Source organism: Canis lupus, chromosome 1 (assembly GCF_048164855.1).
Source record: "Canis lupus baileyi chromosome 1, mCanLup2.hap1, whole genome shotgun sequence".
NCBI lineage: Eukaryota > Metazoa > Chordata > Mammalia > Carnivora > Canidae > Canis > Canis lupus.
Genome location: NC_132838.1, coordinates 113,510,524 through 114,069,228, shown reverse-complemented (window position 1 = coordinate 114,069,228; position 558,705 = coordinate 113,510,524). Strand labels below are relative to the sequence as shown.

General features: G+C 50.5%; 22 protein-coding genes, 7 long non-coding RNA genes and 1 other non-coding gene across 106 annotated transcripts; 12 read left to right on the top strand and 18 right to left on the bottom strand.

Moving 5' to 3' along the window:
- Window positions 1-11,503: 11,503 nt before the first annotated feature.
- On the top strand, window positions 11,504-20,834 carry PSMC4 (proteasome 26S subunit, ATPase 4). The gene is made up of 11 exons (XM_072777833.1): window positions 11,504-11,662; window positions 12,558-12,656; window positions 12,794-12,980; window positions 14,716-14,862; window positions 14,946-15,055; window positions 15,170-15,263; window positions 19,531-19,698; window positions 19,780-19,856; window positions 19,999-20,167; window positions 20,355-20,410; window positions 20,591-20,834. The coding sequence occupies exons 1-11, from the start codon at window positions 11,627-11,629 to the stop codon at window positions 20,702-20,704; spliced, it is 1,257 nt and encodes a 418-aa protein (XP_072633934.1). The 5' UTR covers window positions 11,504-11,626; the 3' UTR covers window positions 20,705-20,834.
- Window positions 20,835-23,684: 2,850 nt separating this feature from the next.
- On the bottom strand, window positions 23,685-27,779 carry LOC140605687 (uncharacterized). 2 transcript variants are annotated; one of them, XR_012008264.1, is made up of 3 exons: window positions 27,553-27,779; window positions 26,217-26,308; window positions 23,685-25,082 (listed from the first exon to the last, which is right to left on the bottom strand). It is a non-coding gene; the product is annotated as an uncharacterized lncRNA (long non-coding RNA). The 2 variants fall into 2 exon arrangements; XR_012008258.1 differs by having other exon boundaries at window positions 23,685-24,998.
- A 6,921-nt stretch (window positions 27,780-34,700) lies between these two features.
- LOC140608746 (U6 spliceosomal RNA) lies at window positions 34,701-34,809 on the bottom strand. Its single transcript, XR_012010721.1, has one exon. It is a non-coding gene; the product is annotated as a U6 spliceosomal RNA (small nuclear RNA).
- Window positions 34,810-41,006: 6,197 nt separating this feature from the next.
- Window positions 41,007-62,614, bottom strand: LOC140605621 (uncharacterized). Of its 15 annotated transcripts, none has more exons than XM_072777810.1 (7): window positions 62,283-62,614; window positions 61,734-61,805; window positions 59,395-59,577; window positions 57,102-57,156; window positions 56,699-56,808; window positions 54,400-54,498; window positions 41,007-44,233 (listed from the first exon to the last, which is right to left on the bottom strand). In XM_072777810.1, exons 5-7 carry the CDS (start codon window positions 56,730-56,732, stop codon window positions 41,376-41,378), a joined length of 2,991 nt encoding a protein of 996 aa, XP_072633911.1. In that variant the 5' UTR covers window positions 56,733-56,808; window positions 57,102-57,156; window positions 59,395-59,577; window positions 61,734-61,805; window positions 62,283-62,614; the 3' UTR covers window positions 41,007-41,375. The 15 variants fall into 15 exon arrangements, with proteins under 15 accessions (XP_072633911.1, XP_072633844.1, XP_072633837.1 ...); XM_072777743.1 differs by having other exon boundaries at window positions 56,699-56,825; window positions 61,898-62,612; XM_072777736.1 differs by having other exon boundaries at window positions 56,699-56,825; window positions 62,283-62,612.
- A 32,009-nt stretch (window positions 62,615-94,623) lies between these two features.
- Window positions 94,624-132,519, bottom strand: LOC140605610 (uncharacterized). 2 transcript variants are annotated; one of them, XR_012008228.1, is made up of 4 exons: window positions 132,288-132,519; window positions 118,839-118,943; window positions 97,750-97,835; window positions 94,624-94,949 (listed from the first exon to the last, which is right to left on the bottom strand). It is a non-coding gene; the product is annotated as an uncharacterized lncRNA (long non-coding RNA). The 2 variants fall into 2 exon arrangements; XR_012008229.1 differs by having other exon boundaries at window positions 97,791-97,835.
- Window positions 132,520-132,588: 69 nt separating this feature from the next.
- On the top strand, window positions 132,589-149,840 carry MAP3K10 (mitogen-activated protein kinase kinase kinase 10). 2 transcript variants are annotated; one of them, XM_072777628.1, is made up of 10 exons: window positions 132,589-133,835; window positions 137,521-137,701; window positions 140,842-140,990; window positions 141,425-141,600; window positions 142,387-142,633; window positions 144,258-144,374; window positions 146,189-146,360; window positions 146,454-146,566; window positions 146,929-147,576; window positions 149,429-149,840. In XM_072777628.1, exons 1-10 carry the CDS (start codon window positions 133,154-133,156, stop codon window positions 149,698-149,700), a joined length of 2,757 nt encoding a protein of 918 aa, XP_072633729.1. In that variant the 5' UTR covers window positions 132,589-133,153; the 3' UTR covers window positions 149,701-149,840. The 2 variants fall into 2 exon arrangements, with proteins under 2 accessions (XP_072633729.1, XP_072633725.1); XM_072777624.1 differs by lacking the exon at window positions 149,429-149,840 and adding an exon at window positions 148,334-148,938 and having other exon boundaries at window positions 132,591-133,835.
- TTC9B (tetratricopeptide repeat domain 9B) lies at window positions 149,120-151,577 on the bottom strand. Its single transcript, XM_072777716.1, has 3 exons — window positions 151,049-151,577; window positions 150,282-150,464; window positions 149,120-149,332 (listed from the first exon to the last, which is right to left on the bottom strand). The coding sequence occupies exons 1-3, from the start codon at window positions 151,461-151,463 to the stop codon at window positions 149,223-149,225; spliced, it is 708 nt and encodes a 235-aa protein (XP_072633817.1). The 5' UTR covers window positions 151,464-151,577; the 3' UTR covers window positions 149,120-149,222.
- A 129-nt stretch (window positions 151,578-151,706) lies between these two features.
- CCNP (cyclin P) lies at window positions 151,707-159,798 on the bottom strand. Of its 9 annotated transcripts, none has more exons than XM_072777713.1 (8): window positions 158,234-159,793; window positions 157,212-157,863; window positions 155,922-156,011; window positions 155,684-155,839; window positions 155,008-155,280; window positions 154,780-154,931; window positions 152,488-152,527; window positions 151,707-151,978 (listed from the first exon to the last, which is right to left on the bottom strand). In XM_072777713.1, exons 2-8 carry the CDS (start codon window positions 157,443-157,445, stop codon window positions 151,967-151,969), a joined length of 957 nt encoding a protein of 318 aa, XP_072633814.1. In that variant the 5' UTR covers window positions 157,446-157,863; window positions 158,234-159,793; the 3' UTR covers window positions 151,707-151,966. The 9 variants fall into 9 exon arrangements, with proteins under 9 accessions (XP_072633814.1, XP_072633806.1, XP_072633807.1 ...); XM_072777705.1 differs by lacking the exons at window positions 151,707-151,978; window positions 152,488-152,527 and adding an exon at window positions 153,918-154,203 and having other exon boundaries at window positions 157,212-157,638; window positions 157,726-157,863; window positions 158,234-159,796; XM_072777706.1 differs by lacking the exons at window positions 151,707-151,978; window positions 152,488-152,527 and adding an exon at window positions 153,918-154,203 and having other exon boundaries at window positions 157,212-157,696; window positions 158,234-159,798.
- A 1,744-nt stretch (window positions 159,799-161,542) lies between these two features.
- On the bottom strand, window positions 161,543-212,064 carry AKT2 (AKT serine/threonine kinase 2). Of its 7 annotated transcripts, XM_072777667.1 has the most exons (14): window positions 211,423-211,595; window positions 190,594-190,723; window positions 183,933-184,061; window positions 182,124-182,239; window positions 172,547-172,696; window positions 171,958-172,089; window positions 170,092-170,157; window positions 168,962-169,030; window positions 167,993-168,115; window positions 166,524-166,652; window positions 166,102-166,316; window positions 165,655-165,742; window positions 165,444-165,546; window positions 161,543-164,370 (listed from the first exon to the last, which is right to left on the bottom strand). In XM_072777667.1, exons 2-14 carry the CDS (start codon window positions 190,637-190,639, stop codon window positions 164,291-164,293), a joined length of 1,446 nt encoding a protein of 481 aa, XP_072633768.1. In that variant the 5' UTR covers window positions 190,640-190,723; window positions 211,423-211,595; the 3' UTR covers window positions 161,543-164,290. The 7 variants fall into 7 exon arrangements, with proteins under 7 accessions (XP_072633768.1, XP_072633749.1, XP_072633748.1 ...); XM_072777648.1 differs by lacking the exons at window positions 165,655-165,742; window positions 211,423-211,595 and adding an exon at window positions 211,926-212,064; XM_072777647.1 differs by lacking the exon at window positions 165,655-165,742 and having other exon boundaries at window positions 211,423-211,596.
- On the top strand, window positions 211,391-222,473 carry LOC140605600 (uncharacterized). The gene is made up of 3 exons (XR_012008227.1): window positions 211,391-211,765; window positions 216,990-217,114; window positions 219,917-222,473. It is a non-coding gene; the product is annotated as an uncharacterized lncRNA (long non-coding RNA).
- C1H19orf47 (chromosome 1 C19orf47 homolog) lies at window positions 222,214-245,754 on the bottom strand. 3 transcript variants are annotated; one of them, XM_072777700.1, is made up of 10 exons: window positions 245,487-245,754; window positions 243,355-243,406; window positions 239,705-239,792; window positions 239,457-239,571; window positions 237,779-237,860; window positions 233,665-233,802; window positions 231,111-231,263; window positions 229,457-229,527; window positions 227,479-227,827; window positions 222,214-226,853 (listed from the first exon to the last, which is right to left on the bottom strand). In XM_072777700.1, the coding sequence occupies exons 1-10, from the start codon at window positions 245,523-245,525 to the stop codon at window positions 226,756-226,758; spliced, it is 1,185 nt and encodes a 394-aa protein (XP_072633801.1). In that variant the 5' UTR covers window positions 245,526-245,754; the 3' UTR covers window positions 222,214-226,755. The 3 variants fall into 3 exon arrangements, with proteins under 3 accessions (XP_072633801.1, XP_072633803.1, XP_072633800.1); XM_072777702.1 differs by having other exon boundaries at window positions 231,111-231,260; window positions 245,487-245,743; XM_072777699.1 differs by having other exon boundaries at window positions 222,214-227,827; window positions 245,487-245,743.
- A 2,589-nt stretch (window positions 245,755-248,343) lies between these two features.
- Window positions 248,344-265,881, top strand: PLD3 (phospholipase D family member 3). Of its 8 annotated transcripts, none has more exons than XM_072777678.1 (13): window positions 248,366-248,489; window positions 257,400-257,432; window positions 258,343-258,434; window positions 258,536-258,610; window positions 258,700-258,842; window positions 259,290-259,473; window positions 260,839-260,959; window positions 261,038-261,165; window positions 262,256-262,456; window positions 263,893-264,032; window positions 264,492-264,657; window positions 265,199-265,298; window positions 265,383-265,881. In XM_072777678.1, the coding sequence occupies exons 3-13, from the start codon at window positions 258,408-258,410 to the stop codon at window positions 265,568-265,570; spliced, it is 1,473 nt and encodes a 490-aa protein (XP_072633779.1). In that variant the 5' UTR covers window positions 248,366-248,489; window positions 257,400-257,432; window positions 258,343-258,407; the 3' UTR covers window positions 265,571-265,881. The 8 variants fall into 8 exon arrangements, with proteins under 8 accessions (XP_072633796.1, XP_072633779.1, XP_072633773.1 ...); XM_072777672.1 differs by having other exon boundaries at window positions 258,302-258,434; XM_072777682.1 differs by having other exon boundaries at window positions 248,390-248,445; window positions 258,302-258,434.
- A 748-nt stretch (window positions 265,882-266,629) lies between these two features.
- Window positions 266,630-274,062, bottom strand: HIPK4 (homeodomain interacting protein kinase 4). Of its 2 annotated transcripts, none has more exons than XM_072777640.1 (4): window positions 273,309-274,062; window positions 269,380-269,736; window positions 267,807-268,661; window positions 266,630-267,107 (listed from the first exon to the last, which is right to left on the bottom strand). In XM_072777640.1, exons 1-4 carry the CDS (start codon window positions 273,771-273,773, stop codon window positions 266,928-266,930), a joined length of 1,857 nt encoding a protein of 618 aa, XP_072633741.1. In that variant the 5' UTR covers window positions 273,774-274,062; the 3' UTR covers window positions 266,630-266,927. The 2 variants fall into 2 exon arrangements, with proteins under 2 accessions (XP_072633741.1, XP_072633747.1); XM_072777646.1 differs by having other exon boundaries at window positions 267,816-268,661; window positions 273,309-274,060.
- Window positions 274,063-276,980: 2,918 nt separating this feature from the next.
- Window positions 276,981-292,874, bottom strand: PRX (periaxin). Of its 4 annotated transcripts, none has more exons than XM_072777599.1 (7): window positions 292,749-292,874; window positions 287,504-287,547; window positions 287,322-287,420; window positions 287,065-287,190; window positions 284,922-285,078; window positions 281,653-281,849; window positions 276,981-281,016 (listed from the first exon to the last, which is right to left on the bottom strand). In XM_072777599.1, exons 4-7 carry the CDS (start codon window positions 287,089-287,091, stop codon window positions 277,183-277,185), a joined length of 4,215 nt encoding a protein of 1,404 aa, XP_072633700.1. In that variant the 5' UTR covers window positions 287,092-287,190; window positions 287,322-287,420; window positions 287,504-287,547; window positions 292,749-292,874; the 3' UTR covers window positions 276,981-277,182. The 4 variants fall into 4 exon arrangements, with proteins under 4 accessions (XP_072633700.1, XP_072633715.1, XP_072633707.1 ...); XM_072777614.1 differs by lacking the exon at window positions 292,749-292,874 and adding an exon at window positions 290,992-291,071; XM_072777606.1 differs by lacking the exon at window positions 292,749-292,874 and adding an exon at window positions 290,992-291,059 and having other exon boundaries at window positions 287,322-287,416.
- Window positions 292,875-297,902: 5,028 nt separating this feature from the next.
- Window positions 297,903-300,803, bottom strand: SERTAD1 (SERTA domain containing 1). 2 transcript variants are annotated; one of them, XM_072777579.1, is made up of 2 exons: window positions 300,659-300,803; window positions 297,903-298,958 (listed from the first exon to the last, which is right to left on the bottom strand). In XM_072777579.1, exon 2 carries the CDS (start codon window positions 298,956-298,958, stop codon window positions 298,245-298,247), a length of 714 nt encoding a protein of 237 aa, XP_072633680.1. In that variant the 5' UTR covers window positions 300,659-300,803; the 3' UTR covers window positions 297,903-298,244. The 2 variants fall into 2 exon arrangements, with proteins under 2 accessions (XP_072633680.1, XP_072633685.1); XM_072777584.1 differs by lacking the exon at window positions 300,659-300,803 and adding an exon at window positions 300,052-300,368.
- Window positions 300,804-307,128: 6,325 nt separating this feature from the next.
- On the bottom strand, window positions 307,129-312,745 carry SERTAD3 (SERTA domain containing 3). Of its 6 annotated transcripts, none has more exons than XM_072777549.1 (3): window positions 312,595-312,741; window positions 308,614-308,723; window positions 307,129-308,403 (listed from the first exon to the last, which is right to left on the bottom strand). In XM_072777549.1, exon 3 carries the CDS (start codon window positions 308,395-308,397, stop codon window positions 307,804-307,806), a length of 594 nt encoding a protein of 197 aa, XP_072633650.1. In that variant the 5' UTR covers window positions 308,398-308,403; window positions 308,614-308,723; window positions 312,595-312,741; the 3' UTR covers window positions 307,129-307,803. The 6 variants fall into 6 exon arrangements, with proteins under 6 accessions (XP_072633650.1, XP_072633656.1, XP_072633644.1 ...); XM_072777555.1 differs by lacking the exon at window positions 312,595-312,741 and adding an exon at window positions 310,642-310,794; XM_072777543.1 differs by lacking the exon at window positions 312,595-312,741 and adding an exon at window positions 310,389-310,486.
- On the top strand, window positions 310,592-313,416 carry LOC140605309 (uncharacterized). The gene is made up of 2 exons (XR_012008024.1): window positions 310,592-310,788; window positions 311,022-313,416. It is a non-coding gene; the product is annotated as an uncharacterized lncRNA (long non-coding RNA).
- Window positions 312,849-326,849, bottom strand: BLVRB (biliverdin reductase B). Its single transcript, XM_072777535.1, has 5 exons — window positions 326,610-326,849; window positions 318,364-318,528; window positions 318,138-318,227; window positions 316,527-316,655; window positions 312,849-313,096 (listed from the first exon to the last, which is right to left on the bottom strand). The coding sequence occupies exons 1-5, from the start codon at window positions 326,686-326,688 to the stop codon at window positions 312,939-312,941; spliced, it is 621 nt and encodes a 206-aa protein (XP_072633636.1). The 5' UTR covers window positions 326,689-326,849; the 3' UTR covers window positions 312,849-312,938.
- A 1,367-nt stretch (window positions 326,850-328,216) lies between these two features.
- SPTBN4 (spectrin beta, non-erythrocytic 4) lies at window positions 328,217-404,473 on the top strand. 2 transcript variants are annotated; one of them, XM_072777449.1, is made up of 37 exons: window positions 328,226-328,324; window positions 329,150-329,255; window positions 330,334-330,520; window positions 345,451-345,602; window positions 346,584-346,757; window positions 350,167-350,258; window positions 351,240-351,320; window positions 352,720-352,835; window positions 355,003-355,115; window positions 355,212-355,399; window positions 355,474-355,591; window positions 355,866-356,024; window positions 356,623-356,925; window positions 357,271-357,421; window positions 360,858-361,806; window positions 363,008-363,145; window positions 366,146-366,896; window positions 368,333-368,535; window positions 372,100-372,190; window positions 375,682-375,828; window positions 377,057-377,320; window positions 387,370-387,594; window positions 388,584-388,673; window positions 391,000-391,278; window positions 391,370-391,500; window positions 392,316-392,520; window positions 392,937-393,317; window positions 394,136-394,380; window positions 396,764-396,902; window positions 396,997-397,081; window positions 397,473-397,669; window positions 398,216-398,847; window positions 399,844-399,913; window positions 400,462-400,754; window positions 401,890-402,063; window positions 402,210-402,252; window positions 403,412-404,473. In XM_072777449.1, the coding sequence occupies exons 3-37, from the start codon at window positions 330,349-330,351 to the stop codon at window positions 403,568-403,570; spliced, it is 7,710 nt and encodes a 2,569-aa protein (XP_072633550.1). In that variant the 5' UTR covers window positions 328,226-328,324; window positions 329,150-329,255; window positions 330,334-330,348; the 3' UTR covers window positions 403,571-404,473. The 2 variants fall into 2 exon arrangements, with proteins under 2 accessions (XP_072633556.1, XP_072633550.1); XM_072777455.1 differs by lacking the exons at window positions 402,210-402,252; window positions 403,412-404,473 and having other exon boundaries at window positions 328,217-328,324; window positions 401,735-402,033.
- LOC140605279 (uncharacterized) lies at window positions 395,523-397,667 on the bottom strand. Its single transcript, XR_012007979.1, has 2 exons — window positions 396,453-397,667; window positions 395,523-395,749 (listed from the first exon to the last, which is right to left on the bottom strand). It is a non-coding gene; the product is annotated as an uncharacterized lncRNA (long non-coding RNA).
- Window positions 404,474-404,831: 358 nt separating the features above from the next.
- On the top strand, window positions 404,832-416,530 carry SHKBP1 (SH3KBP1 binding protein 1). The gene is made up of 18 exons (XM_072777505.1): window positions 404,832-404,990; window positions 405,227-405,280; window positions 405,430-405,475; window positions 405,580-405,653; window positions 405,934-405,992; window positions 406,205-406,285; window positions 407,758-407,919; window positions 408,016-408,106; window positions 408,196-408,386; window positions 409,125-409,240; window positions 410,036-410,123; window positions 410,237-410,353; window positions 412,882-413,052; window positions 414,028-414,183; window positions 414,555-414,651; window positions 415,563-415,741; window positions 415,886-416,000; window positions 416,122-416,530. The coding sequence occupies exons 1-18, from the start codon at window positions 404,905-404,907 to the stop codon at window positions 416,345-416,347; spliced, it is 2,109 nt and encodes a 702-aa protein (XP_072633606.1). The 5' UTR covers window positions 404,832-404,904; the 3' UTR covers window positions 416,348-416,530.
- LOC140605269 (uncharacterized) lies at window positions 414,266-433,608 on the bottom strand. Of its 4 annotated transcripts, none has more exons than XR_012007978.1 (4): window positions 433,063-433,608; window positions 421,624-422,038; window positions 416,599-417,091; window positions 414,266-414,738 (listed from the first exon to the last, which is right to left on the bottom strand). It is a non-coding gene; the product is annotated as an uncharacterized lncRNA (long non-coding RNA). The 4 variants fall into 4 exon arrangements; XR_012007977.1 differs by having other exon boundaries at window positions 416,671-417,091; XR_012007975.1 differs by lacking the exon at window positions 414,266-414,738 and having other exon boundaries at window positions 416,529-417,091.
- On the top strand, window positions 418,527-446,703 carry LTBP4 (latent transforming growth factor beta binding protein 4). 5 transcript variants are annotated; one of them, XM_072777478.1, is made up of 33 exons: window positions 418,527-418,564; window positions 422,363-422,421; window positions 422,587-422,725; window positions 423,253-423,362; window positions 428,120-428,311; window positions 428,494-428,741; window positions 428,819-428,921; window positions 429,317-429,391; window positions 429,493-429,615; window positions 430,156-430,320; window positions 430,986-431,132; window positions 431,261-431,368; window positions 431,951-432,082; window positions 432,171-432,296; window positions 433,084-433,209; window positions 433,743-433,985; window positions 434,460-434,585; window positions 434,674-434,793; window positions 435,624-435,785; window positions 435,963-436,088; window positions 436,435-436,557; window positions 436,744-436,875; window positions 438,244-438,375; window positions 438,455-438,580; window positions 440,151-440,297; window positions 441,051-441,317; window positions 441,604-441,675; window positions 441,975-442,103; window positions 442,298-442,444; window positions 443,442-443,594; window positions 444,251-444,631; window positions 445,013-445,165; window positions 446,276-446,703. In XM_072777478.1, the coding sequence occupies exons 1-33, from the start codon at window positions 418,542-418,544 to the stop codon at window positions 446,428-446,430; spliced, it is 4,770 nt and encodes a 1,589-aa protein (XP_072633579.1). In that variant the 5' UTR covers window positions 418,527-418,541; the 3' UTR covers window positions 446,431-446,703. The 5 variants fall into 5 exon arrangements, with proteins under 5 accessions (XP_072633579.1, XP_072633570.1, XP_072633562.1 ...); XM_072777469.1 differs by lacking the exon at window positions 418,527-418,564 and adding an exon at window positions 420,351-420,517 and having other exon boundaries at window positions 435,657-435,785; XM_072777461.1 differs by lacking the exon at window positions 418,527-418,564 and adding an exon at window positions 420,351-420,517.
- A 10,251-nt stretch (window positions 446,704-456,954) lies between these two features.
- Window positions 456,955-479,229, top strand: LOC140605225 (uncharacterized). 3 transcript variants are annotated; one of them, XR_012007934.1, is made up of 5 exons: window positions 456,955-457,101; window positions 470,917-470,963; window positions 471,276-471,454; window positions 472,591-472,779; window positions 473,947-475,629. It is a non-coding gene; the product is annotated as an uncharacterized lncRNA (long non-coding RNA). The 3 variants fall into 3 exon arrangements; XR_012007929.1 differs by lacking the exon at window positions 473,947-475,629 and adding an exon at window positions 476,988-479,229 and having other exon boundaries at window positions 456,968-457,101; XR_012007933.1 differs by lacking the exons at window positions 456,955-457,101; window positions 473,947-475,629 and adding exons at window positions 465,913-466,151; window positions 476,988-479,229.
- On the bottom strand, window positions 467,814-494,011 carry NUMBL (NUMB like endocytic adaptor protein). Of its 4 annotated transcripts, XM_072777216.1 has the most exons (11): window positions 493,857-494,011; window positions 490,279-490,363; window positions 488,465-488,604; window positions 487,175-487,249; window positions 487,015-487,089; window positions 485,919-486,059; window positions 477,320-477,509; window positions 476,648-476,725; window positions 472,696-473,001; window positions 470,145-470,267; window positions 467,814-469,246 (listed from the first exon to the last, which is right to left on the bottom strand). In XM_072777216.1, the coding sequence occupies exons 1-11, from the start codon at window positions 493,878-493,880 to the stop codon at window positions 468,609-468,611; spliced, it is 1,875 nt and encodes a 624-aa protein (XP_072633317.1). In that variant the 5' UTR covers window positions 493,881-494,011; the 3' UTR covers window positions 467,814-468,608. The 4 variants fall into 4 exon arrangements, with proteins under 4 accessions (XP_072633317.1, XP_072633324.1, XP_072633334.1 ...); XM_072777223.1 differs by lacking the exon at window positions 476,648-476,725 and having other exon boundaries at window positions 493,857-494,010; XM_072777233.1 differs by lacking the exon at window positions 476,648-476,725 and having other exon boundaries at window positions 472,696-472,998; window positions 493,857-494,010.
- A 959-nt stretch (window positions 494,012-494,970) lies between these two features.
- COQ8B (coenzyme Q8B) lies at window positions 494,971-513,539 on the bottom strand. 5 transcript variants are annotated; one of them, XM_072777253.1, is made up of 15 exons: window positions 513,402-513,539; window positions 512,879-512,983; window positions 512,628-512,747; window positions 512,416-512,482; window positions 510,253-510,330; window positions 506,497-506,619; window positions 506,277-506,362; window positions 504,894-505,034; window positions 504,724-504,805; window positions 503,899-503,992; window positions 501,721-501,862; window positions 501,487-501,594; window positions 499,378-499,443; window positions 496,216-496,302; window positions 494,971-495,805 (listed from the first exon to the last, which is right to left on the bottom strand). In XM_072777253.1, exons 2-15 carry the CDS (start codon window positions 512,978-512,980, stop codon window positions 495,524-495,526), a joined length of 1,578 nt encoding a protein of 525 aa, XP_072633354.1. In that variant the 5' UTR covers window positions 512,981-512,983; window positions 513,402-513,539; the 3' UTR covers window positions 494,971-495,523. The 5 variants fall into 5 exon arrangements, with proteins under 5 accessions (XP_072633354.1, XP_072633364.1, XP_072633371.1 ...); XM_072777263.1 differs by having other exon boundaries at window positions 513,398-513,448; XM_072777270.1 differs by lacking the exon at window positions 513,402-513,539 and adding an exon at window positions 513,277-513,295.
- A 3,310-nt stretch (window positions 513,540-516,849) lies between these two features.
- Window positions 516,850-532,912, top strand: ITPKC (inositol-trisphosphate 3-kinase C). The gene is made up of 7 exons (XM_072777243.1): window positions 516,850-518,085; window positions 522,064-522,163; window positions 524,800-525,013; window positions 526,507-526,711; window positions 528,627-528,728; window positions 529,358-529,429; window positions 531,449-532,912. The coding sequence occupies exons 1-7, from the start codon at window positions 517,003-517,005 to the stop codon at window positions 531,650-531,652; spliced, it is 1,980 nt and encodes a 659-aa protein (XP_072633344.1). The 5' UTR covers window positions 516,850-517,002; the 3' UTR covers window positions 531,653-532,912.
- Window positions 532,913-533,318: 406 nt separating this feature from the next.
- On the bottom strand, window positions 533,319-540,123 carry ACTMAP (actin maturation protease). 8 transcript variants are annotated; one of them, XM_072777302.1, is made up of 6 exons: window positions 538,691-539,608; window positions 536,977-537,045; window positions 536,409-536,533; window positions 535,797-535,926; window positions 535,637-535,707; window positions 533,319-534,845 (listed from the first exon to the last, which is right to left on the bottom strand). In XM_072777302.1, exons 1-6 carry the CDS (start codon window positions 538,969-538,971, stop codon window positions 534,508-534,510), a joined length of 1,014 nt encoding a protein of 337 aa, XP_072633403.1. In that variant the 5' UTR covers window positions 538,972-539,608; the 3' UTR covers window positions 533,319-534,507. The 8 variants fall into 8 exon arrangements, with proteins under 8 accessions (XP_072633403.1, XP_072633440.1, XP_072633413.1 ...); XM_072777339.1 differs by having other exon boundaries at window positions 539,413-539,465; XM_072777312.1 differs by lacking the exon at window positions 536,977-537,045 and having other exon boundaries at window positions 538,691-539,556.
- Window positions 539,901-558,159, top strand: SNRPA (small nuclear ribonucleoprotein polypeptide A). Of its 3 annotated transcripts, XR_012007915.1 has the most exons (11): window positions 539,901-540,045; window positions 540,511-540,605; window positions 544,803-544,975; window positions 547,428-547,607; window positions 550,206-550,379; window positions 550,748-550,836; window positions 552,267-552,501; window positions 556,426-556,497; window positions 556,583-556,664; window positions 557,609-557,719; window positions 558,050-558,159. XR_012007915.1 is itself a non-coding variant. In XM_072777368.1 (7 exons), the coding sequence occupies exons 2-7, from the start codon at window positions 540,533-540,535 to the stop codon at window positions 552,424-552,426; spliced, it is 849 nt and encodes a 282-aa protein (XP_072633469.1). In that variant the 5' UTR covers window positions 539,901-540,045; window positions 540,511-540,532; the 3' UTR covers window positions 552,427-552,651. The 3 variants fall into 3 exon arrangements, 1 of the variants encoding a protein (XP_072633469.1); XR_012007916.1 differs by lacking the exon at window positions 556,426-556,497; XM_072777368.1 differs by lacking the exons at window positions 556,426-556,497; window positions 556,583-556,664; window positions 557,609-557,719; window positions 558,050-558,159 and having other exon boundaries at window positions 552,267-552,651.
- On the top strand, window positions 556,235-558,159 carry MIA (MIA SH3 domain containing). The gene is made up of 4 exons (XM_072777422.1): window positions 556,235-556,497; window positions 556,583-556,716; window positions 557,609-557,719; window positions 558,050-558,159. Exons 1-4 carry the CDS (start codon window positions 556,272-556,274, stop codon window positions 558,071-558,073), a joined length of 495 nt encoding a protein of 164 aa, XP_072633523.1. The 5' UTR covers window positions 556,235-556,271; the 3' UTR covers window positions 558,074-558,159.
- Window positions 558,160-558,705: the final 546 nt, after the last annotated feature.

Genomic DNA, 558,705 nt, shown 5'->3' with positions numbered 1-558,705 from the left:
TGTCTCCCACACATATACTCTCATTTGTCCTGCTTCTTCTTTTAGTCTGGAGTGCCCTTCTCCTTCTCTGATCCAACTAATTCCTGCTGTTCTTCAAATCTGTTTGGCTATAATCTCCTAGCTGGGCTAAGTGCCATTATTTTTATTTCTTTAGGAGCCCTGAACTCTTCCCCTATATTTACCCCTAGTAGAGTAGTTCTCAGAATGGATCTGCAGACCCCTGTGTATCCCTGACCTTTTTAGAGGGTCCCTGAGGTCAAAATTATTTTCATAATGAAACTAAGATGTTATTTAGATTTTTTTCATTGTGTTGAAATTTGCACTGATGGTACAAAAACAATGGTGGATAAAACTGCTGGCCCTTGTCCCAAATCAAGGTGGTGGCGCTAAACATCTAGAAATTGTTGTATTCTCCACAACTACTCATTCACAGAAAAAAAAATCAGTGACTGGGTGATGGGCACTGAGGGGGGCACTTGACGGGATGAGCACTGGATGTTATGCTATATGTTGGCAAATCGAACTCCAATAAAAATATATATACAAAAAAATTTTTTTAAATAAAACCAAAACAACAAAAACCAGTTTCACTTAAGAATGTCCCTGATGGGGCAACCCAGGTGGCTCAGCAGTTTAGTGCTGCCTTCAGCCCAGGGCATGATCCTGGAGACCCAGGATTGAGTCCCACGTCAGGCCCCCTGCATGGAGCCTGCTTCTCTCTCTGCCTGTGTCTCTGCCTCTCTCTCTCTCTCTCCCTCTCTCTGTGTCTCTCATGAATTAAAAAAAAAGTCCTTGATGCAGTAAAAATTATTGATTTCATTAAATCATTATTCTTGAACATATGTCATTTTAACATTCTGTGTAAAAAATGCAAGGTATATGTATAAAGCTGGAAAGCATTTGATTTTTTAAATTATGAACTGTACTAGTAATTTGCTTCATAGTATAATTTCTTTTTACAGAAAAAAATAATTTAAAAACTATAGTTATACAGATTTGAGTATCTGGCAGATATTTTCTAAAAAATGAACAGAGCCTGCCCCTTTAAGGAAAATAACTGATGAATTTGTTACAAATGATAAAATCTAACCTTTGGATTTTACCTCTCAGGGTGAAAAAAAACATAGCTTGATAGTGATCTAAATACTCACAGCCTTTCTGGTGAAATCAATATGGATATTTATGACTATGACTTTTTTTATATTATATAATAAAATATGTCAACATATGGAAAGCTGAATAACTCAGCAAACCAGTATTTTCCAAATGCCTGATGCATGATGTTGTAAGTAGGAATAGGTAAAAGATCTATTCAAAGTTCAAGGTAGACTGATGGATATTTAAGTTTGTTGATAGGGTTTCAGACTCTCATTGTAACTAATCTTTAAGAAACAAACATTTGTAGTTTTGGTATAGTATAAAAGATGTATCACATTTACCTGAAAAGATTGTTAAATACACTTCTCTATCTAAATTACTTCTGAGTAACCCTTTTGGGTCCCCTCCCTCTTTGGGAGCTTTGTACTGCCACTCAATAAATTTTGCAAAAAAAAAAAAAAAAAAAAAAAAAAATTACTTCTCTGTGTGAGGCTGGATTTTCTTCACGTACTTCCATCAAAACAACATATTATAATACATTGAATGCAGAAGCAGATATCAGAATCTAGTTTTCTATTAAGCTGGACATTTAAAGAGATTTACAAAAACTCAAAGCAATGTCACTCTTAACAAAAGAATTTTGTATGTGTGTACTTATGCTTCTCATTAAGATTGCTTAAGCCTACTGTAAGTAATCTCTCACTGATTACAACTAAAAGCTCTGGCCAGAATACATAAAGTAATTACCTGAGGTCACTGAAAAGTAATTGAGAATAGCCAGATAGTAGAGGGAAGTCAAAATTTGAAAGATGATTGATATGGTGGTGAAGTTTCTGTGGGTTTTTTTGCCTCCCATACCTCCCTACTTTAACCAGAGTGTGATCCAAATCCCAGACCTGGGCAGCAGATGCAGACAGAAACATTCTGAGAAATACTCACTTTCTGGTCAGAGAGCTGGGAGGAATCACATATAAACAAAAAGTATGAGGGGACAAAGCAAGGAGCCAATGGAAAGATTAAATGAAAAAATTTCAAATCCAAAAGAAGGCAGAAAGGGGAAAAGAGAAAAACAAAACACAGAGAGAAGAAACAAAACAATAAAATTATAGGCCTAAATCCAACTTGTCAATAATTATATCACATGTAAATGATCTAAGTATACCAAATAAAAGACAGAGATTGTCAGATTATAGTTAACATGCTGTCTACAAGAAACTCACTTTATTTTTTTTTTAAGATTTTATTTATTTATTTGAGAGAGAGAGAGTGTGTGAGCATGAGTGAGGGGAAGGAGCAGAAGCAGAGAAAGCAGACTCCCTGCTAAACAAGCAGGGCTGATCCCAGGAACCCCCCCACCCCAAGATCATGACCTGAGCTGAAGGCAGAGGTGCTTAACCAACTCAGCCAGGTTGTGATCCCAGGATCCTGGGATGGAGTCCTGAATTGAGCTCCTTGCAGGGAAGCCCCTGCCTATATCTCTGCCTCTCTCATGAATAAATAAATAAAATCTTAAAAAAAAAAAAGGATAACATTAAGAGAATGAAAAGGCAAGCTACACAACTGAGAAGGTATTTGTAAGTAACATATCTGATAAAGGACTTGTATAAGTCTTATGGACTGAGTGTGTCCCCCCAAAATTCATAAGTTGACATCCTAACCCCCACTATTATTGTATCTGGAGATAGGGCCTGTGTGAAGGTGGTAAAGGTTTAATGAGGTCCTAAGCATGAATCCTAATCTTATAGACATGGTACCCTTAATACAAGAGGAAGAGTAGAGCTCTCTGTCTCCATTATGTGAGGACATGAAAATGAAACCATCTATAAGCAAGGAAGAGAGCCCTCATCAAGATTCAAAACAGCCAGCACCCTGATCCTGAACTTCCCAGCCTCCAGAACTGTGAGAAATAAATTTTTTTTGTTTGAGCTACTCAGTCTGTGGTATTTTGTTATGGTGGCTCAAGCAGACTAAGGCACCAGGATATATAAATAACTGTCGAAACTCAACAATGAGAAAACAACACAATTAAAAATGGGCATCAGACTTAAACAGACACCCCACCCAAGAAAATATGTGGATGGTAAATAAGCACATGATAAAAGGCTCAACATTATTAGTCATTAGGTAAATTCAGTTTAAAATCACATCTATTAAAATGTCTGAAGTTGAAAGATTGATTTCAAAGTCTGGGAGTATTTGGTGAGGATGTGGAGCAACTAGAACTCTCATTTTGCTCATGGGGATGTGATATGGCAAAACTATGCTGGGAATTAGTGTAGAGGTTTTTTAAAAAGTTAAACATACAGCTACCACAGGACCCAGTCATTCCACACCTACCTTTGTTATCCGAGAGAAATAAAAGCTCATGTCCAACTTGTACATGCATAGCAATGGTACTTGTAATAGCTGAAGACTGTTAATCAACACAGTAGAGTACTCCACAATGCAAAGGAGTGAACTGTGACACACACAATAACATGGATAACTGAGAAAATTTATACTGAATGAAAGAGTTATGTACTGTCTGATTCCATTTACACAAAATTCTAAAAAATGCAAATGAATGAGAGTGTTCTGGGATGGAGGCAAGGGGAGTACAAAAGAACCTGAAAGAATGTTTGAGGGTAATTGGTGGGTTCGTTATCTTGATTGTGATGATGGTTTTGTATGTGTATACACACACCCAAACTTAGCAAGTTGTATACTTCAAATATGTGTGATTTATTATATATCAATTATACCTGTTTTTATAAAGATGCTATTTTAAACTGTTTGAAAAAATGAAATAGGTAAGGGCATACCTTGTTTTATTGCATTCGCTTTATTGTGGTTCGCAAATAGTGTGATTTTACAAATTGAAGGTTTTGAGCAACCCTGCACTGAACAAGCCTATTGGCACCGTTTTTCCAAAAACACTTGCTTACTTCATGTCTCTGTGCCGCATTTTGGTGATTCTTACAATATTTTAAAATTTTTCATTATTATATCTTTTATGGTGATCACCGATCAGAGACCTTTGATATTACTATTAAAATTGTTTGGGGTCACCATGAACCCTACTCACCCACCTAGGACAGCGAGCCATCCTATAATGGTCCCTAAATGTTCAGGTGAAAGGAAGGAAGCCATCCTACAATGGTCCCTAAATGTTCAGGTGAAAGGAAGAGTGTATGTATCTCTCACTTTAAATGAAAAGCTCGAAATAATTAAGCTTAGTGAGGAAGGCATGTCAAAAACCAACATAGGCCGAGAGCTCAGTCTCTTGTGCCAAATAGTTGTAAATACAAAGGAAAAGTTCATAAGGAAAATGAAAAGTGCTACTCCAGTGAACATATGAATGATAAGAAAGCAAAACTGTCTTATTGCTGATATGGAGGAATTTTTATTTTATTTTTTAAAGATTTCATTTATTTGTTCATGAGAGGCACTGAGAGAGAGAGAGGGAGAGAGAGAGAGAGGCAGAGACACAGGCAGAGGGAGAATCAGGCTCCATGCAGGGAGCCCAATGTGGGACTCGATCCCAGGTCTCCAGGATCACGCCCTGGGGCAAAGGCGGCCCTAAACCTCTGGGCTACCAGGGCTGCCCTGGAGGAAGTTTTAGTAGTCAGTTCTATGAAAGCTGAGATAGGTGGAGAAGCTGCAGAAGAAAAGTTTGAAGCTAGCAGAGGTTGGTTCACGAGGTGTAAGGAAAGAAGTCATCTCCATGACATAAAAGTACAAGATGAAACAGCAAGTGCTAACATAGCAGCTGCAGCAAATTATCCAGATCTAGCTAAAATAATTAATTAAACATATGGCTATTATAAACAAATTTTCAGTATAGACAAAACAGCCGTTTATTGGAAGAAGATGCCATCTAGGACTTCCATGGGTAGAAAGGAAAAGTCAATGTCTGGCTTTAAATATTCAAAGGACAAGCTGACTCTCTTGTTAGGGGTAGTGCAGCTTTAGGTTGAAGCCAGCACTCAAGGACCACTCTGAAGATCCTCTGGTCCTGAAGAATTATGCTGCAACTACTCTGCCCACACTCTATAAATGGAACAACAAAGCCTGGATGACAGCATATCTGTTTACAACATGGTCTACAGAATATTTTAAGCCCATGGTTGAGACCTACTGCTCAGAAAAAAAGATTCCTTTCAAAATACTACTGCTCACTGATGATGCACCCGGTCACCCAAGGGCTCTGATGGAGATGGTCAATGAGATTCATGTTGTTTTCTTTAAAAAAAAAAAAAAAAGATTTTATTTATTCATGAGAGACACAGAAAGAGAGGCAGAGACACAGGCAGAGGGAGGGAGAAGCAGGCTCCTCACGGGGAGCCTGATGAGGAACTCCATCCCAGGACCACGGGATCATGGCCTGAGTCAAAGGCAGACGCGCTCAACCGCTGAGTCACCCAGGCATCCCTCATGTTATTTTCCTTCTTTCTTTCTTTCTTTCTTTCTTTCTTTCTTTCTTTCTTTTCTTTCTTTTCTCCTCATGTTGTTTTCATGCTTGCTGACGCAACATCCATTCTGAGGCCCATGAATCAAGGAGTCATTTGTCTTTCAAGTCTTATTATTTAAGAAATAACATTTCATAAGGCTATAGCTGCCATAGACAGTGATTCTTCTGGTGGATCTGAGAAAAGCAAGTTGAAAACCTTCTGGAAAGGATTCACCATGTTAGATGTCATCAGGAACATTTGTGATTCCTGGGAAGATGTAAAAGCATCAACATGAACAGGAGTTGATTCCAACCCTTATGGATGAATTTGAGAGATCCAAGACTTCAGTGGAGCAAGTCCCTGCAGATGTGGTGGAAACCAAACTTACAATATCTCCAAGGTATGCCTGTATAAATCTGCGAAATATGTACAGAATCTGTATGCTGAGAAGGACAAAACACCAATGAAGGAAATCAAGGCACTAAATAAATGGAGAGATGTACTATATTCATGGATGGGAAGACTCAGTATTGTTAACATGTCAGTTCTATTCAAATTGATCTATAAATTTAATGCAATCCAAATAAAAATCCCAGTATAGGGATGCCTGGGTGGCTTAGCAGTTGAGTGTCTGCCTTTGGCTCAGGGCATGATCCCGGGATCCAGGATTGAGTCCTACATTGGGCTCCATGTGGGGAGCCTGCTTCTCCTTCTGCCTGTGTCTCTGCCTCTCTCTCTCTCTCTCATTAAAAAATAAATAAAGCTTAAAAAAATCCCAGTAGTAGTTTAAAAAATTATGTGTGTACACGTGTATATATGGCAAGATATATGCATAATATGTATGTGTATTATACACACACATATAAGAATACATATATAAGGAAAAAGACAATGATAAAGTATATGTTTAAAATGATCACATTTGAGGCATCTGGGCAAAGAGTTTCTATTTTTACCATTCTTTTAAGTTTTCTGTAACTGAAATATCAAAATAAAAATATTTTTAAAAAGGGTTTATACTTATTGCCTTGACATCTCTTTTTTCTTCTAGGTATTACATATTTTGTGAACACATGGCACATTGTTAAATATTCTACACAATTTTTAAAAACTGTGTTATAGGGATCCCTGGGTGGCGCAGCGGTTTGGTGCCTGCCTTTGGCCCAGGGCGCGATCCTGGAGACCCGGGATCGAATCCCACGTCAGGCTCCTGGTGCATGGAGACTGCTTCTCCCTCTGCCTGTGTCTCTGCCTCTCTCTCTCTCTCTCTCTCTCTCTCTCTGTGTGTGTGACTATCATAAATAAATTTAAAAAATTAAAAAAAAACTGTGTTATAGTCTATAATAAAAGGTTGTTCAGTTTATTTAACAAATCAGCTCTTGTTAGATATTTACATTTGTGTTTCCCTGAATTTCATCCTTATTCATCCTTTACCTCATATTCTTGCTGCCTTCTGAATGTTTCAGACCTCTCCGTCTACTTCCACCCTGGGACTGAGTAAAGCTTTTCATTCCTGGGCCTTTGATGGCAACACTGGGGACAGGATGAGCCGAGACCAGGGGCCTCTATTCATTTTATGAAGCCCACTTTGTTTGGCCTGCATGGTGTTTTGTTTTGTCTTGTTTTGTTTTAAGTAGGCTCCATATCCAGCATGAAGCCCAACGTGTGGCTTGAACTCAGGACTCTGAGATCAAGACCTGAGCTGAGGTCAAGAGTTGGACACTTAACTGACTGAGCCACCCAGGCGCCCTGTGGCATGGTGTTTTTGAGTGTTTGAATTTATTGCCATGCTTTAAAAATGAGAAGATTTCACTTGAAAATCTGAATTCTTGGCTTTCTTGAAACATCAGATCTGGCAACATGGGCCCACATTTTGGCATGGTTATCACGCGTGGAGTCCAGCTGCTCTCTGTAGATGAGGATTAGGTTCTCTGCCAGCCCAACTGTCTTTACTTACTTGTTTGCTCGCCCCTGTATGCATCCAACCTCATGCAGGGCTCTAAAGACCCAGATCTGGGAACGCCCTCACTGAACACAAGAGCTTGACTTGTGATAGAAGGCAGTATAGTTTAGAGGAAGAAAGTCCTGGACTTGAGCCAGGAGAGAGAAATTTTAGTCAGTTGGGCCGATGCAGGCTCTAATTTGCCCATCTGTTAAATGATCTAGATGGGTGATTCTTCACCAGAAGATGAGAAGAAGGGTCATAATGTTAAAATAAGTAAAGGTGGGTCTAGCTTTATTCCCTAAATGATCTGATGTCCTCCTGCTTGAGAATAGCTAGCTTACTTATTGAAATCATCTGCAAATTCAAATGATAACTATCATGTGAGGTTAAGAGCCCAGGTTCTGGATTTGAATACCAGCTCTTCCATTTCTGTGGTGTGTGAACTTGGCCAAGCAACTGTACCTCTCTGAGCCTAGTATCTTATGTCGGACCTGAGAAAGTAGGAAGTAAGACAACAGTTTCCATTTGAAATCCCACTTTAATATGACATTAAATCAGATGATGTGTATAAAACATTTATGATTCTGTGGCAGAAGGTAAAGATTCTGTATAAACATTGGTTACTTTTACTACCTGATTCGTAAAGTTGTTGTTAGGATTCAGTGAGATAATACAGTAAAGTGTTTTAGCGAAGAGCCATGTACACAGTGTTCAGGAAATGGTTACTTATAATTTATCCATAAAAACTCCAAACGATTCATTGATTTATCATTGTGGAAGATGGTAGAAAGAGCTCAGTGGTGGTTGACGGGGCTTAGGGAAGTAAAGTCAAAGCTCTCACATAGGTTTGAGTCTGAAGTCTGGAAACTAGGAAGCTAGGGAGCAAGGGGCAAAAGAAGGAGATGAGGAGGGCCTGTTTGACATGATAGATTCGAAGACTCGTAGAAATTGGGATGCCTTTTGGGGGAGACAGAGATGTTTAGACAGAACTAAAGGCTGTCAATGCAGAGGAAGATGGTTGGTTGTCATCATTGTTTCCCTTTTGTGTGGAAATAAAAGTCCTGGGATTTTATTTTATTATTTTTTAATATTTTATTTATTTATGAAAGACACACAGAGATAGAGGCAGAGACACAGGCAGAGGGAGAAGCAGGCTTCATGCCAGGAGCCAGATGTGGGACTCCGGGATCAGATGTGCCGCCTCCGAAGGCAGGCGCTAAACCTCTGAGCCACACAGGGATCCCCAAAGTCCTGGGACTTTTATTTTATTTTATTTTTTAAAGATTTTATTTATTTATTCATGAGAGACACAGAGAGAGAGAGAGGCAGAGACACAAGCAGAGGGAGAAGCAGGCTCCATGCAGGGAGCCCAACGCGGGACTTGATCCTGAGTCTCCAGGATCACACCCTGGGCTGAAGGCAGGCGCCAAACCACTGAGCCACCCGGGCTGCCCAAGTCCTGGGATTTTAAACAAAGAAGGCAGTGACCAGATCTGATTGATTTCTGGGTCCCCTACCTAGCACAGGGCTGGCACCGAACAGGAGCCACTAATTCTGTGGCTTAGTGGAAGTGACTTTCCCATCCAAGCCGGTCTCTTCATCTGTAAAATGAGGAAGAGCAAACCTACCTCTGAGGGTGTGGTAAGGATTCTGAGTTTGGCTAAAAGTAAGTGCACAAATGGTCTCTGGTGTGAAAACCCACAACATACCCCACCAGAATGGAAAAAAATATTTTTTAAAGATTTATTTATTTATTCATTCATGATAGACATAGAGAGAGAGAGGCAGAGACACAGGCAGAGGGAGAAGCAGGCTCCATGCAGGGAGCCCGACGTGGGACTCGATCCCGGGACTCCAGGATTGCACCCTGGGCCAAAGGCAGGCGCCAAACCGCTGAGCCACCCAGGGATCCCCAGAAAAAAATAATTTAAAAGAGATAGTATCAAGTGTGTGCACAAGTGGTAGGAATATGTTAGTATAGTTTGAGTGTCTACTAAAGCTAAACACACACCTGCCTTCTGACCACCAATTCCACTCTTTAGGATATATCCATACGTTTATCGAAGAAATACACAAGGATATTCATAACACCAGAATAACCTCAAGCTGGAAAATACCAGTTTGAGGTATAGTCACACAATGGAAAGCATACAGAAATGAAAACAATGATGTTAAGTAAAAAGAAGCCAAACACACAGTACGTGCTATGTGGGTTGAAACAGATAAAAATAATGTACACTGCTGGAAATCCAGATAAGTGAAACTTTCAGAGGGGATGGTGTGGCAGGAAAAGAACATGCAGGGGACACCTGGGGGATGGTGGTGGCTAATGTTTGGTCTCTTGAACTGAGTACTTGTTTTACTGGTGTGTTCACTTTGTGTCAAGTCATTGAACTGCACCCTAATGATTTGTGGACTTCTCTGTATTTATATTTCAATAAAACGTTTACTTAACAAACACTGAGCAGTGTATCCGTGGAGCCAGAAGCATGGGCTTTGGGGACAGACAGATCCGGGGCTCTAAACTCTGACCCTTGTGACAGACAAGTAGCTTCAGAGCTCTCAGTCTGCTTTCTTCTCTGTAAAAGGGAACATTTTGTCTATCAAGATGCAATGAGTTGAGGCCCCTGTGACTTAGGCAGGGCCTGGCACAGGTCTGCCGGTCTCCTGTGGGACCCAACTCCTGACACTGCTGCCTCATTTTCTCCAGCCCTGAGTGTGGTTTCTACCGGATTTGCTAACAAGTAAGGGGGCGGGGCTTGGGGACTCCTCACCCCCAATGGGAGACACAAAGGCCACACTTTGCTGGGGCTCGAATTCCCCAGGTGGAATTCCTGAGGCTTACAGATTGTAACATTCCTACAGCTCTCTCAAGGACTTCCTCTATTGCGTTACCACCATAGCTTTGCTCTTGTTGGTGTCACGTTCTCAGATAGCTACTAAACGCTCCCAAAGATGTATTTGCAATGACCTCCTGAGCATGAGGCCCAGTGATACACATCTGAAGGGCTTCAAGACCAATTTTTAAAAAGATTTTATTTATTGATTGATGAGAGACACAGAGACACAGGCAGAGGGAGAAGCAGGCCCCCTGCGGTGAGCTCTATGCCGGACTTGATTCCAGGACCCTAAGATCACGACCTGAGCCAGAGAGGCAGATGTTCAACCACTGAGCCACCCAGGTGCCCCTCAAAACTGATGTTTTACTAAGAATTAGTAAAAAACCTTATTTTAGCAGCACCTAGCCCCCTCAAGGTGTCTTGAAAGCTTTACTTCCAAATTCCTTAGAGACTTACTATCGTTAGCACCGCCCCCTCCCCAAACTAGAAGGTTTAATTTAATCAGACACTCCCCACAAACACAAGTGCAACATTTCCAGCCCACAGGTCCTGTCTCCCTGCTATAATAAAGCACCTTCTTCCATCAAAAACATCTCCAGAATTCTTTCTCCGGGGGCGGCTGGGTGGCTCAGTCAGTTAAGTGACTTCTGCTGGGGTCATGATCTTGGGGTCCTGGGATCCAGCCCGGGGAGGGCTCCCTGCTCTGCCCCTCCCCCCAGTTCGCGCGCGCTCTCTCTCTCTCAAATAAATAAATAAAATCTTATTTAAAAAAATTCTTTCTCCACCCCTCCTCCTGGCCCACAGCACATCCACCCGCAGGGTGGAGCCGGGTGCTTCCCGCCTCCACGCGGGAGACAATCCTCGGCGCATCCCACGTTTAGATCTCCTAAAGGAGCCCCCCCTGGGGAGCCCCGCCCAAAGTATCTCCGGCCCCGGCACTAAATGAGAGCCACCAGCGCTTGGCCACCAGGCTCTCCCGGAAGGATTTGCGAATTCCTTAACCGAAAAAGCAAAGAGGCAGCGCCGCTTACTGGCGAGAAAAACCGCGCGCGGACACCGCTCGAGGGGGGCACTACGCACTACTGCGCACGCGCACCGCCCCAAGCCCAGCTACGGAGAGCCCGCGTTCAGGCCTTGGGGGCGGAGCCCAGGACAAAGACTTCCCTTCCCGCCACCCTTTGCGGCCCATTCAGCCCGCTCTAGCGAAGCCTTGAACTACGTTTCCCAGAATCCGCGGAGGCCCTGGCCTTCCGGTAGCGTCGCCGGAAGCGGTGACTGGATCTGGCTGGGCCACAGAGGCCGGCTTGGTCACTATGGAGGAGATAGGCATCTTGGTGGAGAAAGCTCAGGTCCGGTGGGGCCAGGCTCGTGGGGAGAGGGCGAGGCCGACCGGAGTGGGGTGCTGAGGGACTGCGGGAATTCCGGCCCGGGTCCGGCTGGTTCTGGAGGCCTCGGTGGGGAGCTCTGTGTCGCCCCGAGGCCTGGCTCGGTGGCTGAAGGATGTTAGGGCAGAAAGGCTCAGAACGCGCCGCTGCAGGAATGAGTGACGTTACAGGTTCTTTGGCACGGAAGGATTTCGAGGGCTAGCTAGGAGTGCTTAATGACATCGGGGCCCGGCGGGGCTGCCGATGGGTCGGGGTGTGAGTGATAGATGGGGCTTGGGCCAAATGATGTCTCAGGTTGGGCCGGGGAGCTGACTGATGATCGGGGCTTGGCTGGTGTTGGGAGGCTCCGCAGTATCTGCTCTAGCCGAGTGGTGTTTGGGGCCTACATAGGGAACCGGATGACATAAAGACCTAATGTGAGTTTGGGTTGTGTGACATGAGGGATCTTTTGGGGAAAACTGGGTAATGTGAGAATGTTTGAGGTTGACTTTAACAGCCTATAATAAGACAGCCGTGTGATATTAGGAACCTGTTGGGGGGGAGGGGGGCATTGGGGTCCAGTAAGGAGTTGATGTGACCTTAGACCTTAGTTGGGAGTCAGGTGACATTGGGGTTATGTTACAAGTGGCATATGATAGTAAAACATCTGTTTGGGAGGCTAGTTGACCCTCTTAGGGCCTGGGTGACATCAGGAGCCTATTTAGGGGGCTGAGAGGCTTGCAGGATCTATTTAGAGGGGCTGAATGATGTCAGGAGCCTGTTGGGGGCTGAGAGGTTCATAGTGGAGTGGGGAGGATGCTATAGATTCTATCATGAGGGGACGCTCTTCTTCCAACCAGAGTTTTCTCCCTTGTTCTAGGATGAGATCCCAGCACTGTCTGTGTCACGGCCCCAGACTGGCCTTTCCTTCCTGGGGCCTGAGCCTGAGGACCTGGAGGACCTGTACAGCCGCTACAAGGTAGAGTCAACCCCAACCCGGACCTTGTACAGGGCCCAGCATGCCATACCCCACCCCCCACCCCCCGCCACCTTCTACAACCACCTGGCTCACCAGGGCCAAAGCCAACTCTCTACCTTTTGCCTCTCCGCTCACAGAAGCTGCAGCAAGAGCTGGAATTCCTGGAGGTGCAGGAGGAGTACATCAAGGATGAGCAGAAGAACCTGAAGAAGGAATTCCTCCATGCTCAGGAGGAGGTGAAGCGAATCCAGAGCATCCCACTGGTCATCGGGCAGTTTTTGGAGGCTGTGGATCAGAATACAGCCATTGTGGGCTCCACCACAGGTGTGTGGGTGCCTGGGTAGGGACCACCTCATTCACTCATCTGTTCATTCAACGTCTGTTAACTGTTTCCTCTCATGGACTGGGAAGTGTGTTGGGATCTTAGAAGAGCAAACAAGGCAGGGCAATGTAATGGTGTTTTTCTAACTCTAATAACAAAAGTAGACATATGTTTTACATACTCTCTCTACACGTGTGTATGTATTTTGTACGTGTTCGTGTATATGTACGAACCTACATGTACAGTTGAGTTTAAAGCAACACAGGTTTGAACTGTGTGGGTCTTCTTATACACAGATTTTTTTGGATGAATACAGTACAATACTTAAATGTATTTTCTCTTCCTTATGATTTGCTCAATGACATTGTCTTTTCCTAGCTTGCTTGATTGTAAGAATACAGTATATAACATGTAAAACATAGAAAACACATGTTAATTGACTGTTTATGGTATTGGTAAGGCTTCTGGTCACCGGTGGGCTATTAGTAGTTGAGTTTTTGGGGAGTCAAGTTATGTGTGGGTTTTTAGTTACATTGGGCGTTGGCACCACTAAACCCTGCGTTGTTTAAAGGTCAACTGCATACATATCCACATATACACTAAATATATATTGAAAGTTTCGTCAAATGATAGTTAGCCTTATTACGTGTGACAGATTCTGGTGTTTTCCATTCTGTTCTAGTCTGTTTTTGTTTTAAACAGTGTTCTGGATATGACCCTCTAAGTTGATTTCATGGCAGTTACTGGGTTGGGACCTGCAGTTTGAGTAAAGTGTGAAGAGACTAGGCTCTGGTAGGACTCCGTATATGGTAGCTGTTGTTAACATGGGTTCAGGCCTGTGCTCAGGATGGTTGTTGTCTCTGTGCATTATCTGTCATTTCCTGTTTCTGGCCTCTGTGACTGGGCCTAGAATTGGACTGATAGGCTGGAGGTGAGGTGGTGAAGGGAGGGAGATACTCAGGATGAGGCTTGTGTCTTTGACCTGTAGGACTTAGGGGGACAGTGGGACTATCCCTGAGATGCTGACATGGGGAGAAGACTAGGTTTGGAGGGAGACAGTAAGGGCAGTCTAGGACTTCACAGGGAGGGGTCTGGGTGGCTGCCAGACAGCCAGGTGTGAAGGTCAGGAGAGTAGAAGGCTTATAGGGGCAGGGAGCCTGGAGGCTGGGCGAGCAGGGAGGACTCTGGTGCAGAGACCTCGATGGGAGCGGAAGGGTGTATTAGGCTGGGTCTGTGGGGAGGAGAGGAGATTGGTTGGAGACATTCAGGAGGCAAGCTGGAAGAGCATAGTGACTGAGGGGCTGTGGCGTGGAGAGGAGGGGAGAAAGGTCCAGCATGAGGCTTGGGACTCTGGCTGGTGACTAGGGACCATGGGGCTCCCTAAGACAGGGCCCCAGGAGAAGCAGCACGATTTGAGAAAAGATACTGAGACCACACTGGGACAGTGAGTGAGAGAGACCCTGGGGACATGCCGGGGTAGGGGAGGCATTCCAGGAGGCTGCTGGTCACCTGGGGCTAGAGCTTGAGAGACAGGCCAGGCTAGAGACAGACAAGGGAGCTGTCGTCTTGAATGTGGGGGATGGACCAGAGGAGGCAAGACTAAAGGCCGAGGGCCGTTCAGGGTCTGAGTAAAAGGGACTGGTGGCCTAGAGTGTATGACTGTGAGGTTTGGGGGCAGAGACAGTTTGGAAGTTCTGGTACTTCTCACTTTCCCTGCTCCTTGGCTGTCTCCCAAAGGCTCCAACTACTACGTGCGCATCCTGAGCACCATTGACCGGGAGCTGCTCAAGCCGAACGCGTCTGTGGCCCTCCATAAGCACAGCAACGCTCTGGTGGATGTGCTGCCTCCTGAGGCCGACAGCAGTATCATGATGCTCACCTCAGGTGAGAGGGGAGCCCAGGGCCAGGGGGAGGCCTGAGGGGACCTGCAGTCCAGGCTAGGAGCCCCAGCTCTGCTCTCCCACCAGACCAGAAGCCAGATGTGATGTATGCAGACATCGGGGGCATGGACATCCAGAAGCAGGAGGTGCGGGAGGCCGTGGAGCTTCCACTTACACACTTCGAGCTCTATAAGCAGGTGAGGAGCTGAAAGTGGTACAGAAAGCAAAGCCGCCGCCCCCTCCGTGCCCACCCCTCGTGTTTCAAGTTGGTGAAAGGACTCCCTGCCTTATCCTTCACCTCTGCATTTCAGATCGGCATCGACCCTCCCCGAGGCGTCCTAATGTACGGCCCGCCTGGCTGCGGGAAGACCATGTTAGCAAAGGCTGTGGCTCATCACACGACAGGTGAGCCCTTGGTTCTTCCCTGGGGCTCTGACCTTCTGGGCTCTCATAACCTTGCTCCCTACTTTCTGATCTTGCCCCGGAAGTGGTGAGGTGAGATGATTAGAACAGGAGCCATGGTGTCAAAGCCCTGGTGTGCCTCTTACTGGTGGTGCCATCCTAGGGAGGTGGCTTCACTTCCTCCTGTCTCCATTCTCTGTCTAACAAGAAACTTGCTTCACAGTGGGTTGTCACCCATTAGTGTGAGTTCAAATTCATGGGTTGCAATCAGCATTTAAAGCAATGAAACAAAACATCAGTGTCCATCCCACGTAATAAGAGCTCTTAATGCCTTATTGCTTTGTGAAACTTGTTGCATGTACATATGCTTGTGGTTGTTTACACACATATTTCTTACTGTAGATTCCAGACAAAAACATCTGAAAGTCACTATATTACTGTTTGTAAAGCCTGAGGATCGGGCTCAGCACATCTTAAATCTCAGCATGTGTGAGGCAGGGAGCAGTAGAAGGCAGTGGTCAGACAGTGTTTTCTGGGCTGTGCTGACTAGGATTGAAATCTGGCTCCCCTACAACTGCTTACAGAAGTTAGTTTATGTAACCACTCAATAAGTTAGTCTCTCTGTGACTCCTGTTTCCTCTCTATCTGGGTTATTTTGGAGGATTAAATCAATATAAAGCTTCTAAAACCATACCTGGCACGTAGAGTGGACAATAAATGTTAGTCATGGTCATGAGCATTCATTTGCTTAGCGGTTCATGGACTTCTGCTCTGCCAGGCCCTGAGCTGCTCAGACATGTCTCCTGTGTTGGAGAATTTCCCAGTGTGGCTGGAGAAAAAAAAAAAAAAAACACTTAGAACTCAGTCATTGAGTTAATATTGAGTACCTAATGTGTGTCACACACATGTTCTGGAGACACAGCAATGAACAGAACAAAGTCTCTCCTTTCTTTGTGGAAGTGATGTCTTAGTTGGGGAAGTCCTTGAACAGGTAATAGATTATGTATCACGTGGTTCTAAATGTGTGTCGAGATGAAGCAGGGCAAGGGGATAGAGAATAGTGGGGGCTGCCACTTTTTATGGTAGAATGAGGGGTGGTCAGGGAAGGCTTTTAAGAGGTGACATTTACATAAAGACTTGAGGTACCGAGTCACATGGATGTCTGGAGGAGGAAGTATATTGGACTCAGAGACTGTCTGGTGAGGTGGGAATGCACCCCATGGTCCAGGAATAACAAGGAGGCTCCTGTAGCTGAAGTGAGTGAGCAAGGGGGCTCACAGAGGTAAGGTTGAGTGGGAGCAGCCTGCAAAGTAGCAAATGCCCCAGGGAAGCAGGAAGGATTGGGGGATCACCCTCACAAGAGGGCGTGCTGGTCCATTCTGCCTCCACCTCTCAGGTAGGTCTTCCCAGAAGAAGTGAGGTGTAAGCAATCTGTCAGGCACACAGTTGGGAGGGGACATCCAGGACATGGGGCACAGGTGCCAAGGCCCGGGGTAGGAAAGAACTTTTTATTTAGCGAATCATGAGTAGACCATGACGATATTATGTGAGGGTAGGGACCTTCCACATTTGTCCTTTGCTACCTTTCCACTGCCTGCCCAGTAACTGCACTGTGGTACTTTCTTAGCACATGTTGGGGGGCTGGCTGAAGGAGGGCTGTGCTTGGCAGGTTCAGGAGGTGAGGCTGAAGAACTCAGAAAGGCTGTGAATATAGTCTTAGCACTAATCTCAGGGATTTTGCACACTGCCCTGAGAGCAGGGTGGTTTTGGAAAGGCAGGGCTCACTAGAAATACAATGCAAGCCACATATATAATTCAAGAAGTTTAAGTACCCATTAAAAAAATAAGAGAATAAGTAGACGAACAATGTATTTAGCAAGTATACTCAAAATATATTGACATGTAACAGAAAATTACTCAAAATACTATTAACATGTAGCAAATAGAAAATTTGAGGTTTTTTCCCCCATTGTTTTGCTCTAGTAAAATATATGTAACAAAATTTATCGTTTTAACCAATTTTTAAGTACAATTCAGTGGCATTCAGAACATTCACAATGCTGTGCAACCTCCACCACTTTCCATTTCCAGAACTTGTTCATCATCCCATTAAGCGCTAACTCCATGTTTCTCCACACTCCCTCGCCCCCAAGCCCCCGATAACCTCTATTCTGCTTGCAGTGGCTATAAATTTGGCTATCATATAGAAGTATCTCAGATAAGTAGATGATCCTACATTTGACTGGCTTTTTCACTTAGGCAGTTGTCTTCAGGGCTCATCTATGTTGGAGCAGGTGTCAAAATATAATCCCATTTTCAGGCCAAATAATATTCCATTGTATGTATATACCATGTTTTACTTATCTGGGTGTTTATCGATGGACATTTATTGAGATATTCTACACTAGGGGATCCCTGGGTGGCTCAGCGGTTTGGTGCCTGCCTTTGGCGTAGGGCGTGGTCCTGGGATCCCGGGATTGAGTCCCATAGCGGGCTCCCTCTGCCTGTGTCTGTCTGTGTGTCTCTCTCTATGTGTGTCTCTCATGAATAAATGAATAAAGTCTTAAAAAAAAAGATTTTACACTTAATTTTACTAAGTTTCTGGAAGTCTGGTATTTCACAGTGACAGCCTATCTCATTTTGGACCAGTCACATTTCAGTTCCTCAGCAGCCACATGTGGCCAGTGGCCATCACATTAGAGAAGTAGTATGATGGAATTAGCCTTTTGAGATTTTTAAATTTTATTTTATTTTTACTTATTTGAGAGAGCATGAGCAGGGGGAGAAGGAGAAACAGAGTCCCCGCTGAGCAGGGAGCCCAACGTGGGGCTCTATTCCAGGACCCTAGGATCATGCCCTGAGCTGAAGGCAGACACTTAACCGACTGAGCCACCCAGGCATCCTTCAGATTAGCTTTTTGAAAGATTATTTTGGCAGCTAGAAATGAACTTGGAGGCAAGAGAAATCTGACAGCCAATTAGAAGACTTTGCACTGAGCCGGAGGACTGACAGTTATAGCCTTGGGCAGAGGCTTTGGCAGGGTGGGTCGGGGAGAGAAGGGTAGACTTGAGGCAGAAGTGACAGGATTTTTTTGCTAACTATAAGGTGTTGGCAAGTGGGAGGAGTCAGGAGCAACTTCCATTTTCTCACTTGGGCCAGATTAGGGGAAAACAGATTGGTGTGGGGGTAGATGGATTGAGTATGGGACATAACTAATTCAATGACCAGGAAGTGGAAGTCTTCACTGAAACACAGTATGAGAGACTAGGAGGACGGGGAAGGGGTTGGGGGGACAGAGCACCACAGCAGCAGAATGGGGAGGCAGACAGGAGCCAGAGTCAGATGGGAGGTTTCAGGGACTAGGATTTCATGGGTAATGGTTTGAACACCGGCAGAACAGCCCAGGGAACGTGTGGCCAAAGGCAACACTGAGATGTGTTTAGATACCCTGAGGTTTGGGGTTGAACAAGCCCCTAGGTGATGTACGTATCAGAGAGGAAGGACACCTTGAGCCAGGTGTTGGTTCTGGATTTTAGTGCTTGTCAGGGCAGGACTGCAACTTGCACAGCTCCTAGTTAGGATATAAGGTCTGCATAATGGACTGTGTCTCCCTTCTCAGTGGTAGCTAAAAGGAGGGTTCTGGAGGGTTGCTCCATGCAACACAAGGCCACATCTAGTTGTTAAAGAATAGGTTAGACTTAAAGAAGTAAGTTCAAAAGGAGAGGCCCAGAACAAGCCTTTCTTCAGCCACATTATCACTTGTTGATCACGTCAGAATATGTGCCTGTGGTCCCTGATCTTCCATGATGTTCAGAAGTGGATCCTTTTCCATCCTGAGCGGATGATGCCTCAGTGTATAGATAGCCTATCTTTTTTTCTCCTACTGATTTTTTTTCCAACACTCTGGAAATCCAGGGTTTTTGTTTTGTCTATGTTGGATTCCATGAATGTCTCTTGCTGTCCTCTATATGGGAATATTGAAGTACAGACCCATTTTTAAAAATAATGTCCTGATTTTTAAATGTTGGGCCAAGAACTGACACATTTGTTGTAGGATTCATGATTTGGGCTGCTGGGTTGTGGAGTACAGGCAGATGACTGGTCCTCCCAGCAGGATCTGAGACCCATCCCCAGGGCACGAGAGAATGACCTGGCTGCTTGGAGTGGGTGTTCAAAGATGTCTCCAGGGAATTCTCAGTTTCATTAAAGCAATATGGGCCTTCCTTATGGGAGGCCCTTCCTCATCTAACCCTTGTCATCCTGCCATCAGCTGCATTTATCCGGGTCGTGGGCTCAGAGTTTGTCCAGAAGTACCTGGGCGAGGGCCCTCGCATGGTCCGGGACGTGTTCCGCCTGGCCAAGGAGAATGCACCTGCTATCATCTTCATAGATGAGATCGATGCCATTGCCACCAAGAGATTTGATGCCCAGACAGGAGGTGAGTGATACCTAAGCAGGGCCTGGGGTCTTGGGCAGGCTTGTATGCAATGCCTTGGACTGACCATGTTGCACTCTGCAGCTGACAGGGAGGTTCAGAGAATCCTGCTGGAGCTACTGAATCAAATGGATGGATTTGACCAGAACGTTAATGTCAAGGTTCGGGGGTCAGGATGGCAAGGGGAAGTGTGGTGTGGGAGTCAGGGAAAGATGGAGGCTGGCATGAGAGGGAACACGTATTGTGACAGGAAGGAGGGTGTAGTGGGGACAGAGGTCTGAGCTGGCATGTCCCCAATGCCAGGTGATCATGGCCACAAACAGAGCAGACACATTGGATCCTGCCCTGCTGCGGCCCGGACGTCTTGATCGTAAAATTGAATTTCCGCTCCCTGACCGCCGCCAGAAGAGGTTAATTTTCTCCACTATCACCAGCAAGATGAACCTCTCGGAGGAGGTTGACTTGGAAGATTGTATCCTGCTCTGGAAGTGAGGGGAGGGTCCTGGTTGGGAATGTGGATTGGATTTTCATCTCCATCTCTGCCTTCATTGGGACCCAACTTGTAAGGTCGGGAGACTCCAGGGATGGGAGTGGTGATAAATATAGCTCAAGGATGACTTCTGGTTCTAGGCATTTATTTCCTTAATCACCTGCTGCAGATGTGGCCCGGCCAGATAAGATTTCAGGAGCTGATATCAACTCCATCTGTCAGGAGGTGAGTGAGGGAGGGTTTTTCTCTGGATCCAGGCAGGGGGTGCATGAAGACTCTTCCCCTTTGAGACCACTCTGCTGCACCCCTCATGTCCCACATTGCCTCCCTGGGGCTTGGGGCCAGGTCTCTTCCTCCACCATCACTAGGGCTTGGGAGTAGATTTTCATTCTCATCCCTCAACAGAGTGGAATGCTGGCCGTCCGTGAGAACCGCTACATTGTTCTGGCAAAGGACTTTGAAAAAGCATATAAGACTGTCATCAAGAAGGACGAGCAGGAGCATGAGTTTTATAAGTGACCCAGACCTTGTGGTGTGAGGGGAGAGGAGGGAAGGGGACTTCTCTCACCTCCCCAACCGCTGTCCCAAAACCTAGTGTTGTTTTTTCTTTACCCATGATTGGTTTACTCAATAAAGATAAAAGATTGAATCTGTTTAATTTCTTCCTAAAAGTTTAACTCCTTTGGAGGAAACTGGGCTGTGAATAGGATGGTCTGTCCCCTCCTGCTCTCCTGACAGATGAGTGGGTGACTTGCAGGGCCTGGGTTATGGTTTGAGAGCAAAGCAAAGAATTCATATCAAATGACTTTAGAAATTTGGGGAAAAGAACGGAAATTGAACCTCAAGTCGCAGCCCTTGACCACAAGATAAAGCCCCCACACATCTCCCCACCATTTGAGTCTTTGGTGATTCCTGCCTTCTTCACATGCAGAGAGAAGTTCAAGGACAAGGAGATAGCCCCGCAGAATCCCCAAGAGTAGGGATGAGGGTTGCAAGAAGTAGGTTGGATCGCTGGGTTTTGTGAATGTCTCTGGCTCTTCTCCATATGGTTTTGTGAATGTCTCTGGCTCTTCTCCATATGGTTTTGTTAGGGCACAAATGTGTTTGGTTGGACCCAATGCCATTCTCTCTTGAGGTCTCTGCTGAGACACCTTTCCATCTGGGGAGACTTCTCTGACGCCCCAAGTTGGGAAGGAACCCTTCTGTGCTCCACTGGAACCATGTGCGTGCTCTGCTTGGCACTTCTCATATCACCTTAGACATTCTCACATGCTTGCCGGTCACTCTTCTGAACTCAAGGGATTGCAGCTTTATCACAGTTCAAGTCCCAGTGCCTACACATGGTAGATATTCACATAATATTTCTTGAACAAACACAACAAATGTCCCTATATATTTGGAGGTGAGACAGGAAGAAATATAAGAAAAGTATAAGTACAGTCACAGGTCCTTGAGGAGAGGGTGATTCCTCTGCAGATGAGCATGGCTGGTTGAGTGGAGAGGTTAACCTTTCCTCCTCCCTGGAACCTCACTAAAATAATAGTAATGAGATAAGAGAATACTCACAAGGACACAGGAAGAGAGGATATAGTAGCAACACAGTTTTGGGGAGAGGCAGAAAACTGTTCATCAACCCAGCTGAGCCTGAACTAAAAGGGGAGCTCAGAACAGACTGGTACTTCAGAGATCACGGGTGCCATGTCCTAAAGGGGAGGGCTGGGAATGCAGACAAGCTGAAAGGCACCTGGGTGGCTCAGTTGACTAAGCATCTGACTCTTGATTTTTGGCTCAGGTCGTGATCTTGGTCACATGAAATCGAACCCCATGTTGGGCTTGGCGCTGGGCTGCCAGGCGTGGAGCCTGCTTAAGATTCTTTCCCTCTGTTCTCCACTTCCACCCTCTCTTAAAATTAATTAATTAATTAGTTAATGGTTATATATATGGTTTTATATATATAAGAATATATATAAATATATTAAAAAATATATATGGTTCTCCAATGTTCTCAAGCCGTTTTTACATATGCCCTGACCACTCATCCAACTTCAATTTCCTGGAGTATCTTTGAGAAGATGTAGAGAGATCCTGGAAAGTGGAAAACCATGTTTCTTCTTCATCAACATGATGCTTTACAGGGCCTCTCTCCATTTCATTTAGGTGAAATGACCCCAAACTACTTGTCAGAACTGACCTAGGTTAATATAATTCCTCCAGGGGTCCAAGGCCTCTTGAGCAGTGCTCTGTGTTTCAAAATTACTTTCTGCATTGTGAAAGTGAGCATGAGGGGATCCCTGGGAGGCTCAGCGGTTTAGCGCTTCAGGCCAGGGCATGATCCTGGAGGCCTGGGATCGAGTCCCCCATCGGGCTCCCTGTGTGGAGATTGTTTCTCCCTCTGCCTGTGTCTCTGCCTCTCTCTCTCTCTCTCTCTCTCTCTGTCTCTCATGAATAAATAAATAAATAAAATCTTAAAAAAAAAAAAAAAAGAAAAAGAAAAGAGAGCGTGGGCCAGACCACCAACAGCAAAAGCTGCCACAATTAACTGCATGTTTATTGCCAACGCCATCCAGCTAGAGTCCCCAAGGAACACACCCCATAGTTGAACAAGCTGGGTTTAGAACTCAGTACAAGGAAGAACATACAACATGGTGAACTGTGTAGTGCTTCAGGAAGAGGGTGTCAGAAAGGATTATAATATTTGGGCTTGTGGTGGGTGATTTGGGGGGAGGGTTTCAGGAAGCAGGGCTGTGCCCTGAATCGGATGCTGTCTGGATGCAAGAGGGAAGTTTATCATGATTAGACACTGTAATAAATGTCAGCTAGAGTGAAGGCAGACCAGAGCGAGGCAGAAGCTGTAACTGGTAAGAAGTAGCAGCCACTCATATTAGCAGGGAGAGGGATATTTGGTGTATTCTGTGGGCTGCCCAGTGACCTTGTTTTTGTCTGTGCTTAGACAAAATTATGAAGTGGTCTTTTTCATCTCTCATTATGGTCTCAGACTGATCTTGATGTGGGTGTTCTATGAGATTGTTTATGTTCAACGAGAGAATAACGTGGCCTAGCTGTGAGTGCCAGGCCAGCTTTCAATATCACTGAGGCCTACCTGGAAATGTCAGACTGTTTCTGGATGCCAGGAGTTGCTTTTTCCAGTCTGTTACATGCTACTGTGTTAAGAGGGAAAAAGGCTGGTACCAGCCTGGATACTCTATATCTTAGAAGTGGAGTTTTTTCTTTTTTTAGAGAGGGGGGGATAGCAGCAGCAGGAGAGGAAAAGAGAATCTCAAGCAGGTTCCTTGCTTGATGTGGAGCCTGATATGTGGCTCGATCTCATGACGCTGAGATCATGACATGAGCCAAAATTAAGAGTTGGATGCCTGACTGAGCCACCCAAGCATCCTAGAAGTGGAGTTTTTAAAACAAGTGTTTTCCTGCACACATCTCTTTACTCTGTTCCACTTTGCAAAGACAAACAAGGGGAAGAAAAAAGTTAAATATACGTAAACACTTTTGTTTATTTTTTATTTTTTTATAAGATTTTATTTGTTTATTCATGAGAGACACACAGAGAGAGGCAGAGACACAAGCAGAGAGAGAACCAGGCTCCACGCAGGGAGCCCGATGTGGGACTCGATCCTGAGTCTCCAGGATCATGCTCAGGGCTGAAGGTAGACACTCAACTGCTGAGCCACCCAGGTGTCCCTTGTTTGTTTTTATTTTTTTATTTTTATTTTTTAAAGATTTTATTTACTTATTTATTCATGAGAGACACACACACAGAGAGAGAGAGAGAGAGAGAGAGAGAGAGGCAGAGACACAGGCAGAGGGAGAAGCAGGCTCCATGCAGAGATCCCGACATGGGACTCGATTCAGCGTCTCCAGGATCACGCCCTGGGCTGCAGGTGGCGCTAAAATGCTGCGCCACCGGGGCTGCCCCCCTGTTTGTTTTTAATTGTAAAAAATAACACACTTGGGCAGTGTGAAACTGTAACCTGCTTCTTCCTCTGTCTGTGTCTCTGCCTCTCTCTCTGTGTGTGTGTCTCTCATGAATAAATAAATGAAATCTTTTTAAAAAATAACACACTTAAAAGTACTCACAATATAAATATATAATATAACAACTTATAAATATAACAACTTATAAATTCAGGATGTGTAAACACCATCTTGAAAAAGAAACTCCTACACAACTGATCACCTACAGGCAGCGATGGTACATTTTCTGAATACATCCTCCAGTTACAGCAATGGTAAGTGCACTCTGGCTTGATGCAGCAACACTTTGGATACCTGTCAATCATTTCCATCACTTCCGCAGGATTCATGGATTCTCTGGTAACATTTCCTTTGGGTACTACACAGAGTCAGTAAACATTCCAGATGAGATGACAGAGCGTGTACCACTAAGTTGTTAAAAATGACTCTTGCTTGTCACAGAGCACCAATGCAGCAACATGACAAACATCACCCCAGTAGGCACAGACCAGAAGCCATGTCCTGATGGCGTGGGTCACAGCACAGCCAACTCCGATGACTCAAACACTGTCTTCTATGTCAGCCGCAGGGCAAGAGGAGGATAATGAAGCATCAGGATAACTCATCCAGAAGAAAATGGTGCTTAACATCCTGATGACCACATCGTTTCTTGGACTTGCCCTCACAAATTATCCCTAAACATTACTTGGACATTTTGCCTTTTCATCAGGATCTTAAGGTGCATATACTGTGTAATGTGATAGGATAGGAGTTGCTCAGCACAGTGACTTCTCTTGCTGAAGCAGCAACAGAGCAGGCCAGGCAGATGCTGGAATCCAGAGCCCTACAAGGAGCAGCAGGGTGGTGCAATCCCCAGACGTGAATATGGCAACCTGAGCGGCCCAGCATCTGCTTATATTTTTTATATCTACCACATAGAAAATTGTAAGTTCAGACTATTACATCTAGTTAACCTAACATCACAAAGCCCATCTCATTTTCTCCCCTTTGATATGTGTGACTCCCTGATGTGACACAGGGAGAAGCTTGGCTCCCACTACCCTAGATGTGTTGACTGACTTGACAGTCTCTTCCCACCCCCTCCCCGCCCCCAGGCATAACAAACTCCCATCACTGCTCCTGCCCCCTGCTCCGTGTGGATGCTTTCCTCATCCTACCTGGACTGTGACACTCGCTACCTCCTACCTGACCCACATGAATGTCCCCAACACTCCTCCTATTTTAGGCCCAACACCCAAAGCTGGGCAGTATTAATATCCAGATGTCCTCTTTACTCTGCTTGGGCTTTGAAATCTCATGCCGACACCTCAGTCATCCTATGTGGACACCCTCCTTATCCTGCTCAGGCTGACACCCCCTGCTGGTGCATTCCACCCTTGGACTGCCACCACTTGGACTATCACCCTGTACCAAGCCACCCCCTGCATGAACACCCTCCTCATCCTACTCAGGCTATAGCTACAGATATAAGGTCGTAAAAGCAACCTTAAAAATCTAAAAAAAAAGTGTAATCCTGAAAGGCTTATTCGATAAATTGTGCCATAATAATTACCCTTAATTGTTTTATAAAACCCTAATAGGTATAAACACCTGGAAGGTATCAAACTAGAAAGGTTCACTGGCACTTTGGTCTTCTTCCTATATTCATGGAGGTATAAGAAACTTGTGGTCAGCTAGGATAACTTTTACTAAATAGGAGTTGGAGAGTCTCTGTGCCCTCTGAATATTCACTTAGTATAACTTCTATTCTGCAGAAATACATACACACATCACATATATATATACAAGTGCAAAGAAAAATTTTGCTAAAATATACATCCCCAAAATATTAATAGTGATATTGAGGCTGTTTTAATTTTCTTCTTTGTAATTTCCCCATGTGATGTAACTGAATAATTGCAAAAAGTGAACACTAATTCCATAATCTTAAGTATAAAATAAATCTATATCCAATTAAATTTTTTTTAAATCTTAGAAGAAGCAAACTGGTTTGATATATGTGGGAGCAGAAATCAATTTGACCATCATAAATAGAGCTTACCAGTTCTTGAACATTCTTCTTCAATAGGAGATCTTTTTACTGCTAAGATTCTTCTTTGAATAAACATAAATCAGGTGAAGGGCATCTGCAGACTGAATAGTAAAATCTGGTCAAAGAAGACAGAACGGTATATGATTCTCTCTCCTCCACTGAGTAACCAACGTTACTCAACGTTGGATATAATCCTTGTAAAATGTCTTTGAATCCCAAATTTTAGTAAAGGAGATTCATAAAAAAAATAAAATTGGGAGTTTTATTGTTCATCATTATGAATATTACTTTACTTATATGCACTTTCTTTTCTTATAACAAACTCTATAAGCATAAGTCTCAGTCCATTGATTCCTTGGAAAAACCTGTGCCTCTGATGACACAGATCTCAGACTTCCAATTACATTCCTGCTCCCAAAAGCCTTAAAAAGCAAACAACTATGTCATTCGTCACATCAGTCAAACTGCCATGAATATTGCCTTACTTTTAAAGTGAGGTTTTGGAGACTCATATGATTCAACCAACACATTAATCTTAATAAAGCAAAACTTTCACTAGACTGCAAAATGTGCATTTCTTACTATTACCAATAGTGAGTGCAGAGCAATGATTTGAAAAAGGAGGGGAGGGATCTCTCTGCCTGGCCCAGCATTCACCGCGAAGGCAGGCCTAGGATAGGCCATTGGACATTTAAGGAAAAGAAAAGCAAACGTTTCCATGCACTAAAAACAAACATGCATTTAGAACAAAGATGAAAACAAACTCAACGAATCTACACTTTCAGATGTGCTACAGTTTTTCCTCCTTCTCAAGATCCTTCTTTTGTAGAATAGCGGGACTGGGGAAGAAGGAAATCACGAGGCACCAGGCCCTTTTAAGAGCTATACAGACGGAGAAAATCCCCTCCAGGGCCACATCTGCCCTGATGTCACACACACTACCAACTGTGAGCAGGAGGCTGGAGCCAAGATTCTTAGGATCAGAGGTATGGGGACGCTGTGGTTCGGACAAACGTAGCTGCACCCACAGCGCCTGCAAGTAGGGTCTCTCCCACCATTTCCTCCAGGGCGTCCCTCTCAGGACACTGCTGGCTCTAAAAGTCCCACCCCAAGCCCAGGTCCGTGCCTTCCTGCTGGGAACCTTCAGCCTAGGGCTCAATACTGACTGTCCTCTTGGGGAAACGTGAGCACAGTGCTCTGCGCCGACACTCGGGGCTGCGAAGGGAGAGCGGGGAAAGCAGCAGGAAAGCGCGTCGGTGACACGCACCACAGAGCCGGGCGCGCGCGCACACACACACGCACGGCGAGTCACACTCGGTCGCACGACCCCTCCGCTGCTCCCCACCCGCGCAAGGGGCTGGGGCTCCGGCCCCACGAGCTCGGGGCTCTTCACTCTGGGCGGCAGCTCCATCCTCAGAGCCCGCCTCCGCCTCACCTAGCGCCGCCTTCTTCCCCTGACTGCTACTAACTCACCGGGGGCGCTGAGCCACCCCAACGCACACCCCGCCGCCCGGGAGTCCCCGCGACCACCACTCGCACCGGGCTGGTGCAAGACGCGCTCTGCGGTGGGCGCGCGGGGGCTCCGAAGGCGCAGGCGCAGGCGCAGGCGCAAGACCGGGGCGGGGGGTGCAGCCGGGTCCGCGACCTCGCTTTCGGCAGAGCCTGGCTCGCACGCACCCTGGGGCTGGCTGCTCGGTGGGAGCCTCGCCGCTCATCCAGGCGCTGGGTCCTCCAGCGTGTGGACCCTCGGCTGTCTCCTCTTCTCTTTAAAGATTTTATGTATTTATTCAGGAGAGACACACAGAGAGAGGCAGACACCTAGGCAGAGGGAGAAGCTCGCACCCTGCGGGGAGCCTGATGCCTGGACCAAAGGCAGAGGCTCTACCACTGAGCCACCCAGGCGACCCTCGGCTGACTCTTCTCATTAGCCAGTCCCAGCAGGATTATCTGGGTGTATTTTATAGAATGGGGCGCGTGGCCCTGCATACCTGGCCTTGTGAGCGCATGCGCCAGCGGCAGTCTGTCTGCCAGGGCTGCGGAACCCATTGCCCTCTCTGGCTGGAGGTGACTTGTTTCTACTACTATAAATCTGCCCTGCAAGATGTCGTTTGCATAATGGAGCTTTTAAAAGCTACTTGGACAGGGGAATTAGAATAGTGCAACAGCACCCCAAACGGACTTAAAGGTCAACTCGCTTTAAGCGTGTGCACTCCTTGCTTGTTGACCTAAGTCCCTTGATCTGTAGCAGAACTAGCCTACTCTCTTGGGGATTTGCAGAACATTGCCCTTGAGGAATGAAGAACCACACTTTCCCTGAGATAAGGCCTGACTACATTGGAAAACAGCTGTGATGGGGACACCTGGGTGGCTCAGCGGTTGAGTGTCTGCCTTTGGCTCAGGTTGTGATCCAGGGGTCCTGGAGTCGGGTCCCGCATTCCCGGCCGGGATCGTGCTTCTCCCTCTGCCTATCTCTACCTCTCTCGGTGTCACTCATGAATAAATAAATAAATAAATAAAATCTTTACAACAAAACAAAATCCCAACAGGCACTTCTGCAGAAATTGCTCCGTTGATTATAAATATGTGAAAATGCAAAGGACTTAGAACACTTCAAGATATTTTAAAAGAAGAACAAGGGGGGTAGTGTTGGTTCACACTACCTGAACTCAAGATTTACTGTGAAGCTAGAATCATCAAGTCAATGCAGTGTTGCTATAATAATAAATTGATAAGTGGAATAAAACAGAGGCTTGAGAAGTAGACTTACACTTGTACAGTCATTTCATTGTCCTAAAATCTTTAAGGCAGTTCAATGTGGGAAAGGACAGTTCTTTCAAAAAAGGGTGCTGGAACAACTGGATAAACTTGGGAAAATTAACCTTAACCTATATTTAACACCATACCCCCAAATTACATCAAGGTGGATCATAGATATAAACAACTATAAAGTTTCAAGAATGAAATATGGTGGAATATCGTCATGACCTTGGAGTACCCAAAGCACACCTGCTTGTGCTCTCTCTCTCTGTCAAATAAATAAATAAAATCTTTAAAAAACATATAAATTGAACTTCAATAAAACTAAAAAATTCTCATCAAAAGATACCATCAGGACAATGAAAATGAAGTTAGAGACTGGCATTAAGTATTCATGAAACATATCCAAAAAAGGGCTTTTATCTAGCATATCTAAAGAAATACAACTTAACAGGATGAAAGTCAAAAACAAAAAAAAAATGGGTGAAAGATGAAAACAGAGATTTCACAAAAGATATACAAACGTTCAATAAGCACCACAAAAACAAACAAAAGAGTCCACAGCATGAGTGTTTTAACCACATTACTTGGTTAAAAGTAATGTGAGGTATGGTGATGCAGATCCAGAGGACAAAGAGTTTTACAGTTTATTATACTCACAGTTCCCAGGGAGGAACACAGCATGACATATAGGGTCACTCTGGAGAAGTGCCAGGGTCATACACAAGGCTATGGGAGAGAAGAAAACCGTGGGCAATCATCTTTATTGTTGTTTCTGTGGAAAGGAATGAAGGAGGCAAGATAGGCAGGCTTAGGACTGCTACTTTGAATAATTTCAGCAGGCTCTGGGGAAGAGGGGCTGTCCCTGGTTGTCTGGTACCTGGTCCTGGGGCAATTAGGGCAAGTGTATAGTGTCTTGGAATGTGAATGCCCAATGAGAGAGTTAGTTAGGGTGTATGCTTAACCAGCAGCTCAAGAAGAGCAACTGATTGGCTTCTAGCCAGGGTCTAAAAACATTTGGAGATAATACAGCATTTGTAAAAACTATATTATGATGAGTCCTCAAGTCACCAAGAAAAACACAAAGCAATCACAACAGCAAGTACAACGTATCTACTATGTAAAAGATAGGCAACGTCAAATGTTAACAAGACTGTAGAGAAACTGCTACTGTCATGTATTGCTTATGAGAGTATAAACTGTACAACTTGTACAGCAATTTGGCATTTCTTATAAAAATTAAACATGGATCTACACTATGATCTAGTAGTTTTACTCCTGGGTATTTATGCAAGAGAATTAGAAATATATACCCACAGAAAACTTGTTTGGGAATGTTTATAGCAATTTTACACATAACCACAACTCAATAATAAAAAGACAACCCCTGCTCCCCACCCCATCCCTAGTCCTTGAAGCCATAAGCAACCATTAGTTTACTTTCTGTCTCTGGATTTCTCTATTCTGGAATTTCATCTGAATGTGATCATATAACATGTGGTCTCTTGTGACTAGGTTATATGCTTTTCACCTAGCATAATGTTTTTCAAGGTTCATCCCAGTTATAGTGTATATCACTACTTTATTCCTTTTATGGCTGCATGATAATTCCTTGTGTGGATATTCCACTATATTTGTTTGTGAGGACTGCCATGACAAAGTACCACAGAGTGGTGGCTTAAACAACAGAAATGTACTTTCTCATAGTTGTCCAGGCTAAATGTTCAACATAAATGTGTCAGTAGAGTTGTTTCTTCTCTTGGCCATCTTCTCCCTTTCTCTTCACATGGTCTTCCTTCTGTATGGACAAGCCTGTGTCCTAATCTCTTTTTTATAAAGACATTAATCATTGAATTAGGGCCTACCTTCATGACCTCACTAGATTTTAATTACCTCTTTGAATACCCTATCTCCAAATACCATCACATTCTGAAGTACTAGGTGCTAAGACTTCAATATATAAATTTTGGGGAGACAAATTCGTCTCACAACAGCCACATTTTGTTTATCCACCTGTTGATGGACAGTAAGTTGTTTCCACGTTTTGGCTATTGTGGATAATACTGTCATAAAGATCCATTTACAAGTTTTATTATTTTTTTTGACAGTACAAATTCTAGTTTTATTGGTCTGCTTGTTCACAGTTAAGTCTTCTGCTCAGAGAACCGAAGGGCCAGCTAATGATGAGGGAAGGCAGTGTCTGCAGCCTTCCAGAGTCATGGGTCTGCAGGGCTACCCCAGCCCAATGCAGTTCTCTGCCCTTGTGCCTAGGAGGAAAGAACAGAAGTTCTTTGGGTGGGTGGGTGGATGCGGCAGCTACAGGGTAATTTTAGTGTAGAGCCTGGGGTTTGTTCTTCACAGCAAGAGATGGTAATCACATAAAGTGTTATTACAAACTTACAAAAATTGAGAGAGTTATATATTATTCTCACTTGTTTGGATGTTTTCCTTCATTTTCTTTTTTACAAAACAAAACAAAACAAAAAACAGCAAGAAAGAAAAATATGGAAGGCAGATGAGTCAGACACCTGGGTTCAGATCAGAAGGGACCAGGGAGATGAGAATCAAGCTGTTACTGCTGGAGCAATAACACTATGGCTGGTCCTGGGACTCTTTTCAGGTACCTTGGGAGAAATGCAACAAGCCATAGAGAGACGATGTTTTTAGTGGGAAATTTTAACTTTACATACATGCCTATGATACCAAAAAGGAATTAAGATCTAAAATCATTTGGAAAAATTCACCAGTGAGGCTGTTTGGCCCTAAGCTTTTCTTTGTTGGAAGGTACTGGATTGCTGATTCAATCTCCTTTCTTAAGTATTTTTAGATTTTCTATTTCTTCATGACTCAGTCTTCGTAGGTTGTGTTTCTAGGAATTTGTCTGCTTTATCTAGACTATCCAGTTTGCTGGCACAAAATTGTTCATAATACTCTCTTTTGTAAAATTGATATTATCACTTCTTTCATTTATTTTTTTAATTTAAATTTTAGGTAGCTAACATACAGTGCAATATTGGTTTCTGGAATATAATTCAGTGATTCATAACTTATAATCAACACCCAGTGCTCATCATAACAAGTGCCCTCCTTAATACCCATCATCCATCTAGCCTATCCCCCATGCACCTCCCTTCATCAACCCTCAATTTGTTCTCTGTCATTAAAAGTCTCTTATGGCTTGTTTCCCTCTCTCCTTTTTCCCCCCCTCTCCTATTTATTCATCTGTTTTCTTTCTTAAGTTCCACATGAGTGAGATCATATGGTATTTGTCCTTCTCTGACTGACTTATTTCACTATGCATAATACATCTAGCTGTATCCATGTAGTTACAAGATTTCATTCTTTTTGATGGCTGAGTAATTATTCCATTGTATATATATACCCTATCTTCTTTGTCCATTCATCAGTCAATGGGCATTTGGGCTCTCTCCATAGTTTGGCTACTGATGCTGCTGCTATAAACATTGGGGTGCATGTATCCCTTTGAATATGTATTTTTGTATCCTTTGGGTAAATATCTAGTAGTGCAATTGCTGGATGGGTAGTTCTATTTTTAACATTTTGGGAAACCTCCATCTCTTTCATTTCTAGTGTAGTTATTTGAGTCTTCTCTCCTTTTAGTCTGCCTAGCTAATGATTTGTCAATGTGTTGATTTTTTTGGAGAAACAACTCTTGGTTTCATTAATTTCCTTTTCTATTTCAGTAATTGTCCCTACTATTTTTCTATCCTCTATTTTCTCTACTCTGATCTTTATTAGTTCTTTCCTTCTAGTACCTACAGGTTTAGTTTTTCTCTTCTAGTTCCTTAGGTGTAATGTTCAGTTGATTTGAAATCATTTTATTTATTTATTTTTATTTTAAGATTTAATTTATTTATTCATGAAAGACACACACAGAGAGAGAGGCAGAGACACAATCAGAGGGAGAAGCAGGCTCCATGCAGGGAGCCTGATGCAGGATTCGATCCCAGGACTCCAGGATAATGCCCTGGGTCGAAGGCAGAGGCTAAACCGCTGAGCCACTCAGGGATCCCCTGAAATCTTTTTAATATAGACATTTACTCCTATAAATTTTGCTCTCAGTACTGCTTCTGTTGCATCTCACAAATTTTGATAGTTTGTGTTTTTGTTTTCATTGGTCTCAAGATCTTTTCTAATTTCCCATGTGATTTCTTAACTCATTAGTTAAGAAGGTATTAATTTCCACATATTTGATTTTTTTTCTTTGTGCTACCGAATTCTAGTTTCAATATTTTAAAATTTATTAATACTTGTTGTATGGCTCAACATATGGTTTATCCTGAAGAATATTCCATGTGCTTTTGACAAAAACATATTCTATTGTTGGGTGGAATGTTCTGTATATCTGTTAGGTCCAATTACCTACAGTATTTCTCAAGTTCTCTATTTTCCTATTGATTGCCTGTTTGTTCTACGTATTATTGAAAGTAGAGTACTGGGCAGCCCAGGTGGCTCAGCGGTTTGACGCTGCCTTCAGCCCAGGGCGTGATCCTGGAGACCCAGGATCGAGTCCCACATCGGGCTCCCTGCATGGAGCCTGCTTCTCCCTCTGCTTGTGTCTCTGCCTCTCTCTGTGTCTCTCATGGATAAATAAAATTAAGAGAAAAAAAAAGTAAGGTACTGAAGTCTCTCCAATTCTGTCAACATTTGCTTCATATATTTCAGAGCTCTGATGTTTGCTACTTTTTTTTTTAAAAGATTTTATTTATTTATTCATGAGAAACACAGAAAGGAGGGGGGGGGGGCAGAGAAACAGGTAGAAGGAGAAGCAGGCTCCGTGCAGGGAGCCCGACGTGGGACTCAATCCCGGGTCTCCAGGATCACGCCCTGGGCTGAAGGCGGCGCTAAACCGCTGAGACACCCGGGCTGCCCAGATGTTTGCCACGTTTGTAATTGATGTATCTTCTTGCTATATTGACCTCATTCTCATTGTATTATATAATGTCCTTGTCTCTTGTAGCAATTTTTAATTTAGCTTATTTTGTGTATTAGGATAGCCCTTCCTGCTCTATCTTGGTATTTGCAATATTTTTCTCAATCATTTCATTTTCAACTTATGTGTCTTGGATCTTTTGTGTGTGTGTGTGTTTCTTGGATCTTAAGTGAATCTCTTGTAGACAGTATACAGTTGGATTCTGTTTTATATCCATTCTGCCAATTTACATCTTTTGGTTGAGTTTAATCACCTTGCATTTAAAGCAATTTCTGATAATGACTTACTTTTGACATTTTATCTTGTAGTTTTATTGTCCCTCATTTTCTCCATTATTGCTTTCCTTTGTGTTTAGTTGATTTTTCACAGTAGTACATTTTGATTCTCTCCTCACTCACTCACTACATTTTTCAAGTTTTGTATTTAAATTCCAGTTAACATAAAGTGTAATATTAGTTTCAGGTGTAGAATTGAGTGATTCAGGGATCCCTGAGTGGCTCAGCGGTTTAGCACCTGCCTTTGGCCCAGGGTGTGATCCTGGAGTCCCAAGATCGAGTCCCACATCAGGCTCCGTGCATGGGGCCTGCTTCTCCCTCTTGCCTGTGTCTCTGCCTCTCTATCTCTCATGAATAAATAAATAAAATCTTTTTAAAAAAAGGATTGATTCATCACTTACATACAATTCTTAGTGCTCAATCACAAATGCCCTATTAACCCATCACTTATTTAACCTAGCCCCACATCTACCTTCCCTCCAGAAACTCTTTGTTCTCTATAGTTTAAAAAATGTGGAATGCTTCATGAATTTTGTGTATTGTCCTTGCACAGGAGCCATGCTAATCTTCTCTGTATTGTTCCAATTTTAGAATATGTATTGCCAAAGTGAGCAATCATTCACTGTATTTAAAACTTATTTTTATTATTTTTATTTTTTATTTATTTATGATAGTCACACACACACACACAGAGAGAGAGAGGCAGAGACATAGGCAGAGGGAGAAGCAGGCTCCATACACCGGGAGCCCAACATGGGATTCGATCCTGGGTCTCCAGGATCGCGCCCTGGGCCAAAGGCAGGCGTTAAACCGCTGCGCCACCCAGGGATCCCTAAAAATTATTTTTAAATAGATTCTCTAAAACATACTATATACATCTTTTAAAAGATTTTTTTTAATTTTTATTTATTTGAGAGAGAGAGGAAAAAAAAAAGCAAGAGCAGAGGAGAGGAGCAGAGGGAGAGGGAGAAGCAGACTCCCTGCTGAGCAGAAAGCCTGATGCAGGGCTTGATCCCAGGACCCTAAGATCATAACCTGAGCTGAAGGCAGATGCTTAACCAACTAACCCACCCAGGCATCCCTACCATATACATACATCCTAATGTAGAATTGACTTCAGAGTTATAGCAACTTAATTCCAGTGACTTATATAAATGTTACTCCTATATAGTTTCATTCCACCCTCCCTCTTTCTGTGTTTAGTTTATGTAGATATGAATGTCTATATATGATACAAATCCTGAGATTAAAACCTCAAAGGTTGACCTTAAAAACTAGCCCTTCCTGAATTAAATTGGATCAGACTACTAAGAAATTTATGCCTCCAAGAAATTGTTGAAAACAGCAGAGCAATCAGCAAGAAATCAGTGGAGCACAATGAGCTGGAAATAATATCAAATGAGGCAGATTGCTTCACGGAGAGATCAGGCAAAAAGATAGTCAGTTGCTCCTGTCATCCTAGGTGACTGAGAACACACACAAGCATAACACTAAATGCTTCACACTACAAGGGGAAGTAGATTTCAGTAAAATAGCCTAGTTAAAACACAACACAAATAAGCAAACAACAACAACAACAACAAAAGCAAGTCTGGGGGTGGGAGGAGGCATTGAGATTCTGAATTGCTACAATATGTTACCTAATATATCCAGTTTTCAGTAAGAAAAAGGGACAAGAACAAAGGAAAGTATGAAGACAATATTTTATCAAGTAGAAAATATTAATAAAGAGATACATGTAATAAAAAGGACCAAATGGCAATTCTAGAGTTGAAGAATAGTGTAACTAGTATAAAAAAAAATTCATGAGAGGGACACCTGGGTGTCTCAGTGGTTGATCGTCTGCCTTTGGCTCAGGGTGTGATCCCAGGGTCCCAGGATCAAGTCTCACATCAGGCTCCCTGCAGGGAGCCTGTTTCTTCCTCTACCTGTCTCTGCCTCTCTCTGTCTCTCATGAGTAGATAAATAAAAACTTAAAGAAAAAAATGAGGAAAAATATTTAAAGAAATAATGGCTAAAACCATCCCCAATTTTTAAAAAAATATTTTATTTATTTATTCATTCATGAGAGACACAGAGAGAGGGGCAGAGACATAGGCAGAGGGAAAAGCAGGCTCCCTGCAGGAAGCCCAATGTGGGACTCGATCCTGGGACCCTGGGATTACGCCCCAAGCCAAACGCAGACACCCAACTGCTAAGACACCCAGGCATCCCCCATTCGCAATTTTAAAAAGGATTTTATTTATTTATGAGAGAAAGAAAGAGAGAATAGAGACAACAGACTCCACACTGAGCATGGAGCCCAACACCGGGCTTGAACTCTGGACCCCAAGACCATGACCTGAACCTAAACCAACAGCCAGATGCTTAACCAACTGAGCCACCTGGGTGCCCCAAACCATCTCCAATATTTTGATAAACATTAATCTATACCTACCAGAAGCTCAACAAACTCCCAGCAGGATGTGTGCAGGCACTCACAGATACATCCTGGTAAAAAATGCTGAAAGTCAAAGACAAGGAGAATATCTTGAAAGCAGCAAGAGGAAAACAATGTATCACTCACAGGGTACCTCAATAAGATTAACAGCATACTTCTCATCAGAAACAATAGAGGCCAGAAGGCAGTGGGATGACATTCAAATTGCTAAAAAGAAAAAAACCACCAACCAATCTTATAACCAGTAAAGTTATCTTTCAAAAATGATGGTAAGGGGGATCCCTGAGTGGCTCAGCAGTTTGGCGCCTGCCTTTGGCCCAGGGCGCGATCCTGGAGTCTCGGGATCGAGTCCTGCGTCGGGCTCCCGGCATGGAGCCTGCTTCTCCCTCTGCCTGTGTCTCTGCCTCTCTCTCTGTGTCTATCATAAATAAATAAATTTTTAAAAAATGATGGTAGGGACGCCATTTGGATCTAATAGATGTGGTAACTCTGGAAATCAGATTCTCTCTCTTCCCCAATTTGCTGGGGTTTTTTGGAGGTTGTTTGTTTAGTTTTGGTTTTTGTTTGTTTTTTTTTTTTAGAATTTATTTATTTATTCATGATAGACATAGAGAGAGAGAGAGGCAGAGACACAGGCAGAGGGAGAAGCAGGCTCCTTGCCGGGAGCCCGACGTAGGACTCGATCCAGGGACTACAGGATCATGCCCTGGGCCAAAGGCAGGCACCAAACTGCTGAGCCACCCAGGGATCCCTAGTTTTGGTTTTTGGTTTTAATTTTGGTTTTTGATTATTGTAGGCCATCTCTGTGCCAAGAATGTGTGAAGCTTATAGATCTTAAATCTTTTCTGACTTAAGGCCTTAGTTTCCACTTCTATATTATAGAACAAAAAGTTATCTCTGCAGACTCATTCCCAAGTAAAAGAAGTAAAGCTGAATGGGGCACTTGGGTGGTTCAGTTAGTTAAAGCATCTGCCTTTGGCTCAGGTTGTGATCCTGGGGTCCTGGGATCAAGCCCCACATCAGGCTCCCTGCCGAGCAGGGAGCTTGCTTCTCCCTCTGCTGCTCCCTGTTTGTGCTCACTCTCTCTCAAATAAATAAATAAAATCTTAAAAAAAAAAAAGAAGTAAAGCTGGAAAATAAAATTTAAAATCCCTGGGGTACCTTGGTGGCTTAGTCAGTTAAGCATCTTCCTTTGGCTCAAGTCATGATCTTAGGGTTTGGGATTGAGTCCCACATTGGGCTCCCTGCTCAGTGGGGGGCCTGATTCTCCCTCTGCCCCATCTCCTTACTTGTTTACAACATCAAAATCAAAAGGCATACAAAGAAATAGGAAAGTGTGGAGTATTTAAAGAAAATACAAATTTATCAACAGAAACTGTTCCTAAAAAAAGAACTGATGGCAAATATAGTAGACAAAGACTTTAAAACAACTGCCTTAAAAATGCTCAGAGGGACGCCTGGGTGGCTCAGTGGGTGAGTGCCTGCCTCTGGCTCAGGGCATGATCCCAGAATTCTTGCATCAGGTCCCGCATTGGGCTCCCTGCGGTGAGCTTGTTTCTCCCTCTCCCTGTGTCTCTCCCTATCTGTGTCTCTCATGAATAAATAAAATCTTTAAAAAAAAATTCTCAAAGAACTAAAGGAAAATGTGGATAAAGTCAGGAAAATAATGTGTAAACAAAATGGAAATATCAATAAAGAAATGAAAATCTAAAAAAGAAAATAAATAAGTAAAATCTAAAAAAGAAAAAAAAATTCTGGAAAAAGAAATTCTGAAAAGTACTGAAATGAAAACATCACTAGAGGGAGCCAAAGGCAGACTTGAGCAAGCAAAAGAAAGCCTCAGAGAACCTGAATATAGAACAATGAAAATTACTGAGTATGAGGAACACAAAGAAAAAAAAATTTTTTTTTTTAATTTATGATAGTCACACAGAGAGAGAGAGAGGCAGAGACACAGGCAGAGGGAGAAGCAGGCTCCATGCACCGGGAGCCCGACATGAGATTCGATCCCGGGTCTCCAGGATCGTGCCCTGGGCCAAAGGCAGGCGCCAAACCACTGCGCCACCCAGGGATCCCCACAAGAAAAATATTAAGGAAAAGCAAATAGCTTAAAGGACCTCTGGGATACCATCATAGGGACTAATATATGCATAATGGGAGTCCAAGAAAGAGAAAGGGGCAGGAGAAATGGCAGAAAAAAATTTCAAGAATTATTTGATGAAATAATGCTGAAAACTTCCCACATTCGATTAAAGACATACACATCCAAGAAGCAAAACAAACTCCATACAAAATGAAATAAAAAAGATCCATACCTATGCCAACTATACTTCAATTAAAAAAAAATTGATAGGGATCCCTGGGAGGCTCAGTGGTTTAGTGTCTGCCTTCGGCCCAGGGCATGATCCTAGAGTCCTGGGATTGAGTCCTGCATCAGCCTCCCTGCACAGAGCCTGCCTCTCTATGTCTCTTATGAATAAATAATTTTTTAAAAAAATAATTGATAAAAAGAGATCCACAAGACACATTACAAACTTTCAAAAAACAATCTTGAAGATGACAGAAGTAAATCATTACTACATACAATGAATATTCAATAAGATTATCAGATTTCTCAGCAGAAATTTTGGAGGCCAGAAGACAGTGGATCAATATATGCAAAATGCCAAAGGAAAAAAAAAAAAGCTTTCAACCAAAAATCCTATATCCAGCAAAACTGCCCTTGAACATGGACAGAGAAATTAAGACATTACCAGATCAACAAAAGCCAAAGGAGTTGGTGCTCACTAAATCTATCTTGCAAAAAAAAGTTCAAGGGAGTCTTGCAAGGTGAAATGAAGATAACAGACGGTAACACAAACCAGATAGAGAAATAAAAATCTCAAAAAAGTAAATACAGGAGCAATTAGACAAACTAGTAAACAATGGTTTGTAGTTGTACTTCTTGCTTTTTACATGATTTAAAAGATTAAACACCTGATAGACAATTTTCCTGGACTTCTCAAAAGTCAACATTATTTAATTTTTTTGTAAAAGTTGTTGTACTAGATCAGTGGCTCATTATAGTACACACTAAAATCCCCTGAGAGCTAGTAAAGATGGAGATTTAGTGGGTCTGGATCTTTGTATTTTTACCAAGATCCACAGATGATTCTGATACCCAAGAAAATGAGTCACTGTTCTAGACTAAAAAAGAATAAAGAGAGCTAACAACCAAATGCAGTACAGAATCTGGAATGCATTCTACTTAGAAGATGAACTTAGAAGATGAACTCCTGTAAATGGCATTTTAGAAGCCAATGAAGAAACTTGGTAAGATAGATATTATGAATTATGGAGAGTTTCCTTAAAAGCAATTATGGTACCACAGCTATATGTGACATTGTCTATGTTTGGGAGATATATACTGATGTAATAAAGGTCAAAGTATCATGATGTCTAAAACCTATTCTCAATGGTACAACATAGAATATACAGAAAAATAAATATGTCAAATTGTTAACTACTTTGAATCTACATATGGGTATACTGGTATTCATTCTTTCAACTTTTCATATGTGTAGCAATTTTCATGATAAAATTGAGTACATAAATGGATGCTATTATTTTGCTATTCTTTCATTAATATTGATCTTAACTTCTGGACAGAGAAATAAATTCTACATTTTCTGCCTGCTGATATTTTTATCACTTCAAAAACTCTCCCTGATTCTTCAACAGCTGTTTTTTCAACATCTCCTCACTCACTAAACCCATAGGGTTTCTTTCCAAAATTAACTTTTTGGTGTAACTTAAGGAATGAACTCTTATTTTTTTATTTATATGAGAGAGAGAGAGAGAGAGAGAGAGGCAGAAACATAGGCAGAGGGAGAAGCAGGCTCCATGCACCAGGAGCCCAATGTGGGATTCGATCCCGGGTCTCCAGGATTGCGCCCTGGGCCAAAGGCAGGCGCCAAACTGCTGTGCCACCCAGGGATCCCCAGAAATGAACTCTTAATGAAAATCCTCTCATATTCTTTACTTCCCATGAAAGTTTATACAAAACAAGTTATTTAAAATTTAATAATGAAGGAATGGATGAGGTTTTTCTAAATTATTCACAATAATACTATTTTCCCAACAACATTAATGAAACATAAAAGCTGCTCTTTAGGTGATCCCTAAGTGGCTCAGCAGTTTGGCGCCTGCCTTCGGCCCAGGGTGTGGTCCTGGAGTCCTGGGATCGAGTCTCGTGTCGGGCTCCCTGCATGGAGCCTGCTTCTCCCTCTGCCCGTGTCTCTGCCTCTCTCTGTCTCTCATGAATAAAATCTTAAAAAATAAAAAAAAAAAAAGCTGTTCTTTATGAGCACAAGTGCCAAATACTCTTTTAAGGATTTTCCATGTACTAGAACACATTTATTCCTGTAATTGCACTAGTATGTACTTAAATTGTTGCCATTTACAAATGATACACAGAGGTAGGCACCTAATGTCACACAGGTAATGAAATGGCAATGGTGATAAAGCATCTGCCTCAGGTAGACATTAACTTACATTTGTTCCAACAATTTTCCTCCAGTTGGGGTTTGAAGGCTTTTCTAAGTATGTGAAATTAACATACCTAGCAAAATCTTTCATAATTGTGAACATGAAGGCTACCCTATATTTCTTTACATTCAGAGACTTTCTCACCAGAATGTCCCCTCAACACTAAGGTGTTTGCTGTGACTGTAAATCTTTTCACGTTACTTCTATTCAGTTTCTCACCAGTAGGAATACTGTGCTGTTGAGCAAATCTGAGTCCATGATGAAAGGTCTTCCCACCTTTTTTTATATTCATAGGATTTCTTGCCACTATGAACTTTCTGATGTTGAGTAAGCTGTTCATATCCAGTGAAGGTTTGCCCACATTCCTTATATTCATAGGACTTCTGGTGAGTATGAATTTTCTGATGTCGAGTAAGCTGACCATTCACAGTAAAGGCTTTCCCACATTCTTTACATTCATAGGGCTTCAGACCTGTATGAATCCTTTGATGGGCAATAAAAACTGACCTAAGTCTAAAGGCCTTCCCACATTCCTTACATTCATAAGGTTTCTCGCCAGTATGAATCCTCTCATGTTGAATAAGGTTTGAGCTACAACTAAAGGTCTTTCCACATTCTTTACATTCATAGGGTTTCATACCTGTATGAATTCTCTGATGGGCAGTAAAAACTGAACTAAGTCTAAAAGTTTTCCCACATTCCTTACATTCATAAGGTTTCTCACCAGTATGAATTCTCTGGTGTACAGTAAGTTCATAATTATTGCTAAAGGCCTTTTCACATTCCTTACATTCAAAGGGCTTCTCACCAGTATGAATTTTAACATGTTGAATAAGGTTTGAGCTACGACTAAAGGCCTTCCCACACTCCTTACATTGATATGGTTTCTCACCAGTATGAATTCTCTGATGTACTCTAAGTTCACTACCACAAGTAAAGCATTTCCCACACTCCTTACATTCATAGGGGTTCTCACCAGTATGAATTCTGTAATGTCCAAGAAATTGATAGTGATGTCTAAAGGCCTTCCCACATTCCTTACATTCAAAGGGTTTCTCACCAGTGTGAATTCTCTGATGTACTCTAAGGTCTGTCCCACGATTAAAGCTCTTTCCACATTCCTTACATTCATAGGGTTTCACACCTATATGAATTCGCTGATGCTCAACAAGTTGGTACTGATGTCTGAAGGCTGTCCCACATTCCTTACATTCAAAAGGTTTCTCGCCAGTATGAGTTTTCTGATGTCGAGAAAGTTGTAGGTGAAGTCTAAAAGCCTTTCCACATTCCTTGCAACCATAGGGTTTCTCACCAGTATGAATACTCTGATGTTGAACTAGATTTGAGCCACGATTGAAGGCCTTGCCACATTCCTTACATTTAAATGGTTTCTCACCAGTATGAATGTTCTGATGTCGAGTAAGCTGTGTCAGAAGAGTAAAGGCCTTTCCACATTGCTTACATTCAAAGGGTTTCTCTCCAGTATGCATTCTATGGTGTTCAGTAAGTCGGTAATGATACCTAAAGGTCTTCCCACATTCCTTACATTCAAAGGGTTTCTCACTAGAATGGATTTTCTGATGCTGAACAAGATTTGAGCCACGATTAAAGCCTTTCCCACACTCTTTACATTCATATGGTTTCATGCCAGCATGAATACTCTGATGTTGAACAAGGTTTGAGACACGATTAAAAGACTTCCCGCATTCTTTACATTCAAATGGTCTCTCACCTGTATGAATATTCTCGTGGCGATTAAGCTGGGTGAGAATACTAAAGGCTTTCCCACATTTCTTACATTCAAAGGGCTTCTCACCAGTATGAAATTTCTGATGTCGAATAAGTTGTATATGGAGTCTAAAGGCCTTTCCACATTCCTTACATTCAAAAGGTTTCTTTCCAGTATGAACACTCCGATGTTGAATAAGATTTGAACCACGACGAAACAACTTCCCACATTCCTTACATTCATAGGGTTTCACACCTGTATGAATTCGTTGATGCTCAACAAGTTGGTACTGATACTGGAAGGCTGTCCCACATTCCTTACATTCAAAAGGTTTCTCGCCAGTATGAGTTTTCTGATGTCGAGAAAGTTGTAGGTAAAGTCTAAAAGCCTTTCCACATTCATTGCAACCATAGGGTTTCTCACCAGTATGAATACTCTGATGTTGAACAAGATTTGAGCCACGACTGAAGGCCTTGCCACATTCTTTACATTTAAATGGCTTCTCACCAGTATGAATGTTCTGATGTCGTGCAAGCTGTATCAAAAGACTAAATGCCTTCCCACATTCCTTACATTCAAAGGATTTCTCACCAGTATGAATTCGACAATGTTCAATAAATTGGTAATGATATTTAAAGGTCTTCCCACATTCCTTGCATTCAAAGGGTTTCTCACTAGAATGGATTTTCTGATGCTGAACAAGATTTGAGCCACGATTAAAGCCTTTCCCACATTCTTTACATCCATATGGCTTTGCACCTGTATGAATACTCTGATGTTGAACAAGGTTTGAGCTACGATTAAAGGACTTCCCACATTCCTTACACTCAAATGGTCTCTCACCTGTATGAATATTCTCATGGCGATTGAGCTGGGTGGGAAGACTAAAAGCTTTCCCACATTCCTTACACTTAAAGGGTTTCTCACCAGTATGAAATTTCTGATGTCGAGTAAGTTGGACAAGAAGTCTAAAGGTCTTCCCACATTCCTTACATTTATAGGGTTTCTCTCCAGTATGAATACTCTGATGCTGAATAAGATTTGAACCACGACTAAAGTACTTCCCACACTCCTTACATTGATATGGTGTATTTGTAGTGTGAATAAGAGACATACGATGAGAAGTATGCATTTTTTCATAGCTTATTATCTTTTGACTGATATACCCCTCTTGATGTTCCTGTTGTTCCCTAAATCTATTTCTGCATTTTGAGTCATTTCTCAAATTGGAGGTCTTGAGGCCAAGAGTTTTACTTATTTTCTTTATACTGTGTTTAGGCAAATTTATTTCACAAATATCATTTTCTGGAGATAACTTCTCAGCTCCATAATTTGACTCCAAATCTGAAAGAAAAGGAGAAAGCAAACACATTTTACCTTTCTGTACACATATATACAAAATCCATTAAAGAAATATACATATAAAAATATATAGGTATATAGAAAAAAATAACATATATATTGAAGTATATGTAATACATTTTCAGAGAATTTGAAAAAGGATAAGAGCTCCAAAAATGAAGAAAGTTTATGTTAGATGTTATGTTAAAGTTTATGTTAGATGGTGATGCTCATTATAGGGGAAGAGATTAACCTTGTAAAATTTAGGTGTTAAGCAAAATCCTCTGGTAGGCTTGTTACAAATACTGATATTCAAGCAACTCAGATGCATAGAATCAGAATTTTTAGGAATAAGTACTAAGATGCTGTATTTTTAATATCTCGAGCATTTTTAACATCTAATTCAAAGGCAGATCAAAGCTCAAAGATCCGTACTTAAAACTCTTTTGAATGGTTTGTACTTACGCTTATAATAAAATCCAAAACCTTTACCATGGATAACAAGACCACCTATGCAGCCACTGTCATCCGTTGGACCCCATCTCTACCATACTGTCTTCTCTTAGTGCTCTGAACATGATATAACCTTTCTTTAATATCTTTATGCTTTGGTCAGACTGTTTGATCACACAAGAATCCTGTGGCCTGAGCTGATTGTAACATTCTCATTTTTAAGGCCCAAAACAAATGTCTTCTCAGAATAGCTATACCTGCTAGGCCCACCTAATTATATCCCTCTCCTTTATTCTCTATTTAAGAGTCTCATTCGTTGCCTTCACAATTTTTTAATTGTATGTTCATTCATTCATTAGCTCATTTCTCATTGTGTATTTTCTTATTCCTAAATGTGCCTAAGAGCAGACACAATCCTGATAGCATTCACCACTGAATAATAAGACCATAGCACAGAATAGGTTTTAAGTAATTGGTAAAGCACTGATAATAAAGGTATATAATACAAAAGTGAGCCACTGGGAAAAGTTTATCACAATAATCATTCATTCAAAACTACTGAAATTGATAAATAGAATCGTCCTCATATTACTTGTTTCAAATGGGAACAAATGCACATCTGAGCCCTCAATTGGCCATGTATAGGTCACAATGGGAAAACAAACCACAGAAGGCAGGTAGAAACTTGAAGCTTGAGGGACGGTTGGTTGTGGCTGGGTGGTTCAACAGTTGAGCATCTGCCTTTGGCTCAGAACGTGATCCCGGAATCTGGGATCGAGTCCTACACTCTGGGCTCCTTGCATAGAGCCTGCTTCTCCCTCTGCTTAGGTCTCTGCCTCTCTCTCTCTCTCTCTTTCTGTGTCTCAAATAAATAAATAAATAAATAAATAAATAAATAAATAAATAAAATCTTTAAAAAAAAAGAAGCTTAAAGCTTGAGGCTTAACTAGGTTGATTACCTGCTGAAATACATCACCATGTTAAAGAAAATCAGCAGATGCCAACACTGAGATGACAGATGTTTGAATTACCTTACAAAGACTTTAAAACCATAATTATGCAAATGTTCTAATAAACAAACACAAATACTCTTGAAACAAATGGGAAAATGAAAAAATCTCAGTAAAAAATAGAAGATATAGGGAGAGTTCTGAAAAGATGCTGGAGTAGAAGGATCCTGCATTCACCTCCTTCCACAGACACAAGATAACAGCCATATCAGTGCAACTATGAAAATGACCTGAGAGTGGCAGAACAGACTTTCCATAGGTGATCAAGAGAGGAAGCCACATCAAAAAGGGTAAAAGAGGTGGAGACACAGCTGGGAACCAAACCCTCAGCGAGAATAACCACAAAAGGAGGGTCACCACAAGAAGAAAGAAGCAAGAGAATCAGACTCTACACCAGGTACCTCAGGCACACTGGAAAGATGAATCCCATTACATTTGGTTTTGAAAGGCAGTGGGACTTAACTTCACAAGTTTTTACAATCAGTGGGGCTTAACTATGGGTACTTTATTTTATTTTAAAGATTTTATTTATTCATAAGAGACACACACAGAGAGAGAAAGAGAGAGGCAGAGACACAGGCAGAGGGAGAAGCAGGCTCCATGCAGAGCGCATGATGTAGGACTCAATCCCAGGACTCTAAGATTGGGCTAAAGGCAGCCACTCAAACACTGAGCCACCCACGCGTCCCTATTCTGGGTACTTTAAAAATCAGTAGGCTTAGTTCCAGAGGAGCCAGAGGATGAAAGGAAACTTGAGTTGCCATCCTTAAAGAGCCAACATAACAAACAACCTGCTGAGATACAGCATAGAAGCAGCAGTTTGAAGAACTGTTTTTGTTTGTTTGTTTGTTTGTTTTTACTATTCATGAGAGACACACAGAGAGAGGCAGAGATATAGGCAGAGGGAGAAGCAGGCTGCCCCTGGGGAGACCAATGTGGGACTCGATTCCAGGACCCCAGGGTCACGACCTGCACTAAAGGCAGATGCTCAACCACTCAGCCACCCAGGAGTCCCAGAAGCAGCAGTTTGAAAAGCGCCTGGGGTATACATAAAGAACATTTATTTATTAATCTCAGAATGTGTGCTGGAGGGACGGGGATCTTTAGGAAACTTCCCCCAAGAACACAAGAGCTGGTGGGAACCATTCCCTGCCCACCCCCAACTGCCACCTAGATAGCTGAAGCTTTAGGGAACCAGTGCAAACACACATCACCTACCTTGCTAGCCCTGCATGTCCTACCTTCACATTCTCCTGAGGATCTGTCCCATCCAATCTACCCCACTCCAAATGGGCTCCAGCCCCAACACACCCTGCAAGCAGCCCCAGTCAGGACCAGTACCACCCCTAAAGTGACTCCTGCTTTGTAGGGAGGGGAAGGATAACCACACATTCCAGTGTGCCCACAGCTCCAGCAACCAAACCTTATAGCTAGCAGTACAGAGAATACCCTGTTGATGAAAGTGTGACATCAGCCCTAGCAGATGGACTAAGAGCAGGCAGTCTGATTGCCAACCCCGTCTACCAGTAAAAAAGGAAACTCGCCCCCTCTCGAGGGACAAGGCAGGGAGAATACCTTGCAAGCTGGTACAAATACAGACCCAACAAATAGGCTGAGAGCACGCATCTAGTCTGACTGATGACACCACTGAACTACAAGTCCCCAATGGTCCCTTAACAGCACAGTGACCAAACCTTGCCCAGAACTGACAAAGTGGGCCACTGCAGCCAATGGACTGAAGGCAAAAGAGGCTCTGCCACAACAGCTGAGCATAGGCAACCCACACAAGCAACATCTCTGAAGCACCTGGTTCTGGTAAACAATGGATTCTGCACTCCAGGATACCACAGAACCTCTTCTTCATAAGGCCACTACTTTCAAGATCAAAAGCTGTAACTGATTTTCCTAATACACAGAAACAAACACAAAGAGTTCTATAAAATGAGAAGACAAGAAAATGTCCCAAGTAAAAGAACAGGACAAAATCATGGCCAAAGAATGAAACGAAACAAAGATAAGCACTGTACCTGGTAAAGAATTCAAAGTAATGGTCATAAAGATACTCATTGGACTTGAGAAAAGAGTGGATGATCTTAGTGAGAATTTTGAAAACAAACAGTAAATATTAAAAAGAATTAATCAGAGATGAAGAACTCAATAACAAAAAATACACCAGAGGGAATCAATAGCAGATTAAAGGAAGCAGAAGAATGTATCAGCAACCTTGAAGGTAGGGTAATGAAAAGAAATCAAGCTGAATAGCAAAAATAAAAAGAATAATTAAAAATGAGGATAGATTAAGAAAACTTAGCAACATCAAATATAATAATATTTGCATTATATGGATCTCAGGAGAAGAGGGAGAAAAGGGGACAGAACATTTATTTGAAGAAATAATAGCTGAAAACTTCCCTATTTGGAGAAGGAAACAGACATCTAGATCCAGGAAGCACAGATAGCCCCCAATAAAATTAACCCAACAAGTTGCATACCAAGACACATAGTAATGAAAAATGGCAAAAGGTAATAATAGAGAATCGTAAAAGCATCAAGAGAAAAGAAAAGTTATATACAAGAGATGATCAGTAAGGCTATTCTGTTGATTTTTCAGCAGAAACATTGCAGGGCAAAGTGGAGTGGCATGACATATTCAGAATACTGGAAGGAAAACTTGCAACCAAGAATACTCTACCCAGCAAGGTTATCATTCAGAATAGGAGAGATAGTCTCTCATACAAACAGAAGTTAAAGGAGTTCATTACCACTTAACCTAGCTTTATAGGAAACATCAAAGGGAATTCTTTGAATGGAAAGAAAAAGGCCATAATCAGGAGTAAGAAAATTATGATAGTAGAAAATTTCACAGGTAAATGCAAACATATAATAAAAGTAAATTAATCACTTACAAAACCAACTTGGAGGTTAAAGCACAAAAGTAGTAAAATCAATTATATCTATAAAATTCAGCTAAGGGATTTACAAAATAAAATAATGTAAAGTATGACATCATATACATAAAATGGAATGGAGGGAGTAAAAACTTAGTTCTTTAGAATGGATTCCAATTTTAGCAACCATCTAATTAAAATTTTAGCAAATTTTAACAACTCAATATAGACCACTATATACCTAAGATGTTATACATGAACCTAATGGTAACCACAAATCAAAAACCTATAATAGATACACAAAAAAATAAAGAGAAAGGAATCCAAGCATAACACTAAAGAAAGCCATCAAACCACAAGGGAAGAAAGCAAGAGAAGAGAAGAAGAAAGGAAGCCTGGGTGGTTCAGCAGTCGAGCATCTGCCTTTGGCTCAGGGCATGATCCTGGAGTTCTGGGATCAAGTTCCGCGTCAGGCTTCCTGCATGGAGCCTGTGTCTCCCTCTGCCTGGGTCTCTCATGAATAAATAAATAAAATCTTTAAAAAAAAAAAAGTAACAGAGAACTACAAAGCAACCATAAGACAAGTAACAAAATGGCCCTAAGTACATACCCATCAATAATTATTTTAAATGTAAATGGACAAAATGCTATCAGAAGACTACAATGACTGAATGCATTAAAAAAGCAAGACCTCACATCAGGTATAAAGACACATGCAGCGCAGCCCGGGAAGCTCAGTGGTTTAGCGCTGCCTTCAGCCCAGGGCCTGACCCTGAAGACCCGGGATCGAGTCCCACGTGGGGGAGTCTGCTTCTCCCTCTGCCTGTGTCTCTACCTCTCTCTCTCTCTCTCTCTGTGTGTATCTCTCATGAATAAATAAATAAAATCTTAGGGATCCCTGGGTGGCACAGCGGTTTGGCGCCTGCCTTTGGCCCAGGGCGCGATCCTGGAGACCCAGGATCGAATCCCACATCGGGCTCCCGGTGCATGGAGCCAGCTTCTCCCTCTGCCTGTGTCTCTGCCTCTCTCTCTCTCTCTGTGACTATCATAAATAAATAAAAAAATTTAAAAAAATTAAAAAAAATAAGTTTACAAACATTAAAAAAAAAGACACATGCAGACAAAGTGAAACAATGGAAAAATATCTAGCATGCTAATGGAAATGAAAAGAACGCTATGGTAGCAATACTATATATTGGACAAAATACACTTTAACATAAAGGCTGTAACAAGAAACAAAGAATGACACTACATAACAGAGAAAGGGAACAATTCAACAAGATATAACAATTGTATATATTTATGCACCCAACATGGGAGCACCTAAATACATATAGCCACTATTAAGACATAAAGGAAGAAACTAACAGTAATACAATAACAGTAGGGGGCTTTAATACCCCTTATCTCAATGGATAAATCAATCAGGAAGAAAATCAATATGGAAACAGTGGCTTTGAATGACATATTGAACCAGATGGACCTAATAGATATATTCAGAACATTCCATCCAAAAATAGCAGAATACACATTCTTTTCAAGAGCATATGGAACATTCTCCAGAACAGATCGCATGTTAGGCCACAAAACAAGTCAACACAAAAAAACTAAAATTATATCATGCATCTTTTCCAACTGCAACAGTATAAAACTAGAAATCAAGTGCAAGAAAAAATCTGGAAAAAACACAAATACATGGATGCTAAACCACATGCTACTAAACAATGAATGGGTCAACCAAGAAATCAAAAAGGAAATAAAAAAATACATGGAGACAAATGAAACCACAATGGTCCAAAATCTTCGGGATGCAGCAAAAGCTGTTCTAAGAGGAAAGATTATAGCAACACAGGCCTTCCTCAGGAAATAAGAAAACTCCCAAATAAACAACCTACTTAAACCTAAAGGAGCTAGAAAAAGAAGAACCAACAAACCTAAAGCCAGTAGAAAGATGGAAATAATAAAGATTAGAACAGAAATAAATGAAATAGAGATTAAAAAAAAACAACAGATCAATGAAACCAGGAGCTGGTTCTTTGAAATAAAATTGATAAACCTTTAGCCAGACTTATCTAGAAAAAAAGGCAGGACTCAAATAAATAAAATCAGAAATGAAGGAAGAGACCTAACACCCAATACTACAGAAGTATAAAGAATTATAAAGAATACTATGAAAAATTGTATGCCAACAAATGGAAAACCTAGAAGAAATAAATTCCTAGAAACATATTTGCAAATGATATCTGATATGGGGTTAATATCCAAAATATACCAAAACCACAAATAATGCAATTAAAAAGTGGGCAGAGGACATGAAATAGACATTATTCCCAAGAAGACATACAGATGGCCAAGAGACACATGAAAAGATACTCAACATGACTCATCATCAGGAACATGTAAATCAAAATCACAATGACGTATCACCTTACACCTGTTATCAGGGCCAAAATCAAAAACACAAGAAACAAGAGTTGGCAAGGATGTGAACAAAGGCATACTTATGCACAAACTGGTGCAGCTACTGTGGAAAACAGTATGGAGGTTCCTCAAAAAATTAAAAATAGAATTACCATAGGATCCATTAATTCCACTACTGGGTATTTACCCAAAGAATACGAAAATACTAATTTGAAAAGATATATGCTCCCCTATGTTTACCATAGTGCTATGTACAATAGTCAAGACATGGAAACAACCCAAGTATCCATCCCCATGAAGGATTTGATCTCAGGACCCTGAGGTCATGACCTGAGCTGAAACCAAGCGTTAGTCACTTAGCCAACTGAGCCACCCAGGTGCCCCCAAAATGGGTCACCATTGAAGAGATGTAAGAAACTAACTCATGATTTAGAAAATTAGTAAACAAAGGAAAAGAATATTTATCTTTAGGGATGCCTGGGTAGCTCAGTGGTTGAGCTTCTGCCTTTGGCTCAGGGTGTGTTCCCGGAGTTCCGTGATTGAGTCCCACATCGGGCTCCCTGCATGGAGCCTGCTTCTTCCTCTGCCAATGTCTCTGCCTCAGTGTGTCTCTCATGAGTAAATGAATAAATATTAAAAAAAGAATATTCATCTTTAATTTTCTATATGATCTGTAAAACTGAGTAACCAAGTAGTAAATAAGGTGAAGTTTCTTTTTACAGAGGCATTCCAGCTAAGAAATAAATGACATAATTAGTATATCCACCAATTTATAACCTCTAATGAATTAAGGGACATAGTAACTGCCTGTCAGTGACTGCTGATATCACTAAAACGAAAAATCCAGACATCGCATGCCAATGAACTGAAGAATATCTCACCATCACCTACAAAAAAAAGAAAAAAAAATTTCCCAAGAGTTTGATTAAGCTTCTTAATCAACTATCATTTTACAGGAAATAGGAGAAAAAGGAACCTGTTCCTCCATCCCACCAAGATGCAATCAGCAAAATCCAGATGGTGTGAAGCTACAGGACAAATGATCTAATTTAATCAAGGTAGAACTGTTAACAAAAAAATCAAGAGGAACTTTTAATTTAAAAGAGACTTAAGGGACGCCTGGGTGGCTCAGCAGTTGAGCGTCTGCCTTCAGTCCAGGGCATGATCCTGGAGTCCTGGGATCGAGTCCCACATTGGGCTCCTGCATGGAGCCTGCTTCTCCCTCTGTCTATGTCTCTGCCTCTGTCTCTCATGAATAAATAAATAAAATATTTAAAAGAGAGAGAGAGAGAGAGAGAGAGACTTAAAAGACTTTTAAAAACAATACGTAAAACAAAATCAGACTGGAGATGTTCACTTGGACAATAAAGCTCTTGAGAAAACCTTTCCTGCAGGGAGGAGGTTTGTAAATGCAAAGAGATACACAACAGGCTTACAGGACAGCTGGCAAAATCCTAACTCATGACCTATGGTTACAAGTCTGTGGGTACCTTAAGATACTTAATCATGCAATTCTTGGGGATCCCTTGGTGGCTCAGTGGTTTAGCGCCTGCCTTTGGCCCAGGGCGTGATCCTGGAGTCCCGGGATCAAGTCTCACGTCATGCTCCTGCATGGAGCCTGCTTCTCCCTCTGCCTGTGTCTCTTGCCTCTCTCTCTCTGTGTCTCTCATGAATAAATAAGTAAAATCTTAAAAAAAAAAATCATGCAATTCTTTATATGGTCTTCTGTATTCTTGTCATACTTAGTTTGTTTAAAAACTAAAAAATGAGGAAAACTTTCCACATAGATCAGAACATGGCTCCAAGTAATTCCTGAAAAACATTCTATATTCTTCACAATGACAATCAGAACCTTGTATGATCTGGTCCTGGCCTAACTCCCAGACTTCCCTTCCCACCAACCCTTTGCCCCTCTGCTCTAACCTTCTTACTGCTCCCACAGAGACCATTTCTCTCTCAGAGCCTGTGTGTGTCTCCTGCTCAGACTAGAGTGCTGTTGCCCAGATTTGTGGCCTGACTCCTCTCTTCACGACTCTGTGCAAGCACACCCACTTTGAGACATGCTCCCCAACCACCCAAACCTGTCATTTTCACCCTATTGCTCCTATATACTTGTCTGCACAGCAGGATTCCTGACAGTACTGATTCACTCATCTGCTTGTTTGACCCAGGTCTTGCCAACTGCAAGTCAAGTGCATGAGAGCAGTGATTCTATCAGTCATGAGGAGTTGATGGCCTCTCTGGACCAGCCGACCAGACTGCGGTGATGTACCGCACCAAACCCACTCCCCAACAGAACCTGGTCCTGGGCTGGCTGAGAAGCTGGGCAGCTTGGTGGAAAATAAGGAGCAGTTGTTTAACCACAAGCAGGGTACCTATGGTGGCTACTTCCAAGACCAGAAGGATGGCTACCGGAAGAACGAGGGCTACATGCGTCGGGGCAGCTACTGCCAGCAGCAGTTTCAGACAGGCTACTGATGGCCTCGCTTTGTGCCTCAGTCATGTTCATTTCATATACAGAGCCAGCAGTGCTTTGCTTGGAGAGGACACTTGATAAATATTGGCTGAGTATATGAATACATTTCTTAGACACAGGAACACATACAGAAATTTAAATGCAGGGGCGCCTGGGTGGCTCAGTTGGTTGAGTGGCCAGCTCTCAGTTTCTGCTAGGGTCATGATCTCAAGGTCCTGGGATCGAGCCCTGTGTTGGGCTCTGCTCTCAGTGAGGAGTCTGCTTAAGGATCCTCTCTCTCTTTCTCGCTCTCAGTCTTTTTCTCTGCCCCTACCCCTGTTCTTAAAAAAATAAATCAATCTTAAAAAAAAAAAAGAAATTTAAATGTGAAAATTGGAAAGCAGCTGGATGCAAAATATATGCTAAAAGGTAACATGGGGGAGGGGAGGGAAGGCCCGCCAGGGTGGCTCAGTCAGTTAAGTGTCTGACCCTTGATTTTGGCTCAGGTCATGGTCTCAGGGTCACGAGATGGAGCCCTACGGCAAACTCCTCACTCAGCGTGGAAGTCTGCTTGGGATTCTCTCTCTCTCCCTCTGCCCCGGATTCTCTCTCTCTCCCTCTGCCCCTCGCTCCTACTCATGTGCTCTCTCTCTCTAATAAATAAATAAATAAATAATTTTTTTAAAAAGGTTACATTGGGAAAGAAAGAGGACACTCACTTCACTAAAAGAAGAAATAAGGGAATAAAAATTAGAGGTGATTAGCAAAAGATAGGAGTTCCTTTGAAAGCCCATGCTGTGATCTTTATTTCCTTCTTAGATCTCAGGCATTTTTATCCAGCAGGCCTTGGGTCTTTCAAGGAATTTTTCCAAACCACAACTCAGGGGTATGACCCCTCTCTGACCCCTCCTGATCCTCTCTGCTGGCTTCTCCCCTACTCACCTGGGTACCATCCACTTGTCTCTCTCCTCACAACCACCCAGAGCTCTTTCTCTTGCTCCAATAAGGTAATCACATTTGGCTTAGAGATGGAAATTCCTGCTAAAAAAAAAAAAAAGAAAGAAAAGAAAAAGAAATGAATGACACATGGTGTACAAAAACTTTTTTTTAATACACACAACCCTTCCCCCTAAAAAAACAAACCAAAAAACTTTGGTTGAGACCTGGTTAAATTTTTTTTTTTTTAAGATTTTATTTATTTTGGGCAGCCCAGGTGGCTCAACAGTTTAGCACCGCCTTCAGCCCAGGGCCTAATCCTGGGGACCTGGGATCAAGTCCCACGTTGGGCTCCCTGCATGGAGCCTGATTCTCTCTCTGCCTCTGCCTCTCTGTCTCTCATGAATAAATAAATAAAATCTTTAAAAAATATTTTATTTATTTATTCATGAGAGACATGGAAATAGAGAGGCAGAGACACAGGCAGAGGGAGAAGTAGGTTCCCCAAAAGAAGCCCAATGTGGGACTCAATCCCGGATCCCAGGATCACGCCCTGAGCCAAAATCAGATGCTCAAACGCTGAGCCACTCAGGTGTCCTAAGACCTGGTTAAATTTGAAATAATATTGTTTTTAGAGGGGACAAGAGAAGAAGGAGAGAGGAAATCTCAAGCAGGCTCCACACCCAGCATGCAGCCCAACACCAGGCTTGATCTCATGACCCTGAGATCATAATCTGAGCTGAAATCAAGAGTCAGACGCTTAACTAATTGAGCCACCCAGGTGCCCCTACCTTTGTAGTACTTTTTTTTTTAAGATTTATTTATTTATTCATGAGAGACAGAGAGAGAGAGAGGCAGAGACACAGGCACAGGGAGAAGCAGGCTCCATGCAGGGAACCCGACGTGGGACCTGATCCCAGGACTCCAGGATCACGCCCTGAGCCGAAGGCAGGCACTAAACCTCTGAGCCACCCAGGCATCCCCATTTGTAGTAATTTCAAAGTCAAAATGATATTGAGAAAAGACTTCAGAGAAGGGTGAGAGGATTGAATGAGAGCAGCAAGGTTAGAGAAAGGACTTATTTTATTTAAACTCATATAGACTCTGTCCTTTAAGAGGAAGTACAATTCAGTAGCTGAAAACATGAACCTTCAAGCCAGAGTGGCCAATGTAAACCCTGGTCTCTGCTATCCTGTAGCGATACGACCCCAAGTAAGCCCTTTAAACTCTGTCCATCAGTTTTCCCATCTCTAAAATGGGGATGATAATAATACCTACTTTATAGGGTTCATATTAAAATTGAATTAGTTAATGTATGTAAAACACTTCCAACATTGCCTAGCATATAGTACTACAAAGTTAACTAGCATTTTTATTGTTGTTATTTATTTTGTCTCCTTAGACATTTTGGTTCATTCTTAGTAAGTTCATTTCATGAAATATACACACTTCATGGCCTGAAACTTTCAACTATGAAACAGGTAAAGAATGTTTGTTGGGGTGCCTGGGTGGCTCAGTTGGTTAAGTGTCTGCCTTTGGCTCAGGTCATGATCCTGGGGCCCTAGGATTGAGCTCTACATCAGACTCCCTGCTTAGCGGGGAGTCTGCTTCTCCCTCTATCCCTGTTGCTCCCACTGCTTTTGCTCTCTCTGTGGAATAAATAAATACAATTAAAAAAGAAAAAACAAAAGGAATGTGTATTAAAGGAAATGGAATTTTAAATGAATTTGGGTGACTCAATCAATATATAAATCATAGAGGAGCTTTTGATAGAAAAACTCAGAACACTGTCTCCTTCCAAGTAGGTCAGAAAAAAAAAACCAAGACCCAGAACATTTAGAGTAAATCTGAGATCAAACACAATACAAAGCTGTTTTCTTAGACAATGATCATATAATGAATGTCTGAGAGTCCTAATTGTATCCCATGGTTATTAGGAAAGAGGCAGTTACAGAGAGGGCCAGTGTAAAGGAGAAAGTTCAGATACAGGTAGGTAAGACACAGGCACTTTGCGGACATGCCCGTTTTCAACCTGACGAATCCCAAACTATTTCTTTTGGGAACAAGAGAAACATCAGCTATTTCTTAACAGATGACCCTGAAACTCACTGAAAGGAAAGCTGATATTCCAGAAAAGAGACACTAACAATTTATTAAATTATTGGTTTAAATTATTTCAAATTAAGTTCTTCAATGAAATCATTAAAATTCAAATTAAATTATTAATTATACTCGCTCAATATCAATTTTATTATCATGTTAATTAATCTTTAGAACAAACTACTATTGGGGGAGACAGTCTTACCTAGTGAAACCAGGTTGCTGTAGGTCTCCAACATCACATCCCTGTACAAAGCCCTCTGAGCAGGGTCCAGGCACTCCCACTCCTCCTGGGAGAAGCTGATGGCCACGTCCCTGAATGACAGAGATCCCTGAAATCACACACACACACACATACACACACACACACGCATTACAGTGAAACCAAAGGAGATTATTGTAAGGTGAACAAAGAGGAGGCGAAGAACAGCACTGCGAGACAGGAGCAATGTAGAATTTCATAGGGTGCCTGCAAGTTCTTGAAGACTCTTGCTGCTGCAGAGCAAACTTCCTGTGTGCTGCGGGATAACCTACTGACCTCAGCATGGCTGGGAATGGCTAAAGAAATGTGAAGTCATCATATTTCAGGAAAACAAATACCAACTTACGTAGGCCATGTTTTTAGAACAACAAAATTGGTCCATCTTCCTCATGCTTCCCCTCCTAGAGAAAAAAAAAAAAAAAAAAGAAGAAAGGCTGAAGCCAAGCTGTGCCTTGGTGCTCTCTAGGTGCTTTAAATTAATACAACAATTTTTTTCTTCCATTTCTGTATCCCACCTACTCCCTAAGATGCCTCTTTTATCCCTCTCTGCTTCACACACTCTCCCTTTCCCTCTGATCCTCCAATCGCTCCCTCCCACCCCCCATACAAATTGGCATCAAACATGAGGAGTCTAGACAAAATTGAGCCCTCCCTCAAGTCCTGGGGAACATGCTGTCCTCCAAAATATCTCAGCATGAGGGACCCTACATTCCTGGGATAAATGACAAGACCTAGGGCTGGGCCCCATATCCTGCTCTGTGCAGATCTTCCTCCCTGTGTCCCACTTTTCAGGGCTGAAAACGGGTCATGTCATCCAAATTGGAACCTCTTTGTAAATTCAGGATTGGGAGAAGTAGGGCAAGGTAGAAAACTGGAAAGGATGTAGATGGAATTGCTCAGGCAGTGTTCAGCTTTCTAAGTCCAGCAAAGCCAACTAGTTAAGTATATAGCAGGGCATCCACGTAATGGAATACTATGTAGTCATTACATATTCAAGATACATGGTCAGCAGAAAAATCAGGTTACAAAATAGGATGCAGAATGATCCCATCTATAAAATATATATATATTTCAAATATAACTCTATAAATTCCAAGTTAATGCCACACAGTAGTTACAATTATGAAGCACCCTTAAGCAAAAAGTAGAGAATTGGGGCCACAGTGCAGTGATAAGAACTATTAATGTGACATACAGTTTTCTGGAATTTTTTCTGTCAATGTCTGTTAGTCTTAATATATATATATATATATAAATTCATTCCTATAAACTCTCAAAGTACGCTAGATGACTTTTTCTGATGGACTTGTCATATTCTGCTATACATTTATTCTTGTTCAGACTTCATCTGTGCTAGAGTAATAAGAAACCTAAAAGTGGTGGCTGTGTCCTCTCCATCATTATCACCATATCCAACATATTGCAGGTACCTGAGCATCTTACAATGAACACAAATCCCAATTCCAGGAATCTTCCATAGGAAACAGCTATGGAAGCACACATGATACACACACAAAGATGATTATTAGAGGATGCTCTATAATGACCCCAAATTAGAAACTTAAATTAAAAAAAAAAAAAAAAAAAAAGAAACTTAAATTTATCTAATAGTTGGCAGATGGTCCACTGTACGATGGCATACTATGCCATTATTTATTATAAAAATCCCTATTAATTGATGGGGGGAAAAATTCAAAGTCAAGTACTAAGTGAGGGTTTAAAAAGGGTTTAAAAAGGATACCAAATTTCAAGGACACTTGGGTAGCTCAGTTGGTTAAGCTGTCAACTCTTAATTTTGGCTCAGGTCATGATCTCAGAGTCCTGAGATCGAGCCTGGCATGGGTTCCACACTCATCGCAGAGTCTGCTTGAGATTCTCTCTCTCTCTACCTCTGCCCCTTCCCCTGCTTGCTCTCATTCTCTCTCCCTCTCTAATATATAAATGAATAAAATCTAAATAACTAAATGTGTACCTAATTTCAAATATAGTATCCTATCATTAATATTAACTCCTTAATCATTATTACTAAGGATAATAAAAATTATATTTGTTTGGTTTTTTTTAATTTATATATTCATGAGAGACATAGGCAGGAGGAGCAGGCTCCCTGTGGGAAGCCTGATTTAGGACCCTGGGATCAGACCTGAGCCAAAGGCAGATGTTTAAGCACTGAGCCATCCAGGTGCCCTGAAAATCGCATTTGTTAAAGAAACTTAATTCCAAAACAAAAAAAAGAAACTTAATTCCACTGTTTCCCTTTTTCTTGTGAGTGAGCCTGAAGCCTGCTTAAGATTCTCTCTCTCTCTCTGCCCCTCCCTCCCCCTGCTCATGCTCTCTCTCTCTAAAAAACAAAAAAACCTCACCACAATAAAGCTACTTCCAAATTAAACCATAAAAATAAAAACAGAACTATCAGGAACTGGGTACTTCCAGTCATTAAAGAACCGAGCTTGTGAGAGAGTCAACAAAGAAATCAATGTGACTGTAGCAACTAACCTGAACCAGTTCTAACATCCTTAACTGTATCTCAGCAATATAATTAGAAATTTTCATGATCAAGATTCTTCTCTGAAAGAACACAATGCAGGTAAGTAGCACCTGCAGACCAAATAAGAAAATGCACGGGATATACACAGTACCATGTTCGGTTCTCTTCTTCATTAAAAAACTGATGAAGGGGATCCCTGGGTGGCTCAGTGGTTTAGTGCCTGCCTTTGGCTCAGGGCGCAATCCTGGAGTCCCGGGATCAAGTCCCACGTCGGGCTCCCTGCATGGAGACTGCTTCTCCCTCTGCCTGTGTCTCTGCCTCTCTCTCTCTATGTCTATCATAAATAAATAAATAAATAAATAAATAAATAAATAAATAAATAAATAAATAAATAATCTTAAAAAAAAAACTGATGAAAACATCATTTTGGAGAGAATCCTTATAGAATGTCCTCACTTAGTAAATGTGATTTACATACAACATCTTCTTGGGTACTACTCTTCTAACATGAATACTGCTTAACATAAGATCAAATGTTTTCTCTTTTCATGATTATTTATCAATGTAGTTTTTTAAGTGCATGATACTCCATCACTAGATGGAGTATATAGTCTAGTGTGATTTGCTCAGTTTGTACAAGATCATTCTACATATCACTCCAAGTATCAGTCTTTTGATGTTAGACAGGGTTTCTCATCCTCAGCATTAATACCATATTGAGCCAGATAATTCTTTGCTGGGGGAAGAAGGGTGGTGCATTGTAGAATGTTTAGTAGCATTTTTGTCCTCCACTTATTGGATCCAAGTATCACTGTCCCCACACTACGGCAACCAAAGTTGCCTCTAAATATTACCAAATGTCCCCTGGAGAGCAAAATCACCCCGTTAATAATTACTTATCTATACTGAGTCCAAGCCTTTTAGGTCCTGCATACTTTGAATAATCTCATGAAATTATATACTTTCCCTGCAAACCCCACCATAACCCTTTGGTATACTATTTCAAGGGATTTGTGGTCCCCGGAGACCAGAAGTAGAATCACGGCAACTCAGGGTTAAGCACTTTTATTATTTTTTTTAAGAGTGGGAGAGATGGGGGGTGAGTGGGGCAGAGGAAGAGTAAGATAATCTTTAGTAGTTTCCACATCCAGTACGGAGCCCCACACAGGGCTTGATCCCACAACTCTGAGACCATGACCTGAACTGAAATCAGGAGTCAGATGCTTAACCAACTAACTGAGGCATCCAGGCTTTCCAAAAATTTTTTATTCTATACTGTTTGAGCATCTCACTCATTTTCTTAATATGCAGGCAGCAATAACCATGGATCACATATTGCTGATGCCCTCGTTGTATAGAAACTAAGAGGAATGAGTTAAAACACACATGAAGAACAGCTAAGACCTATCAAGCACTTACTGTATGGATGGGACCACTCTAAGGGGTTAATGAGTTAATACATATTAACTCATCTACCATTCATTACAAACCTGAGACAGCCAGGAAGAGAGAGCCAATATTCCAACCCAGATAGTCTGGATCCACAGCCCCTCCTCTCAATCACACTACACTGCTTCTCACAGCTCACACAAAAGGAAGCCAAACACACAACTGCCAAACTTCAAAGAGATGTGGCCAATAATACAAACTTCAGCTGATGGAATTCCCTGGAAAAATCCTAGCTCTTACTGATACCAGCTTCTGCTACTATCACGTTCCCATTTTTGAAAGCCTCACACTGACTAAAATCAGCTAGCCATCTCCACTCTTCTCTTGCTTTGTAAAGCAGGCCCTTGGGGCGCCTGGGTGGCTCAGGTCATGATCCTGGGGTCCTGGGATCAAGTCCCGCACTGGGCTCCCCAAGGGGAGCCTGCTTCTCCTTCTGCCTGTGTCTCTGCCTTTCTCTCTCTCATAAATAAATAATTTTTTTTTTTTTTTTTTTAAAGAAAAAGAGCGCAGCCTGGGGGGCTCAGCCGTTTAGCGCTGCCTTCAGCCCAGGGCATGATCCTGGAGACCCGAGATCGAGTCCCACGACAGGCTCCCTGCATGGAGAGCCTGCTTCTCCCTCTGCCTGCGTCTCTGCCTCTCTCTGTGTCTCATGACTAAATAAATAAAATCTTAAAAAAAAGAAGAGAGAAAGAAAAGAAAAGCAGGTCCTTAAAGAGCAAAAGGTACCCAGTGTGTGATTCCACCTAATTTTCTTCTTACCAAATCAGAGTCTAAAATAAAGCTTTAACATTAACTGCTGGTTTATTTCCTTGTTATCTCAGAAAAAGGGAGTGCTCAAGATGTGAACTATTTACGATACTGTTTTTGGTATTTACCAAGTTACTTACCCAGTGAATATTGTCAAGAGGTGAGGTGCCATGGGGGACCAAATGGTGGGGTATCAATTTGCACGTCTCCCTACATTTCCTGAAAACTCACAGGCACCTCTCTATTCTAGAAAACAAAAACGCATTTCTCAGGCAATACAAAGCACAAACTCACCCTTGACTTTAGACGTGCGGTAATAATAGTCTCCCATCCTTCTCGGAGTCCTTCTTTTGGGTAATGGTATGACTGAAGAGGGAGAAGGCGAGCATGAGACCCCAGGCTTTTCTGGGAACGCAGACTAAATTTAAAAGTACCCTCCAGGGCCACACGTCCCTTACTTCGCACAAAATGGGATGGGAGTAAAAGGAGGAATCGGTCCCCGCGTTCGAAGCTGGTTCCTGGGGACGCAACTCCGAGAATGCGGTGGTTCGCAACAGGTAGCTGCCCTCGTGGGGGGCCCAGACAGGCACTTCCAGGGCTTAAGTCCCCATCCCAAGGCCAGGCCCGGGCTTTCCGGAGGAAACCTTTCATTCTGGGCTCAGCGTCTGACCTCTCTACAGGGGCCACGGGCATGCTGCAGCCACGTGGCTGGGAGGGGAGGAAGCGGCGGGCCGCCGGTCCCGTGACTCACACTGACACGCACACACAGCCACGGCGAAGCACGCTCACCACACGCCCCCGCTCCCCGTCACCGCAGCACCACGCGCGCCCTCACGCACGCACCGCCACACTCCGCGGCCGCCCCTCGCGGTCGCACAGTCCCCCTCCTCGCTGCGCGCGCACACGCGCTCAGGCGCCCTCCCTCGGGTGCCTGTCAGCGCTCTGTCCTGAGCGCCTCTCTCTGCCCACACACGCTGGCGGGTCCCTCCGGCTGGGGTCCTGGTCAGCAGAGGCCTCTGGCAGCCACGAATTCTCTCCTCCGCCGGAGGGCCTCATCCCTCCAGGACAGGGACCCCCGGATGCCGGAAGTGGCGGCTAGTTGGGCGTGGAGGCCACTGGGAAATGAAGTCCCAAGCAGGGAATGCCTCAGAAGCCTGGAGCTCTCCGGCTCATATTGTTCCCGGCATGCAACTTGGACCCGCCCCTAGAGGTGCCGAGCCCAGGGATTTGTGGGAGTCCCAGCCGCCGGGAGCACGCAGGCGCAGGCTGCTGGTAACTCTGAGGATGCCTCTGGAAGGAACATTGCTTCTTCTTAGAGCCTCAGTGTAATTTACTTTTCTCATTAAGGAGAAAAATGCAAATGAATATAAAAAGAAGGCAGAGTCTTATATATAGAAAACCCTAAAGACTCCACCCAAAAACTCAGAATGAAGGATTCAGTAAAGTTATGGGATACAAAGTCAACATACAAAACTCAATTGTGTTTTTATACAGCAACAAAACAAATTAGGGAAACCATCTCATTCATAATAGCATCAAAAACAATACAAATTTAGGAACAAGTTTAACCAAGGAAGTGTATGAGTTCTACTAGAAAGAAATGGAAGAAGACAAAAATAAATGGAAGGATGTTTCATGTTCATGGATTGGAAGAATTAATATTGTTAAAATGTCTGTATTACCCAAAGTGATCTACAGATTTGATGTTATCCCTATCAATGTTCCAGGGCATTTTAGAAAAAAAAAATCCTAAAGTTCAGTTGGAAGGACAAAAGACTTTGAATAGCCAAAGCAATCTTGAGCAAGAACAATAAAGTTGGAGGCATCACACTTCCTGACTTCTAATTATATTATAAAGCCATTGTAGGGGGCATCTGGGTGGCTCAGTCGGTTAAGTGACCAACTTTTGATTTCAGATCAGGCCATGGTCCCAGGTTCCTGGGATAGAGCCCCAGGTTGGGCTCTGTGCTCAGTGGGGAGTCTGATTGAGGACTCTTTCTCTCTCCTTCTCCCTTTGCCCTCCCTCATTCTTCTCTAAAGTAAATCTAAAAATCTAAAAAAAAAAAAAGAAAAAAGAAAGAAAGAAAGCCACAGTAATCAAACAGCATGGTCTTGAAATAAAAACAGACACAGATCAATGGAACAGAATAGAGAGCCTAAAAATAAATCCATACATATACAGTCAAACAATCATCAACAAGGGTGCCAAAATATATAATGGAGAAGGATAGTTTCTTGGATAAATGGTGCAGGAAAAACAGGATATCCATATGCAAAAAAATGGGACCCTTATCTTATGCCATACACAAAAATCAACTAAAAATAGATTAAAATTACATAAGACCTAAAACCACAAAGCCCCTAGAAGAAAACAGAGAAAAAGCTCATTGATATTGGTCTTGGCAATGATTTCTTGGCTATGACACCAAAAGCACAAGCAACAAAAGCAAAAATAAATGAGCCTAATTCATAACAAAAGAAACAATATGAAAAGGCAAGATACAGGTGAAAAATATTTGTAAACCATATATACAATAAAGGGTTAATATCCAAAAAAAAGGAACTCCTATAATTCAATAGCTCAAATATATACATTTGATTTAAAAGTAGACAAAGGTCCAAAATACACATTTCTCAAAGAAGGAGTACAAATGACCAACAGGTATGTGAAAAGGTGCTCAACATCACTAATCATCAGGGAAATGCAAATCAAAATACAATGAGATATTACCTCACATCTGTCAGAAAGACTATTATTAAAGGGAAAAAAGGAAAGATAATAAGTGTTGGTGAAGATGTAAAGAAGAAGGAATCTTTGTGCACTGTTGGTGGAAATGTAATTGGTGCAGCCACTATAGAAAATAGTATGGAGGGATGTACAGTGTGGCACATGCATACAATGGAACATTATTGACCCTTTAAAAAGAAGGAAATCCTGCCATTTGTGACAACATGGATAAACCTGGAGGACATTATGCTAAGTGAAATAAGCCAGACAGAAGAAGACAAATACTCTCTTACTTATATGTGGAATCCAAAATAGTCAAGATCATAGATGCAGAGAGAAAATAGTGGTTGCCAAGGGCTTGGGGAGGAGGGTGGGGAACAGGTAGGTGATGGGTAAGAGGTACAAAGTTACAGTTATACAAGATAAATTATCAAGAATTAATATTGTTAAATATTATTGATAAAGATAATTCTGGAAATCGATGCATCATACTGCCTCTAACTAACAATACTTTGACGTATATTTAAAATTTGTGGGGATCCCTGCGTGGCTCAGTGGTTCGGCACCTGCCTTTGGCCCAGGGCATGATCCTGGAGTCCCAGAATCGAGTCCCACCCCCATGCAAGGAGCCTGCTTCTCCCTCTGCCTCTCTCTCTCTCTCTCTCTCTCTGCCTCTGTGTGTGTGTGTGTCTCATGAATAAATGAATAAAATCTTTAAAAAAATAAAAATAAAAAATAAAATGTGCTAAGAGTGTAGATCTTAAGTAATAATAACAGTAATAATAAGGCAGCAGGAAACTCTGGTAGGTGATGGATATGTCTATGACCTTGATGATAGTGATGGTTTCACAGGTGTATACTTATCCTCAAACTCATTGAGTTATATACATTAAATGTGTGCAGCTTTTTACACATCAATCATACCTCAATAAAGTTTTTAAAGTAATTGTATGAATTGACATGTTTATGGAAAGTGTAGAGGAGTTCCAATTGTTTTTCATCCACCTCAATACTTGGCATTTTCATTCTTTCTCAGCGTAGCTATTCTGATGCGTGGGTAGCAGTCTCTTTGATCAATTTTTCCCATGTGTACTGACCTGTAGAATATCCTCTTTAGTGAAATGGTTTACTACATTTTTTGCCCCTTTTTTCGCTTGAGATGTATTTTTCTTACTGATTTGAATTTTTCTGTACATTGTGAATATATATCCCATATCAGTTATATAGATATATTGAATATATAATATAATATGTAATATATATTCATAATTATAGATATAGATCTGTATCTGGATAAGATCTATTAAACATATATATGTGTATATATGTGTATATATATAAAATATCTTCTCTGATTCTGTGGGTTGATTTTTCACTCTCTTATTGTTGCCATTGCATGAAAAATGTTCTTGACTTTAATATATTACAACTTGCAATATTTTAATTCATGGTTAATGTTTCTTGTGTCCTGTTAAAAATATCTTTGTCTTGGGGCACCTGGGTGACTCAGTAAGTTGAACTTCTGCCTCTTGATTTCAGCTCAGGTCATGATCTCAGGGGCATGAGATCCAGCCCTGCATCCAGCTCCATGCTCAGTGGGAAGTCTGCTTGATATTCTCTCTCTCCCTCACCCTCTGCCCCTCTCCACTCTCTTTCAAAATAAATAATTTTTTTTAAATATTTTATTTATTTATTCATGAGAGACACAGAGAGACGGAGAGGCAGAGACACAGACAGACGGAGAAGCAGGCTCCATGCAGGGAGCCTGACGTGGGACTCGATCCCGGGTCTCCAGGATCACACCCCAGGCTGAAGGCAGCGCTAAATCGCTGGGCCACCAGGGCTGCCCCTCAAAATAAATAAATCTTAAAAAAATAACAGTTTTAGTCCTTCCTTTCTAATTTGCATGTATTTTCTAATTTCTAATTTGTATGTCTTTTAGTTATTTTTCTCCCTTTATTTCAATAGCTAGGACCTCCAGTACAATATCAAGTAGAGGTTAATAGCAGAGATCCTTAATAACAGTATATCCTTACTGTTAGGGGGAAGATTTTGACATTTTGATATTGAGTATGATGTTTGTTGTTGATTTGTTTAGGGGGGTGGATAAGATATCCCTCAATAGAAGTTGCCTCCTGGCTTCAGTTTTCTACATGCTTCATAATGAATGGGTTTTGCATTTTGTCAAATGTTCTTTACTTACTAATTTTTTATGTACCAAGATGATTGTATGGAGGTTTTTTCTTTATTAGCATGGTAAAATGCATTGAATGTTGAAAATATATTTCATTCCTGGAATAAACTCATTTTTTCATGATGTAATATCTTTTTATATACAACTGGATTTGATTTGCTAATATTTTGTTAACTATTTTTGCATCTGTGATTATGAGAGCTTGATCTATACTGTTTTCAGTAATATCCTCATGAGATTTTGCATTCAAATTTATTCTAGGCTCACAAAAATAGTTAGGCAGTGTTCTCTTTTTTATTCGTGATATTGTTCATTTGTATTTTCTCTCTTTTTGTCTTGGACTAACCAATTTCATAAATAGCAAGATTTTGATGCAGTTTTTCCCTATTGTACACTTGTTTCTATTTCATTGATTTCTGCCCTTTATTATTTATTTCCTTCTAATTTGTTTAGGCTTGATGTTATTATTTATTTCCTAGTTCTAATTCTAGTTTCATGAAATTTGGAAGCTGAATTCTAAGCAGGGAGGTTTTTGTTGCATATAGTTTTCAATAATAAAACTTGGTTCTTTGAGGTAATAGAATTGAAACCTGGCATAAGTTAGAAAATGAAAACTAGTTAGGAAGATACCACAATAATTCATGGCAAAAATAATGAGTTGCACAAACGTGGAAGCAATATACATAGAAAGGTAATATTTCATAAATAGAGCCAAAGGCACTTGTGAATAAGTTGGATTGTGAAAGAAAGGATCATCAAAATGTATGTTTTCCTGTGTCTCCCCAGATCTATTCTCTACCCACCTACATTGCTCTGTGCCTCCAAGGCTAATCATTATGGGCTCTATCAGTGGACTACACCAGTATAAGACTGGCGAGCAGGAAGAGAGTGAAATTAGACTACATATTTCCTAGACTCTCTTTCTACCTGATTAGTCAAGGTTGGCTTTGACCCTCCCCCACACACACACCATAGGTCTCATCACTTTTTGTTTGGTAAGCTCTGATTCTCTGTGTCCAGTAACTAACTGCTCTTTGCCTGGAGATACATATATATGTGTATCTCCAATATATATTGTAATGTGATATATACATTCCTATATATGTATATATATATATATGTATACACACACACACATATATATATATATATTCCTATATATAGCAATATTCCAGATATGTGTTACAAAGAACAAGATTACCTTTTCCAGGGGCAGCCCGGGTGACTCAGTGGTTTAGCGCTGCCTTCAGCCCAGGGCATGATCCTAGAGACCAGGGATCGAGTCCCATGTCGGGCTCCCTGCATGGAGCTTGCTTCTCCCTCTGCCTGTGTCTCTGCCTCTCTCTCTCTCTCTCTGACGAATAAATAAATAAAATCTTTTTTTAAAAAAGATTACATTTCCAAAAGGACATAGGAAGAAAACACTCATTCAGGAGACTTTAGGTTACAATCTCATTGTTTTCTCTGTCAGTTCAAAACCTTATTTTAATTTTTTCATGTGAGAGACATGACTTAAGATTCCCTTATATAAAATAGGAAGTTTAATGTCATTCAAGTAAACAAAATTTGTGAGGGATCTATGATATTTGGATCAGTATGGTAGGCAGAACAATGACCCCTGCCTATCACCAAATACATACATATGTGAATATGAATGTGAATATGAATATATAAATATATATAATTCTGTTATTTTAAGCCACTAAATTTGTGGTAATTTGTTATGGCAGTAATAGAAAACTACTAGTCAGTATGCGGCTGATAGTATTCCAAAGGTAAGTGGAATTTGGGGCAGAGTCTATCCCACAGTTGGTCCAAAAGGTTTGCACATTGAAACTGTGGTCATTTATCCCATTTCTTGATGCATGCTTGACAACAGCAGAATCCCCACATTTACTGCTTAATATGAAGAGTGAGTACCGTTATTGTAGGAGGATTCTTTGGAAAGCCCTTGGAAATTAATCTGCTGTTGCAATAGCAATTTGCAAGTGATACTGTGTATATGGCATTGCAAGGATAGTGCATCATCCAAATATAAAAGATGCAAATGTGGTGACTCTTATCATACCTCTCCTTACTTCACTTGTTTAGCTTGTGCTGAAAATGGATGGAGTTTGGACAATGACTGTAGCTTATCATTAAATCAATCAGTATTCCTAATTTCTCTTTGTTAGATGATGGCAGGTTAAACTCCTAGTGGATGCTAGTAGTATAGAGGTCTCAGCTATGTCACCCAAATGAAAGTCTTTGCTGCGTTTAGCAACTCCTTCTACTTAGAAGCACAGTGTTACAGGTGTGTGGGTGGTTCAGTCAGTTGAGTGTCCTGCTCTTGATTTTGGCTTGGGCCATGATCCCTGGGTCATGGGATCTAGCCCCGCCTCAGGCTCTGCACTGGGCATGGAGTCTGCTTGGGATTCCCTTTCTCCTTCTCCCTTTGCCCATCCCCAGCCCTCCAGCTCGATCTCTCTCTCTAAAAAAAAAAAAAGAAAAGAAAAAAGCACAATGTTTATTTGATTTCTTTACAGTTTAAAGGAAACATACATACCATTTGAATGTGCTGCTCTGATCCATTTTCTGAATGACTTATGAAATAGGTAGTATTTTTAAAAAGATTTTTTATCTATTTATGAGAGAGAGAGAGAGAGGCAGAGGGAGAAGCAGGCTCCTTTCACGGAGCCTGATGTGCGACTTGATCCCGGGTCTCCAGGATCAGGCCCTGGGCTGAAGATGGCACTAAACCGCTGAGCCACCCAGGCTGTCCTTTAAATATTTTTTTAAAGATTTTATTTTTAAGCAATCCCTACAATGAATGTGGGGCTCAAACTCACAACCCTGAGATCAAGAGCCAGCCAGATGCTCCTAGCAAGTCTTTTTTTTTTCTTTCAATTAGATATAATTGACATATAGCATTGTATTAGTTTTAGGTGTATACAACATAATGATTTGATATATGCAAGCATTGTGAAGTGACTAACCACTATAAATTTAGTTAACATTCATTGCCAAACATAGCTACACTTTTTTCTTGTGATAAGAACTTTTAATATCTACTATCTTAGCAATTTTCACATATATGATATGGTATTGTTAACTATAGTCACAATGCTGTATAATACAACCCCAGGGCTTCTTTATTTTAGAACTTTTGAAGTTTGTAACTTTTGACTCCCTTCACCCATTCCTTTTTTAAAAATACTTAATTTACTTATTCATGAGAAACAGAGAGAGAGAGGCAGAGACACAGGCAGAGGAAGAAGCAAGCTCCACCCAGGGAGCCCGACGTGGGACTCAATCCCAGGTCTCCAGGATCACACCCTGGGCTGAAGGCAGCGCTAAACCGCTGAGCCACCCGGGCTGCCCCTGGAAAATGTAATCTTGTTCTTTGTAAGAAATATCTGGAATATTGCTATATCGTTTTTCAGCTCTTAGTTCGGCTACACCAAATATCTTGGAAGGACATTGCTGGAAAAAAAGGAAATAGTAAATATCAAATGTCAATAATTATTGACATTCATTAAATAAAGTTACATTTAAATCAATGTAGTTCAAAAGTCACTATGTGAAGGTAGTTCATATTATCCACTTTATCTCTTGGATAAAATTCTTTTTTAAAAAAGATTTTATTTATTCATCTAAGAGAGCGCACAATGGGAGAGAGGGACAGAAGAAGAGGGAGAAGCAGACTCTGCTTAGCGGGGAGCCTGACTTGGGGCTGGGATCATGACCTGAGTGAAAGCAGACACTTAACCGCTTAACCAACAGAGATATGGAAATGCAATAGGGGTACATAAATGGTGCTTGGATAGTTGGGTGTCCACAAGAAAAAAGTCTTTGATGTCTATCTCACACCATCCACAACAATGAAACCATCCATGTTATATGCACAAATATGAAAGCATAAATGATAAAAAATTTTATTTATCATCTTTTAAAAGATACTTTATTTATTTGAGAGAGAGAGAGTGAGTATGAGCAAGGGGGAATGTCAGAGGGAGAAGCAGGCTCTCTATTAAGCAGGGAGTCCAGTGTGGGGCTTGATATGGGACACCATCCCAGGACCCCGATAACATGACCTGAACTGAAGGTGGATGCTTAACTGATTGAGTCACTCAAGCACCCCAAGGATAAAATTTTTAGATGGCAGCAGATAAGAATATGATCATGACCTTGGAGTCTGCAAAGATTTCCTCAACAGGAAATTGGTTAAAGGTACAAAGAAAAAAAACACAATGGACTACTTTAAAATTAAGAAATTCTGCCAAAACATCTACTCAGCTTCTTTCATTTGTATAATTCCTTCAAGTAAAGTAATTTGGTACCTCCCTCCAAAAAAAAAAATTCTATTTATAATATACATGAATAATAATGTGAAAAACCAAAGAATGGGAAAAGCATTGAGTATCTCCTACAATGGACTCATACTGAGAATATGTAAAGACCTCTCAACAATAAATAAGAAAAAGAAATATCAAAAAAAAAAGAAATATCAACAGAAAAACAAGGCAACATTTTGGTTTTTATTTTTAAATAATCTCTACACTGAATGTAGGGCTTGAACTCACCAAGATCAAGAGTCACATGTTCCACTGATTGAGCTAGCCAGGCACATCAAGGCAACATTTTTTAAAAAGATTTTTATTTATTTATTCATGAGAGACACACACAGAGAGGCAGAGACATAGGCAGAGGGAGAAGCAGGCTCCATGCAAGGAGCCCGATGTGGGATTCAATCCCAGGTCTCCAAGATCACGCCAAGGGCCGAAAGCAGGTGCTAAACTGCTGAGCCACCCAGGGATCCCCAAGGCAACATTTTGAAGGAGAATTCACAAACATACATAAAGATTCTTAACTTCAGTAGTCACAGGGGAATGAAAATTAAAATCACAGTGTGATATGACTATATACTCATCAGTATGGCTAAAGGGGGGGGTGGAGAATAGACAATATCAAATGTTGGGAGAATATTTAGAGCAACAGAATTCTCACACACTACTGGTAGAAATATCAATTCATTTGTACAACCACTTTGGAAAACTGTTTGGTATTGTCTGTGAAGACTAAAGTATGTCTACCAAGTGATCCAACAGTTTTCACTATATTCTCAGAAGAAATTCATGTATAAACATCTCAAAAGATATGTACAAACATATTTACAACAACACTATTCTAATACCCAAGTCTGGAAACAAGCCAAATGAACACGTACACAAAAGGACTAAAGGACACAGGACTGCCTTGTATTTACACAATGGAAGAATATACAGATATGAGAATAAAAGAATTCCAACTACAGAAGCACCTGGCTGGGTCAGTCAGTAGAGCATGCGACTCTTGATCTCAGAGCTGTGAGTTTTAGCCCGACATTTGGTGTAGAGATTACTTAAAAATTTAAAAATCTTAAAAACTTCAACTACATGCAATAATATGTGAGTTTCAGAATCATAATGTTGAGCCACAGAAGTCAGGTGCAATGTACATACTGCTTAACTCCATCTATACAGAGCTCAAATGCAGTCATACTAATGTACAGTGTTTGAAATATGGATAGTGGTTACCTTTGGGATTAGTGACTTCACTATGACATAAAAATCAATCCTAGGATTTTGATATTAGTCTCTCTTTTTTTTTATGATAGTCACACAGAGAGAGGGGCAGAGACACAGGCAGAGGGAGGAGCAGGCTCCATGCACCGGGAGCCCGACGTGGGATTTGATCCTGGGTCTCCAGGATCGCACCCTGGGCCAAAGGCAGGCGCCAAACCGCTGCACCACCCAGGGATCCATATTAGTCTCTTCTTAATCTTGATTTTGGTTTCATTAGAAACCAAATGCTAATTGTGAGAATGTCGGTTTGTGCATTTATGATCTGGGCCTCTTCCTTATGAATGTCATACTGCCATAAAATTTATGGTGGGAAAAAAAAGACATCAGGCTGAGTAAACAAGAGTCTGGAATTTTTATAAATCTCATCTGTGTCGGAAACTGGCACGGTAATAACAAGACAATAAAGACTTATGTTTGCCTGGGGAAAAGGAAAAAGGCAAATGCATTAAAATATATGCAAGTTTGCACAATGCTCACCACTTTAATCACACCACACCTGGATTATTGCTGTTTGCCTTCTAGTGTCCTTCTTTGATCTCTGAGCAAGAACTCAGGAGGAACATCATTGTATCAGTTAGGATTCAATCAGAGAAGTAGAACCACTGGGAAGGATGTGGAATACAAGGTTTTTTAAAAGGATTAGATCTTTCATAATTGTGGGAGCTGGTAAAGAAGTCTTTGGGATGCCACGCAGGTCCAGTGCTGGGCCTGAGGTCATTGTAGGTAGGCAGGCCACATAGTCAGGATATAAAAGCTGGATGTGAAATATGAGAGAGTGAAGACAAACTGGAACCTGTGTCAGTGTCTCAAAACCTCTACCTCCTACAATGTGGGTGACCTGCTGAAGTTGGCACCAAGTCATGGGCTGCACACACACCTGGCTCAGTGCTAGGAGAAGCTGAACAAGGTCACATGGCAGGAACTGGGGCATCGTGCCCACAGGTGAGTCAGCAGATGAGCAGCACCGTGGGGAGCTGTGGCAGCACCTGGAGTCCACATTGCCCTTCAGAGCATATGGCTGTTGCTTCTCTTCCAACTTCTAAATATGGCACAAACATCGCCTCCGCCAACCCTATCCTGAAATCATTTTGGAAGGGAGTTCTTGGAATTGATACAGTATAAAACCACCACCATCATTCTTTCAGAAAAATAAATTGGATCATGTCATTCATCTGTTCAAAAACCTCTAATGGCTCCCTATCTCTTTTAGGGTAAAAGTCAAAATAGTTACACTTTTAACTCCTCCTATTTGCTCATTCTCAAGTCTTCCAGCAGCCCCACTGGTCACCTTACTATTCCCTCAACAAACCAATAACTGTCCTTCCTCAATCTTTCCTCTACCTATCTCCTTCACCCTCTATCTTCTTGCCAAAGGCCAAATGCATTATTTCATCCCTCAAGTTCTTCTGGACTCTGCTCAAATATCACAGTCTCAGGAAGTATCTCCTGACCAAATTATTTAAAACTGAATCACCTAGGGGGTGCCTGGGTTGCTCAGTTAATCAAGCACCCAACTCTTGATTTCTGCTCAGATTATGATCTCAGAGTCATGAGATCAAGTTCTATGCTCAGGATAAGTCTGCTGAAGATTCCCTTTCCTTCTCCCTCCCCCTCTGCCCCTTTCTTCCATTCCTGGGCATGCACACACACACACAAACGCACACACACACACACACACTCTCTTCTCTCTCTCTTTCTCTCTCTCTCTCTTTTTCTTTCTCTCAAAGAAATAAATTTTTAAAATCTTTAAAAAAAAAACCCTGATCATGCAGAGTGTTCATTGTCCCACTCCTACTCATTACTTTTCAACAGAGCACTTAGCAGCAGCTGAAATACTATGGTGTTATCTATTTAACATTTCTGCCACTTGCAGTAGAATGGAAACTGGATAAGAACTACTATTTTTTCCTATCACATGTATTACTATATATTACTATATATAACATCACCTATAACAGTGACTGACATATGGTAAGGGAACATTGAATATTCTTGTTAAAATGAATTAATAAATGAATGAACGAAGTAGAAATGTATATCTACCTCCTCTATCTGATCTTTAAATGAAGTAAGCTGTTACTAAATTCTCAGGCCTATTCTTTCCACTCTCAAAATGCCCCTTCTCTTATTTCAACCCTACCCAAGTTCCTATTACCAATATATGTTGTTGACAGCCAAATGTGTATCTCCAAAGCAAATCTTCCATCTATCCCCTACTTGTATATATGTGTGTGATACATCACCAGACACATGCAAGACACAGATGCCTTAGAGACATAACACACTCTATGTGCTAAAAAGAATGTGTAGTATTTCCATACTCAAAGGACAGCTTCCCAATCTCTCAAGATCAATAAATACCACCACAATCCATACAGTTGCCCAAGTCTTAGAAGAATTGTGAGCCACAATTGTGTCCACACCAGCCTTAAATAACCATTTGTAAAATGATCACTAAGTTCAATGCATACTTCTTTCTTTTTAAAAAGATTTTATTTATTCATGAAAGATAGAGAGGCAGAGACATAGCAAAGGGAGAAGCAGGCTCCCCATAGGGAGCCTGATAAGGGACTCAATCCTGGGACCCCAGGATCATGATCTGAGCCAAAGGCAGATGCTCAACCACTGAGCCACCTACATGCCTCAATGCATACTTCTTTCTAAGGAAGTTTTTCTCAAGTCCATATGCTCTCCTCCTCATGTTGATTTTCATCATCTTTATCAGAAGCATTTTCCTCAAAAAAAAAAAAAAAAAGCATCGTCCTCTCTCACCTGGTTGACTTCAAATATCTCCTGTATCTTCTTCCCAAGTTCACTCTTGCTCAATCCAATAAACCATGCTCATAATTGTTATGCAAACTGGACATTTTTAAAAAGGCTTCTTTCTCCTTGAGAAAATCCTTAAATTTTCTGAAATTACTGTTGAGATTCATTGTACAAAGTCTTAACCTAATCTGTAAAACCTGGCAAATTGTCATGCCATCTTTCAGATCATGCTTAAGTCCTTGTTCCTGGCACACAGAGTACATGGGGTTTCTTTCATTTCTTTGTATGTTCTATGTTCTTTCCTACAAATGGTGTTCAAATGTGCTTTCCCATTTACCTAAAGCATCCACTATGGCTGGTAAACTTCTCCAAAATATTCAGGAAGTAGCCTAAACTGCAGGTAAAAGGGAAGCTTTCCATGATCCTTAAACATATTATCCTGAGTTCCTCATTGTGGCAATCTGTGCAACTGCAATTATATAATTGTTTGATATCTGGATTCCCCACAGACTTTATTGGAGCAGATACACTTACTGTTCACTACTGTGTCTAACACATCAGTAGTATAGAGAATATACTTCATATACTTCACTGTATGAGATCATTGGAAGAATGAATGTTGTACAAGGCTGTCGGTTGTTGGGTAAATTCCACAACTTCCTCATCAGGAATGGCATAGCCTAGAGACATGAGGGTCACTTTTTAAAAGCAAAAAGGGACTGAGGGTTGGAAAACAAGATGTTAGAAGCACAATAGTGTTTGCAAGCCAAAACTGTGGGTTGTCAAAAAGATAAGCATACATTTCAAAAACAGAAGAGAGAGAATGAAATATAACAAAAGTGCTCACAAGTATCAGGATGGCTTTTTTGGCTCTGCTCTCTGGGGATATTTGGGAGGTTTGCCTAGTGCTGTGAATGTATTGGACTTGCTGTTGGTGCCTGTGAAGGAAAAATATCATGGATCCACTGGACCATATCATGAGTCCCAAACAAATAACATCAATAGAGGTGAAAATAACTAAACATATTGATTCTGTAATTGTGTTAATAAATCTATGAGAGCAATACCCAAGATTTGATTTCACACTGATATTTCTGCTATTCTTTAGTCCAGTCACTCTCATGGGAACAATAATATTTATCAGCAAATGAAACATCCAACTCAGGATACATAGAGCATTAATGTACTTTGGGGATTTGAATTTGAGTTCTGCCCATCTATAGTTTGTGGGGTTAATACTTAAGGCCTGGAAAGCACTCAAAAGACAGGTGGTGCTAAGAGAATTTCCCCAGGCCACTCTGTAAAAATAAGAGACAAATTTACATGTGATATCATGTAGGAAGTATTTCAACTCAAAGGCTGCCATTGTCCCAGGGATTCCTCCCCAAAGAAGAATCAAAGTATTGGCTAAAGTAAGATGGTTGATTATTTGCCCAAATGGTCTCAATCTATGTCTCCTAAAATGAGAACAGACATAATGACAAAAGAGTAAAGCATTACCCACAGTACCTATTCCAATCTGAGCAAGGATGAGCATACCAAATGCCAAGTTAACAAGAATCATTGCTTAGGTGACTGAGGTATGATGATTTTGCTCAGATCCATAGCACCTGGAAAGAAACAGAAGGAACACAGGAATGTCTTCAAGTCAAGTGAATACAATTCTCACCAAGTTTCTTTAAAAACCTCTTTCGGGATGCCTGAGTGGCTCAGTGGTTGAGCGTCTGCCTTTGGCTTGGGGCGTGATCCAGGGGTCCCGGGATGGGGTCCCAGGATGGAGTCCCCAGCTGGGCTCCCTATGGGGAGCCTGCTTTTCCCTCTGCCTGTGTCTCTGCCTCTGTGTGTGTGTGTGTCTCTCATGAGTAAATAAATAAATCTTTAAAAAAAAAAAAAAACCTTCTTTCTAGGAATCCTATACTCTTCTTATGTGCAAAGATTCGATCCCTAAATATTTTTTTTCTCTTCATCCCCTACTATACCTCCTGTGGTACTTGTAACAACTGAAATTATCTTATTGGATTACCTTATTTCTATCAAAGGAAGACAATTTCCTCCAACAGAACTATGAGAGCCATAAAAGCGGGGGTCTTGTCTACCTGTTTTCAGTCTATATCCAAGGTCTAGAACAATCTGTTACTAGTAGGCAGCCAATAAATACCTATTACATGAATAAACAAATAATGAATGGAATCATTATTTTCATGCCAAAAGTTATTATTTCAATACATCTTTTACATTAACAGATTCTTAACACAGAATGAATATTCTCTACTTAATAGTTTAAAATAGTGCATTAAGTTCACTAATTGTGTTATTTGAAACTGCATGTTCTTGCTTGATTTGAGCATTTGCTTCGTTTCGTTTATGTAGAAGCTTAGCCTACTTGAGAGATAGGTATGCAAATGTCTTATGTTGCACTGCATCCTATCCAATACTCTGTCAAACATTATCTTTCTATAAACCAATGTGACTTTTTTTTTCCAATGTGACTTTTTAATACAACTCTTGAATCAAGGACCTAAACTGAATTGAGCAGTATATTATATCTTAATAATAATACAATATTAACAAAGATATATTCCAAGACTACCCATGATTAATATGACAATGAATATTAGAAGCAATCTCATTTCATGCGGAAGAAAGACTAACATAACCTCAGGCACACAATTATTCATTATTTCTCTGACTTGGTCAATAAAATAGCAGGAAAAAGTTATTAGTCTTTGAAAATTAGATCATTTTTATGTGTAACTTTTGAAGAACATACTGAAATATTTTTGAAGTAATAATAGTAATTTGCTCAAATGTTACAAAATATGCAAAAATTTAAAATATATTATGCATGAACACTTTTCAAATCTTAGAACCAAACTAGATCAGTAATGTACTGAAAATACAAAAGTAAAAAAAAAATTAAATAGCACAAAAAAAAGTCTTGAATGAGTGGAACTCATTCCATGTTCTTCTTGAATGAGATGACACAACACGTCAAGATTTGAAACTTCCTCAAATGTGTGGGTTCAATTCAATGTCAGTCAAAATAGCAAGGCAATTTGATGGGTGGGGGGACTGAGCAATTTGTCTCAAAATTTAGCTATAATTGCACAAGAAATCCAAGTCATTTTCCCCAACACTTTATTTTTTTTAGATTTTATTTATTTAAAAGAGATTTTATTTATTTATTCATGAGAGACACAGAGAGAGAGAGAGAGGCAGAGACACAGTCAGAGGGAGAAGCAGGGTCCATGCAGGGAGCCAGATGTGGGACTCTATCCCGGGTCTCCAGGATCATACCCTGGGCTGAAGGCAGGCACTAAACCCCATCCCAACACTTTATTATCAAAGTTTTCAAATATACAGAAATGGATTCTTTTTAAAAACTAATAATAATGACAATGGATTTCCCACATGATTTCCTAGAACTTTTACAGCAATTAAAGTGTGGGTACAAATGAAGAAAAGTCAAGCATATCAATGGGTCAGGATGAAGTGTCCAGAAAAAATTATAAATAGAAAATTCATCAAATTAGAAAATAGCCGCTTGGTATGAGGGACAAGAAAAGTTGGTGAATGATTTGAAAAATATAAAGTTGGATTGCCAAATCAAATTTTAACAGACAAATAAATTTCAGGGCAAAAAAAAAATCATTGGAAAGAGCAGGAATCAGACACACACATGCAGATAGAAATAGCAGAGGTGCAGCTGATGAAACGAGTACTGTAGCTGATGACGAATTCTGCACAGTCTCTGCGCTTGAGCAACAAAATGTGAAGATGCCTCCCTAAAGTCCATGTACTCTGAGGTTCAGTGAGATTTCACCAAATCCTTAAGCCCTTGTAAGCACTGACCCTATGCTAGCCACAGCCCTGATCTGTCATATTTATTTTCAGGACTTTTATGTCCCCTGGAACACACAGCAGAAGGTAGAATGTGCATCAGATTTCTGATTATAAGACCAATACCACATCTCAGAATCCTGGTCTTGCACCCAAGTATGCTAATGGGAATGAAGACCCAGCTGTGAGAATATTCACTGGTAAGCATGCCTTCCTACATAATTGGGTCTAGCATATATTCCAAGGTGTATTATTTTGATTTGAAGATCAGAATCTACAATAACATATAATTCCTTAGTGTACCTATCTAAGATGCAGACAATGTCTTAAAATTTTTCATGAAGTGCACACATAGCACTCTCCCATATAAATAAATTTCCCAAATTCAGTCACATCCAGACAAGGTCCAGTGGAAATAGAAGACATTAATATATTTAAGATATTCTATGCATCAGGCCTATAATTTTCTCTATTATATATTTAATTCATCTTGATCCTACGCTTAAGGAATATCAGACTAGGGTTTAACCAAAGAACAGAGTAAAAATTAGGACAGAACTAATGCAGGGAAAAAATTATGGGGATGTTATAGGCAAATGGGCAAGAGGAAGAGAATGTCCAAATGATTAGCGAACATCCCTTCTCAGTAAAGCAGGCTCTACCATGGATTCTTGTGTGTTCTCATGAAAAGGCATTATCCAAACATTGTATAGATTCCCACCTCTGAATATTCACCCCTTTTCTCTCCCAGACAGTTTCTAAATCTGAAATAAAACTCCACTCACCTGCGCAGCCTTTGTGAGAAGGTAGTAGGCCCAATGTTTATCAGATTTGTTGTAGGAGGGAAAAGCTGAACCCTCAGTTACAGGCTTGGTTTTACTGACCTCATCTCCTTAGAGCTGTGATTATTATGTTATTTCTAGCATCAATGACGGTGCCTCCAAGAAAAATCTCTAAACATTTTTTTCTCAGTACACTAATTATCCAAATTAATTATGAGTCTTTCAAGAGAATATCCCAAGATGCTGCCAGAAGGAACTGTAAGAAAATATTTTTCTGCACTCCCTACAGGGATGAGGTCAAATAATTGTGAGATCTAAACAGTGAGGTCTAAACAGTGATAGGCAGTGACTCTGCCTATCTTCTGAAAATCTCTGAGGGTTATATTTCCTAAGAGAGAATTTGTAGATCCCATAGGCCTAAATGACTTCCACCTATCAAAGATTTGGTAGGGAGACAAGAGGCCTTCCAAGGAAAGAGTGTGGGGGATATCTAAACAAGACAGAAGAAGGGCACCTGGCTGGCTCAGTTGGAAGACTGTGCGACTCTTGACCTTAGGGTCGTGAGTCTGAGCCCCATGTTGGGTGTAGAGGTGACTTAAGGCAAATACATGAAATTTTTAAAAAGCAAATAAGCAAGGCAGCAGTATTGACAGAGACTCATTATAAAAGATAAAATAAATGAGATAGGCAGTGTGATGAAAGGCTAATTTACTCTGCACTTGGTGCATGGGAGTGAGGAAATGGAGGGGAGTATGGATCACTCTATCAATAAATGTAACTGTAAAAGAGTAACCAGAACTTCACGGGGAAAAGAAAGTTTAAATATTGATGATTAATAGCTGGTAGATCAGGATCTGTTAGATTATGGTAAAGACATATTTAATATTAATTAGATCAAAGCCCATTACTAGGTGAAGAAGGAGAAGAGGAAGAGGAAGAAGAAGAAGAAGAAAGAAGAAGAAGAAGAAAGAAGAAGAAGAAGAAGAAGAAGAAGAAGAAGAAGAAGAAGAAGAAGAAAGAAGACAACAGAGGAAGAGGAGGAAGGGGAAGAGAAAGAGGAAGGAAAAGGAACAACACAGGATCCATTCATTAGCAAAAAATTAATCTTAGTCTTAAAGAGGAATACATTACCCATTTAACATAAGTTTGGGAAAAAAGAATGGGTATAGGGGCACCTGGCTGGCTCAATCAGAGGGGCCTGTGACTCTTGATCTTGGGGTCATGAGTTCAAGCCCCAGTGGGGTGTAGAGATTATTTTAAAAATAAAACTTTTAAAAAAGAATGAGTGTAAAGTGAGGATCATTCTGAATTGTGGAAGGAAAGATAGGGATTTCTCAACAGATAACTTCAACCTCTCTATGATGCAGGAGACAAGTATATCTTAAAAGAGAGAAGCATAAAGATCTGAGGATAATTGAGAATATTTGAAAGCCCAGTGGCAGATAATGGTAGAAAGAGTTGAAAGATGGAATAGAAGGGATCTGCCAGGCATTATCATAGAAGGAATTCAGGTTATTGCCTGAATATTTATGCTAACACCAATCTATCAAGTTGTGTATTCAACTGCACAAAATTGCCATGTGTAGCCACAAGGGGGAAATGGACACTAGATTCAATTAATGCTGAGGTTTTTCCAGGTCACAGTGATAAAATAAGAAAAGAATTAAGAATACTGGAATTAATAAAACACTGACCAGAAAATCACACTACAGAGAGAAAGAAAGAAATATTGGGATAAATTGACATGACAGAAAACTAATAATATGTGGGGTGCCTGGGTGGCTCAGTCGGTTAGGCATCTGCCTTTAGCTCAGGTCATTATCCCAGGGTCCTGGGATCAGGCCTGAGTCAGGCTCCTTGTTTAGCAAGGAGTCTGCTTGTCCCTTTCTCTCTTCCCCCCACCATGATCTCTCTCACTCTTGCTCTCTCTCAAACAAATAAAATCTTTTTAAAAAAAGGAAACTAAGAATATGTATGTAACAGGCTTGAGAGGCAATAAGTGAGAATAGGGAACTATGCAGAAAAAGAGCCTCGGAAATCTGCATGGGGCTCCCCTAAGTCTTTGCTGAACACTATGTTGTGCACGCATAGGGTAAAACTCCATCAGGTTGCACATATAAAAGACAGGTAACTATAAACTAAACATCTCCCAGAGCTCATTCAAAGCTGGAAGTTTTCAAGTAATGACCACCCAGAAAGAACAGTCCTCACTGATCACTTTGGGCATTAGTGGAGACACCAGAGGGGTCATGCCTTACTGGTTGAACTAAATGTCTCTACAAAGAATGTTATTCTCAACCCAGTTAACAAAGCTTGAGTGTAAGCTTTGAGAGAATCAAACTGAACCACAAATAAGTTAACTGTATATCAGAAGAAAGCCTAATACTTCTTCTCTTTTTTTAAAGATTTTATTTATTCGTGAGAGATACAGAGAGAAAAAGAGAAAGAGAGAGGGAGAGAGAGAGAGAGAGAGAGAGAGGCAGAGACACAGGCTGAGGGAAAAGCAGGCTCCATGCAGGGAGCCCGACACAGGACTCAATCCCAGGTCCCCAGGATCAGGCCCCAGACCGAAGGTGGCACTAAACCGCTGAGCCACTAGGGCTACCCAATACTTCTTTTCAAAAAGAAAATAAAACCAGGCACCTAACAAAGTAAAATTGACAACGTCTGTCATTCTATTAAAAATTATTAGGTATGCCAATAAACCAGAAAAATATGCCCCTAAACAGAAGGGGGGAAAAAAAACAATAAAACAGACCCATTTATATATTTTGTTTGTTTAGTCACTAGATGCAATTAACAATGGATTACACAAAGAAGATCAGTAAAAACTATCCAAAATGAAACAAAGGAGGAAAATAAAAGAGTGAATTTTTTAAAGATAGTAGAGCTCCATTTATGTGTGAGATAATATAAAGCAGGCTGGTATACACATAGTTAAAATCCTCAGAGAAAAGGGAGAAATACAGGGCACCTGGATGGCTCAGTCAATTAAGCATCTCTCTTCAGCTCAGGTCATGATCTTAGGGTCCTGGGATTGAGGCCCACAATGGGCTCCCTTCACAGCAGGGAGTCTGCTTGTCACTCTCCCTTTGCTCTTTTCCCCTGCTTGTGCTCACACTTTCTCTCTCAAGTAAATTAATAAAATATTTGTAAGAGGGGAGGGGAATACATATTTTGGAAGGAATAATGGAAAATAAATTCCTAAGTTTGATGAAAACTATAAACTCACAGATCCGAGAAACACACTTCATAAAAACTGAAGTCCTGAAAACTAGTTAAACATAAAGTCTTAAAAGCAGCCAAAGAAAAATACACTTTAGAAGAAGAATAGGGACACAAAAGTGGCTCAGTCGGTTTAAGAGTCTGCCTTCAGTTCAGGTCATGATCCCTGGGATCCCTGGGTCCTGGGATAGAGCCCCGGAGGCCAGTGTAGGGCTCCCTGCTCAGTGGGGAGTCTGCTTCTCTCTCTCCCTCTGCCCCTCCCCCTATGAATGCATGCTTTTGAGTGTGTGCTCTCTCTCTCTCAAATAAATAAATAAAATCATTTTAAAAAGAAGAGGAACAAAAATAGGAAACGTTAATAATTTCTTATCAGAAATTACACAGACCCTAAGATAATTGAATTATATTTTCATAGAGCTGAAAGGGAAAAAACTGTCCACCTAGAATTTTATATCCAAATAAAATATTTCTCTCAAGGGAATTTAAAATACTTTCCAAAAAATAAAAATGAAGGCTTTCTCTGATGAACAAAAACAGAGAATTTATCACCAACAGAACTTTACTGGAAGAAAAGTTAAAGGAAGTTCTTCAAATGGGGGAAAAATGATACCAGATGGAAACCTAGATTTACACAAATAAAAAATGTGTGCTGCAAATGGGAAATACATAGGTAAATGCAAAAGTTTTTTCATTGTTGATTTCTTTAAAATATTATTTTTAAAATAAAAATTATGAGGTTGTGAGGTTTAACATGGAAATAAAATCTGTCAATTGCATAAAGAATAAGTGGAGAGGGGATCCCTGAGTAGTTCTGAGGTTTAGCACCTGCCTTCGGCCTAGGGCGTAATCCTGGAGTCCCGGGATCGAGTCCCACATCAGGCTCCCTGCATGGAGCCTGCTTTTCCCTCTGCCTGTGTCTCTGCCTCTCTCTCTCTCTCTGTGTCTCTCATGAATAAATAAATAAAATCTTTAAAAAAAAAGAATAAGCAGAGAGATAGAAATATATTATTGTTATTATATTACATGTGAAGTGGTCCAATATTACTTGATGGTAGACTGATAAGTTGTCTATTATAAACCCTAGAGCAACAACAGTAAAACAAGATATACAGCTAATAAGCCAATAGACATAACAATCTAAAAACAAACAAAAAACCCTCAATTAATCCAAAAAGCAAAAAGGAGAACAAACAAAACAGGGTAAAATTAGAAAAATATCAAAAAAGCTAGATTTAAACTCAATGATATAAAAAAATAAACTCAATGATATGAATAATCGCATTATAAATGGTACAAATACTTCAACTAAAAGGCAGAAAATAGTAGGCTGGATAAAAAGGCAAGACCCGGGGTGCCTGGTTGGCTCAATCAGAGAGGCATGCAAGTCTTGATCTCGGGATCATGACTTTGAGTCCACATGGGGTATAGAGACTACTTAAACAAATAAAATTGAAAAAACAAAAAGGCAAGACCCAACCATTAGGTATCCATAAGAAATTCACCTTAAAAATTCACATAAAGACATACAGAACAACTCAACATCCATATGAAAAAAAGAGAGAGAGAGAAAACCTGGACCCGTACCTTATATCATACACAAACATTAACTCAAATTTTATCATAGAACTAAATATGAAAGTTAAAACTATAATGTACCAGAGGAAAATATTTGTTTCCCCAAAATAGAACACAAAAATTACAAGCCATAAGAGAAAAAACTGGATTTCATCAAAATTAAAGGCTTTTTATGTTCAAAAATTATAGTTAAGAACATAAAAAGGTAAACCATGGACTGGAAGGAAATATTTACAGCACTATCTCTAACTTGTATCCAGAATATATAAACAACTCTAGAAATCTATAAGAAGAATACAAACAACCCCATCTTTAAGTGAACGAAATATCAGTCATGGTATTTCTTTTCTTCCCAAAGAAGATATATAAATGGTCAGTGAGCACTTGAAAAAATGTTCAATATCATCAGACATGGGGGAAACACAAAACCACAGTGAGATACCACCATACAACTACTCAAGTTGTTAAAACTGAAAAGACTGGAGATCAGCAAACATTGGACTTCTCCTGTATTGCTGGCAGATATGAAATGTTAATACCCACTTTGGAAGACAGTTCAGCAATTTCTTATAAAGCTCAACCTATACTCACTATATGACTCAACAACTTCAGTTCTACGTATTTATCCAAAAGAAATGAAAAATACGTCCACACAAAGACTTATACATGATGTTCATAGCAGCTTCATTCATAATAGCTAAAAGTTGGGAAAATTCAGGGGCTAGATAAACAAATTATGGTATATTTGTAGAATGGGACACTGTTCAGCAATGAACAATGATATGATTGAACGGAATTCTGTTCAAGAATGGACAACTGATACAATTACAATAAAACTCAAAAAAACATTTTGCTTAACAGATCAGCCAGGCACAAGAGAGTACATATTGTATGATTCCATTTACATGAAATTCTAGAAAAGTCAAAACTAATCTGTAGTGACAGAAAGCACGTCAGTGGTTGCCTAGTTGCCCGTAGCTATGGAAGAAGGTGTAAATGACTGCAAAGGAACAGGACAGAACATTTTGGGATGGTGGAAATGTTTTCTATCTTGACCATAGTAGTGGTTACATTGATGTATACATCTGGCAAAACCCATTGACCTTATGATGGTCAACATGCTTATAATGGTGTATTTTCCTGTCTATAGATTATACTGCAATAAAGTTGACTTAAACAGAAAAAGACCTTCATGTCTGGGTGGGATGGAGTTGTTTGAACCAAACCAGTACTTCTGATCAGAACAACTAGAAAAACCAGATCAATTACTACAACCATATTTCAAAGTTATCAGAGAGCTGTGGAAACAATGAAGATCAAGGAGATAAAATCCCAGAGAAGGAAGACTCCTTTGGACAAATGCTGAGGATTGTCAAGTCTCTTTGGAGTTATTTGCAAACTCTGGGTATGGCCCAAAGACTGTATCCAACTTCCCCAGGCACAGGGTCACTGCGGAGCCACAGAGAAACCCAGAGAGCTTTTGGAAGTTGTGTGAGGGTAGAGGGGCCAACTAGAGAGTGGAGGAGCTTCAAAAAATTGAATCCTACTTATGACATTTGCTGAATTACAAAACTGGGCCAAGCAGAAGGCTAAATAACTACATCCAAACCCCACCCCCTCCAGAAAACCAGAGTTGAATTTCCCATGGTATCCAGGTACGCAGGAGACAAAGTCCCATTGGGGGAGGTCCTTGAGGACTGCTGGTGGGATCTGGAAGTTCTCTAGGGGGTGGCAAATTGCCACTGAGGATCTACAGTGACTTTCTCCCTTGGGTTATTTGCCAATCACAAAGAGAGAACTCAGACTTTACCCTGGGGGCAAAAGTCTACCGCTAGAATTAAAAAAAGAAATTTAAGTGGTTTCCTCCCTTGAGTTTCTATTTGAATCTTTTTTTGCTTGGCCAGAGTGCCAACTCAGGCATAGCATACTCTGGCGGAAGCTGACCTGAAAGCCTCCTGGGCCCAGGCATCATCAGGGCACAACACACATAAGAAGAACAGGCTCAGAGGGCACACCCTGGAAGGAGGTTTAGGGCATCCCAAGCAGGACACGCACTGATCAAGTAGGACAGGTTAACAGGGGACCCCAGGGTTGCCAGACCAGTCCAGATGGTTCAGTTCACTCTTTGCTTTCAGAGGGAATGCCCGAGACAGGCAGTTCTAAACACTTTTCTTTTTTTTCTTTTATTTATTTTTTTTTAAGATTTTATTTATTTATTCATGAGAGACAGAGAGAGAGATAGACAGAAGGAGATGCAGACTCTATGCAGGACCTGGATGTGGGACTCGATCCTGGGACACCAGGATCATGCCCTGAGCCAAAGGCAGATACTCAACTGCTGAGCCACCCAGATGTCCCTAAACACTTTACTTTTCTGTGACGCCAGTCGTCTGCCACCTGAGCATGAACAACATCTAAAGATGTTTGCTTGGAAACATGCAGGAGCCTGGGCTCCCTCCTGCCCCTGGTCAGTCATCAGATATGAGCTGAATACAGTCAGTTTGAATTTAAAGCAGATGCAGTAGTTTGGAAAACCAACAGAGGCATTTTTCTTTAGGAGGGGAAAGTTTCCAGGAGCATTTTTGAAAAACAAGAGATCATTAATGTCCTCCCTCATTCCCATGCTCCCCAGAGGCTAGAATGGATGTTTAAGGGCTTTTTTCCCCTCCGTCACTACAAAATTAGCATGTCCCACTCAACAATCACTACATTTGTTTCCTTCTCCCTTGCTCTCTCTCAGATCTTTCATCTGAAGGGATTGTTTGAAAGAGAAACAAAGGTATTTTCAGAGGAAAAAACCTTTTTTTTTTAATCTATCAAGCAGAAAGATGCACTATGTTCAGAAACTGATCAGGATGGAATCTTGAATTTTCAAGAATTTCAAAGTAGTTTCCATAATCTCCTACCCCTTTCGTCCTGATTCCCTTATCCAGTCAGTAGTCTAGAAGTGATTGATCCCTTTCTGGGAGAGCTGTATAGAATAATTAATACTACTTTCCAGAGGTACCTGTACCAGGAGAAAGGTAAGTGAAAAACAGTCAGGCTCTCAGTCCATGGCTACAAACTGAAACTAGTTGAAAAAAGTGAGCACAAGTTAAGAGAAACAAGACATACCCCAAGAGAGGGGTCAAGAGTCAGATCTGTTAGGAGTGGGTGAAGGGGTCACAGTACTCCAACCTGCAACGTTAAGACAGGAATCACAAGTTAGGAGGGCAGCTAGTCTGCATCAGAAATACAGAGCTGACTAGAAGCTCAATTTTAAATATCAGAGAATAAGTCCTTTCCTGTGGCACCTGTAAGTGACCCAGATGGTCCGGCCAGCATGCACAATGTTGTCACATAATTCTGGCCCCCACTGAGGGATGCCCTAAATCTGTGACAGTCCCAGAGTCTGAGTTCTATTTATTGAGCCTATACCTGTGTATTCAACACAGTTCAGATTGTGTTTTCACTGAGAGTCAGGACCAGGCAATTAGGAGCTGTTCATTCAGGAAATTTTCTTCAGCAGCAAAGCCATCGCAGGACCAGACAGCCATGTTCCAAGCTCAAGTGACAGGTAAAGGCCCTTTTTAGCTTGTCAAACTTAGAGTCCAGATTGATCCACTCAAATTGGATGCCTCAGGCCAGAAAATCCTCAGCCTCTACGGATTGTCATCAACCAACTGAATACTGCTCCTTAAAGCCACAGAAATAACCTCCAACTGGAGAATGCCTCTCTTTTTATGTTGTCTCCTTTTCTCCTGAGACTCTGACAGAAATCACGGTAAAAAAATAATCAGCTATGGACACTTGTTCTGTTTCCAATACTAAAGAAATTTCATTCTAATCCACCCACCAGTGGCACAAAGCAAGGAAATCATGTCCCACTAACGCTTTTTCTTTGCAGCCTTTTCTATAAGCTGATCCCTCCAGCACCTATGAAATTAAAAGCATTTAACATTTTTAAAAGATTTGTTTGTTTGTTTGTTTGTTTGTTTACTTGGGGGTCAAGGAGCAGACGGAGACAGAATCCTAAGCCGACTCCTCGCTCAGGGTAGAGCCCCATGCAGGGCTCCATCTCATGATTCTGATATCAGGACCCAAGCCAAAACCAAGAGTCCCATGCTTAACTGACTTCACCATCGAAGGCACCCAAGCATTTAACATTTTTAAATAAGATTTTATTTCTTTATTTGAGAGAGAGTGAGAGAGAGCACAAGCTAGGGGAGGAGCAGAGGAAGAGGGAGAAGCGGGCTCCCTGCTGAGCAGGAGCCCGAGGAAGGGCTCCATCCCAGAACCCTGGGATCATGTCCTGAGCTGAAGCCAGATGCTTAACCAACTGAGCCATCCAGGCAGCCAAGGATTTAACATTTTATACCAGTTTTTATCATACATCCATACACAAGAGTAACAAGATATGAAGCAATTAAAATATCCCTCCTTTTGTTCCCCATTGAAAATTTACTCAACCCTCTAGAAATAAATTTAGCATTTACAGGGTTAATATTATAACTTTCAGGAGAAATCCTGGCTGGAATGCAAGTGGGGAAGGAGAGAGGGAACTTAGGAGCCCTTTCTCCTCCTTTTGGAGGAGAAAACAAAAACTACAAGCATCACTCAGGATGTTTTCTCCCCCTCACTTTAGCCAGTAATGCTGAAAGTAGACAGAGCATCTATTGAGCCAACTGCCCTGGAGGTGATCCACAGCTGACCCTTGAAGAACACAGGCATTAGGGGCACCAACCTTCACGCCAGTCGAAATTTGTGTATAACTATTGACTCCCCCCAAATTTAACTACTAATAGCCTACTGTTGACTAGAAGCCTTACGGACAGCATAAGCAGTTGATTAACACATATTTTATATGTTTTATGTATTATATATTAAATTATATAATATATGCAACAAAGTAAGTTAGAGAAAAGAAAATTGTGTTAAGAAAATCATAACGAGGGGTGCCTGGGTGGCTCAGTTGATTGGGCATTTGACTTCGGCTCAGGTCATGATCTTGGGGTCCTGGGGTGGAGTCCCACTTCAGACATCTTGCTCAGTGAGGAGTCTACCTCTCCCACTCCCTCTGCCTTCCCCCACTACCCACCCCGCTGTGCTCTCTCTCTCTCAAATTAATAAGAAAACCACAAGGAAGAAAAGCACTATACTGTATCTATGGAAAAAATTTGCATGTAAGTGGACTCACCCAGCTCAAAACCCTGTTGTTGAAGGGTCAACTGTATTATTTTCATATTCCATTGGCAGCTTTACCTCTCCCAAGAGACTATAGCTCAGCACTGTTTCACACCATGAGTGACTCCACGGTCACCGAAGCAGCAAAGGTTCATTATACGCACCCCTTCATCTTCACTTCCTTTTCCCAAAACCACTCCTTCCAAATTTCAGTGAGGCAGGGATCCAGCAAATCCCAATTCCTACACCATCTGTATCAGAGGTTCCGAAGACCACCCTCCGCACCCCAGGTTCAATGATTCACTAAGAGGACCCAGAGGATCCTCTATTAATATTAATATTAATATTAATATTAATATTCTATTCCTTGCTTGGGTGATGGTTACCTGGGTGTGTTTGCTTTAGAAACTCATCAAGCTGTGCATTTATCAAGAGTGTATTCTTCTGTATGTTATGCTTCTATTTAAAAAGCTTATTAAAAAAAACATTTCACTCCTTTTTACTTTGCTATATTTTTTCATCATGCAACATTTTCTGATATATTAGTTATGAGTCTTTACTGTTATGAGAACGCTAATTTACCGTGCCTATTCATAAGTAAATAAATATGAAGACTATAGGTAGTTTCTTCTTTTAAAGATTTATTTCTTTAAAAGAAGAGAGAGAGAGAGCACATGAACTTCATTGGGGGGAGGGCAAAGGAAGAGGGAGAGAGAATTTCAAGCCAACTCCCCCCTGAGCACAAAACCCAACTCAGGGTTCAATCTCACAATTCTGACATCACGACCTGAGCTGAAACCAAGGGTCAGACACTTAACCAACTGAACCATCCAGATGCCTCCATAGTTTCTTTTATCAGACCTAACTCCTCCACCTCAGAGACCTGGAATAAGCTGTGACAAGTGTAAATAAGAGGAAGTTCTGGCATAATTCTAGGTCCTGTTGTTTATATCTTATGCTAGGATTTTTCTACCACCACTTGGATGTCTTTGTACACACCATCCATACACATACACATGTATACACACACATTTTGTCTTTGTTTTACAGTGCCACATATATCCATCTCTTGATACAGATATCCTCACAACACTACACAGTGATTATATCACTAGTTTGGCTTGTATTTAACTCATTCTTTTATCTACCTACATAGTAGATAGATGAACTGCATGTGCCACAATTTATTCAACCACTCACTACTGGGAATTATGATTGATGTAAGTTGCCTACTTCTACAAACTCCAATATAAGGAAAACCTCATATGACATCATTATGTAGTGAGACTTTTATTTCTATAGAGTAGACTCAAAGAATATTTCTGGATTGAAGGATATGAGTATTTTTAAAATTTATTTATTTATTTATTTATTTATTTATTTATTTATTTATTTGAGAGAGTACAAGTGGGGGAAGAGGGAGAGGGACAGAGACGATTCCAAGCAGACTCCACACTAAGCATGATGCCCAAAGCGGGGCTTGATCTTTCGATCCTGAGATCATGGCCTGAGCCAAAATCAAGAGCTGGATGCTCATCCAACTGAGCCACCCAGGTGCCCCTGTGTATTTTTCTTTAAGATTTTTTTTTTAATTTTTTTTATTTATTTATGATAGTCACAGAGAGATTGAGAGAGAGGCAGAGACACAGGCAGAGGGAGAAGCAGGCTCCATGCACCGGGAGCCCGATGTGGGATTCGATCCCGGGTCTCCGGGATCGCGCCCTGGGCCAAAGGCAGGCGCCAAACCGCTGCGCCACCCAGGGATCCCAAGATTTTATTTTTAAGTAATCTCTACACCCAATGTGGGGGCTCGAACTTACCACTCCAAGGTCAAAAGTCGCATGCTCCAACTGAGCCAACCAGGCATCCCTATGTATATATGTGTATTTTTTATTTCAATATGTAATGCCAGATTGGTTTTCAAAATTTCTGTAATGGATCACATTGCCACAGGCAAGATGTAAAAGGATCTTTTTCCCAGTATTCCCATCAACATTAGCTATATATCATTTTTTGCTTTTGCCAGTGAATGGTCATACAATGATGTCTCTTTGCTTTAAGTTCCATTTCCCTGGTTACTAAAGGCAAAACATCTTTTCATGTTTATTGGCTTCCTAGATTTTCAATTCTATAATTTGTCTGCTTATATCTTTTGCCCAATCTTCTACTTGCTTACTGTTCTGTTATTTGCATAACTATCTTTCATCTCCTTGTGTGCTATAATTCTGCCATTGCCTTGTTTATGACATCATCTGCTATATAATGTTTTTTTAGAGAGAGAGCGTGCAAGAGCAAGTTGGGGGAAGGGGCAGAGGGAGAGATAGAATGAGAATCCCAAGCAGGCTCCACCCCCAGCACAGAAGCTGACATGGAGCTCAATCGCACAACCCCAAGATCATGCATGACCTGAGCCAAAATCAAGAGCCAGACACCTAACCAACTGAGCCACCCAGGTGCCCCTGCCATATGATTTTTATATTGCCACATGGGATCCTGGTCATTACAAAATTGTACATAAAGCCTGTTCAAATTTCTTCTAATATTTTGCTGATTTTTTTTATCCTTAAGTATTTTATCCATTTGAAATTTGTTTCCTGTATGGCATGATAAGGGGATCATACTTTTTCTTCCAGTTATGCCAGCACCAGTTTTTAAATAAACCATTCTCCTCCTGCCAAACTCAAATACCACCTTACATGTAATAAAATCACATCTTTTCTAGGCTCTATTTCTAATGTTCCCTTTGTTCAGACCTTGTTTTATGTCCTCTGAAATTATTTTACAGAGTTCATTTCATTTAGGTCCTATAGCTTTCTTTTTTTTTTTAAAGATTTATTTATTTATGAGGCAGGGGAGAGAGAGGCAGAGACACAGGAGGAGGGAGAAGCAGGCTCCATGCCAGGAACCTGACATAGGACTCCAGATTTGTGCCCTGAGTCAAAGGCAGGCGCCAAACCGCTGAGCCACCCAGGGATCCCCCTATATCTTTCTTGTTTAACATATTGAATTTTAGTTATTTTGCTGGCCATCATTTCTTACAATGATATCTTACAATCATATCTTATTTTATATTCTTTCAATATAGGCTCACCACGAACAGAGAATGTAGAAATACTCTTCACCTTCACAAACTAGTATTGCTCTCATCATTTATACTACTCAGGATAGCCTCACATCTGCTGCAGTAATAAATGGCCCCCCAAAATCATGGGGCTTTAACATAATACAAGTATATTTATTGCTCATACTACATGTCCAATATGGATCGACAGAAAGCTATACTCATTCCAGCCACTAAAGGACCTAGTCTGATAGATATTCAACTCAAAATGTGTTTCCATGATCACTATAGCAATGGGAAAGAGAAAGAACAAATTAAACATTGTCACTTCTCATATTTCATCAACTAAAGCATGTTGTGTGGCTATGCTTAATAGGGTGTGAAGGAGGAGAAACTAGTTACAAACAGTCCAGGTGACTACCACAATGTTTTTCTGGAAGCCTACAAAATTCTCAATCTACTTTTATCACATAGGATAGGGACAAGGGTGCACAGAAATATTTCTATGCCATAAGAAAAATTATAGGGGTGGCATCAACATGAATGGTGGAGTAAGGACCACCAAAAATTTTTTTTCTCCTCCATAACATTAGTGAGAAAACTGGCCAAAAAAAAAAAATGTCCAGAATATAACTTTTTCGGGATTCTGGAAATTAATCAAAGGCTTCCAGCAACGTGAGAAGCATTCATTCAAGAAAAATGGCAGAAACTCAATAAGAACAGAGTTTTGTGGCATTTTAACTTATCCTTGTCCCATTCTCCAGCCCTTCAGCTTCACAGGAGCCTTGAAAGATAACAGCTCTCATTCAAGATGAAAAACAGCAGCCTTGCAGCCACCAGATGAAGTACAACAGGGCCAGAGCTCTCTCAAAGTCACGTTCGCAAAGAGTTGTCATTATTTGGGGATCCCTGGGTGGTGCAGCGGTTTAGCGTCTGCCTTTGGCCCAGGGCGCGATCCTGGAGACCCGGGATCGAGTCCCACGTCAAGCTCCCGGTGCATGGAGCCTGCTTCTCCCTCTGCCTGTGTCTCTGCCTCTCTCTGTCTCTCTCTCTGTGTGACTATCATAAATAAATAAAAATTAAAAAAAAAAAAGAGTTGTCATTATTTGACCTATGGATCTTTGGAAGGCCCCATTTGCAAGGCTGTCTGTATTTGACGTAGAGCTTTTCCCAGTGGAAATAGCCTGTTTACAGGTGGTGGCATCTGTTAAAAAAGATACAGGCAGTTGTTCAACCCCATGGCTGCCTGAAGTGGAGGATAACAGTACAGGCAAACAATAAACTAACGAAAGATTTAAAAGGGTGAGCTGGAGAATGAGATGTCTGAGAGCTGAGGGCAGCCGGGGCGGCTCAGCGGTTTAGCGCTGCCTTCAGCCCAGGACCTGATTCTGGAGACCTGGGATCGAGTCCCACGTTGGCCTCCCTGCATGGAGCTTGCTTCTCCCCCTTCCTGTGTCTCTGCCTCTCTCTGTGTTTGTGTCTCTCATGAATAAATAAATAAAATCTTTATAAGAGCTTTGAAAATCTCTGACATAGTCTGAAAATCTAGAAAGCCATACATGTTCATGGAGCTTTATGAATATGCCCAAGGTTGTGTTCATGCCAAGGAAAGACCTTAGAAAGTCCTATGCTTACACACTGTACTGACCTTGAAGCTCTGCACAAGCAAAAAGTGAACATGAATGCAGAGTTTTAAACTGCCAGGCTAAGTGTTGAAAGCATGTTCCAACATACAGACAGCAAAACCTGTGGAATTGGCTCTAAGCATCTCAAGAAATTTCTGTCCATCACTAGCTAATTCATAAGATAACAGAGCAGAGATTTCAGTCTCCACACACAAGAAAGGACACAGACTTTGCAGAATAGTTTATAAATATTAGAAAAGTCACTAAAATAATCACTAGAACAAATAGCAACAAAAACAAACTTTGGGAAGGGGAGTATATGATTTCTAGAGTTGCCATTATAACAGTCAAAATGTCCAGTTTCCAACAAAAAAAATATTATGAAGCATACAAAGAAACAAGAAAATATGGCCTGAGACAAATGCTAGGAAAACATTCAAAAATATAGATGTAAAGAAACAAGAAATTTTTTTTCTTTTTTTAATAATAAATTTATTTTTTATTTGTGTTCAGTTTGCCAACATACAGAATAACACCCAGTGCTCATCCCGTCAAGTGCCCCCCTCAGTGCCCGCCACCCAGTCACCCCCACCCCCACCCTCTTCCCCTTCCACCACCCCTAGTTCGTTTCCCAGAGTTAGGAGTCTTCATGTTCTGTCTCCCTTTCTGATATTTCCTACCCATTTCTTCGCCCTTCCCTTCTATTCCCTTTCACTATTATTTATATTCCCCAAATGAATGAGACCATATGTTTGTCCTTCTCTGTTTGACTTATTTCACTCAGCATAATACCCTCCAGTTCCATCCACGTCGAAGCAAATGGTGGGTATTTGTCATTTCTAATGGCTGAGGAATATTCCATTGTATACATAAACCACATCTTCTCTATCCATTCATCTTTCGATGGACACCGAGGCTCCTTCCACAGTTTGGCTATTGTGGACATTGCTGCTTTACATATCGGGGTGCAGGTGTCCCGGCGAAGAAACAAGGAAATTAAAACCACATGATCATTTCCATAGACGCGGAAAAAGATTTAAAAAAAAAAACCCACAATAACCTTAACAACATTAATTAATTTGCTTTTGTTTTTTGGGGTTTTTAAAAAGAATTTACTTATTTATTAATGAGAGACACAGAGAGAGACAGAGACATAGGTAGAGGGAGAAGCAGGCTCCCCGTAGGGAGCCCGACACAGGACTTGATCCCAGGACCCCAGGATCATGACCTGAGCCAAAGGCAGATGCTCAACCACTGAGCCACCCAGGTGCCCTGGTACATGTGTTTGTATACTACATTGACCACCCTCAGAATTCTCTCCAAAAAAAAGGATATTGAATTACATTCCCACCAACATTGTTTATGAGCCCATCACCTTCTACACACACTCGGCAGCACTTGTTAGCAATCAGCTTAAGTGTTGCTACTTCTGCTGTCTACTTTTCTTTGATTTGAAATTTCATTTGCATCCAGAGTCCACCTAGCCATGGAAAAGAAGCCCCTTTCCTAATTAAATGTTTGATCTGGACAAATTATACTACATCTTTGATCCTCCTCTTTGATCTTCTGTTCATCTTAAACTGGGGATAAGGGATGCCTGGGTGGCTCAGAAGTTGAGCGTCTGCCTCTGGCTCAGGGCATGATCCTGGAGTCCCCGGATCAAGTCCCACATCAGGCTCCCTGCATGGAGACTGCTTCTCCCTCCTCCTGTGTCTCTGCCTCTGTGTGTGTGTGTGTGTGTGTGTGTGTGTGTGTGTGTGTGTGTCTTTCATGAATAAATAAATAAAATCTTTAAAATAAAATTGGGGATAAAATTCTTCTTTTCATGTGTTTATAAAAATAGAAAGACTAAGGTTATCTGGAAGGCTTGGTCAGAAGAGCATGTGACTCTTGGTCTTGGGGTTGTGAGTTCAAGCCCCACGTTGGGTGTAAAGATTACTTAAAAACAAAAAATGGGGATCCCTGGGTGGCGCGGCGGTTTGGCGCCTGCCTTTGGCCCAGAGCGCGATCCTGGAGACCCGGGATCGAATCCCACGTCGGGCTCCCGGTGCATGGAGCCTGCTTCTCCCTCTGCCTGTGTCTCTGCCTCTCTCTCTCTCTCAATGTGTGCCTATCATGAATAAATAAAAATTAAAACAAAAAACAAAAAACAAAAAATGTTGGGGGCACCTGGGTGGCTCAGTGGTTGAACATCTGCCTTTGGCTCAGGTCATGATCCTGGGGTCCTGGGATTGGTCCTGCATCGGGCTCCCCGTGGGAAGCCGGCTTCTCCTTCTGCCTATGTCTCTGCCTCTCTCTCTGCCTCTCTCATGAGTGAATTAATTAAATATTTTTTAAAAATCTTGGAGTGCCTGGGTGGCTCAGTCAGTTAAGTGGCTGACTCTTGATTCCAGCTCAGGTCATGATCTCAGGGTCCTGGTATTGAGCTCCAAATTGGGCTCTACATTCAGCAGAGAGTCTGCTTCAGGATTCTTTCTCTCCCTACCCGCCCCCCTTGCTTTTTATCTCTCATAAATAAATAAATAAATAAATAAATAAATAAATAAATAAATAAATAAATATTTTTTAAAAATAGAACTATATACATGGGGCGCCTGGGTGGCTCAGTTGGTTGGGCATCTGCCTTAGGCTCAGGTCATGATCCTGGGGACCTGGAATTGAGCCCCACATCCAGCTCCCTGCTCAGCGGGGAGCCTGCTCTTCCCTCTTGCTTGTGCTCTATCTCTCTCTCTCTTTAAAATAAATAAATGAAATATTTTTTAAAGAAAAGACTCTACATAAAGCACTGCCACATAGTAGGAGTTCAATGACAGACAGCAGCCACAAGCATTACTAGAAATGGCATGCTGATGACAGCAGAGGAAGTTGCAGATCTCTGGTTTAATGGAGGACACAAGAAACAAAACTATGTGAAGTTGGGGTCTACATATTGCCAAATTACTCATATTTCCTGAGAATGGGGTTTGACTCATGGAATCTGAAATCACACATCTTAGACTCAAATCCTAGACCAACCACTCACTAGTTCTGTGGCACTGGGCAAGTGATATAATCTCTCTGTGCCTTGGTTTTCTCTGTCAAATGGGGATGAGAGTGATAATAACTACTACCTTATTAGGGGTAAACTAGTTAATGCAGAAAAACTAAGGTGCCTAAAGCAGTGCCTGGCACTCAGTAAGTGCTATATAAATGTTATTAATATCAGTGCTTCTCTCTCTCTGTTCTTTCCAACCTTGCACACGTATATCTCTTTAGGAGATGAGAGGAAGAAAAGACTACTTGTCTTTTGTCTTTAAAGTCAATTGAATGGATCATGATCTCATGGATTGTGGGTTCAAGCCCCACATCGGGCTCCATGCTCTGCCAGGAGTCTGCTTGAAGATTCTCTCCCTCTGCCCCTCCCCTCTCTAAAATGAATAAACAAATCTTAAAAAAAAAATAAGTCAATTGACTGTAAGAAACCAAAGACTTAGGACGCCTGGGTGGCTCAGCATTTGAGCATCTGCCTTCTGCTCAGGGTATGATCCCAGGGTCCTGGGATTGAGTCCCACATCAGACTCCCTGCGAGGAGCCTGCTTCTCCCTCTGTGTCTCTGCCTGTGTCTCTGCCTCTCTCTCTCTGTGTCTTTCATGAATAAATAGATAAATCTGAAAGAAAGAGAAAGAAAGAAAAAAGAAAGAAGGAGCCTCAGGTTGTAGTATCCCTGAGTGTGAGCACTCCTTGCTGGTGACCTAGAGCTTGGGCTTACCCTCTCTCAAAGTCAGAGCCCAGGTGGAGGGAGGAGTTTACCTCAGAGGTTCCACCATTCTTTTGTTTCTGACAGTTGCAGATGATCTGGGGGAAGAAAAAGAAAAAGAATCTTGTGTATCTACTACCTGGTGTCCCTAGACAGTGACTTTCCATCTCTTAACACCAGGCTCCTTTTGTAGGAAATGATCATAGCACCTGCTGGTTTGAGTTGTTAGAGCTTCTTCACAGATTATCAATTAGGGTACAAACAAGAGGAATAATCTGAATCAAATGGTTCAAACAACAAGTGGTTTATTTGGTTCCTCCACTTCTAAACAAGCCATATAAGGGGTAGGCACCATTGTTTATAGCCTAAACAGCTCCAGATGTTTTCTGTATCTCTTCCTTTCTGCACAGAGTGGGGGAAAGAAATACACAAAAATTAACCAGAGTTACTCACTCTCATCCCTTCATTAATTATGTAAACCAAGAAGTAAACATTTCCCCGATCCCAGTGCCTAGAGGTAATTACTGCTTAGAATTTGTGACATAGTTTTTCAGACATTTTTTTCTAGCCACATACAGACAACATCTGCAAGTGTTCCAGATAGAACAAATACCTTTTAACCAAAAGAAAATCGTTGCTATATATGCTGATTTTAAACTAGTTGGGGCTTATCTAGAGCAGTGATTAAACATTCATATGCATAATCCACAAAGACAGAAGCAGACTGGCAGTTATTGGGGCTGGGAGGAAGGAGAGTTGGCAGGGGTAGGGGACGATTCAATGCTTACAGGGTTTCCACTTAGAGTGGTAAGTTGTAGCAGTGACGGTTGCACAACACTGTAAGTGTACTTCATGCTACTGAGTTGTACACTTTTCAAGGGTTGAACTGGCAATTGGTAAATTTTTATGTGATATATACTTCACCACAATTTTTTGAATTAAAAAAAATCATATCCCTAAAGAGGACAGAGGAAAGGTAAGTGAGTGCAGACAGGTGTAGGACATTAAGCAGTGTTGGGAACTGGAGCAAATTGAAGAGGTCAGGCTGGTGATCTCTCCTCAGCTCAATCAACTGTCACCATGGAGGGATGTGTGCCCAGTGTTAACAGGTTTTAGGACTTTTCAAGATAAAACAGAAATGCGGATTTTATATGAAAACCACCAGTTCAGGTACGTGGCAGGTAAGTGAAGTTTATTTTTGTTATTTTTATTTTTTTAATAATAAATTTATTTTTTATTGGTGTTCAATTTGCCAACATACAGAATAACACCCAGTGCTCATCCCGTCAAGTGCCCCCCTCAGTGCCCGCCACCCAGTCACCCCCACCCCCTGCCCTCCTCCCTTCCACTACCCCTAGTTCGTTTCCCAGAGTTAGGAGTCTTCCATGTTCTGTCTCCCTTTCTGATATTTCCCACTTATTTTTTTCTCCTTTCCCCTTTATTCCCTTTCACTATTATTTATATTCCCCAAATAAATTAGAACATACACTGTTTGTCCTTCTCTGTTTGACTTATTTCACTCAGCATAATACCCTCCAGTTCCATCCACGTCGAAGCAGATGGTGGGTATTTGTCGTTTCTAATGGCTGAGGAATATTCCATTGTATACATAAACCACATCTTCTTTATCCATTCATCTTTCGATGGACACCGAGGCTCCTTCCACAGTTTGGCTATTGTGGACATTGCTGCTAGAAACATCGGGGTGCAGGTGTCCCGGCGTTTCACTGCATCTGTATCTTTGGGGTAAATCCCCAGCAGTGCAATTGCTGGGTCGTAGGGCAGGTCTATTTTTAACTCTTTGAGGAACCTCCACACAGTTTTCCAGAGTGGCTGCACCAGTTCACATTCCCACCAACAGTGTAAGAGGGTTCCCTTTTCTCCGCATCCTCTCCAACATTTGTGGTTTCCTGCCTTGTTAATTTTCCCCATTCTCACTGGTGTGAGGTGGGATCTCATTGTGGTTTTGATTTGTATTTCCCTGATGGCAAGTGATGCGGGGCATTTTCTCATGTGCATGTTGGCCGTGTCTATGTCTTCCTCTGTGAGATTTCTCTTCATGTTTTTTGCCCATTTCATGATTGGATTGTTTGTTTCTTTGCTGTTGAGTTTAATAAGTTCTTTATAGATCTTGGATACTAGCCCTTTATCTGATAATTCATTTGCAAATATCTTCTCCCATTCTGTAGGTTGTCTCTTAGTTTTGTTGACTGTATCCTTTGCTGTGCAAAAGCTTCTTATTTTGATGAAGTCCCAATAGTTCATTTTTGCTTTTGTTTCTTTTGCCTTCGTGGATGTATCTTGCAAGAAGTTACTATGGCCGAGTTCAAAAAGGGTGTTGCCTGTGTTCTCCTCTAGGATTTTGATGGAATCTTGTCTCACATTTAGATCTTTCATCCATCTTGAGTTTATCTTTGTGTATGGTGCAAGAGAGTGGCCTAGTTTCATTCTTCTGCATGCGGATGTCCAATTTTCCCAGCACCATTTATTGCAGAGACTGTCTTTCTTCCAGTGGATAGTCTTTCCTCCTTTGTCGAATATTAGTTGACCATAAAGTTGAGGTTCCACTTCTGGATTCTCTATTCTGTTCCATTGATCTGTGTGTCTGTTTTTGTGCCAGTACCACACTGTCTTGATGACCACAGCTTTGTAGTCAAACTCTCCCTCTTCGTCGATGACATGATACTCTACATAGAAAACCCAAAACACTCCACCCCAAGATTGCTAGGACTCATACAGCAATTTGGCAGTGTGGCAGGATACAAAATCAATGCCCAGAAGTCAGTGGCATTTCTATACACTAACAATGAAACTGAAGAAAGAGAAATTAAGGAGTCAATCCCATTTACAATTGCACCCAAAAGCATAAGATACCTAGGAATAAACCTAACCAAGGAGGTAAAGGATCTATACCCTAAAAACTACAGAACACTTCTGAAAGAAATTGAGGAAGACACAAAGAGATGGAAAAATATTCCGTGCTCATGGATTGGAAGAATTAATATTGTGAAAATGTCAATGTTACCCAGGGCAATTTACACGTTTAATGCAATCCCTATCAAAATACCATGGACTTTCTTCAGAGAGTTGAAACAAATTATTTTAAGATTTGTGTGGAATCAGAAAAGACCCCGAATAGCCAGGGGAATTTTAAAAAAGAAAACCATACCTGGGGGCATCACAATGCCAGATTTCAAGTGAAGTTTTTTTTTGAAACAGAGAGTGAGCTTGCAGGTCCCCAAATGACAACTTTGGCAGATCACCTTCGGGGTTCAGCCAGCCCACCCTAGGAATGCGGTACAAAGCGACAGGGGGCCAAGTGCAAGGAGGGGTCCTGTGTGGGCAACACTGTGCCAGGGATGCAAGCCAGCTCCCCCACACTTTAAAACTGAGGGGGGCACTTGACCGGATAAGCACTGGGTGTTATACTATATGTTGGCAAATCGAGCTCAAATAAATAAACAAATAAATAAATAAATAAATGGGAGCCGGGAACTGACTGCCTGAATCTCTGAGGATTGGATTAGGTTCAGCAAACATTGGCTCCTCCCCATTCCGCAGTGGGTTCCTCCTGGAACCTCCAGGAGGTGGTGGGCGTAGCCACATGCCTGACTTTGGTCAACGGAACGTTAGCAGACACTTCTGGGAACGGAGGTATCAAAGGTGCTGTGGCAGTTGGCTTGAGAAAATCAAGTCCTGGGTAGAAGCATGTTCCCTTCAGCCTGGCCCGAAGAATGAACACATACAGAACAAACCCCAAACCAGCCCACAGCCTGGAGCAAGCCCAGCCACCGAGGGGCCTGACGCAGTCACCCAATGTTTGCTGCAGCCGCTGAGTTTGTGGGTAGATCGTTTGTGGGTATCTGACTGCTATACATCACATCAGGAAGGAAACGATCTGTAAATCTTGCCCCAAACCACAGTCCCATGGTTTTCAAATATCTTTATATTCTTAAAAATTGTTGAGGACCCCAGTGAGCTCATATTTATGTGAGTTCTATCAGTACTTATTATATTAGAAGTTAATGAGGAGCCTGGGTGGCTCATCCGGTTAAGTGTCTGCTCGGCTCAGGTCATGATCTCAGGGTCCTGGATGGAGCCTGGCGTCTGGCTCCTTGCTCTGTGGAGAGTCTGCTTCTCCCTACTGTTCACACATGCATTCTCTTTCTCTCTCTCTCAAATAAATAAATAAAACCTTAAAAAAAAAGACATCCAGGAATGAAGTACTGATGCATGCTACAATGGATGTACCTCAATAACATTTTGCTAAGTGAAAGAAGTCAGTCACAAAAGACTACATACCGAAATAATTCCATTTGATATGAAATATTCAGAATAAGCAAATCTATATAGAAGAAAGTAGATTAGTCACTGCCAGGGGCCAGGGGTGGGGAAAGTGGGGGTAATTGCTCTTAGGTGATGGGTTTCTTGTTGGGGTGATGAAAACCTTCAGAAATTGATTGTAGCTATAGCTAACATAAGAACAGTCATTGGATCATATACTTCAAATGGGTAAGTTGTATGGGTGAATGTGAGTTATATCTCAATAAAACTGTTATTAAAACACACACACATGAGACACCTGGGTGGCTCAGTGGTTGAGCGTCTGCCTTTGGCTCAGGTTATGATCTTGGGGTCCTGGGATCAAGTCCTGCCTCAGGCTTCCCACAGGGAGCCTGCTTCACCCTCTGCCTATGTCTCTGCCTGTCTCCGTGTGTCTCTCATGAATAAATAAACAAAATCTTTAAACACACACACACACACACACACACACACACACACACAAATACCTGGGCACACATCCCATTAGCTCACAGAGCAGTGGTACCCTCAGACATGTAACCTCTGGAAGACTCTGCTGAGTCCTGGAGGGAGAATGACAGTGACAGGGGCAAAAAAAAAAAAATCATACTCATCTTTTTTTTAAAGATTTCATTTATTTATTCATGAGAGACACTGAAGGAGGCAGAGAGACAGGAAGAAGGAGAAGCAGGCTCCTCGCAGGGAGCCCAATGCAAGACTCGACCCCAGGACCCCAGGATCACAACCTGAGCCAAAGGCAGATGCTCAACCACTGAACCACCCAGGCACCTCTATATCATGCTCATCTTATAGAAATAGTACCAAAATGATCCCTGGCTCACACTCAGAACCACTGCCTCAGATGCTGGGGGATCAGGATTGAGGTCCACAGGGCATGTGTCTTTCAGGAACCCTGGGGCTAGGGCCCCCATCACTGCTCCTCCACAGTTACCAATTCTTTAGACCATTCTCAGTTTCTGCTCCATGGAGATAAGTGCCTCCAAGGGCACCTCATCACTTCCCCATCCCCTCAACCTTCCCGCCTACTAGGGAGTTAGCTATCAGGGAAGGTTGTTTGGAGTAGGGGCAACCAGTTTGGAGTGTCCATGGAGAGTTAGCCAGACACAGAAATGGAAAAGAGACTCCCTGGTGTAAGAACAATCTCCTCTGAATGGGGAGTGACTAGCTGTCCAGGACCCCCAAGAGGTATCCCACCTCTGAGCATGCAAAATTCTCTTCTTTCTCCCGCCTTGAACCCATTGACCCTTGTTCTTAACGAGACTGATTGTCAATACTGCTTCCAGTGTTGTGTGCTTCCCTGTATATACTCAGTCGGATTTCATCTTTACTGCAATTCTAGGGGGTAAGTGCTGGGTTGACCCCATTTTATGGCTGAAGAAACTGAGGCTCAAAGAAATGAGGTAATTCACTTAAGATCACACAGGGTAGGGGCTCCTGGGTGGCTCAGTCGGTTAAACATCAGATTCTTGATTTCGGCTCAGGTAACGATCTCAGGGTTCTAGGACTGAGCCCTGTGTTGAGTTCCATGCTGGGCGTAGAGTGTGCTTGGGGTCTCTCTCTCCCTCTCCCTTTCCCCTCCCTGCCCTAAAAAAGGTGGGGGGAATCACACAGGGTAGAGTGGACTTTCATAAATGTATTTTTGACCCCAAATCTCTGGTCTTTGCCATTGCTTCATATTTTATCTTATAGCCTTGAACACACACTCTTTGGGAGCAAGTCTCGCTTATTATTTGTTATTCTTTTTCACCCTATGCCTGAGACATTGAATTGGGACAAGTGGGTGCTCGGTTTTAAGTAGATGGTTTAAACTTCTCCCCCTGACTACATCAGACCTTCCTGGAAACAACCGTGGCAACTTGCAGCATTTTGCTGAGCATGTATTATGTGCAAGGCATGTCCTCAGTATTTCAAATGCACCAATGCATTCCATCTCCACTGCAACCCTAGGGGGTGGGTAACCTGCTTTACAGATGAAGAAACTGAGGTACAGCACAATGCTTTGCTCAGTACTGTGCACATCGAGCAAATGTCCAGGCCAGGGTCTGATTTTAGCCAGCTCTTGCTTTTAACCATACCATACTGTGTCTGGAGGATCTGAAGGAAGCACAAGAATGTACGACTTTTGCCAAGATGTTCACACTCAGAGGGGAACACTTGGGTGGCTCAGTTAAGCCTCCAATTCTTGATTTAATCTCAGGTCATGATCTCAAGGTCTGCATTTTGGGTCCTGCACTCAGAACAGAGACTGCTTAAGATTCTCTCTCTCTCTGCCCCTTCCCCCACTAGCTCATGAGCTCATGCACTCATTTTCTCTCTCTCTCTCCCTCTCCCCACCGCTCATTCTCTCTCTCAAAATCTTTTTAAAAAATACATCCACATACCAATAGTACAGATAAAATTAAAGAAGGAACAAATTCATTCTAAGGTAGTGGTAAGTGCTGTGTTCACTCTTGCATTCATTTAAATATATTTATTGAGCTCCTATTCTGTCCGGCACTGTTCTGATGCTGGGGTTTCAGCAAGAACACAAGGGAGAAAATTTATTCACTGCCCCTGTGTATCTTATGCAGTCTGATGGGGAGACAAATAACAAACAAAATGATGAGTAAATTACATAAGGTGGCAATTAATGCAATGGAGGGATTGTATACCAAGAAGACAAGGGGTCCTGAGGCAGAGCTATGAAATTAAAGGGGTGGCCACAGACATCCTCACTCAAAAGGCAACTGTTTAAAAAAAATTATTTACTTATTCATGAGAGACACAGAGAGACAGAGACACAGGCAGAGGGAGAAGCAGGCTTCCTGCCGGGAGCCCGATGTGGGACTCAATCCAAGGACCCTGGGATCACGACCTGAGACGAAGGCAGATGCTCAACCTCAACCACTGTGCCCCAGAAGGCAAATTTTGAGCAGAGGCCTGAGGGACGGGAGAAAAGGAGCCATGTGAATCCTGGGGAAGGAAATTCCAGACAGATTGAGTGAGCAAGGAGGGAAAGAGGAGATGAAGTCAGAGTTGATAGGGCCCAGGAGGGGATTGGGGGGCAATCATGCCAGGCCTTTTAGGCCTTTGAGGGGAATTTGGATTTTGCTCTTAGGGAAGCCACTGGCAGTAATAAGTAGAGAAAGGACATGATCCAGTTTGCATTTCAACAAGAGAATAATTTAGCCAGGCAGGAGTGGAAGGACAGAGCCCGGCTAGGGGGCAATTGTAAAAGCCCAGAGAAGAGATGATGTGTGTCTGGACACCTGGATGGCTCAGCGGTTGAGTGTCTGCCTTCAGCTCAGGGTGTGATCCCAGGATCTGGGATAGAGTCCCCACATCAGGCTCCCGGTAGGAAGCCTGCTTCTCCCTCTGCCTGTGTCTCTGCTTCTCTCTCTGTGTCTCTCATGAATCAATAAATAAAATATTAAAGAAGAGAGAGAGAGATGATGTGTGTCTTGGCCCAGGGTGTTCACATTTGGGATCTTTCACAAATAAAGTCAACAGGATTTGCTGACAGATCAGTCAGCGACATATGGAATAAAGAGAGGAGTCCATCAAAGACAATCCCAAAGATTTTGGCATAAGCACCAGAACTGATGGAGTTGTCAGTAACTGAGGCAGGGAAGCCTGTGGGATGAGCAGGTTTAGGAGAGAAGATCAGGAACTTGATCTTGGACACAAACAGGGGAAGAGTTGTCATCACACATCTAAGGGAAGAATCCAGGAGGTAGGTTTGCACCAGAGACAGAAAATTGGGATTGATGCTGGATGTGGAGATTCCCCTGCCCAGATCCTCTGCCCAGATCCCCCTCCAAGGTCAGGCTTGCCTCTCCAGCCACTGGGAGTGGTGTCAGATCTCTCAGGTGTACAGAACCACCTTGCCCAAAGGCAGGCCCTGCATGGATGGACATCCCCATCGGTGACTGAGGGAGTCAGGCATATAAGACCCAGGAATTTGAGCCACACAGGGGACAACTCTAATAGGCTCTGGGTCAAACAAGGGGCAACTGTAGTAGATTATCCATGCTCCAGAGTGCCTTGTAGGATCAGTCAAGGCCAGCCTCAGGCCTGGATCACAGTTCAAATTCCCCATCCACCCATTGCTGGTTCCACCTGCTTTAGGGAAAGCCAGTTGCCTGTCATGAGCACACTATGGAGAATTGAGGCCTACCAACAGCCAGCATTGTCTTCCACGAGTGTGACTGCGCCATCTTAGAAGGGGATCCCCCAGCCCCAGTCAAGCCTTCTGATGACGGCAGCCCTCCAAATGTCTTCACTGTCAGGGCTTCGAGCCAGAGCCATTCATCCAAGCCTCCCCAGTACCTGATCCACCGAAAGCTTTGAGCGGCTTAAGAGAAAATATTGCCGTTGTGCACAGTGGCCACCAGATGGCGTCTAGACTCCAAGGATGGAAACCAAGCTGCCACCAACATTATAAACAGATCAATTGCCCCTCAGTCTACAAATGTATCACAATCCTAATAAAAATGTCATCAGAGTTTCTTCCTAGACCCAAACAACTTGATTAGGAGGAGAAGGAAAAACCCAGAAAGTAGCTCTACCAGATATTAAAACCAATATAAAACAATGTTATTGGTGCACGAATAAGCATACAGAGCAAGGGGAAAATGACAAAATCCAGAAATAGAACCAATTGCTTATGTAAATGTATATGATACTATAATCGTTTTTAATTCAGGAAGGGACTTTGGGGAAGTTTTTAACGTACTAATAATGGAGCAATTAGACAACCAGGAGGAAAAGCTGGAACTCACTCCTCACATTAGATATCACGTTAAATCAAAGTGTATCAAAGATCTAAGTGAAAACATACAACCCTCAAATGATATAAGAAAACACTGCTGAGTTTCCCAATAATGCAGGAGCTGGGTAAATTTTCCAAACTATTCATCAGAATTTCTAAAAATTTGTCAAAAGAAGAAAGAAAAGAGAATCTTAGGGGTGCCTAGGTGGCTCAGCCGGTCAAGGTCAAGCATCTGCCTTCAGCTCAGGTCATGATCCCAGGTTCCTAAGATCGAATTCTACACATTGGGCTCCCTGCTTGGTGAGGGAGCTTCTCCCTCAGCCTCTCACCCTTGCTCGTGATGTCTCTCTCTCTCTCTCTCTCTCTCTCAAATAAATAAATAAAATCCTTTAAAAAGAGAGAGAATCTTGTTGAATGGCCAAACAAAAACGAAACCCTTTTGCAACTTCAAAACTTAAAACTACCCTGCACAAACTAAAAACTACAGATGACAAAATGAGAAAAATACTTACACTTTGTATCACAAAGCATTCATAACCCTAAAATATAAAAAAAAAATTATCTAGAAATTGAGGGGGGAAAAGACCAAGAAACCTTCTGAAAGGTGGCAAGATATACCAACAGAAAGTGCACCATATAAGGAAATGCCAATGTCTCCTAGGGATATAAAGATATGGTCTACCTCGCTCACAATTTTTAAAAACTGGGCCTAAGAGTTTGGGCCCCAGAAGTAGCAGCTGCAGGAAGCAGCTAGTGCCCCTAGAACGGGGGGAACAGAGCCACTCACGAGGGGGGCCCCCACCCACTGGTGCTGATGTTTGCGCTAAACCTGGCTTTGCAGGAGCTAGCAAACCACAGCCTGGCTTCGGGTGCTGGCACAGCAAAGAAGCACGGCTGGGCTAACGCGCTCAGGAACAGCAGGCAAGTTCCTTCTGCCTAGGGTGTCCAACCATCCCGCCAAGGGGTTCCTGGGCGGCAGAACTTTGAGTGCTGAAGCTGGGAAAGTCCTGGGCCAACCAGAACGAGTTAATCACCCAACTTCTGCAGTCTAACAACCCTATTGCCAGGATCTCACAGAGAACCATCTGGCAAAGCAGAAATGTGGTTTCCCAGCTCAGCATCACAACGCAAAGCAAAAGAGGAGGGTGGGTTTGGAGCTCAGCGAGAAGAGCTTCATCATTGATACTGACTCCTCATGGTCTTCCTGGTCCTCTGGGGTCCTCTGGACAGAGGCGAGGGGATGGAGAGGGTGACAGCAAGGACACTATACACATAGGTAAAACCCATCGTTTCAGACTCTTGCCAGAAACCTTTCAGTAGCTGCCGGTGACTTTGCGATTTATAGTGAGAAACATATGTTTGGTCTCTGTCTCCCTTCCTGACGCAGGGTCCCCCAAACCCTTGGATTTCCTTAAGTGGTAAGAGTGATAAAGTGAAAGGAGCATCTTTAGTTATTCATTACAAGCCCCTTTCAACCACGCCTGTGTTTTAGGTTAATGCAGTGACCTTTAGAAAGCCCCTAGGATGGGGGCTTTTTGCCAGAGAACCAACTTCTGAGAACTTTCAGCCTCATCCTCACTGACCTCCAAGAAGGGAAGAGAGGCTAGAGATTGAGTTAATGCCCAAAGGCCAATGATTTAAATTTTTATTTATTTATTTTAGAGGGAGTGTGTGCGCACGCAGGGGGTCTAGGGGCAGAACGAGAAGGAGAGTCTTCTTTTTTGTTGTTTTGTTTTAAAGATTTTATTTATTTATTCATGAGAGACATAGAGAGAGGGAGAGACAGGCAAAGGGAGAAGCAGGTTCCTTGCAGAGAGCCGGATGTGGGACTCGATCCCAAGATCTCAACCTGAGCCAAAGGCAGATGTTCAACCACTGAGCTGCCCAGGTGCCCCAGAGGGAGAGAGTCTTAATCAGATTCTGAGCTGAGCAAGGATCCCAATGAGGGGCTTGATCTCACGACCCCGAGATCATGATCTGGGCTGAAACCAAGGGTCAGATGATTAACTGATTGTACCTGGTGCCTAAGCAATGAGCCTCACTCAGAGCTTCCGAGAGCTTCCACGCTGGTGAACACAGGTTGGTGCTGGGAGGGTGACGTTCCTGGACAGCGTGTGGCAGCTCCATACCCCTCTCCCCACCCCCTGCCCTAGGCATCCCTTCCATCTGGCTGTCCCTAAGTTGTATCCTTTATAATAAACCAGTAGTCCAGTACGTAAACTGTCTTCCTCAGTTCTATGAGCTGTTCTAGCAAATTATGGACCCCCATGGAAGGGGTCACAGGAACCACAATTTGTAACCAAGTCAGACAGAAGTTGCAGGTAGCCTGCAGACCCAGTACTTGCAATCAGCATCTGGGGAGGGGCCAGTCTTGTAGGAATGAGACCTGGACCTGTGGAGTCTCATGTTAACTCCAGAGTCAGAAGTGAATTGAATTGTAAGACATCCAGTTGGTGTCCTCAGAGAACTGGAAAACTTCCAGCTATGGGACCCCCCCCCCCCTGCGCATTCAGTGACCAGTACTGAGAGTAGGGCCATGAGTGATAGAACTTTTCCTTTTCACTGCCTACTGGCCAATCACAGTAGAATTCCAACTTTTTTTTTTTTTTTTTTTTATGATAGTCACACAGAGAAAGAGAGAGAGGCAGAGACATAGGCAGAGGGAGAAGCAGGCTCCATGCACCGGGAGCCCGACGTGGGATTCGATCCCGGGTCTCCAGGATCGCGCCCTGGGCCAGAGGCAGGCGCCAAACCGCTGCGCCACCCAGGGATCCCGAATTCCAACTTTTTAAATAAAGACTTTATTAGGGTGCCTGGTTGGCTCAGTGGTTAAGCATCTGCCTTTGGCTCAGGGTGTGATCCTGGGGTCCTGGAATGCAGTCCCCTATCAGGCTCTCCGCAGGGAGCCTGCTTCTTCCTCTGCCTATGTCTCTGCCTCTCTCTGTCTGTCTCTCAGGAATAAATAATAAAATTAAAATATTTTATTTATTTATATTAGTGAGAGAGTGAGAAAAGGAGCAGATGGAACAGGAAAGAATCTCAAGCAGACTCCCTGCTGAGCATGAAGCCTGATGAGGGGTTCGATCTCACCACCCTGAGATCATGACTTGAGCCAAGACCAAGAGTTGGATGCCTAACAGATTGAGCCATTGGGGGACCCCTAAATTCCAGCTTTTTTATGAGGCATCAAAGGCTCTTCAGAATTATTTTTAAAAAATCAAAATAAACCAAAACAAATAACAAAGTTATTTGTAGTTACAGCCCAGCCTCATCCCCTTTCCTGAGCTTTATGTTCCAGAAATATATAAATCTTTGTTTCCTAAAGCAAATCATATTCCCAAGGTGCTATGCTTCAAATAGACTGTTCCGCATCTGGGTGAAAAACAAGTAAACCTCTTTTTTTTTTTTTTTTTTTGGAGAAAAACATCATATCAGAAGATGTGTTTCCCCCTTTAAGAATGGAAATTGGTTTTCAATCAATAAAGCATTAGCTGGATTTGAAGGCCAGAGAAAATCTCAAAGCAAATGTATTTTTGAATTCCACAGTATTTACTGTTCTTGAGCTTCTAACACCCAAGGAGAAAAAAGATGAGAAGACTCCCAGTGCTAATGAAACTTGCTAGGTTTTCTTTCCTGTTAAGGATATTTATACCTGAATTCTTTTTAAGGCCCCAAACACTTTTAGATGAATTCCATAAATGAAAAGCCATGGTTGGTTTGAAAATTAGAGGTGGTTTGTAAAATCATATCTGATAATATAAAAGATTCAACTGTAGTTTACTAAGCTTCTTGTTTTTGTTGCTTTTTTAGTAATGTCCATACTCAATCGGGGCTCAAACTCACAACCCCAAGATCAAGAGTTCCATGCTCTTCCCACTGAGCCAGCCAGGGACCCCTACTAAGCTTATTTTTAGACTCAAAAGCTACTAATAAAGCTCCTTGTAAGGTTATGTGATTAAGAGTGATTTTGCTCTTGGGACGCCTGGGTGGCTCAGTGGTTGGGTGCCTGCCTTTGGCTCAGGTCGTGATCCCGGGACCCGGGATCGAGTTCTGCATCGGGCTCCCTGCGAGGAGCCTGCTTCTCCCTCTGCCTATCTCTGCCTCTCTCTCACACAGTCTGTGTCTCTCATAAATAAATAATAAATAAATCTTTTTTTAAAAGTGACTTTGCTTTTCTTCTCTCTTTCTACTGCAATAATTTTTTTTTTAAGCAGGTGATTTCTGACCAGTTTTGTTTGGTTTTTCTCCAACATAAATTCATTTGTGAGGACTTTCAAGGCAAACCCAAGGCTCCTTATAAGATTTCACAGGATTCCACACCTTCGTCCGTTGAGCAGGATTGTAACTGCTTCATGGTATTTCTGCTATGCTGGTCCTCCTTTTGGGCAGGAACTGTGGGTTTTGGTCTCCAGACTGCATGTTATCTTTCCTTGGATGGACACAATATCTTTCTTAGGGTGGATGCTCATTAAACATTTGTTGAGTGAATGCAACAGCACTTTCGATACAATTGAGTTCCAAGGCAGCCCCAGATGATGATTACTTAACCTCGGGCAAGTTTATGGTTAGATGAGTGTCAACTGACTGGCGGGTGGAAGGTGGAGTGCAGGGGGTATGAGTGGGCGTCCCAGTGCCAGACTGCCCATCTCGGCAGCTGCTGAGATTTTTTTTTTTAAGATTTTATTTATTTATTCATGAGAGACACAGAGGCAGAGACACAGGCAGAGGGAGAAGCAGGCTCGCTGTGGAGAGCCTGATGTGGGACTTGATCCCAGGACCCCAGGATCATGACCTGAGCCAAAGGAAGATGCTCAAGCACTGACCCACCCAGGTGCCCCCCGGAACTTGAGATTTTTGATAAAACTTAAATGTTCACTGTTGAAGCTATTTTCTTTGAAATGTGGTCAGTGGTACTCAACTTCACAGTTTTAAGAACTAAAAGCAGTAATATGCTCCTTAATTAACAGTGATCTGACATACAGCAAGCACTTGCTCAGTAAATCCCTCACTTTGGACTCCTTCTGTCTCCTAGCTATTCTGGGGCAGTTCTGTCTCTCCTCCCACAACCCCAAAAATGCACCCCGCTGACCAGCTAGCTCAGCAACTTCTTCTGTATCCCCCAGAAAAAAAAAAAAGTTCTCCAAAGGAAGGACCCAGATAAGAACCACTCAGCCACACAACTCTCCATCTCTGACTCTTGCTGTGAAGTCATTTGAAAAACCAGAGTAACTTTCTTGGGCCTTGGGGTCACACCACATGGGGAAGAACTAATTAAGCGAGGTCAAGTGCTGGCCTCAGGTTTCATAACAGTAAATGCCACTCAAAGGAACAGCAAGGCAGAGTCGCCCCTGTGGGTTTCTAGCCAAATGCCCAGGCCCTGCTGGTTGCAGTGCTTCCTGCATGCATTTCCCCAAGCATGCTGCTGCAAGGCTGCCTGACTGCAAGGCCCTGCCCCAGCAGTGCAGCAGGTACCACCCTTGGCCGTGGCTAGGTCTTAGAGACCTAGCAGTAATAGAGACCACAGTGCCTTTGTAATAAAAGAGTCTTGCTGTCAGACCCTGCTCCAGTACCACCCTGGCAAGGACTGAGACTAAGAGAAGAAGGAGCTCTTCGTGGGTCACAGGGGGTGGGGGGAGGGGATGAGGTGGGTGGTCACCAGGCTGGCGACCACCGTTGGCAGATGTCACCTTGCTACAAATGTACCTAAGCCAGTGTATTAGCTCTCTGGGGCTGTCATAACAAAGTACCACGGACTGGGTGGCTCACACAACGGAAACATATTGCCTCTCAGTTCTGGAAGCTACAAGTCCAAAATCAAGGTGTCAGGAGGGTACCTTTGAGGGCTGAGAGGGAAGGATCTGTTCCAGAATCTTCTACCTGCCTCTTCACAACCTCTTCCCTCTGTGCGTGCCTGTGTCCATATTCTCCGATTCTTTTTTTTTTTTTTTTTTTCATATTCTCCGATTCTTATAAGGACACCAGCCCTATTGGGGTAGGGCCACCCTAATGACCTCATTCTAACTTGATACCTCTGTAAAGACCTGTCTTTCACATCCTGGAAGTCCTGGGGGATTAGGACTTCAAAACAGACATGGGGTGTGGCGGGAGGGAGGGCACAATTCATCCATCACAGCCAGCTTGGCCATTCACAGTCATTAGAGATATCAGTCACCCCATCATTGAGAGCGCCTCGTCTCCATCCCACAGCTCATCGCCATGGAGTGTGCTTCATCGAAACAAGGCTTGTCCAAGTGCTGTCACAGATATAAACACCAATTATCAGACTGACAATAAAACAGCCATACAACCTGTTCCGTAAAATCCGTGAGGCCCAGGTTCCACCACGTTAGGCACATCATATGAAAGGTCCTCTGGAAACAACTGAAACCATATGCTAGCCATATGTCAGCCAATCTCCTTAGGATCAGGAGGCAGCAACTCCCATAGCAGAGGGCACAGGATCCAAAAACTCCAGGGCTAAGGTGCCACTGGCTCACAGGACTGGAGCTGACACAATGTGTCTTCCCAATCTACGTTTTGACTATCCCTCATCTACTAAAGTGAAAGCAGTTCTAACATCTGTTATGCTAACTCAAGGACTCTCTGTGTTGCCTGGAGAGAAAGATCACTAAATGGCCCATAGTCGCCAGTCTGGAGTGTTGGCCCTGTGATTAGGGTCTTTCAAATGATAACGATCCCATGTGCAACTATGTAGATCCAAACAGAACACCCACATAACCATCACTCTGTCTCAACTATATTTTTTTTCTCTTCAGATTTTTAATAACTCTCTTGGCAATACTCTTTCTTTCAAAATAAAAAATATAAGGGTGGGATCCCTGGGTGGCGCAGCGGTTTGGCGCCTGCCTTTGGCCCAGGGCGCGATCCTGGAGACCCGGGATCGAGTCCCACGTCGGGCTCCCGGTGCATGGAGCCTGCTTCTCCCTCTGCCTGTGTCTCTGCCTCTCTCTCTCTCTGTGTGACTATCATAAATAAATAAAAATTAAAAAAAAATTAAAAAAATATAAGAGTGCCTGGGTGGCTCAGTCGGTTAAGCATCTGCCTTTGGCTTAAGTCATGATCTCGGGGTCCTGGGATCAAGTCCTGCATCAGGCTCCCTGCTCAGTGGGGAGCCTGCTTCTCCTTCTCCCTCTGCCCCTCCCCCTGCTCATGCTCTCTCTGTCAAATAAATAAAATCATAAATAAAATAAAATAAATAAAATAAAAATCATTAATTAATTAATTAACTAAATAAAAATATACAGGTGCCTGGCTGGCTCAGTCAGAAGAGCATGTGACTCTGGATCTTGGTGTACGTTTGAGCCCCACACTGGGTGTGGAGATTACTTAAAAATAAAACCTTTAAAAAATAAAAATGAATAAAATAAAAATATACTTACATAAAGTTTATAATGAAAATAATTCTCTACCCCATCCCACTCCCCACCCTACCCATCCTCAACCCCAGCTCTGCTCCTCAGAATGTATAGGAGTATCTTAAAGTCAATACAGACAATACAACAACTCTCACCTGCAAAGCTCACTCTTCCTGGACACCATATAGCCTGCATTTTACCATTAGGGGAAAAAAGGAGGTGGTGATGAAGCCTTTTTTTGTGAGTAGAATGAACTGCACATGCAGGTTCAGAGGTGATGTGATTCAGCAGATTCAAGGAATTGATGGAAACCCAATATGGCAAGCATATGGTTCAAAAACTTGAGATGTCACTCACATGCCATCAAATTCAACATTTTCAAGATATAAGTCAGTGGTTTTCAGCACACTGTGAATGATCACCCATGACCACAATATTTTCATCACACTAAAAAGAAATCCCACCCCAATTAGCAATCACTCCTTGTCCCCTTCTCCCCTCAGCCCCTGGCAACCACGAAACCCTCACTTTCTGTCTCTGTGGATATTTGTTTCTATTCTGGACAACTCATGTAAATAGAATAATAACAATATTTGTCCTCTTACATCTAATTTTGTTCAGCCAGCATAATGTTGTCAAGGTTCAGCCAGATCATAGCATGTCTCAGAACTTCACTCCTTTTTATGGCTGAATTATATTTCATTTTATGCTACATTTTGTTTATCCATTCATCAGTTGATGAGCATTTGGGTTGCTTCCAATTTTTTTTTTTTTAAGAGGGGTGGATTGTGCACAGAGAGGGAGAAGAAGAGAGATTATCTCAAGCAGGCTCCACACCCAGCCTCCCACTCCCCGATGTGATGCTCAATCTCACAATCCTGAGATCATGACCTGAGTTGAAATCAAGAGTTAGACACTTAACCAACCGAGTCACCCAGATGCTCGTGTTTCCACTTTCTGACCACTACAGATAATGCTGCTGTGAATGTTTACGCACAGGTTTCCATGTTTCCGTGTGAAAGTCTGTTCAATTCTCTTGAGCATTTACTTCAAAATGAAATTGCTGAGTTAAGTGCCAACTCAGTGTTTAACTTGCTCAAGGACAGGTGTGTAGTTCAAGGACAGCGCTGAGGACAGGTGAGAGCACAGCTTGTATTAGTTTCCGGTTTCTGTTGCCACAACAGACTGGGGAGCTTAGACAACAGATATTTATTGTCTCACAGGTTCTGGAGGCTGGAGGTCTAAGATCAAGGTGTCAGCAGGGTTGGTTTCTCCTGAAGCCTCTCTCCTTGGCTCCCAGATGACTTCACTGTGTCCTTACGTGGCCTTTTCCGGTTGTGTGCACATCCTTGGTGTCTTTTCCTCTTTGTACAAGGACCCCAGTCCCATGGGATTTGGACTCCACCCTTATGGCTTCATTTACCTTAATTACCCCCGTAAAGGGGGTCACATTGGGTCACATTCGGTCACACTGGGGATTGGACATCAACACACAGGTCTGGGGGTCGGGGGTGGACACAGCTCATTCCATCACCAGGTGATAAGGTAGGAGGTGAACAGGGACCAGAACCAGATCACAAGAGCCTTGGGAGACATGTTTGGGGTCATTCTTCTTCACCCACCTATGCCCAGAGGTCCCCAGGGAATTGACTCCATGGAGAGTCCCCTTTCTGTCCTTTACCTTCCAGGTAGGACTAAGCACTAAGCATAGTTCAACGGTGCATTTTTCAAGGTTGTCCAGGTTAAGAGTAAATCTGATGGGAACTAGCAGAGAGAAACTGCCTGAAGAGTAAATGCCTGGGAGGGATTATGCAAATTAGACACAAGTGACCTGGCCTCTTTAGGCGGCCTGGCCTTCGGTGGGTCAGCCACAGAAAAGAACCAAGCCTTCAATTCCTGCATTCAACAAATCTGAAGGCCTATTATGTCAGGGATTATTCTAGGCCGTGGGGCCCCTGGAGAGCTTTTTTTCTAGGCCTGTACCATCCAACATGGTAGTCACTGGCACAGTTGGCGATTAAGTACTGGCAATGTGGCCAGTCTGAAATGAAGTGTGCTAAAGCATAAAATAACCAGCTTTATATAAACTATATCATTAATAACTTTTATACTGGGAAAAAAAAATAAATAAATAACTTTTATACTGGATGCATCTGAAATGGTATTTTTGTTATACTTGATTCAATAAAAAGTATATCATTAAAATTAATTCCATTTATTTTTTATTTTTTTATGAGACTCCTAGAAATTTCAAAATTATACATGTGACTCACATTTGTGGCTCACATTTAATTTCTCCTGGACTGTGCTCTCCTAGACTGCAGGCTCTATCTGGAGACCCTGTCTGATTGAGCTCATTCCAGTGGATGGAATCAAAGGGGACCTTATCTTGGGCCACCATTCATAAGGATTGGGGGATTTGAGGGACATCTAGGTGGCTCAGGGGTTGAGCGTCTGCCTTCGGCTGGGGTCATGATCCCAGGGTCCGGGGATGGAGTCCTGCATCTGGCTCCCTGCGTGGAGCCTGCTTCTACCTCTGCCTACATCTCTGCCTCTCTCTGTGTGTCTCTCATGAATAAATAAATAAAATCTTAAAAAAAAAAAAAAAAGGATCAGGGGATATGCAGCAAATGCTTCTGGCTGATGATACCTGTTTTAACATGAGCTGTAGGGGCACCGGGGTTGCTCAGTGGGTTGAGCGTCTGGCTGTTGGTTTTGGCTCATATCATGACCTCATGGGTTGTGGAATCAAGTTCCAAGTCCATGCTTAGCAAGGAGTCTGCTTGATATTCTGTCTCTGCTTTTCCCCCTACTTGCACTTTCTCTCTCTCTCAAATAAATAAATAAATACATAAATACATAATTTTTTTAAAAAATGAACTGTAGGGCCAGAAATAAATGGGAAAAGAAAGGGAAAAATGATCAGATCAGCACAGTGCACAGAGACTGGGAGGAACATAGAGTCTCTGAGGCCTGAGAGCCAATTTCGAACTTGCCTTCTGTGGTAGGTAAAATTATGGCCCCCCCAAAAAATGCACATGTCCTAATCCCTGAAATCTGTCAATGTATTATCTTACATGGCAAAAGGAACCTTGTAGTGACAAAGTTAAGGATTTTGAGCTGAGGAGATTATCCTGGATTATCCAAGGTGGACCCAATGTAACCACCAGGGTCCTAAGTGAAAGAGGGAAGCAGGAGGGTCAGAAGGAGATGTGGAGGGAGAAGCCGAGGTCAGAGTGATGCCATTGCTAGCTCCGAAGGTGGAGAAATGGACCATGAGCCAAGGAATACAGGTGGTCTCTAAAAGCTAAAAAAGGCAAGGAAATGGGATCCCTGGGTGGCGCAGCGGTTTGGCACCTGCCTTTGGCCCAGGGCGCGATCCTGGAGACCCGGGATCGAATCCCACATCGGGCTCCCAGTGCATGGAGCCTGCTTCTCCCTCTGCCTGTGTCTCTGCCTCTCTCTCTCTCTCTGTGATTATCATAAATAAATTTTAAAAAATGTGTTAAAAAAAAAAAAAAGGCAAGGAAATGGATTCTCCCAAGCTTCCAGAAGGAACACAGCCAGCCCTGCAACACCTTGGTTTTAGGCCAGTGAGATGCATTTCAGATTTCTGACCTTCGAACTATAAGATAATAAATTTGTGTTGTTGTAAGCCTCTAAAGTTGTGGTGATTTGCTCAAGTATAGTAGGGAAAGCCCTTAATTGGGTCTTCAATCTGCCTAGAGTGTCTTTGGACAAGTCCCTTTCCCTCTCTGCTAAGAATGGGGGCAAAAAGATTGGGGGGAAAAAGGGGGGCATTCTTGTGGAGAAGAGTGACATATTTGTCTGCACTGGCCTCCAGCATAGACATCTTTACTAAAATTAGGACAAAACAATTGCCAAAAATCTGGATGGCTGTCCAGCATCTCCTTTAGTTCTGAGAACAGCCCCATGAGTCAGATAACCATTATTATCCCATTTTAGAGCTAAGGAAACCAAGGTCAGAGAGGTTGGGTAACTTGCCCATGGTCACTAAGTACAAGCGAAGAGTCATTCTTGGTTTACAGACTACTGAGAGGCACCCCTTGCTAATGGGAGAGATTTGACCAATAGCATGGATCCATAAGTTTCATTAATTCATTCATCCCACAGATAGTTGGTATTCAGGGTAGAGTGATGAACAACTCAAGCCAGATGAGTCTCATCTGGGGGAGGAACTGTGGGGCTGCTTTCAGAGCAATATGTGCTTCTGAGCCCAAGAGTCCATTGCTCTCCCAGGGGTATCATGACCAAATCCATCATGGTTCCCATCTTTGCTTTCCTTGGGAATCCCCCTAATAGAGGCTCCTCTCATCATCCCAGGTTCTCTCTCTCATCTCCATTGTTCTCTGTGTTGTCTTTTGCTCTGCCCATCTCCTGCCTCCCTCCATCCTTCCCAAACTCTTCCACAGTGACCCCTGCAAACCACTCCCTGAATATTCCCTCCAACTTTGACCTAACAAAAACCACTTTCTTCCCTGAAGATATACCCATGATCCTAACTGAAGTCTCTTTACTGCCCCCAACTCACCAGACAGCTCAAGGTCTAGAGGAGGAAAAGGGTGGTCAGCATGTGCCACAGAAACAAATGAGTCCAAATCCCAGTAGTTCACACAAAGGTAGAGACTCACTTGTGTCTCTTTGTTCAACACAGGTTGGCTGGGCTGTTTTCCACATCTTTGTCCATGGACCCAGTTTCTTCATTCACAGGCAGCCTCTGAAACATTGCCAACCCCCTGGCAGAGAGAAAATACAGGTGGACAGCCATGAACTGGCTCTTAAAGCTTCCCCTCAGAAAAGATTCACGTCACACGCGTTCGCGTTGGCTAAAGTGAGTCATATGGCCAAGCCTGATATCAACTGGGTATCCTTCAGGAGAGACAAGAAATATTGTGAACAATAATATAATGTGCTATCATATTGGCATCCTAATGCTGTTTCCAAATGTTATTACTCCTTCTCCATACTCCTATTTTTAAAAAAGATTTTATTTATTTATTTGAGAGAGGGAGCAAGCACTTGTGCACAAGCACGGGCGAGGAGCAGAGGGAGAGGGACAAGTAGACCCACTGCTGAGCACAGAGCCCAACTGGGGCCTTGATCCCAGGACCCTGAGATCATGACCTGAGCTGAAGGCCGGTGGCCCCATACTCCTATTTTTTTTTATCCTGCTTCCTGTTGACAGACCTCCTAGAGTGATGTCTAGACCCTCTTTCTTCTAGCTCTTCACAGTCTCTTGAGAAATCTGAGAGTCACAATTAGCTCTTCCCTCTCCTTCACCCCCATAAGATACTTTAGAATGTTCCAGTGGTTCTGTCACTTCTTTTCTTTTTTTTTAAGATTTTTATTTATTTTATTCATGAGAGAGAGAGAGAGAGAGAGGCAGAGACACAGGCAGAGGGAGAAGCAAGCTCCATGCAGGGAGCCTGACGCGGCATTCAATCCTGGGTCTCCAGGATCACGCCCTGGGCTGAAGGCAGCGCTAAACCCTGAGCCACCAGAGCTGCCCTCTGTCACTTCTTTAACTCCCCACAGGAGCTAACCTCCTCCAAGCCATCATCATTTCTTGCCTGAACAATGACCACAGCAGCTCTCACTCTACAATTAAGTCATCATCAACCCAACAAACAGGGTAGATCCAGTCACACTGCTTAAATCCTACCATAGTTTCCTATTGGCCTTTGAGGAGACTGTAAAATCCTTACCTTTTCCTAGAAAGCTCTTCCCGGTAGGTTCCTGCCTACTGCCTCAGACCCTGCCACTGTCCTGGTCACTCTGCTCTCCAGCCACTGGGCTTCTTTGGTATCATGCACTGACACTTTAATTGCTTTAGGGCTTTCACAACACGGGCCTCTTTGCCTAAAACTCTCCCCACCCACCCCCCTTCATCTCTCAGGTCTCAACTTCTGCACTGAGGCCTTCAGTTCCAGTATTCTTTCTGTGCAAGTGCTCCTGTAGTGCCCCCTATTACCCCTTCTGAAGCACTCAACACTCCCCATGGTGCTTGCTCAGTGCCCCTCTTGCCCACCCAGACTGAAGCGGCATGAAGGCAGGGGCTATCTCTGCCATACGTGGCAATACAACACTTGTGCTCAGTAAATATTTTTTCAGAGACAGAATGAATTTGTCATACATAGAGACCAAGGGAAGGAGATACTCAAGGTTAATAGATGCAGTTAGCTATGAGAAAATTAGCCTCCTGACTTAATCAAGAGAGGTAGAAAAGGCTGGGACACTTGTGCCACCTCTGGATCCCTTAGCCCTGAACTCACCATACACTGTTCCCTTCCTGCATTTCCCTCTATGTTTCTAGACCTCACAAAGTACCTTTCTCACTCACGCCCATCGAAAGAAATCTGATTCCATGACTGAGAGAGTGCTGCTTTCTCTCTTCACCCCTGCTGTTCTCACATCTCCCCCATTCCTTCCCAGTGCATCCGACAAGTCCTCCCAGCCAAGTCAGCTGGAAGAGTCCAGAGCTTCACCAAGATGTTGCCTGTCCTCAGATTCATTCCTGAGCAGAAGGACTTGAATGACACTCTGAAGAAAGAAACACCGTGATGCATCCGTGAGACACGTCCCAGGTCTGGGCTTGTTAAATCTCTCTGCCAAACCAGGCTGTGCTATGAGTGCCATGTGAATAGCTTTGAAAAGGCTTCCATGTCAAGGACTGGTTCCTCCTTCTAGGGCTAAGACAGTGTCTGAAATTATAGCATTGGAGACAGTATTAGTTTACCAGGGCTGCCATAACAAAGTACCACAGACCTAGTGGCTCAAACAACAATAGAAATCGACTTTCTCACAGTTCTGGAGGCTACCCATCCAAGATGGGTTTGGTTTCTTTTGAGGCCTCTCTCCCTGGCTTGCAGATTGTTCACATTATTGGTTCAATTTCTGTTTTTTTTTTTTATCAAAAGATAAATAAATAAGATAAATAAAATCTTTATAAAAACTGGGGAAATTAACACAAAAACAAAAGTTGGCTCTTCAAAATGCTTCAGGCAAAGCTGATGGAGAGAAAAAAGAAAGATGCCAAATCAGAACATAATTCATAGAGAAAAAGGAGAAAGAAATGCAGATATATTTTTAGAATAGTAAAACAAAAGTTCAAACATCATAAACCAATACTTTTTTTTTTTTTTTTTTTTTAGAGAGGGAAGGCACAAGTGGGGGCAGGGAGGAGCAGAGGGAGAGGGAGAGAGAGAATCTTTTTTTTTTTTTTTAAGATTTTATTTATTTATTCATGAGAGACATAGAGAGAGGCAGAGACACAGGCAGAGGGAGAAGCAGGCTCCATACAGGGACTTGATCCCGGGTCTCCAGGATCACCCCACCCACCCCCTGGGCCAAAGGCAGCGCTAAACCACTGAGCCACGGGGCTGCTTGGAGAAAGAATCTTAAGCAGACTACACTCAGCATGGAACCTGATGCAAGGCTCATCTCACAATCCCTAAATCGTGAGTCTGACACTTAACCAACTGAGCTACTCAGGTGCCCCTAAACCAATATATTTTAAAATGTTGACAAAATAGACAGATTCCAGTAAGATTAGAAAACACCAATACTACAAGAAGACACAGTAGAATCTTTAAGTAGACCAATTACCATGAAAGAACTGGAATTTTTAATTAAAAGAAGTCCCAGAAGGTTTACCAGAGGGGTTCTACCAAACTTGCAAAGAACAAATAACACCTACCATATATAAATTATTACAGGGAAAAGGAAAAGAAATTCATTTCATGCAGCTGGTACATCCTTGATTTCTCAAGTGAATAAGGACATTTTGGGAAAAGAGTCCCACTTTACTTTCTAAATACATGTACCATTCCTAAAGAAGATACCAGATAAGCAAATACAAATAATGTGCTAAAATAAAACCCATAGAGTAGGTTTTAGTAAACATTGGAAAGTTAACAATGTAATGCACTATATTATGGAACAAAAAACTTATAAAGTTCAGTACCTATTGATGATAAAAGCTCCCAGAAAACTAGGATAGAGAGGAACTTACATAATTTGATAAAGACTAATCTACCACAAACTTCACAATACAGAACTTTAAGCTCATTCCATTTAAGACCAGTAAGCAGACACAGCTGGCCTCCATCACCACCATTGTTCACTCCTGGGGGTCTTGGCCATTGGAACATATCATTATAAATACTATTGTGGATGTAGTCATTATAAATCTGTATATAAATATGTATATAAGGAAAGGGAGGAGGGATAACAAAATTGTCATTATTTGGATGTGATTTGGTATTCCATATAGAAACTCCAACTGTTGGGGCGCCTGGGAGCTCAGTGGGTTGGACATCTGCCCTCGCCTCAAGTCATGATCCCAGGGGTCCTGGGATTGAGCCCCATGTCAGGCTCCCTGCTCAGGGAGGAGGCTGCTTCTCCCTCTCATACTCCCCCTGCTTGTGTTCTTTCTCTCTCTCTCTCTCAAATAAATAAATAAAATCTTTAAAAAAAAAAAAAAAAACTCCAAACTTTTAAAACTAGTAAGAGATTCAGCAAAGTGACCAAAGAAAAGATCAAATTTGGAAAATGAATAGCATTCCTCTACATAATAGCAAACAACTAAAATCTCTAACAACAACAGCAACCAAATAATAAGATTCCACTCAGAATTGTAACAAAAGTTAAAAAGTTATGCAGGTACCTGGCTGGCTCAGTCATTGGAGAGGGCCAGAAAAAGTTAAAAAGCAATCTAGGTAACCACCCATCCATCCACAAGACATTTATGAAGAAAAAAATTTAATGTTATCAAAAGGACACAAAAGAAATCAAACAAATAAAGAGGTGAGCTATATTAGTGAATGTAACAATTAATATAATTAAGATGGCTCTTCTTCCTAAATCAATCTATAAGTCCAAGCAAGCCCAAATTCCAGAAACATTCTTTTTTTCTGAGAAACAATAAACAGATACAGAAATGCATGTGGAAGAATCAAGACCCACAAGTAGATAACAACGGCCAAAGTGGGGGGATAGGTGAGGATTTTTTGAATCAGATGAGATATACTAACAAGCCAGAGTTTGCAAAAGAAAACAAAGGTGGCATGGCATGTGAACAGATAAACTGATCAAAGGAACAGAACAGAGAGGCCAGAAATAGACAGTGTACCTAAAAGAACTTGCAATGTTTCCGATTAAGGATCCCAATCGGAAGGGAAGAGATGGATCGCAAATGGATACTGGGAAAACTTGCTCCTTATAAGAAAAGTGGGTTCCCCCTCACCTCTCACCATAATGCAAAGGTCAAATAAATGAATTAGAGACCTAAGTATTAAAAATAAATCTATAAAGCTAGTGTATTACTCTCCCAGAGCTGCCAGCACAAAGTACCAGAAACTGGGTGGCTTAACGTAATAAAAATCTATTGGGTCCCAGTTTTGGAGGCTAGAAGTCCAAAATCAAGGTGTCAGCAGGGCCATGCTCCCTCTGAAACCTATGGGGAACCCTACTTTGCCTCCTCTTTTGGTGGTGTGCTGGCAATCTCTGGAGTTCCTCTGCTTGCAGCTACATAACATCAATCTCTGCCTTTCTCCCTGTGTGTGTCTGTCTTCAAATGACTGTCATCTTATAAGGCACCAGTCATATTGGATTAGGGGCCTGCCCTACTCCACTATGACCTCATCTTAATTTAAGTAATTACATCTGCAACTACCCTATTTCCAAATTAGATCACATTCTAGTACTGAGGGTTAGGATTTCAATGTACTTGGGAGGGAGGGGTGGAAAGATTCATCCCATAAGAGCCACTGGAAAGATGTAAAATATCTTTATGACTTTGGAACAAATAAAGATTCTTAAGCCTAGAAAACCTAAGCTGTATAGTGAAAATTAGATGAACATGATTAAAATTAAAGATTTCTCTCAAAAAAGACATAACTAAAAATGTTAACTAATGAGTGAAAAACTGGGAGAAGATAATTTTGGCTTAAAAAAAAAAAAAGTGATTAGGGATCCCTGGATGGCTGAATGGCTTAATGCCTGCCTTTGGCCCAGGGCATGATCCTGGAGTCCCGGGATCGAGTCCCAATTTCCGCTCCCTGCATGGGGCCTGCTTCTCCCTCTGCCTGTGTCTCTGCCTCTGTCTCTGTCTCTCTCTCTTTGTGTGTCTCTCATGAATAAATAAATTTATTTTTAATTTTTTTTAAGTGATTAATTTCCAGAATAGGGTGGCTCAATCAAGCGTCTGCATGCTTTATGGGTAGCCTGCTTCTCCCTGTCCCCCTAATGAAAAAACAATCGAAAAAATGGGCAAAAAATAGAATAGACAACTAACACAAAAGAAAATCCAAATGGCTAACAAGTTTGAAGAGATGCTCAACCTCATTCATAATCAGTTAGGAAATTATAACATGTTAGTTTAAATCAATCAGAGCAGCCAAATTTAGAAACTCAGGAAAAAATAAAGTAAAATAAAATAGAAGCTCAGAAAGGAATAAATGTTAGTGAAGACATGTGGAATTTGGAACTATCATGCACCTCCAGTCGGTATAATTCAGTATGTATATTCCATGATCCAGCAATCCCAGTCTTAGGTGTATATTCCAGAAAAACTCTTGCATAAGTCCCAAAGGATACAAATACAAGACTGTTGATTGAAGTACTATTTGTAGTAGCAAAGAATTCAAAGCAATGTAGATCTTAGCAATGCACTTAGCTTCTCCGTGCCCAGTTTATTCCATAAGGTTAAAAGCTCTTACTTGGGGTATAGTAAAGATTAATGACTTAAGTCCTGTAACACCCTAAAAAACAATTTGGATAAGAACCGAAATGGAGGGATCCCTGGGTGGCGCAGCGGTTTGGCGCCTGCCTTTGGCCCGGGGCGCGATCCTGGAGACCCGGGATCGAATCCCACGTCGGGCTCCCTGCATGGAGCCTGCTTCTCCCTCTGCCTATGTCTCTGCCTCTCTCTCTCTCTCTCTGTGTGACTATCATAAAAAAAAAAAAAAAAAAAAAGAACCAAAATGGAGGGCAGCCCAGGTGGCTCAGCGGTTTAGGACCGCCTTCAGCTCGGGGCGTGGTCCTGGGAACCCGAGATCGGGATCGAATCCCACGTCAGGCTCCCAGCATGGAGCCTGCTTCTCCCTCTGCCTGTGTCTCTGCCTCTCTCTGTGTGTCTCTCATGAATAAATAAATAAAATCTTAAAAAAAAAAACTGAAATGGAAGCAGCTGTGACTATCATGAGCCACAGGTACCAATGGAGGGTTTCTTAACCTTTATTATGCTAGAAGAAAACACTGAGAAACACTGGGATTATTTTATTGTTTCCTAAGTGCTTTTCTTTTCAGATTGATTATAAGTTATGGAGAAACCTAATGGCAGTGAGCAATTAAAATAGTCAGTTTTAGGCATTTTAGTTTGGTGTAAACACAACTAGTATGTGTGAGTTGCAGTACTTATTTGCTCTGTGATTCTTTTATTTATTTAATCTCTGAGCTTTATCTGCCATTTAGAGGTAGGAAGACCTACTAGGCTTTTTTTTTTTTTTAAGATTTTGTTTATTTATTCATGAGACACACAGAGACAGAGACAGAGACAGGCAGAGGGAGAAGCAGGCTCCACGCAGGGAGCCCAACAGGGGACTCCATCCCAGGTCTCCAGGATCACACCCTGGGCTGAAGCAATAGGGAGGTTTGAAGAAATTATTTAGAAATGTTTGAAAACTATAAATCTTTGAAGTACTAGATACTTTACTATAGATGCTGGTGGAAGTTGTCTTCTATATGATAATGACTGAATGATATTGTCAGATGGATTTCTTAAATAGGTTATTGTAGTTATTAAGCAGAAGTGCCACAAAGAGATACTTTAGGATCAGTGAAAATTAGACCTGGAAAGGACCAAGTCTCTCAAATCGATTCTGTCACTTCAGAAATCTCTATTACTAGTGAGGAATACCAGCTCTGGAATGCTGGAATCATGGAGAGAATACTCAGGTAGAATTAGGAAACCTGACCCTCAGCATCCCTGGGCTATACTGAACTTCATCAGTAAACTCAGTCAGTTAGGTGTCCAACTCTTGATTTTGGCTAGAGTCAAGGGTCATGATATTGAGCCCCACCTCCAGCTCTATGCTCCGCAAGGAGTCTGCTTGAGATGCTCTCTCTACCTCTCTGGTTCTCCCCAAAGTGCACGCATATGCCCCTCCTAAAATAAATAAACCTTTATTATTTTTCAAAGATTTTATTTATTTATTCATGAGAGACACACAGAGAGAGGCAGAGACATAGGCAGAGGGAGAAGCAAACTCCCTGTGGGGAGCCTGATGTGGGACTCAGTCTCAGGACCCTGGGATCATGACCTAAGCCAACGGAAGACACTCAACCACTGAGCCACCCAGGCATCCCTAATAAATAAATCTTAAAAAAAATTGAGCAAAAAAAGCAAAAATTGAAATTCACTTAATACCATTGTTTGTAAATTAAAAACATATAAAGCATTATACATCTTTTAGGAATATAGGCATATTCCAAGAACCATAATTAAACACATTAGAAAGTGTTTCTGTGAAGTAGAGGAAGAGATAGAAGTGGGAAGGGAGATATAGGAGAAAAAAATGACATAAAAATAGTTTTACAGGGATCCCTGGGTGGCGCAGCGGTTTAGTGCCTGCCTTTGGCCCAGGGCGCGATCCTGGAGACCCGGGATCGAATCCCACGTCGGGCTCCTGGTGCATGGAGCCTGCTTCTCCCTCTGCCTATGTCTCTGCCTCTCTCTCTCTCTCTCTCTGTGACTATCATAAATAAATAAAAATTTAAAAAAAATAGTTTTACATAAATTAGTGCTAATAGTGTGTCAGAAATAAAACAGCATGGAAAAATCAGTTCTCAGAAAAAGAAAAAAATGAATGAATGAGAAATGTTAAGAAACAGAAGCAATACAAGCAAAAATAATAAGGAAGGACAACAAAGGATATTCATACTGATGAACAGAATTCACTGATGTCATGTTAATATAATAAATCCCCATGCACCTAACAACATAACTTCAAAATATATAAAGCAAAAACTGATACAGCTAAATGGAGAAAAGGACATATCCTCACTAATAATGGGAGAGTTTGTTATACCTTCTAGAAGCTAACAGATCAAACAGGAAAGAAAAAGTAAGGATACAGTGGATAAGAATTAGAGAATTAATAAACCTGTGTAGTCAGATCTCTGATCTCAACAATCAGAATGCACATCCTTTAAAAACATACAGAACACTTCCAAAACAAAACAAAACACCCACATACTAGGTCAAAAGGGAAATCTCAGCACATTCCTAAGAATTTATATCGTTTAGAACATGTTCATTGAATAAAATTAACAATCACAAAAAGATAATCAAGGAAAAATCCAGGTACTCAGATGTTCAAAAATATATTTCTAAATAATTTGGGGGTTAATCGGGGCACTTGGGTGGCTCAGTGGTTGAGCATCTGCCTTCAGCTCAGGATGTGATCCCAGAGTTGCGGGATCTAGTCCTGCATTGGGCTCCTGCATCGAGCCTGCTTCTCCTCCGTCTGCCTATGTCTCTCATGATTAAATAAATAAATTCTTTTTTTTAATTTACTTATTCATGAGAGACACACAGAGAGAGAGAGGCAGAGACACAGGCAGAGGGAGAAGCAGGCTCCATGCAGGGAGCCCCATGAGGGACACTATCCCAGAACCCCAGGATCACGCCCTGGGGCAAAGGCATGCACCAAACCGCTGAGCCAACCAGGCTTCCCAATAAATTCTTTTTTCAAAAAATTGGGGGGGAGGGTTAATCAGCATTACATTTTGGGGGAACCGAATGACAAAAAAAACACCACATATCAAAACCTGGAGTATACAGAATAAGAAAATAAACACTAAAATGGGAGGCAGAGGGTGTGGAGAATGAATCAACAAAGCAGAAATGGGGTACCTGCGTGGCTCAGTGGTTAAGCTCTGCCTTGGGCTCAGGTCATGATCCCAAGATCCTGGGATGAGGCCTGGAGTCAGGCTCCCTGCTCAATGCTTCTCCCTCTGTTCCTCCTCCTCCCTCTACTCCTACCCTACCCACCCACCCCTCCACACACACACACTGGCACTAGATCTCTGTGAAATAAATAAAATCTTTTTTTAAAAGGCAGAAATAAATGAAATAAAATCCCCTCTCCTGAGAAAAGAAGCAGGAGAGATTATCAGTAAACAAAAAACTGTTTTTTTCTTTTAAGACTGATAAAACTATAAAATTTGGGGCAACTTTAGGGAAAAAAAAGAGAGAAAGAACCAACAAATACCAGGAAAACCAAAGGAAATACAACTTCAGGTGCAAATGAATCATTAAAAAAAAAATAAATAACATGTATAAAGTTATGCCAATCTGAAATCCTAGATAAGATGGAGATTGTTCAAGGCAAATATACATTACAAAAATTTAGGGACACCAGGGTGGCTCAGGAGTTGAGCCTTTGGCTCAGGGCATGATCCTGGAGTCCCAGGATTGAGTCACATATCAGGCTCCCTGCGAGGAGCCTGCTTCTCCCTCTGCCTGTGTCTCTGTGTCTCTCATGAATAAATAAATAAAAATCTTTTAGAAATTACAAAAATTTATTCCAGGAGAAAGTAATAAATCTGAATAAACCAACATCCACAGAAGAAGTTGAAATTACAAAGACCTACCAAAAAGGCACCACACATGGATGACTTACAGTCAAGTTCCACCAAATGTTCAAAGAGCAGATAACTCCAATATATCACAAGCCATTCCAGATTGCAGAATAAGATAGATGGTTCCCTCAAATCATAGAACAGGGCTAACATTCCCCTAATGTCAAAACTGAGCAAGGACAGCAAAAGAAAGAAAACCTTGGGCCAATTCCTTGGGGCACCTGGATGGCTCAGTGGTCGAGCATCTGCCTTCGGCTCACGTCATGACCCCAGGGTCCTGGGATCAAGTCCTGCATCAGGCTCCCTGTAGGACTCTATGTCTCTATGTCTCTGCCTCTCTCTGTGTGTCCCTCATGAACAAATAAATAAAATCTAAGAAAGAAAGGAAATCATGGGCCAATTCCATTCTGAAAACAAAAGCAAAACAACCCTAAATTAAATATTATTAAAAGTCTGGAACAAGGGGCACCTGGGTGGCTCAGTGGTTAAGAATCTGCCTTTGGCTCAGGTCGTGATCCCAGGGTCCTAGGATCCAGTCCTGCATTGGGCTCCCCGCAGGGAGCCCGCTTCTCTCTCTGCCTGTGTCTCTGTCTCTCTCTGTCTCTCATGAATAAGTAAATAAAATCTTAAAAAAAAAAAAGTCTGGAACAAGACAAGGATTGTTCATTATTGTCGCTATGAGTAACATTGTATGGGAACTCTTAGCCAAAGAGGAAGGGGGGAGCAATGAGTTATAAAAGATTAGGAAGACTAAACTGTCATTTTGTTACCACAACAGGATCATCTAGCCAGGGAAGTATGGAGAATTAGCTGTCAAGCCTTTCTAAAACAAGTAAGAGTGAATTCAACAAGGTAGTCAGATCCAAGATTAGTAGTAAAAACACAACAGCAGTAACTGATTAGAAGAAAAAAAAATCCAAGTCATAAATAAATAAGTAAAAACAGCAGAGTCCCAGTGGGTGAACCAGAGAATATACAAGATATCCCAGGAGAAAATTATGCCTGTGTCCAAGATGGAAAACTCAAAATCATGAATTCTCCTCAAATTAATAATTTATTCGTTACAATCTCAACCAAAATCCAAAGTATTTGTTATGGAATTGACAAATTCCAGCACGCCTGGGTGGCTCAGTGGTTGAGCATCTGCCTTTGGCTCAGGTCATGATCCCAGGGTCCTGGGATCGAGTCCTGCCATGGGCTCCCTGCATGGAGCCTGCTTCTCCCTCTGCCTATGTCTCTGCGCCTCTCTGTGTGTCTCTCATGAATAAATAAATAAAATCTTAAAAAAAAAAAAAAAGAATTGACAAGCTCCATCCTACTCCCCATTACAACGGCAGCACCCACCAGGTTTAGAATTGAGACAGGTCCCCTTGCTCACCCAAGTCTAAGCATCCATTTGGAAACCACCTGTTCTGCTGCCCACCTGCCTCTCTCTGATTTGAATCAACTCAAAAGCAATTGATAAAGAGTAACAAAGTCAGCCTAACACAAGCATGTTGGTTTTAATATACCATTTTCTCCAGGAAGTTAATATTTTGAAGCCATCAGGGGCAAGCTTTCTCACAGTTAAAGGAGAAGCCTTAGTGATCAAAGAAGATCTTCACAAAAAGCTCCGAATCTGCAGAACTGTCTTCCTTTATATCCTCCGTGGAGCATTTTGGTGGTTTCAAAAGCCATAATGCTTGCTGCAATGTGATGGTATGTGGCAAAGCTGTGATTGCAGAGGAAGAAATTACAATATCTTCTCATATCAAATGACAGATGAATGAAGATGACACCTTAAATCAGATTTTTAATTTGGATGGAAATGGTCTCCATTAGTAATTAATATCTCCAAACCAGCATCTCTAAAGGGGAAGCCTAAGCCCCAGCCTTCCAGACTACAAAAATGGGAATGAAAGCGTTGCTAAGTGGGAATATATGTGGAAATTCAACTGTGCTGGTATGTCTATTAGAATCCTTGGGGGATCCCTGGGTGGCTCTGCGGTTTAGCGCCTGCCTTCAGCCCAGGGCGCAATCCTGGAGTCCCGGGACGGAGTCCCGCGTCGGGCTCCCGGTGCATGGAGCCTGCTTCTCCTTCTGCCTGTGTCTCTGCCTCTCTCTTTCTCTGTGTCTATCATGAATAAATAAATAAATCTTAAAAAAAAAAAAAAAAAAAGAATCCTTGGGGGATCCCTGGGTGGCTCTGCGGTTTGGCGCCTGGTGCCTGCCTTTGGCCCAGGGCGTGATTCTAGGGTCCCGGAATCGAGTTCCACATCGGGCTCCCTGCATGGAGCCTGCTTCTGTGTGTGTGTGTGTGTGTCTCTCTCATGAATAAATAATTAAAATCTAAAAAAAAAAAAAAAAAGAATCCTTATTGGTTTCATAGTGCTCTGATTATAAAGTAGCCTACGTTTTGAGTAATCTGTGCCTGGTTTTATAGCCTTGTTATTTTAGAACAATTGTTTTGTAGAACTCCAAGTTTTTTCAGGAATGCATGTATCACGGCTGAATCGCCTATACTCGGAATAAGGGGGGACTCTGTCTTCCAGCAAGCATTCTTAGGACATAGGTCCTAAGTTTCCCTGTCCTGTAGCCAGGAGACCAGGTACCCACTTCCCTCTCAGAGCAGAACCACCTCCCAGGAGCCAGGGTGGGGTTAAGGGTGGGGGGTTAGTTCTCTGGAGCCTGGAACCAGGGCCCATCATAGCTCCTCTCTTCTCTCCTCCTTCCAGACCTCTGGACCGCTCAGGAGAAACAGCGTGAAAAGGCCCAGAATTTTGCCGCTTCCAGGCTTTCAGATCTTGAACCAGTCACTGAACCTCTGCAGGACTCAGTTTCCTCATTCTTGAAATGGGAAGGCGGTGTTTTGTTTTGAAATCATGTTTAAGTTTAAAAATCTGCCTTTGACTCTTGCTTTGCCATTTATGTATCTGTGACCTTGGACCAGATGGACTTTGCTTCTCAAGGCGGCATCTGTAAAATGGGGTCTTTGCGAGAATTTAATGCCCCGCGTGCAAAGCACTTAGCACAAGATGTGCATCAAGCCCCAATAAATTGAAGTTCCTGTTCTGGGAGGGCGGGGAAATCTCAAGGGTACGAGTTTTGACCGCTGAGGCAGAAGAACCCAGTGCTGGTGGGGAAAGACATGGCTGTGATTTCCCGACCGACAGTAAGCACATCCTGCCAGCCGGGTCTGCCCCGCTGAGGCCTGGGCTTCAGCCGGACCCCCTAGCTTGCAAGAGCCCCCAGCCCGCTTCCACCGTTTGGGGCCGCCTCCCGCCGCGCGGGTCCGAGGACGGACTACATTTCCCGGCCTGCACCTCGGGTCGGAACCCCGAGGGGCCGGCCGGCTAAGGGGACCTGTCCTAGCCGCGCTGAGGCTGGAGGCAGTAACCACCACTCAGGCAGCTCCTATATTTCGCTTTGCGAAGCCAGTCAGCCACCGACAACCCCACCTTGAGCCGCGGACCCGCAGGGTCTGTGAGGAGCGCTTGGTCCCCTCTTTTCCTCCTCCAGGCGTCCGGCCCACCGGGTCCCAGGGTCCGAGGCCAGGCTTATCTCCCCGGGAGGAATCCTTCGGCCCCGCGGGGTCCTCACTGTGGCCCGAGGCTGGCAGCCGGGCCCCGAGGGCTAGGGGACAGCCTAGAGGCCGCGCAGCTGGAGACTACAACTCCCAGGCGGCACCGCGGCGGCGGCAGCGGCGGCGGCGGCGGCGGCGATCACGTCACTCAGGCACCGCCGGCGGCCCCGGGAAGCGGCGCGGGCGGGGGCAGGGCTGGGGCCGACCGGGAGGCCGGTGCTGAGGATGGGGGCTGCCCGGCCGCCCCGCGCGTGAGGAGGCCGAGGGGCGCGCCACCCCGTTCCGGGGCGGGCGCCCCCCGGGCCCTGCCACCCCCACCCCGCCCGGCTGTCGTGGCCCGGGATGCGGAGCCGGGGGCCGCCGGTGGAGCTGCGCGGGGTGAGAGGCGCGGGGAAGGGGGCTGCCTGCTTCCCTCACCCTCGTCCCCCACCGGCGGGCCCCGGCAGGAATTCGGGAGCCGCGCGGCCCGGCCCTCTTAGCGCCCTGACGTTTGGGGGGGACAGGTGAACCCGCCGCCCTACCCGCACCCCGCCCCCCCCGGGCAGCTGAATCAGAGGGGACGACCCTGCCCTCTTAAGGAGGCTTTTTGTTGCTCCTGCGGAGGGCCCCCCGAGCCATGGCCACCAGGAGCCCCCTAGAACCTGCAGGGACTGCCCCCCATCCTGGCCGCCGGGGCCCGCCCTCTGTATCCCGCGGGCAGCCAGTGTGAAGCGGCCTCCCGCAGCCCCCGGCCCCTCCCCCATGGAGGAGGAGGAGGGGGGGACGGCCAAGGAGTGGGGCACGACCCCCACGGGGCCCGTCTGGACCGCGGTGTTCGACTACGAGGCGGCGGGCGATGAGGAGCTGACCCTGCGGAGGGGCGACCGCGTCCAGGTGCTTTCCCAGGACTGTGCGGTGTCGGGCGACGAGGGCTGGTGGACCGGGCAGCTACCCAGCGGCCGTGTGGGCGTCTTCCCCAGCAACTACGTAGCCCCCGGCGCTCCCGCCGCGCCCGCGGGCCTCCAGCTGCCCCAGGAGATCCCCTTCCACGAGCTGCAGCTAGAGGAGATCATCGGTGTAGGGGGCTTTGGCAAGGTCTACCGGGCCCTATGGCGCGGCGAGGAGGTGGCTGTCAAGGCCGCCCGGCTGGACCCTGAGCGGGACCCGGCAGTGACAGCAGAGCAGGTGCGCCAGGAGGCCCGGCTCTTCGGAGCCCTGAAGCACCCCAACATCATTGCCCTCAGAGGCGCCTGCCTCAGCCCCCCACACCTCTGCCTGGTGATGGAGTATGCCAGGGGGGGCGCACTGAGCAGGGTGCTGGCAGGCCGCCGGGTGCCCCCTCATGTGCTGGTCAACTGGGCTGTGCAGGTGGCCCGGGGCATGAACTACCTACACAATGATGCCCCCGTGCCCATCATCCACCGGGACCTCAAGTCCATCAACAGTAAGTGGTGTCCTCCCCCCAAAAAATTTGCTTCCACAGAATCTTGTGAGGTCAGGCATAGGTGGCGGGAAATGGGGACACCAGAAGACTCTGTCTAGGGCAAGAAGGGGCAGCAGTATGCCTTCAGGCCAAGTGAGGCAGCCTTGCCCATTAAGGGAGGAAAAGGAGGCTCAGAAACGTTGAGGGACCACCTATCCCCCAGACTACAGAGTCATACTAGCTCAATAAATATGTACCCATAACACTGTGACAGGCTCTGCACTCCTAGCATGAACAGCACAGATGCAGTGCCTGCCTTCATCAGTCCCTGATGCCAGCGTCCACCAGGCAGAGTCAGAAAGAACCTAGCCTGGAGCAGGATTTCTCAGCCTTGGCACTATTTACATTTGGGTCCGGATGATCGTAGGAGGAGGCTGTCCTGTGTGGCTTCTACCGACCAGATGCGATTAGCATCTCCCACCTCCATCCCCAATTATAACCGAAACTTGTCTCCAGACATTGCCAAATGTCCTCTGGGTAGAGGGGGTAAAGCCGCCCCCACTTGAGAACCACTTCTTGGAGTCCTCCCAGGCCTCTCCTCCTGCTAGCTGAGGCAAAGTGGAGGTGAGAGAGGAGCAAAAGGGACTTGCTTTACGTAAAAATCTTCCAGGCTGCCTGGCTTACCACAGGCTCTCAAAAGTTGGTTGGCTGGTTGACTGGGAACTGGGGCCAGGTAGAAGGGAAAGGGTCCCCCAGGACCCACATCTAGATCAAGGAGCTTCTCATGATGTTAGCATATATTAATTGAGCACTTATTTGCCCTTACGGTACTCACAAATTAAAGATTTCATTCTTTCCCCCACGTATTTCCCTAGCGCCTGTTGTGTGCCACACTCTGTCCCAGGTCCTAACTATATAATATACAAGGGAAAAATCCTGGCTCTCCCCACCTCACTCCCTTTCATTTTTACATTTATGTATTCATTCTTTCTTTTATTATTTGGTGTTTCCTGGAGCAAGTCATATGGTAAGGAGAGAGATCAACAGTGAATGGGACCAGCACTTGCCCTCACCTGAAATTTAAGGATTTCCCCTTTGCCCTCACATTTGGTCTCTCACCTCTCATCTATTTCTGATTCCTGTCAATTCTGCATCTTGACATTTGTTGGAATCCATCCCGCTATCTTTGCAGTTTTGTTGCTCTGCTCCCACCACCGCCACCAACTACAAGCCCCTGGAGCAGACAGGTGAGCCTTCCTTACCTTCCAGGCCTTGCATTTGTACACTAACAGATCTGCCATGTGCTCAAGGTGTGCCAAGCGCTTTGCCAGGGCTGGAATTGAGCAAGAGGCACAGATGGTTCCTGCCTTCCCTCGTGCTCTGAAATGCTGGGCAAATGGAGGCAGGACAGGCAGCATGCTCCTTTGAGGGCTGAGGTGCCTTCCTGGCCCTTTCTCACCCCTGCTGATTCACAGCCTGAAGGTGGGGTAAAAAGCGTTACACACCATGCCCCTAGGTTTTCCTGCAGCCAGTGCCACCTGGACACAGGGTGGTTGGGGCTTTTTAGGCCAGAACTTCCTGTTCAGTCAATGGGGCAACCCTATGCCTGGGACAGGTCACAGGGCCCCCGCAGCACAGCTTCCTCCATCTTTCTCTAAGGAGCCCCTCACCTGGTGTCACTCATACACTGGCTCATTCAACCAATATTTCTTAAGCAGAATTAAGTAACTAAGGCCTTGTCTCAAGCTCTGGGATTACAGAAGTGAACCAGGCAAGATCTCCCCATATGGAAATTACAGTCTAGTAAACGAAAGTAGATGATTGATATTTAGATAGGTAGGTAGATAGATGACAGAGTTTCCAGAGAGTATTGGGGGCTCTGAAGGGAACAAAATAGATCAAAGATGAGGTGGAAGGAGCTTTTTCAATCAGATGGTCAGGGGAGGCAATACTGGAGCAGAGACTTGAACAAAGAGGACCCGGCCTTACAAAGGTTTGGACAGGGTGAAGGTCCTGAGGTAGGAATGAGCAGGCCTTGTTGAAGAAAAAGCGAGGAGACCAGAGGGGTTGTAAGAGGAGGAATGAGGCAGCAGTAGGAGATGAGGTCAGAAACATAGGCAGGGCCCAGATCATGGTGACCCTAGGGGCCATGATGAGGATTTGGGGTACCCCACAAACAGGAGAGGTGGGGACCCAAGAAGGGAGGCATGGAGTCACATGCTAGAGAGTCAGGGAAGGCCTCTGGGCTGTGATGATAGTAGCATCACCTCACTGTTATGACTGGAGAAGCAGCAGAAGGAATGGTCAAAGATCCAGGTGGCGAAGTAAGTGCCAGTTATGGCAACATTATACACCAATAATAATAGCTAACATTTTGTAAGGACGTACTGTTGCTTCTGGCCATAAATCCTTCCTACAGTCCTCTAAGGTAAATAATACTATCATCTCCATTTAACAGAGGAGAAATCTTAGTGATAAGAAGAATACATTAACGAGGCTATTCAGTTAATAAGTAAGTGGCAGAGCTGGGATTCAAACCAAGGCAGGACACTGTACACCTTGGAGCCTCTGATAGAAGCTGATAGAATATCAGCAGTTAAGACATTGGGCTCTCATGATGGATCTAGATCAGGTCTTTGCCCCACAGTTTTCTAGCTGCAGGATCTTGACCAAGGGACTTCTCTCTGAGCCTCAGTTTGTCCGTTGATAAAATAGGCTGCTTTCTAGTTAATTCATGTGAAGGGCTGAGCACGATGCTTGCCATTTAACAGGTTGCTGATAAACACCAGCCATGATTATAACTGTTGTTAGTAATAATCCCAGACAGCAAGTTGGGAGCACAATATGCTTGGGTGATATATCCGTCAGATTTGTCACAGTAATGCTGTGGAACAAGCCACCCCTAAAATGCAGTGTCTTAAAACTTGATGTCATTGATTATGGCTCACACACATACTGGAGGGTAAGCTGTTTTAGGCTGGGTCCAGCCAGAAAGGCTTTACTCCCAAGTATCTCCCCTCTACCTTGGACCAGCAGGCTAGCTCGAGTATGGTCTCCTGGTGGTGGCAGAAACACAAGAGAGCAGGTAGACATGTGAGGCCTCTTAAGGCCTTGGCTTGGAGCTGGCCTTCTGTCCCTTCTGCCTCATTCTGTTGTCTGTTGACCAAAGCAAGTCATATGGCCAACCCTAAGTAAAGGAGGGGGAAATACGCTCTGTCTCTTTCGAGGAAAGAAGTGCAAAGTCAAGTGGCAAAGAGTGTGATGATACAGAAAGGAATAGAACTGGGGCCCCAAATGCAGTTTGCCACGGGGTGACAAGGACAAAGGAGAGCCATATTCATACCTTGTGCTCGTGGTCAGTAGTCCCCACTGCTGGGGTGGCTGGGAAATCAAGCCTCTAGGAGAACCAAGGCTTTGGCTGCCAACCTTTCAGTGAGTTCCCCAGAGCCCAGGTTGGAGTCATGAGGGTAGCAAACGGAGGGGAGGCCCCTCCCCCTTCCTGGGGAGGGGGGTGGTCAGGGGCAAGGCAGGGATTAGACCACACGGAAGGATTCCTAGTGTATCAGACAAGGAAAGGAGCTGCTGCAGAGGGGGACACCTAGAGGTGGGGAAGAAAATAAGTAGGTTCCAGCTGAGCCAGGGGCCAGGACACTTGGGTCTGCAGCGTGGAAGGTCTGAGGTAACCCACCTTTCTTCCTCCCCACAGTCCTTATTCTGGAGGCCATCGAGAACCACAACCTCGCAGACACGGTGCTCAAGATCACAGACTTCGGCCTCGCCCGTGAGTGGCACAAGACCACCAAAATGAGCGCTGCGGGGACTTATGCCTGGATGGCTCCAGAGGTTATCCGTCTCTCCCTCTTCTCCAAAAGCAGTGACGTCTGGAGGTGCTGATGGGGGGAGTTGGGGAGTCCTGGACGTGGGGGAGGGGCGAAGGAGGGGGTCAGAGTAGAAGGGATGGCCTCCCACTAAAGCTAGGATCCGGGCCTGGCAAAGGGGCTCACTGGCAAGGTCAGGCTATCAAAGCACCAAAGCAGGTGTCTGCTCTGCTTGCTAAAGTGGCAGCTGAGAAGGACTTGGATCTGAATGGAAAATTCCAAAGATGTAGAGATAGAGTGTCAGCACCAGGGCCCTCAGACACCACCCAGCACACCGCCCCACTTGTCAGCAGGAAACTGAGGCGTTTGGAGGCAGCCATTCGGTCATCTATCTGTCCATCCATCCATCTGTCCATCCATCCATCCGGCCATCTGTCCATCCGTCCGTCTGCACTGGGTGCTAGGGATACAGCAGGAAATAAAAGTAAACACGTTTCCTGCCCACAGGGATAGTAAATCAGCAAACAGTGGAAAGCTGGGAAAATAGCTGGGTTTAAGTTAAAAAGTCATAGAACAATTTTCAAAAGATAGTGAGCTAATCCCCTGAGGGCAGGAGGATGACTTTAAGGAAGGCCTTTCTGGGAAGTGATACTTGAGCTAAGTTTTGGCTGACAGGAAGGAGCCCGCCGTGCAAAGTTTGCGGGGAGAACTTCCCACGCAGAGGGGATAGTGCCCACAAAGGAGGCACCAATGTGAGAATGAGTTTGGTCCGTTCCAGATACAACTCCAAGGCCCATGTGGCTGGAGCAGAGCAGGCCAAGGAGAAAGGTGGTAGGAAATGACAGAAGAGAGAGCCGGATGAGGGACCGGATCCCACGCTTTATTCTAAGTGCAGTGGAAACCCATTAGCCGCACTTACTACTGGCATGATCTGGTTGAGCGTTGCAAGGCTCCCCCGGCTGTAGGATGGAGAATGGATTGTAGGGGACAGGAGTGGGGGTGGGAAGCCAGTGAGGAGGCCGTTGCCATCACTAGTGAGGCTTGATGGTGGCCGCAGAAACTTCAACCCCCACCTCCTACTGGGAGAGAGCCAAACCCAGGTCAGGCCCCAGCTGAAGCTCCAGATGGACCAAGCAGCAGTCATGGCTTTGGGGCAGACAGCTCAGACAGGAAGTCTCCATTAGAGCAGCACAGCCCTTGGGGGAAAGTTCTGACTGGCTGTACATCAGGCATTCATTTGTGGCACCAAACATTTAACAGAGCCATAGCTCAGTGGCAAGGAGCAGAAAACCCCAAATGAAAACAAACTAAAGTTTCTGCTCTCATGTAAAGCCGAGGACTACTGTGATGGCCACAGTGACAGGAATTCAGGTTCCTATGTCAGGATTCCTCGACGGTGGTGTCCTTGACATCAGCCAAGATGTGTGGTACTGCCCTGTACTTCTCAGGGCACCATGGTCCCCAACCACCAAACATCATAGCACTCCCCAGTCATTGTGACAATCTCAACATCCCCAGAGGTCTCCATGATGGGGGGGGTGCGATGGGGAGTGGTTCACGCCATGTCCAAGTGAAAGCCACTATCATTTCCCTCCACCTTGTGTGGCCTCCATTCCCTAGTTCACTTCATCATTCCACATGGCTGCTTGAGCTCCAGCTTTTTAAAAAAATATTTTATTTATTTATTTGACAGAGAAAGAGCACACAAGCGGGGGGAGCAGCAGAGGGAGAGGGAGAAAGAAAAGCAGGCTCTCCACTGAGCAGGGAACCTGATGCCAGGCTCAATTCCAGGACCCAGGGATCATGACCAAGCTGAAAGCAGGCGCTTAACTGACTGAGCCCCCTAGGCGCCCCTTGAGCTCCAGCTTTTATGTTCACATCACAACCAGTTAGGAAGGAAAAAAAAGGAAAAGACACCCCTTCTCTCTAAGGATCACACCCTGGGCCGAAGGCAGGCGCTAACTTTCTGGAAGTTAGCTGCAGATTGCACATCCTCCTCCATCCCACTGGCCGAAACGATCGCCATATGGGCTTCCTTAGCTGCAAAGGAAGATGGGAAATTACTCCAGACAGCATGTGCTGCCCGGCTCAGATTCTCCAGTGCTGGCCCTGAGAAGGGAGGCCACCAGCTGTAGGAGAGCAGGGGTTGTGTCCATCTTGTTCTAGTGCCCAGAACGATGCCCGGCACACAGCAGATGTTTCTAAGTATATGTCAAATGGGTGCACGTGCAGATGTGGGGGCGCCCAGGGACCTGCTGCATGCCGGGCACTGCACAAAATGGTCGTTAGGCTCCCGAAGGAGTTCAGTTCACTGGAGAAGATGGACCCGCAGGTGACTGTAACAGAGTGGTGCACACCCAGGTTTTGTGTATCCAGGAAGGACACTGCCATGGGTGTCAAGCAGGCCTGAGTCCAAGTGTGGACTGAGGCCTGTCCACTAACTAGCTGTGTGACCTTCAGGTAGACAACTTAACCTCTCTGAGCCTGCACCTGCTCACCGGATAAAACGGGGGTCATACCAATGCCTTCTGCCTTGCAGGGCTGTTGTGAGGATTACTGAGAGCGCCTAGCACAGTGCTGGCCTGGAGTAAGTGCTTTATAAATGTTAAATAGTGTTAACTTGGTTTTAGAGGTAAGTGCTGAGGATTCGAGGATTCGGGGATTCGGGGAACACAGAGGAGGGGCCTCTAACTTAGCTTTGGAGGCTATGGAGTCAAGGAAAGCTTCCTGGCAGAGAGGGCACCTGAATTCTGACTTAAAGGACAGTTACGAACAGGGAAGAATGTTCTTGACAGAGGGAAGAGCATGTGTAAAGCTAGAGGTTAGGAAGAACAGGGCTAGTTTAACTTGTTCAGTGTGGCTCCAAGCTGAAGCCGGGCTTGGTAAGGGGGTGGCGAGAGCACTTAGAGGCAGGGTCATCGGAAGTCAGGGCTAAGGAAAGTGGCTTTGCCCCACGGGAGCAGGGGACACACCTAGGGTTTTCAGGCAGGGGTGAGAGAAGAGAGCAAAGGCAAGACGTCAGAGAGAGAAAACCAGCCCCACAACATTTGTGTGAGATCAGGCCAGCAGATGTCTTATCTATCACGTTCATTGGCCAGGGCAGGATGTTGGGGTGAGGGAGGCCCACCATGGGACCGGAGGCAGGGCTGGGGTGTAGGTGAGGATTGGGGTGGGCTGCAGCATCACCCCTCCCTCTTCCCCACCCGCAGCTTCGGGGTGCTGCTCTGGGAGCTGCTGACGGGTGAGGTCCCCTACCGTGAAATCGACGCCTTGGCCGTGGCATACGGCGTGGCTATGAACAAGCTGACGCTGCCCATCCCCTCTACGTGCCCCGAGCCCTTTGCCCGCCTACTGGAGGGTGAGCCAGGGCCCCGTGGAGATAGGCTCTGCTCGGGTGGCAGGGGCCCTCGGGCCAGACCTCATCCATCCCAGTGGGTCCCGGAGTGAGGGTCGGCAACCATCAGACCACAGTCCACCCCTCTACAACTGGTTCCATGGCCCCCAAACTTCTGTTCTGGCCCACAGCTCTTGGGGGCAACCTGCTAGCCTTCACTGACCCCAGGATTCCTCCCTGATTCTTGATTCTGCCACAAATGAGGGAGCAGTTCCCCAGGTTGGTCTCCCAGAGTTTCACTGAGTGAAATGTTGCCAGGGATTTGGTTTCGAATCCCTTCCCCTCAGCTCCATGGAAGTTGTTTGTCCACAGTCCCCTGAAATCCTGCCTTTCACAGAGCATGGCCCCTGACTTCTCCACTTCCACTGCTGTCCTCCCACCCCCACCCCCATCCCCAGAATGCTGGGACCCAGACCCCCACGGGCGGCCAGATTTCGGCAGCATCTTGAAGCAGCTTGAAGTCATCGAACAGTCAGCCCTGTTCCAGATGCCCCTGGAGTCCTTCCATTCGCTGCAGGAAGACTGGAAGCTGGAGATTCAGCACATGTTCGATGACCTCCGGACCAAAGAGAAGGTGAAGGCCAGCATGAAGCGAGATCCTGCTTGCTTTTTTTTTTTTTTTAATATTTTATTTATTTATTCATGAGAGACAGGGAGAGAGAGATTGAGAGAGAGGCAGAGACACAGGCAGAGGGAGAAGCAGGCTCCATGCAGGGAGTCTGATGTGGGACTCGATTCTGGAACCCCAGGATCACGCCCTGGGACTAAGGCAGGCCCTTTTTAAGAGATTTTAGAGATCCTGCTTTTTGATGTGCTTTCGCCTTCCCTGGGGCAGAGTCCCTTCGCCTGAGCTTTAGTCTTTGGGTTCCTGCAGGGTGGGGGCGGGGGCTTTTTTGCATTTTAAGAAAAGCCAGCATGTTGCTGGATGCAAAAGAAAAGGTACCCTGCACTGAGGTTCTTACCAGTGAACCTGAGGCTGGGAGTGGTTTTAAAATGTAACAGCAAAAGTGGTAGGGAGGGAGGAGAGAAGTTGCAGGAAAAAAGATCTGCAATGTGTAAATAGTTGAAGTTCGATGATGAGTGCACTGGGTGCACTGTTCTGTCTCTGCTTTTGTGGATGCTTGACGTTTTCTAAATTGGAGAGCCAAAAAAAAATTAAAAATCAGAGGGGAAAAATAAAGCCACCCCTTTGTGCTAAAACAAAACAGCCCCCTGTCCTGGCACCCAGCTTGGCTGGTAAGGAGGGAGTCAGACTGTGACCCCAGTTTGCCCCATCTCGGGCTGCGCTTGTGCTGTGCCTCCACCGGATCCACCCCCCGGGGTTCTGGCCCTCGCACCCAGCCGCCCATCTCCTCCCCAGGAGCTCCGGAGCCGGGAGGAGGAGCTGTTGCGGGCCGCCCAGGAGCAGCGCTTCCAGGAGGAGCAGCTGCGGCGGCGGGAGCAGGAGCTGGCGGAGCGCGAGATGGACATCGTGGAGCGGGAGCTGCACCTGCTCATGTGCCAGATGAGCCAGGAGAAGCCCAGGGTCCGCAAACGCAAGGGCAACTTCAAGCGTAGCCGCCTGCTCAAGCTGCGGGAAGGTGGCAGCCACATCAGCCTCCCCTCCGGTACCGCCCACATCCCTGGAGCACCGCACCGCCCCCCACCCCAGAGGCTGCTGGGAGCAGTCCTAACACAGGCTTTACCTCTTTCAGTTTTTAAACTTTTTTTCTTGCTACATATATCACACATGTGTAAAAGGACCAGAAAGCAATACAGCCTAATGAGTTTGTATAATCACCCCCATGAAAGCATAGAGATCCTACAGCCACCCCAAATGCCCTCCTCACAGTCCCTCTAGACACAACCCCCTGCCACACACTCAGCCCACAATGGCAAGAGTAACCTCTATTTTTGACTTTCAGGGCATTCACCTTTCTACTTTATTGCTTCTTCTTTTACCTATTTTCTTATCTTTTAGCCTGCTGCTTTCCCTCCTTGCCAATAATTTGTTGAGGAATTACATCATTTATTCTGCGGCATCTCCCGCAACAGGAGTGGATGTTGCTGCTCACATCCCCCTGGCATCGCCCCTCCATCCCTCTGAATTTCCTATAAATTGGAAAGTTAAGCCATGTGAAATTGCTAATGTTCAGCCCTTTCTGACCTACAGAAACAAGCTTCACGTGGGTCAACCCGCTAGGTAGATGTCAGGGCTAGGTAGATGTCAGATTCAGGTTCAGGTTTGGTCTCTGGTTTTCCCATAGCCGGCTTCCTAGGCGCTGTTACAGTGCTCACCTGCCATAAGGCACATAATGTCTGCTCGGACTCTCTCTGTGTGACATTACAAGCCATAGCACAACGCCCAGAACAGCACTGGCCAGCAGAAATCTAATGCAAGCCACACGGCTAATTTTTAAATCTCCTCGTAGCCACCTTAAAAATGAGAAAGAAACAGGTGAAATTGATTTTAACAGCATATTTTATTTAGCCCAGTATATCCAAAATGTTATGGTGTCACACATAATCAAAACAAGAAAAAATGGTTAGTGAGGGATTTTCACTTTTTTCACACTCAATCTTTGAAACCCAGTGTACATGGTACAGTTACAGCACATCACAGTCCAACCACTAAGTTTTTGTCAAAAATACTTGACCTGCTTTTGGATTTCATGAGATGTACTGTTGAGAAAGTTAGATTCACCAAAAAAGAGAAAGATTCACATACCCAAGTCGTTCTAAATGTAAATGTTTTCAATAACCAAACTGAGTATCTGTTTTTACGTTTAAATTTTGATTCATTGCAACCACACAGATAATGTTTAAACTCCCCAGTGCCTCAGCTATAGTGCCGCATGGCAAGTGCTCAGTGGCCACAGGTGGCTAATGGTCACCACGTTGGACACTTAGGTCTAGATCTGTAGTCAATCCTTAGTTATCTAGGGACCCAATTAGGATCTTTCCTCTCAACCTGGGCATATGCCAAAGGTCTCTGGAGGGCTCGTCACAGTTAGATGGCTGTGCTTCACTCTGGAGTGGCCAATTCAGAAGGCCAAAGAGTGAGCACTTCCCCTGCTCCCGCCTCTGCCCCAGAGGTCTCCAGGTGAAGAGTTTGAGAACCGCTGTGTTAAGGAATGCAGAACCATGGCGAGGCCCATCCTAGCATTCCTTCTAGCCTCCTACAACAGGAACTTCTCTTTGGTTACCCTCAGAGACATTTATTTGCTCAGGGAAGTTTCTTCCTTTTCACAGGCTTCGAGCATAAGATCACAGTCCAGGCCTCTCCAACCCTGGACAAGCGGAAAGGATCCGACGGGGCCAGCCCCCCCGCGAGCCCCAGCATCATCCCCCGGCTGAGGGCCATTCGCCGTGAGTACCTCCCCAGGCCCTGAGCGGTCAGTTGTCAACCACCTTCCCTGGGCACATGCCGTGCACTGAGCCAGAACAGCAGGGTCCCCTCCCTGATTCACAGGGGAAACGCAATAAACATGCAAACAAGTCAGTAAGCAGGACAATTTCCTATAGTGATAAGCACTATAAAGGAAAACAGGGAAGGGAATAAAAGAGCAAAATTGCTTTTACATCAGGAAGGCCTGTGTGGGGAGCTGGGGTTTGAGCAGGGGCCAGCGTGGTGAAGAGGGGTGAGGAGGGCCAACACCTGAGGGAAGTATGGCCCTGCCAGAGAGAACAGCAAGGGCCAAGGCCCGTGTGTCCGGCCTGGCGGCCAACTTGAATGGAATGAATGGGAGGGAGCAAGGTGTGGAGCAAGGGTTCCATGAGGGCCAGATCTTGCTGGGCCTTGAGAGCCAGGATAAGGAATTGGATTTGACTCTAAATGTGAAAGGGGCTATGAGCCCCAGAAGGCTGTGAGCCAGGCAGGAATGTGGTCAGACTTGCCTTGTCCTTCTGGCTGCTGGGAGGAGTATGGATTGTAGGAGGCAGGAATGATGGCTGAAGGTGGGGGTGACAATGGAGGCTGGACCCGAGTGGGGCCGTAGTCGGGAGATGGCTACTTTTGGGGCTACGTGCAGAGGTGTAGCCAGCGTGGTCTGTGGACGAGCGGGATCCAAGACCGAGTCCCTAAGCTCCTCTGCCCCCCTCACCCCTGGCTTCACCCCATGCCCCACCCCCTCATGTCTCTGTTAGGGCACCTGTTTGTACCAGCCCCAGAAGTCATTCTCCTGGGGACCCCCAGACAGTCTCCATACAGTGGTAGGCCATACTAGTGTCAGGCTACATTCAAAGCCTGGAAGATAGAGCAGCAGACTCTCCAGGGAACAAACTGCCAAAGCTTGAGGCTTGAAGCGCAAGCAGCCAAGCAGGCCAGAAAAGGGACTGAAGGGAACAGAGTACCAGGCGGGCGAAGGGAACAGCCTATGCAAAGGCATGGAGGAGTGAAGATACTCTCATAGGAACTGATAGACATGGGCTCCCAACCAAGGCACTCAGTGCCCTGTGCCTGCCCACCCGGACTCCATCTCCTTGCTCTCCTCCTTTCCTCCCTGCCTCCACACCAGCCCTACTGGCCCCCTGGCTGCTCTGAACAGTTCAGGCATGGCCCACCACAGGGCCTTGGCATATGCTATTCCCTCTGCCTGAAATGCTCTTCTCTCTTGGATCCACTTGACTTCCCACCTCCCCTCCTTCACATTATTGTCAAACGTGAGGCCTTCCCAAACTCTCAACCTCCTTTCCTGCTCTATCTTCCCTATAGCACCTTTCACCTTCTAATCCCTACACAAATTATTCATCTCATAGGATTCTTGCGGGTCATCTGTCTTCACACCTAAAATGTAAACTCCTGAGGGCAGGGGGTTCTATTGGCTTTACCCACTGCTGTCTCCTCAGCATGTCCCACAGGGCTTGCAGAGAGCAGGTACTCAGCAGACACATGGGACTGAATAGACAGTTGAAGGGCTTGGGTGAGGAGTGACGGGAACTGAGGCTGAGGGCAGGCAGGGAAGCACATGAAGAGCCTCGAATGCCAGGCTGAGGAGCTGGGACTTTGTCCTGACAGCAGTGGGGAGCTATGGGAGGACTTACTGCAGGGAAGGGTCATGTTGGAAGTAGAGTCCAGGGTCCCTTGGACTAGCTGGTGGAGGGTGGATCTAAGAGTGAGGTAGAGAGCCCGGCAGGGACAGACTGCCCAAGAGCCAGTAACCAAGTGGCTTCTCTTGGCCCAGTGACTCCTGTGGATGGTGGTGGCAGCAGCAGTGGCAGCAGCAGTGGCGGCAGTGGGACATGGGGCCGCAGCGGGCCCCCAAAGAAGGAAGAACTGGTTGGAGGCAAGAAGAAGGGCCGCACATGGGGACCCAGCTCCACCCTGCAAAAGGAGCGGGCTGGAGGGGAGGAGAGGTACTGGCCCTGGGAGCCCACCCCTGGCCCTGCACCTGACCCCAGGCCCTGGCAGCCAGAAGGCCTACCCCTCATCTCTGGTGCCCCCTGCAGGCTGAAGGCCCTGGGGGAAGGAAGCAAACAGTGGTCATCAAGCGCCCCCAACCTGGGCAAATCCCCCAAACACACACCGATAGCCCCAGGCTTCGCCAGCCTCAACGAGATGGGTAAGAGGGTGAGGGTGCCTTTAAAATGGAGAGGGTGGGGCATCGGGGGGAAACCGAACCCAAGACCAAGAGGTACCACCCTCCCCGGTTGGGAGGAGGAAGCCAATTTCACTAGACCAGTGCGTCGGCAACATTCCCGGAAAGGGGGGCAGCCCCTGGGTGTTGGGTCATCCCCCACCCCCGGAGAGGGGGTGGGCAAGAGCTTTGCGGGAGAAAGATTGGAGAACCATGTTTGGTGGGGCTTGGCGGCCTCACTGCCTGTAGGGTCTTTCGAGGCAGCCTCTGGCCACCAAGTCCCGGGGACAGGGGAGCATGGGGGTGGGGGGCGAGGGAGGCGAGTGACGGCCCTCTCCCGGTTGCAGAGGAGTTCGCGGAGGCTGACGGAGGCAGCGTGCCGCCCTCCCCCTACACCACCCCGTCCTACCTCACCGTGCCGCTGCCGCCCGAGCCCTCCCCGGGGGCGCCCACGCCCCTGTCCCGGCTGGGCCACGGCGGCCGGCGGCGCTGCGAGCTGGCTCTGCTGGGCTGCGCCACGCTGCTGGGCGCCGTGGGCCTGGGCGCCGACGTGGCCGAGGCGCGGGCGGCCGACGGCGAGGAGCAGCGGCGCTGGCTGGACGGCCTCTTCCCCCGCGCCGGCCGCTTCCCGCGGGGCCTCAGCCCGCCCGGCCGCTCGCCCGGCCGCCGCGACGACGCGGCCCCCGGCCCGGGCCTGGCGCCCTCGGCCACCCTCGTGTCGCTGTCGTCCGTGTCCGACTGCAACTCCACGCGTTCGCTGCTGCGCTCCGACAGCGACGAGGCCGCGCCGGCCGCGCCCTCCCCGCCGCCCTCCCCGCCCGGCACCAACCCCCTGGTGGACCTGGAGCTGGAGACCTTCAAGAAAGACCCCCGCCAGTCGCTCACACCCACCCACGTCACGGCCGCGCGAGCAGTGAGCCGCGGGCACCGGCGGACGCCGTCGGACGGGGCGCTGGGGCAGCGGGGGGCGCCCGAGCCCGCGGCTCCCCGCCCTGGTGAGTGAGGCGCCCCGCACCCAGGGTGCAGAAACCCCCCCTCCCCCCCTGCCCCCACCAGGCCCCAGCCCAGCGGCCACCCCCTAAGTTCCAGGGCGGCCTCCTGCTTAGCGGGGGAGGAAGGGTCCCCGGCCCTGCAGTCCTCACTCCCCGGGGCATTGTGGGTCCCCAGGTGACTGAGCCCTGGATACAGCAGAGGTGGCAAACCGCAGTGCCTCCGGGGCCCAGGAGGGTGACATTGGCGGCAACGGTAACAACTATAGGGAACACTCACGTGCTAGACGCTGTTCCCTGTGCATTTGTTACCAGAGACAAAGACCAGTAGGACAGGTGTTCACTACCTATTACCAGGCACTGTGCTACTTTTTCTTACAATTATTGTTTTGTTTAACTCTGGCCTGTGGAGTGAGCTGCCGTCCTGCCATTCAGAGGTAGTGCTGTGCCTCGGGGGTCTCCTTAGGCCTGTGTGCATGCACCCAGTCCCTCAGAGGGTTGTGAGGGATGAGGGCTTTATCTAGAGGGGCGATAAGGGGACAGGCTGATAAGGAGTATGCTTGGAGTCGCTCCAGGATGAGTGAGTGATTAGGAGTGGTGGGGGACCTGGGTAGAGGTCCTGCCCCTGCTGAAAAGTGGGCCCAACAAGATGAGCAGATATTTCACAAAAAGTCAGAAATTCCAATTCTCATGTAAAGGTCCTAGCTTTTAAATGCCACCCTCTGGCCCACCCCATTGACCTCATCTGATCCTCTCTTACCAGGCCCTCCTCGAGACCCCCTGGACTTTCCCCGCCTGCCCGACCCCCAGACCTTGTTCCCGACCCACCGTCGGCCCCCCGAGTTCCCTGGCCGCCCAACCACCCTGACTTTCGCCCCAAGACCCCGGCCGGCTGCCAGCCGCCCCCGCCTGGACCCCTGGAAACTGGTCTCCTTTGGCCGGACACTGAGCATCTCGCCTCCCAGCAGGCCGGACACCCCAGAGAGCCCTGGACCCCCCGGCATGCAGCCCACGCTGCTTGACATGGACATGGAGGGGCAGAGCCAGGACAGCACAGTGCCCCTGTGCGGGACCCATGGCTCCCGCTGAAGCCTGCCCTCCACCGCCCGCCTGGGCAGCCATGAATGTAGCGCCCCAGGCCCCGCCCCAGCCTGCCATGCCACAAGGCGGGGGAGGCCCTGGGCAGGATACTCACTATTTATTGGGGAAGGGGGGAGGGGGTCACTTAATTTATTCCTTTGTACCCCAGAGGGTGGGGCCCTGTGCCCATCCTGCAGTATGGGGGGAGGGTGGGCAGGGATACTCAGGGACAGGGCATCATAGGGATTTGGCACAAAATGCAGCATTAAAGGTAACCCCTGCCCCCTACCGCTCTTGGCTGTGTCTTTCCCCAGCCCAGGGCCCTGATCCTGGGCCATCCCCAGTAAGGCACTGACCGCCCCCCCCATCCTCCACCACCTCCCTGAACCTCTGGGTTTCTGAGATCCAGAGGGTGAAGCCCAGGCACACGTTCCCTCCGTAGTCCCCACAAGAACATCACACAAAGAGGTTATGGTCACCAGTGACAAGGGCTTTACCAGCAAACACATAAGTCAGGGGAAGTTACACGCTGAGGTGGGAGTAGGGGGAGGGAAAGTCCCCCTAGGTTGGCCTTAGCCAACGACATCTCGAGTCCCGGCCCCGGCCCGACTGTCTTCCTGCTGGAGGCTGCAACGGTGCATCTTCAGCTGAGTCAGCTGGATGTAGCGGAGGACATTGGTGTCTGTGGGGAAGGGGGGCATGGCATTATCTAAATTTATTTATTTAAATGCCACCCTCTGGCCCACCCCATTGACCTCATCTGATCCTCTCTTACCAGGCCCTCCTCGAGACCCCCTGGACTTTCCCCACCTGCCCGACCCCCAGACCAGGAGTCCTGGGGCAGCGGGCGACATCTGCACCACTTCAGCTCACACCTCGATGTACCCAGCCTTCAGCGGCTCCCCCGCGCAGCTGCTCTTCCCAAAGTCCCAGCCACCACAAGCAGAATGGGGGCATTTCACACCTCCATACTTTTGCTTTCGCTGTGCCCTCTGCCAGGAGTGCCTCTGCTCAGAGACTTCTGTCATCCTCCTGCCCACCTTCCAGTAACACCTGCAAGGAGTCTGCCCTCTCAACCTCTCACCAGGAAAACTAATGTGGTCTCTGCTCCCGAAGCCCTGTGTCCTGTACCTGTTGTACTCCCTTGTCATTGGTTCTCAATACAAGACTATTGTGTCTGCACCCCCACACACACACCCAGACTATGATGTCCTAGAGGGCAAGCAACAGGCCTCCCCCCACCCCTGCCCCTGCAAGTTTCTCAGCATTGTCCACCCTGGGGTCAGCCTCCCAGGAAGTGCTCAATAAGCCGTGGGTGGGTGAATGGGTTAGTGAGTGGATGAATGAGAATGGGGGAGGGGTGGAGATGGGGGGGGTGAGTGGGAGGCATCGTTGAGTCAATGACTAAATAGAGGGCAGGTGGTTGGGTGAATGTCAGAGGAACTTGGGTGAGGGGATGGGTGAATGAATGGCGGGTGAGTGCCTGAGTGGGCGTGTGAGGAGCAGGTGGTTGGAGAGGTAGGTGCTGGGGAGGAGGCACTGCACTCCGTTGAGGCAGCTCTGCCCTGATCCTCCCTTGTTTCCTGGTTTCCTCTGCTCTAGCCCCTTACCCTGCTTCCTCTGGCCCTCACCTGTGGGCTCCCGGCTGCGGGCCTCCTGCAGGTAGCGCAGCGCGCGAGCATAGTCGCCCAGGTGGTAGAAGGCAATGCCGGCGCGGTAGGTGGCCTTGAAGTTGCCCTGCTGCTTCTCCAGGACCTTGAGGCAATACTCGCGCACCCGCTCGTAGTTCACCAGCTCCGACTGCAGCAGGCAGGCTGCGGGGACACCGGACCGGTGCTCGCAGAGCCTGGCGCCACCCCCAGACCTCACCTGACTGCTGGGAGCCGGGCCTTAGCGCTGCAGGTACCCCCAACCCTTGCCCGTGGCTGAGCGGGGCTGAGCGGGGCTGAGCGGGGCTGAGCGGGGCTGAGCGGGGCTGGGGCACTGCCCAGGGCCGCCAATCTTCTGACGGATCAGGATAGGAGCCATCTGCGCCGCCGCTAGAGGGCGCGAAAACACAGACAAGCGCTCCCGGGAGGTTAGCTGGGAAGTTTCTGCCGGGGAGAGTACTAAAGGCAATCTCAGGTGAGGGATGGGGCGCTGAATCGCTAATCCAGGGTAAGATTTTTCTCACCTGGAGATTGCCAGGTGACAGCCCAAAGCCCATTTCTTGCATCCCAGCCCTCCCAGCCCTGTGTGCCTCTACACCCCCAACCCTTGATTAGCTCTGGGGTCTCCCTTCACAGACCCCAGGTCTGCTCCCTTCAAGCCTCCAGCCCCCCGCCCAAGGCTTCATGATTGCCCATCACCCCCCACCCCTCCGCGTATGCACCCTCTGCGCCCCCCGACGGCCCCATACCGGTGAGAGAGTCATAACATTCCACCTCCGTGTTCTCCACCAGGCGCCGCTGCTCCTCGCTGAGGCGGGCCGGCCCGGGGCTGCCGGCGGGCCCGGGGGCGGGGGCGGGCAGGCCTCCAGGGCGGGCCCCCTGAGCCGCCTTCAGCTGCAGCAGTGCCCGATGATACTTGCCGATGGCTTCCCGGAACTTCTTCTCTCGGTAGCAGCGCTGGCCCTCCGCCTTGAACGCCACGGCGGCCCGCAGGCTGCTGTCGAGCGCCGCGCCCAGGCCCCCCGACGGCTCTGGGGCAGGGCTGGGCCGGGCCGAGCCATGGCGGGGGCCCGGGCCCGGCGGGGAGAGGGCGGGAGGCGGGCGCGGCGGAGGCTCCGGGGCAGCGCTGAGCATCAGCACCGGGGACAGCGCGCCGCGCTGCATTGTGGGAAACTCCTGCGGCCGCCGCTGCAGCTACCGCATCGCCCCCCGCGGGGCCGGTCCCCACCCTTTCTCCGCCCCCGCACCTCCGGCAGCCGACTCCGCCTGCCCCCTATGGGTGTAGAGAAACCCCTCCGGACTTTCCCGTTCTATCCTCCAAATGGGCCCCGGCCCTAGCTCTCCACCCGGGCTCGCCCTCCTTCCCACTCCCCTACCTCCCACCCTCCTGCCTGCTCTCCTCCCCCATGCCAAAGCTCCCACAGCTTTCTGGAAGGAAAAGACAAGTCTGGGGGAAAGAGCCGGAAGATAGCGACCTCGTGGAAGGCTGGTTTGCAGACCCACGGGCGTTTCATATATTTAGATAAGAACACGGGGTACGGGGTCGGGCTGCCCAGACTCCATTCCCTGCGTCTATTACTCACTAGTTGTAGTACTTGGACACATCGCCCAGATTACCTGGAACTCTCGCCTCCTCAGTACCATAGTCAATGACAGCAACCGGAAACTCATCTGTTTACCTATACAGCAAATACTCACTGATATTTTTTTTCTGTGCCCAGCTCTGGCCGGGGTGATGACGGGAAAGGCAGGGACTGAGAGAGCCTCAGCCCCTAGTCCAGCGGGGAGACAGACCAGTGACCAGGCCGTGACAGCCCCGAGGGGGCCAGCCTGGGAAGCTCAGGCAAAGCGGCTGGGGTCGGTGGGGAAGGCACAGACAGTGGGGTCGAGCCCTGCATGGCGGAGGCGCAACAGGCTGTGGGGGCCCAGCGGAGGTGCCTGCCCTAGACTGGGGAGTGAAGACTTCCTGGAGGAGGGGATAACCGTAGGAACAAAAGAGATCTGCTTCTTGCCCTCACCGAGCTCACTGTCTGGGTAGGAGAAGCAGTGGGAAAGCGGACAAGCCACAGCCCAGAGTGAGCAGCACAATGATACAAGAGTGTACAGAAAAGGAAGCACGTTGAGAGGCTTTTAAGAGAAAAACAGGGTGAATGAGATGGTTGATCTTCGACCTTCCTTTGCCGCTTACCTGGGACCTTGGCCTCCACCTTGCCTTCCTCCTGTGTAACCTGGGGAGAACAATTGAGTCAACTTCGGAGAGATTATAGACACTGAACTACCTTATGCAGGTAAAGCAGTGAGCAACCAGCCGGCACAGGAATGGGAGTTTACAACCCCGATTCTTATCACCCTTGAGACCGTGAGGTATGTGATTATGTGATCATGTGATCGTAAGTGCCCGGCCCTAGTCCGCATCCATGTGTAGCTGTTGAATGAATGAGTGAATGAGTAAATGTATTCATTTCCATTTTGCCACCCTCCCCTACACCCTGCAGGGCCTGGCTTGGGCCTCAGCCCCAAGCACCAAGCTTACATTTCCACTCCCCCTTCCACCACAATCTCCCTTCTGGGGGCCACATGGTAGGTCCCACTCGACAGGTCCAAACCTGAACGCAGCACCTTCCATCCCAACACCAATATTTGCTTCTGTCTCTCTTTGAACTTTGCTGAATGAGTCGCCCCCTCTCTCTGGTCCTCCAGCTTTGAACATATCCAGGGCAAAAAGTTCGTCCTCTCTCGCACCTCCAAACCTAGGCTTGGTTAAGAGTCTAATATTCCTGTGGTTGAAATCCTGAGATCACTTCAGGCATGTTTTTAATTTAAAAACGTGGAGATGCATTGATTTGTAACAAAGATTTGCTGAGCACCTCCTAAATAGCTGGGTGCTGGGGGTTCAGTAGAAACGGGAGATGAGTGTACCTAGCATGCAGTCCTGTTAGGATGCAGTGCTAGCAATCCCATAACACCTACTCAGTGTCAGGCACTGTCCTAAAACTCTACATATGTATTAACTCACATCCTCCTCACACCTCTATGTGACTTCTACCCATTCACACCGTGGCACTCTAGGGGTTAAGTAAATCAGATCCCTTTTATAGAACACTTGCTATCAAAGACCCATACTATCACAAACTGACTCTCCCAGGCCAGCATATGTGATATGTTGGGCTTGTGCAACGTTTAAGAAATATTGAATTAATTGCTAACATACGGAAGTAGAGACACTTGTGGAATTGTAGAATTTCAGCTTCACTTGAACAAAATCTGCCAATCTGGCAACACCGAGGTAGCATTCCTTAGGACTGGGGCACGTAGTCTCAGCTCCCCCCCCCCCCGCCCCATCCCTCGTTTCTCCCCAACCCTGAGACCCAGAGCCCCTCAGGTTGCAGCATCTCCAGCTCTTTTACCTCCAGCTGGCGGTTGTGCTTGGCTTAGCCGCGCGTGCGGAAGTCCGCCAGCGCCCCCTGGCGGACGGGACCAGCATCTGCATCGTACCTCCCGGCCGCCATTAAGGGACTGGGTAAAGAACATCCAATCAGAAAGAGGAGAGGCCTGGAAGGCGACCAATCAGAAGCGAGAGGGCGGAATTCGACCAATGAGGACAGAGAGCGCTCCGGATTAAAAAAAACTCTTTTATTGAAGTGGGAGACGGACACACACGAACAGTCCTTTGATGCGGCCTCCGGGCTCAGCGAGGCGCGGGCTGGGGGCGGCGGAGCAGGCGGGCGGCGGCGAGGCTCGTGCCCTGGCGCTGGGGCCGCGCGTACTTGAGGAAGACGGCGGCGCGGCCGGGCGCGGGGCCTCGGAGCGCGGCGCGGGCCATGCACGGCTGGAGCGGGCGCAGCTCTGCGGGGCTGCGGCGGGGAGACGGAGAAACGGGGGCGGGGGCGGCGGCGAGGACGACCTGTGAAGGCGCGTTGGCCGGGGCCCCCGAGGACCAATCAGGGGTGCTCCAGCTTAGGCAGTGGCTGGAGGGCGCCGGGGACGGGCAGGCCGCCCCGGTTGTCCGCCTCCCCGTGCAGAGCGGGAACGGCGGGGAGGCACGGAGCGGGGCCGAGGATGGACGGACGTCCAGCTCCATCCCGGGGTGGGGGCGGGGGGCTGGGCTGGGCGACAAGGGAACTCGCCGGTGGCACGGTTAACGGGGAGGAGGGGCGCCCCTCAGGCAACTGGAGGGACACCGCATTTGCGGCTAGAGGGGAGCTGGGGGGCTCGAGGTTGTCAACCCCGGGCCGCAGTTAGCGGATCTTCCGGGCCTCGGAACACCCTATCTTCCACCCTGGGGCAAGGTTTAAGGGTCCCCAAATCGGGACAAACACCTCATCCTCTGACACCCCAAGGGTAGACATTTTCTCACACCCAGAGAAGTCTGGGTGCGCCCCCCGCTCCCCGGCCATTGTCGCCCATTCTCTGAGACGGAAAGGCGGGGACCAGGAAAGTAGGTTCCTGAAGCCACCGGGCCCCTCCCCGGGAGCCGTACCTGTAAAGCGAGGGCTCGAGGCCGGAGCCCGCCCCGTCGAGCAAGCGGTGCGCCAGGCTCAGCGCCGCGGCCGCGCGCCGAGCCGGCTCCCATCCTGCGGCCTCGGCCTCCAGCAGCGACAGCTCCAGAAAGTAGGTGGCGAGCAGCGTCACCTGGCCAGGCCCCGGAGGTCAGGCCCCGCCCCATCCCTGCGGCCCCGCCCTCGCCTCCGCCCCGCCCCCTCCGCACCTCGGGGCGGCTCCGGGCCAGCGCGGCGAGGAGCCCGAGGCAGAGCAGCGGGCCCGGGTGGTGCAGCCGGAACTCCAGGCGGCTCAGGATGCGGCGCTCGGCGCGCAGGAGCTCGGCCCGCGAGAAGGAGCCGGCGCCCAGGAAGCAGAGGGAAGCGGACTGCGGGTGGCGGGGAAAGAGGTGGGAGGGCCTTGGGCGGGGTGGGGGGCGGTGCTCCCTGCCCTGTCGCCCCGGGAGCGGCTCAGTCTCCGATCTGAACCTCGATTTCCCAGTCTGCAAAATGGGGCGGTTGATTTGTTGTCTGGAAGCCTTGGCTGAAGAATCAGACCTGGGTTCGAGTTCAGCCCCTACCAATTTCCCACCGCGTGACTGGGACATCACAAACTGAGACGGAGCTTCCTCGCCCGTAGAACGGAAACCCCGGGGAGCTCCCGTTAGGCACCGACTCCAGTGAAGCACTGCAACGACTAGAACTGTTCAAGCCTCGGTCCAAGCCCCAGCTGCTCTGGGCCTCAGTCTCCCCCTCTGTTACAGGGACGCGCTGGGAGCAGCCCCGGCCTCGCACACATGCCGGGATTCCGAGGGCCCGTAGCGCGCTAGCTCGGCGCGCCGTGGGCCTCCCACCTGTGCCGCGGCGAGCGCGGGTTCCACCCTCCCGGCCCCACCCCGGAAGTACCTCGGGCAGCACGCACTCTTCCACTTTGCAGGCCACGAACAGGCAGGCCACGCCCAGCAGCTGCAGGCGGTGGAGGCGCACTCGGCCCGCGCGCAGGTAGGAATCGAGCAGGTGCACCGCCAGGTAGAGCGTGTCCCCCGCCAGGCCCAGGTACTCCTGAGGAGGGGCGCGAGTGACGCCAGGGCTCCAGGCTGCGACGCGGACCCAGCTCTCCCGCCTGCCCCCGTCCCATACGTACGTGCACCTGGATCAGCCAGTCCACCACCAGCGCGCGCATCTCCGGGGTCACGGTCGGGGGCAGGGCGCTCCGGGGCAGCGCGCGGCACACCTGCGGTTGGGCACGGAGGGCCTCACTCCCCACACCTGGGCCTCGGCCCCTCGCCTGAGGCGGGGCCCCCAGGGCAGCAGCCTCCTCGCACCGCCGGAGGAAGGGTGAGCGCCGCGGTGAACCCGGCCTCCAACGTCTTCCCCGAATGCTTCTATTCCTCGTCCCCATCAGAGCTGGGACTTTGTTGTGGACGCCCCCCACCTCCCCGCCACCTCTCCAACCTGTACCCCATGGCCATGGCTCCTCCTGAGCATCTCCCCCGGGGTTTCCAGACCACTAGCGGTCACCAACCCTCAATCCATCGTCCTCCGAGCACCCAGAGGGTCTAAAATACAAAACTGGCCAAGGACCTCCCCAACTTCAAACCCTTCCACGGCTTCCAGCACCCTCGGGAGAAAGCCCTAATTGCGCTCTCAGGCACCGCCCCTGCGCCACCACCTCCTCTTGCCCCTCTCCACTCACAACCCACACTCCAGCTCCACCAGCCTTCTCTAGCCCTGCACTAGGACAGTCCCAGCCCTACCCCAGGGCCTTTGCACTTATGCACTGTTCCCTCGCCTGGAATGGTCCTTCCCCGGCTCTTTGCACTGTTGAAACCTCAGCTCAAACTCCCTGGACTTTTCCCAGACAGAATTCTCTCTGCACCCTGCACCCCGCCCCCCGTCCCCGGCTCCGGCTCCGGCTCCGCACTTCTTGTTCCTCGAGTGTTTTGATCTGAAGCTATCCGGCCTTTCCTTGTGCGTCTGTCTGCCTCCCCAGGCCGCTGGCCCCAAAGGGCAGGGATTTCTCTCTGGATCACACCTGTATCTCACTTCCCGACGGTCCTTGGCTGGGGAGGGACAACTCCCCGCTGCAGTTTCTTAACCAACTTCGGCCCCGCCGCGTTTATTCCGACAGGGCCTATCCTGCGCAGGTGTCTGCAGGTGACCCGGCCGCGCTTTGGCCTCCGTGGCCCTTGTGCTAATACCGCCTGCGTCGGCTTGTCCGCAAGAACAGGCCGGGGGTTCATCACAGCGTCCCCAGGGCCTAGAACAGGCTCAAAAACGTTGGCTGGCACATCGCCAAGTGCTCGGAAACGAATCCTTGCGAGGGACAAGTTGGTTACCAAGGGGCTGCAGGCAGGGCTTGCCGGGGCGGCCGCGAGCCGCCAGCTTTCTCGGGGCTAACCCCACCCGCTCTGCTGCCCCGGGGCGCGCTCACCATGACCTCGGTGAAGATGTCCCCGGCGTACTCGCGCTCCCCCTCCAGCCCCAGCGCGCTCAGCGCCTCCGCCAGCCCCGGCGGCGCGCACGGCCCGCGGGGCCCCTCCCGGCGTCCGGGAGACCCCCGCGGGCCGTCGGGGATGCGGTCGGGGGAGGCGGCGGGGCTCTGCAAGGGAGAGGGGCGGGGGTCAGCGCCGGAGAGGGCCGGGAGGCGGGACCCCGGCCGCCGCATCTCACCGGCATCCTCCACGCTGGCGTTGGGGGGCGGCGGTGGACCAGCCGAGCGCCCCTCTTCCTGCTGGAGCGAACGGCCGGCGGCGGGCGCTTTAAGTTGCGCCTGCACGCATGCGCGCTGAGCACGCCTCACCTGGGCAGGTGCAGAGGCGCTGGCGACGGCTACGCCGCTTGGCTCCGGCCCCTCAAACCTAAGGTCAGGCACCTGCAGTCAGAAACTCCGGCTACTCCGAGGCTCCCTTCCCTCAGCTGTAAGGTAAGGATTGTTTCAAACCTACTGCGACTCGGGACGCCCCCGGGGTGGCTCGGGGCGTGATCCCAGGATCCGGGATCGAGTCCACACAGGGCTCCCTGCATGGAGCCTGCTTCTCCCTCTGCCTGTGTCTCTGCTTCTCTGTCTCTCATAAAAAATAAATCTTAAAAAGAAAAAAAAATAATAAATAATAAAAATTAAAAAATAAAATAAAATCTTAAAAAAAAAATACTAGGACAAGCGGCCCGCGATGACTAGCGCCGCGACTCCTCACTGCTCCCCGGTCCCCCCCCCCGCCAGTCTGTCCCCCCCCCATGTAGCCAGAAGCGAGCCTGTGCACACCCAAGTCGGACCGCACTCGGCCTCCGTTCAGCACTCCATCGTGGCCCCCATCTCCCTCTGTTTGAAAGTTCGCGAGGTCCTTTATTATCCTCGCACCCAGCGCCACACACAGCTCATCCCCCCCCCCCCCGTGTCTCTCCTGCCACACCAGCCTCCTGGCTCATTCGCACCCACACCAGGCACGCTCCTACCTCAGGGCCTTTGCACTGGCGGTTTCCGCTGCTCTGCCCTCGGAGATCCCTCCCTGGAAGTATTTACTCAATGCTACCTTCTCCCTGAAAGCGGCTGCCCCGAGGATTCCCTATCACCATTCTTTGTACTACTCTCTCCGTAGCTCTTATGCCTGACCTCACCCACGGTCTCCCTCCTGACGAGAGTGTGAACCCCAGGGGGCAAGGCTTGTGTGGTGTTTCGATTGCTGTATTCCCAGTGCCTAGAATGGAGTTTGGCACATGGCAGGTACTCAAGAAGTACCTGTTGGATGAGTAAGCGGACAGGCTGGATAGAACTTAGAAACGGTGACCTGGGGACGCCCGGGTGGCTCAGCGGTTTAGCGCCTGCCTTTGGCCCAGGGCCCGATCCTGGAGACGTGGGATCAGGTCCCGCGTCAGGCTCCCTGCATGGAGCCTGCTTCTCCCTCTGCCTGTGTCCCTGCCTGCCTGTGTGTGTGTGTCTTTCATGAATAAATAAAATCTTTTTTAAAAGGGCCCCCTGGGGAAGTGATGCACAGTGAAACCTGAAAGGCAGGGAGCCAGGAATGCAAAGGAGGGGAGGAATCTTCCAAGCGGCAGAAACAGCATGAACAAAGGCACTGAGGTAGGACAGGGAAGGCTATGTTCAGGCACCGGGAGGTCAGCGAGGCTGAAAAAGTGAGCAGAGGAATGAGAGATGCTGAGCCAATGACCTCCGGCCAGACAAGATCACCCAGACTCCTCACCTTGGCCACAAGGTCCCTTCGGCCCGTCAGTGCCTCTCTAACCTCATTTCCTCCTGTTCTCCCCCTCCCTTATGCCACTGGACACACCCGGGCCTCTTTATGTTCCCCAAATGCATCGGGCGCCTATGGGCCCCAGGGCCTTTGTGCTAGCTGTGCGCTTTGCCCGGATGCTTGATTAAAACCTAGAGTTAACAAAAAAAAAAAAAAAAAAAACTAGAGTTCGGGGATCCCTGGGTGGCTCAGCGGTTTGGCGCCTGCCTTCGGCACAGGGCGTGATCCTGGAGGCGTGGGATCGGGGGTCCCGCGTCCGGCTCCCTGCGTGGAGCCTGCTTCTCCTTCTGCCTGTATCGCTGCCTGTCACTCATGAATAAATAAAAATCTTAAAAAACCAACCAACCAACCAACCAACCTAGAGTTTTCCGCTTTCAGAGTATCTCTACGCGAGATACTAACTACAAAGGGAAAGGGGTAACCGCAGTGGAGACATGTGACAGACCCCACTTTAAGGGACCGAAGTCCTCACCAGCCTCTCCGAGAGGACGCTCGGAGAAGGGCTCATCATTTCTCAAGTTTCCCGTCACAAGTAGCTGGACTATCCCGGTAGGAAACATCAGGCCACAAGCCTTAGCTGAGGGACATCCTATGGAACAACTGGCCTGTAAGTTTCAAACCTGACAACCGGACGCCACCGGGGTCATTAGCCAGGGGGCCTTTCTCCTTTTGTAGACAGGGACAGGAGTGTGCCCATTAGTCAAGTGTGATAAGGATCGGAGAGAAGAGGGTTGTTCTGGTACTAACTTCCTGACCTGGATAACTGAACTGTGGTCAAGAAAGAGAACGTTCTTGTTTCAGGATGGATAGGTACATACGGGGGGGGGGGGGGGGGGGGCGATGAACAGAAAACGTCACAGCAACCTGCAGGAAGCGTAGGTGAGAATTCTCTGTACTTCCTTTAAAGTCAAATTTTACTTTTCAAAAATATTTTTATTACTTCAAGAGAGACACAGAGAGAGGCAGAGACACAGGCAGAGGGAGCAGCAGGCTCCCTGCAGGAGCCCGATGCGGGACTCGATCCCGGGACCCCAGTCCCGCCCTGAGCCAAAGGCAGACGCCCAACTGCTGAGCACCCAAGTCAAATTTTATTTTTTTTTTATTTTTATTTTTTTTAAAGTCATGCTTTTTTTTTTAATTTTTATTTATTTATGATAGTCACAGAGAGAGAAAGAGAGAGAGGCAGAGACATAGGCAGAGGGAGAAGCAGGCTTCATGCACCGGAAGCCCGATGTGGGATTCGATCCCGGGTCTCCAGGATCGCGCCCTGGGCCAAAGGCAGGCGCCAAACCGCTGCGCCACCCAGGGATCCCCCAAGTCAAATTTTAAAGTAGGTTCCGGGGAAACTGCAGAGACAGAGTGCCCGTACACCCCACACCCACCTGCCCTATCAGCGCCCTAGTAGCACCCGTCACAACCACGGACGGTAGGACCACCACCCTGATCGCCTGCCAGGGGCACCTCCTGCCAACGGGAGCTCCACCGTCGATGTTGCCCTTGACCGCCTGGCTGGCAGTAGTGCTTGTCGGGTTTCCCCCTTTCCACACGGCCCCCTTTGGAAGGAAGTCACTTCGCGGCCCACAGGTGAGGAATGGGGGACCCACTCCCCCCCACACCCCGGAGGCACAGCAGCTACAGGAATTAGCTGGACGTCCGTTCCGACAGATCTGTTCCCACCACTTAGCGTTTATCTCTGTGCAAACTCGATTGTGAACTTCGGGTATAATCCTGCACAAGGCTACAACTTCTGTGCTCTCAGCCCGGGGTAGGGAGGCACTTTCCAAGGTCCCCAGTGTCCCTTTACACCTCCCCCAACCCCCCACCAGGAAGGCTCTGCTGTGCCTGCTTCTGAGCAGGTCCTGACTTCCAGGTGCTTCAGACCTAGAATCATCTTAGTACTATTCTTTTGGAAGTTTTCCTCTACAAGCCTGCACCTGCAATTATTTTAAAAATGACGTTACAAATCTGTGAATCACTACATTTTTGTGGGGAAAGCTGACACGTATTAAAAATACAGCCACCCTGGAATGTGGGCGAGAGAGTGCGGGAAAGACGGATCATTAAGGTTTCTAACAGCACTGTCGGGAGCAGCAAAAAAACCTAGAGACCGAGTCAATTCTTGTCAGTTGGAGGCAGCTGGGTCAGTTGAGGCACATCTGCGTCGTGGCCATGAGGGGGTCCCCAAAATACAGAGAGGGCTTACAGGCCCTCATTTTTACCAGTGACCGACACAGCCCATCCACAAGGCCCACACGCAGGAGGAGCACCGGTTAGGACGCGGCAGGTAGAGCCCAGGGGCTCCGCATTAGTAACTGGGCGGCGAGCCACGCACACCCCCAACCAAACCCAAGGGGGAGCCCTGTTCTGACGCCCTGTCCACCTGCTCAGGACCTGGGACCCGGGGTGACTTCCACTCCTCTCTTCCTCATACTTCGGCTTTGCTCGCGTTATTCTTCGAACGTGTGAAATTTCCCACGTGCACGTGACAAAAGACAAATTAATCTACTCAGAATTAAACGTTTCCAACTGCTTAAAATTTTATTAAAACTCTCCCACCTGAAATTCCCTCCAGGAGAAGTTCTACAGAAGTAAGCACCGCTACGTGTGGGAACTACGATCGCCCGAGGGAAGTGGCTCATCAGCCTGTGGGCCCCGCACTGGGGACAGTGAGGCGACCCAGGGGACTGAGGTAGGCTCGGGGTGTCCCTCCGTGGGGGGCAAGATGCGAAAGGAGGCCTCGGCCGGAGGGGAAACTAGGTTTTTCTCTAGAAGCTTCTCTGTTTGTCTTAGGACGAGAACATACTTTTGTAATTAAATAAATAATACAGTCCATATGAAGTTAGAAAAAGCCACGCATTCCTGGGATCTTGGCTGTAGCGAACGGAGATTCCTATAAACTGAATCTGACTTTCCTGCTACCCTCACTCAAGATCTCAAAGATTCCACGCGTGAGAAGCAGCCCTAACCCCTTCTGGCAAAATCCAACATTAAATTCACCTGTGCCAGGGCAACCCTGGGCCTGAGGTGTGGGGAGAGTCAAGCACGGGCACCCCAGGACAAAGGGGACAGCTGTCAGAGGATCCCAGAGCTATGAGGGCTGTAGCCAAACGAGAGGTGCCCCCGACCGACAGCCATCACGACTCCCGTAGATACACCAAGGCTCCTGCGTTGGCGTGTGGGGCCCTCAAGGCTCCCTGGTTTAGCCCAAGTGGGGAGAAGCGGACGTGCAGGTACCACCCGGCTCCAGGGCCCAAGGGCCGCATGCAGTGCATCCACCCCCTCACGCTCACTCCCAGGGCTCGGTGGCGCCCCGCACACCCTCCTCATTCAGGGTCACCCTGACTGGCCCACCCTGTCCCTCCCCACCTCTTCTTGCCTGGGCAGCTTCTGAAGACCTAGAATGGTCTCTGCCCACCGTGCCACCACACCCCAGCTCCGGGAAGCTTCCAAGCTCCTCAGCAGCTTCCACCCGCAGGGGGACCCACCCCGAGCCCCACCTGCCCGCCCCCTAGAGCCGGAGGCCAGGCACGGCTCCCGGTGCCCAGGTCCTGCCACAGCGGACAGGTTCCAGGAGCGGATCAGTGGGGCCAGGCTCTGCAGGCAAGGAATGGCCCAGGGCGGCGGGCCCCGGTCTCCAATGAGTGTCTTTATTGCTTGTACCGTACAAATGGGGGGAACGGGGAAGGCCAGTAGGGAGGACAGAATTGTCAGATAAATGACATACACACACAGAAAGGAAAAAGACACCCCCCCCCACCCAAACCACCCTCACCCCACCCTAGGATGTCTCTCTCTGAACTACCTAGTACAGGAGGTGGGGCCGGCAGATCAAAGCCACAACTAAGGTCCACACACCCAGAGATGTTGGGGGGAGGGAGGAGGGGGGAAAGAGAGGGGGAGGGAGGCTGGACAGCAAATGGGCCCCAGGTGTGGATCCCCCACTAGGCCAGCACCCCTCCCCGACGGGATGCAACGCTTGGGCCAGAGACAGGGCCCAAGTCCACACACACCGCACACTCAAGGCCGGGACACACTTACCCTCACACACACACACACCCAACACACATGCACACACACACACCCGTGTACATCCACGCCCCAGATGCACAGGCACATCCACAGACACACAGAGTCTGAGGCACGCACACGTGTGCCCACAGCATGGACACATGTTCACCTTAAGGCTGCAGAACGTGGGGCCCAGAGAGGGGGAGGTAGGGAGGGGCCACGGAGCCTCCCCTTCTCAGAGGCTGCCCCCCAGTACGTACCAGAGACCCCCACCCATACCCCCTCTTCGACCCCAGTCCATGGGGCCCAATACTGTCTCGGTGCGAGATGTGTAACAGCTGGAACTGGCACCCCTCCGCCCCAGGCGGAAAGAAGGGGGTAATCCCAGCCCCCATCCTTGGAAAGGGCTGGGGCCAGGCCCGGGATCCAGCAGGAGTTAAGGCCAGCTGAAGGAAGCCCTGGTAAGGCACAGGACTGGGTGGCAGGGAGGCTAGTCCCCAAATATTCCTCCTGCCTCATCCACAGGGTCAGGAGAGCAGCTTGGGAGGCTGGGGAAGGCAGGCTAAGGAGGCAGTGCCCATCCCCCGGGCCCCTCCTCATTCCCCACAGGGTAGACCAGGCCCCATCTACACCAGGGATCCCTGAACCCCCAACCCCGCAGCTTCCAAAGGCCTCCGCCTCCGCCTGTCCCTGGACATTATTGCTTTTCCACCCCTGTGGGAGTAGGGCCTGGACTGCCCAAGCCAGGCCACTCTGAGCCTGATGCAGGGCATGGAAGGCAGCACCAGGGCACTGTCTGCTGGGCATCGTGTCCCACGAGGAGGCAGCCTCTGACAGAGGCAGCAGCACAGAGGGAGGCTGCTGGCAGGTGCCTGGCCAGGAACTCAGGCAGGACCCACAGCTCCACGCTTTGCCCCTCGCTGGGGCTCATGTTGATTAAAAACCGGAATCTCTCCAACCGCCCAAAGGCCTGGTCCTGGGGTGGGCGGTAGAGAGTCTCCTAAATCCTGGTCTGGGCACAAAGGTGAGGACAGGACAGGATCCTGGAGGCAGGGCCGCTGGGACCGCTGGGGTGAGTTTGGCAGAGGGCTGAAGAAAAAACTGGAAATGGGGGTGAGCAGGTGAGGGATGGGGATGCAAACAAAAAAGGCAAAATAAAAGTTTAAAAACACAGAGAAAAGCCCCCGGGGCGGTGATGGCAGCCGTGCGTGTTTTCTGCGGCGACGGCATCAGTGGCGGTGGGCGGCACTGCTCACTCGCGGATGCTGGCCGAGTAGGAGAACTGGGGGAAGTGGGTCCGCTGGTCCAGTTCGAGGGAGCCCAGGCTGTCATCTGTGGGGAGGGGGGTGCAGGTGGATTGTGGAGAATGGGCCTGTCGAGGGCGCAACACCCCGAGGGCGTCAGGAAGGACCACAGGCAGTACACACAGTACACACCCCACATGCAGCGGTCCAGTCCAGGAGAACGGGGCAGGGAAGACCCAGGGGCTCTCCCCGGACAGAGCCCCCCCACCCCCCGCCCACCAGAGCCCGGGCCCATGGGCTGCTTGCTCCCCAACTCTGCTCTCCCCATCTGGGGCCACTCTCTCTAGCCCAGGCCTCTCTCTGTCCCCTGCCTGGCTGCCACCGCTGCCCCCACCAATCCAGCCTCCCTCCTCAGCCACAGGGACTCTGAAGACCAGATGCAACTCTGCCCCCCTCCTGCAGAGAACCTTTACAGGGCTCCCCTGACAGCAGGTCCCTGCTCCGCTCAGTGGCCCTCAAGATGCTCTTGCTCAGCCTCGTGCCCCGCCCCCCCCCCCCCCGCCATCTACTCCAGTGTCTGCAACACTCCAGTCCAGAGCTCCCATCCCTGTGAGCCATTCCTTCCGCTGGGAACACAGCTCAGCTGCTAAGTCTCCTCCTCCAAGAAGCCATCCGTCCTGACTCACAGGCCAGGACAGGCAATTTCCTCTGCGTCTCCCCAGTTCCTGGGCTCCCAGACCCTAGACCCGAGTACCTGGACTGTCACCACACCTGAACTGACGCTCCTGCAAGGCAGGACTATGTCAGTCACCGCTATGTCCCCAGCACAGCCCAGCAATGAGTGAGTGAGAGCAAGAGCTCAGACAGGTGCAAAATCAATGACCCAACCCAGCCCCAAAGACCTGGGCAATTTGGAAAGACAACTATGAATGTGCCTCCTGACCAGACTTCTGACCCCAGAGCTCTAGAATGAGCTGTGGCCAATGGCTCCTGGTGACCCTCACTGGGTCCAAAGATACACACACCAACAAACTGCAGGCAAGCTGCCCAGACACAGGAAAGGAGGGAGGGTCTGTGAGCTTCCTCCCCAGAACCGGGTCAGGGGCAGACCCTAGCCCTCCAACCCCCAGCCAGTCCACCCGGGGAGGGCCAGACACTCACAGCGGTCCGGGGGCGTGATTGTGATGGACTGGGCAGTGAACTCGTCGTCAAAGTACCTGGTGTCAACCTCAGAGGTGACCTGAGGCTTGAAGGGTGGCAGAAGCTGTGGAAGAAAGGAGCCCAGACTCAGGACCCTGGGGCCAGGAGGCCTCAGTCAAGGTCACCCTGGCACAGCGGGCTCCTGCAGGAACGGGCCGGAGGTGGCGCTCACCTTCTTCTGTACCACGTCCTGCCAGCTGACGCTGAGGAAGAACCTGTGCTCCATGACCTCCCTGGCGTCGCTGGGCCCCCCGCCGAGCCTGGGCAGAGATGGCCATGAGCACCCGCCGCCCGGGCCAGCAGGCTCTGGGAGAGAGGCTTTCAGTGCTGGCCCTGAACAGCCTTTAGTGATTCTGTCCTGGCCACAGAGCACTTCGCAGAGGAGAAAACCGCGGCACAGGGAAGGGGGCTCACAGGACCAGACTCTGAGTCCAGAACAGAAGCCAGGAGGGTGGGCTGCCTGCTGTGTCCCCAAACAACCGGGCAGTGCGGGCAGAGTGCTAAGGGCACGTCTGGCCCCAAGAGAGGACTCCCTAGGTGCAGGCTGCATGGACCACTGGCTGCGGGGGCAGTGGCAGCAGGTGGCACCGGGCTGGGCAGGACAGACCCCAGCCCTCACCTCTGCTTGGGGTCCTTCTTAAGCAGCCCGGCAAGCAGGGACTTGGCCTCGGGGCTGAGTGTGCGCGGGAAGCGGATCTCCTCCATGAGGATGAGCTCGAAGAGGCGCTCGTGGTCCTGGTTGTAGAAGGGCAGGCGGCCGCACATCATCTCGTACATGACCACGCCCAGCCCCCACCAGTCCACCGCGCGGCCGTAGTCGTTGTCTTCCAGCACCTGAGCAGGGAGGGGCAATGAGGGGTCGCCCCCCACCGCCCTGGGGCTGTGGGGGACCCAGGAAGGGATGGGGTGCTGCCTCTGGCAGCGGAGGGCCATCTGAGGAATGGGAACCGCTCCTCACAGGGTCTGGGCTGGGGAAACACAGGTCCGAGGGCCCCTCCTCCCTTGGCCTCACACGCCCTGGGGAGCTCCAGCCTCAGGCACCTCGGGTGCCAGGTACTCAGGCGTCCCACAGAAGGTTTTCATGGTGGCCCCATCACTGATGCCCTCTTTGCACAGGCCGAAGTCAGTGATCTTGATATGGCCATCTTTGTCCAGCATGAGGTTTTCCAGCTGTGGGAAAAGTCACCCTATCAGGGCCGCGTCCTTCCAAGGCTTCCTGCCCTCGAATCCCACACACCATAGTCACTCCCCGGGAGGGCGACAGGCTGCTGTGGTAGCTGTCACACCAGGGGCTCCAGGCCGGGCACTGGGCATACCCCCAGCACAAGGTTAAGCCCTTGAGGCTGAGGGAGGCCAGCCCCTAGAGCAGCTGGAAAAAAGCCAGGACAGGGAGAGATGGGAGACAGGCCCTGCCAGCCTGCTCCTCCAAATGTGGGCTGCAGCTTCCCCAACTGGCGTGTGAGCAACACTAGCTCTCTTCCTCCACTTTTTTTTTTTTTTTAAAGTAAGCTCTATGGCCAACTTGGGGCTTAAACTCAGGACCCCCAGATCAGCAGTCGCATGCTCTGCCCACTGAGCCAGCGAGGTGCCCTCCTTCTTCCACTTGAACTAAACTTAACCCATGGGGCAGCCTGGGTGGCTCAGCGGTTTAGCGCCGCCTTCAGCCCAGGGCGTGATCCTGGAGACCTGGGATCAAGTCTAACGTCGGGCTCCCTGCGTGGAGCCTGCTTCTCCCTCTGCCTGTGTGTCTGCCTTTCTTTCTGTGTCTCTCATGAATAAATAAAATCTTTTTAAAAAATAAATAAACAAACTACCCAAATGGGCAATCTGGTGGGCCTCTGTGTAAGCTCCGCTAGCTCAAGGGCCCATTACCAGACCCCTGTGCCCCTTCCCAGTTACCAACCATCCCCACCACTGAGAAAACACTTTACTCCTTTGCTGTTCTTTACAGCTTCCCCACCTAAGTATGCCCCCGACAAACCCCTCAACAAACAACACAGACTCATATGGTCCGTCCTGGCTTCCCCTCAACGTGAGCCTGAGAGGGGCATCTGCACAGAGGCTGCCGTGTGGCCGCAGCGCATTCCAGCCCTTCCCCAACAGCAACACCGGGTCACTTCCCCCTCTGAGGTGGACGCAGGTACCTGTTCCTGTCATGCAGAAACTGCGGGCAGAATGGCTGGCTCACAGGGTATGCAGTCAGCTTTGGTGGCTTCTGCCGAACAATCTCCCATGTGCTTGGACTCCTATGACGCCCCCCCACCCCTCCCAGCTCCCTACACAGAGGTATGTGTTCGCTAGAGGCTCCGAAAGGCCCGCAGGGCCGCTCACCGTGGAACCGCCCCCTAGGGCCTAGGCAGGAGGGTGGGTGTCCCACAGCAAGGTGGACTAGGGAACACCCCTGAGGTAGACGCTCCCTGGAGGGGGACGTCTGGGTCGAGGGCCTCGGTTTGGCTTCCCTGGTGCGAGACCTACAAGTGCCACGGGCCAGGAGGCAGCCACACACTCACCTTGATGTCACGGTATACCACGTCCCTCGAATGCAAATACTCGAGGGCAGAGACGATCTCTGCGCCATAAAAGCGAGCCCGCTCCTCCGTGAAGACACGCTCCCGGGACAGGTGGAAAAACAGCTGCCAGAGGAGGGACGGGGCAGGAGGTCAGAACTTAGCCCAGAGGAGTGAAAAACAGGACCCTGCCCACCGGCCCCCAACACCCAGCCCAGTGACGCGATGACACCTACTCCATGAACCTCCAAGTGACAGCGAGAAGAACCAAGTGAGAGACGGCAAGCAGGGAAGAACTCTCGTGAAGAAAACACAGAGTGAGGCAGGAAGAGAGAAGGAGTCAGGAGGTGCCAAGGGGAGAGTAAGCGGGGACAGCAGGATGGTATGAGGAAACAGGAACGAGGGAGTGACAGTGAGAACGCACAGGAACGCAGGTCAGGAGCAAGTGACAACAAGCCGTGAGACAGATGGGATAGATGAAGCCAACAAGGAGCCAGAGGGTGATGCCTGTGTGCAGAGAGAAGAGTGTGAGGGATGAGGAGCAGGTGAGTCTGAGCCAGAGCAGCGGCCCATTGACAAGTGACGGACTCCCAGCAGGAGAGCATGGGGAAAGCAGAGCACTGACCGGCCTGTGCTCCCGCACCCCATTTTCCTTGCAGCCTTTCAGGGCACCCTCCGTAGCCTGCTGGTCACCCACCCACAGTCCTCTCCACACCTCGGGGCCTGGGTATGCATCCTGCAGCCCCCGACTCACTAGCTGGGTGAACCTGGGCAAGTCACTTAACCTCTCTGGGCCTCAGTTTCCTTGCCTGTAAAATGAAGGTTCTGATGCCTGCCTCAAGGGAGGGAGGGGGAGACAAAGTGATACCCAGCAAGGCCTCCTCCACCCCCTCCATCTCACCCACAGTTCCCCTCCACCCCCAACACCTGGGAAGGAGACATAGGAGCCCTGGCTGGGGGGCTGCCACCCACCTCACCACCATTGGCATACTCCATCACGAAGCACAAGCGGTCATGGGTCTGGAAGGCGTACTTCAGGGCCTGTGGGACAGGAAGGTGGCCAGGGTGGGAGTTGGGAAGAAGGCAGGCGCTCTGCTGATTCTGCAGGTACCCCCCGCCACCCTGGCAGCGGGGGCTCAAACTTCAGCTTTGCCTTTTGGGGTACATGAGTGAGCCTGTGGCCCTGAGAACAGGGAAGGGGGTACTGGGCTGAAGGATGCTGTCTTCAGCCTTCAACTAAAGCTTCTGCGAGGCATGGCCAGGGAGACATTTGGTTCTGAGCAACCAGAGCTGTTTTACCGCTCTGCTCCACAGCCAGGTGTGTTGCATGCACGTACCCACACATGTGCGTGCACACACATTTCCTGGACAGGAACTGGCAGTGGCTTGGGAGCCAACCCCAAAGACAGGATGGACAAGTGATCTGCCAATAAATAGCAGTTCTCAAACTATGCTCTAAGGAGCCCTACAGAAAGTTCCTTAGGGAACCCCTGAGTGACCCCTTTGCTCATAACAAATCTACTATTCTCTGTCTTCTACATCAAAATACCTCACATAATTTCAACTGAACAAGTGCCAGGGCTTAATACGACACCTGGTTAGCAGCTGAGCTAAGGAAACAACCCATCCCAAAGCCATCCTCCACCTGGTCCACTTAACTGATGGCTGCTGGCCTTGATGGAGACTGGAGCCCAAAGAGGTGCCTCCTCAGACTAACCTGACAGGCAGCATAAGAATACATCTTCCAGGGTCACATTTAAAAACAGACAAAAAAAATAATGTTCCCGCTTTGACCAGCTGGCCTAAAGGCCTCTAACTGATAAAGAGTAGTCATGCTGTTCTGGAGGCATCCCGTAATGTGGTACCATCAGTCAGCTGAAGCACTGCCATGAAGCCACCGTCTATGAAGAAGCTGCCACCCCTAGGATTTGGTTCAAGCCATCTAGGGAGCCCAATACCACCTGGCCCTGGCCACTTGGCCGACACTAAGTCCATGCTTCAGGGTGGCAGGGTTGGGCTCTTTTCCTGAGCTCCGACTAAAGCAGGTCCTGCATGGCATACAGGGAAGGCCAGGCCCTGCCTGAGAGGGAAGAACCACTCACGGTGAGGAATGGGTGCCTGGTGTTCTGGAGGACGCGGCTCTCGGTGACCGTGTGGGCGACTTCATCCTGCAAACAGAGGCTGCGTAAGGGGCTGGAGGGCAATGCCACCCCCACCCTGCCCCCACCTGAGGGATGGGGGGCAATGCTTCGGTGAAATGCACTTCCATTCCTAGCCGCTACACGGAGAATGGCAGGAGGGCAACAGTGCCATCTGCAAGCCAGACTGAAATAATGGCCCTGGGGTGCCAGGGGGTGCTCAGTGAGTTAAGCATCTGACTCTGGGTTTTAGCTCAGATCATGGTTTCATGGGTTGTGAGATCCAGCCCCTCGTAGGGCTCCCTGCTCAACAGGGATCTACTTGAAGATTCTCTCCCTCTGCCTCTCCTCTCACTCATACTTTCTCTCTCAAATAAATAAATCTTGAAGAAAAAAAGCAAGAATGGCCCTAGACAAGGCCAATCAGTGGCTCACTCTCAAAGCCATGTGGTGAAGTCAATGGGGACTTTATGACACAGGGATTGAACTATATCACCTGTTAAGCCCACTGGCCAATTTTGCATCCCTATGGAGAGACAAGCAGACACTGTAAAACCCTTGAGGTGACATCACAGGCAGTGGGAATCACCACCTATTAAGTGTTACTGCTGAAAAAAGGAAGTGGATCTGATCAGGACTCCAGCTGAGACCAGTGATTCCCAGCGTGTGGTCCCTATACTGGCAGCATCATGCTGCCTGGGAATTTGGGAGAAATGCACATTCTCAGGCCCCTCCCAGATCCACCAAAACAGAAACTTGGGGGTGGGCCCAGCACGGGCTTCACAGGCCCTGTACACCACTCTAACATGGGCTCAAGTCTGATATCTGTGCACAAAGCAAGCCCCCAGAGAGCTGCTAAAAAGTCCTGAACTGCCTGCAGTACGAAGACACTGGCTCTTCCTGGGGTGTCCATCCCCAGGAGACACTGATCATGTCTTAAGACATTTTTTTTAAAGATTTTATTTGACAGAGAAAGAGAGAGAGAGAGAGCATGAGCAAGCACTAGCAGGCAGAGCAGCAGAGGGAGAGGGAGAAGCAGACGCCCTGCTGAGTAAGGAGCCTGATGGAGACTTGATCCCAGGATCCTGGGATCATGACTTGAGCTGAAGGCAGATGCTTAACTGACTGAGCCACCCAGGCACCCCTGAAGACATTTTCGATGGTCATAATTTGGTGCTAGTGGCTTTAGGGGTGAAGGCCAGGGCACTGGACAGCCCCATTGCAAAGAATGATCAGGCCCCCGAGGCCGATAATGCTGAGGCTGAAGAAGCCTGCCTTGGACCAATCACATAGGGGGCTATTAGTTTTCCTTGATGAGATCATAGTTCCATTATAATCCTTAAAATGTCCATCTGTTAAAGATACATACCTAAGTAAAATGATACGATGTCTAGAACATGCCTTAAAATACTCCAGAACAAACAAAGGGGAGGACAGAGCTAATGAAACAAGACGGATCAAATGTTGACAATTGTAGACATTGGCTGTTGGCTACATGGGAGCCCACTGTATTTATTTTTCTTTTAGACGCTTTGTGTATGTCAGGAATTTTCCATTTTAAAAACTTTAAAGGGGAAAAAAAAGGAACAGAATTCCATTCTGGCCCAGCCTCCTACCCTTAAGGCCTCCCCACTGGCCCATTCGGCCACAAGAGATCTGCTATCAGGCCCTGATAGCGCCTGCTGGGTGAGGCCCAGTCAGACTCTCCATCTTAGGCCCCCGGGCACCCAGAGGGTGGGGTGGGTGGCCTCAGGCTCCCCGAAGGCACAGAGGAGCTTGGTCCCCACCACAGAGGCCAGCCAGCGCCCACCCCCCCCCCAGGGCTCCCACCTTGGCAATGATAACTTCCTTCCGCAGGATCTTCATGGCGTAGTAGCGGCCACTGGCCTTTTCCCGCACCAGAATCACTTTGCCAAAGGTGCCCTTGCCCAGAAGTTTGAGATAGTCGAAGTCATTCATGGTCTGCCCAGGAGGGGGAGAGAGTGGAGCAGTCAGTGCTTGGCATGTGGCCCATGGGAGGACATTTTAACAAAGAGAAAGGAAGAATTGAAGGACACTGTTGCCAAAATGCTCAGGAATGAGCAGGAAGGGAGGCTCTGGGCAGCAACTGTTTGCTCTGAAGTGGCCTTCAGACCAAGGCTCTCCCAGGCAGGGGACCCCGGGAGGCAGAGATATGGGGTTAGACAGGTCTTCACAATCTCTGTGGATGTGGCTCCCCTCACAGGGACAAAGAACAGCCCTGTGGTACGCCAGCACCCCCAGACATCACCCAGCCTATGGGGCGGTCATGAAGTGTCCCTGCTGCACCCTTGCACCCTTGCACCCTCTGTATGGAAACCAAGGGTGGCAAAACCAGTGTTGGTGAGGAGAGGGGTGCTCACAGACTGGCGGCCTGCCCTCCCCCCCCCCCAGCACTTACCACCTTGGCCCGAGCCTTGCTAACTGCCACTTCCATCTCCTCAGCCGCAGAAGGGTCACTGGGAGAGCCACACTTATAGTCCATGGGGTCCTCACCCGGGCCCCGCTGCTTGAGGCTGTTGGCGACCATCTGAATAGCCCGCATCCACTCCTCCCTGTGAGGGACACGTCAGAAGAGCCGTGATTCCCAGGGAGCCTGGGCAAGAAGGATAGAGCCCCATCCCCTCCAAGGGGAGCAAATGACCAAACGCCCTTGAGCATTCTGAAGAGATCTGTCTGAGGTTAGGGTGAGCTGATGGGACAGGACTGAAATTTTACAGATCCTCTGGCTGCAGTGCATAAAAGAGGGCCAGCGCAGAATAAGACTATTATCTATGTCCTAGGAGGGGCCTGGCCTGAGAGCCACCTGAAGTGAGCAGTAATCAAATGACCCAAGCAGGGAGACCATCTTCCCTCACAGCCCCTTGAAAACGAGCCACCACCCGACTCTGGAATAAGGGAAACACAGTGCTCCTCGGGGTTCCTCCCAAACAAATGACAAGCACAATGTTTTGTAAAAACAAACCAAGAGTAAAAGGAAGAAAGAATTCATTAGCCAAAAGAAGCTGAAGATCTCACATGGCAAGATCACTGCAGGGAGGAGGCTGTCTGCCAGGAGGGCTCTGGGACAGGGGTTCCTAGTGGGACAGGGACAGAAAACAGAAGGTGGCAGACAAGGAAGCAGCCAAAAGGAGCCTGGTTTAAGAATAAACTATTTCTGTCACTCACGATGTAGAACTTGCTCGGAAATAACTTTCTTTGGATACTTGCAAACCATTCTGTCTCTAGAAAGGGAAGATAGATCTAGGAGAAATAAGTGAAAACAACCAGAGGCCACAAAAAAGAAAGGAGGAGGCTGAATGATACTCAATTTTCCATTCCCCTCCCATGTCTGACTCACTACACAATTTTAGGTGGCTCAACCCAGTATATGTTGAACCCTCCACGGATTCTGTGTCTATAAAACAGCCACCACGTGAACAGCGAGAAAGATAAAAAGCACACTGAGAAGGAAAAAATTCAAAGAGCACAAGCAGGTAACTTCCCAAATCACAGATAAGCCTCAGGGAGACTGGCCAGTCAGCCACACATCTTCCAGAATCAGCTCCAGCCCCAGGCAGCAGGGGAAACTGCCTGCACTCCTGAGCCACTGAGGCCCCTGGCCAAGGTCATTCAGAGAGCAAGTGGCCTGGGAGCCGGGGCCACCCTGCTGGGCTGTGCTAAGCCTCCACGCCATCATGTCCCAAGAGCACTAGAGCTACTGCAGACAGTCCAGCAGCCCCACGGCACACATCTTCCCATGTTGTGATAACTGCTGGAATCTGGGTGCATCTTATGGTTGGTGGTCTATCTTGACTGGGTTTACCAAAGAGTGGCCACAGGACTGAGCTTCCCAGGTGCTGGGAAGTTCAGGGAATGTGTGTGAAACATCTATGCAAGGGGCGCCCTGCAGCTCAGAAAAAGGAGGGAGATCTATATACGGACTTGAGATGACCTCGGACATCTTAAGGGACAAAAAGAAGGTGTAGAACAGTGCTGAGTGTCACACTATAGGACTTAGAAACAAAAGGAATATGTGCACAGGCACATGTGTACACACTAGCATGGACGTCTCTGGAAGGATGTGCTTGACACAGGGCCTGGCTGCCTCCAGGGAGGGGAACTGGGAGTCAGGGGCAAGGAGGAGTCTCATTCTGCTGTCCCCCAATCGCCAACACTCCCAGAGCACTCCCCTCTCCTTTTGCATTACAGATGGGGAAACTGAAGCACAGGTTTAAAAAATAAAAGTCAAGAAAAACACAGTGGGTCCTGTGAGCCTGGCAGCTGGAAATCACAGAGGGCCTGTGATCTTTCAGAATCGAAGGGCAGGGCCATTCTTGCTTAGTTCCTGGGCTTGCTGAACCAAGCAGTCACCACCGGAGGCCCCGGTTCACACCCAGAAGATCCAAGTCTCAAAGTGACCTTGCTCACAGGAGATGGTGCTTCATAAGACAGATGTGTGAATACTGCCAGCACCAACATCAAGTGCCAGCACACTGGCCATTCCTGGGCTGGATCTGGGGGCCCCAGAACACGTATGTCAGGCCCACGAGGGCAGGGATTTCATCTACTGGTATGTGGTACAAGGCAGCACCTGAGCAGGCACTCTGCAGGTATCCGGGGAATCAGTGAGCAAGGCGGCCAAAGTTCAAGAGGCCCCAGACTCAGTGCACACAGAGGCTCAGTGCACACCCAGACGGATCATACCCAGGACGGGTACACATGGAGACCCAATGAGCACCCACACAGATTATACCAAGGCCCAGCACACATGCAGGCAGAACAACAGTGGCCTCTTCCCTCTCTGAGCCAACACCTCAGGCTGCCATTTCTCAACTTGTTTTAACCCATGACCTCTTTGGGACAAATTACAGTATAAATCCCTAACCCTGAATTCATATTTCTATTTTTCAGAAAATGGGAAAGGGGTGGCACATCCCATGGTACACTTTATCAGATCATAATCGTCCTCTTAGAAATTTTTATTTAAAGATTTATTTATTTATTCATGAGAGACACAGAGGAGAGAGAGAGAGAGGCAGAGACATAGGCAGAGGGAACTCCTGCATGGAGCCGGACGTGGGACTCGATCCTAGGTCTCCAGGATCACGCCCTGGGCTGAAGGCAGCGCTAAACCGCTGAGCCACCTGGGCTGCCCTCTCTTAAAAATTTTAAATGCTTGAAAAAAAAAAAAGAAAATTTTAAATGCTGACTTCAGGTATAACCATGGATTGAAAAGAAAACAAATCACTGGGGCACCTTGGGGGGTCGGGGGCTCAGTTGGTTAAAGCATCTGACTCTTCAGCCTAGGTCTTGATCTCAGGTTGTGAGTTCAAGCCCCACGCTGGACTCCATGCTAGACATGGAGCCTGAAAAGAATAGAAAAAAAATAAATTACCCATCTCCTAAAAGACATTAGAAAGAATAAAATATGTATATATCTCACATATAGAGATCTTAAGAGATCGTCACACGAAAAAAAGCAAGTTGAAGGCTAAGATGCAAAGTGTGCCATCATCTGTTTATAAGGGAGGAGAACACAGTCCATCAACAGAAGCCTGGATAAACAAATGATGGTTCATCCACACCATGGAAACACTGGAAGCAGAACCAAGGGGCCTCTCTGGGCCGCAGAGCTGGTGATGAGATGCATGGGCTCAAACAGCAACTCTGCCACCAGGGCCAGATGACCCCTCCTCAATAGACTAGGGACACTGAGGTGCAGGTGAGCCACTATGTATAGAGCACAGCACACAGGAAGTGTTCAAGGAAGGTGTTCAAGATGCTGGGTGAGGTCTGGACCCAACCCATCCACCCTGGTTCATGATGCCCAGGCCCACAGGAAGCCAAGGAACCCACAGACATGGAGGAGGTTGTGCAGGGGTAACTGGGGCTCTCCTGCTGCCAGACAAGCCCCCAATCCTGTTCCAACTGGACCAAGATTGCAAAGTTGCAGCACAGAATTCCAGAGAAAAAGCAAGGGCCTCTGTCCAGGATACTCCTTAAGGGTTTGCAACATGGTGTGTCTGGGGCAGAGGGGAGCTCCCACCCCAGAGCTGGGGCTGCTGTGCCTTCCACCCGTCAAAGGAGAGCTCCCAGGGGAACCAATCCCCTTCCCCCAGAGACATGATGGGAAAAAAAAAAAAAAAAAAAGCTTCTTCCATACTCACAGAGAACACTAGAGAGAGGGGGACATTTCTGATGTGGAAATCAAGGCACATAGAGATGGAGTCACTTGTGGGGGTCATGCAAACAGAAGGTGGCAAAGCTGAGACTCACACCCTGGCCCTTGTACTCCTGGCACCATGCCGCCACTCCCTGATGAGAATTAGCTTCCTTCCCAGATGAGGCCCGGGAGATTAAGCAGGGCCCTCTCACAGAAGACTCAGGGAATAAGGGACACTGATGCCATGGAGCTGGGGCGGGAGTGAAGGAAAGCCACCCACTGGGAGTTCTGACCTTGGCCACTGTTGTGAGAGGGGCCTCCCTCACCAGACAGCAATAGAAATGCTGTGGCTCTTGGAGCACACTGTGGCCAGAAGCTACACAGGTGCTTTATGTGCCATAAACCTGAGTTGGCCCACAACCCTCCCAAGTAGGTACTGCTACTCACCTCATTCTATAAACGGGGCGACTGGAGGCACGGAGACACAAGCAACTGACCAATTACACAGCCTGTCAGCAGAAGCTGCAGGTCACAAACCCACGTGTCCCTACCGCCCTCGAAGCACTTCTGTCAACTGAGTACTTTCGGGTAGCTTCTCATCCTTCATGTGGGCTCTGGGGCCATGGGAAGCACATCGGGGGGAGCCCTGCTCCCCCAGCAGCACTAAGCGGAATGCAGACCTGCTCAGGAGGAGGCCTCTGGGCCCGGAGCTCAAGTCCACGGCAAACTGCTGTGGGGCCCTGTAAGACATCACTTCTCATCTGCCTCCCATGCATCAGGGCATGACACATTGGCTGAAAAGCAGACTCTGGAGCCAATGGCCTGGCATGAGCCCTGGGTCTTCCCTTCCTGGTGGCAATGCCGGGCCATCTGACTTTCCCGTGCCTCAGTTGGCTGACATGTAGGGCTGGGACCAGGGGGTTGTGTGTGTAAGGACAAAATGAGCAGGAGACAAAAAGTGCTTAGGGTAGTGCCTGGCATGGAGCAAACACCTCAAAGGGCTGGAGTGAGAACTCACCTAGCCGGCTAGTGAATACTTCCTGAGCACTTTCAGTGTGCCAGGCCTGCATTCTGGTGCTGAGGGTGAAGCCGGGAAGCCTGGGGTGTGCGCAGAAGGCCTGGTAGGTGCCAGCCTTGCTGGGGTGACAGAGAGAGGAACTGAGGAGACAAGGGCAGGAGAGAGGACCAGCCCAGAATGGACTGGGCTCCACACAGCATTGTGTTAGGGACGGATGTCTTCATCCTTCATGGCCTGGGAAGCCGCTAAAGGGTTTGTGCGGGGGATGACGGGATCTAATTTCTGTTTCAAGTCTGCAGCTACAGTGGGATGTGGATTGTGGGTAGGGAGAGGAAGCATCAGGAGTCTATGGCAGTCCTCCAGGCCAAGGGTGCCAGGTGGCAGAGGGGATGGAGAAGAGAAAAGGCACCAGTACATGCAATTCCATGGGGGCAGCCTGGGCCAGCCGCTTCCTCCTCTGTTCCCCACCATGGCCAAGGCCCTGAGCTCTAGTGAGGGTGGCACAGCGCTGGTCCTATTCTGCAGCCTGAGGCAAAGTGTGTCTAGCATGTTTAAGGAATTGCAGAGAGATCAATGTGACTAAAGTGAGGCAACTAGCAATAGAAAATGATTCTGGGGGCGCCTGGGTGGTTCAACTGGCTAAGCGTCTGCCTTGGACTCAGGTACATGATCCCAGGGTCCTGGGATCAAGCCCTGTGTTGTCAGGCTCCCTGCTCAGCAAGGAGTCTGCTTCTCCCTCTGCCCCTGCTCATGTGTGCGTGCTCTATCTCTGTCTCAAATGAATAACTAAAAATCTTTTTTTTTTAAAGGGAAAAAAATGATTCTGTAGAAGAGACCAGATCATGTAGCACTCTGTAGAATACGACATAAACTAGGGCGCCTGGGTGGTTCAAGTCTGGTTAAGTGGCCGACTCTTGATCTCAGCTCAGGTCTTGATCTCAGGTCCTGAGTCTGAGCCCCCTTTGGGCTCCACACTAGACACTGGAACCTACTTTAAAAAAGGAGGGGGGTCCCTGGGTGGCTCAATCAGTTGAGCATCTGACTCTTGATTTCTTTTTTTTTTTTTTTTATGATAGTCACAGAGAGAGAAAGAGCCATAGGCAGAGGGAGAAGCAGGCTCCATGCACCGGGAGCCCAATGTGGGATTCGATCCCGGGTCTCCAGGATCGTGCCCTGGGCCAAAGGCAGGCGCCAAACCGCTGTGCCACCCAGGGATCCCTGACTCTTGATTTCGACTCAGGTCATGATCTCAGGGTCATGGAATCAGAGCAGAGTCAGCTTGTCCTCCCTCTGCTCCTCCCAAGCCTCTGCGCTCTTTCCCTTTCTCTCAAAAAAAAAAAAAAAAAAAAAAAAAGAATATGGCATAAACTCTGGAGTTTACTCCCCAGTGGAAGTAAAGCCACTCAGAATCCTAAGCAGAGAAATGACATGGTAAGAGTTACATTAAAAAGGTCATAACAGGGATCCCTGGGTGGCGCAGCGGTTTGGCACCTGCCTTTGGCCCAGGGCACGATCCTGGAGACCTGGGATCGAATCCCACATCGGGCTCCCAGTGCATGGAGCCTGCTTCTCCCTCTGCCTGTGTCTCTGCCTCTCTCTCTCTCTGTGTGACTATCTGACTATCATAAATAAATAAGTTAAAAAAAAAAAGGTCATAACAATGTGATGCACTATTAAGTATACCAGCTAAGACCAAACGTCTGTGAACTTCTCCTGTAAACCACCACGGAGTAAATATTTTAGGCTTTGTAGGCCACACGATCTCTGTTACAAGTATTCAGCTCTGCCACAGTGGCAAAAGCAGCCATAGATAGTCTAGAAATGAATGGGCACAGCGTGTTCCAATAAAACTTTCTTTGCAAAAACAGGAGGCTGGGGCCATGGTTTGCCAACCCTGCTCAGGCCCTAATTTCTGGTTTACAAGAAATATAAGCAGAGAGGAACAAAGTAAACAATGCCAAAAGGCAGTAAGATATCACATCCTGAGTGTGAGACATTCTACAAGACAACTAGCCCGGCTTGTGAAAAACAAAAAACAAAAAACAAAAACCACATTGTGTGAGGGGAAAAGACAGGGCTCAACGAGGTAAAAATAGGCCAAAGAGACAAGTACCTTGAACGAATCCCAGTTTGAAAAACATTTTGAGGACAACCGGGGAAATCCTAGTAGACATGGCCACGGAGAGGGGATTGGGAAATACCTACAACGCACAGTCACCTCAGGTATGGTAACAGCATCATGACTCTATAGGAGAAACTCCTTATTCTTAGCAGATGCTTGCTGACGTATAAGGAGCAAAGTGTCAAGACGAAGTGCACAATTCAGCAGAAAACAAAGCCAGATAAGGCAAACCCGGCAGATGCTGGATGTGTGAGTCTAGGAGCAGGGTACCTGGGTGTTTGTTTCCTATAGTATTCTTGCCATGTTCTCGTGCCTCTCAAACAACGTGGCTGGGGTGGGACAGAATTTAGGGGAAGGCAGGAGAGGCTACCAGGAGCCCTGGGGAGCAGGCCACTGTGGCATCCAGACAACACCCCTACCCCGCGCCCCACCTCTCCCCAGGCTCAGGCCTGTGTGGGGCAGGCCGGTGAGGTCAGTGGGAGTGGGCACCCTCCCTCTTGCTAGCTCTCACCTCCCCCAGGGCTAAGGTCAGGAATGGGGGGAGGGCGGGGTCTGGCCTCAGAGCAGCTCCAGCAGATTTCTTTCCAGCAGGAGCAAATGCTAAGAAAAGGAGCAAGGTGGAGACTGTCCACCCCCTACAGTCCTGGTAAAGGATTCTTTCCCTTGCTGAAGAGCCCAGAATCTCACTAAAATGCAAAGCAGAGTGGGGCTCTTGCCTACAACACTTTACCCACTCCCCACTGCTCCTTCTCCAGGCTTGTGAATGGTGTGCCACGTACTGCTGAATCAAGGGTTTCCTGTTTATCAGCTCCCTGAATCTCTGAGAGATCTTGTGACAAACCCCAACTGATTCATGAGTGAGGAGCCCTGGAGGGATCTCCCTCTGGAGTCCACGACCTGGCTGAACTCACCGGCTTCAAGGCCTCCCCTTGCCCTCTCCCAAGGCCCCTGGCCCATGATTCTTTACTGACACAGAACTCTCTGTGGTTCCTGAGATGACATCCTGTCTCACCTCTGGGCCTGAACACAAGCTAGTCCCTTTTTCTGGAGTCACCTCGGCCAACACCCAGGCCCTATGCACCTACTGGTCTCCATTTGTTTTTACTGGCAGCCCATGGTTTCTTCTGTCCCCAGCTTTCAATGGAGTAACCCCTCAGCTGGCCTGAGATGGTAGGTAGTTCTGCTATGCAGGGCAGGCATAATTTAACTTTGGGAAGCCACACAATGACAATTACAGTACAGATTGTGGAAACACACAATATCATTTTGTGTGTCCTCCGGATATGCACTGTCCGAGGGGGGAGCCACCAGCTATTTATGGCTACTTACGTTTAAGCTGATTAAACAAAGACAAAAATTCCATTTTACAGTCTAGCCACATTTCACATTTCCAAAGCACCTGTGGCTACTGGCCCCCCTCTCAGATACCACAGGTATTCAATATTTCTATCATGGCAGAAGGTTCTCGTGGGTGGCACTGTTTTCCTGGATTCTCCACAGCGTCAGCTGAATCCTCATCCCCACCCCCAGCCAAGCCAAAGGAGTGTTTCTCAAAGTGAGGTCCAAAGGGACAAAGTGGGGAAAAAGATACTTGCTACTCATTACAAAGGTCTAAGCTCCCTCATACAGAAAGAGCTTTCAAGAAAAAGACCAACTACTCAACTGAAAAATAAGCAAAGGTTACGAACAAACAGTTCGGAACAGGAAACTCATGTGACCTTGAACGTTGGGGAGGATGCTCGAACTCCCCCATAAAGACAAAACGACCAGTGAAAACTACCTTCAGGTGCCACTTCTCACCGATCAAACTGGTAAAAATCCAAAGGTTTGAAAACACAAGGCTGCAAGGACATTCAGACATCACCGAAGAGAAACACTTCTCAAAATCACCAGTGCATGTTCCCTGTGACCCAGAAGTCCCATGTCTAAGAATTCCCCTTATAGATTCACCTGTACGTATGTCCAACGAGGTAAGCATTCAGGTACTTCACCGTGGCCCCACCTGTAATGAGCCACTGCCCAGAAACAACCCCAATCATCATTCGTAAAGAACTGCTAAGTAAATCTGGGGACACAGATGCGCAGCTGCTGAAGACAAAACCAGAGCCAGCACGGCGGAGGTGGCTCTCTGTAGGCTGAAGCAGAAAGATTCCCCAAGACCAAGAAAGTAAAAAGGAGAGTTCAGAAGTCTGTGTACAATACTACCTTTTGTGTAAAAAGAACCAGCCAGGGGAGCAGAGTGCAAAAGTCTATCTGAATGAGCTCGTCCACCCATGAAGCTCTCCAAGACACAGATGAACGGTCAGCAAGGGGCTGTATGTGACAGACACCTCCTGACACTGTTTGATTTTTGAACCAGGTAAATCTGTATCATCTCTTCCAATGACTAAACCAATTGTTTTAACCATCCGCTTCAAAATCAGTGGCTATAGTCATTAAAAATGCAGCTCCCTGACCCCCCACAGATTTGCAGACAATGGGAGGGCCTGAAGTGGGCCCAAAGCTTCATACCATTAAACTCTCCCCATGATTCCAGTGCACCCTCCAGTCTAAGAACACAGAAGAAAGTCTGTAGACTAAGAACCCCTGCTCTTTCCAGCTCTCAGCAGAGCTCAGACAGGAAACTCCTAGGCAGGGGCCCAGGGGACTCTGTCCTGGCTACTCTCAAAGGGCGGCCACACAGAGGCTGCAACTCGCCTCTCATCTGGAGAGTCTACGTGGAAGGTCCTCTCGATGACAGTGGTCCACTGCAGGCAGCGTATGACAAAGGTGTTGGGCCGTGGCCTCTCAGTCTTCATCAGCTGGCATTCTGTAGACAAAGAGAGAGGACAGAGCCAGGAGAGTGAGGACACAGCCCTGCCAGCCTGCAGCCCACAAGGCCTGAGCCACCTCCTGCACTCCAGATGGTGTGGTGATACGTTAGTGACTGAGTCAGCCCTGGCCTTGTCTCTGTGGGGCTCAAGGTCCAGAGTGTGTTGGGGAGGGGGCCAGACCACCAGATGATGACAGCCCAGTGGTCAGGCTTGTGAAGGGGGAAGCCCAGGGGGCAGCCAACCTAGCCCAGAGTTCAGGGGGCATCCCAGAGGAAGCGGCGTCTCTGCACTGAGCCCTCACGGACAACAGAATGTAGTCAGCCTACAGAAGGGTGCATCACATACAGAAGCCCAGAAGTGCAACAGAGTCCAGCACAGCAACGGAATGGTGGATTCTGCTCTAGATGTAAGAAGGGGAGAAGAGAAGGGCAGGCTGGAGGTGGACAGGGCTTGGACTGCAGGATCCAGGGTGTGTGGTGAGGAACCTGGACTTTGTCTTGAGGACAACAGGGAGCCACAGAAAGTTTTCAATAGGGAAAAGACACGAAGAGATTTAGACAGATCCTTCTGGCTGCCAGAGACAGTGAGAGAGAAGGGAGGCCAGGGGCCCAAGGAGAAGGCTGGGGCCACACCACAGTGTGGTGGGCCATGGGGAGAGGAGGGTAGACAGGGAGACAGGCCACAGGAGAGGTAAAGGCCACTAGGACAGGGCCCAGGCCTCTGGCCTGAGCACCAGTGGGCAACACAGCCCTCCCTGGAAGAGAGACAGTAGGAGAGGCTGGGGAGAGGAGTTGAGGCCAGTTTGCGACAGGGTGGGGAAGCAGGATTGGAGGACACTCAAGGAGATATGCACAAATAGCTGCTCAGGATAGGCTGAAGTTCAAGTGAGAAGCTGGTGTGGGGCACAGCCACATTGGGGTCACCACAACACAGAGAAAGTGACCAAGACAAGGCTTTAAGCAGGACAGAGAGGGGACTGGAGCTGGATTCAGAGTCATGGGTGGGAGTGGCCTCGGGTGCTGTTGGGTAAGAAGCAGGAGCAGGGAGCTGGGTGGGAGAGGGTGATGGTCTGGACTGAGGAGCTAGCTGCCTCTTAGGAAGTAGGACAATGAGGATGTGGAGATCGATTCAGGTGCCAGAGCAGGAAGGAAGCAGGGAGTCAGCGGCAGGACTGTGGTTCTGTAAGGCCCAGGCAAGGGACTGGGGGCTGGTAAGCTTTCACTGGCCAGAGTCCAGCTGGAAGGCACCACTTGGGGTACCACAGGGGACAGAGGATGTGAAGTTAGCTCTGCCATCAGCTGAGCGGGAGGCCACACTGTCTCTAGGTTAGAGGGACAGAGAAGTGGGCTGTTACCAGAGTGAAGGACAGCAGGCACCTGACACCAACCAGAACCATGGGGCCTGGCCAGCAGATTCAGAACCGCAGAGGCAGTACTGCCTGGGGCGAGGGGCTGGGGAAATGCCTGGCTTCTCCCTTCTTCCTGCTCCCCACTGGCCACCAGTTCAGCCTTCCCACCCCAGGCTCAGCTGACACAAAGGTGGGGCAGGTGGGAAGGGGGGGAGATGGATCCGAGGGCAGGCAGGCCCCAGAGAGGCCCATGCCTGAGAAAGGCCAACCCCATGTGCCCCTGGACCTGCCAGCGGTTCCCTGAGCACCTGAACTCTGGCGTGGCATGTCCCGAGACGCACCTGCGACAGAGAAGTTGTTCAGGGGGGGCAGGGTCTGGTCAGGGGCGTCAGGCCGCTCCTTGTATCCAATAAAGGAGCCGTCACTCTTCAACAGGAAGTACCGGGGCCTCCAGGTCTTGATGTATTCACCTGAACAGTGGCGGGGGGGGGGGGGGGGGGGGGGGGAGAGGTGAAGGTGGGCAGCTCTGTGTGATAGCACCTCACAAAGGGTGCCTGGGTGGGAGGAGGGTTGACGAGAGGGCAGAGAGGAGAGTACCTCTCCTAGAGAAAACCTCCAGGCAGCCCCTGCTGACGCAGGCTGGGCACTGGGCTGGGCCCCAGTGATCCAGAGGTCAGGCCTGGCAGGAAGGCGCCTGCCGCAGCGCCCCAGGGCACCAGCTGCCTCAGCGTGCGGCCAGCGGCAAGCCATCCCGGCTGTCCTTGCCAGCGCGTGGCCCGGTCCCAGGGGAGGCCCAGGCTTCCAAATACACATGCCCTGTGGCCCTGTAAGGCCAAATCCCACGGGCTGGTATTCACCAGGACAGCCGTGCAGGTGGATCAAATGTCAAAACACTGTGCCAGGCAGAGTGTAACTGCTGCTGCGCCCTCTGAGTGCCCCTTCATTGCTTCCATTTGTTCAAACCGTGAATATCCCAGCACCCCACGTACACATGTCCATACTGCAAGGACCCACTCCTCAGAGGGCTGCTAAGGATTAAAACAAGATGGTGAAACAGACCTACAGAAAAACTCATGTGTAAATGTCCACAGCAATATTATTCGTAATTGTAAAAAGGGGAAACTCAAAGTCCATCAACTAATGAAGAGACAAAACAAGGCATAAACATACAATAGAATATTATTCAGTCACATGAAGAAATTATCACTGCATGCTGCAGCTTATGCTAAGTGAAAAATGCTTCTCACGAGGGACCACAAATTATAATTCCATTTGTATAAAATGTCCAAAGCAGGCAAATCTATAGGTGAAAAGCAGATTAGTGGCTGCCCAGGACTGGGAGGGGGTGGGGGAACCCAAGGGGGAGGTTGGAGGGCAATGGCCAAGGGGGAGGGCAGCTTCCCTTCCAGGAGAGTTAAAATGCTTTAAATTGACTGCAGTAGGGGGCCCACAACTCTGACTACACCAAAAGCCACTGAACCATATATTTTAAGTGGCTGAATTGGGGGTGCCTGGGTGGCTGTCTGCCTTTGGCTCACGTCATGATCCCACCAGGGTCCTGGGATACAGCCCCATGCTGGGCTCCCTGCTGAGCGGGGAGTTAGCTTCTGCCTCTGACCCTCCCCTGTCTCATGCTCTCTCTCACTCTCTCTCTCTCTCTCTCTCTCTCGCAAATAAAGGGATAAAATCTTGAAATAAAAATAAATAAATGGCCAAATTGTATGGTGTGTGAATTCTAGTTCATGCTGTTAAAAAACATGAGATGGAAACCATAAGACACCCAGCTTAGGGCCCAACACACCACAGGTGCTCAATAAATGCTTCTTATCAGCCCACTATGCAAGGAGGCAAGCAATAAAAGGCTGTGCTAGGGCCCTTGTTCATTTGGCACATGGGAGACAGGATGGCAGGGTGGGCTCTCAGCTCGGTGTGCTGTGTGGCCTCCAATAAGTCACTTCACTTCTCTGAGTCTTTGTCTCTTCTCATGGGGATCTCCATTAACTGATGACAATGATTAGGTGACACTCTAGTGGTACTCTGTGTCAGGAATTGCCCTAAGTATCTTTTAAGGACTTAACTTATTCAATGCTTTCCAATGTCGATATTACACGACTCAATGTACATAAAGTTCAAGAGCCAGCAAAATCCCAAATCCAATAGCACAAAGGAAGGATTATACGACATGACCAAGAGGGTTTGATCCCAGGAATGCAAAGGTGGTTCAATATATGAAAACCAGTCAACATAATACACATTAATAGAACAAAAGAGGGAAAAATTCACATGATCATCAGCAGAAAACTATTTGACAAAATCCAACATCCCTTCATGATAAAAAATACTCAGCAAGCTGAGAATAGAAGAGAATTTCCTCCACATGATAAAGGGCATTTAGGAAAACCCAGAGCTAACATCATTCAATGCTGAAAGACTGACAACTTTCTTGTTAATATCAGGGAAAAACCAAGATGTTTACTGCTTTCACCACTGCTATTAAACACTTCTGGCTGCACCAGAAGTTCTAGCCAGAGAAAAAGAAAAAGAAAGAGAGATAAAAGGCACCAAACTTGAAAAAGAAAAAGCAAAACTATCTATATTTGCAGATAACATGATCCTATATATAAAAAATCACAAGGAATCCATAAAGTAATGACAAGAGCTAATAAATGTGGCAAGATCAACACACAAAACCAGTTGTTGTTTCTGTACATTAGCAATGAACAATCCAAAAAGGAAATTTTAAAAATTTCCATTTACAGTAGCACAAGGAGGGATCCCTGGGTGGCGCAGCGGTTTGGCGCCTGCCTTTGGCCCAGGGCCTGATCCTGGAGACCCGGGATCGAATCCCACGTCGGGCTCCCGGTGCATGGAGCCTGCTTCTCCCTCTGCCTGTGTCTCTGCCTCTCTCTCTCTCTGTGACTATCATAAATAAATAAAAATTAAAAAAAAAAAAACAGTAGCACAAGGAGTTAAAAGATGTACACACTAAAAACTACAAAATACTGCTTTTAATAAATAGCTCAATTAAAAAATGAACAAAGGGCTTGAACAGACATTGCTCTAAAGATGTAAAAATGGCCATGAAAAAATGCTCAACATCATTAGGTACTGGGAAAATGCAAGTGAAAAGCAATAATGAGCTGCTACCTCACACCCACTAGAAGGATTGTAATTTAAAAGAGAGAGAAAAGAAAAGGGACGCCTGGGTGGCTCAGTCAGTTAAGCATCTGACTTTTCTTTTTTTTTTTTAAGATTTTATTTATTTATTTATTCATGAGAGACACAGAGAGAGAGGCAGACACATAGGCAGAGGGAGAGCAGGCTCCATGCAGGAAGCCCAATATGGTACTTGATCCCGGGACTCTAGGATCACGCCCTGAGCCAAAGGCAGACGCTCAAACACTGAGCCACCCAGGTGTCCCAAGCATCTGACTCTTGATTTCAGCTAAAGTCATGATCTCAGGTTGTGAGATGGAGCCCTGTGTTGGGCTCTGTCCTAGGCATGGAGCCTATTTAAGATTCTCTCTCTCCCTGTCCCTCTGTCCTTCCCTCCTCTAAAAAACTTTAAAAATAAGCAAAATAATAATAGAGAAAGAAAACAAAAACAGAACAATGCTGGTGAGGATATAGGAGAAATGAAACCCTTGTGCACTGTTAATGGGAATGTAAAATGCTGCAGTTCTGTGAAAAGTCTGGTGCTTCCTCCAAAATTTAAATACAGAATACACTATAGATCATAAATACAGAATATACAACCCTGATACATACAGACATAAAAACATATATAATCACACAAATTGCATGTGATTATGATTATGGAATACATGACCCAGTTTATTTTTATTTTTTAAAGACTTTATTTATTTATTCATGAGAGACACAGAGAGAGAGGCAGAGACACAGGCAGAGGGAGAAGCAGGCTCCATGCAGGGAGCCTGATGTGGAACTCGATCCCAGGTCTCCAGGATCACACCTTGGGCTGAAGGCAGCGCTAAACCGCTGAGCCACCTGGGCTGCCCATGACCCAATTTATATAACCTGTATAAATACAGATTATAAATATAAAACCTATGATCCAGCAATTCTACTCCCAGATTCGTACCCAAAAGAACTGAAAACAAGTGTTCAAAGGCTTGTACACAAATGTTTGTAGCAGCTCTATTCACAATAGCCAAAAGGTAGAAATAACCCAAATGTCTGCCACCAATGTATAGATCAACAAAATGTGGTATTTTCATACAATGGAAAGTTACATTAATGGCCATAAGAAGGAAAGAAGTAATCTCATCCATGCTACAATATGGATGAACCTCAAAGACATTATGGTAAGTGAAAGGGAGCTGGACACAAATGGCATTTCATTTTTATGAAATGCCCAGAACAAGTAAATCCTTAGACACAGAAAACAAAAATTGATGGCTGCCGGGGGCTGGAGGAGGGGGGCATAGGGAGTGACTGCTTAATGATGAGAATGTGTCAGAACTAGATAGAGGTAGAGGTTACACAACATCGTGAATGTACTAAGGGCTACTGAACTGTACACCATAAAATGGTCTTTTGTGTTACAGAAATTTCACCTTCATTTTAAAGAGCAAAACAAAACAATAAAACAGAAAAAACACACCTAAGGCTACCAGATGTTAGGTGAGTGTTCCTGTGTGGAAAGGGCAGGGCAGAGGGCTTCCAGGGATGGTCTTGTTCTACTTCTTGATCTGGACATTGGTTTTGGAGTGAGTTTATGATCCAGACACTCACCTGTGGTGTTTTATGTGTTGGTAATAAGGGGGGAAAAGAAAAGAAAAGAAACCTGAAAGGAAAGGAAAAACATCCTCACAATAATACCATTTTACAGATGAAAAAACTGAGGCCCAGAGAGGCTCCCAGAGACTCCTTACTTGTCCAAGGCTCAGGGGGAACTAGGATAGCTGGGCTTGGAACTCAGGTTTGTTCCATCCAGAGTCCATGCCCTTGACCACTACACTGTCTGCCTCAGTCCTGGCAGATGGGGGCTGGCCTGGAGGGGACCTGGCAAGGGGTGTGCTGAGACTGTGTCAGAAAGGGGAGAAACACATGGTATGAGTGATTCCAAGAGTTGTTCTCTCACTTTGCCTGCTCCTTGAGCAGACCCTGCTCAACAAGAGGTAGCCTGTGGGCCAGGCCTTGAGAGCACTGGTTTGGGAGGCAGAGGATAAGTCTTTGCTGAAACTTGGCAGTAAGGCAGTCTTCCTGCTGAGCCTCAGCTTCCTTGCTTATAAGACGGTGCCCACCTCACAGGACAGATATGGAAACGCAACAAAACTGGACTTGCCTACAGCAGAGCCCTTTGTCCAGCACAGAACGGACACATGGTAAACTGAGGCTCTGTTATTTTAGCCATCACAGCTGGGGTGAGATGGCACAGGTGCCCACCTTCTCTTGCCCACCTCTGCTCGGAATGGTGGGTCATGGGGGAGGCACCAGGCTGGCTCTGTGTAGAGGGTGTGACTCTTGATCGTGGGGTCGTGACTTCAAGCCCCACGTTGGGCCTAGAGCTTACTTTTAAAAAAAAAGAAATGAATGGCAGACAATGGGAGACCCAGGAGCACTGAGCATGTGTGTGTGAACAGTGCAAAACCAAAGTGGGTATGTCCAGATAAGCCATCCCAACAGCAGCTCATCTGGCCCCCTGCAGCATGAATAGAGGCATTGAAGGCCTAAGAGGCGCTGAGACCTATTTAATGCTATCAGCAGCCCTAGACCAGACACAAGCTCCCACCCCAGCTACAGTTCTCTGGCCACCTCCAGAACTCCTTACAGCCCAGCCCAGTGAGCCACTAGCCGGGGGAGACTCAGGAGCCTGAGACCCTGGCACACCCTAACACACTCAGCACCCCCACACAATCTCAGTCGTTCATTCAACAATCAGTTATGGAGCACCAACTGCATGCCAAGAACTTTCCTAGGCCCTGGGGTCACCACAATAAATAAGCCAGATAAAACCTCTGCCCTCGTAGAACTGAGTGGGAGGCCTGGGTTGTTAGCCCATTTTACCGATGTGAAACCAAGGCTCAGAGAGGTGACATAGCTTGCTCACAGTCACCAAGAGGAAGTGGCAAAGCCAGTGAGCACCACGCTTCTGGGGACAGGAGGCCTGGGCTCTGATAGCGTAGGCAAAGCTGCTGTCAAGGACTTCATTTCTCTGGGCCTCAGTTGACTACTAGCACTAGCACACGGGCCATGCCATGGCTCCCGACGCCCAGGGCTCAGATAGCCTGCAGGTCAACTAAAGCCAAGGGCCCAGCATGGCTGGATGCCACTTCCAGCTCGCCCTCGCTCTCTCCACGGCAGCCACCCTGGCCAACTCCACCAGGCACACTCTTGTCTTCGTCCCTGCTGTCCTGTTCCCTAGGACAGCCTTGCCTAGCTAAGTGTGTGTCTCCTTCCCTTGCCTCCTCTGGGCCTCCATCATTATCCCTTCCTCAGAGGCTCGCCCTCAGTCCCTACTGCTCACAACAGTACTCCTCATCACCTGACATTGTTATGTCTGCTTCTCTGTTCACTGACCCCAGCCCCCACAGGAATGTGAACTCCACGAGGGCACCACATGTCCCAAGAACCTGGGACCCCAGGACAGCCCAGCACACCACACACACTCAGTGAGTATTGACGGAATGAATGAATGTTGAGTATTACCTCACTACGTGACTTCCCATCCCTGAGCCTCAGCTTCTTCATCCATAAAGTGGGGCTATGACCAAGCCATGAATGCAGAGGCAGACTCAAGACTCGGCCTGGAGACTCGGCCCCAGGCAGGTTGCAGCTCCCCAGGCTGCTGCTGAAGGAGTCCACGAAACGAAACGGGCTTTTAAGGAGCTATTGGCCTGAGGCGGCCAGGTAGGGCTCAGCACGCTGGTGCCTCTGGCTGTAAAACCCCATACCTCTGCCTCCCCGACACCATCTGCCAGGAGGAAAGCCAAGGCAGGAAGGGAGATACACAATCCAGGGACAAACGTAGCCCCTTACCACGCTTATGGAGCCAGCCTTCTTTGATGACAGACACCTCGTTCATGGTGGCAGCGTGACACGCTGTCACCTAGCTTGGGACAGCCCAGGGCAGCAGGACATGCAGGAGGCGCGGTGGACAGAGCACAGTCTGTAAGATAAGAAAGGAGCTCATCAGAATGCAGGGGGGACCCCGCCTCGGCCCCTTCCCTCGGGAAGGCCAGGCTCTCTGGCCCCTCTAGTGGCTCTGCTGGCGCTGCACAGGGTGGAGTCAGTGAGCACAGGGAGCACCGCCCACTCAGCCCAGTCCGAGGAGGAAGATGTGGCCTTGTCCTCAGGGACTCCAAATGGGGTCTGGGGGTTGGGAAGGGGGTGGTTACCCTGTCCTCAGAGCCTCACTCCGGAGGGACAGAGCTCTCTGGCTCACGCAGGTCTCACTGAGCAGAGGCAGCCCTTCCACCCACCTTCAGGCCACACTGGGCTGGAGGAAAGGGAGCTGTGGCTCCACCCCCTATGTCACTCCCAGGCCCCCACACTGAGGTAACTTGGGATGAATCAGACAGCCCTGGGCACCTGAGGGAGTGCTCAAAGCCACCAGCACCTGCCCACCTCCCCCTCTCCCTCCCCCCCACATACACTCTCCACACCCCCAACCCACCACCCTCAGCAAACCAAGTGCCTGCCACCCCTTGCGTCAAGTCACCCTTCACTCCCTCAGCTTCAGTCCCCTCTTTGCCCCCACCAGATGACTGAGGGAAGGAGAGTCTGACACTCACGACACTCAGGATCTTGAACAAGACAGCAGCCTACTGCATATGCACTTGTCTGGGGCTTAGGAGCCAGTCCCGGGGGTCCAACCAAGGCCGTGGTCCCTTCCCTAAGACCTCCACTTCCGTCCTCAGGGACCAGCAGCTGACAGACTGACAGACGCCGAGGCCACTGCTTCGTCTCAGGTTCCCAGGGTGGAAGGGAGAAGGGCGGGAGGCAGCTGCGCGCTGGGCCCCTACCTGGAGCCACAGGCCTGGAAAGGGGCCATGGAGCCCAAGGCGCCTTTCGCCTTTCCTGGCCTGGGGTTATTTGCGGACAGCAGGTCAGGAGCTACGGTGGCCCCCAGAGAAGCAGCAGCTGGCTCTGGGGACACCGCGAGCATCGGCTTTCTCTCATGCCCCAGGGGAGCGGGTGAGCCGGACACACTACTGCCTGGCATGTGACGGTGGCAGGCTGCCCAGACCCAGGCAGGGAAGGGAGGTAAGTGGGAGGAAGCGAAAGGAAAGACAAGATGGACAGTGACAGGGAAGTAAACAGCGGGGTGAGAAATCACGTTCTGGATTCTGAGCTGCAAAGGCAGGGCCAGGAGCAACACAGGGGTGCCCTCCTTCAGCAGGGATGACCAGCACTTGGGGGCTCAGGCTCCACGGGTGGAACCCCCAGGACCACAGACCCTCGAGCCTGAATACTCCACCAGCCTGCGCGTCCACCTCTAATGTGACCAGTCTCTGCACCTGCCCCACCCCACGCCCCGCCTCCTGCCCTCCCCAGCCCGCTCATTGGCAGGGGTCCAGGGCTGTCCTCTCCATCTGCGGTCCCCCACCCCCTTCCATCCGTCCCTGTTCGCCAGCCAGACCCCCTCGAACCTGACCCAGTCCTTCCCCCACTCAAAACCCTCCCGTGGCTTCCCGCTGGCCTCGGGAAAGAGCCAAGCTCCCTTGCTTGGGATTCAAGGCCCTTCAGGACCCGGCCTCTGCTGACCTTCACTCCAGCTGCCTCCTGCCCCTGCTCAGCTCAGCAGTCCCCAATGTCCATCCACCTGCTTCCTGACGCCTCTCCCAACTGCCCTGGCCTTCTCCCCAGGCTCTGAGTCTCTGCTCTCAAAGCAATTACTCCATCTAAATCTTAAATCTGGCCCTGTCCCCCCAAGTTAAAAACCTTTCCAGGGTTCCTCAGTGTGCTCAGACACAGAACAAAGTCCTTTCCACCACAAGCCTAATGTCACCTAGAAAGTTCTCTATTGAACCTTAATGACTGTGACAATAATTATTACACCTGGTACTACCTACGTCTCCGGCCCCTCCTCCTCACCGCCCCCTCCTGTCTCTCAGGTCCATCCTTCTGGCCTCCATCCCTGGTACCTCCGGTCTCTACTCGAGGTCTCAGCTGAACCAAAGCTGCCTCCAGGAAGCCTTTCTGAACTAGGGCTGCCTGGGTGTTCTCTGTGCACCTCCTCAGCCCATTCTCCCACCACCCATTAAGTGCTAATTTAGTGGACCAGCACAGCACCTGGATCTCTGCCGAGTACATAATGAATGAACCCAAGTCTCCCCAACCCAGGACCAGACAGCCACGGAAACAATTCCAGAGTCTGTTCACTCCACCAATCTCCTTTGAGTGTGTCCCTAAGGTCCAGACAATGTACCGGGTACCAGAGATGAATCATCAGGAAGACACAGCCCCTGCCGTCACGGAGCTCACATCCCGGTGGAGGAGGCAGACAAGGCTCAAGTACACGTGTAACAATGTCAGGTGGTGGGGAGGTGCTGTGGTATGGGGAACATGTGAGGAGGGAGGGAGCCATGCTGCCATGTAGGGAAAAGAATTTCAGACAGGGGAAGAGCACGTGCAAAGCCACTGGGGCAGGAAGTACTTGTAGATCTTGAAGAACTACCAAGGGGCCAGTGTGGCTAAGGAGCCAGGAGAGGCAGGCAGGAAGAACACTTAAGGCCTGGTGTGAGGTGGTGGTGGGAAGTTCGAGAAGTCTTCCCTGACAGGGGCTGATGCTGCGCTTTCCCTGGTACCAGCTCAGTTCAGAAATTCTAAAGAACCAGGATGGAGAACGCAAATCAAAGGAAAGGTGGACATGGAAGGACAGGACCGGGGCCTGGTGTCCAATCTTGGCTCTCCCCTCCCATCCCCAGCCCTGCGGCCGAGATTCTGCTTGTCTTGGGATAGTAAGCAGCACTGAAGCACCCACTGTGTGCAGAGGCTCAGCCTCCGGCCTGGCCTGCCCCCCGGGGAACACCCGAACACGTGGGTGAACACTCAAACACGTAAGCTGCTGCCGTGATCAGAAAGAAGCAAAGGCAGCCAGGTGTGGCCAAGAGCGGCCAGGGTTGCAGAGTCCGCGAGCCACTGCCAGCTGGGTGGCCTTGAGAGAGTAGGGTGCCGGTGCCCTCGTGGAGTCTCTCCTGAATGATCCCAGCCACCCAACCAGAGGGGCAGTGACCATGCCCTAGGGAGGGCGGAAGCCATTTACCTTGGGTCTCCCAGCTGGGGAGTGGCGGAAGCCCTGACCACTGCTCGGCACCTCGGGGCCACTTTTTACATTCTCATTTCGGCAGCTAAGACGCCAGCACCAGCGCAGCTTGAGTGAGGGCAGGGGGAGGAACTGGAAGATCCCCCTTGCCCCGCCTGAATCCCGCCCCGTCCTCCCGCTGAGGGTGGCGCCTGGGCTGAGGTGTCTGTGACGCCGTCCTGAGGTGATGAAATACCATGCACCAAAGCCAAGAGGATGGCCTGCTCCCTGGGGAGCTGCCGCTGGAGGACAACCAGGCGGGAGGACAGAGAACAGCCTCTGGAAGCCAGGTGTCAGCACGCAGGGGCCTGCCCTGGCCGCCGGCCTGCAGGCAGCACACCCCAGGGTGGGGAGGGCCCGGTTGGCCCCATCCCCACACGCTGCTTTCCTGAAGTGTCCAGGCCAGAGTGAGCTGAGGGCCTGGGCCAGAGCTGCAGCTTGTAGGCTTGAGGTGAGCCCCCTGGGAGGCATGGTGAAAAGAGCAAGGGCACTTTGCAAGAGAGGGTACCCACGCTACCAAGGAACACACACAATCCCATTATTTAGGGGGAAATGCAAATTAAAATCATCCACCAGGATGGCTGAAATTTTAAAAACTGACAGCACCAAATGTTGACAAAGATACAAAGGAATACTGGTGAAGTCTAAAATGGTTCAACCACCATGGAATATTGCTTGGCAATAAAAATTAAAAGTCAATATGCACCCACACGCCACAAACCAGTAATTACACACACACACACACACACACACACACACACACACCACCTCCAACAGAAAAGAGCATGTTCGTTTATCAAAGGACATATGCTAGAATGTTCACAGCAGCAATACTCATAGTGACCCCCAAACTGGAAACAGACCGAGTGTCTACCCACAGGAGAACGGATAAAACAGATATATTCATACAGCAGAACGTTACTCCACCAACTACTGACAGACTACAGGGACAAACTGTAAGAGGGGTACCATGAAATCAAAGAAGCCAGACACACAACACTACATCAAGTGTGGGTCCAGTCATAGTTAAGTTCGGAACAGGCAACACCACACTATGTGTTTAGGGGTACTTTCTCGCTTATAAAACTGTGCACAACATCAAGGAAACAGATTTGCAGAAGTCGGAAGAGTGGGCAGCTTTAGGAGCAATGGAGGGGGGATTTCTGGGAGCTGGTGTGTTCTGTTGTGGTTACACAGGGCTCTGCTCTATAGCTCTTTGTTACACTGCACCACACAAGATGGTTTTATTTTTTAAGATTGATTTATTTAGGGCAGCCCGGGTGGCTCAGTGGTTTAGTGCCGCCTTTGGCCCAGGGCGGGATCCTGGAGACCCAGGATCGAGTCCCGTGTCAGGCTCCCTGCATGGGGCCTGCTTCTCCCTCTGCCTGTGTCTCGGCCTCTCTCTCTCGCCCGCCCTCCCACCCCCGCAAATAAATTAAAAAATATATTTTTAAAAAAATTTTTAAAAAAAGATTGATTTATTATTCATGAGAGACACACAGAGAGGCAGAGACACAGGCAGAGGGAGAAGCAGGCTCCATGCAGGGAGCCGGATGTGGGACTTGATCCCAGACCCCAGGATCATGCCCTGAGATGAAGGGAGATGCTCAACCATTGAGCCACCAGGCGTCCCTGAGATGGCTTTAATATATTTTTCTGGGGGCACCTGAGTGGCTCACTTGTTTACATGCCTGCTGTCTGCCTTTGGCTCAGGTCACAATGCCAGGATCCTGGGATAGAGCCAGCGCTGGGCTCCCTGCTCAGAGGGAAGTCTGCTTCTCCCTCTGCCTCTGCCCCTCCCCGTTCATGCATGCTCTCAAATAAATAAAATCTTTAAAAAAATACTGTTTTCTGTACTGTATGACAACAGAACTATTAAAAAAGAAAAAAAAGAAAAAAAAGAACTGGGGTTTGAGAGCTCACAGAATGTTAGGGAGCCGAAATCAGGCCTCTTAGGCTCACCCACCCCAGGGCCAGTCTGCCTAGATTTTCCCCTCAAGACGGCCAGGTCACCAATGTAAGGAGGAAGAATCAGGGGTCCAGGGGACCTGAATTTCAACCCCAGGCTCTGCTGGCTTCCTGGCTGTGTGGCCACAGGCAAGTGATGCCCTACCCTCTGTGACTGTAGATCTTCCATCTCTACAAGGATCCCACTAGAGAAGGGCCATTCACCCCAGGAGAGGGCGGGCACACACTCTCAGCCCCACAGCATGGGGAATGGGCTGCAGTGAGGGGAAGGGACATTTAGCTCGCACAGAAGACAGCTGAGCTGGGATGAAAATCACTGCTCTCTGGGGGTGCCTCGGGGGGCTCAGTTAAGTGTCTGCCTTCAGGGCGCCTGGGTGGCTCAGCAGTTGAGCATCTGCCATTGGCTCAGGTCCTGATCCCGGGGTCCTGGGATCGAGTCCCACATTGGGCTCCCTGCAGGGAGCCGCCTCTACCTCTGCCTAGGTCTCTGCCTCTCTGTCTCTCTCATGAATAAATAAATAAAATCTTAATAATAAAAAAAATGTCTGCCTTCAGCTCAAGTCCTGATCTCAGGGTCCTGGGATCGAGCCCCACATGGAACCCTCTGCTCTACAGGGAGTCTGCTTCTCCCTCTCCCGCTGTTCTCTCTCGTTCTCACTCTTGCTCTCAAATAAATCAATCTTTAAAAAAAGAAAAGAAAAGGAAATCACTGCTTTCAGTGATCAGCTCTGAGCAGGGATGGGGCAAGGCAACCAGACAGGGGTCCCTGAGGAGGCTGACAACTCTGGCAAGTTTTATTTGTTTAAATAGCTGCTGACTACACGGGTGTCACTGACTTACTCTATCGTTAGGTCTCAAACGCTCTATAATAATTTATTTTAAAACTTCTTTAAGACATTTGTAGGGATGCCTGGGTGGCTCAACGGTTAAAACGTCTGCCTTCAGCTCAGGGCGTGATCCTGGAGTCCTGGGATTGAGTCCCACATTGGGCTCCCTGCATGGAGCCTGCTTCTCCCTCTGTCTGTGTCTCTGCGCCTCTCTCTCTCTCTCTCTCTCTCTCTCTATGTGTGTGTGTTTCTCATGGATAAATAAATAAATCTTAAAAAAAAAAGACATTTGTATTCCCACCTATCACATAAGTATTAGTTAACTACTCAATAGACTCCAAGCTGCAGCTCTTTCAGAAGCTTCAGTTCACAGTATTGGAGTCAGATCCATGAGAGGCAACTTATAGGAAGATGCAGGGCCACGGGGGGCCAGGGTCAGGGGTGTCCTCATGACAGCACTGGGAAGGGACAGGGTCCCTCCAAAACGGCTTCCTCTCTGTAAAATTAGGCTTATGTGGTTCCTGAGGGGGAGAGAGGGCTGTGAAGACTCACTGAGCTCTAGGGCTTCTGTCCTTATCCCTCTAGGACACTGTAACCACCTGAGTCTGAGCCCATGCCTCCTGTGCTCAAACCCCCCAATGCCTCCATCTCACCCAGAATAAAAGCCAGAGTTCTCACAGGAGCCTCAGGACTGTATGAGGTCCACATGGTCCTGTTTACTTCCCCAAATACACACCATTTTGGCAGTGCCAACTCCTCTGGCTCCTCGAACACACCAGGCATCCCTACCTCAGGCCACCTGCTGCCCCCTCAGTTGGAATGCTCCCAGGTATCTGAGGGGCCCCATCTTACTTTCTTCAGCTTCAGCTCATATGTTACTTTCTTCGAGAAGCCTTCCTAAGTAGACAAAAGGGAGCACCCACTCTACCTCTGCTTACCCTTTATTCTTTTTTAAAGAAAAAAATTTGTGGGATCCCTGGGGTGGCACAGCGGTTTGGCGCCTGCCTTTGGCCCAGGGCGCGATCCTGGAGACCTGGGATCGAGTCCCACGTCGGGCTCCCGGTGCATGGAGCCTGCTTCTCCCTCTGCCTGTGTCTCTGCCTCTCTCTCTCTGTGTGACTATCATAAAAAAAAAAAAAATTAAAAAAAAAGAAAAATTTGTAAAAGATTTTATTTATTTATTCATAAGAACACAGAGAAAGAGAGGCAGAGACACAGGCAGAGGGAGAAGCAGGCTCCATGCAGGGAGAGCCCGACGTGGGACTCAATCCTGGGTCTCCAGGATCACGTCCTGGGCTGAAGGCGGCGCTAAACCGCTCAGCCACCCAGGCTGCCCTACCCTTTATTTTTCTCCATACCTCCTCTTATCTTTTCTCTGTAAGCATTTATCATTGCTCACATGACTACGTATTTACTTAGCAACTTATTGTCAACTTCTCCCCACTACGATGTCAGCAAGGTAAGAGCAGGGGTTCTGGCTGGAATCCTCTGAGCCTCACATGGTGCTGGGCACACAGTGGGCCCATAAAAAGCTATCTGTGGAATGAATGCGCAGACTGAAGCCCTGCACCCAGAATCAGGCTCAGAGTAAGTCAGATTCCTTTTCTTGCCACTTGTCAGGTCCCTTTTTCCTTTGGCCCCCTCTCCCTGACCTGGTTTCTATGCCAGACAGCACAGATGGCAGAAGGGAGGCAGGAGGGGAGGCTCTGTGGCTCCTGTAGCTGGAGACAGTGGGGTGGGGCTCCTTGCCTGCGCTGCAACCCCTCAGGGGCCTCCCGGCCTGCCCTCTAATCTGCGCCTTCGCCTTCCCTACTCCCTGAGGAGGACGTGCTCAGGAGATAAATGCAAAGACAACAGGAACCTGTCCTTCAACAAGCAGCACCTGCTTGCAGGAATCTGGGAGGAAAGGCACGCGTGTGCTGGGCAAGCGGAGAGGGAAGGAGCTCCCTTGTTTGCCATCCGCAGCTCTGGGAACTGGTCCTGTGCTTTGTGAGCGCACTTTAGCAAAGTTAAAAAAGTGGCAACCGCCCCAGCTGGAATTTCTCCTGCAGAAAATGCTCACGCCACCGCACAGAAGTTCTAAGGAGGGGGTTTCTCCGTCTCAGCACGAGTGTTATTTGGGGCCGGGTAAGTCTTGCAGGAGGAGGTTTATCAGCATCCCTGGTCTCTACTTGCACACCTTCTCCTGAGCTGTGACTATTAAAAGTCCTCACACAGGCACCTTGGCTTGCTCAGGCAACTAAGCATCTGACTCTTAATCTTGGTTCAGATCATGATCTTGGGGTTGCAGGATGAGCCCCAGTTAAGGCTCTGTGCTCAGTGCGGAGTCTGCTTGTCCCTCTCCCTCCCCTCCCCGTTCTCCCACTCTCTAAAATAAATACAATCTTTTTTAATTAAAGATTATTTATTCATGAGACACAGAGCGAGAGGCAGAGAGAGAAACAGGCTCTCCGCAGGGAGCCTGATGCGGGACTCGATCTGGGGACCACAGGATCACACCCTAAGCCAAAGGCAGACACCCAACTGCTGAGCCACCCAGGCAGTCTGGCGCCTGCCTTTGGTCCAGGGCGCAATCCTGGAGTCCCGGGATTGAGTCCCGGGATCGAGTCCCACGATCGAGTCCCACGTCAGGCTCCCTGCATGGAGCCTGCTTCTTTCTCCCTCTGCCTGTGTCTCTACCTCCCTCCCTCCCTCTCTGTGTGTCTATCGTGAATAAATAAATAAATAAATAATCTTTTTTAAAAATCTTAAAAAAAAAAAAAAAAAACCCACGACCAAAGGTCCCCTGTAGGCAGAGCCACGCCCTGGTTGGGTAGCGCTGTTCTGAGGGTCCACTTGATGAAAACGTGAGAGACTAAAAGGGACCGAAATGCCAGCGCCCCAGGGCTCTGGCATCTAGCAACAGTTAATATGACCACACTCAAAAAAGGGAGCAAATGCCTGTGTGCCTGTGTCTCATTTACCACAGGCCAGGCACACCCAAGTGCTCTGCACGTGGGAATTCAACCCTCCCAGGCACTTTTACAATCTCTTTTTAGTGAAGCAACTACATCACAAAGTGTGGTGACCGGTGCCAGTCGCCAGACCAGGAAGCACGGAGCTGGGCGGGGGGCAGGCGGCCACGCGGCCTCTGGAGTCTGGCAGACTAGGAGCCAGGCCCCAGCTCCCCAGCTTTATAGGCTCCAAGCCTCTCCCTCTGTGAAGCGGGGAGGCCAGCAGTGCCTCCAGTGGGGGCTCATGAACACCCGGTCCTGGATGGGGGGGTCACTCCCCAGGAGAAGCAGCCTCCGCCTGCGACCTGGCCAGTGGCATTTGGTGTGCTCACGGCTCAACAGAACATCCTCTCCCACCACACAAACGGGTACAGGGCACAGGGCCTGGATTCTGGCTCTTTCGCCCGTGGATGCTCAGGAGCTGGCCGTGCTCGTCACAGCCCAAGTATAAATGTCACCCACAGCATCCTCTTCAGAAAAGCAGTCATCGGATCGGATCCGACTGACAATGGATCTTCAGGGAAGAACGTCTTGGGCCGGAGACCAGGAGGAAGTGAGTGTTTAAATGTCACCTGCGTGGAAAGAATTGTGCCAAGGGAGGCAGAACCATGGGAGCAGGAGCCAGGGCTGCCTCAGGAACCAGATGCGCTTCCACCTCAGCTCTGCCACTTGCTGTGGGAGCCCCAGCACATGGCTTCCCCTGCCCTCCCCTGAAGCTCTCCAGCCACGCATTAGAGATAGGAACAGTATGCTGCTCCATGCTGCAGTGAGGACCAAAGGAGCTAATCCACCTTTGAACTCCGCCAGTTCAGAGTTCATCACCTATCAGGTGTGATTCCCTCTGCTAGGGGGAGGCGGGATGAAGGGGGGGGACCCGCTTCCCACGTTGCACGTTTTGGTAACACGTGAATTTTTACCTATTCCACCTCCTTGGTGGGAAGGCAGAGTTAACAACACTTTTTTTCTCTTAAAGAGCACACGGTCCCCTCATTTGCCCCATCTGTCTACTCGGAGCAGGTAGGCCCGGGAGCAGGCTGAGGATGTAGGCGGGCTGCAAAAGATACTGGGCCAAAAATAAGCACAGAGCAGATTTCCTTCTCTTCCTTGCCACCCCCGCCCCACACCTTCCCCCTCAGCCCAACTCCCAGGGCCTTACATACCCATAGAAATCACATCAAATATCTGAGTCGGCCTGGCCATGGGCTCCAAACACACCGAGTACACCAGGCTGCAGCCAGACAGAGACCCTCCAAACACAGCTCTGACGCTGTCCCTCCCCTGCTTGGGGATCACATCCAAGGCCTTCCTGGAGACAAGGGCCCACCTGAAGGAGCCCCTGCTTATCTTCCTGCCTTGTCGATCAGCAATGCATCCCCCCCCCCCCAACACACAAACACGTTTCCCTTCTCCTGGTCCCTTGAACACTCCTTGCTCTTTCGCTCTCTCTCCCTCTCATGCCCCAAGACCTTTGCATGTACTAGCCCCGCACTTGGCACACTGCTCATCCATCTTCACCTGCTAAATCCTTATTTCCTCAGGGACTGCTCCTTGCTCCACAATGAGTGTCCTCTTGTGGCACTTACCTCTAATGTGCTGTCACTTGGACAGTTGTTTGGGTAATGGTGCCTCCCTCATTGGATGGGGAGCTCCACAGGCAGGGATGGGGAGTGTCCTGGTCCCCACTGTGTCCCCACCACAGGGCCAGGCCCAGAGCTTCCATGAATTCAGGTTAGTGGAGCAAACACAATCATAGTTTTCAAGGTCAGAGTTGGGTCAATAAAGTCAAAAAATCCTGCATTCATTCATTCTGCAAATATGGCACCTATGCTGCATCAGCACTGCTCTGGTCACCAGGGAGGCAGCAGTGACCAAAACAGAACTCCTTGCCCTAGGGGAGTTTATGGGGGGAAGGGCGAGGCAGAGAGAGGGTGGACAGGCCTTAAAATAAAGCTAAATGAATAGACAAATTACATCCTGGAAGAGAAGATGACAAACATTATGGAGAAAAGCAGCACACAGAGGACTAGATATGTGGGAAGGGGTGAGTGTTTCTGGTTTTATCCAGGGAGGTCAGGGAAAGGCTCACTGAGATGGTGAAATATAAGCAGAAATTCTCACTGAGATGAGGCGTCACTGGGTCAGGGGAGGAGGAGTGTGCCCCAGGCCCAGGGAGTGCAGAGGAAGCGGTGGGGGGGGTTGCTATCTGGGCAGGTCCTAGGAGGCCACTCTAAGGGCCGTGGCTATTTCTTAGGGACAGAAAGGGATACACAGGGGGATACTTGGGGCACAGGGGGATGCAGAGTTCCTGGCCCCAGTGAGGCAGAGGTTGCATCATAACCACCTTTTGCAGCTGTCCACAGAAAAAGCCCTATGCACTGGCCTCTCTCACCTCCTGCTCACCTGGACCTACACTTTACCAAGGGAGAAAACTGAGGACAGGAAGGATGCAGGGAGTACCCAATGCTAGGCACCCAGGACATGGCAGAGGAAACTGGATCATATCCATCCCGGCCCTGAGCTGCTTCCACCTCCTCCTGCCCTCACTCTCAAGAGACCAAGCCCCCTCTCACATCCGAGCCAGCCATCCCTTACCATCCCTGATGCCCTGCAGGCCTGGGCTGCCCCTGATGTACACAAACACATTCCTGCACACCTGCGCACATGCACACACACACTCAGGGCCCCTCCAATCTGGCTGAGGGCTTCCTCCCTCACCAGCATTGCTCCACATCCTCACCTGCCTGCCTCCCTGGTCAGCAGTTTTAAGGCAGGGTCTGGTGGTGTGAGTCTCCATCTCATCCCTGGGGCACCTAGAAGGAAGCAGGCAGGGTCCCACCCACAGCTAACACTGAGTGTTCACAATGTGCCAGGTCTGGACTCATATTAATCCTCACAGCAACCCTGGGAGGTAGATGTTATTACTAGTCCCATTCGTCAGAAGAAGAAACTGAGACCAAGAGAGAAGAAATCACATGCCCAAGATCACACAGCAGGTGGGTGCAGATGGCTGATCTGGCCAACAGAACTTTCTGTAACAACAGAAATGTAGCTACAGTGGCTAGTACAACTAAAAAACTAAATCTTTACTTGTATTTAAGTCTAATTAACTAAAACTCAAATAGCCCCACAGGGCTAGGGCTAGCATATGGGAAGTACACCTCCACAGAGCTCTCTCTGATGAAGCCCCAGGAGGCTGAAGGCAGGAGGAGGAGTAAGGTGAGGTGAGGGTCATGGGTGTGCTCATAAGCCCAAGGGGAACCCAAAGGTCTGGATCAACCCAACTTGCCAAGGAGAAGCTCCCACGTGATATCATCACTCCCAACCTGACCCACTCAGCCCAGGGAACTGAAACAGGGCTCAGAGGCCAAAATCCACACCCCGAGTGCTGGTCAAGTCAAATTCCGACTACTACTTCCAGATGCCCAGGCCGCTTCCTTGAACTTCAGTGTCCTCATCTGTAAAACAGGATTCTGATACCAACCCGAGCACATGCTTATGTTATTTCAAAAGATGTTTTGTTTTTTTGTGGGGTTTTTGTTTTGTTTTTGACAATCCAGGGTCATCATGGGGACCCAACAAAACATGCTTCAAGCATAGCTGGGGATGAGACCAGAGCTTGGGAAAACATGCAGCAATTACACAAAGGCAAACTCCAAAGTCAAGGGCCAACCAGAGCCTGAGTTAGTCAGAGCCATGGAAGTGGCAGCTATGTTAATACTGTCACTAGCTGGTTAAAAGGAATCCTCCAGGGAACCCTGGGTGGGGCAGTAGTTTAGCGCCTGCCTTTGGCCCAGGGCGCGATCCTGGAGACCGGGGATCGAATCCCACATCGGGTTCCCGGTGCATGGATCCTGCTTCTCCCTCTGCCTGTGTCTCTGCCTCTCTCTCTCTCTCTCTGTGACTATCATAAATAAATAAAAAACGAAAAAATTAAAAAAAATAAAAAAATAAAAGGAACACCACCCCTCTCCCCATCTAGGTCTTTGGACACCAGTTTGAGAAGCACAGACTTGCCTGCCAGACCCAGGCCCTGCCACCCTCATCTGTACTGACCTAGCTCCCTGAGCTCCAGTGGTATGTACTCAGGGTCACCACACTGAGGTACACCCCACCTCACAGCCTTTACCTATGCTCACCCGTGCCCAGCCTGTTCCTTTGGGCTTTCATGTCAAGCCCTGAATGCCTCGCTCGCCTCAGGAGCCTTCCCCAAGTGCCCCTCCTGCCAAGTCCAGTCAGATGTCTGTTCCCTTCCTCTGTCACACCAAGCACTCATAAGACAAACGCTACTTCTCTGCCTCCTCCGGTAGACTGGGTGAAACTCCCTGACATACACAGCACATAGTAGGTCCTCACTAAGTTATCTGGTAGAAGAATGGAATACCCAAATGACCAAAAATAGTCAAGGGCAGGCTCCAGGGGCCATTCAGGAATTAGACTGCAAGGCAGGGGACAGGGGATACCTCCCAACCCTCAATCCTGCTTTCTGGCCTCTCAGGAAGGAAGGGGCTGGTCAAGGCTAGGGCTCTGCGGGCATTGGGGGTGGAGAGAGGCAGCTGTACTCCATCTCTCAAGCAGGAGCTAATCCAGTCATCTCCAGAACTGAGGCCTACTTCATGTGAGCTCTGTCTGGAGAACAGAAAGCAAAAGGGATCATTAGAACAACAGTAATGAGGGGTGCCTGGCCGGCTCAGTCAGTAGTGTGTGACTCTTGATCTCAGGGTTGTGGGTTCGCACCTCACATTGGGTGTAGAAATTACTTAAAAATAAAATCTTTAAAACGACAACAGTAATTACCTCAGAAACAGTGGCCATGGCATTGATCGGAGGCAGAAGAACCAGTCTCAAAAAGGCAGATTCAACCCCAGATAGAGCTGGGTTTTAATTTCCTGTGGGCCACCAACACTGTGACTTTGGGCAAATCCAATAACCTGCCTGGGCCTTTACTCGCTCATCTATGAATTGGGAGGAAGAGTTGCGCTGAGCTCCGAGGTCTGGTGAGGACTGGTGAGAGCAGCACAGTAGGCCCCCGAGCAGGGCCAGGCACAGAAAGGCCACCCTGCTAGCTCTGGATAACAACGCAACGTTCTACATAGCTTTCTGTGCCTCAGTTTCTCTTTTTTTTTTTAATTTTTATTTATGATAGTCACAGAGAGAGAGAGAGAGAGAGAGGCAGAGACATAGGCAGAGGGAGAAGCAGGCTCCATGCACCGGGAGCCCGATGTGGGATTCGATCCCAGGTCTCCAGGATCGCGCCCTGGGCCAAAGGCAGGCGCCAAACCACTGCGCCACCCAGGGATCCCCCAGTGCCTCAGTTTCTTAAGTACCAATGGTGGTGACTATTACCTCACGGGCTGCTGTGTCCAAACTAACACACACAGGCTGCTCAGAGCCATGTCTGGCTGAGAGGGAGCTTGATGGTGGGTGTGATTAATATTCCTGTCGGGAGCCCTCCCCGGCAGGAACCTCAGCTGATCCACCTGCCACCTCCTCCCAAGGCTCCAAACACACAGCAGCTCCACCAACCAACAAGTCCAGGCTGGCTGTATCCAGAGCCCCTCGTCTGCTCACAGATGCCCACCCTGACCCAGCTTACCATCTCCAGTAGTTGCAGCAGGGCCGATCCACTGAGCACGTTCCCAGGAGGCCCCATGTCAGGCCCCTACTAATACATAAGATTCCTGAATCCTCCCTACAGGCCCACTTGGTAGGGTTGTTCCCATTTCAGCTAAGTAAAATGCACCTCAAAGAGAAGAAATAGGCCCCCAGGGTTCGACGGCAACTAAGGGAGAAGCGAGAAGCAGGGTGTACACCCAGGTGAGCTGGGACCACTATGCAATGACCCCCACGATGACAAAGCCCTTGAATTCGGGCCAAGAGGGGTGGGTGGGAGGCACAGGGGGACAAGGAAGTGGCAGCCGCCTCAGTCCATTCGGAAAGGGCCCACGAGGTGGCAAACCAAGGCAGGCTTGGATTTCTGGCCTCACCCTTAGAAACAACATCTGCAGAGGAGCTCCCTGGGCAGAGCGGCAGGGCTCGAGGAACTTCCTGCACGGACCTCTATGTGTAGTCTTCCCTCAGCCGACCCCAGCTTACCGGCCCCCGCTTCATGCACCCAGTACAGCCAGGCCCTGCTGCGGGTGCTGAGTTGGCGGTGGGTCCTGCCCCCTAGGGGGCCAGGCCCCAGCTCCCACCCCCACCCTGCCCCTCCCACACCCGCTCCCTCCTTCCCTCCCTCCTGGTTTCGCTCCCAGGGCTGTCTCCCCTAGCTGGGCCTCTTGCTGCTTGGCTGGTTGTCCAGAAGAGCCTGCCACGGAACCACCCCACCGTGCAGCCCAGAGGCCTGGTGTTTGAGAGCCTTCCACTGAGAGCTCTTGGGAAGTTGAAGAGAGGCCCAGGGAAGGGTGTTCGTTGGTCCTCCAGAGGCCTGCAGATCAACTTCAAAAGACACTCCTTTCCAAAAAAAAAAAAAAAGACACTCCTTTCCATCCCCTCATCCCAAAGGATTTCTGGAGACCCCAGAAAGTTTGCTCTGAGGGTCTCTACTCCCTCCAGGAAGACAGCCCAGAGTAAGCCTAGCAAAATCAACAGCCCAGCCTCTGCTTACTACACTAAGCCTTTGGTATGAGGCTCGGGTACAGGATTTGAAGCCACCCTCACCCATGATGACCTGGTCTGGGAAGACTCTGCCCAAATTCAGAGCCCATCGCCAACACTGCTAGTTTGGGGACCCAGCACAGGTTTCGGAGGCTCTCCAGGCCTCTGCAAGGTGGGAATCAGAGCTGATTCCTTCCCCATCTAAGGTATCTTCATTCAAGTCCTCCCCCAGCTCCTTTACAGCACTCCTATCCCTACCTATAAGTCACCTCCTCCAGGAAGCCCTCCCTGATCATCCTAGTTAAAACACAGTAATATCCCCATACTTTCTTTCCCCTGACCTCCTTTCATTTTTGCTTTCATAACACTGATCACAAACTGATCTCCTATCCTAGATTTGTTTGCTGAGCACCTGTATCTACTACAAAGTAGGCCCATAAGGCCTGGTCTTCCAAGTTCTATAGCAGCCAACCAGGAACACAGACGCTGCTGCGTGGAAGGTCAAATCAGCCACGTACAGCTTCTCTCAGGTATTACTATTGTTCTGCACTGTTATTTGATATTAGCCCAGCTGTTTGGGTTGGGGAAGGATAAGCACAAATCACCTAGCTGAGCCTCCCCCATCTGTCCCTAAACGGAACAGCCCCAGGCCCTGGGGAATGCGGTGTGAAAACCACAAAGGAGGGAGGCGACCATCACGCCTTCGCTGTTTCTAAGGCAGTGATTCTACTCAAGGGGGAAGTGGGAGGCATGTGAAACTCCCTGACCAGCGACACCCCCCCTCCCCACCCCAGGCAGAAGCCTGAGAACCTCTTCTGGCAAAAGGCACCTTCCGAAGCTTGAAATTTGACCAAGCCGTTCCTCAGAGCAGTCTGCAAGGCTCTGACCCCTGCCTGCCCTCTGCCCCTGGTGTCCCCTCACTCACCCTGCCCTGCCACATGGGTCTCCTCCATGCTGCAGCTCCCTGCACCTCACCAAGCTTTCAATTCTGGCACTATGGTCACCCCCCACACACAGCGCACTCCAAGGCTGTTCCTTCTCACTCACCTGGCCCACCTGATCCAATCCGAGATCAGTGAAGAGGCCTTCCTGACAACTAAGGAAGCTCCCAGTCACACCTGACTCTAACTGACTGCCTAGCACCTCCTCTTAACCTGTCCCTTGTTTATTCATCAGGTTGACGGTTTATCTGGTTTGTCTCTCTCGGTTCCACGGAGGGAGCAGCTCTGTCCAGTGCACCGCTGCATCCTTGTCACCTGAAGCAATGCCAGGCATGCAGTAGGCACTCAACAAATGCTGCTGGTTAAACAAAACCCTCTGGCTCTGCAACATCTTCAGAATCCAATGCACACTTCTCCTCCCCCCAGCCCAGGTGGCTCTGCACAGCTGGGCCCCTCACTCCCATGAGCACTTCTGCTCCTCACCCAGCTTGCGCCCACCCTTCTGCCTCACAGCCTTCAAAAGGACTGTTCTCACCTGGGTCAAGGCCCTTCCTGCCACTCCTGGGGGCTGTGGTGGAGATTCAGTAAAAGCACATATAGCAAGGGGGTTTAGCAGAGCCTGACATCTAAAAAAGAGCTCGAGTTCTGACCTTGGAGGAGCTCTGGGCAGCAACTGTGTGGGAGGATGAGGAGGCCTGGGTGCTGCACTTGCCACCCTTTATTTGATTATATGTCCCCACCTCCGCCCCAACCCTCCAAAACCTCTGTTTCCTCATCTGGAAAATGGAGATGCTAATTTCAGCTAGGCCCTCTTCCTGGTGGTACCTGCCGAGGCTCTGTAGCCTGGGATGGGCCTTCAAAATCCTAACAGGAGTAATAAGTATTACAGTCGCTAAGATATCCTGAGGGCTCACTGTGTGTCAGGCACTCTTCTGAAAAAGAACAGGAAACATTTACTGGAGGCTGTTACGCTATAAATGCTTTCCACAAATTAACCCGTTTAACCTTCAGGACAATGTATGGGGTGGGGGTGGAGGGGATGACCATCCCCTGACACAGACAGTGAAAGCTCAGAGAAGTTGAGGAATCTGCTCAAGGTCACATAACCAGGGAGTGCTTGAGCTGGATTTGAACCCCGTGCTCTGAATCACTTTGGTGCAGCCCCTTACAGAGGTCAGAAACCAGGACACCAGATTCCAGGATTCTGGCTGGCCCAGTTGGACCAGTGGCTGGACCCGGACACCTGAGAGGACTGAGGGTAGGGCATGGGGTAGGACGGATGCCCTCAGGACTGCCGAGTGCGCATCTGCACGGTGTCAGCCACCTTTTTAGGAGCTTTTCGTGGATGAACTCGTTTCATCCTCACAACAGTCTGAGGTGGGTGCTGTTCAGAGCCCACTGCACAAGATGTAAACACTGTACTCCAAGGTCACACAGCCAGAACGTGAAAGCACCAAACCCTGCCCATCATACAATCCATGGGCAGGAAGCTGGAACAGTGATCCCCCATGTTACCCCCAGCTGTGTTACTCCCTGCATGTCTCCACTGCTGCTTTCTCCTGGCTCCCAGCACAGAGTCTGCACTGGGTTAAAAGACATCCCGGCTCAACTCTGAGGAGGGACCAAGTTTCACCAGCAAACCCAGAACTACTAGACTGGCTGCCGGCAGAGGTGCTCACAGCAGCCCTGAGCTTGGAGGGGCAGAAGAAAGAATTGCCCAAGGGTGTGGCTAGCAGGGTTCAGTGCAGGGCCTTTGAGGTGCCGGAGACCCACTGCAGTTTGGGATCCGGGGAACAAAGAATGTCTGACACCAGGAGCAAGCTGACTTGGGTTCAAAGCCCAGCCTGCCCCTAGGGTCTGAGGAACTTAGGGCAAAGGGATTCTTCCTGAGTCCCGATGTCTCATTCTGCAAGATGGAGAGAAATCCATTCCTGGGAGCAACTACCTCAGTTCGTCACTTGTTGATAAGATGTTCACTGAGGCCAAACTGGGCCAGGGGTTCATATACTACTTCTGGCTGTGACACATCAATCATTTCACTTCACAGCAGGTGTTGTCAGTCTCCTTATCTGTAAAATGGGCACCACACTCCTACCTAGCTTATGGGAATCTATAAAATGGGCACAACCATACCTACCTTGAAGGTGTGTTTTGAGACTTAAATGAGCTCACGTGTGTGAAAGGGTTGCTACACGCCTGACATACTGTGGATGGCCAATAAACGCTGGCTGTTCCCTAGCTCTGGAAATGATTTGCTTCTCTGTGCTAGTTTCCCCTTCTAAAACGGAGATCGTGCAACAGTACCTCCGGCTCTAGGACATATTCGGCAAGTTAATCAATGTGAGGCACCCTGAATAGTATGTGGCACACAGAACACAATAAATGTCAGCCATCAGTCTCATGATTATTGTTTTTATTGCTCCTGTTAACCTTGTCAGGCAAACCTTCTAAAAACTGGCATAAGGAGACCAGAGAAACTAACCCCTAGTGGAGAAAAATTCAAGAGCCCTACCATCTTGCAGAGACTCAAGGACCGTTTTCTAGGAACCACAGCCAGGAAAGTCAGTCAGCTTAGAAGCCAAGGATGTGGATCAGAAGCAACCATCTGCCACCCCCTTTGACCCCATCACCAGTCCACGTTAGCTGGGTCAATCAGGGACTGCAGCCAGCCCTCCGGGAACTCCAGACCCAGGGCAAAGGCTACCAGGCAAGCCAAGGTCACGAGCCGGCCTAGGGAGCAGGGATAGTGGCTCCAAGCACCCACCCAGGAACCACAGCAAGAAACTAAATCCATGGGGGATTTGGCCACCCTAAGTCCTTCAGAGAAACCATCCTCCTTGATTCGGGCTGGGACAGGGCACCCCTGCCCAAGTCCCCTTGGCCCGTGCAGAGAGGAACAGCTGGGAAAACAGCTCTCAGCCTCATTGTCGCCTAATGGTGAGAGCAAGTGTTATCGCCTGGTGGGGAGTGTAAACATGATGGGAGGCTGGACAGCTAACCGGGAAGTTGCAAACAGCCTCATGGCCAGGATGGAGACTGCCATGATCTGTAGTGGTGCCTGGCTCCTCTGTACCCATCGCCAAGCAAGGTCTGGCCAGGACTGAACTCCCCCGTGCTTCTCTGAGAGGGGAAGACAGACAAGGTTGAAAGGCAGACCTGTTTACTCCAGCCCAGGCCTCTTACTGAGCCCAAGCAGCCCCCAAATGAGTGGAAGGGGGTCTTCAGAATCCCAAGGATCCAGACGTCCCCGGTCACCTTGCCTTGACAGAGAGGTGTCCCTCTCAACACTCCTTCCTCCTAAGTCTTAACAAGCAGAACCCGGGGCACAGCTCCTCAAATCTAAGCTCAATACCTCCTCCCCTCCCTAATATGGAGCTGAAAGCACAGAAACTTAAGAGGCTTCTAAGACCTCTCCTGCCCGCAGAAACAAAGCATTTGCTGAGAAAGGGTCCCACACGCCTTAAGATAGGGTCTAATAATATGAAAAGGTTGTGGGACAGACAGCAGTCCCAGTGACCATCCGATTCCCCCCAAAATCATTAAGAAGTTCAACAGCGACCCTCCCTCCTCCGGCTCCGTGTAACCCCCCAAGCCCCACCCACCAACCTCGGAGGCGAAAGCCTTTCCGCCACACTCCCCCGAACACCCACCGGGGCCTGCCCCCCCGCCCCCGCCGCGCGTCCCTCAGAGATTACAAACACCACAACTCTCCTCTGCTACGGCGCTCCTCCACGCTCAGGATGCCCCCCCCGCAGCACCCCAGTGGTATAACCCACACGGCGCTGCCTCGGCCGCACTTGGTACAGCTCCCTCGGCGGCAGCCCCCCACCTCCCTAGAACACGCTGGAGGGAGCGCTCCCACAGCCCCGAACGGGAACAGCCCCCTACGCCGGGGAAGGCGCGCCCCCCCGATGGCTCAGCTGCCGCACACCGGGCGGGCGCTCCCTTCCCATCCCACTGGCTCAGCCCCCAGCGCCTCAGTGGTTCGGTCCCCGCACTCTGGCGTGGCCCCCCCGCGCCGCCTCAGTGGTACGGCCAGCCGCCCCCGCCCCCGGCCCCTCAGGGGTAGTCCGACCGCCCCCGCGCAGCCGCCCCCACTCAGTCCCGGAAGGGGGGGCTCGAGGGCCGCGGTCCCCGCCCGGCGGGCACTTGTGGTACGGCCCAGCGCCGCGCCGCGGGGGGTCCGGACGCGACCATCGCGGGGGGAGGCGCTCGGGGACACGCGCTGGCGCACTCACCTGTCACCGGCGGCCGCCCAGCCTCTCCGGCGGGGCTCGACTCCCGCCCATCGCCACGCTGCGCTTGGTCCCGCTCCTTGTGTTTCCTGGCGGCGGCAACTGCAGCGGCAGCGGCAACGCCTTCTCCGAGCCAGGCCCAACGGCTCGCGCGGCGCGGCCCCCCCGCCCCCTCCCCCCAGCCCCCGCTTACCGCCCCCTCCCACCCTCTGGCCGGAAATACCGCCTTCTCCCGCCACAAACAGGAACTGACGTAAAGAGCGAGAGATGAACACGGCGTGCGCCAGAGCGCAGGCGCAAGGCAGGGCAAGCGGCTGATTCAGAGCGGGACGCCTGCGTACTTTCGGCAAGTTTGGGTCGGTCTGGGTTAGCGAGGTGCCACGCGCAGGCGTCGGACGGAACGGAGAGACGGGATTGCGCAGGCGCAGCAGGACTCTGACGCCCGCTTTCCCTAAAGGCTCGCCGCTGTGATACTTCCCGGCAGCCCCTGGTCCTTATTTACATACGCTTTGATCTCGCTTTACTGTGATCTCGCCTCGCCTCTGGGTTCCGAGGCTCTTAAAGAGCCCTGGAGCGGGGGGTTAGGAGAGTTGTCTTTTCTCCGTGTCCCCTCGTGGTGAGTACGGGCTCGGAAGCCTCCCAAACCCAGCTTTGCATTTCCTTGCTCGTGATAGTAGACAGAAGGCTTGAGCGTTCTCTGTGCCTCTGTATCCGTATCTGCAGAATGGAAACAGAGCTGCGTCACTGGGCTATTGGACTTTTTAAAATGTAAATAGAACAGTTTATATGTTAGACATTCTGTAACTCCAAAACCTTAATCCTACCTGCTTATCATATATGTGCAATTAAATAGGGGTATAGGGCAGCCCGGCTGGCTCAGCGGTTTAGCGCCCGCCTTCGGCCCAGGGCGTGATCCTGGATCCAGGATCGAGTCCCACGTCGGGCTCCCTGCATGGAGCCTGCTTCTCCCTCGGCCTGTGTCTCTGCCCCTCTCTCTCTCTCTCTCTCTCTCTCTCTCATGAATAAATAAATACCTTAAAAATAAATAAATAGGGATATAGTTTTCTTATGGGTTCACTTGGGCCTAAAAAGACCTTAAAATCGCCGGTGGGGGACGCCTCGGTGGCTCAGTGATTGAGCGTCTGCCTTCAGCTCAGGTCGTGATCCCGGGGTCCTAGGATTCAGTTCCACATCTGGCTCCCCGCAGGGAGCCTGCTTCTCCCTCTGCCTATGTCTCTGCCTTTCTATGTCCCTCATTAATAAATAAACAAAATCAGAAAGAAAGGAAGGAAGAAAAAGAGAAATTAAAGAAAAAAGAAAAGGAAAGAAAGAAAGAAAAAGAAAGGAAAGAAAAAAAGAAAAAGAAAGAAAGAAAGAAGAAAGAAAGAGAAAGAAAGAAAGGAAAGAAAGAAAGATCACGTTGTGAGAAAAGAGCTATGCACAGATCCTGGCCCACTTGTCAACTACTGTACTAGGCAGCGAGAGACATCTGTCTCCCAGTCCCTAATCTCTCAAAGGTTGGGTAGGGCTTGCCTTCTGAACTTGGGGGCCAGTGTGCCACAGAGCTTGGCAGGTATGCATTGGTTAGTGAGTACTTCCAGTAGTAAAGACTCAGCTGAAAGTTGAAGAGTCGTAGGTCCACCCAAGTCTGAGGGAGTGATGCAGGCAATCCTCGGAGGTGGGCCTTAGTTTCCTCAGAGGTAAACCTGTGCTGGAACTAGACCTTAACTAATGTGTTTTCCAGCTTGGAATTTGCTGCTGTGTTCCTCATGGGCTTCCCCCAGCACAGTGTTGGTGACGGACCAATGCCTCCCCCACCACAGCCCTGACCAGTTCAGTCTCTTACTGTCTGGTGACGGGTCTGTCTCCTCCTCTGTGCAGAGAGCCCCATGAGGGAAAAGACCAGGACCGGCTCAGTCATTGCTGTGGAGCTAACACTGCCCAACAAGAGTCTTGGCACAGCGTATGCTCATGGGGACTATTTGTTTTAGAAACTAGTCCTTCCATTAATCTAGACTCACTGTTACTGTGGCATACCCTCTTTGCCCCCCTTCTGTGCTTAGCCCATTCCCCTGTTTCTTTTAAGATTTTATTTATTCATGAGAGACACAGAGAGGCAGAAACCCAGGCAGAGGGAGAAGCAGGCTCCCTGTGGGGAGCCAATTATGGGACTGGATCCCAGGACCCCAGAATCATGACCTGAGCCAAAGGCAGATGCTCAACCACTAAACCATCCAGGTGCCCCTGTCCCCCTATTTCTGAGTCTTCCCAACCTAAGTGGAATCCCTGCCCCTTCTGGGATGGACTACAACACATCTCACTGAAACCTCCCATGTGTTCATGTATAAATACATGAACTATTACATGAGGGGTAATAATAAATAAAATAAAATAATAAAAATAAAAAAATAAAATAAATGACTATTACATAAGGGGTAATAGTCCTCAAAAATGATGGCTTTCAACCTACGACCTAGTACACACATAGGCATACTTACCTATATACATATATATTTGTATGAAAGTGTCATCAAATACTATTTACTGGTATGTATCATGCACTCAGATTTTTTTCTTCCCCAGTGCTGTTCAAGGCTCTGCTAAACTGACTCTGATCCACTAAAGGGCCATGCCTTGCAGGCTAAAAAACACTAGTCTGGGGGGGAACAACACTCACTGGCTTGGGAGATAGGTCCTGCTTCCTGTGTCCTTGTCAAAGTAACTTTCACTTCTCTGGCCTTCCTTCATTGCAAAACAGTATCAATAAAATTTACTTAGCAATTGTTACAGGCTACATTCTGTTCTTGACACAGTCCCACCAAGGCTATCCTGTTGCCATCAACACCATCTTGGGAGGTTAGGTGCAACAGTACTTAAGAAGCTTGCTCAAGGTCCCAGGACACATTAAGAGTAAGGCAGGATTTGAACCCAAGGTGTCGGATACAAGAGTCTGCTGTGAATTCATATCATGCTGGGAAATTGGAAGTCATAGCTCTGTTTCTGCCCTGGCAAACCACTTAATTGGCAAACCACTTAATTATCATTCGGGGGGCCTCAGTCTCTCAATTTCCAAATCAAAGGTGATTGAGGAGAAAACTCTAAAACCTCAAATTGTTCTATACCCTCTAATCTATTCTACAAACTCCCTGCCTGTAATTGTAAACATGGGCTGTACATGCACCTCTGGGGATATGGGCCTATAGCTTCTCCCCTGAAGGTTGCCCAAAGGCTTCTTGATTCAGAAAAAAATGATTAAGAATCCTTCCCTGACAGACAGAGAGGGCATCTCCACAAAATCCGCTTCTGTTGCTATGGAGCAGAAATCAGGCTCTAGGGCATATTTCAACCCTTGTCAGAGATTGGACTCCAAGTGATGATTGGACAAGTCGCATGGACCAGCTATGAAGAACCTCTTGGTTGGGATGTCTGGGTGGCTCAGCGGTTGAGTATCTGCTCTGGGCTCAGAACATGGTCCTGGGGTCCCAGGATTGAGTCCCGCATCAGGCTCCCCAAGAGGAGCCTGCTTCTCTCTCTGCCTGTGTCTCTGCCTCTCTCTATGTCTCTCATTAACAAATGAATGATATCTTAAAACAACAACAAAAAACACCTCTTGGTAGCCCCAAACAGGGAACTTCCCCTCCATTCCCACAAGGTCTGGGGGTCTATGGCAGTAGTGGAGCTGACCATGGGGAGGAACCTTCTCTGCCACATGGGCAGAGGGATATACAAGCAGGAGGACTCAGATTTACCCCGTTCTTCATCCTAAGAGCATGGGGGGGGGAGAAAGTCCATAGCATTGATCAGATTCTCAAAGAGTCTGGAACTATTTAAAAAAAAAAAAAAAAGTGTTTATTTAAAGGAGTTTCCCCAGGGCAGCCTGGGTGGCTCAGCGGTTTAGTGCTGCCTTCAGCCCAGGGTGTGATCCTGGAGACCCAGGATCGAGTCCCGCTTTGGGGTCCCTGCATCGAGCCTGTTTCTCCCTCTGCCTATGCCTCTCTCTCTCTCTCTCTCTCTCTGTCTCTCATGAATAAATAAATTCTTTAAAAAATAAAAATAAATAAAAGTTTCCCATGTTATACAGAAATGTTGAAATATCTTTGACTCCCCAGCCAGAAGTTACTAAGCCCTACCCTAGATGCTATTGTTTGGGAAGATCCTTTTAGAGCAATTTTAAGTGTTTGGCAGAAGGACAGATAAACCTCAGGGATTCTGTAAATGTTGGTTCCAGTTTCCTTTTTATAAAATATGTTTCTGTTTCAAAAATTGTAAATGGAAGACACCATGCATCATGCCCATTCAGCTTTTTAACACGTTAGAGATTCCCAAAATGTTTAAGTGGACATGCGAAGCTAATGCACTTGTATGCAAACCTTGGGATGAAGCTTTTTCTACTCTTGATAAGATCAAACACTTTTTCCATCTGCTCTGAATACATAGATGACATCCCATCCCCTGTGAAATAAAAGCTAAAGGCCTCATCATAGCCTTCAGGGCCCCATGGGCGCTGCCCCTGCTTATCTCTCTAACTTCATCTCAAGCTACTCTTGCCCTTGACCACCATGTTCTGGACACACTAACCTCTGCCCCTCCAAAACCACAAGCTTGTTCCCACCTCAGGGTTTACTTGCTGTTCCTTTTGCCTGGTCTACATACTTCCCTGATCCTGATCTGTGCATGACTGGCTCTTTCTTGCCTTTTGGAACTTAGTTGAAATCTCACCTCATTAGAGATCCTTTCCCTGGCCACCCCAAATCCCAAAAAGCCACACCGTTACTATTTCTGAGCACATTTGAATTCCCTACCTAGCACTTAACACTAAAGAGTATTTTGGTTGTTTATTTTGTAGCTGGCTTTCCCCAAACCAGAATATAAATTTGCCCATGAGGGTGAAGACCTTGTCTTGGGTGGGCACCACTGTTCCCACCCCTAGAACAATGCCTACCACATAGTTAGGACTTGGGGGTTAACAAATAGTTGTTGACTGTCATTTTGTTTTGCTTTAAAGACTTTATTTGAGAGAGAGCACAAGCTATGGGGAGAAGCAGACTCCCCACTGAGAAGGGAGCCTGACATGGGACTTGATCCCAGGACCCCAAGATCATTACCTGAGCAGAAGGCAGTTGCTTAACTGACTGAGGGAACCAGGTGCCCCAGAATGTGGTTTTTATTAAGAAGGCTAAAGCTAGGGGCACATGGGTGGCTATCTGCCTTCGGCTCAGGTAATGATCTTGGGGTCCTGGGATCAAGCCCCATGTCAGGCTCCCTTCTCAGTAGGGAGTCTGCTTCTTCCTCTGCCCCCCCCCCCATACCTCTACTCATGCAGAAATAAACATAGGCCCAAGGAGGGCCTCTTACTATATACCACGTGCCAGAACGCTGTGGCGGACAGATCCATTCCCACAAATGTCTCAGGCCATGGACTTTACATGTATGGGTCCAGATTTGAGAAACAGAAAGTCTAATTTTATGCTGAAGTATATGGATTTGAAACAGTGAGATACTTAAAACATAATTTCCTACATTACTAAGAAAAATTGAGGTAATATGAGTATCACCTAATTTTTTTTTAGGTTCTCACGAAGAGGAATTTTTTCACAGCTGCCCAGCACGGTGGCTTACAAGCTATTCCCGCTGATGCCACAAGAGGGCGCCACATGAGCTGGCCATCCCTGCGGGAACTCCCACTGACTAGCAGGTGTCAAGCCTTCCCGGGAAACAAGGGGGCGGGACCTTTGTGTTGTTACTTAAACATTCACTGTTTATAGGGAAACTGACCTGACACCTAAGTGCAACACGTGATCCTGAATTGGATTGGAGGGGCAGGGGTGGGGGGGATGGCCATAATTAAGAACATTATTGGAACAATTTATGAACCTGAAGTATGAACTGGTTCTTTAGAGGAATATTTTATGTTAAATGTCTAGGTTTTGATAGCTACACTGTGCTTATGGAAGAAAATTTTCCTGTTTTCAGGAAATACACACTAAGGTAGTATGAGGTTAAGAGGCATAATGTTTTCCAACTTTCAAACGGTTCAAAACACAACATGGGAATGTGTGTGGGTGTGTGTGCGCTCATGGAGAGGGAGACAGGGAAGAGGGAACGATAAGACAAATGGAGCAATTAACAAACCTAGATAAATAATATACAGAAATCAGGGGTGCCTGAGTGGCACAGCTGTTTGAACATCAGACTCTTGATTTCAGCTCAGGTCATGATCTCAGATGTGAGAAACCCCTTGCACCATTATTGCTACTTTTCTAGAAGTTTACAATTATATTATTTTAGAGAGAGAGAAGGAGAGGAGTACGGAGTGGGGGTGGGGAGGGGCAGGAGAGAGAGAATGCCAAGCAGGTTTCACATCCATCACAGAGCCTGATGCAGGGCTTGATCCTACAACCCTGAGATCATGACCTGAGCTGAAACCAAGAGTAGGAAGCCTAACTGACTGAGTCCACCCAGGCACCCAAAGTTTACAGTTATATTAAAATAGTTACCCAAAAAGCTATCTTTGTAACCAATGAGAATGTCATGAAAGAGTTAAGTGTTGGTGCTGAAAATCCTCCCTGAAAATCATCAATTTCAGAGACAAAATTAGATGACAACACTGTGCCTGGCACTGTGAAGCCTTTAATCATCCTGTGAGGTAGATGCTATTACTCCCATCTTATTGTAAAGAAATGAGCACAGAGAGGCTGAGTGACCTGACCAAGATCACACAGCTGTGGAGCTCATGCTCTTTAACCGTAACAGAGCACCAAGAAGGCCAAATGATGGCCACGAGATGCTATACTGGTCATTTAGAAGCACTGCACCAAACGTGAAGAAGCAGAAAAGGCAGCTTCAGGGAAAAGCTATGAAACAATGAATGTAGGTTTCTGTGCTCTGAACCCCTGCTTCAACTTGATAGTCAAGTCTATGCCAAAGTCTGTCTTGAATTATGCAAGGTTTGACCAAAATAAAATTGGGACATCAAGTAGACTGGGGATTCTGAGGTAACTGAACCTGCTAGCCATTAAGAAGGGAGGAAAAGGGATCCCTGGGTGGCGCAGCGGTTTGGCACCTGCCTTTGGCCCAGGGCGCGATCCTGGAGACCCGGGATCGAGTCCCACGTCGGGCTCCCGGTGCATGGAGCCTGCTTCTCCCTCTGCCTGTGTCTCTGCCTCTCTCTCTCTCTGTGACTATCATAAATAAATAAAAATTAAAAAAAATAAGAAGGGAGGAAAAATTAGAATGTCCCTCAGACAAATCTGATTATTCTCAATATTTACTTGTCAATACACAAATGATGTAAATTCAAATTTGTAAATAATTGCACTCCTGTATATTTTGCCCTCTGGATATGTCCAATCATAAGCAAACTGTGGTGGACGCAAGAGGTGCTGTGATAAAAAAAAAAGACCTGGAAACCACCAAGTGTCCCCGGTGAGAAACTGGTTCAGTATGTCAAGGTATATCCACACCAGGGGGATGCCAAGCAGCTACTTTAAAAGGAAGCTCTTTCCAGTAAGCACATTAAAAGGCATTTAACGTCACTGGCCACTGGGGAAATGCAAATCAAAGCCACAGTAACAAGATACCATTTCACACCCACTAGGATGGCCACAATCAAAAAGACAATGTGGTGGTGAGAATGTGAAGAAATTAGAACCCTTGTACAGGGATCCCTGGGTGGCGCAGCGGTTTGGCGCCTGCCTTTGGCCCAGGGCGCGATCCTGGAGACCCGGGATCGAGTCCCACATCGGGCTCCCGGTGCATGGAGCCTGCTTCTGTCTCTGCCTCTCTCTCTTTCTCTCTGTGACTATCATAAATAAATAAAAATTAAAAAAAAAGAACCCTTGTACACCGCTGGTAGAAACGTAAAATGGCACAGCCGCCCTGGAAAACAGTCCAGCAGTTCTTCAAAGGGTGAACATAAAATTAATATATAGCCCAACAATTCAACTCACGGGTATATACCCAAGAATGAAAACATGTCCACACAATTACTCATACATGGGTGTTCAGAGCAGTATTATTCATAATAGCCAAAAAGTGGGAACAATGTACATGTCCATCATCTTGATAAACAAAATGTAAAAAATCTATACATTGCTGCATTATTTGTCAGTTTTTGAAAATGATGGAAGATCTGTGGTATAACCTGAATGAACCTCAAAAATGTGCTGAGAGAAGCCAGACACAGAAGGCCCCGTACTGTGTGATTTCATTTATATGAAATGTCTAGAAAAGGCAAATCTATAGAGACTGATTAGTGGTTACCACTTGGAGTGGGGGAGGGCAGAATTTAGGAGGACTTGGGGAACGATGGTTAAAGGGTATGGGGTTTCTCTCTGGGGTAATGAAAAAAATCCTAAAAGTCTAGTGATAGATGCACAACTCTGTGAATAACAAAAGTCATTGAATTGTGCACTTTAGATAAGTGAATGGATATGTGAATTATATCTCAATAAAGTGTGTGTGTTTTTCAAGAAGCTCATTATGTACTTATATGCAGTGAACTACAGGATATATTAAGCACAAAAAGCAAAGCGCCAAACTGCCATATATGCTACCATCCGGGTGGGAAAACAGTTATGTTTGTGAAGGAAATACTTCTGGAAGGACACCTGCACCCCAGTAACACCAACTGCCTCTGGACAGGGAAACTGGATGACCCAGAGAAGCGGAGAGAGTTGTTTTTAATTCTTAGGAGATACCAAAAAAGTATAAAGAATAATAAATACAATGAACACCTGTGTGCCCAGGTTTAAAAAACATTCCCATACTCTGGTTTTTTCTGTTTTCTTTTTTTTTAAGATTTTATTTTTAAGAAATCTCTACACCAGCATGGGGCTCAAACTCATGACCCCGAGATCAAGAGTTGCACGTTCCACCACCTGACCCAGCTGGGCGCCCCACCATTCCTAGACTGTTGAACCTCTGTGCCCTCTCCAGTCGCATCCCATCCCATCCACCCCTAGAGGGAACCATCATCCCACATTAGGAGTTTATCATTCCTATGCATATCATACATTTACTATATTTTAAATAGTAAATTGATTAAATTCTTAAGTAAATAAGTAGTAACAGTTTGCATATTTTAAAACTACACATATTCTTCTGCAATTTGCTTTTCACACTCAGTGTTTTGCTTTATTCGTATTGATACGTGCAATGCTAGTTCACTTTCATTGATGTATAATATACCGCATCCAGTACATCATGTAGTACATCCAACATTGATGTATAATTTGCCCAGATGGACACAAAACAAGCTCTCATCCCCCATGCTCTTCTTCCGATGAGACACTGACATTCCTATCATTGAGAGGCAGAGTCTACGGCCTCGAATCTGAGCAGAAGTGAAGCAACGTGACTTCCAATGCTAGCTTAGAACAGGCAATACAGTTTTCCCTGATTCTCTTGAGCACTGATTCTCTTGAGCAGTGCACTGTTAGAACCCAGCCACGGTGCCGTAAGGAAGCCCAGGCCACGTGGCAAAGCCCTATGTAGGCATTCTGGCTGATAGCCCAAGCTGAGGTCTGAGCTAAGTGCCAGTATTGGTTAACCACCAAACAACTGGGGAAGGTTTCAAGAGGACACTAGCCCCAGCCAATATCTTACTGCAACCACATGAGAGTCCCCAAGTGACATCGTCTAATTGAGCCCAGTCAACCCCCCAGAACCATTAGAGGTAACGATTATTGATTTAAACTGATAAGTTTTGGGTGGTTCATTGTGTATTAGATAATTGAAACAATTATGCCACACTGTGTCCATTCTCCAGTTGATAGATACTTGGGTTGCTTCCAAGTTAATGCTCTTACAAACAGTGATCCTACGAACTCTCTTATACCTTCCTCTGTATGTGTGTTTGTTTCTCCAGGACGGTAATTGCTGGGTTAGGGAGTATAACATCTTCAATTATACTACAACCTACCAAATTATATTCCAAAACGGTTGGTACCAACTGATACTCCTAAAGCAGTGTCAGTTGGTATCTTCCCGGACACTGGAGACATTGAATGTGTTGCCAATCTTCTAGGCCCAACACAGTCTTATTGTATATACCCTTTTGTACCTTTGGATTTTTTATCATTTGCATGAATTGATCCCAAATAAACAGTTAAATGTACACTAATAAATTATTGCTTTCCGGGATCCCTGGGTGGCGCAGCGGTTTAGGCCTGCCTTTGGCCCAGGGCGCGATCCTGGAGACCTGGGATCGAATCCCACGTCGGGCTCCCGGTGCATGGAGCCTGCTTCTCCCTCTGCCTGTGTCTCTGCCTCTCTCTCTCTCTGTGTGACTATCATAAATAAATAAAAATTTAAAAATAAAAGGAAAAAAATACTACTTTCCTATTTTAAACATGCTTTATACACTGGGGTTCCATATTAAGATTGCATTTTTTTAAAAAAAAGGAATTGTCGCCCCAGTGGCAATGAGCACATCTCATGCCTAGATCTTGGTTTCGATTCTCAGTCACCATTCTAAATAAAATAAGTTGGGACTCCTTGGAGAAATGGCTGACTTTAGGACCAGGGCAGGAAGTATATAAGATGAGCCTGGAGTATCTGTAGTGCCAGAAAGTATGGAATACTAAAAAACACAAAAATACCCACCACACAATAAATAAGTCCAAGGACACAGGAGCCAACTGAAAGAGTCCCCAAATATCAAAGCCAGAATAACAAAATAAATCAAGTAGTATTGGATTATATAACCCAAAGCATAAAATAAGTACCCATGAGTCCATACTGTTGAAAATAAAAGGATTGAATAAATTAATAGAGAAAAGAGACACACCTCCCTTACAGAAGAATTCCCAGATTTATTTATAATTCATGTCGGTACTTTGCCCCTAAGGAGGTGAAGCATAAGCCCCGTGCTCCTTAGGTGAGGGCTGCACAGAGTGACTTCCTTTCATAGTTCAGTACGGAAAGGGAGAAGAACTTGATGGTGGAGAAACCTGGCAAACAGTAGTGATCAGGGTTAACATAAATAGTGATACATCATGTGTGCACTCTGTACCCTAGACACAATGTAATAAAATGGCAATTTACCTCTGAGCTCTTCCTCTGAAAAACACATAACTCTGGTATAACGATGAGAAAGGCAAATCTCAATTGAGGGACAATCTCTAATAGACCTGCCCAATATTCTTCAAAACGGTCAAGGTCATCAAAAACTGCCACAACCAAGAGGGGCCTAAGGAGGCATTGACAACCCCCTGTGTTAACACATACCTTGGAAAACACAAATGTGACGTGGTGGAACAGAAAGGGTCCTAAAACTAAGGAAGAAGCTAAGGAAATCTGAATAACTATGGGCTTTGCTTAATACTCATGAAATCAATATTGGTTCATTCATTGTAACAAATGAGTCACACTACTGTAAGATGTTAATAATAGGGGAAATTCAATGTGGACTCTACAGGAGCTCTGTCCAAAGTGTATGTCTCAATTCTTCTGTAGATCTAAAACTCGTCTACCAAATGAGGTCTGTTCTAAAAAGTAAAGTCTTAAAAAAAGAAAAATGTAAAAAGGCGAGACTCCTGGTCAGCTTCCTGACATCAAACCCAGTCCCGCCACCTGCCAGCTGGGTCCGGCTGTGCCTGTTTGATGAAGTCTGCAGAGGGCCCAGAGTTCACAAAGCAGGTAAAGTTCAGTACAGGTGAAGAGCAGGCCTTCAAAGGCAGATGTACAGGAGCAACACTCATCAAACTAAGCTCAGATTCCTGAAGGAGGGAAAAGAGGGTTTGAGGTGGCCGCAGCCCAATGCCTGGCCCATCTGGGGGGCACTGGGCAGTGACACTGGAGGAAGGGACTGTGGGGCTGCCTGCTACAGGCATTACAAGTTCCCATCTTGCTTTTGCATCTGCTGGTGTGAGCTACCAGTGGCGGTGACCTCATCCCAAGACCACCATCCAAACAGAAATCAGCCACCTGGGCTGGCTCAGATCTGGTTCTGTGATTTGGCAGGAGCCCTAGGTTCACTGCACCTCCCTTTCACATCTGCTCATGAGATGAGAATAGGAAGTCCCTGACCTTCATGCTGCTGCCCTTTCCCTGAGGACTTGGGAAGTCTGTCAACTGAGCAAAGCACTTACGTAGTTCTTCCTGGCACAAAGGTGTGGTCCACGTCAGCTTTCAGCATTCTCTGCCCCACTTCTTCTGGTGGTCTCCAACTATGAGTCCAATGGCTCTTAAGTCCGTTTTGGAAGGGGGCAATAAGTGTATGAGTAAATCATCCAAAGAATGTCAACATTCTCGGGGGAGAGCCTGATTCAGATTTGCTATTGACCCAATTATGAGTATTTGCACTGAACTGGTATGAACTGGTATTCTTCATATTGATCTCTGAGCTGACCCCACATGCGACGGGGCCATCTACTGCAGCACTGCTTGTAATAGCAAGAGACCAGAAACAGCCTGAATTCCCTTCTAGAAAGGACTGAATAAGTAAATATGCACGTGTGCTTGTACAAGTGTTACTACATGTTCCTCTGCCAATATGCATGTATGGGTGCGTGTGTACACAAAGCACACAAACATAAACACATTTCCGAGAGGATTACTCGAGAAACTGGAGATACTGGTGGCCTCTGAGGAGGGCACTGGAAGGCCAGTAGACTTGGGAAGAAGCTTTTCACCATAAAGCCTTTTGTATCTTTTGCAGTTTTGAACCATGTGAATGTATTATGCTCAAGAACATTTAATTCAACCAGAGGAAAAATAACACACAGCTATGGTGTGTTGGGGCTGGTTTGGGGGAATAGCCAAATCAAATGGCGGGGCCACAGTGGTTCTGGAGCAGCTGGGAGGCACACAAGGTATCTGGTCCGGTCCATCTGGCAAACAGTGGAAGGATGGGGCAGGACTCTCAAGGCCTGCAGCACCCCAAAGCAATAAACACTTCCTACAGCAAGTTTTATGCTTTGGGGAGTAGGGGAAGACAGGTACACACAAGAGAAGTCTAGAAAATCCAAAACCACTATCCTAGGACCCCGTCCTCAGCTCTCCAAAATGTCTTTGTTTCAAACCTGCAATTGACCCTTCACAGGGTAGGAGTTAGGGGGACAAGGCTCCTGGTCAGCTCCCTGACTTACCACTTGCCAGATGGGTGACACCTTCAGCAGTTTACTCCTCTCTGGGTGTCCATAAAGAGCAACAGTGACATGATTTCCCTCATGCACGTTAGTCTTTCCTGGTAAGTGAGCTACCCTCGTTTTCACATCATTACACACTCAAGAAATCACCCAGCGCTCTTAAATTTAGTTATCGGAACTCTTCCTATTAACCCTGGCAGTAGCTAAAATTACCCATGAAGTGGAACCAGAGAAAATAACTAGGGAAACTAGGGAAAGAAAATCAAGAGTTTAAGAGCAGCAAGGAAAGTGCGGATCCATGTGAGCTCCTGCCTGCGGTGCCACCACCACGAAGGGGCAGCCTCCACAATCACCGCTGCCCACATCTGCTGCCTTCTCGATGGCCGACCTCAAGTAGTACCCCGTGCGCCTCGCCTGGGCCCTACCATCGTCCCTCACCCCAAAGCCCAGCCTTTCCCACCCCAGGCCCCGTGCCTGGCATACCACCTGACGCACAGCAGCCCCCCAGCATGACATGACTCAGAAACCACAAATGAACGGATCATGGGCTCAAGAAGACGACACAGGTCTGGGGACGGATGGTGGTAGTGATTAGGCAACAATGGGAATGTACTGAATGCCACTGAACAGGATCCTTACCGATGGCTAAAATGGTATGTATGCTTCACCACAATTTAAAAAAAAAAAAAAAAGATGAAAAAGGATGAAGTCTAATCTTATCCTCACCTGCTTTTAGGCCTCCCAAGCCCCAGGCCACTCCCTGCTAATCGAATCAACTCTGTTCTCTACATGGGGAAAGGGCCCCCAATTCCCTTCTGGGCCCTCTCCTGTCTCTCTGCTCCTTTCCAGCTCATATCGCCAGGCCTTTGGCTTTGAACACAGAGCCCCCCCGAGTGCTCCCTGAAGCTGCTGGACTCCAGCGCAGGTACCCCCCACTCCAAATCCCGGCAGCCCAGCACCTGCCTGCCCCTGGCTCCTCCCTCCATAAACAGCACCTCTAGCCAGATGCCCCAATCTCCCCTCTAGGTGATCCTGCTCCCTGCCACTGCACCCCAACTGCCGCTGCTCCTCTGAAGCCCCTCCTTCCCCACACTTCACCCCATGCCACCTTCCTTTCCTGCCTCTGCTCCTGCATGGCTGCCTCCCTGCCTCCACCCCTGCCCTCCCGACAATTCATCCCCTCCAAGGACCAAAGCCATCTTCACAAACGGCAACTCAGACCCTCACCTGCCAGCTTTAAACCCTCTCAAACTTCTCAGGGCTTACAGAAGATGTCTGAATTCCTCGTTGTGGGTCTCAAAGCCCCAGGTCATCTGGTGCCCAGCCACGTGCCCCAGCCCATGCTGTGTGGCAGGCCCCTTGCTCCCTGGCCAGCCATCCTGGCTTTCGTGTTCCTTTGTCCTGGCTGTGTGTTCTGCCTGACACTTTCCTCCTGTACCTCACATAGCCGCTTCTGATCTTTCCCATCATTCCCAGCTCAGCCCTTACCTCACCTCCTCCGAAAGGCCTTCTTACCCCAACATCTGAAGAAGCTCTGGGCCCCTTGTGCTCCTCCCTCCCGTTCTTCCCACAACACGACCCTTTAACCGCCATCTCCCTGGCCAGAGGTCAGCCGTGCAGGCAGGGGCTTGTCTACCTTGCTCCCAATGGATCCCCAGCTCTTTGAACAAGCCTGGAACAGAGCAGGGACTGTGCAGCAGTAAACAGGTGTATGGTCTAACCAACAGGAACCCACCACCTCACAAGGGAGCCTGCCGTTTGGAAAGCCACCAATAGGCAGAGTGGCAGAAACAGGTGAGGCATACAGAGGGGGAGGACACAGTGACAGAACCACTACAGCTGGGGGAGAGAAGAGGAAGTCCAACTGCACAGTGACCATGACCGTCATTCCCTTCCTTGGGGCCTGCACCAAAGATGTGGCCCCGTGGAGTCCTGACCTCCAGAAACAGAGCCCAACCCTTCGTTGGCACCCCCACCTACTTTGTGCTTTGTATGAAAAACCACCCTGTGACTCACCCTAAAGGAGGGGAGGGAAACAGTTTGAAAGTCACAAAAATATATTAAAACAGCTGTTTTCTTCTCTCTCTCTCTCTCTCTTTCTCAGCACCGGCCTCCCTTCCCAGGGACCCCTGCCCACCACCAGCTGTGAGCTTTCAGAGAGAAAGATGCCCAGGGCAGGAAAGCAGAGGTTCCCTGCTGCAGCCCAGGGTCTGGGGAGGTCCCTCCAGCCTGGGGGTGAGGGCAGCTAACAGTCTCTACAGGCTCGACGCCACCGCCGACGAGGGGGCCGCTGGGAGGCCGGAGGTGCAGGAGGGTCAGGCAGGACGCAGCGGACAGTCGGGCCTTGCCACAGGGACAGAAAAACAGAAGAGAAATAAACAGTATGAAGAGAGGGAGAGACATAGAAGTTAAAGTGGGGGGCAGGCAGAGGGACGAGGGGAAGTCAGGAAGTGGGCAAGGTGGGGGGACTCTGGGGGACTGGGAGGCCAGGCAGCTGGGGTAGAGGCAGCAGACGCCACTGAGGGGCAGGAAGGGGAACAGAGGAGGGAAACGAGCACGTGGCTCTGGGAGAGGTAGAAAAGTGGGTCCTGCCAAGGCCATAGAGAGGAGAGAACAGAGGACATGAGAAAGGAAAATCCCAGAGCAGCAAGGCCAAGCCACAACGACCATCTCAGACTGGGAAAACTGAGGTGAATCCCCAGAAAGCTTGGGCTGGCTTGAATGCCTGAGGGAGACAAGCAGTGTCATCTGGCTGGGCACACCTCACGGGAGCCTCTGCTGGAGCCAGAGGCCTGGAGAGGGGCCTGCGCCCCGCCCAGAGGCTAGAAGGTCCTGCGGCCCAGTCTTTTGAACACGCTCACTGTGCCCGCATGGTCCATCTGGGCGCCCAGGCCCTCGCTGGAGCTGCTCCCCCGGGGCCCCACCAGAGTCCTCTTAATGGTGACCTTGACCTCGGCCAAGGACTTACTCTTGGTGCTCGTGACCTGGCTGTCCTGGGCCTCGGGCACAAGGGCAGCTTTGCCCAGTCTCTGGATGATGCTGACTTTGGACAGGGACTCCGGCTTCCTCTCGAGCCCAGGGCGTGAAGAAAGGGCTAGGCGCCGCAGTGTCGGGGTGGCAGCCGTTGTGGCTGAGCTCGTGGCCTTGGCTTTGACAGTCAGTGCTGGCTGGGGACTGGGCTTGGCTGGGCCCCGGCCCAGCTTCTTCAGAACGCCGGCATACTGCAGGACAGAGCTGCTGCTGTCATTGTCGCTGTCCCAAGCCAGATCCTCATCCATCTCTGGGGTGGCCCCCAGGCGGCTAAAGACTCCTGTGGGCTGCAGGGATCAGAAACGAGACATGTGAGTCATTTAGTCATTCGAACGCATGCATGCAGAGCTGCCTCATCCGTGCCCGGCCTTGCTGGGAGAAACACCCAACGGTGACATGGTGACACCCTAGACAGTGGGGAAAGCCGTGACAGGGGATGTCCAGATTGCTGGCACAGCCCAAAAGAGACTCCTGACCTTGGCTGAGATTCAGGAGAGACACCCTGGACAAGGGACATCTGAGATAAGATCTGAAAGTTTGGCTAGCAGGTCTAGTAAAGATGGGAGGAGAGAGGGCACCACACATACACACACACACACACACACACACACACACACACACGGAGAAGACCATTTACAAAGGTCTGCAGGGGGCCACGACAAAAGACAAAGGACAAATCTGGTCCTTTGCTCAACAGAGCTTTCCTGAGTCCCAACTGCCCCAGGGCACTGTGCAGGCTGGTGCTGGGGACACAGCGGCAACTATGAAAGCCCTGGCCTGCCCTCAGGGGGCTCACAGTCCAGTGGGGGAGACAGACCGACATCAGAAACGACACAAACAACTCCCTAATTATGACCGTCCTGTGTTCTCTGGCAGAGATGGGAGTGCTGGCAAGCGGCAGCCAAGGAAGCCACACCTCCTCTGGGAGTACAGTGATGCCTATTCCGAGGTGCTGAGTTTAAGGCAGGTCCTCGAGGATGAATGGCAGAGAAAAGGGCAAGGGCCAAGCCCTCGAGGCAGGAATCACATGCATGGAGCATTAGCTCTGTACTATGCTCTTTACATGGCAGTATCGTCAAGCCACATGATCCCAAGTGTTATTATCATGTTAAGATTCTAGGAAGTAAGAAAAAAGTTGGGTGAGCCCTGGGAGCAAGGGATAGAGAGGCAGGAAATGCAGCTGGGGAGCTCCGGTGCAGCTGATCAAAGCAACATTTAAAGCGTGCCTACCATGCACTGGATGACGTCCCCAGCACTGTGCAGGTATATCCCACTTAATCCTCATGACCACCGCAGGAAGTGGGAACTAGACAAATAAGGAAACTGAGGTACAAGCTGCTTAAGTGACTCGGCCAAGGCCATGCAGCCAGGGAGTGGCAGAGCTACCTGGATTCACGCTGGGCAGGCAGGACTTGGGCTGCAGGCCAAGGCAAGGAGGGTGGTGTTCACCCTGGCCACGGTGAAAATCGTCTGATGGGGGGGTGGGGGGATGGCCTGTCCTATGGGTGGGCACACACTGCTGCCATAGGGGAGGGGGTTCACAGGAGCTGCAGAGACCAGTTAGGAGACGGGGAGAGGTGACAGACAGGGAAACCAGATGGAGCCATCATCGGAGCCTGCCTGGAATGAGGGCACTGGGGCATCCCTGAGACAGGGCTCAGGACAGGAGTCCCTTTAGGGGAAGATGCTGAGGCCAGTCTGGGACATGGAGATGGGAGAGGCCCGAGGGCGGCATGCGGGAGTTGGCCCGACCCCAGGGGCTGGAAATCGAGAGAGAGGTTGCCGAGGTGCAAAGAAGGGAACTGAGGCAGTTAATGCGGATGGGGCACAGGGAGTATGAGGGGTCAGAGGCAGGATCCACACCCTCAGGAAGACAGAGTAGAGAACCTCAGGTGGGTCCCCCATTTCCAACTCACTTTATTCCCTGTTGTTGTGTCTGCCTTGGTCTCAGCGCCGAGCCGGTCAAACACGGATGTCCTCTGGAGACCTGGGAGGGAAGTGAGCCCTCAGCCAGCACCTGCTGAGCAGTGCGTGGAGCCGAGGCCTGGCCGAGCACCATGCATTGTGCAGACAAGGGAGGGGAGACATGGCTAGCCCAGGCCCGGGCAGCTCTGGTCCAGGCAGGCACAGACTCTGTGTCTACACCTTGGCTAACACAGATCTGACCCACACATCTCTGGCTAGTACTAAATGTGGGAAGGAGCTACTAAAATTGACCCTTGGGCTCCTCGAGACTGTACAAGTTTGCAAAATGTGTGTGCGGAAAAGGCTCTTAATCCCTCCTTGTTCCCTTCACTCTTTTTTGGATCATGGGCCTGAGAGTCTGTGGACTGGTGATAAGTCCTCTCCCTAAATCCCAACCCAAATAGCCATTGATAGAATGTTTACTAAACCATGATATGTAAATACAATGCAAATATTAAATGACCATTAAAAAATATGAAAACAAAACAAAACAAAAAATATGAAAACATGGGGCACCTGGGTGACCCAGTTGCTTAAGGGTCTGCCTTTGGCTCAGGTCATGATCTCAGGGTCCTGAGATGGAGCCCTGAGTCGGGCTCCCTGCTCAGCCAGAAGCCAGCTTCTCCCTCTCCCTCTGCCCCTCCCCACTGCTCCTGCAGAGGCACGCTAGTTCTCCCTCTCAAATAAATAAATAAAATCTTAAATAATAAAAAATGTGAAAGCAGATCCACATGTATTGTGGTGAAAGAGAGCTCAATAAAAAGTTCTAGAAAGGGGTGCCTGAATGGCTCAGTCAGTTAAGTGTCTGCCTTCAGCTCAGGTCATGACCTCAGGGTCCTGGGATCAAGCCCTGATACCAGGCTCCTTGCTTAGCAGAGTCTGCTTCTCCCTCTCCATCTTCCCTCTTCCACCTGTCCTCCCCAGTCCCTGCTCTGCTCTCTCTCTCTCTACCCCCACCAAAAAAAAAAAAAATTCCAAAAATAAACTTATAGAACAATACCTACAAGATGATGCTATTTGTGATTTTTAAAAAACACCTGTATGGGTCTATATACAAATACATGCATACAAGTTCACAGATGCTGGTCTGGAAAGGTTAACAATGGTGTGGGATATGGGATTGAGGGGACAGTCAGTTGGTACTAAATATTCTTCTGCACCATATGAATGTTCTTCCAAGAAGACACATAGAATATTCTCAAAGGAACACTGCAAGGAAGGAAGACCATTTCTGTACTACCAGATAAAAACCCCAGCTATGGACTGAATCTCTGGCTCATAATGATGGTTCCCACATTTTGGGGACCTGCCCTCAGCCAGGCACAGCCACCACTTTACAAGCAGGCAATCATGGAGTCCAAGCCCCTGCCCTTGGGGAAAGGGTGCCAGCTGAGGCATTTAGGAACCCTGCTCCACTAACTGTAGGATGACAGGGTGGAGGTCGGTATGTGTCCTCCTCCTCTATGGCCACCAACACTGTCCACTTGGCCAAGGCCCCCTGGATTTCGCTAGAGCCTGATTCAGGGCCAGTGCCTGTAGGGCGTGACCAACCCCATACAATGCAACAAAAGGGAAATGTAGTCTCTATGCCAACATGGCCGATACCTTTCGCTGCTTGCTGCTGCTCCAGGATCTTGCGGGTCCGGGGGGTGGTACCTTTAGGCATGTTGATGATGTACTTCCCCTCCATCTCAGCAGTGACCCGGCGCCGCTTGGTGGGAACAGCCAGGCTCTCCTCCTCCCGGCGGGCCAGGGCTGCTATGGAGGAGCAGGTAGTGAGCATCTTCTGGGATGGAATATTCTCCTGGGTTGGGGGCTGGACACCCTGCAAAGGGCACAGATGTGCCCTTTATCTCCATACGTTCAAATGACTGGAATCCCTTATCTTCCCAACCACTGCTGACTCTGAACCACAGAGACATTCAGAGGTTGGGCACAACAGGGCTGTTGATGGAGCTCAGAATCCCCATGGGGTGCCGGGCATCCCTAGGCTCTCTGTGGCTCTGTCCCTACCCCAAGCAGGCTGACCTCCCAGCCCAGCTGGAATCCCCTCAGAAGGAGAAACTGCTGGGTGATGGAAAAGCTTAAGAGCTCCAGCCAGTAGTGGTTTCACGGGTATAATCATTTTTTAAAGTAATCAAACTGGGGGCGCCTGGGTGGCTCAGTCAGTTAGGCAGGCATCTATCTGCCTTTGGCTCCAGTCATGATCCTGGAGTCCCATGATTGAGCCCCTGCATCAGGCTCCCTGCTCAGTGAGGAGTCTGCTTCTCCCTCTGACCCTCTCCCCTCTCATGCTCTCTCTCACTCTCTCAAATAAATAAAATCATTTTTAAAAGTTTTAAAAAATAAATTAATCAAGCTGTATACTTACAATTTGTGCATTGTACATAAGTAAATTATACCTCAATTAGATTTGCTTTTTTTTTAAGATTTTATTTGACAAAGAGAGAGAGAAAGAGACAGAGAGAGCACAAGCAGGCAGAGTGGCAGGCAAAGGGAAAGGGAGAAGCAGGCTCCCCGCTGAGTAGAGAGCCAGACATGAGGCTCAATCCCAAGACTCTGGGATCATGACTTGAACCAGAGGCAGACGCTTAACTGACTGAGCCACCCAGGTGCCCTACCTCAATTAGATTAAAAAAAAAGAGGAAGAATCCCTTCAACACATTTGAGCTGGTCACTCCCAGGCCCATCGTCTTTTCAATTCTTTAGAAATTAATTTTAATTTTCTTGCTCATGACACACAAATCAAAAAGTCCAGTGATGGAGATGAGGCACTTCTAAACACACACGGAAAAAGGAGTACATGTGGTAGAGCTGGACAAGGAGGGAGTGATGGGGCTGGGCATCAGAATAACCAAGTCCGCTCCCTGGCCTCAGTTTCCACTTGTGTCAAGATCTTTGCTGTGGGGGTGGGTCCAACAAAGTCACGACAGTGGAGCAGACAGAAGGAGAGCTTAGAAGCTCGAAGGCTGAAGTCCTATTCCCAGCTTTCAAGCTGAGATCTGGAAGAGGAACAGAGGTCAAGCGTGGAAAAGTATGTAGAGGAAGAGTGTGCTGGGGGAAGGGAACATGAGGGCAAAGGCCCACAACAGGAAGGAGCCTGGAAGGGACCCGACAGAGGGAGCCAGCAGAAGAGACACAGGAGATGGATTCACAACATGCAAAGCCTATAAGGCCTTGTGGGAAGAGGACTTCATCACTGGGACAATGGGAAGCCCTGGAGAGTTCTAGCCCAAAGTGAGAGGATCCTCCTGGTTGCTGAGAGGAAGTGGTAGCTTCTTGACCTCTGACTCCTGCATCAAGCACAAGGCCTGGCACCAGTGCAGGCCTTGGTGAACATCTGTGAAAAGAGACTGAGCCACCTGTAGTCCACAGCACCGTACTGTACACTTGAGACTTTATGAAAAGGGTAATGTGGGGACGCCTGGGTGGCTCAGCGGTTGAGCATCTGTCTTTGGCTCAGGGCGTGATCCTGGGGTCCCAGGATCGGTCCCACATAGGGCTTCCTGCATGGAGCCTGCTTCTCCCCCTGCCTATGTCTCTGCCTCTCTCTCTGTGTCTCTCATGAATAAATATAATCTTAAAAAAAAAAAAAGAAAAAGAAAGAAAAGAAAAGAAAAGAAAAGAAAAGAAAGAAAAGAAAAGAAAAGAAAAGAAAAGAAAAGAAAAGAAAAGAAAAGAAAAGAGTAATGTCACATCAGGTGTTCCTCCCACATGGGGCACCTGGGTGGCTCAGTTGGTTGGGTGTCTGCCTTCAGCTCAAGTCATGATCCCAGGATCCTGGAATTGAACCCCATATTGCTGAGCAGGGAGCCTGCTTCTCCCTCTACCTCTGTCCCTCCCCCTGCTTGTGTACTCTATCAAACGGGTGAATAAAATCTTAAAAAAAAAAAAAAAGTGTTCCTTCCACAATGAAAAAATAAACAAAAAACCTAAAAAGACTGAACCAACCACTGAGAGCCTCACTGCATCTGCACTCTGCTCATTCTACAGACTGGGAAAGCAAGGCCTACGGAGGTGCAGGGGCTTGGCCAAGTCCAGATGCTCTGGACAACCTGTGGTCTTCAAAGTACCATGCAACGGGAGCCTGACCTCCAAATACCATCTGCTGACCCACACCCACTCCAGCCCCTCCCACCATCTGCCCAAGTCCCCTCACCAGCAGCCTTGGCACTCTTCGCTGCCATCTTGTTGGACACAGTGACCGAGATCTTGGAGGTGCTGGTGTCTGGTCGCCTGGGGGGAGTGCCAGGTGGGGAATCACGGTTTAGGCTGTTGGCGATCATTCGAGAGGCAGCTGTGGGGAGAAAAGGGGGGAGTCCAGTTGTGCCAGGGGCCCTGGGATGGAGGCCAGGACAAAGAAGGCAAGCTTTGGGACTGAATGGGGAAAGGACAGCTGGAGTCACTCTGTGACTGTACTGACATGATGGGGATGCTTGGGGGTGGGCCAGTCTAACAAGGAGCTAGCCCACCTCTTGCTGCTTGGGGGCCTTTCCTGAGGTCCTAGACCAAGGACTGGTTCCTATCACACCTCACCCAGCAAGCATGCACCTCTTCATAGCACATGCTGTTCCCTCTACCTGGCATACAGTTCCCCGAGTACGAACCGCCTTGCTCTAGCTCTTTACTAGGTCTCCTCTCAGATGGCACCTCCTCAGAGAAAGCTTCCCATATCATTCCACCAAGCTCTACCAAACTGACCCTATGCTTGGCTTGCTTTTGCCTCATAACCCTAATTACTGCTTGACATCAAATTACACGGATTTGTCTATTGGTGAACTCTCCCACGAAGAGACGATGCCTGTTTATTTCTGTATCCCCAGTTCCTGCAACAGTTTCTGGTGCTTCACAGGTCCTCAAAAACATCTACTGGAAAAAATGAATACTATCACAGAAAATCCCAACATCCCTACCAGAATGGGATCTACTGCAATTTTATACATGAGGAAATAGGGACTCTGGGAGGGGGGTCCCTCAGACAGGCCCTCAGATACAGTGAGTCTATTCTCAGTTGGGCTACGGGAAGACAAACAGTGACATCCGTCTGGGGATGAGGGATGGGAGTGGGGGTAGTCTCTGGCAGCCCCTGTGTTCTGCAGAGTAGAAGGAGAGATCCCAGGATACCAGGTGGGAGCTACAGCACACAGACTAGAGGGCCAACCCCAGAGTGGGAAGGACACGGGTCTTGTCTCTAGTGCAGTAGAGCTGGTTTAGGGCCCAAGTTTCAAAAGCTTGTTGGAAAGAGTTTCATGCTGCCCCTGCTTATTCCCCAGTCCTAGAGATCCCCACCCCTACCACCAATGGCTTTCAAATTTTGGCATTCCATCCTACCTACTCCCAAAAGTCTTCCCTTTTTCTGCTATGTGCTCTTTCTCAAAACCTAAGTCCCCCATAATAACCCTCAATGCAGTGTTATAATTATATATTGCTTGGTTGGTTTTTTAAATTATAACTATAATATACAGAAAAACACATCAAACCCGCACAGACCACTTAACAAAAAGTGAATTCCCTTATACCCACTACCCTGGTTAAGAACTGGAACCTTCCTGGCACTCAGAAGTCCAGGGATTGACTCTTCCCTCACTCCACCAAGAAAAACAGGTCAGTTTTCAGCCCTGTTTACTCCCCTGGTAATGACCGTTATATACCCTTCTACAATTTTCCCAAGACTTTTCTATAGACAGCTCTGAAGCCAGATGGGGTGGCCTTCTGGCAAGCTGTCCTGGGATGATTGAGATGCTCTGCTATAAAAAGTAAGCGGTTGGGATCCCTGGGTGGCGCAGCGGTTTGGCGCCTGCCTTTGGCCCAGGGCGCGATCCTGGAGATCCGGGATCGAATCCCACATCGGGCTCCTGGTGCATGGAGCCTGCTTCTCCCTCTGCCTGTGTCTCTGCCTCTCTCTCTCTCTCTCTCTCTGTGACTATCATAAATAAATAAAAAAATTAAAAAAAAAAATTAAAAAAAAAAAAAGGTAAGCGGTTGAGAGGCCCTGCCTCTTGCAGAGTATCCTGAAGGAAATGTCTTACTTGAAAGGGATAAGGGATGTGATGTTTAATTACGACAGGCAAGCGCTATTTGGATGGAAGAAAAACAACTTTGTCTTTGCCCCAATGAATCTAAGCTGCAGTCAGATGTCAGACACACACACATATAGACATGCATGCTCAAAAGTGTATATTATAAAGTGAATACAGGTGAATGTACCAAGAATGCTGTTCTAGAACATTCTTCCCCACTGCCTTTCCCTCTTTGCTTGTTTCCCCTATTCCTCCTAATTGCCTATTTTCTCCACTAGTATTTTTTAGTTTACTTTTTTTTAATTTGTTTTAAATGGGACAGCCCAGGTAGCTCAGTGGTTTAGCGCCACCTTCAGCCCAGAGCATGATCCTGGAGATCCAGGATCGAATCCCACGTCAGGCTCCCTGCGTGGAGCCTGCTTCTCCCTCTGCCTGTGTCTGTGCTTCTCTCTGTCTCTCTCTCTCTCTCTCAATGTCTATCATAAATAAATAAAATCTTAAAAAAAATACATACTACCTGACTTCACTTATGTACACTTGACAGACTAGCAAAAAGACTAACAAAAATAGATCATCCCTGCTGTTACAGATCAGAGTAATGGGTGCCCTGGAGAAGGGGTAATGACACTGGTCAGGCTTCTGTTCCTGTATTTGGATGCTGCTGACCACATGGCTACTGCACCTGTGGAAAGTGATTCGGCTGTACCTTCATGATCAGAATGCTTTCCCGTGCATAAGTTCAAGCAGACTGTTGCAGAAAAGAACTCCAATTTATTCAGCCTCCCTTTGTCCATGTCTTGGGTGGGCACTGCCCACACCCACACTGGGCCTAGCCATGTGACTGGCTTTGGCCAATGGGGTAAGAGCAAGTATTATACAAGCTTTGCACACTGGGGCCTGCCCTCTAGTGCTGCTCTGGGGAACCCTGCAATCAGCATTGTATGGACAAGCCCAGGCTCACCTGCTGGAAAACGGGCAACATGTGGCCCAGTTACAGATGACAGCAAGCCAACCATCAGATGTGAGACTATGCTAGATCACCCAACCTCAACTAAGCTGCTAGGTAACCACTGTGATCAAATGAGCTGGCCTGGAGCAGAACTGACCAGCCATGTCATAAAATCATAAGAAATAAGTCTGTGCTTTAAACCAGTTTTGGGGCTTGTTAAGCAGCAAAGGTTAATATGCACATTAATTTTTTTAAGTTTATTTTTCTTAAAAAAGGTATCACACTGCTGAAAAAAACTAAATGTATAAATACAGTCTATTCACATCATTCACGGATTCCCTATTTACAAATTCACCTATTCACTAAAATTGATTTGTAGGGGATCCCTGGATGGCTCAGCGGTTTCGTGCCTGCCTTTGGCCCGGGGTGCGATCCTGGAGTCCCGGGGTCGAGTCCCATGTCGGCTCCCTGCATGGAGCCTGCTTCTCCCTCTGCCTATGTCTCTGCCTCTCTCTCTCTCTATGTATATCAGAAATAAATAAAAAATAAACCTTTAAAAATTTTTTAAATAAATAAATAAAATTGATTTGTAACTCCAAACCAATACCTGTGGTGCTTTTGTGGTCATTCACAGCCATACACTGAACAGTGAAAAACCTATCACCCAACGCATTCCCTCACTGAAGTCAAACAAGGTGACGCTCTGCTTTCTTGTTTCACTTCACACACGGTAAGCAAGTAGCCTTCTGGCAGTCTATTTCATGTCATTTCATTTCAGTCTAGTTTACATTTTTGTGCTTTTTGCTAGTGATTTTGCTGTTTAAAATGGCCCCCAAGCATAGTGACAAAGTGCTTTCTGGTATTCTCAAATGATGTGCCTGATGAAGAAAATATATGTGTTAGATTCGCTTCGTCCAGGCATGAGTGATAGTGCTTGCTGGTCGTGAGCTCAGTGTTAACCCGTCCACAATATATAGCAAATAAAATGTCTAAGCAGAAACATATAAGGACTGCATTGATCAGTTGACAAAAACGTTGTAATCAGAGGCCCGCAGGAACCTAACCTTGTATTTCCTCCCGAAGCAATGACTCAGTATTTGCTAATTCAGTGTTTGAAGTGACTTTACAGAACAGAACTGCCACCAATGAAAATCGACTGCACATACAGCCACCCACTACCCAGGCTATTTTTCCCTGAGAGAACCTCAGATGGCTTGGTTTCACCTCTGCAGACTCCAGAAGTGTCCCCTTCACAGCTAAACCATGTGAATAAAGGGAAGGAATCCGGGGTAGGTGGGACTCACCACTAGAGGCACCTCGGCGAATCTCGCCTGGGAGGGGGCTGGGGCTGCAGGGCACTGACTCAGTGGCAGCTTTGCACATGTCCTATTAAAAAGAAAAAAAAAAAAAAAAAACCCAAACAGGTGTCTGGATTACCACAGGGACAAGGGCACGAAGCAGAGGAATAGAAATCTGAGTAACACTGAGGGGATCAGAGCCTGAGCTACTAGAGAAGAGATTTCAGAACATTTAACTCCTAACTATGAGTAAGCATCAAACACAAACTGGGAGACATTCTACAAAACACCTGACCAGTACGCTTCAAAACTGTCAAGGTCATCAAGCATGTGAGAGGACTATGGAACTGTCACAAATTAACAGAGAGCAAGGAAGTCTAAGGAGACATAAATAAATGCACTGTGGTATCATGGAACAAAGAGACGACATCAGAGGAAACACTGATAAAATCCAAGTGGTCTGTAGTTTAGGTAGTGGTACTGTGCTAATGTTCATTTCTTAGTTTTGACAAATGTATCATGACTACGTATGATGCTAACATTAGGGGAAACTAGGTGAAGGAGATACAGAAACTTTCCGTACTGTTGGTGGAACTTTCCTGTAAACCTAAAATTGTTCCCAAATTTAAAAGTTTAAAGGGAAAAAAAAGCTTTGCTCAGTGACCTTATTTGTGATAACTCAGGGAATGCCCCTGGCTTGGGAGAGCCCTCACTGTGGGGTCCTGGCTGGATGACAGACATGAAGGCTGGTCCCAGGGTGGGGGAAGCAGCCAGCATTTAGTAACATGAAGAGTCTGACAGCACAGCTCTGAGGCAAGCTTCCTTCTCAGTTAAGTGGAGTGGGCAATAAATGAGTTTAAAATGTATAAAGGGGGACGCGTGAGTGGCTCAGCGGTCGAGTGTCTGCCTTCAGCTCAGGGCATGATCCCAGAGTCCGGGATCGAGTTCCACATCAGGCTCTTTGCAGGGAGTTTGCTTCTCCAACTCTTCCTGTGTCTCTGCCTCTCTGTGTCTCTCATAAATAAATAAATAAAATCTTTAAAAAAGTGTATAAAGAATGGAGACAGAGCCTGGTAGGCTATGGTAAGCACCTGGTAAGTGGCAGCTATCAAAATTCAATGAGTTCTTCATCCCAGGTCTGGTGCTCGGTGCTGCATACACTATCTGGTAGGTGACCATAGCTATCCTACACAGCGATGGAATGTGAAAAGCCTGTTTCAGAGAGATTCGGGGAGGTCAAGATCACTAGTCTAAGGTCACCATAAGTGGAGGGGCCAAGAATGAAATGACCATGTTGTTGGCCAAGTGACCAATAGAGTCCCACAGGGTGAGCTCCTGTTCTGGGGACAGAGAAGAGTCCTGCTAATGACAATCATCAGGAGGAAGATGAGAACTAGTAATGACAATAGAGAGCCTTTACTGAGGCCCCACTATTTACACTGTACTGGAGCTTTATTTAACTTAATACAACCACCTCACAAGATAGGTCTACCTATCTGCATTCTGAGCCTATTCTAAGGCTCAGAGAGGTTGGGCAACATGTCCAATGTCACACAGCAAATGGTACAACCAGCCTTGGAACTCAGGTCTGCCCACCTTTGCTTCTAAGCCTCCTGCTGGCTCTGCTACTGCCCTTCCACTGCACCCGAAACCCAGGGACCAAGGGGTTGGGCAGAGCACCCACCTGGCGGTGCACCACCTTGGCATGTTTGAGGATGGCAATGATGTCCCCCACCACAGTCACACCCAGCTCATTCATGATCTCTTTGTTGAGATCCAGCAGCATGCTCTTCTGGATCCTGCAGGGGAGGGTCAGCTGTGAGACCACAAGTGGGCTATGATAGATGGGCCAGCCAGCTCTCTTCTCCCCTCACCTCTCCCAACTCTCCCCTCCTCTCTCCAAGGCCAGCTCTGTCCCCTCGGCCCCCTTACCTATTATCCACGAACATCACGGCGTAATTGACAGCAGGTCCCGGAGGAATGCCGGCTTCCTTAAAGAACTGGATCCACTCGGAAGTGGCTGGGGGGTAGACAAGGCTCATTATTCCCATTATTCTCTCCAGAGAAGAGCAGCCACAAAACCATTAACAGCAATGGCTCCCACAAATTAAATGCTCTTGGCATGCCAGGCCCCGGCTGAGCGCTCTACACTTACAGTGGACCCAAGCCCGCCCACAACCCTGTGAGGAGTGAGGCAGCACTACGACTCCCTCACTCTGCCAATGAGACTGAGGCAGGGGGAGGTTGGGCAACTGGCCTCAGGCCACACTGCTAACACGAAGCAGAGTTCCCAAGCTCATGTGCTTCTGTACAGCCCTTCTTACAGCTCTGCCCTGCCCTGGGCCATGAGCCACTATGATCATCCCCACACTTGGCCAATGCCCAATTTCAGGGAGCCAGGATTCTGGGTTCTCCAGCCTGGTCCTGATCAGCAGGCCCAGCTCCCGAGGGTGACAGGATCCGCAGGTGAACGGAAAGAAGGGACACAGAGCCAGCCTGTGAGCATCAACAAGCCCTCTCCTCACCACAGCAGCAGCAAACCCCATAGGCTTTGGTGCTTGGGTTCAAATTCTGACTCTGCCACTTCCTGGCTAAGGGATTATGGGAAGTTAACTCTTGGTGTCTCAGTCTCCTCATCTGTAAACTTAGGATAATACACTCGGTAAGTATTTACCGAGTATTTGGCACAGGCTAAGTCTCTTGCTAGGCAAAAGGGATAGCAGACACAAGACAATGTCCCTTCCCTCATCGAGCTCACATTCTAGTGATAATGCCCATATCCCTGGATCACTGTGCAGATTCAGTAAGAGATAAAGGACTTTGAGTGACACCTGGTCCTGGCGACAACCTCCACTCCACTCATAGAAGCGGCTGCTATTCTTATTATTATTCTGCCTCCACTACCAAAGCCAAGGCCAAGACCATGGAGACACCCATCCACAAAGCTTTTATTGTTTATAAACGTCTCTGTTGGCCTCTTGGGTGTGACCTTTAAACTGAACCTGGTCTGGCCAATGGGTGTTAGGTAAGATCACTAATTCCAAGAACTTTTTTTTTTCACATTTTAGCATCTCTGAAACTAAGAGCCATGTCACAATCAATGGTATGCTGTGGTTTAACGAGCAAAACTTTTTTCTTTCTCGTTGTATATAACGCTACACCCAACAATCAAAACAAGAAATTTGTTACTGCCGTGCCCATTTTGCTTATAAGACAACTGAGGCTCAGAGTGGGAGAAGAGACTCTGGTCTAGGTGACTTCAGGACTCAGGCGCAGGCCCAGGGGCCATCCTTCTGCCAACAGGCCCATCTCCCCAGGACTGAGGCAGGTGAGGAGCTCATGCCCTCAGGACTTCTTCCACCAGCCCAGAGGACAGGGGGGCCTTTTTCTGCCTTACTCAGGCACTATTGACCTGCCCAGGCATGGGGCTCTGGGTCCTATTACTCAATAGCAAGCAACTTCGTCTATCCAAAAGAACCAGGGATGCCTGGGTGGCTCAGGGGCTGAGCATCTGCCTTTGGCTCAGGGCGTGATCCTGAGGTCCTGGGATTGAGTTCCGCAACAGGCTCCCCACAGGGAGCCTGCTTCTCCCTCTGCCTGTGTCTCTGCCTCTCCCTCTGCATCTCTCATGAATAAAAATTAAAAAAAAAAAAAAACATAATGATTCCATTTATATGAAATGTCCAGAACAGGTAAACATCTATAGAGATCTACAGAGACAAAGTAGATTAGTGGTTACTAGGGGCTGGCAGGGAAAAGAGAATGGCTATTAGTTAATGGGTATGAGGGCTTTAGGGGGATTGACAAAAAGGTTTTGAAATTGGGTCTGCTGATGGTTACAGGACTCTGAACGCAGAATACAAAAGCTATTGAACAGTATACTTTAAACAGGCGAATTGTATAAGATGTGATCTATATCTCAATCAAACTGTTACTAAGGAGGAAAAAGGTGCCACACAGTTTGGGGCCAGCTAGCTGCCAGAAGCAAAGCTGGGGAACTGCAAATGTCCCCAGATCGGGCCCTTGCCATCATTTCATGTCCTACTAAAGAGGAAAATATGTTGCCAAGTAAATGGGTCATAAGCACCCCCATTCCAGAAATAATAAGAGGGGCAACAACGTGTGTCGTACCACAGCAGGAGACGCACTGGTACATTCACAGCAGCTTGTCTGTAACAACCCCAGCCCAGAAACAATGTCTCCACTGACAGAAGCAGATAAACAAACGGTGGTCACTCACGCAGTAAATACTACACAGCAGCTCAAAGGAAAGAACTACAGCTACTCGCAGCAACGGGGAGGATTCCCGGCCGTTATGTGGAGCAAAAGAAGCCACTTGCAAAAGAACACAAGGCATGATTTTGTTCACTTAAGTTCAAAACCAAAGTCCATGGGGATCCCTGGGTGGTGCAGCGGTTTGGCTCCTGCCTTTGGCCCAGGGTGCGATCCTGGAGACCTGGGATCGAGTCCCACATCGGGCTCCCGGTGCATGGAGCCTGCTTCTCCCTCTGCCTGTGTCTCTGCCTCTCTCTCTCTCTGTGACTATCATAAATAAATAAAAATTAAAAAAAATTAAAAAAAAAAACAAACAAAAAAAAACAAAACCAAAGTCCACAGCATAGGAATATTCTCAATGGTGGTACAATTTTAAAAGGCAAGGAGCAATGATCACAAAGATAATGGTTTCCTCCATCTGGAGGAGGGAGGGGGCTGTGATCTGTGAACAGGTGGGCCCTTGGGGAAGCTGGCAATATCAGGATGGTTGGAGGGGAAGGGTTGCTTTTTTTAAAAAAACCTTTGTATTGAACTCTAACGTGCACACGTACAAAAGCACACATAAGTTGATAGCTTTCATAAACCAACACACATGTGCAACTGGCACCCAGATCAAGAAATAAAACATTTCCAACATCCCAGAAACCACCTTCCCCTAACACATTCCCTATGGAGTGACATCTCTCTGTTTCTCAAGGGTGACCACCACCTTCCGACAGCATGGATTGGTTTTGCCTGTTTTTGTGCTTTATATAAATGGAATCATAAAAGATGTATTCTGACGTTTGCTTTTGAATTGCTCTTAGGACCCACAAAGATGTTTTATGTACTTCTCTATATGTACAAATCTCAAAAAACTTACGAGCTACCCACTTATAACCTCTGTGCTTTGGCAATCCCAAAATACAGAGCTTAAAGACAATATAGTGATGAGGCCTATGAGAATACTGACAGCTAATATTTGTCAAGAACTATGCCCAAGGTTTGACATGCAATAACCTCCTTAATCCTTATGACATCCCAGGACGTAGGGACTGTTAGTATCTCCGTTTTACAGGTGAGAAAACTAAGGCTCTGCTGGACTTCATATCATAAGTTCTTTAGGGCTAGACTATGCTGTCAGGAGGCCAAGATCCAGAGTGGACAGGCCCTAGGCAGGCCATGGCCCCGCCTCCACGTTCCTCAGAGTACAGCTGTTCCTGCCAGTGACCAGGCCCTCCTCCCCCACCTCGTTTCCCCTCACCAAGGTCAGACCTGAGAAAGGGTAGTGGGGAGAGGGAGCCCCACAGAGAAGGCCAGAGACTCACCCATAGTCACTGAGACCATTGTCTCCCCTGCCCTGGTGCTGCTCCCGGGAGCCTGGAAGAGAGAACAAGAGGAGACGGCCCATGAGTTGCCACAGGCTGTTGAGTGTACGTCCCTCCCTCGCTGCCTGCCTGTCTGCGGCCAGAGGAGAGTTCCTGGGCTGGGGGCTCACAGCCCAGGAATAGCCTGAACAGCTGGCAGGAAGTCAGCCTGGGACAGAGCTGCCACCACAACTATCACTGCCGCCTGGGACAAGGCGCAGGGACACCAAATGTCCACAGCTCCATTCCCACACACCTCAACAGGTTTCTGGCTGGAAGAGGAAGAGAGTGAGAGAAAAAAAAAGACACCGCTGCTCACTTAATCATAAATACCCATCAGCCATCCATTCACAAACTATTTACTGACAACCTGGGATGTGCGAGGCACTATTCTAGGAGCTAAAGATACTGATGTGAACAAAAATACAGAGTGTGACATCTAGGTGGAGACAGGGGAAAGGGGACAACAGAGAATAAACAAGCAAACAGATAAGGATACAGTGAGTCACAAAGCCTTTGGTTCATGCAGAAAACAGGGAGGGCCTGACAAGGGAGGGAGGGGTTGTGATTCCAAACTGGGTGAAAGGGGAGACCCCTCTAAAGCAACATTCAGAGACCTGAAGGAGGCAGCCCTGTGGTTTATAGATGAAGAGCGTTCCAGGAGAAGGTACGGCAAGTCCACTCCACCTGAGCCATCTGGCATGGGTGCGGGCCGGCTCGGAGCCGGAGTGACTGCAGTTCAGTGAGTGAGGGGACGGGGGACGGGGGGGAGGGACAGGGGAAGGCAGGTAGTAGCTGAGGGCAGAGAGATGGGCTGGCCACCACATTACAAGGGGCCTCAGAGGATAAATGCAAAACCAATGTCTACTTAGGTAAGACAAGCAGGTACCAGAAAGCTGTTAAGGACATATTAGCACTGGGGCGCCTGGGTGGCTCAGTGGTTGAGCGTCTGCCTTGGGCTCAGGGCATGATCCCAGGGTCCTCGCATGGGGAGGATCCCCGTGGGGAGCCTGCTTCTCCCTCTGCCTGTGTCTCTGCCTCTCTCTCTCTGTGTCTCTCATGAATAACCAAATAAAGTCTTTAAAAAAAAAAAGGGACATATTAGCACCAGCAAGCACCTTTTTCTGAATACTAGTGGCAGCCCTAATAGGAAACTAAAGGGGAAAAACTTCCTTGGTTGGTGATTCACTGCGGTCTGCCTCCAGGACCACTCGGCCCACTCAGCCCTCCCATCTTTCCGTGGCCCTGTCCTCTCCTCCAAGCCCTCCACCCTCTTCCTTCACTCTACTCCCTGCTACGCACTCTGGCCCAGATTCTTTTTTTTTTTCTTTTAATTTTTATGTATTTATTCATGAGCTACACACAGAGAGAGGTTGAGACACAGGCAGAGAGAGAAGCAGGTTCCTCACTGGGAGCCTTATGTGGGGACCCAGATCACGCCCTGAGCCAAAGGCAAATGCTCAACTACCGAGCCATCCAGGCGTCCCCCCTTCTTTTAAAATTTTGAGAGTGCACCCACACATACAGTGGGGGGAGGGACAGAGGAACAAGAAGACTCCCTGCTGAGCGAGAAACCCCAACATGGGGCTTGATCCCAGGACTCTGAGATCACGACCTGAGCTGAAGGCAGACAGTTAACTGACTGGGCCTCCCAGACACCCTCCTGGGCCCTGATTCTGGTTCTTCTCACTCACCTTTCCTCCGTCGCCTCCACAGGGCGCAGAAAACCCTTTTTGTTCACCATCACACACAATCTGCCCCTCCCAGACCCCGTTCTGACGGTACAACAGAGATAGTATGAAAGTAAGGGCTCTGGAACCAGACTGCAGGGTTCAAATCTGGCTCTACCACTTAACAGCTGCATGGTCTCGGCAAGTTACTTCACCAGTCGGGCCTGGGGTCCCCATTTGGAAATCGGGATGGTACCCACGTGACTTCCCTCAGAGGAGGCTCTAAGGCCAGATGAGGTTCTATGCATGGAGCACCTGAGGCAGTGCCCATGTACTCTAACAGTCTGGAAGCTAGTCTCACCTTCTAGGCCTCTAGTCTTAATCTTTCCTCCGACACCCATGGGTTTTCCCACAGAAGCTCACCTGTGCCTGGAACGCTTTCTCTTCCTGTCCTCCTGACATACTCTCCTTCACTCTCTTTGGTTGTCACCCACTTTATGAAGCTTTCCCAGTCCCCAGATGTGAGACTGTGCCCTCTGCCTCCAGCTGGGTTTCACCCTAACCTTCTCGGTCTTCTGTTGCATCTCTTATTGATGAACATGACCCTGGACATCACTCTGCCCCATACTTGACTCCCAAGATCTACTTTCCCTTCTGGATTTTGCCACTGGACAAAAACAATGCCACTAGAATCTCTCAAAGAGCAGGGCATGGTGAGGTTTCAATACGTCAGGCAGAAAGACAACATGTCACATACCAAGCACTGATTATGCACCAGGACCTGAGCCAGGCATCATGCTGACACCTCACAATGTCCTTATGAAGAAGGACTATTATTAGCCCCATTTTAATCAATGAAAAAAACCAACTCATCGAGGTACAGTCATCATTTGTCAAATGCCACATCTACCAAGTGACTTTACTGGGATTTGAAAACAGGTTCTTCCTGATTCCAATGCCCATTCAGTAGTTCTTGTTCAAAGTTTACATGCCAGGTATTGAGTATACACAGCTCAGTGTCTCCTCACAACCACCTAGGGAAAAAAGTTAAAATGATCCCCATGTTACAAATGGAAGTGGCAGGTCCAAGGTCACACAGCAAATAACCGTAGGGCCAGGACTTGAACTCAAGGCAGTCCAATGGCTGTGACTCACACTGGCTGAGGGATTACTACAAGCCAGGCACTGTGCTCAGTGTTTGCAAGGTGTCAGTTAATGCTTACCACAAGCCTTTGAGAACTGGTGTCCTCTCCCTACAGCGGCAGAAGTCCCCCAGCTGGACTCGATTGCCTCTCTCCTCCATTAAAAGCTCATCTCCAGCGCTGACTTTCTGAACAGTGAAAATTGGAACATTAATAATAATAGCCAATGATAGTTCCTAAAATTCAAGTGATTACCATGTATCAGACTCCCTAGCTAAGCCCTTGAAAAGCTTGGATCGAAATCCTGACTTTACCATTTCTGAGTCTTTGGCTTAACCTTTCGAGATCTTACTTCCCTCAACTATAAAACAAGAATGCTATGAATAGCTATTCTTAAAATGGTTAGAGGGATGACGTGAATTCATAAACATCAAGTCTTTAAAACAATGCTGGATAGGTGATAAGTGCTATGTACATAGGCATTAAATAAATCAGTCTTGGGGCACCTGGATGGCTCAGTGGTTGAGCGCTTGCCTTTGGCTCAGGTCATGATCCGGGGGGTCCTGGGATCGAATGCCACAGCAGGCTCCCCACAGGGAGCCTATGTCTCTGCCTCTCTCTCTATCTCTCATGAATAAATAAAATCTTTTAAAATCAATCAATCAATCAATCAATCTTCAGTAAGCCAGAGAAAAGGTAGCCACATGCAAAGTGTAAGCGAAGAATAGAGTGCAAGATAACTTGATAGGATCTGTGGGACTGTGGAATCACAAAGCACAAGTTATTCCCTTTTCAATTCTCTTTCAGCTTCTGTCTACAATGTAAATAGACTATTCTGCTTCTGTTGTATTTCAGGTTACGTTTCCCTTCTTTTTGAGGCCAGCAGTGCTAGTTTTCCATTAGTACACAAATATGAAATTTTCTTCTCAAATTAATTGCCTGGAGGAAAATGCGTATCTTTTTAAAGATTTTTATTTATTTATTCATGAGAGACGCGAAGAGAGAGGCAGAGACACAGGCAGAGGGAGAAGCAGGCTCCCTGCGGGGGAGCCTGATGCGAGACTCCATCCCGGACTCCAGGATCAGGCCCTGAGCCAAAGGCAGACCCTCAACCGCTGAGCCATCCAGGAGTTCCTAAAATGCATATGGTTTTAAAGAAAAAGAAAAATCACAATCTATGAGATCCGGCAAAATTGGTCAAATAGGACGGGGCAGGATATCAATTTGCTCAATTCCAGATTCCAAGACTTTCCTATTGCTGCCTCCGGGCTTCCTCCTACCCTCTACTTCCTTGGAAGTCCCAGCTACACCAATAATTCTCAGAATCATGATTTTCATAGTTCCCAATACATTGAGCTCCTACTCCATACTGTGCGAAGCCCTGTGCTAAGGGATTTATTTACATGCACATTTCATCAGCATCCTCACAGCGGCCCTATGATAGGACTATGAACCTTCATTGTATAGATTAGGAAAATGAGGTCCAGAGAGGTTACCGCACAGGCCCACTGCCACGGAGCTGAGCTGGGACTTGAACCGAAATCGGCGGGCCTCCAACTGCACGCTCCCACACCCAGAGCTTCCACGCCAAGCGCAAACACGATCACCGGTACAACACCAACAATAATAGCACGATAATGAAGTGTGCAGTGTGCGAGGCGCTGAACTAGGGTCTCCGACATGCACGAGCTGACCCCTCACTCTAACCCAGACGGAGGATGCTACAGTCAGATTCTGGCCCCCATTCTACAGAAGAGGAAACTGAGGTTCAGAGAAAGAAGTCGCTCGTCCGGGCCGCACAGCGACGCCAAGACTGATTCCAGAACCAGGAGGCCATCCATCCCCTCCGCATCCGGCCCAGTCCCACCACCCGGTGGCCCGCGCCTCACCTGACCCTCCGGGCCCCGCGCCCACACGCGCCGCCCGCCCGCCCTCCCGGCGGCGCCAACTGTCAGACCCTCCTCCCTCGGCCCGGCTGCCCGCCCCGGAAGTACCGCCCTCGCCGCCGGAAGCCGGACCGACAGGCCCGCGGCCGCTCTAGCCCGCGGGGCCGCCACCAGCGAGAGTGCGGCCGCCACCGTCACGTGACCTCCCCGTCTCCCTGGCGCTCCCCTCCGCCCCGCGCTAGCGAGGAGCGCGGCCAATGAGAAGCGCTCTTGCCTGGCCCCCGCGGGCCCGCAGTCCAGCCGGAGTGCGCCTGCGCGCGGCGGGGGTGGCCAGGCGGGGCTCCAGCCTGGAAGGTGCGTGCCGGGCTGGGTCCGGGAGTGGGAGACGTGGAGTGCAGGTACTGTGCGATCTGGGGGCGCGGCGCCTCTGCAGCCCTTTTCGTGTTGTCCTTCCCTCTGTAATGCAGTTCTCCGCTTATGTGGTTCGATGTCTCTCTGTGTAGCCGTCCCTCCCTTTCTGTCGCATCCCGGTTAAATGGTCACCACCGCACTTCTGTCGCCATCACCTGCCTTCTGTCGCTGTCGACCCCCTTAATTCGCTTTCGTGCTAAGCCCGCATTGCCGCTCAGCGCTGCTGCCTTCCCCCTTTATGCTGCCATCCCTTCTTTTGTTGCTACTTTTTCCTTTATGAAGCCTTCACCTCTCCTGAGCCGTCATCACACACCCCGTTCACCTTCACACTTCTGTCACCTTCTCCTTATATCGCGGTCACGCTTCCCTTATGTCATTTTCACCCTTTATGTGTCTGTACCTCCCGTGTCTCCTCTGCTCCTGACAGTCACCGTCGTGCCTTATGTTCCCAGTTTCCCCCATAAGGAGCCACTCTGCCTTCCAGTTGCTTCTCATCCCTTTATGTGTCTGTCATTTCCCCGTGTCACTTCCCACTCACTCACCACCGTAGATGCTCCTCGAGCCGGTTTCCTGGGGGTGTCCCAGAATCCCAGCTCCACCACAGAACCTCTGGGTAACCTTGACCACCTGATCACACCTTTGCACTCTCAGCTTCCTCATCTGTAAACCCGCACAAGGACACCTGCGTCCAGGATGATTGGGAGGATTCTGCGAGCGTATTCTTGTGATGTGCGCAGCTTGATGTGGCGATTTGGGCTCATTATGTTATTAACCGTGTCACCCTCACCCTCATGCAGTCACCTCCATCACCTCTCCATTGTCACTCCCCCGCCTTCCCTCAGCTGCCCTCTTCATTCTCGTGACGTCAGCACACTCCCTGTATCATGATACCCTCTGCCACGGCAACCACCCCACGCCACCCCACGCCACCGCACGTCACAGTCTCCATGTCCTCATCTCTGCCACATCACCCCACCTGAGGGGGTGGCCCATTGGCCATCACAAACCTTGCTTGGGTAAATACTTAATCCCTAATCTCTACCACGTTGGATTGAGTGGTTTGCCCACCCCCAAAATGAGAGCATGGAGCTAATGCCCTAGTGGGAGTCCAGGAGTAGTTGGGGGCAGGGGGCGACTAGCTAGCTTAAACCCAGATTCCCTTGACTTCTGGAGTTGGGAGTACAGGGAGATGAGGCAGGTCCCAGCACACCTCAATTAAACCTCAGCAACCCTGAATGCCTGGGTAGAGAGGTAAGAATCTTATTCACTCAGCTTGCCTTAGCGAGGCAGTGTGGGACAGTGGTTAGCAATGTGTGCCTGGGAGCTGGAACCGTGGTTCCGATCTTGGTTCTAGCAAGTACTTAAATAGTGGCATGGCCTCCAGCAGGTGGATTCACATTCCTATGCTTCAGTTATTGCATATGGGAATGCAATATGGGAATACAAACACAAGTTATTCATTTGCCTAAATATTTATTAAGCACGTTCCTACATGCCCAGCACTATACTAGGCATGGGGGGGGCGGGGCACAGCAATAATCAAAACGGACAGAGATCCCTGGCTTCGTGGAGTTTACATTCTAGCAGGGGTAAGAGACAATAAGTGAACAGGTAAGTAGATTCTATGATGTGTTAGAAAAGGGATGGGAATACATGGTAAAGGTTGTAGTTTTATATATTTTTGTATATTTTAAAGATTGTATTTATTTATTCCTGAGAGATACAGAGAGAGGCAGAGACATAGGCAGAAGGAGAAGCAGGCTCCCTGAGGGGAACCTGATGTGGGACTCGATCCCAGGACCCCAAGATCATGCCCTGAGCTGAAGGCAGATACTCAAATCACTGAGCCACCCAGGTGCCCCAAGGTTAGAGTTCTAAATATAGGGGATCAGGGAAGGTTTTCTGAGGTGGTACATTTGAACAAAGACTTGAAGGAGGGGAGCGGTTGACGTGGCTCTATGGGGAAGAGCATTCTAGGCAGAGAGAACAGCAAATGCAAAGGCCCTGAGGTAGGGGCATGCATTGAATATTTAAGGAATAGCAAGGAAGTCAGTGAGGGAGGGGGGGTGAGGTTATAGGAGTGAGGGGGCAGATCATCTGGATCTCATGGGCCATGGAGAAGACTTTGGCTTTACTCTGAGTGAGGCGGGAGCCACGGGAGGATTTGGAAGAGAAGAAAGACTTAATCTGATGTGATGTGAAACAGCAGCAGCAGCTCCAGGACTCCTATCAAGGATGGATTGGCAAGAGCAGCCTGGTTGGAAGGCATGCCAGAGTTAAAGCTGCACTCCCATATCCTTTATATTTGGAGAAAGCTTCCAACATCCCTCTCAAAGACTGGAAGGGAGAGGAAGAGATGTTGGGAGAGTGTTTGAGAAGCCAGTGCCACCTCTGGGTTCAGGTGCTGTCGGGGGCGGAGGGGGGGCAGGGGTGGGCACCCACAGATCTACAGATGATAAACAACAGGAGAGGCGTTTCTCTACACCTGGGACCCTGAGGCAGCTCAGGATCAAATCCTGGCTTCACCGTTTCCTGGCTGTGTCCTTCTGTGCCAATGACTACACCTCTCGGTCTCTGGTTTCCTTATCTGTTATACGAGGCTAAGAAAAGGACTGTTGTGAGCAATGAAACACATAAAGTGCTTCCAGCAGCGCTTGGTTGAGTAAACAAGGAGCCCTGCCCTCTCGCCCCACTTCCTGCCCTCTCCCCGGGGAGGGGCGGGCGGGTGGGAGGTGGGCAACAGAAAGACATTCTGTCCTATTTTATGTTCATGAATTGGTTCGACATCATAATGTCCGGGAACAGAACCGAACTCTGGGTTCGAATTCAGTGCCAGCAAACGGACGCTGCACAACCCCAGCAGAAATTCCCTGACCCCTACTGCCTCGTCTGAAAAACAGTGCTCTGCCCCATGATGTGCAGTGGTGTGTTATTTTTGAGCTGAGACATCAACTATTACCATCATGGTGCCATTATATCCCTCCCCTGCTTTATTTTTCCCCAAGACACATACTCTATGTTTCACTCCTCTATATGTGGCCTCCCCCAAAAGAATGTCATCTGTACCAGGATTTTTTTTTTCTGTTTTGTGCTGTATTCCCAGTTTCCACCCAGTCCTTACCAGCAAGTAGTTACTGAACAAATACTAGTTGAATGAACAGATGGATGAATTGAGCACCTGCCTTGTCCTGCCCCTGTACTGGGTTGTACTGGGTTGTACTGGGCACACAGCAGTGGCTGAGACAGCCCAGTGATGATGCCCTCATGGGTTTCACGGTCCAGTGAGACAAATTTGTCACTGGGCAGTGGCATCCCAGAGGGCTGGGATTAGGAGAAGCATAGGCAGAGGATTAGGGCTGGGATGGAGAAGCCCAGGGACCATTGGAACCCAAAGAGGGAATTCTGGACCAGCCCAGGGATCTGGAAGGGCTTCCTGGAGGAGGAAGCACATGAGCTGATGGAATGAACGACATGAAAAGAAGAGAAAGGTGTGCTGGGCAGGAGCAGCAGCTGTGGGAGTGTTTGGTGGTGAAAGTGTGGTATCAGTTCGAGGAATCGAAAGATACTAAATATGGATGGGATGTAAAGGATGGTGAGACAGTAAGCTAAAGAGATCATTAAGGGGAGATCATTGAGGGCTCTGGGAACCAGTGAGGAGCTGAGCCTTTGTCCTGAGGACACCAGGGGGCGGTGGGAGATAGAGGTTTTTGAGCAGGAGAGGGATGAGTTTGACTCAGATGAGGGGGAGATTAGAAGGGTTGAGTGGAGGTTGGGAGCCAAGGGAGGTGGCAGGAGTGGGGACCCAGGTGGGAAAGGGCAGTCTGAGTCCACAAGTTGTGGAGGGTCCAGGACTGAGGCCCAGGGCTCCAGGGCAGTCAGGGAGGGTTTTCTAGAGGAGGCGGCACACAGACTGAGACCTGTGGGATGGAAAGACAGCTGTCCTTGAAGTGGGGACCGAGGAGAGGAACAGGTTTGGAAGAGATGCTAAGGACGGTTGGGGACATGGTGGGTGCGAGGGGTGTGGGAACCCCTGGGGAGAAGCATCTAGAAGGCCATGGGACTTCCAAAGCTAAAAATCAGGGAAGAGATGAGAGCTGGGGTCAGCTTTGGGCCCTAGAGGACATAGTAAGAAGTATGCCCTTTGTTCTGAGGGCAGTGGGGAGCCATAGAGGGGCTTTGAGCAGGGATGAAACAGCCTAGATATTTGAGTTCCAGCTCAGAAATATTCACCAATCACGATGTGTTTTGTTGTTGTTGTTTCCTTGTTTTGTTTTGGTTTTTTACCTATTTGTTTTTCAGACCAAGCATCTTCGCTCCCTAGGAAGGGCACTTTCTAGGGGTCCTTTGAAATAAAGGTTCTGCTGCTAAAAACAAAACAAACAAAGTTTACAAAACCAGTGCTCTGTTCTGTTTTCTGTAGACCTGATCTCAGACAGCTGATTGTCCAGTCCAAAAGGGTCTGCACAATCAAGTGAAAATCGACTCCTTTTAAACACAGTTCTGTGTTGAACCATATGGAAGGTCCATATGTTTGTAAATGTTTCCTGGGGAGTAGGCTGTCGGGCACTTCAGCAGCTCTCTCCGATGACTTGAAACAACCATAAATTGACCTTGAACTTTACTCTCGGGCTGAAAGGCCATAATCTGCACCGACCCATTTGCTCAGGGCTTAGAGCACATGCGGGTTATCATTGTGTATAAAACAAATGTCACTAGGTCTAGAGGGACTTCTATGAAAGTCTTTTCGCCAAGGTTTCCATTCTACTCCATTTCTTCTGTTTTCAACAAACATTTATGGAGTGCTTGTGATGTGCTGGGTACCAGGAGCAGGGAAATAAACCAAACACAGACTTAGCTTTTTAAGGGACACATAAGCCTATCTGTGATAAAAGTATGTACAGAGTACAGGGGACACACAGATCTCACCAGCAAGATGTTTTGGGGGTTTGCTAGTCTGCCTCTCTGCCATGGATGGGTTCATTGACTCTTCCCAGCAAATGTGAAGATGTGTCAATCTCCCTGTTGGTCTGAGGGTGAAAGTAAGGCTCAGAGAAGGGAGCCTCTCTTCCCAGGAACACACAAATGAGATCTGAACCCAGAGTAGTAGGACTCTGAGACTTGCTCCCTTAAAACATTCAAAGATCCCTCAGCCTCCGTGCCCCAGATGAGTATGAGATGATCCCCATTCTATAGAGAGACTAGTGGGGCTCAGAAAAATAAAGCCCCATATCTGAAGTCAGTAAGAGTGACAGGTGGGATTTGAACCTTGGAATCTGCAGTCTAAAGCACTGCTACAAAGGAGGAATCAAATCTCCCGCCCCGACCCATGGGTGGGGTGTTCAGGAACCTGTGACCCAGCACGTGTCTCAGAAACCCAGTGAGTTTTGCTTCCTCCTTTTCTGTGGGCTGTGGTGTCACACCCCAAGGCAGGCAGGGCACAAGCCAAGGGGCAGGGAATATCCTCTGGGCTGGAAGGGGCACACTTGGTGGCAAAGATGCATCCCGAGACCAAAGAAGCAGAGCCTAGGGGCCAGCCTGGGCATTGCCCTGGAGCCCCATGGGGGGGTGGGGTTCTAGGTTACTGGGAAGGCAGGGACTGAGCTGAGCTGAAGGAAATGCCAGCACCTGTCAGCCTGGCTCTGTCGGTCATGCCACCTTCGACTTTAGCCTCCACTGCACCCCTCGGGGATCTGGGGACGGGGGTGCTAGGTACTTATCCAACTGAGGCCATAGTCTTTTTCTGGAAACTGTGATGTGGAGGAAGAGGCATCCCAGCTAGGAGTCTGAGCTTCATAATTTAATTTCCAACGAAGTCCCATGTGTGTTTAAAAAAATAGTAACTAAAAGCCTATAATGGAAAGCAAGCATCTTGCCTTGGGGGTGGTGGGGGAACGCGGAAAAGGGTACCTTTTTTTCTTTTCTTTTTTTTTTCCTTTTTTTTTTTTTTTTTTTTTTTGGCTGTCAGGACCCTTGACAACAATCACATTTATTGAGAACCTCTTGCGTGTCCATTCTATACACTTGCTAGGTAGTAATTTCTTTAGCTCCAAGGAGTTGCTTCTCAAATTTCATATGTTCAGCACACACACACACACACAGTTTATTTATTCGTCCAGTCATTCATTTAACTTCTTTCAGCCTTTTCCTAAATTTGCTCCTCCTCAGCCTTCCATAAATCAGCTATTGGGGCTTCTATCCTTGACAGTCGCTCAGACCAAAACCCTTGGCTGTAACACACACACGCGTCCCCCACACAGCTAGAGGGAGTCTGCAGGCACCTGTATCAGTTCCCTGTGGCTGTTTTAACAAATCACCACAAACAGTGTGGCTTAAGACAACCAAAATTTATTCTCACCGTCCTGGAGGCCAGATGTCCAAAATCAAGCTGTTGGCAGGGCCATGCCCCTTCCTGAGACTGTGGAAGATTCCCTGCCTCTCCCAGTTTTAGTAGCTCCAGGCATACTTGGGTTTGTGGCCATATCACTGCAATCTCTGCCTCCCTGGCCCCGTGGTCTTCTCTGTCTCTCAGAGACAGTTATTGTATTTAGGGCCTACCTAAATGATCCAGGATGATGTTATCTCAAATCTTTAATTTAATTACATATACAAAGACCCTTTTTTCCAGTTAAGGTCATATTCACGAATTCTGGAGGTTATGGCCATGTTCGATATTTATATATATATTTTTGTGGCCACCATTTAACCACCTACAACACCCAAGGCAGATCGTGTCTCTCCTCCACTCAGAACATACCCATAGTCCTGTCCTCACCACAGTCCAGGCAGCCCTGCGTGATCTAGTCCTGTCACCTCTCTGACTCCTCTCTCCTTCTTCCCCACTGTCTACCCCACTATAGACACACTGGCCTCCTTGCTCTTCTCTACCCACATCAGGCACATTCCCGCCTCATGGCCTTTGCACTGGCTATTCCCTCTGCTTGAAACACTCTCCCTAGGAAGTCCATTTAGTTCCCTCCCTCCCCTTCTTGATGCTTTTTTTCTCAGGTATCCCCTTCTCAGCAAGACTCTCCCAGACCCCCTTATTTAAAATTGCTCATCCCTACCCCTGCCCTGCTTCCGTATGGCATTTATAACCTAACATAACTTACTTATTATCTCGTTTTTTTGTCTGTCTTCCCCGGTGTCTATTTTGTTCAAAGCGATATTTCTAGTGCCTAAAACAATACCTGGTACACGGATACTAAGTGTGTGTGAGATTAATAACAGCCTTATGAAAAGTAGGTACTATTGCTACCATGACCATCTTACAGATGGGAAAACTAAGGCACGGATTCCTTGTCACTTCTCAAGGTCAGTCACATAGTGCTACAGCTCCTATTCAAATCAGGCTTCTGGCTCTGGAATCCAGGATTAACTGCCTTGCAATCTAATCCAGTCTAAACCACTTCACCACCACTAGTTTTCTTTTTAAATACCTGAGGGGTATTTTGATAAAAAATATAAGTTAGAATTAAACCCACTGTTATTAGACCTGTAATCGCTATACAAGCTGGAAGCAAAAAGTCACTAATAATTTGAATGAACTCGTCTGCCTTACTATTTTTGATGTATTAGTGCCCACCCCATCCTTTACATCTCCATGCCCTACCTCTCCCTCAGTTTTGCTTTTGCTCATTTTATCTTCCCTAAATTTACATTGCCTGCTGTTCCAACCCCATATTTTTGTTTTTAAGTAATCTCTACACCCAACGTGGGGCTCCCACCCACAACCCGGAGATCAAAAGTCGCGTGCTCTAAGGACTGAGATAGCCAGGTCTCCCCAGCCCCATATTCTTAAGTAAAACATTTCTCGAGGAGGCCTTCGCAAATAAATACAAGGTTTCCTGCCCCACGCCTCCCCTCCCCCCGCTGGCAACCCTGCGGTCAGCCGCCTCTAAGACTGTTATCTTCTGCTTCTCCTGGTGACCTCTGGAATTCCAAATAACCTTGATCTGTTGCCTTTTTTGCTGGATCCATTTGGCCCATCCCCATTTGTCTCTGCAATAAAAGGAGGGGATCTAGCTGTGCTCTGCCCTTGCCAATCCGGGATCGGTCGTTGTGGGGGAAGGGGTTTCCAAATCATCCTTGCAGATCTAGGCTGGATCTTCCGGTGAGGGGGGGTACCTACCTCCCTTTTTGGAATTTACTTTTTCTTCCTTCTTTTTTTAAAGTCACAGTAATGCATGCGCAGTGATGCACGCCGTGGGACGCGGTAACACCTGTGTTGGCTTTCTAATTATTCCTTAACCTGCACAGAGATTTATTTTTTCCTCTACTTTTCTGTGAGTCGCTTATATCGCACAATTTTAAAAAAGAAAATAGGCGTGCAATAAAAAGCAATCCTCACCCACCCCAAATCCCACTCTCGGAGGCAACCACTTCTGACGCTGTCGCTTCTCTCAGAGATAAGCCTTTTCTGCATTTATCTGTTGACTTCCTGTGTGGTTGGAGGGGAGAGCATCCTGCCCCCGTTTCATTGGGAGAGGTGGGCGGGGAAGGTTCATTTCTCCGACGGTGGTCTCAAGCCCTGCTTGGCAGATAGGAGATGGGAAATGGGAAATCTTGTTTATCCTTCCAGCCAGAGCCTGGACTTCAGAAACAGAATTTTAAAATCCCTATCAAAATGTCAGTTGGCTTTTTTTTTTAAGAAAGCAAATACTGTTATCCAAACAGACTCCAGCAGAAAACCCACCGTGTCCTTCCGCTCTTGCCCCCACCGCGTAGCTTGGGCTGTGCCTTCTGCAGGTCTCATTCGCTGTATCTGGAAGTCCTATGATTCAACTTCGATCTCTCCATTTTATTTTATGAGGCTTTTACAACAATTTTTTTTTTAGTATAGCCGACATTTATTTTCGACGTTTTTCAACAATTAATTTTATTTATTTATTTTTGACTAGGTAATACATGCCCATGGTACAACAGTTCGCAAGGTTTGTAGACAAGACAGATGTGGGGTTCCTTTTTCTCCTTACCTGTGGCCTCCCTACCCCACGCTGGGGCCCCGGGGGGGGGGGACGGCAAAGCCCATCCCCCAGCCATATACTCTACCTACCCCCGCCAGGTTGGCGGGACCGTATCTGGGGGACCCGAGCCCCCCTTCTCCCTGCGGTGAGCCGGGGCGGGCTGCGCACTGCGCAGACTCCCCGCTGCAGTGGGCGGGGCCCCTCTGGCCCCGCCCCCTCCTTCCTCCCGCCCCTGCTCAGCCTGTTGGGGCAGTAGCTGGGGCCCCGCGGAGGTAGCAGCTGCCGCCTGCGGAGTAAGGCCGAGTCCCCTCCGGGGTAAGGTGGCGGAGGATGGCTAGGGGGATGGGCTGGGGACTGGCGGGGAGGCCCCGATAGTCCCGGGCTCCCAGCCTGAGCTGTCTGGTGGGGACCTGAGGGAGATGGCAGAGGAGCCACCTGGAAAAAGCTCGCCAGGTGCTCTCCGGGTTGCGAAACGCCGGGCAAAGATTTGGGGCTCCGCTGACCCCATCCATAATTGTCTTTTGGGGGAATGTGTAGGACAGACCTCGGAGAAGGGAAGGTACTAATGTGGAGCAGCGTGAGCATGAGTGAAGAGCAGCGTGGGCGCTCACGGGGGTAGGGTGGGCGCCAAGGGCGGCAGGGTGGGCAGCATAGAATGATGGGAAGAGAGCAAGACTTAGACCTTCGGGGATTTCGAAATCCCTGCTGACCAGCGGTCAGCTTCCTCCTTTTGGGGTGTCGGGCCCCATGCCAGTGGCCCCCGTGATCGCGGGCAAGGAGACCCAATGGATCCCGTGAGCCCAAGACTAATCTGCTTTCCATCATGTTCCCCCAAGGCCCAGAACACCCCCACAGTGCCAGCTTTTGTTCCCCACAGTTTGGAGACCCTGACACACCCACTTTCCTGCCTGGGCTCCGCATATCCCCTAGCTACCTGCCAAGATGAAGCCTAAACTGATGTACCAGGAGGTAGGTGGATCTGGGGCCCAATGGGATGGGGCTGGGCACAGTGCAGGGCAGAGGCCCCTCCAAGCTTCCCTGTCACCCCCTTTACCATACCCACCCCCTAGCTGAAGGTGCCTGCGGAGGAGCCTGCCAGTGAGCTGCCCATGAATGAGATTGAGGCTTGGAAGGCTGCGGAGAAGGTAGGAGCCCACCACCACCCTCATCCTGTCTCCAGCGTGGGCTGGGGTGGCTTCCACGGGGCTAACTCATCACCTCCTCCTCCCCACAGAAAGCCCGTTGGGTCCTGCTGGTCCTCATCCTGGCAGTTGTGGGCTTCGGTGCCCTGATGACTCAGCTGTTTCTATGGGAATACGGCGACTTGCATCTCTTTGGGCCCAACCAGCGCCCAGCCCCCTGCTATGATCCCTGCGAGTAAGTTGAGGAGGAGGGCCTCTGAGGGTGGGAGGAGGAGCCCTGCCAGGCCAGGGACACTTACACACTGAGCAGGACCTGCACTGAACCACACCCACTCCCTGTGACAGAGTGGTGACTGCAGACTCCCAGGTGCACTGTCACAGGGTCTTCTTTCCATCCCCCACCCCTTCCCCCAACACTGGTCCCATGACAGCCACAGCATCATATTCTGTCCAGATCTGTCAGCAGACAGGCACACAAACACACGACGTTTCCCATCACATCTGTGGACAGACAGACACACACACACACACAGATGTGTATATACTCATTCTGCACGTCTAGACAAGTGCACAGACACTCATATACATAGTCTTCCATCCTCTGTGGGCAGACAGGTGAGCACTCACATTGCCACCAGTTGTCTCTGGCCCCCTGTGGCTGATATCATTCCCCACCCTCCAGAGCAGTGCTGGTGGAGAGCATTCCCGAGGGTCTGGACTTCCCCAATGCCTCCATGGGCAACCCCTCCACCAGCCAGGCCTGGCTGGGCCTGCTCGCCGGTGCCCACAGCAGCCTGGACATCGCCTCCTTCTACTGGACCCTCACCAACAATGACACCCACACTCAGGAGCCCTCTGCCCAGCAGGTACCTGGCAACCTGGGTCCTAGGCTGGCAACAGGGGGGATGGGAGGTATGGGGCATGAGGGTGGAGGTAGAAGGGGTTTCCCCTGCAGCCCAGGAGATGGGTGGGCATGTCTCACACAGCGGGTTGGACCCTGGTGATTGAAAGCAGCTGTCTTCACATGGCCCCCTGGACAGGGGGTGTTTGTCACAGTCATCTGGAGGCCTCTGAATGTCAGGGTGTGGGTTTGATTACAAGGGATTAGACTGACAGATGTTGCTTGCCCACAAGCTGCCCCAACCCTGTCACACAAAGAAATGGAAGAGCAGAGTGGGTAACAGCCCAGTCTCAAATCATTCTGCCGCTGTCTAGCTGTGTGACCTGAGCGGGTCACCTCACTCCTCAGCCTTCAGTTGCCTTATCTGTAGAATGGGACCAACGTATAGCACTCGCCCTTATGATACTAAAGCAGGTGAATCCACGCAGATGCCAGCACAGTGTCTGACACAATCAGCCTTGCCTAAGCGTTTGCTTTATATCCTTGTTTCAGTGCACAGGCACACTTTAAAAACCATAAAACTTCAAGGTGTGTAAAGGAGCAGCCTGAGTGGATAACCCCTGCTTTGCAAAACACACTGAATTTGTCCCTTCTTTTTTCCTCCCCTCCGCTGCCTCTTGTTGTCAGAAGTGGGCTTAACATGTATTAAAATTGTGGGGCTCCTCGAGCACTGCCTGAAAAAAATAATTACAGAAGTTAAAAATGATATGAGCGCCCACTCCCTGCTGGCTCCCACTGGAGTGGTTCAAAGCACAGACATAGGAGGCAGGTGATCTGGGTTCAAATCCCACCTCACCACTGAGTTCTCCGTGCCCGGTTTTCTCCTCCGCACCTCGGGGATTATACTCAGCCTCATCAATGAGAGTGGTGAGAAATCGGTGAGTCCAGATGTGAAGGGGCTTAGAATGGGGCCCAGCTCACAGTAGGAGACAGGGAATCCTTGGCTGTTAGAGTTATTGGCGTCATCAGGCCTCACCCATACCTTCTCGGACCCCCAGCCTGTGCCATGCCACCAACATCCTGCAAGGTACTTGGAGGCCCCAGTGCAGTGCTAGGCATTGATGCTTCCAAGGCAGGATCTTGGGAAGGTCCCGGGCAGGACTGGAGTGGCAGGGAGGCCCCATGGGGCCCAGAGCACCAGTAATTAAAACAGATGAAAGGTTTTAATAGCTTAGCCTATAAACCCATCCCTCAGCGTACTGGCTAATGGAAAGCCTGTTCACTCCTGCTCGCAAATTGAAACCCAACATGAAAACAGCCTTTTGGGGTTGCTGCATGGGGTTGGAGAGCCGGCTGGCCCAGCCCCTCAGAGGCTGTCCCCTCTCCGCAGGGCGAGGAGGTCCTCCGGCAGCTGCAGACCCTGGCACCTCAAGGTGTGAAGGTCCGCATCACTGTGAGCAAGCCCAATGGGCCCCAGCCACAGGCCGACCTGCAGGCCCTGCTGCAGAGTGGTGAGCTAGAGAGCGCAGCTGTGGGTGGGCTGGGCCTGGGGGCGCCCAAGCTGGCTCCTGACAACCTGCCTATCACAGGGGCCCAGGTGCGCATGGTGGACATGCAGAAGCTGACCCATGGCGTCCTGCACACCAAGTTCTGGGTGGTGGACCAGACCCACTTCTACATCGGCAGTGCCAACATGGACTGGCGCTCCCTGACCCAGGTCTGCCTAGACCCTGCCCTCACACCCTTCATGGCTGCTCCCTGCTCCAGAGGGTGCCCAGCCTCCACCTGTACCCCTCTTCAGTTCCAGAGTCTTCTCTGTCCAGTCTGCAGTGGCTTCCTTCCTATCTCCTAGCAGGCCTTCCTAAATCCAGGCTCACCCAAATCCAGCTTTCCCTGCCTTCTGCCTGCTTCTGGAAGCCTGGGGTCTGCTCTGATCCCCAGTGACAGCTCCCAGCTCCTCTGAAGGACATCCAAAGCCCTGTCCACCAATTTTCCCTTCATTATTCAGTTCCCTGAGTGCCTGCTCTAAGCCCAGGACTGTCCCGGGTGATGCTGGGAACATGGCGATGGACCTCTTGGAACTGCCAGTCCAGTGTGGTGACAGGCTGGTCACCAGGCGGTGGCAGCCCAGAGGGTCAGGGCCAGGAGAGGGGACCCAGTCTGGAGTATCAGGAAAGGTCTTCCAAAGGAGGTGACAACTACTATGCTATCTATAGGATCTGCCAAGATTAACATAAGGCAGGAAAGAAGATACGGTTTAGGCAGTGATCATTTATTATTGATCACTCAACAAATATTTCCTGAGCCCCTAATCTTACTGATTCTTGTGAGGACATGCTGAAGACACAGCCACAGCTGAGACCTCCCCAGTGCCAGTCTTCCCAGTCCAGTGTCACCAGAAAGAGAAATGAGGGAAAACCAAGGGACGATGAAAGCCCAGAAGAATTGCCTGACATAGTCTGGGCAGTCAAGAGAGACCTCCTGGAGGAGGAGGCTCTCAGCTGAGACCTAAGAATGAGTAGGAGCTTGTCCTATAGAGGGTAGAAGCAACAGCATATGTGAAGGTTCAGGAAACCTCACATTTTGGAATAACCAAATGATTTGTACCAAAATTTTAAAAGATTGTAGCCTAGAGTCAAGGTCATGCCCATGCTGGGACTTCTGTTGCGGGGTGGGGGGAGGTGGGGAGACTGAGATGCAGATAGATGGGGAGATTGAGGGGCAAGGGGCAGAAAGTGGGGAAGGGGGCTCATGTCATCTGTGAGCACCAGGCCACCACCCCCAGGCTGAGCACTGCCCTCCCACAGGTCAAGGAGCTGGGGGTGGTCATGTATAACTGCAGCTGCCTAGCTCGGGACCTGACCAAGATCTTTGAGGCCTATTGGTACCTGGGCCAGGCGGGCAGCTCCATCCCGTCAACCTGGCCCCGACCCTATGACACCCGCTATAATCAAGAGACACCAATGGAGATCTGCCTCAATGGAACCCCTGCTCTGGCCTACCTGGCGGTGAGTCTTAGGGAAGAGGGACCCGGTCACTCACAGTCTCTGTCTAGCCCTGCCCGGTGTGGTGGGAGGGGAGTCCTGACCACTCACTCATACTCATTCTGCTGGGGCTGGGGCCGGGGCTATGTCCCAGCCTCCCTAGGTCTTGGTTTCCTCTTGAAAACAGCTGCCATAATTATCTGCGACCTTTCAGGCTAATGGGTTCATGCATGCTGAGCCCCTGGGGTAGCTCTGCGCTGCCCAGGATGGCTGCATGTGGCTCTTTTCATTGAAGTCAGCTAAAATTAAACATTGCTAAAAGTTCAGTACCTGAATTGCACCAGCCCGCATTTCAAAGGCTTAGTAGGTTCATGTAGCAAACGGCGGCGGTGTTGAACATTGTAGATAATGAACAGTCACATCACCGTGGAAAGGTCTCTTGGCCAGTGCCAGCTGTGCCCATGGCAGATATTGAGTACTGTATACAAGGCACTGCTGGTTTCAGCTCTTGATATTTCCTCCGGTTGGGGTGGCCAATCTAAATCCCCTTCCGTCTCTGCAACCCCACCAAGCAAGTCACCTGGCCAAGGCCAGAGTCATTGTGGAGGGCCACGGAAAGGCATGGATGTAGGGACATGTCATTCACTGGGGTCCTTTGCTCTAGTGGTCTCACACAGAAGGTTAAGGGTTCCCCCATCACCACGTCCCCTTCGGAGCTTGAATTTGCTCATCTGTCATGAGACTGGAGGGAAGTGGGTAAAGGGCATGGTGTCATATGGCACATAAGCAGGGTGAACCTGATGGGCTATGAGCAAGTCAGGGACACACATGATGACAGGAGAGGTCCTTAAACCAGAGCATGTATCAGAAACACAGGGAGGGCTGGTTAAAACCCAGATCCCCTGGGGCGCCTGGGTGGCTCAGGTCATAATCCCAGGGTCCTGGGATCGAGTCCCACATCGGGCTCCCCACAGGGAGCCTTCTTCTCCCTCTGCCTGTGTCTCTGCCTCTCTCTCTCTCTGTTTCTCATCAATGGGTGAATAAAATCTTTAAAAAAAAACAAACAGATCTCTGAGCCCCACCCCAGCGCCTGTTCAGTATGCCATGTGCAGTGAAGCCCAAGAATTTGCAGTTCTAACAAGTTGCAGCTGATGTTGCTGCTGGAGCAGGACCCTTCTGTCAAGAATCCCTGCGTTAGAGCGTAAATTCTGGAACCAAAAAGCCTAGGTTCAAATCTTGGCCCCATTTGTCAGCTGTGTGACTTTAGGCAAGTCACCTACCCTCTCTGAGCCTCAGCTTCCTCATCTCTAAAATGGACATGACAATTATCCGCCGCCTTCACGGAGGCTGAGGATTCAATGCAACCCACGGGACCTGGCTTGAGACAAGCTGTACCCAGGGTCCTCTGTGATGGCACCCTTTGCATGGCATGTGTCTTAACTGTCCCCATCACCCCCCAGAGTGCACCCCCACCACTGTGTCCCAGTGGCCGCACCCCAGATCTGAAGGCCCTGCTCAACGTGGTGGACAATGCCCGGAGTTTCATCTACGTTGCTGTCATGAACTACCTGCCCACCATGGAGTTCTCTCACCCTCACAGGTACGGCCGCCCCACGGACAGAGCTTGGGGCAGGGACCTGCCTCAAGCTGAAGAGGCAGAGGGAGAGGGAGGGATGAGGCCAGAATGCAGGCAGGGGGACCAAAGCAAAGGGAAGCCACAGGGAGAGGCAGAGGAGACCAGAGGAAGTAGGGACAGAAAAGGATGAGAATCGTGGGGTTGGGGGCAGGGCAGGGAGTGCGGGGTGTGGGATATCCATATCCGAGTCAGGGAGCAGAGAGAATGGGCTGGAGACAGGATGAGGGGCTCGGGGGCAGGAATGGGAGCTGGAAGCAGGATAGGGCATGTGGGATGTGAGGAGGCAGGAACAGGACTGGGAGCCAGAGACAGGGCGGTCTTGGAACGGTTTAAGGGCGCTTAGCAGCTAGAGAAGCCTCCCTGCAGCTCAGGGTAAGGCCACAGGTAAGGCTGCCCTCTGAATCCTGCACCCCCGTCCCCAAGGTTCTGGCCTGCCATTGACGATGGGCTCCGGCGGGCTGCCTACGAGCGGGGCGTCAAGGTGCGCCTGTTGATCAGCTGCTGGGGCCACTCGGAGCCGTCTATGCGGGCCTTCCTGCTGTCCCTGGCTGCCCTGCGTGACAACCACACCCACTCCGATATCCAGGTGGTAAGCACCCACTGCACACCCAGTCCTCAGCCCTTGTGCAGGGCAATGCCGAAGGCATAGGCCTTGTGGAGCTCACCTGTCATCTGACAGGCCTGACCCAGAAGGACAGGGCTGTGCCATGATGGGGAGACCGTGAGTCGGGCCAGAATGGTGGGGCCCAGGGAGGAGGACAGGACCCCAGATGGAGGAGGCATCATGACCAGGAAAGTGGGGCCCGGAGGAAGCATCTGCCTTAGCCTGGTCCAGCATGAGGGTGATCCAGGAGGCCTTTCAGGAATAGGGGATGTCTGAGTTGAGACCGAAGGGACACGTAGACATTCTAGAATGAAGGACAAAGGAGCAACAGGGTCTTTTCTTTTAGCCGGGGTTACTGATTCCCACTCTGCCGGGCCCTGCTCTGGCTCTGGTAGTTCCATGGGAAGCAGCCGGGTCCCCAGTCCTGCAGACCGGATTCCTCCCCTGGCCCAGACCCGGGGCCTCTCCAGCCCTACCTGGATCTCACGCTCCTTCCTGTCCTCCCCTGTCCTCCCCGCCCCCTCAGAAACTCTTCGTGGTCCCTGCGGATGAGGCCCAGGCCCGAATCCCATATGCCCGCGTCAACCACAACAAGTACATGGTGACCGAACGTGCCACCTACATCGGTGAGTGTCCCGAGTGCCGCCGTGGGGGCAGAAGGGGGCTCCAGGCACAGCTGTGGGCTCTGACTCTCTGACCCCACCCGGCAGGAACCTCCAACTGGTCTGGCAGCTACTTCACGGAGACGGCGGGCACCTCGCTGCTGGTGACACAGAACGGGCGGGGTGGCCTGAGGAGCCAGCTGGAGGCTGTTTTCCTGAGGGACTGGGACTCCCCTTACAGCCACGACCTTGACACCTCAGCTGACAGCGTGGGCAATGCCTGTCGCCTGCTCTGAGTCCCCAGCCCGGCAGACAGGCCGAGGCCTTCGAGGCCCCCGTGAGGCCCAGAGTCCTGGGTCCTGGCCCCTGTCCCCGTGCCCCCGCTTCTGTGTGCCCCATTGTGGCTCCACTGGCTCTCCCCTGCTCTCCTGCCTCTACCTCCACCCCTGCCGGCCTGATGCTGTGGCCCCAGGACCCAGCCCAGCTGGGGGAGGGATCAGCCCCCAAAGAAATGGGGGTGCATGCTGGGCCCGGCCCCCTGGCCCACCCCCCTTTCCAGGGCAAAGAGGGCTCAAGGTTACAATAAGAAGTAAATAACTTGTCTGTACAGCCTGTGCCTGACTGAGTGATATGAAGTGGGGCATCGGGGGAGGGCACAGCTGGCATGGTCCTCCCTTGGAGATGCAGTGTTTGCTGAGCCCTCAGCGTGTTACCAGGGTGGTTTGGCGTATCCTGAACCCACAGCATGTGCTGTGCCCTTAACAAGGATTTGGCATGTACTGAGCACGTAGCATGTGACTGCATATGCTGAGCCCTCAGCGTGGAATGCACAGGAGCCAGGAAGCGCTGAGCATGGAGCACGTGACCACATGGACTGGCGTGAGCTGAGCCTCGTGTAGCCAGCATAGGGTAGTGTGTGCCGTACACTCAGCACGTTCCCAGGTGGGCACACCCTGAACCATCACCGTATCCCAAGGGTGGATGCGTGTGTCTGAACACCACAGTGTACACCAAGCATGAATTTATGCCTCCCAAGTGAATCCATGGTTACCACGACCCAAGCATGGGTGAGTGCATGCCAAGTCCATAAGCATGGCAAGGGCAGGTCAACAGATGAGAACTTGGCGTTTGGCAAGCTTGGATTGGCACGTGATGGACACTTGGGTATGTTCCAAGGGTGGATTCCCGTGTGCCAAGTGCTTAGAATATTTAGGAGACAGGCCGTGCATGCGCACTGGGTGATGGCAGCCCAGCCTCCAGCCTGAGCCAGTGGCCCACGGTGCAGTGTCAGACAGCAGGGTCCCGTGCGCCAGCCTGAACCCCACCCCAGCCCCAGTCCAGGCCTCAGGCAGGGCTGCTGAACGGTTCTTTATTGAAATAGGCAGAGGCAGCAGGGCCGAGGGCATGCTCAGGGCCAGCGAGGTGCAGCCCCTTTCCTGTGTCCCTTCAGCCTAGGGGCCACGGGCCAGACCCTAAGGCCCTCCTGTGTTTGGGGTGTGTGTGCTGGCATGCACCGTGGGTGAGGGTAATGGGGAATTTCTGGATAACTATCTTTCTCTAAGAATAATTTGTGGGTTCAGGAAATGGCTTCTGAGGTGGGGATGCCAGCCCAGCTAGCGCAGCCCCCAGTGATGGGCAGGGCTGGGGTCACCATCAGTGGTGTCCACCGACATGCTGCAGAAAGCTGGTAGCCCGGGGTGGACCGTGTGGGTGAACGTGGTGGGCTGGGAGCCCCTGAGCCCGAGGCCCCCTGACACCCTCCAGGGTCCAGTCTGGCTCACTTAGCCATTCCCCAGGGCAGCTGCTGGGGTCGAAGAGCTCAGGGCCTGGCCCCTGTGGAGAAGAAAGGACCATCAGCCAAGAAGCCCCCGGACTTGGGAACCACCAGCCTGTCCCTCCTGGCCTCTCTCCAGTCCTAGTTGAACCCTCATCACTTCCTGAGGGCAATTTGTAGGTCCCAACCCCTCATTGCAACTTGGGAGCTCAAAGAGTCTGTGCGGAGACCTTAATGTGTTCTGATGGCATATTAGTGACTCTGAGGGTTTATCACTTCTTCCCGAGGGTGAGTGAGCACCTGCGAAGGCCTTGCTCTGAGTGCTGGGCCTTTACCACTTCCTGCAGGTAGATTAATGCATTCTGAGTTTTTATACAGCCTGAAGGTGGATGAGTGTGTGCTGAGCCTTGTCACATAGTAAGAGTAGGTTGGTATGTGCTGAACGTTATATCCTGAATATTGGTTAGGGTGTGCTGAGCCTTATATCCTGAAGTTATTAGTGTGTGCTGAGCCTTATGACTTTGTCGGCGTGGGTTAGTGTGTGCTGAATGTTATATCCTGAGTACAGATCATACCTGGAATGTGGGGTAGTGTTGGCTGAGCCCTGTTACATCCTGAGAGTGGACTGGTATGAGGTGAACCCTGAGCCAGCTGCAGGCAATGCAGATGGGTGGAGGGCAAGGCCTGGTTCACTCTGCCCCTTTCCTGAAGCTCGGGGAGGCCCTGACCCCAGAACCACCGGCACCCTGCCAGCCTACCGGGCTTACATCAGCATCCATGGTCATGTCCTTGATGTCTGGTCCATCCCCATCCCGCTGTGGCAGGGTGGGCGGCTCGGCGGAGGCCCCGAGGCGCTCTCCTTCTGCCCAGCCACTGCCCCGGCATGGCCCATCATCCTCAGGTGAGGCCTGGCTCAGCCGGATGAGGTTGCTGAAGTTGGAGTCGGACTTGGAGCCCGCGGGCGGCTTGCGGGCCTTGTGGCGACCCGCCAGGCGGCTGCCGTAGAAGGCCAGGATGGGCTCCGGGCCGGAGTCGGGCACCCGGCGGCCAGCGGCGGCCTTGAGCGGGGCCAGCATGTCGGGAACCACGTCGGCTCGGGTCTCGCCCCACAGCCCGCGCCCCACCTCCTGCAGACTCAGGTCATCCAGCTGATCGATGGCCCTCTGCACGCCCGGGGCCTTCTCTTCGCAGAAGAAGGGCCCGCTGCCCGCCGCGCTGCCCAGGCCCACGGGCTCCTCCTCCTCGGCCAGCCGGTAGTAGGGCGGCCCGTCTTCCGCGGCGGCCACCACGGGCGTGGCCGGCTTGCCCTCCACCTGCAGCGAGAGGCGGCAGCCGCGCAGCGAGAGCTGGTAGTAGCGGGTGGTCTCGTGGGCGCTGCGCAGCTGCTGCATGGACACGAAGGGGTGGCGCAGGGCGGCGCTGGGGCTGATGCGCTCGTGCGACTCCCACGTCAGCATGCGCTTGATCAGCTCTACCATGCTCTTGAGGTCCGCGTGCTCCGCCAGCGCCTCGCGGTCCGGGAAGGTCAGCCGACCGGCCGCCCCGCCGCCATTCACCGTCTCAATCTGGTCCAGTGATTTGAGCATGTACTTGCGGCGCTCCAGTGGGCGCACCTGGTGGGACACGGTGGGTGCGGGGTTGCTGTCGAGTCAACCTCAGGTGCTCCTGAAGGGGGGCCCACGTATGACCCCCCCCATCTCCACCAGTTTCCAGTCTGCCCTCCAGTCTGGTCCAGAGCTCGCTCGTTGCTATGAAGTCCACACACCTGAACCTCGATTTCCAGTTCTGCCCGTGATCTGACTTGGAGCTCTCTTGCTGCTGGGAGGGCCACACCTACTCCCCGACACCAGAACCCCTCTCGTCTGACCCGGGGCCCTCCTACTGCTGCAGGAAAGATATCAGACTGGGTTCTTTGATCCCCCTGCCATCTCACCCAGAGTCTCACTGAGCCAAGTTTCACTTCTCCGCCAGGCCTTCAGAGCTCTCCTGAACCATGGGTCCAGCCCCTACCAGCCACTCGCAGAGGGGCTGCCCCAAAACTCTAGTCCTCCTTGGAGTCGAGTCCAAATCCAGATCCCCAAGCCCAGCCCCTCCAGGCCCCCCAGCAGTCGGACCTCCTCGCTCCACTAGCTTGCCCACCCCTAGCCATGGAACTCAGAGGAGCCGCCACACACTTGCAGTGCCGTACGGTCTCAGCCACATCTTGCTGTGGCTACCCCCGCGGCTGACCCTCAAACTTCCGGTCCTTTCTGAGGTCTAACATACATTTTATTTTTTCCCTTGGTGCAGCAGCCCCCACACCGCCTGCCCTCGCCTCACCTGCCCCCCTACCTTGGTCTCGGCCAGGTAGTCGGCCGAGGACTTGAGCTGCCAGGGGTTGCTGGCATCGGGGTGGGGGTTGCGCTTGAAGAAGTGGTAGGCCTTGCGGGCGGCGTGCAGCAGGTGGGGCTTGGGCAAGCCCTGCGTCTCGCAGATGTAGCGCACCTGGTCGTACTCATTGTTGCCCGGGTAGAGGGGCCAGCCCAGGTGCAGCTCGGCCATGACGCAGCCCAGGGACCACACGTCCACCTTCTCACAGAAGGGCAGCCCCAGCAGAATTTCGGGGGCCCGGTAGAAGCGCGACTGAATGTACGGCTCCTTCACGTAGCGCACCTCGCTGAAGATGCTGGCTGAGCCGAAGTCAATCACCTGCGATGGGGCGGAGGGAGGCAGGTGGGCCCAGCAAGGGACGGGGACGACCCATCTAGGTCTCCCCTGTGTGTCTCACCCGCCCGAGTCTTTCCACATCTGCCATCTAAGTGTCCCTGTGTCTGTGAGTCAATGTCTCTTATTTGTGTCCTTATGTTCACTGGTCTTTGTCTGGTTTGTGTGTCTGTTTCTCCGTCTCTTTCAAGTAGAACTTGGGCCTGAGAGGGTGGACCCCTCTCCATACCTGTCCATCAGCAAATCTGGCTGGCTCCACCTTCTGAGCAGATCCAGAATCAGCCCACTCTACATCCCACCCTCTGCTCCCCTGCGCCGCACCCCCCTCCCCCGCCTCCCTGACCTGTCCTCCAGCATCACCCACCAAGGCCAGGGTAGGGGCCTCCTCGCTGGTGTCCATGCTCCGCCCCCCTCGCACCCTTCTCTGCTCACCATGCACACCCCACAGGATCCTGTGCACACCCGAGTCAGATCAAGTCCTTCCCCTGCTCAGAATCGTCCCCTGTGGCTTTATCACGTCCTGTGATGAAAGCCAGAGTCCTCACTGTGGCCCCAAGGCTCGAGCCATCTGCGCCATCACCTCTCTGCCTTCAGCGCCTCCCGTTCTCCCTCTCACATGGGTGTCTCACTGTCCCTTGAACAAGCCAGACACATTCTCAGCTCAGGGCCTTTGCACTGGCCATTCCCTCTGCCTGGAATGCTCTTTCCCCAGATGTGCACACGGCTTCCTCATCTCAGGTCTCAAATGTCACCTTCTTTATAATTTTTTTAAAAGATTTTGTTTTAAAAAAAGATTTTATGTATTTATTGATGAGAGACATAGAGACAGAGGCAGGCACAGGCAGAGGGAGAAGCAGGCTCCCTGCCGGGAGCCCGATGCAGGCCTCGATCCCAGGACCCCAGGATCACACCCTGAACCCATAGTAGATGCTTAACAGCTGAGGTACTCAGGTGCCCCTCAAATCTCACCTTCTCAGTGAGACCTCCCCTGGCCATCCTCTGAAAAGCAGCCTCCCTGCCCCCGCTGTTCCTATCCCCCTTCCTGGCACCCTGCTTTTCTCCAGAACTCTTAACACCATTTCACATCCTATATGTTTTACCTTTAGGTCTTCATTTTCGCTCTACCCAGCTAGGATGCCAGTCCCCTCAGGGTAGGGATTTTGTTCACTGCTGCATCCCTAGGTGCCTAGAACAGTGCCCAGCACACAGTCGGGGGCTCAGTTAGGAGCGAATGAGTGAATGAATGGGCTTTACGTCCCTGCCTTTCTGGTTCTTTCTGCGTTTTTTTGTGTATCTCTCTCGTTCTTTCTTTGCCTCTTCATTGCTTGCCTGTTCATTGTGTCTCTCACCTCCCCATGTCTCTCTCTGTCTCCATCTCTGTGTCACCTGCTAGGAAGACACCTCCCCAAAGCCCCGCCCTCTTCTGTCCTCATCAGGCACCGTCAACACCCCTCAGAGGCCCTGGGAACAGGACAGGGGCCGGCACTGTGGATGGCTGAAAGTCTTTCTCTCCCAGTGCCACTGGGAGGCGCCATATGCCATTTTTCACTCTAAATCTCCAAGACGCTAGCTTGATCCCTGCCTCAGTTTCCCCCTCTGTGTGTCTGCTTTTTGTTCAGCCATCCCTCGACTTCTATTTGCAGAAGGTGGTACGACGGAAGGTTATTAACCCGGATTCTGAGTGCGGACGACTGAGGCCTGAATCTCAGAGCTTGAGGGGCCCTGGACACTCAGTGTTCATGGGATCCATTCACTCGTTCATTCCACAAACACAGGAAGGGTGCGGACCCTGGCCAGGTGGTGTGGATCTGTCCAGTCTGTCTGTCTCCCGCTGCATTTGTGGGAGTCTCTCCTTCCTTGGGGCTGCGTCCTTCCATCTCTTGGGGCAAAATGATCTGCCCTTTCCTGCCTGCACATCTCCCTGTGACTCTGACATTCATTTCTCATTGGCTCCGCCACAGCATTGTGTTGGGAGATGCCGAGGACGCAGTGGTGACCAAAACTGACCTGGCCCTGCCTTCACAGCCCTGCCCGCTCCTAGTTCAGACCCATCACCAGACAGTAACAAACCCAGAAGTGGACAGAGGGACCAGGTCTGGGATTGGGGGGGACCCGACAGGGGTCCAGGGTAAAGGGGCCAAGTCTGGGATTGAGGGGAGCACAGGAGAGGGGTCCAGGGCAGAGGGGCTGGGGCTGGGATGGGGAGCCCAGGGGCTTATGACATGCATAGGAGGTGCCTCTGTGTGCCCAGCACAGGGTCAGGTCCAGAGCAGGTCTTCAGTCAATGTTTGTTGATGAACAAACTCTGTGACAGAAGAATGACACTTCCAGTCGCTCGGCCGTCAGGCTCTCATCCCCAATCAAGTCCTCTCTTATAGCTCACGTAAGATCAGTCAGCAGATCCTGTTGTCAGTAGCTTCAAACCTACCTAGAACCCACCACGTCCCTTCCTCCCACTATCCCAACTCCATCCCCGTACCCAGGCCTTCCACCTGGAGCGGAGCTGCCACCCCTCACTGCACCCCTGCTCCTGCCCTGCACAGGCTGTTGCCCTCATGCAGCCAGAGGGACCCTGTGAACCCCTGATCGAGATCACAGCCCCTCTCTGCTCAGAAACCTCCTGTGGCCCCATCTTACAGAGAATAAAACCAGTCCTCATGGGCACCCGGGTGGCTCAGTGGTTGAGCGTCTGCCTTTGGCTCAGGTTGTGATCCTGGGGTCCTGGGATCAAGTCCCACATCGGGCTCCCCACAGGAAACCTGCTTCTCCCTCTACTTATGTCTCTGCCCCTCTGTGACTCTCATGAATAAATAAATAAACTCCTAAAAAAACAAAAACAAAAACAACAGTCCTCACTGTGGCCCACAAGGCCCTGTGTGACCTGGCTCCGTCACCTTCCTGATCCCATTTCCTCCCTCTTCTCACTCTGCTTCAGCCACACCGGCTTCCTGGGTGCTTCTCAAACACATATACTCAGATCACTCCTACCTCAGGGCCTTCGCACTAGCTGTTCCCTCTACCCAGATGTTTTTTCCCCAGATGGCTACATGGCAACCTCCTTCCGTTGGGACTTTCCTCAAATGTCACCTTCTCAGTGAGGCCTCCCTGACGGCCGTGTCTACAACTTCACTCATGATCACTGTCACCAAGCAACACCCCACATCCTCCTCCTCCCTACTGATCTTTTCTCCTTCTCACTCACTTATTTGACTCACTTCTCACTCACATACCATATTTATCTTGGTGACTCTGTTTCCCCCCACTAGAATATCAGTCCCACAAAGACAAGACCAGGCCAGAGGAGCTGAACTATGAATTAGACAAGGACTGGGAGGTCTCAGGTCCAGGATAGAGAGGATGTCAGAATCTGGACAGGAGGTGGGGAGGATTTTAGGGCCAGGAGGTGGGAAGAGGCATCACGGGCAGGGAAGGGGAGACATCCAGGCTGGGACGTGGGACAAGGGAGACCTTAGCGACAGGAGAGCATCCAGGGCTGGGGGGAAGCTGAAAGAAGACAGGGATGAGGGATGCCACCACCGCAGGGCCGCCCCACTTACCTTGACCCTGAAGGGGCAGCGTGTCTGATCCACCAGCATGATGTTCTCGGGCTTGAGATCAGCATGGATGATCGCCAGCTCCTTGAGCCGGGCCAGGGCTCTGAGCACCTGCAAGGTGACCGTGCGGATGTGGCGGGCAGGGAGGGGGGCGAAGTTGTTCTCCTTCTGGAATTCGAAAAGGTTTTGCTCCAGCAGCTCAAAGACCAAGTAGAACTTGAGGGCGTCGTGGAAGAACTCGAGGAAGCGGATGATGTGGGCCTCCTCCGGGTCCAGGCCCCTCATGCAGCGCAGTAGCTTCAGCTCGTTCTTGATGATGCGGTTGCGGTAGGCGTCATTCTTGAGGATCTTGATGGCCACCATCTCGCCCGTGCTTCGCCGCCAGCCCTTGGCCACCTCCCCGAAGGTGCCCTTGCCCAGCACCTCGATGATGTCATAGCAGTCGGTCTCGGACTGGATGGTGGCCATGGTGCCCCTGCCACCAGGAGCTGCCCGGCTGCCACCCCCGCCCCACAGGCTCTGCCTTCGAAGCCTTCCGGCCCGCCACCGGCTCCGAGGCCCCCCCAGCGGGGGAAAGAGAACTGCACTCGTGCCTCCCGCCAAGAGGATCCCCCCCACCTCCCTGGCACCCCCCAGCCCCCTGGGCCACACTGCCAGTCTGCCAGGGGCCACACCCCTCCCCCAAAGCCTTCCTGGCTTGGGACGAGGGGCCCTAGGCCCCCCCGAATGGGCTCCAGCGTTGCTGAGTGGCTCTGGTTCTGTTGTCGGAGACCTGAGCCCCAGGCTGGAATGGGGGGTGGGGTGGCAGGTGGAGCCCCCTCCCCCACCCTGTGGCGGAACCCCAGGGGCTGGACAGTTGAAGGGTCGGCTGAGAAGGAAGCCCAATCCTGGACCTCTAGCATGGAGGACTGAGACATTCCTAACCAAAGGTGAAGAGCCAGGATGTTGTGTGTGTGTCTGTGTGTGTGTGTGTCATTGTTCAGCAAACACCTGCCTCTGACTGTGGCTGCCATGGGAGAGGGAGGCTGAACCAGGGCCAGGTGGTAAAAGGTCTTGAATGCCAGGCTAAGGAGACTGGACTCATTTATCTTAGGGTACTGGGGAGCCACAGGAGGGCTCTGAGCAAGGGAGGTCAGATTTTTTTTCAGATTATTTATTTATGGGACACCTGGGTGGCTCAGCAGTTGAGCATCCGCCTTAGGCTCAGGGCTTGATCCTGGGCTTCCGGTATCGAGTCCTGCATCAGGCTCCACAGGGAGCCTGCTTGTCGCTCTGCCTATGTCTCTGCCTCTCTCTGTGTGTCTCTCACGAAAAAATAAAAATATTTTATTTTTTAAAGATTTTATTTATTTAATTCATAGAGACAGAGACACAGGCAGAGGGAGAAGCAGGATCCATGCAGGGAGCCCGAAGTGGGACTCGATCCCAGGTCTCCAGGATCAGGCCCCGGGCTGAAGGTGGCACTAAACCACTGAGCCACCCAGGCTGCCCATAAAATCTTTTTTTAAAAACTTACTTCTTGGGATCCCTGGGTGGCGCAGCGGTTTGGCGCCTGCCTTTGGCCCAGGGCGCGATCCTGGAGACCCGGGATCGAATCCCACGTCGGGCTCCCGGTGCATGGAGCCTGCTTCTCCCTCTGCCTGTGTCTCTGCCTCTCTCTCTCTGTCTCTCGTGAATAAATAAATAAAAATATATTTAAAAAAAAAAAACTTACTTCTTAAAAAAATAAATAAATAAATAAAAACTTACTTCTTATTTACTTACTTACTTACCTACTTATTTGAATGAGAGAGAGAGAGTGCGCATGAGCAGGGGGAGAGGCAGAGGGAGAAGTAGACTCCCTGATGAGCAGGGAGCCCAACACAGGGCTCAATCCCTGGATCCCAGGATCATGACAGGAGCTGAAGGCAGACGCTTAACTGACTGAGCCACCCAGACACCCCAAGGGAGGTCAGATTTAAGTGTCGGAAAGCTACCCTGAGAATAAGAGCGAAAAGGAGGGGATGAAACTGGAGGCCCAGGTGAGGGAGGTTGGGATGCAGGGGAGGAGGCTGGTGTATGAGACAGGAAACCAGGAGGCCAGGCTGTGGGACTGACAGGTTGTGGGGGAAGGGGGAGAACCATTGGGAACAAGGCCCAGGGCTCAGGGCTGGTCCCTGGGACAGGGACATGGATAAGGAGTAACTTTAGGAGACTGAACATTGAAACATTTAGACAGACATGTCTTTTTTTAAAAAAAAAAAAAGATTTTATTTATTCATGAGAGACACAGAAAGAGAGAGAGAGGCAGAGACACAGGCAGAGGGAGAAGCAGGCTCCATGCAGGGAGCCTGATGTGGGACTTGATCCCGGGACCCCAGGATCACACCCTGGGCTGAAGGCAGGTGCTAAACTGCTGAACCACCCCGGGATTGCCTAGACAGACATGTCTTGAGTGCTGTAGAGGCCTTATCTGATCCTTACATATGTCTTAATAACTCCATTTTATGGAAGAGAAAATAAAGATGCAAAGAAGTCGAAAAAATGCGTAAGGTCACCCAACTGGGTGCCAGAGACAAGCTTTGACCCCAAGCAGTCCAGCTTGAGAGCCAAGCTCTGAACCACTGCCATGTCCAGGGGAGGCATGCATGGGCTACTAGATTCCTATGTTGGCCATAGGGAGGGTGACATGGCCTGGGGAGGGTGTAGGGATGGATGAGGGCCTGGGAGGAGTCCTGAGAGTCCAAGAGGCATGAGGAGAAAGAGAAGGAGTGGGGAAGAGAAAGAAGAGAGTGCTCAGGAAGGAGGTAGGAACCCTGAGAAGTCAGGACAAGAGAGCCAGAGGGAGCGCTCAGCGTGGCCCCAGAGATGTCACTATGGATCCTGGCAGGTCAGCTGCGCTGGGAGGGAACCCCCAAATGCTGGAGGCCTGGGCAAAGGGTGTGCACCACAGGTATATATAATTCCTGCCGTGTTTGGTGGGAATGAAGAGAAAGCCTGTGACCAGAAGTGACCCCAGGGAGGCTGGGGCAGGGGGGACATTTGGGACTGGACCAAGTGTCTTCCTGGGGGACACAGAGAGACTGAGGGGGGTGGAGTCTGGAGGCCTCCATGGGGGCTTAGATCTTGGGAGCCAAGGCCCCGCCCTGATGGGAGCTGAGGGCCCTGGGACCTAGTCCTAAGGGGCAGCCAGGTAACTGTGATGGAGGCTCTGAACCCAGGAGCCGGGAGAGGGAACCAGGAGGGGCCTTCCTGGGTGGGGCCGGGGCAGACAGGGCAGTTAAACCAGCCAGACAGGAAAGGGATCGCCAGACGTGGAGGAGCTCTCGTCGTCCATGTGACGGTGGCCAGCAGAGGGCAGATGGGTAGCAGTTGTTCTGCTCTCTTAGGCCCACCCCACCCCCCAGAGAGATCCTGGTGAGTGGTTCCCCAGAACAAGCAGAGTCCTCAGCAGACGGGTCTAGCTCAGAGGCCCTTGGGAACTCCAAATGGCTAGGGCAGGACCCTTCCCGCCCAGCCCACTGCAGATCTTCCCTCTCCTTAGCCTGGGGTGGCCTGATGTCTCCCTCAACACAGGCTCTCCTGAGGCCAGGCTCCAGTAGTCCCCTCCTTGGGGACCTCTTTCCCTGTACCCTGTCACCTCCCCGCTGCCCTGTCCCCCCCTCCTCTGCACACAAAGGATACAGAACACAAGGCTATCTCGGGATTACTTTATTCACATGGCTTGGCAAGATACAGGTACTCCTGCCAATGAGCCGGGCACGAGGCCCCCCCGCCCTGTCCCGACAGTCACCCACCTCCCGGCCCTCTGAGGGTTAGTGCTAGTTATCTCACACACAAAACAAGGAGGAGGTGGGAACAGGAGGAGGGGAGGGGACTCTCCCTCTGCCCTGCGGCTTCAGACCACTGCAGCCTGAGCCCCCTCCATCCTGGCAGGGCCCGGAGCCCCTGTCTCCGAAAACCCCACACTAGGCAGCCGGACCCGGAATCCACCCTCTTCGTGGTCCCCACTCCCACTCCGGGCCTTGGGGCTTAGGGACACCCGGGGGAAACGGAACTTGGGTGACTTCTCCCCGCTGGGGGACTTGGGGGCTGCCTCGCCCTCCTGTCCCCGAGAGGCCTTGGACGGGGTAGCCAGGCCCACGCGGGGCAAGCGGACTCGGACTCTGCCTCGGCGCCCAGAGGCCCCCTCCCCGCCACCCTCCTCCTCGTCCTCCTCGGGGCTGGGGGAGCCTTCCCCAGTGACCGCCTCGCTCTGGCTGAAGCCCACTCGGGGCAGCCTGAGTTTGGGGCTCTTGGTCTTCTCACCCTCCTCAATGCCCTCCTTGGCCCGAGCCAGGCCAAACCGGGGCAGCCTCACCTTGAGCTTGTGTCCCGCCTCCCCGTCGCCCTCTGCCACCTGGTACTCAGCGTGGCTGCCCACGGCGGGCGGTGAGAGCTCCACATCCGGCAGGGAGAGGTGGAAGGTGCGCTCGGCCCCCGGGGATTGCTCTCCGGGCCCCTCTTCTCCGGCCTCAGCTCTGGCCCCCAGTGTGGGCATCTTCAGCCTCAAGCCACCGTCACCTGTGGCTGCCTCACCCACCTGCGCCTCTCGGCCCAGCCCCACGTCCAACTCAAGCTGAGGCACTGTCACGGCGGGCATCTTGAAGACGCCCTCACCTACCAACAGCTCCCCACCTGCCACCTGGGCTCCAGGCAGAGACAAGGTCACCTGGGGCACCTGGACCCTGTAGCCTGCTGTGCCCTCTGCTGAAGGAGCCGCGCCCTTGACCTGCTGCCCCGGGGTGGCGCCTGGGCCGGCCTCCCCGAAGCTGGCCAGCTCCACCTGGGGCAAGGAGATGCCCAGGGGCATCCTCAGCGCCCCCTCCTGGCCCTCGGCGCCTGCCTGTCTGGTCGTGGACACTTGCGGGCCTGACAGCCGAACTCCACCGACAGCCACTGCCCCCTCGGCCCTGCCTTCCTCCTGGGCCCCCAGGGTGACCAGCTCCACCTCGGGGATCTTAAGCGGCCCTGCCGTGGGCTCTGGCTTTTCTCCCGGGCTGACACGCCCACCCTGGACTTCCGCTTCCTTCCCCCGAGCCAGCCCGAAGGAGGGCATCTTCAGCTTAGGCATCTTCACCTTCCCATCCCAACCCCAGCCCTTGGCCTCCAACTCGCCCACCCCTGGCGCTAGTTCTCCCGCCTCAGCGTCCCGGCCTCTGACCCCAAACTTGGGCAGGGCAAACCTGGGCCCCTTGACCTTGACGTCAGCCCCTGCCACCTCCACCTTGCTTGTGGGCAGATGGGCATCCAGGCCGAGCTGCGGGATGGACAGATCGAGGGCGGGCAGCAGGCCTGCTGCCTCTCCTGCCCCTTTGGCCTCGGCTTCAGTCCCCTCTCGGGCCTTGGGGAGTGAGATGGTGAACTTGGACACCTTCGGCTTGGTGGCCCGCCCGGGCGCCTCGGCCTCGGCCTTGGCCACTTTGGGCCCCGAGAGTCCAAACTTGGGCAGGGAGAACTTGGAGGAGGGCTTGACTTTCATCTCCATCTCCTCTAGCCGCCCCTCCACCTCCACCTCCCCCGAGGGCAGCTGCGGAGGGGCGATTTCAACCGAGGGCATCCGAAAGGCCGCCTCCCCGACCCCCGCGGCTCCCCCAGGGCCCTCTGGCCGCTCCACCTTGCCCACGGCGGCCGCTGGGACCTGCGCCTCCGGACTGAGGACCCTTGGCAGGTCTAGCTCCACGGAGGGCAGTGTGAGAGAGGGGACACCCGCTCGAGCCTCGGGGCCCACTTCCGGCTGCAGACAGGGAAGCGTGAGCAGCTTCCCAGAGACCTCAGCCCCTGCCTCACCCGGCTTGCCTCGTGATGGGGACTCCGCCCTCCCTAGCTTGGGCATGGTCATCTTGGGCAGCTTGATGCCAAATTCCACCCTCTCTGCCTGTTCCCCTTTGAGCTGCACCTCCGGGGCCTTGGGCAGCTTCACCTCTGGGACCTTTGGCAGATGCACCTCTGGGGCCTTTGGCACCTGCATTTCCGGCAGCCTCATCTCCGACACCTTTGGCAGCTGCACCTCCGGGAGGTGGACATCAGGCACGGCCATCTCAGGCACCTTGGGGAGCTTTATCTCGGGGAGTTTCATCTCGGGGACTTTCATCTCTGAGACCTTTGGCAACTGTACCTCCGGGAGCCGCACCTCGGGCACAGCCATCTCGGGCATCTTCGGGAGCTTCACCTCGGGGAGCTTCATCTCGGGGACTTTGGGGAGCTGTACTTCTGGGAGATGCACCTCGGGCACGGCCATCTCGGGCACTTTCGGGAGCTTCATCTCAGGCACCTTCGGGAGCTTCATCTCGGGGAGCTTCATCTCTGGAACCTTGGGGAACTGTACTTCTGGGAGCCGCACGTCAGGCACAGCCATCTCGGGCACCTTCGGGAGCTTCACCTCGGGGAGCTTCATCTCTGGAACTTTGGGGAGCTGTACTTCTGGGAGCCGCACCTCGGGCACGGCCATCTCGGGCACCTTCGGGAGCTTCATCTCGGGGAGCTTCATCTCTGGAACTTTGGGGAGCTGTACTTCTGGGAGCCGCACCTCGGGCACGGCCATCTCGGGTACCTTTGGGAGCTTCATCTCGGGGAGCTTCATCTCTGGAACTTTGGGGAGCTGTACTTCTGGGAGCCGCACCTCGGGCACGGCCATCTCTGGCACCTTTGGGAGCTTCATCTCAGACACTTTGGGGAGCTCCACCTCTGGGAGTTGCACATCTGGGAGGGCTGCCTCCGGCACCTTCGGGAGCTTCACCTCAGGAGCCTTAGGGAGCTTCACCTCAGGCCCCTTGGGCATCTTGACCTCAGGGGCCGAGACCCCAATGCCAAAGGAGGGCATCTTGATGGTGGGCAGCTTCAGCTTGCTCTCAACAGCAGCTTCGGCGGCAGCAGGTCGGGGCTCCAGCAGAGAAAGCCCGAAGGTGGGCATTCGAAGTCTAGGCCCCTTTGCCCTGGCCTCGGGGCTGTCCTTGGCCACCTTGGCCTCAGCAACTTCCTTTGCTCGAGCCCCAAAGCGAGGGAAACTGAGGCGGGGCATCTTTAGGGCCACCTCAGGTGCCTCTCCTCGGGCCTCCACCTCCACACCCGGCAAGGCCAGGTCCACTCCTACCGTAGGCGCTGCCACATCCAGGGTGGGCACCGTCACTGCCACAGCCCCTTCCCGGGTTTCCAGGCAGGGGAGCGTGGGCAGGGTGGGTAGCGAGGGCAAGGTGGGCAGCTCCACTTGGGGGACCTGGATCCCTACGGCTGTGGGCTCCACAGCAGGTGCAGCTGGGGCACCTAGTCCAAGGGTTGGCAGGTGGAGGGTCACCTCTCCCAGCCCCTTGGGGGCTGAGACCTGGGGGACACCCACCTCGGCACCTGGCAGCCGGGGCCCAACCAGCTCCACCTGGGGGGCTGTGAAGCGGGCTCCTGCTGCCACCTCAGCCTCCACCTTGGCTTTCCTTGGGGGAGGAGCAGCAGCGGCCAGCCGGGCCACCTGGGCCTCTTCCGCCACTTCCCGGACGCGCAGCCGAGGCAGCTGGAGGCGCCGGCGGGTTGGGGCAGCTGGGACAGGACCCTTGGCAGCCTCTGCTTTGAGGCCCCGACGCAGACGGGAGAACTTGGGAAAGGAGAATTCGACGTCAACAGGGGCCAGGTCTGCAGGGGCCCCCAGGGCCCCGGGCATCACCATCTTCTTCTTCTTCACAGGGGACAGACTCTGGATGTTCTGGGGAGAGAGGAGAGATGCGGGAGGCGGTGGGACAGTGGGAGGCTCGGGGTAGACGGGGGAACCCTATCTGGTATTGCACCAGGCTGGGGATGTGTTGGATGAAGCATCTTGTCCCCCAAATACCAGCCTCCCTTCCTTCCCGTCATTTCACCATTACTGCCCCCGTAAGGCAAAGTCGTTCATTTAAAATCTGACAATGAGTCAACAGGGGTGTAGGAACTGGGATCCAAGACTTCTAGGTCCTCATCCAGGATTTTCCTCCAGTACCTTCATTCTAGAGATGGGGAAACTGAGGTCCAGAAAGGGAAAGAAATTTGTCCAGGGTCGCTCAGCAGTAAGTGAGCAGGACCCAGGTTTGAACCTGGCCTCCCTGGTTTGGAGTTGCCTGGTTCATGACCACAGGCAAGCCTAGAGCTAATGCCTCTGCCAAGTGGGTAAAGGACAGGTCTGACATGGGTGGATCCCCTTCCCCAGGGAGAAATTTAGGGGCCGGAACAGAAGGCAGAGAGTGGGATTAGCGTTGGGTTAGTGACAAGACAGAGGCTGGCCCACGGTGTGGAGGAGTGGGGCTCATGGCGCAGAAACTGCATCACTGGGGCCGTCCAGAGCCGAGGCCGGGCTAAGCACGCGTACCAGCTTGGCCACCTTGGCCCGTGGGCCCTTGATCTCGTAGCCGGCCACGGTCCCAGGCCGCAGCGCCAGGTCCCCGGTGGGCACAGTGCGCTTCAGGCAGAAGGAGACCTTGTAAGGCTCGGCACATTGCAGCAGGCGTAGTGCGTCCTCGTATTTGAAGTTCTCGAAGAACACCCGGGCGCTCAGCAGCTGGTCCCCTGCAGGCGAGGTGGGGGTGGGCAGGGCGTGGGCATCTCCTGGCTCCATCCAGGTCTGGTGCCACCCACTTCCCTGGAGGAGCTCTGCGAGGCCCAGCCCAAAACCTTGGCCTCGCCTATCCCCTGTCCCCGCCCCCTGCACCGACTTGAGAGTCCAGACACTCTAGAATGAAGCCCCACCCCGTGGCCTTAGCCCCGCCCCCGCCGAACAGGACCACGCCCATTCAAGCCACGCCCACTGCCTTTCCACTTCCCTTCCCCGCTCTCAAGTTTTAAGACACTGACTTTGTTTCCCCGTACTGAGAGGACAGAATCAGAAAAGAACTTCCGGAAACTCCCACATCCTTACTCACGCCCCTGCTCCTCTGGCTATTTACTCCACTCTCCACCTGTTCCTTTTTTTTTTTTTTTAAAGATTTTATTTATTCATGAGAGACACACAGAGAGAGGCAGAGACACAGGCAGAGGAAGAAGCAGGCTCCATGCAGGGAGCCCGACATGGGACTCGATCCTGGATTTCCAGGATCAGGCGCTGGGCTGGAGGCAGGTGCTAAACCGCTGAGCCACCCAGGGATCCCCTCTCCACCTGTTCCTGAGGATGAACTCTCCCCACTTCTACCTCAGCCAGCCTTTCCACCGCCTTCCCGGGGACATCCTCCAGCAGTGCTCCCCTCGCTCCCCACATCACCAATTTGTCCCTCTCTTCTATGCTATTCCCAGCAGCATACAACACACCATTATTTGTCCCATAGGAAAGGTTGTCTTGACCTCACGCCTGGAGCTCCTGCTCCATTGATCTGTTCACTTAAGGGTAAATGCACTGAGTTGCCTAGCTGCATTACTTCCACTTCTCCAATTACACTTCTGACACCCCCTCCCAGAACCTTGAACTGCTCCTGTCAAGGTTCCATACCTCTGTGTAGCTAAGTCCAATGTTCAAGTCTCAGACTTCATCTGAGTGGACCTCACAGCCTTCAACCTAACGTCACTCCCTCTCCTTTATCCACTTGTCTGACTTGGCCTCCAGGGTGCCACACACTCTCTAAGGACCTCCCTGGAGGTTTCTTCTCAGCCTCCTGGGATGGTTCCTCCTTATCTCCTGGATCTCTTAACAACACACTGTCCCAGGGCTCAGGCCCTGGACCTCTTCTCATCTCCATCTACATACTACACTAACCCCCAGAGGAAGCTCATCCAGATTAGGAGGTTTTGTTTTTAGATTTTATTTATTTATTCACGAGAGATACAGAGAGACAGAGAACAGGCAGAGGGAGAAGCAGGCTCCCTGTGGGAGCCGAAGGCAGATGCTCAACCACTGAGTCACCCAAGTACCCCCAGATTAGGAGTTTAAAGACCATAAAGGGCTGACAACTTCCAAGTGTCAGCCCAGCTCTCTCCCCACCATCCTAGACTCATATATCCATTTACCCCTCCACCTCTTCACCTTAGAGACCACTCTTGGTCTCACTCCAAACAAGCTCCAGCCCCAGTGTGGTCCATTTGTGGAATTACCAACTCCATCCTCAGGTCAAGAATCCCTGAACACATCCTGACCCTTCTCTTTTCATCACACCCCATATCCAGTCCCGAAGCTGCCTCCTTCAAAATGTATACAGAATTTAAACCTTTCTCTTCATGTCCATTAACAGTGTTTTGGTCCTAAGTATTACCATCTCCTGCCTGGATAATCAGAGTAGCCTCTTTGTGTGTGTGTGTGTGTGTTTAAAGTAATCTCAGGGCACCTGAGTGGCTCAGTCGGTTCAGCAACTGCCTTTGACTCAGGTTATGATCCCGGGTCCTGGGATCGAGTTCCAAGTTAGGCTTCCTGCTCAGTGGGGAGCCTGCTTCTTCTTCTTCCTCTGTCCCTCCCACTGGCTCTTTCTCTCTCTCTCAAATAAATAAAATCTTTTAAAAAGATAAGATGGTCTCTACACCCAACGTGGGGCTCAAACAAACAACCCTGAGATCAAGAGCCTCATGCTCTACTGACTGAGCCAGCCAGGCCCCCCCAAAGTAGCCTCTTTGTTGGTCTCCCTGCTCCCCACCCTGCCCCCTTCTTTCTACTGCTAATACAGCATGCTGGTGAACACAGACAATTCACAGTCGTCCTCCACTCACAACCCTCCCAGATTAAAAGTCAAAATCCTCACTATGGCCTATAACACCCTCTGAAAACTGTCCTGTCCTGACCTCTCTGGCCTCATCTCTTGCTCTCCTTTTTTCTCTAGCTCTACTGCATCTACACTGGCTTCCTTGCTCTTCCTCCATCAAGGGAGGCACACCCCAACTTTGGGACATTTGCACTGGCTGTTCTCTCTGCAGGGAATGCTCTTCCAGATGGCCACATAGCTCAGTCCCTGTCCTCCACCAGGCTTTCCCTTCATTCCTGGCTCACCCTATTTAAAAATACAACTGTCCTGCTGGCACCCATAGCACACATTGCCTTCTAACTTACTATGTATTTTACATATTTTCCTGAAATATGTCTCTCCCTACTAGAAGTTAAGCTCCGTAAGTGCAGAGTGTGGTCTGTTTTGTTCACTGCAGTAGCCCAAGCACCTAGAATAACATCTGGAAATAGAAGGCACTTAGTACATAGTTGTTGCATGAATAAATCACATCGGCCTCATGCCTGTCGCCTAAAATATCCCTGACTTACTAAGGCTCCCCTCCACACCTCCTCCAAGTTGTGTTAACTCCACCTCTTTTCTCCCGCCCCAGCAACAAAAATAATAACTGGTGCTTACCGTGTGCCACTTAGCTATGCGCTAAGTGTTTTCAAATACTGACTCATTTAACTCACGTAACAACCCTACGAGGTGAGTACTAGAGTTATTCCCCTTTGCAAGATGAAAAAAAAACCAAGGCACAGAAGAAGACCACAAGCTAGTCAACTGCAGATCTGAGAGTCAAATCGACGCAGCCGGCTCTGAGCCACTGCAAGCCCCACATGAAAAGCTCCGCCCCCAACCATTCCCCCCGCCTTCCGGAGGCCGGCCACGCCCGGGACCCCGCGCCCCGCCGATCCCGCCCCCTGAGAAATGCCGGGCCCCAGGCTCCCGCCCCGCCCACCTTCCTGCAGGCTGAGGCTCCTGGCCGCGGGCGAGTCCTCCCGAAGCTCGCGGACAAAGATTCCCTCCTTGCCGCCGCCTGCGACGTTGATGCCGCTGACCCCGGTCTGCGCCTCGGTCTCCACGATGATCTCCACCAACTCCGCCCGCCTCAGCTCCTGCGGAGGGCAGCGAGGGGTCGCCATGGGGCGCTGGGGCCCGACCTCGCCCACAGCCCGGCATCGCGCTTAAAGACGGCTCTTAAACGGGTCCTCCAGGTGCACGTTCCTGAGCGCGGCCCGGGCCGGCCCCGTGGGCCCACCCACCCCGGCATCTTCCCTTGAAGGAAGCGCGAGGGCCGCCCGCTCTCTCGGACCCGCTGCTGGGCTCAACGGTTCCGTCCGCTCTTGGGCGGGCGGGAGGCCCGGGGCCGCTGTCGAAGGGGCGGGGCGAGGGGCGGGGTCGTAGACGAGGGGCGGGGCAGGGAGGCCGGAGGGAACCCGAGTTGTGAGAGGCGGGCCTGACGGGGCGGGGGCTGTGCCCTCGGGGGGCGGTGTCCTCGGGGGCGGTGTCCTCGGGGGCGGGGCCCTCTCTGGGGGCGGGGCCGTCCGGGGGCGGGGCTACGGGTTTGGCGCGGGATTCGACGGCTCTCGTGGATCGAGCTCAGGCCACAGAGGAGGGGCCAAAGATCTGAGAGGGGTGTGGCTAGAGGGTAATACGTAGAGGTAAGGCGGGGACCCATAGTCTACGGGTGAGATTGAGGTCTGGGGAAGAGCTTTAATAACAGCAGAACAAGGGGTGGGGTGAGGATGGGATTCCAAGGCTAGACCTTTAAGCGGTACAGGATGGAGGGGTGAGGGTGAGACTGCGCTCTTGGGAGGCTTGAACGTGTGTGAGACTGTGCCCTATTGTGGACTCTGTGACCCCAAGACCTGCATAACGCCTTTGGGAGAGGGAATCCAGTGAAGGGGGGTGCGTGGGTAATGAGTGGTGGACCGGCAGACGTGGCATTCCTGGTATTCACTGTAAATGGTGCTGACCTGGCCCTGGCCCAGCGGCGCCCTCCGGGCTTAGAAAAGGCAGTGAGAGATCTTAGTTCTACAGCCGCCTGGGAGCTCCATCTGCTGTGTGTCTCTGGGGGAAAACTTTGCCCTCTCTGGGCCCATTTACCTACTGTAAAGTCGGGTAACATGATTGTACTGGATGGAGTCTCTGAGCTCTGAAAGAACAGGGATCCCAGAGGATGCTGTAATGGGCAGGGCATCAGGGATGGCATAGACTGGAGTTGAGCCCAGGGCTTGGAGAGGGGAAAGCAGGTCTAGGCCGGCAGTGGCCCTGGGACCAGAGGCTGGGAGGAGCATGTTGCAAACAGTTGTGGTAGGCGCAGCAGGGAACACCATGACCACCACCACCCCCCTGAGGCCCTGCGCTAAGCATTCTATGTACAGCATCTCATTTCATGCTCCCTCCAGCTTGGACAGACACAAAAGTAAAGAGCTGCGGAGCCACCATCTGCCTCATGCCACACAGCAGAGTTAAGCAGCCGGGCCTAAGCCCTGGGTCTGTGACCTCAGAGCCCATAGGCTGTCCTGCAGGCAGCAACCTCCTTGCACTTTACCCAACCCCCCCATCCTCCCACCTGCCAACCCTCAGCCTCAGCTTGGCTCGCAGAAAAGTGGACCCACTCTGTGCCTAGCATGGGGTAGGAAGCAGTCAATGACAGTCCGCTATTTCCATAACAGTGACCACTGTCTGGACCGTTGTCCCATCACCAATGGGAAAACAGTTTGAGAGGTCAGGTCCCCTATTTGAAGTGGTAGGGTTGGGATTTAAGCTTATGGGCTCAAAGCTCGTGCGTATAACCCCCTATACATACTGCTTCTTCCAAAAAAAGGTTTTCTAATTTCTTTAGCTCATTATTAATATAACTCCATTATGCCCCACTGAATTAGCTGCTTTCATTCTTAGTCTGTACCAGGCACTTTTCCATATGTTAAAATTTTTTTCCTCATGGTGACCTATCAAATAGGCAGCCACTGTTGCTATTTCTGTTTCACAGATGGGGAGACTGAGGCACAGAGAAACCAGGAAGTGTCTTTCTTGCTCAGTCTGCACCCCCTAGCCAGGGTCCCCACATTTCCCTTGCAGGACATGTGGGTACTCACCTCAGCACTCCGGCTCCTGGCCTCCATGGCACCTCTGGGAGTCACCTGGGCCCCAGGCTCCTGCTTCCTCTCCCCCTTCTGCTGCAGGACCAGCTTCAGTTCTGCATGGAGCAGCTGCCTCTGAGCCTGCGAGGGACAGGGATGGAGGCTTGAGGCCAGGAGAGGATGAGCGGTGAAGGCGGGCACAGAGGGAGAGAGAGAGGTCAAGATGGGAATCAGAAGGGGAGAAGGGGCTCCCCCCACCCCTGTCCTCTCACCGCTGCCTGGGCACAGGCACCCCCTCCTAACAGGAGCCCAGACTGGGGTACCGCACAGTCGTCCGCAGGGTTTGCACCCTTCCTCTGGGGTCTTGCTGCCTGCCAGGAAGAGACCAGGGTGTGAGGCTCCAAGCTGGCCACAGAGGGGCAGGGAGGGGCATGTGGCACCAGCCAATGCTCACCTCAAGGTCACCTCCAGCTCCTTGGGCCTCCTGGGTCCAGGGGTCTAAGAAGAAAAACCATGGGCATTACCATCAGCTAACCCCACCCATTGCTTCCTGAGTGCCTGACCTTCCTGTACTCTGTCAATATTCTATCCCCCTAGTGCAGAGTGCAGCTGGGGAATTGAGCCCTAAAAGACCTTTACTGGACAACAGTCAAGCCAGAGTGGACCCCCAGAACTGCCCGACAGCAGAGCCCCTGAGCCAACCACCTGGGTCTACCAAGAGAGCCAAATGCATTATAAAACAAACATAACTAGGGGCACCTGGATGGCTCCATGGTTGCACATCTGCATTTGGCTCAGGTTATGATCCTGGGGTCCCGGGATCGAGCCCCGCATCAGGGTCCCCCCCACGGGGAGCCTGCTTCTCCCTCTGCCTGTGTCTCTCTGTCTCTCATGAATAAAGAGATAAAAGCTTAAAAAAAATCATAACCACTCTCATATGCTCCCTGGGGGGCGGGGGGGAGAATCACCTCACGTCTCTGGGCCTCAGCTTCCTCACCTGTAAAATGGGGAGAAGGAGAGCACCTACCTCATCAAATAAGTTAGTAAATATAAAATGCCAGGCACTCAGAGGGGCTTCAGAAGCACTGTTACTATTACTGAGAACTTCCTGTGGTCCTGATCTTGTGTCAAGGTTCCACAGGGGTCATCCACTGCACTTAAGCCTCCGAACACTCTTGTGAGGCCAACACGATTATGGAGACCATTCTAGAGAAGAGCCGTGAGGCTGCAAGAAGGGAAGCCACGGATCGTCACAAACGGCTAAGCCAGGATTTGAACTTATCTGAGAGTTCCGGCCTCTTACACGGGGGATGATAACTAGTGGGTATTGAGTGGTTATTCTTTGTCAGTCCTATGCTCTGGCTCCTCCCTGCAGGAAACCCTCGCCCCTCAGAGAGGCCAAGAACCTCGTGTAAGGTCACACAGCACAGTGAGGAGGCAGAACTGGGATTCCCATGCAGCCTCCCCATCAGGCCTGAAAGGGGAATGGATACTGTCTCTCCACCACCCCCCACCCAGGCCAACTCTGGCCTCGTCCTCCCAGCCCCCACCTGGCATGCCAACCCGCCAACCCCCACTCTACACGGAAAGGTCAGGCCTCACGCGGCACATTCCCTCAAACAATGGCCTGTCTGCTGCAGCCGGTCACATTCCGCCCCTGCCCACCCACCCCCAGCCGCACAATGGCCCTTCATAACCCACCACTGGCCAGGACAGAGGACACAGGGACCCCTCAATGGTCCAGCTGTACCCATTCCACTGGTAAGGACTGCACAGTATCAGAGGGCTCTTCTCTGGCCCTCCTAGGAGTCCTGGTCTCCACGGCCTTCCCCGGCCTCCCCTCTGAGCCCTCAGCTGCTCCGGGTCAGGTGGGCTCCCCCATCTGTAGCATTTCCTCCAGAATGCTCGCCCCCGTAGGTCTCTGAATCACCCTCAATGTGGTGGCTGTTCTAGGGTTGGAAACTGAGGCTCAGAGAGGGGAAGAGACCTGTCTGGGGTCACACAGACAATACCCTGCCCTTGACCCCAACCCTGTATGTGAACTTGCATTGGTGGCTCCGAGCACTGGAGGAGGCCCAAGGAGCAAGACAACGGGAGCAGGGGCTGGGCTGGGAAGGGAGGTGGGGACTGAGGGTGCCCAGAACAGGCATTTTCAGAGGCACCTCATTGGTGCCAAACCTGGGCTGGGCAGACACCTTGTGGACGTGGCCTCAGTACCCCATCTTATGGATGAGTACATGAGGGTTAAGATATCACAGTGACAGAGTTGGGTCTTGAACTCAGGTCTGAAAAACTGAGTCCCTGATGCCACATAGCATCCTGAGCTGGAGGTGGGAGAGCCTGGTACTTGTGGGAGGCAGTGGAGATGGACAGGAGGCTCTCCTGGACAGCAAGCTCCCTGTCTCAGGCCAGGGCGGTAAAGGTCACACCCAGAGGCTGGCACAGGAAGCTTAGCCAGGGCGGGAGCAAGAGAGAGTACCCTCCTCCCTCATCCTTGCCCAGGGCAGCCGCCCAGCCCAGGTTATATTTAGCCCAACTGTGCCCTTCCTGAGCCACAAACTCAGCTCCTGGGGTGGGGTGGGGGTGGCTTCGGAAGGAAGCCCCCCTCCCAACCCTGGGCACTCTCTGTTCCCAGCTCTGCCCATCCCACTAGACGGAGGGGGGAATGGGGGAGTTGCTGGGGATCCCTGACTGTGTTAGGGGAAGATCTAAAGGGGTTCCCCTGGTGAATTAAAGCCAGGCAGGACCCTCCAGATGCCAACAACCATTCTTGGGTGGTTCCTATGGCACTGCCCTGGTATGCTCCTCAGCTTCCAGAATTCTCAGAGTCCCCATTTCTTGAGCATTTGCTATGCACAAAGATTCTTGCCTACCTTGGCTCATTATGTCCTCACAATCCCTCTCTGAGGAAGGCACCACTGAGATTCCCATTTGAGATGCCCAGATGCCCTTCGGAGCCTGCTGAGGTGAGGGCCTGTCCTTTGGGCCCTGGGCCGGTCAGCTGAGCTGGGCTGGCTGAGGAACCCCCCCAGTTTTGTCCCATTGCACCCTCTTCCCCTTGGCTGGTGCCAACCCTATTTAGAAGGTCTCCCCATTCAGAGCCTCAGCTTTCCCAACCGCCAGTGATCTGGTGCCCTCAGCAGTGGGAGTGAGGGGTTGATTCGTCTGGGCCCCTAGACCATCTGTGAGTGGAAGGTGAGGCGTTCTGGCGGTGGTCTCCCAGCAGCCTCGGCCGTGGTCAGTCCCTGCTCTAGCACTTCTCAGGTTTGAATACCTGGGTGAGGTGTTTCACCCCTCAGGGACTCAGTTTCCTCTGTGAAATGGTGCCAGTTAAGAGTGGCTTCAAGGAGTCACAAAATAACAGCAGGTGCCTAAAATAGTCCCAGTATATAGTAAGCGTTCAAGTAACGTACGCCCGTCTCTGACAGCAATTGGAGGCTTGACTGTGCATCTCAAAGTGGCTTGTGTCCAGCTTTTGCTCAGTGGTGGCCCCACTTTCTCTCTTGCCCAAGAGGAACTCTGGGTGAGGGACAAATCCAGCTCAGGCACTGGCCTCCTATCAAGATCAGTGCTCCCCACCCCAGCACCCTACTCCAAGCCCCAAAAGCCTGCCCCACCTTAGGAATCCTTCCCTAGCTCTTTGTAAGCAGCAACTCATCTACTCTCCATCAGCCCCGTGAGGTGGCCTCCATCAGCCCATTTCACAGATGGGAAAGCAGAGGTACGAAGGGTGCAGTATCTTGCCCAAGACCACATAGCCTGAGAGAGGGAAATATTGGGATTTGAACCCAGGGTCTATGCCTTTGACTCCTATACCACAACTGCCTCCTGAGCCCCAGGTATCTTCCCAGCACCTCCCAGCACCTCCCAGGACCCTGAGTCTGATTCCCTCTGGCTTCTCAGCCTGGCGAAGGATCCCCGTAAGACCCGTTGATCTCTTACCACTAGGCCTCCAGACACCTCGAGAGCTCCCGGTCGTCTGCTCAGCCCCAGCCCCAGGCAGGGGGGGAAAAGGAATGGGGAGGGGGAGGAGGGGGAGACCCCAGCCATTGGCTGCCGAGGTGTGACATCACCAGGGAGTGGGTGGTGGGGAAACAAACACCCCCCTTCTCCCAGCTACATCCACCGGCAAGGGGGTGGGGAGCTGAAGACCACAAGAAGGGACAGCTGCAGCCTGGGCCTGGGCTGGGACCTCCACCGGGAGCCTCCTTCCAGGGACACGCGCGTTGCTACCGCCACTTGGAGGCCGAGTGCCCGACTAGCATTATTTCCTGGCTTCCAGACCCAGGCAGGGCCCCTGCTGGTTCCTGGGGCCCCTAAAATAAACTCCTCCGCTCCCTCTTTTAGTCAATTTGGGTTCAAATCCCAGCCTTGTCACCTTCTGGCCGTGTGACAGTGTCTTTCTGGGCCTCATTTTCTTCATCTCTAAAACAAGGATAATAAAAATGCCCACCGTGTGGGGTTGTTGTAAAGATTAGATGAGTTAAAAGAGGCTAAAAGCTTTCAGCACTGCCTGGCAAAAAGTGGGTGTCACTTATAAGAGTTTTGCATTATTATTCACACAAATCGGGGATGGCTAGACTTGTGGGGGATGGGCGGCTTTTGGCCTGAGTGAGACTGGGCACAGAGAAGCCCCACTTCTCTAATGGAGTTTCCATGTTGGGGGGGACACCTAAAGTGCTGCTTTGTGCTGGGCATCCAAAGCCCTGCTCCTGGGATCAAGGGTGCAAGGTGAGTATATTATGCCCAGTATTTAGCTACACAGCCAGGAACTGGTGGGGCTGGGGTCTAACCCCATTTCTGCTGGGCCCCAAAGACCCTGCAACTCTCTTCCATCCTCTGCATATAACAGACAAGGAGGCTCAGAGAGGGTGACGCCCGAGGTCGCCCACGGCAAGTCAGTGGTCACAACAGGATTTGAACCCAGACCTGCCCAACTCCCAACCCAAGGCCACCAGGCCTCACCCTGATCCCTTGCCCTCCAGCCCCACCAACCCCAGCTTGCCCTGACTCACCAGACCCCGGGGGGCGGCACAGGTTACACAAGTACCCCCACATGCCCCTCGCACCCACCCGGCCGCTGGCTCCGATGCTCCCAGCTCTCTGAGCCCAGGCCTGGGGCCAGGGCTGGGATGAAACTGGGGATTACCCCCACAGCGTGCGTCAGCAGCTTCTGTCCCATTGTCCAGCCAGGCACGGCCACCGGGCCTTCGCCTCAGTTGTCAATCTCGCCCCTCACACCAGCCCCCTGGCCCCTCTATGGACCTGTACCCCACCCTACACCGAGAGCTGGGAGCTACTCCCGAGGACATCAGGGACCAGGCGCAGGTTGGCAGGATCCCAGAATGCTAGGGACCTCCCCCCTTCTCTCCAAAATGCCCCCTGCCCACTCTCAGCCGCCATGGAAGGCAGGAATGTGCTGAGCTCTGGGAAATACCTTCCAGGCCTGGCAGCCACCAAGGGTTGGGGTGTGGCCAGGACCCCGCCAGAACCCTTCTCCTGGGAAGGGTAGAAGGAACAGCATGATGAGGGCTGCTGATGGGCCTGAGACCCTCACCCTAGTGCATTCTCTCTCTCTCTCTCTCTCATTGATTCATTCAACCATTCATCTGTTCATTTATTCATTCAATAAACACTCATGAGCCCTTGGTGGCAACCCCTTTGCTGGGCATTGGCAACACTGCCAGACCTAAATTTACCTTGGAGGGTAGGCTCAGGGAAGGATTTCTGGAAGACATGACATCGAAGTTAGACTGGTTGGTTGAGAAGGAGGGAGCCAGGTAAAAGTGCAGAAAAGGCTTCCAGGGACAGGGACAAATGCAGGCAAAGTACCAGAAGGGAGAAAGGGAGCAGGCTTTAACCAAGGTCAGCAGTCCGTGAGCACCTGGTCTTGTGTCCAACCCTGTGCTGGACGGTACCGAGGACACAGTGTGACTTAGATAGCCTGGGCCTGCTTTCACAGAGTTCATAGTCCAACAGGGAGATAGATCCAGAACGGCCAGGATTGTGATGAGAGAGTCACAGGCAGAAAGGTCAGGGCCTTGATGGGGGAGCCCAGGAAAGGTGCCTGCTCCAGCCTTAGCAAGGGAGGTCAGAGAAGTCTTCCTGGAGGGGGAGACATGTGAACTGAGACTAGAAGACCCACAGGAACTAGGCAAGAGAAGAGGGAGACCAGTTTTATGGGCAGAGGGACCAGCCTGTGCAGGGGACCTGAATTCAGACAGCGCCCAGCACATGTGGAATTTTTAGAAGTTGAGAACCATGTCTTTAAAAAAAAATATATATATATATATATATATATATATATATATATATATAATTTATTTATTCATGAGACACACACACACACACACACACAGAGGCAGAGACACAGGCAGAGGGAGAAGCAGGCTCCATGCAGGGAGCCCGATGTGGGACTCGATCCCAGATCCCAGGACCACGACCGGAGCTGAAGGCAGCTGCTCAACCACTGAGCCACCCAGGCATCCCGAGAACTGTGTCCTTGTTCGTGGCTGTGTCCCCATGGCCCAAACATCCCTTTTCCTTATATCTGCTCCTCATTTATACATTTATTCAGCAGTATTCACAGACACTTCTGTATCCATCCCTGAGCTGGGTAGTGCTGAGGACACAGCAGTCACCATGATTCGGGCCTCATGAGACTCACAGTTGGGGGCTGGGGTATGGGGGCAGACATTCAAGAAGTGATCGGTGACATGAGTGTACAATTCACACTGAGCTAAGCAGTACGAGGGACAGATCTAGGTCTGTGAGAGGGGCCTGGCTCTCTGGTACTATCACAAAGGGCAGGGAGGGCTTCCTGGAGGAAGTGACATTTGAGCTGGCACCTGAAAGATACATAGGCGTTCGTGCACGGCTGCTCAGCCGGTAGTGGATCAGTGAGAGTGGGTTTCAGGTAGAGGGCGTTTCTCAAAGGGGCCCCTTGAGAACTCAGTGAATGTGAAAGTGTGGGGAAGCAGAGGGGAGGCCCGTGGTCAGCCAGAGGAGGGCCCGAGACTTGTCCTAAGGGCCTTGCAGGCTTTGTGCGTGCTATTCTGTCTCTGTCTGCGTCTGGAGCGCAGATACCCTGAGACTGGGAGCAAGCATTCGGCCTTTGGCCTTGTCAGCTCGAAGTGTTTTGTGGTTGCCCTTCAGCCGGTGAAGGAAGCTTCTTTTCCTAGCTGGCTGTGTTTTGTCACGAAGGGTGTGTCTCCCCCTGTGTCTCTCTACCTCTCTGTTCCTCTCTTTGTCTCTGTCCTCATTCCTTGTCTGTCTCTCCCCACACGTCTCTCTGTCTCTCTCTTTCTCTGTCTCTCTCTGTGTCTTTTGCTTTCTCTCACTTGAGAGGGTGTGGCCATGGGAAGTTGAGTTCAGGGGGTGGCACCAGTGTCCCGTTCCGGCCAAGGTCACCTCAGTAAACACAGGACATCCTGTGGGGCTGGGGAAGGAGGTGGAAGCTTGTCCTCAGGGACCACCCTCTCCAACCCACCCTGAGCCAAGTGGCAGCCGGGTCCCCAGCAGTGCAGCCAGTATGTCCCTCACTCCCATCCTCTCTGCCGGCTCCTGCCTCTCACCTCCCCACTAAGCTCCAGCCACGGGCCCAGCAATCGGGATGCCTTCTCCTGGGTGTGCCCCCCTGAACCCCTCACACCCACTGTGTCCCTATCTGGCCTCAGCGTCAGCCCCAGAGCTGCTTGTCCTCCCAGCCACCATGGGACCACCAGTGGGACCAGGGCAATCCCACTGTCCCCCCCGAGTTCCCCAGTCAGAGCCTGGGCCTCGCCCTAGGCCCCTGCCCCATCAAGGCTCATCCACCCCAGAGCCTGTCCCCGCGCTTGCTAAGCGCCTCTCCCTTTCTTCCCCACCACCCTGCCATGGGTGTGATGCCCCTTCCCAGCTTCTCCCTCAGGGCTCCCAGCCTTTAGGGTCACCTCTGCACCACCACATCCACGAGGCAGTCCAGGGGATTCCTTCACCTGGTGACTAGCACCCTAGCAGTAAAGTCTCCCTCCCAGGGCCCCTTGTGTGCTGGTGCCCGCAGACCCCTCAAGCCCCATCACTCACCTCACTTCTGCTGCCTCTTTCTAGCCAAACCCGGAGCTTCCAGATCCCTGAAAACATTGTAGGGTCCCTCACAGTCCTAGCCCTCACCTGTGCTGTTCCTTCCGCCTAGAACACTCCCCTTCCCTGGGACAACAGCCCTGCGAGGTGGGCACTGTTACTGTTCCAGTTTACAGATGAGCTCCCTGAGGCCCAGAGAAGTGAAGTACCCTGCCCTGGGTCACACAGCCACAGAATGGCAAAGCCGAGGCTCAAATGCAGGCGGCCTGGCTTTCAAGCACAGCCTCTGCTCAGTGGCTTATTGTGTCGATAATAACGACTAAGCATCATTAGATTCTACACGGGACAGCACTGTAGGTGCTCAGTAAAATGTTCATTAAATGTTCGAACGGGGCAGGGGTAGAAGGTGAGCCTCGGAAGGGACAGAGCTCAGACCTCGGAGGACCGAGATAAATCCTGAGGCCCAGAAGCAGAGGAGAGAACTATCGGGTTTGCCTTTTACAGAGGGCCAGGCACACAGCAGTTACTCATAAATCTTTGCTGAATGAGAGAAGGAATGAAGGAGGGAGGGAGGAAGGGAAGGAGGAGGACAAGGATAGCCCTCCCAGGTGTCCAAGGAGGGAAATGTGTGTGTCATGGCGCTGGGGGGGGGGGTCCCTGTGGATGCCCCTGGAGGGGAGCTAGGCTGGGGAGTTTCCAGAAGGGAACACACAGAGGCCCTGTGAAAAGCCACAGCCGCGCCAGGGCTGGCAGCTCCGCTAGGAATGGTGTGGGCCCTGGAATCTGCTGGCTGAGGTAGTGTGGCCTCTTGGGGTTGAGCCGAGGGCGGAGGGGCGCGCTAGAACCAGGGAGCCTGCACAATCATCTGGGGGTCAGACATGGGGAGCCTGGGGTAGGTCCTCAGGCATGAGCTGCTCATAAACCTGAAGGCACCACAGGGAAGGGAATAGCGCTGATCTAGCCCATATGGTGCTTTTATGCAAAAGGCATGCCCCTTCCCCAAGGCACTTGACCTCCATCTGCTGGGAAACTGTTGTAGCAAATATGTCAATGAATGGTGCCTGAAATACGCACGGTAGCCCCTTAGATAGGGAGTCTGCGTGCAGTGCACAACCTGTGCAACTGTCTGCGGAGGCTCTGGGGAGAGGGGGCATCGCCGAGCGAGCAGGCACAGGGGCAGATGGGAGCATCGTCGACAGATGGGTAGGCTGTCTGCACCAGTATGTATCACAGATTATTTCCCCGATTTGGCACCCAGAGACATCAGAAACAGGCTCCCAGAGTGCTGTAAACAGAGGGCAGTGCTGGCCCCACACGGGGACTCCCTGACCCCCCCACCCCCACCCCAGGGCAGATTTCAAGGAAATGTGAGGCAGCGGCATCTCAGACCCCCAGACTGAGCACCAGGGGGCATTGCTGAGCTCAGCACCCAAACTCCCGAGGTCTGGGTCTGGGTCAAAACCGAGTCTGAGTCCCACTGCCCAGAGCTGGGAGTCACCAGGTGCTGGAGTCCGGCACCCGAGGACCCTCGGCCTCCGCACCGGCTCCGCTCGGGCCACCCCCGCTCCCCCGGGGCCGCCTCATCCACTTCCAGAAATGGGCACGACTTCCTCTCCTGCTCCAGGAAGCTCGGCTCTGCCCGCCCCTTCCCGGCCCGAGGGCCACCGCAGCCGCCCGCCTCCCCCCGGTTCCACCCCAGCCTCAGCCTCCCCGGAGCTTCCGGCCGGAGGGGAGGCCTCGGGGCCCAGCGATTTTGGTGTCCTGGGGCCGGCGACCCCGCGATCGAGGCCCAGCTGGGCCCCGGGCCGCCGTCCGGCCCTCTGCCCCTCCCCGGCCCCCGCCCCCGCCCCCGCCGCGCCCCTCCCCCGCCCGCACCGGGCGCTGCCCTGCCCCCAGCGCCAGGAAGGACGCCGCCTGGGTCCCGTGCCAGGCCTCTGAGTGTGCGGCCCCTCCCAGCCGGGCCAGGAATGCGGCTGGACGGCGGGGGCGGCGCAGACACCCGGCGCTCGGGCCAGCCCTATCGCACAAGCAGTCTGGCAGGTGGCCTCGGCCCGGGCCTGGGTTTCTTCTAGAAGGAAAAGCAGGACGGCCGGCCTGGCGGTCAAGCCACTAAGCCCGGTGGCTTTATTTCAGAGTCACCCTCCAAGGTGCCCTATCCCCTGCTCAAAGACAGATGTGAGATCCCGAGTGGATTTTTTTTTTTTTTTTAACTTGCTGGAGTCTCGTTATCTTTCCCCATTTTCCTGGAGAGCCTGCTCTCCGTGTTCTTTGGAGAGGCTCCATCCAGCTTCCACCTTTGGGCTTTTATTTCTGGCTCATTCTGAAAGCTCCCTTTTGCCCACCTCCACCCCCCACCCCCCACCCCTCGCCAGCTCCAAGACACACAGGTACACTCCAAGCAAGGAAGGACACGACTTCAAGGGGCCCAGGTTCCTCCATGGCCACCACCACCATTATGTACACACACAGGTGCATCAGGGAAACCTGGCTGGGTATGTTCTGGGGAGTTTTCTAGAGGGCCAGTTACCAGAGCTAATTGATCTGCTTATCAAACCAATAAAGCAGTAAAGCTCACGATTTGAAACCCACCTCCACACGTGATGACCTCTCAGAGCTTCTGGGCTGTAAAGTGAGGATAGTAATAATGCCCACCTTGTTCAGCTGATGGGAAGAGTTAACACACGTCCAGTGCTAAGCACTGTGCCAGGTACACACAGTCCATGCTCACTAAATGTTGGAGAACATCATGATACCCTTGCCTTAGCCCAGAGACAAAGCACACAGACTTGAAATTTCCCAGGACTGGTTTTTAATTTCCATAAAATGGTGCGGTCTCTTCCCACATCAGGGAAAGAGTATCCCAGGCTATAACCCCTGGGGATTCAGTCCAGTACAGGGCCCGGTCCAAATCACATTCCAGCCACCAGGCCCTGTGATCCCATCCCAAGGGCCAATCCCAGACTCCCCTCATTAGTCCTAGACAAGAGGACAGAGGTGAAGTTGCTCAGGACTGGATTCTGTCTCTCCAAAGGCCCTCTCTCTGCTCTAAGGAAGCCAGCTGTGTCTTTCCAAGGAGAGTTGGTCCAGCCACCAGGCTCAGTTTGGACACCAGACCACCATCCCAGTTGTGGGGATCAGCGCCCTGGACCCGGTGGCCGCTCCAGTGCCTGTGTGCCCACCAACACGTCCAGGAGGTAGTCCAGCTCAGCCTCATCCAGTTCCAGAGCCTCCTCCTTGCCAGGCCCATCCTCAGGGCCAGGTTTGAGGCCCTCGGAGGCTGGTGCCCAAAGTTCACTGTCATACATAGAGGTGTCGATGTCCTCAAACAGACCCTCAAGCTCATCGTCCAGCAGACAGCCAGTGGCTGGGCCCAGCAGGTCCAAGGCACCCAGGTTGGGTGGGGATCCTCCAGTGGGGCGGCCCGGTGGCCCCTCGTCCACCAAGGGCTGGGGGGCCTGGCTCAGGCCCTCGATATGGCTGAGGTCCTCCAGAAGGCTGGCCATGGAGGCTGAGAGGGCAGCGTCTGAGCTGGCCAGCAGATTGTCAGCCACACAAGGGGCCGCAGGCGGGCTGGGCACAGGTGGCAGGGTAGGTTCAGGTGCCATGGATGCCTGGATGCGCCGCAGCGTGTTCACTACCAGTACCAGGTGCCGCAGGTCCGGCTCACTCTGCCGCAGGCTGTGGTGGAGCTTGAGCACAGAAAGGTCCAAGAGGGAACTGGAGGCCACGGCCGGGGGGGCCTGTGCCACTGCTGGGAGGCTGGGATCCAGCCACCAGGAGTCCACTGCCAGGGCTTCCTTCTCCCGCTCCTCCTCCCGCTTGCGCTTCAGACCTTTGCTCAGCATCATCTGCAGGGAGGGAGGAGTCATTCAGTTATGGAAAGTCAATGTTAAGTTAAAAACCCTGTCTCTGATAACTTATGTCTGGTGTGATCTTGAGCAGGCCATTTAATTTCTTGAACCTGTGCTTTCTTAGGGAAACCTGAAGATATGAGTGATCATAGTATCTACCTCATGGAGCTGTTATATAGAGTAAATGTGGTAACGTACAAAAAAGCACTTACAACAGTGCCTAGTACATTGTAACGATTCTTATTAACAAATACTCTTAATAGCTATTATTATGTATTTCTTCAGTGAACCATGTGAAATGCCCAAAATTCAATCTTCTTTTTAACTCATGAAAGCAGCTGTTTTACATAGTTCCATCCGACACTTACTGTCTACTACCCATCAGACAAATAAATAAATAAATACAGGAAATGTAGAGGTGTGCTAGGAAGATATTCAAAGGTTCTGGGGAGTGGTCACGGAAGGCTCCTCCGAGGTGACATTTTAGCTGACCCTTCCTCAAGCAGGAGGAGCCACCCACAGAAGGACCAGGGGAAAGCATTCCGGGAAGAGAGAACAACAAGGGCAAAGAAAGACCTGGAGGCTGGATGAGCATGAACTGAAAAAAAACAAAACAAAACAAAACAAAATAAAACACCAGTGTGGTCAGCGCAGAGTGACACGGAAGGGGACCGGGTTTGGAGAGCAAGCAGAGGCAAGGAGTTTGGATTTTACTGTGAGTGTCATTGAAGGATTTTGAGCAGGGAACAGGGTGGTGTTGTGAACTGATTAGATTTCCAGAAGATCCCCCCTCGGCTGCTTCGAGTTAGATGAGGGTGAAAGGAAGGGAAACGGGGAAGAGCGCGGTCCTGAGCTCCATTCAGAGGCCACCGCGCTCTGGGGCGGGTGATGGTGGGGGCCTGAAGTGGAAGGTGGAGGGCAGTGGACATGGAAAGAAGTTGGTTGCTTCCGGATTTCTTTGGGAGGCAGAGTAGACATGGCTCGCTGGGAAATCCTGACCGGCACCGGGGGGTCACCAAGAGAACTTTGAGGACCCACACTCTCCCCGAGATAGGGGCCCCTGGCGTTCTGGACGCCAGGCCCAACTTACTTTCTTGAGCCTGGAAGCTTGAAGGCTCCAATCCCCTTGCCCAACAGGACCTTAAAAGCGACTCCTCACACTTCTCAAAACGGTCCTCGCCTCCTTCCCCGAAGACCCGGGAGTCCAGAACCGCAGGAATTCAGGCGCCCCCCCCCCCGGACTCCGCCCCCCCGTCCCGGCGCCCCCTAGCGGCGCCAGAACGGCTTTCCCCGGGGATTCCGGCCCCTCGGACCCCGGGATCCTCGATACGGCCCCACGTCCTGGCTGTCGTTCCTGCCCGCAGCGCAGGGCCGTGCGGGCCGGGAACCCCGAGGGCTGTTCTGCTCTCTCGGCCTGTGCTCGCTTCCGGCAGGCAGTGGAGGCGGCTCCTCCCGAAGCGGCGGCGGCGGCGGGGGCGGGTGAGTCACGCAGCCGGAGCCAGAGAGCCGGCGCCTCCGCCCCCTTCCCGGGCTGCGGCGTGATTCACCCAGCCCGGCCGGGCGACACTCGGGGGCCCGCGCATCTCGATCCCGGGCAGCCCCGGCGCGCACCGGCCGGACCCGGGGATCGAACCTGCCAAACGACCCCCTCGCGGGTTTCCCTTCTCGCCTCGGCCCCCTTCACTTCATTTACATACCTAGCTCACCCGCTGCCAATCAGAACGAAGAGGGATCCACGCGCAGCCAATCAGGGAGCGGCGACGGCAGCATCGCTCGCTCGCTCTCCTTCAGCAGCCGGCGCCTGGGTCGGTAGACGCAGTTCTGACTCCGGCGCACGACTCCAGGCTCCTGACTCCCCTTAACTACCGCCCACTCCCGCGGTGGCCCCGCCCTCGGCCCGCGATTGGCCTTGGGCGGTGATGGGCGGGGCCTGGAGAAGGAAGGTTCGAAGGGAGGGGAGGGTGGCTTCAGGGCGCATGCCTGGCGACTGTGTAAGGAGCCGAGGCCAGGTGGGGTGGCTGTGTTCACTGCGGGGCAGTGGCTGGGAGGGGTTTCTTCCTTCTCAAGGTGTGAGCCCCTCACACCTGCCCGTACATTTGCCAAACCCAGCAATTGAGCAACTTACAGACCCAGTCCTAACAGAGGTCTGCACTCTAAGCCAGATAAGCATGGGTTCAAATTCTGACCACTTACTCAACGTGCGATCTAGGGAAAAAAAAATCCTTGGACCTCTCTGAGCCACACACAAAGTCTGTTAAATGGACAGCTTCTTGCCTACCTCTTGAGAGTCGGGAAAATTAAAATAAGGTTGTGTCTTTAAGAGCACCATAGCGCACTAAGCAAATGCTGAGCAGTTGGACTCAATAGTGGTTACAGGAGGGGGAGGGGGAGCCGGTGGGGATAGGAATAGAGCCACTGGAGTCACATCCTGGGCTCCATTCCCTAAGTAGCTGTGTGACCTTGGGCAAGTATTTTAATCCCAAAGGTCTCAGTTTCCTCACCTTTTTAAAATGAGAGTATTTTGAGGATTAAAAAGAATAATCACACAGGGGCCCGAGGCAGGCTCAGTCGAGGAGCATGTGACTCTTGACCTCTAAGTTATGAGTTCAAGGCCCCCGCGCTGGGGGCAGAGATTCTTTTTTTTTTTTTTTTTTAAGATTTTATTTATTTACTCATGAGAGACACAGGCAGAGGGAGAGGCAGGCTCCCTTGTGGGAGCCCAAACAAGATTCAATTCTAGATCCCAGGATCATGACCTGAGGCAAAGGCAGATAGATGCTCAACCGCTGACCCACCCAGGCGTCCCAGGTGTAGACATTTCATAAAAATAAGATCTAAAAGAAAAAAAGAGGGGCGTGTGGGTGGCTCAGGTCATGATCCTAGGGTTCTGGGATCAAGTCCCACATCTGGCTCCCTACTCAGCAGGGAGTCTGCTTCTCCATCTCCCTCTACCCCTCCCCCTTGCTCATGCTCTCTCTCAAATAAATAAAAAAAGAAAAAAATAATCCCACAAAGTGCTCAGAATGGTGCACAACATGTCCTTTTGTTGGTAGTAATAGCTGTTGTGGTTATAGCACAGGTGCTTAGTTCAAGGCAGGACACCTGGGGTCGGGTATGGGTAGACAGGAAGTTAACGCTTGTCTGGTAAACTGACAAGGGGACTTAACTTCTCCAAGTAGCTCATTTGCTAACTCTTTTTGAATTGTGGGAAGAACTGTTGTGAATAGAGTTCCTGGCCAAAGTAAGCTCTAGAAAATGCTAACTAAACTAGTTGATTCAGGTAGCAATTATCAATGGATGTTCAAACCTTAGGGTGAAAGGTTAACCGGATCTTGGCAGGCTCCCACACATACCTCTACTAGGGTTACTTACAAACTGCAAAGGGGGAAATAGTCTTTTATGATGTGGAGATGTGATGCTCACCACCTTAACCATGCAATAAAACTCTACATCCACCATAATGGGACACCCTGACACTGGGTGCCACCTGACATGATGCATTAGGAAGTACATGACATTCCCTATGGAGTCTCCCTGTTAACTTTCACAAACTGAATCTCATGGAGCCTCTAGACCTAATCTTCAGCTTACAGGAAACAGAGAGGAACAAATTTTACAGGAACACAAATACAGAATGTGGGACATCTGCAAGCACAACTAGGCTGTTCCACCAAAAATTCAATTTTGAGAAAACAGAGAAAGGGACTGGTGGGGTTGGTGGTGGAGAATTTTCCAGAATGAAAGTTACTATATGATTTCTTTATTACAACCAAATAAGCATAGGAACTCTTACTAAATCCTGATTTGGGAAGTGGTGGGGGGGATAGCTACATGCCCCCCCCATGTTTAATATATGCTTAAAATTTTTCATAATAAAAACAGAGTAAAATGCTAATTAGAACCAGGCCCCTGCCAGGCAAATTCACAGAATTTTCTCCCTAACCTATCTTCATGACCTGGGAAAAAAAGGTGGCTCTGAGTCTCCAAGTGGCTTGCTCCGGATCACATGCTGGAGAGCTCACAGGAGTCTCAAGAGCTTGATTAACATGTATTTATTGAGCATCTACTGTATTCTAGGCACCGTGGTAGACACTAGGGGTACAGTACTGGATAAGCCTCACACGGTCTCTCTGTTCATGGATCAGGAGAGGGGTAAGCAGAGGAAAGAAGTGTGAAAACAAAAACACTCATGGATGGAACACCTTCTGTGTGCCAGGCACTCTGGCAGGTATTGATGATAGGGCAGCAATATTATAGACAAAAATCCCTGATGTGAGGAGGTGGACCATACACTTTATAATAAAGAAATAATTTAGTATCTTAGAAGGTGACCAGTGAAAAGGAAAGGAATAAAGCAGAGCAGGAGAGGAAAGTGTGTGTGGTGTGCGGTGTCTGTAGATAGGGTGCTGGTGCTGGTGCTGGTAGAAAGTTCCCTGAGGAGGTGACATTGAGTAGACCCGGTGAAATGAGAGAGGTAGTAAAGCTCTGGAAGAAGAATCTTCCAGCCAGAGGGCAGGGCCAAAGCAAAGGCCGCGAAGCCCGAGCGGGCCGGGAGCGGGGCCAGTGTCCCCGGGCTGCAGGCTGCCTGGCGGGGTCGGAGAAGCTTTCAGGCCGTTTAGAGCCCTCGGCGGAACGTTAGGTTTTTATTCCGAGCGGGACGAGACCCTGCGAGATGAATGAGGAAGAAGAGAATTTCGGTCTCCGCTCAGTGCCTCGAAGAAAACAAAATAGGGGCGGAGACTAGGGAGGCCTGTGCCAGGGTGGTCCAGGGGAGCGTCCCTGAGGAGGCGACCCCGGAGCTGAGACCAGAAAGCGCAGAAGGAGCCAGGAATTCAAAGGGCTGGGGGAAGGGAAAGGGAGAGAGGTCAGGCCTTGGGAAATGAAACCAGAAGCCAGAAGCCAGCCGGCGTGCCCGGCAGGCCCGGGGAGGAGCCTCCGCCCGCGGGGAGGGGGAGGGGGAGGGGCGCGCCCGCCCCCGGCCGGCCGCCGCACCCGGCCTCTGGGGAGCCAGCAGGCGCCGGGCCGGCTCCCGCCGCCGCCGCCGCCCGCGGGGCATTCGGCCGCGCCGCCAGCTCCGGGGGGAGGGGCGAGTGGGCGGGGCCCGGCGCGGCCACGCCCCCGAGGCGGCCGCGCCCCCTCCCTCCTGCCGCCCCCGCCCCCTCCCTCGCCGCGGGCGGGAGGCGGGCGGTTTGGGGAGGGTGGACTCTGCCCTCAGACCCGGTCACTGTGCGGGCCAGGCCTCTCCACTGCTCTCAGTTCTTCAACCCGGCAAGAGCTGGGCCTCTCCGAGCCTCAGTTTATCTGGAAAGTGGGGGTGCTCCTTAAGCTGCCCCCCACTGTGCTGCTAGCAAGCTACACGATGCCTTTTCACTCGGTTATCTGTGGGGCAAAGAGGGCCTATTAAAAAGGTGAGTGAGGGATCCCTGGGTGGCGCAGCGGTTTGGCGCCTGCCTTTGGCCCAGGGCGCGATCCTGGAGACCCGGGATCGAATCCCACGTCGGGCTCCCGGTGCATGGAGCCTGCTTCTCCCTCTGCCTGTGTCTCTGCCCCTCTCTCTCTCTCTCTCTCTCTGTGACTATCCTAAATAAATAAAAATTAAAAAAAAAAAAGGTGAGTGAGGTCTCGTCCCTCCTCTGCTCAGCAGCCTTCCATGGATTCATCTCATTCGGTAAGGCTCAGTCCTTCCTGTGGGACACCCGTAAGACCCTACATCTCATTCATCTCGTCTCCTAGGATGCCCCCTTCCTGTACACTCTGCTCCAGCCACACTGACCTCTTCAGGGTCCGGCAAACACTCTACTTGTGCTCCGACCTCAGGGCCTTTGCACTCACTGTTACCTATGCCAGGATTATTCCTCTACAGACTGACGTTGACTCATTTCTCACCTCCTTCAGGTCTTTACTCAAATGTCACCTTGTCAGTGAGGCCTTCTTTGGCCATCTCATTTAAGTAGCAACACCCCCATCCATCACTTTTCTGCTTTCTTTTTCGGTATAGCATTTATCAGATTGCATATTTTACTTATTTTTGTGTCTATTTCAGCCTTCCCCCACTACGATGCTGTATGAAAGCAAGAGCTGTGTGTTTTATTCCCACGCCTGGAAGAGGACTAGGCCCATAGTAGGAACTTAATACATTCAAGTGACAGTTGGAATCCTTGGGGTACATCAGGTCCTCCTTTTCCTGGCTTACGCAATTGCTCAGTGAGGCAGGTATTACTGCAGGCTTGAGGTTGGGACATGCTGGGGTGTCTGAAGAACTGTAGAGAATGTTATAAGCTGGAGCACAGGAGTGGTGGGGTGGGGGTTGGTGTGAGGATTAATTCAGAGAGGTAAGAGGGAGAGAGTTGACGGTTGTAAAGTCAGGAGTTCATTTTTTCAACGATAGCAAAAATAATTGTTTTTGAGTGCACACCTGTACTGAGCATAGTTCTAGGCACTGGGCATACAGCTAGGCTAAGACCAGCAAAACTCCTCTCTCTCAGAGTTGCTAATAGACCAGGAGGCTAGTCATAAATAGGTAATAAATAACTTGAGATAGGATAGCTGCTACTAGAAAATCAGAGTGTGGTGTGTGTGGGGGGGTACACCTGGACATGTTGAGATACTCAGGGTAGGGAAGGCCACTCTGAGAAGGGGGCATTTGATTTGGTGAAGCTATAGGGGAAATGTCCTCTGGGCCACTAACAAGTGCAAAGGCCCTGGGGCAGATGAACTTGGGGTCAAATGAGACCAATGTGACTGGAGGTGAGGCAGAGTGGGAGATTAAATTGCAAAGTTAGGAGCAAGGTTATGTCTTACACGCCCTGGTGAGGTTGGGGTTTTGAAGTCACTGAGACTTTTAAGTAGGGATAAGACATAATCCAACAGGCATCCATATTGAAACATATGCACCTTGAGCTTCTCATGACCGTCTCTTCTGCTTGGCATCCATCTGTCAGCTACCCAAGGGCTTTTAGACTTCGACGCAAAGCCCCTCTCAGGGCAAGAATCTTGGCTTTGGACCTGAAAGCACAGGCAAAAATCCCCCTTTCCTGGCCTGCAGACTCCACCCTGGCATGGTTCCTCTTTGCAGACCTTCCAGAAAAAGTCCCTAATGCTGTGTAAACTCACCTGCTAAGGCTTCAAAGGTCTCTGCAGAGACTTAGCCAGTGCAAGGATGTATCACATTGCATCTCCCTGGGCCTCCCTCTCTTCTCCACTCACCAGCCTGGGCTTGTACCTCCCAAGTAAATCCTTAGCACTGTAACTTCTGTCTGGTCAACATTTTTCTAGAAAAATTTACTTTTTTAAAAAGTAATTTGTTTTAAAAATTTTTTTCTTGAGAGAGAGCAAGCATAAGCCGGGGGAGTGGCAGAGGGAGAGGCAGGCTCCCTGCTCAGCAGGGTACTCAACATGGGGCTCCATCCCAGGACTCTGAGATTCTGACCTGAGCCAAAGGCAGACGCTTAATTGAGCCACCCAGGGGCCCTTAGAAAGCTCTCTTAATGCTGGCTATCTCTGGGCCTTTTTTTTTTTTTTTTTAAGATTTTATTTATTCAAGAGAGACAGAGAAGAGCAGAGATACACAGGCAGAGGGAGAAGCAGGCTCCATGCAGGGTCTCCAGGATTACGCCCTGGGCTGAAGGCGGTGCTAAACCGCTGGGCCACCAGGGATGCCCTGAGCCTTTTCTTTCCACTCCGGACTCTAGCAATACATTGCATACAATGAAAGGAATGACTTTTTAAGTGCTAAAAGTGACCTATCCTTTTGGTTAATGCATGGGACTCAGTTTCTCCCTCCTGTGTGCATCCACGTGGCTAGGAACTCTAAGTTTGCCAAGAAGAAAAAACAAATAGTGAAGAACCAGTCTCTGGAAGACAACTTAAGAGTCCAAACTCCCTGGTCCTTGTTTTTCTTGCAGTGTGACCCAGAGCAACGATTTGGCCCCTCTGAGCTTGAGGTTCCTCCCATGTAAAACCAGGTAACAGAAATATTATCACGAAGATTAAGTGACTTAATTAAAACAAAGTGGATAGAATAGTACTCTTAAAAGGACTCAGCAAATATTATGTTTAATAATATGTCTGCCCTCACTTCGGCAGGTAAAGGGTACAGGTGTCCAGGGAGCTTGCCAGGTCCCTCCCACTGACCCAATGAAAGTTTAGAAACTTTTAGGCAACACCATCCCTCCCAAAATACTTTTATTAAAAAAAAAAGTAATTACAAACAACTGAAAAACAAAAACAAAACCCACCACAAAACCCGCCTTTCTTTTAAATAACGCGGCATGGAGCGGTTTGGTTTCCACCCTATTGCACGTGGTCCGGCCTGGTTATGAATCAGGAGACTGCTGGGACTGGGGTCTTGCCAAAGAGGTGGGGGCTTGACCTTTGGGGGGAGGAGGCCAGCCCCTCCTGCTCCCTTGAGGTGCAAGAGGCAAAATCTGAGTTCCCATAGCAACCAGGCAGCATATCCCAGTCATCATCTGTCAGGCCCAGCTTTATCTTCCCTGAGGCCCCAGTGGTCACAAGGGGAGTAGGAACTGGAAGGAAGGGCAGAAGAGATGTGGGAAGTGGGAAATCAGACTCCCTGAAACAGAGTCGCGTTAAGGCATTTGGAACAGATAAATTACTTCAGGAAAACCCACCTTCACAGAAGGCTGTGGTAACCAGACACACACACATGCAAGATGGTTTGTGGAACCCTGAAATGGGAAGAAAGGAGGCCAGAGTCACGGTGTAGAGCCCCCACCAAGACACACACACACACACACACACACACACACACACACACGGAGTTGCATCCAGGAATCCAGCCCACTGAGGCTAGGATGAGGAAAAGAGCCCCCCAGTCAAAGTTTCAGGACCCCAGAATGATTTCCATAATGTGATCTAGTTCATTCCACTCCCAGGACCCTGGGGCACAGAAGAGGTTGTGAGGCTCTGGTGGGGCCGGTGCAGGCTCCTTCTCCACTGCAGATGTGTCAATGTCCAGAAAGAAGTCATCCAGACCAGAGTCCCCCAGGTACCGGGAGCTCAGGGCTTCTAAGAAGACTGGATCAGGCTGGGGCAGCACTTCGTTCTGGGGGCCTGGGGGAGCCACTGGATTCTGAGGGGGCTCTGTCTCATCCATGGACGTCTCCAGTTCCCTGAGAATAGAGCCGATGGTGGCTGACAGGGAGAAGTCCTCTTCGCCCAGGAAGAGGGGCTCAGGGGGCAAGGCAGGTGCTGGAGCCAGGCAGAGTGCGGCCTGGAGCTGCTGGAGGGTATTGTGGATGAGGACATGCCTGCGTAGGCTGGGTGCTCGGGGGCCCAGGCTTCTCTGGACTTTGTCTAAGGAGATTCGAAGCAGGGCTTGCTGGTAGCTCCGCAGGCCTGCTGGACCCCAGTCCCATTTCTCATCCTCCTCTTCCTCCTCTAAATCTGAGTGTTTCCTCTTCAAGCCTCCTACCATGATGCCCTGTAGAGAGAAGAGGGGGCAAGTCAGACGCAGCGGGGCTAGTTCAAATCCCAAATCTATAAAATGGGCATAATGTGAATCCTGTAGGGCTGCAGAGGAGATTAAAAGGACTAGAAGAAAATGATGAAGAGAACAAGATCTGGACTGAAACATAGCTGGGTTGCCTGTGTGGTGGTGAACTGTGAATTTGCCTCCTTGGGGCTCAATTACCTCATCTCCAAGACAAGGATCCTGATTCAAGTCACAAAGCTGTTCTTTCTACAATACTCCTGTCTTCCAAAGTGTCACACAAGGACAGATGTGGAGTACGCGGACCTGGACTGGAGGCAGGGAAACCTGGGTTTGAATTCTGCCCTTGACACTGCCCCACTGCTTGATCTTTGTAAGTTACAGACATCACCTCTCTGGGTCTGTTTCCTTCGGTAAAATGAGGATTGTAAAAATTCTCCCCGTATTCTCAAGGAGATCCCACGTGTAATATGCACGGGGCCCATCTACAGTTAACCTTAACCAACATATTCATTCAATATTTTTATCGATTAACTGCCTATTATACTCCAGTCACCTGGAGCCCTGTAGGACACGTATTTGTCCAGACTCTTTTCACAGGGAGGATATTTCTTCTTTGTAAAAAAAGATTTTATTTATTTGAGAGAGCGAGCGTGGGGGATGGGGAGAGAGGGATGGGAGAAGCAGACTCCCCATAGACCGCGGAGCTGGAACCAGGGCTCCATCCCAGGACCGAGATCTTGACCTGAGCCGAAGTCACTTAACGGACTGAGCCACTCGGGCGCTACAGGGAGGCTATTTCTTCCCTTGTCCCGTTCCTAACCGACTGGAAGCACTCCCAAGAGCTGCGAAGGAGCCTCCCTCCTCTCGACCGCTCCTTCGGCTTCCCCCAAAGCGCGCCCCACAGGAAAACTTGCTAAAACTCGACTCACGCCAGGCTCCGCCCCCCCTCCACGGATCTCCATTCAGCATCCCGGCCCGCAACCATTTAGCCCAGGGGCTTCTGGGAAATGTGGGCCCAGAGCCGGCCGGCACGTGCGGGGACACGGAGCGTGCACTACAATCCCCAGAGGGCTCCGCACGCCACAGGGCGGACTCTCCCCCGCCCTCCCTCAGGGCATGCGCACAAGGGCCCGGGGCAGGTGGGGGAAGGGAACCCGGACGTCCAGCTGCCCGGCGCCTGCCGAGCCCCGCCCTCCGCTGCCTCCAGGGCGGCGGGTCTGAGCTCCACGCCCGGAGCGCCCCTCCCCCACTCCAGTCTCCGGCCCTAAAACTGCTTTCTCCCGGTCCTTCGAACCCCAAGAAGGCCCTAGATTCTTCCCCCAAACTGCTCTCGGGTCCAGAGACCCAAGGCCCCAACACGTCGCTCAAAAACTACAAGTGCTCTCCGACCTACTCCGTTCGGGGGACTAATTTTGATACCTTCACCCGTCCACTTTCCCCTATTCTCCCGTCTTTCAAACGCCTTTCGACTTCACCTCCAAACTCTCCCTCTGACTCTAAGACCTGAACGCGGGATTCTCAGCACCTCCTCTCCGCCACTGCGTCTCCCTCACCCAGATTCCTTGCACGTAGTTCTCTCGCTTTTCCAAAGGTCCGGGATCCCAGCCCCAACCCCTCACCCTTTTTCCAGAGCACTCGAGCCCCGAATTCAACCCGCCCGGGGGACCCGAATTGTCCTAATCTTCAGATTTCCTGCCCCAGAAGTTCCTTCCTTGGCTCTCTCGCTTCTCCAAACACCCTGGGTCCCAGCTTCAAAGTCCCTCCACTTGAAGATACTGCCCCCAACAACTTCGCCTTCAGGCCAGGATCTCGAATTCAGTCTCCAGCCCCCAAACCCCACCAACCCGCTCAGTCACCCTCATCTGCACCCCCCGACCCACGCCCAGACCCCGCCCTCACAACTCTCGGGGGCGCGTCTCCACCTCCCATAACCCAAGGCGAATCTCAAGCCGGGTGGCCTTTCTCTCTCTCACCTTAGCCACCAGGTTCGCAATGACCAAGTCCCGGACCGACCGCAGCACCACCAGTGCTGAGTAGCAGCCTCGCTCACCTCCCCAGGGCCTCTCGGTCTGGCCTCCGGCCCACCCAGCCCCGCCCCGGACCCGAACCGCGAGCCGCGATTGGCTGGAGTCCTGCCCGCCGCGGGGCGAGGATTGGCTGGGCGGAGCCACCGGCCGGTCGCCAGGAGACGCCCGCCCCGCCCTCCCTTTTCCTTCCACCCGGGACCTTTTAAAGGATTCCGACTGGCCCGGGGGGGCGGGGCCTCGTCTCTAGGGCGGAGGGCGGCGAGGACGTCAGAGCCGCTTCCTTCACCGCAGTCACGCTCCTCGCTCCAAAATCGTCAGCCTTCTCCCAGCGGTCCCTTTAGAGCAGGTGAGGACCCCCGTCCGAGGGCGAGGCTGCTTGGCACACCCCTCCCCTCCCCTCCCCTCCCAGCTGGCGGAGGCCGCGCCCCCGGGGCTCCGAGGGCGGACGCTGCGGGGCGGAGGATGACGCAGCTCAAGACCAGCCAATAGTTCGGCGCGGCCTACGTTGCCTGGGCGATCGCAGCCGGGTTCCCGTCTCCCTGCCCCCCCAACAGTTTGCCCCGCGGCCTCTTTCTTCAGCCTCGGGACTTCGCCGCACGTCCTGCGGTCGTCTCTCCTGCCGCCTCCCCTCCCACCCCCGGCGCCCCATCCTTCCTCGCTCAGGAGGGATGGCACCTCGGCTGGGAACTCGTTCCTTGCTCGCCACTGCCCTGGGGACAAAGTCCCAGCTCCTCCCTTTTTCCACAAAGCCCTTCACGGACTGGCCTGATGCACACTCCTCCTCGCTCCTCGCCTCCTGCGATGCGGCCCCAGTGATTGAGTTTCCATTTTTCCAAAATGACTTCAAGGGCCCGCCACCACCGTAAACCCTGAGATTTTTGTCCATTTTCTTCCCTGCCTTATCCCCAGTGTTTTAGGTACCATAGCAAGTCCTCAAAAATGGCAATAAAGGGCCTCTGGATCTTTAAGCTTGCTTCCCACATCCTTCAATTCCCAGGCCGCCGCCTCTCCCCAGAACTCCTCTCAAAAGTTTCCTCCTCCCAGAAGCCCTCCTTTGATGCTCCAGAGTGGGTTAGGCCCTCCCATTCTGGGCTGCTCCCGTGTCCCGGGCTTCCCCCGTCCTGGCCCTGTCCCCTCTGCCCATGCCTTCCATTCCTGGACCTGGGCGCCCACCGTGGGGACTGTGGGCCCTGCAGGCACCAAGGTTGTATCTGGGTCGCCCAGCGCTTGGTCCATAGCACCACCTAGCACATGGCTGGACACAAAGAAGGCACATTAAATGCCTAATGTGACAGAAAGAGAAAGAGGGCAGGAAAAAAACAGCGCTAGTGCCCTGAAAGCCTGAACCAGTCAGTAATGCCCCACCCCCATGTTTCACCAAGAGGAGGGAGGGAGGGAGGCTGTTTTCTCCAGGCTACCCCTGTGACGGGAGTTAGGCTTCTCAGACCAGTTATTACCGGTTGGAATTTGTCAACCAGTCATCCTGCTGCTTGCAGAAGCAATATAGGATTGGAATGGAATTACTATTTTTTTTGAGGAGAAGGGAAAAGATGTTGGGTGGGTAGGTGGGGGAAGCTGGAAATAGGGAGAGAGGACTGGCTCACTCAGACCAGGGAAAGGTGTCTCTGGGGAACATGGGCAGGGGACAGTAGATTCCAAAAAAGGACAGGATGAAGAAGGGATCATTCTTTCCCCTCCCCCTCCCAAACCTGCCCCTCTTCCAGGGCTCCCCTTCTCACCATGGCCCCACTCTAACCCTGTCTCCAGGTTCCAGCTCTATGCTTCTTTCTGGGTGTCTCTCTCCTTTCCATCATGGACTGTCCAGTCTGCTCATGCCCACCCTCGGGCCCCACTCAAGGCCTCCGTCTTGGTACCCTGGGGCTCCAGCCCTTACTCTTGCACTCCTCTGATCCACATTCACATGGCAGCCAAGGGCAGCTTTATAAAACACAAACCTGGCTGTGCCCCCCACCCCACCTCTCTCCTGCTCCACTCCTTGCACAGAACCTCAGAATAAAGCTCAGGCTTTTTACAATGATTCTGCACAGGTTAGCTTCCATGTAACAGCCTCTTGGGGATGACCACGCCTCCCCTTGGAGCAAAGTATTATTAACTTGTTGGCTCCTCAAGCTGGGTCAGGTAGCTCCCTCACCCCTCTGGGCTTCCTCCTTCGGAGCTGTGGCCACTCTGGGTTGTCACTGTCATGGGCTGGGGTGTCTTCCTTGCAGGACCGTGAGATCTGTGAAGGTAAGGTTGCCCCCTGGGTCCTCACAGTCCTCCCTTGGTTTCTAGCACAGGGCCAGACGAGGAAATGAGTGAAAATCTTACACAGAGGCAGATAGAAACACTGAATCACCCAGACAAAACTGGACAGAGGAAAGAGTCACAGAGTTGGGGCTTCTAGAATAATTTGAAGCTCTTGACTCAAGATTTATTGCTTCTTTCCTCTGTTCTCCATTTGCCAGAATGCTGTCCTCCTGGACAGGGTCAGAGCCCCTAGTCGTACTGGTGGGAGGGGTAGGTGCAGTGCCCGTTGTACTTATCGGTGGTGAGGCAGCTCAGCATGAAGTGGCCCAGGTCATGTTTGGAGATGACCCTAGAGGGCCCGCGTCCATCCAGGGTTACTGTGTAGGCCCCAGTCAGCGGCTGGTCTCCTGAAAGTGTAAAGACACTGGGTGAAGCTGAGGTCCTAAGACACTGGGTGAAGCTGAGGCCCTTTCCCCTTCCCACAACACGTGGTCGCTCCAGGGTGCTTACAATGTGCCCAGCCCAGAGGGCATAAGAGTCCACAATGTGGGACACCTGAGTGGCTTAGGGGTTGAGCGTCTGCCTTTGGCTCAAGGTGTGATCCCGGGATCTGGGATCAAGTCCCCCATCGGGCTCCTTGCGAGGAGCCTGCTTCTCCCTCTACCTGTGTCTGTGCCTCTCTCTCTGTCTCTCTCATGAATAAAATCAATCTTAAAAAAAAAAAAAAGTCCATGATGTATGAAACTCTTCCCATGTGCAGGACGCCAGTCTATACCCCTTATTTGATCCGTTTGACAAATCCTTATTGACAGCTGTTATGTGTCAGGGGCTGGGCACCCAGCAAGGAACCAAATGAACAAGAATCCCTGCCCTTTGCATGCAGACACTAGCTGGGAAAAGGCAACAAATAAAGAGAGTGAAATAGACAGTATGTTACAGGGAGAGAAATAAAGCAGGGAATAGGAACTATTATTAATTCAATTTTACAGATGGGCAAACTGAATCTGGAAGAGTCACTTCCCAGGGTTGCAAAGGATGACTTCCCAGTAGCAAAGGCTAGATTTTCTCTGGGTCCTTCGGTCTGGAGGCATAAGTTGGCCAGTAGGAGGGCATCTGTTGGCTTCATTATGATAATTAAAAATCTCTGACTGTGACCAACTTAGAATCGTTTGGAGCCTACTGGTACAGGTGTCCCTATTTTATTATTTTTAAAAAGATTTTATTTATTTATTTGACAGAGAGAGAGCACAAGCAAGGGGAGCAGCAGAGGGAGAGGGAGAAGCAGACTTCCTGCTGAGCAGGGAGCCCTAGGTGGGGCTCAGTCCCAGGACCCCAAGACCATGACTGGAGCTGAAGGCAGACACTTAACTGAGCCACCCAGGCACTCCTATGAGACATATTTTTTAAAAATGAGATGGAAGATTGTTCTAGATTCAAGGTGACATGGCAACTAAACACATGATCATGATTTTGCGGGGAGGGGACGTTGAAATAAATAAATAAATATACACACACTATAAAAATATATATACTACACATGTATTCACATATAAACATTGGATGCATGCATAAATGATAAAGCAAACAGGGCAAAATGTTAATTGATTCTAGATGAAGGATTTATGGATATTCATAAACCTTTAATTTCTTCAAATTTCCTGGAGATCTCAGTTCTTACACACATACTACCAAAAAAAAAAAAAAGAAAAGAAAAAGAAAAACTGGGATGCCTGAGTGGCTCAGTGGTTGAGCATCTGCCTTCAGCTCAGGACTTGATCTTGGAGTCCCCAGATCGAGTCGTGCATCGGGCTCCTTGCATGGAGCCTGCTTCTCCTTCCTCTGCCTATGTCTCTGCCTCTCTCTCTCTCTCATGAGTAATTAAATAAAATCTTTAAAAAAAAAAAAAAGGAAAAAAAAAACTAAAGAAAGGTACTCTCTGTTAAATAATTTTTAGGCATGATGTATCTGGGCTTCACTTCAAACCCAGGAGGTCAGGGATCCCTGGGTGGCGCAGCGATTTGGCGCCTGCCTTTGGCCCAGGGCGCGATCCTGGAGACCCGGGATCGAATCCCACGTCGGGCTCCCGGTGCATGGAGCCTGCTTCTCCCTCTGCCTGTGTCTCTGCCTCTCTCTCTCTCTCTCTCTCTCTCTCTGTGAGACTATCATAAATAAATAAAAAATAAAAAAAATAAAACAAACCCAGGAGGTCAAGAAATAATATCACTTATCTGTTCAGAGATAAGAAAAACAAGGCTCAGAGGCCACAGGCCTGAAGTCCACATGATGCTGGGGCTGGGATTCCCACCCAGCTTCTCCACCACGGGGCCTCACTGCTGTCGATTCAAAGCTGAGGATTCTAGTCCCAATAGGGCCCTGAACTGAACCTTCTTTGACCCTCTAGAAGGTGTAATGCCTCTTCCTGTCAGGTCAGGGGCCCCAGGAGGCAGAGGGCAAAGCAGGGGCACCTGGGTGGCTCAGTGGGTTTGACATCTGCCTTCACTTCAGGTCATGATCTCGGGGTCCTGGGATAGAGCCCCAGTGTCGGGCTCCCTGCTCAGTGGGAAGTCTGCTTCTCCCTCTCTGTTCCTACCCCTACCCCACTGGTATTCTCTGTCTGTCTGTCTCTCTGTCTCTCCTTTCAAATAAATCAACAAAATCTTAAAAAAAAAAAAAAAAGAACTGCTCTTGCAGTGAGCAGACAAATGTGAAGGAGATACAAGTGTCTGGCCTTTGGGCTTCCACGCTGCTGTTCCCTTATCGCAGTTCACCCTCATCTGTCTCCTTCCCACAGTGTGTGAGACCATCTCTTTAGGGAATCTGTGCTTCATAAATGGCTCCCCATTATTCCCTTCTCTGTGCTTTATAGTTTCTCCATTCCCCGCAGCAGACCTAACAGAAAGAACATCTAGCTTCCTTGTCTCCCTGGCAGAAATGTGAGCCTCATGAGAATACACTGTGTCACCAGTGCCTGTAAGGGCACACACTCCCTATTCAGGAGACATTGTTGAATGAATGAATGAACAAATGAACGTCTCCTTGCGTCTGACTCTGTGTCTCTCTCCAGAACGGATTCCAGACCTGGGAGAGAAGAGGGTGTAGGTGTAGTTTACTGCTTCTCTTCACGATGCCACTGTGAAGCATGGTCCCTGGGATCCCTGGGTGGCACAGCGGTTTGGCGCCTGCCTTTCGCCCAGGGCGTGATCCTGGAGACCCGGGATCGAATCCCACATCGGGCTCCCGGTGCATGGAGCCTGCTTCTCCCTCTGCCTGTGTCTCTGCCTCTCTCTCTCTCTCTCTGTGTGACTATCATAAATAAATAAAAATTAAAAAAAAAAAAAAGAAGCATGGTCCCCCTGGATTCGTTCATCCGACAAATATTTACTGAGCATCTACTCTATGCTAAGCCCTGTTCTGGGCACTGGGAAACATAGTTGTGATCAAAAACAAGACAAAATCCGTGCCTTCAAAGAGTTGACATTCTAGTGATAAAACACCCACTAAATAAAATGGAGAATGATATGCTCCATGTGGTGAAAGGTGAGTCCCCTTCCCTTGAATATGGGCTAGCTCCACGAACTTAATAATAATAATAATAATTAATAATAATAATAATAAATAGGTTGTGGTTTTACATTTCTCAATTTGGGGTGGTTGGCTCAACAGAGAGAGCTGAAAGGGTGTTAGAAAGGGGATAAAAATCAAGCAGGAAAGAGGATAGAAAGTGTAAGACGAACATCTGCGATTTTACACTGGCCAGGATAGGCCTGGCAGGTCTCCCCAGCACACAGGAGGGGGCTGGCTGTTGGTGACCCTGCTGCAAGTCCCAGTCCCACTCACCTATGTGTGGTGGCATCACAGCCACGTACTTCAGGCCCGATTCCTGCAGCACCTTGTGCATCCGGATGTGGTCATCGGTCACAGCCTGAAGTCGTGGGGGCACCTTGGACGGGTCCCACAGAAGGAAGGCTGGGGGGGGACACAGGGCACAGTGAGCCAATGCTTGAGGACAGATGGCCAGGCAACACACCCTGCTGGGCTTATGCCAGGACAAAACCCTATATGGGCTATCCATTGCCTTCCAATGGATAGGCCTCCCAGCCTGTCCCAGCCTCCTGTCTGATGGCCATAGAAGGGCTCACCCCTTCTCTCCCCACCTGCTCCTGTCTGGTTACCTTCTATCAGGATGGTGACAGCAGCCTCCTCCCTGGACTGCCTGTCTCTGCCCCCCCAGTCTGCTCCCCACGTGCAGCCAGATGGAGCCTGTGCACATCCAGAGGGTCAGAGCTGTGTCTGTGGCTGTGTCTCACTCAGGGTGAAAGCAGAGTCCCCACCAGAGCCTCTAAGGCCCCACAAGATCTGGTGCCATCAGCCTGCTGACCTCAGCACCCAACATTCTCCCCTTCGCACGCTGCCCCAGCCTCACTCCCACCTCCGAGTCTTCACAACTGCTGATCCCTCTGCCCTCCCTCAGGTTGTTTCCCTTCCTGGGGAGGATGAGACACAGGGGCAAGGCGTGGAGACTGTAGAGACAAGACAGCCTGGTTTCACAGCCTGCTGTGCCAGCCACAAGCTGTGTGAACTCAGGTCAGCTGGTGGGCCTCCTTGCACCTCCATGGCCTTCCATCCAAGGGAGGCATAAGAACAGCTACTATTGGGATGCCTGGATGGCTCAGTGGTTGAGCATCTGCCTTCAGCCCAGGGTGTGGTCCTGGGCTCCCCTTGAGGAGTCTGCTTCTCCCTCTTCCTATGTCTCGCCTCTCTCTGTATGTGTCTCTCATTAGTAAATAAATAAAAATCTTAAAAAAAAGAACAGCTACTATTAACTGAGCACCTGCCATGTGCCACTAGGAGCATAAACACTCAGAATTTTGTGAGGATTCAGTGGCATTCATCCCTAGGCACTCAGATGGCACCTAGCACATCATAAGTACTAGTAAATGCTGTTAGCCTTAACTGTTCCTGTATGAACCCTGTACCCCATCTTGGGTTATTCGAGACAGCTAGTTGTTTAATGCCCATCTCCTCGTAAATGGGGAGCTCTGTGAGGGTAGAGACCTGGCTGTGTATGCCCGGCTCTGTCATTTCCTCTAGAAGGCTCTCCCTTCCCCCTCGGGCTGGGTCCGGTGCCGCTGCTGGGCTTCTCTGCTTAGGACCCTGATCCCTCTGCCTGTGCCCCTGCATCTTGGCCCTGACTATTCTGGCCTGTCATGTGAAATGATGGGCGTGTTCACTACTTCTGTCCCATCTATGAGACCCCTGAGTGCAGGGCGCAGGGCTGTACTGGTCACCACTGTGTCTCTGGCATCACCTGGGAAGGTTCATGTACACAGTTAGTGCTCAGTAAATCCTCAACTTGGGATGGCTCTGATGCCACTTGGCAGAAGCCCTTTGGCTGCCTGTCCACTGGCTACCCCCCCTTCAGTCCCATCCCTATGACCCGCCACCCACCCGAGGTGCAGGCCACGACCTTGTCCACGCCATGGGCCTTCATGGCCATCACAATGTTCCGGGTGCCCTCCGACATAACTGTGGTAGGACCTTAGAGGGGATAGAGAGTGGCTGTCACTAGCAGGTGGTGGTGGTGGCAAGGGTGGCAGGGGCGGGGCCGGGGGCGGGGGTGGTGCTGGGGGCCGAGGCACGGGGGTGGGCCGTGGGCAGAGAGGGGGCCCAGTACTGAGGTCATTGCGGGTGCCCAGCAGTACGATGACAGCATCCTGTCCGGCCACAGTCTTGTCTACATCGGCAGCATTCAGAACGTCACCCACTACCACGTGGGCCGGCTGGGGCCCCTCTGGGGGCAGCCTGGAGGCGTCCCGCACCAGCACTGTCACCTCGTAACCTGTGGGCAAAGAAGGCAGAGAGGCAGGTCAGTGGGCTTGTGGGCTGGCACCCCCAGGCTCCAGGAGCTGGGTCTGGGAGGGTGCCACAAACCCTCAAATCCATTCCCTAGGTCCCCGGTGATGGGGCAATACCCTTCATGCTGGGTCATAAATACCCTGCCACTAAGGACCCCCCTGCCAGCATGCCCCAGACTTCTCCACTCTCCAGCAAGTAAAAGGTTAAAGCCTGGCATCACACTGATCTATGCCCCCCATCCATGGTCCTGGAGGAAACTGAGGTACAGTAGAAGATGTGAGTTGCCCAAAGATTGCCCAATGCTGGGACTGGACCCCAGGCCTACTTTTGAAGGGTTGGGCCGGGTTAAAGTGGTCATTAAGGATTTTGAACATCTTCTCCCCAAAGAATTTTGAGTAACTCTGTGTCCCACACATACACACCCATTTTAAGGTTTACAACCAACATGTTTCTTCCTTTGTTCTAAACAATGGCAAAAGATGTTAATGTTTGAGTGTATGGAAATGATGATGTAAAAAAATTGTTAGGGGACACATGGGTGGCTCAAGTGCTTAAGCATCTGCCTATGGCTCAGGTCATGATCTCAGGGTCCTGGGATAGAGCCCGGCATTTGGTTCTCTGCTGAGCGGGGAGTCTGCTTCTCCCTCTCACTCTGCCTTCAGCTCTGCCTACTTCTTCTTCTCCTCTCTCTCTCTCTCTGTCAAGTAAATAAATAATTCTTTTTCTTTAAGATTTTATTTATTTATTCATGAGAGACCAAGAGAGAGGCAGAGGCACAGGCAGAGGGAGAAACAGGCTCCACCCAGGGAGCCCGATGTGGGACTCGATCCCAGGACCCTGGGATCATGCCCTGAACCAAAGGTAGATGCTCAACCACTGAGCCACCCAGGTGTCCCTGAATAAATAATTATTAAAAAAAGAAAAAAATGATTAATTGTCTCTGTTATGGACTAAATGTTTATGCCTCCCCAACCCCACCAAATTCATATACTAAAGCCCTAACTTCCAATGTGAGGGTATTTGGAGATGGGGCCTTTGGGAGGTAATTAGGTTTTGATGAGGTCATGAAGGTGGGGCCCATGAAGGGGTTAGTGTCTTTTACAAGAAGAGGAAGAAGGGCATCTGAGTGGCCTGGTCAGTTAAGCATCTGACTCTTTTTTTTTTTTTTAAGATTGATACCTTATCTTGGACTTCTCAGTCTCCAGTACAATGAGAAACAAATGTCTATTGTTTAAGCCACCAGTCTATGCTATTTTGTCATAGCAGCCCAAGCTCACTAAGACAGCCTCTACATATCATCCTTGTGGTAAGTGAACCAGAGCTCCTTTGAGAAAGGGCTGATTGCTGGCCTGCGACAGGGAAAGGACAAGATGAGCCTGGAAAAAAAAAAAAAAAAAAAAAAAAAAAATATATATATATATATATATATATATATATATATATATATATATATATATTCCAGTGCCCCAAGCCTGGAATATCTTGTACTGTCAGCTGCTAAGGCCGCGCTTAACGAATGATGAGGCCATACTGAAAGGACACAGGAGCCACTTGAAGGGGTTCTCATTGGAAAAATCAGGGACAATATGATTTGTCCAAAAGAATATTGATGACAAAGAATCAAAACACATGAAATACTTTAAAATCTGTGAGTTCATAATAAACTAACAAAGAAACCTCATGGGACATCACAGCTATCAGAGGATTGATTCATATTCAGAAAATGAGAGAAGGAAAAACAAAATTGTTTCACTTCTGTCATCATGTATTTCAAAAACAAATAAGGGGGGGCACCGGGGTGGCTCAGTGGTTGAGCATCTGCCTTTGGCTCAGTTCATGATCCTGGGGTCCTTGGGGTCAAGTCCTGCATCGGGTTCCCTGCAGGGAGCCTGCTTCTCTCTCTGCCTATGTCTCTGCTCTCTCTGTGTGTCTCTCATGAATAAATACATGAAATCTTAAAAAAAAAAAAATGGGCTAGGGTCCCACGTTGGAGAGTGGAGCCCCCATACCAATGCCATGCCGGGCAGCTTGGACAAGGACATGTATGCACCCCAAGCCCCAATGCCACATGCTGGTGCCTCACCGCAGGCCTTCACTCCCCATATTTGATGAAGGCCTTGGACCTCCTTCCGAACCGCCCAGAACCCTAGTGAGAGTTTATTTATTTATTTTTTTTTTTTAAATTTTTTTTTTTTTTATTTATTTATGATAGTCACAGAGAGAGAGAGAGGCAGAGACACAGGCCGAGGGAGAAGCAGGCTCCATGCACCGGGAGCCCGACGTGGGACTCGATCCCGGGTCTCCAGGATCGCGCCCTGGGCCAAAGGCAGGCGCTAAACCGCTGCGCCACCCAGGGATCCCCTAGTGAGAGTTTATACAGCAGTAGCATGCAAAGAACAGGTATTACTACTACCACCAGGAGTTCCACCAGGATGCGACACATCACAGGATGCCAGGAATTGGATGTTCTGCACATGTTAGAAGCAGAAATGCAATGGAGAAGAGACTATGAAGTTGATCAAGAAAATTGTCAACTGGGGATCCCTGGGTGGCTCAGCGGTTTAGCACCTGCCTTTGGCCCAGGGTGTGATCCTGGAGTCCCAGGATCCAGTCCTGCGTCGGGCTCCTGGCATGGGGCCTGCTTCTCCTTCTGCCTGTGTCTCTGCCTCTCTCTCTCTCTCTGTCTATCATGAATAAATAAAATATTTTTAAAAAATTGTCAACTTATTCAGAAAAGGTTGAAGGCCTGTCAACAGAGGGAATGTGAGAACTGAGGACAGGACTGTGCCAAGTAGCTGGAGCAGTTCACCCAGGTAGCCAAGGCCTACCAGAACCCCGTATCACAACCGGGGTGGGGGTGGGGAAGGCATTACTCTTCCAGGAAGTGCCTGGCAAAACAGAAGTAGCATATGCCAGCAGATAGAAAGGCTGCGAAAGAAGCCACCACTGTCTAAGGCAGTACCCAGAGCTCCTTCACATGACTATTATTAAAATAAAGAGTAATATTAAACCTGTTTCTGGTATCGCCTTCAGCTCCCAACCTTGAGATACTGATGAGCTTTTTTTGTTTATTTTTTTTTAATTCATCTCATTGACTATCTCCCTTCAAATCCAGCTACTGCTGAACTTGTAAGAGAAATAAACAAAAGGCAATATTAAAAAACAAATGATGGGTTATGTGAACACTCTGGAACAATGATGATGATAATAAGGATCATGTTTACACACTTTACATATATTAACTCATTTAATGCTCAAAGTAACCCTGGGTTTGAATTACAGCCCCACCACTACCTAGCTGTATGACAATGGGCAAGTCACTTAGCCTCTCTTGGCCTTAGGACCTTCATTTATAAAGTGACACTAGTAGTTGTCTACCTTACAAGGTCAATGTAGGTTTAAATAATGTATCTAAGTGTTTAAGGCAGTCAGTTGACTTTTGGAAAGGGTGCCAGGACAATTCTATGGGGGAAAGAATAGTCTTTTCAACAAATTGTGCTGGGACAACTGGATACGCATTTGTAAAAAGAATGAGGTCAGATCCTTACCTCACACCAATATGAAAATAAACTCAAAACGATCAAAGACCTAAATGCAAGAGCTAAAACTATTTTTATTTTTATTTTTTTAATATTTTATTTTATTTTTTTTTAATTTTATTTATTTATGATAGTCACAGAGAGAGAGAGAGAGAGAGGCAGAGACACAGGCAGAGGGAGAAGCAGGCTCCACGCACCGGGAGCCCGACGTGGGATTCAATCCCGGGTCTCCAGGATCGCGCCCCGGGCCAAAGGCAGGCGCCAAACCGCTGCGCCACCCAGGGATCCCATTTTTTTCTAAGATTTTAAAAATAGTTTTAGGGGATCTGGGTGGCGCAGCGGTTTGGCGCCTGCCTTTGGCCCGGGGCGCGATCCTGGAGACCCGGGATTGAATCCCACGTCGGGCTCCCGGTGCGTGGAGCCTGCTTCTCCCTCTGCCTGTGTCTCTGCCTCTCTCTCTCTCTCTCTCTGTGACTATCATAAATTTAAAAAAATAAAAATAAATAAATAAATAAATAAATAAATCTTAGAAAAAAACGTAAGTATAAATCTTTGTGAGTTTGAATTAGGCAACAGTTTCCTGGCTATGGCATGAAAAACACAAGCAACAAAAGAAAACACAGACACACTGATACCATCAAAATTAAGAACTTGTGTGCTTCAAGGACACCATCGAGAAAGTGAAAAGATAATCCACAGAATGGGAGAAAATTTCTGCAAGTCATATATCTGTATTTAGACTATATAAAGAACTACAACTCAGTAATAAAAAGATGACTAACCCAATTAAAAATTGGGCAAAATAATTGAATAGACTTCTTCAAAGGGGATACACAAATGGCCAATGAATACTCAGAAATATACAACATCATTGGTCATTAGGGAAATACAAACCGAAACCACAATGAGAGGGACACCTGGGTGGCTCGGGGGTCCTGGGATCCCTCCTTTCCACATTCTAGGGCAAGCCGCTGAATTGGCCAAGGGGTCATGGTGTCCAGACAAATTGTACCCATGTCATGATTGTCCACAACAGATTAGGGAAGCTGAGGCCCTGAGCCTGGGAAGAACATGCTCTGGTGTGGTGGGACTGGAACCCAGCCTTTTCTGCCAGAGACACATGTTCACTCACAAGCCTTGCCTGCCACACATACACACCCATACACATGGGGGGACCCAGCCCCACCCCCACAGCCAGAAACCCACCAGTTCTACCCAATGGCAACATTAGTTGAGCACTTCCTGTGTACCTAGGATTGTTCTCGGTGCTTTCCAAGAAGCCATTTAATATTCAGTGAGCCTGGGACACCTGGGTGGCTCAGTGGTTGAGTGTCTGCCTTTGAATCAGGTCCTGACCCCAGGGTCCTGGATTGAGTCCTGCATCAGGCTCCCCACAGGGAGCCTGCTTCTCCCTCTGCCTATGTTTGCCTCTCTCTGTGTGTCTCACATGAATAAATAAATTAAATAATAAAAAAAAAACCATAGCAAGATACAAGTTCAAACCCACTAGAATAGACAGACAATAAATGTTGGTGCACATGTGGAGAAATTGAAACCCTCATACACTACTGATGGGTGTATTGAATGATGCAGCTGCTTTGGAAAACCGTCTGGTAGTTCCTCAAAGGGATAAACATAGAGTTACCATATGACTCAGCCTTTCCACTCCTAGGTATATGCTCAAAAGAAATGAAAACATACGTTCACACAAAACTTGGACATTTAAGTCCATAGGGGCATTATTATTCATAATGGCCCCAAATAGAAACAATCCAATGTCCATCAGCTGCATGGATAAGGGATGCCTGGGTGGCTCAGCGGTTGGGCATCTGCCTTCAGCTCAGGGCGTGATCCTGGGCTCCCGGGATCGTGTCCCGCATCAGGCTCCCTGCATGGAGCCTGCTTCTCCCTCTGCCTGTGTCTCTGCCTCTCTCTCTCTGTGTGTCTCTCATGCATAAGTAAATAATGCCCAGTGCCCCCATCCTGTGTGACCAACTTTCATAAGGAAATGACACAAAGCCTGTGTTGTACTCACACATCAGGGAACGGTGGGGGCTTCCAGGATGCCAGTGTGGGCATCGGTTAACTGCCAATGGTTAAAGTGGGCCCTAGTAAGTTGTGGGTATTCTGGGGGAGAAAAATGTTCTCCTAGAGAGTAAGAGCTTTGACACAGGCTCTGTAAAAGGGTGCCATTAGTGTTCTATTTTTGCTGATTAGTGACATTTATTGAGAAACTTATATGCCAAGTGCTGTGCTAAGCTCTTTCTACTGATGAATGGTATTTTTTTTCCAAGATTTTTTTAACACAATCCACATTTAAATGTAAAATTCAATAACCAGATGTGCATGTACCTAGTGGCTACCATCCCAAACAATAGTGGTTTAGAATTCACAGATTTTAACCTTTAGAAAAAAGAGTGTCTTTAAGGTACTTCCAAAAATCCCTTACTTTATATTTTTCTGTCAATTTTTCATTTTGAAATAAATTCACACATATAGGAAAGTTGTAAGACTTCAATTCTCATGCTTGCTTTTGTTTTATCTTTGTGTGTGTATAATATATAACATACATAATTGTATACATGTGTATATAAATACATTTATACACAAACATGTTATATATGTGTGTGTGTGTATATATATATATGTTTATTCTTAACTATTTGAGAGTAAGTTGCAGAGATCATGCCCCTTAAAAGCTTTTTTTTATCTCAACCCACGGTACAAAATGGATTTCAAAGCCTAACCTAGTACATAAAAATCCATGCATATATAATTGAAAGAAGTTTCATAAAACCAATATTCAACATGCAATACACTCTGACACTTTTATGACCAATTAAGTATATCTCAGAACTCACTATGACCCACAGTTTGAAAAGCCCGCCCCAAATTGCAATAAGCCTAAAAGGTATTATTACATGCCTATTTTGAAGATGGAGAAATTGGGGCAATTTTAGGCAACTAAGCCATGGCTATGAGTTCACTTAGTCAAAAGAAGGCTTATTGGGCACCAACTATGTACCGGACACGGTTCCATGAATTTCCCATATATTATCTCACTTAATCACCGCTAGCACCCCTCAGGAAGTACTACTAGTTTTAGCTCCACTTTCCAGCTATCTAGGCACACAAATGACAAGAGATTTGACAACGTAGTAAATGGTAAGTGGTAGAGCTGGGATTTGAATGCAGGCAGGCTGGTACCAGCCTATAGAATCACTGAGGTAAATAAAACTCTAGCTCAATGAAGCTAGAGTTTCCTTTTTCTGATGGGGACAGGGAAGCTCAGAGGTTCACTGTGGATCTGAAGAGACTTGTCAGAGCCACAGGGAGAAGGTAAGGGCCTCCCCCAGGCCTCAACACTCAATTCCCTGGGGTGCAGTCCCACTGGTGACCAGCAGGGTGGACAAGTGCAATTCAGTGGAATTCAGGATTAAGGTTAAGGTAGTAACATGGGAATCCACATCCTCAGGGTGACTCAGCATCTCTCAACTTCTCCCTCTTACTTCCTCCTCCAGAAATGCTTATCCACAAATTTCTTTCTCCTCCCACCCCCTCCCCCAACAAATCAAGATCCTAACTAGGTCTTCTTGGAGAAGGGGAGAGTAGTGGGCGGGATGAGGAACTGTTAGGCAAGTTCGAAGAGGGTGGGCTGGGCTACAAGACTACAGAGAGTGGGATCCTGGCACCCTCCACCCTGTTGGGGCACCCAGATAGTCGAAATCTTCAGAGTCACTGAGACTAGCAAGGGTGGGGCCCTATATCTGGAAGTCACAGGCCCCAAGAAGGGTTGGTGAAGTCTGAATGGCAGAGGCAGGAGGGGAGGCTGCGGGATGTTCATCCCCTCTCCTGAGACAACTGAGAATTTCCAGCTCTCATCCACTTTCCCAAGACCAGCGCCCAAGTCTTCACCAATGTCTCCGCTCGCTGTCCTCTTTCCATTAGGTGCTCACAGCAACTCCTCCCCCAGCCTTCTCAACTTCCAGCCTTGGCACCCAGGCCTGGAGCCGGTGGACTTTGGGCAGTTAAGAGCGCAGGCTGGGTTCAAATCCCAACACCACCACTTTCCAGCTGTCTGATAGTGGGGAAGTCAGTTTCTGGGCCTCAGTTTCCTCTTCTGTCAAGTGAGGCGATCCTCCTTCTCACCGCACATGAGCGCTCTGAGGATTTAATACCGGTGAAGAGCGGTAGGTGCTAGGAGGCAAGCCGCTCCCCGGCTTAGTAAGCCCTCGCTGGGTGCGCTAACCACCACCCCAATTACAACAACGTTTCATAAGAGCACGGTATTTAAACCTGTCACTGGAGTCCCCCTGCCTCCCAAGGCCAATCCCTAGTCCTTGGACTCACATAAAATTGGATCTCACAGCGTCCCCCACTTCTGTCCCCGTCGCCACCTGCCTTGCCCCTAGGTCACAAACCAAAGCACTGATGGCCCAACCAGCCTCACCCGGGTCCCAGGGTGCCCCTTCCTAATGCGCTGCCTGTGCACCCCGTGACATCCCCCGCCCGCCCCAGCTCATGCCTGCTTGCACCGCCTGCGCCAGGGTGGTGAGCCCGGTCCTGCCCGTGGCACCGAAGATGGCAATCTTCTTGACAGCCATTCTGCGGAGTCGTGGGGGTGCGAGGCCACGGAGTTGCACGACGCGCGGGAACCAACTGGCTGCTGGGCCGCCTTCTCAGTCCCTCTCGCGCGGGAGGGACGGGGCGGGCCAAGCAAGAAGGCCACGCCCCCACCGCCTGCGGGCCCAGCAGGCCACGCCTCCAGCCGGGGAGAACGCGGGGGGCGGGACAGCAGGCTGCCCGCCTCCGCCGGCCGCCCAGCACCGCCCCCTCCGCCGGCCGCTCGGCCTGGGAGGCGTGGCCGCACCGGCCAGCTGGGAGGGGCGTGGGTGGGCCCGATGCCCCGCCTCTGCGCTCGAGCCGGGGGCGGGCCGAAGCCCGGGCCACGCCCACCGACCTCTCCCAGCTCACGCCCCCTCTCCCAGGGCCTGACGCTGACCGGGGACTCACGCTGTGCCCCAAGGCTTTCCGGAAGCTACTAGGGTAGAAAGTGAGGCAGGGTGTGACACTGTAACCGTGTGTGCCCCTGTGCCTCTGTGGGACTGTGTGAGTAACCCCGAGGGAGAACAAGATTGTGGATGACACCATGTGCCATTCTCTGTGTAGCACTATGTTAATACAATAGGAGACGGTGTGTGACACCCCGTGTGGCAAGCATTGATGCTGTTCCTTTGTGACCTTGGGGTGCCACTGTGGGTGACACTGTCAGTCTGTGATGCTGTATGCATTCATGAAGCTGGGGAATATGGTGTGGGACATGTGTGAGATGTGTTTTATGGGAGTGTGCGACTGTTAGACAGTGACAGTGTATGACACCCATGTGTCATGTAAGGATGTGTGACTGGTTCCCTATTTGAGTGTGTGGTAGTGGGTATTAACTGTTGTTGTGATGCTGTTTGTGACCTCTTGTGACTGGATGACGTATGAGAGTGTGACAGCACAGGACGTGTGACATGTGAGTGTGTGACTGATGTGACAAGTTTGAGTGTGTAAAAAAGTGTGTGACCTGTGCGATTGCGAAGCTGCGTGTGACCTGTGGGTATATGACACTCTCTGTGACCCCACGGGAGTGTGCGACAATGTATGACATCCGCGTGCTTGTGTGTGACACGGCGTGGGTGGTGGTGGCACTATTTGAGTGTGCCACTACGTGTGATGCTGTCGGGCACTGTGCCAGTGTGGGAGCCCATGTGAGCGTGTGACTGCGTGTCAGTCTGAATGTTTGACTCTGCGTGACCCTGTGGGGGGTGATACTGCGTGAGTGTGTGGCTGTGGGTGATGTTTGCGACGCTGCATGTGACCCTGGTGTGTGTGTGTGCCCGTGTGGGAGTGTGTGACCCCGGGAGAGTGCGTGGCCGTGGGTGACGCTGCCTCCGGCCCCGCGAGCGCCGTGGCTCGGAGTGTCACCGCGCGTGGGCCAGCGCTGCGGGCGGCCGAGGCGGCGGGGGACCGCGGGCGGGAGGGGGTCCCGGGGGCGCGCCGAGCGCGGCGGCCGCGCGAGCGGGGGAGGCGCGGCGGCGGCGGCGGCGGCGGCGGCGCATGCGGATCTGGTCGAGCGGCGGGGCCGGCGGGGCCGAACGGAGCCGGACCGGGCCGGGCCGGGCCCCGGACGCCGACACGCAGGGCGGTCGTCGCTGCGAGCAGCGGGGACGGCGGCACCGGCGGCCGCGGGCCCAGGTGAGCGGCGTTGGGGGATGGCCCCTCCCTGCAGCATCTCCCCACCTGCCCGAGCATCCCTCCCCCGCGCGCTGTGGGCTTGGCCTGAGCCCCGAGGGTCTCCCGGGCTGGAGGAGGGGAGCGGTCCAGGGCAGAACGAGCCCCCCACCCCTCAGCCCTTCAGCCTCCGCGCCATGCGTGGGTCTTCCACCCAGGCCTTGTCCTGCCCGGGCCCCCTCCTTGCGGAGCAGTGACTAGACTGCAGGGAGAGAAAGGCGCGGCCCTGGAAGGGTTAAAGCATTGATTTCCACCCCCAGCCTCGAGCCTTTGCTGGGGCCGCAGGACACCTCTTTCCACCTCCTCCATCTCCTTCTCCTCCCTTCCTTCTCCATTCAACCGCGTAATGGCCAGTCCCTTCCCGGACTGACTGCTTACCAAGTGCTAAGTGCCTCCCCATCCCTAAGTATCCTTCACTGAGGAAACAGTTGTGATCGTCTCTTAACAGGGAGGGAAACTGAGGCAGAGAAGCCAAGTGAAAGATGGATTAAAAATACCGCGAGAATAAAGCAGAGCTTGAACTTACTTCTGTCTGACTCCAGCATAGGCACTTTGATTTGCTAAGATAGGTGGCCAGAGGATGAATAATAATAGCAAGGACCATATATCAAGGGCTTGTATGTACTAGATACCATGTACCCTGCATTATTAACTCATTTCCTCTATAAACATCTGTAGGCAATGGGCACTGTTATCATTACCATTTTACAGATGAACAAACTGAGGCCTAGAGAGAGGGTGACTGGCCAAGGTCACACAGGTGGTAAGTAGCCATGCACTCACTTATAGCTTTCCATGGAAGGAGAGAAGAATAGCAGTGGATTTTGGAGTGTCCACCCAAAGGGATAGTCTCCACTACACTGACCAAGACTGGACCCTGCTTTCCTACAATCTGGTGGGTTATCAACTGTCGGAATCTTTGTGAAGAACACTGATCTTCCCGCAATTCCCCCCTTTCTTAGTTTTGGAATCAGGGGCCTGGAGGGAGGAGGAGATGAATCTGATGTCGCCCACCCCCTTAAATTTCATATTTGCAATCCGGCAGTGTTCTAGAGCCTAGCTCTGGATCAGACAATATGTCAGCTAGCTGTTGCCACAATAATGCTGCATAAGGAACCAGCCCTAAACTCAGTGTCTTAAAACACTGAGCATTTATTTAATTATCGAGTTTAAAGTCAGTGACTGAGACTGGGCTCAGCTGGGCAGTTTTGCTGATCTGAGCTGGGTTTATTCACATGTTGGGATGCGGGGGTTGGGAGTGGTGTTGACTATTGGCTCCTGGACCTGGCCTTGGCTTTGGTGACTGGAGCCTTACACCTGGACTGTGCTGACACTATTTTTCTCATGGTCCCAATCAAGCACAAGCAAAAACATGCAAAGTCTCTTGAGTTTCAGGTTCAGAATTCACCAGTACTTCCACCTGATTCTGTTGGTCAAAGCTAGTCATGTGACCAAACCCGGAGTCAAGGTTGCGAGGAGATGCTCTTCCACTTTTCTCGTCCCTACGGTAGAAGAACACTCAGGAGTTATATGGCAAAGGGTGTGGTTATAAGGATGAAGAACTGAGGCTGTTTAATGCAATCATTTGATCAGAGTACTTGCATTTGAACTCTGGCTACCCACGAGCTTTGCAACTTTGGGCTTGACTTTCATCCTCTAGTGCTCAATATGTGTTTATTCCTGTTCTTACTGTGTTGGAGAGTTTTACTGATAACAGTGTCATCATTCTAACAATAATACAGGGACAATGTACACTAGACACTACTCTGTGCCAAGTGCTAGGCTGGATGCTTTAGCACAGTCCTATGAAATGGTCAGGGCCAATGTTACTGTCAGTGGTATTATGTCCATTTGAAAGACAGGGAAAACTGAGGATAAGGGAGTGGACAGGACTCACAGTCAGTCACTGTTAGAAGTGGGACCTCTGTGCTCAGGCTGTGTCTCTAGTCTAACATGCCTCTGCTCCTCCCCAGGTCTCACCTTCCCCGATGGCGCAGATACCAGGGGAAGTGGACAACATGGAGGGCCTCCCGGCCACTAACAACAACAACCCTGCAGCCCGCTGGGAGAGCCCTGATCGGGGCTGGGAGCGGGAGCAGCCAGCAGCCTCCACGGCAGCCGCCTCGCTCTTTGAGTGCTCCCGGATCAAGGCCTTGGCAGGTACCTGGAGGAGGGCTGGGGTGGGAGGAAGAAGAGAGGGAAAGAAGAAGGCTGCTGGGGTGTCAGTGCTTGAGAATCTTGGTGGCCTAGAGGATGGGAAGAGAGTCACAGGCACTGCACGTGAATCTGTAGACTAGCACGGTCCAGTGGAACTTTCCATGGTGATGGGAAAATGCTATCTGGGATGGATGTCCAATATCTTAACCACTAACCACTAGTACTTGAGGCTGTAAGCACTTGAAATGTGGCTAGTGCTTCTTGAGGGACTGACTTTTTCATTGTATTTAGTTTTCATTCATTTAAATTTAAATAGCCACATGTGGCTTGTGGATACTGTATGAGGCAGTGCTGCCTTAGAACCTTAGAAATGTAGAGTCTCAGAAATGTGGGATTTTATAAGCGTACTTCTTTAGAATTTCAAGATGCTCAAATATTGGATTTTTGGACCTTGGAATGTCATATTCAGAGATTCTTCAAACTTGAGGCCTTAAAATGACACTCTTAGAGCATAAAACTTTATAATCACAAATCTTAGAATTTTTTTTTTCAAATCTTAGAAATTTTAATCATTGATATCCATTGCCAGGATCTTAGACCCTTAGAAACCTAAACTATAATACACATAGATCCTTAGGGCTTTCTAATCCTAAAACTTTGGAATTTAAGATAGAAATGCAGATCCTGAGAATTTTGAGATAGAATGACCGCACCTTCCAGTTTTTAGCACTGAAACCCTCAGTCTGGGACCAACCAGGATGGTTGTTCACCCTACTTCAATGTTTTAGAACAATATAAGCCAAGACTAGAGAACTGTATAGACACAGAATCTTAGAACCTTAGACCTTTGGAACTGTAGACCATTGAAGTTGAGGACTTCATATCCAGAAGGATTTAGAACCTCAGAAGTATTTAATTATCATCATTGAAACTATGAGCAAGGGGGATCCCTGGGTGGCTCAGTGGTTGGGCGCCTGCCTTCGGCCCAGGGCGTGATCCTGGAGACTCTGGATCGAGTCCCGTATCGGACTCCCTGCATAGAGCCTGCTTCTCCCTCTGCCTGTGTCTCTGCCTTTCTCTCTTTCTCTGTCTCTCATGAATAAATAAATAAAATCTTAAAAAAAAGAAAGAAAGAAACTATGAGCAAAAGGGCACCTGCATGCCCCAGTCACTTAAGCATCCAACTGTTAGTTTTGGCTCAGATCATGATCTCAGGGTCATGGGATCAAGTCTCGAGTCAGGCTTCATGTTTGGCATGGAATCTGCTTGAGAGTCTCTCCCTCTGCTCCTCCCTAACCCCCTGCTCATGCTCTCTCTCTCTCTCTCTCTCAAATCAATACATAAATCTTTAAAAAAAAGAAAAGCAAAAAATAAAACTATGAGCAAAGACCCTAAGAACCTTCAGAGACATGTAACTTCATAATCATAAGCCTTTTTAAAAAAAGATTTTATTTATTTATTCATGAGAGACACAGAGAGAGAAAGAGAGACAGAGAGAGGTAGAGACACAGGCAGAGGGAGAAGCAGGCTCCTTGCGGGGAGCCAGATGTGGGACTCGATCCCGGGACTCCGGGATCACACCCTGGGCAAAAGACAGGTGGTAAACTGCTGAGCCACCCAGGGATCCCCAGTCATAAGCCTTATTAAGCCTTTAAAACACTAGACCCTTGGGACCTTTGTTATCTCGGGAACACGAAATGTTATAAACTATAGATTGTGGTAATCATGAAATCTTAACCTAAGGTTAGAAACCCTAAGATCAGAAGCAGTTCCCTCAGAATCTGAGAATTTTAATAACTCAACATTTGACAATTGTGGGATCTTTGATACTAAGATTCTTGGAACTTTATAATTATAAGATGTTGAGGAGTAGTGTCAAACCCAAGGGCCTCTGGGAAGCAGGCGACATAAATGAGAGAATAGGGTAGACAGGGGGCCGTGGTCAACTGTAGAGCATTGTTTTGGTCATCAGCTCCAGCCATGGGGAAATGTGAGTCTAAAATTACTAGTTCTGATGTTACTTTGCAATTTCCCAATTCTAAAAAAAATTATCTGTATGTGCCACAAAGGATGAACCAGAATGAACTCACAGATTGCCAGCCTCCTCTGATTTAGAAATTAGAATGGTATAAAATATACTCTTGGAAACTTAAAATCATACTTTCAGACTCTTAGAACCATAAACACTTGGGATCATATCAACTTGGAATTCTAGAATTTATTATTCCATCCACAAAATATTTATTCAGTGCTTGCTTTGTGCTTGACCTGTGCTGGACAATACAAGGGATGTGAGAGTGACTGAGCCAGCCCACAGGGTTCCCAGGCCACTGGGAGAGTTAGATCGAGCCAGAGTCATGACCCAGAGTGGTCAGGGTCCAGATAGTGAGGCAGAGGCAGAGGACTGGGATGGGGAAGCCCAGGGACTATAGGAGCTCAGATGATGTGCTTGATTCAGTCCAGAGGGTCAGAATGCTTCCTGGAGGGGGAGATACCTAAGCTGAGCTCAGAAGGATGAATAATAGTAAACCTTGGGGTGGAGAGGAGAAGAATATTCCAGGCAGAGGGACCAGCATATGCAAGACCTCCAAAAGCTGGGAGTGGCTAGATTGAAGTAGGGAGCAAATGACAATGCAAAAGGAGGCAGTAGGAGTCAGATCCTGAAGGGCACCATAAACCACCATGAAGGGCGTAAGGGCACTGGGGAGCTAAGGCAAGATTTTAAGCAGAGGTAGATTGTGATAATGTGGGGATCGAGGACTCTTCTCATCTGAGAACCACTGACTCCCAGAACATCAGTGCTGAATACCACAGACAGATGAACACCTAGACCAGAGAAATGTAGGGATCCCCCATAAGAAAAAAAAAATCTCATAGGCTCCCTATGTCTACTTAAATGATTATATCTATAATAAATAAATAAATAAATAAATAAATTAATTAATTAATTACTGTATCTACGATTTTCCTAAATGCAGCACACCCACAACTCTGTGTATATCTCTTATGCCTACAGTTTTCTAAAGCTAAAGCATGTTTTATTGGACTCCAGAACCATGCAAAAGCAGTTAACATTCAGCTTAACAGTAACTTTAAAATGCTGTTGATGCTGGTCTAACGATGTTGCAGCTTGAAAACCTAACATGGTAGACCGCTAGGGTGCATTTTCTTTTGCATCCCTTTGCTTACTTCCCTCACCCTTTTTCTCTTTTCAAACTAAGGCCAACCCTTTGAGCAGAGTCCTGCGTAACATGCTTTCCTATGAACATCTTTGAAAAAGCTGTCTGGACCCCATGCTCAAGAGAGTGCCCTTAATTATGCTCTTCAGTTTATGGCTCACCGTCCTCCTCTTTCTATGTGAGGACCCTCTCCTCCTCTTTATCTATTCATCTACTCTGTTTGCTTTTTAACATTTTAAAAAATTAATCTCTACGCCCAACACAGGGCTTGACCTCAAAACCCCAAGATCAAGAGTCACATGCTCTACCAACTGAGCCAGCCAGGCACTCCTATTTGCTTCTTCTCTTTTATTCCCACATCTCACACCAATGCCTTCCTGTGGATAACCATTCTGATAGTTTGTTTGTTTTAAAGAACAGATTATTTCTTTTAGAGAGTGTGCATCTACATGGGCAGGGTTGGAGGAGGGGCAGAGGAGGAGAGAATCCCAAGCAGGCTCCACATTCAAACATGGTGACTATCATGGAGCTCAATTCCAAGACCCTGAGATCAAGACCTGAGTTGAAATCAAAAGTCTGACCCTTAATGGACTGAGCTACCCAGGCTCCATTTGATAGTTTTATTTATTTTTTTTAATTTTTATTTATTTATGATAGTCATAAGGAGAGAGAGAGAGAGAGAGGCAGAGACATGGGCAGAGGGAGAAGCAGGCTCCATGCACCGGGAGCCTGATGTGGGATTCGATCCCGGGTCTCCAGGATCGCGCCTTGGGCCAAAGACAGGCGCTAAACCGCTGCGTCACCCAGAGATCCCATTTGATAGTTTTAATGCAAATTATTTTCTTTGCATGCCAATGATTTTGCAAAACGTGCATTGCTGATTAGTGTGCATGTATACATATATTTTAACCGCTTATGAAAATATTACATGCACACTAAAAGGCAGATAAATCGTGAGAGTCCAGTGTTTCCACAAGTGAGCACCCCCAGTAACCAGTCTCCATATAAGGAAACAGAATATGACAACCCCAGAGAAGCCCCCCTCAGGCTGCCTCTCTTGCTATACCCCAAAAGTAAACACTATCCTAAGTTATAACAGCACACGTTTGTTTTGCTGGTGTTTGAACTTCATATAAATATAGTATCCTGAAGCATGTACCCCTTTGTGTCTGACTTCATTCACTCAACACTGTGCTTATGAGGGTCATCCATGTCTACCTGTATTTGTAGAATGTTCCTTTTCATCACTGTATAGTATTCCACAGTGTGAATATGCCATAGTTTATCCATTCACCTGTTGATGAGCATTTGGGTTACTCTTCATTTGTGGCTATTACAAGCTAGACTATTGCATACTAGTAATTACTGATATTTCAAATTGTTACGAACTGTTGTTGCTTTAAACTTTCTAGCACCTGTTTTTTGGTGGGCCTAAGCACTGATTTCCATGGGGAGAAAAGTGCTGGGTCATAGGGGTAGGTGTATATCTAACTTTAGTGGAAACTACCAGTTTGTATCATTTTATATTTCTGTATATGAGGGATTCAGTTACTGTACATCGAACCCTTAGTATGGTCAGTCTTTTTAGTTTTAGTCATTCTGATGGGTGTGCATTTTATTGTGGTTTTAATTTACATTTTCCTGGTGACTAATAACAACTAATGAGGTGGAGCACCTTTTCAGGTGTCTAGTGACTATTTGGATAGCTTCCTGTGAAGTGCCTGTTCGGGTGCTTTGCCTATTTGCTTATTAATTTTCCTGCCTTTTTCTGATTGTTTTGTAGGAGTTCTTATATATCCTGATGCAAGTCCAGGATCTGTCAGATCTGTGTGTTGTGAATGTTTTCTCCTACTATGTGGCTTGTCTTTTTATTCTTTTAAAGTTGCCTTTTGAGGGAACCCTGGGTGGCGCAGCGGTTTGGCGCCTGCCTTCAGCCCAGGGCACGATCCTGGAGACACGGGATCGAATCCCACGTCGGGCTCCTGGTGCATGGAGCCTGCTTCTCCCTCTGCCTATGTCTCTGCCTCTCTCTCTCTCCGTGTGTGACTATCATAAATAAAAAAAAATAAAAAAAATAAAAAGAGAGAGAGAGAGAGAAGGTGCATGAGCAGGGGGAGGGGCAGAGGAAGAGGGAGAAGCAGACTCCCTGCTGAGCAGGAAGCCTGAACTGGGGGTCTGTCTCAGGACCCCTAGATCACAACCCAAGTTGAAGTGTTAACCGACTGAGCCACCCAGGTACCCTGATGAACAGTATTTCGTAATTTAAATGTAGTCTAATTGGATAATTTTTTAAAAAAAAGATTTTATTTATTTATTCATGAGAGACACACAGAGAGAGGCAGAGACAGGCAGAGGGAGAAGCAGGTTCCATGCAGGAAGCCCAATTCAGGACTTGAACCCAGGACTCCAGGATCATGCCCTGAGCCAAAGGCAGACAGACGCTCAAACCCTGAGCCACCCAGGTGTCCCTAATTTGATCGTAATAATTATTTCCTGTGTGACTAACACTTGGTGTCTTAAGAAATCTTTGCTGGGGCACCTGGGTGGCTCAGTGGTTGAGTGTCTGCCTTTGGCTCAGGTCAGGTTGTGATCCTGAGGTCGAGGGATTGAGTCCCGCATCGGGCTCCCTACATGGAGCCTGCTTCTCCCTCTGCCTGTGTCTCTGCCTCTCTCTCTGTGTCTCTCATGAATAAATAAAAATAAAATATTAAAAAAAGAGAAATCTTTGCCTACTTCAAGGTCATGGAGATTTTTTGGTTTTCTTCTAAAAGTCATATTTATTCCTTTCACATTTAGATTTATAAGCCAGATGACATTTACTATATTTATTACTGTGTACAATGTGGAATGTCGGTCAGGGTTTGTTTTCTTTTTCCACATGAATATCCAGTTGACTCAGTTCCATTTATTGGAAAGGCTTTCTTTTCCCTACTGAACTGCAATTTCACTTTGTTATAAATCTGAGAGCCCTGTATGGGCTTGTGCATGCAAGTATTGCTAGTTGATGCAGGTTAGCATATTCTAGATTGCAGGTTTTTGTTTGTGTTTTTACATAAGCTCTAGGCCCAACATGGGGCTTGACCTCACAACCCTGAGATCAACCCTGCTCTGCCCACTGAGCCAGCCAGGTGGGCCTAAGTTTGAGTTTTTGCATTGTTCTTATTCAGCACTATGCCTTAAGACTCAGCCATGTGGGGGTGCCTGGGTGGCTCAGTCAGTTAAGCATCTGACTCGATTTCAGCTCCAGTTCATGATCTCAGGGTTGTGGGATCGAGCCAAGGGCTCCCTGTTGAGCATGGCGTCTGCTTGGGATTCTCTCTTCCTTCTCCCTCTGCCCCTCCCTACTTGTGCCCTCTTTCTCTCTCTCCCTCTAAAATAAAATTTTAGGGATCCCTGGGTGGCGCAGCGGTTTGGCGCCTGCCTTTGGCCCAGGGCGCGATCCTGGAGACCCAGGATCGAGTCCCACATCGGGCTCCCAGTGCATGGAGCCTGCTTCTCCCTCTGCCTGTGTCTCTGTGCCTCTCTCTCTCTGTGACTATCATAAATAAAAAAATAAATAAATAAATAAATAAAATAAAATAAAATAAAATATTAAAAATCTAAAAAAAAAAAAAAAGAAAGAAAAAAGACTCAGCTGCTGCTCCTAACTGCTGCATGGAGTCTATTGCGTGAACTCACCATATTCGATTTTCCTAACAATGGACAATGAGGCTGTCTCCAACCCCCAACCTGCCTGTACCCCTTACCCCCCAGTAGCATTGGATGGAACACCTTCATACATGCTCCTTATGTGTAGAAGAGTTTATGGGACATATGCACAGAGAAAGAACTTCTGTGTCATGGGGGTATGCCCTAATTTGACTCTGATAACTTCCCAGTTAGCTGCCCTAGTCTATAACTCCCACCAGTAGGCTTGAGGGGCAGTTATGAGGTCCCCACATTTCCTCTACTTGGTATCCTCCAGCTTCCTAACTTTCCTCAGACCAGGAGCCAAGCATCATTAACATACTAAATGTCACTATATCCTTTCCCCTTAGCCAACAATGGATAAGAGTTAGTTATTTTTCAGCTTTACAAAGGTCTCCGTGTATTTAAGATACAAATACATTGAAATCTTATTCTAAGGAAATGTATTTTGCTTGTGACTGGTGATTTCCACAGTGGAGAAGAATATATAAATGACAACTCAATGTGAGCACAATGGCAGAGGTAGGACAGTTGTCATTTGGCTTGGAGCCTTGACAACCCAAAGGTATGGGTGCCAGCTAGAGTCCCAGCAGGAAGCAGATGGCTCTCCTCAAGGGGGTAAAATTGAGGAGAACTAAATGAAGGGACTAATTACAGAGGTGTGGCCAGGGCTACGGGAACCTACAAACTACGAGGCCAGTGGACACCCCAGGGACTGGAGCAGGTCAGGGAGTGGTGAGAGGGCCGAGGCCTCCCGAGCTGGGGATGTAGGGAGAGAATAAGGCACTGCTGACAGCTTTCAGTTCATGTAGAGAGGTAATAAATTCCTCAGCCCTTCTTTCTCCTCTTTTTCCCCCTATTTATTTATTTATTTATTTATTTGAGAGAGAGAACGTGGAGGGAGGAACAGAGGGATAGGGAGAAAGAATCTCAAGCAGACTCTGACCTGAGCACATAGCCCAACTTGGGGCTCCAGGCTCGATCCTAGGACCCTAAGATCATGACCTGAGCTGAAATCAAGAGTCAGACACTCAACCCATAGAGCCACCCGGGTGTCCCATTCCTTTCTCCTCTGATCTCTTTCTAGTCAAACCCAACAGAAAGTCTGAGGCCTTTGAGGGCCGTGGAGCCCATTCATAGAGTCTGCACCAGCAGCCTCCCTGGGCCCAGAGCTCAAGCAGAACAGTAGGGGTGGTGCCAGAGGGGCAACGGAAGACACCCTACATGGTAGCCAAACACACTCCCCAGCACAGTAAACATTCAGTGTCATCTTAGGTCAGAAGTGGCACTCTGGGACATATCTGGTTTCACCTCCACTGTGTGGTTTTTTTTTTCTTTTTTTAAAGATTTGTTTATTTATTTTAGAGAGAGAGCAAGGGAGAGTGCATGCACATGGGAGTGCGGGGAGGGGCAGAGGAAGAGAATCTTCCAGCAGACTCCCTGCTGAGCGTGGAGCCCAACAGAGGGCTGATGTCACAACACATGAGATCACGAGCTGAGCTGAAACCAAGAGTGTGAGACTGAGCCACCCAGGCGCCCCACTCCCACTGTGTTTTCTACAAACACAAATCGGTTGCCAGTATTTAAAAATAGGGAGATTTTTGGGGCACCTGGGTAACTCAGTGGTTGAGTGTCTGCCTTCAGCTCAGGTCATGATCCAGGGGTCCTGGGATCGAGTCCCTCATCAGGCTTTCTGCAGGGAGCCTGCTTCTCCCTCTGCCTATGTCTCTGCCTCTCTCTGTGTGTCTCTCATGAATAAATAAATAAAATCTTTGGGACACCTGGGTGGTTCAGTGGTTGGGCGCCTGCCTTTGGCTCAGGTTGTGATCCCGGGATCCAGGATCGAGTCCCACATCGGGCTCCCTGAAAGGAGCCTGCTTCCCCCTTTGCCTATGTCTCTGCCTCTTTCTCTCTCTCTCAGTCTGTGTCTCTCATGAATAAATAAATCTTAAAAAAATAAAATATTTAATAAATAGATAAAAAATAAGGAGACTTTGTCTTTAAAAATCCAGATTTGGGAGATCCCTGGGTGGCTCAGCGGTTTAGCGCCTGCCTTTGGTCCAGGGCACGATCCTGGAGTCCCAGGATCGAGTCCCGTGTTGGGCTCCCTGCATGGAGCCTGCTTCTCCCTCTGCCTGTGTCTCTGCCTCTCTCTGTCTCTATGTCTATCATGAATAAAGAAAAAAGAAAATCTTTTAAAAAATCCATATTTGGGGCTCCTCGTGGAATATCAAATGATACAGCAACTCAGGGATACAGTTCCTGGGAGGCTGCAGTCACAGGGGCTGTGTGTGGCCACTGCCCCTGATCTAGGGCCTAGTTTTCTCAATTTCAGGGCCTGCCTGGCCTGTGTGGGTGTTTCCACTCTGGACCCCTGTTCCATGCTAGCAAGACTATAGTCACAAGACCCAAAATTTCATGGTATCCTGCTTTATGAAGTCACCATCCGGATGGTCCAGGAAATGTTTCTATTAGTTTTCTTTGGATATCATCAAAATGAAATTACAAAATAAAAAATATATTCTCATGGATCTCTGTCTTCCAAGTATGAGTTCCCAAACACTCAGGATCCCTCAGAATCCATTGACTTAGTCCAGACCCCTCGTTTTGAAAATGGAGGCCCAAAGAGGAGACGTGTTCACTTGAAGTCAAACAGTGCCTTATCAATAGAGGCAGAATTGAATGCACTTGTCCTCACTCAGCGCCACACTTGGGGGGGGGGGGCGGTGCACAGAAGGTCCACTTTGGCTTCAGCATTGGCCAAAATCTGCTATTTGGCTAGGGCACCAGCACCAGTGATTGGAAGGCAGCATAACCCAAAACTTAATTCAGCGTCTATTCTGTTACCACTTCCTGGTGTGTGATTGATGTTCAGGTGCTCACACGAGTCCCCATCCTCTCCACACAGCACAAAACGTGCATTTAAACAAACAAGATATCTCACATGGATTTACTATTCATTTCTGCATATTCACTTTCAAATTACAGGTAAACATTCAAGATCTGGTTTCAAGTAAAAAAAAAAATACAGGTCCCTCAGTGGATATTTTTTAACAATGTATATATATTTTCACTGCCAGATTCAAATGCAATATTTAATATTACAAAAGAGGATGCCTAAAAAAACAAAAAACAAAAACAAAAACAAAAAACAAAAGAGGATGCCTGGCTGGCTCAGTCGGTAGAGCATGAGACTCTTGATCTTGGGGTCATGAGTTTGAGCCCCATGTTGGGGGTAGAGTTTATTTAATACAAAATAATAATACTACGGGGCGCCTGGGGTGGTTCAGTTGGTTAAGCGTCTGACTCTTGTTTTTGGCTGAGATGATGATCTCCGGGTCATGGGATCAAGCCCCTTGTTGGGCTCTGTGCTCAGAGGGGAGTCTGCTTGAAATTCTCTCTCCCTCTACTCTTCTCCCTCACTACTCGCTAGCTCATGCTCTCTCTCTCATAAATGAATAAATAAATAAAATCTTTATAAAAACAATATTACAAAAGGTAAATTTTATGCAAAAAATTGTTGAGAGATTTTTAAATGGTTAAAAAGGGAAAGAGACTGGCTCTACAAATCTTGCTTCCTGCACTCATAGGAAACTTAAAAGCATGATAGCTAAGTTATTTAGTAATGAAATGCTAAGCATATGGTGCAGCTGAACTGCTGCAACAAACCGACCCAGCGATGCAGTGGCTTAAAGGAGACAGAAGCTTACTTCTCCCTCCTGCATAATCCTGACAGGAGCAGCCTCGTGGGTTAGGGAGGCTCTGCTCTGAGCAATGAGTATGGCTTCCAGCTTTCTTCTTCTACTCTGTGCCCTCTGGACCTTGTGTTCAAGCTTGTGCGAGTTAGGGAAAGAGAAAGGAAGGCCAGGCATTAGTTTACTGTTCTGGTAACACTTTATTTTTTAAAAAATATTTTATTTATTTATTCATGAGAGACACAGAGAGAGGCAGAGACACAGACAGAGGGAGAAGCAGGCTCTTTGCATGGAGCTCAATGTGGGATTCGATCCCAATGTGGGATCATGCCCTGAGCCAAAGGCAGAAGCTCAACCGCTGAGCCACCCCAGGCGTCCCTGGTAATACTTTAAATTAAGAAATAATGATAGATTCACATGAAGTTGCAAAGGAAGTACAGATGATAAAAAGACTCACCCAGGGGATCCCTGGGTGGCTCAATGGTTTAGCACCTGCCTTCGGCCCAGGATGTGACCCTGGAGTTCCGGAATCGAGTCCCACATCGGGCTCCCTGCATGGAGCCTGCTTCTCCTTCTGCCTGTGTCTCTCTGTCTCATGAAAAAATAGATAAAATCCTAAAAAAAAAAAAAAAAAAAGACTCACCCAGGGTGCCTGGGTCGCTCAGTGGGTTAAGCATCTGGCTTTTGGTTTCAGCTCAGGTCATAATCTCATGGGTCATGGAATCGAGCCCCACGTTGGGCTCCATGCTCAGTGTAGAGTCTGTTTGTCTCTCTCTCTCTGCTCCTCTCTGGCTTGTGCTTTCTCTCTCTCATACTCTCTCTCAAATAAATAAAATCTTTTTTAAAAAATTGAAGACTTGCCTAATTTAAACTTTTTATTTTATTTTTTTTAAAGATTTTATTTATTCATTTATGAGAGACACACAGAGAGAGAGAGAGAGAGAGAGAGAGAGAGGCAGAGACACAGGCAGAGGGAGAAGCAGGCTCCATACCGGGAGCCCGATGCAAGACTCAATCCCGGGACTCCAAGATCACGCCCTGGGCCAAAGGCAGACTTAGACCGCCAAGCCACCCAGGGATCTCCTAAATTTTTTTTTTTTTTAAAGATCTACTTGATTTGGGATCCCTGGGTGGCGCAGCGGTTTAGTGCCTGCCTTTGGCCCAGGGCGCGATCCTGGAGACCCGGGATCGAATCCCACGTCGGGCTCCCGGTACATGGAGCCTGCTTCTCCCTCTGCCTGTGTCTCTGCCTCTCTCTCTCTCTCTCTCTGTGTGCGTGTGACTATCATAAAAAAAAAAATCTACTTGATTTATTCATGAGAGACACACAGAAAGAGGCAGAGACATAGGCAGAGGGAGAAGCAGACTCCCTGCGGAGAATCTAATACGGGACCTGATCCCAGGACCTCAGGACCATGACCTGAGCCGAAAGCAGATGCTCATCCACTGAGCCACCCAGGTATCCCTAAACTTTTTTAAAAAATATTTTATTTACTTATTCATGAGAGACACACAGAGAGAGGCATAGACATAGGGAGAGGGAGAAGTAGGCTCCCTGTGGGGAGCCTGATGCAGGACTCTATCCCAGGACTTTGGGATCACAACCTGAGCCAAAGGCAGATGCTCGACTACTGAGCCACCCAGATGCCCAAGACTCACCTAATTTAAGAACAGGCGAGGGATTTGCATAGATGTCTCTCCCAGGAGGATACACAAATGGCCAATAAACACATGGGAAGATACTCACCATCATAGGTCACCAGGGAAATGCAAATCAGAACCGCATTGAGACACCACTTCATACCACTGGAATGGCTGTGATCAAATGGGAAAATAGCAAGGAGTGTTGAGGACATGGGGACACTGGGACCCTCATACCTCACTGGTGGGAATGTAAGATGGTGCAGCCACTTTGGAAAACAGTCGGCAGTTCCTCAAAAGGTTAATCATAGGGGCACCCAGGTGGCTCAGCCGATTGAGTGTCTGACTCAATTTCAGCTTAGGTCATGATTTCAGGGTTGTCATATCGAGCCCTGCATCAGGCTTTGCGCTGAGTGGGGAGACTGCTTGCGATTCTCTCTATCCCTCTCCCTCTGCCCCTCTCCCTCCTTGTGCACTCCTCTCTCTCTCTCAAATAAATATTTTTTTCTAAAAAAAGGTTAATCATAGAGTTGCCATAGAATCCAACCATTTCACTCCCCAGCATATAGTCAAGATTGTTGAAAACACAAAGACTTGTATGTACATAAATGTTCACAGCTGCATTATTCATAACAGCCACAAAGTGGAAACAACCCCACTGTCCACTGGTGAACAGATGAGTAAAATGTAGGATGTCCAGAGAATAGAATATTATGTAGCCATAAAAAATAAAGTACTGATACATGCCACAATGTGGATAAACCTTGAAAACATGCTAAGCTAAATAAGCCAGACACCCAAAAAGCTCATATATTGTATGATTTCATTTATATGAAATGTCCAGAATAGGTAAATCCATAGAAACAGAGAGTAAGTTAATAGCTTCCTAGGGCAGGATGCCTGGGTGGCTCAGCAGTTGAGCGTCTGCCTTCGGCCCAGGGTGTAATCCTGGAGTCCTGGGATTGAGTCCCACATTGGGCTCCCTGCATGGAGCCTGCTTCTCCCTCTGCCTGTGTCTCTGCCTCTCTCTCTGTGTGTCTCTGATGAATAAATAAATTAAATCCTAAAAATAATAGTTTCCTAGGGCTGGGAGAAGGGGGAGTGGGGGAGTGACTGCTCGTGGGCACAGGGTTTTTTCTTGGAGGGTTGAGCATGTTCTGGTATTAGATGGTGATGTGAAAATACTAAAAATCAGTGAATTTATACTTTGAAAGGGTGAATTTTATAGTATGTGAATTATAGCTCATAGTAAAGCTGTTATAAAAGAGAGAGAGAGAGAGAGAGAGAGGGCAGCCCAGGTGGCTCAGCAGTTTAGTGCTGCCTTCGGCCCAGGGCGTGGTCCTGGAATCCCGAGTAGGGCTCCCTGCATGGAGCCTGCTTCTCCCTCTGCCTGTGTCTCTGCATCTCTCTCTCTCTGTCTCTCATTAATAAATAAATAAATACATACATACATAAATCTTTAAAAAAATAAATAAGAGAGAGAGAGAAGCCCCTGGATGGCTCAGTTGGTTAAGCATCCCGCACTGCACTTGATCTCAGCTCAGGTCTTGATCTCAGGGTGGTGAGTGGTGAGTTCGAGCCCCACCTTGGCCTCCATGCTGGTTGTGGAGCCTACTTAAAAAAAAAAAAAAAAAAAAAAAAGATAGTAGGAGCGGCTTCCAAGCAATGTTTTTGTCAGTGAGGCAGCAGTTGAGGAGTTGTACACATTCTCCCCCCACACCCGTTGGCAGTCACATGCCTACTACTATGCACCCTAGGGATGTGGGAGACTCAGGATCTAGCTGGCAGTCTAACTACCGCAGAGTGGGGAGTTCGAGGGTGTGTGTGACATGGTCCCTTGTCATGGAGGGGGCATTCCTTCTAGCATATTCCTTCCTCTTCATCCCCCACACCTCGTCAGTGCCATGTCTAATTTTTTCATCAGTGACTAACTCTCCATTGTGTCCCCTTCCCCCATCTCCAGCTTCTGCCCTGATTTGTCCTCTCTTTCGAGAGTCACTTCCCCAGTGTCCCCCCTGAGCTGCCATTCTTGCCCTCTCTGACCTACCCTCCCCACAGTAGCCAGAGGTGTTCCTGAAACACAACTCTCATTCTGTCCTGCCCCCCTCCTTAGCTTTCCACAGCCCCCTAGTGTATTATCTGGGTCCCACTAAACTGAGCTCTGGGAGGGAAGGCCTCTGTCTATACTCAGAGCCTAGAACAGTGCGGAGCACATACTAGGTGGTCAAATATTTATTGATTGCATGAATAGGGCCAACTGGGATGAGGATCAAGGAAGGCTGGGGGGCCTGGGGGGCTCAGTCGGTTAAGCGTCTGCCTTTGGCTCAGGTCATGATCACCAGGTGCTGGGATCTAGTGTTAGGATCCGAGTCCCTGCTCAGTGGGGAGTCTGCTTCTCCCTCTCCCTCTGCCCCTCCCCGCTGCTTGTGTTTTCTCTCTTAAGTAAATAAATAAAATCTCTGGGGGGGGGGGAAGAGAGAGAGAGAGAGAGAGAGAGAGAGAGAATCAGGGAAGGCTTTTTGTGGAAGTGATATCTCAGGAAAGCTCTAAGACCTGTCTCCAGGTGCGCAGGGAAGGGTAGGCAGGGCGTCCCAGGTAGGAGGAGCCGTCCGTCGGTGCCAAGCCCTGACTGTTGTTGCAGAGCTGGGGTCTGGGCGGGAGTGGAGGGCTGGGGAGAAGCTGCGGGGGGCGGGTACAGGGGTGCGGGGGCTCATCAGAGCCTGTCTTTCAGACGAGCGCGAGGCCGTGCAGAAGAAGACCTTCACCAAGTGGGTGAACTCGCACCTCGCCCGCGTTGGCTGCCACATCGCGGACCTCTACGCCGACCTCCGGGACGGCTTTGTGCTCACGCGGCTCCTGGAAGTGCTGTCCGGGGAGCAGCTGGTGAGGGGACCCGGGGCCCGGCGGCGGGGGGCGGCCCTGGGATCCCGGGCAGGGCTGTGACCCCGGGCGGCTAACTTCCCAGAAGGGCGGGTGGGCTAGCGCCCCCGTTATCCAGGGGGGGGGCTAAGGCGCGGGGCGGGGCCTGGTGAGCCTGGGGGCGTGGCTGGGAACTGCCGCGGGTAACATGGACCGTGAAGGCCGCGGTTCCTGCGGACTCGGGGCTTGGGATGGGGAGTAGTGCTGTTGCAAGACGTCTGGCTATAAAATAGGGGCAGGACCCTGTTGCAGGGGGTCTATGGATGAGGGTGCCGTGGTCATCGGGAGGGGAGGCCCGGGTCATGGAACTATGGGGAACGAAACAGGACCCTGGTATGAGTCTGGCTTGTGTGGGTTGCAGCTGTATTTCTGGGCTTGGGTGAGGCTTCATCGCAAAGGGTGGGATTCTGAGGGAGCTAGAGATTTATTAAAGGAGCTCAGAAACCGTGAGTGGCACGGCTATAGAACAGAAACAAACGCCCCTGGAAGTAATAGTGCAATAAACGAGGGGAGACCTGGGGGAATGGGCGTGGCTCCAAGCAAGGGCCCGGCGGGGAGGCAGGGGGTGTGTGGCCATGGAACTGGGGGCCACGCCGAGGGGGCCTGGACAGAGATCCAGGGGGAGGGACGAGTTGCAGCTTCTTAAGAGGCTTCTTAAGAGGTGTGGCTACCAGGTCGGAGGCGGAGCTTCAGTAGAGTGGGTGGGGTCAGGAACTAGAATAAGCCTCGAAGGGACGGACCCTTGAAAGGGGTCTGGCTCTGGGAAGGGGCAGGGCTCCTTCAAAAGGATTGGGTCCTAGGTCTTTGAAAAGACGGGGGGGCGTGGCTTGGGCTTGGCCATCCAGGAGGCTTGGCCGTGAGGGGCGGCGTCTTTGGAAGGGGTGAGGCCTGGGGCACAGGGGACTTGGCCGGGCTGTCCACCTCCCAACGCGCCTGCCACCCTAGCCGAGGCCCACGCGCGGTCGCATGAGGATCCACTCGCTGGAAAACGTGGACAAGGCGCTGCAGTTCCTGAAGGAGCAGCGCGTGCACCTGGAAAACGTGGGCTCGCATGACATCGTGGATGGAAACCACCGGCTGACTTTGGGGCTAGTCTGGACCATCATCCTGCGCTTCCAGGTGATCCCCAAGTGACCCCTGCCCGGCCTTCCCCCGCCAAGGTGTGGCCTTAGGAGGGCATCTCCCACTCTCATTCATTCATCTCAAAAATTTTCCCAGTATGATGCGGGAATCCTATTCCAGGTGGTGGGGGTGAAAATTATGATAAAAATAACAATCATTATCACTACCGTCACTATGATAATTTATTTATACGTTTTTTTACTCCATTCCAGGCACTGTTCTAAGCACTTGGCATTTAATACACACAACAACCCCATAAATTAGGTACCGTTTATTACATTCTATGGTAAGGAAAGTGAAGCCAGAGAGGAGAAATAATATGTTCAAGGTCATACAGCTGGATAGTGGAGCTGGAATTCAAATCCAGGCAATTTTACTGTTCAGAAGCAAAATGGACAAATTTTCTTCTCTTTACTTTCTTTTTTTTTTAATCAACAAGCTTTCTGCCTTTATGGAGCTTACGTTGTGGTGGGTGAGACAGACAATAAACCAACCCTTAAGTAATTAAACTGGAGGTATATGAGAAAGGCATCAGCTCTAGGTAAGAGCTTTGCAAAAAAGAATACATTATGATAAGGCAGTAAAAGGAATACAAAATATCAGGTTGACGAGATTTTAGACTTGGTTGGAGAAGGGCTCTCTGAGAAGCTGGTGGTTGCATAACATGAAGATGAAGGGAGAAAGTATCCCAGGCAGGAGGCACAGCATATGCAAAGGCCCTGACTGGGGCAGGAAGGAGCTGGAATATTGGAGTTATAGAATGACCACTATGGCTAGAGAATAGGAAGCAAGGGGGAACCTGGGAGGAGATGAGGTCAGAGGAGTTGACAGGGTCTAGGTGATCTGCGATCAGCAGATTTTATTCTGTTTGAGATGGGGAGAAATTAGAGAGTTTTATCAAGAGGATGGCATAATCAGATTTAGACAGATCTCTTTGCATTGGGGGTGGTCGTCAAAATTGGGGGCTGGGAGGCCAGGGAAGAGACTGGAACTGGACTGGGAGATGCTGGGGCCACCCTGAGACAGTCCAAGGAGGAGGAATGGGTTTGAGGGACAATTCGGGACATGATGGTGGTAAAGGGTCTAGGACATCAGGATGAACATTTAGCAGTTCATTGGATCATGGGAATAGAGCTCAAGGGACGGGTGGGGGCTGGAGACAGACATGGGTATTGCCAAAACAAAATCAGGGAACAAGACTGGGGGTGAGGGATCACTGCTGGTGGCTGGAGCCCTTCCCTAGAGGTTGGGACCTCCTGGGAACCTAGTTTTTTTCCCTTAGAATCCAAATGCCAAACTCAGCTCTTGAGTCCAGGACCAAAGTCTCAAATACCCATTTGAGGCTCTTGAACCTGCTTTAGATTCTGGGTCACTAAGGACTTTATTAACACCTACTAAGTGCAATATAGCAGGAAACAAACATCCTGTGGTCCTGGAGCTTTTTTTTTTTTTTTTTTTTTTTTAAGATTTTATTTATTTATTCATGAGAGACACAGAGAGAGGCAGAGACAGGCAGAGGGAGAAGCAGGCTCCCTGCGGGGAGCCCAATGGGGAACTTGATCCTAGGACCCCGGGACCATGACTTGAGCTGAAGGCAGACACTCAACCACTGAGCCTCTCAGGTGCTCCTAGTCCTGGAGCTTTTACAGGTTAGTGAGAGCATTAGTTGGCTAGGGCTCCTGTAACAAAATACCAGACTCAGTGGCTTAAACAAACAGAAATTTATTTTCTCAAGTTCTAAAAACTGGAAGTTCAAGATCAAGCTGCCAGCAGGGTCAGTTCCTACTGAGGCCTCTCTTCTTGGCTCACAGATGGCGACCTTCTCTGCATCCTCACATGGCCTCTTCCCTGTGTGTGCACATTTCTTGGGGTCTCTTCCTCTTCTTATAAGGACACCAGTCATTTTGGAGCTCCACCTGTATGGCCTTACTTAACCTTAATTATCTCCATAAAGGCCTAATTTTCAAATATAGTGATGTTTGGGGGTCAGAGCTTCCACTTACAAATTTTGAGGGGGGCACAATTCAGTCCACAATGAGGAGACAGTAAATCAGATGAATAAAGAAAATGTAGAGATGATGATAGATGCCAAGGAGATAATAAGGCAGAAAAGGAGGACGTGAAATTTGAGTAGACATACTTTGATTTAAAATCAAGTGGTTGGGGGGATTCCTGGGTGGCTCGGCAGTTTAGTGCCTGCCTTTGGCTTGGGCGCGACCCTGGAGTCCCGGGATCAAGTCCCATGTCAGGTTCCCAGCATGGAGCCTGCTTCTTCCTCTGCCTGTGTCTCTGCCTCTCTCTCTATATATATATATCTATCATGAATAAATAAATAAAATCTTTTAAAAAATAAAATAAAATAAAGTGGTTGGGGTTCAATCAGTTAAGCAGCTGCCTTTGGCTCAGGTCATGATCTCAGGGTCATAGGATTGAGTCCCACGTCTGGCTCCCTGCTCAATGGGGAGCCTGCTTCTCTCTCTCCCTCCGCTGCTCCCCCTGCTTGTGCTCTCTCTGTCAAATAAATAAATAAAACTTAAAAAAAAATAAATAAGGGTCCCTGGGTGCCTCAGTGGTTGACGGTCTGCCTTTGGCTCAGGTCATGATCCCAGGGTCCTGGGATCCAGTACCGCATCAGACTCCCTGCAGGGAGCCTGCTTCTCCTTCCGCCTATGTCTCTGCCTCTCTCTATGTGTCTCTCATGAATAAATAAATAAAATATTTTTTTAAAAAAATAAATAATAAGATAAAATAAAGTGGTTGGCAAAGCCCTCACTGAGAGGTGACAAGTGAATCAAGACATCAAGTTGGGGTGGAACCATGTGGGCCCCTGAGGGAAGGAATGGCCAGTGCAAAGGCCCTGAGGCAGGAGGATGCTAGTGATTTAATGAAGAGGACAGCAGGTCTCTAGAGCAGAGTAGGCTGCTCCAGAGTAGGTTGAAGATGAGGTCAAAAACTTCCTGAGGGGAAATTGACTTTTGCCATGAGTGAGATGGACACCCTGAGGGTCTTGAGGCTGAGAGGCATGTGATCTGATCCAGGTGGTCACAGGGTTCCTCTCTGCTATTAGAATAGACTGTAGGGGCAGGAGCAGGGAGACCAGCCTGGAGGTGACTGCACTAGCCCGGGCTGGAAATGATGGTGGCTTGAATCAGGGAAGTGGCCCAGAAACCAAAGTATGGAGGCCTCCCTAGAAACTGAGACCCTAGTCCACAACTACCTCCCCTAATTGTAAACATTGCAAAACACTCCAGATCCCACTCTCCTCCTCCTGAACCCCCAACCCCAGCCCAAAGCTGCCTCCCTCATCTCCTCTGTCACCTACCACCCTCCCTGGCCGCAGGGTACGCCCGTGGCCCCCAGGCTCGTGTCCTCCAGGTCCCGGCAGCCATGTTGTGTCTCCTCACAGATTCAAGTCATCAAAATCGAGACTGAGGACAACAGAGAGACCCGCTCAGCCAAGGATGCACTGCTCCTGTGGTGTCAGATGAAGACAGCTGGGTAAGCACACATTCCCCCTGCCCCACCAGGCCCCTAACCTAATCTTGAGGGTTCCTTCTGGGACTGGAGTATAGGGGACAGCCCAAGCCCTCAGGGTCAAAAGTTACATCTGAAGTTAGTGAACTGGTAACTCTTCTGACCTTGACAAATAAACCCCTGTAACAATCTGGAAGGTCTGGTTCAAATGTCCAACTTGGGCTCCTCGGAGCACCATGCTGGATAGTAGTGGTCCCCATCCTGCCCCCTTCGGTCCCCCCACCTCAGGAGGCCTCATGTGCACCTATGTGGACACCCCAGCCCTATTCCTGAGCTGTGGCCGACCCCCACTCCGAAAGCAGCCACCTCTCAGCCTAAGAGTGTGCACAATGGGGCTCGGGCAGCTCCCGTGAGGAGTTCAGGCTTCTGGTACCTTCAGTGGGGCTGAGAAGGGAGCTGTGTAGCTCTGCTGGGGAGTCCCCAAGAGCCCCAGCTCTCCACCCTCTGCCCTGGGGGGGGCCGTGGCCTGGAACTCAAGGGCTCCTGGAGAGCTGCCCCTGGGAGGAAGAGGGGGCAGGTATGGATGGAGACTGGGCTCTCTGGTGCTCAGCCTTCTGGGGGCCGGCTGGCTGGCTCTTTCACTGTGTCTTGTGTTTACTTCTATGTCTGCTTTCCCTTGTTCCTATCTCTCCCTCCCCCTACTCTCTCCCCCCTTCTCTCTCCCTTCTCATCTCCTCCCTTCCCTTCTTTCTTTCCCCATCTCTGTCTGTATCCTGTTTTCTCTCCGTCTCTCTTTCTATCTCCCTGCCATCTCCCTGCCTCAATTGATCTATCTATCTATCTATCTATCTATCTATCTATCTATCTATCATCTATCATCATCACCATCTATCCACCCTCCCATCCATCCATCCCTGTCTATCTCTCTCTCTCTCTCCCTTCCTCCCTCTTTTTCCTCCCAACTATCTCCATCTCTGCCTCTGTCTCTCCTTTCTATGCTTCCAGTTACCCTGAGGTAAACATCCAGAATTTCACCACCAGCTGGAGGGATGGCTTGGCCTTCAACGCGCTCATTCACCGGCACAGGTACCCACTGACCTGGCGCAGCCCGGCCCTGCCCTGCACCCCCACTCCGGGTCCCTTGGGTACACACATGCCTGTACATGTGTGCATGCAGATGACACACATAGATGCGAGGACCCATCCCTTCATACGCACGCCCTTCACACTTATACAAGGCACACACCCCTGCAGAACCCCATCCAGGCCATGTACTCTGTGTGTGCATGGAAACACACGTACGTACCATCATGCAAATGTGTATACACACTTATACTCATGCACATACACAGCCCATGCCTGCTACTTCCAGGCCCCCAGGGCAGAGAGCTCACTCCCCTTGGACTGTCCTCTCTGGTGTGGGCACAGTGCCCCCTCTCATCAGAAAGTCTTTCTTCTAGGGGAGCCCCAGAGCCCCCCTTCTGTTTCCCTACACACCTACCTTTCACACCTGACGGCCTGCCGCTGAATTGGCTGAGGGGTGGGTATCCAGACAAATTGCCCCCATGTCATGATCATCCACATGACAGATTAGGGAAACTGAGGCCCCAAGCCTGGGAAAAACATGCTCTAGTGTGGTGGGAGTGGAACCCAGCCTTTTCTGCCAGAGACACATGTTCACTCACAAGCCTTGCCTGTCATGCATATGCACCCATACACTTGGGGAGACCCAGCCCGACCCCCACAGCCAGAAACCCACCAGCTCTACCCAATGGCAAGATTGGTTGAGCGCTTCCTGTATGCCTGGGATTGTTCTCGGTGCTTTCAATAAGTCATTTAATATTCAGTGAGCCTGAGGCACCTGGGTGGCTCAGTGGTTGAACGTCTGCCTTTGAATCAGGGACTGATCCTAGAGTCCTGGGATAGAGTCCTGGGATCGAGTCCTGCATCAGGCTCCCCACAGGGAGCCTACTTCTCCCTCTGCCTATGTTTGCCTCTCTCTATGTGTCTCTCATGAATAAATAAATAAAATCTTAAAAAAATATATTCAGTGAGCCTGTGAGACAGATGCTAGTAGTCTAGTAGTATTATCTCCACTTTACAGATGAGAAAACTGAGGCATGGAGAGACAAAATAGCTTACCCAGTTTGACAGCCAGGAAGTAGTCGAGCTGCAGTGTGAGCCCCATGGGCTGGCTGTAGACCTCACACTTTGAACTGCTGTGTAATAATACTGTTTAGAAACATGCTCAAGTAGACATGTGTGTTGTAAAGTCATTGTACACATGCCCTCATGCAGTTGTCACAGCCACAGAGGAATGCACAGACATGTACTGGCACACACCTTTCCCCTGGGCCAGGTGGCACCCCTCCTGCCCCTCGTCATGGTGGGGGGCGGCGCTCAGACAAGGATGGTGGCTCTCTGCCTGCTTGCCCACTGGCCCTGGAGCCTGCCTGCTGCCTGCCCACTCTGTGTCCCCACCCAGGCCCGATCTCGTGGACTTCAGCAAACTCACCAAGTCCAATGCCAACTACAACCTGCAGAGAGCCTTCCGCACAGCTGAGCAGCACCTGGGGCTGACGCGTCTGCTGGACCCTGAGGGTAAGCCCTGCACAACCCCAGCCCGACTAACTCTTGGGGGGATTTCTGACTCCAATGCCCACATCTACTCCATCCTGCTGCAACCCCATCCCAAACCCAAGGCGCTTGAAGTCCCAGCTCCTAGCCCCTCCCCTTCCTCATCTCCAATGCCTCCTCCTCCCTGGCTTCCAGTCCCTTCCTTGGCATCTCCATCTCCAACCTGAATCCCACCTTAACCCTCTCCCCTTCCCACGCCCACTCCCATCCCCAGTGAGCTCCCCCAAGCCCAACCCCCTTCCCTCCCTAGCTCCAGCCCCACCCCCAAGATTATCCCCCATCCCCATCCCCTGACTTCAGCTTCCCTCCTAATCCATGATCATGCCAACACCAATCTCCCCAGTCTCTGGAATAACAGCTGTTCCCTTTCTCTGAGCATCTGATGTGCCAAGCACATGGCCAGGGATTTTATTGAAACTTCTCCCCTTCATCCTCACGCTGACCTGGTTGGATAGAACTTATCTATCCTGTTTTTTTTTTTTTTAATTTTTATTTATTTATGATAGTCCCAGAGAGAGAGAGAGAGAGAGAGAGAGGCAGAGACATAGGCAGAGGGAGAAGCAGGCTCCATGCACCGGGAGCCTGATATGGGATTCGATCCCGGGTCTCCAGGATCGCGCCCTGGGCCAAAGGCAGGCGCCAAGCCACTGCGCCACCCAGGGATCCCTCTATCCTGTTTTAAAGTGATAGAGATGAAAGGCTCAGAGATATGAAGTCACTTGCCCAGCATCACACTGCAAACCAGCAAATGGGACTTCTGTAGTCTGTGCTCAGTGCCTGCTTGGCACATAGTGTTTGGTGGCTGTCAGTTTCATGAGTTGGTGAAGAGTAAAAGGCCAAGTGTAACACTGTGCATTCAGTGGGCAGATCAAAATGATCATTGGAATTCATTGAGTTTCTCCTCTGGGCCAGGGTATTCTTTCTAATACTTATAGGGCTCCCAGGTGGCAGGCACTGTCCTTACTGTTGTAATGGAGAAACTGAGGCTTAGAGAAGTTAGGCCTATTTCCTAAGGACATGCAGTGAGTAAGTGGTTGAACAGGGATTCAAGCACATGCTTCCTCCAAAGCCCATGTCCTTGACCTCTGACCTCATACACCATTAATACATTTAACAAATATTTATTGAACTCTTACAGTGTGCTGGGCATGGCTAGAACAATGGTGAAAAAAGATAGGCACAGGGGGGCCTGGGTGGCTCAGTTGGTTAAGTGGCTGCCTTCTGGCTCAGGTCATTATCCCAGAGTCCTGAGATTAAGCACCCCCCCTCCCCCAGTCAGGCTTCCTGCTCAATGGGGAGTCTGCTTCTCCCTCTCCCTCTGCTGCTCCCCCCCCCCCGCTGTGCTCTATCTTGCTCTCTCTCTGTCAAATAAATAAATAAAATTTTTACAAAGATAAATAAAAAAATATTTTAAAAAAGAAAAAGACAGGCACAGCCTTTGTGCTCATGAAGCTTGAACTCAAGATAAGGGCATGATCGCATAAATGAATATTTAATTGAAAATTATAAGTTCCAGGAGGAGTTCCAGGATAAGATGCCACGAGGAAGACTAACGGGGGAGGGGGGCAACTCTTCACAGGCTGAACAGGGAGGCTTATCTGAGGAAATGTGAGTTGAGCCCTGAAGGATGAGTGGGAGTTAGGCACACAGAAGAGGGAACATTGTTCTATATAGTGAAAACAGCATGTGCGGGCAGCCTGGGTGGCTCAGTGGCTTAGCGCTGCCTTCAGCCCAGGGTGTGATCCTGGAGTCCCGGGATCGAGTCCCACGTCTGGCTCCCTGCATGGAGCCTGCTTCTCCCTCTGCCTGTGTGTGTCTCTGCCTTTCTCTGTATCTCTCATGAATAAATAAATAAAATCTTAAAAAGAAAAGCATGTGCAAAGGGCCTGAGGTGGAAGGTAGAGTGGTATGAAATAACTATGGCTAGTTTCTCTATGGTGGTTTGCATATGTTGGGTACTGTTTAATCTCATGAGGTAGATCCCTATTTGGCAGATACAAAAATTAAGGAACAGAGAGTTTAGTTATCTTGCCCAAGGTCACACAGCTAGTAAGAGTGGGCTCTCCCTCCCTCCTCCCAGTCCCTGTCATAATGCTCACCGTCATGCTTCCCCGCTCTCCTTTCCCCCCAGATGTGAACATGGAAGCTCCAGATGAGAAGTCCATCATCACCTATGTGGTGTCTTTCTACCACTATTTCTCCAAGATGAAGGCTCTGGCTGTCGAGGGGAAGCGGATCGGGAAGGTTTGGGGAGCCAGGGGAAGGGGTGGATGGGAGCTTGGGAACCACCTGGGGGCACATCTGGGATGAAGCTGACCCCATCTTCCTTCGCCGGGCCAGGTCCTGGACCAAGTGTTGGAGGTGGGGAAGATCATTGAGCGCTATGAGGAGCTGGCCGCCGAGCTGCTGGCCTGGATCCACCGCACCGTGGGCCTCATCAGCAACCAGAAGTTTGCCAACTCATTGAGTGGGGTGCAGCAGCAGCTCCAGGCTTTCACGGCCTATTGCACACTGGAGAAGCCAGTCAAGTGAGGCCCAGCTGAGGAGGGAGGGCAGCAAGTGGAGGTGTGGAGGCGGGGTTCCTGAGCTCAAGCCCCTTCAGGTTTCAGGAGAAGGGGAACCTGGAGGTGCTGCTCTTCAGCATCCAGAGCAAACTACGTGCCTGCAATCGTCGCCTCTTTGTGCCTCGGGAGGGCTGTGGCATCTGGGATATCGACAAGGTGAAGTTGAGAGTATGGGGAAGAGGCAGGGTGACTCTGTGCGGTTGTGTAGGTTGTGCACTGCTCAAGGGAGCCATTTATATTGTAGACGCCATGGATTGGGTATTTGTCCTGACAGCCTTCCAGCAGGAAAGTGTCATGAAGGAGCAATACATTTTTCCCCCAGTTTACACGAAGGTGCTGTGAATGCTAGGAGTCACCTCTGACAGAGAAGCCAGGGCCATCAAAGTGGGGGGCGTTGTTGGGGTCTGACTGCCTCCTCCCATCTCCCTAGGCCTGGGGCCAGCTGGAGAAGGCAGAGCACGAACGGGAGGCTGCTCTGCGGGCTGAGCTGATCCGGCAGGAGAAGCTGGAACTGCTGGCTCAGAGGTTTGACCACAAGGTGGCTATGAGGGAGAGCTGGCTGAATGAGAACCAGCGCCTGGTCTCCCAGGTACGGCATTCAGGGCTCGGCTCTGGGGGCAAAGGAGGGAGGGGCAGGGCTGGTGGCCCTGGGACCAGAGAGGGAGTCTCCCTCTCCTAAGCGAGACAGAAGTGTTGGATTAGTCTCCTAGGTGGCGAGTGAGGGTGGGAAGGGAGAGCTGGTCTCCTAAGTGAGCGGTGGGGGAGGGGTGCGGGCCAGATCTCCAAGGTAACAGGAGAGTGAGGTTGGTCTCCAGGGTAACTAGAGAGGACAGAATTAGTCTCTTCAGGGATAGGGAGACTATTTAATTAGACTAAGTGACTGAGGAGGTTGTATCTGGTGTCCAGGGTAACTTGGGAGGATAGACTTGGTCTCCTAAGTAACAGGGAAGGGTAGGCCTGGTCCCCAGGCTCTAGGGCAGTGGTAGGATGGGGACCGTTTCCTGGGTGATGAGTTTAAGGCTAGAGATGTGATGAAGAAGTGCAGGGCTGGTCTCCAGGGTAACCGAGGAAGATGGAGCTGGTCTCCAAGGTAACCTGGGCTGGTGCGGCAGGGGCAGGGTAACAGGTGCATGGCTGGGGCAACATGGGTGAGCACCCGTGGCCTGCCCTGCCCTGCCCTGCCCCAGGACAACTTCGGGTATGAGCTGCCAGCAGTCGAGGCAGCCATGAAGAAGCACGAAGCCATCGAGGCGGACATTGCGGCCTATGAGGAGCGGGTGCAGGGCGTGGCCGAGCTGGCCCAGGCACTGGCAGCTGAAGGCTACTACGATGCCCGGCGTGTGGCGGCCCAGCGTGACAGCGTCCTGCGCCAGTGGGCCCTGCTGACCGGGCTGGTGGGCGCCCGGCGGACACGGCTCGAGCAGAACCTGGCCCTACAGAAGATCTTCCAGGAGATGGTGTACATGGTGGACTGGATGGAGGAGATGCAGGTGGGCAGGACCTGGAGCCCAGGGCTGTAGACACTGAGTGTTGTCGGGGAGCTGAAGAGGGTTGGGGAGAGAGATGGGAAGAGATGGAGACAGAAAGGCATAGGTGAGAAAGAGGTGGAGTCAGAGGGAGGGAGATGCTAGAGCCCAGGAACATGGAGAGAGGGGAGGTGGAACACTCAGAGAGAGAGAGAGAGATGCTGACAGGGACAAGGCGATTGAGACAGAGATCAGAGTTCAAGGGATGGGTTGGAGGAGCTGAAGAGTAGTCCAGACAGGGACAGTGCGGAGTGGGCCTGGCCTGAGGGCCAAGGCCAAACATGTGCTCAGTGCTGCCCCCTCTTGTAGGCTCAGCTGCTCTCCCGCGAGTGTGGGCAGCACCTGGTGGAGGCCGAGGACCTGTTGCAGAAGCACGGACTGTTGGAGGGGGACATCGCGGCCCAGAGTGAGCGGGTGGAGGCACTCAACGCTGCTGCCCTGCGTTTCTCTCAGCTGCAGGGTGAGTTTAGGGTGGAGACTTTCAGGGCTGGAGCTAATAGAAGCAGAACGACTCTGTAAGAGACAGTAAGAAGGAGTGAGCTCCCTGTCTTTGGAGGCATCCAAGCACAAAATAGATTCACATTCCAGCAGGGATATCATGGGGGAAATTATTGCCTTGGGTGGAGGTTAGACCACATGACTCCTTCCTGCTTTGAGATTCTGCAGTAACATTTACATTTTTATCAAGCACTTGTGTAAAACGAAGCCCTTCACAGCCAAATCTCAGTGAATGCTGTAAAACGTCTGTGTAAGGTAATATATAGTCAGGGCCTGTTTGGCAGCAAATAATAGAAACTTGGTTCAGTTAGCTTCTGGGGAAAGGGGGAGTGTCTTGGCCAATGTAACTAAAAGTCCAGCCAGGGCGGGGCAATTCGGCTTCAGGCATGGCTGGATCCAGGGATTGTCCAATAATGCTTTGAAGACTCCATCTCTCTGATTGTCGTATCTATGTTTGTATCACTCATGGGCGGTCCCTCCCCTTATGTAAATCTGGGATTATTCAGCCCCATGTTTACATCCTAGCAACTTAGTGGACCGAACAGGAGACAAGCCCCTTTGCCCCAATATTTCTGACAAATGGTTCAAGGAGAGCTTTCATTTCCCCACTGGGGGTTCCATCCCCTCCACTCAGCCAAGCATTGTAACTCCAAGCCCTACAGTGAGCTAATTGGCCACATCTATGTGACATGCCCACCCCAGCGCCAAGAGTGGGGTCGGCTCTTTCCAAAGACTTGGACTGAGGAAGAGGAGGGTGGAAGCCATTACCAGCAGCAGGGGGTGGATGCTGATAGGCAAAACCAAGACTCGCTCTAAAAAGGTTGTCATTGTACTGATGTCAACTTCCAGTCACAGTCCACCAGGAATCCCCCTGTTGTCAGACTGAGTTGGGGTTGTTGGCTCTTTGCACACACCCTGGGGAACCATGGGGCCTCTCAGCAGGAGGATGTCAGGATGGGCTTGTTACAGGTTGTGGGCTTGTGTTAGGTGATTTGGGGAATATTTATGCGGTGTGTTTTGCTGCGGATTGAATACTTCTAGGAGGTGGGAATAACTAGGTGATGGCTCATCTTAGTCATCGTTGTCCAGGTGGGGGGTGGGGGGAGAGGAATTGGCAGCCATCATTCACCTGAGCTGGGGCGGGGGGATGGGTGGTGGCTTCTGTGGCTTGCACAGTGACCTCTTTTCTGTGTGTGCTCAGACACAGTTATGGGAGGGTCTCGTTTCCATGCCACTCCCTCGTGGTCACAGAGTGGCCTTGCCTGAAGTTGCTGTCCTGCGAAACCGTGTATGCAAGCTGTGAGTGCAGACGAGACTGCTTTTTGCTTTCTTGCAAAAGAAAAGGAAAGGAAAGGCCCAGAGCCATCGAGCTAAGAGGCTTCCAGGCACCTGTTGCACTCCTGTGTCTGGAGCCACAGCCCTTTGGAATCCTGAAGCATCAGTAGAAAAGGCAGGGCCTGTCTGGCTTGCAGACAGGGGGTGGTTCTCACTCTTACAGGCTGGGTCAAGTGTTGGAGTTTCCTTCCACGCCCCATAGGACATGCCCACCCTGGCTCAGCCCATGTCCCAACCTCAGGAGAGGCTGTTGGGACCCTCTCCTTCTCCTTAGGGATGTTGTCTTAGAAGGCTCCCTCTGTCTTCTCCTTGTGAGATCTCGATGCCTGGTGGCAGCCAGTGGCACCATACCAACAGCAAAGAGGCTGGGGAGGGGGGTATGTTATGGTGATGAGAAGCAGCGCTGCCTGACATGTGGTTTAGAGGGTGGCCTCCCTGATCTGTCACTTCTCAGCTGATCCTGTGCAAGTGGCTTCCTTCCCAGAACCTCAGTTTCTTCATCTGTAAGATGGGGCTAATAAGGATACTGCCCCACAGCGTGGTTGTGAGGATGAGATGACGTTATGCCAGAGTCAGGCCTGGATACACGAATGCCTTGTTGCTGTTGATTTTTCAGTTGGATGCTTTGGTATTTGGGTCAGTTTCAGTGAATGTCCAGAAATCTGGAAATGGCACATCCCATCTAGGGCAGTGGCTCTCACAGTGTTTTGACCCACTAAGAAATACGTTTACCTCCTGACCCAGAGTTCACACGCACATGTGCATACACAGGCACAAAGGTTTTATGAAACAATGCTTCCCCTTGCCTTCTGTGTTGCATCCTGATATTTTCTTTTCTTTTTTTTTTAAGACTTTATTTATTTGAAAGAGAGCAATCACAAGCAGGGGGAGCAGCAGAGGGAGAGGGAGAAGTAGGCTCCTCACTGAGCAAGGAGCCTGATGTGGGACTCGATCCCAGGATTCTGGGATCATGACCTGAGCCAAAGGCAGATGCTTAGCTGACTGAGTCACCTAGGTGCCCCACATCCTGATATTTTCTGTTCATTCTATTCTTATTCCATTAAAGAAATGCTGGCTGTGAGCCATTAAGTTATTTTCACAATTCTCTGGTCACAAACCAGAATTCTAGGAGGAAGGTGAACTCTTTGAATAAAAAAGGGAGTTCAGGTCATCACTGGAGTTAAGAGATAAGGCAACAAAGGATAAAAGGGGGAACCCAGAAAATGACTCAAGAATAGAGATATTTCCGGTTGCTTGGCTGGCTCAGAGGGTAGTAAGTTTGAGCCCTAAATTTGGTGTAGAGATTACTTAAAATAAAAATAATAGAGATGTTTCATTTGGTCCAGTCCTGGAGGAATACAATTAACCCTAAAATATACAGATTTTAGGATTCTCTGAATCTCAGTTTCCACCCATCATTCAATCAGTACTAAGTCACTGTTTTTTTTTTTTCTTTCTTTCTTTTTTAAGATTTTATTTTATTTAATCATGAGAGATACAGAGCAGGAGAGAGAGAGGCAGAGACACAGGCAGAGAGAGAAGCAGGCTCCATGCAGGGAGCCCGATGTGGGACTCGATCCAGGCAGGGTCTCCAGGATCACGCCCTGGGCTGCAGGCGGCGCTAAACCGCTGCGCCACCCGGGCTGCCCTAAGTCACTGTTTTAATCAGGCCACACTGTGCTGGGCAATGATGGGGACACAGTGTGACGGAGACCCTGCCCTCATGGGCTCCTGCCTTGTGGGGCTCCCAGTCCAGGTCCTGCCCTCATGCGACTCCCAGTCCAGTGGGGGTGACAAAACAGGCAGTGATAGCCAGAGGGGTCAGGGCTGGGATGGTGGGGAGGACACAGGCAGAGGGGTCAGGGCTGGGGTGGAGGAAGAGGAGAGGCCTGGGGGAGCCAGAGAAGGCGCCTGCTCCAGACAGCCTGTCTAGGGCTGCGGGGCCGCGCAACCTCGCACCCCATGAGGCCTACCTAGCCAAGGACAGGGCAGGTAGCCTGCGCCTCCGTCTCGGCGCCCCCTGCCGGTGGCCAACCCGGGATCCTCCCCTTCTCCTGGCCCAGGCTACCAGCCCTGCGATCCGCAGGTCATCTGCAACCGCGTGAACCACGTGCACGGCTGCCTGGCGGAGCTGCAGGAGCAGGCGGCGCGACGGCGCGCCGAGCTGGAGGCCTCGCGGAGCCTGTGGGCGCTGCTGCAGGAGCTGGAGGAGGCCGAGAGCTGGGCCCGCGACAAGGAGCGCCTCCTGGAGGCGGCGGGCGGCGGCGGCGGCGGCGGGGCGGCGGGCCCGGGGGGCTCGGCGGGCGGCGCGCACGACCTGTCCAGCACCGCGCGCCTCCTGGCGCAGCACAAGATCCTGCAGGGCGAGCTGGGCGGGCGGCGGGCGCTGCTGCAGCAGGCCCTGCGGCGCGGCGAGGAGCTGGCTGCGGCCGGCGGCGCCGTGGGCCCGGGCGCCGACACGGTGCACCTGGCGGGGCTGGCGGAGCGCGCGGCGAGCGCCCGGCGGCGCTGGCAGCGGCTGGAAGAGGCGGCGGCGCGGCGCGAGCGGCGGCTGCAGGAGGCGCGGGCGCTGCACCAGTTCGGCGCCGACCTCGACGGGCTCCTGGACTGGCTTCGCGACGCCTACCGCCTAGCAGCCGCGGGCGACTTCGGCCACGACGAGGCGTCCAGCCGCCGCCTGGCCCGCCAGCACCGCGCGCTCACGGGGGAGGTGGAGGCGCATCGCGGGCCCGTGGGCGGCCTGCGGCGTCAGCTGGCGACACTGGGGGGCGCCAGCGGGGCCGGGCCGCTGGTGGTGGCACTGCAGGTGCGCGTGGTGGAGGCGGAGCAGCTGTTCACCGAGGTGACCGAGGTGGCTGCGCTGCGGCGCCAGTGGCTGCGAGATGCCCTGGCGGTCTACCGCATGTTTGGCGAAGTGCACGCGTGCGAGCTGTGGATCGGTGAGAAGGAGCAGTGGCTGCTGGCCATGCGCGTGCCCGATTCGCTGGACGACGTCGAGGTGGTGCAGCACCGGTGAGCGCGCCCTTGCGGGACCCCCGGGGCCCCTTCCTCGTGCACGCAAGTCTCGCCTCCCTTAGTTCAACCGGCCTCACCTCTGCTCAGCTGGGGCCAGGGTTCCAGGGAAATGGGACCGGTAGTAAGTAGTTCCCACCTCGTGGGTGCCGAGGGATGAGTGCTTGTAGGACACTTAGCAAAAGCCTGGGCGCAGGGAGCGTTTCAGGAGCGTTTGCTGTTATTATGAAGCTTATGTTCACCTGGTGGGAAATTAACTGAAGCTTCTCCAGAGACACCCCAGCCTGGCCCCTCCCCTGGGACTGCCACAGCTCCTGCACAACTGTCACCTCGCTGGCTAGTGTAATAGTTCCGACCGTGTCATTTTCTCTTCCATCACCCTGCTTGACATTTCTTCATAGCACTTACTATCCTGTGACCCATGAGATACTGATGCCTCTGTTGGCTAAGTTAGTAACAGTTGTGAGATGAACGGATGTCCCCTTTTATGGATCCACTCATTCATTCGGTTGGTGCTTAATTACCCAAGCCACAGTTTTGGGCATTGTTTTAAAAAGGGGAGGACTGTACCCAGCTTTAAAAAGATCTCCCTGGCTGCCATGTAGAAGGTGTGTTAGAGGGGTTGAGGATGGTGACTGGGAGCCTAAAGAGGCAGCTGGGGTGGGGACCCAGGTAGGAGGGGACAGGAGTTGGCCAGGCTAGGAGGCCAAGTGGCTAGACCATGGGGGCGAATGGTCTGGGGAGAAGCGTTGTCCAAAACGGAGCCCAGAACTGTGACCTTGAGGATAGTGGGGCTGCCCCTGAGATGGGGGCCAGAGGAAAACCAGATTTGGGGTAAGATGCTGATGCTGGTTTGAATCACAGAGGCTGTGAGGAGCCCCAAGGAGGTGTACGGCAGCTTTGAGGTTGCAGACATGTTCAAAAGGAATGAAGTTGAGGCCGCAGAGTGAGATGTGGGGGTTATGAGACCAGGGTCACAAGAATTGAGACTGTGGGGATTGATAGGATGGCTCAGGCAGGGTGGGAGAGAAAGCTAAGGGGGCCCAAGACAGAGCCTTGAGGAATATAACATTTAGGGGGCAGGTGGAAGGAGGAGGAGCTGGCACAGGGTCCTAAGAGTTAGAAGGAAATCCAGGAGAAGGCTGAGAAGTGGGCAGGTCCCCAGGGCTCAGGCTGCCTGAGCACGACCATCCTCCTACAGATTTGAGAGTCTGGACCAGGAGATGAACAGTCTGATGGGCCGTGTCCTGGATGTGAACCACACAGTCCAGGAGCTGGTGGAAGGAGGCCACCCCAGTTCAGATGAGGTGCGCTCCTGCCAGGACCACCTCAACAGCAGGTAAGTGAGCCTGAGGCCTCACATCAGTCCTCACGGGTTTTTTCCATCATTCTTTTCCTCATTTACTCAACTGTTGAAATCAAGAATGTGCAATTTTGACCCCCTGAGGTGATAATGGCCACCCAGGAAATTGGCAAAATCTTGAGGGGGAAATGGTAATACCCGCTGCTAGTTATGATGTGGTAAAATGAGGATACAGTATATTTTAGTGGATTATTGATTTATTTGTATAAAAACTAAGTATCTACTATCTGCCAGGAATTTTTCTAAGCAGTTTATATGCCTGGTTTTATCTTCCGATATCCCAATTCCATACTAAAATCTCCAGAATTCAGAAATAAATTTTAAAAAATAGTAACAAATTAATATCTTTCCCCCTACCAGCCATTCTTCCAATGTGGGTAGGGTTAATGGAAGAAGACACAGATACAGGGAGGTGAAATCCTTAACATGATTACTCAATTCAGTAAATAGGAGCCAAACCCAGTTCTGTCTGAATCCAGAGCTGGGGCTCGTAAGCACTTAGAGCGTCTTCTCAGCCACCCTATGGGGCAGAAATTGCCGCATGTTAGAGAAGGGCAAGCTGGGACTCAGAGATGTGAAGACACTGGCCCAAAGTCACACAGCAAGTTAGGGGGTCAAGCCTGGGTCTGAAGTTGAATTTGACTCCTAAGACTGTAGTCTAAGATTTTAAAGCCTTTGTAGCCTTGACAAGCATCAGGGCCTCAAATGATAAGAACAATAGTGATTTACAGTGCTTATTAAGAATATACACTGAGTGCTATAGCCACATGATATCATTAAATACTCAGTGAAATGGACATTATTTTCCCCACCTTCCAGATGAGAAAACTGAGAATCAGAGGGAAAGTTTGCCCAAGGTCACATGGTGAATCCAGCCAAAGCAGAACTTGAACTTGGGTCCTTTTAAAAGAGAGAGAGAGAGAGAGCATGCACAAGCATGGGACAGGAGCAAAGGGAGAGAGAGAATCTTAAGCAGGCTCTATACCCAGCATGGAGCCAATGCGGGGTTTAATCCATGACCCTGAGATCATGACCTGAGCCAAAGTCAAGAGTCAGAGACTTAACCACCTGAGCCACCCAGGTGCCCCTGAACTTGGGTCCTTCTGATTTCAGAGTTCTAATCTCTGCTCTGTGGTATGTCCATTCTAGGGGGACAGAGAGACAGTGAACAAATAAACTAATAAATGAACAAGATCTTTAGAGAATTATCCTGACCCAGTAGAACATAACCGAGGGCTGAAGGTGATTTTAGATCTTGTGGTCAGCCATGACATTTGAGCAGGGCCCTCAAAGGGGATGAGAAGGAGCCAGCCACGGGAAGGGATGGGAAGGTACAGAGCACTCCAGGCAGGGAGCACAGTGGAGGCAGAAAGGAGCTTGGTATGTTCCCTCAAATTGTCCCCACTCAATAATAGCAAACAAGTACTGTTGGACCCACTTCATAAATCATAACTCATTGGACTCTCACAACACTCCTGTGAGGTAGGTGCTGTGCTAGGATCATGTCCATTTTACTGATAGGGAAACTGAGGCACAGAGAGGGTTACTTGCCAAAGGACAGACAGGTTAGACTTGACTCCAGGACATCCAGCTTGGGCCACACACAGCCTATGAAGGGGAACTGAGGCACAGAGAAGTATTATCAATTGTCTGAGGGCACAGAACAATATATAATTTTTCCCCATTAATTTATTTTGCTATTGAACACATTTGCCTTTACACCATTTGATCCTCAGCACCTGGCCAGTGGAACATGCTCAGTTTCTATTTGCTGGACCCAACACAGCATCTAATGTTGTAAGCCAGCACTTCTTTCACTCTGGCTTCAGTATTCCTTTGCACTCTTAAAAACTGCTGCGGGGGGATCCCTGGATGGCTCAGCGGTTTAGTGCCTGCCTTCCGCCTGAGGCAATGGTCCTGGGGTCCTGGGATGGAGTCCCACACGGGGCTCCCTGCAGGGAGCCTGCTTCTCTCTCTGCCTGTGTCTCTGCCTCTCTCTCTCTCTCTCTCTGTCTCTCATGAATAAATAAAATCTTTAAAAAAAACTGTTAGGGACCCCCAAAGAGCTTGTTTTTGTGCATTGTTGCTATCAATATTTACTACGTTGGAAGTTGATATGAGAAATTTATTTTTTTTAGATTTTATTTATTTATTCACGAAAGACACAGAGAGGCAGACATGTAGGTAGAGGGAGGAGCAAGGCTTGATCCCAAGACCCTGGATCATGACCTGAGCCAAAAGTAGATGCTCAACCACTGAGCCACCCAGGTGCCCCGATCCGAGACATTTAAAATCATTAAGTGGTTTTAAAATTACAATAATAAACCCATGATGTTAACATAACATCTTTTCTTATTTATGATAGTCACACAGAGAGAGAGAGAGAGAGAGAAGCAGAGACACAGGCAGGCTCCATGCACCAGGAGCCTGAAGTGGGATTTGATCCCGGGTCTCCAGGATCGCGCCCTGGGCCAAAGGCAGGCGCTAAACCGCTGCGCCACCCAGGGATCCCAACATAACATCTTTTTTTTTAATGGAATATAACTACTTTTCAAAACAAAACAAAAAAAATGTGAGAAGAGTGGTTTTGGTTTTGCATTTTTGTAGATCTCTTTGCTGTCTGGTTGAGGAGAAGGCAGCTGAGTTCTCGAGTCTGCTCCTGCCTCCGGTCTTGGTCACAAAGACTCTGAGAACTATGGACTCTGGGGACAGACTAGGAGTGAGAAGGCAAATGGCATCTTAGCGTTATTATAAAGATAGTTTTGACCTCGCTCAGATTACATTTTGAGAACCGCTGCTCTAAGCAAGTGTGCCTTGTAGGGTTTTATTTTACACAGGCAGAAGCCGGGGCTCGATGAGGCAGAGTGACTTTCCAAAGTCACACAGTGGCCCGGTCCTATCCCAGGACCCTGGGCCTTCTAGGCCCAGGAGGAGTCCCTGTCGTCGTCCTCAAGTCGCCCTCCTTCCCCTGGGCAGGTGGAACCGCATCGTGGAGCTGGTGGAACAGCGCAAAGAGGAGGTGAGCGCAGTGCTGCTGGTGGAGAACCACGTGCTGGAGGTGGCCGAGGTGCGCGCCCAGGTGCGCGAGAAGCGGAGGGCGGTGGAGAGCGCGCCCCGAGCCGGCGGCGCCCTGCAGTGGCGCCTCAGCGGCCTGGAGGCGGCTCTGCAAGCGCTCGAGCCCCGCCAGGCGGCCCTCCAGGAGGAGGCCGCCCTGCTGGCTGTGCGCTTCCCGACGCAGGCGGCGCGGCTGCACCAGGGTGCGGAAGAACTGGGCGCCGAGTGGGGCGCGCTGGCGAGCGCGGCTCAGGCCTGCGGCGAGGCGGTGGCCGCGGCCGGGCGCCTGCAGCGCTTCCTGCACGACCTGGACGCTTTCTTGGACTGGCTGGTGCGCGCTCAGGAGGCGGCGGGCGGCGTCGAGGGGCCCCTGCCCGGCAGCCTGGAGGAGGCGGACGCGCTGCTGGCTCGCCACGCCGCGCTCAAGGAGGAAGTGGACCAGCGCGAGGAGGACTACGCGCGCATCGTGGCAGCCAGCGAGGCGCTGCTGGCATCCGACGGCGCCGAGCTGGGCCCCGGCCTGGCGCTCGACGAGTGGCTGCCGCACCTCGAACTGGGCTGGCACAAGCTGCTCGGCTTGTGGGAGGCGCGCAGGGACGCCCTGGTGCAGGCGCACGTCTACCAACTCTTTCTGCGCGACCTCCGCCAGGCTCGCGCGGTGCTCCGCAACCAGGTGGCCGCTTCGGGGCTCACGGTGGGGGCTTGAGGCCACGGGGGATCGTGGGGACAGGGAAACGTACGCACGAGTGTGTTTGCAGGGACCACTGGGTTCGTGGCTTATCCGAGGGCAGCGGGAGTGGCGAGGGTATCTGGTATGGAGCGCTGGTTTGTGGATCATCTGGAGTGAACACGTGTGGGTGTGCTGCCAGGATCTGAGGAGGATGACGGGTGGATCGGTGATTTATCTAAGGTGGCTGACACTTTGTGGACTATCCCAAGCGAGTAACGCACTTGGATATACATTGCAGTGACTTCCCGGGTGCGTGTCTGGAAGGAAGTTGAGACCTCGAGGGTTGATTGGTGATGGTTAATGGAGTTCAAAGATCTTGGGGTGGATGACGGGAGGATAAAGATTATGGAAATAGGTAATTCAGGCTGAGAGGTTATCTGGATCAGCAATTGATTGTGGATTACATGGTTGTGGGTGCCCAAATTAGCAGATAATCTTCTTATTGGGAGTGGTAATTTGCATGCCCTCTGCAGAGGGGAAATGTTTATGGTTTGAGAAATCAACTGGCTTGCCATGGTTATCTGGGAAGAGCTGATCCATTTGGAGATCATTCTAGGAGGGCAAGCAAGATTGAGGATTTGGACAAGATAGAAGATTCCGTTTCCCCCCAGTTGTCCAAGAGTAGCTACCAAGCTTTGGAGATCATTTTAGAAAGGGCCCCTGCCTATGCTAGTTATCTTAGAGAAAGCTGACCCAGTTTGAGGATTATCTGGGGGGACAGACAGGGAGCCCCAGGAATTCTGAATATGGATGCTGAGGGAGCCTTTAGAGAACCTTTCTGACCTCGCTGTTTTACAGTTAGAAAACTAACCCCAGAGAGGGAAAGAACTTCCTGGAGGCCACCCAGCTCCCAGTTCAGGCTTAATGGATTAACCAAATATTTACCGAATGCCTCCTCTGTGCCACGCACTATTCTGGGACTGACCAGACTTTAGAAAACAGAACACAAAAATCCCACTCTCCTGCAGCTGGCCTTCGTGTGTGTGTGTGTGTGTGTGTGTGTGTGTGTGTGTGTGAAGATGATAAACAAGTAAATGCATACAAAAATAATATGTCAGGTATACGCTATGAAAAATAATAAAGCAAGGCAAAGGGACGTAGCTGGGGCAGCAGGTGGTATTTCTGGCAGATGGTCAGAGGACCTGAAGAAAGTGAAGGAGCCGACCATGGAGGTATCTGGAGGGAGGGACTGCCAGGCAGAGGGCCTAGCATAGGCAAAGGCCCGGAGGTTGGGTCATACCTGGCATGTTCCATGTTAGAATGAGGTGAACAAAGAGAGAGGACATAGAGGGGAGGTGGCAAGCCAGGCCAGCAGCCTCTCCCAGGTCCTGGCACCAAGCTGACCTGAACACCCCCATCCAAACTCCTCCCCTCCCCAGGAGATGGCACTGTCGGGTCCCGAGCTCCCAGGCACAGTGGAGTCCGTAGAGGAGGCACTGAAAAGGCACCGGGATTTTCTCACCACGATGGAGCTGAACCAGCAGAAGATGCAGGTGGCTGTGCAGGCTGCTGAGGGCCTACTGAGGCAGGGCAACGCCTATGGCGAGCAGGCCCAGGAGGCTGTGACCCGGCTGTTGGAGAAGTAGGTCCCTCACACCCCAGGGGCACAGAGGGAGGGACGAAGAGGCCAGGGCTCCCCTCTCCTTTCCATCCCGATTTCTGCTGCTCTGCCCCTCTCTGATTTCTATTTAATTCCATACTGTTTCAGATTTGACTGAACTTGATATTTTGTGAAAAGGTAACCAACTGGTGGTCGGAAACCCAAAAGATACGGAAAGGATATACAGTGAAGTTTCTCTGCCAAGCCTGCTCTCAGCAGCCTGGGGTAGCTGGACTGGTTGTTAAAATGTTAACTTCTTTTTCTAGATGCCCGGCGTCTGCCCTGTTTTCTGGGCCCCAGAATCCAGCAGCTGAAGGCCAGACACAGGTTCCGGTCTGGCTTTCCAGACGGGATACTGTCCCCTGCCATACTGGGTTTTGGATATTGTGAATGAGCACCTCCAGCAGGCCCTGAAGGCCCAGTTCCCTAGGAGGCACGCAGAGTGTGTGCATGTGTCGGTGTCTCTATCATGCTTCTCTTGCACACCATCAGTCACCATCTGTCTCTCGCCACTACCCTGTCTCTTGTCTGCCCTTGCACTAATTGAGCAAAGACATTTACTGAATATCCAGTGTGTGCCAGGCACTCTTCTAGGCCCTGAATGAAACACTATCCCCTACTTCCCCCTGCTGCCCACCCAAAATCCCATCCCTCAAGTTGAGTCTTTTATAGGGGCTCCTCCAGCCTGATTTCTATCATCATTGCTGTTTCTGCCCCTTATGGTGAGCCATGAGGACCCAGTGCCCCTCCCTCTGTCTTTCCACTGTCTGATGGAAAGCATGCCTGGTCACTCCACCACCATCGACAACCCAGAGACCCCAGCCCTTCCTCTGTCTGGGGCTCCCCTAAATTCATCTGGGACAAGGCTGAAATTTTCTAAGGGAAGCTTTCATGGGGATTCTGGTCCTAAGGGTATAAACTCATGATCTAGCACTCCCAGTGGCATGCTGGGACCCACCCTCCCTTTTCCACCCATTTCTTAAACACCTGCTATATGCCGGGCTCTGCAGAATGACAAGGATGGAACCTAGGGGACTCCTCATTCTGTGATTCCTTCTTCCTTCCTCCCTTCCTTTTTGGTCATTAATTGCTCCTTTCATTCTATCATTTACTCAGCTAATTAAAACAGCTACTGAGTCCATCCCCTGTTCCAAGGCCCTGTGTGGGGCGATGCTGGGCACACAGTAGTGACCAGGACAGCACACGATTCCTGCCCTCACAGAGCTCACATGCTGTCTGACAAGGATGGCCCGGAATGGTCAGGACCGGGATGGAAGAAATACAGGGGTTTGTGGGAGCCCCCAGGCTTGTGCTGGGTGAGGCTGGGAACACAGCAGGAACCCAGACAGTCCGGGTGCCTGTCTTCCTACCAACCCCTGCACCTTCACAGTTCGTTTGTCTAGGGACAGGTTTCCTACCTGCTGGAAGTCATAAAATATCCACTCTCTGGGGACCTTGGAGAGGGTTTTCCACACCCACAACAGGGGATAGAATGGTGCAGAGCTGGGGGCTGCGGTCCTGGAGTCAGGCAGTCAGATGCTAGTCCCAGCTCTACCCCTTAATCTGAGAGATTCAAGGTGAGACACTTTGCTCCTCTGTGTCTGGCCTCACCTGGAACCTGCCCCATCCTGTGTCCTGTGTCCTGTGTCCTGTGTCCTGTGTGTGAAGTGTTCTTCTTATCTGCATTTTGCAATCTAGAGACTCAGTTAGGGGAAGTGACTTACCCAAGATCACAGCCAGGAAGTGACCCAGCTGGGATAGGAAGGATGTGAACATTGTTGTTGTCTCGATCTCTGGGAAAAGAGGGATTTTCCTCATTCCTAGCACTGATGCTGGCAAATTGGCTGGTGAAGACCTGGAGGAATTATTTAAGTTCAATTTCAGAGGCATTTCCTATTTCCTGGCTCCTGAGCTGGGTCTAGGCAGAAGGGAATTGGTACTTTGGTTGTTGGTCTCTGGCTTGTCCTGTTCCTTCTTCCAGTCATGCCCCTGGTTCTCTGTGACTTTTCTTTGCCCCTTTGCCTCCACTTGGGTGTAGATCTCTGAGTCTCTGCTTCCTTTTGTGTTTCTCCCTGTTTTTCTCTCCCTCCATCTGCATCTCTCTGATTTTGTGTTCTCTTCTGCTCCTCTGTCTTTCTCACTTTACCTTTGTTTCTGTCATCTCTCTCTCTCTGCTTTATGTCTCATTCATTCATTCATTCATTCATTCATTCATTCATTCAGGAAATGTATATTGAGCACCTGATGTGTGCGAGGCTCTTTTTCTAGGCATTTGGGATATATCTGTGATGAAAACAAAGATTCCTACCCTTGTGGAATGAAATCCTAGTGGGGGAGATGGCCAAGATAAATAAATAACATATAGTGTGTTAGTGCTAAGTGCAAGTGAAAATTAAAAAAGAAAAGAAAGCCAGAAAGTCTTGGAGAGCCATCAGAAGGGGCTTCACTAAGAAGGTGGTATTTAGATAGTAGATATTGGGGGTGGGGGGAGCATTCCGGGCAGAGGGAACAGCCGGTGCCAAGGCCCTGAGGTGGGAATGGCTTGTGCAAGACAAAGGAAAATGGGATGTCCCAGCCCCCCTCCAGACTCTTGGGCACTCTGTACTGTGGGCAGGAGGCCAGGCTGCCTGGGGCTGTGGTCTGGGCTGGCTCCGGGGTGCTGGGGCTTGGATCCAGCCCGGCCAGTTCACCTAGGCCAAAGGTCTGGCCTTGCTTGCCAGTGCACCTGCCCACACTCTGTGTGGCTGCAGCCCCATCTTTGCCCACACCCCACTCTCTTCCCTTTCTCTAGCTCTGCTGCACCCTCCTCCCATCTGGCTAGCTGAATCTTTTACTGGTGTCATCTTGCCACTTCTCTGCCTTTTCCTCTCCCTGTGTCCCTGCCCTGACCCCATCACTTTCCCTCTCTCTGCCTCTTTCTCTCTCTCCTTGTCTACTGCTCTTGGTCTCTCTCTCTCTGCCTCACTACCCTGCTGCATTTCTTTCCTTGTCTTTCCTCATTTTTTTTTTTCTCCCCGGGGTTTCCTTCTCTTTGTCAATCACTTCCTCTTGAAGTCTGCTTCTCCCTGTCTCTGGTCTTGTGTCAGTGTGTTTATTTCTCTCTAGGCCTCTGCATCTCTCTCTCTCTCTCTCTCTCTCTCTCTCTGAGTCTATCTCCCCCTCCTGGTGTCTTTTTCTCTCCAGGTGTCTCTTCATCTCTAAATTACTATCTCTCTATATTTTTTACTCTGCATGTCTCTTATCTCTCTGGGCTTGTGTCTCTCTTTCTTTTTCTAAGTGTCTGTATTTCTTTCCAGGTCTCTGTCTATCTCTGTCCCTCTCTCCCCCATTCTCTCCTTCCCTCTCCCTCTGCCCCTCCCCAGCTCACTGGCTCTGCCCTCACTGATGTTTCTTTGCTCCCCGCCCCACACTCCCACTTTGTTCCCGTCTCTTCCTCGCTCTTACATATGCCCCGGGTTCCTAGCCCTGCCAAGCCTGATGCCCTCACAGCCCTACTGCTGGTGTCGCCCCACAGACTTGCCCCAGCCCCTATCTCCCCATCCCCAGGAGCCAAGAAAACCAACTACGGGCCCGGCAATGGATGCAGAAGCTACACGACCAACTCGGGCTGCAGCACTTCCTCCGAGATTGCCACGAGGTAGGAACTCCAGCTGTGCTGGGCACAGTGACTTCTTTCCTAGGGAGGGAAATGCTCCAGGGCTGAGTCGCCATGGGGGCGGGGACGCCCCGTCTAAGTGGGTCGCGGAGCTATGTTCACTCGGAGCCGCCAGGGGGCGCGCGGGTTCCAGCCTCAGTGCGCAAGCTCCGCAGCTTCCACCTCCCGTCCCGCCGGGGGGAAAGGGAGGGGCCCTGGGCGCCCCTGGCAACGGCGCGCGTTCGCGCCTACGGGTCCCGCGGGGACGCGCGGTGATCTCACCTTTCTCTCGGGAGATTTGTGAGAAGCGCTTTGCTGGGGAGAGTGGTGGGAGACCGGCAGGGACAGGAGGGGGTAGACCAGCTGTCCAGAGCGCAACTTCGCTCAGAGAGACGGCCTGGAAACAAGCTTTCACCCCTTTAAAAGTGTCCAGGAATCAAGCTCTATCCCCTTTAGGGATGATCTACACATCTGTAAGGATCGCCCCAATCAGAGATGGTTCAGGTCCCCTGCCCCCTTAGAAACAGTTCAGGAGGCAAGCTATCTCCCCTCCCTTCCCCTGCATTCCATAGAAGCAGTTCTGGACCACATAAAAGGTCGCTCCCATTAGAGATGGCCCCATAAACATCTCCTAACCCCCAGAGATGATCCCGGCCTCATCCAACTATCCAGGATCATCACCACCCCTCTCCTAATAATCCAGTGCCTAAGTTTAACCCAGACAAGGATGGTTCAGGAACCAGGCCCTAATTCCTCTTATTAAAAGATGGTTTGACACCCTCCGCGGTGAACCCCCACGGGAGAGTGTTCTCCCCACATATGAAATGGACAAGGGCCTCCGTACCTCCCACCCCCACATAACTCAAGTCCATTAGAGGTGGGTCTGGGACTCAGTCCCACGCGAGACGGCTCTGGGAACCCCTGTCTCCCTCCTTCCCGATGGAGATCATTCTGGCAGTCCCTGTTAGAAGTCCATCTGGCCAACATCTTCTGAGATGTTCCGGGACTCCTCCCATATCGCCTGTCTATATTCCTGAGATAGCCGGGAATCGGAATCCCTTCTCGTTCGAGATGGTTCAGGAGCCCACCCCACCCCCACCCCACCCCATACTTCACGTAGCTGAGGGAGCCCGGCCTCAGGCCCCCCCTCCTGTCCTTCGATTAGGTCCGGGAGCTCCTTCTCCCTCCCGTGGGATCGTTCTGGACCAAGTAGCAGTAATCTGAGATGGCGCAGAACCACCCCCACTCCCGGCCCCCCATGCTTTAGGGAGGTGGTGAATCCTCCGCCACCCCCCGACTGAGGCCCGGCAAGGAGGCGGGCACGGAGGCAGGCAGGGGGCGCGCGCGGGCGGGCGCGCTGCCGCGGCGCGGGGGCGGGGGCGGGGGCGCGCGTCCGCCGGAGTCTCAGCCGTCGCCACCGCTGCCACCGCCGTCGCAGTGGAGGGGCGAGAGCCCGCCCGCCGCAGGGACGCTCCGCCAACGCCGCTGCCACTTCAGGTCCCCGGGGCGCCCGGGGGAGGGGGCTGGCGCGCGTCCCCGCCGACGCGTGCGGGGGAGGGGGCTCGGGCGCGTGCTCGCCCGCCGAGGCCGCGGGAAGGAGGGGCGCGGGCGGCGCGGGGACCCCAGCCCTGGGGAGGGACGGTGCAGCTGGGAGCTGTCCGCGGTGCTGGTGCGGGCGGGACTGAGGGGCCGGGTCCCAGGGGAGGGAAGCGGCACAGGGAGGACTTCTAAGGCTACTCCGGGGGTAGTCTGGATCTGCCCTGGGGCTGAAGGAGGTCTCATCCTCTCTAGGGGGCTCTCCTCTGGGTTTTGGGGGAGCTGATTTTTGCCCTGGGGCTGGGGGGCTCTCCGCCTTTTGAACGGTTTCTTCCTTGGTTCTTGGGCGATCTGTGTTAGCCTTAAATGATGGGAGCAAATCACTTTTCCGGGGAGGGGGGGTTCTGCTTTGGGCAATGAGGGACTTGCATCCGCTCTGGGTTTGGGGGCTCTGATTTTGAGGGCCATTTCCTTGGTTGTTCGGGACTCTAGTTTGGCCCTGGATGATGGGGGTCAATCACTTTTGGGGGACTTTACCTTGATGACGAAGTACCATCTCCTTTAGGGCTTTGCCTTCACTGTGTGGCTGCCATTGGCGAGCTCTTCCTTGTGTGTCAGAAACCTGTGAATTGAGTTGGAGGGTTCAGTGTTTGACTTGGCTCTAGTGTGTGTGTGTATGACGGAGTCTGAAGCTGACCCGGACCCCTAGGGAGCACATGCTCCGGGGACACGGGGTGGGGTTTGGCTGGCTCGGGATTTGTCCTTGGCTTTGACTGCATTTGCCTCCCAGGCAGGGCTAGTCTGTATTTTTTTTTTAATTTTTTTTTTTTTTTTTTTTTTTTTTGCGGGGAGGGAAGAGGAGGATCTTGTGACGGGGGTGGGGGGGGAGGGAAAGGGGGAGGAGCAAAATGTCCCAGGTGCTAGGTTTGGTCATGAGTGGGTGGGGAGATTCCGGTTTGGGGGACAGATCTTATTTGGGGGACTTCAGAAAGCAGCTTTGCGATTGGTCCTGCTCAGGATAATGAGGGGGGCCCTATTCTGTGCTTGCATTTTGGATGACTGGTCTTGCTGGTGAGTGGGGGAGGGAGTAGAAATGGCTTTAGTTTGGGAGGGGGGCTGGCTTAGGAAGTTCTGTCTGATTCTCTTGGGGAGTCTGGGACTAGATTTTGGGGTAGGCTCATTTGGGGAGCCAGCAGGCAGCCCTGTTGCTTACATTTGGGAGGCTGGCTTTGCCTAGGGGCTGGAACTAGTCATGGTTTGGGGGAATTGCAGTCTTGGTGTCCTGGGGCTGAATATGGGAAGTCCTGTGGGCTCATTAGGAAAGCTGGATTTGGGTTGTGGGGAATGGGTTTATCCCAGATTGGAGGGCTGGTCTGGAGGGTACTAGACTTGGCTCTAATTGGGAAGTTGCTTAAGAGTTCATCCGGCCATATTGGGAGGTTAAGGCTAGGTACCTTCTTCATTTGATACCCTTGGGAATGGGTTGAGAATCTTGAATTGGTGGTTATTAGAGGCGGTTAAGACTAAACGGTAGGGTCAAAGTGTTGCTATTGGGAAGATGGCGCGGGAAGCTGAGGCTAAATTGGAAGTTGGTTAAATTAGGTGGAGATCTAGTTTTGGAGGGTTTCTTTGCCCCTGGGTGGGAGGAGGCTGACTGGCTCAGAAGCTGTACCTTTGGGGGCTTATGAGGAGTTGTGAAGGGCTGCCCTGAGGTCAGGGCAACTAGAGACTGGGCATTCTGGGGATGCCAATCCATCTTCCACCTGTAGGAAAGAGCTTGAACTGTGCCCCCAAACACCCCCAATAAAGGCCTTACTTGCAAAGTTTCTTCCATCCCTTCCTCCCTCCCTACCCCTAAATCTAGCAGTCTAGGTTTTGAATCTGGGACCTTTGGAGGAGATAGGGGTACTGTGCCAAGTTGGGGGATTCAGCTGAGCTCCTCCCCCTGTCCTGCACAGCTGGATGGCTGGATCCATGAGAAGATGCTAATGGCGCGGGATGGCACGAGGGAAGACGGCCACAAGCTGCATAAGAGATGGCTCCGGCACCAGGCATTCATGGCCGAACTGGCTCAGAATAAGGAGTGGCTGGAGAAGATCGAGAGGGTGAGGATGTAGAAGGTCCCTCTGCCTGTGCCAGGTGCTGGAGGCCTCCAGGGGGACCCACATCTCAGTTCCTGAACCCTCCACTGCCGCCCTGCCATTCCTACACCCTCTGAACCCCTTCAGGTCATTTGCACATCTGCTCCTAGCAGTATGGCCTTGAGCGATTCACATAACCTCTTAGAGCTTCGGTTTTGCCATCTGTAAAATGGGTAGCATCTCTTCTGCATGGTGCCCTTACTCTCCTGTAACCTCTCCCACCAAGCTTTCTCCCACTCCACTTGAAGCATCTAAGATGGGAGGTCAAGTAGACAGGCTGGTGGAGCAGTCCAGGGAAGCCCAGGGTTAATGGGAACTTTGGATTCCTACAACCTTGGGTTCCAATTGTGTCTTTGCCTCTTACCAGCTGTGAGCCTTGGTGAATTGTGCTAACCCCTTTGAGCCTCAATTTTCTCCGCTTTAAACTAGGGGTGCCTGGCTGACTCAGTCAGAAGAGCATGTGACTCTTGATCTTGGGGTTGGGAATTTGAGCCCCACATTGGGTGTAGAGATTACTTAAGCAAATAAAACTTTAAAAAAGAAAAGAAAAGAAGAAAATAATAAACATTGCTACTTCCCTGTGCTCTAGTGCATGTAAAGTCCTTAATAGAAGGCCAAGCACCCAGGTGCATAATTGCTATGGCGTTGTTATTCTTAATATGTACTATACCCTATGTAGCTCTAGGCTGCCAAGGAGCTTGACTCCAGTCTTGGAGGAACCCAACCTCAACCCCCAAAACTGATTCCTACTCTTGTTGAACCCCTAGCCCTATAGGCCTCAGTACCCCCACTCCTCTAACTCAAAGGGGGACACTCAGGTCAGCCTTAAACCCAATGGTGCCCCATAAATGGTGGCATGGGGCAAAGCCACTCTTTGAGTTTAATGGAAGTTCACTCTCTCTACTTCTTTTGCTCTTTCTGTATCTCTTCTATCTCTGTCTCTGTCTCTGTCTCATCTGTCTTTCTTATGGTCCTCTTCCCATGTTTCTGACTTTACGTGCATATCCTTGTGTCCATCACTCTATATCTGTCTGTCTCTTGGCTCATCTTTCTTCCCTTGCGTTGGTCCCTTCCATCTCTGGGCCTGTCTCTGTCTCCATGTCTCTGTGTCCCATTGCCCCCATACTTCTCTGTCCCTCCCCACCACCTGCCCCCTCCCTTTCACTTCCTGTCTCCCACTCCTCTGGGACAGGAGGGCCAGCAACTGATGCAGGAGAAGCCGGAGCTGGCGGCCTCAGTGCGGAAAAAGCTGGGTGAGATCCGGCAGTGCTGGGCCGAGCTGGAGAGTACCACCCAGGCCAAGGCGCGGCAGCTCTTTGAGGCCAGCAAGGCTGACCAGCTGGTCCAGAGCTTCGCCGAGCTGGACAAGAAGCTCCTTCACATGGAAAGCCAGCTGCAAGACGTGGATCCTGGAGGGGACCTAGCCACCGTCAACAGCCAGCTCAAGAAGCTACAGGTATGGCCTGGCTGACCCAGATAGGGACTCCTGATGCCATGGGGTGGCCTGAGTCAGGATCAGACTGCACTCAAGGTATTCCACACAGAAGAGATTTAATACAAGGATTTATTTCAAATGTGTCTAGAAGGAAGAGCAGAAAGGGAATACTGAGAGAATCCAGTTAATAGTCACTCACGCCTTCCAGCAACCCTAAGGGATTGGTACCATTATTATTCCTCATTCTACCATTGGGGAAAGCAAGGCACAGAAGGTAAAGCACCTGGCCGAAGGACACACAGCTAGCCAGCATCTCCCTTAGCAAGTGGGGAGGGCTCAGGGAACAGACACGGTGTCTACATTATCTCTGCTCCTAGCTGGCAGCCAGTCAGTGATCAGTATCTGATCACTTGACACGAATGAATGGCTGGAGGTGCGAAAGTGGGTGTTGCTTTTCGCCTCTTAAGATGTAACAGCTCCTGCCTTTAGGTGCCAGGAACAATGCCTGACCATGACCCATGGGAAACTGAGCCTCCAAGAGGCGAACCTGCTGGCCCAGAGTAGCAAGTGAGGAGCTTGGATTCAAATCCAGAACCCTTGGCTCTTCACCATTCCTTTTGATATACCTCCTGCATAGTTATGCTGCTAAAGGGCTTGGCATAGGGCCTGGCAAAAAGAAAGAAAGAGAGAGAGAGAGAGAGAAAGAAAGAAAGAAAGAAAGAAAGAAAGAAAGAAAGAAAGAAAGAAAGAAAGAAAGAAAGAAAGAAAGAAAGAAAGAAAGAAAGAAAGCTAATAATAAAAGCATAAAAACACTAATTAAAATCCATTCATCTATGCAGCAAAACTTTATTGAGCACCTGCTGTATGCCAACTGCTTTTCTTGGTGCTGGAATACAGCAGTGGGCAAAACTGACTCAAAACCACAACCTTCATGGGGCTCACGTTCTGTCAGGGACATAGTCAAAGGAGCAAAGAGACAAACAGATCTGAATCTGATGCCAGTGATGTCATTGCTTTATGCGCAGCAGCGGCCTCAGATGACTTGGTCTCTTTACACTCTTAGAAATCGTGGAGATCCCCAAACAGCTTTTGTTCGGGTGAATTACACGTACTGATATTTACTGCACTAAAAAATAAACGATTAAACTAAAAGCAACAATAACGGGATGCCTGGGTGGCTCAGTGGTTGAGCGTCTGCCTTTGGCTCAGGTCGTGATCCTGCAATCCTGGGATCAAGTCCTGCATCAGGCTCCCTACAGGGAGCCTGCTTCTCCCTCTGCCTGTGTCTCTGTCTCTCTCTGTGTGTCTCTCGTGAATAAATAAATAAAATCTTTAAAAAAAAAAAACAACGATAACAAATCAATCACATATTAACCCCAAAGCATTCCTTTATGAAGAATAACTTTATTTTCCAAGCTGAAAAAAAATATTAGAGGATTGGCACTGTTTTCAATGCCACAGCTCTTTCACGTCTGGCTTAATATAAGATTCTTACCTTTGCTTCTGCGGCCATTCTGTTTTCTGTGGCAAAAGCACGGGTCATATGGTCCCTGCAAAACCACCCTACACTCTTGGGAGAGAATGAGAATAAAGGCAAGTGGCGGGGCAGCCCCAATGGTCCAGCGGTTTGGCGCTGCCTTCAGCCCAGGGTGTGATCCTGGAGACCCGGGATCGAGTCCCACGAAGGGCTCCCTGCATGGAGCCTGCTTCTCCTTCTGCCTGTGTCTCTGCCTCTTTCTCTCTCTGTGTCTGTCATGAATAAATGAATGAAATATTTTTTTTTAAAGGCAAGTAACCCCTTAGTATTTTTATAAAATAGTTGTAACCTCTCAGACCCCTTGAAAAGATGTTGGCGATGTGGTAAGCTCTCAAGAAACAGGGATCTGTGACTGTCAGGGCACCAGCCAGAAACAGAAGGCATGCTCTGCTGAGGACAGCTTGAGGAAGTTGGTGTAATGGTCATATGCTCTGCCATCACTGTCTTGAAGTTCTTAATAATATTTGAGTGAGGGCCTGCATTTTCATTTTGTACCAGGCCCCATGATTTCGGCAGCTAGTCCTGAGCCTAACCCATCTGGAAGCCAGAAGGCAGGGGGCAGGGGGGCGGATCGGGGCAGTCTGGACTGGGCAGCCCCCTGGGCCACAGAGCAGGGTGGAGAAGCTTAGACCATGGATCAGGAGGGGGAAAAGAAGGCATCCGGTGCCCCAGCAGCTATCACCAGCATTGTCAGTGGTCTCACCACGATTGCTAACGCCTCCCTGGCAGCACATCGCAGTGGGTAAAGGCACAGACTCAGGAATCAGACGGGTCTGGGTTTGAATCCTAACTCTGTGTCTTACCAGTCCGGTGATGTTAGGCAAGTGGCTTTGCCTCTGGCTTTGAACCTCAGGTCTGCAAATGGGAAGCACCATCATACTAAGTCACTTGGCAGCGGGACTGTGGGAGGCAATGTGGCACCATGGTCAAGGCCATGGATGTGGGAGCCTGGCTGCCTGGGGTCAAGCCTGGCTCTCTGACCTACCAACTCGGTGACCTAGAAATTACTTCTCTCTTTGTGCCTCATTTTCTCCTTCAGTAAAATGGGCATAATGATAGTACTGTCCTCATGTGGATATTGTAAAGCTTAAAAGACATACTTTACCAAGTAGCTTCAGAATTACTGACTCAACAGATCTGAGTTTCAGTATTTGTTTAGAGGTTTTTAACATTTTTATTTTATTTATTTATTTTTTAAAGATTTATTTATTTATTTATGAGAGACACAGAGAGAATGGCAGAGACACAGGCAGAGGGAGAAGCAGGCTCCCTGCGGGGAGCCCGATGTGGGACTCAATCCTGAGACTCCAAGATCATGCCCTGGGCCCAAGGCAGATGCTCAACCACTGAGCTACCCAGGTGTCCCAACATTTTCATTTTAATTGTCTTCAACTGGAGGATGTATATCATCACTGTGCTGTGTTCAAAGTTACTTGGGTCATTATTTCCTGACCTTCAGTGTGGTTCTTATTTATGTGAAGTTGTTTCCACTCAGGGCATTCCCCTCACACACACTCATTTTGCAGTTTAAAAATGTATTTTGGAAGGTTATATATGGAATGTTAATATAGTGCCAAAAGTTAGAACGGTCTTCAGTTCACGTGATCTTGCCAAATAGCTTGCCTGAAGCCTGCTGCCAGTTAATGCTCTCTCCGCAGCAGCGAATGAGAGTTCCTGTTTCTGCCCATACTCACCAGCACCTGGTATTGTCAGACTTTTTAGATTTTTTCCCAATCTGATGGATAGATGTTTGCGTTTGTATTTTTTCTGGTAACTGGCGAGCTTGATCATCCCTGTCCTTCTTCCGGCCATTCAGGTTTTGGAGGGAGGATCTGGGGCCTCGTGCTCTTCCGTCCCCATGAAAGGGAGAGGTGTTGAAGCACTCACTGTTCCAGGGAGAGAGGCTGAGGCCCAGCAGAGACATGGGTCTGGCTGGAGTTCACAGAGAGACTGGGAGGCAGGGCCAGGCCCCCTCGTAGGACTTTCCCCAGCAGAGGGAGCCCGAGGCGGTGGGGAGTGGCTCAGGAGGCCACGGCCCCCAGATGGAGCCCAGCTGGGCCTCAGGAGCTGCCCAAGGCCCCCGCTTGTCCCCTGGGGCCGCCTGAGAGCTCAGACACTGGGCACACGCTGGAGGGCGGGCGGCTGCCATCCAGCCGGCAAATTTCCTGGCTGCCGCACCCTCAGGCCCTGGGGCCAGGCAGGGCTGGAGCAGGCTGGTTCGGGCGGAGGGGGTGCGGACATGTGAGCGGTCTGCCCCCTTGGCCTCTCTCCCCGCGCCTGTCTCAGTCCTGCTCCCCGAGTTCCTCTGGGGGCAAATTCTGGGAGTTGCTATCTCTGGTGTCCGTGTCTTTTTATTTCTCTTACTTTCTCATTCTCTTTTCTTTCTGTTTCCATTCTGCATCGCTGCCTCTGTCCCTTGATTCCTACGTCCTCCAGTGTTGTCCCCCCTGCCCTCCCCCTTACCCCGCATATGCTGCAGCTGGCTTCCAGGGAGCCCACCTGGGGTGTAGGCCATGTGACCCCCAGTTCTCACTCAGAGCCTCCTGTCCAACTGTCCTTCCTGGCCCGGGGGCCAGATGGCAGAGTTCCAAGCCCCCGCTTGCCAGTCCTCAGGGGCTGACCAGCTGGTCTGGCTCAGCCACGGGGCTCCCGCCTGGGGAGGGTGGGGGTGGCTGGTCTCCTGCCATCTGGGGGGGACCGGCCAGGGGAAAATGCACTGGAGGCTTTGCAGCTGCTGGGCTGGGTCCCTGGGGACTCCTTACCACCCACTCCACCCCTGCACCCCACCCCCAAGCAAGGCTCTTTCTCTGGCAGAGGAAACACAACACCCCCCACCCCCCATTCTTTGTCTCACATTTCTTCATGAGCTCAGCACAGCCTAGGGGGAGAGTCAGGATACAGAAGCAGCACATCCAGGGACATCCAGGGTTTGAAGCCCTGTTCCATTACCGCATGACCCAGGGCAGGTGACTCCACCTTTCTCAGCCTCCATTACGGAGAATTGGGGTGATGGAGAACCACTGGGATTTTGTGGTGCCATGGCACAGCCCCAGGCTCAAATTCGGGCTCTGGTGGTCTTTACTCTGGACCAGGGACTGCTCCTCTGAGTCTCAGTCCACTCAGCTGGGAAATGGGAAGGCAGCAAAGTGGATCCAAGTGGGGATCAGGTCGATGGGTGGGGAGGGGGGGTGTCAAGAGCTCATGAGCTCTTAATATGAGCTCATGTTATGTGTCACTACCTACCACATGGCTAGCGCCTGAGGCTTTTCTGGAAGTAGGCCCTTCTGGTTTCTCCTTTTTGGTTTTGTTTTGTTTTACATTTAATGTCTTTTTAAAAATTAAGGTTTAATTCCATACCATTAAATGCACCCTTTTAATGTGTACAGGTCAGTGGTTTCCATGAGTATTTGTAAATCACCCCCAAAAGAGATTCCATTCCCATTAGCTCCCTCTACCAATGAACTCCCTCTACTCATGTTCTCTTTGACTCTATAGATTTGACTATTTTGGACAATTCATATAAATGGAATCACACAATATGTGGTCCTTGGTGTCTGGCTTCTCTCACTTAGCAACGTTTTCAAGAGGAATCCTTGTGGTGGCGTGTATCAGTACCTCATGGCTCCTCTGATTTTGATGTGTAAAGCTGGTTGACTTTTTAAAATTTTTAATTTTGGGGGTGCCTGGTGGCTCAGTCCGTTAAGCATCTGCCTTTGGCTCAGGTCATGATCCCTGAGTCCTGGGATCAAGCCCCACATCGGGCTCTCTGCTCAGCCAGGAGTCTGCTTCTCCCTCTCCCTCTGCCCCTCTTCCCCGCTTGGGCTCTCTTTTTCTCTCTCAAATAAATAAATACAATCTTAAAAAAAGAGAGAAAGAAAATAAAAGTCTTAATATTTAATATGGCCCAGCATCATAGCCTGGTGTTCAGTCCAACAAGGAAGTTAGCACACATTTACAGAGACCTACTCTGTGCCAGGCACAGGGCCAGGTGCTGGGATCCAGCAGTGAGCAAAGCAAACATCCCCATCTTCCCCCAGCCCCTTATGCTGTCAGGATTACAGAAATTAATCCTGGTCCAGTGCTCAGAGCAGTGCCTGGCATGGGGCAGGCATCAGAATGTGTTACCTATTATGGCTGTTACGGTAGGAAGTATAATGTGAAAAGTGAAAAGGCTTTCTTCCTCCTCTCCCTACACATGGTCCCACACCCCTCCAGGGGTGTCACTCTTGTCACGGTTTCTGCTGTGTCCTGGAAATCTTCTATGCATACACACACATGCACATGGCATAGAGGCAGACCATACCGAAGCTTGCGCTTTTCACTTGACAAAACACCCCAGGTGTCCTTTCTTGTCGAAGAATGTATGGATATCCTGGTTGCGTGGTATTCCATGGGGTGGTTCAACAATCTATCTTTAACCAGCCCTCTGTTGAGAGACCTCTGGGCTGTTTCTAATCTTCTGCTAATATAAATAGCACTGTAGGAGACATCCTTGTCCATACCCATTTGAGCCTACGTGCAAACATTTCTGTAGAAAAGAGTCCTCAAAGTAAAATTTCTAGGCCAAAAGGTGTATGCATGAAACTTTGGGAGGGATATGGCCAAGTATCCCCATGAAAAGGCAGTGGACACACCTGCAAGTGACAGCTCTCTTCTCCCTGTCGTCACCATCATTAGGCATCATTAAGCTTTCTCATTCTTTGCTAATCTGAGAACCGAAAGATACTGTCTTACAGTTATTTTAATTTGCATTTCCCTTAACATTGAAGGTGGCTGAACATCTTTTGTGTGTTGAATGGCCTCTGTACTTCTGTATCCTTTGCTCATGCCTGCAGGGAAGGATCCACAGCAAATGGGTGTTCAAAATATGTGGCATTCTTGCAGAAGTAGAAAAGTGTTAGTCCTGGGATGATTCCATTTCGGGTCATACGGCCTCTTGGTGGGCAGGTTATGGAGAGGTTTTCATCTAGTGGAGAACTGGAACTTATTAGCATTTCAGATTATATTTTAAGAGTTTCCAGAATTTGAATGCATTTAGATTTTCTACGCATTGCTGCAGTGATGTTCTTAGTGAAAAAAAGGTTTTGGAGTGACTGTTTTACTTTTCTTTGATTTCTGCAGCTTGTAATTGCGCCTTTTGAACATTTCCTTTTATGTGCTTTTGGCTTGTTAACAACGTTTGATTTTTATCCATTTTTATGACTCCTACAGATTGTGAACTGCATCAGCTGGGGCTCTTTGGGGTGCAGTTCATAGAACTTCAACCCACATTGACTTAGGCTAAAGGGGGAGGCTCTTGGCTCACAAATTGCTGAAAAACTCTGGGGGCAGGCAGCTTCAGGCGTGGCTGGATCAGCTACTCAAATTATGTCCTCAGCAATCTGTCTCCATTTCTGGGTCCTGCTTTCCTCTGTGGTGGCCTCATTATCAGGGAGCCTATTTCTGCCTGGTGGCAAGTTGGCCCCCCAATACCCCAGGCCTGTGTCCTACCAACCGAGGAACTGCATGGGAATCAGAGCACCCTCCTGAGCTCACACACTTTTCCTGCAAACGTGGGAAGAATTTCGGGCGCCTGGGTGGCTCAGTGGGTTAAATGTACCACTCTTGATCTCAGCTCAGGTCTTGAGCTCTGGTCGGGAGTTCAAACACCAGATTGGGCTCCATGCTGGGTGTAGCACTTATTAAAAAAAAAAAAAAAAAAAAAAGCTGCTTTTTCTTTTAGAACTTTATTTATTTAAGAGAGAGAGAGCACAAGCAGAGGGGGCAGCAGGCAGAGGGAGAGGGAGAAGCAGGCTCCCCGCAGAGCAGGAAGCCTGAGGCGGGGCTCCATCCTCAGACTCTGGGATTATGATCTGAGCCAAAGGCAGACCCTAACCAGGCTGAACTACCCAGGCACCTAAAAAAAAAAAAAAAAAAAAAAAAAAAAAAAAAGTTTAAAAAGTGGGAAGAGTTTTCATTGGCTGATCCTAGGTCACATGCCATCTCTTACCCAATCCCCACAGCCAGGGTGGTTTTCAGTGTTCTGATTGGCTAGCTTGGCCCCTGAGGCCTCTTGGCGCTCTAGGTTTTTTTTCAGTCAGAGCTCAGGCCTCAGGCCTGAGCTATAGCCCCTCTGCGTACAGAACTTTGGAACAAAAGTCTTCACTTGGTTCTTGGGTTTTGACTATTGAGTTGCAATCCTTTGCTCTAATCTGTTACCACTTGACTTCATTGCTGTAATACTGAATTCTTTCATGGCTTTCCCCCATCTGTTCAGAGTCACACAAGTAATACATAAGTATATTCTTTTGGTTAAAGATCTTACTAACGTAGAGGTCTTCAGTGAAACATAATGTCTCCCTTAACCGTACCACCCATTCACGCACCCCAAAGAAACCTCAGTTGTGATTTGGCGTGCAGGATCCCTCTGGACCTTTTTCTGTGCATTTACTGACTACCTGTATGGATTTTTAATATTTTAAGATTTTAATTCAAAATTTTTACAAATTACACTTTATGGTTCAGACATCAAAAGCTATATAAAAAAATCCTATGTGACAAGTCTCTCCTTCACCCCAGTCTCATCCCCCCTGATAGGTACCATCTGTGATTAATTTCTTGTTTATCCCCGAGAATTTTTATGAATGGGCAACCCATGACAAATATATTCAAATGTGTGTTCTAAGTTGCTTTTTTCTCTTAACAGCAACTCTTGGTCATTATTCCATACTGATGTGGATTTGTTTAACCGTTTCACTCTTGTTGGGCATCATGTTTGTTTCCAATTTTTTGCCATTATAAACTCTGCAACAGTGTGATCCTTGGACACACATCTCAGCTACAGTGAACATCCTTGGGCAAACATCTTTGTGCACATGTGCCAGTATTTCTTTAGTTGTATTCCTAGAAGTGGAAGTGCAAGCGCTGGGTCAAAGCATATAAATATTTTTGCATTTTGATAGGATCTGCCAAGTTGCCTTCCAAAAAGGCTCCACTAATTTACACCACCACCGGCCGACAGTGGCTGAACATGCCCATCTCCCTGCATCTTTGCCAATAGTAGATATTATCCATCTTTTACATGTCTGCCAATCTGGCGAATAGGAGAGGGTACCTTGTTTTAGTTTGCATTTTCCTGCTGATTAGTGAGACTAGGCATCTCTTCCATGTGCTTATTTTTATTTCTTCTTTTTTTTAAGGTTTTATTTATTCATTTGAGAGAGGTAGAGAAAACACGAGTGGGGAATGGGGGAGAGAGGGAGAAGCAGGTTCCCCACTGAGCAGGGAGCCCCATGCCAGGACCCTGGGATCATGACCTGAGCTGGGCCACCCAGGTGCCCCTGTGTGCTTATTTCTACTTCTCTGTGTTGCCTATTCACTGGGAGTGGTGCCTATTCGAATTGGGGCAGTCTTTTTCTTTGCCAGTGACATTCATTTGTGCATTGAACAAATCGCAACTGAAGACCTGTTACATGCCAGAGACTGTTCTAGGCGCTCAGAAATACAGAAGTCAATTGACATAAACCCTTCCCTCATGAAGCTCCCATTCTAGAAGAAGGAGGCCAATAAAAAAGCCACAAGTAAAGACAGAATTGTCTGATGGTGCTAAGTGGATATGAAGGAAGCAGGATAAAGGGAATTCTTTGTCAAAGAAACTAGTTCCTTGTTCTATTACGTGTTATGTTAAATTTTTTTTTCAGGTTGCCATTTGCCTTCTAACTACATCTAGAAATGTGGGTTGCTGCAAAAGTATTTTATGTGGCCAAATTTATAAATCTTTCCCTTTATGATTTTTTCTTTGCCTTTTTTTTTTCTTGGAAAGATTTTCTCCATCCTAAGATTATAAAAGCATTTGCCCAGGTTTTCTTCTGCGCCTTATGGATTTACTTATTCCATTTAAGTCTTTAATCCATCTGGAATTGTTTTCAGCATAAAGAGCAAGGAAGGGATCCAGCTAAATTGGTTAGCCAGTTGGCCCGTGACCACTCATTGAATAATCCATCCTTTCCTTGGGGATTTGAAATGGCATCTATAAAATGTATGAATTCTCCAGGGTGTTTGGGTCTGCTTTTGCACTTTCTATCTATCCCTATAGCATACCAACCATTTAAATCACTATCACTTTATATTTATGACATTTGGGAAAGTTGGCTCTTTGGACAAATTACCTAACTTCTCTGGGCCTCAGCTTCCACCTCTGTAAAAAGAGGATATCACCAAATTTGAAGGGTGGTCCTGAGAATTAATGAATTAATGGCCTTTACCCCAGGGGGGCAGGTAAGTCTCTTTGAGAAGGTAACGTTTGAGCTGAAATCTAACTGACTTGGAAGAGCATGCCGGGTAGAGGGAATAACAGAGGCAAAGGCCTGGAGGCAAGAACTAGGTTAGTGTGTGGCAGTTATCAAGAGAGGAGCACAGCGCTAACGGCGGGATTGAGCAGGGGCCGAGTGAAATGGGGGCGTCTTGGCGGTCACCCTAAAGGTACTGGAGAGCCACAGCAGCATTGGGAGGGAGGGTGGAGCCCGTTGACTCCGCGCTGCCCCTGTCCCCACAGTCGATGGAGTCGCAGGTGGAGGAGTGGTACCGCGAGGTGGGAGAGTTGCAGGCGCAGACCGCCGCGCTGCCGCTGGAGCCGGCCAGCAAGGAGCTGGTGGGCGAGCGGCAGAACGCGGTGGGCGAGCGCCTGGTGCGCCTGCTCGAGCCGTTGCAGGAGCGCCGCCGCCTGCTGCTCGCCTCTAAGGAGCTGCACCAGGTGGCGCACGACCTCGACGACGAGCTGGTGAGGACCTGCGCGGGGACTGGGGCGGGGCCGCGGGATGGGCTGGGGAGGGATGGTTGCGGGCGGCGGCGGCGGGACCGGACCCCGCAGGGGAGCCCGCGGCCGGCGGGGGCGTGGAGGCCACGAGTGGGGGCGGGGCCGGGGGGCCTTGGCGAGTTCACCGGCGGCGCTGGCTGGGAGACCTCCCACTGACCCGCTGCCGGACTAGTCACCCATTCACGCCTTCACTTCTCCATTCATTCATTCATTCATTCATTCATTCACCTTTCCGCGTTTACTCATTTGCATTCATTCGTTGATTTATTCATGAAGTCATTTAGTTATTCATTGACTCATCTTTTATTCTTTCCTCCACTGATTTATTGCTATTCATTTATTCACTCACCCCTCATTCATTCCTTTTTCTCATTCAGTTCCTGGCTTCCTGACTTGCTCATTCATTCTTCCGCTCATTAATTTGCTCATACACTTGATCATTAGGGGCCCAGCTCTGTACTTGAATGATGCAGGGGTCACAGGGGGGACCCAGCAGACCCCATTTACCCCATAGAGGGCTCAAGAGTCCTAGGGAGAAAACAGACTTATCTCCAGACAATGACAACTCAGGGTGGTTAGGGCTCTTATGAGGGAGTTTAGGAAGCTGTGGGAGCCCAGAGGAGGCAACTGGCCAAGGTCCAAAGTCAGGGAGTGTTTCCTAGAGGAGGGGATGCCTGAGTTGAGACATGAAGGGAGAGTCTCCGTGAGCCAGAGTGGGAAGGGAATTGCAGGATGCAAGACCTGTCTGTGCAAAGGACAGAGGTAAGTGAGCATGAACCTGGCTTGAGTGCAGAGTAAAACAGAGCATGTCGAGAGAGAGGAGGCCAAAGCAGTGACCAGGCTCTTTAATGAGGAAGGGCCTTAGATGCTGTGCAGGTGGCTTACAGTTTAATTGGGATGCAGGGGTCCTTGGGTGTATTCTCCCCTTGACTTTCTCCCTGTATCATCTCCAGGCATGGGTCCAGGAGCGACTGCCATTGGCCATGCAGACGGAGCGAGGCAATGGTTTGCAGGCTGTCCAGCAGTACATCAAAAAGAACCAGGTGAGCAGAGCCAGGGTGAGGGTCTGGGTTAGGATACATTGGGATACAAATGAAAGAAATAGCTCAAAGTGGTTAAAGCCAAAAACAAAGGAGGGGGAGGGGAATCTGTTTGCTCTTGTCATTGAGAAGACTGTGGACAGCAGGTATAGATGCATTCAGGTACTTCCATGATGTCATGAATCTCTCAACTCCCCTGTGTGTGTGTGTGTGTGTGTGTGTGTGTGTGTGTTTCTGTGTTAGCTTTGTTGTCAGGCCAATTATCCTTTCTTGATGGTAAAAGACCTTCAATAGATTCCAGTGTACATCCCATCAGTGGGAGTGAAAAGGATCTCTCAATAATTTCAGCAATAGTCCCAGGGATAACTCTTATTGGCTCAGCTTGAGTCACATGCCCATCTCTGAACTGATCGTGGTGGCCAGGGATTTAGACTGCTGTGTCGGCCCGGTCTGGACTCAGGCCCACTCTTGGAATCTGCAGGTAGAGTCAGTCTAACTTAATTACCTGGGCTGAGATGGAGACACTGAGGGTTCCCCAGAGGAAAGTCAGGGTCCCATGAGTAACAGTAGGAGAATGGCTATTGGACAAGGAGAAATAAAAGCAACAAGAAGAAAGAACCCAAACCACCCACAGGGAGAAAGGATAGAGATGATCAGCGAGAGAGCTCTGACTCCTGCTGGTGTCTACTTCACTCATTGTGGGGGGAGCTTTTGAGCCTCTAAGATCTCTGGATCTCTGTTCATCTCCCTGGGCCTCAGTTCTACATCTAAATAAGTAGAGCATTGGTCTAGAGCAGTGGTTTTCAAATCACTTAGCAGAGGAACTTTTTGGTCAAAGCAACTCATTCACCAAAACCCAGTGTAAGACACATGAGAAATACTACCACTACTAATTACACATTGATTAAAGACTTGCTGTATACTAAGTACAGTCCTAGGGTGTTATACGTGGGTTTAAAAAACAATTTAATCCCCACAACCCTATCAGATAGGTATTCTCATTATTCCCCTTTACCAAAAAACAGGAATTGGGAGAATGGGCCCTGAAAGATGGGGAGGTGGCTTTACAAATTATTCTCAAAAGATTTGTGACCATCCAGCCCCAGCTAGGGTTCTTTAAGAGGCTGGAGGGTTTTGTTTTCGTTTTTCTATTTTGATGAAAACACTCTTGGCTGGTGTTTTTTGTTTGTTTGTTTGTTTTTTGTTTTTTAAGATTTTTTTTTGAGAGCCTGTGCACCTGTGCATGGCGATGGGGGGGGCCAGAGGGAGAGGGAGAAACAGACTCCCTGCTGAGTTGGGAGCCCAAGTAGGAAGGCAGATGCTTAACTGACTGAACCACACAGGAGCCCAAAAAAACACTCTTGGCTGTTGACTGTTTGGGGACAAGAAGAACTGGTCCATCCCTTTTACAGTTGAAGGAAAGAACCAAGTCCACTTCATGCTTAAGGCAGGGGGAGCTCCCCTGTGCATGTGCAGGAGTGCTGGATGCTCCAGGGCCGGCAGAGGAGTAACAGCATCTAGTATTGATTGAGCACCTACTGCGTGCCAGGCACAGTTCTGAGTGCTCCAGGGTACAGCAACCCCCTGAGGTGGACATTAAGCACGCCACCACCAGCCATGGGAAGTTGGCAAGTTCCTTAACCTCTCTGTGCCTCAGTTTCCTAGAGAACTGGAGCTGCACTGAGGACTAGATGAGTGGCGGCATCACGCAAGGCCCCTGCATAGCAAAGTGCCTGGCAGGTGGCAGGAGCTCAGGGTTGCCTATTATCACCTCCGTTTGCAAGTCAAGGAAACTGAGGCACAGGAGAAGCTAAGTAAGGTGTGCGCCAAGTACAGAGCTGATTGAGGGAACCTTCTGGGCTGATAGAAGTGTCCCATATTCTGACCTGGGTATGCGTGTACCCACGTGTAAATACGTGTTGAACTCTACCCAGATTTGCACGCCTCATTGCACGTGAATTACACACCCACTGTCCCCAGCAGCCTGATTCTCAGCCCGATTCGGCCATGAGTGGGTATTTTACACCACCAGGGTCTTGGTTAAGAGCAGTGTCTGGAGCCTGCGTCCTGTGTTCAAATCCTGTTGCCTCCTTACTAGCTGCTTGCTCTCAGGCGATGAACTGCGCCTCTCAGTCCTGTTTTCCCACCTGCAACATGGGGGTTTGAGTGAGCGAGGAACAGTAAACTGCCTGGGGGTGCCTGGCGCAAGGGGGGGCGCTCTGTGGGGGTTTCTGATTCCCTCCGTGCGGCCGTGCCAGTCTCCCGGGGTGCGGGCAGTGCCGGGCCTGGGAAGGCCCCTCTCCACCCACGCCCCCACCTCTGCCCCCAGGGCCTGCGGCGGGAGATCCAGGCGCACGGGCCGCGGCTGGAGGAGGTGCTGGAGCGCGCGGGCGCGCTGGCGTCGCTGCGCAGCCCCGAGGCGGAGGCCGTGCGCCGAGGCCAGGAGCAGCTGCAGGGCGCCTGGTCCGGGCTGCGGGAGGCGGCCGAGCGGCGGCAGCAGGTGCTGGACGCCGCCTTCCAGGTGGAGCAGTACTACTTCGACGTGGCCGAGGTGGAGGCGTGGCTGGGCGAGCAGGAGCTGCTCATGATGAGTGAGGATAAGGGCAAGGTGCGCCCGGGCTGGGGGTGCGGGGGGCCTGGGGGCGCTGGAGCCCGGGGCCGGCCGCTGCAGCCTCATCGCGGGCGCCGTGTGCCCCCAGGACGAACAGAGCACCCTGCAGCTGCTCAAGAAGCACCTGCAGCTGGAGCAGGGCGTGGAGAACTACGAGGAAAGCATCGCGCAGCTGTCGCGCCAGTGCCGGGCGCTGCTGGAGATGGGGCACCCCGACAGGTGGGCGGGGCCCGTTCTTAAGGAATGATTCAGAAGGATCTGAAACTTCGCTCTTGGAAATTGCGATAGGGCTCCACTTGGACTTTAGGGTGGGAGGGGCCGTCACTGAGCTGGAGCCCTCGGATTTCAGCATGTGGCTGGAGCCCCAAGTGGCCGGGCAATGCCCCAGGGATGGTTAAGAGGGTGATCCAGGGGTACTGGGATTTGAGTGTAGGGGTGAGAGGTGATGTCTCAGGCTCAGGAGAGAAGGAAGAGCTCAGGACAAGGAAGGGTCCTCTTCCCACCCAGTGTCTGGGCAGCTTCTGGAAGGACAGAAAAGCTTGGAGTGCCGTGACTGGGGATAGCCCCAGACCTCCTGGGTGGCCAGGCGTGGGGCCTCCCTGAGGCCAGAAGTAGGGGTCACATCTGGGAGGCCTGGGCTAGGGGTGAGACCTGAGAGGGGGCACAGGGCTAGACCTCTGTCCTCCAGAGCTGGAGGTGAGATGGGTTGGCCAGGGATTCAAGTAGGGAGTTAGGAGCCCCACTCAGGTCCCTGGAGAGTTAAGCACTGGGACCACGGAGAGGCTGAGGGAAGTGGGAGCAGTGAGCTTGTGAAGCTTAGGGAAGCAAAGCTTTCACTGAGTGCTAGGATGCAAGTACTGGATTCACTGAATCCAAGCCTTGTGGAAGAGAGGCTCCCCACGAAGGAGTCTGAGTAGATGCTACCCTGGCTGAAGGTTCAGAGGAAACACAGCCTTGCCCTGAGAGAGGATGGCAGGGGGTCACAGCTCTGTCCTGGAAGTCTCCATCCCTGCCCCCTCCCTGTCTTCCATCAGCGAGCAGATCAGCCGTCGGCAATCGCAGGTGGACCGCCTGTACGTGGCCCTCAAGGAGCTGGGTGAGGAGCGCAGGGTGGGCCTGGAGCAGCAGTACTGGCTGTACCAGCTCAGCCGCCAGGTGGACGAGCTCGAGCACTGGATTGCGGAGAAGGAGGTGGTGGCTGGCTCGCCTGAGCTTGGCCAGGACTTTGAGCACGTCACGGTGAGCATCATTAGTAATAACATCAATACCCGTGGCTCCTGTGTATGCTACTAGGGTTCTCTGGTCCTCAATTTCCCCAGCTGTCAGATGAGGATAATAAATAGCCCCCACCTCCTGACTCTTTGTGCGCCCAAAGAATTGCCATAGCGTAAAGCACTTAGGATAATACTCCGCGCACACAGCGCCTAACATAGGAAGTGGTAGTTACTGTCACCTGATTATTTTTCTTGTTGTTGTTACTGTTATTGCTACAGAGAAAGTGCTCCATAAGTGTGAGATACTACTTTTCTTAGCATGACTGTCATCATCATCATCATCGTTACGATTATTACTCTTACCTGCTACAAGATGGTGGGCCGGGGTGGCGGGGCTCGTGTGTGCAGGACCTTTGCTCAAGCCGTGTTCCCCGGGGGCAGGTGTTGCAGGAGAAATTCTCAGAGTTCGCCAATGAGACGGGCACTGCAGGGCGGGAGCGGCTGGCGGCCGTGAACCAGATGGTGGATGAGCTGATTGAGTGCGGCCACACGGCGGCGGCCACCATGGCCGAGTGGAAGGACGGCCTGAACGAGGCCTGGGCCGAGCTGCTGGAGCTTATGGGCACTCGGGCCCAGCTGCTGGCTGCCTCCCGGGAGCTGCATAAGTTCTTCAGCGATGCCCGAGAGCTTCAGGGACAGATCGAGGAGAAGCGGAGGCGACTGCCCCGCCTGACCGCCCCGCCTGAGCCGAGACCCAGCGCCAGCTCCATGCAGCGGACCCTGCGCGCCTTTGAGCATGACCTGCAGCTCCTCGTGTCCCAGGTGGGGTGCCGGCGGCCAAGAGGGGAGGTGGGAGGGTCTGCAGTGTGGCCAAGGGGCGTTGGGCAGCAGGGCAGGCAAAACTCAGGCTATAGAGCAGGCGGAGATTTGACAGTGGAACAGGTGAAAACAGACCAGAGAACAGAGAGAAGGGAGATGAGGGGGGCAGGTAAAAACCCACTGACTGCATGGTGCCTGGAAGTCAGACGGTGCCTGAGAACGCTGGTAGAGTGTGTCTAAAAGAGATGAGACGAGGTTTCCAGTGGAGACTGGGCAGGGGGTCTCCTAGAGGCTGTGAAGGGAATCTTACCCAAATCCAGATGGAGAGCCTAAGAGAAATTTCAGAGGGTTCTGAGAAATCTGGCTGCGGGGCAGATGGAAATTAGATAGCAGGTCTCTGATGGAAATCGTATGATTTTCCTGAAAAGACATTCGATGGGGGTGGATTTCATGGACATGGCAACAGAGCTAACAGAAATCAGGCTGTGGAGCTCACAGGAATTGGGAGGCAGATCTGAGAAATCAGATGGAAACAAAGCTGTGGGCCTAATAGAGCTCGCATGGCCAACTGGAGAAATTGGGCTACCAGTCCAGTGGAAGGTAGAAACTGAACAGTCATCGTCATATGAACCATAGAGATGACTGTTAGAAGTCAGGCAGAAAGTGGGCATGTCAACCAGAAATCAGGTGGCGGGTAAGAGGGAGACCCCGCTGTGGGGTTGCAAGGGTGCAGGGTCCTGGCACCCAGCCAGCACGTGGGGGCAGGAGGGCAGGGCTGGGACCTCATGGAGGGCCGGTGCTGGAGCTAGCATGCCCCTCAGGTACGGCAGCTACAGGAAGGGGCGGCCCAGCTGCGGACGGTGTACGCGGGTGAGCACGCAGAGGCCATCGCCAGCCGGGAGCAGGAAGTACTACAGGGCTGGAAAGAGCTGCTGGCCGCCTGTGAGGACGCCCGCCTGCACGTCAGCTCCACGGCCGACGCCCTGCGATTCCACAGCCAGGCCCGGGACCTGCTCTCCTGGATGGATGGCATCGCCAGCCAGATTGGGGCCGCTGACAAGCCCAGGTGCCCCTCATCCCACCTCGGGCTTCCTACCTGCTTCTGGGCGCCCACCCCCAACCCATCAGAGTCCCCTTCCCATAGGAAATCACAACAGCCAACACCTGGGTGGCAGGCACTGTACTAAAACCTTCATGTGTATTATGACCCCTTGTCAGGCCTGGCCTTGGCGACTCAGAGCACAGGGCATCCTCCTGCCTTTGGGCCTTCCCAGTTGTGGGAGGGTCACAGCATGGGATAGGCCACAGCCGGGATAGGGACAGCGATGTGTGGCACTGTATTAGCGGCTCAACCCAGAGGGTAGCGGGCACTGATTTATTGCTGATGTGAGGGTCCAGCCGAAGCCTATGTCTTGGTGATTGGGACCCACGGTCTTTCCATCTCTCAGCCCTGGGAGTTACATTCAGCTGCAGAGGAGGAAAAAATCACATGGGAACTTTCAGGGACTAAACCTCCGCCCAGTAGTCCCAACCTGTCTGCCAACGAGGCTGGGAGACAGTCCAATGGTGTGTCCGGAAGACAGGGATTTCGAGTGTGGTGGACACACAGCATTATTTCTACGACTGTGAGGCCTTGCCTATGTTCATTTGCCCAGCAAATATTTATCAACTGCTTACCAGGCGCTGGATGGTGAGCAAGGGCAAGCTGCTGCCCTGATGCAGCTTACATTCTGAGGGTGGAGACAGGCAACACATAAATTGAAAAGCATCTACTATTATTTCAGATAGCAGTAAGTGCTCTGAAGACAAATAGAGTAAGGGAAGGGGGTGAGGGGTTGGCTGGCAAGGCCTCTCCGAGGATGGGATGTTTGTGTGAAGACCTAGGTGAAGTGATGGTGAGGTGGGTAAAGACTGCGGGGCAGGGTTTTCCAGGTGGAGGGATCAACAAGTGCAAAGACCCCGCGGTAGGTTGTGGTTATGTGTGTCAGAGGCAGAGGTAGACAATCATTATGTCTGGATGGAGTGAGTGATGTGGGTGAGAGGCGGAAGATCACCCCAGATGTTGCGGGAAAGAGTATGGAGGGCAAGGTAGAAACAGGTGGACCAGCCAGGAGGCTGCTGCTATAATGCAGATGAGAGGTGGGGGTGGCTTGGTCCAGTGTGGAGGTTGTACAGATGGGGAGAAGTGATTCGTTTTAGGAGTTAACATCTTTTTATTATGAAAAAATTCAGATATACACAGAGGTAGCAATACCAGTATAGGGACCCCACATGTGGAGGGTGGACACCCATCAACATTTGGCCCATCCTGTTTCATCTGTACACTTCCCCACCTCTCGCTGAGTTCTCTTAAAACCCAGTCTCAGGCTTCACTCATTTCACAGGGTATGTTTTAAAATTATAAATGTCCAGTGTAACTGCATTAGCTTCAGGGGCTGAGAGAAAAAAAAAAAAAAAGAGGAGTTATGGATGAATGATGGGTGAATTTACTGAGGTGGAGAACTTCAGGGGAGGCACTTCTGGGAGATAGAGAATCAGAGATCATTCTAGATACACTAAGTCTTAGGTAGGCATCATTATAATGTGGGAGCTTCAAAAATAAGTTTGGACCAAAAAAAAAGAAAGAAAGAAAAGTTTGGACATATTAAGTCTTATAAAGCTATACTTGCTGACTGTTGGGACCTTCAGAAATTTGGGATTTGTTTCAGACCTATGATAGCTGAGAACAGTCCAATGGTTATATAATGCAAGCTATGAATGTGAGCCACATATAGAATTTAAGATCTTCTTGTAATCACATCAAAAAAATACAAAGAAGCAAGTGAAAATTAATCTTAGTAATTCATTCTATGTAACCCCATAGACCCCAAATATGATCACTTTAACAAGAATTATTGAGGGGGGCCGGGCTGGCTCAGTCAGGAGAACATGTGACTCTTGATCATGAGCTCAAGCCCCACACTGGGGATAGAGTTTACTTTAAAAAGAATTAAAAATATTATTAAAAAATAAATAAAAGTACTGAGATATTTTACATTCCTCAAAATATGGTGTGTACTTTACACTTCAACACATCTCAGTTCAGACTGGCTGCATTTCTAGGGCTCCATGGCCTACCCATGTTTAGTGGCTACCTACCGTTTGGATAGCACAGACTTAGAATGTTCAGATCGCTGACTAGTGGAGCCTTCAGAAGCATAGCTGGAAAAAATCAGGAAGAAAATGGACCTTGAAATCTGAGGTTAGAATCATCAAAGTGTGATATTCTAACCCCTTGGAAAAAGTTGGAATCACTGAGTGAAGAGCCTTGGCCTCTCAGAACCTGGTCTGAGAAGGTGGGTGCCCCAACATGCTCAGCGATTTAGGCTCCTCAGGAGTCGTATCTGTCATGGGGGCTGGGGGAGGCTACCTGAGACTCAGATTCCTGCCCCCTGCCCCGAACACTGTAGGGACGTGTCATCAGTGGAGGTGCTCATGAACTACCACCAGGGCCTGAAGACTGAGCTGGAGGCACGGGGGCCAGAGCTGACAGCCTGCCAGGAGCTGGGGCGCTCTCTGCTGCTCAACAAGAGTGCCATGGCTGATGAGGTGGGAAGGGGTGCAGGGGCTCCCCCTCCGCCATCCAGGCCCATTGTGGTGGGAGTCATCCTTGACGCCTTTCCTACCCATCTGCCACTCCCAGATCCAGGCACAACTGGACAAGCTGGGAACCAGGAAGGAAGAGGTGTCAGACAAGTGGGACCGCCATTGGGAATGGCTGCAGCAGAGTGAGTGGGGGCCCAGACACATGGGGCTCAAGGGCACAGGGACCTGCTCCGGCACATTTGGAAAGGGCCAGAGGAAAAAAAAAAAAAAAAGGAAAGGGCCAGAGGGTGACACAGCAGGTTTTGGACACCACTCATGGGTGCCCAGCAACATGAAGGCCTGGGAGGGTGGACAAGAGGACTGCCTTGCCATTGAACCCCTGCTGCCAGTCACCTAGAGGAGAAGCTGGTGCCCTCAGAGAGGCCCCCAAGCCCTCTCATTCTTGCAGAGCCCAGAGTGGTCAGGGCTGGGATACAGGAAGCCAGAGGGTGTGGAGGGTCAGAGAAAACAGCCCGTGCCCGTGAAGGCCCCACAGGCGCCCCCATCCCTCTGACCCCCAATGTCTCCCCTCAGTGCTGGAAGTGCACCAATTTGCCCAGGAGGCGGTGGTGGCCGACGCCTGGCTGACAGCCCAAGAGCCGCTCCTGCAGAGCCGGGAGCTGGGCAGCAGCGTGGATGAGGTGGAGCAGCTTATCCGGCGACACGAGGCCTTCCGCAAAGCGGCCGCAGCCTGGGAAGAAAGGTTCAGCTCCCTGCGGCGCCTGACCACGGTCAGCACCCCACACCCTGCCCGGGCCACCCCCCCACCCCCACCAGCCATCCCTCTATGTGAGACAGACACAGATCCTGATGGGACTCCCAATCCAGTGGGGGACGAGGGAACAGAGCCTGTCACCTGACAGTGACAGCCCAGGGCTGGGATGGGGGGGAAACACAAGGGGCTGTGGGAGCCCAGAAGCACTTGTCCTGGCTTAGGGGGTTCGGAGCCCATCTGAGACTTGAAGAATGAGAGACCATTGTGTTAAGGTCCTGGGTTGGGAGGACATTCCGGAAGGAGGCTACAGGGGTCAGAAAGGCAGCTAGAGAAAGTGATGATTTAGCCCAGTCTTAACACTAAATGTTTGCCAAGGAAAATAGGAATTAAGTTCCCGGCAGGGAAAAGCATGGGCCCAGGCCTGCACAAACTTGCTTTTTCAATAATAGAAACTGCTAAACTGCGTGGGGAGGCGTGGGGAGGCCGACAACCCAGAGGCGGGGTTCAGACTACCCCCAGCCCCCCAGGCCCCCCTACCTGACCCTGGCCCCTCCCTTCCCAGATAGAGAAACTCAAGGCGGAACAGAGCAAGCAGCCCCCCACCCCCCTGCTGGGGCGCAAGTTCTTTGGAGACCCCACGGAACTGGCGGCCAAGGCAGCGCCCCTCCTGCGGCCAGGGGGGTACGACAGGGGCTTGGAGCCCCTGGCTCGCCGGGCCTCGGACACACTGTCGGCGGAGGTGCGGACCCGGGTGGGGTACGTGCGCCAGGAGCTCAAGCCCGAGCGCCTCCAGCCGCGCATCGACCGGCTGCCGGAGATCCCGGGGAGGGTGGAGCCCCCGGCCCCGCCGGCCGCACCGGAGAATGTGGTGGAGACCCCCGGGGCCCTCGCCGCGGTGGCGGCGGTGGCGGAGCAGGTGCGGCCGCGGCCGGAGCGCCAGGAATCAGCTGATCGCGCGGAGGAGCTGCCCAGGAGGCGGCGGCCAGAGCGGCAGGAGTCCGCCGATCAATCCGAGGAGGCTGCGCGGAGGCGACGGCCCGAGCGGCAGGAGTCGGCCGAGCACGAGACAGCGCATAGCCTCACCCTGGGCCGCTACGAGCAGATGGAGCGGCGGCGCGAGCGGCGTGAGCGGCGGTTGGAGAGACAGGAGTCCAGCGAGCAGGAGATGCCCACCCGAGGAGAGCTGGCCAAGGGGTGAGGCCCCAGTGTGCCCGGGGAGTGAGGGAAAGCGGGCTCGAAGAGCTCCTGGAGCCACACAGGCCCAGTGGGGGAGGGCTTCCGGGGCTCAGGACTGCTTAAGATACTGTCCTGGCACCCGTTTTGTGGAGGGGTAAGCTGAGGCTGAAAGAGGTTAGGAGGGATGCCCATTGTCCCACAGCTAGGTGGCCTGGGTGGGGATTTTGTGCCTTTGCACCTTAGTTTCTCTGTTGGGTTAGTGGTAGAACCATAATCTCCCTAATAGGACATAAGACCCTTTATCACAGTTTCAGCCTGATAAATGGGGGGTGGGGGGTTACCATCATCTCCTTTTTGTGGATAGGGCCCCTGTGGCTCAGAGAGGGCAAGTCACTCAGTTTGGATCAAGTAGGCCTGGAACCCAGGCCTTTCAGACCCCTGTGTGAGCCAGAGTGTGAGGAGCAGATAGATCCAATCGGCGGCATCTCCAGAAAGAGGCCTTTGGCCAAATACATTTTGGAGACAATGACTTCTTCGTTTTAATTTTATATATCACGAACAGTTGCCGAGTCCCCAATCAGCGTGTGGTTTGTGCTGGGGAGAGCAGTGACCAAACCAGCCTCAGCCCTGCTTTCATGGAGATGGCAGTCTGGTGGGGGAAACAGACTTGTCACCGGATAGTGATGACCCAGAATGATCAGGGCAGGGATGGGGCAAGTCCAGGGGTCTTGGGAACTCAGGGGATGAGTAGAAAAAAGGCAACACAATGTTCAAAGGCTTAAAGGCACCAGTTTGCATTTTCCTCTGGTTAAAACTCAAAGAGGAGGCTCTGTCCTCCGTTCAACAGACATGTCCCAAGTACCCGTGGTGTATAAGGCAAGCATCTGAGAAAGGCAGAGTGGACAGGGGCCTGGCACCTCAGGCTAAGAGGTGGAGGCTCCTCCAGCCAACCAGGCTGGTCCCTGGGAGAGGGCATCCCAGTTCCATTGGGTCTTTCCGCCTCCCTCCTCCCAGGAAGGCCACCCTGGCTGACATTGTGGAGCAGCTGCAGGAGAAAGAAGCAGGCCCAGGGCTCCCTGTTGGGGTAAGTTGAGCCTTAGGACCGGTTGGCGGTATGGGGGGAACCCCCTCCTCGGAGCAAGAATCAGGACCCAGAAACACCAATGCCTAGCCCTCCTTCCCCCGGATCTGAACCCTGCAGTTTCTCAGGGGATGATAGAGAGGGCCCCCAGGTGCCTCCCACAGTCTGAAAATTTCTCCTTTAGAAAGATGAGGCCGCCAGCCTAAGGAGACTCCTACCCCCCTCTACACACACTTCCCACATCTGTCGTGGGGTCTCAGATATCCTCACAGACAGCCGCGCGCACACACCCTGCCTGCACCCCCACCTCCATAGGGCTAGGGCTTTCCTCCCCAAGATCGAGAGCGATTCCAAACCCAGGAGTCCTGACAGTCTCACTCCCAACACCGATGGGGCCCCTAAGAGTTAAGCCTCCAGCCCTGAGGTCTTCCTTCCGGTCCTCGCCTCCAAGACAGATGGGACCCCCCCACCCCCGACCCGTGAGTCCCCCAGACAGAGGGCCCCAACACCCCCCCATGGACAGCACCCCTCTTCCCCCTCCCTTCACACAGCCGTCGCTGCCTCAGCCTCGCGAGCTTCCCCCAGGCCGCCTGCCCAACGGGCTTGAGCCGCCCGAGCGGACACCTCGGCCGGACCGGCCGCGGGCGCGGGACCGGCCCAAGCCGCGCCGGCGGCCGCGGCCCAGAGAGGGTGGTGAGGGCGGGGGAAGCCGGCGCTCGCGCTCCGCCCCGGCCCAGGGCGGCTCCGCCCCCGCGCCTCCGCCACCGCCCACTCACACAGTGCAGCACGAGGGCTTCCTGCTGCGCAAGCGCGAGCTCGACGCTAACCGCAAGTCGTCCAACCGGTGAGCGCGTGGGCGGGGCTTTGGAAGGCGGGTCCCAAGCTCAGTGTCCAATGAGTGAATAGACGGGGCTGAGGAGGGGGGTGGTACTAACCGTCCGGGAATCCGGAGGGTGGCGGGAGTAGGCGGGGCCTGGAGAGGGGCGGGGCTTAATGTCAAGAACTCAAACCTACTAACGGGACGTGAACTTAGCGTGTCGGATGGGCGAGGGGGTGGGGCCTAGGTGGGAGCCGGAATCGAAGAAAGTATTCCCGGCGCAGATAAGCTGAGATCCAAGCTCATAGTGATCAATTCAAGAGTCAAGTAGCGCTAATAGCAAGTTGGACTTGGGGTCCGGCCTACAGGGTTCCAATGGCTTGTGAGGTGGAGCCTGGAGAGGTCATCCAGCCAGGGAATGGGGTGGGTCCACCCTCGAAGTTGCGCATCGTGGCTGGGGTGGGCGGAGAGGTCTGAAAAAGGGGCGGAGACACTGCTCTGAGGTCTGAGGTGGGGGGCACATCTAGGGGTCCAGATAGTGATGTGCTTACTCTTGGTAGTCCAACCCTTAATTGTCCAGTTGGACGGTAGAATCTAGGGAGAGGTGGAGTCAAAAAGGGAAGCGCTGGCCAACCAACAGAGTGAGGCAGAACAGGTTGAGATTATGCCCTGAGGCAGTCTTTCTTCCTTGTGGTGAGGCCAAGGTGCTAATAAAGGGGCGCCTTTGGTGTATTTTACTCTTGAGGGACTTCCTCCTCCGTTGAGGCTTTGGCCAAATGGGGAGATAGGAATTCCACATTCCAGACAGTGGACCAGTCCATATATTCTTTCAGGGGATTCCATGGTGGGTGGAGGAGTGCCAGGGAACATGCCCGAGCAAAGGCTTATGGAGAAGACAGCTTAAGTCTTGCCTTCAGGAAATTCAGCGTGGGAGGGGATGTGGCAGGGTAACCCCAGCAGGGGCCAGCATCAGGCTTGGAACTGAGAGTCTTAGATTCTCCCCTCAGCCTAGAAACAGCCATAAGGAAGAGGACCCCGGACATAGGACCCAAGCAGAGCAAAGGCCCAGAGGAAGGAAGGGGCAGGCATTTTCAGGGTATTCATGAAGAGTTCCCAGGCAGAGTGCTGTAACTCTGCCTTGAGCCCCGTGTCGTCGCCCCAGGTCGTGGGTGAGCCTGTACTGCGTGCTCAGCAAGGGGGAGCTGGGCTTCTACAAGGACGCCAAGGGCCCGGCGTCTGGGGGCACACACGGCGGGGAGCCACTGCTCAGCCTGCACAAGGCCACCAGCGAGGTGGCTAGTGACTACAAGAAAAAGAAGCACGTCTTCAAGCTCCAGTGAGCCCCCAAATGGGCAAGAGGGAGGGATCCAAGGCCCACCTTCCCCCTCCCAGCAATACCCTGCTTCCCCCAGAGGAGAGTTGGTGGATGGGTGGGCCGGGCCCCTGCCCCAGATTCCCCAAGTCCTGTCTCCCCTTCTACAGGACCCAGGATGGCAGCGAGTTTTTGCTCCAGGCTAAAGATGAGGTGAGATCTGGTCCTTTCTCTCCCCCATCTAGACCTCAAGAACTACCTTGGCTTGCTGGTTCCTGGCCCAGAGCAATGGAGCTGTGAGCCAGAAACACAAGCCAGAGTCACCAGGCTGTGATGGGAAAGCCCACTAGCAGTGAGAGCCTAGAGGAAACCCCTAACCTATGGTGGGGGGGGGGGGGAGGCAGGGATCAGGAGGGCTGCCTGGAGGCTCCAGGACAAAGTCCAGCTTCCTTGCCTTGGCCACAGAGATGACACAGGAAAGATAAGAGGTGGAAGTTAGTTAAAAAGGAATGATTCAGGCAGAGAGAACTGCCAAGTGCAGAGAACCAGAGGTGCAGAAATGCAGAGCATTGACTGTGCTGGTGGAGGGTTCAAGGAGAGAAGATCCCAGAAAGGTTTCCAGGGGCTAGATCTCACAGAGCATTGTGGGCCATTTGGAGGAGGTTGGAGTTTGTCCTAAAGGCACTGGAGATCCATGGCAGACTTTTAAGCAAGATTGGGGAGGGGGGTCACAGCAATATATAAGAAAGATCTTTTGTCAATAGGGTAGATTGGGAAGGGGGAGAGGGGAGGTGTGGAGCCAGGAGGCAACCAGGACAGGGACCCAGGTGGGAGGACACAAGGCTGGACACCAGCTGACTTGTGGGAGGGGCATGGAGGTGGTTTAAAGAGATGTTGAAAATAATAATACTTGTTATCTCCTTCCTTTTTACAAAGGGCTCTGGAGTATTCCTCGGAGTATACTCAGGGAGTATTCTCTCCCTGCCTCCTTATTTTTAAAATGGGGATAAAAATAGTTTTCCATTTTAGGGTTCTTGTGAGAATTAAGTTGATACACACAGAGCCACATATATGACCTGGCGAATATCAGTGCTCTATAAATCTCTGCTGATGTTGTTGGTTGTTATGTTTATCTCTATAGTGGGAATTTGATATAATGCTATTGCACAGGATTAAGAGAATTAATCCACAGAAGCACTTAGAACAGAGCCTGGCACATATTAGGGGCTATGTAACTGTTTGGGTTATTATTATTAACCCATTTAATAGATTGGAAAACTGAAGTTCAGAGGGCAGTCGGATTCCAGGGTCATCTATTGCGCGGTCTCCCTTCTTCCAAAAGCGGACTCTGTTGCCCTGTTTCTCTCTCCAGGAGGAGATGAACGGCTGGCTGGAGGCCGTGGCCGCTTCCGTGGGCGAGCACGCTGAGATCGCCCGCTGGGGACAGACACTACCCACCACGTCCTCCACGGACGAAGGCAACCCCAAGCGAGAGGCGGGGGAGCGGAGGGCCAGCGGGCGCAGGAAGTGACTTCCCACCTTCTGGGCCTGACACACATCCCCGCCCCTCTCGCCGCACTGTGGGCAAAAAGACACTTTCTCTTCCGCAGGGGCGGGCGCCTCTAGTTCCACCAACACTGCGGACGCGCCAAGATGGGCACTGGAAAGGAGGGGACTTCTCCTGCACTCCAGGAAGTGGTGGGGGGATTGCTGCCCCTATAGCCATATCTCGGCCCCTTCCTGCTCGCCACCCCACCCCAGGTGCTGGGGCTCCATTATTTTTATGCAATAACTGAGTTGGAGGGGGCGGGTAAAGGGGCCAGTTGAGCCAAGCCCCCTGCCCGGATCTCCAGATCCTGCCCCAAGAAGCTGGGGTGGTAGGGGGCGATAATTCCTGCCCCCCTCTCCGCCCTAGGGATGGGCATGGGGCCGCTGGTGAGGTCCCCTGGACCATCCAGGGTGCTAGGGGGTGGGGAGGGGACGCCTCCTCCCCGCCTTTACCTCACTTCCAATGCTGCCTTGATCTCTGTCTGGGAAGGGGGAGTGAAGGGGCTTTGGCCCCTGCACTCCGCCGTCTCAGAGCCATGCGGTTAATTCCTGACTTAGTTTATTTTTGCAAAACGTCGACCTCCTCCCCCCCCCCCCCCCGCCCCGCATCCGCGAAGGCTTTTTAATGGGAGGGGCGTCAAAGCTCAAAACTGTCTTCCTCTCTCCTCCCCCCTCCAGCTGTAAATGCCACTTGGTGAGGGGAGGGGCGAGAGGAAGCCCTCCCCCCTGCATGCTTCTGGCCGGAGCACCTCCCTAGGGAGTGGGGGAACAGGGTTGTGGCAGCCCCCATGGTCGCCTGGAGGAGCCGCTGGGGCCTGGGGGTGTGGGGCGGTGTGGCAGGCGCACACTGTATGTACCTATAATAAATCCTTTGGCTTTGACGGTCTATGCCGGTTTGTTCGCGTTTAATGGGCCGCGCCTGCGAGGATGTGTGGGGCGGGGGAGAGGGGGGCGGCGCAGGGAAAGACTAATGGCAGCAGAGAACTTTTAGATGTTCTCTTGATGTGTACTAATTTCGGGATTTAAACACACGTCCCTCACGAAACACCTAGATTCTAAAATTGGGAACCAGAAGGCTAGAGGAATGTTTTGCTGGCCCTTCTATCTAAACTTCCCCAAAGGGGCCTTGCGGTACGCCCCGTCCAGCACAGGAAAGGCGGGGCCCTTTAAGGAGGCGGAGAATTAACTGCTACGAGTGGGCGCTTTGTCCAATCGCCGGCGGCTCCGGGAGGCTCCAGGCCAATGAGCAGGCAGTGGGGGCGGGGCCCAAGTACAGACCCGGAAGCGGGTGCTGGCCGGCCGGCTCGCCCCGGGGCCATGGCAGCCGCGGCGCCTGCAGCCGACGGAGTCCCAGGTCGGGGGCCTCCCGGGGAGGTGATTCATCTGAACGTGGGAGGCAAGAGGTGAGTGTAGGAGATTCCTGAGGCCCCCACCTCGGGGGCGGGGAGCGGAGTGGGAGTACCCGCCTCTCCCGCGGGGAATCCTTGTCCATCAAGGATTGCTCCGCCTCCTGCTGAAGGCGCGAGTGCCCGGACTGACGCCCGAGGAGGGCCGGGTTGGGGGGGAGTCGGGGAGGGTAGGGGGCCGCGTTCCTTACTCTTCCTCCAACCCTTCGCGTCCGCTCACTTTCCCCCCGTAGATTCAGTACCTCTCGCCAGACTCTCACCTGGATCCCAGACTCCTTCTTCTCCAGGTGACCGGGAGAGCGAATTTGGGGCGGGCTGTGGGTGGCGGGAAGAGACGGTATGGGGAGACTTAATCCCCCCACTCACCCTCCCCCCGACCCCCCGTGCGCCCACACACTCTGGCCCGTGACACCTGCTCTGTGTCCCCTCCCTGCAGTCTTCTGAGCGGACGCATCTCAACACTGAAAGATGAGACTGGAGCCGTGAGTAGGGCATAGAGCTTAAATAGGGCAGTGGGTAGGAGGAGGGACTGGAGCCTCACTCAGCCCCGCTCTGCCCCATCCATCCTCTGCCTCCCTCCCCGCAGATCTTCATCGACAGGGACCCCACCGTCTTCGCCCCCATCCTCAACTTCCTGCGCACCAAAGAGTTGGATCCCAGGTCTGCATGGGGATAGAGGGACCCCACCGTCTTCATCTTCTTACCCTCAGAATGTTCCCTTAAGCCCCTCAATCCGATTTGAATTGTGTCCTTAGAGTTTAACCCAAACACACACACACATTTTCATTGCCCATCTATTTCATCGCTCCTTAGAATCTTGATCCAGTCAAAATTTGCTACCTCTTGCAATTCTCTGTGCAGTTTTGAAAGCTTCCTCCTCAGAATTCTCGACCAACTCCCACTCCCCAAACTCTAACCCCTGGTGAATTCTGCTACTCAGGGGTGTTCATGGTTCCAGCCTCCTCCACGAAGCCCAGTTCTATGGGCTCACTCCTCTGGGTAAGTGGGGGGCCCCATTAGCTTCCTCATTGCATAGAAAACGAACTCCTGCTCTCCTGATGCTTCTCTCCTGAAAGAAGTTAGGGGTAGCGCTGAGAGCACTGGATTTGGTCCTGGGTCTCAAGGGGGATGGGTGTAGAATGAGCTGGGGAGGGGGATAGGATGTGCCTCAGTACTCCCCAAGTCCCAGCCTTCGAGTTATTCCGCCTCAGTTCGCCGCCTGCAGCTGCGGGAGGAGTTGGACCGATCTTCTTGTGGAAACGTTCTCTTCAATGGTTACCTGCCTCCACCAGGTGGGCACAACTAAGGGATGGAGGGGAGGGAGGGCTGATGGAAGACTACATTTCCCATAAGGTCGAGGCCCTTGGTCGCCTGTGCTGTGAGCCCTGAGACACTATGGGAGTTGTAGTTCTATATCAGAGGCTGGATTGAGGGAAAGGAAGTAGGAGACTGCATTTCCAATGAGGCAGTCAGTGGGCCAGCTACCTGCCCTGAGGCTCAGAAGTGTGCCCTAGAGCCTGAAGGGGGTCTCAGTCCAGGTTTGATTTCCTTGTGGGGAAGCTTAGGAAGAACTGGGGTCCTTTGCAGGGAGGGGAGAAATATAAAGGGGGGGTTATTGACTAGAATCTTCATGGGACGTTAGATCAGCAACCCCCGCAACCCCAGCTGGCCATGGACAATATACCCCAGTGGTTATTGGGAACTGTAGTCTATGAGGCTTTGCTGATGAGAAAAAGGAATAAAATGGGGAAATTCGACTTACAACTACTTCCCTAACCTTGCTCAATACCTTCATGATGTTTGTCAAATATGGAGATCTGTGCTTTTGTTTTCTTAGTTTTACTGTGTTGGGTTTTTTTTAAGTCTTTTTTTTTTTAATAAAAGTAAATTTTTAAATAAAGATTTTATTTATCGATTCATGAGCTCGTGGGGCTTTGGGGGAGCATGACACACACAGAGGCAGAGGGAGAAGCAGACTCCCTGCGGGAAGCCTGATGCAGGACTCATCCCAGGACCCCAGGACTATGACCCAAGCCAAAGGCAGGCATTCAAACACTGAAAAAACCCAGGTGCCCCTAAAAAGTCATTTTTTAAAGTTTACTTTTGTAAGTAATCTTTATAATCCATGTGGGGCTCAAAATTCATAACCTCAAGGTCAGGAGTTTCAGGTTCTTCCAACTGAGCCAGCCAGGTGCCCTGTACAAAAGTCATTTTAAATAGAAGCTTTTTATCACTACCTTTATACCTTGAATAAGTAAACGTGAATATAAAATCCCCAGGGCTCCTGGGTGGCCCAGTTGGTTGAGCATCTGCCTTCAGCTTGCGTCAGGCTCCTTGCTCAGCAGGAAGTCTGCTTCTTCCTCTCTTCTGTACTTGTGCACGCTCTCTCTGCCTCTCAAATAAATAAATCTTTCAAAAAAAGAAAAGAAAATCTCCAAATACCAGTGTTGGGATGCTGCTGCCTGCCAACGAGGTAGGCTTCCATTTCTTAAAGCAAATACTGAAAAGGGAGCACTGTTTTGGCAGCACCAAGCTGATTTGTCCTTTGTGTGCAGCTCAGAGGAATAGAAAAGGGAGTAGCTTGCTGTGTGATTCAGTGTCGTTCGTTGCCCGCCGTGTCCCCACACCACCTAAAATCTTTTTGGCAGGAGACTGTGCCCCACATGTGGGCAAGTCAGTATCTGGCATATTTTAGGTGCTTGTGACGTGGCAATTGCTACAGTTATTACAATCATTGTCACTCTGCTCCTTCTCCCTGCCATAGTGTTTCCAGCAAAGCGGCGGAACCGGCACAGCCTGGTGGGGCCCCAGCAGTTAGGGGGACGCCCAGCCCCCGTTCGACGCAGCAACACAATGCCCCCCAACCTGGGCAATGCAGGGCTGCTGGGCCGAATGCTGGATGAAAGAGCCCCTCCCTCTCCCTCCGGTAGGCTTCGGTCCCCTGGGAAGCTGGGGCAGCCAGCCTGGGGGAGGGGGTGCTGTGACCCTGCCCTGATCGCTCTTCTTCCCCCCACCACCCCAGGGCTACCGGAGGAGCCAGGGATGGTACGCCTGGTGTGCGGACACCACAACTGGATCGCTGTGGCCTATACCCAGTTTCTTGTCTGCTATAGGTGCTCAGGGAGGGTGGTGGCTGGAGGCTGGAGCCCTGTTAATGGGAAGGGCTCACACTGAGGGTTGATGATATTGCCCCAACCCCCAGGTTAAAGGAAGCCTCTGGCTGGCAGCTGGTGTTTTCAAGCCCCCGCCTGGACTGGCCCATTGAGCGACTGGCACTAACAGCTCGGGTGCTCGGTGGGGCTTTGGGGGAGCATGACAAGATGGTGGCAGCGGCCACAGGTAGCGAGATCCTGCTATGGGCTCTGCAGGCAGAAGGTGGTGGCTCCGAGATAGGTATGGTACCAGGACTTTTCCAGAACCTTCTGCCCTTTATTTTTATTATTTTTTTTTTTAGATTTTTTTTTTAAATTTATTCATGATAGAGAGAGAGAGGGAGAGAGAGAGAGGCAGGCAGAGACACAGGCTCCATGCAGGGATCCTGATGTGGGACTCAATCCAGGGTCTCCAGGATCACACCCCCGGCCAAAGGTGGCGCCAAACCACTGGGCCACCAGGGCTGCCCCCTTCTGCCCTTTAGAATGATGCTTCAACCCTGTTGTCTGTTGGAATTCTCTACCCCATTGGAATTCCTTGGTCTGTTAAAGTAACCCACCCTATATACAGTTCTCACACTTTTGAAGATTCTTTGCATTATTAAGATGTTCCAACCCTTTAGAATTCCGTATCCTGTTAGAATTCTTTGGCTTGTAGAAAAATCCACCCACATAACGATTCTCCCCTCCATCATAATTCCCTGCCCTGTTAGATCTCCCTGCCAGTAGAATCCCAGAACCTGTTAGAATCTGTATTCCCATTAGAAATCTCTGTTTGCCTTGAAAATCTCTACTGGAGTCCCACACCCCATCTGGAATCTGAGCCACGTAATCCTCTGTAATTCCTGCTGGATTCCTCTATCCTGTAAAGATTTTACGGCCCAACTGAATGAATCCTCTGGCCCTTGGAGTTCTTCCTGCCACCTCTCTTCTGCCCCATGAAGTGGGGTCCTGGCTGAGTTCTCCTTGCTCTCTGCAGGAGTCTTCCATCTGGGGGTGCCCGTGGAGGCCCTCTTCTTCGTTGGGAACCAGCTCATCGCCACAAGCCACACGGGGCGCATCGGGGTCTGGAACGCCGTCACCAAGCACTGGCAGGTCAGAACACTGGCCAGCCTAGCTCCCTCTTTCCCAGGTGTCCCAGGGGGGCTTCCTCTCTGCCCCACCCCCTGGCCAAAGCCAGAGACCCTAGCTAGCACTGGGCCAGATCCCTCTTGGGGTGCTGCGGTTATAAAGGCCTAAGGACATCAGATCAGGGACACCTTCTGGAAGGTCTGCTGAGCTGGGGGCTGCTGAGCTGGCAGGAAAGGTGTGGGCCTGCAAAGGACAAGAGAGGATTCTCTAGGCACTGGACGGGGGAGAGGGTGAGTGGAGCTGCTATAGGAGGCTGAAACCCAGAGAGAGACACGCAGATGTCTGTCGTTCCCCCTGCACCCTCCTGGGCCATGTCCAAAATGGGAAGAAACATACATCTGCAGTGTTGCTTCCTCCTGCAAAGTGCATTTGGGAGAGTCAGGCAGGGGTGGAGGGAAACAGACAAATAGGAACAGAGGAAGTCAGGATGGGGGCACCGAGGGAAGGATGGGTAGAGACAGAGGCCAGGCCGAAAGGTGGTGGTGCATGCAGGGATGCAGAGAGGCAGACAGAGGTGAAGAGAAACAGCTAGAAATCCAGACTCAAAAGAGAGGCCGAGAGACAGAACCGCTGACCCTGAGATTTCCTAAGATGGAGAGACACAGGTAGAGATAGGCCTGGAGCAGGCAAGGCTGGAGAAGTAGGCCTAGAAACCCCGGGTGGGTTCTGGAGTTGGGGCTGCTGGGGAGGCCCTGAGGGGAGCTGCTGAGGCAGACGCAGGGTCCTGCCCCTGCCACAGCCCGTCCCGCCGGCCCCCAGGTCCAGGAGGTGCAGCCCATCACCAGCTACGATGCGGCGGGCTCCTTCCTTCTCCTGGGCTGTGACAACGGCTCCATCTACTATGTGGGTGAGCAGCCCCTGGCACCCCTCGAGCCCGAGAACCTCCCCCAGGAAATGGGAGCCATGGGGAAAGGCTAGAGGCCTAGAACAAGCCCGCTTTACCCTCCCCACCCATCGCAGATGTCCAGAAGTTTCCCCTGCGCATGAAGGACAATGATCTCCTTGTCAGCGAGCTCTACCGGGACCCAGCAGAGGATGGGGTCACCGCCCTCAGTGTCTACCTCACCCCCAAGACCAGTAAGCTGTGACCGGCTACCCTGATGCTGCATCAGCCCCAGCCCCCAGTGGGGCTCCCTGCCACTCGCCACTCATGTAGCTTGACCTAGTGACATTTAGTGGCGGCAATGGGGGAGGGGGGGTTCAACTCTCATTTAGTCATTCAACAAACACTTACTGGGCCCCCCCTTGTGTGTGAGCACTGTTCCAGGGTCTGCGCTGTGGCAGGCCTCTCCAGCCAGGGGCAGAATTGGCCACTAGCTGGTCACCTTTTTGTTTCTTTTCCACCTCTGCATTTAGGGCATGATGCTTGCAGGCTTGTAAAACAAAGAGAGTGTGTCCTTTTTCCGCTTGGGACAGTTTTTTAATTTGGTTTCTTGACTTTAAATGCAGAGAAATAGGCTCCTCTGTTTGTTTGTTTTTTATAAATGTATTTTAAATTTAATGAGCAAATCTTTTTTTATTATGTTATTTATTTATTCATGAGACACACAGAGAGAGAGAGAGAGGCAGAGACACAGGCAGAGGGAGAAGCAGGCTCCATGCAGGCAGTCCGATGTGGGACTCGATCCCAGGTCTCCAGGATCACGCCCTGGGCCAAAGGCAGGCGCTAAACTGCTGAGCCACACAGGGATCCCCCTGTTTGTTTTTACTGAGATGTAATTCACATACCAGAGCATTCACTGTTTTAAAACATACAATTCAAAAAAAAAAACAAAACATACAATTCAGTGATTTTTAGGAGACTCACAAGGTTGCACAACCATCACTACTGTGTAGTTCCAGAACAGGATTTTTATCGCCCTAAAAAGGAACCCTGAACTCGTTAGCCATCATACCCTATTCTCTCTTCTGACAACCCCTGGAAACCTAATCTACTTTCTGTCTCTGGGGATTTGCCAATTCTGGACATTTCACGTAAATGGGGCCATAATAATACTTGGCATTTTGTGTCTGGCTTTTTCACTGAGCATAATGGCTCTTTTTTAAGTTTATTTTTTCTTTTCTCTTTTTTCTTTCCTTTTTTTTTTTTTTTTTAATGGTTAGTGCTTTCTAGATCTTAAGATGTCCTTGCCTACTCCCAGGTTGCAATGATTTGCCCTGTGCTTTCTCCTAGAGGCTTTGCAGTTTTAGCTTTTTTTTTTTTTTTTTTTATTTATGATAGAGAGAGAGGGAGAGAAAGAGAGAAAGGCAGAGGGAGAAGCAGGCTCCATGCACCGGGAGCCCGATGTGGGATTCGATCCCGGGTCTCCAGGATCGCGCCCTGGGCCAAAGGCAGGCGCCAAACCACTGCGCCACCCAGGGATCCCAGTTTTAGCTTTTATTTGTACATCTCTGCCGCTTTTCACATTACCTTTTATGTATGGTGTGAGGTAAGGCTCAGGGTACAGTTTTCTCCCAGCAGCCGTGAATTAAGTAACATACCTACCCTCACACCTCTCTTCACCTTTCCTCCACGGAAGGCCCCTTGCTGATTTCATATAGTTATTCCTCTCTTACCCCCACCCCTACCCCTCCCCACCACCACGCTGTCATGTTTACCATTTCTCTCTGTATTTGTTCCTGTCCTTACAAAATGAATGCACACAAATGGTCCTGGGCGTATATGTCAATTATCCCCTTACTTGTGCCCACCCTGCCCTCAGTTTCGTGTCCTTCTGTTTTGCTGTGCACAACCCTAACCCACTGCTTTGAACCACTGTACAAACTTATGAAAACCATGCTTTACCTACCCACATTCCTTAAGATGGCCCATTAAGTTTCTGACAGTTGCAAAACAATTTTTCCCCCCGCTCTGGAAGGTTGGCGAGGGTGAGAAGTCCCTTAGATGTGGGTTACATTTTCTTTCTTCTTTTTAGGGGAGGGGGGTTACATTTTCTTATCTTGTCGTGTGTTCATATGTTTTTATGTGTTTCAGCCTTTTGCTCTGTCATCCCACCTCCCTCTGTGTCTGTCTGTCATTATATCCTTGCAGAGATCCAGTTTCTTGGCTCCCTTTGCCTCCCTGTTTTTCTATTATTTTTTTTTTTGTCTCTGTTCTCTGTCTTATTACTGCTTTCTCTCTCTCTCAGTCTTGTTTTCTGTCTCTGTTTCTCTCTCTCCGATCTGTCCCTCTCTCTTTTCTTTTTTCTTTTTTTAAGGAATGTAGTTTAGGGCAACCCGGATGGCTCAGCGGTTTAGCGCCGCCTTCAGTCCAGGGCGTGATCCTGGAGACCGGGGAGCAGATGGAGTCCCACATCAGGCTCCCTGCATGGAGCCTGCTTCTCCCTCTGCCTGTGTCTCTGCCTCTCTCTCTCTTTCTCTGTGTCTCTATGAATAAATAAATAAAATGTTTTTTAAAAAGGAATGTAGTTTAATTTTTTTTAAGATTTTATTTATTCATGAGACACAGAGAGGCAGAGGGAGAAGCAGGCTCCCTGCGGAAAGCCCAATGCGGGACTCAATCCCAGGACCCCGGATCACACCTTGAGCCGAAGGCAGATGCTCAACCACTGAGCCACCTGGGTGCCCCTGATCTGTCCATCTCTTCATCCTTGGCCCCTCCCTAGGTGACAGTGGGAACTGGATTGAGATTGCCTATGGCACCAGCTCAGGGGGCGTGCGGGTCATCGTGCAGCACCCCGAGACCGTGGGCTCGGGGCCCCAGCTCTTCCAGACCTTCACCGTGCACCGCAGCCCCGTCACCAAGATCATGCTCTCGGAGAAGCACCTCATCTCAGGTGGGCCTCGCTGTGCTGCCCCAGCTGCCTGTCTCCCTACAGAACGATGACCCAGATGGGAACCTGGGACCGAGGCATGAGGGTGTCCCCTGGGGAGAGAATTTTAACCTGGGCGGTAATTGCAGAAGTGGGAGAATGCTGTAAGGGGACCCATCCAGCCAAGAGTGAGCGATTTATCAGTTCTGCAAGCATCGACTGAGCACCTACTGTGTGCCCAGCACAGGGGGTAAGGTGATGGACAAGACAGGCCAAGTCCCTACCCCTGTGGAGCTGGTGTTCTGCTGGGGATGGCAGATGAGAAATAAATCAGAATAGAAGTCACCAAGAGGCATGATGAAGACCATGGATAAACACAGAGCTGTGTGAGCGGCTAGAGAGTGGTGGGGTCACTGGGGAAAGAGCTTTGAACTGAAATGAAGGAATGAGCAGTGCAGCATGGTGGGGACAAGCCTTCCAGCAGACAGAACAGGCATTGCAAAGGCTCTGAGCAGGGAGGATGATTGGTGCCCACCCCTGGAGTAGGGTGGGCAAGGGAGAGCGTGGAACTTTGTAAGCCACACAGAAGATTCTGTCCTTGACCCTGATTGGGATGGAATCTCAGGAAGGAGTGCTGCGAGCCGAGGAGGGCCTTGACCTGACACAGGTGTGCACAGGATCCCTCTGGCTGTGTGTGGGGATAGACTGAGGGGGCAGGATGGGAGCAGGGAGTCTAGATAGGAGGTGATGACAGGCAGGACCAGGGTGGGGACCATGACAGGGTTGGGTGGAATAAGGCCCTGAAATGATTTTGGAGGCAGAGCCAGTAGGGTTTTTAACCATGTCGAGTTCTGGGGAAGAGCGAAATTGTCTGAAAGGGAAGAATTCAGAGGGGCCTGAATCCTGCCACCTTTGCAGGGGTCATCGTGGGGCTCAGGAGGGTTGGGCAGTGGGGATGCTGCGGCTGGCCTGACCTGCTGCTGCCCATGTGCTCCTCAGTCTGTGCCGACAACAACCATGTGCGCACGTGGTCCGTGACTCGCTTCCGAGGCATGATTTCCACCCAGCCCGGCTCCACCCCGCTCGCCTCCTTCAAGATCCTGGCACTGGAATCGGCCGATGGGCATGGTGGCTGCAGCGCTGGCAACGACATCGGTGCCTACTAGCCCCTGGCCCCCTGCCCCATGCACCCTGCCTGACCCCTGGCCCTTCACCCGACCCACCCAGCTGACCTCCTTGACATCCATTCACTCCCAGCTGCCCCACCCCACCATTGAATTCTGTTACCCCATCAATTCCTCTGACTGCCACCTGACCCAGGACCCCCACCCCACATCCCTGAACTCCGCTGACCGGTGGCTGACCCCCAATCTTCTTGGAGCTCGCCCAATTCCAGAAACCTGGGAATGGGGACGTAGGGTCCTGAGAGGGATTCATCCGTGGGGAAGGAGGCAGAGCCTTGGGGCCCAGAGTCGCAGGCTACCCAGGTGGCCCTGACTCCCACCCCCAACACTGTCCTGGCCCAGGCCCATACGGCGAGCGGGATGACCAGCAAGTGTTCATTCAGAAGGTGGTGCCAAGCGCCAGCCAGCTCTTTGTACGCCTTTCATCCACTGGTCAGCGGTGAGGACGGTCCCATCCAGCAGGGGGGCCAAGGTGGGGGGTGGCGGTGGTCAGAGGAAGAAGGCACGATACCAGCTGGGTCATGTCCTGGAGGCCAAAAGAGGGTCCTAGCCAAGGGCCATTGGAAGGAGCAAAGGCTAGGAAGGAGCATGAGGATCCTAGGTTTGGTGCCCCAAGGAATCAAAGGGATGACACATGGGGGTGGCAGTGAAGCTGGAGAAACCCCAGATGCCCATGCTGGATCCCAGGGTGGTCAGGCCCCAAGGTGGGGCAGGAGGCATGGGCACAGGCATTGGGGCCAGGGGGTGAGGACACAGGCACCTGTGGGGGCCTAGCGGAGAGGCTGGCTGCAGGCCTCTGAGGATTTTCTTGAGGAGGGACCCCCCGCCCCCCCGAGGTTCCCAAGGTTGGAAATGACCAAATAGGACATCAGTGAAGCGCCCATGGTCTGGGGCTTGGAGCACTGGCTAGGGCATCAGTGGGGGGCGGGGCCTGTCGGTCGATCACGTGATTGTGGGAAGCACTGAGATCCCCTGAGCCTGCTGGGGGGCCGTGGCCACTGTGGGAGCTGGACCTGGAGTTGGACAGGAGTCCAAGAGCCCAGGGAGGAGGCTGGGGGTGGGGGTTGGGGTGTCCCTGGGAGAGACCCCACCAGAGGCTGAGGGGAGGTGCCCAGGATGACACACACAGGCCTTCCCTGAGCCAGGCCTTCCCTGAGCCAGGACCAGGGGACAGCAGATGTGGGGGAGCATCCCACTGGGGACATGTTGCGGGGTGCCGGGCAGGAGCGTGCCCTGGGGCAGGAGAGGGAAACCTGTGGTGGTGGTTGCAGAGGCAGGACCCAAAGCCATGGCTGTGGGGTCTGCGGCCCGGGAAGGGTGTTGGGGTGACCCGGCTCCCCTCGGTCTCAGGGTGTGCTCCGTGCGCTCCGTGGACGGCTCCCCCACCACGGCGTTCACGGTGCTGGAGTGCGAGGGCTCCCGGCGGCTCGGCTCGCGGCCACGGCGTTACCTGCTCACCGGCCAGGCCAACGGCAGCCTGGCCATGTGGGACCTGACCACCGCCATGGACGGCCTCGGCCAGGCCCCCGGTATGCCCTGCCCGCCTCGGGGTCACCCCTGCCCCCAACCCCTGCCCCTGCCCTCTGCGCCCTTCATCTGTCCCCCTGCCCCCCCCAGTCCCTTGCCCAGTGATCCTCGTCTTGACCCCCTGACCCCCTTCCTCGCCCCCCCAGCCGGTGGCCTGACAGAGGAAGAGCTGATGGAGCAGCTGGAGCAGTGTGAGCTGGCCCCCCTGTCTTCCTCCAGGGGCTCCCTCCCCAGTCCCTCTCCCCGCACCTCCCTCACCAGGTAGGCACAACTCCACTTCCCCCTCTGTGCAATGGGAGAGGGGGCAGGATGTGGTTGCGGGGCTGGGGGTGCTGCTCGCCTGCCCGGGATGACCCACACCGACCCCCATCACCCCTCCTAGTCTTCACTCCAGCAACACCTCCCTGGCTGGCCGGCGTGGGAGCCCGAGCCCCCCACAGGCTGAGGCCCGGCGCCGCGGGGGAGGCAGCTTCGTGGAACGCTGCCAGGAACTGGTGCGGGGTGGGCCAGAGCCCCTTCGGCCGCCGACACCAGCCCCTCGGCCCCCCACGGGTCTCGGAGCTCCCCTCGTGCCCCCCAAGGTGAAGCTCAATGAAACTTCCTTCTGAACATAACTGCCATGGTGCCTTTGGATACCCAGGTCCTGGGGGTCTCTGGTGCCTCCCTGCTTCTGTCAGAGCCCCGGATTCAGGGCCAGGGCCTCCTTGGAGTGGTCACTGTTACTAGGCCCCCACTGTCCCCTCTTGTGGAACCAAAGTCACCCTCCCCTAATAAAGTTCTCACTGCCAACACCTTGCTGACATTCTTAGAGGTTTTGGGGGACCCCCAGGGAAAGGGTAGGAAAGATGTGGGGACCAACCAGATGTCTGGCTGTAGATTCAGGAACATCTGGCTCTCGGTTCAAGCAAAGAAGGGGAACGGAATGATTTACCCCTGGCTTCAGGCATAGTTGGATCCAGGGATTCAAAAACTCTTCCAGAATGTCTTTCCATCTTCTGGGTTTGCCCGCCTCTGGGATGCATCATTCTCAGTCAGGTTTTCCCTTCTGGGTGCCAAGATGACTCCAGGTACCTCCTTAGCAACTTCTTTTTTTTTCTCTTTCTCTAGCAGCAGCAGCAAATAATAATAATAATAATAAAAATCACATGACTGATTCTTAGTGGCTTGAATTTAGTCAGATGGCTGTCCCCTGAACCAATCACTGTAGCGCATGTGATGGAGGCCTTCCACTGTTCCAAGGGTCACCTGCCCTCACACGCCAGGAGGTGAAATCAGCCCCATGTTGACAGACTGGAGGAGTTTCTGGAAGGCGAATCAGGGTACTGTTACCACAAGCAGGGATGAATGGCTACCTGTCAACAGAGACACAGATGTTGGCTCTGTGATCACCACATCCTTAACATTTGTACCCTAAACTTCACCATGCCAAACACCTTGCCTACATCCCTGGCTGCCCAGTCTCATCCCTTTCTGTCTTTTCCTTGGGCCAATGAAGAGGAGAGAAAGAGGGCCAGACTAAAAACAAGGGGTCTTAGAATCTGTTCATTTGAGAATTCCAGGGTTTCCGGAATGCCAGGGTTTCTAACATAGTGGAAAGGGGTCCAGAATATTAGGGAATCTAGAACACAGAACTATTCCAGAATGCTACTGGATGGATGACATTAAGGTTCTTTGCATTTCAAATAATCCAGACTGCAGAAGTTTCTTGACAAAAGGGCCTGGAAGTCAATGATTCTAGAACAGAGGAGTGTTCTAGAATATATGTGACTCTACATTAGTAGGAATATTTTGCATGCCAGAAATTCTGGAATGCTGAGAATTACAGGACACAGAAAGCAATCTCAAGTACTAGAATATCTAGAGCATAGGGTATTCTGGGGTGTCAGCTCCTCTAGATCACTAGAGGGTTTGCTTGCATTCCAAGAAATCCATAATGGCCGGGGGTCTGGATTGTCAGAGAATCCAGAACATAATTGGGAGATAAGGGATCCTAAAACATGAGTGTTCTGGAATACCTATGAATCTCAAGCTCTGGAAATATTTCTACATGCTAGGACATTCAGAACCCGGGGGATATTTGAATGTTAGGAAGTCTAGAACAGGGGATCCCTGGGTGGCTCAGCGGTTTGGCGCCTGCCTTTGGCCCAGGGCGCAATCCTGGAGTCCCGGGATCGAGTCCCGCGTCGGGCTCCCGGCCTGGAGCCTGCTTCTCCCTCCTCCTCTGCCTCTCTCTCTCTATGTCTATCATAAATAAATAAAATAAATATTTTTAAAAAAAGGAAGTCTAGAACATAGGAGGGGGTGTCTGGGATGTCTGGGAATCTAGAATGTGGGATGTTTTATAATTCTCACAGATCTAAAATATTGAGATAGTTTTTCCTTGCCAGGGAATCCAGAACACTTGTGTTATTGGAATGCTGGTGATTCTGGAACTGAGAGAATGTCAGAAAATCTGGAACACTAAAGAGATTTGTCTGTTTGTTAATACTGGTGGTAATACCCTGTGTGTGAGCACAGGATGGGAGGAAGCTTCCAGAATGCCACAGCTCTAGAACTCTGAGGGATTCTGAAGGGTTGAGATCAGAACAGGATCCAAAAGATGACATAGAAACGACCCTGGAAGATACTGGCACTGATGGGGAGAAATTGGGAGCTGGGGACTCCAAAGTGAAGGGGGATGGGAAGCCAATACCATCCCCGGAAGTTGTAGTGGTGAGCCAGAGGCTGTTGCCTAGCAACGAGCATTGAAGATGCCCCCGGATCCCTGGCAGAAAGGAGAAATTTCGGCAGCGCCCCCAGCAAATGCTCCAGCCACAGGGTAGGAGGTGAGGAGGAGGGCAATGGGGGTAGGGATGGGGGTGTCAGGACACGCTGTCCTGCAGGGCCATGTAAACCGGGTTGCGGGGGGCCTCACAAAAACAGGGATACAGAGCACATTCAGTGGGCAGCAGGCACTCCATATCATCAAGCTAGGACAGCCCACGAATGCCCGTGAGTGGGGCTTGAGTGTCATCGTTACTGCTCTAAGGGGCTGCATGTCCCTGGGTGGTGGGTGGGCCCAGATTCTAGGTGTCAGTGTGGGAGGGAGGCGTGGATTGCTGGAGGTGGCAGTAATAGTGTGAGTGTGGCTGTGTGAGTTACCCGATGATGCCTCTCTGTAACGGGGGAGGCTGAAGGGGTCGCCCACCCACCCTGCACACCCTCCACGGGAAGAAAGCGCAGGAGTAGGGGACGAGGATGAAGCTGGATCGGTTGATATTCTTAGCCTAGGGTGGGGCCCTATGGTCGGGGCAGGTGGCTTAGTATCCTGTGGGGGTGGAGCCTGTGATTTGCTGAGGGCGGAGCTAAGGATCCAGAACTGGAAGTCTTGAGATCCCTCACTCTGCCTCCAGGGATGGGGCCTGGGACCCGGAGGCGGGGCGAACACAAAGGGGTGGGGCTTGAAACCCCAGAGGCGGGGCGAACATGAAAGGGGTGGGGCCTGGAACCTGGAGGCCGGGCTAGCGTGAAAGGGCTGGGGCTTGGGATCCTAAGTAGGGGTCTGGACCGGCGTTCGCTGTGGAAAGGCGAGTGACCTGAAACTCAGAGAATCGTGCAAGTAGGAAGCCAGTTCTGAAGCTCAGGGGGCGGTGACTTTGGGAGAAGTGCAATGGGAGAGGGGGCAGGATATGGTTTTAGGAGTCTGGAACTCCCTAAAGAGTGCAGGTGACCCCCTAAGGGGGCCTCCCCCGTGGCTTGGCGCTCCCGAAGGATGGTAGAGGGCCCTACGCAGGGAGGGGACTGGAATTCCCTAAAGAGAGAGTCTGTAACTGTCAGTGGAGGGGTGCTGTTGGGAATCTTTAACGATTCTGGCTAGGGAAGGGGCGTCTGGTAAGCTCCAGGGGCAGCAGTGGATGGAGAGGAGTGTGAGAACAGCTCTTTGAGAACCCCCCCCGCCCCGGGAGCAAAGTCTGTGGGTCAGAGGCTACAGCCTTCTGAGGAGCAAACTTTTGCTAGTTGGACCCGGAACCCCTGAAGCATAGGCCCTCGAGAAGGGGAAATCCTTTGGGACGTTAGAGGCCCTCTAACGCCTGGGGCCTTAGAGGTGCCAGACCTGGGGCTTACTGTAGGATTAGCGCTCCTCCCCCAGAGTCCTGAGTCTCTTGCGTGAGAAGTGGATACCTCTAGAGGCTTCCAGCGTTTACACCAGTTGGGCAGCAAATTCTAATCAAATTCTCCCACAACGGTGAGCAAGGGATGAGGCCTGTGAGAGTCCAGTTCAGGGGACCCTGCCCGCTGCCTACGCATCCTTCCCAGCCGCGGGAGGGGTCCCAGCACCTCCACCCTCCGGCGTCTCCTTCCCACGTCGGTCCCCGACTCCCCGATCTACCCTCCGGCACCGAGACCTCCAGGCCCCGGCGCCCCCCGCCCGGCACCTGTCCCTCTAGCCCCTCCCCTGCCGCCTTCCGATTGGCCGCGCGGGCAGCGCCCCCTGGCGGCGCCGGGCTCTGATTGGCGGGAAGTTCGCAGCCGCTAGGACTGTGGAGAAAATGAGTCGGCCTCGGGCGGGGGCGGGAGGCGGGGCCGCGCCGAGCCGGACCCGCTGGACACTCGGCCCGCCTGGAGCGGGACTCCACGCCGGACACGATGCGGCGGCCTGGCCCCAGCGGCCGCCGCCCCCTTCTGCTGGTGCTGCTGCTGCCGCTCTTCGCAGCCGCCGCCTCCGCTGCCAGCCCCAGCCCCAGCCCCGGCCCCAGCGAGGCCGTCGAGGTCGCGGGGATCCCGGGCCGCCGGGCCGGGTAAGCCCCGCTGCGACCCCTTCTTCCCTGTGCCCCCTCCACCCAGTAAGCCTGGTGGCCCGGAAGGACAAGGACTCGCGGGTTTAGGGGAATACGAACCCAGTGCTTCGGGGTAGGGATGGAAGAGCCAGAGCCCTCGGGTTTACTAGGACCCTCTATTTTTGCAGGGGTTAGAATCCGGGGAGTCCTGAAATTTTGAGGCGAGGGATTCGCCGCCGGTGTGGTAGATGGATAACATGGCCGCAGGGAATTCTAGGGTTTTTTTTGGGAGAAAGGTCCCAGCCTATATGGGGATGGGGCTTTGAGTTTTCCTACGCTGATAGATGGGTGGGGCCCTCCAGCTGGGATGGGGTTCCCAAGCTTCTTGGGTGCTTAAGGAGGAGGAGTATCGGAGGTTACGAAGGGATTCTATGGTGGGGCTGAGACGTCCTGGTTTTCTAGGGTTTGGGAATAGGCCTGGATGAATTAAAAGGGACACTTGGATTTTCCTAATGACTAAGGAAGACGTGGACTTCGGGCTTGATGGCGGAGGGGCTTGCAGGGGGTTGTGCGGGGGCGGGGGGTTCCTCAGATTTCATGAGGGCTGGGGATGCTCTGGTTTCCTAGAATTAGGATTCCAGGCTTGAATGAAGGACCAGTGATTTCGCGGCAAGAGATCCCAAATTTCCTATAGATTTGGGGGGTTATAGCTACCCTTCCTGTCTGCGGGTGACGAGTTCCAAGGAAGCAGTCTGCCCAGCACCACCACCCCCCCCCCCCTGCGGCCCAGCGCTCCGTTACAAAGGCCCCGGGCTCCGCTCCCGCCTCGGTCTCTGCGAATGCGTTTAGTAACCCGAGCCGCGCCGGGGGCGGGGCCGGGAAGGGGTTAACCCGGAGAAAAGGCGGGAGGGAATACGGTAAGATCGGGGGTCCCGGGGGCTCCCATCCGGGCAGCCTCCCCTCCCACTGGGCCCCACCCGTCTGGAAAGAGTCCAGGCGCCCGACGTCCCCTCCGCAGCATCTCCCCACTGCCCTTCTCTCGGGGCCAGAGCGCGCGTCCTCGTCCCTCGCCCCCCTTAGCCTGCGGATAATGGATTTGTCTGGGGGGCCCCCTCGTTGCGACGCACTTGCGCTGGAGCTGAGGACTCCGCTCTCCAGAATCTGAGACCCTCTGGGCGCGGAGATTTCTCGAAGAACGACTCCTTCCTCCTGGTCAGGCGGGGAACTGAGGCCCAAAGACCAGGAGATGCTGGCTCCAGGACGCAGCGCGTGGAAGGGCAGGAACGGGCTAGACCTCAGGCCTTGGGATTCCCAGTTCTGGGCTGTGGCTCCTTCGGTATCCCCCTCCACCTCAGCACCCTGCTGGACCCACAGTCAAAAGAGGACCTCCCTCCCCAGCTGCTGAGGCCTGTGGAAGTGGCGCCACCTGCCGGCCACGCTCGGGATGACGGCTGAGTCAAGGACAGGGACGTGCGGGGAGGGCGGGTTCTAGATTCCCAGACAGTCGGGGCTTGGAAATGCGCTTAGAAATCCTCTTTGCGTCTTTAAAAAAAAAAAAAAAAAAAAAAAAACCGTTTAAAGAAAGACTTTAAGATGCCCTTACCAATAAGACTTTACCGCTAAACACCAGTAAATAAATAAAAGTAGGGTTGCTGTGACCTTCATCCCCAGAGAGTCTAAGCCAATTTGCCTCTCACTGTTTAGATGGGGAAACTGAGGCATCCAGCTTAGCGCCTCCGATTGATCAAACATCCATTTCGAGTGCTCCCAAGCCTTCTCTTGGCTCTCCCACCCCTACCCCCCATTGCCCTCTTTGGGGAGTCCTAGGGGGCTAGGGGCCTGAGTGACTTCCACCCCTGTTTATAGTCTTGCTGTTTGTCGGTGCTGCCCAGGCCGATCGCCCAGGAGAAGTCGCTGCTTCAGAGGTGGGTTCTTCTAGGTGGGGTACGGGTAGGGAGTGAGAGAGGGTAAGAGCAGAGGGGTCGGGCTCCCTTCCTCACGCCTCATCCCAGCTGGAATGCCAGATGCACTTGGTGGAAAGACAGACTCAGTCCCTTCCTTCTCCACTTAGTCCCTGGCTGTCTCCGAAGCCTCCTGCAGGGTCGAGAGCTGCCCGCCCGAAAAGTGTGCCGGCCCACAGCAGTGCCTGACCTCAGTGCCCCTGGTGGTGCCGAGCCCCAGCCCCAGTGTGAGGAAGAGACAGGTGTCCCTCAACTGGCAGCCACTGACGTGAGTGTGCGATCCCTCCCCTACCAGACGCGCAGGAGCTCCCAGCTCTGCCTCCGTCCCGCACACCTTTCTCTCTGCTCCCTGCGTCTCCTCCCTTCTTCTCTATCTATCTGTGTCTCTCAACTTCTATCTCTGTTTCTACGTCTCCTTTGCATGCCTATCCCATCCTCTGGCTTTTCCGTCTCCATCTCTCTGCCCTCTCTCCATGTCCCCTCCCTGTATTTGTTCTTTGCCATTTCGGTCTGTTTCTCCCATCATTACCTGTCTCTAGTCCTCTGTGTCTCTCTTTTTCTCTTTCTCTCCCTTCCTCATCTGTTTCTCCCCCATCTTTGTCTCTGTTTCTCCCAAGCCTGTGAAGAACCCTCAAGGTCTGGCCCCCGGAAAGGGATTGGGAGGAGGGAGGGGGTGTTGGGAGAGCTGCTACCGGGAGATCCCCTGGCAGGGAAGGGCCCTTCTAGCTGCGGTGGGCGTGGGGGGAGGGGGCGTCCGTCTAACCGCATTTGTCTCCTCGGTCCTCTGCTCCCCAGGCTGCAGGAGGCCCGAGCTCTGCTGAGACGCAGGCGGCCCCGCGGGCCGGGGGGCCGGGCACTGCTGAGGAGGAGGCCCCCACAGCGCGCCCCTGCCGGCCAGACCCGGGGTAAGAACATCCGCCTTTCCTCTGCCGGGGGGCAGGGGGTGGGTTCCGGGCCAGATAAAGCCGTCTGGTTCCCACGGTCCAGCCGCCGCCTAGCTGCCCCCCGTTGTAGTTCAGCCCACCCCCCAGCCCCTCAGGACACGGACCCTCTAGGGACCCTGGCGTCCGGCCGCGAGAGGTGAGCCCGGGACAGGGCCAGACGCCGGCCAGAGGCGCTGACCCGCGGGGGTGTGGCCGGGAAGCCAGGCGTCCGGGCTCCCTGCGGCCGAAGAGGGGGGCGCTGTCCCGGCAGAGAGCGCAGCCGAACTAGCCCAGACAACAAAAGCGATTGTGCGGGTTGGCGCCTGCCCGGTCACCGAATGCCCAAAATTGCGGGGCGGCTGGGAGCCAAAGGCCTCCCCCTGCTTCCCCGACCCTCCCCCTGCCCTCCTCCCACTCCAGCTCTCGGCCCCTGGGTTAGCACACCCCCTAGTCTCCACCACCCTCTAAAGTCCCCCTCCTGCTGTGGCCTTCAGCCCAGATGTGTCCCCTTCTCCCTAAAGTCTTCCAGATGTGGGCATCCGGCCAGATGTGAGGACCCCCGCCCACAGCCTCAATCCGCCGTTTGCTCTTATCCAATTCTGACTTCTCCTACCAGGTGTGGGGGGTCCTGGCCAGATGTGACTGCATCCCCAATTGTGCCCCCGCCCCAGCGTCCTGCCCACAATTCAGACCCCCAATTCCTTCATGGGCCCAGGTGCACCGACCCTTCTCTCCCCCAGATGTGCCACCTGGCCGCCCAGATGTGCATGACAGCCCCCTATCCAGACGAAGCCTCCTTCTCTGTGTCTAGGGCGGTGGAGAATCAGCCTTTACCGGCCTCCCCAAATGTGGCCCCCACTCCTCTTTCCTCTTTATGGAGTCAGCCCCGTCTGGGGGGAAACCGGCCCGCCCCCACCTGTTCCCTTCCCCGCTGCTCCCCTGCGGGCCCCATTCACTTGTTGGTGCGAGGCGGGGGCAGACGGGGCGCCCCCCTCCCCCCTGCGAGTCTAGCGCCCAGCCTGCGCGCCTCTGGCTGCGCGCCCAGCCCCACGCGCCCCCGCGCGGCCGCCGGGGAGGGAGTGGTGGGGAGGGGGGGCCTGAGCGGGGGCGCGGCCGCCCTCCCCCGCAGGCGGGCGGGCGCGGCCGGGCCCCTCGGGCGGGCTGGGGCGGCGGCGCGGCGGAGCGCGGCGCTGCAGCCATGGCGGGCGGCGCGCGGGTGTCGCTATTGGTGCTGCTGGCGCTGCTCGGGCCGCAGCCCGTGCTGGGCCGGCCCCGAGAGCGCCTCCGCGTGCGCTTCACCCCGGCCGTGTGCGGCCTGCGCTGCGTCCATGGGCCAACCGGCTCCCGCTGTACCCCGACCTGCGCGCCCCGCAACGCCACCAGCGTGGACAGCGGCGCGCCCGGCGGGGCGGCCCCGGGGGGACCCGGCTTCCGCGCCTGTGAGTGCGGGGTGGTGGTCCCGAGGGAGGGGCTCCCCGGGGGAGGAGGGTCCCCGGGGACGGGAGAGACAGTCCCCCGGGGAGAGGGAGCCCAGATGCGGTGTGCAGGAGTGCTGGGGAATCCCTGGGGTATTTAAGGCAGGGGGACTTCAATTCCTGGCTTTGGGGGTTGAGTCCTGAGGGCCCCGATTTTGCAAGCGACGAGGCTTCTCAGTGACCTGTGGCGTCCCACGTGAGGGGATTGGGGCCGGCTTTCATGCCTCTGAGTCCAAGTGGGAGATACCAGAGTGGAGGGACCGGGAGCTCTGGCGAAGGGGACCCCAATTCTGAGATTGTAAGGAGTCCCTGGAGACCAAGGGAGACTTTCAGGGCCCCGAGGGGTGTCCCAGTTTCTGTATCTTGGGTGGGAGGGATTAGGAAAGCCCAGGATGAGAGTGCCTGTGAGGAGGGGGATTGGGGTGAGAAAAGTGGATCCCAAGAGCTGAGCGGGAAGGGGTCCCTAGGAGGGTCTCTGCAGGCCCCTGAGTTGCAAAGGTCGCACGTGGGAGAGAAATCCAGATAGGAGGCCTAGGGGGAGGGGCGCCCCCTGGGGGCCGAGGGTACAGGAGGGTGCGCACCAGGCACCCCTGCAGTAGGGAGCCCCCCGCGGGCTCAGGTGAGGTGGGGAGGGTGGGCCACCTGTTGGCCCCAGGGTGCAGGGATGGGCGGGCCCTCCGGGTCGGGGCCTACCTGCCCCCAACCCCAGAGGCCCTCTGGAGTGGGGAGTGGGGGCCCCTGGCTCTGAGAACTCGCCCAGCCTGGCCCCCAGCCAATCCAGCCCTGGCCGGCGTGAGCTCATCTCCCGCCTGAGCCCCCGCCCGCTGCCACTCCCTCTCTCCTCCCCTCCCTCCCTCCTTCCTACACTCCCTCCCGGCCCAGCCCCAACGCGCCCGTGCCAGGCGCCGTGCCCAGGCGGGTGCCAAGCCCCTGGAGGCACAGGAGGGGACTGTGGAGGAGGGTTGACCCCGGCAGGACCCCGATGTCCTCAGCTCCTTATTCATCCAGAGGCGTGGGGCATGGAGTTGGCTGTGCCCAAGTAGCGATCCGTCGCGGGTGTGGGAGCCCCAAGGGAGCTGGGTGGGGGGCCGGCAGTCAGACCGAGAGAAGGTGGAGAAATGCCCGTGGAGGCTGAGAAATGCCCTGAGACCTAGCTGGATTACCCTGACCGCCGGCAGAGACCCTTCCTATTTTGGAATCCTGACTCCTAGTTAAGCCTCTCCTGCTACTCAATTAAGGACCCTTATTAGGACACTCTGGAGTCCTGGCCTGACTCCCCTAAGTAGGGGAGCCCAGAATCTCAGCCATCAGACCCTAAGCCTCCTCCCCACCCCTATCAACAGACTCCAGAGACCAGCCCCTCCAGTGAAGTTCCCTCCCATTCTTCTGATGTAATCCCCCCAAACTGTGCCCCTCACCAGAGAACTCTGTAGTATTGTCCCTCAGCTACTCCTCCCTACTTTCCAGAGAAACCCCAGATTACAAACCCTATATAGTGATAACTCCCCTCCCTAGCTGAATTCTCTTTCCAGAAAAGACTACCATTCTCTTATATTTCCAACTGAGTGCCATCAGATTCCTGATTCCCGTCTTTCCAAGCCTTGCTTTTCCAGCTGACCCCCTCCCCAGGAACTTCTGATTTATCTATCTTCAGAGAAGCCCAGAGTTGGTCTTGATCAGCTGATTCTCACAAGAAGACTCTCCAGACACTGTGCTCCCCCTACGTAGCCATTAATCCAAAGACTCGAGCACCTAATCCCTTAGCTGGGAGGGGACGGGGATCCACAGTATCCTAGAATCTTCCCAGAGGATTGAGGCTCTTGTGTGCTGGGGACTCCCAGGGAAACCCATTTCTCCACCTAAGCCCTGTTCTCAGCACCTTCAATCTAGCTGTCCCCTAGAAGGCACTAGAGTCCTGTTTTCTAGGTAACTCTCCCCAAAATAATTTAGCAGACTTCTGTTGAAAGGGAGCTTCGGTTTCCTGTGAGCTAGGCTCTCTTTCCATTCTAGAAACCTTGAGCCCTCTTTGAATCCCAGAGTACTGCACTCTATGTCATCTCCTTCCAGGAGTCCAGTCCCTTCACCCTTCTAAACTGAAGGGGCTCCCTCTATGCTTTCCCTCTCTCCAGTGTGTGGCTCAGAATCCCACACACGCCTTCCTGGACGGCCCCAGCCGCCTGCCCCCTTCCTCCCCTCCGCACAGCTGTCTCCAGCTGTTCCCTGCAGCCCCGGGGGAGAGAGGGAGGGGGTGCCCTCGCAGGATACGTCCGGCCTTCTTTGGCTCAGAGGGCTCGGGGCTCCCCAAGGGTCCGGAATGCGGAGCCGCCGCCCTACCCCCGCCGCACCCCTCTCTTTGTTTACCCCGCCGCACAGCTGGCAGTGCCCCGCCCAGAGGTGGCCGGGGGCCCAGCGAGGGCGCGCAGCGGGGAGAGGAGGCGCGTTCCCGTCGCGGCCCCGCCCCGGGGCTACAGGAGGCGGGAAGGCAGGGCTGGAGCTCCGCAGCCGGAGTCGGAGCGGAGGTGGGCGGAGACAAAGCGCGGTGGGTGGAGCCAGGGCACCCGGAGAGCCAAGGAGGTGGGGCCGGAGGAGCGCCCGCCGGGGCGGGGGATCCGCGTGAGGGAAGGAAGGTGGGCGGGGCTAAAGGCGCAGGTTAAACACCTTGACAGGCGAGGTTTAGAATCCGGCGGATAGAGGGTACCGTGCGCGAGGACCTCAGCAGGGGGACGCACAACTAGGGGGCAGAGCTTGAGTGTCGCGGACCCGGCCAGACGGGGATGTGCGTGTACCTAGAACGGTAAAGAGACAGAGCTGGGAGAGGGGAGTGGTGCCCGGGGCGGGGCGGGGGGCAAAATGTCGATTTAGTCCATGGAAGAGACCAGCGCCGGGTCTGCGTAGCTAGAACAGCATGCGACCCAGCCAGATGATAGATGGGCGGGGCTAGATGCTAAGGAAAGAGCTAGAGTGGTCGGGCTGAGCCAATAGGCGGAGACAGCGCCGTCGGGGTGGGGCTGGAACGCCTGGACTCGGCCTCGAAGTGGGACGGGGAGGAAGGGCGGAGCGACCTGAAAGTGAATGAAGAGCCCGAGGGCGTAGTGAGCGGACCCAGGGGGCGGAGCTATACCGGAGGGCTGTACGACAGGACCCTGCCAATGCAGGTGTCCAGGGTTGGCGGGGGTGACACAAGACGGCTCAAGGCGGAGCGACTTACAGGGAGGCGATACTTGTATAACGTTAGGGTCTGAGCTAGCCTCTCTCTCCCCCCAGTCCTGTGTCCCTTGATCTGTCACAACGGCGGGGTGTGCGTGAAGCCTGACCGCTGCCTCTGTCCCCCGGACTTCGCTGGCAAGTTCTGCCAGCTGCATTCCTCGGGCGCCCGGCCACCGGCCCCGGCCATGCCAGGCCTCACCCGCTCGGTGTACACCATGCCACTGGCCAACCACCGCGACGACGAGCACGGTGAGGAGAGTGCGGCCGGGGTCCCCTCTGACCCATCTTTCCACTATCTCGCTGTTTCTCCGACCCTCATCTTTCCTGCCTTCCCCTGGGTACCCTTCTCCCGTGCGCCCTTCCCCCATTCCTAGTCCCAGTCCGTAAGGACCCGTGTAGACACGCCTCTGCCCTGCCGTGCCTCCCTCCAGGTGTGGCGTCCATGGTGAGCGTCCACGTGGAGCACCCGCAGGAGGCGTCCGTGGTGGTGCACCAGGTGGAGCGCGTGTCGGGCTCCTGGGAGGAGGCGGACGCCGCGGCGGTGGCGCGGGCGGAGGCGGCGGCGCGGGCGGAGGCGGCGGCGCCCTACACGGTGCTGGCCCAGAGCGCGCCGCGCGAGGACAGCTATTCGGATGCCTCCGGCTTCGGTTACTGCTTTCGGGAGCTGCGCGGAGGCGAAGTGAGTCGAGGCGGGTGGGGAGGGGCCCCGGAGCGTGCCACCACGCGGGGGCGCGCTCACCCAACGCTTCTCCGCAGTGTGCGTCCCCGCTGCCCGGGCTCCGGACTCAGGAGGTGTGCTGCCGAGGGGCAGGCTTGGCCTGGGGCGTGCACGACTGTCAGTCCTGTTCGGAGCACCTGGGTAAGCCCCAGGACGTCCCTGAGGTGCTCGGAGCTGGGGAGAGGTGATAACCCCGTGGCTCCTGGTACCCGGCCCGTAGACCAACCGTGTTCGCAGGTTCTAGCCACACCTACCCCGTTGTGGGGATCATTTCCACTCTGGAGCTATCCATGCCGCTCTGGGACCGCCCACTCTACTTTCGGACTTGGCTACTCTGTTCTCACCCCACCATTACGCCCAGACCCTACTCGTGCGTTTCCGGAACCTCCCACTTTGCCTTCTCTCCCACCGCCTAAGGTTCCTCCTGCACTCAAGCCACACCCAACATCTTTTAATCTCTCCCATCCCTCTTTTGTCCCCACCCATCTATTGTCCGCTCCGCCCGCCCCTGGCCCACCCCTCTCTTCTCTCTGCAGGGATTTCCGACCGAGTAGGGACCCCAGATGGACCGTGTCCAACCGGCTTTGAAAGGGTTAATGGGTCCTGCCAAGGTGAGGGGGTGGCAGGAGTGGGAAGGGCTCGCTTGGCTTTGCCCGCTGGGCTGGCAGAGAGCTCATCCCTGACGCCCCTGAGACCACTGCGTTCCTCACAGATGTGGATGAATGCGCGACCGGCGGACGTTGCCAGCACGGGGAGTGTGCGAACACGCACGGCGGGTACACCTGCGTGTGCCCCGACGGCTTCCTGCACGACTCCTCCCGCAGCAGCTGCATCTGTGAGCCATTGGGAGGGGGCCGAGGCTGGATCCCGCGTCTGCGCCCCCAGCCCTCAGGCCCATTCCAGAGCATCCCTGGGCCTTAATTCCCTAAGACTCCCCAGATCCTCCCAGATTTCCCCCCATCACTCTTATTAGACCCCCCTCAGAACGTCTCAGACTGACACACCCTCAGACTCCCTAGTCCTGCTTCGGTCCCTCTAAGAACGCTTCAAACTTTTAGATCTTTATCCCTTCAGATCTTCTTTCTTCAACTCTTCTCAGACCCCCGAATCTCTTCAACTCCCTCGACCACCAGACCTTCTGCAGACCCTAAGATCTTTCCCAGAATTCTCTCATTCCCTTCTCAGGCCCCAAACCTTTCTCAGACCTCCAGACCCCTCACCTCTCCTTCAGACCCTCTCCGACCTCTTCCGAATGGCTTTTACACCCACCAAGACCCCCCCCCCCCCGCCCCGGGACCATCCTCCGGTCTCCCAGACCCCCTAGTTCCGTCACACTCCCAAGGCCGCCCGGAATAATCGACTCCCCCACCCCCAGCCCAGCACGTGATCTCAGAGGCCAAAGGGCCCTGCTTCCGCGTGCTCCGCGACGGTGGCTGCTCGCTGCCCATTTTGCGCAACATCACCAAGCAGATCTGCTGCTGTAGCCGCGTGGGCAAAGCCTGGGGTCGAGGCTGCCAGCTCTGCCCACCCTTCGGCTCAGGTGAGCGCCCCCTGCCTGGTCTATCTCTAGACTCGACTGCCGCGGCGCCCGCTCTAGGCCCCGCCCCCGGGCCGCGGGACTCCAGGCCCTCAAACCAGACTGGGCCCTAGCCTTGGCCACGCCCCCAGCCCGAGACGCTCAGGCCGCCTCCGGCCCGGCCCACCCCACCTTTGGCCACGCCCACCGAGACACACCCCCTGAGTCGCCATCCGCCTTGACTACCGCTAGCCCTTGAGAGACGCTGCCTGCCCAATCATGTCTCCCAGCTTTGGCCAAGTCTGGAGTTCCTGAGACCCTGCCTTCAGCTTAGGCTCCTTCTTGGGCACCACCCCAGATGCCCCCCTTTCCTGAGACACTTCCCTGGCAGTCCAACTTCTGCCTAACACTAGACCCTTCAACAGACTAAACCACACCCACCCTCAACGCCTGTCCCTATCCTTATCCCTACCCAAATTAGGAAAAACACCCTTGGTCCCCCCCTTAGCCTTTAGCCCATTCTTTGGCCGGGGTACTACCTCAAGCCAGAGTCCAACCCAAACCTCTGACCCACACCCAAAGTCAAGCCCTGCTCCCCAGTCAAAGCCAGATTCTAGACTCCTCTTCTCTCATTGCCTCCTGCTTTCTCTCATTCTCTCTGCTTCTCTCCCTCCCTTTCTCGTTCCCAGAGGGTTTTCGAGAGATCTGCCCTGCTGGCCCTGGCTACCACTACTCAGCCTCTGACCTCCGCTACAACACCAGGCCCCTGGGCCAGGAGCCACCCCGAGTGTCCCTCAGCCACCGGGCTCCACCCTCCACCCCTAGGCCACCCACAGGTGAGCTGGCTTCTGGAGGAGGATATGTCATCTCCAAGGGGCTGGCCTAGCCTTATAAGGAAAAGAGGAGAGAGGAGGGGGGACACCCAAATCCAGGTCTCTGTTCACTGATACCTCTTCTTTGCCAGGCTTTCTGCCCACCCATCGTCCAGAACCCCCACCTGAGCCCAGGCCGGGCCCTGAGCTTCCCCTGCCCAGCATCCCTGCCTGGTCTGGTCCTGAGATCTCTGAATCAGGTGCAGTAGAGGGAATCATGGGCATTGGTGGAGGTATTACAGGTGGGGATTCTAGGAGGTAGCTCCAAGGTGAAGATTCCAGGATAGGGATGTTAAGGAATGAGTGGGAAGAGAGAAAAGTTTGGAGAGCCAAGTGTTGGGTAACATTAGGAGCTGATGTCAGGAGGCCTGGGTTCAAGTTCTCTGTCAATTGGGCAAGTCATTTAACCTCTCTGAACCTCAGTTTCCTCATTTGTAAAATGAGGATCATTGTGAGGATTCGTCGAACCATCTCTGAAGACTCTGCCACTTAGTAAGTGCACAGTTAATGTTAGACAATTTTCATGCAGAGGATACTAAGACTATATCTCGGGCAGATGGTTGGAGAGCAAAATAATCAGAAGTAGAGACTTTGGGGTGGCCATAAAGGGAATTCAGGTGGAGCATCTGATGAGTACATCCCAGAATAAAGGAAAGGAGGATCAGACTGGGCTGGGGGGTGGGGGACATCCATAAGGGTGTCTTAGGCAGAGGGGATTGTACTGGGATGAAAGGGACAGAGGATTCAGAGATGGGGGAACCCTGGCTGTCTGGACCCCCCAGGTCCTTCTGCGGGCGTGTGTCAGCGCAGTCCCCAGGTCTGCGGCTCGGGACGCTGCATCCCACGGCCCAGTGGCTACACCTGCGCGTGCGACTCTGGCTTCCGACTCAGCCCGCAGGGCACACACTGCATCGGTGAGCCTGGCAGAGGGGGTGGGCGGAGGCGGGGCGGTCGGGGGGGCTTTGCCAGTCACCTCCTGACCGGCCCCCTCCGTGCCCTCAGACGTGGACGAATGTCGCCGCGTGCCCCCGCCCTGTGCCCCCGGGCGCTGTGAAAACACGCCGGGAAGCTTCCGTTGCGTGTGCGGCCAGGGCTTCCGAGCGGGCCTGCGGGCTTCGGAGTGCCTGGGTGAGAAGTCCGGCCCCGCAGCTGCGGGCCCCACCCCTGCCCCGGTCCGGCTCCAGCAGCACACACCCCCCCCCCCCCCCCCGGCTTCCCCGCGCCCCTGCTCCCGCCCCGAGACCTGCTCCCGCTCTCCCTTCGGCCCCACCACTGTCTCTGCCGCGCCCGCCAGCGCCTCCCGTCGGGGCGCGTCCCCGCTGCACCACCGCCCGGCTGCTCTCGGCCCGGGCTCGGCTCCGCTCCTCCCCTGGCCCCGCCTCCTCCGTATTCGGGACCGGCTCCCGCGCTCCCCAGGCACCGCCCGGGTCCTACGGTCCTACCCAGGCCGCGACCTCTCACCTGACCGCGCGCGACCCCAGATCCCGCCCCGCCGCGCCCGAGCCCCGTCCTCACCCCGCACCGCCCCTTCCCTTGCTCCTGCCTTCCTTTTGTTCGGTCCGCGTAGCTGCCCTTCCCGCCCTGCCCCTGCCCAGGTCCTGCCCTCCCCAGATTGACCCCCTCGCGGTCCTCTCCCCGCCTCCGCCCTGGCCGAGTCCCCAGTCCTCGTCGGGTCCTCCTCTTTCACCTGCCCGCCCTCCAGCCCTCCCTCCGGCCCTCCCGCCTACGCCTTAAACCTACCCGCTCTGGGCCCTCCTACTGCCCCTGGCTCCCGCCCCAGTCTGGCCCGGGCCCGAGTTTGGCTCCACCCCCGCCTCCCCACCTCCCATCCTCCCTGAGTCCGCCGAGGGCGGGCGTGGAGGGGAGTGAGGGGGAGTGTCTGCCCCAGTCTCACCCTCCGGGTTGGTGCCTGCAGACGTGGACGAGTGCCACCGCGTGCCCCCGCCGTGTGACCGCGGGCGGTGCGAGAACACGCCGGGCAGCTTCCTGTGCGTGTGCCCCGCTGGGTACCAGGCTGCTCCCCACGGAGCCGGCTGCCAGGGTGAGGAACTGGGAGAGACAGAGGGGAGGGGTTTGGGGGAGTAGGGGAAAGCGGCAGTGAGGAGGGGTGGAGAGACTGAGCAATGAGGCAGGGGGAGGCTGATTGCTGGGAGAGGAGGGGGGGCGCCACAGGTTCTAAGAACCAGACACACAGCCTGATGGTCGTAGAGACCGAGTGACAGGGGGATGGAGAGGCCAAGTGATGGGAAACAGAAAAGCTGAGTCATGGAGGATGGAGCTGTCAGTTACGGAGAACAGGAGAACAGTGCGGAAAGAGGCCGATTGATGGGGACTAGCGTTCCAGGAGGCCAACTGGAAGCTTAGGGATTGAGGAGGTGGAGGGATGGATGGCACGTTTGAATAATGGGGAAGGGGGGGTGTTGAATGAGGCAGACAAGGAGGCCGAGTGATGGGGACAGGGAGGCAGAATGATGAGGAGGGGAAGTCAAAGTGATGGAGGTCAGGGAGGCGAAGCAGAGGACAGGGGTGTGGGGCAGCATAAACGTGTGACTCTGGGCCCCTTGCCCCGGGCAGATGTGGACGAGTGCACGCAGAGCCCAGGCCTTTGTGGCAGAGGGGTCTGTGAGAACCTGTCCGGCTCTTTCCGCTGTGTTTGCCCGGCTGGCTTCCGGGGCTCGGCGTGTGAAGAAGATGTGGATGAGTGTGCCCAAGAGCCACCGCCCTGTGGGCCAGGCCGCTGTGACAACACGGCTGGCTCCTTCCACTGTGCCTGCCCGGCTGGCTTCCGCTCCCGAGGGCCGGGGGCCCCGTGCCAAGGTGAGGGTACTGAGTCTAAGCTCATGCCATCCCCATTGGCTGTGGGGATGGGAGAGGGACATGGCTGGGGGGCAGAGAGACAGGGTGATGGGACTGGCAGAGGCAGAGGAGTGGAGGTACTGAGAGGGTGGGGAGGGTCTGACTCCAGAGTCTTCTCGCCTTTCTCCACCTATGAGGATGCTCTCCATTCTGCATTCCTTTTGGAATGATATTCTTGTGCTCATGGCAGCCCGGGGTGGGGGACAACTCTGAGCTGGGGAGGGCAACGTGCAGGAGGTGGTACCCTAGCTTCACCCTGGCAGCTGGACAGACCATTAGTGGGGGAACAGAGAAGGAGTCTGTACTCCCGGGAGGTGGGATGAGCCTGGCCCAAGAGACTGCCTCCAGACTGGAATGTTGGGGTAGATGGTGATAGCAGTGGGGATGATTGGGTCCAGGCCCCTTTCTCAGCCCCACTGGTTCCCTCTTCCCCAGATGTGGATGAGTGTGCCCGAACCCCCCCGCCCTGCGCCTATGGCCGGTGTGAGAACACAGAAGGTGGCTTCCAGTGCGTCTGCCCCACAGGCTTCCAACCCAACGCGGCTGGCTCCGAGTGCGAGGGTGAGGCCGGGGAGGGAGGGAGGAGTGTGGATGGGTGAGGGAGGCTTTGGGCTGCTCCTTCAAAGCCACCTTTTCCCCTGCTCCCCAGATGTGGATGAGTGTGAGAATCACCTGGCATGTCCTGGGCAGGAGTGTGTGAACTCGCCCGGCTCCTTCCAGTGCAGGGCCTGTCCTGCTGGCCACCACCTGCAGCATGGCCGGTGCACTGGTGAGACCAAGCCCTGGCTATGACCTTAGACCCGCATCATGACCCCTGACCTGGCCCTCAATCCCCTGGACCATGACCCCCAGCATCTGACTGTGACTCGACTTAGATTATGGGTCCATGACCCATATTGCAATCCCTAATCTGGACCTTGAATCTTGACCCTGAATGTGACTTCTGATTCTGTGACCCTCAACTTGACAGTGACATTTGACCCTATTTCTCCTGCTGATAAACCCTCCCCACAACCCTGAAAGCAGTTGTAAACCTTCTGATCCTAACTGTCCCTTGACCTTGAATGTGACCTGTGACCCCTGAACCTGACTGACATTTGACCTAGCCATAATTCCTCCTATAACCCCTGACTCTCTGTGACCTTTGATCCTGTCTCTCTCACTGCCCCTGCCCATTCTCAGAATAACCATCTCTGGGGCCTGAGTGGGTTCATGACCCCTGGCCCTGACCCCCAACTTGAGGCAGAATTCTGGACCCTGTTACCCATGACCCAAATTGGCCTCAGATGCCAGTCATCGACTCTAACCCTGATTCGGCAGAATGCCACAATATCCTGGTTTATAACACCTGACCTGTTACCCTGATTAATTTCTGACCCCAGTCCTAGTCCAGAGGCCCTTCACTGATTCCAGGATCCTGGCATAGGGAGTTCCCAGAAATCCGGACCCACAGGACACCCAGTTATGGTCCCTAGAATCAGGGACTCTTGGTCTCCCCCACTCACTTCTGCCACGGAGCCCAATATCCAACCCAAGACACTACCCACTCACTTCTCCAGACCCCTCAGCCCCAGGGGAGAATCCTTGCCGTGTCCCTAGACCGGACCCCTTCTGAAAGCCCGGTACCCACAGATGTGGACGAGTGCAGTTCGGGTGCCTCTTGCGGCCCCCATGGCCACTGCATCAACACGGAGGGCTCCTTCCGCTGCAGCTGTGCACCGGGCTACCGGGCGCCGGCGGGTCGGCCTGGGCCCTGCGCAGGTGAGCAGGAGGGGAGAGGTGGGCAGGGCGGGGTGGGGGTCGGGGAGCCTGGGAGTGGGGTCTGGGTTCTCGGGCAGAGCCTGCTGGGGTGATGGAAGCGAGACCAACAGGCTATGGGTGGGGCTTGCGGGCGGAGCTGCCCTTTGGGCGACGACCCCGACCACTCCTGCACCCTAGACGTGAACGAGTGCCTGGAGGGCGATTTCTGTTTCCCCCACGGCGAGTGCCTCAACACCGACGGCTCCTTTGCCTGCACCTGCGCCCCGGGCTACCGGCCCGGACCCCGCGGAGCCTCTTGCCTCGGTCGGTACCCGAGCTGGGCCTGGAGCGGGAAAGCGTGGGCTTACCCCAAGAAAATCCGGACTGGGAGAGGGTGGCGGGCGGAGTCTGAATTCTTGGACGGAGGTCTCAAAGCCACGGGGTCTAAGCCGGGCTGGTGGAGCCTCCTGGCGGCGGCCGGGGAGGGGCGGGGCCTGGGCCGCCTGGGGCGGGGCTTGAGGGGAAGGCGGGGCCTGCGGTGGGCGGGGAAACGGGGGGCGGCCTCAGCCAGGGGGCGGGAGGGGGAGGGGGCGGGGGAGGGCGGCGGAGGGGCTAGGCCTGCAAGGCTGAGCGGCGGCGGGGCACCGCGGTCTCGGACGCTGTCCCGCAGACGTGGACGAGTGCAGCGAGGAGGACCTCTGCCAGAGCGGCATCTGTACCAACACCGACGGCTCCTTCGAGTGCGTCTGTCCTCCGGGACATCGCGCCGGCCCCGACCTGGCCTCCTGCCTCGGTGAGGCCCCCGCCGCGGGATCCCTGCCCTCGGCCTCCCCTTCTCTCGCACTCATCTGCCCTCCGCTGCCTGCCCCCTTCCCCCCTTCCGACTCTCCACTCCCTTCCTTAACTCCCTCAACTTGTTCTCCTTTGCCTCCCAGCCTCCCCGGCTTCCCCCATTTGACTGCTCTGCCTCCTTCCTCAGACGTGGACGAATGTCGCGAGCGGGGCCCGGCCCTGTGCGGCTCCCAGCGTTGTGAGAATTCCCCCGGCTCCTACCGCTGTGTCCGAGACTGCGAGCCCGGCTACCACGCGGGCCCCGAGGGCACCTGTGACGGTGAGACTCCTCTCCTCCCTCACCCCTGGCCCTGGGACAAGTGGCTGGAGTCAGCTCCCTGAGGGGTGGAGGAGGAGCACCCTGCCTTCCAGCCTTGAGGGGAGGGAAGGAGCCCCCAACTGACGCTCTTAACCGTGTCCCCCTCTCTATGGTGCAAATAAGCCACCATTGTGCCCTTGCATCCCCCCCGGGAGGTGAGCTGGGAGGAGAGGAGGAAGACCCTTCCAGAGCAGCCCATGCGCCTCTGCTGCTCTAGCACGGTCTGCATTTTAGGCTATACCCCAGTAAGACATCCCCAGGCAGAGCAGTTAGTTAGCGTTCTGTGCTTTCCCCAGTTTTCAGACTTCTCCAGCCCTTGGGAACGGGTACAGTAGGGGTGGCCAGTGTCCTTGCTTCACACCCACCCTTGTCTGGTCGTCTTGTTCCTCACACCTTCCCATTCCAATCAACGCAGGGCACCCCACCCCACCCCGGCACCCTAATCTCTTGCCTGATTTCTCCACCAGGCTCCCAAAGACTACTGATGAGACAGGAGGCTGGGGCTAATCTAAGATTTGTTTTTGCCTAGTGTGTGGGTCAGTGTGGGTCAGCATTTTGGGGAACAAATGGAATGACTGTGGGCTGGCTATCTTTGGCTCTCTAGCTGCCAGACCTCTGATCCATGGAAGCCCCGTTTCAAGGGACCTCATTCATTAATTCCACAAGAATTTGTTAATCACCTACTGTGTGCCAGACACTGGGGGGTACTATAGGCAAGGGGTCAAACAAAATCCCGCTCTCATGGAGCCAATGGTGGGGAAGGGAGACAGGTGGGAAGAGATAGACAATAAACATGTAAATAAACTCAAGGTTCATTCAGCAGTTTGGAGGCACCTACTGTGTGTCAAGCACAGTTCTATACCCTGGGGATACGGGGTGGGGGGGGGGGACGGACAAGATAGACACATGTCCCTGCATTGTGGAGGGGGATGGTGGTGTACCAAGAAATACATGGATAATATAATATCAAGTTTAGGAAGGAAAATAGAGCAGGATAAATGGACAGAGATGACAGGGCAGTGGGGGGAAGGGGTGCTGGGAGGGCTTTACCTAGACACTAGTGAAGTGAGAGAGGGAGCCACGCAGATAGCTGCAGGAAGAGTGATCCTGACAGAGGCAACAGCAAGTATAAAGGCCCTGAGGAGGGACCACATTTAGACTATGTGAGAAATGGCAGGGAGACTTTAAGCGTCTCAACACTTTAGAAGCTCAGACTCCTAGAATATCAGGTTTATAGACTTCTCAGGCATGGGAACTGGAAGCAGCCTCAGGAACTTGTGAATCCAGCCCTGCGACTCCCCTCCCCTCCCTCACCCCACTCTTTTGCAGATGTGGATGAGTGCCAAGAATATGGCTCAGCGATTTGTGGAGCCCAGCGCTGTGAGAACACCCCTGGCTCCTACCGCTGCACACCAGCCTGTGACCCTGGCTATCAGCCCACGCCAGGGGGCGGCTGCCAGGGTAGGTGTCCATCAGGCTTTGGGTGAGATGTGGAGGGGATAGAAGGCTCAGCAATGGCCTGACTGTCTGGTGGTTGCAGATGTGGACGAGTGCCGGAATCGATCCTTCTGCGGGGCCCATGCCGTGTGCCAGAACCTGCCTGGCTCCTTCCAGTGCCTCTGTGACCAGGGATACGAGGGGGCCAGGGACGGGCGTCACTGCGTGGGTACGGGGCTCCCGGGGGTGGGTTTGGCTGGAGGGTGGGGAAGAGGTTGGTCAGGCCCTGTTCCTCTCCAAAGCCCTGAACAAATGTGAATTGACATTTGGTGTGAACAAATGTGAACACACACATTAGCCTATGGAATTTAGACCTTACATCATTTCCATATCAGTCAGGAATCTCTTGTTTGCAAGCAAGAGAAACCCTATTCATTCAGATCTTGTTTGGGGGAGAGCTTAAAAAAATACATGCATAAAATGTAGAAAATGCACACTAATCTTTTTTTTTGAATGCACACTAATTTTAAGTGTACATAAACATTTTCTTTTTCCCCAATGTTTTTTTTTTTTTTAAGATTTTATTTATTTATTCATGAGAATACACAGAGAGGAGAGAGAGAGAGGCAGAGACACAGGCAGAGAGAGAAGCAGGCTCCATGCAGGGAGCCCATTGTGGGACTCAATCCCCGGTCTCTAGGATCACGCCCTGGGCTGAAGGCGGCGCTAAACCGCTGAGCCACCTGGGCTGCCCCTTCCCCCATGTTTTGTGATGAAAGTTTCTAAACATACAGCAAATTGAAAGACAATACAATGAATTCCACACACCCATGATCTATATTCCATTATCATTATTTTATTATACTTATCTCACATAGCTGTCTGTAATCCACCTTATTTCTGGGATCGGCTTAAATTTAAGTTGTAGGCATCAGTACACTTCTCTCTAAATTCTTCAGTCTACATAGTATTAACTAGAGTCCAGTAGGTGTTTTCTATTTTCATTTGAGGTTCAATTTACCTACAGTGAGCTGTGTGAATCTTAGTTATATATACATATATTTTTTAAGTAGGCTCCACACCCATCTTGGAGCCCAACACAAGGCTTGAACTCAAGACCCTGAGATCCAGACCTGAACTGAGATCAAGAGTCAGATGCTTAACCGACTGAGCCACCAAGGAGCCCCAGTTATATATTCTTTTAATTTTGACAAATTCCAACACAACAGGCTTTGTTTCCTTGAAAAGAATTAAAACAGTGACATGCTAGAATATGTTTGAACTTGAGGCATACTTGGATCCAGGGATTCCAACAAGGCTAGCTGTCTCCCTCTCTCAGCTCTGCTTTCCTCTGTTGTATTTATTTTCAGGCAGACTCTTTTCACATGACAAAGAAGGCCCTAGCACTTGCGGACTAACATCCTTAGCCTGGCAACCCTTGAACTAAAAAGGGAGGCTCTTTGATATTTCTAGCAAAAGTGCCAGGCCTGGCTTTGGCCCAGCTTGGTCACCACCTGTCTCTCAGAGCCAGAGAAATACAGTAATCTGGTTGGCCATGCCTGGGACTTGTGTCCACCCCTCGAAGTAGATTTAGCCCTACTCAAAAATACACGAGTTGAAAATGGAAGATCAAAGGGCTCCCAAGGGAAATTCAGGGTTTGTCACCAAAAGATAGTGAATGATGGGGTCTAGGTGACTAAAAATACCCATTATTTTTGGATATTTCAGACTTTTAGAGTTTTAGGATCACAGACATTTGCAACCATTGACTTTCCCTCCCCTTTGTCTCTTGCTCACAGATGTGAATGAATGTGAAACGCTACAGGGTGTGTGTGGAGCTGCCCTGTGTGAGAATGTCGAAGGCTCCTTCCTCTGTGTCTGCCCCACCAGCCCTGAGGAGTTTGACCCCATGACTGGACGTTGTGTTCCCCCACGAACTTCTCCTGGTAAGACTCATGTGTCTATTTAACTTATGGCTGCAGGGCTTACAGGAAAATGATGTGGTCTAACCATTCTGGGCTTGGACAGCTGCCATCAGTTAAATGTTGTTGTTTTAAATAGCAATAAACAGGGGATCCCTGGGTGGCGCAGCGGTTTGGCGCCTGCCTTTGGCCCAGGGCGCGATCCTGGGGACCCGGGATCGAGTCCCACATCGGGCTCCTGGTGCATGGAGCCTGCTTCTCCCTCTGCCTGTGTCTCTGCCTCTCTCTCTCTCTGTGACTATCATAAATAAATAAAAAATTAAAAAAAATAAATAAATAGCAATAAACAATAGAGAACACATGGGTGGTAGGACTCCGTGTCAGCCCTGTCCCTGACTCTACCAGATTCTTTTATTCAGCAGATGTTCACAGGGCATCCACTATGTTTAGGCCCTGGGTACTAGGGACACAGTGGTGACCAGGAGAGACCACTGTCTTTAAGGGGCTCACAGTCCAGAAGGGGGCAGGCAGAGATATCACCAGATAGCGACAACCAGAGAAATCAGGGCTGGAAGGAGGAAATCCAGGCGAGAGGGAACAAGGCCGTGATGGGGGAGAAGACAGAGGGAGAGATGCAGAAATGGCAAGAGGTGAGAATGGGAGAGACAAGGATAGATGGTGAGAGGTGTGGAGTCTGGTTCTGCCTCAGTTTCCCCATCTATAACATGGGGGTGGGAGGCTCAGCCCACACTGGGCTAAAGCCCCTTGCTTCCCCAGGCACATTCCCCGGCTCACAGCCCCAGGCACCTGCCAGCCCAGGTCTGCCTGCCCGGCCACCTCCACCATCCCCACCCCGCCGGCCCAGCCCACCCAGACAGGGCCCTGTGGGCAGTGGGCGCCGGGAGTGCTACTTTGACACGGCGGCTCCGGATGCATGTGACAACATCCTGGCACGGAATGTGACATGGCAAGAGTGCTGCTGCACCGTGGGTGAGGGCTGGGGCAGCGGCTGCCGCATCCAGCAGTGCCCCAGCACCGAGACAGGTGGGCATGGGCTACTGGGTGGACAGAGGGCTGAGGGTTTGGGTAGAAAGAGGTGAGCATGGGACTGGGACAGGGGACACATTTGGACATGAGCTGGGGTCCTGGGTACTGCAAGGGCAAGATCAAGCTGCCAGTCAGGTGGGTATGAGGCTGAGAGGTGGACACAAACAGGCAGGGGGCCCAAAAACTTGGGTGATGAGGGGTAAGTGGTCAGGGGGCAAGAGTAAGGCCAGGGCGGGGGCCGGTTGTTGAGGGTGTCTGGGCTTAGCCTTGTGTCTGTGTGCAGCCGAGTACCAGTCACTGTGCCCCCACGGCCGGGGCTACCTGGCACCGAGCGGAGACCTGAGCCTCCGGAGGGGTAAGGCCAGACTTCGAGCCCCACTGCTCCTCAGGCCCCAGGCCCAGCTCCATCTCACCCTTGGCCCTGTTTTCTCTCTCACCCTCTTTCTGTCTCCCCCATTCCTCCCACCCGCTCTGTCTCTCTACCGCCACCTCTCCCTATCTCTCCACCTCTGGGTCTCTGTCACCACCTTTGGGGTCCCTCTCTTCTCTGGTCAAGCCCTGGAGCCACACATTCCCCCCATCCGGCCGCCCCACACCCTGGCCCGCCCCCCTCTCTCTTGGTGTGGGGCGCCTTTCTGACCATCCTTCCCGCAGACGTGGACGAGTGCCAGCTCTTCCGAGACCAGGTGTGCAAGAGCGGCGTGTGCGTGAACACGGCCCCAGGCTACTCATGTTATTGCAGCAACGGCTACTACTACCATGCCCAGCGACTGGAGTGCGTCGGTAGGAGCCTCCCTCCACTTCCTTGTTTACCCCGCCCCCCACGCTCTACCCCGCCAGCCCCTCTCCGGAATGCGGCCACCGCCAGCAGGAAGTCCTCCTGGAGTCTAGACTCCATCCATCACACTGTTAACGCGCTGGGGAAGTGGGAAAGGATAGAGGGCTGCCTCCTAACCGCTTCCTCCTCGCCTCCCTAGATAATGACGAGTGCGCGGACGAGGAGCCGGCGTGTGAGGGCGGCAGCTGCGTCAACACCGTGGGCTCCTATCACTGCACGTGCGAGCCCCCGCTGGTGCTGGACGGCTCCCGGCGCCGCTGCGTCTCCAACGAGAGCCAGAGCCTCGGTAGCCCCGCCCCCGGGCCCGCCCCGCCCCCGCCCCGGGCCGGCCCCGCCCCCGGGGCCCTACCCTGCCCAAGGCTCGGCCCCGCCCCCTCACGCCCCGTTTCCTCGCCGAGTCTGAAGCTCAGGGGCGGGCGGGCCTGGTGGGCAGGGTTCTCCCGGAGGAAAGGTTCCAGAGGAGCCTGCCGCTTGCTGGCCGTGCGTCCCTGCACGTGGCGGATAGCCTCTGGGCCCCCGGCTTCCGTTCGGCACACTGGGTGCGCTGGCGATTGCCTCTTACAGGGTGGCCCAGGGGGATTTTATTTCAGGACCCTATGGGACCTGGTCTTACTAAGTTCTAAAGCTGTGCTTCCTGCTATTATTTCCCTGTGTGTCTCTGTCTCTTACCACCTCTCTGGGATGTCTGTCTTTAGGTTTGTTCTCTGAATTTCTGCCACCCTCTGAGTCCTTGTTTCTAGGTCTGTTTTTTTTGTTGTTGTTGTTGTTGTTTATTTGTTGTTGTTTTGGTCTCTCTGAATCATTGGTTTCCTGTTTTTCATGGAGTCTCTTGACTCTTGGGATGTGTTTGTCTCTATCTCTTTGGGTCTTTTCTTTTTGCCCACTGGCCCAAACTCCTTTGTTTTTCCACTTTCTGTTCTTACACACACACACACACACACACACACACCCCAAACACCCTGAGACTTCATTCAAACAATGCTCAGAGAAGAAAAAGCGACTGCCCCAGGTCCCAGAGCCCTTCAGAGGCTGGGCGTGGAGAGAACCCTTTCAGACCCTCTCTCCCAGCCACTGGACCCCTTCTGTTTTCTCCTCCTATATGACAGCCTCATGCCAGACCAAGCTCACACTTACCTGGCACTACCTCAGAGGGCTCCTGGGAGTCAGATCACAGCTGAGGAGAAGCACCTGGTGTTAGGCATCAGGTGGCTGGACTGCTCTCAGCATTTGGGAGGACCCGATCCCACTTGTCCCACCCTGATGCATGCTGTCTCTGCCCTCAGATGACAATCTGGGAGTGTGCTGGCAGGAAGTAGGAGCTGACCTCGTGTGTAGCCGCCCCCGGCTGGACCGCCAGGCCACCTATACAGAGTGCTGCTGCCTCTACGGAGAGGCCTGGGGAATGGACTGTGCCCTCTGCCCTGCCCAGGACTCAGGTACTGCCATCTGCCTGGGCCACACTCAGGCTTAGATAGCTCCCTTAGGAGCCCATAACTCCTCCCAAATCCTGGACCCTTAGACTTCAAATACCAGTTGCTCAGACCCCACCGTCCTGGCCCACAGATCTCCAAATCCCAGTGTATTAGACACTCACTTCCAGGTGCCTAAGACCCCAAAGCATAACCCCAGAGATCCCCAAAAGCTTGGCTCTTAAAACCCTTGAGTCCACCTTGGGAACTCAGCCCCAGGCCTTAAACCCTGGTCCTTGGTCCTCAGACCTCCAGGTCCTCTGTCTCAGATCCCCTCCTGTGCATCCTGGCCCCTTAGGCCCCCAGTAGCAGTTCCTGGTACTCCCCAGCTCTGGTCCCTAAAACACCCCCATCTTATTTCTCTAGGTCCCTAGTCTAAGATTCTATGGTTCCCCCAAATTCCAGCACTTAGGAGTTTCAGTATCAGCCCTCGGCCTCCTAATCCTTGCTCCAGAACCCCTGATCCTGACCCCACCATCCCAGCCCCTCTCTTTGAAGCCCCTCCCATGCTTCAGCCCAAGCCCCTCCTCACTCCTCTGGGAGCCGTTCCCCACACAACAGACATGAGTGGTGGGTGCTGAGGCAAGCCAGGGCTAACCATGAGGCTCTGCTCCTATTTACAGATGACTTTGAGGCCCTGTGCAACGTGCTACGCCCGCCAGCATATGGTCCCCCGAGACCAGGTGGCTTTGGACTCCCTTATGAATATGGCCCTGACCTGGGTCCACCCTACCAGGGCCTTCCCTATGGGCCTGAGTTGTACCCACCACCTGTGCTACCCTACGACCCCTACCCACCACCTCCTGGGCCCTTTGCCCGCCGGGAGGCCCCATACGGAGCACCACCCTATGACATGCCAGACTTTGAAGACGACGGTGGCCCCTATGGTGAATCTGAGGCTGCGGCGCCACCTGGCCCAGGAACCCGCTGGCGCTATCGGTCCCGCGACACCCGGGGCTCCTTCCCAGAACCCGAGGAGTCACCTGAAGGGGGAAGCTATCCTGGTGAGCACTGCGGGCAAGCCGATGTAGGCTGAGATGAAGAGTTAGGGGTGCACAGGGGTGGAGACAGGGAGGAGGGGGAGGGAAAGAGAGTGAGACCCAGAAACAAAAAGAAACCAGGGGTGAAGATTGGCTCAGAAAGACGGGAAAACACAGATACAGTCAGAGTGAGCGACGAAGCAGCACAGAAACACACCTGCAGACCGAGAAAGAGGACAGGGAGAAGAGCAGAGCCAGGGAAACCTGGCCGCATAGCGCCCCCGACAGCCCCGGAGCGGGCCGCACAGTTTAGGAGAGGTTACAGGCCAGGGGCGACCCCACGGTGGGGGTTTAAACCATGGAAGGCAGAGACCCTGAACCATGGAGTCCCCGCATTCTCCGCAGGCACCCTGTCCGGGCCCTATGAGGGACTGGAGGCGGAGGAGTGCGGGATCCTGGACGGCTGTGCCCACGGCCGCTGCGTGCGCGTCCCCGAGGGCTTCACCTGCGACTGCTTCACCGGCTACCGCCTGGACATGACCCGCATGGCCTGCGTCGGTGAGGGGTGACCAGAGCCTGCCTGCACCGGCAGAGGGTGGAAGCCCTGACTGAGTGGTGGGGGTGGGGGTGGGGGTGGGGGGGTTAGAGGGGCTGGTCAGAGACGTTGAGGGGTGTCCAGGGGTCCGGCCAGACCAGAGGGAACAGGAAATAACTCCTGCACAGGGACGGGGCTTGCCAGCAAAAAGTGAGGCCAGGGTGAGAGCTTGACCTCAGGGACCCGGGCTGGGCTTGAAGCAGAGCTGAGGAATCCTGTAGAATCCTGCGGTGCTGATGTCTAAGGACCCCCGTGCTACCTGGGGCAATTTGCTTGACCGCTTTGGGGAGCTTCAGTCTTCTCGTCTGTAGAATGGGAATATGTGTCATGCTGCCTAGTTTAGACAGTAGTAAAGCAAAGTGGCTACGATCAAAGACTCTGGGGGAGTTGGACAGACCTCAGGCTCAGTCTAGCAACGTGCTGTGCGACCCTGGACAGGTCACTGTGCCTTTAGTTAATCTCATCCAAAAAAAAATGAGCCGAGTTGGAGAACTCATTCCATAGAGTTGTGACCATCATCGATACTGGTTTACAATGACACTGAGGCCTCCGTATAAATAAACCAAGGCTCGGAAAAGAGAACGAGTTTCCCAAGGACCCACAGCCAGGAAAGAGCAGGGGAGTGGGCACTCAGAGACCCCGAGAGCTGGTCTGGGAACTCACTGAGCTGAAGAGGGGCTTGTGGGATGTTGCACTGGTCCTCAGTTTGCCCATATGTAAATGGGATCACGTACCTACTGCCTAGGAGGATAAATACACGTGGTGTGCTTTAAATAACGCCTGGTACAGAGAAAGCATTGGTTGTGATAGCATCATCGGTATTATTTTCCTAACAAAACCCTAGCCACCTAGGGGCTACCATCCCCACCTCACAGAACACAGCTGCGGCACAGAGAGGCCAAGCCACCTGCCCGGGCTCACACAGCCAGCAGGGGGTGGCCGCGGGGCTGGATTCGACTCCAAGCAGGAGGCTCAGCGTTCGCACCCCTCGGCCCCGGAGGCCCCAGGGGTCAGAAGGGGGGGGCTCCAGGGCCCCCAGGCCTGAGCAGCGCCCCCTGTACCTCCTAATGCAGACATCAACGAGTGTGACGAGGCCGAGGCCGCCTCCCCGCTCTGTGTCAACGCACGCTGCGTCAACACCGATGGCTCCTTCCGCTGCGTCTGCCGCCCGGGGTTCGCACCGTCGCACCAGCCGCACCACTGCACGCCCGCCCGGCCGCGGGCCTGAGCCTCGGCGGCCCCAGGCTCTTTGCTCGGCGCCTGCGCCCGCGGGTCCCCGCCGCCGCGCACCCTCCCGTCCGCTTGCGCCCAGGAGCGCCGGGTGCCTGCGGGGCAGAGAGGAGGGACCCGAACCATGGAAGGGGCGAGGCCCCTCGCTGCCCCTGCCGCCCTGGCCCGTCCTGCCGACGCCGCGGGGCCCCGGGACTAGCCCACCGCCCCTTCACGTTCCCTCTCCTTTTTATAAAAAATTTCAATTAAAAAACACCTATTTTGTACCTTCTGCCTCTGTCTGCCTGTGTTTCTCAAAGTCTGGCTCCAGAGTTTGTTCTTGGAGCCACTAAATTACATCCTCTTTGCACCCTTGACTCAACCCCTGCCTGTGTCGCTTAGCCTGCCTCGGTTTCTGCCCTTTCCCTTCTATGTCCGTTTTTCTCTTTGTCTTTCTGTTTTCTCCCTCTTGTCTTTCTGCTTCCTTTTCTCGGCCCAGAGCTCTATGACACGGGGACATACTTTCTGTTTCTATGCCTTTAGTTTTTTCCTATCTCTCTTGTTTGCTTGGCTTGCTTTGTTTTTGAATTTTATTTATTTATTTGAAAGTGAGAGAGAGCACAAGCAGGAGGGGCACCAGAGGGGGAGGGACAAGCAGGCTCCCCGCTGAGCAGGGAGCCAGATGCAGGGCTCCATCCCAGGACCCTAGGATCTTAGCCCCAGCGGATGGCAGATGCTTAACTGACTCAGGCACGCAGGCGCCTCTTATCTGTTTTATTATCTCTCTAATCTCTGGAGAGATCCCCCCCTTGTGGAGACCTGCTTCCTCTTTTCTCAGCTAGAGGGGACCCTAGATTCCCCTTACTCCCCAAGGTCAAAAGCTATCCTGGGACAAGTGGGAGGTGGTGGGAGAAGGAGTCCCTGGAGAGATGGTCAGAGATCTGGATCTCCAGTTAGGAGTTGGCTGTGGCAGAGCAGGGAGTGGCAGTCCTGGTGGGTGGCCTGGTGTGCTAGGACATGTGGAAACAAAAGTGAGCTGTGTGCGTGTGATGTTCAAGTATCAAGCACAGACTTCCCTACCGCAGTGACCCCTGCCTACTTCCTGGCCATGGTGGTGGTGGTGGTCGGATGGAGTCCAAAAGAACAAAAAACAGCCTGGAAAGGCATAAGTTTAGGGTACAGGGAATGGGTGGGAGTGGAAGGGCTCATTGGGACTGAAACAAAACAACAAAATTCTCTACCTGAGTCTTTCTTCATCCACCTGTTAGTGTTAGGACCTCAAAGTCAAATGCTGCAGGCAAATGATGTTAAAGGGGAGCAGGTGCAGGATAAAACTGAAGTGCAAAGGTGAGGGACATTCTCCTCTAAGGGCTGGGGTGGATGGGTGGACAAGAAAGGGAAACATTCCTGTTTAAAATTATATCTTTTAGGGATCCCTGGGTGGCGCAGCGGTTTGGCGCCTGCCTTTGGCCCAGGGCGCGATCCTGGAGACCCGGGATCGAGTCCCACGTCGGGCTCCCGGTGCATGGAGCCTGCTTCTCCCTCTGCCTGTGTCTCTGCCTCTCTCTCTCTCTCTCTCTCTGTGTGACTATCATAAATAAATAAAAAATTAAAAAAATAAAATAAAATTATATCTTTTAAAAAAATTTTTTTAGAGATTTTATTTATTTATTCATGAGATAGAGAGAGAGAGGCAGAGACACAGACACGGGCAGAGGGAGAAACAGGCTCCATGCAGGGAACCTGACGTGGAACTCGATCCCAGGACTCCAGGATCACTCCCTGGGCTGAAGGGAGGCGCCAAACCACTGAGCCACTCAGGGATTCCCCCCCATAAAAGATTTTATTTATTTATTCATGAGAGACACACAGAGAGAGGCAGAGACACAGGCAGAGGGAGAAGCAGACTCCCTGTGGGGAGCCCGATGAGGGACTCTATCCTGGGACCCCAGGATCATGCCCTGAGCCAAAAGCAGACGCCCAACTGTTGAGCCACCCAGGCATTCCTTAACTTATATCTATATCTATATTTTATCCACCCCGTGGGGCATATCTAGCCCATGAGCCACCAGCAGTAGCACAGCACATACACTTCAAGCAGTGTCAGTGGGGGACAGGGGCTCCTTCTTGACCTGAGCCCCCACTACCTACGGCTGGAGCTTCAGAAGGATCCAGTTCCCAAGAGCCCCTGGTGCCACATGGAGGATCACACTAATAGTGTCTGCTCTACAGAAGCGTCAGTGGCAGTTACATAAATCGTTCTGTCAAGTGCTTAGAACGGCACCTGGCACATAGCAAGTGCTCAGTGACTGTTACAACTGTGGGCCTCTGGAGAAATGCTGAGCGTCGAGGCTGGTCAGCTGGTGAGGGCAGGCGGCTAGATCTTTACCTGCCCTGCCCCCTGGGTGACAGAGGAGGGCAGACTCTATCCCCTTCATAGGACAGTGAGGACCACCTACCAGAGCGCCTGGAAGAAAGCGAGCTCAGATCACAAGGGGCTCAAATCTCCACCAACTGGGAGATGGCTGCACAAATCCATACTAAAACCATTGAATTGTATAGTTTGTTTGTTTATTTATTTATTTATTTATTTATTCATGAGAGACAGAGAGAGAGAGAGAGGCAGACACAGGCAGAGGCAGAAGCAGACTCCTCCAAGGGAAACCGATGCAGGACTCGATCCCAGATCCTGGGATCACACCCTGAGTCGAAGGCAGACACTCAATTTGGGACACCTGCTGAGCCACCCAGGTGTCCCAAATTGTACACTTTTTTAAAAAATTTTTATTTATTTATGATAGTCACACAGAGAGAGAGAGAGGCAGAGACATAGGCAGAAAGAGAAGCAGGCTCCATGCAGGCTCCATGCACCAGGAGCCCGACGTGGGATTCGATCCCGGGTCTCCAGGATCGCGCCCTGGGCCAAAGGCAGGCGCTAAACCGTTGCGCCACCCAGGGATCCCCCAAATTGTACACTTTAATGAGTTAGTTGAATTGTAGCTCAAAAGCCATTAAAAAGGGGGGGGCATCCCGGGTGCCTCAGAGGTTTAGCGCCACATTTGGCCCAGGGTGGGATCCTGGAGATCCAAGATTGAGTCCTGCGTTGGGCTCCCTGCATGGGGCCTGCTTCTCCCCTTTGCCTGTGTCTCTGCCTCTCTCTCTGTGTCTTTTATGAATAAATAAATAAAATCTTTAAAAAGGGGGGGAACCTCTACAAAAGGGGTCAGGAAGTGATCCTCTAGTTCATACAGGTAACCCCACCCAAGAAGTGACCTTTATTTCATTTGTTCATTCAACAAATATTTTCTGTGGAATATCTACTTTGTTTTTTTTTTTATTTTTTTATTTTATTTTTTTTTTAAATTTTTATTTATTTATGATAGTCACAGAGAGAGAGAGAGAGAGAGAGGCAGAGACACAGGCAGAGGGAGAAGCAGGCTCCATGCACCGGGAGCCTGATGTGGGATTCGATCCCGGGTCTCTAGGATCGCGCCCTGGGCCAAAGGCAGGCGCCAAACCGCTGCGCTACCCAGGGATCCCTGTTTTTTTTTTTTTTTTTTAAGATTTATTTATTTATTCATTCAGAGAGAGTGAGAAAGAGGCAGAGACACAGGCAGAGGAAGAAGCAGGCTCCATGCAGAGCCTGACATGGGACTCGACCCTGGGTCTCCAGGATCGCACCCTGGACTGCAGGCAGCGCTAAACCGCTGCGCCACCGGGGCTGCCCGGAATATCTACTTTGTAATAAGTTGGGGTCACAAGCAAACTTTAACCCAGCCTTAGGGGGTGGGAGCTAGGAAGGGCTCTTGGAGGAGGCGATGTGTGAGCTGAGACCTAGGTGATGTGGGGAAATGAGCCAGATAAAGCAGTAGAGTGTTTGGGTGGTGAGAACATCTGTAAAGGTCTACAGGTAAGGAAGGCAGGTATCTTTTAACTGCCTCCTCCCCCCTCCCGCAGGTGTTTCAGTTCCTGTGCTGGACAGTGCTGGTGACGTTTTTGGTGCCAAAGAAATCCCTGGTTCCCTGCCTGCATGGAGCTCCAGTGAGGGACAGAGACATTGCCAGACATGGCAATCTATTCTTTTTTTTTTTTTTAAGATCTTATTTTTTAAAAATTATTTTATTTTTCTAAGATTTTTATTTATTTGACGCTGCAGAGTGGCAGGCAGGCAGGGGGAGAGGGAGAAGCAGGCTTCCTACCCAACAGACAACAGAGCCCTGGGATCGTGACCCGATTGGAAGGCAGACAACCAAGGACCCTGAGATTTTATTTATTTATTTGAGAGAGAGAAGGAGAGCACAAGCCGGGGGGGGGGGGGGGGGGGGGGAAGAAGCAAACTCTCCGCTGAGCAGGGACTCGATTCCAGGACCCTTGAATGATAACCCCAGCCAAAGGCAGTCACCTAACAGACTGAGCCACCCAGGTGCCCCGACAATCTTTTCTGGGGTAACAGAGGGCTCAGGACCCAGATGGGGAAGATCAGAGGCGGTGGATGCCCAGAGAAGGCACCTGACCCAGTCTGAGAGAACATCAGGGAAGGCTTCCTGGAAGAAGAGACAGGGTTCCAAACAGTCTGTGTTTGGGGTCGTAGGTCCCTTTGAGAATCTGTTGAAGCTTTGGACGTTCATGGAAGAAAAACACACAAGCAAACTAGGAACCCCATAATTCTCGTTCCCTCAAGCACCGCTGCCTGGAAGCCCACGTTCACCCCACCTAACCCTCACCCTCCCACGACCACCTTGCTGTTATAAAAGTCCGAGGAATGGGGACGGGGTGGGGGGCGGGCAACAGTGCGGGAAAACTTTGAGGTCAAATTCCGGCACCCCTCTCACCCCTCCCCTGAGGCCTGGAAGGTGTTCCAAGGCTCTAGCCTTTATCCTGCCTACATCCCCCGCACTAATCCTCGGCCCCGGCGCTGTGAGGCCCTTGGCACAAGTCGGGGACCAACGCATTCTCGTCTGGAATGTCCAGAGGGCAACAGTCCAAGCGGCCACCGCGCTCCCGGGACGAGCGCCACAGCGCCCCCTGACGGTCACCGCGCGCCGGCGCACCCCAAGCCGCTCGTGCCCCCTGGCGGCCGGTGCTCGCACGGTCATCGGAGACTCTCCGTCATCAGGGACTCCCCGCCCTCCGGTCTGCACAGTGGGGTCACGATCCAAGCAGGGCCGGGTATAATGGTTACACTCTTAATTAAACCTCAGATTTGATTTTTTTAAAGTGTGCCTGAATTGCAAGGATTGCAATCCGCTGCCATCCAAAATTTCAAGGATTACTACTAAAAAAAGTACAAACGGTGCATAGATTGGAAGCTAGTGGAGGGAAAAGAAAGGGTAAAAAAGCCTAAAACAAATCCAAACCAAATATACAGCCGCTTCAAAAAACCTAAATGAGGGCAGCCCTGGTGGCTTAACGGTTTGGCGCTGCCTTGGGCCCAGGGTGTGATCCCAGAGACCCAGGATGGAGTCCCCCATCGGGATCCCTGCATGGAGCCTGCTTCTCCCTCTGCCTGTGTTTCTGCCTCTCTCTGTGTGTGTCTCTCATGAATAAATAAATAAAATAAAAACCCTAAATGTGAGGGGGTGGGATGCATAGCAAAAGTGGGAGCAACAGAATCACAAAGTTAAAGGTAGAAGTCAGGGATGACTGAGCCCAGGTGGCTCAGTGGTTGAGCGTCGGCCTTTGGCGGGATCCAGGGGTCCTTTGATCGAGACCCACATCGGGCTCCCCGCAGGGAGTCTGCTTCTCCCTCTGCCTATGTCTCTGCCTCTCTCTGTGTGTCTCTCATGAATAAATAAATAAAATCTTAAAAATAAGAAGGTAGAAGTTAATAAGGTATATCCTAATCACAAACACAAAAGTGTATTCCGAGTCTAAACTCTTCTGACTGCCTCCACTGCTTCTACCTACCCCTCTGCCCTGCCCCTTAGGCTTCTCACTCCTGCCCCTGGGACTCCCAATACCCAAGTCAGATCAGATTCCTCCCCTGCTCAGAAACTGGCTCGATTTCACTCAGAGTAAAAGCCAGACTCACCACTGTGCCCCTAAGACTGCACCATCTGCTTCTTTTTCCCTGTCTGACCTCATTCTCCACGCCCCCCACCCCCACCCCCAGTTGCTCCTCTCTAGCCACACAGATCCTCTTGTTCCTTTAAAATACCAGACATGTTCTCCCTCAGGACCTTTGCACTGACTGTTCCGTCTGCCCAGAGGACTCTTTCCATTTGACACACTCCCTCATTACCAATGGAGAACGGACAAATAAACTGGGTACAGTCACACAACAGGTTCTGCAGTGAGAATTACCTCTGACTACCCGCGTTAATGAGACTGAATTTCACACGGTGTTGAGTGGAAAAAGCCCGACACTAAAGAGAGTGTATTTTCTGACTCCATTTACATGAAGCTCGAGGCAGGAAAGACCCATCAATTCAGCCAGACGTCACAATGATGGTGGCCTTGAGGGGAGGGGGCATGGCCTGAAAAGAGCCAGGAAGGAACTTCTTGGGGACTGGAGATGTTTCTTGGTCTGGAAGCCGATGGCACGAGTGTATTCAGTTGGTGAAAACTCACCCTGCTGTACACTGATGGTTTGGACTGTTTTGTATGTGTGTCTACTTCGATAACCAGTCAAAAAAAAAAAGAAAAAAGAAAAGAAAAAAGAACCTCCACCTTTCTCTCCTGCAACAGAAGCACATTTCCCCAGGGCTGATCCAGGCAGGCCCCACAGAGAACTCAGGGGCGGGTAGGGGCTCAGCCAGCTCAGCACTGGGGGTGTGAAGGGGAGGGATTGAGTTTCCAGAGGGATCCAGGGCCAGGGAGGTAAGGTTTCTGTGATGCTCTTGTCCTAAGTCCTGGGGTGGGGGTGGAGGCTTTGGAGAGTGCCTCCCCCTATAAGTGCTCAGAGCCCAGTGTCTGGAAGATGGGACTCAAAGGTGAGCCTTTCCTGTAAAGCAGCCATTGGAAATGCAACCTGTATTCTCTGCATGCACACACTCTCTCTGGTCTCTGTATTTCTTTCTTTCTTTCTTTTTGAGATTTTATTTATTCGTGAGAGACACACAGAGAGAGGCAGAGACATAGGCAGAGGGAGGAGAGCCCAATGCAGGACTTGATCCCAGAACCCCAGGATCATGACCTGAGCCAAAGGCAGACTCTCAACCACTGAGCCACTCAGGCGTCCCGCTGTCTGTGTTTCTGTCTCTCTCCCTCCCTCCCAGTCTCGCTCTCCTCAAGAAGAAAAAAACCCTCACAATTATTTCCATAAAGCTTTATTACATCAGACTGTAACCAAAAGACCCAAGTTCAAACTTTGAATCTTGCCATAAACTTTGAATAAACAGTAGTGTTTTTTTTCTTTTTTGTACTGTAATGTTTATTTTTAAATTCTTTTTTACTGGCATGATTTTATATATATGAGGTTCAAGAAAAGAAAATGTCCACTCTGCATTTTTTTGGTGGCCATTAATATTGTTCGTTTCATTTTCTGATTCTTACTGGAAATAATTTTGTCATATAGGGCATGAGGGCACTTGGCAGGCCTCTGTGATATCCCGTTGGACACGGAAGGGTGTGGTGTGATTTAGGAAGGGAGGGAGGGGAACTGGGTTGCAGGTGAAACAAAGGAAGCCTAGAGGCCAGGCAGGGACCCAGGTGGGCCAGCCCCTGGGGTCTCTGCTTGCTGGGAGTCTCACTGAAGAAACCACAGAACATAGTGTCTGGATGGCTTTGGGGAGAGAGGTGGGAGGGGCCCAGGAGTGCTGGGTGCTCTGCGCAGGCGCAGTGCCTGGATCAGGTGAGTTAGTCTAGGGTGCTGTAAATAAAGGAGGGGGACCTGGACGGCTCAGTGGTTGAGCGTCTGAATTCAGCTCAGGTCATGATCCCAGCGTCCTGGGATGGACTTGGCACATTGGATTCCCTGCAGGGAGCCTGCCTCTCCCTCTGCCTATGTCTCTGCCTCTCTCTGTATCTCTCATGAATAAATAAATGAAATCTTTAAATTAAAAAAAAAAAAAAAGAAGGAAAGGCAGGTCAGGGCCCACCCTCCCCCCATATCACTGAGAGCTTCCTGAGCACCTTCCTAACTCACTGGATCTTCATAGCCTCCACTTTATACATGGGAAACTGAGGCTCAGAGAGAGGAAGGCCCCAAGCTGGAGAGAGTGTACCTGGAGCCCAAGTCTCCTACCTAACCCAGTGCTTGGTAATCTTAAATAAGCTCAGGCCTTAAATCACCTCTGATTATTGCTTTCTCTCCCATTAGGGAAAGAAAATATGTACAGAAACATAAAAACCAAACATATTGACTACAAAGCCCAAGGGCATTTTGGGAGTGATTGAACTCCATGAATCCTGCTTCTGATGGTCATTAACATGACTCTGGATTTGTCAAAACTCATAGAACTGTACACATACCTACACACACACACACACACACACACACACACACACTTGACTTTCACTGTAAATAAGAATGTTAAAAAACTGAGAACAAGTGTGTCTGACTGGCTCAGTCGGTAGATCATGTGACCCTTGATCATGGGATCCTTTGACTGAGCCCCACTTTGGGAGTAGAGATTACAACAAATAAATAAATAAACCTAAAAAAAAAGAGAGAAAGAAATGTGTTAATTTCGTTAGATGTGATTAGGCATTGTAGTTATGTAAAGAAATATATCCCCTCTTTTATTATTTATTTTTTCAATTTTTAGAGATTTTTATTTATTTATTCATAGAGACACAGAGAGAGAGGCGGAGACACAGACAGAGGGAGAAGCAGGCTCCATGCAGGGAGCCTGATGTGGGACTCGATCCCAGATCTCTGGGATCAGGCCCTGGGCTGAAGGCGGCTCTAAACCACTGAGCCACCTGGGCTGCCCAATATATCACCCCCTTTTAGATGCTCTTTGTATTAAATAAGTGATGTCTGTCACTTGTATTTTTTTTTTTTTAAGTATTGAAACAATAGGGAGGGGAAAGAGGATGAAATGGCCAGAACGTTGATGATTCTTGAAGCTGGGTGATGGGCCCGTGTGGGTTTACTGTCTCTCCGTTTTTTGTTTTTGTATCTGGAAATGTTCATGATCTCAGTTACAATTTTTGAAAATAAAAGAGTTTCCAGACACTCAGCTGGCTCAGGGGAGAGTGCAACTCTTGATCTTGGGATTGTGAATTTGAGCCCCATGTTGGGTGTAGAGATTACTTAAAACTAAAATCTTGAAAAATACTAATAGTAGTTAACATTGCTTTAAAACAAAACAAAGCAAAACGCTTGTTGTCTGTTAAGCAAAATTTGGAAAATACAGAAAACTAGAAAGACAAAGATGCTTTGCCTGCAAATCGCACGTCACTACTGTAGTTAATATTTTGATGTATTTCCATTGAGTCTTTTGTATTTTATGCAGGCTTTAAGAAAATGTGTGTCTGTATTTTACATAACTGTGAGCAAATTGTTTATACAGCCCTACTTTTTCCCTTCTTAAAACGTAAGCTGTTCCCCTGTTAAAACATCTTTGTGTAAACACAATTTCTAATGTTTGCACGATGTTTACTCAACGAGGCAGCGTTGCCAGACATTGAAGCTGTTTCCAATTTCCTCCCATTATAAATAATGCCCCGATCCACATCCTCGGACGTCCCAGAAGCGGGACTCCTGGGCCAAAGGGTGCGGACCCTGGCAGCTCAGTCAAAATCTCCGTAGAGTTTCCGCCTGACCCGAAGCTGAAATGACCTCATTCGGTTAAAGTGAGATCTCACTGCTATTTGTTATTTCCTAAAGGTTTGAGTCATGACTCAGGTTCATGAAAGGATGTCTTTTTTTTTTTTTCCACTTGCAGGAAACAGAAATCCATTCACACTAGCTTGTGTCAAAAGGAGGTTGCATCAGTCAGCAAGTAAAGCGAACATTCAGCCTGGACTATTGTGCTATGAACATTGTTGAGATGTTAGGTTATTTGTTATGATATTTTTAAAAAGATATATGCTCATGAGAGACACAGAGAGAGAGGCAGAGACGCGGGACTCGATCCCAGGGTCCCGGGATCGTGACCTGAGCCGAAGGCAGATGCTCGACCACGGAGCCACCCGGGCGTCCCTAAAATATCTGTTTTGGTGAACCACGCGGCCTCAAGGCCCGCCAATGCTCCTCACCGTGACCACTCCAACTGCCCTGGTGTCCCCCGCAGGACTTCCCAGGCCTCCCCCACAAAGCAGCAAGAAAAATGTCACTGTCGGGCACAGCAATGCACCCAGAGTGCTGCTGGTCAAACATTCTGATTAGTCTCATGCGCATCACAGAAAAGCTGCCTCAAATGGCTCATGCTAGAAGGGGAGATTTGTAACTGGAAAATCCACCCTCGGCTGGCTACAGCTGAAGTTCATTACGCCAGGTCAGCAACGGCCCTATTCCTTTCCTGCCCGCTGCAGGATGGGCATCATTCGGATGCAGCAGCTCGCAAGATGGCGGCCACCAGCCTTCCGGTCACGGGGTAAATCCGAAGGTAAAGGAGTGCGCCTCTGGCTCAGAGTTCCCCGCCCCAGGAACGAGGCCGACGCTGATTGGCTGGCCCAGGTCACATGACCCCACCAGGTCTAGTCACATGCCCACCTCCGAGCCAATCACCGTGGCCTGGGAGAGGCGGGGAGCCGACTGCCCAGAATGGCTGAGCCACGTCACATGCTCCTCATTGGCAAGGTGAGTGGTCAACGCCGGCTGCTGCAGCTACGGCCTGGATTCAAATTCCGTTGTTTTTTTTAGCCAATTCCAGTTGTCTTCCCTGCCACGTTTCCCGTCTGTAAAACGGGGGTAATTATGACGCTCTCCTCCTAGGGTTGCTGTGCAGGTTAAATTAGCTAGTTAATGCCAAGCACTTAAAATGGTGCCCAGACACAGAAAGCACTTTCGTGTTATCTGCTGTTGCTGTCATTATATGATCATCCCCAGCGCTGGAGGCTGCAATTCTCCGCAAGCTGCTTATTTTCTGCACTCCACCCTTTCTAGTTACTATTGCTGGGTAACAAATCACTCCAAAACATAGTGGCTTAAAACAATAGCCTATTATCTCTCACCATGTCTGTGGTCAGAGTTTGGGGAAGGATCCAGCTGGGCAGTTCTGGCTTGGGATCTCATGTGGTTGCAATCAGTTGGTGGCTGAAGCTGGGACAGAGAAGCAGCTGGGGGCCCGGTGCGCAGCTCTCTCTCCCGTGTTGTTTCAGGGCTGCTCCACGTGGTCTCTCCACCTGCACTGGGTTGGGCTTCCTCACATGGCAGTGGCCTCAGGGCAGTTGGATTTCTGTCTGACCCAGCAGCTCAGGCCATCCACCGTGAGTGTTTCACAAAAGAATCAGAAGCAGCTTCCAAAGAGCACACAAGCCTCACCTCTCAACGAGAGGCCTGTTGGGGCTCTCGGAAAATGTGCGTGATGGGAAACCTTGTTACAGCCATATCTGGACATTGCAGTTTGGCTATCTTGGTACAAACTTAAAACCCACTTGTGTACAACCAGTGCCCAGTACCATCCACCGAGGTCATGGCCTCCACTTCCCGATTCTGAATGGAAATAGTTTACTGAGAAGTTTCTTTTTTTCTTTTCTAAGGTTTTATTTATTCATGAGAGATACAGAGAGAGGTAGAGACAGAAGCAAACACCCTGTGGGGAACCCAATGCGGAACTTGATTCCAGGACCCCAGAATCACGACCTGAGCCAAAGGCAGACACTCAACCACTGAGCCACACAGGCATCCCTATTGAGAAGTTTGAATTCCTTAGAATCAAAACATGACAGTTTCCTTTTGTTATTTAGCTACTATCCCCACCTGAACTCTATGTTAATTTCTTTCTTCCCTGTTGGTTAAAGGCTGTAGACTTTTTTTAAATAAGATTTTATTTATTTATTCATGAGAACCACAGGCAGAGGGAGAAGCAGGCCCCCCTCAGGGAGCCTGATGTGGGACTCCATCCCAGAACTCTAAGATCACAACCTGAGCTGAAGCAGATGATCAACTGCTGAGCCACCCAGGAGTCCCTTATTCCTTTTTTTTATTACATTTTTTCTTGAGTATGGTTGACACACAATGTTCCACTAATTTCAGGTACACAACACAGTGATTCAGCATCTGTGTATGTTGTACTATGCTGACCACAAGTGTAGCTACCATCTGTCACCATACAATGCTATTACAGTATCATTGGCTATATCCCCAATGCTATATCTTTTATCTCCTGTGACTTTTTCACTCCCTAACTGGAAGTCTGTATCTTCCACTCCCCTTCACCCATTTGCCCATTCCTCCACCCTCCTCCCCTCTGTTTTTCCCCATCAGTCTGTTCTTTGTTTCTACTTTTTGTTTGTTCGTTTTGCTTTTTATATTCCACATGAGTGAAATCATATGGTATTTGTCTTTATCAGTCGGTTTTATTTCATTTTTATTTACTTTATTATATTTTTTAAAGATTTTATTTATTTATTCATGCGAGACACACACAGAGAGAGAGGCAGAGACACAGACAGAGGGAGAAGCAGGCTCCATTCAGGGAGCCTGACGTGGGACTCCATCCTGAGACTCCAGGATCACGCCCTGGGCCGAAGACAGGTGCTAAACCCCTGAGCCACCCAGGGATCCCTCATTTTCATTCATTTTAAAACAGAAGCTGGGATACTATATCTTTGTATGGAATGATTGCTCAGGTTTTTAGGTGTGATAATGGTATTCTCATTCTGTGAGCAAATACCCTTATTCTTAGAGAATATCTGAAAGAAAATACATAAAGTTTTAGGAGCCAAGACTCAGGATGGTTCAGCAAAGATCACATATGTGAGCATGTGTGGGTATTTATTGAGAGAGAGTGGAAACAAATAGCATGCAATGTTAGCAACTGCTGACTCTAGGTAGAGGATATGAGGGAGTTTGTATTCTCTCAACTTTTCCATAGATTTAAATTTTTTAAAAATATATGTATTTATTTTAGAGAGAGGAGCAGGGGCAGAGGGAGAGAGAAAGAGAATCTCCAGCAGACTTCTTACCAAGCATGGAGCCTGAAGCAGGGCTTGATCCCACGACCCTGAGATCATGACCTGAGCCAAAACCAAGAGTCAGCAGCTTAACTGACTGAGCCACCCAGGCGCCCCTAAACTTTTTCATAACAAATATTTGAGGGAAAAACAACCCAAAAAGTTTCTGCTGAAACCTGATTCAGAGTCCACAAAAGAGAGAAAGATCTTGTTAACTGTAGGGAACTGTTTTCCTTTCCTTTCCTTCCAAACAGGCTGGCACTTCCTTACTCTGCTTCATCTTTTTTAGCGGGAAGTGGGGGTTGCTGGAAGTTGGTCAGCCTTGTGACCTTTCAGTGAATTCTTTGGGCAGGTGGCTGGTTCCAATTGTGGAGACCTTGAACTTAAGCTATGGGGTAGTTAGCCACTTTGGGGCCTCCAGCTTTGGGGGTTAGTAGCAATTTGGCAGTCCTGGAAAAATCCAATTCAACATCCTTTTTTTTTTTTTTTTTTTTAAAGGAAAGTTACCTTTTTATTTATTTTTTTAAATTTTTATTTATTTATGATAGTCACACAGAGAGAGAGGCAGAGACATAGGCAGAGGGAGAAGCAGGCTCCATGCACCAGGAGCCCGACGTGGGATTCGATCCCGGGTCTCCAGGATCACGCCCTGGGCCAAAGGCAGGCGCTAAACCGCTGCGCCACCCAGGGATCCCCAACATCCTTTTACAGAAGTAAGAGAAAAAGGACAGAGACTGCAGTTGATTTTCTGCTGCTGATGGTTGTGATATGCACCCAGGGCATTGGCTGGGCAACATTTGGAAATTTGTAGGATCCTTTGGTGACTGTCACAGTGACTTGGTAAAGGTTTGCTGTGGGCAGGTGTTCTGGAAGTTTCTCATCTCAGGATCCTTTTCTTAAAAGTATTGAGGACACCAAAGAGCTTTTATTTATGTGGGCTACAACTACTGATATTTACTATATTAGAACTAAAAAACAGAGAATTTTATTTCTCTGAGTGGCAGACACTCAACCCAGGCGTCCCCAAACAGATAATTTTAAAATATAAGAACCTGGTGTGGGCACCCGGCTGGCTCAGTTGGTAGAGCATGGAACTCTTGATCTTGGGCTCATGAGTTCAAGCCCCATATTGAGTATAGAGATTACTTAAAAAAAATAGATTAATAAAAATAGGGGCACCTGGGTGGCTGTCAGTTAAGCATCTGCTTTCGGCTTAGGGTCCCTGCTGGACAGGGAGTCTACGCCTCTCTCCCCCTCCCTCTGCTCCTCCCCACCATTCATGCTCTCTCTCTCTCTCTTTTTTTTTTTTAAAGAGAAAGCTTGCTTTCTTTCTTTCTTTCTTTCTTTCTTTCTTTCTTTCTTTCTTTCTCTTTCTTTCTTTCTCTTTCTTTCTTCCTTTCTCTTTCTTTCTTTCTTTCTTTCTTTCTTTCTTTCTTTCTTTTCTTTCTTTCTTTTCTTTCTTAGATTTTATTTATTTATTCATGAGACACACACACACACAGAGAGGCAGAGACCCAGGCAGAGGGAGAAGCAGGCTCCATGCAGGGAGCCCCATGCGGGACATGATCCTGGGGCCTCAGATTCATGCCCTGGGCCAAAGGCAGGTGCTAAACTGCTGGGCCACTGGGGCTGCCCTCTCTCTCTCTTAAATAAATAAAGCCTTAAAGAAAATGAAATCCTACTTATAAATAAATAAATAAAATACAGGAACCCACAAGCACACATTCCATGAGTGAAATAAGCAAAAAAACCATATTAATATTATGGAGATAGTTTTAACTCTGCAATCATAATGTCTCAGGGTCCTCCCCAGGGGACCCTGAAGCAAACTCTGGGATGGCTAGGAATGCTGAATGTGCTGCAGCATGTGGGGACAGTGCTACCCCAATGACAAAAGTGCCCCTTTGGATGGTATCCCTTTGGCCCAGTTATCTGTGGTCTGGAGGGGGTCTTTTACGTACAAACAGAACTGGGGAGTGGATGTGGTGGGAAAGTATCTAAACTTGAAACAGTCCCCAAATTACGATTTTTTTGAAAAATTTTTTTCTTTAGTTTTTATTTATTTATGATAGTCACACAGAGAGAGAGAGAGAGAGGCAGAGACATAGGCAGAGGGAGAAGCAGGCTCCATGCACCAGGAGCCCGACGTGGGATTCGATCCCGGGTCTCCAGGATCACGCCCTGGGCCAAAGGCAGGCGCTAAACCACTTGGCCACCCCAGGGATCCCATTTTTTTTATTTTTCAATGGTACAAAAGTAATATGCATTCAATAGAGACAATACTTCAAATTTTGAATTTTGATCTTTTTCTGGATTTGTTTATATGTGGTACAGGATGCTGTCTTTATGCTGGGCAGTGATAGTGAAGTGCCCAGTCAGCCCCATGATCATGAGAGTAAAAAACTGACTCACTTTTAACCACTATGTACTCAAATAACCATCTATTTTTCACTTTCAGCACAGTATTCAAGAAATTACGTGAGTTTTTCAACACTTTATTATAAAATAGGTCAGGTCACTTATCAAATGTTTACTTCTCAGAGACATGCTCCCTGAACACCTTGTCTAAAATTACACCCCATCACTTTTTTTTTTAAAGATTTATTTATTTTAAAGAGTGAGTGCAAGAGCTCAGTGTGGGAGAGGGAGAAGGAGTGGGAGAGGGAGTCTTTTTTTTTTTAAAGATTTTATTTATTTATTCATGAGAGAGATAGAGAGAGAGGCAGAGACACAGACAGAGGGAGAAGCAGGCTCCCTGCAGGGAGCCTGACATGGGACTGGATCCCGGGTCTCCAGGATCAGGCCCTGGGCTGAAGGCACTAAACTGCTGAGCCACCCGGGCTGCCCGGAGATGGAGTCTTAAGCAGACCCTGTGCAGAGCATGGAAGCCAAGGCAGCTGGATCAGGACCCTGAGCTCATAGCCTGAGCCAAAATCAAGAATCCAACACTTAACCAACTGAGCCACCCAGGCACCCCTCACCCCATCACTTTCTATCCCTTCCACTGGTTTATTTCTCTTTATAACACTTAACTAGCTATTGTTTCACACATCTTCTTGTTTCTTTCTTTCTTTTTTTAAAGATTTTATTTATTTATTTATTCATGAGAGACACACAGAGAGGCAGAGACACAGACAGGGAGAAGCAGGCTCCATGCAGGGAGCCCGACATGGGACTTGATCCTGGGTCTCCAGGATCACGCCCTGGGCTGAAGGCGGCACTAAACTGCTGAGCCACCCAGGCTGCCCTCCCCCCACTTTTTAATGGCTTTTGAGCTACAATTAAACTAACTCATTAAAGTGTACAATTTGGGGGCAGCCCCGGTAGCGCAGTGGTTTAGCGCCACATGCAGCCCAGGGTGTGATCCTGGAGACCCGGGATCGAGTCCCGCGTCGGGCTCCCTGCATGGGGCCTGCTTCTCCCTCTCCCTGTGTCTCTGCCTCTCTCTATCTCTCTCTCTGTGTGTCTCAAATAAAAAAAAAAAAAATTTAAAGTGTACAATTTGGGACACCTGGGTGGCTCAGCAGTTGAGTGTCTGCCTTCGCCTTTGACTCAGAGTGTGATCCCAGGATCTGGGATAGAGTCCTGCATCGGTTTCCCTTCGAGGAGTCTGCTTCTGCCTCTGCCTGTGTCTGCCTCGCTCTCTCTCTGTCTCTCATGAATAAATAAATAAATCTTAAATAAATAAATAAATAAATAAGCCACTTGGGCTGCCCTATTTCTTTCTTTTTATCCTCTCATTAAAATATCAACTCCAGCAGAGCAGGATTTTTGCATCCCCCCACCCCCACTGCTCTATCCCTAGATCCTCAGGCAGTACCTGGCACATGGAAGCCACTCAATAAACATCAAATACTTTTGAATGAATGACTGAGCAAGTGAACATATTTTACCATTAGCCATTGCCCTAGCCAGACTTTGACTTCCCTGAGGGCAGAGCCTGTGTGGGTCATTGTATATTCTCAGCACCTAATATCTGATGGAAGGAAGTATCCAGCAAATGCATGTAAAATGTACAAAAGAATACATACATGAGGAAATGTAGATCAGTGGTTGCCTGGGGCTGGGTGTGGGAATGGGAAGTGACTGCAATGGGCACCAAAAAATCTTTTTAGGGGATCCCTGGGTGGCGCAGCGGTTTGGCGCCTGCCTTTGGCCCAGGGCGTGATCCTGGAGACCTGGGATCGAATCCCACATCGGGCTCCCGGTGCATGGAGCCTGCTTCTCCCTCTGCCTGTGTCTCTGCCTCTCTCTCTCTCTCTCTGTGACTATCATAAATTAAAAAAAAAAAAATCTTTTTAGGGTGATAGAAATGTTCTAAAATTGGATTGTGGTGATGGCTATACAACTCTGTAAAATCAACCCCACAATATTAAAGCACTTAAAATGGGTGAATTTGGGACACCTGGGTGGCTCAGTCAGGCATCTGCCTTCGACTCAGGTCATGATCTCAGAGTCCTGGGATAGAGCCCAGTGTCAAGCTTCCTGCTCAGTGGGAGTTGGCTTCTCTCTCCCTCCCTTTACCTCTGTGCGCTCTCTCTCTCTCTCCCTCCCTCTCTCTCTCAAAAGATTTTTAAAGATTTTTTTAAAGATTTTATTTATTCATGAGAGACAGAGAGAGAAGGCAGAGATATAGGCAGAGGGAGAAGCAGGCTCCCAGTAGGGAGCCCGATGCAGGAACCCCGAGATCACGCCCTGAGCCAATGGCAGTGGCCCAACTGCTGAGCCACCCAGGCATCCCTCCCCTCTCCCTCAGATAAATAAGTAAAATTTTTTTTAAAAAATCTGAATTTTATGATACGTAGATTTTACTTCAATAAAACTATTAAACAAAACAAAGCAAAATGTGTATTGGGGGAGTAAGTGAATGCTCCCTAAGAGATGCCTTGCTGGTCATCGGAGCCTTACTCTGTGCCCTGATTGTGGGGGCTCAGTGGTGACTGAGACGGCCCTTGTGTCTGCCTTCACAGGCCGGCAGTGACAGCCCAGGAGTTGATGTAGAAAAGGTGTTAGGGTTCAAGTTCGACATCCAAGAAAGAGTTCTTGAGATGTCTTTGGTGCAAAAAGCTGATTTTCTGAAAGCATAGGGACAGGATCTGTGGGCAGACAGAGCTGCACCAGGGTCATGAGGAGGGGCCCATTGTATACTTTCATGTTGGGAGGGGATTAAGGGAGGGACAGCATAACTCTCTGAGGAATTTTGGAAGCAAGCTGTCCAGGACCTTGAGGGGCTAGCTATTTTTGGGAAAAGGTTACTCATTACTGTATAATAAAACCTTAGTCATGACACCCTTCAGATGTATGTCGGTGGGCCATGTGCTTGGGGATGATTGCCAGTTTATACCTTGGGGGGTAGAGATAAAGGAAATTTTTAAAGGAATTTCTATTTTTTTTACATTTTTATTTATTTATGATAGTCACACACACACAGAGAGAGAGAGAGAGAGGCAGAGAAGCAGGCTCCATGCACCGGATCAGAGAGAGAGAGAGAGAGAGAGGCAGAGAAGCAGGCTCCATGCACCAGGAGCCCGACGTGGGATTTGATCCCAGGTCTCTAGGATCGCACCCTGGGCCAAAGGCAGGCGCTAAACCGCTGCGCCACCCAGGGTTCCCTAAAGGAATTTTTATATGTTAAAGTAGACTCACAGGATCCCCGGGGGTTGGGCTTAGGTTGCCTTTTGCCTGTAGTAAACTGTGAACATCGAGGCAGTTGAGTAGAGGAATGTCCCTCTGCCTGTTTCAAGGACTTGTCAGTGTGCTGTAGGGAGTAAGGAAATGTCATAATTTCTCTTCTGCCTCTGTTTCCCACATCAGGGGCCAGGATGGGGAGGGACTGGCAGGGTGGTCAGGGATGAGATGGAGGAAGCCCAGGAGACTCCGGATCCGGATGGGACGAGTCAGGGAGCACTACCTAAAGGAGCAAAGGGCTGAACCAGAGAATGTTGTTCATCACTAATTTCTTGCTCTTTTTCCTTTTTCTTTTTTGTCTTCTTTTTCTTTCTTTCTTTCTTTCTTTCTTTCTTTCTTTCTTTCTTTCTTTCTTCCATCCATCTCTATCCATCCAACCATCCATCCATTCATTTTAACACTCATTCACCTATTCATCCATCCACCCACCCAACCACCCACCCATCCATCCATCCATCCATCCACCCACCCACTTTTTCTGCCTTAGCATCTGTCCTGAGGTCTCTCCTGCGAGCCCAGGATCCGGCCCGGTCCCCAGGACACGGCCACAAGGGGGAGCTGCTCTCCCGCGCTCGCTCTGATCCACGCGGCTTTGGGGAGGGGGGCTCTGGCAGGGGGTGTGGAGGGCGGGGGTGCCCTGGTGGGGGGGAACGTTTCCGCAGAGACCCGGGCCGCCCGCCCGGCGCGGCGCGGTAGGGTCTGTCCCCCGGCTCGGGGGCGGGGCGCCCCTCGGCTGCGGCGCGGGCGGAGCTTTCCAGAGAGCGCGGGGGCAGGGGCGGGGGGCGCTTGGCACTACCAGGCGTGGAACGGTCCCGAAGGGTCCTCACCGCCTCCCGGGTGCCTGGAGGGAAGGTGTCTCGAGGGGCGGAGCCCGGGGAGGATCGCACGTGGCCTGGGCCCCCCAGGGGCGCGCGGCGGGGCCCCGCTGTGAGGGTGGGCAGGGCTTTCCCGGCAGACCTGGAGAGGAGGCGCCGACCCAGCGTGGGCCGGAGGATCCCCGCAAAATGACCTTGGTGACGGTGGGGATGCAGCGCGCGGCGTCAGGTGGGAGGCGGCTCCCGGAGAGGGCGGGGGCGTTGCCCCGGCGTCTCGGCATCTCAAGGTCTATTCTGAGAGCCCGAGCTCCGGGGGAGTGGGGAGTGGGGAGTGGGAGGCGACCCCCACATCTGTGGTCTCGTGGAGAGGGCAGCACCGGGAAGGGCCAGGCGCGTCGGCTGTGGGAGGCCGGGGAAACGGGCCAAGAGGAGCCCGCGGGACGTGCCCGGAGATCATGGGCCTGCGGGGCCCTGGGGACCAGAACATCTGAATCTCTGGGGACCGCTGGGAGGGGGGCAGTGGAGGAAGACTGCCCCGGGCGCAGGAGCCTGCCACAGGGAAGAGGGTTTTTTGACTCTGTCCCTGATTTTCTGGGTGCTGCGCGGCCTGTTTCCCCATCAGTCTGAAAGCTCACATCATCCCCGTCCCAGTGCTGGGCCCTTCATGCCTCCCTCCCTAGCCGCGGCTTGCGGAGTCAATTGCTGAGGTCGCCTCCGCTGTGCCCACCCTATGCTGTAACGCTGAAGTGAAGGAGACTCACCCCTCACCACAGTCCAGTGGGGGCCCAGATAGGGACAGCCCAGAATGGGCCAGGGCTAGGACTGAATTAGCTCCGGGGAAAGGGGGGCAGGAGGCCCATGTGGGGAGGGGTGCTCCTGGCTCAGCCTGAAGGGTCAGACTTTGAAAGGATTGCATGGCGGTGGGTGGGAAGAGGAAGAGGCTACCTTTCTAGGAAGAGGTGATATTTGAACCGAGGCTCGACAATTAAGGAGTAGCACTCTCTGGGCAAAGCTGCTGTCAGGAAAGGTGTTTTAGGCTCAAGGAATGGCGTTTCCAAAGTGTGGCTCATTTCCAGCAGAGTCCTTTGCTCCATCCCTGGGGATCCCTAGTGCCCTGGAAGTGCCGCCTGGCCCAGGTGCCCTAGTTCAGGTCCACACCTGGTTGCTGGGCTTTAAACTCTTGAGGGCGGACCTTAAGCTTATTCCCTTGCAGCTGATGGTTTAATGATTGGCCTTGAGGTTGGCCAGGAGCTGGTGGTTCACCCCAACTCCCCCACGCATCAGGTGTGCGTCCTTGGCCACGTGGCTGAACTTCCCAGTCCATCAACCGGGCATATGATATTGGGTTTCACAAAACCAATCACCTCATTTTCAAGGGCTATAAAGAATTAAATGTCTAATTGTCTGTTACGTATTTCAAAATATATAACCTGTCGATTATATCAAGGGACCCAAGAAACAAGAGACTTAAAAAACATGCTGCCAAGTCCGAGGATACTGTGGCCTCAGTTACAGAAAATGCAATCGGCCAAACGAGACTTTTCCAGCTCAAAGATACTACTATTCCAAACCTGGTTATTGAAAATTTCCGTATTGAACTAAAAAATTAAAAAAAAATACAATTTCAATACTGAACTTACAAGAAGCAGATTTTAAGTTGTTTAATTCCTTGGTTTGAAATCTGTAAGAATTAGAAATGGAGGGTGATTAGTTTTGGAGCCCCTTCACTACCCGCCTCTCAAATGCTGGATCAGCGTTCCCTGCTACTATGTTAGGACTCAGAGGTTATTGTGCGGGGAGACCCTTTCCATTCCCACGTTTTAGATGATTCGGGAGGAAGGGCTCTGCTGTTGCACCCCACCCCCCCGACACATCCCGCTGTTCCGAGGGGCATTATTATAGTCTTCCTTTATTGGCTGTCCTTGTATAATACAAATCTGTAAGTTTAGATACAAAAAAATCTGGAAATAAAAGATAGAAAAGTACCCGCCAGGCGCCCCCCATTCGTCCCGGACCCCTCCCCAGCGGGCACTGACGTGAGGTAACTGAGCATCTCCTTCCCCTTCCCCACCTCCTGGGCCCCCAACTTGGCCCCCCGCCCCCATGAGACCTTGGCCCAAGGAAGATGTGGGCCCCCAAGCGGGGGGAGTGGGGTGACGGGGGTGGGCACAGCATTGGCAGTGAACGCAGCAGATGGGCAGAGGGAAGCCCTTTGCTTGTGCTGTGTATGGGAGGGGATGACCAGACCTGGGGTGGGCCCTCATATGGGGCTCAGAAGGGCCCCTAAGCAGGCATCCCTTTTCTATCCCACCCAACACCGGAAGGTGGAAGGTCAACAACAGAAACTGGGAAATGTCGCTTGAACAGAGGACATTCCACTGGAGGGAGAGGGGACTGTGGCCATCCCGCTGTGTCTGGGGTGCCGAGTGGGGGAAGGGCATGGCCAGCCAAAGTCTGGCAGTGAAATGGGTCCCTTAGCCAGGCCAGGTCCATCCCTGAATTCCATCCTGTTGCAATCTGGGCGCACGTCGGTTCTGTAGTGGTTGTGTGTGGGGGTGGTCAAAAGAAGGGGCTAGAGGGGGTGTTGAGGGGGCGCAGCTCCAGGGAGCGGGACTAGGGAGAGGTTGGGCCTCCACTCCCAGGTGCGGGGCACCTGGAGATGCTGAGGTGGGCAGGGCGGCTCGGGCTACAGTTCAATCTCGAAGGTCTTCTGCAGGTCGCCCGAGAAGGGGTTGGAAGGTTTCTCTACGGCCGGTTTGCCTTCTAATGCTGCCCACTGGGCCTCAAAGGGGTCCAACTCAGGGGCCGGGGCTGGGGCCGGCTCTGGAGGCCAGGGGGCCCCATTGGGGCGCGGGCGGACCTGGGCCCCTGGAGCAGTGGGCATGGCCGGTGGTGGGAAGGCTCCAGCTTTCCCGAGCAGGGTGGCGGGCTGGGGCTGGAGCTGGGCAGCTGAGCAGAAGGCGTTGGCCACCATCTGTGAGGGCGTGATGCCCACCACGGGCACGCGGGGCATGGGCGGGTAGCCCAGGCCCGGGTAGGCGGGCACAAATGGGGGCTGCATGTGTGGGGGCGGCAGGAACACGGCCACCTGGGCAGGTGTCGCATCGAAGGGCCCCACGGGGGCGGGGAAGGGCTGCAGGGCAGGAGCCACGGGGGCCACCGCAGCTGCTTGCTGCTGCTGTTGCTGTTGCTGCTGCTGCTGCTGTGCTTTGGCCACCTGGGACACCTCCTCTAGCCACCTCTCGGCCTCTGAAGGGGTCCGCTTGTGCCCAGGCTGGAAGGCAGCTGCAGGGGGCACAGAGGACTCACCCCAGGCAGAAGTCCCTAGAGAGAAGAGAGGGGCAGTTGAGGTGCATGGGCTGCAGCAGAGAACCCTAGGCTGGAGTGGGGGTCAGACGATGAAGCCAGGCCAAGCGCCATGTCTGCGGCTCTGCTCCTCACCAGCTGTGCCAACTCTGGGGCAAACGGCTTAACCCCCCTGGACCACTGAATGGTTCCGAAGTGCTAAGAAAATACCGTTCTGAGCTTCTGAGGTCCTAAGATGGAAAAGCACAGGTGAGGCTGACCCTCACCAGCCTGGCTTCCCTTCTCATTGGGCAGTACCCACCCTGTTACTAAATATTTTTAACATCACCCTTGGTTTCTGATATTTTGACCACATTTGCTTTGGGAGGCTAAGATTCTAAGATTGCATGGGTCTTTCTCAGAGTGTACGATTTGAACACAGGGAGTGAGGTTCAATGGTTTTAAGGTTGTGCTTTCGAAGATTCAAGAGCTCTAAATTTCTGCTGCGGTTCCCAGTGCTTCCAGGGTCCTAGGACAAGCTCATGACTCCAAGGTGATTCCAAGGTTTCATGGTTCCAAATCTGGAGGGGCTAATATCCTGTGATTCGACGGCTGTAGGTTTCTAAATTTTATGATTCTGAGACAGGAAGGTGTAATATTGATCCAGTGGTTCTAAGTTGACCCCATAATTCTAATGTTACCTCGTGGTTCTAGGATGAACCCTTGGCTCTGAGACGACCCTAGGATTCTAAGATGATCCAAGGCTCTCAACTGATTCCAGGGTGCAAGGACGGGCCCATAGCCCTTAGGTGATCTATAGTTCTAAGCCCGTGGGATCCCAAGGTTCCTGGTCGTCTTGGAGGTAGCCCTGAGTGAAGCAGGGGACTGCAGGAGGGGCACTGCAGGGTGGCTTATGCAGTAGACGGGCTGAATTTACCTGCTGAGGCTGCTGGTGGCCCTGGCGCTGGCGCCCCAGCACTGGCGAAAGACGAACTGATCTGTGTGCACAGGGCATTGATGCCGTCACTGTCACTGGCCCCAGGAGGCTCCATCTCAGGCACTGGGAAGTCAGGGAAGGGTGAAGGTCAGCGAAGAGACCCAGGCGCTGCCCTTGACCCTGTACCCTCAGGTGGCCCCCTCTTACGATTTGGCATATGGACACAGGAGGGTGTGTGCAGCCAAGAGCACTGCCTGGTCAGGATGGATGTTGGCCACATTGCTGTGTGCTGCCTGGGGATCATTTGTCCTATTTGGGGCGGAGAAGTGGGGCCCTGTCCACCACACCTGGTCTGGCCAACAGCATACATCATGAGGGCAGAGATGCACCTGTGCCAGCAAGACCGGAAATGCTGAGCAGGTATGGAGACCTCACAAGCACTTGGGATTAACAAAAGTGCCATCCAGATAAACAAGAGAGAGATGCAAGTGTAGCGTGACATCTCGGCAAGTGGCTATCTCCAAGGGAACATGTGTGATGCTCCAGTGAGCATGAGAAAGAAACTGACTATAGGGCTTAGCAGGTGTGACGTGGGGGTGTCCACATGGGTGGGTAAGTGGTTTCCAAGTCAATTCTATGATGACTCTGTTTATTAGTCCAAATAGGTGTGACATCTAAGCATGACCAAAAGCCAGGCATGTGGCACCTGGTTTGTGATTCCCAAGTGTGAGCCAATCCAGTCACCATGAGTGACATATGAACATTTTTGCAGGTGCACATGAATCTGCAGAGGTGACTTCCAAGTTTGCGTGAATCCAGGTATGTGGCTTGTGAGTGTGTGGAAATCTGCGTGGGATATCTGGAAACGTGCCTAAGTGTGTGTTCATGGAAACATCTGCTTCTGTGACTTCCAAGGGTGTGTAATTTTTGAGTCACGCCGAGTGTGTGACTCCTGTGTGTGGCGCCTGAGGCAGAGCATGACACCCATGGATCTGGAGGTTCTGAGTGGCAAGGCACATCCAAGCAAGTGTGTAACGGGCTACAGGCACATGAAGCTTCCAAATCAAGGCTAGGGAGCCTGCTACCTCTCAGGGAGGGCGTGTGACAACCCCAGGGTGTGCTTCATGTCAGGGTGCATGAGGACAGCAGACATGAGGGTGTGTGACAGCCAAGGGACGCTGCAGGACATGAACCACGTGTGCATCACCTTCAACAAGCACTGGTATCTGCTCAGCAGTCACCTTTGGGAGCAGCCCGGCCTTCTGGACACAGATCAACACCTCCCACGCCAATTCCCGAGGCCATAAGAGGTGGGTGTCTCTGATTTGGCATATGGACGCGGGAGAGCGGGCCAGACCATGTGACCTCACTGGCAGCTGGGAGGAAAGGCAGCCCTCTTGCCTGTCTCCCTTGGGCAGAACATGGTACCATGTTCCCCCTTTCCCATGACAGACGTTGCTTTTAGATCACGATCTATGCCACCTCTCTCCTTTCTGGTCCATGGCAGACATTAGTGATCAAACACGATGCTCCCCCCAACCCCCCCAAACTCTTTGCTCACCTTCCCACTCACCTGGCCAGACCTCATGGCTGACCGGCCAAATGCTAGGAGAGAGCACTGGTCCTTGTAATTCCATCTCCCCTCTAAGGGAACAGGGCAGCTACACTGCCTCTCCCATCAGCACCCAGGGCAGACACTGCTAATCGATGATGATGTGCCGCCTCTGTCCTTGGCACTGTCCCTGGAAGACATGGCTACTCAATGATGATGGGTGCTGCCTCTGCTGATCCTTTGCCCGCCAGCGACATCGCAGGTCCATCACTATGCTCCTTGACCCCTGACCCCTGCGCTCATGTGTGCTCTTCGCCTCATGTCCCCACGGGCCAAATTCTGGGAGCCTCTCCTTGGGTTAACATAACTTCCGCTGCTCTGTCTTCTCCCTTATCCATGGCAACCTTCACTAATTAATCACCTGGGGTGCCACCCCGCTCCTCTTTCTTCCTCATGGCAGACCCTGTAAGGAGACAGTGTCATGTGCCACCGTTCTGTTCTCCTGCCCTAGGCGGCCTGGTAACCCATCACAATCCTCCCTCCCTCTGAGCCTGTTTCCTTCGCCTAGCTGGATCTCATGGTGCCACAGGCCCAACGCTTGGAGTCTCGGCCTCCTCCTGAGCAAACAATGGCACCTAGGCAGCTTCTCTCCTCTCCGGAGCCCAGAGCCCGTGGCTGACTTTGCTCATCAGTCATGATGCATGTCACCTCTCTTGTTTCCCTAACTACAGCAGACATTACTAACAGATCGTGGCTTGCACCACCTTCCTGCTCTACCTTACCAATAGCAGACATTGCTAATCGATTGGATCATGATTTCTGCTACCTCTCTCCGCCTTGCTGCCGGCAGACACTGCTAATCGACCACGATGTATTCCACCTCTCCTTTCCCAGGGCACAGGGTGCTAATCAATCAAGGTGTGTACCACCTCTTCTCTATCTGGTGACAGTGGTATGGTATTGATCCTGACGTTCCTTCCCACTGAGCCCACAACTCACCTGTGCCCTTCACCTGGAAGTCAGTGCGGCGCTGCAGCGTGGATGGCAGCTCGTTCAGCCGGAGACTCAGCTGCCGTTTGAAAGGTGAGTTCTTCTGGCTGAGTGCAGGGAACCCACGGAAGGAGCCCTGGCGAACCAGCTGTTCCAGGGGGGCATGGCGTCGGGGGATGGCGGCTGCACTGGTGCCTGCGGCCACCGGGGTGCCTGCCTCACCCTTCTCACCAGGGGATGTGGTGGCCGGTGTCGGGGACACGTGCCCAGGCTGCGCAGGGCCGGGAGCTGCAGTTGGGGCAGCTGCTGCCTCTGCTGGAGACATAGGGGAGACAGGTGGTTAGAAACCCCACCTAGGCATGTGCTCCCCCTCCCCCAGACCCCTTGATCACCTCTCAGTGCTGCCTTCCTCACCCAGTGTGTCCTATCCTCACAACAGGCTGGTCAGAGCCCTGAAATGTCTCCCATCCCCCCACGCCAGTAGCGCCTGCCCCAGGAGGCCCTCGGAGATTCCTCCCCCTGCCTGACCTGTGTCTCCCTAGCTTTCTGTCCCCAGTCTGGCTTTCTTCGCTGCTTCTGCTGTTTTCCCTTCTGAGACTTTCTGTCTCCCTTTCTGATTAATTTGATGCACATGTGTTTGGTGCATCATGCATGTATCAGGCATCGTTCCAAGTGCCTTGCAAGTATTAAGTCATTCGATCCTCACAACTACCCAGTGAGGCTGAAATGACCATTAGCCCCATTTTGCAGATGTGGAAACCGAACCCCAGCAATGGTAAGTGACTCTGCGGAAGCCAGGCTGCTAGGAAGGGGCACGCTGACCCCAGTCGATGTCCCCAACGAATACCCTCACCTGCCTCTCCCTCTGGCCTGCTCTCTCCACATCATGCTGCCTTCCTGTCATTCCATCTGCTCTTCTATTTCCCACCATTCTTCCCAGCTCAGGTGCTTCGCTCCTTCCTCCAGTTGCTACTTATCGCTCTAGACCCAGCCTGGCACACTTCTTCCTCTGGGGGATTTTTCAGATTGTTCCAGCTGCTCCACTCCAGGACTGCCCTCTGCCCTCTGGTGGGACCTGGTCTCCCCACCCAGCACAATATGTGGGCTCTCCAAAGGCAGGGTCCCCCCAGCCCTGCCAAAACACAAATACACACCCATCCTCCAGTCGGCACTTTACCATAGCTGCTGCTCAAATATGAGGTAAAAACGGACTCGGAGAGGATAGGGAGGCCCCTGAGCACTGCTTCTCACGTTTTCCAGGTGGACACAGTGAGGCTCTCAGCCAGGCCTGGCTGGGGGCAGCTCGAACAGCCCGGGACAGGTTAGAACCAAGAAACCACCTGTCCCCACCTCATCGTGTGACCTCAGGAAGCCCTTTCCCCTCTCTGGGCTCAGTCTCTCGACTCAGCCTGGGGTAAATGCCCCTGTGCCGCCTCCTCAGGCCTCCTGACAGGATCAGTTGAGGCAGTGAATGTTCAATGCTTTGGAATCCGACAAAAGCTCTGTGGACAACTTTGTGGAAAGTGCACTGCTCTGTCACTCCTAAATTGGAAGGAGTGCTTTGTCAAAGGGCAAGCGTGGTACCTTAGACTGTCAATCAGTGCATCTATAGCAAAATGCTGGGTGGTGTGTTCAGCAAATCATACCACATGCTGTAAACTCTCACTTTCCTGTGCAAGCTGTAAAGTGCCTCCTATATCACAAAGTACCTAGAAATTACCACATTCCTTTGGAAAGAGCAAAATCCTTTGCAAACTCTAAAGCAAATGACATCTTTGTAAATTCCAACAGTCTCTATAAACGGTAAAGGAATATCTGTACACTGTGAAGAACTAACTGTGGACCCAACGTGTTCTTTCGTAAACAAGAAAACATCATATACTTGCTCAGGCCCTCTGTTAACTTCATTTCATAATCTGCTTTGTGGATGGGAAAATCCTTTACAAATTCAAATAGATGATGTTAAGAGAAATACTTTGCAAACTGTGAAGAACTTGTGAGTTGGTCAAGAGGGATGTAAATGGTCATGTAATTCACAAAAAGAAATGTACTCTGTATGCTCTAATATTCTAGTAAGTGATAAAAATTTCTGTGTTCCTAAATTTTAGTTAGAAATATTTTTTACTTTTTACTTTTCTTCATTAAAAATGTTATAAACTTACAGGTAAGAGGTAGTAATGGAACACTGAGTGCACATGTTCTCTTAACCTATGCTCCCCAAGGTTAACTTATTTGATCTCTCTTCCCTTCCATAATTTTTTTTTGTACCATTTAGGTGTAAATTGCACGCAACATACTCGAAACCCTAAAACCTCCAGCATACACCTCTGAAGAACAAGGCCAGCCTCCTTCAGAACCACAGCACAATTAAATTTAATGTGTGTATAAGACGATTAGCTAATCTACAGTCCGTGTTCCAGTTTCCCCAACTGTCCTGATCATGTCCCTTAGAGATGTTCTTTATACATGGAGATAATCTAAGATCCAGTTCAGGATCATACCTTGCATTTATTACTACTTGCCAAATCTCTTTAGTCTCCTTTAATCTGGGTCAGTTCCCCACGGTAAATTCCTTGTAAATTCTAAGCAGTGTTTTCCAAAAATTTAAAACTAGAATCCACAATATAATTAATTAATTAAAAAAACAAACAAACTGTGACTCGGAACACAGTAGACTTGTATCTTAAAAAACACACTGTTTTTTAAATGTGTTTATACAGCTGTGTCAATATATGGCGCAGTCAATCACCTGACTCTTGATTTTGGCTCAGATCATAATCTCAGGGTTGTGAGATCGAGCCCCATGTTGGGCTCCAAGCTGGGCATGGAGCCTGCTTTGGATTCAATTGCTGAGCCACCCAGGTGTCCCTCTCTCTCTCTTAAATAAATAAAATATTAAAAAAGAAGAAGAAGAAGAAGAAGAAGAAGAAGAAGAAGAAGAAGGAGAAAAGAAGAAGAAGAAGAAGAAAAGAAGGAGAAGAAAAGAAGAAGAAGAAGGAGAAGGAGAAGAAGAAGAAAAGAAGAAGAAGAAGGAGAAGGAGAAGAAGAAGAAGAAGGAGAAGAAAAGAAGAAGAAAAGAAGAAGAAGAAGGAGAAGAAAAGAAGAAGAAAAGAAGGAGAAGAAAAGAAGAAAAGAAGGAGAAGAAAAGAAGAAGAAAAGAAGAAGAAGAAGAAAAGAAGAAGAAGAAGAAGAAGAAAAGAAGAAGAAGAAGAAAAGAAGGGGATCCCTGGGTGGCGCAGCGGTTTGGCGCCTGCCTTTGGCCCAGGGCACGATCCTGGAGACCCCGGATCGAATCCCACGTCGGGCTCCCGGTGCATGGAGCCTGCTTCTCCCTCTGCCTCTCTCTCTCTCTCTCTCTGTATGACTATCATCAATAAATTAAAAAAATTAAAAAAAAGAAAAGAAGAAGAAAAGAAGAAGAAGAGGAAGAGGAAGAAGAGGAGAGCAGCCCGGGTGGCTCAGCGATTTAGCACCGCCTTCGGCTCAGGACGTGATCCTGGAGACCTGGGATCAAGTCCCATGTCGGGTTCCTTGCATGGAACCTGCTTCTCCCTGTGCCTGTATCTCTGCCTCTCTCTCTCTCTCTCATGAATAAATAAATAAAAATATTTTTTAAAAAAACATGAAAGAGGGATCCCTGGGTGGCGCAGCGGTTTGGCGCCTGCCTTTGGCCCAGGGCGCGATCCTGGAGACCCGGGATCGAATCCCACGTCGGGCTCCCGGTGCATGGAGCCTGCTTCTCCCTCTGCCTGTGTCTCTGCCTCTCTCTCTCTGTGTGATTATCATAAAAAAAAAATTAAAAAATATTAAAAAAAAACATGAAAGAGCAAATGTGCATAAGCTGGGGGAGGGGCAGAGGGAGAGGGAGAAGAAGACTCCCGGCTGAGCTGGGAGCCCACCCAACACGGGGCTCGATCCCAGGACCCTGGGATCAGGACCTGAGCCATAGTTGGATGCTTACCTGACCGAGCCACCCAGGCTCCCCCTGCTTGAGATTCTGCTTCTTCATCTGCCCCCCTCACGCTCGCGCTCTCTCTCTCTCAAAAATAATAATAAAATAAACACACTGTTTTAGAACTTACATAGCACTTGCCACTTACCTAGAATGTTACTTAGAATTTTTCTTGATGGCAACCCAGAGTAAGAAATCCGTCTTACATAGTAACCTGGCCCCCACTGCCCACTGACATATGCACACGCACATACATACGCTGAAATAAAAGTACCAGTAAACTACACTTACCTTTACTACATTCAGCTAATCTGATATTTTCTATTCCTTCCTATTCCATTCTTTTCAGCACCAGCCACAATCCACCAAGCTGCCTTCACAAGCCCTTAACTGGCCTGGATGCACAATCCGAAATGCCTCCCAGCCTCCCAGCCTCCCTGAGTTAGCAGATAATGAAGCTCTGGTGAGCTCTGCTGTGATCTGCGGCCTGCAGAATATTCCCCAAAGAACTCCTCACACCGAAGTGAGCTTTATAAACTATAATCCAACCTCGTGCCTGGTGCTCTGCTTTGTAAGCTGCCCAGTCCCCGTGTCTCTGCACCTCTCTTCCTAGACGGGATCTCCAGTCCCGCCGGGGGCCGCTCGCTCTGTGCCCAGCCCTGCCCTCTGGGTCGCACCCACCTTTCTTTTTCTCGGGCGCCTCTCGCTCAGTGGGCCGCCCACCCCCCGACAGACGGAAGGAGCCCTCACGGGCGAAGCTGGTGCGGCTGGCATCGAAGGCGGCTGTGACCCCACATTCCTTCTCCCGGCGCTGTTTCCGCTCCAGGCAGGCCGCGAAGGCACAGCCCACAGCGTGGCTCAGCCTCTCGCCCTGTGGGAAGAAGAGGTCAGGCTGGGTTTGGAGAGGCTGTGTCATGCAGGCCGGACGCCAGAAGCCCTGGGTGCCAGCAGCTCAATGTTGGGTGATCCTAGACAAGTCCCCCACCCCCACGGCTGGGCCTCAGTGTGCATCAGGAAGCAAACAAATGACAGCTTGGAGTGAAAAAAGCCAGAAACAAGAGGGCAGTGCTGTATGGCTCCATTTGTATGAAGTTCTAGAAGCAGCAAAACAAATCTATGGTGAAGAAAGTCGGAGGAGTGGCTGTTTCTTAGTGGGTGGGGGTGGGGACTAACGAGGAAGGGGCAGGGGGCTGGCTGGGGTGCAGGTAATGTTCTAGGTCTTGATGGGGGCTGGGGTTACACGGAGATATGCAGTTGTTAACATACGTGGGTCTGCGCATGGCACTTATTTTAACTTGAAAGAAAATGAGCTGAAGCGGATTAATTCTACTTCATGGTATGCACACTGAAATGTCTGGGGGAAACATCTGATATCTGCAACTCAGAAATGCATCAAAAGTGAGATGGACAGATAACTGACAGAGTAAGTGCAGACAAACCTAATGGCAGGAGCAGGGCGGTGGGCATGCAGGTGACTGGTTACTGTACAAGTCGGCTTTGCTGCGTGCTTGAAAACATTTGTTATAAAATGCTGGGGATGAAAACAGCGGCACCTGTTTCTTCTTGAGTGCCTACTTCAGAGGATCCAAGGTCACACTGATGCTGGCCACTACTCCCCAGCTGTGTGTTCTCCAGAAATCCACTTTGCCTCTTGGTGCCTAAGCCTTCTTGTAAAATGTGGGCCCTAACAACTTCACTTAACAGGGTTGTTGCAAGAATTAGGTAAATTTGGAGCACCTGGGTGGCTCAGTCAGTTAAGCAGCTGGCTTTGGCTCAGGTCACCATCCCAGGATCCTGGGATCGAGCCCCAAATCTGGCTTCTGTTTCCTACCAAGATGCTCAGCCACCTTTTAAAGAGAAACTTGGAGACAAAAGTCCTCAACAAAATACAAGCTGAACTCACCAGCACAGGAAAAGGGTTATGCACCATAATCAAGTGAAATTTATCCCAGGAATGCAAGGTTGGCTCAACATATGAGAATCAATCAGTTGTTATATGCCACATTAACAGAAAGATGGAAAAAAAGCCACACGATCATCTTCACGAATGCCAAAAAAGTACTTGACAAAATCCAGCTCCCTTTCATGATAAAAGAAAGTTTAGCAAATATGGAATAGAAGGGAACTTCCTCAATGTGATAAAGAAGTTGATAAAAAAAAAACTCATGGCTAACATCATACTCTATGGTGAAGGAGTGGAAGCCTTTCCCTAAGAAAAGGAACAAGATAAGGATGCTCATTTTCATCACTTCTATTCTGTACCGGAAGTTCTCGCTAGAGTAATTAAAACAAGAAAACTAAATAAAGGCATACAAATTGGAAAGGGAGAAGTAATAACATCTCTATTTGCAAATAACATAATCATAGTCTTATAGATAGAAAATCGTAAAGAATCCACAAAGGAGGGGCACCTGCATGGCTCAGTCAGTTAAGCATCTGCTTTAGGCTCAGGTCATGATCCCAGGGTCCTGGGATTGAGCCCCATGTCAGCAGGGAGCCTGCTTGTCCCTCTCCGTCTGCTGCTCTCCCTGCTTGTGCTTGCTTGCTTGCTCTCTCTGTGTCAAATAAATAAAATATTTTTAAAAAAAGAATCCTCAAAGGAACTACTAGTGGTAATAAATGAAATTGACAAAGTTGCAAGATCTAAGATCAACAGAAAAATCAGTTATACCTATCTACACTGACAACAGACAATCCAGAAATGAAGTTACAACAATTTCATTTACAATAGCATCTAAAATAGTAAAATGGGGGCGCCTGGGTAGCTCAGTTGGTTAAGCATATGATTCTTGATTTTGGCTCAGATCATGATCTCAAGGTCGTGAGATCGAGCCCGGTGTCAGACTCTGTGCCGAGTGTGGAGCCTGCTTAAAATTCTCTCCCTCCCCTTCCCTCTGCCCCTCCCACTCCCCCACTCCCTGCCGTGTGCACCCTCTCTCTTTCTCTCTCTGTCTCAAAAAAATAAATAAAATGAAATGAAGTAACAAAATGGCTAGGAATAAATTTAACCAAGGAAGTGAAAGACACCTATGCCAAAAGCTACCAAACACTGCTGAAAAAAATTAAATCTTTTTTTTTTTTTTTTAAGATTTTATTTGGGGCACCTGGGTGGCTTAGTGGTTGAGTGTCTGCCTTTGGTTCAGGTCTTCCCGAGGTCCCAGGATTGAGTCCTGCATGGGGCTCCCCGCAGGGAGCCTTCTCTCTCTGCCTGTGTCTTTGCCTCTCTGTGTCTCTCATGAATAAATAAAATCTTAAAACAAAAACAAAAACAAAAAAAAGGGCAGCCCCGGTGGCGCAGCGATTTAGCGCTGCCTTCAGCTGGGGGCGTGATCCTGGGGACCCTGGATCAAGTCCCACGTCGGGCTCGCTGCATGGTGCCTGCTTCTCCCTCTGCCTGTGTCTCTGCCTCTCTCTCTGTGTGTCTCTCATGAATAAAAAAATAAAGCAGAGAGAGAAGCAGGCTCCATGCAGGGAGCCTGACGTGGGTCTCGATCCTGGGTCTCCAGGATCAGGCTCTGGGCTGAAGGCTGCGCTAAACCACTGAGCCAGCCGGGCTGCTCCTTTTTAAATCTTCTTTTCTTTTTTTAAGATTTTATTTATTTGTTGAAAGAAATTAAAGAAGACCTAAATAAATGGAAATACAGCTCATGGATTGGGAGATTTAATATTGTTAACAGCAATATTTCCAAAGTGGTCTACAGATTCAATGCAATCCCTATCAAAATCCCAACAGACTCTTGCAGAAATAGAAAAGTGACCCTAAAATTCACATGGAATTGCAAAGGACCCAGAACAGCCAGAGTAATTCAGAAAAAGAGCAAAATAAAAGAACTCACACTTTCTGACCTAAAATAGTACTCCAAAGCTACAGTAATCAAAATAATGTGAAACTGCCATAAGTATAACATAAATCAATGAAATAGAATTGAGAGCCATTGTGAGATGACCACACATCTATGGTCAATTGATTTCCATTTCAGTAAGGGTGCCAAAACTATTCAATGGAGAAAGAACAGTCCTATTAAAAAATGGTGCTGGAAAAAAAACAAAAAAAAAAAACAAAAAAAAAAAACAAAACAAAAAAAAAAAAAAAAAAAATGGTGCTGGGACAACTGGATATCCACATGGAAAAAATGAAGTTGGACCTGTACTTCATATCACTTACAAAAATTAACTCAGAATGGATAAAAGGCATTTTGAAATGTAAGAGCTAAAACTATAAAACTCTTAGAATAAAACATGGAGTAAATCTTCTCAACCTTAGATTTGACAATGGATTCCTAGATATGACACCGAATGCACAAACAACAACAACAAACAAAAAAAATAGAGAAATTGAACTTCATCAAAATTAACTTCAAAAGATACTACCAAGAAAGTGAAAAGATAACCCATAAAATGGGGGGGGGGGTTTGCAAATCATATAACTGATAAAAATCTAGTATCCAGCATATATAAAAAGTTCTTACAACTCAACAATAAATGGACAACCCAATTTTAAAAATGGGTAGGGCAGCCTGGGTGGCTCCGTGGTTTAGCACCGCCTTTGGCCCGGGGTGTGATCCTGGAGACCCAGGATCGAGTCCCGCATCAGGCTCCCTGCATGGGGCCTGCTTCTCCCTCTGCCTGTGTCTCTGCCTCTTTCTGTGTGTCTCTCATGAATAAATAAATAAATAATAAAATAAATAAATAAAATAAAAAATAAAAAATAAATTAAAAATGGGTAAAGGGGGATCCCTGGGTGGCGCAGCAGTTTGGCGCCTGCCTTTGGCCCAGGGCGCGATCCTGGAGACCCGGGATCGAATCCCACATCGGGCTCCCGGTGCATGGAGCCTGCTTCTCCCTCTGCCTATGTCTCTGCCTCTCTCTCTTTCTCTCTCTGTGACTATCATAAATAAATAAAAATTTTTAAAAAATGGGTAAAGGATTTGAACAGACATTTCTTCAAAGAAGATATACAAATGGCCAATAAATACAGAAAAAGAGGCTCAACATCATGAGCCATCAGGGAAATACAAATCAAAACCACAGTGAAATACCACTTCACCCCTATAGGGTGGCTATAATTCCAAAAAAAAAAAAAAAAGAAAAAGAAAAGGGGGAAAGTAGTAAGTGTTGGCCAGGATGTGGAGAAATTGGAACCCTTGTACTTTGCTAGTGGGAATGTAAACTCCTGCAGCCGTGGTGGTTCAATTCCTCAAAAAAGCTTATAGATTTACTATATGATCTAGCAATCTAGCTTCTAGGTCTAGACCCTAAAGTATTAAAAATACGTATTCAAACAAATACTGGCACACCAATGTCGATAGCAGCGCTATTCACAATAACCAAAAGGTAGAGACAAACCCAAATGTCCATCAGTAAATGAAAAGATAAACAAAATGTAATACAGCCACACACTGGACTATTATTCAGCTCTGAGTACTGAGACATGCTATGACATGGGTGAACCTTGAAAAGATTTTGCTAACTGAAAAGCCAGTGGCAAAAGACCACATACCATATGATTCATTTTGTATGAACTATCTAGAGGAGTTAACTCCACAGAGACAGATAACAGACTAGTGGTTGCCAGGCTTGGGGAGGAGGGTGTGGGGAACAGGGAGTGATGGCTTAATGGGTCTGAGGTCCCTTTGGGGTGTGATGAGAATTTTTTTTTAAGATTTTTATTTATTTATTCATGAAAGACACACAGAGAGAGGCAGAGACATAGGCAGAGGGAGAAGCAGGCTCCCTGCGGGGAGCCAGATGCAAGACTCGATCCCAGGGTCCCGGGCTCACGACCTGAGCCGAAGGCTGATGCTCAACAATTGAGCCACCCAGGTGCTCCTGGCGTGATGAGAATATTGGGAACTAGAGAGAGGTGATGAACAAGCAAGGCTGAGAGCATACTAAATGCCACTGAATTGTATGCTTTAATATGATGAATTTTGTGTGAATTGCACCTCAAAAAATAAAGTTACACTTGGGGAATCCTGGGAGTTCTATTGCTTAATGTTTAAAACCTGAGGCTCAGAAGTGGAAGGGAATTCAGAGAAGGTCACACTCTTGCCCCAGAGGGGATGGCCTTGCTCTTTTCTTGCTTTGATTCTCACCCCCAAGTACTTTTCAAATGATAGCAACTGGGATCCCTGGGTGGCGCAGCGGTTTGGCGCCTGCCTTTGGCCCAGGGCGCGATCCTGGAGACCCGGGATCGAATCCCACGTCGGGCTCCCGGTGCATGGAGCCTGCTTCTCCCTCTGCCTGTGTCTCTGCCTCTCTCTCTCTCTCTCTCTGTGACTATCATAAATAAATAAAAATTTAAAAAAAATTATTCAAATGATAGCAACTGGTCCTAGTGACTGAACATGTGTTAGGGGACTCTGTGTAGAACTTTCTCCAGGTTTCTGCGACACACCTGTGAGCAGCCACTGCTAACACCCCCGTTTCATGGGGGAGGAAACTGAGTCCCAGAGAGGAAAGTCACTTGTGCCTAATGTCCCACAGCTAGGTGGTGTGACACTGAATCCACGCTGACCATGTGGCAGCGTGTCTTCCAAAAATAACCGCAACAAATTTCTGGCAACCGCACACTCTTTCAGAATTTTGTCACTCCCCTGTCAGAGGTGGAGTCTGTGTTCTCTCCCCTTAGCCTGGGAAGACCTCTGTGACTGCCTAGACCAAGAGAATAACCACAGAAGCAATGCTGTGTGGTTTCCAAGACCAAGTGCACGCAGGTGACACAGCTTCCTACTGGTACGAGCTCTGTCACTGTCTCTCTCCCAACTCACTTTGGAACCCGGCACCACTATGTAGGCAGTCCAGCTCTCCTGAAGCCCCCCTTGCTGGAGAGACCTTGAAGAGAGGTCCCAAGATACATGAAGAGTGGGGATATCTGGCCGGTCTCCTGGGGTTACAGCTCCAGACACCATCAGATTGGAATAACGTAAGAGACCCTGGATCCAGCTCTACCCAGCTGAGCCTCGTCCAAATTCCTGACCTACAAAAGTCCTGAGAGATAATAAATGATTGTCATTTTGAGCCACTAAATGTTGGAGCAATTTGTTATGCAGCAACAGATAACTGATACAGTATAGCATGCTGTGCTCAGGAAATAAGCCGTTGCTAGGGGCTCTGGGTTTCTAACATCTCCATGCTAGCCCCTGGGGGGCACTAATCAGAACTGACTAATCAATCCTGACACCCTCACATTTGTTTTCCACCCCCGATTGAGGTCTGAGACTGTGTGTATGAGTGAGGAAGTAGGAGGTCCTGATCAGTTTTGGGAGTTCAGAGCTCTTGGGGTGGGGATTCCTGAAACAGGACGGAATCCTGTTAAAATCTGGGAAGGACACATGTCGTTTTACCTGCCCAGCATCCATTCCCCCTGCTTTTTTTTTTTTTTTTTTTTTTTTTTTAAAGATTTTATTTATTTATTCATGATAGTCACAGAGAGAGAGAGAGGCAGAGACACAGGCAGAGGGAGAAGCAGGCTCCATGCACCGGGAGCCCGATGTGGGACCCGATCCCGGGTCTCCAGGATCTCGTCCTGGGCCAAAGGCAGGCGCCAAACCGCTGCGCCACCCAGGGATCCCCATTCCCCCTGCTTTTGATAACAGCACCCCAAATTCCCTTTGGGGAGCTCCTCTTCAATGTTGAATAAGTCAGTCTGTGTGCTCTACCCTCCCCAGACTAAGGGGAGGCCTGACCCCCCAGCCAGGCCAATCCCATGCCCTCTTGTCAGAATTTTAACCCGGGCCACTGGGAGGCTGGATTTATCTCTGCAGCAGTGAAGAGGGGACCTGTCCCCTCGTGTGGCATCTCCAGGCTGCTGAGCTCCCTGACCTTTCTGTTGCTTAATGCTCTGGTTGCCCTTTGATTCCTGAGATCCCTCCTGTATAACATTTTGGAGTTAAGTTAGCCAGACTGGTTTCTGTTCCCAGCCACCAAGAAACACTGGCTGAGGCAGGGAGCTGAGACTGTGCCTTCCTACCAAGTTGAATGAGGTCTGATGTCAGGGTCCAAAGGATAGGATAGAATAAAGATATTTTCCAACATTTTTTGCAACAAGCGATGTCCATGGACTACGTTCTGGCCAGTGGGATATTATTGTTACATGGCTCTTCATGCCTCCCTCTTGTATGTAGCTGGAATGAAGATGTGATGGCTGGAGCATGTGCACCCATTTTGGATGATGGAGTGAAGACCACACTCCAGTTTGGCAACAAGGTAAAGGAGCTGCAGCTCTCGATGAGCAGAGAGGAGCCACACTGATCCTGCACTGCCCGCCTCTGGATGTCTTTCACATGAAACAGGAACAGTCTTCTATCTCACTGAAATGACTGGCAGCTGTGGGCTTTCTGTCACAGCCTCAGAATCCTTTTTTTTAAAGATTTTATTTATTTATTCATGAGAACATGGAGAGAGAGGCAGAGACAGAGGCAGAGGGGGAAGCAGACTCCTGCAGGGGGCCCGACATGGGACTCGATCCTGGGACTCTGGGATCACGCCCTGAGCTGAAGGCAGATGCTCAACCACTGAGCCACGCAGTTATCCCACAGCCTCAGAATTCTAACTATGAGAATGTTTCTGAGAAGACAGGCCATTTATGGCTTTCATCAGATTCTCAGAGGGGACCTTGATGCCCCAAATGTAAAGAACCACAGACATAGTGAATCGAGGCTAAAAAAAGAATGGGTACCCTGGGGGTATCACTGAGAAGGGCCTGAGAGAGCCGGCTGGGGGCAGAAAAGTCTACAACTTGACCCAGGTGGGATTTTTATATAAGAATTTATAGAGCTGTGCCCAGACTACCTCTGCATATTACTATACGCATAATGACCCTCATAAAAAAGAAAAATAAGAGAAACATGTAGAACTATGTATGGAGGGCAGCTTGGGTAGCTCAGCAGTTCAGCGCCGCCTTCAGCCCAGGGCATGATCCTGGAGACCCAGGATCGAGTCCCACATCAGTCTCCCTGCATGGAGCCTGCCTCTCCCTCTGCCTGTGTCTCTGCCCCTCTCTGTCTCTCTCTGTGTCTCTCATGCATAAATAAATAAAATCTTAAAAAAAAAAAAGCTGTGTATGGAAAATGAGGAGGATGATAATTAATGTTTTCCTGAGCGCTTTTGATGTGCCAGCCATCGTTCCAAATACTTTGTATTAACCCACTCAAGCTTCCCCGTGACCCTAAGTAGGAGCTGTGAGGACACAGGGCACAGAGAGGAGAGGTGAGTGGCTGGCCCAACCCCGCAGGACAGAAGAGTCAGCCAGCTTCCTCCCGGCTTTGGTGATACTCACAGAGTCCTTGAGTGCCAGGAAACAGTGGCAGATCCAGCGACGGGTGGTCCCATCACGGCAGATGTAGGAGAAAGCCTTGTCGAGGTTGCGGTCAGGGGCACAAAAAGAGACCTTTTCGATGGTCTGGTCTACCAGCAGGTCCTGGGAGGTGGCCGGGGAAACCAGGAAAGGGACTTGACTTATCTTTCACGGATTCATCCAGGACTCCCTTAGTGTCTGCTCTCTGTCCTGTCCTGAATGGGGTGGGGACCCTGACTCACTGAAACAGCAGTGGGTCCTGCTCACATGGGGCTTCTGGGTTAGTGTGCGAATCAGGCCCATCAGCAGAGAGGCACAGGCACGGGGTCAGGCCCAGAAGTGGGGGAGGCACAGGGACCCGTGGGAGCCACAAGAGGTGCCTGACTCAACCTGGTGAGGAGATGGCTAGAGCTTCCTGGAAGAGGTATTAACTAGGCAAAAAGGCAGGGAACAGTCTTTCGGGGTGAGGGAACTGCCTGTGCAAAGTTGTCAATCCTGTTTAGTTGTTAACCTAACTCTTGTCCTGTGCTGCTGCCTCCTTGGGCAGTCTCTGGGCGGGGAAATCAATGGTGAGCAAATAGCTACTCAGATCCGGGCCGCATGATGCTCCCTGCTGGCCGGGCACCCCGACAATAAACACAGAACAGCAACATCTACTGATCTGAGCACTTAAGCTGCACCTGGCAGTGTTACATGGCGTGAATGTACCTTCTCATTTATGGGGAGAGTCCATGTTTATCCACATTTTACAGATGAGGCAACTGAGGCATGGAGGGGTTAAGTCTCATACTCTGGGTCACCCAGCAGATCTGTGGGTGAGCTGGGATCTGAGCTAAGGCAGCTGCTCCACAGCCTGTGCTCTCACCCACTATCTGTGCCAGCTCATAATAACTGCAGGACTCACTTCTGAATTGTGACTACGAGGTGTGCCAAGATGTTGCAGGAGCACACAATCTAGGAGGCCTGGGAGGGAGGGACATCCTGGAGGTGGGTGAGAAGGCGTCCTGACCCCCAATTCAAGCAAGGGGTTAGAGAGGGGCCCGCTGGTGCCACCTCCCACCCCCCACAGGCCTCCTACCTTGGTCTTGTCATCCACCACTCGGAGCCCATCAGCCGACACCCAAAGGACAGACTTCACGGACTTCCGGCCCATCTGGGATGGAGGAGGAGGACACAGGGCCTGGTCAGAAGGCTGCCTCTTCTGGTCTGAGCCCCTCCCAGCCTCACCCCTCACTCACCGCCTTCAGCTTCTTCACAGCATCTTCACACACATGCATCCCCCGGGACTCCTCCACCTCCACATGGCCCAGGTACTTGGCGGGGGAGGAGATGGGAGGACAGAAAATAAGCATGGTAATCAATACCTTCCCAGTGTCCCCGGAGCAGCTGCGATGGGTCACACAAGGTCCCTAGCCCATGATACATATTCATTCACTCTGCGCCTCAGCTCTGTGAGGTAGGGACTCTGATATACAGATGGGGACACTGAAGCAAGCGAGTAGTACTGATTCCCATCTTGCCTCTCTTCCTGGGCCTTAACTCATTACTTTCTTCCTTCTGGGCATCAGTGCATCTCTGGGCCTCAGGACTGGCCCATCAATGACTAGGGGGAACTGAGGGATGCTCACCCCAGCTCGCTCACCCCGTGGGTGTGATGGCTCATTTGCCAGCATTTTCCCCAGGGGCACCAAGTTCCAGTATCCATAGCTGCAGGCCAGTGACACACCCTTTACTGGCTGCCTTCCCTGCCTCAGCCCCACCAGCATTTCCCACACCTCCAGATGGACCCCTTCATGCTCTATGCATGCTTCTGGGGGAAGGAGAAAAAAAAAACACACAAAAAATGGAGGGGTTGTGACCATCCGCTGAAGTCACTCACTCAGCCAGGCAGGGGCAGTGTTGGGATTTGAACCTGAATCTTGCTGTCTCCCTCACGGAAGTGCAGCATGTGTTGTAAAGAGGCGTGGTGGTTTTAACCAGATGGGACTGAACAGTAGAGAGGTGTCCAAATGCTACAGACTTTTGTGACCCTCCAGTACCTTTTGGAAGTTGTGAGCTCCTGCAGAATAGGGTGACTCCAGGAGAAAGATAACCGGGTACAGGAGAATGTGTGTTGGGGTTTTTTTGTTGTTGTTTTGCTTTCTAAAGATTTTAATCTATTTATTCATGAGAGAGACACACAGAGAGAGGCAGAGGGTGAAGCAGGCTCCATGCAGGGAGCCCGACGCGGGACTCGATCCCGGGACTCCAGGATCACGGCCTGGACTGAGGGCGGCGCTAAACCGCTGAGCCACCCGAGCAGCCCCTTGTGTTGGCTTTTGATCCCACCTTTGAAGGGCCCAGGGCGTGGGGTCCTGCTCCAGCAGGATCCACGGTTCTTTGGGAATGTGACGTCTCCTCCACACAGAACGTGGCCTCAGCCACCTGGCCCGGCACCAGGGACCCGCAAGCACACAGCGGAAGCCGGTGCCCCGCCCCAAGCCCCGCCCCAAGCCCCGCCCCCGCCCGCTCAAGCCCCGCCCACTCACCCTGACCGGGAAGCTGCACGTGCCCTTGCGCACCGCGTCCTCGTCCGCTTGCCACTGGTGGGGGCGCGACGCCTCGGGCACGTAGGCTGGTTTCCGCCGCCGCAGGCTCTGCCGTAACTTATTCATGGTGCCCGCCCCTTCTGGTAACACAGGACAGGGGCCAGATAACGTGGGATTTGGGTTACAGGGTTAGGAGAGGTCACTGGGCCAGAGCACATGGCAGTCGGGGGATACCTGGGAAAGGGGGCAAGGGCAGGCAGGGAAATGCCAGAGTCGGCGGTGGGGATCCAGAAGAAAAAGTTGGGGCAAAGGTGCCTGGAGGTCTGGGAGGGATCACAGTTTTTAGCGGCCTGGAGACTGGGAATGTGACAGTCAAGAGGTAGGAGGATCTAAACTAATGGGAAGTCAAGACATAGGACAGTGCACAGGGGTTAGAAGGCATAGGGGACACGGGTTTTTAGGGGTAAGAGGTCAGGGGATGAGACGGTCAGCACAAGAGTTGGGAGTTGCATGGGCTGATGTGGGGGGTACTCAGAAAGTCCAGGGATTGAGGTCCAGAACCCAAGCCAGAGGGTATAGGGGCTGAGGGCTCATCTCCGTGAGGTACGCCCCTCTGACAACCGCGTCCAGTCTAAGGCAGGAGCCCCTGGGGCAGTGTGCACCTGTGACCATCAGAGGAAGGAGGGGGAAGTGGGGTGGCCACAATGGAGATGGGAACAGTCTTCATTGACTAAGACAGTCTCCACTGATTGATAGGCCATACTGACAGTCCTGGGAGGAGCATGAGGGGACAACCAGGATAGAGCACCGCCAGCAGATAGGGACTCTGTGTGTGTGTGTGTGTGTGTGTGTGCGTGTGTACAATTGCTATATTCCTTTTTTTTTTTTTTTTAATTTTTTTTTTATTTATTTATGATAGTCACAGAGAGAGAGAGAGAGGCGCAGAGACACAGGCAGAGGGAGAAGCAGGCTCCATGCACCGGGAGCCCGACATGGGATTCGATCCCGGGTCTCCAGGATCGCGCCCTGGGCCAAAGGCAGGCGCCAAACCGCTGCGCCACCCAGGGATCCCCAATTGGTATATTCCTGAACAGTGTCTAGATCTGAGCATGCAACAGTTGTCTATGAGTGTGTGTATTTCTGAAGACTGTATGTACAGAAGGACACAAGTCTGAGAATGGTTGTCTGTAAAAGTGTGTGTCTGGGAATGCTGTCTGTGAGGGGGTCTGTATCCAAGAGTGTGGTTGTTGTCTATAAGTGAAGGTCCCTGACAGTTGCTGCTGAAGAGTATCCAAGTGTGAGAGTAGTTGTGGAATGTGTGTCAGGGAACATTGGCTATGAGGTTGTGTCTGAGGGTAAAGCTGTTGTCTTTGAGGCTGTGCATCTGTGTGAGGGTGTGGCTATTGTCTTTCATGGCTGTCACCTATGACAGTACGTGATGGTGCATTACCCAAGAGCCCATGCCACTGTTGGAGGTGAGGCTGTGTGGCTGTGGCTTTTGTTTGAGAGGATGTGTCTATGTCAGAACATGTGGTTGTTGTCCAGAGTGTGAGTTCATGAGCGTTGTTCTGAGGGTTTGTATATGCAGCCAAGTGTCTGGGCAGATGTGTGAGAACATGAGATTGTGTCTGTGAGAGTGTGTTCACACGTATTATCTGTGACTGATGGTCACTGAGTGTGCAGGGAAGATGTTTGAGGGCATCCCCTCGTGAGTGTGATTAAGCCTGTGTGAGCACAGGGACAGTTCCTCTCGTCGTCCTGGGCAGACCCACGCACTCACTCAGCCCTTGCCTTGGCCCCAGCTGGTCACTCACCTGGCTCCGTCCTGGAGGTTTCGGGGGGCCCCGGGGCCCCACAGGGGGCTGGGGGCAGATGCTGCTCAGGCCTCCTGGGTCCGCCCTGCCCAAGGAAGGGAGGAGAAGGTGAGAAACTGGCTTGGGTTGGGGCTGTCCCCTACTTCACCCCCTCTTTGGCCAACAGCCAACACCCCCCTCCATCTCAGGCTCCCTGGGGAGAGCCCCGGTTGTCATAGCAACTGTTACTAGGGAGACCAGCCACCTGGTAGCAGGGGCCCAGGAATGAGTAGGTGTGTTTCCTGGCACATGTGTGGGGATGCCCTGGCCTCAGGAGGTCCTCAGTACCCAAGGGGATGGTGGGAGGAGGGAGTGGCCTTGACCTCTAGACACTTGTCCAGGCTCCACAGAAACATACAGTCACATGCATGCACGTGGCTCATGTCTACAGTTGTCCCTGGCACCTGGTCACAGCTTTGCACGTGTGGTTATACACAGACACCACCACAGCTGCACACACCAGATCACACAGATACACATCCACAGTGGCAGCCACTATAACCACCTGGTCACATATCCATGTTCACAGACACAGGCATTTGTCCGCTTGAATACCAAGTCCCAGCCCCGTTAGGCACTGCCACAAACATCTGGTCACATCAGCTACTGGGTATTTGGTCACTTCTATTTTCTCCACATACCCAGAGCTGGGTCCAGGCACACCCGCCAGAGCGACACGCGTACAACCGCTCCCAATGATGTTTCCCCAGGCCCCTGCCCAAGGTACTCCTGTCGCAGCACCTAGAATCACACCTAGAATGTCACCTCCCCAAGTCAGAGGTCGCCCACCAGCACAGAGTCACACACAGACACAGTCACAGCCACACACACTTGTCACACACAGCTCCACTGGTGTATGTTGACATCTGGTCATGGGTGCATGCAGACGACACCGACACACATTTGGTTCCACGCTGCCACACCCGGTCACAGCCACATGTGCTTAATCATCTCCAGGCACAAGGCTGCACGTGGATACTCAGCCCCAACCATAGCAGCCACACCAACACACTGTTTTGGTCACATGCTGTCACAGTCACACACACCCAGTCATGGGGACACACATGTGGTCACAGTATCAGCCACACTTACATGGATAGTCTCCCCTAACCAATCACCAGGGATACAGATGGCCGTGGCCTATGAGTTATAGAGAAACAGGCACGCACACTGAAGACGTGCACAGAACCACCCAGAGACAACTGTCCCTAAGGATGGCCACACTCAGGTACAGCCAGACGGTTGCTGGCTCAGAGTCACAGCCATACACCATTTCAGAAATGGCTGTGTGTGTGAAGTCACACAGCATCAGTGTCCACATTACCCAGCCATACACCATGGCCATTATACAGTCACCCAATGTCCCATACCTGGCGGCACCACGTCACCCCACTGCAAACACATAGTCTTTTCTCATACAAATGCACAGGTCACAGGGATAAGCATGTGGCCACGTACAATCACAGTCCCATGTGGACAGACACACAGTATCTCACAGAGAGACATCAGCACACAGTTTCTATGTCACACAGAATTTCTAGCTGCGTTTACACAGAAGACACGGTTCCTGGTAGAGCCATATACGCAGTCAGGATAGTCACCCCGTCACCAAATCACACAGATGGAAACACATGCAGCCCATCGTGCACATAGGGACACACACACACACACACACACACCAGGCAGCCACACGGCTATAGACACACACACTCTCATAGGCCATGACACAGACACAAGTACATATATTCACCCAGGGTCACAGACATGCAGGTCAAGCACAAATATAGAAGCCACAATCACACATACCCCCACCCCCACAACACAGTTACCTGGTGCCATCTCACATAAACACAACTAGAGCTTGAGTCACACGCGATGAAATAACCCTCTAAAATAATCAGTCAGGGGTTCAGACCCCTACTCTGATATTTAACCCAAACCACACACAGACACAACTATAAAACCGCACAGTCACTTAGTATCAAAACACAGAGCTAGATGGAGACATTTATACCTGGTCACGTACCTAGATGTGGTCGTGAACACACAACTACTGTCATACAAGTCACAGTGCCATCACACAACCAGGCACAATGTGACTCCATATGCAATGGCAGGCACTACCCAGAGTTGCAGGGACAGTTGTGTGTCATACAGACATGTGTGACCCACATATACAATCAGTTAGAGACGCAACCACAAACATTCACAAGTCATTAGGAGAGAGGCACATGGACATAGAGTCAGAGACACAACTCTACATACACAGTCCCAACTCCACCTATAGAGTGTCAGCCACACACTTGCCCAACCCCAAACCCAACACACACACTGTCACAATCCAGATATAGTTACCGAAGCACATGCCAGGGTCACAAAAGGTGTAATCACAGACACAACCACACAGTCACAACCATGCACACACACACTCAAATACAGACTAAAAAGTACAGGGTTCTGAACAAGGAGCAGCTGTCACACACACATATAGTCACACAAATGCTAGGGTCACATACAGACACAATCGCACGCATTATTAGACACAACCACAAGCACAAAACACACGCACAGGATTCCTCAGCTCCAGCACACATGAGCGCGCACACAGAGCCACAGTCACATAAACACCGGGTCACACTCCTAGCCACCTCCCCATCGCTTGCTTCCCCCCTTCCCCCCAGGTACCACACACAAAGCCGCCGACACCCGCAGACGCTGCAGACAGATAGGGCTTCGCTCCATCCCTGGGGAGCCACCCCCCACCCCCAGCCTGAATGGTGGAGCCTGGGGGGCCATACCCAGGAGGGGGAGGCGGCGCATTGTCTGTGGGGGGAGGGGGGCGCTCCCAGGCAGCTGGGCAGCCCCAGGGACACTTGACAAGCCTTTGGGGGTTGCCTGAAATTTCCCTATTTTATTCAGGCTGGGTGGGGGGGTGAAGTCCCAGGCACAGGGACCTTGCTTCGAGAAGGGGCTATCCCTGGGACACCGCCCAAGGACTGGGGGAGATGCTGTGGCCAGGACGTCTCTGAGGCCTGGGCACAGACTATGCCCGGAATCCCCCCACCCTGGCCTTGGCTTGGTGGGGAAGCTGTGCCCAGGGACCCCATCCTCAAGACCTTGTCTAGAGGGCTGTGCTCAGAGACCACCTCAGGCAGGGAGGGGTAGGGATTGCGTCTGCTCTGGAATGGCCTCCTGGAGGCCTTGGCTTGATGTGGGGGTTGTGTCCTGGACCCCTATCCCCAAAACCTTGCCCAGGGAGTTGTACCTAGAATCTGTCCCCCTGTCCTTGATTTTTTTGAGGGCCAGGTCTACATCCACGAGCCCTATCTCCAGGGCCTGGGCAAGAGGGGGCCTGTGCCCCGGACCCCCGTCTCTCAAGCTTTTGCTTGGTGGGGACCCGTTCTGGACCCCCACCCGGGCCCACCCTCCCCAGCCTTGGCACCCTAGCTCCATCCGGGCGCCGCGGCCGCCTCCCACCCTCCGCCACATCAGCAGCGGCGCCGCCCCCCACCCGAGTCCCCCTCTCCCGCCCTTCTCACGCTGGCCGCCGCGCTGCGGGACATCCAGGGCCCGGGCGCCCCCGCCTCCCGCGGCCCCGGCTGGGCCCGGATCCCCGAGCGCTGCTGCTGCGGCGGCGGCGGCGGCGGCAGCTCGATCTGACGCGGGCCGGGCCGGGGGCCGGGGGATGGTGCGGGATGCACGCGCGCGAGCCTGCTCCGCTCCCCGGAGGATTCCGTTCCGGGGGCGGGGGAGCGCCCCTCCCGCCTCGGCTCCCCGCCCCAGCCCCGCCCATTGGCCCGCCGCCTGCGGGATCTGCAAGAAGGCCCCGCCCCGGCCCGGCGCCCGGCCGGCCCAGGCCCCACCCCCTGGGCCGCAGGCCCCGCCCACACGCAGATTCGGCCCCGCCCTCCCTGGTGCGGCCACCGCCCCGCCACGCCCATTGGCCAGTCCCGGGCTGAGCCAGCATGTGAGCCTCGCCGAGACCTTCCCCCAGGCCCATCCAGGCGTGGGCTCTCTTCCCCTCGGTGACCCTTGACCCCAGGTCCCCTTCTGTTCCACGTCCGTGAAAGAGTTGCTTCGGGAAGCTCTTTGCCGCCCCACATACCCAAATCTTCCAGCTAACCCCACGATTTCTCCCAGCCCAGCGGGGGCGGGCAGAAGCGGTGACGAGGCACTTTTTGCAAGGAAGGGGAGGGGGAACGAGGAGACCCCGGCGTCCTAGCGCGCGAGCGTTTCGGCTTTGGGGGCGGGAGCACCAGGCTGGGACCGGGGCGCGGTTCTGGCCGCCACCGCACCCCCGCTCCCACTCAGTCCTGTGGGTTTGGCAAAGCAGCTGGCAGGGGCATTACGGCCCATTAGCAAAGGCGAGGTTGCTGGGAGCCGAGGGGAGGGAGCGCGGAGCCTGGGGGGGGGGGTGGGCAGGCCTTCTCAGCTGCCACAGCCACGGCCCTCCGAGCAGGTGGTCAGCACGTGCGGGAGGGGCGGGAGGGTGGGAGGGAAAGGGTAGAAGGAGGTTCCCGGCAACAGATGGCCCAGGCTGGGCTGGGGCTTTCAGACCAGAGGATGGGAGGGGGCTGGCCATCTGCACCTGGAGGCAGGCTGAGAGCTCCTCCCCCCACCCCCCACCCCCACCAGCGCAGAGAAAAGAGCCGGGAAGGGGAGGGCCGCTTTTATTCCGTCTGAAGTTTCAAGCACCCTCCCTACCCCCTCCCCGACACACAGAAGGGATGGAGCCACGGAGAACTGCGAGAACGCAGCTGGCGGAGGGCTGAGGGCAGCAAAGGTGAGGGCTGCCTCCACCAACCACCGTCCCTCCCCTTTCATTGGCCAGATCCCTGGGAGACCTGAGGCAGAGGTGAGGGGCCTACATCTAGATGAGTCTGGATCTGCACATCAGCGGGCAGGGGACCTAAGGCTCTTCATGTTGGCAAAAATAAGTTAATCCCTGGCGCAGAGTTCCTGGATGCCCACTTTGGAGTGTGAAGAGCAAGATATGGGAGTTCCCTAGCCTGAGGGTTCCCCAGCCCCCAGGAAGGGAGCTAGGGCAAGACTGGGAAGCCCAAGTGTGTGGTCCCCGACCTGCAGGAGAATGGAAAGAAGGCATCCCAGCAGGGGATGGCCGGCTTTGGGGCCGGAATCCGGGGATGGAGGTGGTCTAAGGGGTCTGATCAGATGTCTCTTTTGGTCCGGAGGCTGCAGGCAGTGGCTATGCCTGGCGACTGGCCCAGTAGTGGTGGTAGGTGTCCTGGAAGAGGTCCCGGCAGGCGATGTGGGCACGGAGGCGGGCACAGGCCAGGAAAGCCCCTGCCAGCTTGCGGTGCAGGGCATAGGTCTCCTCCGGTGGTGGGCGCAGCCGATGCTGCAGCAGCACGGGGATGAGGCCCTGCACTCGGCGGGCAGTGTCACCTGCCCCAAAGTCATAGGGGCCCTGGGTGGCAAAGGGCTCCCCCAGGATCATCACTGCCTCCACGTGGGCATCCGAGAATGCCTATGGACAGGACAGAGCAAGAGGCACGCGGTATGGAGGTACAGCCCTCCACTTAACCCAGAGGGACCGTCGTTTCTCTCATACTCTCAAGTATAAACACAAGCCCCCTGCTCCCTGAGGAGTAATAAGCAACCTCCACTTTCTTCAGAGCCCCTAGACCTCCCCAAAATGTCCCTTTATTTCCTTTCAGAGCCTCCAGTGGACAAATAACCCTCTCTCTAGAACTAACAGCCTCCACTTCCCCACCCCCAGTACCCACTAGGAGTCCCCCACTCCCTCCCTCTAGAGTAGATAAATGGGGCCCATTTCCCCAGGGTCTCTCAGTAGCCAAGCAGTCTCCACTCCTCCCCAGTCCTCGGAGCCCCCCAGTAAAAATAAGCAGCCCCGCCAAGCCCTGCAGTGTTTCCAACCTTGGTTTCAAAGCCTGTGAGGAATTTAAGGTCTCGGGATTTCTTCAGGACCCGGTCTCTGTCTCCATTGGCTGCTGCCATCACCACCTGGGGAAATGGGTGTTTGACAGAGGTCAAAGGCTAAGGGAGTAGGGTTCAAGGAGGGGTCTTGAAAACTGGCCTGGCCCTTGCTACATTCTCTTCTACTTAGGCCCTCTCCCCTAAAAGCCTCTCCCTCCCCACCTTGCCCCTGTCTATATCTCCCTCAGGACTGTTCCAGAGCCTGGGGTATGGAGGGGAGGTAAGAGGGTGGTCTGGGGTTCTGCCCACCTGGCCTAGAATGTAGAGCCTGCCTAGAAACCAGCACAGTGAAACAGCCAGAGGAAAATAAATGTCAAGTGCTATTTGTGGGTGGTCCAAACACTCAACTGTACAAGGATGTGACCCTGGCCCGGAACTGCATCTGAGGTTGCCACTGTGCATCTCTGTAAATGCCTGGTGGACATCTGTCTCCTACACTGGGCTTGGAGCCCCAAGACAGCAGGGATCCCCACTGGCTTTAGTCCCAGCTGGACTTGTGGCACAGGGTCTGGCATTCAGGAGACCCTTGGTGAACCTGTTTGGCAAATCAGCTGTGGAGCGACGCCCCTCTCCAACCACGGGTGCATTTAGTGAGAGCAGGAATCAGGTTGAGGGCAGATAGAATCAGAGGCAGCCTCCTGGGGCTCTGTCCCAGCTCTGCCACTTGCGGGCTGAGAGATTCTGGGTAAGGTGCTTTGCCTTGAGCCGCCTCTTTGCTTATCTGTGAAGCAGGGGTGGTGAGAGTCTCTTGCTTTTGGATGGCTGTAGGGAGGCAGGAGGAGCTATCTGCCTGCATGTAGGGAGAGCCATAACCATGATGAGCTACCATTATTAGGAGATGGATGGGAAGATCCCTGCTTCACAGGAAAGTAAAAAGGCTGAGTGAGTGGGGAATGGCAAACGAGAAGTGAAAACCTTAACCACTTTCTTCGGAGGAAGGGGAATACGGGATTCAATCTGGCAGTTCTAGTCTGTCTCGGCTCCCCCTGCCCGAGCCTGTCTGGCCATCTGTCAGGCCTGCGGTCCTCAGGGACTGGTGTGATGGGGCTTTTTTAAACTGGAAAAGGCTGGGGAGCCCAGAGGACAGCCATGCCAAATAGGCCTGGGGAGGGAGGGACACACAAAATGCTCCAGCTACCCAGAGACTGGGGCCCTGGCTTTGTGCCTCAAGTGGCCTGGAGGGAGGGCCCAAGGAGCCTGTGCGGATGTGTGTGTGTGGGTAGAGGGGCTGCCAGCTCCTCTTTCCTGTCTCTATGTCAGGGGTGGTCCCACCATCCCCCAGTCCCCAAGTCAGAGCCCTGAGCTTTGTCTTCTCTTCTCTTCTCTGGGCTCCCAGCCCCCAGTCTCAAAGGCTACTTGCTATCCTGAGAGTTGTCTAACTCTCTGTCCCACCCGTGGGTCTTCACAGCACCTGGAGAAAGTACAAAGCACAAAGCATGGCTTTTCAGACTCAGAGTGATTTGGCTGCTGGGTCCTGCCCCAACCCTCACCTGCTGGCCCAGTCAGAAATGAATTTCCTTTTGGTCCTCTAGGACCGACTACTCAGTGTGGTCCCTGTACCAGTAGCTTTGGCATCACCTTGGAGTGTGTTAGAAACGCAGCATCTTATGCCGGATTCCAGACCACATTTAGTAGGACCATGCCGGTAGTGGGGGTGGTAGGTGTCTCATAGACACTAAAGTTTGAGAAGCGCTGCCCTACTGGGACTATCCCTTTTCTCTTCTTGGCCTTTGTATGTTTATCAGTCTGGAATACCCACCTTGCCTCTTCCTAATTGGTCTCCTCATCCCTTGGGTCTCAACTATACCTCTTCCTCTAGGAAGCTCTCCCTGACCCCCTAGGCTGGCTCAGGCTCCACCTCTGGGCTTCCACAGTCTGCTGTGCTTCCCTGATCCAGCCCTGACCACTCTGGGTCCTTACAGTCTATCCCCGTCCTGGTCTGTAAGATCTGTAAAGGCAGAGACTGGGTTGCGTTGCTCACTGGGTTGGTACTGCCCAGAACAGGGCTGGGCACAGAGGGGTGTCAGAGAATTCTGGAAGTGATGAGTAAATGAGTAGAAGACCCAGGTCAAATAGCCAGACTCAATAAATTAATGCGATGCCTTAGGCAGGTGGGTGGGAAGGATGGGTAACAGACGTTCCTGAGGGGAGAGCTGCCCCCCAGGGAGCAGTTGGCCAGGGAGGTATGTGAGTGTAAGGCCAAACACCAAGGCCCAGGGCAGCCTGGGGTGTGGGGAGGTGGCAGGATGGCCACTCTGGGCCATCAGGGCCCCGTGAGAGTTTGGGAGCATGGCTTCTGGACCTAAGCTCCCTGAGTCTGGATCCTAGGTCTGCTGTGACCTAGGGCAAATGACTGAACTTATCTGAGCTCCAGTAACTTCATCTGTAAAATGGCACCAAAGATGTTCCTAACCTGGGGCACCTGGGTGGCTCAGTTGGTGAAGCATCTGCCTTCAGCTCAGGTCATGATCTCGGGGTCCTGGGATTGGGCCCCAAGTCGGGCTCCCTGCTCAGTGGGGAGTCTGCTTCTCCCTCTGCCCCTCCTTCCCTTCCACTCGTGTCTCTCTCAAATAAATAAATAAATAAATAAATAAATAAATGAATGAATGAATGAATGAATGAATAAATAAATAAATAAATAAATAAATAAATAAATAAATAAATTTAAATGCTTAAAAATGGTCCTGGCCCCACAGAGTTGCTCTATAGTTTAGCTCAGTTACCACATGGATAGCACCTAGAGGAGTACCTGACATCATATTGAGAGCTTTTGTTTTTTAATTTTTTTTTAAAGATTTTATTTATTTATTCATGAGAGACACAGAGAGAGAGGCAGAGACACAGGCAGAGGGAAGAGAAGCAGGCTCCATGCAGGAGCCTGATGTGGGACTCCATCCCGGAATCCCGGGATCACCTCCTGAGCCAAAGGCAGATGCTCAACCGCTGAGCTACCCAGGTGTCCCGAGAGCTTTGCATTTATTAGCTATTACTATTACTATTATTTATGATCTCTTGCTTCCAGATACTATATTTCCCCTTCTCACCCTCACCTCAGTATCAGGGTTGAGGCCCTTCAAAAACCCCAGGGTTGGAAGGACTCACCTCGATGTAATGGTCTGTGAATTCGGTCCCAAATTCCCGGCTTGCACCAAAGTCCAACAGGGTCACCTGGGACGAAGGATGGTGAAAGGGATGCTGGTAGTCCACCAACAGTCCCCACTGTCTGAGGTGAGGATGCCCGGTCCATCCCTACACCCTACCCCTCTTGACAGAGTCCCTGCCTGGCTGCCTGCCTGGGTTCCTGGCTTCCGGTCTCCACACTTCCCATCCACCCCCACATGAAACTAAAGGGACCTGACTTTTATATGTTTGGCCCTAATTATTTTTATAATAGCATGTTCTAGGCATAGAAAACATCTAAAGGATAATAAAAAATATGTGGAAAAGTAAAACGAACACTCACAAATCCCACCACCCAGCTTAATTTTAAATATGACCAATCCGAGTGGAGCCTCCCGCAGACCCCGGCCTGATCCGACCTCCCCAATGTCCCCATCCTCTCTTCCAGGGTCATCACTCTCCTGAGATTGTCAATACTCAGGTATTATTTCCCGAAATTCCCATGTGTGCATTTCTACATTTTCTACATACGTGTGCACCTGGGAACAACAAATAGTAATACTCTGTGTGTTTTAAAACTTCACATAAATGATATTTATGTTATCCTATGGCTTGTCTTTTGTGCTTGACATGGTTTTGCAATTAATTCCCATTGCTCTGCGCAGCCCTCGCTCATTCATGTTTTCACTGCTGTGTAAGGACTTCATCGTGTGAATACACCACAGTGTGTTTATCTGGCCGATGGACACTGGTTGTTTGCTATTTAAAACAGTACCCAATGGGCAGGTGTTTAAGAGTTTCTCTAGGGCAGTGGAGTTCACACTATTGATCACAAACCGCAGTAAGAAATACAGATTGAACTGGGTGCCAGTGCCCAGCCACACACAAATATAAGGTCAAACAAAAGCGTCCCGAAATAATGTGGATCTCTCCCATCTGTGACACACTGATATCTTCTATTTTATGGCTTTAAAACAAAAAATGCCATTGAGACCCAATAAATTGATGTCAGGACTCCTATAATCACCCCCCTCACCCTGAGTTAGAAAAATACTTCCTAGTGATGTGAGCCCAGCAGGGACACAGGCTATCTATGTACTTGGCACGGAGGGGGTGGCAAGAGGCTGAGGCTGGAGACTCAGTGAGACCACATTGCGCTCAGCAGAGGACTCAGACCTGCTCCTGAGGTGCATGGGGAGCTGTGGAAGGGACAGCTTGGCCAGATTTGTGTTTTCAAAAGATTCTTCTGGGGACGGAATGGGTATAGACCTCTTTGGAGAGCCACCTGGCAGCCAGGCTCACTGAGTCTTTCTTACCCCAGGCCTTTGGCCACCCTGTGCCCTCTGCCGGGGACATTCTTCCCTGCTCTTCAGGTAGCTGACCCCTTCTCATCTTTCTGGTTTCAACTTTAATGGCACTTTCTTCCAGAAGTCTTCCTTGACTTCACCTATCCTGTGCTGAGTCAGGCATGTTTCCTGGGTCCCCACAGCCTGCCTATGTCCCCCCTCCCCATCACTGCCCACTCTGGCCTATGCTTGCCCGCCATGGTACTATAACTACTTGGTCATCACCATCTGGTCATGGGTCCCTCTCCTGGACTGGGAACTCTGAGAAGGTGAGGATCAGGGTTGTCCTGGCATTACTGTCAAGGGGCAGCAGATGCTTGGTGTGTTAAATCAATGCAGAGTGCGGCAGTGATGACTAACTGCCTTCCAAAAATTGTGCCGCTAGGGTACCCATTTCCCAGCAGATTCCATTTTCCAGCATCCCTTGCATCTAGACAGGCCTTGTGACCAGTTCTTATCAATGAAACAGTACAGAATGATGTGTCACTTCTAGCCAAAGCAATTAGACAGGGTGCTACCCTCTTGACCTCTCTTCCCCCTTTCACTGGAAGAAGAACCGTGCAAGACCTAGGGGATGATGCAATCACAGAAGGGAAGGATCCTGGGTCCCTGAGTCACATGTAGAGGACAGCCACTCTAGCCTGTTATGTGGGTTATAACTACTACTGTGTTGAACTACTGAATTATGGGGAACTTATCTGTTAAAGCATCCTATGTACCACGATACACATCACAAGGAACCAACCTGGTGGCTGGAGGCATCATACAGGAAGTTGGCCCAGTTGGGGTCTGTCTGCATGAATCGGAACTCAAACAGCTCCCGCAGACACAGCCTCAGGAGCTGGAAGCAGATCTGGAGTGGGGAGGAGTAACAGACATCTCAGAGTCATCTGCCCCTATAGAGCTCTCTCTGGCTTGGAGAGGGACTGTGGGTCTATCCACCCTACTAGACCTGCCCTCCCATCCTGAGACCCCATACCTGGTTCCGGATGTCCTGGCTCAAGCCTTGGCACTGGTCCAGGGGGACCCCTCCAGCCAGCTCCATGCCCAGCACCCGCGTTGTGCACAGCTCCTTAATCACAGCAGGCACCCGGAAGAAGGGGTCATTTGCCAACAACTGCCTGGGGCAAAAGGGGTGGGACTTCATGCGTCAGGCCTCAGTGGCCCACTCAAGGCCTCCTCCTCTTCCTTTGAGAAGTACTCTGAAAAGTCTAGGTCTTGCCTTCCCTCCTTGTGCATGTCTGTCCCAAGCGATGGTCAATATCTAGCCAGACTGACATTAATTCAGACATTTCAATCATTCATCAAATATCTCCTTAGAACCTACTCTGTGCCCACCCCTAAGGTGGGTGCTACTGGAGCCCCAGTTACCACTTCCCTACCGGAAACATTTCTATGACTTCCGGTTGCCCCCAGGATAGAGCTCAATGTATTAAGCCTGATGAGCATTACTTTTTCATCAATTAATTATGTAATCCATCCAAAAAAAGAGTGGCCGATATACAAATCTCCAAGTCCATAGTGATACTCCTTGGCTACTCCTTGGCGTCATTACTCTGAACACTGTTAATACTGACTCCTTGGGGGCAGCCCGGGTGGCTCAGTGTTTAGCACCGCCTTCAACCCAGGGCCGGATCCTGGAGACCCGAGATCGAGTCCCGCATCGGGCTCCCTGCATGGGGCCTGCTTCTCCCTCTGCCTGTGTCTGTGTCTCTGCCTCTGTGTGTGTGTGTCTCATTAATAAATAAATAAAATCTTTAAAAAAAATACTGATTCCTTGGTGTCTATCTCTGTGCTAGATGATGCTGGGTGACAGAGCAGTGGATGAGCTCTGGGCCTGCATCCCCTAGACACAGAGACCATATTCTAACAAATATACAAATGGACCAATAATAGATTGAGTGAAGTGTGTCAATATGAGATTTGGGAGGCAAAGAATATGAGCAAGACCCATGGTTGGGAGCTGTGGGATGGCTGGGGGGGCCAGGGGGCAGGGAGATGTGCAGGGCCTGGGGAACGATAGGAGTTTTATTCTAAGGGCACTGGGAAATCCTGGAAGGGGCTTCCATACCCCACACAGGAGTGCCCTGGCCCAGCCCACTTCATACCCTTCAGGGTCCCACTTGGGGGCGTATATTTTTGTCCTTGTTTATAAAATCTCTGATATTTGAACCGCTCCGCCTGGGCCAGGCTCTGTGCCAAGCATTTAATCGACACAATCCCCTTTTTTCCCTCACTCCCATATAAGAAGGATGCTCTCCCGAGTGAAGATTCAGGCCACCCAGCCAACTGAGGGCTGACCTGGGACTGGATCCCACATCTGAGTCCAGGGCTCATGCCCTGAACCACTGCTTTCTACTGCCCCTTCTCTCATTCTGCATCTACAGACCTTGGGTCCGTACACCCGTGGGCCATGCTGTGGAGGGTCTCACTGGGTGTAATTAACTGCTGCATGTCACGATGCTTCTAAGATACAAACACATTGTTCTCTATAGCTGAGTCCTGCATTTTCGCTGCTGTATCATAGTCTGCTGTGAATATACGGTAATTTATTTATCTATGTTGCTGGATGAATTTGATAGATTTGGGTTGTGTCCAGTTTGGGGTGATTGCTGCTCCGAGCATTCTGGAAAAGGCTGATGTATATACCAGCCTAAGTGTCCCTAGAACATTTGTTTGCAAGGAGGGCGGTTATGAGGTTTTATGTGAATACTGGGCCTTGATGAGGCCAGACTGTTCTCCAAAATGCTTATCTCAATGTCTCCTCCTGCCCAGTGTATAAGGGATGACCTGGAGCCCCGTTCTTTCCCCCTCATGACACTGTCACGCTGCTTATGCTTTGTCCATCCAACAGTGGGGGTACCTCACTGCATAATTAAGTACCTGCTGACAAATCCATCTCCCCCACCAGACCATGGTGGTTGTGCATCCCATTTAACATATGAGAAAACTGACAGAGAGGAAGTGATGGGCCCAAGCTCACGGAGGACACGGAAGATAACTCACGTCAGGAGTAAACAGAGGGATGGATGAGCAAATGAAGAGAAAAAGTTTGCCAGCCCCAGCCCAGGCCTTCAGCTGCCAGGCCTTCAACTTCCCCTTCCTCCTGGGAGCGACGCAAGGGATCCTGGGGGAGCCTGCAGAGGGCTCAGCTCACCTGAAGTTCTGGGCACAAGCTGCCTCACGACGGTAGTCACACTCCCAAGCCAGCTCCTGCTGTAAGGCCTGCAGGCTCTGCTCAGCAAACAGGCCTGAGGGGGCAGCTGCATCAGCCAGGGGAGGCCAAGCCTGTCCCCATAGGACAGCCACCCCCCAGGCTTCCACTCAGCGATGTCTTCTCTTGCTAATCAGGTCTCTCCCTGTCTGTCTGTCACAGGTCCTCACACCTCTGCTCTTTTGTAGGTCTTTTACTACATTGTCCATCCAAACGCACCTCCCCTCTGTCCTTCATATAGCTACAGCCTCTCCGGAAGTCTCTCTCCGGGGGTCTCCTTCTCAGGCACACATGCCAGTCCCCAGGCATCTCATTCATGGTCACACACACCATCTCTCACACTGTTCTCACGGCCTCAAAATCTTACTTCCAGACCTAACACATGCACACACACGTGCACACACACACACACACACACACACACACACACGGGGTCCCGCTTACCCCCACCTCCTGCTTCTGTGGCTCTTTTCCAGACCTCCAATCCCTCTCTGAGCACCCTGTGTGTCTGTTTCTGAACTTCAGGGTGGGCTTCTGTCCCTGGGACTGTTAGATCTCTAAGTTTGTCTTTTTCTGACCCATTCAAACTCTGGGCTCTCCCTGCCATAGCACCCCTGCTTTCTGTCTCAGACTCATGGACTTACACACTCGCCCACACTCATACATATGGGCATTCCCCACCCCGAGCTGGCCTCTCTCCCTCCATCCAGCCCCACTTTCTCCTTTTGGGGCATCCCTCCCACAGCCAAGGGTAGACCGGCACCTCACCCTCTGGCAGGGCCACGCTCATCCTGAGCACTGCCAGCAGGTTCTGGATATCACTCTGGATGCTCTGGGCCACACCTGGGTACTACGAGCAGGAAGGGACAGGGGGTACAAGTCACTTGGCTGGGATAGCAGGGTGCCCACTCCTACCCCTGCCCTGCCTCCCCGCTCACCTGGATCTTCACGGCCACCTCCGTCCCATCCCTCAGCGTGCCCTGGTGCACCTGCCCGATCGAGGCAGCAGCAAAGGGCACCTCCTCCAAAGAGGCCACCTTGGCCCGCCAGTCCCTGCCGAGCTCCTCTTCGAGAACTTTCTGGGGACAGTGGTTGAAATGATCATTACTGGAATTACGGGCAGCTGAGTTCACTACCTGTGCTGAGTGCTTCATCACATGCTGAGCTCTGGGCTAAGCTCCTGGCTACTATTCAACTTTACAGATGAGGAGACTGAGGCTCTGCCAGAAGTTTCTTGGCCAAGGCGACAAGCCAGGCGCCAGTGGATTGGGAGGCCTGGCCTAAGCCTGTACTCCCAAGGCGATGTGGGCTATTGTGGGGATTGCTATTATGTATATTTGAGACTGATATAATCCTTTGTTATACTCCTAGATTATATTATCAACTCGAAGTGAATGTGATAAAGAAGAACTAAAATGTACAGAGGGCTTCCTGTGGGCCGGGACCTGTCCAGAGTGGCTTGGAGAGAGGCACTAATGACCCAGGGACACATGGCAAGTGAGCAGAGCAGAGATCAGAAGGAAGGTAGGCAGGCAGGCAGCTGGATCCGGATTCCACACCCTTACCTAGTAATTAGAAGTTACTAATTGCCAGGTGCTGTGCCAACCTATTTCCATATACAGTCTCCTTTAATTAAAAAACTAGTACTGAGGTGCCAGGGTGGCTCAGTCAGTTGGGTGTCTGACTCTTGATTTCAGCTCAGGTCATGATCTCGGGGTCCTAAGATGGAGCCCCTTATCAGGCTCCATGCTTAGCATGGAGTATGCTTGAGATTTTCTCTCCTCTGGTCCTGCCCCACTCCCCACGCTCACATGCACGCTCTCTTTCTCAAGTAAATAAATCTTAAAAAACAAAAACAAAAAAAAACCCAACTAGTACTAATAATATCAAGAACTTGCATGTCACTCATGGTGTGTCAGGGGCCCTTTCTAAGTGCTTTACATACACTAATTTATGCAATCCTATGATGTGGGTGTTACTATCACCATGGCCATTTCACAGGTGAGGTAACTGAGGCACAGAGAGGTCTGAGATCACACAGGCAGTACCTGGCAGAGCTAGGATTTGAACTGATAAAGTCTGGCCCCTATCCATTGTACTTCCCTGCCTCTTTAGTAGCCATGACAGGGCCCAGAGCCTGCCAGGAGCTGGACTTAGCACTGTGCACCATTCTCTCATGTAATCCTCTCAACAATCCTCTGAAATATGTGCCTTAGTGATCCCCATTTTACAGATGGGAAAACTGAGGCTCAGAGTCAGACAGGGGGATCAGGCAGGTGGAGCACGCCTCCCTCACCAGTCTTCCTTGGCCAGGCACTCACCAGCATCTGCCAGCGGGGCATGAAGTCGGCGCTCTGGCGGACCCGCTCAAAGATGCGTTGTAGCTGAGGGCTGATGAAGCTGTTGTCTTGGGAGACAGGGGGACAAGGGAAGTAGTGAGGGAGGAGGCGAGGTGGGGTCCCTGTGGGAGTATCTGTGGGTGGGTGGGTGGGGTGGGGAAGAAGTAAGGTCGAGGGTCAGGAGTTGAGGGTCATGCTGTACCCTGGATGCTGAGCATTTGGCCAACTTTGAGGGCGGCCCCCCGAACTGTACACAAGGTCTGCACAATCCGCTCGGCATTGGCCTCTGACAGGAAAGGGCTGGAGCCTGGCCGGGAGCTGCTCTCTGGGGTGGAGAGAATAATCATAAGTATTATGATCACACAAAAAATCATGATAGCACCACTGCATAATGGCTAAGATGAAACAGACAATACTAAGTGTTGACAAGGATGTAGAGCAGCCTAATACCCATATTGCCGATGAGAGTCATGGCACAAGCCCTTTGGGAAGCTTCCAGAAGGCACACACCTACAGCCAATGTAATTTCTCTCCTAGGTATATATGGCATATGGGTGTCCACTGACAGTTATTCCAAGACGGTTCACAGCAGCACTATTCATAACTATCCCCAAATGGAAATAACCCAAATGACTGTCAAGAGAATGAACAAAGGGATGATAGACAGTGACTCCTACAGCATTGACTGAACAACCTACATCCATGCACAGCAACATGGAGGCATCCCTCAAACAGAATGTTGAGCAAAAGCAGCCAGACATGCATGAGACTATGCTGTCTGGTTACATTGGTGTAAGGGGGAAAAACAGTCAAAACTGATCTTGGGGGTCTGAAGCCAAGATAATGGTTTCCCTTGGTGGGATGAGTAGCCAAAACAGGGCAGATCAGAGCTTCTGGAGAATGAGGCCAGTCTTTCTCAAACTGTGGTTCTGGGAACACTGAGGGTCCCTTGAGACCCTTCAGGAGGCTCTGTGAGATCAAAATTATTTTCATGATAATATTAATGTTATTTGCCCCCTTTTTACTCTCATTCTCCCATAAATGTCTAGTGGAGTTTTCCAGAAACTCCATGACCTCTGATGATGCCATTGCTTTGATGGCTGATGGAATCACCTGTGTGTATATCCTTGTGTTTTAAAAATTTGTTTTCGGGATGCCTGGGTGGCTCAGCCATTGAGCGTCTGCCTTTGGCTCAGGGTGATTCTGGTCTAGTCCAGTTCCCTGCAGGGAGCCTGCCTCTCTCTGTGTGTCTCATGAATAAATAAATAAATAGGGATCCCTGGGTGGCTCAGCAGTTTAGCACCTGCCTTTGGACCAGGGCTTGATCCTGGAGTCCCAGAATCGAGTCCTGCATCAGGCTCCCTGTATGGAGCCTGCTTCTTCTCCCTCTGCCTGTGTCTCTGCTTCTCTCATTCTGTGTCTCTCATGAATAAATAAATTAAAAAGTAAAATAAATAAGATAAATAAAATCTTTAAAAAAATAAAAAATAGAAATTTGTTTCTACTGAAATTAATACATTACAGTATATGTTAACTAACTGAATTTAAATAACATCTTGAAACATTAAAAATATTCTATTTGGGATCCCTGGTGGCTCAGCGGTTTAGCGTCTGCCTTTGGCCCAGGGCCCAATCCTAGAGACCTGGGATCAAGTTCCACGTCGGGTTCCCTGCATGGAGCCTGCTTCTCCCTCTGCCTGTGTCTCTACCTCTCTCTCTATATATGTCTATCATGAATAAATAAATAAAATCTTTAAAAAATAAAAATAAGGGATCCCTGGGTGGCGCAGCGGTTTGGCGCCTGCCTTTGGCCCAGAGCACGATCCTGGAGACCCGGGATCGAATCCCACGTCGGGCTCCCGGTGCATGGAGCCTGCTTCTCCCTCTGCCTGTGTCTATGCCTCTCTCTCTCTCTCTCTCTGTGTGACTATCATAAATAAATAAATTAATTTAAAAAAATAATAAAATAAAAATAAAAATAAAATAAAAATAAAATAAAAATATTCTATTTTAATCTCTAATGCAGTAAATATCCATAAATATAACCACAAAATATAGTCCATAAACAGGTTCTTTGGGGTCCTTATTCTATTTTTTATTGAGATAGAATTCACAAATCGTGTAACTCACCCATTTAAGGTAAATAATTCAAGTTGTACAACTATCACCACAAGCAATTTTGGAACATTTTCACAGCCCAAAAAGAAACCCCATACCTATTAGCAGTCATCCCCCATTTCTCCCAACCACCTCAACCCGAGGCCCCAGAAATTACTGATCTGTGGTATCTATGCATTTACTTATTCTGGACATTCATATGAATGGAATCATACAATATGTGACTTGCTGCGTATGGCTTCTTTCACTTAGGATAGTTTTCAAGATTCATCCACACTGTAGCATGGATCAGTACTTCATTCCCTTTTATAGATGGATAATATCCCATCAGGTGAATATAACATATTTTGTTTATCCATTCCTAAGTTGTAAGGGTGTGCAGGGATCCGGAGACTGAAAAGTTTGAGAACTGCTGTCTTAAGGTTTCTTTTTTTTTTTTTTTTTAAGATTTAATTTATTTATTCATGAGAGACAGAGAGAGAGGCAGAGACATAGGAAGAGGGAAGAGAAGCAGGCTCCATGCAAAGAGCCGGATGCGGGACTCGATCCCAGGACTCCGGGATCATGCCCTGAGCCAAAGGCAGACGCTCAACCACTGAGCCACCCAGGAGTCCCAAGATTTTATTTATTTATTCCTGAGAGACACACAGAGAGAAGCAGAGATATAGATAGAAGGAGAAGCAGGCTCCTCACAGGGAGCCTGATGCAGGACTCGATCCCGGATCCTGGGATCACGCCCTGAGCCAAAGGCAGATGCTCAACTGCTAAGCCACCCAGGCGTCCCTGTCTTAGGGTTTCTTGATCGGGGTACACAGATGTATCTACTTTGTGAAAATGGACCAAGCTATACGTTTAGGATATGTGTATAGCTCCGTATACAAATTATATGCTTATTCAATATAGCATTTATTAAGCTTTTATTTATTTGATAAAATATTTATTGAGCTCTTTGGGGTGCCTGGGTCGTTCAGTTGGTTAAGCCTCTGCTCAGCTCATGATCCTGGGGTTTGGGATTGAGTCCTGCATCAGGCTCCCTGCTCATCCCTGCTCCCTGCCTGCTTCTCCCTTTGCCCCTCCCCCCTGTTTGTGCTCTCTCTTACTTGCACTCTCTCTCAAATAAATAAATAAAATCTTTAAAAAAATTTTTATTAGCTCTTTATCTAGCTAGGGCTCACTCTATGCCAGGCAGAGTTCCAAGTGTCTCTGTGGATTCTCTGGCTGAATCCCCACAATTAGCCCAGAAGGAAGAACTACCAGTGCCTCAATTTTCAAGGTGAGGAAGAAAGACATTCAGAGAGGTCCAGTACCTGGCCCTGGGTCACACAGCACAGAAGTGGCAGAGCTGGAGCTGGGTATAGACCCAGTTTGGCTTTACCTAAAGCCTAATCCTCCACTTAAACCCACCTTTTAATTTAATTTTTTCTTTTGTAAAAACTTGTAGGAACTCAAACTCTAATTGTTTTTCTCACACTATAGGCTTCTGCCCATCATGACCCTGCTGGCAGCTTCATGAAGACACTGAGAAGTGGGTACTTTTTTTTTTTTTAAGATTTTATTTATTCATGAGAAATAAAGAGAGAGAGAGACAGAGACAGAGACAGGCAGAGGGAGAAGCAAGCTCCCGTGGGGACCTCGATGCGGAACTCAATCCCAGGACCCCAGGATCACGCCCTCAGCCAAAGGCAGACGCTCAACTACTGTGCCACCCAGGCACCCAGAGAGGTGGGTACATTATCAGCCATTTTCTTCAGGAGAAAACTGGGCTCAGAGAGATGAAGTCACTTGCCTCAGGTCACACAGCAAGGCCAGGATCTGAACCCAGGCAGTGTGGATCACTCACCTGCTGGTAGACGTCCTCCTGGCAGGGACTTCTTGGCCACCTCAGTCAGCACTCCCAGCCCCAAGCCCACAGCCAGTCCTGCAGAGTAAGACAAGAAAGAGCCTGGGTGCCTGCCTGCCCACCCCTGGGCCTTGTCCCCCGACCCCGTGTGCTCTCAGTTTCTCCCTAAGCAACCTGACCACCAGCTCTCTGTCGGCAACTCTCTGCTTATCTCTTATCAGTCTCTTACTCTCTCTCTGCTTGGGGCTCCCTTGGAGGTACAGCTACCTCTTTCTCCATCATTCTGTCCACGTCTGTCTCCCGGGCTGACGGATCTCACCCCTGGCTGCACATCTGAGTCCTCTGGGGGACTTTGGTCAATATGAGGCCCAGGCCCCTCCACTGAAGTTCTCCCTAAATGTGACCTGAGATGAGCCTTGGAATTCATGTATGTATTTTAAGCATCCCAGATGATTTTAGCATGCAGCCAAGGGTAAGTAGGCCCTGAAATGACCCTCCTGGGTCTCTCTGTGTTCCTATTACTTCCATTTCTCTGTCTACAGTTCATCTTCTTCAGGCCCACCTCTCCTCATATAAGTTGGTTTTTCTGTCTCTCCCCCTCCCCCTCCCTCCACCTGGCACAGCTGTTCAGGCTTCTCTGTGTCCCTCCTTTTGATGTTATCTCTCTGGCTTTGCTTTCCTCTGCCTCCTCTTTCTCCTTGTCCCTAAAGACACCTTGAGTTTCTCTGCCTTTTTTTTTTAAGATTTTATTTATTCATGAGAGACACAAAGAGAAAGGCAGAGACATAGGCAGAGGGAGAAGCAGGTTCCCTGCTAGGAGCCTGATGCAGGACTCAATCCCAGGACTCAGGGATCATGCCCTAAGTTGAAGGCAGATGTTCAACAACCGAGCCACCCAGGGGTCCCCTCTCTGCCTCTTTCACCATCACCATCTCTGTAAATCATTGTAGCTGGCCTTTTCTGAGCGCTTGCTATTGCTTGGATCCATTCCTGGGGTCTTATATGCATTAACTCATTTTATCCTCACAGAAAAGGAAATCTTAAGGCTCAGAAAAGTTAGGTAACGTGTCCAGAGTCACGAAGTGAGAATGCCGCAGAATCATCCCTTGAACCCTGAGCAGTCTGGTATCAAAACTCTAACCAGTGCATTTAACTCCCTCTTTATACTGTCAACCAGTACATTTAAAATTTGAACCATGATCCATACTAAAGACATATGCCATTAAATAAGAATGTCCTTTACTTGGGACACCTGGGTGGCTCAATGCTTGAGTCTCTGCCTTCAGCTCAGCGTGTGATCCAGGGCCAGGGATCGAGCCTCGAATCGGGCTCCCTGCGAGGAGACTCCTCCCTCTGCCTATGTCTCTGCCCCTGTCTCTGTGTCTCTCATGAATAAATGAATGAAATCTTAAAAAAAAAAAAAAAAAGAATTTCCTTTACATGTGCACCTATATTTTCCATTCTTCTTCTTCTTCTTTTTTTTTTTAAGAGTTTTTTAATTTGAGGGGCGCCTGGGTGGCTCAGTTGGTTAAGCGTTTGCCTTCAGCTCAGGTCATGATCCCAGGGTCCTAGGATGGAGTCCTGCATCCATTGGGCCCCATGCTCAGTGGGGAGCCTGCTTCTCCCTCTCCCTCTGCCTGCTGCCCTCCTGCTTGTGCATACTCTTTCTCTGTCAAATAAATAAAATCTTAACAAAAAAAAAAAAATTAAAAAAAAAATCCCAGAGTCCCTCAGATCATGACCTGAGCCGAAGTTGCTTAACCAACAGCCACCCAGGCATCCACCATTCTATTCTTTTTAATGCTGGTTCCAACCCACTAAACTATTTCATGCAGACTGTGACCTGAAGTTTGAATAATCCTGCTGCATAATTTAAGGTCAAGTAACTGGTTCCCTTCACCTCCATTTCCTCATATATAGAGTGGAAATTAACACTCATTAATTCAGTGCAGAGATATCAAGTATACATGGGGCCTTGTACATGCCAAACACTCAATAAATGTTTCCTTCCTCTCTTTCTCTTTGCTTTGTAGGCCTCTGCTTTCCTTCTCTTTCCATCTCTCACTACTCCCCCTGTCTCTGATTCACCCTCTCCCCCCTTGCTTTATTCTGTAAATGTGGCCTCCTCTGATCTAGGTCACAATTTTCCACAGTCACACCTACCCCCAAAGTTGGCCAAGCGGCTGATACGGGAAGCGGGCACCTTGCGTTCTCGAGAGCGGTCGCTCAGCTGGGAAATGGGGAGAAGGTCTGAGGCTGGAAAGGTAAGCATAGTGCCCAGGGAGTCCAAGCAACCTGCCCCGATACCCTTCCCCAAGCTTGGGAGATCAGCTGCCTTGACGGGGTGCTGCGGGGTGGGTGGGAGCCAATGATACCTGGGGCCGGGATGTCTTCCTGACCCGGGCCTCCCGTATCCTGCGAATGTCCTCCTCACCCAGGCCTCTACCAGGCCCATCCTTATGAAGCATTTGGGCCCGCGAACCCCCATATGGCCCCTGCAAGAAAAGTGGATATCGGTAAGGAGTGGAGGACATAGGATCCCTGGCCCTTTGGGGCCCCTCCCCGTCACTTTAAGGCCTAACACCTCCCTCAGCCTCCTCCCCTAGGAGACCGCTCCCCCTCTTACCCACCAGTGGGGCCCAGGCCCCAGGGCCCCACAAGGCAGACCAACAGTCCGGCCCAGCTGTCCACAGGTCCCCCTCAGTAAGCCCCCCACCTCCAGCCACATCGCCTGTGGGAGAACGGGAGGGATTACTCGAGTAGGAGTTGGCACTGACCTCCCTGCTTTGCCCTTGTCTCCGCTAAGCCCTCACATTCCTCCGCGTCCACTCTAAGATTCCCACCCACCAAAGACTTCCTTTCCTGCTACTAGTTCCCCCAGTTTCTCCTGGTTTCCTCTCCGGTTGCTAGGAACCCATAGCTCTTCCTGCGCACCTCCCAAAACCCACTTTCCCCTTGTCCCACTCCCCGCCGTTGCTAGGGTCCTCCCCCGTTGCTAGACACCCACAGATTCTCCGGGGCTACCTCTCCACTCCTCGGGGCCCCCCTCGTTGCTAGGCACCGCCTTCCTCTCTGTTGCTAGGCACCCACAATTCCTCCCCCCCACCTCGCCCGTTACTGGGCACCTCCCCCCGTTGCTAAGCACCCACTGTTCCCGGGATCCGGGTCCGCTACTAGCGGGAGCCTCCAGCGCTTCCGGGAGTGTCTGCACGCCCGCCCCCTCCGGTCAGCTAGCCAATGGCGGAGCAGCAGCTCACTCCCGGGCGCGTAGCACGCTCCGCTGTGCGTCGGGGGCGGGGCTGGGGGCGGGGCCTACGGGGGCGTTGGGGCCTGCTGGGATTGTTGGGGCGCACACGTGCCCTTTTATGCCCCTCCGCGCACTTGAGTGCCGCGTGCGTGGCAGACCTTTCTTTCCCCCACGCTTTTTTGCAAACGCCCCATACAACCTCCGCATCTCTTCCCTGCACGAACATCTTGCCGGCCTGCTTTCTTATTTTGACCCCCTCAGCGGACTGGACGCCTCTCCTTTGAACCCACATCTCCCCAGCAAACGCTTCCCTTGCACTGGGAGCCCCTCCACTTTGCACATCCACCCGCTGTTTCAGGCACCCACACCCTGGCACCCAGCTTCTTCTCTTGCACATATAAACCCTTTGCTTTGCTTGCCAACTGTCTCCCTCTCATACTCTCAACCCCCCCCCCCCATATAAACTCCCTCTTGCTCAGCCCCTTGCACACTGGCCTCCTGTTCTCTCATACACCCTGCTCTTTCTCCACTCCCCGCCCACCTGCGGGATAGTGTGAGTGGGAGCCCTCTGTTTCCTGTAGGCCTGACATTTCCCAGAACACGCTCAGCCAAGATTCCCAGTGCTGAGTCAGGAGCCCTGGCATCCCAGAAAACCAGCTCCCAGTCCATCTGGGTGTGTGTTTGGGGGGCGGGGGGTGGGGGGGTGGGGAGGCAGGCCGGCTTATAGCCCGCTCCCCCCACAACAGGCTGACTCACCCCTCCTCACAGTCTGGAATAGAAGCAGCTGGCTGGGGCATCTCTCCCACCGCTGGGAGAAGGAGGGATGTGACGCTTTCGTCGCAGAAATCCCCCCGCCCACTGTCTAACTCCTTTTGTTGGAAATCAGACCTCCCCGTCTCCGTCCCCGTGCTATGACCTCAGAAGAGCCCCAACTCTTTCTGCACTTTATCTTCCCAGCCTGTGTGATTTATTAGGGGGCTCTCGCTATGATTTCTTACTGGTCTGTGAAGAGATGACTCATTTTAGAGCCCTGGGCCTGTGCGCAATGCCCTACCCCCAGATGACTCAATTTCAAGACAAAACACCCCCTGTCACCCTCCAGAGTAAAGGTGTGACTCAGGAGCTGGGTGACAGCTCACCCTTGGGGGCAAAAATATATAAAAAACACCTATGACGATAATTAACCCTACAGGACTGTGGCTGATAGTGCCAAGCCCAATGCCACATGCTGCACCTTTCTGAGGTCATACCAAAGGCTACAAGCAAGGCTAGAGACTGGAAGATTTCTGAGCCTCAGTGTACTATCTGTAAAATGGAGCTGTGGCATCCTATCTTGCTCAGTGCTAATGAAAGAAAGAGATGTAGTGAAACAGTGTCTGTAATGAGCTCAGCACAGGACCTGGTACAGGACAAGAGCTCTATACATGAGAGAATTTTTTTTTTCTCATGAGAGAAATTTCTTATGGAAAAGTCACACTTTCCAAATTTCCTGTTAAGCACTTATTTCTAAGCATTTTTAAAAATATATTTTATTTATTTATTCATGAGAGAGAGAGAGAGGCAGAGACATAGGCAGAGGGAGGAGAAGCAGGCTCCATGCAGGGATCCCCATGTGGGACTTGATCCCGGGACTCTGGGATCATGTCCTGAGCCGAAAGCAGACACTCAACCACTGAGCCACCCAGGCATCCCTCTAGGCTTTTCTAGGGGACACAACAAGGAGTAATTCAGCCAAAAATATTTGCTCTTTTGGCAAATGTGCTGGCTTCCAATGGGGGGGGGGGGATAAGTAAGTATATTTAAAACAATGACATGTGTTAAAGAGAAAAATAAACCAGGGAAGGGGGGCAAGGAGTAGAGATCTTGCGTTTAAACAGATTTTGAGTGGTCAGGGAAGACCTCACTGAAGAGGTATTTGAGAGGGTAACATTTGAACAAAGATCTAAAAGAGGCAAGGGGAGGAGCTATTGGAATATCTGAGGGAAAAATATTCCAGGCAGAAAGAACAACCAGTGCAAAGGCCCTGTGGTGGAAAATATGTCAGAGAAATAGCAAAGAGACTGATGGACATACTTAGTGAGGGGGAAAGACAGGAGGTCTGGGATGTAACTAGGGGCAGATCACTTAGGGGATAGTGAGGCACAGTGAAGACTATCGTTTTTACCCTGTGGGATGGGGACCATGGACGGTTCTGAGCAGAGGATATGATCTGATTTAGAGAAAATACTCTTTTAACCTCTGACTCTTTCTCTAACACAAATGTAAATGCTGTTATAAATAAATAAAAACTCCCATAGTGGTCCTGTGAGGAAATTATCCCTGCTATCCCCTTTTTACAGATGAGAAAACAGGCTCAGAGAAGAAGCGAGTGCTGGAGTCAAGATTTAAAGCTAGGCATCCTCACTTCAGGGTTAAGGTTCTGGCTTGCCCCTCATCTAACCTCACTTTGTCTCTATTTTTTTTAAGATTCTATTTATTTATTTGAGAGAGAGAGAGAACAAGCAGGGAAGCAGCAGATGGAGAGGGAGAAGCAGGCTCCCTGCTGATGATAGTATCCTCTCCCCTCCCCATAGATATGGGGCTTGATCCAGGGACACTAGGACCATGACCTGGGCCAAAGGCAGATGCTCAACTGACTGAGCTACCCAGGTGCCCCTCATTTTGCCTTTTTTTTTTTAATTTTATTTATTTATTCATGAGAGACAGAGAAAGAGAGACAGATCGAGGCAGAGACACAGGCAGAGGGAGAAGCAGGCTCCACCCAGGGAGCCCGACGTGGGACTCGATCCCGGGTCTCCAGGATCACACCGTGGGCCGAAGGCGGCGCTAAACCGCTGAGCCACTTAGGGATGCCCTCATTTTGCCTTTGGACAAAGGCACCATTTTCATCCAGCACACATTTTCTGAAACAATAAGTAATATTATGTATCCTCGTTTTACAGGTGAGAAAATTGAGCCCTGGGACTGGGGCAGGTGGGAGGGAAAGAAAGCCACACACTGCAGGTAAAAGTGGCAGAGGCAGGTCTTGAACCCAGGTCAGTAGGATTTCCAAGTCTTTGCAAGCCAGTCCATGCTCCATCTGAAGAATGGGCGCGCTGCTGGACTCGTCACCGAGGGCTACGGGGAGGCTAAGTTGGTCACTCGAGGGTGCAGGTAGGTCGGATTAGTTGCGGGGTCTAGGAAGGGGCCACACCGCCCCGCAGCCGGGAGCCCGGTGGCCCATATCCAAGCTGGACCAGCTCCGAGCGCTCGGAGCCCCGCCCCTCTCATTGGAGCGGGCGGGACCAGGCGAGGCCCGCCCCCTTGCGTCACGTCCGGTGGGGCGGGGCTTCGGGGCTTTCCCGGCGGGGCGGGGGAGAGTATCGGTTAACCCCTGCGTGGCCGATCGGGCAGGACTCCGCCGGCCGGAACCCGCGAGTCGGGGCTCCCCAGCCACACCCCTCGCGGGATTTAAAGGGGCCGGAGGGGCCGGGTCGGTGGAAGCCCGAAGCTAGGGAGCGGGCATGCGGCGCTGCCCGTGCCGGGGGAGCCTGAGCGAGGCAGAGGCCGGGGCGCTGCCGGGAGCGGCCCGCATGGGGCTGGAGGCGCCGCGAGGGGGGCGGCGGCGGCAGCCCGGGCAGCAGCGCCCTGGGCCCGGCGCAGGGGGCCCGGCCGGGCGGCCGGACGGGGGCGGGCCCTGGGCCGGGACCGAGGGGTGCAGCCTCCACACGGAGCCCGAGAGGGTCGGCCTCGGGCCTGAGCCGGGGACAGACGGACAGGGTGAGCCTGAAGCAGCTGGCCTCGGAGGGGACACAGAACGGCCCGGCCGAAAGACGGAGCCAGACAAATCCAGCCTCCGGACGTGTCCAGAAAGGAGCAGCCACTGGTCAGAGCAGGAGACAGCCGGTCCCTGGACGGAAACGGGGACAGATGGCTTTTGGACGGATCCACACAGGTCTGACCTCCAGTCTCAGTCAGAGAGGGCCAGCCTCTGGACGCAGCGCGGTGTTTCGGGGCCGTGGACAGAGACAGAAATTCATGGGTCACAGACCCAACCAGAGAGGGCCAAGACCTGGGCGCATAACCTCTGGACCCATAATAACAGGTCCAACCTCCGGACTCAGCCAGAGGGGGGCCGTACCTCAACAGAGCCAAATGCTGGTGGCTCTTGGAAAGAACTGTACACTGATGGCTCCCAGATACAACGGGATACTGGAACAGCCCGCACACAGGTTGGCACTGATGGTTTCCCAACACAGCAAGATACTGTTGGCTCCTGGACACGGCCTGGCACTGATGGTCCCCAGACAGAACCTGGGACAGACTGTTTTTTGGGCGAATCCAAGCAGGATGGCCCATTAGAGGAACCAGAACCTGGGGAGTTGGGGACGCACCTGTACTCTCACCTGGAGTGTAGCCTCCTGACCCCTGTACCCCGCCTTATCATCACTCCTGAAACACCAGAGCCCGAGGCTCAGCCAGTGGGACCCCCCTCCCGTGCTGAGGGGGGCAATGGCGGCTTCTCCTCTGCCTCCTCTTTCGACGAGTCTGAGGATGATGTGGTGGCCGGGGGCGGAGGTGCCAGCGACCCCGAAGACAGGTCTGGGGTGAGTGGGGACCATCCTGCCCTTAAGCCACATCCCCCCCAGACCCCTTACCCCCCCCCCTCCCCCGCTTTGGCTTTGAGAAGTTTTCTAGCAGCCACCAACAATTTCATCTCCCGGGTACCGCTTCCACCTGTCGACCTCCTCCCTCTGACAGCCGGATTACCAGCCCACTCCAGGCACCCTCCTAATCCTTTCCTTTTCTCCTCCTCCACGCCTCTGGTCCTAGGGCCTAAAATGGGCAGCCACTGGCTGACTTAATGGTGCCCAGGAACTCCTGAAATTGTGTGATCGTGTGAGTCTGTGTGCATACACACATAGATTTTTGCAGCAAGTGTGCATGACTTCTGTTGGATCTTCTAGAAAGTATGTAACCTCAAAATCTGAAGAGCTCTAGTGTAGGAAGACAGAAAGGGTACACCTTTTACCCCAAATTTTTTAGTCTAGGGCCTGTGGCTGTCTTAAGGGGTCATGAACCTTTGCTACCCTTGAGCCATTCACTTTTGTAGGGAGTAAGCCCGCCCCCCCCCCCCCCCCCCGCTTTTATCAGATTCTTAAAGGGCTGTGTGAGCCCAAAATGCTAAGGACCCCCAGCTTAACCAAGGACCTTCCTGGTCTCCCCCACACCCCCCAGCTCCCCAGAGGGCCCTCTGCAGATTCTTGTTTACATCCTCCACCTTCACTCCCAGCTTGGGTGCGGTTCTTCCCTGGTGAATCAGGAGGGCTGGCAGGGCAGGTTCAGGGAGGGTCAGCACAGAGGCAGGTGTGAGAACCTCAAGTGGGTTGGCCTACTGGGTTCTCCCATTCTCCTGGGGCCTCTGGCTGGCATCTGCCCTGAGCCCCCCTCACCCCATAGGCCTCCCTTAGGAACATGCTCACACATGTATGTGGCCGTGGGTAGAGACAGACCTGCCTCAACCTGCCTGTGCCGGAGGAAAGGAGCTAACTCTCTGGTCTTTCTGCCTTAACTATTCCCTCCACCTACTCTCTCACGTTCTTGGCATTTCAAAACAGCTGATCTGGAAGTGAATGGGGAAAAAAATAGCAGCTAGCTCTCACTTATGCCCAGCTCTATATACTAAGCTCCTCACTCGAATTAACTCACTTAATCCTCATGGCAGCCCTATGAGGTGGATACTATTATTATTCCCATTTCATAGATGGGGAAACTGAGGTCCAGATAGGTCATGACGCCTGTCCAAGGTCACACATGTTGGAAGACACAGACCTGGGATTCAAACCCTTGGAACACCAGGCACTTTTCTAAGTGTCGTGTATGTGTTAATCCTGAGTCCTCATACCAGCACTATGAGATCGGGATTATGATCGTGTGTATTTCTTTCCTTCTTTCTTTCTTTTTTGTTTTGATCGTGTGTATTTCATAGATGAGGAAGCTGGTTCAGAGAGGTTCGGTCACTTGCTCAGGGTCGGCCAAGGCTGGTCGGAGCCAAGATTCTAACTCAGTTTTGGCTTGGCTGAGTTTAAAACCCTGTTATTTCAGCCTCTGGGGTGTATGGATGGATCCGTCCCTAACTTGCTTTCCTCCCAGACCTCCCTGTCTCCAGTTTTTCCTCATCCTTCCAGAATCTGCCTCCAAGACCCACTTCTGATCAACTTGTGAACTTTCCCTGCTTTCCGTGCCTTCTGTGGTTCCCCAGGGCCTTCCAGATAGTGATCAGAAGTTCAGTCCTGTGTTCAGAGCTTCCTGTCTCCAGGCGGCTTCCCAGCCTCCCCTCCTGTCCCTTTCCACTGCCACAAAGCCGAAGGCCACACTGTTCCTTGAACACCCTGCCACCGTCCTGCCTCCCCTCTTTGCTCAAGCTGTTCCCACTGCCCAGAAAACAAACTCTTGCTTCCTTCCTGCTTAATTTTGAAATCCCATCCAACCTGAAAGTCCCACTACTTTCTTCCTTTCCTCCCTGCTTCCCTTCCTTCTCACATCCCTCCTGTCCTCCTAATCAGACAACCAACAGTCCTTGAGCCTCTGTTATGTGTCTGGCCCTGTGTTGGCTTTGCGGGGGACACAGTGGGGACAGAGACATTACCCTCCTGGGGCGCCCAGGCCAGTGGAGAAGACAGACCCATCACCATACAGAGTGGTCAGGGCTGGGAAGGGAGAAGCTGAGTGTTGTGGCAGACCATGGGGTGAGTGTGTGTGGGGGGTGTGATTGGCTGCACCTGGAGTATCAGAGAGGGCTTCCAGGAGGAGGGGGCCACAGTGGTGATGAGACCACTGTGAAACCATCAGAGAAAGCCTGGATTAACCATCAGGTCCAAGAAAGAGACAAGATACTGAGTCTGCTTACGATTAAAAAAAAAAAAAAAAAAAAAAAAAGACCATTATAACTAACCTCTTTCAATCCAAACAAGGTTTTGGAGTGGCTATTGTGTGCTAGGCCATGGGATGGAGACACAGGCATAACCATGATAACCCCAATCCCTGCCTTCAGAGTTCATAGTCCAGCCAGGGGTATAGTGTGTAAGCCCAGGGCAGTGGGTTCTAAGTTAGAACCCTAGCACTGTACTGTGTGACTTAGGCAAGTGACTTCATCTCTCTGAGCCTCTGTTTCCTCTGTAACACATAGTCAACAATCCTCCTGGAGTTGTGTTTTTAGGATTAAGTAGGTTATGGCTCACCGAGTCTTTGTCATTGTGCCTGGAATGTTCCAGGTGCTTAGTAAACAGGAACTTTTATTAATCACCTCCTCTCCACGGCTGGCAGTTGGAGGTAGAAGGAATAGCCCTTCCTGAATCCTACATTTCCAACACCCTGCCTCTGCTTGACCTTCCCACCATCAGTTCGATGTCTGCTAGGTAGCTGGGCTCTGAGCAGATGGGAGAGAACATGGCCGATGCCAGGGTAGTGGGGTCTCCTTCTCCTAACACTTGCCTAAGGGGCTGTCATGTGTTTGGAGCCAAGAATATATTCTTGTATGTGCATGTGTGCTCATGCATGTGAATCAGACACTGACCCTTTTCAAGAACCTCTTGACTGAGTCAACATGATACAACCGAATCTTTGTTTTCAGTTTGCTTTACTGGTTTTCTGTTGCTTGTTTGCTCTCTTTCTTTGCTTCTATTTATCTTTTTCTGTTATTTTGTATCCCTGTCTCCCTTTCTGGGTTTCTATATTTTCTTTCTTTGTCTTTTGGTAACCCTGTCTCTGTATTAGTCAGGCTCGGTCAGGGTTTGCTATAGCAACAAAGAACCCCCAAATTTATTGACTTAGCACAGGATTATTTCATATTGCACATGGACCATGGGCCACTGGTGGGTGAGGAGGCTCTACTCCATGCTGTCTTTACTCAAGGCCCAGACTGAGGAAGCTTCTATTTCTCTTTCCACGGTCCCTACCCCCTTCTATAGCAGGGCAAAGGACACAGAGAATCATGTACTGGCTTTAACGCTTCTGCTCACATTTCACTGGCCACAGCAAGTCAGTAGCCTAAGTTCAAGATGGCAGGGACATCCTGGCAGGTGGGGACTGGGGCTTTTTGGTGAGCAGCTCCCATGACTATCCCCATTTCCATCTCTGCCCATCTCTGTCATCACCTTGTCATCTGCTTCTGTTTTTGTCTTTCTCTGTGGTTCAGCCTCCCCTCATCAACTCCTGCTTCTGTTATCACCTCTAGAAGGTTTGACTTGGTTTTGGGACAGAAGTGAGGTTTCTAAGTGTTTGGTGTGTGTCTGTGGAGGGGAAGACTTGGGGGCTGCTTGTTACTACAGCAAGACCTGACCTATTTGTACTCATTTGAGAAGGACAGAGAAAAACAGACAGACTCTTCCCCATCTTCGCTGAGGCTTTTGGGTGATCTCTAGATGATTGAAGTAGTGGGCCTTGCTCACCCCAGTGAGCTTGGGAACAGTGATCTCCTGGCCCTGGAAAGCCCCCTGGTCCACCTGGTTTCCCTTAGTGCAGCATCTCCACCCCCTTCCTTCCCCAGCCCTGGCATTGATCCCACCCTGCTTTGCCTCACACAGAATAAACCGTGGAAGAAGCTGAAGACAGTTTTGAAATATTCGCCCTTCGTGGTTTCCTTCCGAAAACACTACCCTTGGGTCCAGCTGTCGGGACATGCTGGTGAGAGCTGGGGTGCAGGGGATGGTGGTGGGGGCAGGTGGCAGACTGTCTGGGCAGAGACACCCAGGCCAGGGAAAGAAGTTCTAGAGTCATTCTCTGGAGTTCAGCTTGCCCCGTATGTCAGATGGGTGGAGAGCGTCCACCTTATGAGTCTGTTATGGGAAGTGCTTAGGGCTGGGCCGAGCCATCCTTACACCAGGGCTGAGGGCTGCTCCCTGTTGTCTCAGTGCCAGGGGGATGGGGGAGCAAATCCTCAACCCTGGGGAAAAATGGTCCTGGGCTCAATTCCTCATGCTGCACTTTATATATGGATGATCCCAGGCAATTTACTTTCTCTCACTGGGCCTTAGTTTTCTCACCATACCTCCCTTGCAGGCTTAACTGAAGGGTTAAAATAAAAATGTATATGAATGGGTTGCCTGGCTGGCTCGGTTGATAGAGCATGTGAGTTTTTGTTTTTTTTTTTTTTTTAAGATTTTATTTATTTATTCATGAGAAACACAGAGAGAGAGAGGCAGAGACATAGGCAGAGGGAGAAGCAGGCCCCCTGAGGGGAGGCTGATGTGGGACTTAATCCCGAGACTCCAGGATTACAACCTGAGCCAAAGGCAGACGCTCAACCATGGAGCCACCCAGGTGCCCCAAGCATGTGACGCTTAATCTCAGGGTTGGGAGTTCAAGCCCCACATCGGGTATGGAGCCTACTTAAAAATAAAATATCTTTAAAAAATAATTAAAAAACCCAAAATGTATATGAAGATTGAGACATGGGCCCCTCGTAAATATAAACAATCATTCTTTGTTCTCTCCTCATGTCCAAAGTATAGTAGGCCCTCAATAAACAGCAGCTCTAATGGCTTTCCCCAGAACCTAGCATGATGTCTCAGACACAAAGTAGCACCGTGCCCATCATCATATAGCATTTTCTGTAAAGGGTTAGATAGTAAATACTCTAGGCTTTGTGGGCCATACAGTCTTTGTCACAACTACTCAACTCTGTTGTTGCAGCACGAAAGCAGCCATAGATAATACAGAAACACACAAATGTGTCTGTGTTCCAATAAAACTTTATTTACAAAAACAGTACTGGTGGCAACTAGACAAATTGGGCCCACCAGGAAAGAAAGACAAGAAGGGAATTTACCTAACTTGTTTGTCCCTAGATCTGAGTCATTGAAAAGGCCAGCTCCCCTGCTACCGAAAACACAGGGCTGCCATCTCTATGCGTTCTAATTATTCTAACTGGGTTAAGATACCAAAACAAAACAAAACAAAACAAAACAAAAAAACCCCTCATAAGTTAGTGGTGGTTAAACAAAAACTTAGTGGAATAAAAAAAAACAACACTTTATTACCCTTATAGGTTTTGGGTCAGGATCCAGACAGGGCATGGCAGGGGTCGCTTCTTGCTGCTTCATGGTATCTGAGAACTCAGCTAGGACAGCTTGAATGCTGCAGGGCAGAAACTTTCGAGATTTATTCACTCATGGGCCTCATGATCAATTCTTGGCTAGGTCTCAGGGCCACTGGCTGGAAAGCTTTTTTTTTTTCATTTTATTTACTTATTTATTCATGAGAGAGAGAAAGAGGCAGAGATATAGGCAGAGGGAGAAGCAGGTTCCATGCAGGGAGCCCGATGTAGGACTTGACCCTGGGACACCAGGATCATGCCCTGGGCTGAAGGCAGGTGCTCAATCACTGAGCCACCCAGGCGTCCCCAAGTAGTCCGCTTTCTTACGTGGCTGCTCAGGACCACGAAGCAAACATCTCTGCCAATAAAGTGGAAATCACATCTCTTGTGGCCTAGACTCTGAAGTCACAGTATCGCTTCTGCCATCAGCCCTTCCAGATTTAAGGGGAGAAGAATTAGATTCCACTTCTTGATGGGGAGTGGTGAAATTCTAGAAGAACATATGGGGCAGGAGCTATTGCTGCAGCCCATCTTTGGAGAATATAACCTAAAAATACAATTTGCCTCAATAAGAATTTGTAATTCTGGGGCAGCCCGAGTGGCTCAGCAATTTAGTGCCATCTTCGGCCCAGGGTGTCATCCTGGGGACCTGGGATCGAGTCCCACGTCGGGTTTCCTGCAAGGAGCCTACTTCTCCCTCTGCCTGTGTCTCTGCCCCCCACCCCGTCTCTTATGAATAAATAAATAAAATCTTAAAAAAAAAAAGAATTTGTAATTCTAATCTACACAGTCTGCATGGTCCAGGAAATGCCAGAATTATCATTTAACTTAAATGGGCCCCAGTTAGCATTGTGGGACTCCAGGCAGAAACAAATGCAAATCTGCTCTAGAGCGTCATGCTCTCGACTCAAATCACGAAAAATTCCCACAGCTGATCATGAGCTCACAATCTGAAATGACAAAACAAATGAAAAAAGACAAACAAACAAAATAAAAAAACAAATGAAGACATTAGGTGCTATGAACAGGACTCTTTAAACAAGGAGCAGCAGTATGGTCATTCCCTTGGCACATCCTGGCCGAGACTGTGAGAGTTGTAGGGAGGGAGAGAAAGCCTTTCAGAAGGGTCAGGCAAGATGAGGGCAACCAGGATCTGATGAATGGGGAGAGAAGATTCTCTGGCTGATCCAGCTTCTGACCCTCTTGTTGGCTGTGCTGCTCCTAGGGAATTTCCAAGCAGGAGAGGATGGTCGGATCCTAAAGCGTTTCTGTCAGTGTGAGCAACGCAGCCTGGAACAGCTGATGAATGACCCCCTGCGGCCTTTTGTGCCCACCTACTATGGTATGGTACAGCGGGATGGCCAGGCCTTCAACCAGATGGAAGATCTCCTGGCGGATTTTGAGGGCCCTTCCATTATGGACTGCAAGATGGGCAGCAGGTAGTAGGTTCAAGGGCAGCCATGGGGCAGAGGTGGAGGGTCAGGAAAGGGCATTTTTGAAGATGGTACTACTCAGTCTTCAAAGTGGTTGTACCAACATACATTCCCACGAGCAGTGTGTGAGAGTTCCAGTTGTTTTATCTTCTCATCAATATTTGGTATTGCCTATTTTATTAATTTTAATCATTCTGGTGAGTGTCTCATTAGGATTTTAATATCTCTTTATCTGATGACCAAAGAAGTTGAGTGTTGGTTGGTTGGCCATTTGGAAATCCTCTTTTGAAAAGTGCTGCTTTGAATATTTTGCCCATTTTTCTATTGGGCTGTTTTTTTTAAAATTTATTTTTATTTTTTTTATGACTCTACATATTCTGGATACAATTTTTTAAAAAGATTTATTTATTTATTTATGATAGACATAGAGAGAGAGAGAGAGAGGGGCAGAGACAGGAGGAGGGAGAAGCAGGCTCCATGCCGGGAGCCCGACGCGGGACTCGATCCTGGGACTCCAGGATCGCGCCCTGGGCCAAAGGCAGGCGCTAAACCGCTGAGCCACCCAGGGATCCCGATACAAGTCTTTTATTGGAGATTCACACACACATTCTCCAGCTTTCCTATATCAATCTTTTTTTTTTTTTTTTTAGAGAGAGAGAGAGAGAGAAAGATAGAGGATGGAGGTGGGTATTGGCAGAGGGAGAGGAAGGGAGAATATCCCAAGCAGTCTCCATGCCCAGCACACTGAGATCATGACCTAAGCAAAGATCAAGAGGTGGATGCTCAACCAGCTGATCCATCCAGGCATTCCCCATTTCACTCCTTAATAACAGAAGCATTTTTAGTTTAGGTCCGTTTGTCATTTTTCATTATGATTGGTAGCTTTGTATTTAAGAAATCTGCCTACTCCAAGATTGTAAAGATCTCCCATGTTTTCTTTTATAAGCTTTATTGTTTAAACTTTCACAGCTAGATTTGAAATCCATCTAAAATTAATTTTTGTACATGGTGTGAGGTAGGTATTGAAGTTTCCCCCACCTCCTCCATATGGCAATCCTATTGACTCAGCACCATTTATTGAGAAGACTTCCCTTTTCCCATTTTTTTTTTTTTTAAAGACTCCATTTATTTATTCATGAGAGACACAGAGAGAGAGAGAGGCAGAGACACAGGCAGAGGGAGAAGCAGGCTCCATCCATGCCGGGAGCCCTGAGGGACTGAATCCCGGGTCTCCAGGGTCACACCCTGGGCTGCAGGCGGCGCTAAACTGCTGCACCACCGGGGCTAACCCCCTTTTCCCATTGAATTGCTTGGCCTTCTTTGTCATAATTTGGGTGAATGTACGTGTGTGTGTCTGTTTTTAGACTCTCTTCTGGTCCATCGATCTGATTGTCTATTCTTGCATCATGCTGTAGTTTTATAACTTGTCTCGATATCAGGGAGTATGTCCTCCATCTTTGTTTCTCATAGTGTTCTTTGTCACATCCTCTGTGTCCCAGGACCTACCTGGAGGAGGAGCTAGTGAAGGCACGAGAAAGGCCCCGGCCCCGGAAGGACATGTATGAGAAGATGGTGGCTGTGGACCCCGGGGCCCCCACCCCTGAGGAACATACCCAGGGTGCTGTCACCAAGCCCCGCTACATGCAGTGGAGGGAGACCGTGAGCTCAACTTCCACCCTGGGCTTCCGGATTGAGGGCATCAAGGTGGGGGCCAGGAGCCACTAGCCTGTTGCCAGAAGGCTGAGAACTAGATCAGAGGCTGGGCTTCTCGGGGAGCATGGTTGTCAGGGAAAGCTGGAAAGAACCAGGACATGGAGAAAGAGCAGAAGACTGTCAAAGATGAGTAGACAGGGGCTCAGGAGGTCCTGCTTCTCTGTCACCCCCATCAGTGACCAAGATTTGTTTATCTGTCTCTCTGAGCAGCTCCTGAGTCCATCTGCTCCCCCTCCCCATGACCCTGCCCTAGTCTGCCCATCTCTCCCACCCTGACCTCCCTGGCCTCTCCCGCCCTAGTCTCCCTGGGCTCCTGGGTCCTGGTCTCACCCCCTCTGATCCTTATCCAACACAGCAGCTGGAGGGATCCTTTTTCCCCCGTATGGAGAAAGATATATTTTTTTCTTTCCTTTCTCCTTTCTCTCCTTTGTTATAAATTACATCTAATTGCTTGAAGAGGAATTTGCACAGTTCAAAAGTCAAAATAATAAGAAAGGGTATAATGTCTCTCCCAGCCCCACTGCGGTCCTTTCCAATCTCTCCCTCTACCCCCGCCTGCTCCTGGAGAACCACTTTAGGCTTTCTCCTGGTTCTTCCCGCAAATACAAACCAATGCAATTGCATATCCTCAATTTTCTTCCTCCCATTCTTACACAAAAAGTAGCAGAACCCTGGAGAGTTTTTCATATTATTCCATAGAAAATATGCCTGCCTTTCTTTCTCTTCCTTCCTCTGTTCCTATCTTTCTCAGCTGTGTAATAGCTTTCTGTGGGTGAGAAACAGTCCCCTACAGATGGCCACCTGGGTTTCCATTTTTTGCCATTACAAATAGTGCCTCAGTGAATCACTTTGTACATAAGACACTTTGTTAAGTGTGTACAGTTGGCTGTAGACTTCTGTAGATTCTCAGAAGCAAGATGAGGTGCAATGGGAGTTTTGCGAGAGATTGTCAGACTCCTTTCATAAGGGTGGAAACATTGTGCACCCCACCATGGGGTGCCTGTTTTCCCGCAGCCCCATGAACCATCTTTCCGAATTGTACATCTGACTCATTCTTCTCTTCAAAATCCTTCCATGGCTCCCTAGTCCTTTCGGGAGAAGTTCCCTGGCCTAGGGGGCCCTCCGGGGTCTAGCCTAATCTTTTCCCCCTCTCTTCCTCCTTATCTACCTTCAGGCCACTGTGAAGCACTTTCATTTCCTTGAAAGAGCCCTGCTCTTTTCTGCCACAGAGCCTCTGCACATGCTGTTCCCTCTGCCAGGATTGTTCTTCCCACTACTGTTCCCCTGATTGACTCCCAGTCATTTTCCTGTCTCCTTTCAAATTTCACTTCCTCCAGGAAGCCTGTCTTGACTTCTATCCTTCTACATCAGGGTCCTCTCTTTACTTCTTATTCCATACCCGCCTTGTTCACCTGTCTGTCTCGTTACCTCCGTGTTATCAGTGCACACATGGCACCTGGCACACTTAACTGTGTGCCAGGCACTGTGCCATGTATCCCACACATCCAGTCTCTTCTAATCCTTGTACCAGCTTGAGGTAGTAAATATCAACGTAATCCCCATTTTCCAGATGTGGGAACTGAGGCTGAGGCCGGTGAAGTGGCTTGTTTAAGGCCGCCAGCTAGGAAGTAGCAGAGTCACTGTTCAAAGCCAGACCCACCCCTCTCCAAAGTCCACTTGGCTAGACTGGCTCGACCAGGGGGTTCAAGGTTAGACTGGGAAGGACCGGTTGCTCTGGAGTGTGCCTTAGGGCTGGGTGGAGCTGGGCTGGCAGGTGGGCTGGCTCCTCCTGAACAGCCAGGAATGCTGGGACAGGCAGGTGGTCCTGGGAGGTGCCTGAGGCTGCTTGGTGTCAGGCATAAGAAGGAAAAGGTATGACACTCTGCCTTCCCGCCTTGCCCTGCAGAAAGCCAACGGGATCTGCAACACCAATTTTAAGAAGACAAAGGAGCTAGAGCAGGTGACAAAGGTGTTGGAGGACTTTGTGGACGGGAATCGTGGAATCCTGGTGAGCAGGATACCCATGCCCTGAATTTGAGCAGCTTAAGATCACCACAGTCATTGTTCCTAAGGCAATGGCCTGCTTTAGGCTGAGGTTGGCCTCTATTGGCCTGCATTGTGTACCATCTGTGGTCAGCTGGTGTCTTGGCTGGAGCAGACTGGTCTAGGAGGGGCCTGCGCTCATATGTCTGGTGATGGGCTCACCATCTTGCCTCACAACTTGGCCACTTGTGTCTCATGATCCAGCAGGCTAGCCTGGGCTTGTTCCCAGGGTGGAAGCAGGTGGCCCAGAGAACAAATGAAAATGTAAGATGTCTTGATGGCTCAGAATGGCCACCATCATTTCTGCCCTGTTTTATCAGCCAGAGCATGTCCTTTGACCAAGCTGAGATTAAAGGGACTCGGACTCCACCTCTTGGTGGGAGGAGCTTCTAGGAATTATGGCTCTTCCTGTAATCTCCCAACCAGGCTCTTGCCTGTTGCACCCAGAGGCCACCAAGCCTCCACCCACCTCCCAGTGTCCCCGGGGTGGCTCCCCTGATCCCATGCCGTTGGGGGTATAAGATGTCAGATCTCAAGGAGGGTAAGGACCCACGAAGCCCCTGTGCTAACCAAGAAATGCTCCCTCTCACACAGAGAAAGTACGTGGCACGCCTGGAAGAACTCCGAGAAGCTCTGGAGAACTCCCCCTTCTTCAAGACCCACGAGGTGCGAGCCCCAGCTGCCATTTGAGCAGAAGGCCCTGTGTGTTTGGGGGTCGGGGGGGATGTCAGCATCCAGGTGACACTGAAGAGAAACCACTCACAAGAGTTACAGGGCAAAGCTGAACTCCCAAGTCTTGGGGTTTGCTCTTTTAGGGTAGGCAGCATAGGGGATTTCAGGGAGATGGGACAGTTAGGAACATGGGCTTGAGCCAGGTGGTCTGCAATGAAGGATGTTCAACACTGGGCACATGACTTACCTTCTAGGGCCTTGGCCTCCTTCTCGCACGGGGAAGAACAACGGTATCTTCCTCACGGGGCTGCTGAGGTGTTAGACCAGCAGACTTCAAGTGCCATTTGGAGCACAGAAGTACATGTAACTCCTTGCACCTAAAATTACTTTGTAATAATAATTATATCCAATTATGGGAACTGCCTTCCTGTTTGGTGGCTCTCCCCCCTCCCCTCCTCCGTCCCCTCTGCAGTCTGTGTCTCATTTTCTGGGCTGTCGCAGGAAGTCTGTGAAGTGGTGACCTCACTCATGTGTCTTCTCCCTCCTCTCTCCTAGCTCCTCTACCTCTCCTCTTAGGCCCCCCTCACTTCTTTTTCCTGGTATCCCTGACTTCTGATAGATTCCTGAAATGGGAGTTGGGCCTCTAGGTTCGAGTCCCAGTCTGTACCCCCCAGCTACCTGGGCCTGCGACCTGCCTCCTGGGGATGGTGAGGACAGAGTGGATTAATACGTGGAAGCACGGCCCATATAGTAAACCCTTAGGTGCCAGCTGCTACTGTCATGTTGATTGCCATCAAATGTCATCCTCATCGTCCTTGTCACTACCTTTGGGCTTTACACGCACGTCACAAAGAGGAGGCCTCGGGACCTCATCCCTTTTGAATTCATGTTTCACTCACCTGGTGACTTGGCATTTTAAAAAATAAGTTGCCAACGTCTATAACATAAGACTTGACAAAAAAAAAACAAAAACAAAAACAAAAAAAAACATAAGACTTGACACCAAAATTGGGACTTCTGGTTTCCCTGGCCTGCTGGCAATAACTGGGTTGCTCACCGTACACCAACCACCAAACAGAGTGGGGCGGCAGCTGCCCCTCCTGACAGCCACCTGCTCACCTGCCCAGTCACCTGGGTTCTCTGGGAGCAGTGGGGTTTGAAACCTGACTAGAAAAGGAGAGGAGCTTGCGCATTTGGAGTTCCATAAAGGCCACGAAAGTACTATTTCTAATTATAAACACCCCCTCCCCCCTGCCCAAGCCAGCATCTACTGAGAGCTGTGTGTCAAGCACCACAAGGCACTTCAAGAGTGTGTGGGTTGTGGATTGCTGCCAACGGCCTTAGCCGGTAGAGGCAGTCACCTTTCTCGGCCGGAGCTGAGCAGTTCTTCCACGGGGAAGGCATTATCCACTTCATAGTGCCCGCTGGGCTCCCTTGATCCATGTAAGATCCCGCAGGCATTTGAGTTTATACCCCGGCTTGAAAAAGGGTGATGGTGGGACTCCTGGGTGGCTCAGCGGTTTAGTGCCGCCTTCAGCCCAGGGCGTGATCCTGGAGACCCAGGATCGAGTCCCATGTCAGGCCCCCTGCGTGGAGCCTGCTTCTTCCTCTGTCTGTGTCTCTGCCTCTCTCTGTGTCTCTCATGAATAAATAAAAAAGTCTTAAGGAAAAAGGGTGATGGTTAACATTTGCCGTCCACTCGCTATACTGGCAGCTACCCTCAGAGCTGTATGTGGATGAATTCCCACACGTAACACGCACAGCAATCTTTGAGGCAAAGGGTACTGTTATGCCATGATTCCCACTCTGTATATGAGCAAGTAGAGGCACAGGAAGGGTAAGTCACCTGCTCAAGGCCACCTAGCCCCAGTAGTGGCAGAGCCAGGATTTGAACCCAGACAAGCCTGGCTCCAGAGTTCATGGTCAGCTGCTCTGCTCAGCCACTTGCTGGGTGGGGAGGGCCCTGAGCCAGTGCTTGCTCCTCCCCCTAACCTCCTACCTCTCTCCCTGCAGGTGGTGGGCAGCTCGCTTCTCTTTGTGCATGACCACACTGGCCTGGCCAGGGTCTGGATGATTGACTTCGGCAAGACAGTGGCCCTGCCTGACCACCAGACGCTCAGCCACCGATTGCCCTGGGCAGAGGGCAACCGCGAGGATGGGTACCTCTGGGGTCTGGACAACTTGATCCACCTCCTTCAGGGGCTGGCCCAGGGTTGACCCACTTGCCCACTGCCAGGTTTACTTATTGGATGGTGCCCATCTGGCTGGTGGTGCCCCGGGATTGGCCACGGGGTGGACCTTGGGGATGGCAAAGGTGGTGTTGTACACCACCACAAGACCAGAGCGGAAGGTCTTTTTAAGGGTCTTGGAGACCACGTAGTGCCGGGAGGTTTTAGACTGGAGAGGGGGTGTGACATGGCCGCATCTCATGGTGAATCAGAACCAGACTGGGTCCTCCCACCAGCCAGGAAAGTTTCTGAGGGGCTGCTGGAGATCATAACTAGCCGTGGGCCTCAACAGAACACAATTCAGAAGCCACAGGGTGTGGGTGTGAGATGGTGCCTCTCACTGTAGGAATGACTATAGTCACTGCCTCCTTGCCAGCCTGCTTCCAGGCTCAAGCTGGCTCCTAGAGGCCAGGGGAGGGTCAGTTTCATCATTGGTGCCCCAGAGAACCAGCCCTCACCTGCGAACAGACGTAGGAGTGCCTGCCTTGGGGAGCTAGGACCCCAGGAGCACCTGCCTGCCTGGGAGAATTAGGGCCCCATCTGTTCATCTGGGAGCCATCCCAGGGCTGAAGGACTCTGGGGAGGGTGTGACACCATGGGGGCTGGTCTGAGAGCTGCTGCTGTTGGGTGGGACCCAGTTCTCCCAGTCCTGCCCTCCCCTGGCCCCATGAGATCTTCCCCACTCCTGAAAGAACTATGCTGATCGCCTGCAGACCTAAACCACAGCCACATCCCATGTCAGCACTGTGACTAGCACAACCTCATTCCTCGGGCACCAGCCTCAGCCTTGGGACTTTCTCCTTTCCCCCCACCCCCTTGCCCTTGCTCCAAGCCAGCTGGTGGCAGGAAGGGCTTTCAGACGTGGAAAAGCGGGTTTGGGAATCAGAGGTGCAGACTAGGTAGGTGGGGCCGCTGGCTGTGACATGGGGTTTGCAGCTTGGTCCAAACCAAAGACCTTAGCACCCTCAAGCATGGGTGATGCTCCTCCATCCCCCTCCTCCTGCACCTGTCCCTTCAGCTTCCTAGCCTGAGCCTGGGAACCAGGCACCTCCCTCTTCCCTAAGCTGAAGCTCTAATGTGTCTTCCAGACCTGAGGAGGTGTGCTCCTTTTCTACTGATCATCTTTATACTTATTTATATGAAAGAGATAGTTGTTAGCTGGGGCAGCATTGGGGAACAGGAGGCAAAAATCGCTTCACATCCTTTCCTCCTGTGGTGATGCTCCAATAAATCACACATTCAAAGTCAACTTTGTGGACTTTTTTCAAAACTCGCCACTAGTGCTGGGTGGGGTCATGTGATAATGACTAGTTTGGGATATAGATGCAGAAACAGAGCAGGCTGGTTCATCCATTCAGCATTCACCGAGCTGCTGCTCTTGTGCCTGGCTCTGTTGGACAACATGGGGAACATACTACTGACCAAGGTAGTTCCACGCTGTGCCCTCAGAGGCTCCTAGGATGGTGCACTAGACACTGCCAACCAGGTGCCAGGGCTGGGATGCTTTGGCGCACAGGTGACTGGGGTGTGTGTGTGTGTGTGTGTGCATGCGCGTGCACACACACTCCTCTTTAGGGGAGAAACACCACACGGTACAGCATCTCCAAATCAGACCCTTCGCTGGGCACTGGGTACACAAGTGACCAAGACAGACCTTTTCTTCCCCTTTCACAGTGGAAGTGACAGGTATTTATTCAGTTAATAACCTCTTCCTCCATGTCTGCATAGGTACTAACTGCTGGGTTTGAGTCCTGGCCTGCCACTGGCCAGCTCTGTGACCTTAGGCCAGTGAGTGCACTTCTCCAGGCCTTGGTCTCTCCATCTCTAAAATGGAAGGTCTAGTACCTTCCTTATTACCTGGCTGGAGAATCTGAGGAGTTAAAACAGGCAAACGGGGGATCCCTGGGTGGCGCAGCGGTTTAGCGCCTGCCTTTGGCCCGGGGCACGATCCTGGAGACCCGGGATCGAATCCCACGTCAGGCTCCCGGTGCATGGAGCCTGCTTCTCCCTCTGCCTGTGTCTCTGCCTCTCTCTCTCTCTGTGTGACTATCATAAATAAATAAAAAATTAAAAAAAAATAAAACAGGCAAACGGGGTTGGCACATAGACCTGCTTTCAGAGGCACTTACTGTGGGTTTCTAAATCAGAACACAGAGAGGTTGGGAAGCAGCTGTGCCTGGGGCTGGGGAGTCTTCCCTGAGGAAGATGAGCCAAACAAAGAAGGAGTTATCCTTAGCAGAGGATTGGGTACAGGGGAATATGACACTTTAGGGACTTGAAGGGCCAGTATGGCTCGTGGCAGAAATCCCGGTGAGCTGGAGCTGGGAGAGTTTAATCCCTGTCCTGTGGACAAGGACCTGCTGGAAGCTTCTCTGGAGATGAGTGGTTAAGATCTGGTTTGCATTTTGAAAGGCAAGGCTCCCTAGGCTCCATGGAAACAGACATGGGGGCAGAAAGGGGTCCAGAGAGGAGTGTGCTGTAGAAGATGGTGGTCACCAGTGGGAAATGGCTGGATGCAACACTCAGGTGGGGCAGGCGGGACCTGCGGGCTGAGCTGTGGTCAGTTCCCTCCCTAGAGAGGGAGCTTGTCTCGCTGGCTCCTGGCTTTAACCCCAGCCACACAGCAAGAGCCCAATACTGGGGGGTGGGCGTGTTGGAAGGGGATTGGACTGGATGGACTGGGGTGGGAGGGGGCCTCCACATGGAGGATCTCTGGCTGGAGGTTCCCCAGAACAGTCCACACCCATGGGCCGTCGCAAAGGGAGAAAATGGTGCATTGTTCAAAAGGTGAAAGAGCCAAGTGGTGGCCGGGGCCCTGTCACCCCCGCTCAGGGCTGCAGCAGGCTAGCGGCTGAAGTCCTGTGGTGTGAGGAGCAGGGCCTGACCACAAAGGCCGGCCTGCACCCCACCCGCAGGCACTACGTACGCCCTGCCGTCGGTGGCCCTTGAGGGCGAGAAGTCCGTCAGCTGCAGGTTGCTGTCCCGGACCTGGTCGTAGTCCCACAGCTGGTAATGCCAACTCTTGCCTTGCTTGGAGAGAAGGTAGACGGCTCCCGAGGACCCGTCCTCTGGCAGGGACGGTGGCTGGTGGAGAGTGCTGGGCGCCGGGTGGAACAGACCTGGCAGTTCGGGGTCCTCAGCATAGCCTGGGCTTGGCACAGCCTGCACACCCAGCAGAACCCCTGGGAGGAGAGGGGAGGCTATGAGTGGGAGTGAGCCCTGACTCGGTGCTGGGGCTAACCAAGCTCCCCACAGCCCTTCAGGGCAGGTGTGGGTGCTGCCTCCACACTGCGTCTTGGAACAGTCAGCAGGGCTGTGGGCCCACAGCTGGGCTGGGAGGTGACCCTGGGTGTCTGGTTCCAGGGCTGCAGGCCTTTAAGTCTTGCCTCCAACAGTCTGGCACAGACTGGGGAGGGGAGATGGCATTAAGCAGAGCAGGCATGGTTACCCGGTTGTTTCCTGCTGTCTAGCAAAAAAATGCTCAGAGGATCCCTCGAGGCCACAGACCTGGGCACGAGGGAGCCTCATCCAGGCCCCCCAACATGCAAATCAGCCTTCGTGCAGGTGGGATGGATGACGACAAGGCTGATCGAAGCTACCACTTACTGACATGTGCAACGTGCCTGCGCATTCAGACTTGTATACATTTTGCCCGTTGTCACCCCAATTTCCAGACAGAGGAAGGAAAGCCCAGATTCACAGAGCCAGGAAGTGGCTGGGCCAGATCTGGAGCCCACACTGATCCTAAACTCAGTGTTATGAGCTTGTCTGTGGAAATCCCGATTAGCAGATACTGAGGCACCTGCTGCCTGCCAGGTCCCTACTAAGTACCCTGTGGGGACAGGGAAAGTCCAGCCCTGGTCCCTGCCTCGAGTACAGGAGAAGCGTCAGGGTCAGGTTGAGAATGTGGAGGGTAGTGAGGGTAATGGGACAAACAGGGTGAGCACACAGGGGTATGGGAGGGAAGACCCACCTGCGCTCACTGCCCAGTGGGCCTTGTGACCCTTCCTCTGACATGGCTCGTGGTTGAAGTCCTCGTCGTAGCTGGTGCTGGGGTTAAGGCCAAAGCTGCGGTGTGGCCCTGGTACCCACCCTTCTGTCCCCACCCAGCTCCCTCCTGGGCCCCGGGATACGGGATTAGCAAGGGATGTCCGGAGACAAGGTGCTGCAGGACACGGGCTCTGTTGGGACCGCCCAGGCCACCGCAAAGATGCTCAACCTGGCAGCCCAATGCCTCCTGGGCCAGCTTGCCCATGTCGGCCACTGCAGGGGTGACACAGACAGAAGGATCACTGTGTGCCTGGCTCCAAGCCATGGGCTAACTGGGGATCGGCTCCTCTAATCATCACTGCAGCCTTGACGTCTTTGTACAAACACATAAAATGAGGCACAGAGAGGGTAAGCTGCTTGTCACAGCCACCCAGCAGAGGGTAGGGTGGCAGAGCTGGGCTCAGAATGAAGACAACCCGGACGCCTGGGTGGCTCAGCGGTTGAGCGTCTGCCTTCAGCCCAGGGTGTGATCCTGGAGACTTGGGATCGAGTGCCACATCAGGCTCCCTTGCGTGGAGCCTGCTTCTCCCTCTGCCTGTGTCTCTGCCTCTCTACCCCTCCATGTCTCTCATGAATAAATAAAATCTTAAAAAAAAAAAAAAAAGAATGAAGACAACCCACCCCATACTCTACTGGGTGGGGAGAAAAGGGTTCCCTCACACACGTGGCTTGAGACCTTTCTGCACCCAACTCACCGGAGAACATCTCTCCCTGGGCCGTGTAGCCTCTCTCCATGGCCACCTGCACAAGTTTCTCCAGCGGGATGCCACTGGGTGGTGCCAGGAGCGTGCCTGCCATCCATAGAGCCACCAGCCCGCACCTGGGGAGACACAGGCCCAGTCCCCCAACCCCTAAGTCATGTCTTTACGGGGTACCCTCTGCCCCCGAAGCTGGAGTGTGGGGAACAGGTCTGCTGCACTGGGTGAATTTCCCTCCCTCCCATGCCTGACAGGGAAGAGGGTGACCTTGGCCTGAGGCTAGGGCTGCAGGGAGAGTGGGAGAGTAGGGAGAGGTCACCTGAGCTTCTAGGAGGAGGAGATACCAAAGCAGGGTCAGAGCTGAAGACTGTTCCCCTGCTTACTCGCTTGCTCATGCATTCCAACAGTTCACTGCGTATGCACCCAGGACCCCACTCTCCACTCCCCTGCTTCCCCTCCCCTCCACCTCCTCTTAAGCTGCCTGGGATGTACCCACACCTCCCACCCTACAGATGGGTCCTCAGGAAGCACAGCAAAGTTCAGGGTCCCAGATCAGGGCACGTACTGAGGGCCTTCCTGGATGAGGGAGGGCAGGTCGGCACAGAAGAGGATCCATTGCAAGTCACTTCTGAAACTGAATCACAGGGTGCTCAGGTCACGTGGACACCAGCTCCTAGATCCCCCCCTTGAGGTCTGACTGGTAGTGTAGCGTTGAGGGAAGGGGAAAGGAACCCAGGCCTAGCTGTCCTAAGGCCTGAGGGCATCTCCAGGCTCTGATGCAACTGTATTCTCCCCAATGAGGCTTATTTCCCTTCTCCAGACTTCAGAGTCCTTATCTGCTCAGTGGGGATCATCCTCCTACCTGCTGCTCCCTGTGCCTTCTTTGTTACTGAAGGGGCAAAGAGCAGATGTGCAAAAGCTCTGCAACTTGGAGCCAGAAAAATGGATTAGGGGAAATTTCTCGAAGGGCTGTCTCTATATCCAAACCCTTCCTGTGATTTCCTTCCCTTCTCAAGCCTGTTAAATAGGGATGAAAATCCCGTAACTCAGCCTAGAGAAGAACCAGGTAACAACATGCTCCAGGGCTAAGAGATCACCTGCATGATGAGCCCCTGCAGGCCTGCTCAGCCCCACCCTTGGGGAAGTCACTCAGAAAATTTTGATCTCTGCGCTGCTGCCCCAGGGCTCAGGAGGGGCTGGGAAACTTGCTTATCCAGTATTTCTTTCCAAGACCAGTTAAAGAGCAAGGCTGGGGGGAAAAATGTTCCTAGTTCCCAGCTTGGGGCAGCATTCTGATGGAAGATACCACACGACAGTGATTAAAAGCACGAAGCCCTGTGCAAATCGAGCTCTTTCTAAGTGCTGTGGCTAAGTGACTTCACCTCCATGAGCCTCAGTTTCCTTGTCTGTAAAATGATGTAATAATAGTTCTTATTATTAGAATCACCAAGAGAATGAAATAAATACCTAAAAACACTTAGAATAATGTTTGATATACAATAGACGTGCACTATTGGGTGATGGTCAATATTTGCATTCAATTTTCCTCACTTGGGTTAGGAAAAATATTCTAACCAAACAGATTATAAACTTGTCTGGAGAGTTGAAAGTTTCTTCTGAGTCTGGGCAATCCACTTATTGTTAAACTGGGTCGCCCCTGCCGGAGTCTAGCCCCTTCCGGCCTGGGTCTCTGGGTGCTCCAGCTTCCCCCTGGGCTGTCAACTGTGTCACCACCTCCACTCCCCACAGGGAGCCCTGCTGTCTGTGCAAAGCCCTCCCACAGCTCCCGGGTGCCCCAGGATAGACCACCTCCCTCCACATGGTGCCCATGCCCTGTGTGATCTGGCTCCTGTCCACCTGTGAAACCCCATGTTTACCAACCGCCCCCGCCCCCAGCCCCGACCTGTTAAAGAAATATTTGCAGAGCCTTGAGAAGAACAACTCTTCATTTCAGCCTGGGCCTCTACACAGGCTGTTGACTCTTTTCAACACGGGGGACTTCTCAGGGGTCCCGTTCTCCAGGCAGGCCCCACTAACCCCCAGCCTTGGCCAGGCACGCCCTCATCACAGCTCTGATGCTCTGGGCTGCCACTGCTGAGGGAGGGATGGGTCTCTGCCACCAGGGTAGGTGCCCGTGAGGTCAGGCTCTTTGCTGAAGGCGCATCCTGAACAGGCCTAAGTAGGGGGCTGAGGCATGCAGGCTCCTTGACCTTGAGGAAACAGGAAACCCCAGGACGCAATGACTGTCCCCAGGGACAGGTGGTTCAGGGAGACCCTACCGGTCCTTGTGCAGCTTCAGGAGCCTCTTGACGTCATCTCTGCTGCTGGGGACTGGGCCAGCTTTCTCTAAGGCTTCCTTCAGGAGCTGGCTCTTCTCCAGGCCAAAGACATGAGGGGGAGCCAGCCCCCTGACAGGGGGTGGAGGTGGCAGAGGAGGGGGTGGGATAGGGGCCTGGAGACTTGCCGGGGGTGGAGGAGGAAGTGGAGTGATGGGGGCTTCGGGAACAGGGGTCTGAGGAGCGGCTGGGGGCTCTTCAGGAGGAGGGCACGGAGAAATCATTTTGGGGGTCTACAGCATGCAAGTGCTGGGAGGTCAAGAATGGGAGACGGTTGGAGCCTCTAAAATAGGTTTGTCGCTGGGATGGACGTTCTGAGGGTTTTAGAGCGAAGTTCCAGAACTTGACTGCTGAGCGGTGGGACTCAAAAGAACCAGGACTGACATTTGGACTCAAATCATCAGGGGATCTAAGAAGTTAACAGGGCGGGTCCTTTATCCGCAACTAGATCTTGGTGTGGGGTTGGGCTGCAAGGCTCAAGGTGGGGGGGAGGGTAGTTAAGAGTTACTGTATTATCCGGAACGAGGTTTGGAAACTCGCGAGTCAGTTTTGGGAAAAGGCAGGCCCCGCTCGGGTGGGATTCGGGGGCCGGGGCTACAGACTAGGGAATTTAGGCTCTGAAAACCCTCACATCCCGGGCCCCAGTTCGGAACCTTGGAGCTGACCTTTGAATCAGCGCTCAAGAGATCAAAAAACACCCGGCAAGGAGAATGACTTAGTCGTGGAGAAGGTACTGGAATCAGCGCAAAAGGAAAAGTCCTCTGGGTTGGGGAAGGCACAGAGACGGGAGGGCGCTGGCAGCCGCGACACCGCTGGGAGCCGCAGGCGAGCCGGAAGATAAAGCCCGCCTCCCCTTCCACCAAAATGGCGGCCGCAGCACACATTTTTCCCGTATCACGTGGCGGGGCCCGCGGCTCGTGCCCTTGGAGGGTCACGTGATGAGAGAAGGCGGGGCGGGAGAGGAGAGGCTTTCAAAGGACTGCCCCCGGAAGAGACTGAAGCGCGAGCGGCTTCCCCATTGGCAGGAAGCGCGTGAGGGGGCGCGGCCTTCGCTGATTGGTCCGTAGACCCTCGGTGCAGCGTCGGGCGGGGCTTTCCTACCGAGGCGGGAACCCAAATGTCGTTTTGATTGGCAACCTTTGGACCCAGGGGCGAGGCTGGCTCTGATTGGTCAGGCTACTGAGTTTCCGCGCGGGATTGGCCTGCAGAAAGCTAAAGGCGGGACCAAGAGAGGAAGCTTTTGTAGTCGGCTCTCAGAAGCGCAGGAGGCGACGCTTGCGGGAACTGCGACTCTGTTGGTGAGTAGTCCTCGGGCGCACGCGGCCGTGGACGCCGGGCGGGCGGAGCGCTTGCCGCATGGGCTTTCTCGTGCCTCGTGTGGGGAAATTCACTTGCCGCTGCGCGAAGTTAGGGCGCCAGAGCCGTCTCCTGAACTGGCTCATGTATCCGGGTTTTTTCTCCTGGGCCGCCCTTTGAGCTCGTGAACCAATGAGAGTCTCCGCTTAGGACGCTCCGCCTACTGGGCCCCGTAGAGCATCCTGGGACTCGTAGTAAGCCTCTCGAGATTTCCTTCTGGTAACCACGCGGGGAGCAGAAGCGGTGTCCTGCTTTCGCTTTGTTTCCTAGCTGTACTTCCTTCCCTGCTCTCCGGACTTCCTCCTGGAAGGAAGATCCCCATCCCCGAGCAGCTCGTTAAGCCTGCTTTAGGGCAGAGGATTTGGAGAAACCCGGGGCTGAAGTTAACCTTTTCCCCCTTCTTTCAGCTCTACCTCGGCACCTCTCTCCATGGCAGTTCCCGAGACCCGCCCCAACCACACTATTTATATCAACAACCTCAACGAGAAGATCAAGAAGGATGGTGAGTTGGGATAGTCCAGACTCCAGGTTGCCTCGCACGAGCCGGCCCCCTCTTCCAGCCCTCGAATTAACTTCTCTTCCTTTTCTCCAAACTGTCGAGTTAATCCTGAATTCAGCCTTTGCACACGCTGCTTCCTGTGTCTTTAACGCTCTTCCAGCCCGTCTTCTACTCTGGCCATTAGCCTGGTCGCTTTTGTTCATCCTTCAGGGTTTCAACTCACAGGACTCCTCCAAGAATCCTTCGCCGGCCTCTTTCCCCCCAGGTGCCTTGCCCCTGACTTCCCATAGGCCCTGGATATCTCCCGCTCAAACCCTCAATTGTTTTGGGCTGTTGTGGGGCTGTCTGCACAAGTCTGTGAGCTCCACGACGGTAAGCGCCTGGACGGCCTTGTGTTCTCAATGATCAGCGCACAGTGGAGGTGTTTCATTTCAAAAAAAAAGAAATGATAATACGATGGCTAACACTGTCCTTAGGCACTGATACATACGACTTTATTACATTGAATTCTCGACAATTCTTCAGTAAGGAGCTATTACTCCCTATTTCTCAGGCGGGGGTGATGTGAGTTGCCCAAAAGTCACACAGCAAGGTAAAGTGGTTGAGGCCACCAGCGTGGAAATACTGCTTAAGAACTCGATTCTTAACGTTCATTGGACATATTTTTTCGTTTCATTTATCATCTCATTGAATTTCATTCTTTATATTTGAAAGTTGAACAAATCCCCGGTATTTCTGTGCGTGAATGCTTTGTGGATTAAATTAGCTGAATATCTGTCTGTTAGTTAAGTTTGGATAAAATTTGTCTTTTTTTGTCACCTTAAGAAAATTCTCAGGAGAACCAAAGGAAGGAGTTTGCTGGGATTAATTTTGAGGTTACCAATAAAGTTAACTGTTGAGGAAAATGGACCAAGCTATGTAAATCCCCATGTGCTCTTAGAGTATCATGTGCAGCCAGTACCATGTGGTGCTGGAGAAACACTGGTGACGGACAGTCCTGGTCCTGCCTTCATGGAGCCACAGTCCAGTGGGGGAGACTGACCTTCCAGTGATTGCCCAGAGTAGCCAGGGCCATGATGGGGAAAGCACAAGCAGAGTGGTCAGGAGGGATTTGGCACCTAGACAGAGGAGTTTGGACTCTTTCATAGAAAAGGAGACATTTAGGGGCACCTGGGTGGCTCAGGTTGTGTTCCTGGGGTCCTGGGATCGAGTTCCATATCAGGCTTCCCACAGGGAGCCTGCTTCTCCCTCTGCCTATGTCTGCGCCTCTCTCTCTCTCTCTTTTTTTTTATGTCTGCCTCTCTTTGTCTCTCATGGATGAATAAAAAAATCTTTACAAAAAAAAAAAAAAAGGAAAAGGAGACATTTCAGAAAGCGTTTCCAGATAGAGGAAGGAGTATATATATTGTGCAGAAGAAGAGTGTTCCGAACCCAGATCTATGTGTCCAGGTGCCTAGGGGCAAAAGAGAGCCTGGGGCATTCTGGAAAATACAAGTAGTTTTGTGTGACTGAGGCTTGTGACACAGGCAGCACCTTCTAGTGAGCAGTGCACTGATGGTTCATGGGATCCTGTGGGCAGGTAGGCCATTAGACTTTGTCATGAGGCCATCAAGGAGCCAGGTAAGGGACCCTCTGGTGTGAGGACAACATCAGGAGGGTGAACTTGAGTGGGCAAGAGGGGAGGAGGGAGAGAGGCCCAGGGGAATGTCGAGGGCCAAACAGATCATGTGGGTGGAGGAGGGAGAGAAATACCAGAAATGGAATCAGGAGGGTGCCTGACTGGTTCAGGTGGTCGAACATACCTTTCGGTATGTCCTGGGATCCAGCCCTTATCAAGACTCCCTGCTCAGTGGAGAGCCTGCTTCTCCCTGTTTCCCTCATCCTGCTCATGTGCATGTGTACTTCTTTTCTCTCCTCTCCTCTCCTCTCCTCTCCTCTCCTCTCCTCTCCTCTCCTCTCCTCTCCTCTCCTCTCCTCTCCTCTCCCTTCTTTCTTTCTTTTCTTTCAAGATTTTATTTATTCATGAGAGAGAGAGGAGCAGAGACATAGGCAGAGGGAGAAGCAGGCTCCTCACGGGAGCCTGATCTGGGACTTGATCCCGGGACTCCAGGATCACACCCTGAGCCAAAGGCAGACGGTCAACCACTGAGCCACCCAAATATCCCAAGAAATAAAATCTTTTTTTTTTTTTTTTTAATTTTTTTTTTATTTATTTGTGATAGTCACAGAGAGAGAGAGAGAATGAGGCAGAGACACAGGCAGAGGGAGAAGCAGGCTCCATGCACCAGGAGCCCAACGTGGGATTTGATCCCGGGTCTCCAGGATCGCGCCCTGGGCCAAAGGCAGGCGCCAAATCGCTGCGCCACCCAGGGATCCCAAGAAATAAAATCTTAATTAAAAAATAAGGCAACAGAATTTTTGGCAAATCTCGCCAAAACACCTTTGGCCTCCTTCTTTACCCCACCTTTTTTTTTTTCTTCCCTCACCTAGTCTTTCAGCAAGCGTCTTCAGCTCAGGTGCCGCCTTTTCTTTGAAGAAGATTGGGATTCTTGTCTGTCAGGGGTGGCAGTTTGTTAGTGAGATATGGTGGTGTAGGGTTCAAATGGAGGTGGGTCCTGGTCCCAGTCCCAGCTCTGTTGGTTCTTTTTTTTTTTTTTTTTTAAGATTTTATTTATTTATTCATGAGAGACACACAGAGAGGCACAGACATAGGCAGAGGGAGAAGCAGGCTCCAGCAGGGAGCCCAATGTGGGGCTTGATCTGGTGACTCAGGACTCATGCCCCGAGTGGAAGGCAGATGCTTAACCGCTGAGGCACCCAGGTGTCCCTCTGTTGGTTCTTTCTAAGAAGTACTTTCTGAGCCAGTTACGAATCCTCTGAGAGCCTGTTTGCATGTTAGTAAAATTAAGACCGTTACAGTTGCTGCCTTGTGAAGTCATTGTGGGAATTTAGTGAAGTCTTTTCCGTAAAAGACATTTCCCCCCAAAGATTTTATTTACTTCTTGTTGAGAGAGAGGCAGAGGGAGAAGCAGACTCCTCGCTGAGCAGAGATCCCTAGGTGGGACTTGATCCCAGACCCCAAAATCATGACCCAAGCTGAAGGCAGATGCTTAAGGACTGAGCCACCCAGGCACCCTGAAATGTCTCCTTTTCTATGAAAGGGACCAAACTTTTCTGTCTACATTTAATGGTATCTTTAGGGTGCCTGGGTGGCTCAGTTGGTTGAGTATCTGCCTTTGGCTCAGGTCAAGATCCCAGTGTCCTGGGATCGAGTCCTGTATTGGGCTCCCTGCTCAGTGAGGAGCCTGCTTCTGTGCCTCCCCCCCCCAGTTTCCCCCGTGAGTAAATAAGTCTTTTTTTTTTTTTTTTTTTTAAGTATCTTTAGTTGTGTAAATGTGTTTGGAGAAACGTGGGTGCTAGAATCTGCACTGAGCCTGGGAATACTGCAGTAAATTGGAGAGGCTTGTAGTTGAGGATAGCTAAATAAGTCAGCAACTCTGGAGTTTGGAGGTAGGAAATACCGTGAAGGAAAAAGAATGGGGTTGAGGAGTGGGAAGAGTGATGATGGGAGACCTTTATTTAGACAGGGTGATCAGAGCAGGCCTCTGAAGCGGGCACACTTTGCTGAGACCCGGTGACTAGAAGGAGGCAGCCGGGTCCACATCTGGAGGAAGGTCCTTCTGGTGGAGGTAGCAGCCAGGGCAAAGGTCCTGAGGCAGCTTCTGTGTACTGGCCTGAGAAAGGGCTATGAGGCCACTGTGACTGGAGACGGGAGTGGGGTGGAGTGTGGGGAGACCGGGTTGGAGAAGCTGGCCGGGGCCACATCACACACTGGGTCAAGGTGCTGGTGACAAGGAAAAGCATACTCGTTTATTGAGTATTTGCCATGTGCTGTTGTTCAGTATGCGTCCTGTTCGTCCTGTTCTTCATCTGGCAGCCCTGGGGAGTTGGTGTGGGGGTGGGCAGGTACCTGTGCCTTCTGTGCTTAGGAGGAGTGCGCATAGCCCGGCCCACCCCAGTGGTGCTCAGCTGCCACTGGTATTGCCGGCTCTTGAGGGATTCCTGACCTGTAGCAGTTGTGTCAGGTGGCCGATGGTTTCCCTTCTGGGCGTCACTTGGCTCCAGAAAAGAAGCTCCGACCCCAGGAGCAGGTACTAAGAGCTCTAGTCACCCATGGGCCTTCCCTTCCTCCCCCTGCAGAGCTGAAGAAGTCCCTCTACGCCATCTTCTCCCAGTTTGGCCAGATCCTGGATATCCTGGTATCTCGAAGCTTGAAGATGAGGGGCCAGGCCTTTGTCATCTTCAAGGAGGTCAGCAGCGCCACCAATGCCCTGCGCTCCATGCAGGGTTTCCCCTTCTATGACAAGCCTATGGTGAGCACTGTGGGTGTGGAGGGTGTGCGCTGCAGAGCGCTGGGCGGGCTAGCTGGGTCCGGACCTGTCTCACCCCTAGTGCAGTCCCCTGAAGTCGCAAGGCTTTCTTTGTCCCTTTATCAGCATCCACTGTTCTTTGTACTGGGGGCGGGGGATGAGGGATACAGTGACTGAGGGACCCCCCCGCAGCCCTGCTCTTTCAGACCCCAGATGGTGATGAGGGGTCAGGGCCAGGATAGGGGAAGTGCACAGAGTTCGGGGAGCTTAGGGGAGACACCTCACCCAGTCTAGGAGTTCGGGGAAGGCTCTCTGAATGTGAGGCTCACGGGAGGAGTAGCTGGGGGAGGCAGGGGAGAAAGTGTTAGGTAACTGAGAGCATTTGTCTTTGAGGAAGTGAGTCAAGTCTGTTTGGCTGGAGTGAAGGGTGGGGGTGGGGTGGGGTGCTGGGGAGCCATGGGAGGGTTTAGGGAGATGCCTCTAGCCATTGGGAAGAGTGGATTAGAGCGGGTAGGTTACAGGAGTCTGGGTTGGGCTCTCAGATGTGAGGGCTTGTGCCAGGCCTGGGGCAGGGCCGAGGAATGGGTAGAGATGGTGGGTTGCAGGGGTTCAAGAGGCCAAGTGGACAGCTGAGGGGGCTGTGTTCTGGGAGGTGAGGAGTAGCTTAAAGTGCCTGCCCTGAACTAGCATTCCTGCCGGATCACTGGCAGCTGTCTTTGGTTCTTGGGGTCTTTTTTTTCCCTCATCCCCCTGTCAGCTGACTTTCCCCTGATTGGAATATTCTTCCTGAACCAACTCTTTTTTTTTTTTTTTTTTTTTTTTTTAATTTTTTATTTATTTATGATAGTCACAGAGAGAGAGAGAGAGAGGCAGAGAGGCAGAGGGAGAAGCAGGCTCCATGCACCGGAAGCCCGATGTGGGATTCGATCCCGGGTCTCCAGGATCGCGCCCTGGGCCAAAGGCAGGCGCCAAACCGCTGCGCCACCCAGGGATCCCCCTGAACCAACTCTTTTGGGGAGGGAACAGCAAATGCTGGTGTGTTCAGGTCCCAGGCGGGTCACTTGCTGTCGGAGACAGTGGACCTGGGGGCCGTAACATTGCTCACTGACCCTGGGACCCTCCGTGTAGCAGGGGAACTCATCTGCCTGCTGTCACCTCTAGATGGTGTGAGCCCAGACTTGCCACATCTCCCATTGCTTTTCTGGAGCAGCAGGAATTAGGTTTTGAATTGAAGCATAAAGACCATGATCTTACTGTGTTGATCCTCCCTCCCCTCTACTCCCCAAATCACTGCTCAGACCATTTCAGACACTCAAGCATGAGTGAGTTCTATCAGGGACAGTGGGGACCCTGCCTTGGAGACATCCACCACTGCCTGTTTCCCCCTCCTCCCCTGTGGCTTCCCGGTCTCTGCTTGGACCCCTGCTCCCCGTGGGCTATTCTCCACACACAGCCCCAGGGCTGCTTCTGGCACACCAGTGAAATCTCACTCTGCGTAAGATACTCCATGGCTCCCAGCTATCTCAGGAAAAAAACCCAAGTTGGACCACCCTTCCCTCTGTGATCTTGTCTCCTCCCTCCTCATCCCCATTGATCTTGAACACACACTGCACACCTTAGTTCTACTGTTCCCTTTACTGAAATGCTTTTCTCTTAACAGGCCTTCCTCCCTCTGTCTCTATGCCAGTGTCACTTCACTGAGGCCTGCCTTAGCCACACTCTGAAACTTTCAATTCTGGGGTTATGTTTTATTTTTTTTTATTTTAAGATTTTATTTATTTGAGAGAGTGAGCAAGCGAGAGAACATGAGCAGGGGGAGGAGCAGAGAGAGGGAGAAGCCATCTCCCCATTGAGCAGGGAGCCCAATGCAGGACTCGATCCTGGGACTCTGAGATCATGAGCTGAGCCGAAGGCAGACACTGAGCCACCCAGGCGCCTCTGAAATTTTCCATCCCCTTTTCCAGTTTTGTTTTTAATCTTTTTCATCATATCTTTCTCACCAAGGAGATCATGAGGGCAGGGACCTTTGATACACTCGTTGCTGTACCCCAGAGTATAGGTTCTCCGTAGACCACTGAGAATCAGCTTTCGCCTGGGAATCTAAACTCCTGTGTGACTAGAACCCCCCTGCATAGTGTTCCTCTCCTAGCCTTGTTTCTTCAGGCATCTGCCTTTGGCCTGATGCTCGGGACTGTCCCATCTTCCCTTCAAAATCCCAACAACTTACTGACTGAATGCCTAGTTTGTGCCAGCTACTGTTCAGAGCACTTAAGCTTATTTAGTTCTTACAGTCCTCCTTTCCAGTGGAAAATCTCAGTTACCATTTTACAGATGAGGATATTGAGGCCAAGTGATTTCCATAACATTGCTCACTGAGCTTCTGGTAAGATCTGCTTTTGTACCCAGGCGATTGGGCCTTGATACACTCCTTAACCTTCTGCTCTTTGTTTGGCAGCGCATTCAGTATGCCAAGACTGACTCGGATATTATTGCCAAGATGAAGGGTACCTTCGTGGAGCGGGACCGCAAGCGGGAGAAGAGGAAGCCCAAAAGCCAGGAGACCCCAGCAGCCAAGAAGGCTGTGCAGGGTGGGGCCGCCGCCCCTGTGGTGGGGGCTGTCCAGGGCCCTGTCCCGGTAAGCCAGGGCTGAGAGACCCTGCCCTCTCTCCCATCAGGCCTTCCTTAGCTGTGTGGCCTGGCGTGTGGGCATGGTGGAGGGTGGAGGTGGTCTCCCCAGGGGTTTGGGCACTCTCCCCTTCCATTTTCTGATGGAAATTGTGCACCTCACTGTGAGGGATTATGCACCTGCGTGATGGAGTCTACATTTGGAAATGGCTTTGTGGTTGCCTGTTTTTCAGATCTTTCTTTCTGTCTCTCTGTTCCTTAGTTTTTTTCTTCCCTTGACTTTGATCCTGTTGTCTATGTTTTTTAAGTTAATGTCTATGCGGAAAACCCAGAAGAAGCCATGAACCAACTTTTTGGGATTAATTAGTGAATTTAATTTAGCAGGGTCATCAGAGAGAAGGTCAGTGTGGAAGAAGTCAGTTTTATTTCTGTGTGCTAGCAGCAAACAGTAGCCTCCAAATTTAAAAATGGCTCAGGAGTAAATCCCATGAAGGGTAAGCAAAATATACTCACTGAAAGTACAGAGCATCTCTGAGAGAAATGGGAGGTGAATTCAGCAAATGGATGGGAGACTCAAAACTTATTAGGAGGGGAAAAATTAAAGAGGAAGACAAACCATGAGAGACTCCTAGCTTTGGAAAATAAAGGGTTCCAGGAGAGGAGGTGGAGGGGGATGGGGTAGCTGGGTGATGAGCTTTAAGGAAGGCACATGATAAGATGAGCACTGGGTGTTATACTATATATTGGCAAATTGGATTTAAATTTTATTTATTTATTCATGAGAGACAGGCAGAGGGAGAGCTGCAGGACTCCATCCCCAGATCCTGGGATCACGACCTGAGCCAAAGGCAGATGCTCAACCGCTGAGCCACCCAGGTGTCCCTGAATTTAAATTTTTAAGAAATACTTACTTACTTATTTATTTATTTATTTATTTATTCATGATAAACACAGAGAGAGAGGCAGAGGGAGAAGTAGGCTCCATGCAGGGAGCACGATGTGTGGGACTTGATCCTGGGACTCCAGGATCACGCCCTGGGCCTCAGGCAGGCGCCCAACCACCCAGGGATCCCCCCCTGAATTTAAATTTTAAAACAAACTTGTTAGGATGTCAGTCCTCCAAACTGGCCTAACCCTCAGCACAATTCCAATCAAAATGCCGACAGGAATTCTGGGCATGCTGGCAGTCTTTCCACAGGTATGTGGAAAGGCAAGGAGAATGAAGCAGGGAGGCTGCTGTAGTCATCAAGATGGTGAGATGTTGGCCTGAGGGGAAGAAGAGGGACCAGGTGGCAGAAGAGAGTCCAGAAGTCAGTCCGGTCCACACAGGCATGTTTGTCAGCCAGTGAAGGCACCATTGCGTTCCCGTGGTGAAAGGACTTTATCTTGCTAATAAATGGTGCTGGACGAATCAGATGTCTTTAAGGCAAAGTGTTAGTCCTACCTCAACCATAGAAGTTAGTTTGAGATGAATAGTAGACCTCAGTGTGGCCGTTGAAACAATAAAGATTCTAGAAGGAAACAGGAAAATCTCTTCAGGAACTTTGTGAGGTGGGATCCCTGGGTGGCGCAGCGGTTTAGCGCCTGCCTTTGGCCCAGGGCGCGATCCTGGAGACCCGGGATCGAATCCCATGTCGGGCTCCCGGTGCATGGAGCCTGCTTCTCCCTCTGCCTGTGTCTCTGCCTCTCTCTCTCTCTGTGTGACTATCATAAATAAATAAAATTAAAAAAAAAAATTAAAAAAAAAAAAAAAAGGAACTTTGTGAAGGCATGAGAAGTAGAAACATCCTGTTTTGTAAAACAGAATCGAGAAAGCACGAAGTACTTAAGATAGATGAATTGCCTCTACTCATTTCTGAGTCCCCACAGTGGCTCTGCTGACCGGATTACACCGTACTTGTCCTTTCACTGATACCAGTTCTCACTCTTTGGTGTCAGCAGTGATGTCGGGGTTTCCCTCTGTCTAGTTTCCCTCTTCTTCCCCACTCTCCTCCGCTGCACCCAGCTATATGTGCACCTTTGAGTCCTTAGCGGTGGCTCCAGCTCCAATGGCCCTGTCTCCCTTGGGTGCATGACCTTGTGCCCTTTGGCTGGCTCCCACCTCCCTGCCACCCCTCCATTGCTTTCTCCATCTGTCCTGACTGTCCCTGTCCATCTCTGCCTTCCACTGTCTGCTCCTTTTTTCTCTGTAGGTCTCTTCCCACCCCCACCCCCACCCTCAAGTGTATTTTTGGAAGTAAAACTCCAGCATACTCATTATAGTGTTTATTTTCGCTCTTTTTGTTGACTGTTGTTAGCATTCGATTTTTTCCAGTGTTGTTTTCTTTCTTCTATGTCAACAGAGCTGGACCACACTGATTAGTTTTTCTTTGTTAGAAAAATTTTTAAGTTTCTGGTTTGATGTCTCCCTCGAGCCTGAGTTGGGTCTGTTTTGCTCCATCCATTTTCTTTTGGATGACCTTTGTCTCCATGGGTGCCTTTTTTTCCACCTTGCAAGTCTGAGTCTCTCCCTGGGTCTTCTGACACTCTCTTCTGTCTGCTGACACCAGACTCGATCCCTCCTGTCTGCTGGGTGCCCCACTCAACCCTGTCCTCCCTCTCTCTGCAGGGTATGCCCCCAATGACTCAAGCCCCCCGCATCATGCATCACATGCCAGGCCAGCCTCCCTACATGCCGCCTCCTGGCATGATCCCGCCTCCAGGCCTGGCACCTGGACAAATCCCACCAGGGGCTATGCCCCCACAGCAGCTTATGCCGGGGCAGATGCCACCAGCCCAGCCTGTAAGTACCTACTGCTCCTGGGGTCTCCTATGAACAGTCAGAACATGGGAATAGAAAGGGATGGGTGGGGGTGCTGTTTTAGAGCCAGAGAGGGATTATATGTATGTCGGAGGAGCTTCAAAAGGTCAGGGTGAGGCTGGAGCAGTGACCAGAGCCCAGCTTGATTCAGTGAACTTCTGTGCAGCATCTGATGAAAACAGCAGTGTTCTCTATGGCTCTTAGTCTGGTGGGTGCAAGGTGGTGTAGACAGGCAACATCAGGCGTGTCAGGTGAAGGGGCCAGAAGGAACTTACGAAGGGACAGGGGTAGAAAATAGGAAGGCAGTAGGTTCTCCCACTAGACTCACAGGCTCTGTCACTTCCTTGCAGCTTTCAGAAAATCCACCAAATCACATCTTATTCCTCACCAACCTGCCTGAGGAGACCAATGAGCTCATGCTGTCCATGCTTTTCAACCAGTAAGTGGGGCCAGTAGCTGGGCAGGGTCCAGAGGGTGATGGCCCAGGAGTTGGCACCGTGGAGACAGGCCTTGGAGTTCTGCTGGTGGAGTCTTGAGTCTGCTTAGGATTTGCAGGCAGAACAGTGGCTTGGAGGCATAAAGGGTGGAGGCTGAGGCTCACAGCCTGAGGAGGTGTGGCAGTGGCAAGCCTCAGACATAGCATGGCCAAGGGAGCATTGGACCTTCCTTGACTTCGTGGGAGGTGCAGGGGTCCCTGGGCCTCTTCTTTCCAGCCTCTAAATCAGAAAAATGCCAGGTGTGTATAAAACAACAGTGCAGTGGCATCGAGCACTGGCTAGGCTGGTCAGAATCGGCACACTCAGACTGCACAGTAGGAGGTTAGGGATGTTGGCAACCCCAGTGCTGGTGACGGGGTGTACACCACTATGGCTATTCCACAGGGTAACACATTCACTGTTCAGTGAAGGAAGGGTTGTGTGCTCACCTGGTGGCTCTGCCTTCTGGTCTTCTAAAAGTTTTTTTTTTTTTTTTTTTAAGATTTTATTTAATTATTTATTTGATAGCCAGAGAAAGCTAGAGAGCACAAGTTGGGGGAATGGCAGAGAGTGAGGGAGAGGAAGAAACAGACTCCCCACTGAGCAGGGAGCCTAATGCAGGACTGGATCCCAGGACCCTGGGATCATGACCTGAGGCGAAGGCAGATGCTTAACTGGCTGAGCTTAACCCCTCCTAAAGCCATTGTTAACAGAAGTCCCAAGGGGTGTGGATGGACATGATTCCTCTGGGTGGTAGGGAGTTGGAGGCAGCCCCAGGGGAAGAAGCCAGAGGTCAGAAGGGCTGCTCACTGTGGCCTGCTCTGTGGCAGTTGGGGAACAGTGCAGTGCCGATGGTTCTCTGTAACAGTGCTGGGAGGGAATTTTGAGAAACTCCGTAAGAGGGAAAATACAGTATCATACGCATATCTTTCTGTGAAACAATACAGACTCCGTAAGAATAGGTGCAGAAGAAAGTGTACCCAGCAAACATGAGGATGGTTGCCTAATGGGGAAGGAAGTTGGGGAAGAGGGAGCGGAAATGAGAGAAACAGCAGATCATAAAAAGTCAGGGTAGTGTTTATTTCTGGAACCCGGTGGTGGGTATGATCAGGGAGGGACATGGGGGCAGTGTCCTATTCCTTGATCTAACTTATGGCTGCATAGGTGTTCACGTTAAAATATTTCCTTAAATGACATGTTTACATCGTGTGTACTCGTTTGTGTCCGGGCTCTACAGCTTAGGACTGTATACACTTGGGCCTGGATGATCCTCTCTTACTATGCATTGTAGTGGATGTTTAGCAGCATCCTGGTGGCTTCTACACTTCAGATGCCAGAACATTCGGGGAAGATGCCAAGTCTGGATCCCTGAGGTCTCTTCCCTTCTCCCCAGGTTCCCTGGCTTCAAGGAGGTACGACTGGTCCCCGGGCGGCACGACATTGCCTTTGTGGAGTTTGACAATGAGGTACAGGCAGGGGCCGCTCGCGATGCACTGCAGGGCTTCAAGATCACCCAGAACAATGCCATGAAGATCTCTTTTGCCAAGAAGTAGCACCTTTTTCCCCCTGCCTGCCCCTGCCCCCTGCTCTGGGGCCACCCCTTCCCCCCTTGGCTCAGCCCCCTGAAGGTAAGTCCCCCTCAGGGGCCTTCTCAGAGCCGTGTGTGAGTGAGTGGTCGCCACACAGCATTGTACCCAGAGTCTGTCCCCAGACATTGCACCTGGCGCTGTTAGGCCGGAATTAAAGTGTTTTTTTGAGGTTTGGTTTTTCACAACCAATTGTCGTTTTTATTTTTCATTTTTTGTCTTCTATGCTGCGTTTTCTTGCATATCGGAACATTCTGGGTATTTGGACCTGTTAGCGTGTTGGGCTTTGCAACTTTGGGGAAACACAGAATAGTGTAGTAACTTTCTCTAAGCCTCAGGCATCTTTATTTAATCCTTTTGGAAAAATTTCTGTTTTGTCTCAGTCAGCATTCAGCAGGAAATTAAAACCCATGCTGCCATGTAATCTTGGACAGGTTTTGTACTAAATAAGGATGCCACCTTTAAGGGCATGCCATTCACTTTGTAGATTCATATGTTTTTTTTTCAAACATAATGGAATGTTAGAGGTTTTTTGTCTTTTTTGAATCTTCACAAAAATTGTTCCATCCTAGCAACAGTCCCCAGAATCCATGCTAGATACTTCAGGAAGAAAAGAAAGGGAACTGAGTGCTCAGGAACTCATTGGAAGAAGAGAAGGAGTGGTAGCCTGGGCTTGAGACACTTGAGTTGAAGTTTGCAATCTCCTCCCTCTGCCTGTGTCTCTGCCTTTCTCTCTCTCTCTCTCTCTCTCTCTGTGACTATCATAAATAAATAAAAAAATTAAAAAAAAAATTTAAAAGAAAGAATGGGGATCCCTGGGTGGCGCAGCTGTTTGGCGCCTGCCTTTGGCCCAGGGCGCGATCCTGGAGACCAGGGATTGAATCCCACATCAGGCTCCCGGTGCATGGAGCCTGCTTCTCCCTCTGCCTGTGTCTCTGCCTCTCTCTCTCTCTCTGTGACTATCATAAATAAATTAAAAATTAAAAAAAAAATTAAAAAAAAGTTTGCAATCTCTGATTGAGCTGTAGTCTGGACTAGAGGAAGGTGCCACTGCTGCTGATGGAAGTGCCCCATCCCACATGGAGAGCTGCACAACGGGTGTAGGCACTTCAAACACTGCTAATCTTCCCTTCTGGCCACCTGCTATTCAGCCAGGAGCCTCGGGCAGGTGGCTGAACCACGTTCCTTCCCCTCCAGTGCTCTGGCTGCAGGGGAGTCTAGGAAATGGAGTTCTGGTTGGACAGTCATGAAATAACAGCTGAAGCTATGGATAAGAAGGGAGATGGAAGGAGGAACCTTTTTCAGTCTCATACACATCTGATCTGGAACAAAAATTTTTAAAAAGATTTTATTTATTTGAGAGAGAAGGGAGCAGACTCCCCACTGAGCAGGGAGTCTGATGCGGAACTTGATCCCAGGACCCTGAGATCATGACCTGGGCTGAAATTAGATGCTTAACCAATTGGGCCCCCCTGGAAATTTTATTAGTTAACTTAAAAAACATGTATATATTGCTTAAGATCTTTCTCAGGCCTTGAACATGATACCCCTGAGAGCATTTGCCAGAACTAGAATATAGAAAACAAAAAAATAAATACAAGAAGACAAGAGTGTTGGGATGCCTGGGTGGCTCAGCGGTTGAGTGTCTGCCTTCGACCCTGGGTGACCCTGGAGCCCCAGGATCGAGTCCCACATCGGACTCCCCACAGGGAGCCTGCTTCTCCCTCTGCCTGTGTCTCAGCCTGCCTCTCTGTCTCATGAATAAATAAAATCTTCAAAAAAATAAAAAGACAAGAGTGTTGAGTAGTGTCTATCTTTTGTGAAGGCTCTAAGCTAAGCCTACTCTGGCTCTGCTCTTTTCTGTTAAAAAGGAAGATCAGTGTTTGCAATGATAAAGACTTACGGCACCAAATAGTCTTCCTTCTTGTAGGATCTGAAAGACTTCACTAAGAGGCAAGTATTATTGCAGATGGCAAATGGAAACATCTCACCCAGCACACCAGGTTCTGTGGTCAGTGGGTCCTGGTTTTTATTGTCTGCCTGGTGGACCTCCTATGTTCCCTATGAGCAATTGACATGCCCACTCCGAGCTACATTTTATTCCTGTGTAGGGAAAGAATTCCTGTTACGTTTGGGTGTTTTTTAAAGAATTTATTTGAGAGAGTGAGCACAAGGAGGGAAGGGGCAGAGGGAGAAGCAGAAAGCTTCTGGCAGGAAGCCTGCCACTGGGCAGGAAGCCTGATGTGGGGCTTGATCCCAGGACCCCTGGAATCATGACCTGAGCCAAAGGCAGATGCTTAACTGACAGCCACCTGAGCGCCCCAGAATTCTGGTATATTCATACTGTGGTACCATTGGTGTAGGTCACTATCCCCAACGGCACTCAGTAAGCCTATAAATTCAGCAAATACTTGCCAAGTACCCATTATGCTAAATACTGCTCTTTGCATAGGACACACAGTGGTGAATAAAGCTAATTGCAAATACCGTGTTCTGATACAACTGAGGTGGCCCAGCTGGGGAATGGTCCCCGGTGATAAAGGAAAGCCAGTCATTGGTGACTTGAGCAGAGCTGACTTGAGCATCTCCCAGCCATGATGGTGCTGGGTAATTGGGTGCGTAGAGATGGCTGAGGTCCAGGCTTTGCCCTGATGAATTCTTTCCCAATCCCCAAGCCCATGTGTGCCTGATCCACTTCCCCTGCACAAAAGTTTGGACTTGAGGCCAGAGGTGAGAATGTCCTATGACGGAGATGGCCGCGCAGGCGAATGATCTTGGCACGTGGAGCTATAGGAAACAGTTTTATTTTTAAGGTTTTATTTATTCATGAGAGACAGAGAGGAGCAGAGACATGGGGCAACCCCAAGTATATATAGGCAGAGGGAGTAGCAGGTTCCATGCAGGGAGCCTGATGTGGGATCCCAGGACCCCAGGATCATGCCCTGTGCCAAAGGCAGGTGCTCAACTGCTGAGCCATGCAGGTATCCCAGGAAACACAGTTTTAGAGTTTGAGACTTGAGTTCACATCCCTCCCCGCACCTCCACTTTCTCCTGACCTGCAGCTGCCAACTCCATGCTCAGTGAGTGACAGGTGTGGGCCTGGAGCCAAATCTGGCCCCTCTGCTTCCTGGCTCTAGACTTCAAGTTTCTGAAGGCTCTCCCCTACCATTTCTATGTTCAGTGGGGTTATAACAGCCCCCTTGAGGTGATGCAGTCCATTTGAAATTATGTGCCGAGTGCTCTTTAAATAACTGTTGGCTTTCATTTCATGGTCCCTATTTTACAGAGGAGAAAGGCGAGGCTCTCAGAAAAGAAATAGCTTAGCCCAGGTCACCCAGTCAGGAAGTGGCTTGTGAAGATAAATAGTGATTATGGTAGAGCCTTGCTAGCCTTAAGACCCAGCATATAATACTTGGTCCTTGAGAGTGAGGGCTGTTCCTGGCGATCAAAAGGCCGCCTTGTTCTGTCCTTGAACACAGGAAATTCCAAGATAGTTTTCTGTACTAGCTGCCTGTTTCTGTTCTTGGAGGGGCCCAGGTACCCAAACAGCCTAGAATTGACAAAGATGGAATTGAATATCTCAACCTGCCTATCTGGGCCTCTGATGGTTGAGGTGGGGGCAGGAGGTAGGGGTTGCTGTCACTTGGAGCGGCCTGGGCTGCTTTGGGCCTTTTTGGCGCCACCCAGGGATCCCTTATTTGGGCATTTTCTTGGGCAGGCTGCCCTCACCCTGTCTTTGAAATGGTTCTGGCTGGGCAGCAGTCTCTAGGTATTGTGGGTGAAATTTGGGACCGGTTAAGGGTGGAGACAGGATGGAGAACACAGGTTTCCTTGTGTTGCTGGAGAGAGGGAGGGCAGAAGGAAATTGGAGACCCCATTTCCCCCTCAGTCACTCCCTTGCTCAGTCCATGATGGCTGGGTCGCCAGTGTTCCTCGGTATCATTGTTTTGCTGTCTGCCTTCCTAGCGCCTAGTGTCGGGGGCCGTGCCATGCCCAAGCTGGCTGACCGCAAGCTGTGTGCTGATGAGGAATGCAGCTGTAAGACTTGGGGGCTGGGGGGCCTTGGGAGCTTGGGTTGCCAGCCTGTGTGGAGGGTGGTCATTCCCTTCTGTTCCTTCCCCAGACCCCATCTCCATGGCTGTGGCCCTTCAGGACTACGTGGCCCCCGACTGCCGTTTCCTGACCATACACAGGGGCCAAGTTGTGTATGTCTTCTCCAAGCTGAAGGGCCGGGGGCGGCTCTTCTGGGGAGGCAGTGTGAGTCTTGGGAGAACAGAAAAAGAAAGGATACGGGGCTAGGGTGGGAGTGCATCCTAGTTTTCCACCCAAAGGGAAAGTTTGAGGGTGTAGACTGAAATAGTTTGGCCGGGGGAGAGGGTATTGTACTCTTTTTTGTTTATTCATGAGAGACATAAGCAGAGGGAGAAGCAGGGTCCCCATGGGGAGCCTGATTCGGAACCCAGGAGCCTGATGCCCAGGACCCCAGGATCATGACCCAAGCCAAAGGTAGTCTCTCAATTACTGCAAGCCATCAAAAAATAATAAGCAAATCCGTGCTCCTTTGAGAATTTTTTTTTTTTTAAAGACTTTACTTTTTGGGATCCTTGGGTGGCTCAGCAGTTTAGCACCTGCCTTCATTCGGCCCGGGGTCCCACCTGATGTGGGACCCGGGATCGAGTCTCATCAGGTTGCCGGCATGGAGCCTGCTTCTCCCTCTACCTGTGTCTCTGCCTCTCTCTCTCTCTCTCTGTGCCTCTCATAAATAACTTTAAAAAAATAAAGATTTTACTCTTTTCATGAAAGACATGGAGAGAGAGAGGCAGAGACAGAGGCGGAGGGAAAAGCAGGTTCCCTGTGGGAAGCCTGATGTGGGACTCAATCCCAGGACCCCAGGATCATGACCTGCACCAAAGGCAGATGCTCAACCACTGAGCCACCCAGGGGCCCCTCCTTTGAGAATTAATACCCATTGAGTGGTTGGCTACTTCAGGTGGTCAGGCAGGGCCTCCACACAGTGACTGTAAGAGAGTTGAGTGACAAGCATGGAGCTAGTCCTCTAGAAATCAGGAAGAGGAAAAGTGCCATGGTCTTCAGCAGGAACAAGTTTGCCATCCTCCCAGAACCCTGGCTTTGAATTCTTCCTCTCCAGGTTCAGGGAGATTACTATGGAGATCTAGCTGCTCGCCTGGGCTATTTCCCCAGTAGTGTTGTACGTGAGGACCAGACCCTGAAACCTGGCAAAATCGATGTGAAGACAGATGTGAGTGTCTTGGGGGGCTGGCAGGGATCCGGAGGGAGGACCCTGAGGTTGTGATGATGGGCAAAGATGCTCCTGCCCTTGGCTCCCTGGCAGTGTAGCTGTGTGCACTGGGACAAATTCCCTGCCTCGGTTTTCTTATCTGTAAAATGGGGGAGTGATTTTTTTTTGAAGTCCCTGTTAGATTGAGAGGTGCAAAGATTGGAGGACTCTGGACTAATTTGCATAGCACATGTTTGGCCAAACCTGGCCCCTGCCACAACAAAAACCACTAGATCCTTTGTGGTGTGACCGCTGGTTTTCTCCCCACTGTTTACCCTTTCTCTTTTTCAGAAATGGGATTTCTACTGCCAGTGAGCTCAGCCTACCACTGTCCCTGCTGTTTTTTTTTTTTTTCCCTCCTTCTGGCTTTATGCAAATATATCAGCCAAGTGCAAAATGCAGGTCTCCGTGGTCTTTTTTTTGGGGGGGGGGGGGGGCGGTGTAACAAAGGAAATGTTTCCCCAGGTTCCTGAATTTAGCCAGTCAACTCATTGACTCTCGTGACGTCAGTGGTTGCTAGGCAGACTTCCACTAAATGCTCTGCTCCGAGCTGGGTACCAGAGGTGGGCTAAACTTAGATACACAAGCAAATGAGAAGGCGGAATAGCCTGAACAGACCGGTTGCGTGTTTTTTAGTGTCCTCTCTAGACCAAGGGGAGGGAGTTGAACTGTTGGGAAGGAGCCAATAAGGCCACGAGGAAGACATAAATCACAGAATAACAGAATAAGAGGTTATCGTGGAAGACCATCTGCAAAGGGAAGGGGGAGGTTAGCCAGCGCGTACCCCCCACCCCTCCAGTTTTCGTCTTTCTTGTCTTTGAGGTCTGAGAAAGCGCTCCCCAGCTCGATACCCGCTCCTCTTCGGGTCTTTCTGTCAATCCTGTCCATGCCCCCTTCTTTGCAGCCGTGCCCCCGCCCCCAGGTCCGCTCCTACCCAATCCGGAGTC

Coding starts and splice junctions, on each gene's coding strand:
- SERTAD3 (XM_072777572.1), bottom strand. CDS start 308,397: ATGGTAGGAGGCTTGAAGAGGAAACACTCAGATTTAGAGGAGGAAGAG.
- TTC9B (XM_072777716.1), bottom strand. CDS start 151,463: ATGCAGCGCGGCGCGCTGTCCCCGGTGCTGATGCTCAGCGCTGCCCCG. Junction 150,465..151,048: donor ATGTTATGACTCTCTCACCG/GTATGGGGCCGT, acceptor GTGTCCCCGCAG/CCTGCCTGCTGCAGTCGGAG. Junction 149,333..150,281: donor CCGCAGCCGGGAGCCCACAG/GTGAGGGCCAGA, acceptor CCTTCCCCACAG/ACACCAATGTCCTCCGCTAC.
- LOC140605621 (XM_072777743.1), bottom strand. CDS start 57,146: ATGAGGAAGATGGACCAATTTTGTTGTTCTAAAAACATGGCCTAC. Junction 54,499..56,698: donor CAGCAACCTGGTTTCACTAG/GTAAGACTGTCT, acceptor TTTTTTTTTTAG/CAGGAATTTCCATCTCTAAG. Junction 44,234..54,399: donor GACAAGTGGATGGTACCCAG/GTGAGTAGGGGA, acceptor CTTTTCTTTCAG/ATTTGGAGTCAAATTATGGA.
- SNRPA (XM_072777368.1), top strand. CDS start 540,533: ATGGCAGTTCCCGAGACCCGCCCCAACCACACTATTTATATCAACAAC. Junction 550,380..550,747: donor AGATGCCACCAGCCCAGCCT/GTAAGTACCTAC, acceptor ACTTCCTTGCAG/CTTTCAGAAAATCCACCAAA. Junction 550,837..552,266: donor CTGTCCATGCTTTTCAACCA/GTAAGTGGGGCC, acceptor CCTTCTCCCCAG/GTTCCCTGGCTTCAAGGAGG.
- PRX (XM_072777599.1), bottom strand. CDS start 287,091: ATGGAGGCCAGGAGCCGGAGTGCTGAG. Junction 285,079..287,064: donor CCAGGAGCCGGAGTGCTGAG/GTGAGTACCCAC, acceptor TGCCCTCCGCAG/GAGCTGAGGCGGGCGGAGTT. Junction 281,850..284,921: donor GAGCCTCAGCCTGCAGGAAG/GTGGGCGGGGCG, acceptor CCTCGCCTGCAG/GGGACCAGCTGCTGAGCGCC.
- ACTMAP (XM_072777302.1), bottom strand. CDS start 538,971: ATGATTTCTCCGTGCCCTCCTCCTGAAGAGCCCCCAGCCGCTCCTCAG. Junction 537,046..538,690: donor CTGAAGCTGCACAAGGACCG/GTAGGGTCTCCC, acceptor CCTGTGATTCAG/TTTCAGAAGTGACTTGCAAT. Junction 535,927..536,408: donor CCAGGGAGAGATGTTCTCCG/GTGAGTTGGGTG, acceptor TCACCCCTGCAG/TGGCCGACATGGGCAAGCTG.
- SPTBN4 (XM_072777449.1), top strand. CDS start 330,349: ATGGCGCAGATACCAGGGGAAGTGGACAACATGGAGGGCCTCCCGGCC. Junction 346,758..350,166: donor CCATCATCCTGCGCTTCCAG/GTGATCCCCAAG, acceptor GTCTCCTCACAG/ATTCAAGTCATCAAAATCGA. Junction 398,848..399,843: donor CGAGGAGAGCTGGCCAAGGG/GTGAGGCCCCAG, acceptor CCCTCCTCCCAG/GAAGGCCACCCTGGCTGACA.
- MIA (XM_072777422.1), top strand. CDS start 556,272: ATGGAGAACACAGGTTTCCTTGTGTTGCTGGAGAGAGGGAGGGCAGAA. Junction 556,498..556,582: donor TGCTGATGAGGAATGCAGCT/GTAAGACTTGGG, acceptor TTCCTTCCCCAG/ACCCCATCTCCATGGCTGTG. Junction 557,720..558,049: donor AAATCGATGTGAAGACAGAT/GTGAGTGTCTTG, acceptor TCTCTTTTTCAG/AAATGGGATTTCTACTGCCA.
- MAP3K10 (XM_072777624.1), top strand. CDS start 133,154: ATGGAGGAGGAGGAGGGGGGGACGGCCAAGGAGTGGGGCACGACCCCC. Junction 141,601..142,386: donor ACCTCCGGACCAAAGAGAAG/GTGAAGGCCAGC, acceptor TCTCCTCCCCAG/GAGCTCCGGAGCCGGGAGGA. Junction 142,634..144,257: donor CCACATCAGCCTCCCCTCCG/GTACCGCCCACA, acceptor TCCTTTTCACAG/GCTTCGAGCATAAGATCACA.
- C1H19orf47 (XM_072777699.1), bottom strand. CDS start 245,525: ATGTCAGGAGGACAGGAAGAGAAAGCGTTCCAGGCACAG. Junction 243,407..245,486: donor AGAAAGCGTTCCAGGCACAG/GTGAGCTTCTGT, acceptor TCTCTCTTCCAG/GCTCCCGGGAGCAGCACCAG. Junction 227,828..229,456: donor ACACAACAACAGGGAATAAA/GTGAGTTGGAAA, acceptor TGATCCCTGCAG/CCCACAGGAGTCTTTAGCCG.
- ITPKC (XM_072777243.1), top strand. CDS start 517,003: ATGCGGCGCTGCCCGTGCCGGGGGAGCCTGAGCGAGGCAGAGGCCGGG. Junction 525,014..526,506: donor GACTGCAAGATGGGCAGCAG/GTAGTAGGTTCA, acceptor TCTGTGTCCCAG/GACCTACCTGGAGGAGGAGC. Junction 528,729..529,357: donor ACGGGAATCGTGGAATCCTG/GTGAGCAGGATA, acceptor CCTCTCACACAG/AGAAAGTACGTGGCACGCCT.
- CCNP (XM_072777706.1), bottom strand. CDS start 157,445: ATGCGGCGGCCGGGGTCCCGCCTCCCGGCCCTCTCCGGCGCTGACCCC. Junction 155,840..155,921: donor ACTGGCTGATCCAGGTGCAC/GTACGTATGGGA, acceptor GCCCCTCCTCAG/GAGTACCTGGGCCTGGCGGG. Junction 154,204..154,779: donor CTCGAGCCCTCGCTTTACAG/GTACGGCTCCCG, acceptor GCGCCTTCACAG/GTCGTCCTCGCCGCCGCCCC.
- BLVRB (XM_072777535.1), bottom strand. CDS start 326,688: ATGGCTGTCAAGAAGATTGCCATCTTCGGTGCCACGGGCAGGACCGGG. Junction 318,529..326,609: donor GGCGCAGGCGGTGCAAGCAG/GCATGAGCTGGG, acceptor CTTTGCCCACAG/GTTACGAGGTGACAGTGCTG. Junction 316,656..318,137: donor GGTCGTGGCCTGCACCTCGG/GTGGGTGGCGGG, acceptor GTCCCCCCCCAG/CCTTCCTTCTGTGGGACCCG.
- HIPK4 (XM_072777640.1), bottom strand. CDS start 273,773: ATGGCCACCATCCAGTCCGAGACCGACTGCTATGACATCATCGAGGTG. Junction 268,662..269,379: donor ACTACCTGGCCGAGACCAAG/GTAGGGGGGCAG, acceptor GTGTCCCACCAG/GTGCGCCCACTGGAGCGCCG. Junction 267,108..267,806: donor TGGATGCTGATGTAAGCCCG/GTAGGCTGGCAG, acceptor TCTTCTCCACAG/GGGCCAGGCCCTGAGCTCTT.
- COQ8B (XM_072777253.1), bottom strand. CDS start 512,980: ATGTGGCTGGAGGTGGGGGGCTTACTGAGGGGGACCTGTGGACAGCTG. Junction 512,483..512,627: donor GGAAGACATCCCGGCCCCAG/GTATCATTGGCT, acceptor CCCATTTCCCAG/CTGAGCGACCGCTCTCGAGA. Junction 503,993..504,723: donor GAGCGTGGCCCTGCCAGAGG/GTGAGGTGCCGG, acceptor CTGCCCCCTCAG/GCCTGTTTGCTGAGCAGAGC.
- SHKBP1 (XM_072777505.1), top strand. CDS start 404,905: ATGGCAGCCGCGGCGCCTGCAGCCGACGGAGTCCCAGGTCGGGGGCCT. Junction 414,652..415,562: donor CTTTCATCCACTGGTCAGCG/GTGAGGACGGTC, acceptor CCTCGGTCTCAG/GGTGTGCTCCGTGCGCTCCG. Junction 415,742..415,885: donor CGGCCTCGGCCAGGCCCCCG/GTATGCCCTGCC, acceptor TCGCCCCCCCAG/CCGGTGGCCTGACAGAGGAA.
- SERTAD1 (XM_072777579.1), bottom strand. CDS start 298,958: ATGATGCTGAGCAAAGGTCTGAAGCGCAAGCGGGAGGAGGAGCGGGAG.
- PLD3 (XM_072777695.1), top strand. CDS start 258,408: ATGAAGCCTAAACTGATGTACCAGGAG. Junction 258,435..258,535: donor CTAAACTGATGTACCAGGAG/GTAGGTGGATCT, acceptor CCCACCCCCTAG/CTGAAGGTGCCTGCGGAGGA. Junction 262,457..263,892: donor CTGCTCTGGCCTACCTGGCG/GTGAGTCTTAGG, acceptor ATCACCCCCCAG/AGTGCACCCCCACCACTGTG.
- LTBP4 (XM_072777461.1), top strand. CDS start 420,366: ATGCGGCGGCCTGGCCCCAGCGGCCGCCGCCCCCTTCTGCTGGTGCTG. Junction 431,133..431,260: donor CACCCCTAGGCCACCCACAG/GTGAGCTGGCTT, acceptor CTTCTTTGCCAG/GCTTTCTGCCCACCCATCGT. Junction 442,104..442,297: donor CCAGCGACTGGAGTGCGTCG/GTAGGAGCCTCC, acceptor TCGCCTCCCTAG/ATAATGACGAGTGCGCGGAC.
- PSMC4 (XM_072777833.1), top strand. CDS start 11,627: ATGGAGGAGATAGGCATCTTGGTGGAGAAAGCTCAG. Junction 12,981..14,715: donor CATTGTGGGCTCCACCACAG/GTGTGTGGGTGC, acceptor TGTCTCCCAAAG/GCTCCAACTACTACGTGCGC. Junction 20,411..20,590: donor TCAACTCCATCTGTCAGGAG/GTGAGTGAGGGA, acceptor ATCCCTCAACAG/AGTGGAATGCTGGCCGTCCG.
- NUMBL (XM_072777216.1), bottom strand. CDS start 493,880: ATGTCCCGCAGCGCGGCGGCCAGC. Junction 487,250..488,464: donor CGTGCAGCTTCCCGGTCAGG/GTGAGTGGGCGG, acceptor TCCCCCGCCAAG/TACCTGGGCCATGTGGAGGT. Junction 470,268..472,695: donor CTTCCAGGTGAAGGGCACAG/GTGAGTTGTGGG, acceptor CTGACTTCCCAG/TGCCTGAGATGGAGCCTCCT.
- AKT2 (XM_072777648.1), bottom strand. CDS start 190,639: ATGAACGAGGTGTCTGTCATCAAAGAAGGCTGGCTCCATAAGCGTG. Junction 165,547..166,101: donor AAGAAGGACCCCAAGCAGAG/GTGAGGGCTGGG, acceptor TTTCTTCCACAG/CTTCTGCCACCCTTCAAGCC. Junction 164,371..165,443: donor AATCACGCCCCCGGACCGCT/GTGAGTGTCTGG, acceptor CCCTCCCCACAG/ATGACAGCCTGGGCTCCCTC.